General features: G+C 39.1%; 2 protein-coding genes, 1 non-coding gene and 1 pseudogene across 3 annotated transcripts; 1 reads left to right on the top strand and 3 right to left on the bottom strand.

The window, feature by feature from the left end:
* Nucleotides 1-93,408: 93,408 nt before the first annotated feature.
* On the bottom strand, nucleotides 93,409-469,335 carry LOC136866863 (serine-rich adhesin for platelets). The gene is made up of 11 exons (XM_068226874.1): nucleotides 469,269-469,335; nucleotides 426,900-426,979; nucleotides 379,893-380,114; nucleotides 349,211-349,339; nucleotides 266,522-266,688; nucleotides 244,158-248,382; nucleotides 216,305-216,951; nucleotides 214,273-216,274; nucleotides 179,891-180,047; nucleotides 164,294-164,571; nucleotides 93,409-93,624 (listed from the first exon to the last, which is right to left on the bottom strand). Exons 4-11 carry the CDS (start codon nucleotides 349,335-349,337, stop codon nucleotides 93,581-93,583), a joined length of 7,647 nt encoding a protein of 2,548 aa, XP_068082975.1. The 5' UTR covers nucleotides 349,338-349,339; nucleotides 379,893-380,114; nucleotides 426,900-426,979; nucleotides 469,269-469,335; the 3' UTR covers nucleotides 93,409-93,580.
* TRNAL-CAA (transfer RNA leucine (anticodon CAA)) lies at nucleotides 145,306-145,382 on the bottom strand. Its single transcript has one exon. It is a non-coding gene; the product is annotated as a tRNA-Leu (tRNA).
* On the top strand, nucleotides 328,156-329,287 carry LOC136865906 (piggyBac transposable element-derived protein 4-like; annotated as a pseudogene).
* A 784-nt stretch (nucleotides 469,336-470,119) lies between the features above and the next one.
* Nucleotides 470,120-485,715, bottom strand: LOC136866528 (cytochrome c oxidase subunit 6C). The gene is made up of 3 exons (XM_067143576.2): nucleotides 485,602-485,715; nucleotides 485,252-485,418; nucleotides 470,120-470,490 (listed from the first exon to the last, which is right to left on the bottom strand). Exons 2-3 carry the CDS (start codon nucleotides 485,416-485,418, stop codon nucleotides 470,409-470,411), a joined length of 249 nt encoding a protein of 82 aa, XP_066999677.2. The 5' UTR covers nucleotides 485,602-485,715; the 3' UTR covers nucleotides 470,120-470,408.
* Nucleotides 485,716-549,776: the final 64,061 nt, after the last annotated feature.

The raw sequence follows: 549,776 nt of genomic DNA, 5'->3' as shown, positions 1-549,776 counted from the left end.
ACCGTATTCATAATTTTGCACGGTCTAGAAAGCCAAGATTAACAGACGAGAGGATCTGTCGTGCTGACCACACGACACCTCGTAATCTGCAGACCTTCGGGCTGAGCAGCGGTCGCTTGGTAGGCCATGGCCCGTCGGGGCTGTTGCGCCATGGGGTCTGGTTTGGTTTTTTATTCATAATATTGCGCCCAACGTGCAGTTGTTACACGGCACACAAGTACTGCCATGGGAGGAAACAATTCTGTTAATACGCGGGGAATAATACGGGTACATCCTTCGTCATTTTCATTGCATATTATCATAATCTAAGCCTTCCAGTTTTATGGCCAACCTTTATTCCTCATAAGATATACCGGTACGTCAATGACTGAATGTAGTAATATGTGAAAGCACGCACCTCCGTTATAAATATTATACACACACATGTGTGAAAGGTGCTTCACTTCATATGCAGTTTGCTAATCTGCACGTTCCATCTGTAGCCCGAGACAGACACCGCCTTCGATCACGTGACTGCTCGAGCTTGCTTCGAACCTCGGCGCGTATCGGGTCGGCTCGATCCCGCTCTCTACGCGTGTGATGGGCAAACGATACCCGTGTTTTTTTTTTTTTTTGCTAGGGGCTTTACGTCGCACCGACACAGATAGGTCTTATGGCGACGATGGGATAGGAAAAGCCTAGGAGTTGGAAGGAAGCGGCCGTGGCCTTAATTAAGGTACAGCCCCAGCATTTGCCTGGTTTGAAAATGGGAAACCACGGAAAACCATCTTCAGGGCTGCCGATAGTGGGATTCGAACCTACTATCTCCCGGATGCAAGCTCACAGCCGCGCGCCTCTACGCGCACGGCCAACTCGCCCGGTATACCCGTGTTCAAGCGGGATCGAGCCGACCTGTTACGGGCCGAGGTTCGAAGCAAGTTCGAGCAGTCACGTGATCGAAGGCGGGTTCTGACTCGGGCTACAGCTAGTGATGGACAAATGATACCTGTGTTCTAGAGGGATCGAGCCGACCCGATACGCGCCGAGGTTCGAGCCTGTTCGAAGCAAGCTCGAGCAGTCACGTGACCGAAGGCGGGTTCTGACTCGGGCTACAGCTAGTGATGGACAAACAATACCTGTGTTCTAGTGGGATCGAGCCGACCCGATACGCGCCGAGGTTCGAGCCTGTTCGAAGCAAGCTCGAGCAGTCACATGACCGAAGGCGGATTCTGACTCGGGCTACAGCTAGTGATGGACAAATGATACCTGTGTTCTAGAGGGATCGAGCCGACCCGATACGCGCCGAGTTTCGAGCCTGTTCGAAGCAAGCTCGAGCAGTCACATGACCGAAGGCGGATTCTGACTCGGGGTACAGCTAGTGATGGACAAACGATACCTGTGTAAAAGCGGGATCGAGCCGACCCGATACGAGCCGAGATTCGAGCCTGTTTGAAGCAACCTCGAGCTGTTACAAGACCGAAGGCGGATTCTGACTCGGGCTACAACTAGTGATGGACAAACGATACCTGTGTTCTAGCGGGATCGAGCCGACCCGATACGCGCCGAGGTTCGAGCCTGTTCGAAGCAAGCTCGAGCAGTCACATGACCGAAGGCGGATTCTGACTCGGGCTACAGCTAGTGATGGACAAATGATACCTGTGTTCTAGAGGGATCGAGCCGACCCGATACGCGCCGAGTTTCGAGCCTGTTCGAAGCAAGCTCGAGCAGTCACGTGATCGAAGGCGGGTTCTGACTCGGGCTACAGCTAGTGATGGACAAATGATACCTGTGTTCTAGAGGGATCGAGCCGACCCGATACGCGCCGAGGTTCGAGCCTGTTCGAAGCAAGCTCGAGCAGTCACGTGACCGAAGGCGGGTTCTGACTCGGGCTACAGCTAGTGATGGACAAACAATACCTGTGTTCTAGTGGGATCGAGCCGACCCGATACGCGCCGAGGTTCGAGCCTGTTCGAAGCAAGCTCGAGCAGTCACATGACCGAAGGCGGATTCTGACTCGGGCTACAGCTAGTGATGGACAAATGATACCTGTGTTCTAGAGGGATCGAGCCGACCCGATACGCGCCGAGTTTCGAGCCTGTTCGAAGCAAGCTCGAGCAGTCACATGACCGAAGGCGGATTCTGACTCGGGGTACAGCTAGTGATGGACAAACGATACCTGTGTAAAAGCGGGATCGAGCCGACCCGATACGAGCCGAGATTCGAGCCTGTTTGAAGCAACCTCGAGCTGTTACAAGACCGAAGGCGGATTCTGACTCGGGCTACAACTAGTGATGGACAAACGATACCTGTGTTCTAGCGGGATCGAGCCGACCCGATACGCGCCGAGGTTCGAGCCTGTTCGAAGCAAGCTCGAGCTGTCACATGGCCGAAGGAGGATTCTGACTCAGCTACAGCTAGTGATGGACAAACAATACCTGTGTTCTAGCGGGATCGAGCCGACCCGATTCGCGCCGAGGTTCGAGCCTGTTCGAAGCAAGCTAGAGCAGTCACATGACCGAAGGCGGATTCTGACTCGGGCTACAGCTAGTGATGGACAAACGATACCTGTGTTCTAGCGGGATCGAGCCGACCCGATACGCGCCGAGGTTCGAGCCTGTTCGAAGCAAGCTCGAGCAGTCACATGACCGAAGGCGGATTCTGACTCGGGCTACAGCTAGTGATGGACAAATGATACCTGTGTTCTAGAGGGATCGAGCCGACCCGATACGCGCCGAGTTTCGAGCCTGTTCGAAGCAAGCTCGAGCAGTCACGTGATCGAAGGCGGGTTCTGACTCGGGCTACAGCTAGTGATGGACAAATGATACCTGTGTTCTAGAGGGATCGAGCCGACCCGATACGCGCCGAGGTTCGAGCCTGTTTGAAGCAAGCTCGAGCAGTCACGTGACCGAAGGCGGGTTCTGACTCGGGCTACAGCTAGTGATGGACAAACAATACCTGTGTTCTAGTGGGATCGAGCCGACCCGATACGCGCCGAGGTTCGAGCCTGTTCGAAGCAAGCTCGAGCAGTCACATGACCGAAGGCGGATTCTGACTCGGGCTACAGCTAGTGATGGACAAATGATACCTGTGTTCTAGAGGGATCGAGCCGACCCGATACGCGCCGAGTTTCGAGCCTGTTCGAAGCAAGCTCGAGCAGTCACATGACCGAAGGCGGATTCTGACTCGGGGTACAGCTAGTGATGGACAAACGATACCTGTGTAAAAGCGGGATCGAGCCGACCCGATACGAGCCGAGATTCGAGCCTGTTTGAAGCAACCTCGAGCTGTTACAAGACCGAAGGCGGATTCTGACTCGGGCTACAACTAGTGATGGACAAACGATACCTGTGTTCTAGCGGGATCGAGCCGACCCGATACGCGCCGAGGTTCGAGCCTGTTCGAAGCAAGCTCGAGCAGTCACATGACCGAAGGCGGATTCTGACTCGGGCTACAGCTAGTGATGGACAAATGATACCTGTGTTCTAGAGGGATCGAGCCGACCCGATACGCGCCGAGTTTCGAGCCTGTTCGAAGCAAGCTCGAGCAGTCACGTGATCGAAGGCGGGTTCTGACTCGGGCTACAGCTAGTGATGGACAAATGATACCTGTGTTCTAGAGGGATCGAGCCGACCCGATACGCGCCGAGGTTCGAGCCTGTTCGAAGCAAGCTCGAGCAGTCACGTGACCGAAGGCGGGTTCTGACTCGGGCTACAGCTAGTGATGGACAAACAATACCTGTGTTCTAGTGGGATCGAGCCGACCCGATACGCGCCGAGGTTCGAGCCTGTTCGAAGCAAGCTCGAGCAGTCACATGACCGAAGGCGGATTCTGACTCGGGCTACAGCTAGTGATGGACAAATGATACCTGTGTTCTAGAGGGATCGAGCCGACCCGATACGCGCCGAGTTTCGAGCCTGTTCGAAGCAAGCTCGAGCAGTCACATGACCGAAGGCGGATTCTGACTCGGGGTACAGCTAGTGATGGACAAACGATACCTGTGTAAAAGCGGGATCGAGCCGACCCGATACGAGCCGAGATTCGAGCCTGTTTGAAGCAACCTCGAGCTGTTACAAGACCGAAGGCGGATTCTGACTCGGGCTACAACTAGTGATGGACAAACGATACCTGTGTTCTAGCGGGATCGAGCCGACCCGATACGCGCCGAGGTTCGAGCCTGTTCGAAGCAAGCTCGAGCTGTCACATGGCCGAAGGAGGATTCTGACTCAGCTACAGCTAGTGATGGACAAACAATACCTGTGTTCTAGCGGGATCGAGCCGACCCGATTCGCGCCGAGGTTCGAGCCTGTTCGAAGCAAGCTAGAGCAGTCACATGACCGAAGGCGGATTCTGACTCGGGCTACAGCTAGTGATGGACAAACGATACCTGTGTTCTAGCGGGATCGAGCCGACCCCATACGCGCCGAGGTTCGAGCCTGTTCGAAGCAAACTCGAGCAGTCACATGACCGAAGGCGGATTCTGACTCGGCGTACAGCTAGTGATGGACAAACGATACCTGTGTACTAGCGGGATCGAGCCGAGGTTCGAGCCTGTTTGACGCAAGCTCGAGCTGTCACATGACCGAAGGCGGATTCTGACTCGGGCTACAGCTAGTGATAGGCAAACGATACCCGTGTTGTAGCGGGATCGAGCCGACCCGATACGAGCCGAAGTTCGAGCCTGTTCGAAGCAAGCTCGAGCTGTCACATGACCGAAGGGTGAGTCTGCCTCGGGCTACAGCTAGTGATAGGCAAACGATACCCGTGTTTTAGCGGGATCGAGCCGACCCAATACGAGCAGAGGTTCGAGCCTGTTCGAAGCAAGCTCGAGCTGTCACATGACCGAAGGGTGAGTCTGACTCGGGCTACAGCTAGTGATAGGCAAACGATACCTGTGTTCTAGGGGGATCGAGCCGACCCGATACGGGCCGAGGTTCGAGTCTGTTCGAAGCAAGCTCGAGCAGTCATCACGTGACCGAAGGCGCAGTTGACTCGTGCTACAGCTAGTGATGGGCAAACGATGCCCATTTTCGAGCAGGATCGAGCCGACCAGATACGCGCCGAGGTTCGAGTCTGTTCGAAGCAAGCCCGAGCAGTCATCACGTGACCGAAGGCGCAGTTGACTCGGGCTACAGCTAGTGATGGGCGAACGATACCCGTGTTCGAGCAGGATCGAGCCAACCCGATACGCGCCGAGGTTCGAGCAGTCACGTGACCGAATGCGCAGTTGACTCGGGCTACAGCTAGCGATAGGCAAACGATACCTGTGTTCTAGGGGGATCGAGCCGACCTGATACGGGCCGAGGTTCGAGTCTGTTCGAAGCAAGCTCGAGCAGTCATCACGTGACCGAAGGCGCAGTTGACTCGTGCTACAGCTAGTGATGGGCAAACGATGCCCATTTTCGAGCAGGATCGAGCCGACCAGATACGCGCCGAATTTCGAGTCTGTTCGAAGCAAGCCCGAGCAGTCATCACGTGACCGAAGGCGCAGTTGACTCGGGCTACAGCTAGTGATGGGCGAACGATACCCGTGTTCGAGCAGGATCGAGCCGACCCGATACGCGCCGAGGTTCGAGCAGTCACGTGACCGAATGCGCAGTTGACTCGGGCTACAGCTAGTGATGGGCGAACAATACCTGTGTTCTAGCGGGATCTAGCCGACCCGATACGCGCCGAGGTTCGAGCCTGTTCGAAGCAAGCTCGAGCTGTCACATGACCGAAGGTGGATTCTGACTCGGGCTACAGCTAGTGATAAGCAAACGATACCTGTGTTCTAGCGGGATCGAGCCGACCCGATACGCGCCGAGGTTCGAGCCTGTTCGAAGCAAGCTCGAGCTGTCACATGACCGAAGGCGGATTCTGACTCGGGCTACAGCTAGTGATGGACAAATGATACCTGTGTTCTAGCGGGATCGAGCCGACCCGATACGCGCCGAGGTTCGAGCCTGTTCGAAGCAAGCTCGAGCAGTCACATGACCGAAGGCGGATTCTGACTCGGGGTACAGCTAGTGATGGACAAACGATACCTGTGTTCTAGCGGGATCGAGCCGACCCGATACGAGCCGAGGTTCGAGCCTGTTCGAAGCAACCTCGAGCTGTTACAAGACCGAAGGCGGATTCTGACTCGGGCTACAACTAGTGATGGACAAACAATACCTGTGTTCTAGCGGGATCGAGCCGACCCGATACGTGCCGAGGTTCGAGCTTGTTCGAAGCAAGCTCGAGCTGTCACAAGACCGAAGGCGGATTCTGACTCGGGCTACAGCTAGTGATGGACAAACGATACTTGTGTTCTAGCGGGATCGAGCCGACCCGATACGAGCCGAGGTTCGAGCCTGTTCGAAGCAAGCTCGAGCTGTCACAAGACCGAAGGCGGATTCTGACTCGGGCTACAACTAGTGATGGACAAACGATACCCGTGTTCGAGCAGGATCGAGCCGACCCGATACGCGCCGAGGTTCAAGCCTGTTCGTAGCAAGTTCGAGCACATACGGGACCGAAGGCGGAGTCTAACTCGGGCTACAGCTAGTGATGGGCAAACGATACCCGTGTTCGAGCCGGATCGAGCCGACCCGATACGCGCCGAGGTTCGAGCTCAAATACGTCAACCTCTTGTCGGTAGATTTAATGGCACGCAAAGAACTCCTGCGGAACTAACTTCGGGCACCTTGGCGTGTCCGAAAACGGTAAAAGTTGTTAGTGGGACGTAAAGCCAATAAATTTATTATTCCTTCTTGGCCCTTATATTTTTCTAGCCCGATTTCCCCAGCGCTTTAAAACGAGGATGTAAGGGGTGTTTATTTCCTGTTTGGGGCCATAACCATTGAAGTAAAGAACTCCATTGTTCGTTATTGGCTTTACGACCCACTAGCTACTTTTTCGGTTTTCGGCATCGTTTTCTTTAATTGCCCATCTTCTTCTTCGTCTTAAACTGCTTACCCTCCAGGGTCGGTTTTTCCCTCGGACTCAGCGAGGGATCCTACCTCCACCGCCTCAAGGGCAGTATCCTGGAGTTTCAGGCTCTGGGTCGGGGATACAACTGGGGAGGATGACCAGTACCTTGCCCACGCGGCCTTTCCTGTTATGCTGAACAGGGGCCCTGCGGGAGGATGAGAAGATTGGAAGGGATAGACAAGGAAGAGGGAAGGAAGCGGCCGTGCCCGTAAGTTAGGTACCATCACGGCAATAGCCTGGAGGAGAAGTGGGCAAACACGGAAAACCACTTCGAGGATGACTGAGGTGGGAATCCAACCCACCTCTACTCAGTTGACATCCAGAGGCTGCGTGGACCCCGTTCCAGCCCTCGCACCACTTTTCAAATTTCATGGCAGAGCCGGGAATCGAACCCGGACCTCCGGAGGTGGCAGCTAATCACACTAACCACTACACAACAGAGGCGGACTAATTGCCAATCAATTAATAAATTGATGGTTTCATAACGTAATGCTTACGCATGTAAAATCGGTATAAACTGTATACCTCAACAGTAAACTATGTAGACCCTGTCTAGGCGGACATTCTGAGCCTTTCGCCAGTCAAATGCGAGCGGCCGTCCACTGTGCTATTCATAAAAAACAAAACGGAACCTATTAAGAATATTTTACCTGAATATATCGACGTCGTTTATGTGGAGGTGTCTCCCTCTCATTTGGAATGGTGTCATTCGACGAAGGACGAATAATATGAATTTTTAAGTATCTTATCATCGTCGATGTATTTTTACTATCGTTTTAATATTTTATCACATCGAGTGCATTTTACTCGTTTGTCTGGAAGCTCTTCAAAGTAGTCCCAAGTCCATGACCTTTTTCTACCGGCCACTGTCTGCTCTGTCTGAAGTAATAACAAATTCGTCTATTATAATAATGTATTTTCTTTCTTTCTTAATCTGCATACCCTCCAGGGTTGGTTTTTCCCTCGAACTCAGCTAGGGATCCCACTTCTACTGCCTCAAGGGCAGTGTCCGGGAGCTTCAGACTCTGGGTCGGGGGATACAACTGGGGAGGATGAGCAGTACCTCGCCCAGGCGGCCTCACCTGCGTAGCCTTAAGTTACAGTAGGTACCATCCCGGCATTTACCTGGAGAAGAAGTGGGAAACCACGGAAAACCACTTCCAGGATGGCTAAGGTGGGAATGGAACCCACCTCTACTCAGTTGACCTCCCGAGACTGAATGGACCCTGTTCCAGCCCTCGTGCCACTTTTCAAATTTCGTGGCAGAGCCTGGAATCGAACCCGGGCCTCCGAGGGTGGCAGCTAAACACACTAACCACTACACCACAGAGGCGGACATAATAATGTATTATTGGGAGATAGTGGGTTCGAGCCCCACCGTCGGCAGCCCTGAAGATGGTTTTCCGTGGTTTCCCATTTTCACACCAGGCAAATGCTGGGGCTGTACCTTAATTAATGCTACGGCCGCTTCCTTCCCAGTCCTAGCCCTTTCCTGTCCCATCGTCGCCATAAGACCTATCTGTGTCTGTGAGACGTAAAGCCAATAGCAAATAAAATAATAATGTATTACTAATTATTAATGAGAAAATAATAGCTCGTAGCATACGAAAAACATGTTAACTATCGGTACTTGAAAGTAATGATTAACAACATTAAGCCTGCAAAACACGACAAAGTTATACAGAAACGTATTTCTGAAGATCGGACAAAATGTAAAATGCAAAGGTACATATTAACGAAATAAATATTACCAATCTGTTGTTCGTACTGCCAGAAAGACTTAAACAAATGCTCTTTCCGTTCACTGAGAACGTTGTGTTCACCACTCCCCGACACATAAATATACTGAGTGTACCTAGTAGTAATCTAGGACGAATTGTCCGTCCGCGCTCCGCTTAGTCGATGTGTGGTGTCGCCTGACATTTCGAACAGGTTCGATACGGCATCGAGCCTACGTAGCGTATCGGGCCGACTCGAGCCTGCTCGAACTTCCGTATCATTCGCCCATCACTACTGGCAAGCCACTTGCTGACGAGCGGCCGTGATGTATCTCAGTATCACCAAATACAATACAATACAAATACTGTATTTGGAATCACGCGAGCTCATGGAGACGGACGTATGTTTGCAGCTCTCAACTGTCCATGCAAACTGTCACGTTAAAATAAAGTTAATTATATATTATACCAAACGACACAAAACTTAAAATAAATACTGGTTGCAATAACATGCTTAATTTTCTTCTTTGTGTAATATTTTTTAAGGGAATGACTCATTCCCTTCATTCCATTGAATAACCGCCCCTGGACCTATCTGTGTCGGTGCAACGTAAAACAAATTTCTAAAAATACTCGGTACACAGCAGAAATCCTATCTATCGTAGATGAGTGGCAACAGAAGACACAAAGCACATCACAACAAACAATGGTCAATGTACTGGTAATGTTATTGTTGATCAATTTTATGAGCTTTCTATATTGTAGGCCTTCACATTTAGTTTTCTTTCGACTCTGTGATATTAGGGGGTCTTATGAAATTACTTATAGCGAAGACTGTAGTTCCTTATTCTTCGAGTTTACATACTGACTTTCATTACATTCTGTTTACCCATTTTCTCGTGACTCGGCGGTGATACGGACTTGTAACAAAATTCCAAATTCATGAATATCTCAGTGATCTTAGTCAGTACGGTAACAATGTATAAGACATAAATGATAGGAAATTTAATGCTATATAACTTTAGTTATGTAGTATTTATCGATACGACTACTAATAACACAAACCTATCGCCGCAATACGAGGTTCAGTGACCATACTCCGCAATCATCTATATAACATCTGACGAACCGTATTGCAAATCTATTCCTGAGCCTTTTGGGGAATCTTCTACCTGGCACACTAGCAAAGTCAACAGTAACTTAGAAGACAAAATACTGTGTAGTCGACATACTTTGTCCTTGTGGCAGCCTCCGCATGGGGGAAGTTGTAATAATAATAAAATAAAATAAAAACTTGAGAATTAAATTTTAGGCCTTACCCTAAACTACCATTTCACTCAGTGTGAATAAAATTATTTATGGCCTAGATTATAGCGACTTATTCCATGACTTTGAATACCGATTTTCATTAAGATAGGACCACTAATAACATAAATATTTGAGAATTAATTTTTAGGCCTTCCCCTAAACTACCATTTTTCTCAGCGTGAATACCATTATTTATAGTACAGATTCTAGCGACTTATTTCCCGACTTTGTCTAACGATTTTCATTAAGATACGGCCAGTAATAAGATAAATATTTGAGAGTTAAATTTTAGGCATTCACCTAAACTGCCATTTCACTCAGAGTGAATAAAATTATTTATGACCTAGATTATATCGACTTATTACCCCGAATTTGCATACCGATTTTCATTAAGATACGACCAATAATCTATATATATAAAATAAGAGTTTTGTCTGTACATTGCTCAGTATTTGAAAAGAATGGTATTTCTGTATCGCTCATGTCCACAGTAACAAGAAAATGCATTTTTTACTTTTCCGTAATTTCTGTCTGTCTGTCTGTCTGTCTGTCTGTCTGTCTGTCTGTCTGTCTGTCTGTCTGTCTGTCTGTCTGTCTGTCTGTCTGTCTGTCTGTATGATTGTACACGCATCAATGGAAAACGGCTGAAGAGAATTTAATGAGAATCGGTATGTAATGTCGGGTGATAAACCACTACAAGCTCGGATATAAATTATTTTATTCACTCTGAGTGAAATGGTAGTTTAGGGGAAGGCCTGAAATGTAATTCTCAAATAAGTTATTTATGTTATTAGTGGTCGTATCGATAAATCTATATATATATATAAAATAAGAGTTTTGTCTGTACATTACTCATAATTTGAAAAGAATGGTATTTCTGTGTCGGTTATGTCCACAGTGACAACGAAATGCATTTTTTACTTTTCCGTTTTTTTTTTTTGCTAGGGGCTTTACGTCGCACCGACACAGATAGGTCTCATGGCGACGATGGGATGGGAAAGGCCTAGGAGTTGGAAGGAAGCGGCCGTGGCCTTAATTAAGGTACAGCCCCAGCATTTGCCTGGTGTGAAAATGGGAAACCACGGAAAACCATCTTCAGGGCTGCCGATAGTGGGATTCGAACCTACTATCTCCCGGATGCAAGCTCACAGCCGCGCGCCTCTACGCGCACGGCCAACTCGCCCGGTCCGTAATTTCTGTCTGTCTGTCTGTCTGTCTGTCTGTCTGTATGTATGTATGTATGTATGTATGTATGTATGTATGTATGTATGTACACGCATCACGATAAAACGGGTGAAAAGAATTTAATGAAAATCGGTATGTAATGACGGGTGATGAACCACTGCAATCTAGGCTACAAATTATTTTATTCACGCTGAGTGAAATGGTAGTTTAGGGGAAGGTCTGAAATGTAATTCTCAAATAAGTTATTTATGTTATTTGTGGTCGTATCCATAAATACTACATAACTAACCTAACTTTAGTTATGTCGTAAGTTAGTAGTAGTTATGTAAGAAGTTATTAAATTTCCGATCACTTAGCCTAAGTCTTATACATTGTTACCGTACCGCATATAATCGGAGATATTCATGAATTTGGATTTTTGTTACTAAGTCCATACCAGAGCCGAGTCACGAGAAAATGGGTAGGCCTAAACAGAATTGAAAATCGGTATGTAAATTCTGAGAATAAGGAACTACAGTATACGATATAAGTAATTTTGTAAGACACCCTAATATCACAGAGTCGAAAGAAAATTAATGTGAAGGCCTGCAATATAGAAAGCTCATAAACTTTATCAACAATAACACTACATTGACCATTGTTTGTTGTGATGTGCTTTTTGTCTTCTCTTTCCTCTCATCTCCGATAAATAGAATTACTGCAGCGTACAGAAATTTTTTTAAATTTGCTTGACGTCGCACCGACATAGGTAGGTCTTATGGCGTCGATGGGATAGGAAATGAATAGTGGTGTAAAGGAAGCGGCCTTGGCTTTAAGGTACAGCCTGGTGTGACTGGTGTGAAAATGGGAAACCACGGAATACCATTTTTTTTGCTTAATGTCGCACCGACACAGATATGTCTTATGCGACGATGGGATAGGAAAGGTCTAGGAAGTGGAAGGAAGCGGCCGTGGCTTTAATTAAGGTACAGTCCCGGCATTTGCCTGGTGTGAAAATGGGAAACCACGGAGAACCATCGTCAGGGCTGCCGACAGTGGGGCTCGAACCCACCATCTCCCGAATACCATCTTCAGGGTTGCCGGCAGTGGGGTTCGAATCCACTATCTCCCGGATACAATCTCACAGCTGCGCGCCCCTAACCACACAGCCAACTCACTTGGTCGACTGTAACAGCCTGCCTGTATATTGGTGGGAAGTAGCTGGGGTGTAAGATAACTTTCTTCTTTAGCATGCTATTCCTCTGGTTCATATATTTTCTGATATATCTGGTACGTAACACACTTGTTCATCATAGTATTCGAGCTATACAATCCCTACTCTGAGCCACTGACTGGATTGAGTAGTGTGCATGTTTAACGGAATAATGACAGAGGAGTGTTCACGGCAGTCTGCGACCTGGTTATTCCAGCTCTGGAACTTTGGACTCTTAGATCGTCACCGTAGTACTGTTCGTTGAAAGTGAGAAAGTGTGCGGTTTTTCATTTGATCGAGTATTTTATATGATAACATTGCTTTCAATCGCTACATTCCTACTGACGTTTTTGGAATGACCTATGTTGAATTCAGTTAGGAAAACCACCAAGTCAGTCTTTCTGAGAATCCCCTAGCGAAGCACGGGTACATCAGCTAGTAACATAAATATTTGAGAATTAAATTTTAGGCCTTCCCCTAAACTACCATTTCACTCAGCGTGAATAAAATTATTTATGGCCTAGATTGTAGCGACTTATTCCCCGTCTTTGCACACCGATTTTCATTAAATTCCCTTCAGTCGTTTTCTCGTGATGCGTGTACAGACAGACAGACAGACAGACAGACAGACAGACAGACAGACAGACAGACAGACAGACAGACAGACAGACAGACAGACAGACAGACAGACAGACAGACAGACAGACATTACAGAAAATTAAAATGTATATATCCTTGTTACTGTGGACACGACCGATACAGAAATACCATCCTTTTTAAATTTTGAGCAATGTACAGACAAAACTCTTATTTTATATATATATATAGATTGCTAGGCAATGAAAACCTCGTAATTCCTCTCATGAGGTAACCACGTTTCTCCGTCTGTCTTGTGAAGGCTTGTCGCGTTGCCTGAGAAGAAAACAGAAGACTCCAATTAATTGTCGAATAATTGGACTATCATTAAGCAATGTAAATGCTAGGAACAGTTCTCAGCGAGGGATCCCACCTCTACCGCCTCAAGGGCAGTGTCCTGGAGCATGAGACATTGGGTCCGGGATATAACTGCGGAGAATGACCAGTACCTCACCCAGGCGGCCTCACCTGCTATGCTGAACAGGGGCCTTGCGGGGGAATGGGAATATTGGAAGGAATAAGCAAGGAAGAGGGAAGGAAGCTGGCCGTGGCCTTAAGTTAGGTACCATCCTGGCATTTGCCTGGAGGAGAAGTGGGAAACCATGGAAAACCAAATCCAGGATGGCTGAGGTGGGAATCAAACCCACCTCTACTCAGTTGACCTCCCGAAGCTGAGTGGACCCCGTTCCAGGCCTTGTACCACTTTTCAAATTTCATGACAGAGCTAATCACACTAATCACTACACCGCAGAGGCGGACTACAATAAGTTACATTATTATTATCGGTGGTGAACAGGGTGGTGTCGCGGCTTGGCTGCTTCCCTGTAGTGACTGTGGTGTGGTTTGATTCCTGGTGTTGCGGGGGTGAGATTTTCAATTGAAAATCCTGTTATGTCAGGAAGGGCACGGGGCTTTAAATCCCCAGCCACAACTCTTTCGTGCTTCAGTGCGTGCAGGGACTCTGAGCAAGCGGTATAAGCTGTGGAATATGATTATAGTTAATAGGCCTATTATCTGGTATCCAGCAACAACTATTTGTTATTTCTGGTATAATCGCAATATACTCGTACTTCGGGGGGTACAAAGTTAAAAACAATTGGATCTTGGGGGTACTACAAACAAAAAATTTGAATACCACTGCTCTATCCTGTGGAAAAAGATAGATGCAAAAGTACTATACCCAGAGGCAATTTCAGGTCTAGGGAGACGCCTTGAGAGGTGGATTTTAAGGGGCGGTTTCTAGGCTATTACTGTTTATTTTTTTATTTCATTCACAACTCTTTAAACAGAGAACGGGAACTTAACTCACGGACATGAATAACGTCACATTGTCATAATGCGATCATTAGCAGTTTTTTCAATGTCACGGTCATACCTTCTCATGTGATCATCTTAAATAACGTATTAAAACGTGCTAGAAGACTGCAAGGGCCTTAAAGACAACTTTGAGTGATGATTTGCTCATTTTCCAGTGGCGGCGCGTGACTCTTACAAATGTGTTAACACACTAGTTTGTAGGAACATGGATAGAACAATTTATGGGTATTAAAGCTTAAGTATAAGCATGCATTTTTAAATTTACGCAAATCAATCCTCCCCATACATCTTGTAACACAGCTATCTGGCGATATTTGACAGCAAAAATGTCTATAAGAGGATCATGGAACTTACAGCTTTTCAGGAGGTTCTTCTCAACTGAAATTAATGACAATAATGATAATCTTTCTTGTATTTGCCTGTTTCTTAAATAACTTTTTATCTGTTTCATCACCGAGAAAGATCATTCAACAGAGGCACTAGTAGTAGGAATAGTCAAAATTAAAGAAGAGAGTTTGATTATTTCAAGTACGGTAATGCCACATTTAATCCTGAACATGTTAAATATTTATAAACTTCCAGTCTGCAAGAGCATCTGTGGATGGATAGAACAAACTGGAGGAGGCTCATACACAACCACACCCAGCTTGCTGGAGCGAAGAAAAAATGATGATGATGATGATGATGATGATGAGTCTGCAAGACTTAAATACTGTTTATGCATAGATGGCCAACAACTCGGTTTTTGAGTACCAGGACGTTGAAGTAACCAGAAACTTGAATGGCCGAGCAAGAAAAGAGTCGATGTGAATTTAAAATAAGCCAAAATTCAAAAGAGCAATTCGCTGCCTTTTCATTTGATTAAACTATGACTGTTCATCTGTGCACTACTTCTAAAACAAATCCAATTTGCCATGTTTGTCATTCAGAAATCTCTTTAATTTTTTTTTTTTTGCTAGGGGCTTTACGTCGCACCGACACAGATAGGTCTTATGGCGACGATGGGATAGGAAAGGCCTAGGAGTTGGAAGGAAGCAGCCGTGGCCTTAATTAAGGTACAGCCCCAGCATTTGCCTGGTGTGAAAATGGGAAACCACGGAAAACCATCTTCAGGGCTGCCGATAGTGGGATTCGAACCTACTATCTCCCGGATGCAAGCTCACAGCCGCGCGCCTCTACGCGCACGGCCAACTCGCCCAGTTCTCTTTAATTCATCGACTTTAAGAGTACAGTATCGTATGTCATTAATTTTGGTTTGTAGAATGTTGAACAAAATAGGCCTACTTGCTTGAGGCAATACAGAGGAGAATATATTTTAAAAAGTCAAAATCTTGTAGAGTGGCAAAGAAACCTCTTGAACAGATTCTTGTTTCGCCGTCCCATTCTTCGGTGTTGCTTATGACTGACTTGAAGAATTTCTTCAGATCCTCTTTTACTTCTGATATTGCTCATCCAAACGCTCTGTATATATCCAGTGGGTTGGGGCAACTAATGGCAAACGCTTAGTAGTAAACGCCTCAAATGCAGCTTTCCTCTTTGAAAATCTCAAGGAAAATGCTACTTGTGAACCCAGATAGAATACTTTACATTTATTAATGGCTGTAACAGATTGTTTTAGTACTAGGTTTAGCTTGTGTGCATAGCAGTGCACAAATTAATAAGGCTGACTGATATTTGGCAAGAATAATCTATTGTAGACCATTATGTGCTCCAGCCATAACAGAACACCCATCATACGTTTGAGCTACTACTGTAATTTGTCACCAAACTGGAATTCATTGATTAAACTGAAAGCATGTCCAGCCAGAGAAACAGCAGAGCGATCAGTACTCACACCAATGAACCTAATAAATATCTCCTGAATATCATCATGTGAAACATAACGAAGCACAGAAAAAAGCTGGGATCTTTGTGTTAAGTCTGTGACCTCATTCTATCACAGCTATAGATGGTGCTTCTTTGATCTATTCTTTTGTTTTATCTCACAAAAAAACTGAGACTGAATCAATTAAGTCACTTTGATTATCATAGGAAGTACCAAGAAGAGCAGCAGAGATTTCCAAATGGTTACATGATTTTTCATAAGTGGCTCTATAGACTAATGGAGCTATTCAACAAAATTTTGTCTATTAACTGAGTCGTAGTTTCCAGTATGGCCCCTAAAAGGCAGCTCTCTTGCTCTGTCAAGAAATAAACAGCATCTGTTATACAACTGACTATATACCTGTTTGCTTTACCCTATTCATTATGTTTGCGGCCATTTAATTTTGAAGGCAAGACTTAGGGATTCCTCTACTCTAGTGCTACCAAACTTCAGTAAAGCTATTTTAAAATTAACATTGTCTACAAACTGTTCATGTTTCTTTAGTAGGTACATAATAACAGTTAACATTGCAAACTTCCTTTGCTGTCCAAACATTTGTGTCTGTTGAAAACAAAAGGCAAGGCCAGAAATCCACGGAACACGACTTCCTACAGCCACATTGCCATGTATCATTTGTGTACCAGGGATCATTAAAACGACGCACTTTGCCTCTTCTTTCTGTTACCATAGCTGATATACAAGAAGAGGGTCTCCCACTGTCAATGATTTGTTTCTTAAACGGAAAATGTTTGGCTAGATAAGGAATGTTTTTGAATGTTTTTAATGATTCCTCAATAACAGAGCCGCATTTGTCCTTCATCATAACTGAATCTTCCTTTAACAACAGCAAAGCCATTGCAGCCACAAAACAAGCTCGCAACAATCACCACAGAACAATGCAAGCGATTACACAGCCCGGCTATCATGGCAAACATAGGCCCGCCGAGCCAGATATTGCTTGAAAACCACATTCAAGAATGTTTTCCTCATTTCCAAATCACATTACGTATATTTTTATCAACCGCCGCGACCAATTGTTTGGCCGAGTGCTCTTTTTCACTCCTCAAAAGACTCTAAAATTATTTACGATCATCCATGTTGCAAAGATCGAAACAAAAGTCTTGCTATCCTCTCCATGTATGCTTGCTGACATAGCATAGCGAGACCAGGATTACAGCATGAAAATATGGGACACCTCGACTTAGCGTAGCTAGGATCAACCAGGGGGTGTAGTTACAAAATTATAGAACATAATGAAGGTGCTTGTGCGTAAGGTGCGTGCGTAGATGAATGTTTATAATGACACTGATACAAGTGAATTATGTTGACTTTCAGATTGCAATACTACAAAATCTTACATTAAAATACAGAACCAGAACAATATGATCAAGGTCAACAGTTTTACAGATTACGATCTAAAATCCAACTTTCAAGACTTCTTAGAAAATAGACTCAAGAGATCTGTTAGTTTTCCGATCATGTCACTGTGAATGTTCAAAAGAGCAACCCATTGAGTCGACATCCATTTGTTTATTGTCAGTTTCTATTTATTTTCTTTTGTAAAAATTCCATGGGGGAGGGAGGTTCTAGGTGATGGACATGTTGGGGATTCAACCAGCCTTTTTAACCCCCTTGGCTATGATCCTGCCTTCAACTGCCGATGATTACTAGGCCCAATTTTAGATTATAAGTTCTTGACACGAACGACAGACCTCACAAAGAGTACCATTTATTTATAAAAAACCAGTAGGCCTACTTATTATTAGGGGCTGCCTGACCGAGGCGGTAAAGGCGTGTTCGGTTCACCCAGAAGGACGTGGGTTCGATTCCTAATTAGGAAGTCGAAAAATTTTAGAAATGGGATTTCCACTTCTGGAGATCCACATGGCCCTGAAGTTCACTCAGCCTACACTAAAATTGAGTACCATATTAATTTCTGGGGGCAAAGGCGGCCAGGAGTAGAGCTAACCACTCTAACCCAAGGCCCCACACCGCTGGCTGCGCAGAAGCGTGTGACTGGGGAAGACATGTCTATGCGCGTACCGCCATGTTGCGGGCGCTCCTCAGCTTGACGCTGAGATCGTATGGAATTCGTGCTTTAACTTAAATTTCGCACACATGAAAACATCCACCCTACAAAATTAATGACAGCCTACACCGACTACACACACAATAAATATACATAATATGAAGACTGTGGTAATATTAAAATATATTTCTGTATAAAAACTGAACAATCTACACAAATCCTTTGGATAGCCCATAGGTGGCGCACCTAAAAAAAAAAAATTCTTTAGCAGACTGAATAAGAAGACTGAAAAATACACTACTACAAATAAATACACTAGCGGTATCTCGAAAATGATCATGTCGCTCACTTGAATATAAGGGTCATGTTTGTAACTGATGTGTTTGAACATTGTACGTATGGCAAAAAGGCCAGACTCAGAGGACGAGGATCACGTGTCAATCTGTCTGTTGAGAAACATAGACTCTACAATTTAGCTTTATTGAAAATAAGAAGACATGTTCAAAAAGCAGTCTACAACTTAAGTCTGATTACATATCGTGAGATAAAAATTGCCTGTCTCTCAGCAGACTGGAGAACACATAAATTAAATATTTACAAACTCCTGTACCGATAACAATAATCTTCAATATCAACAAAAAAGGAAACCTGTGAAATAAAATCTTTCTACGAAAGGTACATAGCTTATGATTCCTTTCTGATAAGTCATTAGACCTACAGCAAATTTTACTCAATTCTCTGAACACATTGTTTAAAAAGTACATGACTGCAGAAATCTTTCTAAAACAATCAGATACATGTTTTATCATTTTCTGAATATGAAATGACGGCTCTGCGGTGAAGGGGTAGTGTGTCTACTTCTTACCCAGAGGCCCTGGGTTCAATTCCCGGCCAGGTCAGAGATTTGTACCTGGATCTGAGTGCTAGTTCGAGGTCCGCTCAACCTACGTGATTACAATTGCGGAGCTATCTGGCGGTGAGATAACGGCCGAGAGAATTCGCCATGCTGACTACAGGACACCTCGTAATCTGCAGGCCTTCAGGCTGAGCAGCGGTCGCTTGGTAGGCCATGGCCTTTCGGGCCTGTTGTGCCATGGGGTTGGTTTGATTTGGTTTGGATATGAAATAACGTAATTGGATGAGCAGAAGTTATCATTATTGTGTGATTTGGATTTAGGTAAATGATGCCTGACATTTTTGTTACACTGGTGCTAGTCTTCTATTGTGCATTTCTTAAAATGATATGAATGTCTAGGGTTAGTTTGGGTTTCTCTGCGTGGTTTAGGCTTAAGTTTTATGTTTACCAATTTGCTTTACGTCGTGCTGACGCAGATATGTCTTATCGCAACGATGGGATAGGAAAGGTCTAGGAATGGGAAGGAAGAGCCCATGGCCTTAATTAAAGTCAGTCCCAGCATTTGCCTGGTGTGAAAATGGGAAACCACGGAAAACCATCTTAAGGGCTGCCGACAGTGGGGTTCGAACCAACTATATCCTGGATGCAAGCTCACAGCTGTGCGGTCTTAACCGCACAGCCAACTCGCCCGGTTAGGCTTAAGTAAGAATGTTATCATTTAAGATGTAAAACCCTCCTCATAATATTATCTTCTTAAATATTACTGCTTTTACAAACTCATTCTGAATTAACATTATCTGAGGCCCGGGTTCAATTCCCGGCTCTGCCACGAAATTTGAAAAGTGGTACGAGGGCTGGACGGGGGTCCACTCAGCCTTGGGAAGTCAACTGAGTAGAGGGGGGTTCGATTCCCTCCTCAGCCATCCTGGAAGTGGTTTTCCATGGTTTCCCACTTCTCCTCCAGGCAAATGCCGGGATGGTACCTAACTTAAGGCCACGGCCACTTCCTTCCCTCTTCCTTGTCTATCCTTTCCAAACTTCCCATCGCCCCACAAGGCCCCTGTTCAGCATAGCAGGTGAGGCGAGGTACTGGCCATCCTCCCCAGTTGTATCCTCAGAACCAAGAGTCTGAAGCTCCAGGACACTGCCCTTGAGGCAGTAGAGGTGGGATCTCTCGCTGAGTCCGAGGGAAAAACCGACCATGGAGGAAAACAGATTACGAACGAATGAACAAATGAAGGCTGCACACAAATTCACCCTCATGAATATCTTTCTATTCCACAGGAAAGGCCTAATATTGCCAAAACTACTGTAATGTATCGCTCCCACATTCCTTGAAAATACTTGACAATATATTATCACTCCGTCACATATAATACTAGAACAGATCCACTAACAGGCATGATTCATATTGAAAACATGCAAGGGACTGTAAACATTACCATGTGCTAGCCATGCATTCGAAGGTGAAGCGCCTATAACATGCGCGAAAGTGTTCAATATTCCCACTCTTAGGTCCCATAGTCGCATGGTATTCCGTGGTTTCCCATTTTCACACTAGGCAAATGCTGTTATGTACCTTAATTAAGGTCAAGGCCGCATCCTTCACACTCCTAGCCCTTTTCCTATCCCATCGTCGCCTTAAGACCTATCTGTGTCGGTGCAACGTAGAGCAAGTTTTTTTTTTTTTTTTTTTGCTATGCGCTTTACGTCGCACCAACACAGATAGGTCTTATGGCGACGATGGGATAGGAAAGGCCTGGGACTTGGAAAGAAGCGGCCGTGGCCTTAATTAAGGTACAGCCCCAGCATTTGCCTGGTGTGAAAATGGGAAACCACGGAAAACCATTTTCAGGGCTGCCGATAGTGGATTTCGAACCTACTATCTCCCGGATGCAAGCTCACAGCCGCGCACCTTTACACGCACAGCCAACTCGCCCGGTGTAGAGCAAGTTGTAAAATAAAAAAAAGAATTTTAAAAAATAGAAGACGACAAATGAAGTGTAAAATTATTGGGAGTTGTGCAACACTGCAACAATGCCATGCACCGCCCCTGCAGGTAACAATGTTTAGGAGATTAGAAGAAGTGTCTAAACAGAACCCATGTACACTCATATACATACATAAAAAACAGAACACCTTGAAAGACTAGAGATAGGAAGTTCATATTCACAGGACATGTTCATTAGTATGTTCTGCAGAAACGATTAGCATTTCAGTCACCTAGGTTCAGCATGTGTCCTGTCGCCTAGTAGGCACTGGGTCCTGCACGGGCACTGATATCTTGCTCCATGCATGATGGCATCGACGCATATAAGGTGCGAATGGCGTCCTGGGTTATAGCCATCCATGCTGCATTCACCTGGTTTCACAGTTCATCTTTGCTGGTTGGCATTGGGTCATAGTGCCGCACCCGTCGTTTCACCATATCCCACGCATTTTCGATTGGCAACAAGTTTGGTGATCAGGTGGGCCAGGGCAACAATCTGACATCCTGTGACAACAAGAAGGCACGTATTCATGCAGCAACATGTGATCGCACATTGTCCTACTGAAATATGTCGTCTGGAGTGTTGTGAAAAAAAAAAGGGTATGGCTACGGGTTGCAGGATGTCATTCACATAGGTCAAACTGGTCACAGTGCCCTGGACACACACCAACTGTGACTTGTGGTTGTACCCAATAGCACCCCACACCATAAGGCCTTGAGTTGGTGTTGTATGTCTTGTGCGAATGCAGTCAATGTGGTGCCTCTCCCCCTGTCTGCGGCGAACCAAAAATGCGGCCATCATTTTCAAACAAACAAAACCTGGATTCGTCCGAAAACACTATCTGCTGCCATTTCTATCCCTAGTGATGTTCCATACACCATTGCAGTCTAGCATGTTTATGCACATTAGGTGGAGAAGTGGACGACGCGGGTAACCCAGACCGTAATAAACGGCGACGGATTGTCACTCCTGATAGTGTACAATGTGTTCCACTGTTGCGCCAGAGCCAAAGAGGATGCAGATCTGTCCTGCAATGCCATTTGGATGAGCTGTCAATCTTCTTGGGTGGGGGATCTGGGTGATGCGACCAGACCCATCTTGTTGTGTTCCACGGCTTTCTGTGAACCATTCTGTACACACCTGTTGCACTGGCAACACACTTCGTCCCACACAAGCAGCAATTTCCCGGATGGATGCATCACATTCTCTCATGCCAATAATGCACCCACTCATTTGACGGTACGATTCTTGCATACGTCTGCAAGGCATTCTGCACGTCTGCTCAAGTCGCACTGATCCATTACCTTAGGGTCGTATTCATGAACGAGACTTTGACTTCGACTTACGTAAGTTCACTTAGTTGAGTTTCGTGGAAGTCTGTTTCATAGACGCAACTTTTACAAAGTAGACTCTGGCGTAAGTAGACTTCGGTAAGTTACGATGTGAAGAATTAGATATGAAGTTGGCAATGAAAACAATGGAAGAGCACTGTAGCATCTCCCATCACTCAATGATTTTTCTTAATAAAGGGGCAGAAGAAGAAGAAATTCAGCTGTTTCTTGCGTTATAGATAGCGTTATAGACTCTAAACTCAATCCAATCCAGTTAATACAGTTAATTTTTATTTCTCAACGATGGATGGAAAGAAAAAATTGCCAGCCTTCAACAACTATGAAAGGGAGGTGTTACTAGAACTAGTGAAAGAGAAGAAAGATAGCCTATAGTTGAAATCGAAATCAATAAACTTCATCTGGTGTTTGACCATGCCCTGGCAATTGAAACTAAAAATCCCTTTCCTATTACGGAAAACCTCAGCATGGTTGCCACCTGGACTTATTATTGGTACATGGGTGCAATCAATAGCTCCAACCACTCCAGGGAAACGGGATCTTTCATACACACATCGCGCATTATTTCGACATTCAGCTTCATTTGGGAACGAAACAAACTGTGGTCTCTTTCGGGCAGTCGGGATCGATATTCTTCTGATTATTCTACATACTCGTAAATCAGCGGAATCAATTTGGAATTTACCTGAAAACCATGGAAGTGTGAAAGGCTATTGTATTTACTATAAGGATGCATTAATCTGTACTGATCATCCCTTAACCTAACTAGATAACACGATGAGTAGAAAGTGAAAAACTGTGCGCTATAGTAACAATAATTTTACTCTTACCTGTAGCATAATATCTTAACGACCGGGCGATTTGTCCGTGCGGTTAGGGACGCGCGGCTGTGAGCTTGCATCCGGGACATAGTAGGTTCGAACCCCACTGTCGGCAGCCCTGAAGATTGTTTCCCGTGGTTTCCCATTTTCAAACCAGGCAAATGCTGGAGTGCTGTACCTTTATTAAGGCCACGGCCGCTTCCTACCCATTCCTTGGTCTTTCCTATCCCATCGTCGCCATAAGACTTATCTGTATCGATGTGACGTAAAGCAAATAGCAAAAATTCTTAACAAAATTAACAACTGTATCATTGGAGGTATGGGTGATCCTCGATTATTATGTTTCTGTAATTCGTCTTCAAACATCGTTAGTACATCTAATACTGTACGTTTGTCGAATCTATATCGTTTTCTGAACTCATTTTCTGTATAAAATTGAACTGGGTTCCTTGCATCTCTTATAATACGCCGAGGATTAGGCACAACGTACTGAATAATTTCATGGATCTCTTCAATTTCGTCTACAAAATTAACTACATCGGCAATATCTGCCATTTTATTATTTTTCTGATCTCAGAGTCTACTTAAGTACGGAACATCGGCGACTTGGAAGTAAAGTCGCCATCTAAGTTTACTTACCTCCAAGTAGCGATTATGAAATGGAAATGGCGACTTACCGCCTTCTAAGTTACCAGTCGGTGGTGGTGCGCCGAGATTTTGATGTGGACCTTGAACCTGAGGGCTGACATGGTTCAAATGCTAATCATTTCTTCAGAATATACTAATGCAAATGTCCTGTGAATATGAACTTCCTATCTCGAGTATTTCAAGGTGTTCTGGTTTTTACGAACATGAGACACTGTGTGTGTGCGTGCGTGCGTGCGTGCGTGTGTGTGTGTGTGTGTGTCACTAGGTTGCTTATGACTTCAACAGTTTTATGTCACCTCACTTCAACCTATATCAGTAAGAGAAACGGTTACTTTGCAACCATTTTATCAGACGATTGTCTCCGAGCAACTGTTTTGACGACAACCATTGTGTAAACTCAACTGCTTTGCCCAGCACTACTTGTTGGTACATTCTTGTCAAAATACGGGGCGGAAATATTTTTCTCTGCCTAGAGACGCAAAGTGTCTAAATTCGCCCCTGATACACCTATCAAGAAACAGTAACCGTGAATTTACGCCGACCGGAAAACAATCCTTGTCAACAGAAACATTATCAAAGTTAGATAACTTTGACAAATACATTTTACCATGGCTGTACCCAGGAATTTATTCAGGGTGGGGTTAAGGATGTTTTTCCTTTGGGGGCTACCAAAACAAAAGCCTCAAGAGCAAATAAAAATAAGCTGTAGATATGGATGTTAGAATGCACTCACGGTAACCTCAGCTTGTCGTACTAGGCAACTCAAACAGGGACCTGGGAGGCAGTAGCGGCGATTTGGGGGGGCCAGCCCCCCCACCCCACTTTGTGGAGAAAACCTTACATTTTTATTCCATTTTAGCCAGCTGATACTAGGAATTATTTAGAAAACAGCAATTTGTACAAGCCATGTTATCAGGTAATTCTTTAGTTTAATTTCTTTAATTATTAACAAAGTTATTAGCAGAAATACCCACTAAATATCATTTGTTGCGGCTAACCAATATGCATAGCACCACAGCAAGTAGCAAAGACTCACGCAGCAGCGTATACCATGTGCTGTAAAGAAGGGTACCAGGGGTATTTTTTTTTGCTAATGTCATGGACACTGAATTATGATTCACCCGCTTGCTGCGCGCATTTGTCAGTCTGGCAGTCTCTTTAGTGTTTGTTATTTTCTTAGTCTGACTACAGACTAGGATTTTTAATTGTATAATCACGCTGTAAGTATATTTAATTGCAATACATGTGGAATGTTGTTCCTTTGGTGAAAGTTGTATTGTATGGTATTGAATCAAAATCTCAAGAAATGATTAATACTGCACTTAGGTTGGTAATCTGTCAATCTTTACCTCTCTGTCGAAATTTGATGTGTATATCCTACACACACACACTCTCACACACACACACACACACACACACACACACACACACACACACACACACACACACACACACACACACACACACACACACACACACACACACACACACACACACACACACACACACACACACACACACACACACACACTCTCTCTCTCTCTCTCTCTCTCTCTCTCTCTCTCTCTCTCTCTCTCTCTCTCTCTCTCTCTCTCTCTCTCCGCAAACCGCGGTACGTTCTGTTGTCTGTAAACTTTTTGCGCCCCAACTTTAATTCCCAATTGCCGCTACTGCCTGGGACTCTCAGTTTGGGAGCGTGGATTGGTAACTACAGTTCCCCTGGCTGAGCCTAACACTGCTTCCAGTTACTTGTGTCAGTCTCCTCACGTTTATCTTTCCTATCCAACCACCCATGGTTTACAAGGCTTGATGGTGGTGGTGATTATTGTTTTAAGAGGAAGTACAACTAGGCAACCATCCTCTATATAACACTAATCGGAGAGAAAAAATGGAAGGGATCCGACACTTCAAAAAGTGAAGGTATCGGCCAAAGGAAGGCAAGGGCCATGAAGGGCGTGAAAATAAAAGACACCTTAGGCCTTGAGTGCTCTAATACTGCCAGGGTCGGAAAAGAACAAGAGTTGCCCAAGGGGGGTCGGATAGGATAGACGAAAGTGAGAACCCTGGCACAAGTAAGTGGAAGCAGTGCTAGGACTCAGCTAAAGGCCCCCCGTGGTCGTGCCAGGACTCAGCTAAAGGCCCTGAGGTCACCAACCCATGCTCCAAAATTCAGAGACCCTGGGGCCCCTTTTAGTCGTCTCTTACGGAGAGGTTGCAAAGGACGGTGTTGGACTGTTGTTGAGCAAGAGAGAAAAACAGGGACTCCTGGAATGGCACCCTATATCAGAGCGAATTATCATAGCTCGTTTTCAGAGTAATATACACAATATTTGCGTAGTGCAGTGATATGCGCCAACCGAGTTATCTGAAAAGACAGTGAAGCAAGAATTCTATTCAGCATTAACAGGCGTTTTAAAGAAAATAGAGCGGAAAGAAGTTGTCCTGCTTATGGGAGATTTTAACACAAAAGTGGGAAAAGATAATGAAGAAGTGGAACACATTATGGGAAAGCATGGGCTTGGTGAGTGGAATGAGAATGGCAAATTATTCATTAACTTGTATGCAGAACATGATCTGGTTATTGGAGGGACACTTTTCCCACATAAGGAGTGCCACAAAGTCATATGGGTGTGGCCTGATCATCGCACAGAGAATCAAATTGATCATGTGGCAGTAAGTCGTAAATGGAGGGGCTCACTTCTCGATGTGAGAAATAAGAGAGGAGCAGATGTTGGATCTGATCATCACTTGGTGATGGCTTGGTTTAAATTCAAGATATCAGCAAACACAAGAATTTTCCAGAGGCGAAGTAGGCTTTATGATAATGGTAAGCTGAAGAAGGAACCGATAGTAGAAAACTTTAAGTTACAGTTGAAAAACCGGTTTGAAGTCTTAGATCTAGAAGCAATTGAAGGAGTAGAGAAAACATGGGAAGCCATTAAAAAGACTTTAACAGAGACCTGTGAAGAGGCATTAGGTCATAGAGAGTTGCTGAAGAAAGACTGGATGTCAGAAGAGACATGGGAGAAGATTAAACAGTGGAGGGAGACGAAGCAACTTATCCTCAACTCTAGGACAAGGCATATAGAAAGAGAACTCGAGAAGAAATACAGTGAGTTAGACAGACAAGTAAAGAGGAGTGCTTGTAATGACCGACGTAGGCAGGTCGAAGAATACGCAAGCCAAGCTGAAATAGCCACAAGTAGAGGTGATGTGAAGGAACTGTATCAGATAACGAGGACATTATCTAAGAGGAGTCATAGGCAGAAGCGTCCCACTCGTAGTAAAGGAGGGACTATGCCTACTGGAGAACATGAACAATTAGCTAGATGGAAAGAGCATTTTGAGGAAATACTCAACCGACGAAATGATCCGGTAGATGAAGTCGAAGAACAGGAATGGAACAGTGATGCTCGCATCTGTCTTGATGAGCCTTTGATAGAAGAGATTAGAAAAGCGTTTAAACAGATTAAAAGCGGGAAGTCTCCTGGGCTAGACAACATTCCACCTGAAGCCTTAAAAGTTGAAATGGATGTAACAGCTACAGCATTAGATATCTTATTCAAGAAAATTTGGCAGAAGGAAACGATGCCAAAGGAATGGAAGAACGGACTCATAGTTAAGCTGCCTAAAAAGGGAGACATAAGCAACTGCAACAACTGGAGAGGCATTACATTACTATCTATTCCCAGTAAGGTAAACACCCATATCATCCTCGACCGCATTAAATCAACAATTGAGCATAAGCTAAGGAAGGAGCAGGCTGGGTTCTGGGAGAGTCGCAGTTGTGTAGACTTGATTAACTCTCTTCGGATCATCATTGAGCAGAGCTGTGAATGGAACTCTAATTCGTATATGCTCTTTGTGGAATTTGAAAAGGCTTTCGACTCAGTTGACAGGGACATCATGTGGCGCCTGTTACTGAAGTACGGAATTCCATGGAAGATAGTCAACCTGATTAAGGGACATACAATGGCTATGAGTGTCGGGTGGTTCATGAAGGCAAGCTAACAGAAGCATTGGGGTGACCTCCGGAGTTAGGCAAGGGTGTGTCCTGTCGCCTATCATCTTCCTTCTGGTGACATATGATATCATGAGGAAGTGTACGCAGAAAAGAAGGGGTTTACAGTGGGGATTGCTAGAGAGACTGGAAGATCTGGATTATGCAGACGATATTTGCTTGCTGACACACACCTTTCAGAGAGAAACTCAGAGCTAGAAACTGAGGACCGAGCTCGATAGCTGCAGTCGCTTAAGTGTGGCCAGTATCCAGTATTCAGGAGATAGTGGGTTCGAATACCACTGTCGGCAGCCCTGAAGATGGTTTTCCGTGGTTTCCCATTTTCACACCAGGCAAATGCTGGGGCTGTACTTTAATTAAGGCCACGGCCGCTTCCTTCCCAGTCCTAGCCCTTTCCTGTCCCATCATTGCCATAAGACCCATCTGTGTCGATGCGACGTAAAACCAATAGCGTATAGAAACTGAGGCACGAAAAACAGGACTCAAGATTAATTACAGTAAGACCAAAGATATGAGGCTGTTCTCAAATACCCAAGAACAATTTTGTCTTCATGGACAGGAAATTGAAAATGTAGACCAATTTTGCTACCTGGGAAGTATGGTAGTATGAATGTTAAGTCATGCATAAGGAAGGCTAATGGTGCATTTGTGCATTTGTGCAGCTCTATCCACTGTGGAAAAACCGTGCCATATCTCAACGAATGAAATTGAGGATCTTCAACAGTAACGTCAAGTCAGTCCTCCTCTACGCATGTGAGACCTGGAAAGTCACTACAGGTATTACTAAGATGCTGCAGACCTTTGTAAACCGGTGTTTGCACAGGATCTTAAACATTCATTAGCCGGACATGATTAGTAACGAAGATCTATGGGAAGTGACTGGGGAAACACCCATTGGAAATCAGATCAAACAGCAGAAGTGGAGGTGGATAGGACACATGTTGAGAATGTGGGATGGAGCCATTGAGAAGCAAGACCTGGATTGTAGTCCTCAGGGACAACGAAAACGGGGTCGACCACGGCAGACCTGGAAGAGATCCATACTGGAGGAGGCAAGTGAAGCAGGAAAGACCTGGGGAGAACTACGTCGGATGGTCTGCAGCAGAGTCTGCTGGCAAAAATTCATCAAAGCCCTATGCTCCTGAAGGAGCCACAGGAAATAAGTCAAGTAAGGTTTTGCTTACTAGAACTTATACTAAATATGTAACAATTAGCTATAATACTAGCATTGTGTTTTGTACAATTATAATACACAGCAAGGTAATCATCGCATACCAAAGTGCATCCAGCACCCACACGGTTTAGAAGAATGCTATTCTTTTCTTCAATGAACCTGGTTTTTTGGCAGTGGTATTGCTACAGGAATTCCCTCTCACAACAGGGAAATTTTTATAAGTAACTTCATGGTTTAAAAAATATTACTAATACTGTATTATTGTTTATAAATATTTTATAAAATTTTCCTTGATGAATATTTTCCTGGGTAATGGGTGAAGTCCTCAAGGGCATCTACAATGGAGAAGATGACCTTCAGTACGGTGGAGATGGCAGAAGGGGCAAACCTTGCCTAGGGTTACAAGGTGAAAACTGGTCAATGGTCTCAATGGCGGATGAAGAGAAGAATCTCCCAATGGCAGAGAGAGCGAATGAGCTAATTCCAAGAATCAAATCTTGGTTGAAGAACACAAAAATAGGGGTGAAAGGAAGGATTCCAGAAGAATGGAAGATGGCCCTTATCCACCCAATCCACAAGAAGGGTGATAAAATGAACCCCAACAACTATAGAGGCATATCACTTTTGGATATTATATATGAGATATTCTCAAAGGCTTTACTTAATAGAACAGAACCACAGTTAGTTCATTAATTGGGAGAATATCAAGCGGGATTCAGAAAGGGGAGATCCTGTCCGGAACAAATCTTGAACCTTAAAAATCTCATAGCACACCATAAATCTAGGGCAAAAACATGTCATGACCTTCATTGACTTCCAAAAGGCACATGACTCACTAGACTGGAAAAATCTCCTTTCTGTACTCAAAGAATTTGGTCTATGCAACAAAACAACAAATCTCATTAGGGAAATTCTTACTAATACATTTTGCAAAGTCAAATTCATGGGAGAATTGTCAGCTCCTCTTGAGATCAAAACTGGCGTATGACAGGATGACGGACTGTCCCTCATACTGTTCAATTGTGCCTTAGAGAAGGTAATTAAATTGAAATAATAAATAACATGATTCAACCTATTCAATACATTGAAATAACAAATAACGTGGTTCAACCTATTCAATACAAGTAAATAAAAAATGTATTGAATAGGTTGAACCACGTTATTTGTTATTTCAATTTAAATGTCATACAGTTCAATATGGAACAACATGAAATTTTTATCTTTAGAGAAGGTAGTCAGAAAATGAGATAAGGCAACCAGTGGTGGAATTCGAGTGGGATTGGTAAACAAGGGTATCAAGATCAAATGATTAGCTTTCGGAGACAACATGTACTTACTAGCTGAGACGTGGGCGTCACACCGACACAGATAGGTCTTATGGCATCGATGGAATAGGAAAGGCCTAGGAGCTGGAAGGAAGCGACCGTGGCCTTAATTAAGGTACAGCCCCAGGATTTGCCTGGAGTGAAAATGGGAAACCACGGAAAACCATCTTCAGGGCTGCCGACAGTGGGATTCAAACCCACTATGTTTGATTCAAGATTCAAACATGTAAAAACATTGGTGTTTTGAGAAACCTTCCCGAGCTGCAATGATAGCTGCTATTATACATTGCAACTCTGAATCAAATAGGTCTCGGTTGTCTTCCTGGGCAACTGTCTACCAATCTACTTGTGTGCAAGTCCACAGTTCATTGGTGCTGGAGGAATTTGATAGGTTAGGTGTGTTGACTGAGCATATCTCATTTATATTCGAAACGTAGTAGTGGTGATTATTGTTTTAATAGGAAGTATGACTGAGATGTTTGATAGGCAACATGTCTGGTGAATGGGCGAACCACAGAAGAAGCAGCATCAGTTGTTTTTCGAAAAAAGCTTGAACATTCTTGGTAAAATGTCTCAAGTGTTGCTTTTGATGAAAATGGCATCAGGATGCTCTTCAACTTCCCAGATCTACTGGTGAGATTACCCTCAATAGGAAGCAACTCAGATCATGAACAGTACCGAACCCAATACCTCCCCACACTGCCAAGTCTGGCGTTCACCAGTGTGACTCTGGAAGATGCATGCCAGATACCACTCCCCAGTATATCTTTATGTGAAAATGTTCATCATTGTAGTGTCAAACTAAAGCCGGAGTGGGATTTGTCCAAAAATTTGTGATGCCAATCTTCATAGCATTGCACGTGTTCAGGAGCCCATTGTAACCTGAAACATCGATGATCCAGATTATCTGCTACAGTGGTCCACCATTGTACCAACACTTGTAATGAAGGTGGAAGATTTGTCGTAACCATGTGGTTGAAATGTCTACTTTGGTCTACTGCTTCCACACTTGCAACAGTGTTGTAGCATTATACGCAATATGAACACCTATGTCAGTACGAAAACCCATTTTCACAGAAGCCATCATTTGCCCATGTTCAAATTCTGTTGTCTATTTATACTGTGCCCCCTTTAATACGACGAGACATGATGACTCTTGTAGAAAAGTGTACATCCCGTCGACTCTGATACATTAATTTCTTGGCTCCTAGATGGCAGACATTTATTCAGAATCCCTTTGCTGTGCAGTTATGTTTATATGTTCCATGCGTGGGTTGTGGGTACATGGTTTCCGTCATGCAAGGTAAATCGCATCAAATAACTAGAGATAAATATGGGACAGTCACTGCTGTTAACACAGAGAAATGGAGGACAAGCAGAAATGGCGCTCCTGTTCGCAAAATCTGGTTGCAAATTAAAATGTTAACGAATTTCTTACAGAAGAAAAGCCAATATTTAACAAGCTTAGTCATTTAAAATATTCACATTTAAGTAGCATTAATTGTCACAACTTTCCACATGATTATTAAGGAGACAAATGAGGCTATCAGCGCAATAGTGACCTAATCCTCAGTACTCTGGTTTGTGGGAATGGCAATGGGAAGATTTGGACATTTGAAAATCTGGCATGTAAAATTTTTTTTTTTTTTGCTAATGACTGTACGTTGCACCGACACAGATAGCTCTTATGGTGATGACGGGATAGGAAAGGCCTAGGAGCTGCATCATCATTTTACAGGAATGGTCTACAAAATGTAGAGCAGATGTCTTCTAGTTATGATAATAACCATAGTAGACAGGGGGTACAAATTGCAGCAAGGTCATTAAAACTTTCTTTTTTCAACTCGCTAATAGCGTGTCCATTGGGATATAGTAATGCCTATTGCTCACGGTAAAATGTTCCGTAAAATTTGTTGTACAATTAATTTTATAAAAATTTAGTGAAAACAAGTTGTGTTGCTCATGGTAAAATTATTTTATAAAATCCGTGGAAGCATCAGGATGGCCATCTATGAACTCACTTCTGAATTTAGATGTGTATATGCTGCCATCTATTGATCAATTTTAAACCAAGAATCAGCTGTGCAACTTACGGTGTGTTTGAGAGTATGGCTCCAACAAACAAAACAAAACTTGATGCTTTAGCTGCAATTATATGTTGTACGGTGGTAAAAAGGAAGAAAAGAAATACCAGGAAATGCTGGACTCAGGATTGGATCAAAAAAAGAGAAGAAGGTAGAGGATTGCTGTCCTTGGTCAAAAATTAGTTGAGGTTAGAAGACCAGATTTCATATAGGAATTCAGCGATTGTGTTTTCTGCCTCTTTTCTTGCATTTCTGTTGTGGTAAAGTGGCGTATGAACTTTGTACAAACAAGGATATTTCTGGTATTCGTCCAGGAAAACACTAACAGCTTCCTTAGTCCACCCAGATCCTGCCATTTTAGAAAGAAGTGTTTGTTTACAGTCGAGGTTCACAATCTTCTCACGACGTAGCACCAGCATCATCGTGATGTCAGCTTCGCTGATTGGTTTGTTTCGTAAAATTAATTTTACGGGATAGAACATGTCCTATTTTATGAAAAGTTTTATCAAAGGTTTTATAAAACTTGAATTTGACTGTGAGCAACAGAAATTTTATTAAATTAAATTATTGTACAATAAATTTTACAGAAAATTTTACCGTGAGCAACAGGCATAAGTCCAGAGTCGTAATTACTTTTGACTCATGTTTTGCAAAATTTTCATCAGCAAATGGATCATCTGGATCAATGGAATACTTATAACACATTATATAGGGACATGAAGATTTATAGAGAAGCCACCAGCCATTGAGCCCTGGAATTTTCTGTAGATAATTTTCGATTACTTACGTTTTTCCCTAAATGTAATGTGGACATAAAGGTTATAGGTATGGCAGGGAACTGGTTCTTTTTTTTTTTTCTTTTTTTCTTTTCAGTGGTAATGACATTTATTCATTCAGAGGGTCTGTATATGTTAGGGTGAAATATCTTGTTTTTCACAATGATACCAAAGTCTTGGTCACACACTGACTGAGAATTTATGGTGGATTTCTTCTGGTGTGAAATCTGGATGGAGAACCATGAACTGACACAATAAGGTCATTTTTATATTAAGATTGTGGCTGCCCCATTGATCCGAGTACAAAATCAGTTTTGATGTTATTTTTAATGTAATGCAGGAGGCACAATCCAAATTCTCACAGTCCTTGGGATGCTTTGTATTCACTCCATACATACATTGTAGCTTTATTGGTGTGTAAGTCATGTATTCCAAGGCAGTACGTCCACAATTTCCCCTTGTAGTAAAAGATACCTGTCATAAGTACCAGTGTCAGTAAAGTCTTCATAAAATTGAATTCAATGCATACCTTCTTCTGAATCCTGATGCATTCCCATCCACACACTCTCGGCCTTTCTTTGATGTAACTTTCTTTCATGTCTCCATTTAGCCTTCTCTTCCGGGGTGTTGGCTGCATCAAGTTTGATTTTATGAAAAACACATTTTTTTTACAGGAACCACGTAAAGGGGAATGAAATGACAGATTACATCGTATATTAAAAATTTGACTAAAAATGCAGTATGAAACCAGGTATCCATGCTTGCCTCGATATAAATTAAATAACTTCCCCAGACTAAGGTCGGTGGCAAATATTTCTGATCCACACTTTTATTAATTCATGCATAATGGCTCTGATAAACTGGAAAACATTTTATGAAATTCTTTACTTCAATTGTCTTTTCCATTTGTGTTTTGTTTTCAGCAGGGCATGTGCCTCTTTTATCCACCGGTGGGGTCTGTTCCCTACTTTTTGTGAAAGAACCCTTGTAATTCTGCCATCTGATATTTGCAAAATACTCTTAAAGAACACCTTACATGCTTAAACTTCAAGTCCCTCTTCATTATAAAAATGGTATATTCGTGTCGTTACTCATTTCAGCTCAGTTGTAACAGGGCCAAATGCCTGTGCCTTGGGGCAACTTTCACCACAGCAAAAATATACGCCGATTGCAGGTTGAAACTACCAACTGCGTAGAAAGAGTCAAATAGATGTTGCTGGTGTTCAGGAAAAATATTAAAAACATTCATTCTTACATGGGCATGCTTCGAAGGTGAGATGTTTCTCTGGAACTACATTTCCTTTAACATTTATACATTCTTCCCCTTTCAATCGCTTTTCTTTTCGAATGTTCCGTGCCCATAGTCTTTCATTCCGGACCCGTTTTCTTCCTCACTGAAGTTCATTTATGTTAGCAGTACTACGATCTCTCTGCAATACATCTGTGATTAATGCAGTCAGCATGGTATCATTACATGCACCAGATAGACTGGGTTCTGATAACATGACATGTAACTCGTTCGATGTGCTCGTACGCTGGGTAAGTAGGCCATCGTTATTAGTTTCAGATCCAAATATTTCTGAAATGTTTTAGATGGGTACGTATCTGCAAAACTCTTCATTTCACGTAATATTAAGGAGCTATTAATCCAACAAGGGAACACAACACCATTCTTATCCTGCAATGTGGCTTCAACAATGTCACCAGAGCTATTGAAAATTTCGTTTTGAAGTGCATGCGCACACATACAGGCACTAATGAATGTTCCATGGTGTATCGATCACAATATTGTTAGCATCTACAGCAGTTGTCTCTTCCACCGGCTGTCACGTCCTGTATGACGCATGGTAAAATGTACTGCCAGCCTTCTCCCTATGTATGAACAGAGCAATAGTGGCCTATGTACCATACGCCAGTATTGTGCTTGATTCATTATGGAACTGCACTGTGCATAAACAACATCCTGTGCTGACACATTGTGCATGTTGTGCAAATGCATTTATGGCCATTGTAGGATGCAAGGGTAAGGCATAAAGGGACATTACGCATGAAAATTTCAATTTTCCCCAAAATGTGGGTTAGGCAATTATTGTGCTGATAGCCTCAAATAATTGCACAAAACATAAAATACAACATTTAGTAAGTATACATTGATTAGTCATTGCATTATGAACACCCTGACCCAGGAAACTTTAGCGCACCTGGAGCGGGGAGAGTACTACATAACATGCTGGAAGCATTGATATATTTACATATAATTTAAAAAAAAATATTTGTTTAATGTCAACCTAGTCAATACTTACAATTACCACTATTGTGGTTAAATGATCATAAATAATTGAAAAATCGTGAACATGTTTCGCCCTTATTAATGGGCATCATCAGCACTATGAACAACTTTAAAAATAATAGTTACATTTAAGACTGTCTTACAAAAATCAATCATATAAGATTGGAATAAAATGTGACATTAAAAGTTGTTTTTGATACCATTATTAAAAAGTTATAAGTAAATCTTATAAACAACAAGTTAAAGCAATTGTAGGTCAATCTCATAATCTCGTCTAAAAAATATATATTTTTTGTCAAACGGCATTCGTCTGAAATTGAAATGGATCCATTTTCTTTAACATTTGGTGAAGGTCCATATTAAGCTGTATTCTTCAGCAAGTAGAAATTCAAAGAACAAAATATATACAAAACAAGGGCTCTAATTTATCATGTAGTAGAAGATTAGGTCAGGGATGATCATGGTAATTCTTCTTGAGTTAAATTGGTTATGTAACCAGTCGAATAAGAATACGTTGAATTAAAAATACATGTCGTAAATTCACGACAATGCACTGGATTGAAGATATTTATCAATATAATTGTAGTATCCCTTCTGTTGTGTAAATTTTCAATGATTAGAATGTTGGATAGATCGAATGCCGTAGAGTGTCTAACTTGTTCTGTTGGATCCATTTCAATTTCAGACGAATGCCGTTTGACAAAAAATATATATTTTTTAGACTAGATTATGAGATTGACCTACAATTGTTTTAACTTGTTGTTTATAAGATTTACTTATAACTTTTTAATAATGGTATCAAAAACAACTTTTAATGTCACATTTTATTCCAATCTTATATGATTGATTATTGTAAGACAGTCTTAAATGTAACTATTATTTTTAAAGTTGTTCATAGTGCTGATGATGCCCGTTAAGAAGGGCGAAACATGTTCACGATTTTTCAATTATTTATGATCATTTAACCACAATAGTGGTAATTGTAAGTATTGACTAGGTTGACATTAAACAAATATTTTTTAAAAATTATATGTAATCACTGTCGTCAATACGGACCAAATATGAGATTAATGACTTGTAGCATTGATATATATATCGGACAGATCTACAGGCTTGCTGTTAGTAGTGTCTCTGGCGTTAGAATGGGAAAAGCAGCCAATCTCTTTGCGATCGACAGAGGGCAAATTGTGATGGCATGGCACCTTGGCACCAGCGTATCTGGAACAGCACGGTGTAAGGACTACTCTCATACCGCAATAGTGAGCACATATCGAACATGGTGCAAAGACGGGCAAATAATGATGTGTCGTCCAGTCGTGTGTCGACAGCGGCTAGAGGCTGTCGTGCATTGTTTGGAATGACTACAAGGTCATGATTTGAGAAATTGCCAACAGGTACAATGGTGATGACCAGGTCAATGTGTTCCAATACACGGTTCATCGAACACTGCTGCACATGGGACTGCGGAGTCGATGACCCAGTTGTACCCCAGTGCTGACTGCACTCCACTGAAAGTAGCACGAGGTGGACAAAAAAACATTGGACTATGAATGATTGGAAAAAGTCACCTGGTCTGATGAATCCATATTCCTGGTTCATCACATCGACAGCAGAGCGAGTTTAAGCCAGTTTCCATCGGAGACTATGGCACGTGATTGCACAGTCAGAAAGAAACAGGCTGGTGGAGGAGGTGTGATGATTTGGGCTATAATTTCATGGGATGCACTTGGCGACCATTATTCCGGTACACCAATCCTTAACAATTATCTGGATGTTATTGTGAACCAAGTTCATATTATGTTCATGTCAACAGTGATCCCTCATAGCAACGATCTCTTCCAACAGGACAATGCACCATGCCACATGGCCAGGATTGTGAAGGACTGGTTTAACAAACATGATAGTGAATTTGCTTTAATGCCATGGCCCCCAAATAGCCCCTATATGAATACCAATGGACATTTAGACTTGAATACGCTACAGTTATATGAAACCCATGTAACACTAAAGGTATCAAAATAATAGAAAAAGTCCAGAAACTTCTCCTAAAATTTCTTGCAATCGAGGAACCAAGGAGAGGATACGGGCGTCCGAGAGCAATATGGTGGCGAACAGCCAAAAAGGCCTTGAATAGAAACGGTGGTCCAGTGGCGGAGACATCCAACCATAGGGAGTACTCTCTAAGGACCAGGCGATTGGCCGTGCGGTTAGGGGTGAACAGCTGTGAGCTTGCATCCGGGAGATAGTGGGTTCAAACCCCACTGTCGGAATCCCTGAAGATGGTTTTCCATGCTTTACCATTTTCACATCAGACTGTACCTTAATTAAGGCCACAGCCACTTCTTTCCCACTCTCAGTACTTTCCTATCTCAACGTCGCCATAAGACCTATCTGCAACGTAAAGGAAATCCCCCAAAAATACTCTCTAAGGATCAGAAGAGCTGACCCTGAGTGATACTTGTGCACACATACAGCCAGGAAAGAAGAAGAAGAAGAAGAAGAAGAAGAAGAAGAAGAAGAAGAAGAAGAAGAAGAAGAAGAAGAAGAAGAAGAAGAAGAAGAAGAAGAAGAAGAAGAAGAAGAAACATGGCGAATTTCCTTTGAATGTAAGCTACGAGTGTCACCTCATAGATGGCCATTATAATCTCTTAAATCACATAGAGATTTATGCAACATGATATTTACGTACAAAGTTGTAAATAGCATCATTTATAATTCGTATTTTCTTTCATTATTAAAATTCAAAGTCCCACAGGTGAAAACACGAGTTTCATTTATGTCCCTCGGGGAAAATGTGAGTACAGCCAGTCACAATGACGCACCACTTCACAGAATATGCAATGAGTATAACAGAATGGCTGCGAACAATATGGAACTAGATTTTGGCTGCAATAAATAAAATTTTCTCCATCAGCTCAGGCTCATGATTAAAGCACTATTATGTCATCATAATGTTCATTTCTTCATTTCTTGCTACCATTAACCCAATCTCATTATCATCATCATTAATACAATTATTATTTAGTATATGTACTGCTATATTTTAAATTTGTGAAGTATACTGTAAATGGAGACATGTTCTCTGTTGTATGCTTTTCATTTAAATTAATTAATAAATTAGTTAATTTGTGGTTCAACATGGAGAAGCAGGTTTGTGCTACTACCAGAAATCCCAGGCTGCCACCTCGTTGAATCGATGCCTCGCTGAGTGGACACAGTTCTGCGGGTGAAATGTGGTCCTACGTTGTGCAGTAAAACCTGCCTTTAGGGGAACCTTTATGAACTGGAAAACTGTCCATATTGGAGAATTTTCCTGGTCCCATGAATTATGAACTAGATGTTGAGACAGAGGCAGCGTTAGAATACATCAAACAGTCTGTTACTCATCCCCTCCAAGAAAAAAAGCAACAAAAAAAGCAGAAATTGATGACAATGATGACGAGAACAAAGACAATGAGAAGATGGTTTGTGCAACATGACCAACATACCCTATTAGCTGTAAACAACATTCAGTCTTTTTTGCTAGCGAAAAATAGCGCGAAACGTTTTGACATTATTTGCCATGCCAACATTTTAATGGAGAACCGTGCTACTAGGAATAGTTGTGTTCACTGTACAATTCTGGATTACTGGAAGAAGTAAATTACAGTACTGTACAGTATTACTATTGGTGTTATTTCTAGAAAAATGTAATGTGTATAATGTATGTACTGTACTACTGTACACTGTGAGGAAGTTCTGAGCAAGAGCAGATTTGTGTTAGTGCTGATGAACTAGTATACGATTAATGTCATTGTATCTACTACCGTGCCCGCATTTTTATTGAGAACCGTGCTACGAAGGATAGTTGCATCCAGCGTACAATTCTGGATTACTGGAAGAAGTAAATGACAGTAGTGTACAGTATTACTATTGGTGTTATTTCTGTAAAACATATAATGTGTACTAAATAAGTGAATGTACTGTACTACTGTGAACTGTGAGGAAGTTCTGAGCAAGAACAGATTTGTGTTAGTGCTGATGAACTGGTGTACGATTAGTGTCATTACTGTATCTATTACCGCACAAAATCATGTAAATCTATTGATGGATTATGTAACGGAGATATATACTTATGATTTTTATTTTATTTTTTAACTGCCTTCATGAAACGGAATCCTGCTTATAGTGGAAAAAATTTCCAGTACCATGGGTTTGTTAGGTGGTCGTAATGTAATGGCTCATTGGTGTGTATTGGCAATGAAATGTTTACAAAATAGGTACAGCTGTAACAAAAGAGTTATTCTTTTGGCTTTCACATTTCTTGCTGCACATTTTTTGACCTTTCTTTCACTCATCATTTAAGTAATATGCATATTCGAACATTTACTAACAAAAAGATTGGCACCTTCCTTGCAGATGCAAGTAAGAGAATCAATAGTTCTATTAATCTTGGCATCTGCTTTCATACAAATAATTTGAAACATTGTCATTAAGAACACATGCGGTCTCATTGTGCAATATATTTCCTAGGGTACTTCATGTGGATAAAATTCTGACATTGACATATTGTTTTGTCAATATATGCAAATATCTCAGGCTATCTTTACTGACAGTAAAAACATTATATGGTCTCGGCTACAGTGTGCAGATAATCTGATTTGATGCCATCTTGGCTTCCTATGTATCAATTTTGATGTTCTGTTTGACTCCACAAGATGGCATAGTAAATCAGATCAGTTCTGGATGATCTACTGTTGAACTTTTAATTTTATTGGGTAAACCTGAAATTTGTCACTAGAGATCATTTACATGCAAAAAAAAATTCTACTGCCTCTTCTTCTTTTTCTTGTACCATATCCTCATCGGATGTCATCAGAGCAATCTGATTCTTGTTCTCAGAAAAGACTGGGGATACCGAGTCCATACCATTCTCATAGATTTCGTAGCCAAGATATTCCCCTTCTTCCCCTACTTTTCCTTCTTTGAATTTTAGCTCGTAAGATAAGCTGATATTGCAAGTTATAAACTTCAAGCTCATGGTCTGTATTGATCATTATCTGAATTCAGTGGGGAAGGAAATTAATTTCTCCTTTTTAAATAACTCCACCTTATCAATACAAGAGGAAAGCAACGGGAAACTACCTCACTCCTCATTTCCCTAGTACGCCTCTTCAGTGTCACCTAGGTCATCTATGACAGCTAGTAGTGGACCTGTTGAGGATCCAACCAGTCTTCGGGCTGAATACCCAACAACATATCAATACAACATATCATTTAAAGAATTACATATGCATATTAAAATGAATAAAATAGGATATGTTTCACCCTTTTTTCTGACATCTTCAGCTATTTGAAAACAATTAATATCACTAAAATGCACTTATTAGGTTGAGTTCTTAAAATTCTTGAAAAACAGTATTTTCTTCAAAATAGTCAGATTTCCTATCAATTGTATAAGCTTGAGTAGCCTATGCACAGGGCACCGGGTAGAAGGACATCACAGGCGAGAGGGAAAGCCATTTCCTTTTCTGTCAATATTGCCTGGAACGTTTGGGTCAAATACCTTGATTTCCCAATTTCACTTGGTTTCCATTCTGATGTAAGGATACTGTCCCTCTCATAAGGCTCCACTGGAATTTTTCTTCAATATAACAACCAAGGGTCATTGCTGACAACAATAGTTGTTTAAACATAAATTTGACTGACCAAGTGTAATATATCATTTGGAAATTCACCAACGGTGTGATTGTAAACAAGTTTGTTTGTGTTTATTTTAAGTCATGAATGTACCATAGTTTTTATTAACTAAAATATTGAAAAAAAACCAGTGATATTACTTGTCCATAAAGACAATCAGAGCTTTTAAGATGTTATAAAGTGTATTCATAATTCATAGGACAAATTCCAAGAAGCTTCAAAGATAGCACAATGTGCATGTTTTTCTTAATCTAAATCAACAGAGACTCTACCATAAAGACATTGTAAAGAATGTTCACAAAATTTGTTTAGATTTTGTATGTCATATTGTTTATGTGTATTATGTTTAGTTTTTAAATCAATCCGTCCGTCCGTCCATCCAGATCTGCATTTAGGGCAGTCACCAAGGTGGCAGCTTCCCTATCTGTTGTTTTCCTAGCCTTTTCTTAAATGATTGCAAAGAAATTGGAAATTTATTGAACATCTCCCTTGGTAAGTTATTCCAATCTCTAACTCCCCTTCCTATAAACAAATATTTGCCCCAATTTGTCCTCTTGAATTCCAACTTTATCTTCATATTGTGATCTTCCCTACTTTTAAAGACGCCACTCAAACTTATTTGTCTACTAATATCATACCACGCCATCTCGGAACATACCACTTACAGCAATTATAATAAGAAGTACAGTATTTCTTATCCACCTATTCAATACAAATCACCTTTATAGGTGTTTACATTTCTATACAATTAACTCTTCTAAGGGACATGTTTTGCTCTTATAAAGAGCATCTTCAGCCATTAATTTTAATCTTAAAATGATGTTCATGAACAGTTGTAAACATATTAAAAAGACAATAGTCAAAATTAAAATTACAGTAGTCTAAAAATCTAATTACATCACATCTAAAAAACAACTTTAAAACACTTCAAAACATGATAATATGAACATTTAAAATTATCACAATGTCAATTCAAAACCTTGTGTCTGAAACTATTTTGAATCTTCATCTTAAAAACAGTAGTAAATGTTTTTCTATAAAAGCAGCACCAAGGTGAACATCATTCTTATGGAAAAACGAAAATTAAAATACAACTGTAACATACCACTTAGTTGAGCAGCTTGTCTCCTTTTTCCCAACTCTTTCCAGCCCAAAAATTGCCACATTTTTGTAACAATACTCTTTTATCGAAATCACCCAGAACAAATCGAGCTGTTTTCTTTGGATTTTTTCCAGTTCTTGAATCAAGTAATCCTGGTGAGGGTCCTATACACCGGAACCATACTCCAGTTGGGGTCTAACCAGAGACTTATATGACCTCTCCTTTACATCCTTACTACAACCCCTAAATACCTTCATAACCATGTGCAGAGATTTGTACCCTTTATTTACAATCCCGTTTATGTGATTATCCCAACAAAGATCTTGCCTTATATTAATGCCTAGGTACTTACAATGATCCCCAAAAGGAACTTTCACCTCATCAATGCAGTAATTAAAACTGAAAGAACTTTTCCTATTTGTGAAACTCAGAACCTACCTTTTAACCCCTTTTGACCTTGAACCAGCCCTCAGTTCAAGGTAAAAATCCCTGACCTGGCCGACAATCGAACCCAGGGCCTCTGGGTAAGAGGCAGGCACGCTACTACTTTACCACGGGGGTGGCCAAAAAATACTACCTCTTGCCTACTGTCCATCTCACAACATTACTGAGGTCATTTTGCAGTTACTCACAATAAATTTTGTAACTTATTTATCACTCTATACAGAATAACATCATATGCCAAAAGTCTTACCTCTGATTCCACTTCTTTATATCATTTATACATATATAACAAAACATAAAGGTCCGTTAATACTGAAACTAACTAAGCTAACCCCATGGCATTTCAGCCCTGAAGGGCCTTGGCCTACCAAGTGACCACTGCTCAGCCTGAAGGCCTGCAGATTACGAGGTATCATGTGGTCAGCAAGACGAATCCCCTCAGCCGTTATTCTTGGCTTTCTAGACTGGGGTGGTTATCTCACCATCATATAGCCCCTCAATTTTAATCACGTAGGCTGAGTGGACCTCGAACCAGCCCTCAGATCCAGGTAAAAATCCCTGACTTGGCCGACAATCAAACCCAGGGCCTCTGGGTAAGAGGCAGGCACGCTACCACTATACCACGGGGCCGCCCCAAAAATACTACCTTGAGAAATTCCCCTCTTAATTATCACAGGGTCAGATAAAGCTTTGCCTACTTTAATTCTCTGAGTTCTATTTTCTAGAAATATAGCCACCCATTCAGTCACTCTTTTATCTAGTCCAATTGCACTTATTTTTGCCAGTAGTCTCCCGTGATCTACTCTATCAAATGCCCTAGATAGGTAAATCGTGATACAGTCCATTTGACCTCCTGAATCCAAGATATCTGCTATATCTTGCTGGAATCCTACAAGTTGAGCTTCAGTGGAATCAATTTTCCTAAAGCTGTACTGCATCCTATCAAACCAGTTATTAATTTTGCAAACATGTCTAACATAATCAGAAAGAATGCTTTCCCAAAGCTTACATGCAATTTGTGTCAAACTGACTGGCCTGCAATTTTCAGCTTTATGTCTCTCACCCTCCCTTTATACACAGGGACTACTATAGGCAACTTTCCATTCATATGGTATAGCTCCCTTATGCAAACAATAATCGAATAAGTACTTCAGATATAGTAAACAAAAATAAATAAATAAATAAATAAATAAATAAATAAATAAATAAATAAATAAATAAATAAATAAAAAGAAAACTAGATAAGATAGGCACAGCTAAAAACATAAGTAGGAAAACTATTTCCACTAACTCTAATGACGACAAATTTACCTCTGAACACAAACAAATCACAAAACTTAAAAGTAAAATAAAACATAATGACTTAATAATTACAAAGGCAGATAAAGGTAAAGCTACTGTCTTAATGAATAAAACTGATTATGTATCCAAAACTAAAGAATTTTTCAACAACAACACATTTAAAATAATCAAGAAAGATCCTATCCAAAAAATCCAGAGGCAACTAAAGCAAAATTTAAAGAACTTAACTTTTCTTTTTACAGACCATGAAAAATCTAAACTGATAACCATGAATCCAGGCCTTCCTACAGTCAAAGCCCTTCCAAAAATTCACAAACCTAATATTCCTATCCGACCCATTATCAACTACAGACCCAGTCCACTCTACAAAGCATCCCAATTCATTCAAAATTTCCTAAGAAAAAATTATCACTTTCTCTCCAACAAATCCATTAAAAACACTACTGAACTGATTGAGAAATTAAAGGTATTAAACCTACAACCTAACTACTCCCTCCACTCCTTTGATATAGAAAATATGTACCCGAGCATACCAATTTCTAAACTTCCAAAAATCATTTAAAATAATCTAAGTAAACATAGTTCTCTTAGCAAACTAGAAATACAAGATTTCATTCAGCTTCTAAACTTGGTCATCAACAATAACTTCTTTGTTTTCGACAAAATTATATATCAACAGAATGGACTGGTGATGGGATCACCTTCATCAGGAATTTTGGCTAATATTTATTTAGATAACTTAGAACATACAAAAATCAATAATAACAATTTTCCAAATATTATCATGTGGGCTAGATATGTAGACGACACATTCGTCATTATGGATGAATCAATCAAGAATGCGGAATCCACTCTTCAAGACTTGAATAGTATTGACCCATACATTAAATTCACACTAGAGTCAGAAACCAATAAAGCAATCAATTTTCTAGATATAACCATTATTAGAAATACATCTGGCCTGTCTTACAAAATATACAGGAAACCTACACAAACTGCTAACACTATACACAAAGATTCCATACATCCCATAATGCACAAACGTGCAGCATACAATAGCATGGTATATCGAGCCTTCGCCATACCCATGGCAAAGAAAGATCTTAATAACAAACTTAATACCATAAGGGCAATTGCCAAGTTCAATGGGTACAACAGGCAGTTTATAGAACAAATAATAAATAAATATAGGTACCGGCCTAAAACCAAACTCATAAAAGAAAAAGAAAAAACTCCTATCTCAACCACCTTCACTTATAATAATGACGTCCACAAAATCACCAACCTTTTCTGAAAACACAATGTAAGAATTTTATTCAAAACTAACAATAGAACCTCCAAAATTTTACACAACTCTGCATCAATCAATACCCCCAGTATCTACTCCAAATCTGGAATATATAGACTAAAATGCAATGAATGCAACAGCTCCTACATAGGTCAAACAGGATGCAACTTTATGATTAGATATTCAGAACACGTCAACGCGATGAGACACAATAAGTTCTCCGCCATGGGTATACATATGCACGACACTAATCACAAATTTACCGACATTGAACAAGATATGGAAGTTCTTCAAACAGTAAACAAGGGACCCATAATGAATATAATTGAAAGTTGTTACATCAACTGCGACCAATATTTTAACCCCAATTACAATTTAAATGAGATTTACAAGAAACCCAATATTCTTTTCGATCTTTTAATCGATTGGCTTAAAAATACCAAACTATCGAAAAACAGTTTGATTTTCCAAGTAATCCGGAATACACACTCCCGTCAATTACCCGCACTACCCCATCCTTCCGCCCCGCCTTAGTTCCATTCCCCCACAAGAGCTCCGCCTCCTTCCTTCCCCTCGCCTCCTTTACCGTTGCCCACACACTTCGTCCGGCTCCGTCTGTGTAACAACACGTTTACATGCTGCTCAAGGTGAGTCAATCATCATTCAACGATTCTAATGTTTCTAGTAACTTCCACACATTGCTTTCAACATCTAACTTGGCTATTTCTCCATCAGGTTCAAATTGAAGTGGGAATTCATCTCTAATTACATCACGATCTTATATGATCAAAGTAAACTTCCCTGGAACCACCTAATATCTAAAGGAACAAATGTCATTCACATAGACAGCATACAACTGCAAAAATTCACTTATCCCAGATGCACACAGACTGAATTATGTAACGAACAGCCGGAATTTTAAGAATTTTATATCACACCAATTGTATCATAATTTTATCGTATTTCATGTATCACCACATTAATTGTATGTTATTTTATAATGAGTTAAAATGTGTTTTAGATGTTTTAGGAATATATATCTTGTTTTAATTTGTACTCAAGGCTGATGATGGCAGACAGATGCCGAAACTAGTACCATTTGACTATTTGACATGTGATTAAATCACAATAAAACGTCATTGTATTGAATAGGTGGACCTTGAAAGAATTTAATTTTACTGTAATCCCACTTCAATACGGAACCAATGAAATTCATAACTGTAAAAGGAAAACTTCAGATATGGTACTATATCCCAACCCATTGTTTTAGTATATCCCCAGAAATCTTATCAATTCCATCTGCCTTTCTAGTTTTCAACTTTTGCATCTTATTGTAAACATCATTATCATAGGCATATTTTAAATTTAGTATTAGTCACCTCCTCTATCTGGACATTTTCCTTGGAATCAACAATCTTTACATACTACTTCTACCTTTTGAAGATCCTCGCATACACACTCCCCTTGTTCATAATGATTCTTGGAATGTACTCCTTGGAACATGTTTCTGCATTAAAGTAACTATACATATCTTTCCATTTTTCAGTAAAAGTTGTATGACTGCCAATTATTCTTGCCATCATGTTATCCTTAGCTAACTTCTTTGCTAGGTTCAATTTCCTAGTAAGTTCCTTCAATTTCTCCTTAATTCCACAACCATTTCTAACTCTATTTCTTTCCAACCTGCACCTCGTTCTTAGTCTCTTTACCACTCTGTTATAATATAGGCTAGTGAGTCTTAACCATTCCTTACCACCTTTAAAGGTACCAACCTGTTTTCACATTCCTTAACAATTGCTTTAAACCCATCCCAGAGTATGTTCACATTTTTATTTAAGTTACCGTTTTCCACCGATCATAGTTACTTTTTAAAAACTCCCTCAGGCCTGTTTTATTGACTATATGGTACTGCCTAATAGTCCAACTTTTAAGACTTACCTTTTTATCACATTTATTTTTACCTATGACAAAAACAGCTTCGTGATCACTAATAGTCACTAATACCATCTATTACTTCAGTTTCCCTATAGAGCTCATCTGGTTTTACCAGCACCACGTCCCATGTCCAGAATATTCTTTGTATTTTGCTAGTGGCTTTACGTGGCAATGACACAGATAGGTCTTATGGCAATGATGAGATAGGAAAGGGCTAGGAGTTAGGAGTTGGAAGGAAGCGGCCATGGCCTTAATTATGGTACAGTCTCAGCATTTTTCTGGTGTGAAAATGGGAAACCATGGAAAACCATCTTCAGGCTGTCAACAGTGGGATTCGAACCCACTATCTCCCGGATGCAAGTTCACAGCAGCGTGCCCCTAAACACACGGCCAACTCACCCGGTACAGAATATTCTTCCCTCTAGTTGGTTCCATCACTTTCTGAATCAGCTGTCGTTCCCACATTAACTTATTTGCCGCTTGTTGGTCATGCATCCTGTCATTCGCATCACCTTCCCAATTGACATTTGGTAAATTGAGAACACCTACTACAATCACGTTCCTTTCCATATTGTTTCCCACATAGCTGATTATCTTATCAAATAATTCTGAATCAGCATCAGTGCTACCCTTCCCAGTCTGTACACTCCACAGACAACAAGTTGCCTATTATCTTGAGAAATGAGCCTCACACCTAAAATTTCATGTTTGTCATCTTTAACTTTTTCGTAGCTTACAAATTCTTCTCTCATCCGAATGAATACTTCCCCTGCTACCATTCCTATCCTATTTCTATGATCCACAGTCCCATTCCGTGAGAACATTTTTGCATTCATTATATCATTTCTCATCCATGATTCAATTCCTATTACAATATCTGGCAAGTATATATCTATTAAATTACTTAAATCTAATCCTTTCTTACATTTTTATGTCATCCATACTTGACTTCCAGATCCCTGAATCCTTATCACCCCTCCCTAGACCCCCGTTTCCCTGAATGTACCTCCCTATAACCCTTCTCAACAAACTTCCTAACATATATGTATCACTGCAGTTTAAGTGAAGGCCATCTGAGTGCAGATTCCCAACTCCTACTCACACATTAGGATCTAGATATCTCATTCCCAGTTTCCTACATACCCACTCCATAGTCTCATTTAAATCCCTAATCACCTTCCAGTCAGTATCCCTCCTACATAGTATTCAAACGATAACAATCTCTGCTTCCTTAAACTTCACCCGTGCTGCATTTACCAGATCCCACACAACCCAACTATTTTGGTACTTATACCTGCTTGCCTTACATTGTTGGTACCAACGTGAAAAACTACTACTTTCTTCTTTTCCTCCTCCTTCTCTTCTACTTTCCTCAACATCTGCCTTAACCTAATTTCTGGATAACACTCTACCCTGGTTCCCTTTCCTCTACACACTTTCCTCACATGTCTAGCAATGGAATTCCCCATGACCAGAGCCTCAACCCTACCCACCTCATTTGATCTCCTCCCCTCCAGGTCAGCCCTATCTTTCCTGACGGCTTCAGAAGCTACTCTCTCCTCCTTTTTCTCGCTCCCATAAGCCTGTTCCACCTGTATCTTCCTATCCTCTACTCTACATTTCTCTTCCTCCTACTTCGACACTTCTCACCAACAGTTCCCTGTTCATCTTCCCTCTGCTGTTCTACCTGCAGTGACTCGTACTGATTTTTCAAAGATGCCCGTCCCGATTTCTTATCCTGAATACAGCCCTTAGCCCGCAATATCCTTCCCCTTAAAACATTAGACCACCTATCTTCTACAATTCCCCCTTTCCTTCCCATCCCTCTTTTACACCTTCTGTATCCTGTACATTGTTTGAGGGAGGCCTACCTTCCTTCCTATCCTCAGAGAGAATCCTAATTATCTCCCTCAATCTGTCCAACTCCTTCCTCATACTCCTTAATGCCTGGCCACACCCACAGTTCCTACACTTGCACTCCTTAGCCATTCTTTATGAAATAATTGATTAGGTGAATTCCTGATAAGGTCCTTTTCTACTATGTGGTATGTTTTAAGCTGTCAATGGTGAGTGGGCATGGAATAACATAAGTAGAAGAATAAGCTTGAGTGGAGCTTTTAAAAGTAGTAAAGATCAAAATATGAAGATAAAGTTGGACTTCAAGAGGACAGATTGGGGCAAATATTCATTTATAGGACAAAGTGTATGGGATTGGAATAAACTATCAAGGGAAATGTTCTGTACATTTCCAAGTTCATTGAAAATATTTAAGAAAAAGCCAGGTAATCAATCGTAAATAAATGTAAATATGAGGTAAACAGTTGATAGGGAATCTGCCACCTGGGCGACAGCCCTAAATGCACATCACTGATGACTGATTGATTGATTTTGTGTTCAAATTCTGTGTTTGGCAATAGGTATTCAAAGGACTTTTTAAGTTGTGTGTTAATCATTTTTACTACTCACACTTGTTTATGTGGTCATTTTTATTATTATTATTTTTATTATGAACCTTTCAGGCGATATAATCTTCATACATCCTGTTTTATAGTGTTATAAGAAAATACTCCTCTCAAGAATTTTTAAGAACTCAACCTAAGTAGTGCTTTTAGTGATATTAATATTTTTCAAACAGCTGAAGATGCCCGAAAGGAGGGTGAAACATTTCCTGTTTTATTAATTTTAATATTTATATGTAATTCTTGTAATTATATGTTGCATTGATAAGGTGGACTTAAATTCATTTACTCTCCATTGAAGTCAGATAAGCTGAAGGGGTCTATACTATCATATTTGACCAAGCAAGTGGCAGTGCAGCTTGGGTCATGTAGCTATCAGCTTGCATTCGGGAGATAGGGGGTTCGAACCCCACTGTCGGCAGCCCCGAAGATGGCTTTCCGTGGATTCCCATTTTCACACCAGGAAAATGCTGGGGATGTACCTTAATTAAGGCCATGGTCAATTCCTTCCAACTCCTAGCCCCTCCCTCTCCCAATGTCGCCATAAGACCTATCTGTGTCGGCGCGACGTAAAACAAAGTGTAAAAAAAACTTATTTTGAATGATATGGCCAAAATACTCTAGTTTCTTCTTTGCGGTGTTGTGAATGATCTCCAGCTCTCCGTTCAGGTGTTCCAGTACTTCAGTGTTACGTATTCTATCAACCCATGATATTCTGAACATGCGTCGGAAACACCACATCTTGAAGGATCATAGTTTTTTTTTTTTTAGTGGTCTCTGTCAGGGTCCTAGTCTCAGCAACATAAAGTAAGACAAGAGGACTGAGCAAGTGGCTATGCAGTTCGGGTCACTATCTGCTTGCATTCGGGAAATAGTTCGAACCCCATTGTCAGCAGCTCTGAAGATGGTTTTCCATGGTTTCTAATTTTCATACCAGGCAAATGCAGGGGCTGTACCTTAATAAGGCCATAGTTGCTTCCTTCCCACTCATAGCCCTTTGTAAAGAAATAAAATTGTAAAACAGAAAATACATAACACCGAAGTAAATGGAGATACAGAGATTAATACTGAAGTCCCTGTTACAGAGGAGTTTACTTATTCCCTTAAATTAGCCCGCCTTGTGGCCACGATCGTTAAGGCATTGAAGTCTAAATGGTCTGCAACTGTGGTTAGGCGGTTTGAGTCCCGTTGGTCGAAAAAAATTCACAATCAGAATGTTGGCCATCAGAGTAGGGAAGGTGGTGGTATGCAATTTCTAATCAGTAGATTGCATGCCAAATGCCTGGATTAAATTCCAAACCTCTCCACAGTGCTCATATGGAGTGAGGCATATAACGCTGCTGATGGTGATTCGTCTGTCGGATGGAGATGTTAAGCATTGAGCAGACCCCTTGGTGCTATGCAACAGGAGTAGGCTATGTGACAGCACCGGGTTTCACCCTCTCCCTTTCTACTATCATATATCACGTCATTCATTTAATCTCTGATGAGCCTAACGTCACGAGGGGCATTCAGTCATTTAAAAAAAGAAAAAAAACCCCGCCACAACAGATTCGTTTCACAGCATACAGGACCCCGTAGACAAAAGGGACAAGGGTTGGACAAACAAACTTATTCTCTTGGACGCAGTTCTTAGCTCTGATGAAGTATGCCAAGATACTTAAAGCGTTGGACTTGCTCCAGTTATGTGCCCCTGCTGGGTTTGAACCCATTTACGTGGAATACAGAAGCCGACATTCTACCACTGATCACGTAAAATCAGATACAGCACAATTAATCACGTACATATAAATTAAAATGGAACAGTCTTCCGATTGTATGTTAAATAAGTGTACCATGTAGCTGTAAGCTTACATGTGTCTGAAAACCTGTCTGAGTTAGTTCTATGTTAAACTGCTAACAAGATAAAAATAAAAAGTGAGCTAAAAACAACACTATTCATTAACAAACACTTTATAACAAAATACAGTAGTTACGTATGACTCTGAATCAGATCTGGCTAACATCTGTTTGCTTCCTTAAATAGTGTCCTCATCGTTGCCTATTTTGTTTAGGGTGATGGTTGGAGTAACTTGGTCAAATACAGACTGTGATGTCAAGGAGACTGGAGAGTGGAAAGCGGAGCGATGGGTCAATAACACCATCATTGTTGATCTTCCCAAAAGAACCAAGCTTATATTTGTGATCACTCGTCCAGACTGAAGTTCTCGATAAACACTGGTAAATTTCTCCGGAATTCCCACTGATGTAGGGTAGTATCATAAGCCTTTTTGCAGGTCAAAACACAGTAACTAGGGGCTCCGTCCAAAGAGAGACCATCTGGATGGTGCTCTTCAGTCTAACCAGATGATTAGTGGCAGACCGATGAGAATAAAAAGCACACTGGTAATTCAGGAGACACCTCTCCTTCAAGGCCCTCGCAAGTTGTCGGTTTACCAGCTTTTCAAATAGTTTACAGAAACCATTTATTAGGCATATTTGGCTATAGTTATCCAGGAACGTTGGATCTTTACCTGCCTTTGGAATTGGCGTTACACTCCCTTATGCCACCAAGATGGAAACTCTCCCTCACTTCATATTCTGTTGAATAGAGTGAGGATGTCACAGAGGCATCGGTCACTCAAATGTTTCAGTATTTTATTATGGAATTTTTTTTCCCAGGAGCCGTCTCTGCACAGAGTGAATGTATTCCAAATTCTCACTCTGCGAAAGGCACATTATAGGAATACAAAGCACTAGAGGTGGAGGAGAGATAGTGAATCTCTCCCTCAACTTAGCATTTTCTCACAGGTGCAGGTGATGAATGCCATGTTAGGCGATCAGACGACTTGTTCGGTGTCAGCTGAGTGATCTTCATGTCTGCAGCTAGAGTGTCTTGCCAGTGTTGTCTCAGCCATTCACGAGGGTGTTTTCTATTGACAGTGAAGTTGTATGTATCATGAGTGATGGTATCAGTTGCCACTCTCAGGATATGGCCATATCATCTCAGATGCACTTCTCAAATTTTTTCTTGAACGGGATCAACTCCCATCCTCAGCTGATTGTGTTGTTGATTTTGAGATCAAGGAGAGAAACTTCAACAGATCAACGTAACATGTGCATCTCCATGGGGTACAGAGGGTGCTTGGTGCTTTTGGTGGTTGGATAAGGAGTGCAATGAAATTAAGCTAATTGCCACTATCATCCATGCAAAACTACTGGATGAACTGAAGTGCGGTACACTTTTGATTTGACATGGACCAGTACATGCCTATTGCACAGCACTTCTGTGACTCCCCTCCATCTAAATGAGGCTGCATTTACTCTAGCCACGGCCAACTCGAAATTCCGACCTGCTACGCATGACAATTCCATGGTGATGACGTCAGCCTTTTAGTGCATTGTATGGAGGTATGAGTCTTGTTTATCTGGTGGTTTGGTAGCATGTTGTTGTTATTTCAACATTATTAGAAGTGTTCGTTCGTGTTTCCAAATGATAACTGTATGAAAAAGCATCAGTAAAAGATGTAGTTTCAGCAGTAGTATGTGTTAAATACTATAGCATTGTAATTTGAGCAGCCTAGTGTTAAGAAGTACTGCTAGGTTATGTGAACTCACTGAGCTATTATGAATTGTCAAGTACTCTAAAGATTATTTAATCATGATGATGATGATGATGATGATTGTTATTATTATTATTATGTGTTAGTGTAGTGTATGCTCCTTTTTGCAAAATGGGACAAAGGCGTAGTGTGCCTGGATGTACATCCAATTATCGTTCAAATAAGGAGGTGGTTATCTCAACATTTGCTTTCCTAGCAATAAGGAGAAGCAAGTTAAATGGATTCATGCTATACACCAAGCTAATTTTGATCCCAGTAAATATGCCTGTGTCTGTATTAAACATTTTTCTGAAAATCACATTATTCGAGTTGACACTGCAAAAAGACCAGACTGTTAAGTTTTAACTGTGTCTAGGGTAAAGCCAAAATTAACTGACGATGCTGTGACAACTATATTTCCTGTGCAGCCGTCATATGTCTCAACCAACACCTGCCAAACGAAAATCGCCAGAAGAAAGGAGAGAGGGTATTTTACAGAATGATGAACTAACCTTCAAGACTATGTGCTCAAATAAGAGTAATATAGTGGCATTTCAGAGACAGCAACAGTTTGCCTAGTGACCATTACACTATGTTTCAAATTGTTGTGGAGATATACATGTTAACTGAGACCTTGATACCCGATTCAATGATGCATTTTTAAACAGTAGAAATCACAGGGATGTTTCTTTCAATGTTTTGATAATGAAAGTTGAAGAACCTGGTAATTCTCTGACAAGTGTGGGTGTGTGCAGTAGAGTTAATGAGTGTTGTGGCCAATATCTATCATATCATTGCAAATATTTTTTCTGTTATTCATAAATAATTAATACCACTGTGTGCTCAAATAAGTGTAATATACACTGACTGACAGAGCAAATGCAACACCAAGAAGGAGTGGTTCGAAAGGGATGAAAGTTGGGGAAAAAACAGAGACGGCACGGATGAATAATTGATGTTTATTTCAAACCGATATGCAGGTTACACAATGCGCACGGCATCGACTCAGTAGGATGTAGGACCACCGCGAGCGGCGATGCACGCAGAAACCGTCGAGGTACAGAGTCAATAAGAGTGCGGATGGTGTCCTGAGGGATGGTTTTCCATTCTCTGTCAACCATTTGCCACAGTTGGTCGTCCGTACGAGGCTGGGGCAGAGTTTGCAAACGGCGTCCAATGAGATCCCACACGTGTTCGATTGGTGAGAGATCCGGAGAGTACGCTGGCCACGGAAGCACCTGTACACCTCGTAGAGCCTGTTGGGAGATGCGAGCAGTGTGTGGGCGGGCATTATCCTGCTGAAACAGAGCATTGGGCAGCCCCTGAAGGTACGGGAGTGCCACCGGCCGCAGCACATGCTGCACGTAGCGGTGGGCATTTAACGTGCCTTGAATACGCACTAGAGGTGACGTGGAATCATACGCAATAGCGCCCCAAACCATGATGCCACGTTGTCTAGCGGTAGGGCGCTCCACAGTTACTGCCGGATTTGACCTTTCCCCACGCCGACGCCACACTCGTCTGCGGTGACTATCACTGACAGAACAGAAGCGTGACTCATCGGAGAACACGACGTTCCGCCATTCCCTCATCCAAGTCGCTCTAGCCCGGCACCATGCCAGGCGTGCACGTCTATGCTGTGGAGTCAATGGTAGTCTTCTGAGCGGACGCCGGGAGTGCAGGCCTCCTTCAACCAATCGACGGGAAATTGTTCTGGTCGATATTGGAACAGCCAGGGTGTCTTGCACATGCTGAAGAATGGCGGTTGACGTGGCGTGCGGGGCTGCCACCGCTTGGCGGCGGATGCGCCGATCCTCGCGTGCCGACGTCACTCGGGCTGCGCCTGGACCCCTCGCACGTGCCACATGTCCCTGCGCCAACCATCTTCGCCACAGGCGCTGCACCGTGGACACATCCCTATGGGTATCGGCTGCGATTTGACGTAGCGACCAACCTGCCCTTCTCAGCCCGATCACCATACCCCTCGTAAAGTCGTCTGTCTGCTGGAAATGCCTCCGTTGACGGCGGCCTGGCATTCTTAGCTATACACGTGTCCTGTGGCACACGACAACACGTTCTACAATGACTGTCGGCTGAGAAATCACGGTACGAAGTGGGCCATTCGCCAACGCCGTGTCCCATTTATCGTTCACTATGTGCGCAGCACAGCGGCGCATTTCACATCATTAGCATACCTCAGTGACGTCAGTCTACCCTGCAATTGGCATAAAGTTCTGACCACTCCTTCTTGGTGTTGCATTTGCTCTGTCAGTCAGTGTAATTACATTTTAGAGACAGCAACAGTTTTCCAAGTGACCGTCATACTACTTTTCAAATTGTGGAAAGCTACACATTAACTCAGACCTTGAAATCAGATTCAAAGATGCATTTTTAGTGGAAATCGTAGGGATGTTTCTTTCAATGTTTTGATAATGAAAGTTGAAAAACCTGTCACAAATGTGGGTGTGTGCTTCTGAGTTAATGAGTGTTGTGACCAAGATCTGTTATATTTTGGGAAATATTTTTTTAACAGTTATTCATAAATAACAAAATCATGTGCTCAAACAAGTATAAAAGGAATGACATTGTTTTGAGAGAAAACATTCATCTAGTTACCATCAGCGTACAGTCCAGGTGAGTAGCCTTTAGTCGAACATTTTACGATATGTGTGCACATATTTGTCGTATGTATTCTTTTGATAGTGTTTCTTTGATGTTATGTGTTTATAGGCTTATTATTGCATTTCCTTTGTCACATAGTGAGAAAAAGTACCATATCAGCAAGATAGGAATTGCACACGACGACGGAGACTGAGCACTATACGCGTGATGTCACAACTATTGGTAGCAGGCCTCTATATTGTACCGGGAACAGCGGTACGAAACTAAGTCTCCGTAATTAAATTTAAAACTTTGCATTACGCGCCGGCCCAGCAGCGGAAGACAGACTGGAATAGCAAGCAACAGCTGTGTGTGACGTAGAGCGGAGAGACTAGTATGGAATGTTCCTTGAGTTTCTTCGGATAATAACTTTCCCCACGATAATAACTAGACAAAATCAACCACATCATCGTGTAGCCTGATATTTTATCTGCATTCCTGCAAGGTTTAATAAAAATCCGACATGAGACGACGAAGTTGTGGAGCGAGATGTGAAGGCATGTTTTGGGCATGAATCGGGTATAAATGGAGAGCTGCTTCGCTTAGCAGACCAGTGTGTTTCGCAGTGGAGTTCATGCTGCTAGCAGCGAGCGGTCGGCTCGCAGAGACTGCAATACGACGTGTAGTGATTGTCATATTTCGTCAAGTCCTGGACTTTAACTCTGTAGCGTCGAGTGTGGACTTATACAAGTTTCTTTAAATCGTGAATGACAGAATTCTGCTTCAACGGAGAGTGATATAAATTGTGCTTCATCAAACTCTTAATATTACCAAGTGATTGTTTATTCAGAATGAATGTCTAAGACTTGCAATTATTTTTCCAAGTGCTCATAATTCAAAGTTAATGTTGTGGACAGTGATAGGATTTGGAACAGTCTTTGCTCCTTACAAAGTGATTGAATATTTCGGGAAATCTCATTGACGTGACGATGCTTTAACTTAGAATTCCTCAAGTGGCAAACATTAACAAGTGATTGAGTACAGAATTAACTTGAACTTAGTGACTACGTCACTAACTTGCAATTTCGTGTGGAGATATTTCTCTAAACTGTGTAAATATTTTGTAGATGATGGACTGTAGACTGTGTATTTGAACTGTGCATTTTTAATTCTACGAACATTCGAACTAAGAACTGTGTATTCCCAATTCTACGAACGTTCGAACTATGGACTGTTGGTGAATGACCAATTTCACTTTTTTTTTTTAACATGTGTGAACAAGATTAACTTCACGAGTGAAAGATTCTTATTTCATTTCAATCTAATTGATTTCATTGAACAGTGTTCAGACTAAGAAATATGTCGTGTGGAATAACTTCAGATTATGCCAAGTATCACAAACTTTAGGTGGCTATTTATTAGGCTGATTTTATTGACATTTGACAACAAGTTTCAAGCGGCTATTCGCTTTGAGTTTAATTTCCGAGTGTTAAACTTATGTGCTTATTCGAGCTTAGTAACATTTTAATACCAATATAATGGTCCGTTATTGGACTTTATAAATTTTCCAGCTAACTCATTCTTGGTTGCCTGCGTTTCGCCCTAACTTAGCACACGAGGGCGAAACGCAGGCAACCAAGAATGAGTTAGCTGGAAAATTTATAATGTCCAATAACGGACCATTATATTGGTATTATAAATTTACTCATTCGGGACAAATATTCTAGGTTCCCTATGGGAATCAACATCTACATCACTTAGTAACATTTTGCCACATAGAATTCATTTCCAATGATTAATGGCATAACACGGGATAGATTTCAGTGACATTCTACCGTGTGATAATTCTTCAATTATACAGTTCCTATGTGTTATAAACCTTGTCATAACCATTGCTATATCTTTTTTTCATCTGTGCAGAAGCCGCTTTTCGTATTAACACGTCCAAGGCTTAACGGTGTTCTTTCTCGTTATCATTTACGTGGTCTATCTCGACGCCCTTACTTCTACACTGCATGGATCTTCTAGAAATTCGAGATCTTAAAGAACTTCCATCGACGGAGGAATGACGGTTCAATGGTGCAGAGAGGAGCGGAACAGCCGGAATTCTGGGACATCGCCAACCCTAGGATGAGGAAAGAACACTTCCCACTGTTTCTTCTGTACAGAGGTGATATGATTTTGAACGTATTAATAAACTCAGAAAAAAAAAAAACTCGAATTTTTTAAAAAGAAAAACCCTCTCCCTCTGTAAGCACTCCAAGCAGAATGGTACACGCCCCGCGTTTCTCATGCTCATCCAAGTACCATATTTACTGTTACAATATATCAAGATGGTTGTGCTCTAGCCCATATTTTCTGATCAATGCCACTGTCACTTTGCAGGCGAGATACTAAATATTGGAAGCAGTTAGTTTTCACTAGGTCTTGACCAATGAAAATGACCGGTGGATGTGCTCGGGTTAGTTTCCAGATACTCAGTCTTCTTAACATTTAGACGCAGGCTGTATTGGCTTATGCATTCAATATACATTTGAACACAGCCCTGCACAAGTTGGACGTTGTTGGCATGGTTGGAAGGTCATGCGAGATAGTATCCATAACAAGTATGAAGAGCAGGGCTGATCCCTGATGTACTCCTACTCTCATAGGGAGGTTCTCAGAGAGGCCAGCAGAGCATCACTTCTCAAGCTATATGTGCATAAATGCAGGGTCACATCTCCCAGAGATGGATGTATCTCCAATGACTGAAGGAATTGTAACTATAACTCTATTAAGGTAGATTGTGGATCACGCTCTGTACTCCGATAATACAACGGAGTTTCGTCCACAGTTTTGATGACAGGGTATGTGCTGTCATGGACACACACATACCGTAAAACGGGGTAACTTCGGCCACTTTCTCGTATATTTTTAAAATTAAAATGTGAAATATTCTCTCTAATTTTCTAAAAAATATAATATATAAGTTCTGCTATGTTTGTTCTTCATTTCTAAATATGAACATAATTCAAATTGTTATTCAGTAATGAATTATAATTATCGAAAGAGTGGCCGGAGTTACCCCATGTTTTGGGGTAACTTCGGTTGCCATAAAAATATCTCTTAAAACAAAGTTTTCTTCGATGTAGTGTTATTTCGGCCACTGTGAATGTTTTTTAAAAACCTACAAAAAGCTCAGTATCAACAATTACAAACAAATTAAAATGATTTGTGGTGAAACAGAAGTATAGTGATCAAATTCACATTTTTCACAAAGAAGAAACTATTTTATTTAGCCTAAGCATACAAGCATTGTATGATATTACAAATTACGTGTTGCATTGCATAATTATTCGTAATGGTACAAAAGATAATAAATAAAAGGTACGAAAATCACAAAGCTCAATAGTATGGAGAGAAAAGGGGATCGGAAAAGAAGCAATCTTATAGACTGTTCTCATAATACACTGTCTTCTAAATTAGAAAATATCTGGGTCGTAAATCAAGTTCTTAATTGCGCCTCGTCCATGTCAACTGATTTCCGTCTATTTATCATTGAAAATAGGAACCGTCTTTCTCCTCCCTGTCGGGATAAACTTCTCCGATTATTGTTATTGTGGCTTTATTAATCTCTTCTAAAGCACTCTTGAAGTAAACAGGCTCGTAATTACAAAACTCGCGGCCACGTAATGTTTTCCTGTACGTTCTTGGCATGGCCGAAGTTACCCCGGAAGTGGACAATTTTCATCACAAAACGATTCCCTGAAGAACCTATTTGAATAAAATGCATCAAATTAGGTTGATCAGTTACCAGACGTACTTACATTTGGACCCCATAAACCACTGGAATGGAGAATCGAATGCTGGGGCTAGGGAACAGTTTGTTTTCTGCTGTTATCAGACAAGACAAGTCGGGGCTGCGAAAAAAAATGGATTGACCCAAAAATGAGCCCACCAATGTTGTTTGGACAACCGAGTGTTGATAGAGCATTCTATCGTACGTGCATTTCAGTTGTTGCATATCTTTTTCAATTTAGGAGGCAGGAGAAAATAAGTGTTGCTATTCGTCAGTACCAAGTAACTCTCTTGAATAAAAAACAGGCCTTAGCATACAGACACTTAAAAATGTCATATGACTAGCCAATGTAGGGTTCTGCCCTGAAAGCCCATCGACAATCACAGTTGGATGCTGCAATTTCATCGGTCCACCATGAGATCTGCTTCCAGCGAGGGTGCTGGATGAAATATAGTATGTCATCCAGTATTCTTTCCTCTGCACCAGCCAGAATTCCACTTGTAATGGAACAAACGTTGTCAACAGACCACAGCACTACATCAGCCATCACTGTTCGGTTTGAAAACTCTGGCCATATTGCCCGTTGAAGTAACCAACACTTCGGTACTTTGGACTATCTTTGATTCAAGAGTATGAGAATTATTGGGAAGTGGTCACTACCACAGAGGTCACTGTGTAATTGCCACCAAAAGAGGAGAACTACAGCCCGGCTGCACAAGTTGACGTCCAAGTGCGAGAATGCACCATGTGCTCTGCTGAACTGTTTAGGTTCCCATGTTCTGCACACAAAGATTGAACTGGTTGATCAATCGCACAACAATTCTCCCCCTAGCATAATAAGACTGAGAGCCCCGGAGGGTGTTACAGGCATTCACGTCTCCCGGCAACAGGAAAGGAGGAGGCAATTGAGCGATCTTGGAGATCACGCATGTTAAGATCGTAACTTCAATAGTGCCATTGTTTGGATGAGGAGTGCAATGAAATTAAGCCAATTGCTTGTCTTTGTTTCGTCCAGCTACCTGCCATTTTCCACCATCATTGATATTGTTGTCATCATTATCCATGTTGACGAGTGATTTGGTCTCCATGTTCTCCTCGGAAGGAGGCATGGCAGTTGAGCACTCTGTGGATGGTTAGCTCACTGATCGGGAATGGTGGGCCTTCTTCCTGTGACACCTCGGTTCCCCAGAAAGAGATCGAGCAAGAGCGTCACGGCCTTTCACTCACCATCCGTACTCTTTGGAGGAGATCCGGCAGGTGGTTGGCTGGATTTCTTTGGTGATGCAGTGACCCCTGTTAGGGTTGGAGAAGACTTCTACAACTTTTTAAGGGAAGTGCTGGCCCTTCTCCTTTTTATTCTGGGCATTGGTAGGAGGACTGGACGACTCTTCCTGGACGATATCGGCAATAATGCATTTACATGTTTCCCAGGAGGTATTGACGCCTTCTTGGGACCGTCATTTAGCTCATTTCTCTTATTGTTTGTTTGTGGCTGCTCGATGATTTACAGTAGGTATAAAACTCTGTGGGTAACTGTAGTCACGTCCTAGTTTGTGAACCATGGGCAACGGCTGAGTGGCCTAGTAAGTGGTCCTGAGAGTCGGGATACCAGTTGTTATGGAATGGGAGTGGGCATCTCGGACATATTCTGAGTCGTGGCCCTCCTTGTGCTCAGGCGGCTAGGACTATACAATTCACCGGTGGTCCATAACCCGTTAGAGGAGAGATCCTCGCTTGGACTATGTGCAAGTAGGGTAGCATCCTGCTTCATGAATTTACCGAGCTCAGAACATTTTAAGCAAGCCTCGGACCTATGGGAGTAATGGAGTCCCACTCCCATTTGACAGGCAAGGGACTCCTTGGAAACAACTTGGCGAACGAAATTGAATTCGATGGGGAGCTATCAATATTAATGGGGCTTATGGAAGAAAGAAGGTAGAACTGGCTGAGTCAGCAAAGAGGATGCATCTGGATGTGGTAGGAGTAAATGATATTCGGGTAAGGGGAGGTAATGAGGAAGAGATAGGAGATTTTAAAGTGTACTTGACTGGTGTTAGAAAGGGAAGGGCAGAGTCTGGGGTAGGGCTCTTTGTCAGGAATACCATTGCACGCAACATAGTTTCTTTTAGGCACGTAAATGAGCAAATGACGTGGGAAGATTTCTCAGTTGGAGGAATTAGGACAAGAATTGTGTCCGTGTATTCAACATGTGAGGGTGCAGATGAGGATGAAGTTGACAAGTTTTATGAAGCATTGAGTGACATCGTGGTCAGGGTCAACAGCAAGGATAGAATAGTGCTAATAGGCAATTTCAATGCGAGAGTTGGGAATAGAACTGAAGGATACGAAAGGGTCATTGGTAAATGTGGAGAAGATATGGAAGCTAATGGGAATGGGAAGTGTTTGCTGGACTCCTGTGCTAGTATGGGTTTAGCTGTTACGAATACATTCTTCAAGCATAAGGTTATTCACCGCTACACATGGGAGGCTAGGGGTACCAGATCCATTATAGACTATATCTTAACAGACTTCGAATTCAGGAAATCTGTTAGAAATGTACGAGTTTTTCGGGGATTTTTTGATGATACAGACCACTATCTGATCTGTAGCGAACTAAGTATCTCTAGGCCTAGGGTAGAGAAAGTGAAATCTGTCTGCAAACGAATAAGGGTAGAAAATCTCCAGGACGAGGAAATTAGACAGAAGTACATGGATATGATTAGTGAGAAGTTTCGAACAGTAGACAGTAAGCAGGTTCAGGATATAGAAAGTGAATGGGTGGCATACAGGGATGCTGTAGTAGAAACAGCAAGCGAATGCCTTGGAACAACGGTGTGTAAAGATGGGAAAAGGCAAACATCTTGGTGGAATGATGAAGTGAGAGCAGCCTGTAAACGTAAAAAGAAGGCTCGTCAGAAATGGCTCCAAACAAGGGCCGAGGCAGACAGAGATTTGTACGTAGATGAAAGAAACAGAGCGAAACAAATAGTTGTTGAATCCAAAAAAAGTCTTGGGAAGATTTTGGTAATAACCTGGAAAGGCTAGGTCAAGCAGCAGGGAAACCTTTCTGGACAGTAACAAAGAATCTTAGGAAGGGAGGGAAAAAGGAAATGAACAGTGTTTAGAGTAATTCAGGTGAACTCATAATAGATCCCAGGGAATCACTGGAGAGGTGGACGGAATATTTTGAACATCTTCTCAATGTAAAAGGAAATCATCCTGGTGGTGTTGCAAACATCCATGCTCATGGGGAGGAGGAAAATGATGTTGGTGAAATTATGCTTGAGGAAGTGGAAAGGACGGTAAGAAAACTCCATTGTCATAAGGCAGCAGGAATAGATGAAATTAGACCTGAAATGGTGAAGTATAGTGGGAAGGCAGGGATGAAATGGCTTCATAGAGTAGTAAAATTAGCGTGGAGTGTTGGTAACGTACCTTCAGATTGGACAAAAGCAGTAATTGCACCTATCTATAAGCAAGGGAACAGGAAGGATTGCAATAATTATCGAGGTATCTCATCGATTAGTATACCAGGCAAAGTATTCACTGGCATCTTGGAAGGGAGGGTGCGATCAGTTGTTGAGAGGAAGTTGGATGAAAACCAGTGTGGTTTCAGACCACAGAGAGGCTGTCAGGATCAGATTTTCAGTATGCGCCAGGTAATTGAAAAATGCTACGAGAGGAATAGGCAATTGTGGTTATGTTTTGTAGATCTAGAGAAAGCATATGACAGGGTACCAAGGAAAAAGATGCTCACTATACTGGGGGACTATGGAATTAAAGGTAGATTATTAAAATCAATCAAAGGCATTTATGTTGACAATTGGGCTTCGGTGAGAATTGATGGTAGAATGAGTTCTTGGTTCAGGGTACTTACAGGGGTTAGACAAGGCTGTAATCTTTCCTCTTTGCTGTTCGTAGTTTACATGGATCATCTGCTGAAAGGTATAAAATGGCAGGGAGGGATTCACTTGGGTGGAAATGTAGTAAGCAGTTTGGCCTATGCTGACGACTTGGTCTTAATAGCAGACTGTGCTGAAAGCCTGCAGTCTAATATCTTGGAACTTGAAAATAGGTGCAATGAGTATGGTATGAAAATTAGCCTCTCGAAGACTAAATTGATGTCAGTAGGTAAGAAATTCAACAGAATTGAATGTCAGATTGGTGATACAAAGCTAGAACAGGTCGATAATTTCAAGTATTTAGGTTGTGTGTTCTCCCAGGATGGTAATATAGTAGTGAGATTGAATCAAGGTGTAGTAAAGCTAATTCAGTGAGCTTGCAGTTGCGATCAGCAGTATTCTGTAAGAAGGAAGTCAGCTCCCAGACGAAACTATCTTTACATCGGTCTGTTTTCAGACCAACTTTGCTTTACGGGATTGAAAGCTAGGTGGACTCGGAATACGTTAGTTCATAAGTTAGAAGTAACAGACATTAAAGTAGCGAGAATGATTCCTGGTACAAACAGGTGGGAACAATGGCAGGAGGGTACTCGGAATGAGGAGATAAAGGCTAATTTAGGATTGAACTCGGTGGATGAAGCTGTACACATAAACCGGCTTCGGTGGTGGGGCCATGTGAGGCGAATGGAGGAGCATAGGTTACCTAGGAGAATAATGAACTCTGCTATGGAGGGTAAGAGAAGTAGAGGTAGACCAAGATGACGATGGTTAGACTCGGTTTCTAACGATTTAAAGATAAGAGGTATAGAATTAAATGAGGCCACAACACTAGTTGCAAATCAAGGATTGTGGCGATGTTTAGTAAATTCTGAGAGGCTTGCAGACTGAACGCTGAAAGGCATAACAGTCTATAATGATAATGTATGTATGTATGTATGTATAAAACTCTGTGGTGTGATCCATATATTCGCGACCCTTTTAGTGAAGGAGATGGAGACTCAGAAGCTGCCGATGATTTAAACTTTCTCTGGGTTTCTGGACAAGAAAGCTTATCCAGGTTTTTGACCTGTATCTTCTCCTCCTCTCTGAATTTGAGAAATTTCTTAGAATACGCACACCCGGGCAGTTGATGCGCACAGGCGTTGTACACTTGACACCAGCATATTTAACGTATTTTACGCGTTGAACCTTGACAACATAATGTGGTGTGGCCAAATTATCAGCTTTTGTAACACCTCATTGGAGCCGATATATATAGTTGAAAAGTCAAAGGGTACATGGAGACTTTGATTCGATCAGGCAGTGACTGGGCGTCAAAGATCAAGATGAAAGCATCTGTATCAAACAGCTTATCACAGACGTGTCTCTGTAACCTCTTCATGTCGGTAACACCCTGATGTGCAAGATTCATCATATCGTCATCGGAATACTTTACCAAAACCCAGTGCAGTTCAGGGATTTGTGCTTCTTGATTTTGACAAGCACATTACTGAACATCATAGCCTCCAGTAGCCATTTACACTGTTCAGCCGATGTTATCTTAACAAGGACAAATCCACCACATAGCTTCCTCATTTTCTCTACTTCACCACGAACAATAGCTTTGATTGAAAACCTGATCAAAAAAAACTGACCATTGACCCTGGAGGCAACCAGAAAACATGGTGCCCACCTGTTACTTTCTATGTTCAAAACAATTGGTGTATAACTTTTCCTAATCTTTCCAGGTGTAGTCTTGCCATTTGAAGGCTGGCAACCTTGGCTAAATTAAAATTAACCAGTTCTGTGTTTAGTTCAGTGAGTATCTAAGGAAACATTCGGTAAACCTTCATCAGAGCCCTGCATGTCGAGGTAAAGCTTAATACTTCAGAGGGTGCCTCTCCCAGTAGCCATGCATCACCTTGTCATGTCCAAAAACTTGTGACTGAGCGAGGAACCTCCATACAGGGCAATTCAAAATGATGGACCCAATTTCGTAAATTTATTCTATGAAATCTAATTAACATATCATACTGTGAGATACGTGCAAAGAAAGGCAAACACTCAAAGTTTAGTTGAGTTTAGGTTTCATTTTCAGCCATTACGAGCGAGCAGGAAGCGAGTAAAGAAAATGGCTGTGGCTGGAGAGCAGAAGTCATTCTGTGTGCTTGATTATCATGTAAACAAGTCTGTGATTAGTGTTCAATGGCATTTCTGAACCAGATATGGAAGAGACCCACCTACTGGAAAAGTCATTCGTGCGTGGTATGCAAAATTCAGAGACACGGGCTGCATCTGTAAGTGAAAGATGACTGACCATCCTTCGACCGGGGAAGAGACAGTGGAATGTGTTCACGCCAGTTTCGTGCGGAGTCCGCAGAAGTCCACCTACCGGGCAGCGAGGCAACTTGAACTCCACAGGCGACTGTTTGGCGCATTCTGCAGAAACATTTACGAATAAAACCTACCGCTTGCAACTGGTGCAGACCTTAAAAGACACCGATTATGCTGCTCGAGCGTCCTTCTGGGCTGATTTTCTCGCATTAATGGAAGAGGATGGGTTTTCCGAAAGGGTAATTTTCAGGGATGAAGAGAATTTTCACCTTTCCGGGACTGTGAATAAACACAGTGTAAGGATCTGGGGAACTTCTAATCCCCATTAAGTTGTGGAACACCAACGCGATTCTTCCAAGGTGAATGTGTTGTGCCATTTCCCATGAGAAGGTTTATGGACCCTTTCTCTTCACTGAACCTACTGCGACAGGAAATGTTTATCTTGATATGCTGCAACAATGGCTCCTGTCACAGCTCTAAGAGTATAGTACAGATTTCATCCTTCAACTGTATGGTGCCCCTCCGCATTACCATTGCAACGTTTGGAGCCATCTCAACAAGACATTGCCACAACGCTGGATAGGTAGTGCATCTCAGGAGGGTCGAACTCTCATTCATTGGCCACTGCGTTCCCCTGATTTAACCCCATGTGATTTCTTCTTGTGGGGTTTCGTAAAGGATCATGTTTATGTACCCCCTGTTCCACTAACATTAGACGACCTTTGTGCCCGCATCACAGCAGCCATCACAGAGATTGGCCGCGACACACTACACAAGGTTTGGCAGGAGATAGTCTATCGGCTTGATGTATGTCGTGTTACACGAGGTGCTCATATAGAACACTTGTGATATGACTGAAAAAAACTTTGAAAGTTTACCGTTCTTAGCACGTCTCACATTATGATATGTTTATTAGATTTCACAGAATAAATTTATAAAATCGGGTCCATCATTTTGAATTGCCCTGTATAACTTTATTACCCGAGGGAGAGAGGCCAGCTAGATAGTAAGAGAAGTGAAATTTGAGGTGGTTAGGATAGAAAAGGAAGAAACAAAAACAAAAAGAAACAGCTCACATAGAACTTCTTGGGCAACATCTTGTTACTTTTTATTTGTTAAGAAGCCATACTTTTGAGTGTTGACTCAGTTAAGTAACTTCAAAGTTTTTCAGTCGTTTGAACACTAATTATATCACACAAACTTTAAAGTTACAGGACACCTGGTTAGCCTGGCTCTCCTCTGAGGCAAATCCAGCAAGGGTAACCCTGAGCTGGCAGAGCCCTCAGGATTAACAAGCAAACAAGCTCCCACACTGACCTCAAGGACCTGGTATCCATAGAGGGGAGTCACTATGAACAACATACTCCATATGAACACTGCAGATAGGTTTTTAAATCCAGTCTTTTGGTACGCAATCTAGTGATTAGAAATTGTATACCACTGCTTCTCCTACCTTGCTGGCCAACGTTCTGATTGTGAAAATTTAATTTTTTCGTCTAACGGGAATCAAACCAGCTAACCACGGTGTCAGGCCACATAGACTTAATGATCAAGGCCGCTTGGCAGGTTTTACATATATATATTATGCATTCAAATTCAATTCTATGCCAGATTTTCAACCACGGATGAAACTGTGCGTTAAGTTACTCTAGAAAATAGAACCTTTGTGAAATCCTTATACTTACAATAATACCTTTCTTACTGAGCAGACAAATATTCGAGCTGTTGGACATAGAACAACTAACCCCAGGACATATGAATGTTTCTCTTAAAAGGGCATTAAGGAATGTGATTACGAGCATTCATTTACACATTAAATTATTATAAGGCTGGTAAGGTGTATATGGAGGAGAAAGCAAGTACCTGGTGACTGGTGTAAAGGTGTAATAATATCAGTATTTAAGAAAGGTAACAGAAAGGTATGTGACAATTATCGAGAAGTCACAAGTAGCCAAAATACTGGAAAGAATAATAGAAAGGAGGTTGAGAGGAAGGATGGAAAGAAATTTAGAAGAGCAGTGTGGATTTCGACAGGGTTGGTCAATGATAAACCCTATATTTACCATTATATTACTGTTGGAAAAGCAGTGGGAATGTGGAAAAGATCTGATGGTATTCCTTGGTCTAGACAAGGCATACAATAGTGTTAATAGAGAAAAAGTATGGAAAAGAAAAAAAAGGAGATGTGGAAGGCAATCAAGGGAACTAGTGAAAGCAATGTATAAGAATTGTTTCAGTTGTCTCCAGTGGGGAGAAATGATTGGTTTAGGGAAGTGTATTGTCTCCACTTACTATGCTTGTCTGATGAGAACTCGTGTGTACGTGGGGTAAGGGGTGCGGGGGTAAGCATGGCTGCTGCGCATGCACCAGTCTCAGGTATCAAAGCCTGACAAGAAACATCGGTTCTATTTTTTTATGGCGTATGGTCTCCGAAGAGGCCTGGTGCAGGCCTTTTGAGCTGACTCAGTATAGGCGACCTGCACATCTATGAGGATGAGGCCCTACCTATGATGAAGACGGCACACACACCCAGCCCCCGAGCCATCAGAATTAACCAATGCTGATTCTTGTGAACTAACGTGCTGCTGTGAAGTTTCAAACTGGTAGTGCAATTGCGCTTTAATTACACATTTACTGTAAGTACTGCATAATGAACACACATCTTTTTCAGAGAGCTCGCACTGTTTATCACGACTAATGTTTGTAGCTTAGTGTAGCATCTGTTACTCGTGCTGTACCTACAAGCTGTTAATAGTCAGGGGCTGAAGACTGTCAACAGACCTTGATTTCCACGGCATGGAAGGTCTAGTGAGAACACTTCCATTTAAAATACACAGGAACGACCTTGACCAAGACTGGATCATGGCTGCTCAGCACATGCAATATGAATTGGCCCTTACCTGGCAACTGATTTAACGATTTGTGACATTGGAAGAAAAAGTGGGTACTCTTGAAGATATCAAGTGAAGTCAAACTTATTTGTGACGCCTGCCGAATAGTTACGATGCTTGGTTAAGAACATGATAAATGATCTCGAAAAATGAAAAAGTTGTAAAAGTCGCGTGTGGGTGAGAAAGTGGATTGCATGAAGGGATGATGGAGGTGCATCTGGGGACTTAACTGAACTTTCACTAAAAGATCATTTACGAATGACAAAGGTAATTTTATTTTATTTTATTGGAATATATGTGACCAATGATACGAAAGCAAAATAGCACGAGAGAGGCTTTACCGCCAAAACTTAAGCTGGAAATTATGCTGAGGTATTTAGCATGTGGAGATTCTTTTGCATCTTTATAGTATTTGTATCAAGTTTCAAAATGCACAATTCCAGCATTCCTGTTCTTGTATAAGCTCCAGTTCACGTCCCACAAACAAGGATATTGTTCATATGCTTGAAAGAATTTTATAATTTTTTCTGAATTTCACTTTGCATTCATTATTAATTAAATTCTAATTCCACAGCACAACACTTCACACACAAGTAACTACAGCGTGTTTTAATCTCTTCTTGTTTACACGTTGCCAAGGAATCTCCTGTGGCGCGATATGCCATCACTGGCACAAGGAAAGATGGAACGCTACTAACTTTTCAGGTTCATGCATGTGTAGACTTCACTTGCGCACCAGTTAAAGTTTATATGTGCAAGCCTTTTTTACTTGCACGCCTAAAGCTACTGGTGCCAGTCAATCTATGCACATGTAAACCCAGCATAAGATTAGAAATCAATGTCTTATTAGTAAGCTCATCAATAAATAACATACAGCATTGTTCCACTGATATTCGCTTTAGAACTATTTCGATGTTGAACCGTTCGATTATAGACAGCTGATTAAGAGTAGGTATTATGATGTAACATGCCTGTTTCCTTTATATAAGGACTAAATTACTATTTATTTTTTATTATTTTACTTTTTTTTTTTTGCCCCTACTGTAAAAACAAAAAGGAGAATGTGCCATACAGCATTGTTCGGCAGCATACTTCAATAGTCTAAATAAATCTCAGCTAAGATGACAAACGCTGGTGATCCCGTTGCCATGTTTTATTGTTGAAGTGAAAATTATTTGGTACCATTTTCAAGAGGATCATAAAGTCCTAAATCTCAAGTTTACTGAGTTTGCCGTGTTTATCGAAAGTATCGTTTATGATTTTACATGTTTCAGATATTGGGATGCTTGGGTACATATTTACCATATCGAAAGAGTCGATTGATTAGTTAGGTAGAATTTTAAAATCTTTCAAGTTGTTGCATAAATCTGATGGATTTTTATTGATTTTTGGCTTGAAAATAATGAGTTTTTAAGAATTTTTGTATAAACTGTGTGGTATTATATAGAGGACTAGGTTTAAAATTAATAATTGGGCCTCATTGGAGTCTCGGCTTGATTTATCTTTGGTAGAGCCCTGGCTTTTGTGAACTGAGTGACACACTTCAGACTTCCAGTCCAACAGAACTTCTTTTTACAAGTGGTCAATTTACCAAAACTTCTATTTGAATTTCACATCTAATGTTTTTAAGTGTCTTCTATTTTGTCATTATATATTTTATGTCTTGTGATAATGTATATGGCAAGCGATTTTAATGACTGTACAGACATTGTATAACTTGCCGATGTTTAGAATTATAAGGCTGAGGATGACCCCTGGTTGGGTTGAAACCAGTCCCTTAAATAGTGAAATGATCTAAAATCTCTTTGTCATTTTACTTCTAGTGTACTGAAAGGTGGATAACCTCATACCTATTCTCCTATGTGACAATTATCGAGGAATCACACTGTTGTCACAAGTAGCCAAAATATTGGAGAGAATAATAGAAAGGAGGGATGAGAGGAAGTGTGGAAAGAAATTTAGAAGAAGAGCAGTATGGATTTTGACAGGTCAGGTCAACAATAGACCCTATATTTACCATGAGGTTACTGATGCATAAACAGTGGGAATATGGAAAAGACTGGGGTCTGGATGCAGTTGGAACAATTCTTATACACTGCTTTCACTAGTTCCCTTGATTGCCTTCCACATCCTTTTCCTTCCAGGGTTCTCACACACACACACACACACATACACTATCTTTTCTCTATTAACACTATTGTATGCCTTCTCCTGGGGAGAACAGATTGGTTTAGAAACCAATCTGGCCTAAGACGGGGAAGTATTATCTCCACTTATGATTATAATGGTTATGGATGAAATTCTAAAGGTATGGAGAGGATATGAGATCTGGGGAGTCAACAATACAGAAGTGCAATTCCAACTAGAGGCTTTTAATGACAATATTGAGAAATATGGTATGAAAATCAGCATGGAGAAGAGCAAAACAGTGGTGATGAACAAGAGGAGAAAGAGAAGGAAAAGGAATTGTTAGTATCAGACAAGATGTACTATACCCCTATATTAACATATGCAGCAGAGACTTGGACTTTGACAGCAAGAAATGAGAGCAAAATTCAGGCCAGTGAGATAAAGTTCATGAGGAGTATGGTAGGGAAGACAAGGAGAGACAGAGTAAGAAATGTTGTGGTCAGATAAGGGTAGAAAAACTGAGTAATAGGATGGAGAATAATAAAATGAGATGGTTCGGACATGTTATGAGGATGGAAGAATACCAAAACAAGTACTGAAGGCTAAGACAAAAGGAAAGATGGCAAGAGGGAGGCTCAGAGCAAGATGGATGGACTCTGTTGAGAACAGTATAAAAGAAAGAAAACTGGACTGGAATACAATTACTGAAGAGGAGTGGTGGAAAGAGAGGCAACAGTGGAGAAGTGCCATCAACACCCTGACCTGGAAGGAACTGAACATGGGGAAATGAAAATTATGATGATAAGGACAATAGAAACATCTGAGCTACATTTCAGATTCCTACCTTTTCACTGGAGTCTTCTAGCATTATCATTTTCGCCTGCTGACGATCCAAGAAAAGTCATGTTTGAACCCTGAGAATGACTTCAAGATGTCTGTGAAAGAGATGTTTATAAAACTTACAAATTGTAGAAATCACCTTTAAGTACGGTTGCTATATTTAAAAAACTTTTTAAAAATCTTGAACGCTAAACTTTCATCCGTTCCTTTGTTTCTTCCCCTTTCAAAAACAAAATGACTCATTAAGAGGACTTGATATAAATGCCATGAATACGATCATTAATGGAAGTTTACAACTTGACAGTTTTCAGTAATAAAAACTAAAATCTCAAGCATTAGGCGTAACAAATAACTCTCATTTAAGAAGTTTCATCACCCCAAGGGGCTCTATTCAGTGTAGTGAAAGAAAGAAAGTTAATTTCTTCAGAAAAGCACGAGTCCTCTTCAATGCTTAGGGAGGAAACAATAATTTACTTCAACTGTTTGAAAGATCAAGTTTATAAAAGAACGCAGAACCCCCACTGTGCAACATTATTATTATTATTATTATTACTCTTGTGTCAGAAACATCTAGTACACTCAGTCACGTTATACACATCTCGACCAGAACTTTGCTACATAAAGTGCATTCCGTGTGCCTTGAAAGAGTTCATTTTCTCTACAGGATGGTGGGCACAGCGAACATTGAAGCACGTGCTGCAGGGTATGTTCTGCCCCGCATTCACACTTGATCTGTTTAGCATCAATGTAATCCCATCTCGCTAAGGTCACTTTGGATCTGCCCACACCTGATCTCCAACTATTCAGGGATTTCCACATTGTCCACTTCTCTTTGTACCGAGGGATGTTAGGAGACCTTGTTTCCCATAGCTGTAATCTTGCTTTTTCAGTTGATCCACTTAGTTCCTGTGATGTACGCAAAAAGCTGTTCCTGAACTTCAGTCTCAGAGCTCGGGGCATGATTATGTGGTGGATGAGCACTTACTTGTTCAACTTGCGTCCTCTCTTTGTTCACAGTCACTTCTCATACAATATGTGGTAGTGCAATCCCTGCAAGCTGATAGAGCTTGCCAACCAGAGTAGACTTTAAACAGCCAGTCACCAACCAACAGGTTGACAGCCACAGCCACATCCACCCGTTTGGCATGAGGTGACGAGTACCAAACGGGACATGCATATTCTGCAAGGGCGTAACAAAGGGCCATTGCTGACGTGTGGATAGTTTGATCCAATCAGTTTGTGCAACAGGTTACTCTGGGTAGACACTTTCTGTTTACAGTTCATATACAGTGTTTCTTGAAAGTGAGAGCTCTGTCAAGCATTACCCCCAGAAATTTTGGAGTCACAGAAGTGTAGCTCGATACCTAACCACAAGACTTTCAGCTTTCGATGTGCTTGTTTGTTTCTCAAATGAAAGGCACGAACCAGTCTTTGCTGAGCTGATTTGCACCATAATAGATAAGTTTTGAGGGCAGCAGCAAGATTAATTTCCACTGTTTCACCATTTTGTGTGGCCAGGGCAAGATCATCAGCATACAAAACACTTCTGGTATTTGGACTTATTGGCTAATCATATTTACAGGGTGTTGAACAGTATTGGAGCAAATACGATTCCTTGAAGTAGACCATTTTTCTGTATTCTCCATCGACTACGTTGTCCCTGCGATTCTGTAGAAGAGTGGCGATAAGCCTTGTAAGCACACTGTCCTTTGTCAATTGAAGACCTTGGCCAAAAGCTGCTGATCGCCGACAGTAAAACACGCTGCCGATAAATCCACAAAGGCTACACCAGTAACCTTGCGGGATTCAAATCCGTCCTCTATAAACTGTGCGAGATTCAGAAGTTGCCCAGTGCAGCTTTTATCGGGACAAAGGCTGGCTTGATGTGGTATGAGTAATGGGTCAATCACAGGTTAAATGCAACAGAGAACCATTCTTTTCAGTAACTTGTAGAGGTGATGCAAAGTGCTGTAGGTCTCAAATCTTTTGGATGATTCCCTTCCTTACCAGGTTTCAGTAAGCAATTACTCTGCTTTTTCCATACCTTCACCATCGTGAATTCTTATACAGTTGTTGAAGAGCTACAGACTCCATTCCTTGGTTTTTGGTCCAACATGCTCGATGTGTTCTGATCGACTGTAATTCAGGCCTGCTGACTTGCTGTTTTTACATTCTTTAATAGACTTATCCAATTCCACGATGCTGATGGGTATAGCCAGATAGTTCCTTTCTTCTATGCACTCTGTTCGTAGTTTGGATGTTCTGACTTTATAGGCTGCCTTTCCATTCAGGAGTAACCGATGTGCAATTTGGTTTGTGTTGATGTTAATGTGTCCAGTGGTCTTCGTAGGATCGTTGTTAAGGTGTTTCAGAAGTGAATTTAAAGGAAATTCATTTACACAACAGTTCTTACTGTAATTTGCACATCTGTTGCTCATCTCTTTTTTTTAAAATTACATTTCTTTTTCTTACAATTTACTTTATGTTGTACCAATACAGATAGGTCTAATGGTGCTCCTCATCATTTCCCTGGTGTGAAAACACGGAAAACCATGTTAAGGGTTGCCGACAGTCGGGTTCAAACCTGCTACATCCGGAATGCAAGCTGACAGCTGTGTGATCCAAACAGCGCGGACAATTACTCTCATTCAGAGTCTGAACAGGGAAACCTATAGCCAGGATTGTAACACTATTAAAGTTAGAAGTGATAAATAGACTTGAAGAAGCAGGAGAGACCACCCATTGTCCCATACATGGAAAATAAAATAAAATGTAACTTTTTAGTTTCTTTCCCGTTTTACGGAAACCAAAACATTTACACATTCCAGAGATTATTTTGAAGATGCCAGGACACAGATCTAGATTCTGGTATGGTCCCAGAAAGTCCAGGATGTATAGCAACCCTATCTTTGGGAAATAATAATAAGATCCCTAAATACACTAGAGCTACATGTGAATGTAAAATCAATTTAACAAAATCACAATTGATTTAAACAAATAATCACAGTACAAAGTTCCTTGTTTAAATAAAAGTGTTGAGCGGTGGTAAATAACTCAACCCCCTAAGGTAAGCCAACGGAGGAGCCCCCTTGGGATCGGACATGTTCTCCCGGTGGAGGAAATGGCACTGAAATCCATTGTTTCGACCCAACAGCAAAGCAGACTGAGGAGGAACCTCTTATTTCTTGATTCCTAATAGCTGCGGAGGTGGAAGAGGTCATGCCAGATGGACTGGCTGTCAAGGTGCAACTCAATTGCACTCTTGAGTCTGCGGCAGTCCATTGCAGTTCTGGTGCCAAAAACTGAATGTTTCGTGCTATATGTGCTGTAGTGAATGGCTCCAGTGTGTGGGTCACTCCACACCAAGTTGCAGTCCACCTTAAAATGGCCATGGCATTCTTTCTTGATGTTCCACTAAAATTCCAATGGCACTGGGATAAGGATGATGGAAGCAGGTTTGGGTAAAGTGGAGCTTCTAGTCTGAACCTGCTTATTGGCGGCAGATGTGTGATGGTCGCCTCCCTGAGATCCTGTGAATACTCAGGAATCTGGTTCTGTATCTGTGACTGGGCAGGCCTATTTAGGACCACCGCTGCCCACCCTGGGAAAGGCCCTAGAAAATGTTGGCTAAACATTGGTAGTCACTTTTAAAACCTGTCTGGGAAACTACACTCAGAAGGTTACCCAACTTGCAGTCAAAATCATAAAAGAAAGAAATCTATGATCATCACTATTGGTGCATAATATGTCAGGAAATTGCTAGACAACAATAACAGCTCTTATCAACCATAAGCTAAATAAGTTCAACATAAATATTGTTGCGCTGAAGGAAACCAGATTTGCAGGAGGAAAACTCATCGAGGCTTCAACACGACACACCATCTTCTGGAAAGGGAAGGAAGAAAATGAATGTCGCATTCATGGCGTTGGTTTTGCAGTAAAGACCAAGTAGGTGAATGATCATCGACTAACTCCCATCGCAGTAAATGAAAGGCTCACGACTCTCCGCATACCTCTTGCAGGAGGCAGATTCATTACTCTCATCTCCTCATATGCCCCTACTCGTATCAAGTGTCCAGGCAATCTTCAGCGGGTGTTACAACAGCATCATGCGTGGGAATGGATTGAACTCGATTTGAATACAAGTGGAAGAGTGCATCGATGTGCCCTATAAATAGAGAAGAGGTAGCAATAAAATATGCCTTCAAGTTAAAAGAAAATTCTCTATTCAGCCTATTCAGTATGCATAAAAAGTTATCCCTCTTAATCTCCCTGGATGGGGTTGATATTTATAAAAGTTCTTTACTGTTACATGTAGAGGAAGGATGAGTCAAATGTCAGCATATCACTCTCCCCTACACTGAATAATTTCAACCAATGTGGTAATCGAGATTGATGCAATAACTCGTGTGCAAGGTCGCACAGTGATAAAACAATGGCTCCGCAGATAGAGAGTTAAATAACAGACTTATTACATAAAGGAGGCTCCAAGAGAGAACCCACTATGTGTGATGAGATTTTTAACAGCCAGTGACACCACAGGCTTACAAAATATCACAAACATTGCCTGTTGCATTAACTGCTGTGAAAGAAGGGGGCAAGTATTTCCAGTAAGGATGTACCTGTTCCCAAGATGATCCACAACCTAGATAAAGCCAATGAACTATTACATCAGCACAACTGCACAAACGGATCCCTTAATCCCAGAAAAGATGGGCACTGCGGTATTGATAATATTGCCCCAAACTAAATGTTACTTATAACTCTGTGTATATGATTATTCACTGATATCTGAGACAGAGATACCAACGTTCAAAGGTGGTCATCAGTAGTGTGAATCTCAGAAGAGATGGTGGGGAACACGACATCTCGGACAAATTATAATATGCAATTTCAAATAATATCAACATGTTTTCTCATTCCTACAAGTTAAAAAACAAAAGACTTACACATGCAAACATTTTTCTTGCAGCATCTTCGTAGTCGCTTCTGGGGAGAAACTCAACACATCGGGGAAACTGTAATATGCAATTTAAACAATATCAACTTTTTTGTATTCTTGTGTGTTATAAAGAAAAAATTACACACAGTAACATAACTAAGTTACTTTTTTTGCAGAATATTCACAGTTGCTTCTTTTACCTCATGGAGATCCTTTTCAGAAAAGTGCTTTTGATAGCAGATCATGACAACTTTTTTGTTTTTTCCACCAGGAGAACACTAAGAGTCCTTGTACTCATATTTGGTCAAAAGTCAGTGTGATTATTGCAAAAAAATACCAAATATTGGCTTGGTTAAAGCACTGCTGTGAGTTATCACTAAAACAGCAAGCATAACTTGATGAAGAACTGAATATTTGTTTTCAGAAGCATCTTTCAGCTTTGAAATTTTAGCCTATACTACAACCATTGTTTTACAGTTTGAAATGTCATTTAATGGATCTACCTGGTAAGAAGCAAATTCCACTGTCTTGGTCAGTGCTCTCAACTGTAAAAAAAAAAAAACCTCTGATGAAAACAAAGTACTTGCTCTGAATGAAACATCCACTACTTCTGCATGCTTCACCAGTCATGAAAAGGGAATTTGTCCAAAATGTAGTTGCGTGCTGTAGAGAAGACATTTCTTACCAATTTGAAAAACTGTCTAATGTCATCTTGAGATAAATTGCCAGCCTCACTTCCTTGCTTAATGTGTAACTTCAGTTTCAAGATCGTCATCTTTCTGACAACTCCTGCTATTGAATTCATTTCAAACTTACTTCTAACTGCTTTCCAATCTTTCCAGCTTTCACAACTTCCCATCGTTAAATCCATTCAGGCATGTGGACACTTTACGCATGGAGAGAGCTTCTACTTTCAACATGATGATGTACTTTGTGAAAATGGGGAGTGTGTTCTTCAGAAATAACAAGTAAAGTTTAGTGGCATCATTTTCCATTGCTGCTTTCCCAGCAAGAAATTTGCAATTGCTGGTTTATTCTGACTTGACTTCTTCACAAACATGAAACAAAAATTTCAATGGCTACTACTGTCCTAATACCCTGTTTGTTGAATTGGTGAGAGATAACCATTTTCTGCCAACATGTTTCTGGGGCTTCTAAGTTCAGGTCCACTCATTACCTGATACATTATCTATTATTTTTGAGCTTCTTTCAAGATAGAAACGTACTGTATGGTATGTTTACTAACAATGTCTCCAAATTTGCACTTGCTTCTAATGTTTTAGTAGCCTTCTGGGCAACTAAGTGAAGTAGGTGACAGATACAGCCATTAACCATTAACATTAATAACGACTCATTTATGCCTCTGTGAAATGATAGTCGTTATAAACGACTCTTTTCTTTTAGAGCCGTGTTGCTGGGCAACCATTTAATGAATATAGTCGAACTTTGCACTAATCGATAGTTCAGTTCATTGGCTATTTTGATTCACCTAGCTGAATTATCAAAAGGATTTCTTTTTCTTATGTACTGTCTAAAACATATCTTAGCGTCAGTCGCTTGAAGCGCCACACTGCATGTCAGTGTTCTATTGTTCTACTTGATTGATTAGTGTTTCAATAAACTAAAATGTGCGATCCATGTTGTTCTGATGATATTCCGGATATGTTAGAAGAAGATTATGTTTTCAGTGATGACAGTGATTTGCCAGGTGACAAAATACCAGAAGCAGTTACCTTTTTTTTTTGCTAGGGGCTTTACGTCACACTGACAGATAGGTCTTATGGCGACGATGGGATAGGAAAGGCCTAGGAGTTGGAAGGAAGCGGCTGTAGCCTTAATTAAGGTATAGCCCCAACATTTGCCTGGTGTGAAAATGGGAAACCACGGAAAACCATCTTCAGGGCTGCCGACAGTGGGATTTGAACCCACTATCTCCCAGATGCAAGCTGACAGCTGCGCGCCGCTAACCGCACGGCCAACTCGCCCGGTAGAAGCAGTTTCTTTGAGTGGCGACTCGTCGGAAAGATCCTGCCATAAAAAGAAAGCGAAGCAACTTCTGGTGTCCAAAGTGTAATTGTGGCATTCATCCTGCTTGCTACCATAAGTTGAAACACTTCTAGAGGCCCATAGTAAAGAGAAGGAAAAGAAAAACTCTTGCAAGTAAGTGACTCGAAGTAAAGAATTATGCCTGAAGAGGAGATGTACATAGTTTCGGTTTTTTGTACATAACTTTCTGTTCTTTAGTTTTACAGTAAATATGTATTCTAAGTTTTTTGTTGCTAACAAAATAGTGAACATTTTATATATTTACCTTTTGTTTTGGTCTTTTATAGTTTTTAAGCTACGTACAATGAAATTTGAAACATTGGCTTTTTTAAAAGTGAAAAATTGTAATTCACCACCCTCAATAAAATGGAATCAAGGTCTGTACCCAATATTATTATATAATCAAATTCTCTAGTTGATACTGAACAAAAAGAAATGTAATATGATAGATTTTACTGTCATTTTGTATTTTTTATGAATTAAAAAATAACTTGTACTTACAAGGTTTTTACATATCACTTGGAGGGTTAAAGGATTCTGCTGTTTCAAAAATGCTGACAATCCCTTAAATTTACTTACCATTGTATTTATATTGTTGCAATCAAATGATAAACAGTTTTCCCATTTTAACATCTTGATCTCAATTTATCTATCCAACAAATAAAATATTCCTGCCCCAGTGTTGTCATCACATTCCACCAAAGCAAGCAGTAGAGTAACAATCTGTTCTTTCTCCTCATACAAATAAGTAAACACCAATGGATACAATTTGCACTCACTGTTATCATTACTATCATCACCAGACAATGACTAAGGTGCATTTTGAAGACTGTTGACTATTTCAAATACTGTTGACTCAGACATGCTTCTCACTATTGCAGTTGTCTTGGTTATGCCATTTCCATGCATTTTAGCAAATTCTGAGTTGGGAAACATGGCCTTGAATAATGGCCTAGCATGGTCTGCTGCATATAAAGAAAGGTTATGCTCAACCATAAAGCCTGTGAAGTTGACATTCAGAATCAAAATCTTACCCTCTAAGCTTGTGTACAAAGAATTCATGCTTCCCAATTTCAACATCATGTAGACTCAAATACATACCTGCCAACTTTCCAAATGACCCATCAGTAAATCCCGTCAAAATACGTGAGAATTCAATGCCAATTAATGTATTTTCTTCACTTCAGATAATTACGAGTCCAACAGCATTAATATAAAAAAACTACATGCAACTGATGACATTATAAGGGACAAAATATTTCACCTGTTAAACTAATACACATATCTTTAAAATGCACCAATGAAATCTACTTACATAACGTAATTTGTTTATACACACGACTAATTAAAACTTAAAAATGAAGAGCATGTTGCTGCTATGGGATGCACCAGTTATTTAAATGATTTACACCATCACACGCACATATTTATTCTGATTTAACAGCTGAAGTTGTGGCTTGCTTGCTTTCTTCAGAAAGTCTATAGAATATGTGTTTGTATAACATGATTCAGAACTTCTGGTCTTCAAAATGGAAATGGCTTCCAGAGTTACATTAGACATCGATGACTTGAACCGTGTCTGGTTCTTCTTAATCATGCTAAAAATTTGTTCACACATTGCATTACAATGCAATATGGTAAGAACAGACAGCATGAATCTAGAGATCCCATCATATTTATAATGTCCATCAGCTACACGGATTATTCAACAACTGTGCCCATTTCGAATCATCTGTAACTTGGTTACTTACAACACTAGATAAGTTGTCTATCTGAAGAGCTGCAAACTGGCTTCAGAGTTCAATCACAGCATCGTCTCTTAATTCCTTTTCCCTTTTACACAAAGTAACACGAAACTTCTCCAAAAATAAATAAACAGAAGAAAATGATGCTTCTTCAATGGCATCAAGTTTAGCAACATGTGCATGTTTTAGCACATCGTTTTTAAAAGGGAACTTGTTACACATGTAGTCACAGGCTGCACAGAAACTGATTAGAAAACCTGAGATTTGTCTTCATCTTGTAGCACCTTAACCAAGTTAGAGGTCTGAACACCAATTATCAGTTCAACATCCTTCCGATTCTGGATTGGGTGATACTGGACATCAAGCAATGCAGACTGTTTAACTACACTTATTTCTTAATTGGCAATTTATTTAATTCCAACTAAGACAATAGCAATTTTTCTGTGTTGCACCCTGTTGAATACTCTTCCAATGCTGGTACCAATAAACAGTACTTATAATACTTTCTCGAGAAGCATCATAAAAAAATAATCACTATGGGATACAACTTGGAATCTGTATCATTGCTTCCATCAGTCGAAAATGGACTATTCTGTAAACAAGTAACAATGTCCTGTGTTGCAGTATGTGCCATTTCGTTTAGGAGACACATTTTTGTGAGACCACAACCATACTTATTTTTTAAAATTTACGACATAGGAAACATCTTTCTGAACAAAGCTCTCGCATGATCAGCTGTACTCAATGGAATGTCGTCTTCCACTTAAAAAAAAAAGAGGTTTATTTTCTTCCTTAGATTTCAAATTACCAAGATGTTTAACACACTTTACATGACTAATCAGGTCGTTCTTGCTGCCACGTGCTATGTTAATATCACAAGAGCACATGGTACAAAACACAAATTTGTCACCTTTTATCAATTTCAGTATGTGTGGGAAACTCAAAGAATAAGTTTCCCTAAACACCTGATGGTTTTTTTCCCATAGATTTACTTACATAAACAACCATCGTAAGACAAAATAAGCAAGGAACACAATTCACGTTACTCAACAACTACATAACCTCAGCTTCATAATTAGTAGCAATAAATATGAAGCCAATTACGTGACAAACATAATTCACATGTTCTTTTCGTAACTACAACATAACCTATGCTTTGTAATTCGTGGTCAAAAACAAATTAACTATTTTTTTATACACGAATCAATGCAAAGAACAAGCATATGGTTATCCAAGAGTCAAGTCTCGTTCAACACAAAACAAATCAATATCGACTGACTGGGATTCAGGACGCATCTTGGATTCCCAGTCAAAGACTGTAACTATCGGATGAATCGATGAATATAAATCAGAGCGATGTATCAAACATTCGCTGGTCACACAGTGTGTACTGGCAGCCTGCAGAAGCTTGTTCTGGGGCAAATTTTAAAAAGAGGATCTTGGTATGTAAAATCGTAAAATATTATAGTTCATCCGTAAAACACACTGTCTTTCCATAAATTTTATGGACAAACCATAAAAGTGGGCAGGTATGCAAATGACTAAAATATCTGATAGTCTACCATCTGTTAGTGACCAAAACAGAGCTAGAAAAGGATCTTCCTGGCAAAATACACCTAGTCAACACACTAAATGAACACAAATTTCTGATATGGAAAAACATCTACAAGAAAGGATGTTACGGACATCACTGAAAATGATTTAGTGTCTACAATATCAGATAGAAGCTAATATATTTGTTTGAATCAATTCAGACTTGCTGCTATCACTGCAGGAAAGTCTCATCCTGGTATACTGTGAACTAGTGTGAAAATGAAAGCAACTGAGAAAATGTGAAAATGCAGCTCTGAGGCAACTGAGGACACTAAAAAAATAAAATTCTTATGGCTATCTACCATTCTGCTACACCTTTTAAACTATTAAAAAATACTAATGGAATTCTTTGAATTAAAACAGTAAGTTTCTGTAAAAAGCATACTTCATTAACATGGAACGTCCTATGAATTCTCATGGAGTTCAAGCCCTATGAAACTTCCATGGAGTACAATGTAAACCATGAGTTAAACTATGTAGAAACAGACTTTAAAAAACATATGGCTAGTATGCTACTACAAAAACTTGGGATAAGCAAAAGGAGAAGGTAGAAGAAACACACAGTACAAGGGGAAGGATGTAAAAGGAAGTCATCAAACTACCAGGATTAACACAATCTTTGATTTTTCTATTAACAGAGTGCTAGGCTACAATGAGGTACAACAATCGCCACCATTCTTTTGTTTTATGTTTAAATTACTTCATTTTGACTCCAGAGCTACAAGAGTAATAATGACAATGTTTATATGTACTAAAATACAAATAAACCTATAGAGCATGGCATTTCTGTACAATATACATTTTCTTTTTAGAAACTAACTTCATGAAATATGTACAACATTATTTACATATTATTTCACAAGACTTAATATTTTTATATATATATATGTATATATAATAGAATTGCAAGGATAGCAATAATGGTAGTAGTAATAACATATTAAAAATGTCTGCAAGGAAAACATTTAAGTGCATTATTCACATCTGACAATAAAGGAGGGGAGGACAATTTAAAATTAAAATGCACCTATTCCCAACGCCATATTCCAAAAGGAAAGGCTCACTTACTTTTAATGCAGTCTTGCTAGTAACACACACACACACATACACACACGCACCTAAAGAAGATGGCTTCTTGCAAAAATGATCACAACTTTTGAGGTGGGTAATTTTTCATTTTACTTTCGCTCAAAGATGAAATATTTTTAGAAAGGGATTCTATGTCTCAATTTCACCTTCATTTCTCAGAATAGAATAGTTGCAGGTATATGCTTTTATTTATATATATATAATATATTAATATAGTTCTTCAAATAATCAAAATTCAACCATACAAGATAAATCACTAATTACATATTTACTCCATTTAATAATAATAATGGTAATAATTATAATAAAAAGAAAACGATTCCACTATTTACACATCCTTTGCTTTGTCACTTCTATTTCAGTATAATAGTATATTCTTTGTACATAGTAATTTTAATATATATTTATAACTCTTCAACACTCATAAAAAGGTATAACAAAGCAAACGGGATGAAAACAAGTTTCTTTGGCAGGAAAGAACATTGATTTCTTATTTTTTCTTTATGCAATATGTATCCTGTCACACAACACATAGACACACTTTAATCTGTACAAAGGAGTTACGCTGTGAATTCACTGCTCACTGGGATATATGTTTAAAATGTACATATATGTATCTAAAAGTATTGCAATAAATCAGGGCACTTGTTATTCACTCTACTGGTAAATGTGCTATTCAATGCCTGCTATCATCAACAAGTACACACGTCATACCAAGGATAAGATGGCAATCCAAAACATACATTTCCAGATAATTAGCAGAAAGTAAATATATATATATATCTCTAACTATCTATTGAATTTTAACAAATTCTGGAGTATATAACAAAGTAAATTACAAACATGTCAATAAAAAGAAAACAACTAGGAATGAAATGCACTTTGGAAAAAACACAACCATATTCAATGAAAGCTATACTGAATGAGAGAATTTTCAAAATGGTTTTCTCTAGGGTACATTGTAATATTGGACAAGATGTTGATCAACAACAATATAAATTAAATATACACACAATATTGCAATATACACTAAAGCTAGGAAGAACAAGTCTCATAATGAAGTGAATAAAGGAAAGCAATGCAAATTGCAGAAGCATGTCAGGGCTTATCTCATGAATATCAATGAACGGATGCTCTGTATCTGTTTTTTAAGACTAGTTTTGGCTGGATGACCAGTTTTAGTAATATTATATAATGGGTACTGCACATACTTGCATGAAGTAATATTAATAGTCCATTCATGTCAATTTGCTTGTAAATTACCATAAATTATGCCATCATGAATTTGAGTTCTGAATGTAGCCTACCTATTTCAATACAAAAATATAATATAGTATTGTAGTGGAATTATTTTGATACACTGGAGAAGTAAAAGTATCCAACATGGCATAATTTGTTCTTGGATAAAAGGGTTCAAGTGCACACCAAAACTAATCCAAAGAAATTAAATACTATTAACTCAGCTAAGACATTAATATGTAAAATTTCTGTTATAAAATGTATGCAAAATAATACATTTCCATTTTATTTGATTTTTACACATAAAAGCTATTGCAAACCAGTGCAGTTATCAGCACATATTTGATGTATAAATGTTCTTGTAAGGTTATTTCTGAAAGAATTATATTATTTTTTGACAGTGACTGGCCTACGTGTTACATATACAGGTTCTGATCATGGGTCTTTTGCCATAAACCATTCATTTAGTAATCATCTGTAGGCTTTATCAATGTATTTACTGAATGTTACACAGCTGGGTGTGAGATTAAATACAGGCCAATCAATTGTAACATTCACAAATACAACGATCTCTATTTTGTCATATTCAATAACCTTTCGAAGACGATGGGTAGAAATATTTATCTGGCAACCACAACTTGAAATCTTAAAGAATACTATCAAATACCACTAAAATTATAATAACAGAAAATCACTAGGCTTTCTACAAGACATTTAACAGACACTAGCTTATATTAATGAATAACTGTTGATAATCCTTTGCTTTACTTTAATGTAAAAGAGGAATTTTCATTATCAACTGCTATAGATGAAACTGGGCAAAGTGATGCAGAAGACAGAAAATGTAAAATGTGGGACACAGAAAATCAGCATACAGAAATGTTCACATTCAAAATCGTTGTTAATCCCATTGACGTTGACAGCTTCATAGGCTGTTTCTTACAGAAGCACAGACTCAATGGAACCCACACAGGCTCAGAAGGGAGACGGCAATTCCATAAAAGGAAAATAACTTGACAACCTCCCCAATCAGGTAAAAGGGGGTTAGAACAATTTATTAATGGGTTCTTCTGATGATGGATGTACACCATAAAAAGTATTTAAACAACATATCGAATAAAACAGATACTAGGTTCATCTGAGCCGTAAAAAACTTCATGCATTATGGCAATTTCTGCCCTAAAACACATTTTTTGAAATTTTCTAGTGAGGCTCTTCACCATTACTGAGAAAAATTATTTAAAAATAGAAACACAAAGCACAAGGTAAGAAAGAGAAAAAACTGAGTGATTTTTGATTTCTAAAACACTGTGACTTTGAAGAATGCTAATTGAAAGTTAAGACCTTATACCTGTGTAATTAGGGGTCTTCATCCCACCCAAAGTCACATATAAGTTGATAATATAGCTGTTCAGTAACAGAGATTCCTCATTTAAATTCTGCAAGAGTTAGCAATGCATAAAACATTGAACCAAATTAACATGTTGAGAAAGGAGATAAATTGCTATATCAGAAGCAGAATAAGAACATTTAGGGCAAGTAGTCAAAATTGACGTTGAGTTTCACTTACAGTCTGATTCTGAAATACAGGTACATATTTTTGTAGTGATTCCTCCCAGGACAATGAAACAAACATGGTCCAACTACGACGTCCAGAAAAGCATGTGTTCCAATACTGTTACAATGCTATGATACAACAATTGCAGTACTGTGTCCTAGGACGGATATGATGACCGTCCTCATTAAGAGCAATTACTTCAAAAGTCTATATTGCATGTGAGCTGTGCTGTGCAGTGCCACTAGAATGGCCCACTATTCATATCAGTAAGCAGAGAGGATATTCTCATATGGATAGGTGAATGGGAATGATCAGGAAGCAGCACAGATACCCCACGAAAGATATCCCAATGGGTAGCAATTGCAGCATAAAACATTTCCAACAACTGAGAGGGATGAAAACATTTGACCCCCAGCAAGTAGATGACCAATTAAAGTACAAACACCTCATTTGGATCAATGTGATATGCAATAATGTTCAAAATAACCTCTGCAGTATCACTGGTTCAAGGTACCTGGAGATTCCCTGGAACACAGAGCCTGTCTTGCTTAAAGATGTATCAATGGCTGTACAATGTGCCAAATATCTGCTGCATGATACTTCTCAAGTCCATTTCTCTGTTATTGTACCTTGAACACCACATTCCCTGATACAGACTGATTCGTCAATGAGATACCATTGCATAGCTTGCCAAGTCAACGGGCTTAAACTCCTCGATTTTATATCGTGGGAAGTCATGAAGTCATTTAAGTCATAGAATGCTGACCTGGTGCTTGACGTGAGGTCTCTAGAACAACATTTTAATGTCATCTGTAATGCTGTTTGGATACAAGTGGGAACATTTGAAATAGTGAACCAGTCCATGATATGGTATGTGCAGGCATGCTTAGATACATGGGGACATTCTAAGCATTAGGTATGGCTGGCAAGATTAGTAAGCTGTAGTCTATCCCGTGTGAATTTCTAGACACAAATTTGATTTTGTTCTTTATGCTGTCAGGAATCACCACCCATGATTTGTCCCTGAATTTTGGAATTATTCTGTATACCATCAATTTGCCAAATTTATATAACACTGGATATTTCTGAAAGAGTATACATATTTTATATCTTCAACGAAAAGCCCTCAAAATTACATATACTTTCTTGAATTTTGGGAGGCATCATTTACCTTTCAGAACAATACTCCTACCTTTATCAAACTATTATAGGGTTTAGATGCAACGTTCATCAGATATTTGCATTTAAATACTGTACAAAGACTAGAAATAAAAGATTTACAATTATGAAGTATTTCTACCCATTCCATGATATTACTACATACAATCTGAAATGCGATAACTGCAGCAGTTCTATCAGGCTAATATAGTAAATGTTTTGAAGTGATATTTAAGAAAACTTTCCCATGTTCCATGTTATGTTTCAATTTACATTGCAAAAGCAACAACGAAGATTCAAAGAAATATTACAACTAACAATAAATTTCTTTACTGGTAATCCATATGTTTAGGAAAAATAAAACATAATACAGTGCTGACAATGATGTAAAAAACAACAAATGTTAATTTACAAATATTTAATAATTTACAAGTCTTTTCAATCAACAGCATCCTTTTGATAAATTTTTCTGAACCACAACGCATACCACTATCACACATTTCAAAAACATACTCACATGCATACTATAAGTTAAATCGAGCTAAAAGTAGAAAGAAAATAGTAAAATAAATCTCTCTATACAGTCCACAGAGGTATTGTCCTCATTAAAAAAAAAAAAAGGTAAAATGTATCACAAAAAAATGCAAAATGTTGTCCAACAATCCTTCCATCAATAATTTATCATCACCCGATGGTTGACAGACATCTTGCAAAGAAAAAGAGAAGAAATTTTCTGACCAATGAAACAAAATTTTCTTCACATTTCTATTTCAGGTTACCGTTTGCCAACATCTGAAATAGCTTGTACTGGCCATGGAAAAATTTCACATACGTTTTTAAACTGTCTGCTGAAATCACATTTCCATTCATTAAAAAAGTATATCCCTGCAGATAAGTCTATTCAATAAAACAAAGTACAAGTTAAAAATAAATAATACATTTCATAAGAATTGGTTTTCTAACATATGTAAAAACAAAAGCAACACACAATCCTTAATTGCACCGCAGTATGACCTTTTTATGAATGACCCTTTTATAAAGAATACATATCAAGATTGACAATTTTATAACAAACAGAGCCTCTCTTAATATTAACAGAAATGAAGCAGTAGGTTCAATTTTTCAAAATTAGAGGTCATATTATTGTAAAAGGAAACGGATTTTTAATGAGAGAAACCTGTTATGTAGTGTGGTTTGTGACAGTGTATATTTTGCTTACAATGCAGTAATAATAACAACAACAACAACTGCACATTAGCTGACAGATTTTTACCAACAGGTCCGTGTGTGCAAAAGCACCAAATCATCAGTAGAGAAGGTTCTACAATAATGGAATCTTTATAATTCAAATTAGTTCCCATCACCATCATGCATTTTCTATAGAAATTCAGGAACAGATTAGCATTCAGTTGAAGCAATCTGATCAAGAATATATGAAATAAGAAAAGTTTTGACAAAATTTTTAATTGTCTATTTAATGATCTATTATGTAAAATAGTTCATATTTACAATAATTGATGCTTTTCAACTTCAGCTCTCCTCTCACCGTTTGCATAAACCCTACTTCCATTATGATAGAATTTGAGTATTAATTAAGTACCCAGCAAGGACACAGAGGAAATCCGCTCCAACAAGAAACAAAATAATGAATCACTGACGTGTGAGGCGAGATATTGATTGGTATTTCAACACACCTAAATCAGAACAATGGAGGCTTTTTGTCTTAACAAATGAGAATGAGCAAATTTTAACATAATCACATTACTACATGATAGACAAGCTTTTGGGGATTAATGCCCATTATTACAACCATATGAATAACTATGAGCTGTTAATCTATGAACTTCACAATTATACATGATTTCACATACTTTTCCTGCTCAAAATCTCAAGAGAACACACGGACCCCACACAACTTTCACCAATTCTTACACAGGAGGAAGTTCCCACTTGATTAATACTTCAAAAATAATAACAAAATGATACAAAACTATAATTTATTACAAAAAGCCAATATTCCATATGATGACTACTTCCCAAACTTCTTCCACAGAGGTTATTACAGATAATTTTTGAGAACTTCACTCGACAGACTTCCCAATCATCTTTGAAGTGTTAGAAATCTGAGGACCGTATTTTTAGACCCTTATCTAAACAATATACAGAGTTGTTATATCAGGATGATTGTAACATCAAGTTTGACAAATTATCAATGGTAACTACAACACTGAATATAAATTATGAAAAGGGTTGTTCCACAGAAATGTAGATAGGACATGACAATGCTAATCTGATGCGACAGCCAAAAGGTGGCTCCACTGCATGGTTTGGTGTTTGCAGTAACATCTCAGAACAGGGTCAGTTCAAGACACACATCCACTAAGAAGAGGAAGAAACTGAAGCAACATTTATGTTTAAAGAATACAATGTTGCACGATTCAATTCTATAGCAAAGAAAGGGCTTTGACTGAGAAAACTGTCACTAAGTGCGCCTGTGCTCCCTGGCAATGGAAATCCACTGCCAACACAGCACTGTGCACTCGCTCCTGTTTTCGCTGGGGTCTTTTGGATCACCCACCTTAACACACTGGAGACGCCGGCCGTAGAAACTACGCGCACGCTATTTCATTGCTTCTGACGGAGCTCGGACGATTTACGAGCATGTTTTCACTATAGTTAAAAAATAGTAGCTGCCGTTTCATTAGGATACTGTTGAATGCTTCTATAAGCATAAAATGTACTAGTTATGAGCATAAGTCGAGACCTCTTCTTTCAAGGCATAGATAACACAGCCACGTTCCTACATAACCTGGGACTGTGTCATCGTTACTCTCAGCTGTGAAATGGGCGAGAAAGTATGTATGGTACATGCGGACAGGAAGAGTGTGTGTTCGAGAGGCAGGCTTGTTTGTGTAATTCTTGGGAATATTTAGCACATCTAATTCAAGTGTACGAAATTTTGACAACAGATCCATAATGCGTGTTCTTATGGAAGAGACACGAGTTCTGAAAATGAGGATGAGGATAACAATTACACGATTAGAAAAACTTTTAAAACACAGTGCTACAGTCACGTGTTATAACGTTCCACACGAACTTACGTCTGGTGAAAAAACTATATCTTCTACATTACTGGTTATTTATCTGTGCAGGTTTTTTTCTGTATTTAAGTGATTGGCTGATGATGATGATGATGCGGAATTTGGGGTCGAAACCGGTACCGTTTATGATCAACTAGTGATGTAACCTTACATTACTAAGTTTACATGTATTGAAAAGGTGCAACCATTACACAATTTTATTAATTTTAATTGTAATTAGACACCAAGTAAACATGATGATTCTGGCGCTTCAGGCAAGTAAATGTAGATAATGAGCTAATTTCAAATTGGTGTGAAGTGTAACGTAGTTTTATACCGCTTCCTGAAGTGGGTTCTGTAATACTGTTTTACACCGTTTCCTAAAAATGTGGGTGTTTCCCAGGTACAGATGACAACCTGCAGCAACTCTATGCAAACAACGAACAGTGAGAAAGTGAATTTCTAGTTGTAAACAAGGATGAAAAATTAAAATCCACAGCCTGTTTCCAGTCATTCGACCGGGTCAGGAATGGAATGAATGAAGCCCCTATCTAGCGGCGAGGATAGGAACTGTGCTGACTGCCGAAGCCTGTCACACTCCCCTGGGGAAATGATAATGACTGACATATGAAATTAAATGATATTGGAGTGTGTTGCTGGAATGAAGGATGACAGGGAAAACCGGAGTGCCTGGAGAAAAAACCTGTCCTGTCTCTGCTTTGTCCAGCACAAATCTCACATGGAGTGACCCGGATTTGAACCATTGAGCCCAGTGGCGAGAGGCTGGCGCACTGCCGCCTAAGCCATGGAGGCTTGTGGTAAACAAGGATACCGGTGCCAATTGACCAGTTATGTTAGAATATGTATTAGTGTGTTTCAGTACATGTGTCCACAATATTAGACAGCTTTCGAAATATTAACTGAACTGGCATCCATAGCTGCGTCAGATTTTTTTCATTTGTAAAACTTATTATCTTCATAAATTTATATTTAAAAATTGCTGTACTATTATGATAATAAAAACTCATTTTTGTGTAGAAGAAAGTGTGATCTTTCTTAATATTCCAAAAGTTGTTATAATCACGGCTTACCCTAGCATTGAAAAAATTTCAAAAACCATTAAAAATCCTGCGATTTCTGGAGGGTAGCACATTCAAATATGGCCGTCTCCAATGTGTTAAAAGTAATTATCTCCCCCCTTGCGACAATTACTTGTTTGGTCTGCTGAAAAAAGCCCTGAAAAGTTAGCATTTCACAACCAATCAAGTGGTTCATGATGCTGTGAAGGAGTGGTTCAAACAACAATGAGCATACTTCACTGCAGAGGGTACAGAGAAACTTGTTCGATGTTAGGACAGAGGCCTGAAGGGTGGGTGTGGGTGGACTCTCTCGAAGTATCAGCAGCATGCTGTCGTTTTTGATATAATGTATGTTGTCCAATACAGACAGAGTAAGTTTCTATATGCCAGTCTGTGTTTCAACTGAACAAGCTTTATACAAGGTACCTGATGAACACAGAAGATATATTCTGGATTTGTATTCAATGAGACATCAGCCATGAAAGTCTAAGCTACAATGCATCTAATTTTCTACTGCAGAGTTCACACACATATTATATTCTGTCACTAGGCAGAAAAGTTAAAGATCGACTTGAACCAGCAGGTCAGCAAGCGCTCATGAACGTGACTTTCTGACTCAGTTCACTTTTGTCTGACAGCTTGTAACTGTACGAAACAACATGAGACTGAATGGATAACTGAACCTACAACTCAGTACACACTGTGTAGGCAGATATTTTAAAATAAATAAATGTGCATGTATACACACCAGAGATATGAACACTGACGTATATACTATTACCAGGACTGAACACTGAACAATCTAAATTCTTGGTTTGGTCGCTGATATTAACATTATCGGGTGTCTGCCTTGACTGCAAAGGCGAAGAGCGTAAGTTTCCTTTGGGGTAACAACTAAAAAATAATACTTACAGCCTTCGAAGGACTTTCCTCAAGGAAGAAACATACTGTACAACTGCCTAGAATGATTAGAAATCGAGGCTTATTCATTTCCGCCAGAGAAGGTTAATATTATCAGTGGCAATGTCATTCACAGACTAGACCATGCAACAGTGCTATAAATTGGCAGTCTAGCAATTCACAAGTACAGTACACTTAACACAAATCCTCAAAAAATTTGCTCCTTCTACAGCCACAGAACATGTTGGCCAGAAGTCTTTACAACACAATAACTCTCAAAACCATTATAACCTCTTGAACAGCAACAGAACCACGAGATGGCATACCATAATGACCGTCATACCATCTCTCCTTGTCTAATGATAAATTATCTCAGCAGATTTCTTTCACGTCTATATATCTGTTGATGTCCTGTATTTTCACATACATAGACTCTCATCCTGAAGAAACTTTGTAGCATCATAAATTAATTTAAGCAAAGTTGATAACGATGGAAAATTTCAAACCTGTTTTAGTTCCCAACAAAAGAAGTTAGGACAGTATATTTAGCGGATCTTCCAAACCAAAGGCCCAGTTCTTCAATGGAAAGAATGAACTATTTCTAAATGTTTTGTGATATTTCAGTATTAATCAGGATTTGTAACGCTGGCCATGAAAGCCTCAACTGGTATATTTCAGTATTAAAAACTATAGTCAAGAAAAATGATGCACTTTTTCATAGATCTGAAAGTTAATTTTTCTCATTGGAATTACCTCAAGACCTTGCAAAATCTCTAAAACAATTCAAACTTCCAACAGATTATTATGTAGCTGTGAAACAAATTTATATAGAAGTTAAGCATGGCATCAATTCAATGTCATATTCTTGAATATATTTGATATAAAGTCAAATGGATGCAACTGCTTGTACATTTATTAATATCTAAAAGGAGTATTTGATGAAATGAAGAGTAAGTCAGGAAGAACTTAAACCCAGAACCTTTCAAGTAGCTATTGAAGCTAAGCAGGCTTTTCTCTTAAGTATTACATCATTTCTTATTAAGTACTTTAAATACTGCAGTCACCTGAATTCACGATCAAGACAAGAAGTAACACACTGTACAGGAAATAGCATATAAAAATGACATATAAACAAACTGGGAAATCATGGGAAACATGAGAGAGCTCTGTCGTTTCTATATGAAATTGTTCAGAACAATAAAAGAATAAAGTTATATTTTGAAAAATAACTTCCTACGGCGAACAGTATAATACTGTGTAAAAATGTGTTGTTTTTGTTTTTGGACAAGTTCTCACAGGAAGATAATATAAAATAATTCTTTAAAATGAATGGATTTATAGATTTTTTTCACAGCTTCAGTCAGTATCCACATCAGTGGAGTAGTCCAAAGGTCATTTGCTGTCTCGAGATGAACGTCGTCGCTTAGTTTCTGATTCTGTAAAAAGAGAGAAAGGCATGTTACTAACAGTAAAATTTCAGGAATTTATTTTCAATGCGCTAATGCTTAGAAATTGCTATGTTAGCTGAAATCCATGCACTATCTTTCGTTAATTTACAGAATTCCTATCATCTTGAAGTATATACTGTAAAAGAGAAGAGGAATATTGAAACATGTTCTGTAGGATAGATCAATCACATATTCCTTTACAAATGCAGCAGAAGTTTGATTTAATGAGGTTGTCAGGGGATATGCTTTACCCCGCATTATAGCTTAACAGCGGTAAACGAGAAAATGACCTATAAGACGACAAACGATTGGGGAAAAATATACTAGGCTACACCACAAGAGAACACAATGTATGAGACACTGTACCTAACATATGCACATTCGACATTCCATTCTTCACATGATCTATTATGTTCAACTTATCGTTCACAGGGTATGCTTTTCTTTTTTTGTGACATCACAGCACCTGTACTGAACCCAAAACTTAACTAGGTGATTGACTGACAAAAGCTAAAAATCAACACGATCACTTGTTTTTTAAGTACAGGTGCAGGCAAACAAGTTTTAAACTATTGAGGGGGATGGGCGAAGGCCATCTTAACCTTCTCTTATGTACACAAAAGCTTGGCCAATTGTTCATATTATAGTATTTCTATGAACAGACAGGCATGCAGTTTCTAAACCCCATCCCATCATTCCTTGAAATTCTGTTTAGCGCACAATCGGTACCAACTATAGATGGTAATGCAGAATCCCTCTATGCAGTTCGTTACATTTTTAGAAAATGCAAGTTTTATTGGCAACTTTTTTTCGGAGGCATAATTTTTTTTTTGCTAGGGGTTTTACGTTGCACTGACAAAGACAGGTCTTATGGCGATGATGGGAGAGGAGAGGCCTAGGAATTGGAAGGAAGAGGCCGTAGCCTTAATTAAGGTACAGACCCAGCATTTGCCTGGTGTGAAAATGGGAAACCACGGAAAACCATCTTCAGGGCTGCCGATAGTGGGATTCGAACCCACTATCTCCCGGATGCAAGCTCACAGCTGCGCGCCCAACTCGCCCGGTAGCATACTTTCTACCACATTCAATACAAATCTGTGGTGAATCAGACTGCGTTTAACCAGGCTTCCACTGTATTGTCATAATAGTGCAATGGTTACAACTGTGTAAATGCATATCGAATTCTCTTCCATTGGCAAGCCACTGATGTCATTCTGAGAATCATGTTGACGTTTTCGAGTATACAACACATTCAAGTCAACCGAGCAGCTAAATATCTGTGTGCCGGGCTGAGTGGCCTTCTGACCCCAACTTGGCAGGTTCGATCCTGGCTCAGTCCGGTGGTATTTGAAGGTGCTCAAATACGTCAGCCTCGTCGGTAGATTTACTGGCACATAAAAGAACTCCTCGGCGTCTCCGAAAACCGTAAAAGAGTAGTTAGTGGGACGTAAAACAAATAATATTATTATTAAATATCTGTGTAATATAGGCTTAGCAACTATCTGAATGCAAGGAATATGATACTGGCAGATATTCATAATTAACTCACGCGTGTGAAGGAAAATGTTAAGGAGATCAGTTAGAAACCAATCAAATTGCCACTGATCTGTTGAGTGTGTGGGCTCAAAGGTTAAGTTCAAAAGTATGGATTCAAAGTTCCTTTCTGTGAACATGTTATTTTCGTGGTGATGATGATGCTTGTTGTTTCAAGGGGCCTAACATCTAGGTCATCGGCCCCTAATGGAACAAAATGAGACGAAATGTAGGGACAATTGAAAATCTATAATCCTCCACTGACCAGAATTCAAAATGTGAGGACGAAGAATGAAGGATGGATATGAAGTTAAAACAATCAGTGGATCCAACCCCCAATGCCCCACATACCCAGAAACCAGCGTTAAACAATAGTATTACTGACCAAGGGACTGCTTCTAAAGCACAATACTGAATCGATGCTTGTAGTCTAAATGGGTCCAAAATCCAGGTCATCGACCCCACATAATGGTACTTATAGCTAGGAAAGTAGAACCAGAGTGTTTGTCATGATGCGGTACTAATCAAAAGTAGCGTAGACTCGCGGTATTCCACACAGTATGGTACTACTCACAGGTAATGTAATGCACACATGTAACACAGACCTATGGTGTTCTTCACATAAGTGGACTAACCACAGGGACTCGCACTATCCCCTGGTGTTCCTCGCCCAGGGTGTCACTCATATAGTGGTACGAATAACAGGTACTGTAAAATGCATCCTGAGCACACACTGTAGCTAGTAATTACAAACCTATTGTGTACCTAACATAGTAGTACTACGTGCAAGTAAAAGCGACCGTGTTCCCTGCGTGGTGGTACTAATTACAAGTAGTACCATAGTTCTAATTTGATCATCCCTTGGTTGCCCCTTTTAGTCGCCTTTTACAACAGGCAGGGGATACTGTGGGTGTATTCTTCACCTGTGTCCCCCACCCACAGGGGGTCATGTTATTTTCAGCTCAGTTAACATTAATTCTACGTGGTGAGGAGAGAAATTCCAGAGCTTTGTCATGACAAGTATCTTAATAATGATATATAAACAGGAATGCCTTGCAGTTGCTGATATAAACGGTTGCAGTTATAAACTTAGAACCGCCATGATTGTAATATCTCATGTCACCTCTGGAGTTCATTTGACACTAATCAGAGATACACTCACAGCTAAAGGAATGCTTTGGACATTAACAACACTACTAAGCAGTAATGCGACAATTATTATTACACCCAGGCTGAAATGGTTAGAAATGACCTAGTTGGACGAGGTCTGGATTTGCAGCAGGTCATGGAAGAAGATATCTACATGGACAGAAGTAAATGGACAATGCTCATTCACTGCACCTGGAAAACTGGAGCTGGTTCCAAATGATGATGATAGCCTGGATGTTTAGCAAAATGCTTTTTATTTACCGGGTTGCCAGATGAAAAAGTTATACATAGATAATCAAGTTTCGGCAAATTTGGAAACTGAGGACATTTTTATTTGTCTATTTAAGGTCATAAACTCACATTTGCTCAATATGTTCATATTGTTTGGAATATATTGTTGTAATCTTCACTCTCTTAAATACTGCAATTCTGCCTACGGTATGAAACTCTGATACTTCCTTAGTTATAGTAAATTTAGTAAGGGGGCTTATAATGTCGTTTGGCTGTCATGAAATTTTGAGTGTACCTTGCCTTTCACTTTCATCATCTCACAATGGTATCCTACAAAGGCAAGGCCGATGGGTGAAATTCCACATAAACATCAGTGAAAAGACAGGCACAAAAAACAACAACAACAACTTGCTATTGGTTTGAGCCTTGTAATGTTAGAAATTGCTGATACTGGCGATTTTTGTTTTAAGAGAAAGTACATCCTCCCTGAACAAATTAAATGGAGACAAAAATTAAAATAAACTTATTCAAAGAAGCAATTGGAAAATTATTAAAAAAAAATAAAACAAATTATTTTATTGAGGTGTAAAGGAAACAAGCGCAACAAAAGGGAACATAAGTTCTCAGAGTAAACGAACACTTAAAATTTATATGGCCTTGATAATCCACTCTCACACATACAGCGAATGACAGGATCAGCAATATTCACGCCATCAGCCAGTATGAGTTTGAGTGTCTCCTACAGGCCGAGATTCCATCTTAGGCCAGAGAGATCGGCACACTGTAAGGATGTGAGCCATGCTGAAGTTGGCACAACAAGAACATGTAGGGGATCTTTCCTTTTTTTTTTTTTTTTTTTTTTTTTGCTAGGGGCTTTACGTCGCACCGACACAGATAGGTCTTATGGCGACGATGGGATAGGAAAGGCCTAGGAGTTGGAAGGAAGCGGCCGTGGCCTTAATTAAAGTACAGCCCCAGCATTTGCCTGGTGTGAAAATGGGAAACCACGGAAAACCATCTTCAGGGCTGCAGATAGTGGGATTCGAACCTACTATCTCCCGGATGCAAGCTCACAGCCGCGCGCCTCTACGCGCACGGCCAACTCGCCCGGTCTTTTCTTTTTAAGAGTTTAGAGTGTGCTGTACATTATCATGTTACGATATGTAACTCTCATCTCTACTTGGAGATTGGAGAATACACATCTGGACAGTTGATGCACACAGGTGGTGGTGTGCATTCAACACCCTGGCACGCTCACATTTCCACACATTGTCAACCCTTGACATCACAACAAGGTGTGGCCAAATTTCTGGCGGTTATAATCCCTCACTGGAGCTGGAATGTATGTAAGTAAGTACAGTAAAAGAGTACGTTGCTACCTTTATTCGTCCGAGAACGGTCTGGACATTGGTCAAGATGAAAGCGCTGACATCGAGCAGCTTATCACCAACATGCCTCTTTAACCATCTCATGTCAGTTACTCCCCAACAAGCAAGATTACGGATCATGTCATCATCGGAAGCCTTAACAAATCTCTGAAATATAACTACCTTGCAGGAGTTCGGAAATTTATGCTTCTCGATGGAAACTTCAACCTTTAAAAGATAGAAATTTCATTATAATAGATGTGTACTGAACTGTGATTACAATAGTATTTATATATTTTATTATTAAGGTCCACCTTTTCAATACAAACTGTACAATGTCTTACATTTCATTTACATTCAGGGTCTAGTTTTGACCTAACTGTAGGTCATCATGAGCCTTAAAGCAAATCAACACAAATACATTGAAGAAAATAAACAATGTACAGACAAAAAGGTCTTAAAAACTGTATACGTAACTCACAGAATTGAAGTTAAGACTGGTTACATAAAATAAAAATAAAATTCCGTTGAAAGTTCAAGCAATTTACGACACAGTGCAGTGTCAATGACATAAAAATGAAATACCGGTATACATACCACGTAAGAAACTAAGGTAAGGTTCAAGAGATGCACTGCACTAAGTTAAAAAGTTGCTCTTTGATAGGGATTCATAAAAATAAGGTGCGCCGCACTAAATTAAAAAGTTGTTTACGATCATCATCATCTAGGTATTCTGCCTTATGGCAGGTCATTATGGGATGAACCTCTTCCACTGTTGCCTGTCCTGCGCCAAGTTTTTCATGTCTGAATATTTATTTCCTTGGATACTGTCCAACATTTGATATTTTTTTTCTTCCTCTTCTTCGTTTGCCTTTCACCATTCCTTAAATTGCTGGTCAAGGATGATGCATAGAAGTTCAATAAAGATAGGCTCCTTAAATATGCTGCTTTCTATTCAAGTTCAACTGAGCCGAAGTCACGCTGTCCTCTCAAGATGTTCATATATTCAGTATACATGAACGCGATGAATGATGTTAGAAAGGCTCTTCTGTTTTTAGGAATCTTGAAAGACGATGTATAGCTAAGAATGCCAGGCCGCCGTCATCGGAGGCTTTTCCAGCAGACAGACAACTTTACGAGGGGTATGGTGATCGGGCTGAGAAGGGCAGGTTGGTCGCTACGTCAAATCGCAGCCGATACCCATAGGGATGTGTCCACGGTGCAGCGCCTGTGGCGAAGATGGTTGGCGCAGGGACATGTGGCACGTGCGAGGGGTCCAGGCGCAGCCCGAGTGACGTCAGCACGCGAGGATCGGTGCATCCGCCGCCAAGCGGTGGCAGCCCCGCACGCCACGTCAACCGCCATTCTTCAGCATGTGCAAGACACCCTGGCTGTTCCAATATCGACCAGAACAATTTCCCGTCGATTGGTTGAAGGAGGCCTGCACTCCCGGCGTCCGCTCAGAAGACTACCATCGACTCCACAGCATAGACGTGCATGCCTGGCATGGTGCTGGGCTAGAGCGACTTGGATGAGGGAATGGCGGAACGTCGTGTTCTCCGATGAGTCACGCTTCTGTTCTGTCAGTGATAGTCACCACAGACTAGTGTGGCGTCGGCGTGGAGAAAGGTCAAATCTGGCAGTAACTGTGGAGCGCCCTACCGCTAGACAACGCGGCATCATGGTTTGGGGCGCTATTGCGTATGATTCCACGTCACCTCTAGTGCGTATTCAAGGCACGTTAAATGCCCACCGCTACGTGCAGCATGTGCTGCGGCCGGTGGCACTCCCGTACCTTCAGGGGCTGGCCAATGCTCTGTTTCAGCAGGATAATGCCCGCCCACACACTGCTCGCATCTCCCAACAGGCTCTACGAGGTGTACAGATGCTTCCGTGGCCAGCGTACCGGTACTCTCCGGATCTCTCACCAATCGAACACGTGTGGGATCTCATTGGACGCTGTTTGCAAACTCTGCCCCAGCCTCGTACGGACGACCAACTGTGGCAAATGGTTGACAGAGAATGGAGAACCATCCCTCAGGACACCATTATTGACTCCGTACCTCGACGTGTTTCTGCGTGGATCGCCGCTCGCGGTGGTCCTACATCCTACTGAGTCGATGCCGTGCGCATTGTGTAACCTGCATATCGGTTTGAAATAAACATCAATTATTCGTCCGTGCCGTCTCTATTTTTTCCCCAACTTTCATCCCTTTCGAACCACTCCTTCTTGGTGTTGCATTTGCTCTGTCAGTCAGTATATATATGATATGTCTATTATTTTGTGTAGTTCTAAATGCTATTCTAATATTATGTTTCTTAAAGATATTAGTTAGTGAATATATACCCGTATTATTGAAAGTGAAAGTTGCGTAATCTTTTTTAGGTTGATCTGGTTTCGTCAGTGTAGTTTTGGGTCGTGATTTGAACTTACGAATAATGGAATTAATCATTTCTTTTTTATAACTATTTTTTCGGGCTATTTCATAAATTAGTTGTAGTTCATCGTTGAGGTCTGTTTTCGACAACGGTACACTAAATGCTCTATGGTATGCTGCTTTTTTTAAAATGGGGATTAGGGTGAATAGAATCCATTTTTATAGTATTTATTGTGTGAGTGGGTTTGCAGTAAATTTTGAAAGTGAGATGTTTTTCGTGCCTAGTAATCGTTAGATATAGATAATTTAGTTCACAGTTATTCTCGGATTCCTTAGTGAATTGTATACATGTATCTATGGCGTTTATTTTATCCAATATTGCATTATCGTTAGTTGTTCTATTGTCGATGATGACGAAGACGTCATCTACAAATCTGCACCAGAAAAATATTCCATTTGTTTTGCAAATTGAAGTATATTCTAAGTAGTCTATGTATATATCCGCTAGTATGCCAGACGCGGGTGACCCCACCGGTAAACCTGTTTGTTGATAAATTGTATCGTGAAATTTAAAAAAGTTGTTATTGACTGCAAATTTGAGCAACATCATGAATTCATCGATTTCCAAAGTACTTAACTTGCTGTGTGTTTTGAGATTGGTTCTAATTATATTAATGGTTTTGTCAGTGGGGATATTTGGATACATATTAATTATATCATAAGAGGCCATGGAATGATAATGGAATGGAATGAGGCTATATGATGTTCAAATTCAAAGAAAAAGTGGTTGAGTCATACACAAAGTGTATAAGCATTGCATATTAAAGCTTGTAATTTGAATTTCCATCAATCCATATTATATAAGAAAGTGCTGTCACTTACTATTTGGACTTAAAAGACATTCATATATAACATATCTTACAGTGTGTTAAATATCTAATGTTTTGTGTAAAAGGCAAATTGTGCAGTATTTCAACGTAACAACACAATATAACACAAGAACTAATGCCAACAGCTATTTTGGACTTTCAGTGTCATAAAGTACATTAGTCACACTTCATAATATTTAAATGTGAATATGTAATTTTTTTTATTGAATTCAACACGCAATTCTAGTCCATTAAGTACATTGTCATACTTCAATATTTTAATGTGAATATGTAATATAATATTTTATTGAAGTCAACACCCAACTCTAGTTAATTAGTATATTTTACTGGTAGCTTATTGCTATAACATTCATGAATATAGAGTTCATTTCAAATATGACTACATTTGTAAAGTGGGGTTTACTTCAACTGAATAGGCAAAACGCCTATGGTAAACATTTAAACTCAATAAGCTTAAAGACGAATTCATTCCGCTATAATTGCATGTGTATATTTAGATATAAGCTTGTTTAATTTGTCACAATTTCAGCTGTGGTGTAACATTCTTTTAGCAATATAAAAGTTTTTAAAATAATTATTAAATAATAGAGTATGTCATAAAGATCTTTATGAGGCATAAGGTGAAAATGCAAATAAGATTCTAATGTAGCTGAGGATGACCTTAGAGAGGGTCGAAACTAGTCCTAGACATGTGATAATCCGCATTACATGCAAATAAAAAGTATTGATCAGGTGGAGTTTTTCTTTTCCTTTTATGGCAATCACCAGTAAATGTCGAGTAGAGAAAAGTCAACATACTAAGTTAAATAGACCATTGAATAGTAAACTCCACGGTGATACGGTTATGTTCGTGAGTTTGTTCCTGATGTCTTTTTAACTGAAAGAATAGTTCTATCGTCAAAATAAAAAGGGAAGCAATGAAGGTAAAAACAAAATCCTCTAGTAAGCAAAAATTGGTACTTGCCAACAGGAGTGGTCAAAAGACAATATCGCTACTATCAACAGCTGTTGCAATGTCTAGCAGATAGTCTCAGTTCTCATTAGATTTGTGCAAAGCTTTAGTCAATTCTGAAATTCCTTTCTGCCTTTATGCTACGAGAATGCAATTCAAAATATTTGCAGTGAGGTTTGTGGAAAGAAAATACGGATTTCAATTGATGAAACAATGGACATAGTGGGAAGGTATGCTGCAGATGTTATCTTAGAAACAATGGAACCTGAAGATGAAATTCCCAAATATTTTCTGCTAACATCTGAGCAATTAGAAAAAGCTACCAATATGACTACTGCTCAGTTATTCCCGAGATCCCCAAACTATCACTGGCCCAAGGGTATTCATCAAAGACACATCTTCCTTTTATAATGAATGCAGCACCGTACATGAAGTGTAAAGGCTGTAAAAAATTATCTTTCTAGAAAGGGTCCATATGACATGCTTAGCACATGGGTTTCATAGAACTGCAGAGAATGTGCACAGCTTGTTTCCTGTAGTACACAACAAATTATTTAGTGCAAAGAACATATTTCTCAAAGCCCCATCTTGAATCCAAATATTAAAGGAGGTTGCTCCCGAACTCGCGCTTCTCCGCAGCCAGAGTTAACAAGATGGGGGACACGGATTTCTATTGCCTTGAACAATTCAGACAACTTCGACAACATATTTATAGTGATTGCCATACTCCCTGAAAATGACACTACATCAATTCCTTTTTTTTGTATAGGAATTGTTCGATGGACATTCCACCAATGAAAATTCCAAATGGTAATTTATACAAATTTAATAAATAAGTACTGGTTTCAATTCACCTGGAACCATCCTCAGCTCATACAATACATAAATTAAGAAGAAATTAGATTAAACACACATTACAAACAGAATACACTTCAGGTAACGAACAGATGTTAAGAGTTCTATAAAACATGTTAACTTTAAAAATAGCTTCCTTAAAGTTGAAATTGTTTAAACCCTTTCCACTCGAGTTACTTGTAAGTCCTGATTTCTCCCAACTCGTATTTATTTCTGTCAGCATTCCTCATATTTTAAAACCTGGTATTAAGTACGGGTTGTAACAATATATACAGGAAGGAACAACAAAATTAATGAATGTATGTTATTTACATGACACAAAATAATGTTTCTCGCTTTCTTAACGGTATGTCTTGAGTGTGTGGAAGCGTTCAAAGCAAATGCATGGATGGAGACTGGTGGCTTATCCAACCAGTCTTCACTAAAATAATCCTGCATTTCTGCCTTACTGTTCATCCCCATATTGATAATTACACCAATAAATGCCTTCAGCTCTTCACTCTTCTAAAGTCACAGCTTTCTAAGAAAACCAGATAGATCTCTCCTGAAGTGGAGTATTTTGCTGTATTTTCATTTTGGCAAATTTGTTTGTCTCATGGACAATAGAGGTTAGCGACTGATTAGTAAAAATATCTGCCAGTACTCTAGATCTATTTTATGTCTATTGCCACAACTTATGAATCCACTGAACCTGTAAGGAAATTTGGGTAATCCCTCATCACCCATTCTCCACGATCTCCAAGATATGTTTGAAGTCAGCACTGTATGACGGCGACCGGGATGAGTCCTAATACTATCGCCTCCTCCATGATTTTTTGCAACGCCGATATCAATATCGTCACTTAAATCACTAATGGATGTATTACTTTCATTGCCAGATAAAAAATTTTCATCACTTTCATGGTCATTATCATCAAAATTAGCAGAAATATACGCAAGGAACTCAGCATCGGTCAGGCTGTGCACCGCCATGTTGCTTCACGCGATCGCTTTCCATTGTTAAGGAAACGGAGCAATTTTGCCAAGTAAAGAGAAACTAAAACACTCCTATTTGGTTTCTTTCGGATTCCACAAGTGACCAGCATTTACAAAATGAAGTACAAAAGCCCTGGCATGCCAGGTAATCTAGCAACGAGCGGCGAAACATTGTGTCGACTCAGGGTCGACACATGAGCTATAATTATTATTTTCCGTATTGATTGGATTCAATGTACAGGCAAGAAAAGTGTTCCACCGATCAATACTTTGAGATGTGTTGAATAAAGTTCATTATTGAGATGTTGTTTCTTACGATATAGGAATTTTATTTCTTCTTTTAACCAAATTTCATTGGTCCTGTTTTCTGTTTTGCATGTCTGAGCAGTTCGTCTGTTTTATTGTATTTCTGGAGAAATTTCTATATTTCTCTGGACCAATACGCCAATCCCAATCATAATATTAACAACATTACAGAGAAAACCAGCATCGTCCTTGATAAAGCCATTCCTGTATTAAAAAATGACTATCTAAAAATAGTAAACACACACCCTAACAAACCGACGAATCACAAGCCCACCCCGGCCCTACCTCCACAATAGCCACTCCTCCTTCCCCTCCACCTACATCCCTCCCCACAGCTAACATGAGCCCCAGACGTACTCGTAGTAGAACACAGCAAGTCTCCAGACATATCGGCACGCAACCTCCACAACAACAATAGTAAGTCGTCTTCTTCATAATACCGTATCATGTCCCCCTGACGTTGGTGATCACTGTGGCGAATGCAGTACGATCTCTTGCTAGGTGGAAAAGTCTTTCAACACTGTGAATTCCAGTCCATTCTTTAATGTTTCCAAGCCATGAAGTTCGCCTCCTCCCGACACCTCTTCGACCCTGTATTTTGCCTTGTACAATCCACTGTAAGATGAGATAACGGTCATTTCTAAGGATGTGGCCAAGGTAAGAGATCTTCTGGAGTTTTATTGTTTGAACGAGTTCCCGACTTGCTCTTGCCCTCGTGAATACTTCTTGGTTCGTTAGTCATGCAACCCATGAAATCCTGAGCATCCTACAGTGCATCCACATTTCAAAGGCTTCCAAGCGTTTCACTGATATGTTCTTGAGAGTCCATGTTTCCACACCATATAGCAAGGCTGACCATATATAGCACTTGACCATCCTCTGTCTAAGTTTTAAATTTAAGTAGTCATTGCGAAAGAAAGATTTCACTTTTGTAAATATTTTTCGTGCTATTGCTATCCTCTGTTTCACTTCTTTCTCAGGATCAAGTTGTTCAGTGACAATGGCACCCAGATATTTAAAAGTGGTTACTCTCTCAATCTGTCGGTTGTTTAGTTGTAAAATTGCCTCAGCAATGGAACGTCTGCTGAAGATCATGAACTTGGTCTTGTTTACATTTATTTTTAGTCCCATGTCCTCGCTTACTGCACTAATATTATTGAGCAGGAGTTGGAGACGTTCAAAATTGTCACATAAGATGACTGTATCATCCGCATACCTTATGTTGTTAATTATGCCACCATTTACTTTTATTCCATATTGTTGATTTTCTAAAGCTGTTTTGAAAATTTTATCTGAGTAAAGGTTGAATAACAATGGAGACCTTGTCTAACTCCTCTTTGGATGGCTATCTCGTTTGTAGTTTGATTTCCGATTCGGACAATGGCCTTTTGTCTCCAGTAAAGATTTTCAATAATGCGGATATCTTTGATGTCAACTCCTATATCCTTTAGGAGTTCTACAAGTTTTGGATGTTGTACTCTGTCAAATGCCTTTTCAAAATGAAACAAGCAAACACTTCTTGCTGTTGATCTAGACTGTTCTGAATTAGGATATTTAGCGCAAACAATGCTTTCCTCGTTCCAAAATAATTTCTGAACCCAAACTGTGTTTCGTCAAGGTCTTGTTCACACTTAGACTTGATTCTGTTATATATTACACGAAGGAATACTTTAAGTGTGTGGCTCATGAGGCTTATTAGCCTTTAATCATTACACTTACATGCCTTTTGCTTCTTTGGCAACGTGATGAATGTAGATAACAGCCAGTCAGATGGGATGTCTCCAGTATTCTATATAGTACTGAACAACTTTACCAAGAATAGGATATTGTCTTCGGTCAATCATTTTAAGAAGTTCTACTCGGATGTTATCTGGACCTGGTGATTTCTTGCTTTTTGAAACTTTCACAGCATATAGCACTTCCGATTTAAGAATGTCAGGGCCTTCACAATTAGCTCGTTGGTTAGTTTCCTCACCTCTCTGATCACAGAAAAGTTCTATCACATAATTTCCCCAAGTATTTAAAACTTCTTCTTCATTAGTAGTATGTACTCTTTTCATTTTCATACATACACCGGGCATTCCTTCATACGCACACCATACTTATATTAGCTTATCTTTACAGATAATCACATAACGAGCATAGACGAGAAAGGTGTCGCCACCAACTGCTTCAAAATTAAACCCTGTCTCGCAGTTTATATAAAAAAAACTTACTGAAATACATCAATAGTTAGATTGCACAGTACTCAAAAAATATTTTCAAAAATTTTTAATGACAAGAGTTCTTACAACATATCAATATAACGTATATCAGCCATAGAACATTCTCGATGATCACCTTATACAACTAAATCAGCACAAGAACCACAAGAAGATTGAAGATGAATGCTACACAACACGAACTCAAATTTTAATAGACGTTTTATATACTATGTTTTAATGCGTTAAATTTTTAAGTGTTTTATACTGTGGCCTATATGTTTTAATGTGTTTAATGTACTCATATCCATGTACACTCAATAGGTTTTAGTTTATTGTAACCATCACCACCACCTTTAATCACAGATATTTTAACCTAACAATACTGCAATATATTTTATTTCCATTTTTCATTAGACATCCGGATGATCTAACGTAACATATTTGTGATTTTGTCTAATGACTATAAATGTTTTGTACTAGCTGATGATGGCCATGAAAGGCCGAAACCGGTACTAGTTAATAATCCATTCACAATAAATAAGTATTGATCGGTGGAGCACTTTTCTTGTCTATACACACGAGCTATAACGCTAAGTGACGGCTGTCGACCTCCAGTTGACACGCGCGGAAAAGGTTAATAAAACTACATGCACAGTTCATTAAGTCAAAGAATTGTCTTGAAATGTTACACATTGCTTATGAACAAATCTTATGAAGTGCCTATGGGGTAACGTGATGTTTGTGATCCAGTGAGGATGTACGGTGAATGCATAAACCTTTTTAATTTAACACACTTAATTTGCTGTTGAACTGTCAAAAGAGTTAAAAAACATACTAATTTAACACATTAAAAACACTGTTATAGAATTTACAAAAGTGGCGTTGTTGAGAGCAATAGAGTAGACATTTGGAGCTAATGTGTGGTTTTGAAGGGTTTTAGGAGCAGAAATTGTCCAATTGATGCTTGTTTAGGACATGACTGTGTGTTGAGGAGCAGTCATATGTTGACTCTTAAGATTAAAAGGAACAGCCAGTGTGTAGATATTAGTAGCCGTATGATGGTACAGCCGTGGTTGTATGGGTCACTGAAAGAATGTATGGTCTGTAGAATAAAAAAAAAGGTGTACAAACTGGAATGTGACTTGTCTAACTGAGCAGATGATTGACAGTACTTACTCCCTTGCTCTTCGCCCTCGTGATGACACTCGGTCTACTAGCCAAGTTAGAATTTCACTGAATATCTGTGTTTGTGTGGAGCTTGTTGCTGGATGATGCCAGCAGACAGGCTTGAGAAGGGGACGGGAACTTGTTCTGGATTGGCTGTGATGCAGTAGATGTGACGATGATGATGATGCTTGTTGTTTAAAGGGGCCTAACATCGAGGTCATCGGCCCCTAATGGTATGATCCCCCTGTGGGTGAGGGCGGTAGAATAACACCCACGGTATCCCCTCCCTGTCGTAAGAGGCGATTAAAAGGGGCCCCAGGGGCTCTGAACTTTGGAGCGTGGGCCGGCGACCACGGGGTCCTCAGCTGAGTCCTGGCATTGCTTCCACTTACTTGTGCCAGGCTCCTCAATTTCATCTATCCTATCTGATCTCACTTGGTCACCTCTTGTTTTTTTCCGACCCCGACGCTATTAGGTTTGCGAGGGCTAGGGAGTCTTTCATTTTCACACCCTTCGTGGCCCTTGTCTTTCTTTGGCCGATACCTTCATTTTTCGAAGTGTCAGACCCCTTCCATTTTTTTTCTCTGATTAGTGTTATATAGAGGATGGTGGCCCAGTTGTACTTCCTCTTAAAACAATAATCACCACCAGCACCACCACCTAATGGTACGAAATGAAATGACAACAAAAAGTTCAAAATCATCCACTGACCAAAATAAATAAAAAAATGTCGTGAAGAATGAATGGTTGACAAGAACCCAAACAAACAAACAAACAAACAAACAAACAAACAAACAAACAAACAAACAAACAAACAGTGGATCCAACTAAAAAAATAAAAGGTCATAAATAATAGTATTACTGACCAAGGGACCACTCATAAAGCACAATCCTGAATCGAGGATGCTTGATGTCTAAAGGGGTTCAAAATCCAGGTCTAAGGCCCCTCAGAATGGTACATGTCACGAGTAAAAACCATGGTATTTGTCATGTTGGGGTACTAATCAAAAGTAGCAAAGACTCCTGGTGTTCCACACAAGATGGTACTACTCACAAGTATTGTACTTCGTACAGGTAACGCAGACCTATGGTGTTTCTCACACAATGGCGCCACTCATAGCCAACGTAAACCGATGAAGTTCCTCACCTAGGTGTACTAGTCACGGGTACCTGTATTCCCGTGGTGTTCCTCACATAGTGGGTACTAATCACAGGCAACGCAGACCCACGGTGTCGCTCATATAGTGGTACAACTCACAGGCAACGCCCAGACCCGTGGTGTTGCTCACATGGGTACAACGCACGGGTACTGAAAACCCACAGGAGATGCAACTCATTTCTGCTACTATTCACAAACCTGTTTAGTACCTAATATAGTGTTACTACTCGCAAGTACAGGCAACCCATGGTGTTCCCCGCGTGATGGTACGAATCAAAAGTAGTTTCATAGTTTTAATTAAATCATCCCTTGGTCACCCCTTTTAGTCGTCTCTCACGACAGGCAGGGGATACCGTGGCTGTATTATTTGTCTGCGCCCCCCACCCACAGGGGGTAAAGAGAGAGAAAAAAGGAGAAAGAAGAGATCCGTCACTTCAAAAAATGAAGTAACGGACGATGAAAGGCAAGAGCCACGAAGGGCGTGAAAATAAAAGACTCCCTAGGCCTTGAATGCTCTAATACCGTCGGGGTCGCCAGTTTTCTTTCAGATCTGAAAGGACTAGTTTTTATTTTCTCTTTCAACTGTTTGATTTTTTGGTGGTGGGTGGAGTTATTGCTGCTGTTGTTTGGTTTATTGCTCAGGTTCCTGACAAGCTTGACTAATCTGTTTTTTTAGCCTCGTACCTAGTTTCCTCTTGCTGTTGTATGGGAATAAATAATTATGATATTAATTGTGACGTGAAGAAACTTCTGATCTATGTGAGTGTCGGGAATGAACTGTCTTTCACAGCAACCTATTTTGGTAAATTACCAGAAGTGATCATGAAGCTTGTGTGTTAGAGCAGCGCCACTTGTGGCTTCAATGAATGTTGCTGGAGAACATTTTCGAAGATGTTCCAAGTGCAGAAGGAAGTGCTGTAGTAAAAAGTGCAAAAGTGTTTTGTCTGCAAATCTAAGTTTACAACAGAAACTGAGGAAAATTTGGCAAGTTCTGAAAGGTGATCGCCTAGTAGACGTAGATCTAAGTCCATCTCAAGAAGAGAATAAGTCTGGAATACAGCTATTAGAGGCAAAATGGATGTGAAGGAAACATTAATACACTAGCAAATGTACCCGTGCTTCGCTACGGTATTCTACAATGTATACGGATATCAAAGTAAATTGCTGTACATGAAGAGAATAAGAATTTTTTAATTGCATGTCTCTTCGTGTTATTCGAGAAAAAGCATAGGGAGGTCCGCAGACGTTTCCCATGTAAAGTGCGAGTTGCAGAGTTGTGATGATAACGACAGGTCCACTTGTCTGCCGCAATTCACTATGCGTAACGTCAGTCACATTTTGATGGGTAAATTTGTTTATCATTGGTGGCATCTATACCTAATGATAAAGAGAATCAGGTAAAAGAGGTTTAAAAAAAAAAAAATGCATGCTCCCTTGCCTTCTGCTAGTCAAATCAAGAAGGGAATTATACAGTAAGTTTTAAGTTTCTAGGATGCCTAGAATGGTCTCATTAATTCAAATCTGTTTTCATTTTTATGCCTTAATTCACACATATATATATATATATATATACATACACACACACTGTAGTACAGTGTATATAGAACTGACTTCTATTTATTAATGTGGATTATATTTCACCTGCTTCCGTAGTGGTTCTAGGGGCGTCTTACTCCCACAGTATGTTTTCCAGGTAGTAAGTCATATTGGAAAATACACACGTCTATTATCTTGGGCTTTTTTGACAACTTATTTTTTCACCCTTTCTCACCCTCTATGCCAAAGGGGGCTGAAGTTCGACTTTAAAAATCCGTAATGTTACTATTCGTCTCAGCGACCCAGAAAACTACGGATTTGGCAGTATATTCGATTCTTATTATATCTCACTCCCCCCTAAAGGGGGTTAAACTTTGAGTTTAAAAATCGGGAGTGTTACTATTCATCTCAGCGACCCTGAAAACTATGGCTTCGACACTATTTTCAATTATTTTAAAATCTGAATCCCCCTCAACCCCCACCAGAAAGGGGGATGAACTTCGATTTATACAATATCCGGGGTCTCACCATTCATCTCAGCGACCCAGACAACTATGAATTCAACATTATTTTCGTTTATTTTTATATATCACTCTTCCGTTGCCATCCACTACGAAGGGGGCTGAACTTTAAAAAATTCCGGAGTGCCATTATTCATCTCAGCAACCCCAAAAAGTATGGATTCGACACTACTTTCGATGATTTTTATATCTCAGCCCCTTCGTGCCCCACCCCTGCCCCTGAGCGTTTCTGGGGTGTATTACCCCCACGTGGTTTGTCTCCTGATACCTTTTTTTTTTATAGTTGCTTTACGTCGCACCGACACAGATAGGTCTTATAGCGACGATGGGACAAGGAAGGGCTAGGAGTGGGAAGGAAGCGGCCGTGGCCTTAATTAAGGTACAGCCCCAGCATTTGCCTGGTGTGAAAATGGGAAACCACGGAAAACCATTTTCAGGGCTGCCGACAGTGGGGTTCGAACCTATCTCCCGAATACTGGATACTGGCCGCACTTAAGCGACTGCAGCTATCGAGCTTGGTGTCTCCTGATACTAAAAATCCGAAGTGTACAATTCACCTCGGCGACCCCGAAAACTATGTATTCGACACTATTTTCGATTAATTTTATATATTACTCCCCCCTCGCCCCCACCCACTTAAGACATGAAATATTCGGAGTCTCACCATTCATCTCAGCGACCCCGACAACTATGGATTCTACACTCTTTTCGATTATTTTTATATATCACTCCCCCATCACCCCCTACTACGAAGGGGGCAGAACTTGGACTTAAAAAATTTCCGGAGTGTGACTATTCATCTCAGCGACCACAAAAAGTATGGGTTCAACACTAATTTTGATGATTTTTGTATCTCAGCCCCATGTCCCCCCTGCCCCTAAGGTTTCTTGGGTTGTATTACCCCTACGTGGTTTGTCTCCTGATACTAAAAATTCAGAGTGTCACTATTCATCTCAGCGACCCCGAAAACTGTGGATTCGACACTATTTTCTATTATTTTTATATATTACACCCCCATCGCCCCCCACCCCGAAAGGGGCTGAACTTGGACATTTAAAAATTCTGGAGTGTCACGATTCGTTTCAGTGAGCCCGAAAAGTATGGATTCGACACTACTTTCGATGATTTTAATATCTCACTCCCCTCGCCCCTAAGGTTTCCTGGGCTGTCTTACCCCCACGTGGTTTGTCTCCTGATACTAAAAAATCCGGAGTGTACAATTCACCTCGGCGATCCCGAAAACTATGTATTCGACACTATTTTTGTTTAATTTTATATATCAGTCCCCCCTCGCCCCCCACCCAAATGGGAGCAGAAATTTGACTTTTAAAAAAGCTCAGCGACCCCGAAAAGTATGGATTTGACACTATTTTCATTAATTTGTATATCTGACCCCTCTCACCCCATGCCCCTAAGGATTCCTGTGCTGCCTTAACCCCCATGTGGTTTACCTCTTGATACTAAAAATCCGAAGTGTACAATTCACCTCGGCGACCCCAGAAACTATGGATTCGACACTATTTTTGATTATTTTTTTAACTGACCCTCCCTAACCCCTCACCCCTAAGGGGGCTAGAGGTGGCTTACTCCCCCAGTACTTGTCTCCAGATAGCAAATAATAAGTGTTCAAAATCTGATTGAAACTGCTCCAGTGGTTTAAGAGCAGATGTGTCATTTACACACATACATCCATTTTTATATATAGTAAGATTACATTCAGACAAAATAGCTGAGATGGCTCGGACATGTCCAAAGAATACCAGATGATAGGTTGCAAGTAAGAAGTCTACAAGACAATCTGTGGAAAGTCAGGAAGGCTTAGTTACTTGGAATTGGAAGATGCTGAATTATTATATTGTAAAACCAATTATTATTATTATTATTATTATTATTATTATTATTATTCTTATTATTATTATTAACAACAACAACAACAACAATAATAATAATGATATGGCATCAACTAGTATTTGCAAAATTTTGATTTGGGATAATTTAAGCCATTGATGGTTATGAATTTCATGTTTTTGGTCCGTATTGAACAATATATAAGTAATAATAATAATAACTTAAATGTTTCCACCTTTTCAATACAATATATTCACAAGATTAGAAAATTATACGGTACTAGTTTCGACCCATCTAGGGGTCATCATCAGCCGTATTGGAGCAAAGATCATTTGTGGCGAAATCCTAAGACAATATTATTTTAAAGAATAAAAAGTGAAATGAGATGTTATGGTAATAGTTAATAATACAAGGAATATACATAATAAGAGGTTTTTAACAAAGAATAAAGTATAAATGGGGTGTTGTAAAAATTATAATCATGGAAATCAGTAAGTTCTTGTATTGAAATGAAATATGGCTTAGGAAGAGGGCTTAAGGTGGGGCTGAAGGGTGCGGGAGAAAGTGTAATTGTCTTGGAAAAGTACCTTTGATTAAATTTAGGATTGAGTTTAGGTTGGCTGCATTATTGTTTCTGATGAAAGTGATAAATAGATCGAAGAGTATGTTGGGTTTCTCTGAGATTTCATTGAGATTGTGACTGGCATTAAAGTATTGGTCTAGGTGTATGTAGTAATTTTCCATTATGTTCAGTAAAGGGCCCTTGTTTGCTAATACGAGGATGTCCATGTCTTGTTCAATATTGGTGAAATTATGGTTATAATCTTGCATGTGTTGGCCGATGGCTGAAAACTTGTTGTATTTTATTGCGTTAGTGTGCTCGTGGTATCTGATAATGAAGTTTCTCCCGGTTTGCCCGATGTAGGTTTTTTTACAGGTGGTACATTTGATCCTATAAACTCCTGATTTTAAAAAACTGCTGGTCTTGTTGATGTGTGAAGTATTGTATAAAACATTCATGTTCTTATTGTTGGTTTTGAAGGCTATTTTAACGCCTTGTTTCTTAAAGATGTTGGTTAACTTGTAGATATCATTGTTGAACGTGAAGGTGGAAAATGTTAGAGGTTTGGTTATTTCTTTTTTGAGGGTAGTTTTTGGGCGATGTTTGTGTTTATTGATTATCCTTTCTATAAAATGATTGCTGAAGCCGTTGAATTTTGCGATTCCGCGGATTGTGTTGAGTTCGTTTTTTAGATCTTTATTGGACATAGGTATGCTGAAGGCTCGGTGAACTAGGCTGTTGTATGTGGCTCGTTTGTGGGACTGGGGGTGCACTGAATCTTGGCGAATGGTGGAGGCTGTTTGAGTGGGTTTTCTGAAAATTTTATAACTGAAAGAATCTGAGTTTCTAGTGATGGTTAAATCTAGAAAGTTGATTTTTTGATTTGATTCGGATTCTAGTGTGAATTTGATATGAGGATCAATATTGTTGAGTCTTAAGAGGGTGGTGGGTGCGTTAATTGATTTCTCATTCATGATTACAAAGACATCGTCGACATATCTGGCCCAAAAGAGAATGTTTTCGAATTCGTTGTCAATTTTGGTGTATTCGAGGAAGTCCAGGTATATTTCTGCTAAGATACCTGAGGCCGGTGACCCCATTGCCAAACCATTTTGTTGATATATGACATTGTCAAAAGTGAAGAAGTTATTGTCGATGACAAGTTTTAATATTGTGATAAAGTCTTGTATCTCTAGTTTGCTTAAGTGGCTGTTTTTGTTTAAATTGTTTATAATTATCGGAATTAATTTTGATACTTGTATGCTTGGGTACATGTTTACAATATCGAAAGAGTGGATGGAGTGATCCGGTTGCAAATTGAACTTGTTTAGTTTTTCTACTAGCTCAGATGTGTTTTTAATAGACTTTTTGGATAAGAATTGATAATTTTTTCTTAAGAAACATTGGATGAATTGTGATATTCTGTATAAGGGGCTCGGTCTATAGTTGATAATTGGCCGGATGGGAATTCCGGTTTTGTGAATTTTGGGAAGAGCTTTAGCAGTGGGGAGTCCTGGGTTCATATGTATGAGTTTGGATTTTTCCTGTTCGGTAAATAAAAATGAAGTGTTTTTAAGAGTTTGTTTAAGTAGTTTTTGAATTTTTTGGGTGGGGTCTTTTTTGATTATGGAAAATGAGCTGTCTGTGAAAAAGTTTTTTGTTTTTTCAATATATACTTTTTTATCCATGATAACTGTTGCATTGCCTTTGTCAGCTTTGGTTATGATGAGTTCGTTGTCTTTAATTTTCTTCTTGAGGGCGTATATGCGCTTTTGTTCAGCAATTTTTTCTTTATTATTGAGGTTATTTGCGGGGTTGGTTAAATTGTGGAGGATATCAGTCAGTTTCCTTTTAACATCGGTTCTAACCTCATTTTGCGTGTCTTCCGGTATTTTGCTGATGGCTAGCTCTGATTCTGTGATCATAGTAGCGGCTATGTTGAGGCTGTTCAAGTTTGGCCAGTTGTGTTTCGGTCCTTTGGATAAAGTTAAGTGTTCACTTTCACTTAAGGGCGTGTTAGATAGATTTACAACAGCTGGATGAAACTGCGTACGAACGAACGTGTTACTATTGGAGTTTCTAGTTTGTTGGTTATGTAGTTGGCAGTTTTTTAGCCTGTTGAGTTTATTCTCCAAATTTGACTGTTTTTTGGCTAGTTCGTAGAATAATTTGTTCTCTACTTCTTGATAGAATAGTGTCCATTGTGCGTTTGAAAGTAGTTTAGTCGCTGCGAGGTGAGTGTCGTATAATTTCTGATTCAAAAAATATTTCTTCCTGTACAAGAATTTAATTTCGTCTCTTAACCATATTTTGTTTGTTTTGTTTTGAGTTTTGATGGTTTGAGGTGAAGTCCGATGTTTCTTTTTATTGCTTCTTAGAAAATTAGGTGTCAAGTTAAGTGATATACATTGCTTTAGGAAATCGATGTCTTTGCGTAATTTGGCTATCTTTAATTTTAGGCCTAGATATTGAAAGGCGTTCTGTTTTGCCTGGTAAGCTACATGAAATTCATAACCATCAATGATGTAGCTTACCAGGCAAAACAGAACGCCTTTCAATATCTAGGCCTAAAATTAAAGATAGCCAAATTACGCAAAGACATCGATTTCCTAAAGCAATGTATATCACTTAACTTGACACCTAATTTTCTAAGAAGCAATAAAAAGAAACATCGGACTTCACCTCAAACCATCAAAACTCAAAACAAAACAAACAAAATATGGTTAAGAGACGAAATTAAATTCTTGTACAGGAAGAAATATTTTTTGAATCAGAAATTATACGACACTCACCTCGCAGCGACTAAACTACTTTCAAACGCACAATGGACACTATTCTATCAAGAAGTAGAGAACAAATTATTCTACGAACTAGCCAAAAAACAGTCAAATTTGGAGAATAAACTCAACAGGCTAAAAAACTGCCAACTACATAACCAACAAACTAGAAACTCCAATAGTAACACGTTCGTTCGTACGCAGTTTCATCCAGCTGTTGTAAATCTATCTAACACGCCCTTAAGTGAAAGTGAACACTTAACTTTATCCAAAGGACCGAAACACAACTGGCCAAACTTGAACAGCCTCAACATAGCCGCTACTATGATCACAGAATCAGAGCTAGCCATCAGCAAAATACCGGAAGACACGCAAAATGAGGTTAGAACCGATGTTAAAAGGAAACTGACTGATATCCTCCACAATTTAACCAACCCCGCAAATAACCTCAATAATAAAGAAAAAATTGCTGAACAAAAGCGCATATACGCCCTCAAGAAGAAAATTAAAGACAACGAACTCATCATAACCAAAGCTGACAAAGGCAATGCAACAGTTATCATGGATAAAAAAGTATATATTGAAAAAACAAAAAACTTTTTCACAGACAGCTCATTTTCCATAATCAAAAAAGACCCCACCCAAAAAATTCAAAAACTACTTAAACAAACTCTTAAAAACACTTCATTTTTATTTACCGAACAGGAAAAATCCAAACTCATACATATGAACCCAGGACTCCCCACTGCTAAAGCTCTTCCCAAAATTCACAAAACCGGAATTCCCATCCGGCCAATTATCAACTATAGACCGAGCCCCTTATACAGAATATCACAATTCATCCAATGTTTCTTAAGAAAAAATTATCAATTCTTATCCAAAAAGTCTATTAAAAACACATCTGAGCTAGTAGAAAAACTAAACAAGTTCAATTTGCAACCGGATCACTCCATCCACTCTTTCGATATTGTAAACATGTACCCAAGCATACAAGTATCAAAATTAATTCCGATAATTATAAACAATTTAAACAAAAACAGCCACTTAAGCAAACTAGAGATACAAGACTTTATCACAATATTAAAACTTGTCATCGACAATAACTTCTTCACTTTTGACAATGTCATATATCAACAAAATGGTTTGGCAATGGGGTCACCGGCCTCAGGTATCTCAGCAGAAATATACCTGGACTTCCTCGAATACACCAAAATTGACAACGAATTCGAAAACATTCTCTTTTGGGCCAGATATGTCGACGATGTCTTTGTAATCATGAATGAGAAATCAATTAACGCACCCACCACCCTCTTAAGACTCAACAATATTGATCCTCATATCAAATTCACACTAGAATCCGAATCAAATCAAAAAATCAACTTTCTAGATTTAACCATCACTAGAAACTCAGATTCTTTCAGTTATAAAATTTTCAGAAAACCCACTCAAACAGCCTCCACCATTCGCCAAGATTCAGTGCACCCCCAGTCCCACAAACGAGCCACATACAACAGCCTAGTTCACCGAGCCTTCAGCATACCTATGTCCAATAAAGATCTAAAAAACGAACTCAACACAATCCGCGGAATCGCAAAATTCAACGGCTTCAGCAATCATTTTATAGAAAGGATAATCAATAAACACAAACATCGCCCAAAAACTACCCTCAAAAAAGAAATAACCAAACCTCTAACATTTTCCACCTTCACGTTCAACAATGATATCTACAAGTTAACCAACATCTTTAAGAAACAAGGCGTTAAAATAGCCTTCAAAACCAACAATAAGAACATGAATGTTTTATACAATACTTCACACATCAACAAGACCAGCAGTTTTTTAAAATCAGGAGTTTATAGGATCAAATGTACCACCTGTAAAAAAACCTACATCGGGCAAACCGGGAGAAACTTCATTATCAGATACCACGAGCACACTAACGCAATAAAATACAACAAGTTTTCAGCCATCGGCCAACACATGCAAGATTATAACCATAATTTCACCAATATTGAACAAGACATGGACATCCTCGTATTAGCAAACAAGGGCCCTTTACTGAACATAATGGAAAATTACTACATACACCTAGACCAATACTTTAATGCCAGTCACAATCTCAATGAAATCTCAGAGAAACCCAACATACTCTTCGATCTATTTATCACTTTCATCAGAAACAATAATGCAGCCAACCTAAACTCAATCCTAAATTTAATCAAAGGTACTTTTCCAAGACAATTACACTTTCTCCCGCACCCTTCAGCCCCACCTTAAGCCCTCTTCCTAAGCCATATTTCATTTCAATACAAGAACTTACTGATTTCCATGATTATAATTTTTACAACACCCCATTTATACTTTATTCTTTGTTAAAAACCTCTTATTATGTATATTCCTTGTATTATTAACTATTACCATAACATCTCATTTCACTTTTTATTCTTTAAAATAATATTGTCTTAGGATTTCGCCACAAATGATCTTTGCTCCAATACGGCTGATGATGACCCCTAGATGGGTCGAAACTAGTACCGTATAATTTTCTAATCTTGTGAATATATTGTATTGAAAAGGTGGAAACATTTAAGTTATTATTATTATTACTTAATTTAAGCCACCCATACACCAATTTTTACTTTCCATTCTCATCTACCAGATGGCAGAGAAACCAGAACTCTATTGAGCTAATCATTAAGTATTTAATTAATTTTGTTGGGTAAACATCAAATGATGGCATACTGAAATAAAATAAAATTGATACAATTTCTTTTCGTGACAAGAAAGGGGGGTAGCAGCCTTTCGGAAGTTACAAGGGCGGCAGTCTAGATGATTGATATGGCCTTGTAACAATACTCAACATGGCTTAACTGTGTTGATACAGCTACATGGCTGAAAGCAACAGGAAACTACAGCCGTAACTAACTCCTGAGGACATGCAGCTCTCTCTGTATGAATGATGTACTGATGATGGCTTCCTCCCGGGTAAAATATTCTGGAGGTAAACTAGCCCCCCATTCGGATCTTCGGGTGGGGACTACATGAGAGGGGGCGATCATCAGCAAGATGGATACTGACATTCTGCGAGTCGGAGCGTGGAATGTTAGAAGTTTGAATCGTTGTGGTAGATTAGAGAATCTGAAAAGGGAGATGAATAGGCTAAAGTTAGATGTAGTTGGTGTAAGTGAAGTATGTTGGCAGGAAAACAGGATTTTTGGTCAGGCGACTTACCGAATTATCAACACAAAATCAAACAGAGGAAATGCAGGAGTTGGTTTAATAACGAATAAGAAAATAGGGCAGCGGGTAAGCTACTACGACCAGCATAGTGAAAGAATTATTGTCGTCAAGATAGACACCAAATCAATGCCCACCACAATAGTGCAGGTCTATATGCCTACTAGCTCAGCGGATGATGAGGAAATCGAAAGAACATATGAAGAGATAGAAGATTTAATACAATATGTAAAAGGTGACGAGAATCTAATTGTGATGGGAGACTGGAATGCAGTGGTAGGCCAAGGAAGAGAAGGTAATACAGTAGGAGAATTCGGATTGGGACAAGGGAATATAAGAGGAAGTCGGCTGGTTGAATTCTGCACTGATCATAATTTAGTCCTTGCCAATACTTGTTTCAAACACCACAAACGACGGCTGTATGCGTGGACGAGACCTGGAGACACTGGAAGGTATCAAATTGACTTCATTATGATTAGGCAGAGATTCAGAAACCAGGTGTTGGATGGCAGAACATTCCCAGGAGCAGACGTGGACTCTGACCACAACTTGTTGGTCATGAAATGCCACCTGAAGCTGAAGAAATTGAAGAAAGGAAAGAATGCAAAAAGATGGGATCTAGAAAAGTTGAAAGAAAAGAGCGTAAGGGATTGTTTCAAGGAACATGATGCAAAAGGACTAAATGGAAAGGCTGAAGGAAACACAATAGAGGAAGAGTGGATAGTCATGAAAAATGAAGTCAGCAGGGCTGCTGCAGAAATGTTAGGAAGGAAGAAAAGATCAACTAAGAATCAGTGGATAACTCAGGAGATACTAGACCTGATTGATGAACGACAAAAATACAAGAATTCTAGAAATGAAGAGGGCAGAAAAGAATACAGGCGATTAAAGAATCAAGTGGACAGAAAGTGCAAGGTAGCTAAGGAAGACTGGCTAAAGGATGCAAGGCTGAAGTGCAAGGATGTCGAAGGTTGTATGGTCCTAGGAAAGGTAGATGCTGCATACAGGAAAATCAAGGAAACCTTTGGAGAAAGGAGATCTAGGTGTATGAATATTAAGAGCTCAGATGGAAAGCCACTTCTAGAGAAAGAAGACAAAGCAGAAAGATGGCAGGAAAATATCCAACAGTTGTATCAAGGTGAAGATCTAGATAATTTGGTTCTGGAACAAGAAGAGGCTGTTGATGCTGATGAAATGGGAGACAAATCTAGGTATATGAATATTACGAGCTCAGATGGAAAGCCACTTCTAGGGAATGAAGACAAAGCAGAAAGATGGCAGGAGCATATCCAACAGTTGTATCAAGGTGAAGATCTAGATAATTTGGTTCTGGAACAAGAAGAGGCTGTTGATGCTGATGAAATAGGAGACCCAATTTTGAGGTCAGAGTTTGACAGAGCTGTGAGCAACCTATATAGGAACAAAGCACCTGGAACTGATGACATTCCCTTTGAATTACTGACTGCCCTAGGAGAAATCAGCATGGCAAGGCTATTCCATTTAGTGTGTAAGATGTATGAGACAGGAGAAGTTTCATCCGATTTTCGGCAGAATGTTGTTATACCTATTTCCAAGAAAGCCGGTGCTGACAGGTGTGAAAACCATCGCACCATTAGTTTAGTACTTCATGCCTGCAAAATTTTAACACGTATTATTTACAGAAGAATGGAAAAACAAGTTGAAGCTGAGTTGGGAGAAGATCAATTTGTCTTCAGAAGAAATGTAGGAACACGTAAAGCAATCCTGACTTTACGTCTGATCTTAGAGGATCGAATCCAGAAGGGCAAGCCCACATACATGGCATTTGTAGATCTAGAAAAGGCATTCGATAATGTTGATTGGACCAGGCTATTTATGATTCTGAAGGTGATTGGGATCAGATACCGAGAACGAAGAATTATCTACAATATATATACAAATCAGTCTGCAGTGATAGGAATCGAGGGCTTCGAGAAAGAAGTAGCAATCCAGAAAGGAGTGAGGCAAGGCTGCAGTTTGTCCCCCCTCCTCTTCAATGTTTACATAGAACAGGCAGTGAAGGAAATCAAAGAGGAATTTGGAAAGGGAGTCACAATCCAAGGAGAGGAAATCAAAACATTGAGATTTGCCGATGATATTGTTATTTTATCTGAGACTGCAGAAGATCTCGAGAAGCTGCTGAATGGTATGGACAAAGTCTTGGGTAAGGACTACAAGATGAAAATAAATAAGTCCAAAACAAAAGTAATGGAGTGCAGTCGAACGAAGGCAGGTGATGCAGGAAAAATTAAATTAGGAAATGAAGTCTTAAAGGCAGTAGATGAATATTGTTACTTGGGTAGTAAAATAACTAACGATGGCAGAAGTAAGGAGGACATAAAATGCAGATTAGCACAAGCAAGGAAGAGCTTTCTTAAGAAAAGAATTTTTCTCACTTCAGAGGTTGATATAGGAATTAGAAAGATGTTTTTGAAGACTTTCATGTGGAGCGTGGCATTGTATGGAAGTGAAACATGGACGATAACTAGCTCAGAACGGAAGAGAATAGAAGCTTTGAAATGTGGTGTTACAGAAGAATGCTGAAGGTGAGATGGATAGATCGAATGACAAATGAAGAGATACTGAATCGAATTGGCGAGAGGAGATGATTTGGCTAAATTTGACGAGAAGAAGAAATAGAATGATAGGACACATCTTAAGACACCCACGATTTGTTCAGTTGGTTTTTGAAGTTAGTGTAGGTGGTAAGAACGGTAGGGGTAGACCAAGGTATGAATATGACAAGCAAATTAGAGCAGATGTAGGATGCAGTAGTTACGTAGAAATGAAAAGGTTAGCACAGGATAGGGTGGCATGGAAGGCTGCATCAAACCAGTCTATGGACAGATGACTTAAACAAAACAACAACAACAACAATATAAATTCACAAGTGTCTGACATATTGCATTTCCAACATTGGATGATGTGATTCACTAATGCAGACATTTTCTTTTAGTACAGCATAATGTTATACCTCAATAAAATGTCTGTGTTTTGCATTAGAACAATCCCATCACAGATGTTACAAACTCCAATACTTCCTCTGCTTATGGTTTTCCCCCACAACAATGAAAAATGATTTGCAATGTTCTGCTGACTAATAGGAAGATAGTATTCTCTTTATAAGCGCATACTTCTTGCTTTTCTTTCACACAAAACTATTTGTTTATTCATCGTACAAACAGATAGGACTGAAGTTTAAAACAGTCAAGATGTGCTATTTTCAAACTGCTTTGTCCAGGCTTCCAAAGCTTTCCTCAAAAACCATCCATTATGGTAAGCGTTACGGAAATTCCTATCTATAGCAAGACGATTCAATCCCAGAGCAAATAATTCCCCAGCACCATGCCATTCGAGATGAGCTGCAGATAATGAGGGTCAGCAGCACGCTCAACTTGCTCACGTTCCTAAAGGATCAGACAAGAGCTATGTTTCCATTCAAAGAAAAGGTTTCCTGGTACCTGCCTATAATTTTAAACCAGTGGTTGGCGATATATCGAGCACATTCAAACACTGTGTGGCAGTTCTGTACCTGTGCCACCAATGGTGCATGGCGGTAGGCAGGGTAGCATTATATAGAGTTAGTTGCCATACTATTTTCATAAGCTCTTTGAAACTCTGGAGGTGATTAGGATCGAATAACGAGGAAGTAGGGTTAACTAGTTTATAGAAAAAAATCAAATGATGATTATCACAATAGCAGGACATACGTGAAGTAACTTATCCAGGAAGGAGTGAGACAAGGCTGCAGCTTGTTTCCCCTCTTCTTTCATGTTTATTACAATGGTTGACAAATTATTATGCTCAAGTTATATTTATTACATTTATTTAAATTTATTCCTACATACCTCCCCATATTTTCCAAGGCCCTCTGGATAGCTGAATGTATATTACTTGGTAAGAGTCATTGAGGATGTGTTTATACTGTTGTACCTTTTCACTCGAGTTGATAATAATAATCTGTAAAATTTTGAGCAGTTTGTCAGATATTTGGAATTTAATTCACATATTGACAGCTTAATTCAATACAGCTACAAATCGAAGGTTGACATGTTTTAGACACTTGCATTCCCAGAACTCACACTACATGTTTTTTACAGTAAAACAGCTGCAAGTGGCAAGCTGAAAAACGAAGACATCCAAGAAGATAATCTTGATAAACTAAGGAACACATCTCGCTTTTAGTGCAAAAACAATTCAACACAATTAATAAACTAATTTATTCCTTAAATGGAGTAATATATTTTTCCACCTTTCAATACCATACAATTTAATCACAGGTTAAAAAATAAAACATAGAATGTAGAACAGGTTTTGGTCATTTGTGACCTTCTTCAGCTGAAAATACATAAAATTTAATGACGTAGTTTTTACCATGAATTGTTCCATTACAAGTACTCGAGTTTCTATTTTATTGAAAGCCATCTTCAACCTATTTATGTAACAAAACTTAGCATGATATTTTTGTTGTATTTATAGGCTGAGATGACTCAATAAAGTTGAAACCCTAGTATTTTATATGGAATAATTTGTGGTAAGTGGTGGTGATTATTGCTTTAAGAGGAAGTACAACTAGGCAACCATTGTCTATATACCGTATTTACGCGAATAATCCCCACACCCTAACTTTAGGAAGGCTGATTTTGAAGAAGAAGAAGAAAAAAAAAATGCATACATTGACGCAAATAAAAACCACACCCCAAATTTCGTGCCTCAATTAAAAAAAAATATGCGGGTATTATTCGCGTAAATACGGTAATACTAATCAGAGAGAAAAACTGGAAGGGATCTGACACTTCAAAAAATAAAGGTATCGACCAATGGAAGACAAGGGCCATGAAGGACGTGAAAATAAAAGACTTCCTAGGTCTCGAGTGCTCTAATACCGTCTGGGTAGGAAAAGAACAAGAGTTGACCAAGGGAGGTCGGATAAGATAGATGAAAGTGAGGAGCCTGGCACAATTAAGTGGAAGTAATGCCAGGACTCACCTAAGGGACCCATGGTCGCCTCTTTCGACAGGCAGGGAATACTGTGGGTGTTATTCTACCGCCCCTCACCCACATTGGGTAATCTGTGGTAAAAATTACATTGAAAACCAATCTTTATGAGTAAATATCACAACATCTCTGCTACAACCATTAAATATATATACAATTTACAAGAAATATTCACACATAGTCGTACACATTTGGAAGCTTTTTGAAAATATGTATAAATTCTAGAAAATGCTTGGTAACTATTTATATCATCCTTAAATTAGTCAAAAAATCGTATGAATGAATTGTACAAAAGAAATGCTGTTTACAAGTTATAGAAATGGATCGTCAAAAACTGAAGAACAACAATTAAAATCTATATTTAAAAAAATATGTAATGTTTATTCGCTTTCATTAATTATAAGGGTAAAAGACTACAATGTATTGTACAAAGTTTTTATGTTGGGTAAATCCTACAAAAAATTAATTCTGTCAACCTAAAATAACATTTGTAGAAATCCAGGGATTCCTTAGGTGTTAATGGATTATTGACCTCTCTCTTGACATACGTCATTAATAAGAAGATGTACAATATTATAGGGAAGGATCCACCTTTCAATACTCCGTAGTAAAAAGTAGTTACAACCTGTTTATTGGGACCGGTTTCAACACATTTCAAGTGTCATCATCAGCCAATTAGCGAAGATCTTAAAACAACTAATATATTGAACACAGGCAAAATATTAACAATATGCTACAATATGATACAATGTTAATATTTTGCCTGTGTTCAATATATTAGTTGTTTTAAGATCTTCGCTAATTGGCTGATGATGACACTTGAAATGTGTTGAAACCGGTCGCAATAAACAGGTTGTAACTACTTTTTACTACGGAGTATTGAAAGGTGGATCCTTCCCTATAATATTGTACATCTACTTATTTCTCTATTCAATACGGAACAATCATGAAGTTTTTAACTTTAAAATACGTCATTAACGTGTGTGAAATAGTTGAATTTTAAATCAGTGGATTCAAAAATCTGTTACCTGATCACTATCATGTGGTTCCAGAAAGATTAAATTGTACAATAACGAAAAGTGGAAAAATGATCTGCTTATCTGAGCTGTAATAATACTAACTTGAACAGTCTAGGTCACTTCCTTTCGTTGACTTTTGACTTACACAATTATGTCTTTCTTTGTTTATATATGAACCCTGTGACTGGGTAACTTTTGAGGCAACAGAGCAGAAAAATAACATTATTTGTCAATGTAAAATCTCTTTTGGAAGATTTGTTTTCTTTCTCAGAGGTATATATCAAAGAAATTCTATATTAGGTGGAGGTGGTGATTATTGCTTTAAGAGGAAATAGAACTAGGCAACCATCCTCTATATAACACTAATCAGAGAGAAAACATGGAAGGGCAGAAATCTGTGGATAATATTAAGAAGTAATGTGATACAAGTCAAATTTACTAGACACAAAGAAAATAGAATCTATATGACAGGTTTATAAGCTGCAACTTGATTACTTGGTAATACCGGTAACCACACTGGGCATGAATGTCTTTCATAAGGAAATTTGTTTATCCCAAATATACAGGGCCATCCAATTATCTGAGGGTCTGGTTCCTTGGCTAAATGGCTGGCATACCTATGACATCATCAGCTTACTGAAGCCACTTGAAGAAGATCGAATGGTTTAACCTAAAAAAAAAAAAGTCATAAACAGATCAAGTGTTCATTGATGACATCAGTGTCTACATTCTCTAGGATGACAGCCCAGATTATATATGGCCATGTTTCCAGACTTACTGCACCACAAATGCAACGCGCATATGGGGATCTAATAAGAGAGACCACAGATAGATAAAAGAGGTGTGACGTCTAGGAGGTGCTTAGGGAGAAGAAAAGAGCTTCCAAGGAGTGGCGACTGTCTAGAAAGTATAAATAAATTTGACCATTTATGGTCTTCGATTGGTCCGTATTGACTAAGCTTAAGAAAAATGCCACAGTTAGTTGTTGGGTCCACCCTTGTCAATATTTATTATACAATTCATAATTTTACGTAATTAATACTCGTACATGTTTCAAGAGATGGCCCATTCTCTTCATCAGTGAACTTCATATCTCAAAACAAAACAAAATTCCTCATATTCAAGGATCTATCAATACTAACTTACACTAAAAACATAAATAGAGTTAAAATTGTAAAGTATTATTTTGAAACACACTCTCCTTCACTCTTTAAAAGGTTCCCTTAATAATGCTTATCTTAATAGCATTAATAGTTGTATTTGGCCTTATTGTTGAGGAAGCATTTTAAAACATATGTTTTAAAAAACATTCCCGATGTCTTGGATTAACGCAAAATAAAACAATTAACATCTTGGTCTCGTTTACTGTAAAAAATCCTCCACTGAATTTCTTTCTACATCATAAGGTCTATTTAAAATAACTTGCCCTCTGTAACTTAGTTGTACAGACCTGTCCTATGATAGAGCGGATCATCGCAGCGGATCAAACAATTCCGCTGTGCCCTGGAATGAGTGCCTGGTAGAATATGAGGAATTTAGTTTTGAGACGTCATGTTCGCTGATGAAGAGTGTGGGCTATCTCTTGAAACATATTACGAGTAACAATTATTGTCGCCGGTGGTGAGAAGTTCATAATGTGGATGGAATCATTTAATTTTTGTCATTATGCTAAAAATTTGTCATGAAATAGCCATTGAAAAAACTTAAAAAACTCTCAGACATTTTCAAAGAATTCAATTAAATATTTTTTTGTTGTTGTGTATTTATGTAAATTTTAGGTAAAATCGCCATCGCAAGCATAAAGACATTTGTGAAGAAGTTGATGAAATATTTGTTTTATTTGTTGTGAATTCATATTTTGGTATTGGAGATCTCCAGTAGTATGCTTGTTGTAACCCATCTTTTGTATCACCCTGTATTTGCCACGTGGAGGCTTCGATCACAAAATCGCTGAGTTTCGCAATCAAAACCTCTAAAATGTGTTTCCCACATTACCATATTAGGTAAGGTATTTTCATTGGCTGGAATAACAGCCATTTTTATTGGTGAAAATTTCGGGTTGAATCGCAGGTAGCTTCCCTGATTGGCTGTTTTGAGTGTCTCAGTTTCCGGCCTTTGGCTACTGGGTTGTAGCAGGGCTCTGGTCCACGTCTTTGGTTTTCGTACGTCCTCACAGTCGGATGCACCTTCTTGGTGGTCTGCTCAGAGGCTCCGGTCACCTCAGGGTAAGCATGTTTTCTTTTCTCGAATGTTATATTAATATGTAAATTCATTTGTTTCGGAGTTTACCTTAGACCCTGGGTTTTCACCGTTTTGATTGGTAATGCCTTATCTCGTCAACTAGGCATATCCTTTGTTTTGGAGGCAATTCCTTTATATTAACCTTTTGTGTAATGTAAATTTTAATTTTTCTATTCGGGTTGCCTCACGTACTGCTGCGTCAATTTAGGGTAAGCCTGTGGAGCGATGTGTCTTGCTGATGTGTATTAGGGGAGGACAGCAACTCTAAAGGCCTCTGCGCTAAATTTCAAATCCTGTTATTTTCTTTGTAAACTACTGGTAATAATTTGTAAACTCCTTTTCTATTTGCATTGTAAAATGGTTGTAATTATGTTTATATTCCCTGTTAAATTTCCCTTATGAATTTCATTGTCAAGCTATGCTCACCTTCCTTAAAAGTAGATAAAAAAATTTATCGAAATTTTGATTTTCGGAAGAACCACGGACAGAAATCTCGTGTTATGTTTCATCCTGTTTTCTGGTTAATGTTATTCTTTCAGATTGCTGTAATATTAATTTGTTAAATTTTCTTCATTATTAGTAAACTTCAATGAAGGGTTAACGCTCTCACGTCTTTTTCCCTACAACGTCACGTAAGATCATGTCCTCTGTAGGGTTTCCCGGCCTGCTTCCTATATCCTTTCTCTAGTTGTCATGTTGGTATTTCTGCATATCTTCGTTTCTAGCCTTGTGTATGTTGTTGAAATTTGAAATGTTTTCATGGTGTATCATCGGCTGGCGTATGTTCCTTCAGGTTTGTTATTTTGGATTATTATATTATTATATTTTTACCACCAGGTAAGACATCTGCTGTGGGATGAGCAAATACCCATGAAAACAAAAATGACATTGTACAAGTCCTATTATACACCAATTCTTACATACAGTCTCGAAACCACAACACTGACCAATAGAGATAATTCCAAACTTCAGGCAGCTGAAATGAAATTCCTACGCACTATGATCCAGAAAACCAGGAAAGACAAGATTAGGAATGAGAAAATTAGAGAAGAAGTAGGAATAGACAATTCTCTCCTAAATAAGATTCAGGTATCAAGACTGAAGTGGTCTCCAAATACATTCATAATTTTTTGAAAAGACATTACACTTTTAATAATAAACAACCATTAAAAAATTCCATTGACTTGTGTGACATTTTGCTTCAATTTGGCATGCGTCCAAACCAGATGATGTGTTCGTATGACGTAGTGAATATGTTCCCGAATATTCTGACAGATAAAACTGTTAATATCATTCATGATAATATTTGTAAACACAGTAATCTTAGTAAAATGAAGTAGAATAATTCACTACATTGTTAATTTCGTATTAGACAATAATTACTTCTCATTTAACAATAATATTTATAAACAGAATGGATTAGCAATGGGTGACCCAATATCGGGCATCCTTGCTGACATATTTATGGATTCAATCGAACACAATGAAATAATAGCAAAAATTAAAGGAACTGATTTATGGTTGATATATGTAGATGATAAGTTTGTTATCATAAACAAAGATGTTACTAATAGTCAAGAAATCTTAAATAAGTTAAATGAAATCGAACCTAATTTGAAATTCACGAAAGAGGACGAAGTCGATAACTCATTGAATTTTTTAGATGTAACAATTACGCGTAAGGTTAACACTTTTGATTTCCAAATATTTAGAAAACCGATACAACCAACTACAACTATAAACAATTTTTCTTTACACCCGAATTAACATAAACAAGCATCTTTTCACAGTCTGATTTATAGAGCACATAGAATCCCTCTATCTCCCCAAAATTTGAAGAATGAATTAAATTATATTAGGTACCTTGCTAAACAAAATGGTTTCAAAAGAGAAATGATCAACAAATTAATCAATAAAATTAAGAACAAGTCATCCACAAATCTGATACTAGAAAAAACCAAAAAAAACCTGAGTATGCTACATTCACTTTTAATAATCCAGCTATACACCAGATTACTAACATATTCAAAAAACATAACTTTAATATAGCTTTTAGAACTACTAATACTAACCAGTCCATATTCTTTAATCATAAAAAAGTTAATTATGATAAAAATCGTTATTTGAGATCAGGAGTATACAGACTCAAATGTACTCAGTGTAATTTTTCATATGTTGGACAGACTGGGAGGAGTTTTTTTGACAAGATACATGGAACATCTTAACGCAGAAAAACATAGGAAATACTCAGCGATGAGTTTGCATATGAGGGAGACTGGTCACAGATTTGAATCCATAGAGAAAGACTTAGCGATAATTAGAATCATAGAAAAAGGAAGAATGTTGAATGAATTAGAAAGTTTATATATCTATTTAGATCAGACGTACAATAAGCAACAGAATCTTAATGAAAGTTATATGAATCAATGCAGAAATGATTAAAGTTAGTTAGTTCGAATAAATTTAGGATACCTAATATATTTAATTCTTCATACTCTAATACTCCTCCCATACCTACAGATATTAGGCCTACTTCCAGCAATACGGTTGACTCCACCCATCCTCTCCCCCTTTCCACACTCCCCTATTCCTTCCCCTCCGAGTTCACTGCCGCCTCTACAGCACAGTTACAACACCAGACTCAGAGCCAACAAAAGGGCAGCAACCAACACAACAGTAAATGTTTGACATGCCTCACTCGACTGCCTACATTTAACATCATACGAACACATTATCTATTGTATCCACATCCATTATTGTTGTGAAGGTACTCTTTGTCTTTGGGCAACCTGCAGCTGTTGCAGGAAGATTGTATAATAATAATAATAATAACTTTCAACTAACATACAAGTCCTCATCTATTTCAATTTTTGTAATCCGAATTCTCTCCTTACGTTCAACTTCTTATTTCATCTTTTCCTTCTCTTACAGAAAACATTATTTTCAGTATCTACTGACATTTCCTGGCAAGGTTTCAGCCAATAGTATTACCTACCGGTGCTAAGGGCCACTTACAATTTTTCAACTGATGCTGCTGTCTCACTTCATTCTGACGAATTTCATCAGCGGCCTTGGATATATTGTATTTATGACAATCATGTTAATGCTTCTGTTCACGCCCTCATGTCGTCGTCTTTATATTATTACCACTTTGGTTTTCCACTAACATTTTAAATGAACTGTTTTAATTTGAATTTTAATGGAAGAAGTTTTAGTCTCCGACAAGATTATAGTTTAATCATTGACAGTGTTTCCATTAGCATCTTTATATATTGTATCATTTTTTACATTTTTATGTCCCGAATTTTAATAACTGGCTAAACTTTTAGCTTCCACTTTTAATATTAGTTGTACTCTTGATGATTGTTTTTAGGCTGAAGATACCCTTAACTGAGGGCGAAACATGTCTCATTTAACTGTGAGTCTATTTAAGTAACCACTATACGTGAAAATAAAAGTATTGAAGAGGTGGATTAAATTAAAACGCCTTTATTGTTGTTGAACTGTAAATTTTCAATACGGACCAAAAATGAGATTTATAACATGTAATAAGTAACATACCATTTAGTCGAGCAGTTCGTCTTCTTTCTACCAGTTCTTCCCAGCATAAACTTTGCAACATTTTTGTAATGCTACTCCTTTGTAGGAAATCGCCCAGAACAAATCGAGGTGAGGGTCCCATACACTGGAACCATACTCTAGTTGGGGTCTTACCAGAGACTTATATGCCCTCTCCTTTATATCCTTACTACAACTCCTAAACACACTCATAACCATGTGCAGAGATCTGTACCCTTTATTTATAATCCCATTTATGTGATTACCCAAATGAAGATCTTTCCTTATATTAACACCTAGATACTTACAATGTTCCCCAAAAGGAACTTTCAACCCATCAACGCAGTAATTAAAACTGAACGGACTTTTCCTATTTGTAAAATTCACAGCCTGACTTTTAACCCCGTTTATCAACATACCGTTACCTGCTGTCCATCGCACAACATTATCGAGGTCATGTTGCAGTTGCTCACAATCTTGTAACTTATTTATTACTCTATACAGAATAACATCATTTGCAAAAAGCCTTACCTCTGATTCCACTTCTTTACTCTTATCATACATATATATATATATATATATATATATATATATCTGTAAGAAAACATAAAGCTCCAATAATACTGCCCTGTGGAATTCCCCTATTTACAGGGTCAGATAAAGCTTCGCCTACTCTAACTCTCTGAGATCTATTTTCTAGAAATATAGCAACTCATTCAGCCACTCTTTTGTCTAGTCCAATCGCACTCATTTTTGCCAGTAGTTCCCCATGATCCACCCCATCAAATGCTTTAGGCAGGTCAATCGCTATACAGTCCATGTGACCTCCTGAATCCAAGATATCTGCTATATCTTGCTGGAATCCTACAAGATGAGCTTCAGTGGAATAACCTTTCCTAAAACCGAACTGCCTTTTATCGAACCAGTTATTAATTTCACAAACATGTCTAATATAATAAGAAAGAATGCTTTCCCAAAGCTTACATGCAATGCTCGTCAAACTTATTGGCCTGTAATTTTCAGCTTCATGTCTATCACCCTTTCCTTTATCCACAGGGGCTATTATAGCAACTCGCCATTCATTTGGTATAGCTCCTTCAAGCAAACAATAATCAAATAAGTACTTCAGATAAGGTACTATATCCCAACCCATTGTTTTTAGTATGTCCCCAGAAATCTTATCAATTCCAGCTACTTTTCTATTTTTCAACTTCTGTATCTTATTATAAATGTCATTGTTATCATATGTAAATTTTAATACTTTTTCTAGCATTAGTCTCCTACTCTATCTGGACATTATCCTTGTAACCAACAATGTTTGCATAGTGCTGACTGAATACTTCTGCCTTTTGAAGATCCTCACATATACACTCCCCTTGTTCATTAATTATTCCTGGAATGTCCTTCTTGGAACCTGTTTCTGCCTTAAAATACCTATACATACCCTTGCATTTATCACTAAAATTTGTATGACTGCCAATTATGCTTGCCATCATGTTACTCTTAGCTGCCTTCTTTGCTAGATTCAATTTCCTAGTAAGTTCCTTCAATTTCTCGTTACTTCCACAGTCATTTCTGACTCCATTTCTTTCCAATCTGCACCTCCTTCTTAGTCTATTTATTTCTCTATTATAATAAGGTGGGTCTTTACCATTTCTTATCACCTTTAAAGGTACAATCCTGTCTTCACATTCCTCAACAATTGCTTTAAACCCATCCCAGAGACTGTTTACATTTTTATTTACCCTTTTCCACCGATCATAGTTACTTTTTGAAAACTGCCTCATGCGTGCTTTATCAGCCATATGGTACTGCCTAATAGTCCTACTTTTAAGACCTTCCTTGCTAACACATTTATTTTTAACTACGACAAAAAAAGCTTCATGATCACTAATGCCATCTATTAGAGCTCATTTGGTTTTACCAGCACCACGTCCAGGATATTTTTCTCTCTAGTTGGTTCCATCACTTTCTGAATCAGCTGTCCTTCTCATATTACTGTAGCTTATTTGCCGTTTGTTGGTCATGCTTCTTGTCGTTCGCATTTCCTTCCCAACCGACATTTGGTAAATTCAGATCCCCCGCTACAATCACATTCCTTTCCGTGTCGTTTCCCACATAGCTGATTATCTTATCAAATAATTCTGAATCAGCATCTGCGCTACCCTTTCCCGGTCTGTACACTCCAAAGACATCAAAATTGCCCGTTATCTTTAGAAATGACCCTTACACCTAGAATTTCATGTTTCTCATCTTTAACTTTTTCGTAGCTTACAAATTCTTCTTTCACAAGAATGAATACTCCCCCTCCCACCATTCCTATCTCTACGATACACTCTCCAGTTCCGTGAGAAAATTTCTGCATCCATTATATCATTTCTCAGCCATGATTCAACTCCTATTACAATATCTGGTAAATATATATCTATTAAATTACGTTATTGGACACCTGAACTGCGCCCTGTTCTTAAAGAAGCTAAAAATTTGTTTATACTCGGCATTACTAGTGACATGGTAAGAACAGACAGCATGAATCTAGAGATCCTTTCATATTTATAATGTCCATCAGCTCAACAGATATTCAACAACTCTGCCCATTATGAATCCTGCTTGTTGCTAGGTTACTTACAACGCTCGATAAGTCGCCTATCCGAAGAGCTGCAAACTGGCTTTGGAGTGCAATCACAGCATCATCTCTTGTTTCATTTTCTCTTTTACACAAAATAACAGGAAACTTCTCCAAAAATAAATTAATAGAAGAAAACTGTGCTTCTTCAATGACATCAAGTTTAGCAACCTGTGCATGTTTTAGCACGTTGTTCTTAAAAGAGAACTTGTTAAACATGTAGTCACAGGCTGCACAGAAATAGTTTATGACTGATTAGAAAACCAGAGATTTGTCTTCATCTTGTAGCGCCTTAATGAAGTTTGAGGTTTAAATGCCAATTACCAGCTCTTAATCATCCTTCTGATTCTGGATTGGGTGATACTGGACATCAAGCAATGTAGACCGTTTAACTATACTTAGCTTGACAATCTTGGTGAGTAACTTTTTTTTTTCAATAGATCCACCATTAAATCAAACAGTACATGGATATGTGGCGAAGCACTCTGAAGGACAGTACTGATCTTGTCAAATGATGGGATAGATGCATGTAAAAAAGTACAAAATGCCCTGTTTAGATCAAAGGAAAGAAACACAAAACAGCGTTTCTTCACAACATGTAGTGAGAATCACGTTTCTGAGAACAGGTGAGTCACGTTTGGAAGAACGTGCCATACTTTTGGCTGAAGATGAGGAGCAGGAGGAGGGACAATCACGCACTCTCTTCATTTGTTTGTCATCAGATCTACTGTGTCCTTTGGGAACAGTAAAAAAGATAAACTGGCAGAAATATTTGGAGCACACATTACCACCTCATCCTTAAAAAATGAAAGAAGTGGATCCCACTGATCTAATAATTTGTCTAAAACACCTGGCTAGGGATAACCATCTTGTGCACACATGCTTCAACAACTCCCTTGTTTCTTTTCCATGCATACTTCGAAATTTCTGAAGTCACTATTTTTTTTTTGGAACTCTTCTTCAAGTAGGCTAATAGAAAATATAAACTAGAATCTCATCACTGGTAAAGTTGCAGCAGCTTTTTCAGCAGCTAAGTTAATTAGATGGCAGCTGCAACCAATACCAAAAATATCCTGATGAGCTTCTTTCAAAACTGCTAGAATTCCATTTTTCTGTCAAATCATAACAGGAGCATTGTCAGAACAGGATGACAGAAAGTTCTTAATAGGCATTTTATTTAATTCCAACTGCGATGATAGCAGCTTTCCTATGTTGCGCCCTGTCGAATCCCCTACCAAGGCTGGTACCAATAAAACATTACTTATAATTATTCCGGACTTGTGTATTTCAGTGAATCACAGTATAACCACTAGCCTCATGTGTTAAATATGTCAAAACTGTTTCCAAAGTGAATTTAACTTAAAACTATAACATTATGAAGGACAGAATATTCAAATGCAGTAATAATGGAATTCTTTTTCTTAAAGTGATTGACATTCCAACGTAAACACTGTCTTTTAAAATGCAGCAATTTCAAGTGATACACCAAAGTGAATGATATTTTGCTAACAGATGTTCCATAATCACGAGTGCTTTAGTAGGTCACTTAAGACATTCTGTTCAATTTCATCGTAAATTATGAAATATTCTGAAACAAACTTTAAAGTGAAGTTGTTCCATCAGGCATTCCAATTTAGTGCTGTTGTGAGTAGGAACAAACAGTGCATTGGTCAGAGCAAAGAAACAGTGCTAATTCTCGGTGATTTATTTGAATTATGTGAAAAGCCACCACACATTCGAAAGGGTTCGAACTTGGTTCTTTTTTTATTTTCATGTGGAGAACAACCACAAGTGTAACTTTACTTTCTGAACTGACATGCTGGTTCTAAGAATCAAACCAGCGATAAAACAATAGTGTTACGATTCACAAGTGCAGTGGTGTTTCCAATAAATGTATACGAGATACTTCTGATGTTCAGGTGACTGTTAAAGTGGGTACTCGCATTATACAGGGTGGCGCACGAATAGTTGACACATTTAATTTTAGAATAACAACTTTATTTTTCACAGAACACTAATGAAATTTTAGACACAGGCAGCTCGGACCCTGGAAATACATTTCACGATATCACATGTTCAATGTGGCCTTCACTTTGGCGGATAACCTCTTTGAGACGAGCACGCATGTTTCTGACTACTTTGCGGTACAGGTCTTCATGAATTTCACTGGAGAGCAGCACAAACCGAGCACGCATTTCCATGCGGCTTTGAGGTCTTAAAGCGAAGAGTTTTTCTATCAAATAGCCCCATAAAAAGAAATCACAAGGATTTAAATCTGGGCTTTAAGGAGGCCAGAAGAATCCGCCATAATTGTTGTACTGTGGGTAACGATGAGACATTACACGATCAACACATACTCCCCTCAAAAACTCAAGAACATCGTTAGCTGTGTGAGGTGTTACACCATCTTGCATAAACCACTGCGTATGAATAGGTACAGCGAGAATTTGAGGCACGAATTCATTCTCCAGCATGTCCTTGTATCGCTGTGCATTAACTGTCTGACTGAAGAAAAATGGTGCAATTAACCCGTGACTCGACAGAGCTATCCACAGACTCACTTTTTCCCCATATGTGTTTCTCCGTGAATAAAGTCTGGTTTTCTGTAGCCCAAAACTGCACATTTCGTTTATTAACTGCCCCTTTGAGATGAAAATAGGCTTCGCCAGAGAACCAAGTGTTGAACAGTACTTCATCTTTATCTTGAGTCCATAAGGCTTCTGCCTGTGAAAATCTGTTAGCTTGTGTAGCACAGACATTTTGTACGGGTACAATTGAAGGTCGTCGTGTAACATTCTTTGAACTGAATAGTGCAATGTTCCACTTTCTCATGAAGACCCCCTGTGTTGACTTGTGTCATGGCGACACTCAGCGCAGCGATGTTTTCAGGAGACCGAACTCCTGGTGCACGTGGTCGCTTTTCTCCCAACACACTGCCTTGTTCTTTAAAGTTTCTGTATAAGTGAAGGGTGGTGTTCCTTGCTGGTACCCACCTAGTCTGAAATACAGCTCAAAATTTTTTTTGTGTCGCCGTAATACTTTTTGATTTGCATTAAAAGATAACTGTTTTGGCGCGTTGCTGAACGGAAAGTTGGCCGTGGTCGGTCATGGCAGAAAGCTCACTGGAATGCAGGAATTTGGAGACGAAGCAGCAGTGTCACCTCTACAGATATTTCCATGAAACAGGGAAGGTGTGCGCGAAATTTTAACAACATAGCACATAAGTTGCATTTTATATTTGCTTTTCAAATGTGTCAACTATTCGTGCGCCACCCTGTACTATTAGTGAGTGATAACACTGATAACCCCTCTACAAGATGATCTAGTTTCAATGCCTAGGAACAAGGTACCATAGTTTGCTGCTGCCTACGGGGGATCGTGGTGCTATGGTTATTGCTGCCTTTAGGGGGATCGTGGTGCCATGGTCTGGGAGCTATCTCAAGGATCACTTTAGGAGACAACACCACTGAAACCATTACGACTGTAAGGTGATATACAATGACTCTTACTGAATAAAATTCAATTGAAAAGGGGACTTTAAACTCATTGTAGACAGGGCCTCCCTTTGTACCTTGCTCCAGGTCATCACCCAGTACGCCCTGCGATAATAATCATAAACTTTACCAAAAGGAACTCGCCGAGCATGATCTATAAAATAATTTCCTGGTGCAATATAAGTTAGGTTAGATGATGCTGTTTGAATAAGAAAGCCCTAACGAATGCCACAGATGCCTTCGGAGCGATACTATTACATTTTTTAAAGAATGAAATTGAACACATGGATTCACACATTATCAGAATTTGAAAAATATCGAGTAAGCCGGAGTATGGAAATCATCTGTGAAAACGCCACTTAGTACCGATTTTAAAGTGTATGGGGTCACCCCCTGCCACAAATTTTTACGAAAAGTTGGATATAACAACAATCCGCTATAGTAAATAAATTTATCACCGTTATGAATTCCCACTATAAAGGACTTCTATCACTGTACTGAAGAACTCTGAATTCTAAATTTGAACACTCCATTTAAAAAAAAAAAGAGGAAAAAAATTATCTACAAGGTACTGAAATCAACAAAATGACCACAGATGAATTTGCCTAAGAACTGCAATGAACATTATAAGGAAGTTACACCATTGAAGACTAACTAGCGAAATATACTCTACACTGATATACATTATGTAATGTGCATTTACTTCCAAAATTCATTACTTACCACACTCCTTTATGTATTTCAGCCGACAGGAAGTTCTGACACATCTGTTTAGTGAACATACGTAGTTATTTTACAATGGAGAATAAAACTCCTGAATTTTAAGTAAACAGTGATATATGACATTTTATTTAATATTATACTTTTAAGATGAATAGAAAACAAGGTAATCCACAATCAAAAAGTTCTAACACTACTAAAATTAAAATTCACTTCTCAAACTACCAGATTCTCTCAATGTTTTGTCACACAAAATGTATGGTTGAATCAATATTCTAGAAAATATAACTGCAAAATTACAAACAATCTAAGCTGATCAAGCAAATAAAACTGTGTTCGAGGACAACGAACAGTCAGTAAAACAAGAATAAGGGGGTCAAAGGGACGGAACAATGTGATAGTTATGTAATTAACTTGCATTAAATATAACAGATTTCAAACCGTCTCACGAAATCAGAACTGTCAATAGAGAATATAATGGAAAACAATTTCAAGAGGCTACGGAGGATCATTGCAGGTTTCTTAAGACCTCTGTGGACATTAGCATGAATGGCAAAAGTTTGCGCAACCCCCCCCCCCACACAAAATAAATAAAAAATTAAATAAATAAATAAATAAATAAATAAATAAATAAATAAATAAATAAAAAAATAAATAAAAAAAATAAAATAAAATGCTGCAACAGTGTTTGAAGTGTCATTGAAGCAAGTATGCTATACTGCAGGATACTGTAATAAGACAATGCTCTAGGGGACAATTAGTTGCCAGATTTCAATAAAAATTGGAAGGTATGCTATAGTGCAGGATACTGTAATAAGACAATGCTCTAGGGGGCAATTAGTTGCCAGAGTTCAATAGGAATTGTAAGGTGTCTACTAAAAACTATACCATTAGTTTTTTATTATATATTTTTGGTGGAAAGATTCAATCGGCACATTTAGTGCTAAAACTAATTAACGAGTATGCAAAATACAGTAAAATGTTGCTGCAATGAAGTCAGTACAACAAAATGTTCAAAACTGCAAAATTACTTTTAGGCCCCTTCCCATTTACGTGTGTTAAAACCTTTCGCTTTAACAAATTTCAAACTTGAGGTAATAACTAATTAAAATTCTTCCCTTTTGCTTATATTAACTTTATTTTTTCAAAATATACTTCGAATTCATTCTGCTTTATAAGAAAATCATTTTTCTTATTACATTATTTTATTATTCAGATAATATGGTATTCATTTTCTATATTAATCTGAAAGTAACCAATAAGCTCTGCTAATCTTCCAATGCTATAGGGCCGATTGCGGAAATGAAACCTTATTTTAAGATCTATCTCCCCATACATGTAAAACGAATTGCTGCGATTTAGCAGCGGGCGACCCACAGAGAGGCCGCCGGGCTAACCTTTCTTCCCGGAATCATCTTAACAGGATAATACAAATTACATCTTTTATGGTACATAACCTCTGATTGTGATTCACTCCTCTCATTTGTGGTTAAACAGTGCTCTCGGCAGTGTTTAAACATGACCGGTTGAACATCGGTTTTAGACAGTGTCTAAGCGATAAAAAACATCTCTGCAATGTGGCAGCCATACTTAGACATTGTTTAACCGTAGACATCATCTAAATACCGTTTCTGCAATCGGCTCATAATGTCCATCAGATCAAGTCAACCTGTTGGCTAGGTAGAAACACAAAGTTTTAAATCAAACAATGAACAATACGATTTCCATACCTGCCAACTTTCCAAATAACCTATCAGTAAAATCCCTGTACGTCAAAATACGTGGGAAACCAATGCACCAAAATGCAGTAAAACACGACAAAATTAATACATTTTCTTTACCTCACATTATCACGAGTTCAACAACAACATAAATATAAAACACTACAAGCAACCGATGACATTATAAGGGACAAAATATTTTACCTCAGTTAAACTAACACAAATATCTTTAAAATGCATCCATAAAATCTACTTACATAATGTAATTTGTTGATGCATATGACTAATTAAAACTTTGAAGTAAAGAGTATGTTGCTGCACATAATTACACTAGCCAACATGATTTTGCGGTAAAATAGAAAATATGTAATTCTTATGGAAATCGCTGTCCTGATTCCGAAAATGATGCTATTTTTTTCCTATCACATCTAGTTTTGACGCAATTCAGTGTTTTATTATCTGCATGAATTCGTAAGAAGTAATGCTGAGAGATGTTCTATTTTTTAGAACACAATTATGTGATTTGATTTGTTACTGTTTGCATTTTATTATAGGTTTGTTGCTGTCTAAATTTTCATTTTGCAGTCAAGGGTTTCCTGGTAAATTCATAACAAACTCCCCCAGATATGCAACAGACCACGAGGTATGTAGGACTGAAGATAAGACAATGCAATGTTTATGATGGACTGATAAAGCAGTTTCCTTCAAAGAAACAATCCGAAAGTATTATACTCACAAAGATGAACTTGTATTTTGTACGGATGTTTCAAATCTTCTACGTGATTGTGCTTACACTCAAGGCCGTCACAGTCTTAATGATATATAACAAAAGGATCCATTTTAGTTTTAAACTCTCAAATATTCATGTTTAACCACATTTTAATCTTCAAAAACAGTTAATTTACTGCTTTTTTAACACACTTTGGTGCAATATCGTTGTTTTAGATGTTATTGTATAATATTTTACGAAATCACTGTTCAACATTTTACCCTATAAAAGACTAGAAAGACTCCATATGTATTATTTTGAAGATTGATATAGGCTGATGATGCCCGTAAAGGAGGGTGAAACATGTACCATAGACTTTTATGTATTATGTATAAAATTTTAACCATATGAAATAGTGGATTATATTGTATTGTATTGAACAGGTAGAGTTATAAATACTGTAATAATATTTGAGACATTCGTCAACTTCAATACGGAACCAAAATGAGAATAGTTACTTGAGGTCATGTACGTCGGAAATATTGAGGTAAGATTGGTGAATGTTATAAATAATATATGCCTTGATATATTAGGCGTGGAATTATGACTAATACGACGACGAATATGGAAGGAATTCAGAGTAAGGTTAATTGATGTCAGTTTATTTTAAGCAGTTATGGATCAGGATATATTTGACGCTTATAGCGACATGTAATATGGCTTGTCTTATTATATGAGTTATTGACATTTGGTTAATGAACTTGCAGATTGATAATAAAGTACGATCTTCAAAAAGAACCATAGATAACCTATAGTAGAGTATAATGACGGCATTTTCTAAGAAAATTTTACATGTTACTCAATATTTAAACCGACTGAAGTTGGAACAGCAAATCATTGATGGTAGTGTCTTCATACTGTTACGTTATTGCTATTTGCAAGTGTGGAAGTTTCATCTACGGTAGTCCTTGACCATTAGCAATCAGTTGATTGGATTTATAAAGCATTACGACCTTGATTTAACCTAGACATAAACTTGTTGAGATTTTATTGAAGAATTCTTCCATAGTTCTTAGGGAATGTTTTATATATGTCCAAGTATGATCAAACATATTTATATATATATATATATTTTTATGATCATTGGTATATCAGCTTAGGTAGCAATTGAAAGTTACACATGTGAAACATTGCTTACTCCATCTACGTTATTAATGATAAGAGTCATAAACATGAAATAACGTTAGGATGAGACACCGAAAAGAAGCATTCTATTTTATTATTTTTCAATAATTATGTACATATGTAAAACATAATATTATGTAATCATTTAATATCTTGATAGAACTTAACAAGAAGTTAGGATTTGATATTTAAGGAAAATTTGACAGTTCTTAGGTATTATTCCCAGTGAATTTTCATTTTAGTTTATTCTTAATGTAACAGTTCTTTAATTTTGAGTTAGCCAGGAGGAATGATGGAATTATTTATATTAGTTTAGAGGATTAAACATTTTAATTTTCTTTTATATGAGACTGAGGAGATGTAGAACGTAATCCACGTCAGATCAGGAGAGCTTCCTGAAATAATATAATTCCGCAGAAAAATCGAGGAAAGTAATTGTGTATAGGAGAAGATGAGAACGTGGATGTTGATAAAAAAAATATTGATAATGTGAAATCGAAACTAATGAATAGTGTGATAACTCCTACGCAATTAATTTTCTTATTTTTATTGAGATACCTACATGTACATATGAATGATTATTTGTCAACTTATCCTATGTACAAAAATAATTTTGAATAAAATTAGTATTTAAGAATTTAACTTATTAATATTATTTGTAGGTTATAAGATTAATGTAAGGTAATTTCATAATGGGTATAATTGAATTTAAGATCGGTCGTATTTTGATTTTTTGACCTGTTAGTCATGCAGATATGATGAATATATTAGAGGCGCGTATATCAGTAGGATTCACGTAAAAAAACATAATATTTTAGTTTGATATAGGATAATCCCTGAGTTGTATAGCATAGCTAGCTGGAGATTTTCTTGAACGCCGGCGTGTACTTAATTGGAAGAAAGAATGACTCCCATACGTGGGACAAGAAAAGAACAAAGACGCCGCAGGACTCAAAACTTGGCGCAAGAAAAATCTTCCTTCGACGCAGCGCAAGAAAAATTTGCCGCCCACCGTGGTTGCAAAAATAAATGTTGGGCTCAAGAAAAATTGTCACCCAACAGTGGGACTTGAAAAGGAGATAGGGGACAACCAATAACTACATGGTAAAAGAAAAATTTGTCGCCAACAGTGGGGCTTGAAGAGGAGATTGACACCCCAGTCAAGAGCAAGTCGGTTCAGTACTGATTACTTTGCTGAAAATAGAACGTTTCTATCATGCCAGGGAAAAAAGTTATCGCTGTATGTTTTTCGCTGCATGACAATCTTGCGCCGTCTGTATCTGTACGCGTACGTACTTTCGTAAGCTTATCTGACTAAAAGTGCTGACCTGATGTGAAGCGAAAATTGCAGCTGTGTTTATAGAACTTACTGGAGTGTGATGTTAGATTTCTGTTAACTAGTATCCAGGTTGAAACCGTGGTGGTAGGTTCTACATCTTTCATACAGCGTGGAATTTTAAACTTTGCGGTGTTATTGTTGTGCTTAAACAATGAAGAAGCAGATATGTATGTATCATTTCTCCGGATTGTTTTTGTTACATCTGCTGAGAATTCACAACTAGTAAACAAAGGAAACCAATTACACGACTATTGTAAATTGCATATCACCTGTATTTCGGCTGTCCGCTCGATGACCAATATAACCGTTTTGCACCACTTATACATTGCATCCGATGCTATGTAAAACTAACTCAGTGGCTAAAAGGAGAGAAACAGCACAGGCCGTTTGGAGTTCCAATGATATGGCGTGAACAAGAAAATCATACCAATGACCGTTATTTCTGCATAACCAAAATACGCTAGAGTCCTGTTAATCCGAACTGAAATATTCAGTTTTAAAAATCTCCTTATTGAAATGAAAGAACATATAAAATGAAGATTTACTTGCATTTTATTAGTCATATTTTACTAGAATAACAATGTATACATAATTACACATCATAAACCATCAATCACTGGTTGTTTATCTTTACAAAGTCTGTTAGTTTCTTTTGCCGTAGTGACTGGAACCTACTCGAAGATGCAGTGTTAAACCAGTGTTAAACCAGTGTCTCATAAACATCACGTCAGTGTGCGTAGCTACAAGTAACTATTCTCATTTTGGTTCCGCATTGAAGTTGATGTAGCTGCGGAGTGTTGCTCGAAGTAGCGTACAGCAAGTTCTAAGGCGGTCTTCTTCGTTGCCACTCTGTTCCTCATCAACTCCAGATTCTTTCTCCACCATAGCTACAATTTCTTGGTCTGTGTGTCATTGATGACAGTCAGCTTCCATCCACTTGCTAATGTAATTTTCATTGTCGTTTTCTCCTCTACGGGTTCGTAACTCCCCTACTGTAATTTTATGCAGTATTTTATTAATCTAACTGCTAAAGAATGGACATTTCAAATTACAGTATGTACTGTACTGTATTGTAGAAACTATTTTCCTCAGACGGTTGAGGGGTTAGCCTTCTGACCCCAACTTGGCAGGTTCGATTCTGACTCAGTCCGGTGGTATTTGAAGGTGCTCAAATACGTCAGCCTTGTGTAAGTATATTTACTGGTATGTAAAAGAACTCCTCTGGGAGAAAATCCCGGCACCTAGGCGTCTCCAGAAACCGCAAAAGTAGTTAGCGGGACGTAAAAACAATAACGTTATTATTAGAAAATATTTTCCAGTTAATCCGAAAATTTCATAATCTGAACAGACTCCAGTCCCAATCAGTTCAAATTAACAAGACTGCTGTAACAGTGTTATCATAAAAAAATAAACAGAAAATCTCATACCCCAATTTGCGTTCAGCCATCAAACCAATACCTCATGAGAATGACTTACCAATACCATTAGCTCCTTCAAATGAGCAAGAACGTTCAGAAACAGAGGACAATGAATCAGATAACTATGTAATAGCATCAACATTAGTGAGTTATCATTCAGTAATATGGAAGAGAGATATCCACATTTTCCTTAACAAAATGAACTTGATGATTTAGTGCGTGACTTACATCTGTCAAAGCAAGATGCAGAAGTCCTGACTTTAAGACTTCAGGAGTGGAATTTACTGGGAAAGGACACAAAAGTTACCTTTTATCAAAATAGGAATCAAAACCTGTTACCATATTTTAGGTGAGACTGTTCACTCTGTGTATGTTGTGATGTGACTGGCTTGATGTCAAAGCTAAACATTGTGTACAACATTGAAGATTGGCATTTGTTTATACATTCTTCCAAAATTAGTTTGAAGGCTTTACTACTTCACAATGGCAATTAACTGCCAACTGTCCCTGTGGCCCATACAGTTGGTATGAAAGAAACACACGAAAGTATGTCACTGATTCTAGAAGCCATTAAAAACAAGAAACATAACTGGTGTATCTGTGGTGATTTAAAAGTTATTGGACTTCTCCTAGGATTACAGAGTGGATTCACAAAATTCTGTTGTTTCCTGTGTCTGTGGGATAGTTGAGCTATTGAACAACACTACATAATCAAGGAGTGGTTCAAGAGAGAAGAATTTGAACCAGGGAAGCAGAATATAAAACACAAGCCATTGGTTAACTCTCTGAATGTGTATTTTCCGTCTTTACATATAAAACTGGGGCTCATTAAAAACTTTGTGAAGGGAATGGACGAAACAGGGGAAGGTTTCAAATACCTGACAGACCTAATCGAAACAGACTTTCAACGTATTAGGTCATGTTACGTACATGTAGTACATGTTGAAGAGATGTTAAGTACAGAACAAAAATGGACAGCCGGACACCAGTGGGATCCGAACCCACAACCTCCCGATTTTGCGTCGGTTGCTCTACCAATTGAGCTATGGTGGCCTAGGCCATCTCTGTTCTGTTTGAAAGGATCTAAGCTACAGGTCTGGCACTGCTGCTAGCACACTGTAGAGGTTGTGGGTTGTGTTTAGTTGTACAGTGAAGGGTAGCAAATATTTGTCACGCGATAGCCTACGTCTGGAACATAATCATGTGAAGTTGACCAGTGTGGTGCATATTTGTCTTCTGATAGCCTAATTATGGATACGGAAAAAGTTGTGAAATTCCTTACTAATGAAGACAAAATTGAAGTCTGTCAGCAAGTCGACTGGCATCCACATCTTCAAGCGCAAAGAATTGGCGTGAATGGTGAAACTCGCACCTTCCAGTTTCGACTCGATCATTTGAATCGGTCTTGGTCGGTTGAAGTTTTATTCAATTCAAAATGGCGGCCAAAGTAATTCTGTTGCAGTTGCATATGGTCGCGTATAACCTCCAATTCAGTGTTTAAGTGTGTGACCAGAAAAATAATGTTTATCACATTGCAGACCGGGTGTCCTCCACCCCATGCGCAGCCCTATTCCCGGCCACATTCTAACTACCTCCAAACTGGAGTGCATGCATTCAAATAAACTGTCAGAACTTTACTAGCCTTTGAAGGACTACTGTGTTCTTTTTCCTGTTGGCCTTCCTCCTGAATAGTCGTTGAAATGCAGGTAGGTAAGTATTTGGTGATATCTATTTCGGCTCATAGTTTTCAAAATATTGGTTTTTCTATTAAGGGATCGGTTGGCCAGTAATCTTTCAGACATGATTACTTCACCTGCCATATCAATATACGCAAAGCAATTTTTTAAAATTTCTCTGCTAGTGATATTAGTCCACTTTAGTGTTTTAGGGGATACGTTATGAGAATGTGAATTCTGCTCATAGTGTAAGTTTGTCTGCTCAGCTACATACTGAAAAAATTCCTCACCAAACATAAGTGCTGCTACTTGTCCAATGTTTCCAGGTTCATTAGGCTGTACCTTTGTACCGGGAGCACCTTCAAAATCTTCTAGCCTAGGTTCACTGTTGCCCAAAACCCAGTTGTCAGAAAACACTATATTATTTACAATATTTACACCCGTAACACAATTATAAGGCTTGTTCTGCGCTACGTGAGTTCCACGCCTTGGAGATAAGGCTATATCCTCGTCATCACTTGAAACATTTCCGTTAGAAGATATTTCATCATCGAACTCTGAATATTTGGTATCACTTGGACATTCGGAGCCTGTATCAGCACATAATTCGCGAATAATTTCATCCTTTCTAAACACATGTGCAATCCCTGGGCGCTGCCACCTTGCATGGCTCTTCAAACTTTGTAAACATGTTGTCAGGAAATGCAAAGAAAACCTATGATATGAAGAATAATCGAAAATAAATGTGACTATTGATTGTGTCGAACCATACATAACAGAGTTCTATCACCCTTGACCTCCAAATAGTTCCGGTATATCTCAAAAGGTAGCATTAAGCTTCAGTCTACTGCTAACATGAGAACTTAGGACCGGCCCACAGCGCTCAGCCAGGCAAATACGAGTCTTCTCGGGAGCGGTCCGCGTGGTGTTAATAACCAACTGGTCCGAAATAAAAGGCTTCTACTAACATTTGTTATAGAAAGAGCGTGACCTGCAATAATACTTTTCATTTTAACCTTTCAAGCCGGTAATAAAAGATGGCCAAGCTTTACTCTACAGCGGTAATAAATTTTAGAAAAATATCACAATTTTACATGCTGTCACCAACATTGCTATAACTTCTAAACAACTTGTCTGATTTTGTTCAAAATAAGTGGATATGCAGTTCAAATAATGCAGATATTGTATCTACATACGAAAAGGTTGTATGCAAAGTAATAAAACGCCTAATTACCTTCTTATTGGAATATAATTTGAATCAACAGGTGTCCATGACCACTCGGGTGAGCATTCACTCATAATACTATCATTATGTACATACATGTAATTTCATACTGTGAATAATCATCACTAACATTTTCATTATCACTCGGATTATTTTCACCTAATATGCATCAGATAAATACAGATCATGCAAGGACGCTGCTACGTTGTTTACAATGATCAACGTTGATGAAACAAATTCTTTTTACACTAACACAATGCCACATTACAGTAGAAGATACTCCCCTGCATAAAATGATACCCTGTGCTGCAAGCCATGCTAAAAGTTCACGTTGACAACCACTAGATGGCACGCAGATGTTCATCCAAACCATCGCTAGCCTAGTCCATACAGGCATACGTCGAACCGGCTTGAGCGGTTAATATTTTTATGCGACCCGTTCAAAGTGTTTTCATATTTGTTGTTTGTGTTTTTAACACTTTTCAGTGCACTATTATTTTATAAGCCCCAGCGGAATAAGTTTTCATATTGTATTTGTTCTCTCGTGTTTTTCACACCATTTATTACTTTTTTCTCATAGAGTTTTCAATGTACCTGCGGATATACAACGTAAAATCCCATTATGTCGGAAAAAAACGTATCTAGCGCTTCCATATCCCTGTTGGATAGTTTTTATTCGTGTATTCAGTAGTACATTTTCAGGCTTAACATGTTCTTTTTCCTTGGTGGTGGTGATTTTCGTTTTAAGAGGAAGTACAACTAGGCAATCATCCTCTCTGAACAAATTAGTAGAAAAGAAATTTAAAATAAAATAAAATTTCTTCAATGAAGGAATTTGGAAATACAGTAAAAAATAAAACAAAAAATTACTGAATTAGGCCAAAAAATACTCACAAATCAAAAGGGAATGTGCATTCCCTGAGTAATAGTACACTTATAATTTAAAAACCCTTGATTAATCCACCGTTGCACATAAAGTGGATGGCGAGATCAGCAGTGGTCGCGTCATCGGCTAGTAGGCGCTCGAGTGTTTCCTGCAGGCCGAGGCTCCATCTTAGGCCAGAGAGATTGGCGCACTCTGTGAGGACGTGGGCCATGGTGAAGTTGGCACCACAAGAACACACTGGGGGGGGGTCTTCCCTCAGGAGGAGTGCATAGATCGTCTATGACCTATCCTCAGCCTACACAATACTATGTCCTCTCTCCGTGAAGGCCGGAAATAGGACCACCACGTGGGAATTATCTCCTTAATTGCTCTCAGCTTGCTGGAAGTTCAAATAGCTAGCCACTCCAATTCCAGGGATGCCAAGATGGTTCGACGCAGCTGAGAACAAATATCTTTGGCAGGTACATTGATAGGTCTTGGAGGTAAAAGTACCGCTACCTTTGCAGCTTCGTCCACAAGTTCGTTTCCTGCAATCCCAACGTGGCTTGGATGCCAAGAGAAAATGATTCTGGTGCCAGCATCACTTAACCTGGCTAGAAGGCCATGAATCTGCTGCACCAGTGGGTGTTGCGAGAAACAGCTTTCAACAGACTGCAGAGAGCTTAATGAATCAGTACACATAAGAATGTGGCTTCTTTCATCACCCAGTGCAAACTGCAAGCTTCTAAGACGGTGTAAAGCTCCACAGTATACACACTACATACACTAGGAAGAAAGATCTTCGTGCACATATCGGTGATGAAAGAGCAACCAACATTTTCTCTGATTTTAGAACCATCCGTGAAGATATGTCTTGCGGCTGGATATTGGTGAACGAAGTCCTGGAAATAACTTGGATAAATGCAAGAATCCGTTCTTGGGTCCAAGGAGTAGATCTAGACGTATGACGAGTCGCAGAACTAACCACGGAGGTATCTTGCTAAGGGTTTGTTCAAGAAAACCACTGATATCTATATTTAAATCATGACACAAGCCATCAATTTACCACCCGACTGGCTGTGTGGCATTCGACCGGTCTTGGTATCTCTGGTGGTACTAGGTACAAAAAGATGCATTGATAGCTTGGATGTAGCGGCATTTCACGAATTTTGGCAGCGTAAGCGAGGAGTAACTGCTGCCTCCTTATCCGTAAAATTAACTCCCACTTCAGCGAGTAGGCTGGGAATGGGGCTAGTACAGAAAGCTCCCGTTGCCAGCCTAACTCCACTCTGGTGAATACTGTCTAAAAGGCTCAGCGTAGATTTTGATGCTGAGCCATAAGCCGCACTTCCATAGTCAATTCGGGAGAGGACTGTTGCCGTGTAAAAACGTAGCGGCACCGCATGGTCAGCCCCCCATGAAGTGCTGCTGAGAAACTTATGTTAAGTCTCTTCATGCAGGCAACCTTCAACTGACAGATGTGGAGCTGCCATGCAAGTCTCTTATCAAAATGGAGTCCCAGGAATCTGCAGGTGTCTATCACTGGTAAGATACTGTTTCGCAAGCGGAGCTCTGGTTCAGGATGCACACGCTGACATCAACAGAAGTGTACAACTGAGGTTTTCGCCGCTGAAAATCGAAAACCATGATGTAGGGCCCATCTGTCGACTCGGTTGATAGCTTACTGTAGCTGTCTCTCAACAAACATTTTTCTGAACGTAATATTGAGAAAAAGCATTCCCTACTTGGACTCAAAAGAGCCGGAGGGACATGAAGTTCTCAATAAACGGTGGAAAATTTCCTCGAAATCCCCACTGGTGTAGTGTGGAGAGAATCCCATATCGCCAGGTAGTATCGTAAGCTTTCTCCAGGTCAAAAAATCGTTTCAATTGAATGTGAATAACTGTCATACTTAGACCAGCCATTTTGACGTTTATACAAGAAAATTGTAATATTTTTAATTGAATGTCAATAACTGTTATACTTAGATTACAACCATTTTGACACAATATACAAGATAATTGTATTTAACCAAGTTTCTTAACAAATTGCATTAATTTTAAGCTTGCTAATGACAAATCAATCATATAGCCTTAAGATTCTAAAGTGGCTGAAGATGCTCAGAAAATGAGCGAAACATGTAGTTTTAATAATTTAGCAATAAAATAAGGATGAAATCCTCATTTTGTAAGCTAGTTGAGTATTGAATAGGTAGAATAATAAATTTATTGTTTTTAACTTTCAACAACACTGGTAGTTAGACAAGAGACCTTCCTTTTCCATGGCCCAAACAAAAAGCCAGTTAACCTTCCTTTCAAATAGCTTGCAAAGGCCATTTGTAAGGCATATTGGCCTATAACTATCCAGAAGTTTTGGATCTTTACCTGGCTTGGGAATTGGTATCACAATTCCCTCAAGTCATTGAGATGGAAACACACCCTCACTCCATATTCTGTTGAATAGGGTGAGGATATCCTTGAGACATTCGTCACTCAAATGCTTCAGCATCTGATTGAGGATTTTGTCCGGTCCAGAAGCCGTCTCTCTGCATGACGCGAGTGTACTCCGGAACTCCCACTCCGTGAAAGGCACGCTGTAGGGATGCGAAGCACTAGAGGCAAAAGAGAGAGGGCGTGCCTCTGCTTCTCCCCTGCAGAAACGTCTTAATGAAGTTTTACTGTACTACAAATGGAATGCAGATATCAAGGTAGATGAGATCCTTCCAGGATGAGCGACTATTGTTGGTTTCTTCGGCAGGAAGATCTATCATACCAATATAATGGTCCGTTATTGGGAATCAACATCTACATCACAGGAAGATCTATCTTCGCATAAAAGAAAATCCCACAGACAAAGCTTTGTAACTGGTTCAGGATCCGGAGTCTTAAGGTAATGAACTACAGTAGTAAATTCTGCATGTAACGTTTATTTTTTGTACGATAGATGAATGAGAACTTCAAATTTCCGAATTTTGTTTGAATCCTGAGGTACATCCAACCAAATACGTGACGTAATAAAATGAGGGAATTCGCCAAGACCCACCTAACTATTATTTCAGAATATACGAGGTACAGAGATCTGATATTTTTACAGGATGTGTAAGCATTATTTCTGAGTGTGCCACTTTGTTCTGATGATACAAATTTAATAAAATAAGAAATATATAATTTGTAATGAACCTCTAAAATAAAAATTAAAAAAATATTTTGATAATTATAGTAATAACAAAAAATCTGGGGGTGGTGGAAAAAAAAAAGGACGACAGATTCGAAATCAGCATGGCCAAATGACTATAAATCAGGCACTTACAAGTCAGTTTCTTAAAAAATTTTACAATTTGTAGAGTTGTGTAATTTTTTTTTTTATTTATTTTACTGTACATTTTATGGCCAACATAGGATCACTCCAGGCAATTACACAAAGAAAATTTCGCTTTTATATGCTTCCAATATTTCTTCATTCTCTCAGATGCCAACATCCTTTCTTCAGTTGAGAACACCCTACCTTTTGTCCTTTTATTAATTTTGGTTTATTAGTCTCACATGTGAGTCACTGAGAATCTTAATTTTGTCCGTTTTGTCCTTGAGATCATTAAGTGTAATTTGGAGTTCATTAATATCGTTCTTAATTTCCGTGATCCATTAATCCTAGTATTACTATTCCTTAACTTTTCTACTTCCAGTTTCCAGTGCTCTAGTAAGATGTCAAAAAAAAAAAAAAAAAAGTGCTTTCTTCTAATTGTGCTCAATACTGGTTTGATTTCCTTATAAACTGTGTTATTTGAAGCTATTCTCCAATGACCATTAACTTGATAGTGTTTGTTTATACACGTTCTAATTATTATTCTTTCTATCTTCAGTATTTTATCAATTTCAGCTGTATAAGTAGTTTTGAAAATAGTTTCACTTGCATAAGTCACCTCTGCTGTATGTGTTTTTGGTGACATACTTTGCTTTGTTTAATTTATTTATTCTAGGTTTGTCAAGTTGGTTTTGTCTTTAGATTATAAGTTCACTTAGATACTTAAATTTATCAACAGTGTTGATTTCATGTTCATACTAATACACAATGTTGATTTTTGTTGGAAGAATTGTTAATGCTGATAGGTAAAGAGACAAGGTTAAGAAACTCAAGCAGGGCCACAAAGGTGGTGGAAGAGGAGGGCTGTGAACGAAATACCATCAACATCCAAGCCTTGGAGTAGCCGGCAGAATCTCCATATATGAATATGATATAGCATACCAGGAAATTTTGGAAAGCAAATTGCAACTTATCAGCTCTAACACAACACTTCTTTGTACTGCTTTCTATAACAAGTGGAATTTAATACCATCAGATCGATCTATAGCCATACTAACAATGCTTATGTGGATGTTATTGGCAATTTTACTCAATGTTAATTACTATAAGGCTCAATGTTAATTACTATAAGCCAATATTGTCCTTATTTCATGCTCCAGCCAAGAACTTTGCAATTTTGTTCATTTCTATATTTGTATTCTAACAGCAACTAAAAATCTACACACAATATGTTAAATATGCTGTACATGGGATTGTTTTAAATACAGGCTTATTCCATGTTTGCACCATTCAATCAACGCGTGTGCAGATTAAATTTAAGATCATCTTCTTTGCCCAAAAAAGTGGTCATCAATCTGTCAACGACTGTCATTGTGGTGTCTTTCCTGCCCTAAATTCTCTAATACAGTAACTCTAACTTTTCTTTTTATAAATTTCCAATGGCAGGTAATGCATCATTGACCCATTCATACCAATGTTTTCCAGTAGCAGTCACAGCCATTTTTGCTTGCCAGAGCAGCATAGGCTTCCAGATTAATTCTGTCCATCGTCTCCTGTTGATTGCAAAGTTTGCAGTTTGGCTCAGGAAGAATGTCAAACCAATGAGGATGTTTCCCTCGGCAGTCATGTCCAACACCCAGATAAAACTCAGCTACTGCCCGTCTTTGTGGCCGGTCAGGAATATTCAAGATTCCTTCTTTCCACTGCTTCGGAGATATTCTCTCTTTTCAAGCATGAGGTTGATGTTCATTAAATAATTTCCTGATAGACAGTTTAATAGATTGGTGCAACACCTTAGTCCCTTTCCTAGCAAGTGTCTCAGCTCATTCATTACGAAGGCAGATCAAATATAAACGAGAATTTGAATGTATCGCTGCTGTTAGTAATAATTCTGAGGCAAGGCTTTGCCAGGATGTTGGTGGGGGTGTCTGGAGAAGGGGTTTGCACGCGAACGACGGCGGAGAGCTGGGCTGCTTCAGTACACCATCCATGAGTGAGCAAGAGGTGCTTCCTCTGTTGCGCAACACATCATCAAATTTCTCACAAAAGAGGGCACCAAACCTTCCAAAATTTTAAGACGGCTCTGTGCAGAGTTTGGGGAAGGAACACTTTCACAGACTTGAGTGTATGAGTGGGCTAAAAAATTTGCGGCAGGAAGAGAAGCTGAGGAAAATCAACCTCATGAAAGGAGACCATGGACAATCATCACTGCAGACAACAATATTGCCATTCGTGAAATTATTGGTGAAGATCAACGAATAAAAATGTCGCAAATTGTTTTAGCTGTAGGAATAAGTTACGGAAGTGTTCAAAACATCATCCGAGATGAACTCCATTTCAGAAAATTATCTGCCAGGTGGGGAACAAAAAACTTTACGCTACGAAGTTTATCAGAGACTCCTGCATAGCTACGAGGAGGGAGAAGATTTCTTGCGTAGTGACTTGTGACAAAACTGGGGTGCATCATTATACCCCAGAGTCAAAGCAAGCAAGCAAGCAAGCATTGAGTGGTGACGAAGATACGAAGCAGGTCTGGTCAAGGCCAAAACACGCCCACCTGATGGAAAGGTACTTGCAACTATAAAATTAACGACATTCTTAACTCAAGTATGAACCCCAACATCCCTATCGACAATAAAGAATCAATCATTGATCAAAAGCGATTACGCGCTCTTAAAAAGAAGATTTCTGATAATAACTCAAAAAATCCAATGCCTTCTTAAACAAACTCTTAAAAATACTTCATTCCTTTTAACTGAACAAGAAAAAACTAAATTTATTAGCATGAATCCAAGTCTTCCGACCTCTAAAGCCCTTCCTAAGATACACAAACCCGGCATCCCTATCCGCCCGATCATCAATTATAGACCAAGTCCTCTTTATAATGCTTCTCAATTCATTCAAAAGTTTCTAAGAAGATATTATCATTTTTCGTCTTAAAAATCTATTAAAAATACTACAGAGTTGATCGAGAATCTTAATAAATTTCATATCCAACCTAACCATTCCCTTCACTCGTTCGACGTTGTTAATATGTATCCTAGTATTCAAACCTCTAAATTATACCCTATCATTGAAAACAATTTAGGCAAATACAGCCACCTAAGTGCTTTAGAAATACAAGACTTTATGTCTATCCTGAAATTGGTTTTAAATAATAACTATTTCACTTTCGACGGTATTATCTATCAGCAGGAGGGTTTGGCCATGGGATCGCCGGCTTCGGGCGTCTTAGCTGAAATCTACTTGGATTTTTTAGAACATACTAAAATTGATAATAATAATTTCATTAATATTCTTTTTTGGGCTAGATATGTTGATGACACTTTGGTATCCTAGATGACAGCACAACAGACGCAGCTTCCACTCTTATCAACCTTAATAATATTGACCCACACATAAATTTTACGCTCGAATCTGAATCTGAATGAAGAATACATTTTTTAGACTTAACCATCATTAGGCAACTATATTCCTTAAAATTCAACATCTTCAGAAAGCCTACCCAAACATCTTCCACTCTTCATCAAGTTTCCTCTCATCCGCAAATCCATAAAAGAGCGGCTTATAATAGTATGGTTCATCGAGCCTATACGGTCCCAATGTCTGAAAGTGATCTTAAAAAAGAAATGAACAATATCCGTATGATTGCTAAACTCAATGGATACAATAGTTCTTTCATTGAAGGTATTATCAATAAATACAAATATCAACTTTTACCACTCTGAAAAAAGAAAAACAAAAAATGTCTTTATTTTCTACCTTTACGTTCAATAAAGATATTTATAAGGTCACTAACGTTTTTAAAAAACATGATGTTAAAATCTCCTTCAGAACCAACAATAATAACGCTAAAGTCTTACACAACTCATCATCTGTTAATAGAACTGATAGTTTTTCAAAATCTGGTGTATATAGGGTCAAATGCAACAGCTGCAATTCTTCTTATATTGGACAAACAGGAAGAAGCATTAAAATACGATACTTGAAACATGTCAATGCCCAAAAACACAATAAATTTTCTGCAGTTGGTCAACACATGAATGATTATAATCATAAATTTACTGACATTAAACAAGATATGGTAATTCTCAAAATTATGAATAAAGGACCCCTCCTTAACATAACAGAGAATTGCTTTATAAATCTAGACCAATATATATATTTTTTTGCTAGGGGCTTTACGTCGCACCGACACAGATAGGTCTTATGGCGACGATGGGATACGAAAGGCCTAGGAGTTGGAAGGAAGCGGCCATTGGCCTTAATTAAGGCACAGCCCCAGCATTTGCCTGGTGTGAAAATGGGAAACCACGGAAAACCATTTTCAGGGCTGCCGATAGTGGGATTCGAACCTACTATCTCCCGGATGCAAGCTCACAGCCGCGCGCCTCTACGCGCACGGCCAACTCGCCCGGTAGACCAATATTTTAATCCTAATTTCAATTTTAATGACATTTCCGAAAAATCGAACATTCTTTTCGACCTACTCATTCAACTTTTCAGACAATCAAAATCTAATATTAAAGGTCCGATTTTTAATTCTATTTATAGTACTTTTCTTAATCATTCTTCCATATTCCCACATCCCTCAGCCCCACCTTAAAAAAAATAATCCTATTCTTCTCCTTCCTTTATTTTTCTCCCTTCACCTCCTCAAGTTTTCCTTGCATCTCACCTACCACCATTTTCTCTCTTCTGCTTATTACAACACGCGTCAATTCTCTTATGACAAATATTTTCTTCCACCAGACCAAATATTGTTTATTTCCTTACTGTCATTTATTTAAAAAAAAAACTCTTCTTCTCCTTCCTTTATTTTTCTCCCTTCACCTCCTCAAGATTTCCTTTGAACCTTACCTACCACCATTTCTCTCTTCAGCTTATCACAACATGCATAAATTCCCTTATGACATATTTTATTTAAACATTTTCTTCTACCTGACCAAATTCATTTATTTCCTACTGTCATTTATTCAGAGTCAATTGTATGGTCCGCATTGAACTGCGAATTTATATCCACCTTTATTTAACTCCATATATGTTATTCCGCCTCGTGAAACATCCATCGTCCTTCAAGATTCCAGAAGCAGAAGAACTTTCTTCTAGCATCTTACTTCGCATCGACAATTATTTCTAGTTTATAAATATCTTGAGAAGACAATGTTACGGTACTTTAATTTTCAATTGATCTCTGAATGAACAACATCATCGCTTGAAAACCAACCCTTTTTCGATTTCTACTTTCACAACTTGTCATTTTTATACGACGCACGGGACCTTTTTATGGATCTCTATTTTTTAACATAATATAGCGCTTCTCTGAACTCCTAAGCCTCCACACGCAACAATTACCTAGTTCCAAAAAACTGAAGAGCCTTTCCAACATCCCTGTGTTTTGACGTCTATGAATACCTTAAAAAATGATGTAACTTCTTCGAATATACAACAGCAAACTCAAGAAGCCAGCATTCAAATGATAATTCTTCTTTATAACATATTTTAGTGCACACTGGACTTTTAATGCTATACGGCGCACTGAACTTTATTCATAAATAAACAACATAAATTCCGCTCAGTGCTTCAATTGGAAGAGTTATTATTTTTAATATATTGCTGCTCAATATCCCACATGGTATGTACTTTTAAAAAGATTGTACTTGTGTTTACATTGTTTATTTTTTCTTCGATATTTACGCTTTATTTACATCAGGCTGATGATGACCTATTACTAGGTCGAAACTAGTCCCTATGTAATCTAAACTATTTACATTTTGTATTGAAAAGGTGGACCCAAAATAATATATTAATTTACTCTATTGTTTTCAGGGACTCCACGGGCATTTTTCTGGTGGATTTTCTTCTACAAAGGACAATAAATGCAACCTATTACTGTCACCTTCTGGATGAAGCAAAAGCTGTGTATCGCAACAAGCGATGTCGGCAACCAATCCAAAATGTAATTCCTTCTCTATGACGATGCAAAAGCCGTTTATTGCCACTTCAACGCAGAAAAAAACGGAGGAAATTCACTGGACCTCTGGAACACCCCCCGTACAGCCCAGATTTATCACCCTGAGACTACCACTTGTTTGGACCACTCAAACAAGGCCTAGGAGGACAGCAGTTCGATAATGCTACAAGTGTAGAAGAGTTCATGCGCAACTGGCTCCGCACACGTCCCTCTTCTTTCTATCAAGATGGCATCAAAAACTTACCAATCCGATGGAGAAAATGTGTATCGAAGGCAGGAGACTATGTAGAAAAGTGAACTCTACATGTGCATTTTTTTGATTGATGCAATAAACTTTAAAAAATAATTCCGGTTTATATTTGATCTTCGATTACGTAGTATACAGCGACTGTTTTACCCCTTGCTCTGAGTTGTATGAAAATTTGAATTTCTAGGTCCTCTAGTGATGTGGTGTCATGCCTCAGACCTGTAGACTGGTTGCAGTTTTTGAGTCAGACATAACCACTACTTTTCCAAATCTTTCCAAATGTAGAGGCAACTGTTTTAATGCATTGTGTAAATGGCTTCAATTTCTCTATCATAGGCCGTTGAGTGTAGTCTCACAGGGATGTAGATGGCAAACAGATCACAACACGTCAGCACCTGCATTTGTAAATCCACCAATCTGTGAATGTGCAGCCAACTATCTTTTGGAAAATTGATGTTCGTTCTTTCTGGCACTAGGAGCCTAAGAGTTTGCTTCACATTTTATTAAGCCTTGATATAGTTCTGTGTAGAATTAAACAAGTACTAATTTTATTTCTTGTAACGGCTCGGTATTTGTGAAAGCTACCAATGTGCCAATGGAAGTTATCTTTGCTGCACCAGTTATTAATCTTAAGTCCAGATTTTGTTCTTGTTCCAATGCCATAAAGTATCAGGCCTCAAGACAGTTGAACTTGAGCCTGCTACTCATTCTGTCCTTTCTTGTTTTAAGGACTAATGTTCTTATTAATTTTCTCACTCTGAAGCTTTTTAACTTCTCTGTTCCTTGTGCAGCAGGTTTCACTGCCATCTGGTGAAGTAAAACAGAACATCACAATTTACATGCAGGCAGCCTAAATGGTATCAAATAAAATGGTATCCTTAACCTTGGCACTCTGCCACATATCTTCTCAGAATCTATATTACTTGAACGCTTTTGAAGAATGCCTCCCACACCTTGACATGGGTTTACAAAATATCATAACAGAAAACCTCACTAATGTCACTGCAAAAGGGAAGTTCTTCTCTCATTAAACCCTTCTATCTTTTAATGCACAAATTCCATGCCCAGAATGAATCCTATTGAGCTACTTTTGCTTTAAAAAAAAAAACCCACACTGTAGGCAATTGGCAACTATGTAAAGACCCTTATATATTATTCATTGATCTACGCCTTTGATCATGTTCCCGGAGGTAATGTCTGGGCAGCATTACATCAAAAAGTCCGAGATGTACGTGAAGAGACATGTACCTCCGTCCATTTATTAAGGTGAAAACCACTCCAGGTATTTACGGTAGTTACCACGTTGATGTTAGTGTACATCAGGGGTTGGCACTGAGCCTAGCACTGTTCAACATTGTAGTCAACTACCCGACAGAGTAACTGATGCCAGACCTGCTGTGGACGATACTTTATGCAGACGACATTGTTTAGGGTGGTGAATCATGTAAGCAGGTCAAGTCGGTCTTGGAACGATGGCATGCAACGATAGAGGCATAAAGGGTTTAGAATAAGTGGCAAGGTTTTAAATATAAAGATCAAGTCCATACTTAACAAGAGGCTTCGAGCTGATATATAACCAGGTAAACATCAACAGGTGTTTAAAGAATTGGAACATGTTTACATCCTCTTCCATTTTTCTCAAGCACCACACTTACATTTGCACTCACTAAAGAGTAATGTATTTATGTTACTGTCAACACATTTATGACCTTAGATGAGGCATGTAAATCTGCAAAGAATTCTCTGCTGACATTGTGAAAATGTTAGGAGCATAATTCTAGGTTTCCTAGGTTTGAGTCCTGCCTATAGCCAAGATTCGCAGTTGGAGTTTCCACTAGTTTTCAAGCCTAGAATTTGAGAACATGACTACTCCATCCTTCATTTCTCTTCATTAACAATAAATACATCATCATCATCCTAAACCATCTCCAGTTTCCCGGGTGTGGTATATGAGCCTCCTCCATCTCATCCTGTCCTTGTACCATTCTTCCTCCACCAACTTGTCCCAATCATGACCTCTCAGCATTACATCGCTCTTAACTAAATCTATCCATTTCCTTCGTGGCCTTCCCACGGGTCGTCTTCCTTCTACCTTTCTGTCAAATTCCTTCCTTGCAGTTCTGTTTACTGGCATCCTCTTCATGTGACCAAACCACTTCAGTCTTGATACCTGAATCTTATTTAGGAGAGAATTGTCTATTCCTACTTCTTCTCTAATTTTCTCATTCCTAATCTTCTTTCCTGGTTTTCTGGATCATAGTGCGTAGGAATTTCATTTCAGCTGCCTGAAGTTTGGAATTATCTCTATTGGTCAGTGTTGTGGTTTCGAGCCTGTATGTAAGAATTGGTGTATAATAGGACTTGTACAATGTCATTTTTGTTTTAATGGGTATTTGCTCATCCCACAGCAGGTGTCTTACCTGGTGGTAGAATTGTGTTGCCTTATTGATTCGATTGTTCACCTCATGTTTTGCTAGGTTGTAATTTGATATAACGCTACCCAAGTATTTGAAAACTGGAACGCTGTCCAGTTGAGCTTCATTTAACATGACTACTGGTTCTGCTCCTTCCCCATACACTTTCATCACCACCGTCTTGGTCTTGCTGATGTTTAAATCATATTTCTTAAACTCCTCATTCCAGCTTTGTATTCTCTCTCCCAATTCATCTTCTGAGTCACTCCAGATCGCAACATCATCTGCAAATGTGAAGGCTTTGATATCTCCATGTTCTTTCCTTTTAATAGATTTCATTACTACATCCACTGGATAAATACAATGGACACTATATTCGCAGAAAGAGTATTGCGTGAACAACACAATCAAGTTTGCAGCTGTATCTCCTTTTACTATTTTTACTACATACTACAATCCATGATAAATGTAAGAAATTAATCCTCATTAAAATAAGAATTGGTACAGGTTTCGCCCTATCCTATGGGGCATCATCAGCTGCATCATTACCTCAAACCACATCAGGTACCTGGTTAAAATTGATCTAAAATCTACAACAAAATTGAATACATTAAAAAACATGTACCAACTGTTATTTTAATGAGGATTTAACTTCAACTTCAACATACTGAGTTGTATTGAATAGGTGGAAGAAAGAAAAATTTCTACATTTATCATAAGATTACTTTCAATACGGATTTGCAATGATGTTCGCCACTTGTAACACTACAATCCATCCAATTTTAAATGTTACTAACATAATTTTTGTTGGAAATGAAATGGTTCCATTAAGAGGGGAATTCTAAATGAAGACTGTTTGATTAATAATTAATTAATTAATGTTATTTGCTTTACGTCCCACTAACTACTTCAATAGTTTTCAGACACGCCGAGGAGCCGGAATGTCGTCCCGCGGGAGCTCTTTTACGTGCCAATAAATTTACCGACACAAGGCTGACGTATTTGAGCACCTTCCAATACCACTGGATTGAGCCAGGTTCGAACCTGCCAAGTTGGGGTCAGAAGGCCAGCACCTCAACAGTCTGAGCCACTCAGCCTGGCAAAGACTGTTTGAGATCTCATCTAGTTTTCCAATGAGTCTGAAATTACCACAGAACTTGAAGGGCCAGTAATTTTCTACAAATAAGGATGAGTCTGGTACAATACTTAATATATGGTTCAATGAACACATGTTGGCCGGACATCTGTGGGGGTGTATTGTTGTTCATTGGTTATGAGAGAGAGTAGGGGTGGGAGTGGATGTTGTCAAATAGAGTGAAGAGGCCTCATCAAATTGATGGTCATAGAATAGTCAATATTTACAACATGTGCAAAAAGATTATGGTTATAGGTATCAATGTTAAAATTATGAGTTTCTCAGTCCCATCATCCATTATTCAAGAAGTCTTGGACATTTTTCCAATATAATGCATAACACATCACCCAACATAGATAATGTACTGTTCATTAATAGCCACTGTGTGTTTTAAACTGTTCTTACAAATTTTATGCAGCAGTATTAATTGAAAACATACAAAGGTAACTCAAACTTTGGTGAATGTTTAGATTTCATAGACTGCACATATCTAAGCAATTCTCATTATGTAATTTACTGAATCACTGCCCTTTAGTATACCTCTCAGCTTCCCCACTTTGCTTGGTTTGCGTGCTTCTTTGCAAACATCACGTAGGAACCACTTTGGCCGTGGTGGTGCTAGAAGCGTGCAGTAGACCAGTGCTGGAGGCACATTATGAACAAACATGAAAGAGGGATTAAACAATATGCTGAGTGTAGTTTCTTTATAGAGTTTACCGAGACTCGTTGGGATAATGCTATATCCAAAATTAAGAACGTAAAAAAATTTATGAACAAATCTGAAACTGTAGCCAGAAATTTGCTTTGTTTTATGATAGCGGAGTAATGCACTAAGTACAGATTGCCAGCTGCATACTTCTTTACAAAATGAATAGCAGGCAAGGAACTGTATAATTCGACAATGTATGTAATCACAGAGATTGAGACTTGCGGATATCTTCTAGTATGTCTAGTTTTCAATAATCACAAGACCAACGTTAATATGATGAGACAACTTTCCAACGGCTAGTATTTGAACCCGAACCGACCCTCATTTTGGGCATTTGATCAATGTCACATTTTAAAGAAAGTAAGAAACACATTTTTAGAGAAGACCATGTTTGACGGAGAGGAAACAATATGTGGCTCTCACAAATTTATATGAATTGCAACCAAATCAAATGATAAAACCAGTTAGCTTTCTGATTCGAAAACGTGTAAGCCCAAACAACATAGAAAAAATGAGTGTGAAACGAGCGAACATATTTTCTACACCAATAATAAGAGTTCTGCAATATCTCCATAAACATTCTGGACATCCAAAAGCCCACTCATTCCAATACTGCACAGTGACCATATACTAAATAAAAATGGTTCAGAAATGCTCCAATATCTACGAAGTTAGCAGTTACAACAACGCTAAGTTTTATCCTGACAGGGTCCATTTCTTTCAACACAGATGATGACAGGCTTTACTAGCTGGAGAGTGAGTTCCTAATATATCTTGAGAATGTGAAGGAAGCATGCTATGAGCAAGGAGTGAGTTTTCTCAGCAATGAAACTTACGAGGTTATTCGGATGACTACATGTTCTACAGTCCTCTGTACCCGATACTCGTTGTTGGGCTTTCGTTTCGTGCTAACTAGAATATTAACAACGATTCACTAGAAATGTTCATTAGCACTCTGAGGAGAACTTCAGGCAACGACAACATGCTGGATAAAGGGCTGCACTACTTGCCCTAAACAGAGTTTTGATGATAGGAATTCCTTTGAAATGGCAAAATCAGCATACTTGTGAGATGAATGTTATTAGCTGTGTCAAGTTACCTCAATCATTCCCATCGGAAGTGATCCATAAGATTCCAGAAAAAGTGACAGAATCCTGCAAAATCTTCACAAGCCCCAGTGTAACTATAGTCAATTCACAAAATGTATTACTGTTGGTTGTTAGATAATAGTATTATAAATGACAACCGTACTGTTATCCTTATTTCTTTTACAGGTCTGGAGGTAGTGCCTATTAAACTTGCATGACTTGCTTTCCTTAGTGGTTTCGTTGTGAAGGAAATAAGAAACAACTAATCTGTGAATCACGCCGTTGCCTAATTCAAGAAAGAAAATGCAGTTCTACACTAATGGACATTACTTTTAACTGAGATCGGTGTTATGTCCTTCTTCTATCCATCAGAACGGTGTGGGTTATAAACACTGTAAATGATTTTGTATGTGAATCTGCAAAATTCCTTAAAACAGGAGCTTGTAAGACTATCATTACTGCATTTCTCCACTTTGAAGAGTTCGGAGTTTTATTAAAGGGCGACTCAAATGACAGATCTAATCATGCTGAGAAATTAGGTCGGGTAATCTACAAAACTTTTATCTCGATTATCTTTAAAAACAATGGAGATGAACTGACTGAACATTTTGAGAGGGTGAAATATTTTAAACAACAAGCTGATCAACAGACAAATCATCCGAATATGAACAGTTGTGGTAACCGCGTGCCGCTCGTTTTGATTACTGTGCCTCGGTGGAGAAAGAGAGTACTTTTTGATGTTCACATTTATTCTTAAAGTGGGGAGGGGCGTTATATATATATATATATACTAAGAGGACGGTGACTGAATGAAGAATTTGAAAATGTCTCCTAATGTTTAAAACAGAATGCATTAAATAAGCATTTCCTAAGCTGTAAACGTGGGTCACCAGTCCCGTTATAAAGAGGGGGTTTCCTTTATCATACTCCTAAAATTTTATTGTAAGTTAAACTAAAATCTAGAGACATCAAATAAGAGTGCCTGACCAGAAGTTTCATGGCAGCTTAAGAAACTGGCTCTTAAAGATGTCCTTGCAGAAATTCCAGTAAATACTGTCCAATTTACAATTCTAAATAATCTAAGGGAGGAAAACTACCAGTCACACTGCAAGAGGTTACATAACTGTAGTTTACTAGGCATGATTTTTCAAGTTAATTGAGATTCAGAGGGTCAAAATTCTTATCAAAGATAGTTGGAGACGGGGTTAGAAAACTGATATTCCAAAAACATTGACATTAATTACACTAATTATTGTTAATTATGAGATACCACAAACTTAACTTTCATAATCATACTTCACATTTACATTTGAACAAAATATCTCTCTCACCTGAACCCACTCCACCACTTCTCGTCTTTCTTCTTGTGTTTGCATCATCATGACTACTTTGGCGTGTACCTCCACGTGTATTCATGTTTACACTGGATTTAATCGGTGGAGGAGATCCCCTTGGCAAAGATTTGGAGCTCCCCACTGTTTGACGCACCGATCGTCGCATAGTGCCAGGTATGTCATCAGCACGGCGGACAGGATCCTTCTGTTGAATAGGAGGTGTCTGGCGAGGATTGATTACTTTGTTGTTTATTCGATTGCTGGAACTGTTGTTTCTACAATCAAGAAAGGATGACACAGATAAACAATATGATGAACTGTAAATATATTTCAGGTGAACATTGTTTGAGAAAATGTTAATTAAATGAAAACATTCAATAATTTAGTAAGTGATGTATAGAAATCAAACGAGGTGGAAATACTGGGCCATCAATTAAGAAACTTAAAGACAAATGTCAAGGTACTGCCCAAGCTCATCTGGAAAGCACTTTGTGAACATGTTTTTCTTCCTGGAACCTATATGCAATGAATCTGGATATTTTAAAACAAATAAAATAATAAGTGAGTTATTCCAGCTTTTCAATACAAATTAAATACTTTGTTTATTAAATAAACATTTAATGGGACTAGTTTCGACCTATTTAAAGGTCATCTTCAGCCATATCACGTGCAGAATAAAGTATTTGAAACACAGTTGTTTTAAAAACGGTCTTAAAACATATAAATTGTTTATATAATTTCCTGAAAACGCATTTGTTGTAAGAAATTAGTTCACTTAGCTGTAGGAATATACGAGAAGAAGAAGTCTTAAAATATTCTTTGTAGTATTCAAGAACGTAGATACAATTCAAAATTCACCGTCTTGATGAGATGTGGAAATGGCCATATATGTATAATGTTGTTGTGGTAGAGGAAAAAAAGTCTTATAATATTCTTTGTATCACTGCGAAGCGAAGATTCACTTTAACATCATTCATAATCTTGATGAGATATAGAATTGAGCATATATGCCAAGTATTGTCTTAGTAAAATGTGAGTTGAACAAATACAACCCGTGACAATAAAGTTTGCCTTTGTTGGTGGGACCTAGTGTTTACAGTGCACTATGTCTTCTGGTATGGGCTAGAGCAATCTTGTTACTTTCATTGATCTGTCTCAGGTTTATCCTTGGCTTTGACAAAATGAAAGTGACTTGAGGTATGAGTGATGCTAGTAATGCCATTCCTTATGCAGCCAGTCCCTGCTATGAATGGTGTGAAAATATTGCTCATAGGGTCGGTTGGTGCACGCATTTTAGTGGGCTTGGAAGACTGATATGTAATAGAAACATCTGGCTCGGTGAGGAAAGCAACGGGAAACTACCTCACTCCTCATTTCCCTCGTACGCCTCTTCAGTGATACCTAGGCCATTCTATGACAGCTGATGGTGGAGCTGTTGGTCTGGTGTGAAAATATTGCTCATAGGGTCGGTTGGTGCACGCATTTTAGTGGGCTTGGAAGACTGATATGTAATAGAAACATCTAGCTCGGTGAGGAAAGCAACGGGAAACTACCTCACTCCTCATTTCCCTCGTACGCCTCTTCAGTGATACCTAGGCCATTCTATGACAGCTGATGGTGGAGCTGTTGGTCTCAGGTTTATCCTTGGCTTTGACAAAATGAAAGTGACTTGAGGTATGAGTGATGCTAGTAATGCCATTCCTTATGCAGCCAGTCCCTGCTATGAATGGTGTGAAAATATTGCTCATAGGGTCGGTTGGTGCACGCATTTTAGTGGGCTTGGAAGACTGATATGTAATAGAAACATCTGGCTCAGTGAGGAAAGCAACGGGAAACTACCTCACTCCTCATTTCCCTCGTACGCCTCTTCAGTGATACCTAGGCCATTCTATGACAGCTGATGGTGGAGCTGTTGAGGACCCAACCAGCCTTCGGGTTGAGGACTAAACATACGTGAATGAAGTCAGAATGGTCGATCCGGCAACACTGGCGACACACAACGCTGCACCTGCGTAGCAGCAGTTTTTGACCACCTGCTCACAACGTTGTTTAGTTGAGCATCGGGCGTGTTCCTTGTAAGACATGTTTGACACAGCGCATGTTTAGTGCGTTGGTTCTGAACTGTGAACAGGAACATGAACGAGCAAAAGATCAATGTACAGTCTTGTTTTAAGCTTGGCAAGACAGCAAAAGAAATGCATGCGATGCTGGTACGTGTTTATGAAGATCAAGCACTGTCCTTGAAGTGTGCGTACGAGTGGTTCGCCTGTTTTCGAGGAGACCGGGAAAGTGTTTCTGACAACCTGCGCAGCGGAAGATCGGCGACCGCTAGCAGTGACGAAAACACAGAGAAGGTGAGGACATTAATCACGAACGATCGGCGATTAACTGTGCGCATGATAACGGATGAAGAGATTAACCGCGAATCTGTGTGACAAATCATTACCCAGAAGTTAGGGAAGAGGAAAACATGTTCTTGTCTTGTGCCCCCTCACTTAATTGACAATCAGAAGCAGGCACGTTTAGAGGCTTCACAGGATTTTGTCGAAACGGTGGATGCGACACCAAATTTCTTGAACTGTATTGTCACCAAGAATGAAACCTGGTGTCTCAGGTATGATCCTGAAACAAAACGGCAAAGCGTGGAATGGGATTCACCGGGATCCCGTAGGAAAAAGGTCAGAGCCGAAAAGTCATGCATCAAAACCATGCTTATTCCCTGTTTCGATAGTCAAAGCATTATCCACAAGGAATTTCTACCCGAGGGAACGACGTTGAATGCTGCACGGTACATTGAAATTTTGACCCATTTCATGAAACTTCTACACAGGGTACGACCCTAGTACGCACAAGGTTCATGGTTTTTTGTCCATGACAACGCTCACCCACACACAGCCAATATCATCAAACAGTTCATGGCAAAAAAGGGGGGTGGTGCAACTTGAACATTCACCATACTCGCCAGATCTCAATCCTCCAGACTTCTTCCTATTCCCACGACTCAAACTTGCTTTGAAAGGAAATAGATTTGACGATATTCCCGACATCTAACGAAACGTGACAAGGCTTTTGAACACCATCCCAAAGGAAGCCTTTTTGCAAAGTTTCCAGGAGATGTATCGCCGATCTCAGCAGTGCATAGTTATGGGAGGGGACTATTTCGAAGGACAGTAAGGTCACTGTCGTGCATTATTCATCTATGTTGATAGTATAGGACTATTCACCGAACTTTATTGTCACAGGTTGTACACTGACTGACAGAGCAAATGCAACACCAAGAAGGAGTGGTTCGAAAGGGATGAAAGTTGGGGAAAAAACAGAGACGGCACGGACGAATAATTGATGTTTATTTCAAACCGATATGCAGGTTACACAATGCGCACGGCATCGACTCAGTAGGATGTAGGACCACCGCGAGCGGCGATGCACGCAGAAACACGTCGAGGTACAGAGTCAATAAGAGTGCGGATGGTGTCCTGAGGGATGGTTCTCCATTCTCTGTCAACCATTTGCCACAGTTGGTCGTCCGTACGAGGCTGGGGCAGAGTTTGCAAACGGCGTCCAATGAGATCCCACACGTGTTCGATTGGTGAGAGATCCGGAGAGTACGCTGGCCACGGAAGCATCTGTACACCTCGTAGAGCCTGTTGGGAGATGCGAGCAGTGTGTGGGCGGGCATTATCCTGCTGAAACAGAGCATTGGGCAGCCCCTGAAGGTACGGGAGTGCCACCGGCCGCAGCACATGCTGCACGTAGCGGTGGGCATTTAACGTGCCTTGAATACGCACTAGAGGTGACGTGGAATCATACGCAATAGCGCCCCAAACCACGATGCCGCGTTGTCTAGCGGTAGGGCGCTCCACAGTTACTGCCGGATTTGACCTTTCTCCATGCAGACGCCACACTCGTCTGCGGTGACTATCACTGACAGAACGGAAGCGTGACTCATCGGAGAACACGACGTTCCGCCATTCCCTCATCCAAGTCGCTCTAGCCCGGCACCATGCCAGGCGTGCACGTCTATGCTGTGGAGTCAATGGTAGTCTTCTGAGCGGACGCCGGGAGTGCAGGCCTCCTTCAACCAATCGACGGGAAATTGTTCTGGTCGATATTGGAACAGCCAGGGTGTCTTGCACATGCTGAAGAATGGCGGTTGACGTGGCGTGCGGGGCTGCCACCGCTTGGCGGCGGATGCGCCGATCCTCGCGTGCTGACGTCACTCGGGCTGCGCCTGGACCCCTCGCACGTGCCACATGTCCCTGCGCCAACCATCTTCGCCACAGGCGCTGCACCGTGGACACATCCCTATGGGTATCGGCTGCGATTTGACGAAGCGACCAAGCTGCCCTTCTCAGCCCGATCACCATACCCCTCGTAAAGTCGTCTGTCTGCTGGAAATGCCTCCGTTGACGGCGGCCTGGCATTCTTAGCTATATACGTGTCCTGTGGCACACGACAACACGTTCTACAACGACTGTCGGCTGAGAAATCACGGTACGAAGTGGGCCATTTGCCAACGCCGTGTCCCATTTATCGTTCGCTACGTGCGCAGCACAGCGACGCATTTCACATCATGAGCATACCTCAGTGACGTCAGTCTACCCTGCAATTGGCATAAAGTTCTGACTACTCCTTCTTGGTGTTGCATTTGCTCTGTCAGTCAGTGTATATTATTGCAATGGAAAGGAAATTCTATATAGTTGCATATAAAGAAAACAATGTAAAAAATGTTGAATGTATCCATGGAGATTAACGACTTAAAAAATGAAAGTAAAAAGGCACTTGAAGATACGAATTAAGTTAAAATTTTTATATTCTTTGTATTAAAATGGTGGAATGAATTCTCATCTAATGCTGATATAAAAGAAAGGAAAAATAAAATTAGAAAGATGTAGGAAATATTAATGAAATTTAAGGGATGTAAAATACTGAAAGAAAAAAAGAAAGAAAGAAAGAAAGCAAATAGGCCAAAATGTGGCTCATCTTATGTAACCAAGTGTTGGACATATTAGTAAACTACCGTACTTGCAAGCGAAAAAAAAAAAAAAAAAAAAAAAAAAAAAAAAAAAAAAAAAGCCACTAAGGTTTAAAAGTTGAATAAACTTAAGGTGGGGCTGAAAAATGAGGGAATGGGGGTAAATGCTGAGGAGAGGTGGAATGAATAGAATGGAAGATTGAATTCCCTAAGGGAATCAACATCTATATCATCTGATGGCCAAGCAGGCATCAATTTTTGGTAATGAGACAAAGTCTCTCATAGTGCATTGGCACTGCCGGTGGCTCCAAGTAGCCTACGCAGTGGCTTTCACGGTATGCACCAGCCATGCATCTTGGTAAGTGTGCTAGGTACCAGCGGATGAGCCCAACCTAGCACACGAGGGCGTAACGCTGGCAATCAGGAATGAGTTAGCTGGAAAATTTATAATGCCCAATAATGGACTATTTGTATTGGTATTGAATTTAGATCGGTTCAATTAAAATTTTTAAGAATAATGATAGAAAGGTCAAAAAGAATGTTGGTTTTTTTCATATATTTCATTTTGGTTGTAATTAGAGTTAAAATATTGATCTAAATGCATGAAAAAATCCCCTGTTATATCAAGTATTGGGCCTTTCTGTAATGTTTTAAGAATTTTTAGGTCTTGTTGAATATTGGTGAAATTAAGGTTATGGTCATGTATATGCTGACCTACAGCCAAAAATTTATTGTATTTAATGGCATTCTTATGTTCTGAGTATCTAGTGATGACGTTTCTCCCTGCCTGATATAAGTAAAATTGTGATCATGACATTTGAATCTATGAACACCTAATTTAGAGAAACAATTAATTTTTAATAGAGGTGGGGTTGTATAAGATGTCTGAATTCTTATTATTAGTTTTGAATGCTATATTTACATTGTATTTTTTTAAAGGTGTTAGTGATTTTGTAAATGTCCTTGTTAAAAGTAATTATTGAGGTGTTAGATTTATCTGTTATTAAAGTAGTTGAAGGGCGATGTCTGTACTTATTAATTATTCTATCAATGAAAAAGTTGTTGTATCCGTCTGATTTAGCGATGATACGAATGGTATTTATTGCACTTTTTAGATCTTGTTTGGATATAGGAATAGTGAAAGCTCTATGAACTAAACTATTGTAAGTGGCCTGTTTGTGGGTTATAGGATAAGTTGAATCATGACAGATTGTGGAAATAGTTTGAGTAGGTTTTCTGAAGATTTTATAACCTACAGAGATTGGGTTTCTAGTGATGGTTAGGTCTAAATAGTTAATTTTTTGTTCTAGTTCGGATTCAAGTGTAAATTTAATGTGGGGGTCAATATTATTAAGAGTTAGAAGAGTGGACTTGGCACTAGAAATTTTTTCATCTAAAATAACTAGGACATCATCGACTTATCTTATTGTTAAAATTTTGGTTATTTTCAATCTTTTGTGTTTAATCAAGTTCAATACAGACCCATAAAATGAAATTAATTTCTCTAATATTTTACTGCAAAGTCACAAGTACGGTAAGCTGTCCACACAGAACTTCACCTCCTTTCACTGTCAGTCTTGGAGTCTCCAAGGATCAGGACTATCAACACTTCTGTCCACCTTATGCATGGACACAGTGACAGCTGATATTCAGACATCTCACCCATGGAGAATTTTGAATGTTGATTATGTGTTTCTGGCCTATTAGTAGAGCCCTGAGCGGATATAAAAAATAATATCCGCATCTGCACTTCCTTCATCCCCACCCGCATCCGCGAATGGTTATCAGCATCCGCAAAATGGTTATCCGCAGATAATTTAAATATTTAATTACAGTATATTACATCCCAGGTATTGAATCGGGTAGATCTGTTATCATAATACAATAGGGCTGACACCTAGCACCAGAACCCCTACAGTCGCAAGTTCACGAGGTATTTTCTCTTGTGACAATTACCAACATATTGACGTTTGTTCCTTCCTTCCTTCCAATACTTGCGGACAGGAGCCAGTTAGGCTTAGGTCACATTTACGGATTTATGGTCTTAAGGTTCTTTATATATCACTATTCTCCCATACTAATGTCAAGGGTCACCTAACAACAAGCAAAAACAAGAGTATACATGAGTGAATATCAATAAACGTCATTACTTATAAATTATCAGCAAAATTATCCGCACTGCTACACAGTTTGTATCCGCCAAGACACTAACTCTGCGGATATTCACATCCGTGCAGGGCTTTACCTATTAGACCGCCAGACTTTTCAAAGATTGGACTGCCTAAGGGAGAATGATTCAAAGACAAAACATCAACCGAACTAAATATTTACAATGCAACGCATGAACCGATAGTACCATCAGCAGAGAAGGTCACCATCTCATCAAGACTCAACAATTTAAATACCTTTGTTCACTCATCACTTTCGATGGAGATACTATTCTAAATCCCCTTGCATGAGTTAATGTTGCACGGCTGAAATGACGCCAAGTCATTGGGGTGCTATGTGATAATCTAGGATCTAACCACTGGAAAGGGAAATTATGTCAAGTCCATGATTGCCCAGTGGTCCTTTATGGCAGATAATGCTAGTCAGGATCAACAAAGCATGAGTAGACACCCCACGTAATAACAAAATGAAAATGTTGTATTGGCTTAGACAGCTTCAAGAATGATGTAAGGACAAGTAAAGGAGTGACATACATTACAAATAAAATGCAAAAGCACAGTTTATGCTGATTGGGAACGTCACTAGAAGGGCTGGGGATTGCTGTTGCTTCACGTCCGTAGGTTTAACCTTAAAGTACCCTACACGTGATCCCCCGGTGGTGCTAAGAAAGCAACAACATTGGTTACTGGACCTAAAGCTCTGCTTTTGGAAATCCCAGCAATTAGAGGATACATTACTATGAGTGCTATGAGAATGACTCAATCAAGTAATAGCTCTTTTCACAGCTCTACAGGTGTAAGCTTCGATCACATTCTACGAATTCTCCAACTTAACATCGAAGGAGCTAGCAGATCAAACAGTGATTATCTAATGAAAACACTGACAAACTCTGAGCTGAAAGTAATACTGCTGTAAGAGACCCACTCTGAGGGTCAACACCACCTTGACATAAGATGCACGATCTGAGGATTTACTCTACTTAATGCCACATTCCATAAAAGGTATGGTACTGCAACATATGTAAAGAACAACATTCATACCTGCCAACTTTACAAAACCAAAAATCAGGAGAAATCAGAAGATACAATTGGTCAAATCTGCTTATTCTACATATCTTGTGCAATATAGGAGTACTATGGTACATATTATAACAATTACTGTCTCAAAACCTGACTGTTGCTATACCAGGCTACTAGGCTAAAACTTGCGTATCTCTGCTCCCCCACAGGAAGAAGGTGGAATGAGAGTGAGATGTTCGGTCTCTGATAAGCCTTCCGAAAATAGTATGACCTCATGCTTCACACATGTGAATCAGTCGGCACTTGTATGACATTAGTTAACAAATGCACAGATTAATACCCTCGCTGCCGGGACAAAACCTCGTAAGTGAAATATTTTAGCTTAGAACTTTGGCCGGTAAGATTCTGTCATTAAGGTGCAATATCGAGTGAATATTGTCGAGACACTTGCTCTTCATGATGTACTGTATGTGCTGCGGGTCAGTATATCTAAAAAATCACATAGGTTTTGTCCCGGCAACGACGATATATTGCATTACAAGGCCACGCGATTATGCGAAGCGCAATGCTATTATTATCAAGTAATAAACTAAAATTTGCCAGAATTTTCTCAAAATTTTTCTTAAAATCTCTAAAAAAAAAAAAAGTCACTAGTCGCTATCTTTGAAATTCTATCACTAAATTACTAAAAGAGACTCCAAATCTAGTGATTAGTCTCTAGAATCGACTAGACTGATGTGAACAAACACTGACATACGACGTGAAAACAAGAGATTGACAATCGATATACGCGTCGCGATATACAGGTTAACATCGCACATTCGCGTGTATTTCACGTATTAAATGTCGATATTTCATTTGAAAGCGGCCTTCCGGCCACTGGCATACAAAGCTGAGATAAGGGATTTGGAAACAAATGTTTGAAATTCACCAAAAAAAAAAAAAAAAAAAAAAGCTGAAATCAGGAGAAATGATAGAATAATTGGGAGCCGGGAAAAACTGTCAAAAAAAGGGAGTCTCCACCTAAATCGGGAAAGTTGGCAGGTATGAACATTGAGTAGGTTGAAATAATAAGCACAAATACTGACAATAACATGTTCGCCTCCAAAGTGAAGATTGCTAATCTAGAAATCCTACCCCATATGCACCCACCCGCCCTTTGCTCTGACACTGCTAGGAATCCACCAACTTTTTAGTATGCAACCTTGGTGTTGCAAGCTTTCGGTAAGAACAGTATAGTGGGTGATCGATTGAGTGTGTTATCAAAGGACCTGTTTTATATTACCGCGAAATTCAGCACTATTGCTCTTGACACAAAAACAGAACAATACAGAAATATAACACATAATAAAACCAGTTTGAAAACTTATTTTATTATCTTACCTCGGAAGTTCTTTCGTGCGTGGTATGGCCCTAATTATACGACATGTGCCTTACATTTGCCTGATTTGGAAATAAGGAAATAATGGGAAACCAATCACAAGGCAGCAAATGACGAGATTCAAACCTATCTCCCAAACGCGAACTTACAGCCGCATGTCTCACTCTGTGTATTATTATTATGATTATTATTATTGGCCGGCGATGTGGTGGAGGGGTAGCGCGCCTGCCTATTACCTGGAGGACCCGGGTTCGATTCCCGGCCAGGTCAGGGATTTTTACCTGGACCTGAGGGCTGGTTCGAGGACCACTTTGCCTACGTGATTAGAATTGAGGAGCTATCTGACGGTGATATAGCGGCCCCGGTCTAGAAAGCCAAGAATAATGGCCGAGAGGATTCGTCGTGCTGACCACACGACACCTCGTAATCTGCAGGCCCTCGGGCTGAGCAGCGGTCGCTTGGTAGGCCAAGGACCTTCAAGGGCTGTAGTGCCATGGGGTTTTGTTTGGTTTGATTATTATTAAGATTCAGTCTGAGGATCAGTGGTAAGGTGTTCGCATCCAGGTAGCAAGATCGTAGGTTTAAATCTGGCAGTTGTAATCGGATCTTGAGGGAGGGGGAGAAAGTCCATTTGGCATTCCACGTGGTACGATGTTACTATGCGAAAGATCTCTGGTGATACATTTCGTGCCCATTCATGCACAAGATCACTCTTAACTTCTTCCTCACTATCACTGCTGAAATCAGAGCCTAAAACATTAAGCTAGCTTTGAATTTCGCTACTCCAACAATAGACCATTTATATTGGTATTACGGATATATCGCGCGAGCAAGCAACTTCCTTCTCAGCCATCTTGTCAAAAACAGAATACAGATTTCTCGATCGATATTTTAATCAATTCCCTTCGCCAAAGAAGCATACCAGAGCACTCTGGTGACACTTTGAGATACCAAGAACAGATTTCAAGTAGAAATGTTTCCAGAAAAAGCCAACAGATGTCACAAATGTGTCCACTATGCGACCTTGCACCGCAGTGTATCAGTCCGCTTGTGGAGTCCTAGCCCAACCGCTCGAGCGCGTATCAGTCCGCTTACAGGTGCATAGGAGTTAAACCTCAATAAACCACCCTGTCAGCTATGGACTTTGAATCAGACCATACAAAACTTCCAACAGTTATCCTAGTGATTTCAACAGCCAGAAGACCAAATGGGGTTACAAATCTACTAACAGACGGGGTCAACATGTATCAGAATGGGCAGATACTGAAGACCTTTTCCTCTTGTATGACACCAAAGGAAGAGGTACCTTCCATTCTGGTAGGTGGGATAAGAACTATGACCCTGGCTTGTGTTTTGTTTCAAAAGATTTACATGGAAGGCTCCTTCACTGCAACAGGAAAGTTCTAAGTAATTTTCCTCAAAGTCAGCACAAACCAGTACTTGTAAAAGTCAGCCTAGAATTTCCTGTCATAAGATAAGTCTCGTTGCCATGATGGAACTTTGCCAAAGCCAACTGGCATAAATAAACAAGTGAAATGGAGCACAACGTACAGTGGATACCACCCGAAATAGAAAACTATGAGCGCTTTGTAAGACTAACATGTGCCATAGCAAAAATGCATATCCCAAGAGGATACAGGAAGGTATACATCCCTGGGCCCTGTTTCATAAAACATCTTTTACTAATATTATTAGTAAGAAACCAATAATATTAACTAATAATATTAGTATTATATTTCATAAAATTATTAGTTAATAATATTAGTTATTAGTTTATGAGTCAAAATTATTAGTAGATGTTCCTAATGATATTAGTAAATTGTTTCATAGACAACATGACTAATAAAAGTTACTCATATTATTAGGATTATTTCCATGAGTGTATTTTGACTCATAATTCATATTATTAGTGAAACCAAAGTGAGCGGTATTTTAATATTTTGGGATAAAATCATGAAGATCACTGAAATGGTCGCCTCTGATTTAAATAGTGATAAGGAACGAGTGTAGGTATTCACCGTTCAATAAATGTTATGTCAAAAACAGCCTGTACCGACATGTAACAAACATTACATGCGAATACCGGTACAATGGGAGATTTAGGTTAGATTACATAACTTTTGATAGGATTTGTAGGTAATAGAATGTTCCACTGCAAGCAATGAAGCATAACTCTTATTTTATATATATATAGATTTCTAAAGCATTTTGGCCCACATACAATTAAATGGCCTGCCATATTTTACAGCAACATATTACGAGATGGAAGACTCCACCTATACTCAAAAGAACCAAAATAGTAGCAATACTCAAGCCAGGGAAAAGTGGACACAGCCCAGAAGATTACAGACCAATCGCTCTCCTGTGTGTAAGTTACAAACTGCTGAAGAGAATCCTTTAAAACAGAATCTCATTCAAGATCTTACAGCACATACCATTAGAACAGGCTAGCTTTAGACCAAACTGCAATTGCTCCGACCAAGTGATGGCTCTTACCACCCAAACTGAGAAAGGATTTCAAGAACGGAAGAAGACCATTGCTGTGTTTGTTGACCTAACATCAGCATAAGACACTGTTCGGCGTAAGGCAATGATCCTGAAATTCCTGAAAATAATTCCTTGCAAGTCCCTCATCACACTACTGAACAGCATGCTATCCAACAGAATGTTTGAAGTGCATCTAATTGGCAATACAGTAAAATCTCGTTAATTCAAAGTCGTTGGGATGCAAAAATCGGACTTCAAATTACGTGATATCGAATTAACCGCCAACAAGTACTTCGGAAATACCAACCCTTGCGGCCTCACAATATATTCTAAGACCCATTACTGCAGCCCTGTCCAACGCAGCGCCCGAGGTGCCCTTCGCAATTAATTTCCAAATTAAATTTTACTTAATATTTGAAAACAATACTTTTGCATTTCAATAAATATTCTTACTTTTCTCTTAAAAATACCGCCCTCAAAGTCAGGAAATTTGTTACATCCGTACCTCCAAATACACAAAGAGCTTTGAGTAAGCCATAAATGTGATCTAGGCCTAACTGACTCGTGTCCGCAATCAGTGAAGAGATAGAAGAAAGGTTCAAAGAGAGTGCTATTTGACATGTAAGTAGTTGCGACAAAGGGAAATCCTCCACAAAGCTCTCGCTGTCGGGGGGCTAGCGCCAGGTATAAGGCCCTCTCTACTCACGGACATTTGCCGATAAATGTTTGTAAGTAACGAACTCTCATTGCGCACTGCTGTATCTACGACCGGTCCTGTATCTTGTTACGACCACAGCGCTATTTGCTGTAATCGATAACAGATATTGATTTTTATTGACTGCTTTAGAGATCACGGAACTAAATACACATACTTTCAATACACAGTGCGTACCGCTTTGTGTGCATTTGTGAGGAGAATATACAGCGCTATCAAGTAAATGAGAAGGAAACTACAATAGACAAGTTCTCAGAAGCATTTAAACATTTATTGGAGAGCTTTTCCGGTGCCATTTCGCATTTTTTGCATCAAGTGGTGTATATTTCGTGATTATTTGCGCAATTCGCGCAATAAATCAAATTTCACGATATTTCGAGAGTTCATTTTGCTAAAATATGGTATTTTTAGTACCTGGGAAGGCATATATAGACAAGAAAGAAGATATCAAAAAAAAAACTTGTGCATATCGTTATTACCAAAAAATACGGCCCCTAAGATAAGGAAAAAGCCTTGAAATTCCTTACTAATGAAGACAAAATTAAAATCTATCAGAAAATGGACTGGCGGCGCCATCTTAACGCATGCAGAAGTTGTGAATGTTGAACTCGCACCTTAGAGTTTCGACTCGATCACTGGAGTATGTCAAGTTCAAAATGGCGGCTAAACACATTCCTCCCTATCACACATGGTTGAGTGTTAACCTCTAATTCAATGTGTGTGACCAGAAAATAACGTTTAACCTCCTGAGGCCCAGAACATTTCTCTTTTAGTCAAATGTCATAAAAGTGTAAACTTCTTTAACGGTGTCTTGGTGGGAGACAGTGAAATGAGAAGCATATCACATCCAGGTAAATGAATTCTCAATAAAATGGAACACTTACAAAAGGTCAATTTTTATTTATTTTATTTTTAAAATATTTCTTTTACGGGATATTCCATTTCTAAACAGTGTTCTTTTGAAAGGACACCAGGCCTCAGGAGGTTAATAATACACTGCTCCAAAATAAGAGGCTTTTACTAACATTTGGTTCAGAAAAGATGTGATCTGCAATAACACTTTGATATTTATATTGGACCCCGTGCATATGTTGTTTTTCACACCTTCCAGTGCACTTGTTATTTTATAAGCTCCAAAGGAAAAGGTTTTCATATTTGTTTTCTCACCTTTTAATACCTTCCTCTCATCGTCAGAATTGGAAGATTGAGTTTTCACTGGACCTGCGAATACACGACATAAAATGCTCTCATGTTGGATAAAATCATATTTATTGTTTCCATATCGCTGTTGGATAGTTTTATTTGTATATTCAGTAGTATTGTACTTATGCGAATAATCCCCGCACCCTAACTTTAGGAAGACTGATTTTGGAAAAATGCTAACATTGACTAAAGTAAAACCCGCACCCTAATTTCGTGCCTCAATAAAAAAAAATAAAAAAATTTTTAAAAAAAGATGCGGATATTAAGTAATAATAATAATAACTTAAATGTTTCCACCTTTTCAATACAATATATTCACAAATTTACAAAATTATACGGTACTAGTTTCGACCCATCTAGGGGTCATCATCAGCCGTATTGAAGCAAAGATCATTTGTGGCGAAATCCTAAGACAATATTATTTTAAAGAATAACAAGTGAAATGATCTTTGCTTCAATACGGCTGATGATGACCCCTAGATGGGTCGAAACTAGTACCGTATAATTTTGTAAATTTGTGAATATATTGTATTGAAAAGGTGGAAACATTTAAGTTATTATTATTATTACTTATATATTGTTCAATACGGACCAAAAACATGAAATTCATAACCATCAATGCGGATATTATTCGCATAAATAAGGTAGGTTTTCTAGTTAACATGTTCTGTTTCGTTGTCCCCAGCTGAAACGTCTTACTGAGGTTTTATCGTAGTTTCCTTTTCTTTTAGTCGGCACTATTTTATTCTTGTTGGACCATTTGCTCCTCTTTCTTTCATGATGGAGGTTTGATGTGCAATTGAATGACCAGTGGATGATACTGTGATGGCAATGACTTTAGCATCGCCTACAAATTTTAGGTCGCAAGACAAGAATAAAATCTATCGGGCTTGTTCTGGAACCAATACAGTACGTCCATCCGTAGGTGGGAAGGTTGCGTTTTTAAAAATGTATTACCCTTCCGCTGTTCAAAGGAGATATCTATTCCAATCACCACAGATGGTAAGCATATATACCCATGGTATCTTTGACTTTACTGTCAAATATGTTCCAAAAGTTATCCTGCATAGTCTTAGAGCAGCCAAACTGAGGTGTAAAGCGGAAGAAAACTGGAATCTTCCCTATTTCTGTAATTTTTAGAAGTTAATGTGATTACTTTAACCATCTTCTTCAGCTGAAACCATTCTGATTGCAAATATCCCCGCATATAACACAAGCAATTAAAAACAAATAGCACTAATTCATCAATCTCCTTGTTACTATAATCAGTCAGGATGTTATCTTGAGGCAAACGTAAGAAATCCAAAACGCCTACTTCATTCCTAACGGTATCAAGGTAGCACATCAAGCAGTGAACTGTGTTTCTGATCAACTTGTCTGAACTGATTTGTGTATGATACCCCGCTTGCAAGTGTTGAAGGCAGTGGACTGATATGTTATCAAGTATCGTCGACACATCTTATATTTTATCAACAGTTCAGTGTAGGTAATTGCTAACCACAACCCTCCCATATTACCAGTAGTTATAGTTTTAAATAATTAAGGCATAACTGGAAGGTTTCCCATTTATTTTAACAGCAATGTTTCTTTTGAAACAGAGTTTATAAAAAATATTTACCAACCTTAAAAAAGAAAGTAAGCTTACCTGCTTTCATCATCCCTCGATTTACTGTTTGCTCTGCTTTTGGGATGTGGAGATGTTCGTTCTTCAGAACCACTACGGCCTCGACTCTTGCCTGCTATCTCTATAAGAGGTTCATCGTCAGATGAATCAACATCAACAACAACTGATGAGCCAGTCCCTGGAAGAGATAAACCACCACCTTAAATATTTATATCAAAATATCCAATACTTAGGTGTTCTTATAAACATCTCTCATACCTAAAGGAAAGAGAGCCTTAATACTAGGAATAAAACAAAAATAAACTAAGGAACAAAAAGAGCAGATAGGAAAGAGTCCAGGAAGTTACTGAAGATGATCTATGGACATTGTCAGAAAGATAATTCTAGTTCTCACTAGTAGTCAAATCCCAGATATAGTGTGTATCTTCAGTGGGCAAACTATGTCTCGTGGCATACAGCATGTCAAATTTTTAATTTTTCTCAACTACGATAGTGCATTTGTTTCCAATAGATTGTACCAGGACCAATGGTTCTATTCTAATTCCAAGAACTTTTAGATGCCAAGTGGTTTGTCTTTGTACATTTAATGCATATGTGTTTCAAATAGTTTAATCAGTTGGAGGCAAGCCTGTCAAGCCCAGGAACATACTTGAAATGCCAATTGTTTCATATCGATATAAGTGTCTCATATCGTAAATGTGTTATCAACCAGTGCAAGAAATTCCAGTATTTCCGTGTCTATGAACGCGCGACAGTCTAGACCAGAATCATGCCTTTGTAGATTTGTTTCAAGGTGTGTGTGTGTTTTATCCAGTTTTTTAAGATAGAAACAGAACTGTCAAGTCCAGGAACGCTCTTAGAAAGCCAAGGTTTCATATCATTATAAGTATAAGTGTCCGTGTCATGTGTTCCATGAACACAGGACAGTTTAGGCCAGAACTAGGAACATATTAAGTTCCAAGTGCCGCTTGCCATGTATGCTTTGCATTTCAAAGTACAGTAATGTCTTGCAACCCATTGATGTTTTTCCAGGCTATCACCTTTAAATTTTCTTATTATGATGATTATTATCAGATTCCCCCTGAATTAATTTTCAACAGGAACTGATGATGACTCCAAGGGAGTCGAAACCGGTCTTCTTATAATTTAATGTATTTTACAATGTGTTGAATGGTGGAACATCTCTCCAACTCTGTCTTAACAGTGGAACAGTGTAACACATCGTACACTATTACAAGATTACAAGACACTACCAGGAGTAACAGTCCGCCGCCGCTTATTATGGTCTGGATTACTGGCGCGTCGTCCACTTCTCTGCCTACCTTTGACTAATGTGCATAAACATGCTAGACTGCAATGGTGTATGGAACAACGTCACTGGGGACAGGAATGGCAGCAGATAAGTGTTTCCAGACGAATCCAAGTTCTGTTTGTTTGAAAATGATGGCCGCATTTTGGGGAAGAGGCATCACATGGACTGCATTCACACAAGACATACAGCGCCAACTCAAGGCCTTATGGTGTGGGGTGTTATTGGGTACAACCACAAATCAAAGTTGGTCAAATTTGGTGCGTGTCTAGGGCACTGTGACCAGTTTGACCTACGTCATTGACATCTTGTGACCCGTAGCCATACCCTTTCTGTATGACACCCCAGATGCCATATTTCAGTAGGACAATGCACGACCGTATGCTGCTGCATGAAAATGTGCCTTCTTATTACAGGATGGTCAGATTGTTGCCTTGGCCCACCTGATCACCGGACTTGTCGCCAATGTGGGATTATGGTGAAACGACGGGAGCAGCGCTGTGACCCAATGCCAAAATCTGAAAATGAATTGTGGTACCAGGTGAATGCAGCATGGATGGCTATACCACAGGACGCCATTCGCGCCTTATACGTGTCGATGCCATCACGCATGGAACAAGTTATCAGTGCCCACATGGACACATGCTGAACCTAGGTGACTGAAATGCTAATCTTATCTGCAGAACATACCTGAACATGTCCTCGGGAAAAGATCATACTACCGGTTTACGATGAAGTGCGTGCAGCTATTGATTCACTTAAAAAATTTTAAAGCAGTGGGAGAGAATCGACTAGTAGGGGAATTTTGTAAGAATGCAAATGTACAGACTATTTGGAATTTACATAAACAACTCACTGACATATGGAATACTGCGAAAAATTGCCTGAAGAATGGAATGTTGCAATTATACACCCACTACACAAAAAAAGGCGATAGATCAGATCCTAGTAATTATCGAGGAATTTCTTTGCTGGATATCATTTATAAGATTTTTTCTAAGATTTTATATTCCAGAATTCATGAACAACTTGATAGTGAATTTGGTGGATATCAGGATGGTTTTTGTCCAGAACAAAGCCGTCCAGATCAAATTATCAGTCTCAAATGGATGATCATTTTTGTTGATTTTAAAAAATGCTTATGATAGTATCTATCGTGAATCATTATCGCATATCCTTACTGAATTTGGTTTACATCGGAAACCTGTTAACCTTATTGAGGTCACTCTTAGAAATACAAAATCTAGAGTTAGGCTCAGAAATGAAATCTCTGAGCCATTTGAAATTCATCTGGTTTGCTGACAGGGAGATGGATTATTCCCATTGTTGTTTAATTGTGTTCTGGAAAAAAATTATGTGTGAATGGAATAAGGTATGTCCACCGACTGTGAAGATTGGAAGAAATATTAGACTAAATTGTCTTGCATTTGCTGATGATCTAGCACTATTTGCAAATAGTATTGAAGAAGCTAGATTTGAAGCAGAGGAATTGAAACAATTAGCAGCAAAGGTTGAGTTTAAAATTTATTTTGAGAAAACAGAAATTATGCCATTTTTTCAAGTTGACACTTCACATATTATGTTAAATAATACTCAGAAAATAAAGGTTGTAGACAAATTTAAATATCATGGCGAGATTATAACTTGGAATGCTAACGAAAAGGCATCCATAGATAGTAGAATTCAAAAACTGAGAAGAGCACAACAATTAACCTGGCCGAGTTACAAGAAACAGTCTCTTTCGATTAATGCTAAATTTCGACATTACGCCATTGTTAAGCCAGAAGCAACATAGGGAAGTGGAACATTGTTTAAACTGAATACCCAATCAACGACAGACAACTGCAGAAAGTTGATAGAAAAATTCTTTGGACAATTATTAATAAAAAAAAGACCAGATCGATGGCCAGTGGAGAATTTTGCCAAATTCAGTACTTTACGAAGGAAAGTGAATAGATCATTGACACAATGCAAAAATGGAGGATTGCATTCTTTGCACATTATACCACTTATTAAACTCCTGAAACAACTTTTTGATTTCTTTTGAAATAATGAAACAAAAAATACTGATTTAAAGAAATACAAATGGATTTAGATGAATTGAAAATTAATAAAGATCAAATTGAAAACAGAGAAAAGAAACGGATTCTAAATAACAACTACACAAGGCTACCACTCAAAATATCACAGCCTAAGCAGTATGTTATATCTGCAGAAGAACGGTCCACAAGATCATCCATAATGAAGAAGTTTTCGGAAAGGGAAAAGCTGTCAAGTGTTAAAAGCCGAACTTATTCTTTGAAGACTTTGTTGTATAAGGTTTGATATTGGTGTTCCAATGTCGGCGTACGTAGGTGGTTTGAAAAGTTCTCGGAATGTACTAGAATTAAGTATCTTACCTCGGTGGAACTGCTTTTATTTTTCAACATAGTCTCCCTGTAGACTAATGCATTTCGCCCAACGATGTTCCAATGCCTTGATCCCATCTTGAAAATGAGATTCCTCCAGGCCTGCAAAATACTTCTCCAATTCGGCTGTCAGTTCTTCCCTTGTAGAAAATCTCTGTCCACCGAGGAACATTTTCAGCTTGGGGAATAGATGAAAGTCTGATGGTGCCAAATCAGGTGAATAAGGTGGATGTGGCAACAATTCGTACCCCAGTTCATGAATTTTTACCGTGGCAATAACACTTGTGTGCGGCAGAGTGTTGTCCTGATGAAAGATGACCTTTTTCCTTGCCAAACCAAGCCTTGTTTTGCATATCTTTTCCTGTAGTTGGTCTAGGTGCTTTGCATAGTATTGTCCCGTAATTGTTTGGCCAGTAGGAAGATAATCCATCAGCAGAATGCCTTTTACATCCCAGAAAACTGAGGCCATGACCTTTCCGGCTGAACGCACTGCCTTTGCTTTCTTTGGTGGTGGTGAATCAGCATGTTTCCACTGCTTTGACTGCTGTTTTGTCTCTGGGGTATAGTAGTGGACACAAGTTTCATCTGTAGTCCCAAACCGGTGTAAAAAAATCTTGTTGGTTGCACTGAAAATGGGCCAGACTTTGTTCGGACGTTTACAACCTGGTGCGTTTATTGTCCAGTGTCAAGAGCCGCGGCACCCATCTTGCAGTTAATTTTTTCACACCCAATTCTTCGGTTAAAATATAATATACCCATTCAGAAGACATCCCTACAGCTTCAGCAATCTCCCGCACTTTCAGTCGACGATCCTTCATGACCATTTTATGCACTTTTGCGATAAATTCTGGGGTCATAACACTTTTTGGCCGTCCACTACGCGGATCATCATCCAAGCTCTCCCGACCAAATTTAAATCGCTGGTCCACTTGGCAACAGTTGAAAATGAAGGAGCAGAGTCCCCCAGTGTGTTCTGAAAGTCGGCATGAAAATCCTATGCTTTCATACCTTTCTTTACCAAGTATTTAATCACTGCTCGAATCTCAGTTTTTTCCATTGTCACAAATCACTTCGCGGGAACAACAACAAAGAGTCGTCACTACCACACTCCTGCAGCTAGAGCACTGACGCGCCACGTGTTCACTCACAAAGGATGTTTGATTATTGCACAGGAACCTTGTTGCTCTAGCACTAACATCTAGCGGTGATTCCGAGAACTTTTCAAACCGTCCTCGTAAACAGTGTAAATAAATAAATAAATAAATAAATGAACATGTTAGTCTTTCAAGGTGTTCTGTTTTTTTTTTTTTTTAATGAACATGAGTATATGATGAACAGCAGTATTGGACCTGAATGGATGATCATAAATTATGGGAAGATCGGATGAGTGAAGAATTTTCAGATATCTCAGTGAAGTGATTCAGCAGAATGGATTGGAAGAGGAAGCAATTACTGTCCGGGTAAAGAAGTTAGACCAGGCATACCAAATGACAAAGAACATCCACAAGACCAAGTCGTCAAACTTGAAGGATTATATATTAAGGCTGATTCTAGAAACAGATGGGCAAGTGTGACTGTGGTCAAACAAACAATAGAACTGATCACAGCATTGATTAAGAAGAGATGACTGCTATTCTACGGGCACATCTCCAGGATGATTGATGGCTGATTAATAAAACAGAATATGGAGTTCCATTAAACCTAAAACAATGAGGCCAAGGTGGCTTGAGGAATGTAACAAGGATCTGAGGCAAATCGGTATCCCAGACAGAGAAATTAATGAGAAGGACAAATTTTGACGGTTAGTGAATAACTACCAAAGTTTTAAGATGGCACTAAACACCAAAGACAGTGGGGACCTCTGCCACAACATAAAAGCAGCATTTGTTGATAGGCTCGGAAAACTGGCAAGAAGTCAAAGCCAAATAACAACAAGACTTACGGCCAATTGGAGAAACGGTGTTTAGATGATGTCTACTGTTAAACAATGTCTAAGTATGGCTGCTGTATTGCAGAGATGTTATTTATGACTTGGACACTGTCTAAAACCAATGTTCAACCGGTCATCTTTAAACACTGCCGAGAACACTTTTTAACCTCAAGAGTGAGGAGTGAATCACAATCAAAGATTATGTACCACAAAACAAGTAATTTGTATTATCATGTTGAGACGATTCCAGGAAGAAAGGTTAGTCCGATGGCCTCTATGCGGGTCGTCCGCTGCGAAATTGCAGTGATTCATTTGCAATGTACGGGGAGGTACAGCTTAAGATTCTGCTTTACATGAGACTTGTTTCTTGAGACTTGCAGAGAGACAGTCTGGTAACTATGAACTTGACTACAATTCTTGGCAACCGATATATTTTATTAAACATGGAATAATTTCCATGGATTTATGGATCACTTAAGACTATACACATGTCTGAATTACTTGTTCCAATTGTCACAGGGCTGTCACATATATCAACCGGGAGGGATTCACTTATATTTACTGCCAAATAAGCACATATAATAATGAAAACTAAAAAGTAGGTTTATGTGTTTTTTAATAATCGTCGCGCTAATTCAGATAAGTTTTCGGCAATTATGAGATAGGAAAAGGCAGGTGGTGGTGATCCAAACCAAACCCCCTGACACTTAACGCCCTTGAAAGGGCCTTGGCCTGCCCAGCGACTGCTGCTCAGCCCGAAGGCCTGCAGATTACGAGGAGTCGTGTGGTCAACACGACGCATCATCTCGGCCGGTATTCTCGGCTTTCAAGACTGGGGCCGCCATCTCACCATCAGATAGCTCCTCAATTCAAATCAAGTAGGGTGAATGGACCTTGAACCAGCCCTCAGGTCGAGAGAAAAATCCCCGACCTAGCCGGGAATCGAACCCGGGGCCTCCGGGCGAGAGGCAGGCACGCTACCCCTACACCACGGCTGTTTCAGGTGGTGGTGATGGTGGTGATTACAGTTTAAAGAGGAGGACTGGGGAAGAACAGCAGTGGCCATAATAATAGCCCTAGTATTTGCCTGGTGTAAAAATAGGGGAACTACAGAAAACAATCTACAGGGCTACCGATGATGCGTTTTGAACCCTATGATCTTCAGAATGCAAGCTACATCTCTATATCCCGCACAACTCATTCAGTCACACAGTACTATTGTTTCATCTTCCCCTCGCCGAAGCTATTTACGAGTAAATTACACTCATATTTATTTGTTTTTCACCTATTCAATACATAAAATGTTTTTATTGTTAGGATTTTATCCTTGACATAATACTACAGTTGGGACATGTTTCACTCGTCTAAAGAGCATCCTCAGCCATTATAATGTCTCAAAGTTAAGTTAAAATCTTGATATACTTACAATTAAATTGTGCTTAATTATAGTCTTTAACACTAAATAGTGAAACATTTTTGCGAAATTGCAGTTATAATATACAATGTAAGATTGGCAGTTTAATTGTGATTTGAATAACAATGCCAAATTTAGAGTAAAAAGCTTGAATCATTAACACTGATGTCTAAAACACAATGATAACATGACACAATGAGATTCTGGCTAAAAAGTTTCATACATTTCTTCTTTCATTCTAATGGTGAGTGAACAACTCTAGGTACTATAATATATTAAAATAGAGTCTTGATTACAACTGCAATATCATCATAAACTTAGAGCGGTAAGCGATGACCGTTTAACACAACTATTTGAAAACAAATCAACACACAACATTTTCATGCAATTTTCTCGTTACAGATATACCATTACACAGGGATATAGTAAAAGCAATCTGATCAACGCATATGTAGCTGAATGTCCCTTTCGACTGTAGTTCCTAAAAAACCTAACAGACCGGGCGAGTTGGCCGTGCGGTTAGGGGCACGCAGCTGTGAGCTTGCATCCGGAAGATAGTGGGTTCGAACCCCACTGTCGGCAGCCATGAAGATGGTTTTCCGTGGTTTCCAATTTTCACACCAGGCAAATGCTGGGGCTGTTCCTTAATTAAGGCCATGGCCGCTTGCTTCCAACTCCTAGGCCTTTCCTATCCCATCATCGCCATAAAACCTATTTGTGTCGGTGCAAAGTAAAGCCACTAGCAAAAAAACAGCTTCTAACCCTACAATGTCAACTAGTCAATTTAAGTTTATGGTTTGAAAACCAACCAACATAGACGTATTCGACTGTCAATATTAATTAATGACTGTAATGTGTTAAAGTCACATGAGGATTAAAGTACAAAACCAGTCAAATTAAAACATATATGAAGACAAAATCTTCAGAAGTTTTAAGTTTGAGATGATATTGCAATTTTAATCAAGACTCTATTTTAATATGTCATAGTACATACAGTTGTTCACTCACCATTAGAACGAAAGAAGAAATGTACAAAACCTTTTAGCCAGAATCTCATTGTGTCATGTTATCATTGAGTTTTAGACATCCGTGTTAATGAATCAATCTTTTTACTCTAAATTTGGCACGGTTATTCTAATCACAATTAAACTGTCAATCTATACATTGTATATTATAAATGCAATTCAGCAAAATGTTTCACTATTTAGTGTTAAGACTATAATTAGGTACGATTTAATTGTAAGTGTACCGGGAGGTACACCTCAACTCTGCACAGTCAAAAGATGCGCCTTAAAGAACTCTATCTAACCAAACGTAAAACTGCTAATACATGAAGTTGGAACTTTAATCAGAAGATGTCACTACTGAAGTATTAAGCAATTACGTTATTGTGAAGTTGCCTAAACTGACTGGACTTATTTGCTTTGTGTTCATTTACTTCAAGAAGTTTATACTTTCCTCCACAGTGTTCCTTTCAAAAACTCTGGTCATGCATTCTGGTGCAAGGTGGAAGAACTTATAATTTAAAGAAGTTTTGCGTTTCTAGATTTTCATAACTGAATCAATGTTCATTTATTTTCTGGTTGGCAACACTTCTTTTTCTTTCTGCCAGTTTTGAATCTGGCCAATTAAAAATTTCTGTAATTATTTTTCAGCCTATCACAGGCTTCTTGTTGCTGTTTGAAATGTCCAATAAAATTGAGAGGGTGTGTCAGGACTAGTCCAGATTCCTCTGGAACCTCCCCTTCGGGTATATAAGCTGAGGCTTTTCTGGCTATCTTGTCTATTGATCGTCATCTTTCTGAGTGTGTGCGTGTGTTAAGGCAGGAGGCGGGGTGCCTCATTCTTCGGCAAGCAGAGCAACAGCCAGGTAATGGCCACATAAATTCTATCTTTCTTGCTGTCTCCGCAAATTTATCCGAGGGGAAGGTTCAAATTTCTAATTATGTAATGGGCCTTTTCTAAAATGTAAATTTTCATTCAGCTAATGTAAAAATATCATAAAATCTTTAACTGTAATTTGGGGATAGAGAGTGCGTTACCCTCTCGAATTCCCCTTCAACTTGGTTCGAGATGACTACGATTTTGTGACTGTTTTTCTTCTTTTCTGTAATGAAAGTAACTTTCATTCGAGTCACCTCAGTAGCTTGGGATTAACCCCTGTATCACTGGGTCGAGAGCCCCGTTAGGATTTTATTCTTCATTTAGGAGTGCAAGTATACGCCTCCATTCCTTTTGTATTCGGGCCAGTAATCTGATCCGTTCTTTTTCCATGATGGCCCAGTAGGTTGGGTACTAGATACCCCTGTGTAAAACTATTTCCCTTGCAAATCATGCCTTCAGAGGCTAGAGATTGTAAACTTCTGATGTAATGTTGCCTTGAGTAGGCTGTTTGAAATTGAGAGTGTGCCGGTTTGAGTGGCTCAGACGGTTGAGGCGCTGGCTTTCTGACCCCAACTTGGCAGGTTCGATCCTGGATCAGTCCGGTGGTATTTGAAGGTGCTCAAATACGCCAGCCTCGTGTCAGTAGATTTACTGGCACGAAAAAGAACTCCTGTGGGACTAAATTCCGGCACCTCAGCGTCTCTGTAAACCGTAAAAGTAGTTAGTGGGACGTAAAGCAAGTAACATTATTAACAAGAACGAAATTGATAGCATGTAAGCTCTTTTCTAAGTTTTTGGTTATATTAAGGAGTGCCTCTGGAAGGCTGTAAATTTGTTGGAGCAAAGTGCTCTTGAATTGGGGGATTTCTGCCCTTACCTAAATAATACCACTTTGAAATTGTAAATTGGTAACCTAGGGGCTTGAAGCCCAGAACTGTTAAAGTTCTGAATCTTGAATTTTCCAAATTTTGAAATTGTCATTGTACCTGTAACCTCATTATTTCACTGAGTGAAAAATTTGTTAAGTTTGAAATTCGGAGAGAAATATAACCTTTATTTAAAGTGTTAACTCAATTTCTGATATCGTAGTTGGACCCATTCAACACCCGCACCTTCTTTCACCTCTTTCTGCTCCACGGATATCTCTGGAACAGTAAGTACATCAAGATTATAACAGAACCTTGAGACATATAATGGCTGAGGATGCTAGGTAGACGAGCAAAATATGGCCCAACTGTAGTATTGTCAAGGATAAAATCCTAACAATAAAAACTTTTATGTATCGAATAGGTGGAAAACAAATAAATATTTGTATTATTTCATAACGAATTTCAATTATGGGCCTAAATATGAGAGTATTTACATGTAGATTACACTCACCGTAACAACACTATAATCAAAGCTACACTTCGTCGTACGGTAGCGTGTAACTTTAGTGTCGATAGTATTATTAGATTTAATTTCCACTGAAAGCAATATTCTTATCTGTTGGCAAGTCATGCTCATGAATAGCCATATTTGAGTAATGTTTAGGAAGATAATAGCTGAGTAGTGTTCGGCGCGCGCACCGAAGAATTTCATTGGTTGCGACAAGCAAAGAGTTAATATAATAATAATAATAATAATCGTATGGCCTCAGCTACCGTTTGCAGACATTTCGATTTGACGCCATCTGGCTGTCTGCTCGTCAATTTCGACGTTCCGGTTTACTCGGTCTGCCATCTAGCGGACCTAGAGTAAACCGGATCTCTCTTGGGCGTCTATGGCTGAGATTTAATTAATTTTGTCGGGTAAATACCAAATGTATCACCAGAGTTCTTTTACATGCCGACATCGTACGACATGGAGTGTCGAATGGACTTTTTTCCGCCCTTCAAAAATCCGACTACCTCTGCCGGGTTTGAACCCGCTATCTTGGGATCCGGAGGCCGACACTCTACCACGGACCCACAGAGGTAGCTAAGAGTTAATATAAGAGAGTTTGACGGATGTTCCACCATTCAACACAATGCAAAATATTGAAATTTATTAGGCGAAGACCGGTTTCAACTCATCATCAGTTATTGTAGGTAATTAAATCAATGGGAATCTGATAATCATCATGGGAATTGCCCACATACATCTCAATAGGTTGACATAAAACATCATGACAAAATTATACACACAATGGCAATTGCTTAAATACATATCAATAGGTTTTCATAAAACATAATGACAAATTATGTACACAATGACATGAAACACTTGGCACTTTAAGAAAGATCTTGGATCTGGGTTAAAAATACTGTCATGTGTTTGTAGAACACTGAAGACTTGTCAGTCTTGTTACAATCAACTTGAAAACATGTGAACCAGTTGAAATAAAACCTAATGACAAATTATATACACATTGACATGAAGCGTTTCGCAGTTCTCGGTTCTGGTTTTAAAATACTACTGGTGTTTGTGAAACACGGAACAGAATTGTTGGTCGTTTCAATCAACTAGAAAATATATGAACTAGTTGAATTGTACACATTGTCATGAAACGCACACATTGACATTAAATACTTGGCACTGTAAGAAAGTTCTTGGTTCTGGTTTAAAAACACTACCATGTGTTTGTGGAACAAGGAACAGACCTATTGGTCTTATTTCAATGTACTCGAAAATATATGAACAATAAGCACCACACTCACAAACACAGTCGAACAGAGCACATCCCACTCTTCTAATGGCAGGTCAACGCGAACGGGAACAGGACATCTGCCTTCAATGACACGGTGCCATAAACCAAGGCCATACCATCATCAATTCTACATCAACAACAATAGTAGCCGACAGTTTCAACTTCAAAAGCAGATGTTCCATAACGAAGGATGATCCCCCAACCCTTCAGCCAATTTAAATCTACCAATTATTCATAACACCAGCTCTCTACAAGACCAACAAGTTTGTTCCATACTATACAAAAGCACTGCAAGATTACGTGAACTAGAGCAAAGCAATTTCTATATCTCTCATATGTTTCATTGTCAAACAGGTTTTATTTCAAATGTTTTCAAGTGGACTGAAACAAGACCAACAAGTCTGATCCGTGTTCTACAAACACACAGCAATAATTTTAATCCAGATCCAAGAACTTTCTTAAAATACCAAGCGTTTCATGTCAATGTGTATATTTCAACTAGTAAATATATATTCAAGTAGATTGAAACAAGACCAACAAGTCTGTTCCGTGTTCTACAAACCATGGCAGTATTTTTAACCCAGAACCAAGAACTTTCTTAAAGTGCCAAGCATTTCATGTGACTGTGTGTAGAATTTGTCATTAGGTTTTCTCTCAACTGGTTCACATGTTTTCAAGCAGATTGTGGCAAAACCGACAAGTCCGTTCCGTGTTCTACAAACACACGACAGTATTTTTAACCCAGATCCAGGAACTTCTTAAAGTGCTAAGTGTTTCATGTCACTGTGTGCATTTCATGGCAATGTGTATATTCCAACTAGTTCATATATTTTCGAGTAGGTTGAAACAAGACCAACAGGTTTGTTCAGTGTTCTCCAAACAAACGACAGAGTTTACTAAACCAGAACCAAGAACTTTCTTAAAGTACCAAGTCCTTCATGTCAATGTATGAATTTTATGTCAATGTGTACATTTCAACTAGTTCATATATTTTCTGGTAGATTGAAACAAGACCAACAAGTCTGTTTCGTGTTCTACAAACACAGCAGCAGTATTTTAACACATGGGTGACGGGCCCCGAGATTCCCGGTTTTATTCACGACATTGTTATCGGTCTTCCCGTGACATCTCTTGACCATATCTTGAACTATTTCGGCCGTGCACATTGAGTAGAATAAATTGTAGATATATATCTGCCACTTTGCTTTTATTCACGGCCTCTTTTATTCTTTGATTTAGTTTCGAAACGTCGACTTTCTTCCTGCCGGTTCAGTCAATGACAAGATGGAGCGCCCGCGGAATACGGTGTTAGCTGACGACGATATTTTAGAAGAATTATATGCCGATGATCGTTCAAATGGAAATAGTCTAATGAATTAGTGGAAACTGAATGTGAGAGTGATAGTTGAAGTGATATTCAAACCTTTACAGGCCGTAATTTACCTAGACTTATTTATTCAAGTGATTCTGACGACGACAGCGATGTAAACATTAATGATGTGTTAGGAATTGACGCTGAAGATGGTTTTGTGAAAGCATATTGACTACTACTAGGGGCATTGGAGAGTACCCATACCAACTTTAAAGATAAAATATTGACTGGTTTAATATTTATGTACATTTTTATAATCAAGTGCACCGTAGTATGCTTAGTAGAAAAATGTCCGGTCCACAGGGTATGTGACAAGCTCAAGCATCCGGTCGGCAATGTGTTAAAACCAGAACCAAGAACTTTCTTAACCCATTAAGGACCACGCACTAAAAAACATAGTTTTTTGGGATATAATGTTCTATATTTCTCTTGAAATTAGGTCAGAAAGACCAGAACAACAAGTATTTACAAATACAGTAGAACCTCGATAATTCGAAATCGGTTAATTCAAAATCGCCTAATTCGAAGCAGTTCTCGCTCTGGAAACATGAGGTACAGTTTTGCATGTTATTTAAATCGTTTAACTCGAAATACGGATAATTCGTAATTCGAAGTACAATGTTGGTCCCATTACTGAAATGCAGACATTAAATTCGAAACTGTCTTTACATTTTAAAAAAATTAGTATTTTACGGAGTAATTTAAATTTGAACTTTCTCCACGTCATGAAAGAACGCGCCTTCCGAAACGTACAGGGTAACTTCCCGCACTTTCAGCCACTTTGGTGTGTCTACAGTGTGCTTCATATCTGCTAAGTTCGAGTGGAATCATAATTATTTTGTATTCGGCGTATTAAGGAACGCACAATATAATGTAGCAGGCAGTGCGTGGAGAGGTAGAATCTGCAAGCACTGGCGATGCTAACAGTTGGTGAAAAAGCGTGGCTCATATAATCAATTCACGCGCACCAAACAATATTGTCAATGCCGATAAAGATGCATCATTGTTTGTTTTATTTTTTTAAATGTTGAGGCCAAACGGACTTATGGTTTTAAAGGAGAGAATTGCCAGTCGGGAAATGTACTGTGTTGCTATGCAGTGCACACAGCTCTTTGGCACACGGAAGCGAGAGACTTCCTTCCCCCGTCATACGAAAGTTTGAAAGGCCACAATGTTTTAAGGGCGTCAAGCACTTTCTGTGTAAGTACAATGCATCTTAAAATGCAAACAGTACAGCAACCCGAAGGATAAAGCATTTACACAGGGGAGCCAGCAAAATTTATCCTCGTCTTTGAATCGTGTTTTCTCCTTTCGTTGCGTGATGTTATGTCTGCCATTGTTTTATCCAAGTGCATTATTTGAATAATGTAAATGCACCTTGTTGGATACATTTCTGAAAGTGTGTTTTCCATGGCATCTGAAAAGTTTAAACTGAGAATCAAGGTGATTGCATGCATTAATTGGTCTTAGAAGTGCCATGGTGGAAAATCGTACAAGTATAGTCACTGTCTATATATTACTGTTGTAATGCGGACAGAAGCAAGAGACTTTCTCCCCCCCCCCAATCACAGGAAAGTTCGATAAGCTACGATGTTTTAAGGGCATTGGGTACTTTCCGTGCAAGTACAAGGCATCTAAAATGCATACGGTACAGTAATCCAATGAATAATGCACTTGCACAGGGAAGCCACTATACATTTTTCCTCGTCTTTGAATGATGTTTTCTTTCCTTTGATTTCATTGCGTGATGTTATGTTTGCCAGTGAGTTATCCAAGTGCATTATTTGAATACTGTAAATGTACCTTGTTAAATACATTTTGGAAATAGTTTTTTTCATGGTATTTGAGAGGTTTAAACTAAGAATTGCATGCAGTAACGGGTCTTAGAATATATTGTGGCGCGGCAAGGGATGGCATTTCCGAATTACGTGTTGGCGGTTAATTCAAATTGACATAATTCGAAGTCCTATATTTGCGTCCCTTCGAATTAACGAGGTTTTACTGTAGTTTTAGTTCAGCATAATGTTGAGTTTACGCAACTTTGGGCCCAGTAGGAATCTTCACTTAGCGAGGGTGAAATTGTTGGAAACAGTTCGAATGAAGATGAACATTGCATTTTTGACACTTGTAAATTGTTGTGCTCTTGCACAGTCGACATCATCGAGCTTTCGTTTCCTCTTGGATTATGAAATGTCCTATTTGATCACAACACACTTCACTGCCTTTGACGGTCGTACACAATTAGAATTGCCTCTCCCTTCTATGTCAGTTTCTTTGTTGCTTTCCCTGTCATCACCACATACTCCATCATCTTTAGTGTCATCACCTTCAGATTTCATCAGAACCAGAGTACAACTTCATAGCCAGCAATGTGTGATATCCAGAAAGGATCATTAATCCCTTAAATTGCTTTAGACTTACAATACTTAGCAGGAAGGAATGATAGTTATTATCATGAGCATATTTCTTTGCACAATCAACAGTCATTTGCAGAACTTGTGAATCGAAGCACAGTGAAAATACTTCAAAAGATGACCTACCACGTACAGTACACTGATTTTTATTTCTTCAATTTTAGCCGATTCTTCCGAGATTGATGAAGAAGTATAGACAGGAGCAACTTTTCCCCAGTTTGGGAGCTGCTCCTTTTTCTTTCTGCTTGCTTTTTAGGTTTATTTACAGCAGACCCTCCAGGTTCATACTCCGATTCTTGTCCAGCACTTATATGTATTTCAAAGGTACCATCCATGTCAAGTACTTGTTCCTCTTCCTCAAGAAGGTCTCCGTGCATGTCTTCACCATCCGTTACTTCATTGACACCAGGTGGAATATAGACAACATCAATGTTATCTGCATTCACCAAGTCATCATCCTCTTCATCTCTTGTAAGATAGCTACGAGTTCTGCCACAGTTAATGTTTTCTGGTAGATATGAGACGTCCAAAAATAAACAAATCCTAATATAAATACAAAAGATGTTATATACATAATTCCACAGCAAACAAAAAAAGTCCTATTTCTAAAAGAATTCATTTTATGATACAGTTTAGCATACCTTTCTTGCGATATCGTTTCTTTATCAGCACACAACTACAGTTTCATGCTTCCTCACTGCACTACACACACTTCACAACAATGAAGGAAGGAACACAGGTTTCAAGTACAGTCAATAGAGCAGTCTATAAATCAGGAATACATCCCTGGTAATACCAAAGTTGCGTAAACTCAACATTATAGTAAATATAAAAAACTTCACGTGATAGATTCATTGTGTGAAAAAGATCTATTGTCTTACAAGAATGTCTATAAAATTCGTATATATATAAAAACAGACGCAAAGTATTTATTCTATTTCTGGAAAGAAAAAAAACCCTTCAGAACTCAACCGGATTACATGTTTTGATTTTTCAATCTTAAAAAATACAGAAAAAAATGCCATTACATGTATTTAGAGTGGACAACTGGATCAACAATATTTCTAGGATGTTCTTGCAATATATCAATGCTTAAAATTAAAATTCACTGAAACCTCAAGTTGAGGCAATGACAAAAATGAAACGCGTTAATGCAACGTTGGGCCTTAATGAGTTAAAGTGTCAAGCGTTTCATGTCAATGTGTCAATGTGTATGGCGAACATCTTTTCTCTCGGTACCCTGTCATATGCTTTCTCTAGATCTACGAAACATAAAACACAGCTGTCTCTTCCTCTTGTAGCATTTTTCAATTACCTGGCGCATACTGAAAATCTGATCCCTACAGCCCCTCTGTGGTCTGAAACCACACTGGTTTTCATCCAACTTCTTCTCAACCACTGATCGCACCCGTCTTTCCAAGATGCCTGTGAATACTTTGCCTGGTATACTAATCAATGAGATACCTCGATAGTTGTTGCAATCCTTCCTGTTCCCTTGCTTGTAGATAGGCGCAATTACTGCTTTTGTCCAATCTGAAGGTACCTTACCAACACTCCATGCTAATCTTACTACTCTATGAAGCCATTTCATCTCTGCCTTCCCAGTCACCACCATCATCATCATCATCATCATCATCATCAATATCAATGTCCCACTCCAGTCGCCCGGGTGTGGTTAACAAGCCTCCTCCACTCCTTTCTGTCCTTCCACTTTTCCTGCTCCGTTACTTCCGCCACATCCAATCCGGCTTCTCTAATGTCCTTCCAAATCTGATACATCCACCTTCTTCTTGGTCTTCCAACTAGACTCTTTCCCTTAACTTCTCTTTCCAATTCCCTTCTTGTTACCCGTTCCTTTACCATTCTTTTTACATTATTACAAGTGATTATTTTCATATTGACCGTATTGAAGTTCAATTATTAAATGTTAAACATTAATTTATTGAGAACACCTATTCAATACTGGTTGAGTCTTTATGACTATAACAATGTCATTACATTAAGTATGAGAATGGTACATGTTTCGCCTGGCACTGCAGGCATCATCAGCCATTAATTCTATCTCCAATTCAGAGCTCCGACATTATGAAAGTTAACAGTCAATATATTTCCATTAAATGTGAACAAGAGTAGAATGTCACATTAGAACTTTAAAACATGGATGGCTTGATCACTCCTTTGCACTGTTATATAAATAATATTGACTATGATTAATCCTAAAATAGCATCCACTCAGAGCTCTGACTTGGAGATAGAATTAATGGCTGATGATGCCTGCAGTACCAGGCGAAACATGTACCATACTCATACTTAATGTAATGACATTGTTATAGTCATACTCAACCAGTATTGAATAGGTGGTTTCAATAAATTAATGTTTAACAATTAATTTTTTTTACATGTCGAAACCATCTCAGTCTTGCTTTCTGTATGTACTGTACTAACGGTTCTATATTTAGCACTACTCTGATTTTATTATTATTATTATTATTATTATTATTATTATTATTGAAAATGCGCACAGGCCGTGCAGAATACCATTACATTACATTACATTTACATTACATACACATTACTTTTCTTTGCTATAAGCTAAGATGGATTTCTGTCTATTCCTGCATTTTACAATATGGTATCTATCACAAAATTCCAAGCACAACTCACACACACATTTGTCATTTGGTTCGTGAAATAATTTGTTACAGCACACCTTGTGGTGGAAACCATGGATCGCCAACCTCGTCGTCACGTGTCGCATATCATGATTAGCTTCCATCCAGGTCCAGGTGTTGCATAGAAGTCCTCCGGTATGTTGTTTTTCTTCTCATGCAGATCTTGTAAAAGCTGTTTGAAGCTGGCACTAGCTGGAAGTATGAGCTTGCATCTCAGATCCTCTATGAGGAAGGTCTCCCTCGTAAGCTCATACACTAGCCTCGATCTTGCATTCTGCGGGACTCCTAAAATTCTCTTCAGGTATCTAGCCTTTACTCACTCCAATTCTTCCAGCTGCTTGTAGGTGAGGTATTCTCCTACTAATTCTAGGCCATACGTCAGAACAGGTAGTATCTTTAACCTAAACAGGTCCATAGCTGTGCTGATCGATAGTTGTGTGATGTTTCTGATTTCATTCATAGCTCTAGTGGCCGCCACTGCTCTAGACCTTACATGAAATCTGAAACACTTTCCCGTTGTTTGAATTGTGATACCTAGATATTTAAAATTGTTAGCCCTCTTGAGTATTTTGCCATTGCATTTGATGTTCTCTGCTTCAGTGAGTCTTCCTCCTCTCCTAAATACTACATATTCCGTCTTCGTTTTGTTTATCTGGATGTCGTTTCTCTCCGCCCATTCACATAGTGTGTTTAGCGATACTTGCAGTTTATCTATATCTGTCGCTGCGATGGCCATGTCATCAGCGTATACGTATGTGCTTGTTCCTGCCATTCCTTTGGTGACATCGTTCGTGAGAACATTAAACAGGATAGGGCTGAGTGGATCGCCTTGGAGGACGCCGTTCGTCTGTGACAGCCAGTCAGGTATGCCTATTCGATCATCTATCTGTATGTAGTTTTCTGCCAGTATATTCGATATCAGGGTCATCGTGCTTGTTCTTCCAATTAGTTCCTCCAGTTTATCTATTAATACCTTTCTGTTGACCATATCGAAGGCTTTTGAGTAGTCAACAAAAACCACATATAGTTTTCCTTTTGGTCTTTCTATCGTCTGTTTTATTTGTTCCATAGGTTTTCTACTGCCAGAGTCGTGGACCTTCCCTTTCTAAAACCAAACTGTTCCTCTGATAGAAGGAGTTCTAGCTTCTCTGCCAGCCTTTTGGCGAGGATTCCTGTTAGGAGTTTCAGTAATGTAGATTCCAACACTATTCCTCTATACGTGTTTGGGTTCTCTGTGTCTCCTTTTCCCTTGTATAATAGCTTGATTGTTGACTTTCTTCATTCGTCTGGTATACTTCCTAATTCTAAACATTTATTTAGAAGGGAGGTCAATATCAGTAGGTATTCTTGTGCTGTCTACTTTAAGTGTTCACTTCTTATTGCATCTACTCCTGGTACTCTGTTATTCCTCATTTTCTGTATCGCTTTCGCAATTTCATCCGTGGTGAAGATCTCATCAGCTTGTGGAGTCATAGGTGTCTTAATCATGGGTCTTGTTTCTTTTGAGCAAATTACTATTCTTATATGATCTATCCATGTTTCCATAGGTATGTTGGGTTGTATTTTCTGCCCTTTTGGCCTCAGAGCTCGGTAGGGGTCTTCTTCTGCCTCCACTACCATTTTCTTATGTTCTTCCAGGTGTTGCTTTTTATTTTTTATTAGGTCCTTGTATTTCTTTCGTTCTCGCTGGTATTCTTCGGTGGTTGCGCTTGCCATTTGTCCTCTAGTTTTATGTAGTGTTTTCAGTGTCAATTTTCTTTGTTCATAACATTCTCTGTCGAACCATGGTCTCGCCTTCCTATTTGAATCTTGTGTGGTGGCCCCACTTATTATATATAGTTGATTTCAGCCATGTAGCGGCCTCATCAATATTTCCTGCTCTTATTGCTCTTTGAACCCTATCTTTTTCTTTCATTTTCCCTTTAATTTTTTCCATGTCCAGGATCTTGCCAAATATTATATTTCGTCTTTCATCTAATTTGCTACTTCTCCCTTCGCCATAAGACCTATCTGTGTCGGTGCGACGTAAAGCCAATAGCTACTTCTACCGTTTCCTATATTTAATTGTACTGGAATGTGTTTACGGATAACTGCTGCTTCTTTTTTCACTGCGGTGGCAAGGTGTTTTGATCCAAAGCCCTTTGTGATTATTAGGTCTATTGTGCTAGCTCTGTTATGCCCTATGTATGTCCAGTCCTACTGTCTGTAGTGTATTGTAAAGCCTTCGTTTGTTAGATATTCCATTACTTCTTTGCATTTTCTATCTTGGCTATTTATTGCACAATTCAGATCCCCCACAATGATTATCTTATCCATACTTCTACTGTGATCCAAGGCCATCCCTAGTTTATCTATTATGTCTGTCGCGGTGTGATCTGGATTAAAGTAGACTACTACTATAACTCCAATTCTTGTCCTGACAACCAGCATGTTTTCTTCTCTTAATAGTAGTTTGAAGGGGGGCAGTTGTGGATTGATGATGCATAGCACTACTCTGATTTTAATATTTTGAAATCTATCTCTTCTTGTCTTTTTAACGGATGTTCTTAAAAATTTAATTTCTACTGCTCGGATCTTGTCTCTTATTACTTACCAGCGTTTATAGTCCGTATGTTACAATTGATATGAAAAATAGTTTATATAATTTCGTTCTCTTGGGCACCTTGTCATCCCATAAAAGCTCTCTGACTTGATGATACCTAGTCTGTTATTAATTTCAGGATTGATTTAATTACTTCCATTAATAATGCTACCCAGATATGTAAACCGTTCTACATTCTCTAACCGTTCTCCATCTATGTTCACTTTGCTTCTCTTTTCCACAGTACATGACTACAGTTTTCTTTTTACTAATTACCATTTCAAACTCCTTCAGATTTTCATTCCAAATGTCCAGTCTCGTTTGTACTTCATTTTCTCCCTTTCCCCAAATCACCACATCATCTGCAAATACCAAAGCATTCACTTCATCACTACTGATACTCTGTTTTACACATTTTATGATTTCATCCATCAATATAATAAACAATAATGGCGACAGTGCAATTCCTTGCTTGAGAGCTATTTTTGTATAAAATGTTTCAGAGTCACCACTACCCACTCGTACACTGCTTTTACTCTCGTGACACAATATTTTTATCTTGTTAATTAATGATTTTGGTACATTCCTTTTCAGTAGGCATTTTCATACATGTTTTCTCTTAACTGTATCATAAACTTTTTCCAAATCCAACAATACGAAGATGATTTCTTTGTTCCCTTCCAGATGGTTTTCCATTATCGTTCGCACTGTAAATATCAAGTCTTTGTTGATCTATTTGGTCTAAAGCCATATTGTTCCTCTGTTTCTATTATATCCCTCATTCTTTTGTCTATGACTCTCCATTTTCACTACAGATCAGATAGGGGTCTGTACCATCGAAAAATCCGCGGAAAACCCATACATTACTAACAGACTTCCTGAATTCGAAGTTGGTTAAGATATAGTCTAATATGGATCTGGTACCTCTAGCTACCCATGTGTAGTGGTGAATAGCCTTATGCTTGAAGAATGTATTCCTAACTGCTAAACCCATACAACCACAGAAGTCCAGCAAACGCTTCCCATTCCCATTAGCTTCCATATATTCCTCACATTTACCAAACACCCTTTCATATCCTTCAGTTCTATTTCCAACTCACGCATTGAAATCACCCATTAGCACTATCCTATCTTTGCTGTTGACCCTGACTATGATGTCACTCAAGGCTTCATAAAACTTGTCAAGTTCGTCCTCATCTGCACCCTCACATGGTGAATAGCACTGTGACAATTCTTGTCCTAATTCCTCCAACTGCTAAATCTACCCACATCAGTCGCTCATTTACGTGCCTAACAGAAACTATGTTGCGTGCAATAGTATTCCTGATAAACAGCCCTACCCCGTACTCTACCCTTCCCTTTCTAACACCCATCAAGTACACTTTATGATCTCCTATCTGTTCCTCGTTATTTCCCCTTACCCGAATATCACTTACTCCGAGCACATCCAGATGCATCCTTTCTGCTGACTCAGCCAGTTCTACTTTCTTTCTTCCATAGGCCCCATTAATATTGATCGCTCCCCGTCGAATTCCATTTCGTTTGCCAAGTTGTTTGCAAAACGTCCCTTGCCTGTCAAATGGGAGTGGGACTCCATTACTCCCATAGGTCTGAGGCTTGCTTAAAATGTTCTGAGCTCAGTAAATTCGTGAAACATGATGCTACCCCATTTGCACATAGTCCAAATGATGATATCTCCTCCAACAGGTTAGGGACCACCGGTTGATCGCATAGTCCTAGCCGAATGAGCACAAAGAGGGCCACGACTCAGAATATGTCCGAGATGCCCACTCCCATTCCATAGCAACTGGTATCCCGACTATCAGGACCACTTATTAGGTCACTCAGCCATTGCCCATGGTTCACGAACTAGGACGTGACTACAACAACCCACACCATGAACCATTTCTATCTCCATTTTTGAACAAATATTGAAACTTTAAACGATGTCTAGTTAAACACCGGCTGAACATTGTTTATGCAATGGAAGACTTGCGCAACGTATATCCTGCTTACTTAAATAATCGACATGTCAGTTATTGTTATAATTGAATTGGGCATTTAAGAAAGGGCTCAATGACAAGACGTGAAAATTTACAGGAGAGTGAAAAAACAATTTTTCTCATACTATGTGATTACTTATACATTTATTTTTTCTTCAAATTGTTGTACTAGTGGGGTTTAACGTGTAACTTTTCATTATATTTAATTACATACAGGGAATTTGAACGCAAAAAACATGGAGTTGAACCCTTCAAAACTGGCTAAACTGAAATGTAATATAAGTATGGTTTTGGTACGTTACAATTTTTAAAAAATGAAAATACATAAAAATTAGTTTGAAACATTCAACAAAATAAATTTATCATTGAATTAACTTCAGTGTCACACTTCCAATCTCAATTGTTCAATGGGTTCATCATGAGACTCTGCAATGCATGTAGGCCAAGTTAAAATCTCTTCATAGAAGCCTTTGTGCTCTTCTGGGATATAGCGCATAAGTCCCTTCAAATCTTCAATCTTTTTGCAATTTATAGGTACTCTGCTGTCGTAAGCGTGGCGTGATGGAACTTCCACCACTCGCGATGGGGCTGGTAACCTTAAATCAAATGTATACTGTACTAGATTCTTAATGTATCTTGAACAAATTACCTGTCCAGGGTATTCACAAGAGTATTCAAACTGACTGAACAACGTAGGTTGAAACATGACTCTTTTGTCACGTTTTTCTTTTTGTTTCATTTGCTACTACAGTTTTCTGTAAAATTCAGGCCACCATATAGTAACATGCAAAACATCATCACTCTCTACCATATTCACCAACATAGTTGGAGATGTGTGGGATCTGGTAAATGCAGCACGGGTGAAGTTTAAGAAAGCGGAGATTGTTATTAGTGGAATACTGTGTAGGAGGGATACTGACTGGAGGGTGATTGGGGATTTAAATGAGACTATGGAGTGGGTATGTGGGAAACTGGGAGTGAAATTTCTAGATCCTAATGGGTGGGTAGGAGATAGGGATCTGCGCTCAGATGGCCTTCATTTAAACCGCAGTGGTACATATAAGTTAGGAAATTTGTTTGGAAGGGTAATAGGGAGGTACATTCAGGGAAACGGGACGGCCTAGGGAGCGGTGATAAGGGAACAGGGAACTGGAAATCAAGTAGGGATGACATAAAATTGTTAGTGTTGAACTGTAGAAGTATTGTAAAGAAAGGAATAGAATTAAGTAATTTAATAGATATATATTTACCAGATATTGTAATAGGAGTTGAATCATGGCTGAGAAATGATATAATGGATGCAGAAATTTTCTCACGGCACTGGAGTGTGTGGAAATTCTAAGTTCCCATGGAGGGAATTAGATTCTTTTCCACCAATAGAGCATATCAAAAATCAGATCAAAAATTAGATGGAAGGCTTTTCCGGCGTTTGCTCTATTAACCAGCGTTTCGTCTTAGGTCTGACACTAGACTCTTCAGAGTGGGATGTGTCAGACCCACTGACGACTCCATTGTGGAGTTTTATCTCCCGTATGCAGTTATCAGACTGTGCTTCATAAATAAGCTTCTGATAAGTTCACCTGCATACACCCCAGCGTCAGTGGGTAGGGTCTGACACATCCCACTCTGAAGAGTCTAGTGTCAGACCTAAGACGAAACGCTGGTTAATAGAGCAAACGCCGGAAAAGCCTTCCATCTAATTTTTGATCTAACTGGAGTGTGTATCGTAGAGATAGGATAGGAATGGTGGGAGGGGGAGTGTTCATTCTGGCGAAAGAAGAATTTGTAAGCTACGAAAAAGTTAAAGATGAGAGACATGAAATTCTAGGTGTAAGGCTCATTTCTAAAGATAATAGGCAACTTGATATATTTGGAGTGTACAGATCGGGAAAGGGTGGCACCGACGCGGATTCAGAATTATTTGATAGGATAGTCAGCTATGTGGGAAACGACATGGAAAGAAGTGTGATTGTAGCGGGAGATCTGAATTTGCCAGATGTAAATTGGGAAGGAAATGCGAACGACAGGAAGCATGACCAACAAATGGCAAATAAGTTAATATGGGAAGGACAGCTGATTCAGAAAGTGATGGAACCAACCAGAGGGAAAAATATCCTGGATGTGGTGCTGATAAAACCAGATGAGCTCTATAGGGAAACTGAAGTAATAGATGGTATTAGTGATCATGAAGCTGTTTTTCGGTAGTTAAAAATAAATGCGATAGAAAGGAAGGTCTTAAAAGTAGGACTGTTAGGCAGTACCATATGGCTGATAAAGCACGCATGAGGCAGTTTCTAAAAAGTAACTATGATCGGTGGAAAACGGTAAATAAAAATGTAAACAGACTCTGGGATGGGTTTAAAGAAATTGTTGAGGAATGCGAAAACAGGTTTGTATCTTTAAGGGTGGTAAGGAATGGTAAAGACCCACCTTATTATAATAGAGAAATAAAGAGACTAAGAAGGAGGTGCAGACTGGAAAGAAATAGAGTTAGAAATGGCTGTGGAAGTAAGGAGAAATTGAAGGAACTTACTAGAAAATTGAATCTAGCAAAGAAGGCAGCTAAGGATAACATGATGGCAAGCATAATTGGCAGTCATACAAATTTTAGTGAAAAATGGAAGGGTATGTATAGGTATTTTAAGGCAGAAACAGGTTCCAAGAAGGACATTCCAGGAATAATTAATGAACAAGGGGAGCGTGTATGTGAGGATCTTCAAAAGGCAGAAGTATTCAGTCAGCAGTATGTAAAGATTGTTGGTTTCAAGGATAATGTCGAGATAGAGGAGGAGACTAAGGCCAAAGAAGTAATAAAATTTACATATGATAACAATGACATTTACAATAAGATACAAAAGTTGAAAACTAGAAAAGCGGCTGGAATTGATCAGATTTCTGGGGATATACTAAAGACAATGGGTTGGGATATAGTACCATATCTGAAGTACTTATTTGATTATTGTTTGGTCGGAGGAGCTATACCAGATGAATGGAGAGTTGCTATAGTAGCCCCTGTGTATAAAGGAAAGGGTGATAGACATAAAGCTGAAAATTACAGGCCAGTAAGTTTGACATGCATTGTATGTAAGCTTTGGGAAGGCATTCTTTCTGATTATATTAGACATGTTTGTGAAATTAATAACTGGTTCGATAGAAGGCAATTCGGTTTTAGGAAAGATTATTCCACTGAAGCTCAACTTGTAGGATTCCAGCAAGATATAGCAGATATTTTGGATTCTGGAGGTCAAATGGACTGTATCGCGACTGACCTGTCTAAAGCATTTGATAGGGTGGATCATGGGAGACTACTGGCACAAATGAGTGCAATTGGACTAGACAAAAGAGTGACTGAATGGGTTGCTGTATTTCTAGAAAATAGATCTCAGAGAGTTAGAGTAGGTGAAGTTTTGTCTGACCCTATAATAGTTGAGAGGGGAGTTCCTCAGGGCAGTGTTATCGGACCTTTATGTTTTCTTATATATATAAATGATATGAGTAAAGGAGTGGAATCGGAGGTAAGGTTTTTTGCGGATGATGTTATTCTCTATAGAGTGATAAATAAGTTACAAGATTGTGAGCAACTGCAACGTGACCTCGAAAAATGTTGTGAGATGGACAGCAGGCAATGGTATATTGATAAACGGGGTTAAAAGTCAGGTTGTGAGTTTCACAAATAGGAAAAGTCCTCTCAGTTTTAATTACTGCGTTGATGGGGTGAAAGTTCCTTTTGGGGATCATTGTTAGTATCTAGGTGTTAATATAAGAAAAGATCTTCACTGGGGTAATCACATAAATGGAATTGTAAATAAAGGGTACCGATCTCTGCACATGGTTATGAGGGCGTTTAGGGGTTGTAGTAAGGATGTAAACGAGAGGGCATATAAGTCTCTGGTAAGACCCCAACTAGAGTATGGTTCCAGTGTATGGGACCCTCACCAGGATTACCTGATTCAAGAACTGGAAAAAATCCAAAGAAAAGCAGATCGATTTGTTCTGAGTGATTTCCGACAAAAGAGTAGCGCTACAAAAATGTTGCAATGTTTGGGTTGGGAAGAATTGAGAGAAAGAAGAAGAGCTGCTCGACTAAGTGGTATGTTCCGAGCTGTCAGTGGAGAGATGGCGTGGAATGACATTAGTAGACGAATAAGTTTGAATGGCGTTTATAAAAGTAGGAAAGATCACAATATGAAGATAAAGTTGGAATTCAAGAGGACAAACTGGGGCAAATATTCGTTTATAGGAAGGGGAGTTAGGGATTGGAATAACTTACCAAGGGAGATGTTCAATAAATTTCAAATTTCTTTGAAATCATTTTGGAAAAGGCTAGGAAAGCAACAGATAGGGAATCTGCCACCTGGGCAACTGCCCTAAATGCAGATCAGTATTGATTGATTGACTAAAAATCTATTATTATTAGCAGCTACCACTATAAGAGAGACATATTCTTTAACAGAATATATCCTATCCTCTTTACGAATTTATCTTTTAATCAATTCTAAGTTCCTATCACATGGATTAAACGAGTGCCCTCTGAAAGGTAAGAGATGACTAATTTTTTGAAACCTTTGAGTTTCAACTATTGCAGCACAAATGTTGACCATAGCAAGGTTCTTATTTTGTCCTATACATCCGCCCGAGTACAATTTAAGTTCAGTAACACTTCTCGAAACATGATGTTTAGTATAGTCCAAAATGAAAGAACATACATCATTTCCACCTTTCTTTGCTACTCCTTCGTGATTAACATACATGACACAATGACCAGTTCCAATTTTGTGAATTTTGAATAAATTAACCCAAAGTTGTCTCAAGTAAAATACGTCTTGCACAGGGATCTGTGGAAGGGCCAAATTTTGAGGATGCTGTTACTTTTTTGATAGGTTTCTTTACTGTTTCATGCTTGTGGAAAACTTCTTGGCTCTGCGCTTGTGAATCATTAGCTCTGCTGCTGCCACCTTTCTAGCACGATTATTTAAATTAGGACTTCTAATTTTAACAAGAAGCTCCTCACATGTTATGCAGGTGTCAATTTGTGGTCTCCCAAAAGATAAGTCAAAATTGACATTAAAATATTCTAGATAGTACTTGTATTTAACTGTAGTATCAGGATATTTCTCCTTAAACATCTCATACATCTTCCTGACATTGAGTCAAGGGTCAAGATAATGGTATTCTCGTGAAGAGTAATGGCTACACTGTACAGGATAAGACTCAATATGATCATGTATACATCTTCTTTCTGTATCAGAGAGTGCCCTATTTTTGTTTCCAACACCTCTCATATCAACTGGACTCTTACCAGGTATAAAATATACGTAAAAGTAAGGGTTTGGCTTTCAATAGCTGCAATTATGCAAAGAACGCTTCCAGTCACTATGTATTACATTCGGAAGTACAACTTGTAATATACGCACTTTATCAGCTGGTGGTTTGGCATGCTTTCTGCAGCACGTCTTTATTCTGAAGGAGTGGCTTCTGCTACACATACACCAACTCTCCAGAAACCATTTGGGAATAGATTCACACTGTTTGGACTCTATAGTTGGGAACAAAACTATTTTTAAAAGTTTCAAAAAGATGGGACCTCGAATGCTCTCTATGCATGGCTGACGAGATAGTAGTGAAGATGATGTTATTTGGAATGACAACATGCTGGTAGCAGGGAAGTTAGCAGCACAAGACGATAATTCAAATGAAAGCAGTGATTAGATTTACTCAGGTTTAGTATGTGGTAAGGCTACTGTTCAACGACAGAGACAAATAACTGGCCATTAAGTTCTTTTCTATCAATATTGCATAATATGATAGTCTTATCCCTTTTCTCTACGGGGTCGAGTGTGAAGTGAGACGAATTTTCAGAGTGAGTTTTTACAATCGTATGCCCTTCATGACATCAACCTAATCAGAGGTATTAATGAGGTCAAACGAATGATGTGATATGAGTAACTAAAACCGACTATACACTTTATATGTGGGTCTAAAAGTCGTGTTCACCATTTATTGTCTTTTTACATTTAGATATACTGCCTTCCAATGAAAATAGCCGGTATAACTCAAATATATTCATAAGTTTGAGGAATAGTGTAGAATGTTTACATGTATTATTTATAGCTCCTTATAGCCTAGAAGCCATGTGTTCACTGCACAAAATTTGAGGTTATTGCGTATTGGACCTCCCCTTACATTTTTTGGCTGTAAAAGTGGAAGAAAAATGGGTCTAATACGTGAGTAAATATGGTATATACCTGTTTGCTGTGTTTGACAGGGCTCCCGCTAGTAACCTAATTCTATTTTCCCTGTATTTTTACTGAGATTTTCCCTGCATTAAATTTAGTGGAACATGGTACATGTTAGAGCATGTTGATCATACTCTGGAATTATCATCTTGAAATATATTTTGTACAAACGCTTACAATGATATAAAAGAACTTGAAATAAATGTAACATAAGTCTAACAAGCTAGAACTTATCATAAAGTGCCTATCTGTGAAGTCGGTTATAACCGTAAACCCGTCGTACACAGTCAATACAAGAAACCTTCCTTAATATTACTGTAATATGAGTTGTTGGGTGTTCCAAACTTAAATACTGTAAAATTGTTTATTTAAATGACAAATATTCAATATTGCCACAATAATTGCATCAATTACATCAGAGTTCAAATTTTTAGCTCGACTACCACATAGTGTCATGCGTGAGCGGTGCCTGGATAAACGTGGAATCGCATGAGATTCCACTCGACGCCACAAACCTGTAAGGCACTCCACAGCAACAAAATGGTAAGCCCCTGTGTTACATAATTATGAACGAACAGTAGAACACTAGAAGTTCAAAATACTCTGTCATGTCTTGTTTATGATAACATTAACCCGATGAGTGCTACGCCCGCCTATAGACGGGTTGACGCGCCTGGTCTACCAGTGCTACACCCGTCTATAGACGGTGCGCAAGAATTTTAATTCTTTTTTTAGTTTCCCGGTTCACTTTCGAGTGCGAATTTGATCTCTGACATATTCTGCCATCTGTTGGGCATTTTGTAGAACTAAATGATCAGAGATTATAGCTTCGGGAAGTAATTTACAGAGCTTTTTGTAGACGTCTGTGGAGTTCACCTGTGATGTAAACAAACACGGCGGATCAACAATCTATTTGCTCTTGCAGCGATGTTATATCCGATCACATAATCTTTCAGTTATTAGCCACAGCAGAAAGTAATAATGGAGATGATCATTTTAAGGAATTGTTAAGCGATTTTGAAAGTGAGAGTGATAGAGAGAGTGCCGAAAATGTTGTATGTAAGAGAGAAACAGAGCCTCCTTCTAAACGAAAGAAGAAAAACATGGCGAGTACAAAAGCTATTTTATCACTATTTTCGTGGCGGACAAATTACTTTTCTTCACCATAGTTTCAAGTAACAGTGACAGGCTCTGAGGGCCAAGTAGTGTTTCATGATGACCCGAAAATCATTGATTTTTAGAAACTTTTTTTTTTGCCAGTGGAGTTGGTGCAGATAGTTGAACAAATCGGCATCACAAAAAACCAGCAGAAAACATTTAACTATCACCACATTCCAGGTTTGGAACGTATTTTAAAATATCAACTTATATACTTCTAAGCAGTTACATGTATTAGTTACCTACAGATTTTAGGAAATATTATTATTTTGGGCTCTTTACTTTGTAAAAAGATAATGCACATAGGGGCACATAATAAGTGTAATTTTTTTCTCTCTCAAAATAATATTGAACATAAGTGTACGATTTCCCATTTGCATTTAGATTTAAAATCAACCAACATTTATAAACATTTTAAGCTAATCACCCCACTGATAAGTTAAAAATTGAGGCTTCTACAATTTTTTTTACATACGAATGAAAAAACTCAGCACTGAGGTACCAAACTGTCAACTGGTAACTCGGCACTTGAAAGGTTAAAATAGTTCAATTTTGCAGTTAATGTTTACCTGTCTGATATTATTAATGTCCTGAGGGAAATAAACTGAAATGTTATCATATCCCTTTTTTATGCCCTATTTTCTGCCTGGCTACTCATTCCTGACACCTGGCCGATGAAAATTTCTGGGGAGAACACAGCACTACAACCAAAAAAATGAACTACACTGCTCACAGCAAGCCATCAATCAATCTTCAAACTAACGCCTGTGTTCATCAGGGACCTTATTCTTGAAAACGGTGTACGTGAGCGTGCCAGTTTCTAAACACAATCATTACAGAAACGTATGGGTTAATGTTCAGAAACTCAGGAATAAGTTCCCAGTTTCTTTAGCAAGTGGAAGTGTCATTCAAATATGTATGCCAGTCAAATAATGTGCACAGAAACAAGCACCATTGACACATTACATTCTTTGTAGAATTCTTTTCCATGATAATTTCGCTTTTTCATAATAATTCTTCCTTAATACTGAGTCAAAATCCATAATAATTACAAGAAGTCCATAATAGTTAGCACCTCTATACGTTATGGAAATTACATCGGTAGCTTTTAACACACTGGGCATTTTAAAAAGTACATTAGAAGATAAGAGTTATTGTCTTTTTAATTTATAATACACACCTCAAAAACAAGTTTTGCACCACCTATATATTTTTTGTGATCGTGAAGGATGTTCGTTCGAAAAGTTTTTGCATGACAAGCAGACATCCGAATGACATGCAATGCTACCTGTTAGTGGACGTTGAGGTAATGCACGCAGTCTCAGAACAGTCCAGAAGAGTGCGCTGTTACTGTCACCTGTGGACACAACATGACAGCACATTTCTGTGGCTTGGTTCTAAAAGGGCCAATGTCATTTATTAAATCGAAATTGAGATATTAACTGATAAACGCGTTTTATCCTGGCTTGCATCATGTTAAAAGGGCCAATGTCTCTGTTAAGTACTAAACGAACAGTTAATGTTTAATTAAATAAATCCTTGCCAATGTTAGATTACCAATAAAGATTAGAGACCTGACAATTTTTCAAGAATACGATAGAAAAAATTAGCGTTTAATAAGGAGACTTCCACAAAGAAAGTATAAAGTTATTTAAAGTTAGTGTTGAAAAAAATAATTGGAAAACTATAAGCAAAACTTCAAATGCTCATAGCTCAAAAACAGGTTTTTTGACATTGGCCCTTTTAGAACCAAGCCACGGATTTGTGTCCTGTGAAGTATACAGATATGCCTCGAGTAGTCATTACTGCTTTTGACTCTACGTGCATGTGAACATGCATCAGCAAGGTCTGTCTGCGAGGGCAATTGCCGGCTTGCTTGGTGTTCACCATAGCAATGTTGTCGAGATATACAGCCACTATATGTGACATAAAATGTTGAAGATCATCCCAACGGTGGCTGTCCGCAGTCAACAACAGGAGCTGATGACCCTTACGTGAAAATCTTGACTAGCAGTAACCCGGCAGACTCTGCAACAGAGCTGTATAATGATATTAAGACAGGCAACTGGTATGGCTGTGCCTATGCAAACAATCCGAGTGTCTCCATAGGAATCATCTACACTAAAGAGTTCCTTGGCGAACACCTGAATGCACATTCCAACACCGTGGCACCAGGTACAAATAGGCAAGGGAGCATGGAAGAATGGCGGGGAGCCTCTTAAAGGACGAGTGTCGAATGTGTCTGACGCTGAATAATCGTTGGAGGGGGGGGTTTGAAGAGAGTGGTAATGCCAGACGAGTCCTGTATGCCATCCAACATGCCCATCAGGGAGGCGGATCTATCATGTTTTGGGGCGGCATTATGTGCGGATGTCGGATGCCATTCATCGTCGTAGAAGGCAATATGACTGCTACACAATACCGGAACAGAATCCAATGGGCCTCCCCGAGGAAGAAATTCACAAGATTGGAGCGGTGCAGGTGCGCTTTGTCATCTTGCAGAACAAATCTGTCTCAAAAATGTCAGTATGGTTGAACAATGGACCCTAGTGCAAAAGGATTTCATATTTGTTCTCTCTTGTTTTCCACATCTTTTAATACTCTGTTGTGCATTTATAGGTTTCAGCGGAAAAAGTTTTCACATCTGATCTTGAGTTTTTCACATATTTTGATGCACATATCAGATGTAGTTTTCATTGTATGTGCACAATTAAAATGCATGCATGTATGTATAAAGTGGTTACACATCTCTGCTGGCTAGTTTTTAATTGGATACACAGCAGGATGTTTTTCCCGTTTAACATGTTCTCTTTCATTGTCCACTGCAGAAATATCTTAAAGAGGTTTTACTGTATTTGTATTTATTCAGTGTTGGATATTAATCTGGCAAACAGATGAAAAACTTGATGTTACAATCGGTTTACTCCTGGTATTTTTTATTTTACAATCTGCTTTATGTCGCACTGACACAGATAGGTCTTGTGGTGACGATGGGATAAGAAAGGCCTAGGAGTGGGAAGGAAGTGGTTGTGGCCTTAATTAAGGTACAGCCCCAGCATTTGCTTGGTGTGAAAATGGGAAAGCTACGGAAAACCATTTTCAGGGTTGCTGACAGTGGGGTTTGAATCCACTATCTCCTGGATGCAAGCTCACAGCTGTGGGGCCCTAACTGCAAGGCCAACTTGCCCGGGACTCCTGGTATTTAATCATCTTAACCCTTTGACCGCCAGCCTCATATGCAGTGTCCATGTCCTATACTGCCAAGACCTAATGTTCACATTTTACATTGCAGTAAATTATTCGTAATAACTTCTCTTCAATTTAAGCAAATTGGATGGGCATTTTTTTGTTTCGAAGGTAATGCTTTGGGCATTTTATTGATGTAAATTAATCCACCTTTATTTTCTAAATTTTTATTTTATGAAATTATAATTCAAATAAATATTTCCTTTCTAAAAAAAAAAAATGTATTTCATGATCAAAAACCGGTAAGAAAAAAATATACTATCAAAAGCTGCATTATTTCAGAGATGTGATGTTTCCTATGCTACATATAAAAAAATAGAGCCTTATGTACAATATTACAGTTACAATATTTTTATTATTATTATTATTAGTACATTAACGTGAAATTTTCTAATCTTACATTATATGCAAATGCTGCAGTTCCTGGTTCGTTTTAAGTAAAAAATGATTACTAATGTCTATTTCGCACAGACTTAACGCTCAAAAATTCACTTTTTGCCTTAAAAATATGATGCAAGGAATTATTTATTAATATTTACACATGTTTATGACGTGTTGTAGTGAATGTGCTTAGGCGGGCACAAAGGGTGTACGGCCTTCTTACACCGTTTACAAATGTATCTGGTCTTTTCTTCCATTTACCACCTTTACTAGTACTAATCTTTCTGAATACGGAACAGTTGCGTTCCTTTTTTTTGGTAAATAGTACGGGGTTCGTTACCCTCCCGTGGGAGCTGAATTGCCACTTGGCCACCAAGCCACTCGGCAGCCAGTTCCTCAACTGAACTTCTTGTATATAGTCTTATTTAATCCAATACTAGTCCAAAACATGTATTATACATTATTAAAACGAATAAATAACTTGGAAAGTATTTTTTCCGGAACGTCCGATCAATCAGTTGGTGGTTAAAGGGTTAATGAGTGTTCTCAGAAATATGAGGTGGAAAAAAAATATACGGTGTGAACACAGGACAAAATATGGTAATGGAAATGTACTGCGCTAAACATACACTACTCCCTAAAAATTTACATACAGTGGTAAAGCACAGAAGTTGTAAGACCAATCAGTAATAAATAATGTTTTCTTAATTGATATACAGGTACTCACCTCTTCTGGCTTTCACAGTATTTCTGCGTTGATCTGATGGTATTTCTTCCCCTTTCCTCACAGGTTGTCCAGACTTTTTTATAGGTGCATCTTCTAAACCCATACAAGCTTTGATAAGTTCTGCTGCATTTTCTGAACACTTCCGCTTTCCAGGACGGGGCTGAACTGTAGTATCATCAGTTGCAACACTAGATGCTGCGCTACTCTCAGACTCCTGGCGTTTCCTCTTGCTCCGTGAAGACTGTGAAGTTGGACTAAGTTTACTACCCATTCTTGGACTTGCCTTAGCTGTTATTGGAGATAATGAACGTTCTTCCTTTGGTAAACTGTGTGGTGAACATTTTGGCGTTCTTATTACAATATCAGGGCTATTACCATGACGCTGGTTAGCAGAACTAGAACGAGTATTTCTGATACTTAATCCTTTCTTACTTTCTATATCAGAGGGAATTTCAATAAGCAGCTGTTCTAATAGTGATTTATGGGGTTTACTTGCTGAACTACTACCGCGAGAAACGTACGTGTGGTCATCCTGTGATGAAGTCAAATCTTCCAGAAAATTGCTACCTGCCACATCATTGCCCTCTCCAAGTGAGATCAGAGAATCTTCACCTAGTCTTTCATCCAGATCTTGTTTCCTCTTTCGTTTCCTATGAATAGCATCTTTCCTTCTAGAACTAAGATGGCCATCAATTTCGGCAACAATCAAATCATCCTCTTCTTCTTCCTCCTCCTCCTCTTCCTCATCATCATCTAGAACAGGTGAAGGTGTATCCTCACGGTGTTTCTCAGGGTTAGAGTAAGTATACAGCGGTGGAGTGATGCGAATTGGTTGTGGATCTTCTAGAGTTGGAGATCCAATAGAAGGCTGATTCTGAGAGTGAGGAGGGGTTGACTGGAGAGGGCAATTTTCTACATTTAACTGTTCTCTTGACACTTTACAAGATTCTGAGAGTTCACCATGTTCTTTGATAAACTGCTCAGAATTGCCACTTCTATTTAAAGATTCACAAGGTTTACCAGAGTCCCTACGATCAGTTTCAACTTTCAACAATGAGGGATTATCGGGCTTGTCAGAACTAACAGCAAGAGGTTGTGGAACTGGTGCAACAGACTGCACTAAAACTGCAGTATTATCACTTGCACTATTAGATATCATAGCAGTTCTACAAGAAGATTCATCTTTTGACCCAACAACATTCACAGGGGAACTTGGAATATCATCAGAAACAAGTGGTGATGGTTTTATAGACACTGTCTTAATTTCTGATGGTACAATAACAGGAGAAGCAGTTTTTCCAATAGAACTCTTGGGTGATGAAATACAAGGTAATGATGAAGAAATATTTGTACCACTTGATATGGGCATGACTGTTCTGTCCAACTCCACACTAAGTTTACTACTCTGCTCACCAACAGATGGTGAACTTTCACTCATCAATACTTGCTGTTCGGATTCTGTAACACTGCTCCTAGAATTCTGTTCCTTATGACCATTAGCTTCAGCCCCTTCTGAGCAATGCAAAGAGTTTACGTCTCCTTTATTACCAAGGCAGTCTTGAACATCCAGTGAAATTCTCTCCACTGCATCAGATGATGGCATGCACACGGAAACTCTAAGGCTATCATCATTTGCTGAGGAGAGCGAAGAAGGCACTACACTTTTTTTTCCTTCAGGTTGACAACAGGGTTCACTTTCCTTCTCATCCTTCCGGCAAGGGCTTTCACCCTGATTAGGACTTTTCTCAGAGAGAGCATCCATGGATTCAATTCCTGAATCCTCGCCCTGAGTGTTACCCTGCTCTCCTGGTGCACCTGCAGGACTCTCTGCACCACCCGCTCTTCCAACTACACTGTTCCCAACACCTATCGGTGTGCCCTGTTCCACCTGTCTAGAAGGGAGAGTTAAGTCTACACCGCTCATATCACCACTACCACTAATACTCGGCACTTCTGGCTCTAAGTTGTCTGCAATTTTTGCTGGCACAAATTCTACTTCCCTCTTCTTTTCGGATAAGGCAATCGGTTCAACACATTGTTTTTTTCGTGGCATAGGTTCACTGTCTTCTAACAATCTTTGCTTTACTTTAGCTTCTGACATGTCTAATTCACCAATTGGAAGAGATGGATTAGATTTTGATAGTGAATGGGTCAAGCGATCGGGCTTGACCAAATCAGACATTTCTAATCTTCCAACAGTTAACACATTACGTACAGCTTTTCGTTCATCAACTTTCTCACTCGCTACTTTTTTATTACCTAGACCCCGTTTTAAATCATGGTTCGTAAATTCATGATGTGATTGTTTTTTTAAACAATTCTCTACAATTGACTTTTGATGGCACGAGAAACTATCCACACGTGATTTTTCATGAGAAACACTATTTAACGATGTAGCATTCACTTTACGATGCAAAGCCCCTACATCATTGGGAATTTTATTCCCGCTTCCCAGTCTATGAACTGATGACGATTTGGATTGTGAAGGTCTTGGTGAATGCTGAGACATCTTCGTGCTTCCCAGAGTACTGCCTTGCTGTTTAGAACTAGGTAGTACATGTGTGTTGTGCTGCTTTGCTGGTCCACTGCTTAATGAATCCTGAGAAAGGTCACATGGTTCTGACAAAGTTGCCATAGGCCGAGATTTCACTTTCACAGCTGTTAAAGCACCCTGAGTATCTGCAAACAAAAATACAATCAGTTATATTATCACCAAAACAGAATATTTTACAAAAATTTGTATGATAAATTATTCCTATAATTGTATTTTCAACAAGAAGTTATCCTCCTTTACCATGAGGGAGGGAGAAGTATTGCTCATATCAATACCAGAAGTTATTCTACTGACATCATGAACTGTGAACTTATACATTCCCATGAGTACAATAGCCATCAATTTAACATGATACTCTCCTATTACAAACTCCTAGGATTTGTATAGGAGTCTGAGTAAACGAAATGAGCACCACTTCTATGCTACAAGGAAAACAAAATTAAAAACAATATTTGTGTAAATAACATCCAGGATGATCAGATATAAAGCCTTTAGAGAACAAGAGAGTGAAAAAAGGACAACCTCTACATGTAACAATACTGTTTTGTGCTTGAAAGTATTGTTTTGAAGTTCATTACTGTTTTTCAGTGCTCTCTCTATATATATTTAACAAAATAAGTTCATATTAATTATTTTCAAATAAAAACGATATCAGATCTTGTTCTCATTAGGAGCTTACTATTCTTCAGTGCTATATATATCTGTGGCTTGGTTCTAAAAGGGCCAATGTCATTTTTTTAATATAGAAATTGAGATATTAACTGATACAAACGCGTTTTATCCTGGCTTGCAAAATGTTAAAAGGGCCAATGTCTCTGTTAAGTACTAAACGAACAGTTAACGTTTAATTAAATGAGCCCTTTCCAATAAAGTTAAATTACCAATAAAGATTAGAGACCTGGCAATTTTTCAAGAATATGATAGAAAAAATTAGCATTTAATAAGGCGACTTCCACAAAGAAAGTATAATTTAAGGGTAGTTGTTGAAAAAAGTAATTGGAAAACTATAAGCAAAACTTCAAATGCTCATAGCTCAAAAACAGGTTTTTTGACATTGGCCCTTTTAGAACCAAGCCACAGATATAATCTGACAAAATAAGTTCATATTAATTATTTTCAAAATAAAAACTATATCAGATCTTGTTCTCATTAGGAGCATTACATACGAAAAATCTATAGAACTACAACAGTAATAGACCGACTGTTAGTAGTAAGATCTTACAAAATAATTACAGGGATTCATGCCACTATTTAATTTTCAAACATCACTACAACAAGTTAGAAAACTAAGTTTTTTGTTTTTCTATGACTCATACTTCTTTCTTGATGAAATCTGTTTACAATTGATTTCACCCCTTTTCTGACACAAAACAAGATATTTACAATACCCGTATCAGTTTTGTTGAGGTTAAAAGTACGATCACCTGATTGATAAGTTTGATAATGGATCTAGGAGTAAGAGCAACAATCCAAAAATCTCTTTCCCATAATGGTAAAGAAATAAAGTGTCATGTTTTAAATAATTAGTCTAAAATAAATGCCAGATATTTTGGCATATTTTTAAATGCATAGAGGACAGGAGGGAAGAAAATAAACGTGAAGAATTGTTCCAAAATTATCAATATTGTGGAAATTATACCAAGTTACTCAGCTACTTGGCTAGAAGGCCAGAAATTATTTTCTGTTAGGAACTGATTATCACGTGGACAATCTATAGAGGTATCTTTGAGTGCTTGCCGCAGTCCTGCTATTTCTGCATCATGTGTCTTTAAAAAATTACACTTATGCAAAAATAGTTTTCATATTCAAAGATATTATAGTTACAGATTACGTATCATTATTTTTGTTGATAGCCGTGTGTTCAAACTTTAAGGTTCTATTAAAATACAACTGAGTAAGTGGTGCAGAAAAGAGATGTGGCACATGGGTTGATGGAACACAAGGCGGACGTCGAATACTCAGATGATGATACAGGACAAGATGTCAAAACGAAGTGTCAGTGTTAAAAAATGAGCAGCTGAATTTAAAGACAAAGAGTTTTATGTAAATGAAAGTAATATTAATACTTTTTTTTTTTTTTTTTTTTAGAGATGTGGAAATATTCAAGTAATACAGTTTAGATTTCCTTTCACATGGCTTTAAGAAAAATTTGGATCACTGAACAGTTTCCAGAACATTGGACAACAGCCTTAATAGTCCCTCTTCATAAAAGAGGAGATAAGAGTAATCCAGGTAATTATAGAAGATTGCCTATCTTAGACTACATATACAAGATCTTATATGAAAGGATTAAAGACCAACTAGAAAAAAAAGAGTTAGGGGAATACCAAGGAGGCTTTAAAACCTGGAGAAGTTGTACTGAACAGATCATCACTCTAAAATTAATAGTGGTGTACTACAGAAAACAAAACAAGCTTATAGTAATAACATCTGTTGACTTTAAGAAGGCAAATGATTGTATACATAGACTTTCAATGTTAAAAATTTTACAGAATTTTGGACTCCATCCTAAATTAATTAAACTGATAGAACTTACTTTAACTAATACCATATCAAAAGTAAAGTTTAGAGGAGAGGTTTCTGAACCATCTTTGATTAAAACAGGTTTAAGACAAGGAGACTGTTTATCACCATAACTATTTAATTGTGCATTAGAATTTATAATAAAGGAATGGTACAAGGTCAACCCAAAGAACAAAAGTTGGAAGCTCCAAACAAAATTTAAGTTTAAACTGTTTAGGATTTGCTGATGACCTTGCTCTATTGTTGAACAATATTCAGGAAACTCGGCACCAAATTAAATCTCTACAGGAAATAGCACGAAAAAATAGGTCTTACAATATCCTTTGAAAAAACTGAAATAATGTTTACACATCCCCAATGGTAAATAAAATAACAATTGATGGGCAAGAAATCAAAATTGTTGATAAATTTAAGTATCTAGGACAAATCATAACTTATAACCTTAATGAGAAACCAGCTTGGCATAACAGAATAAATAAATTAAACATAGTGAATTATATTACCAAGCCTACATACTATTTAAAAAAAAAAAAGCTTATCGACAGCAGCAAAATTAAAACATTATAAAAGAGTCACACACTTATGCTAGTGAAAGAATTTTTAAAACTACTCCTAATACAGCTGAAGCAAACAAAATACTTAAGATAGAAAGAATAATAATTAGAACATGCATAAATAAACAATTTCAAGTTAATGGACAATGGAGAATAGCATCAAATAAAACAGTTTATAAGGAAATTGAACCAGTAAGCACAATTAGAAAAAAAAGGTATATCATTTTTAGGACATCTTCACCTGACACCAGAATTAGCAGAAGCTTAATTTAAAAATTATGGAATAGCAAGACCAAGATTAAATGGATCACGGAAATTAAGGAGGATATTAAACAACTACAAATAACAATAGACTATCTCAAAAACAAAACAGAAAAATTGAAGATACTTCAAGACATGCACACACCAGGTTACAGACCAAGATCAATAAAAGGTCTAATGGGAGGGCATTTTCAACAGAACAAAAGAAGGCAGCATCTCTCGAAATGAAAAAAATATTGGGCTGATAGGAAATAAAGAAATCCTTTGTATAATTGACTAGAGTTGTCCAATGTAGGCCATAAAATGTCAAATAAAATAAATAACTCTCTTGTACTACGCCTGCAACTGCCGTGTGTAGCATGAACAGATACAACACACAAGGAGAGAAAGAAAACAAAGTTGGAAACATCGAGCACAAACAGTTGCACCAAGAAGACAATTAACTTTGTCTGAACCAGAAAGTGCATGAAAGAAGGCAAAAACTAATGAAAATTTTATTGCAGAAACAACAGAAGCATTCCTTGATGCGGGTGAACCGGTGGAAAAGCTGGATAATTCAAAACTTGTGAGTGGATGAATAAATATGTTACAGCAGTAGTGACCTTCCTTAAACTGATCGGTTATGAGAAAAGTACATTCCATTACTTAACAAGAAGAAGGAACATGAAATCAAAGAGCTTGTGAGGGATTAGTAAACTGTTGGGCTGGATGGTGAAACAACCAACAAGATGAATCATGTGTTCAACATATTGTTCCCTATCCTGGCACTGTCTACTGAACCTACAGCAATATTGGTAACTGCTGTGGTACTAGGCAACACAAATGCTACCTCGTGTTCGAAAGTCCATACCGACACATTACACAGGTACAGTGTTGATTTCAAAAAGCTGATTGTGTACATATCACAAAGTGCAAGATACGTCACCTAATCTGCCAATACTCTACGCGGTTAAGTTAACCCATTTGGACCCAACCCTATTAAAAATTTGTTTTTACAGTTTATCTTCATTATTTTTATTTGTTGACATCATTTTAGACTGCAGAACACATTTAAAAGTAAATTACATATACAAATATCTTCAAAAATGTACGTTCCCATTTGGGAACAATGGTCCAACACAATAGCTATATTCAGTCCAGTCTTCTTATCTTGCACTGTGGAACAACAGTGAGTAGTGAAGGTGCAACAGGACTGGAATCTGTGCACTGCAAGTTGAACACATTAGACGGCATTTCCCTTGTTTCTTTGCTGGTATGAGATGGTGTGCTACATCGGTTCTCTGCACAAAAGAAAGTGATCCTGAAGGTTCATTCTGGGAGATGTTGGAGTGCATGAAAACATATCACTGACTAGCATTCTGGTGAAAGCAAGGTAGTCCAGCTTTGACTCTGGAGAGCGTAGTGTGTGGACCCGCCAAGCAGCAATTCTCAGCATACTGCTGCAGTTCATAAGTATAGACCAGTACCATTTTTTTGACGTTATTACCAGCCTATCCTGCGAAGTGAAACTGTCAAGCAAATCCACTCTTCCCATATACTTGTTGTAAGGTTTTATCAAGAGGCTGGGTAACTTGTATATGCTTTCTCTGACTTTGGCTATACTGTTTCACCGGCTGGGTAGGATGCACTTTGTCAAAATTTGTTGCACCACAAACAACTTCATTGTCTTTCCACTTTGCTGCGAGGACACTTCCATCAGTTCTAAAGTCGTATATTCTGCAGAGAGCTGTTCTTGAGTCTCAGCTCGCGCACTGTTCCCGCAGGCCTGAATTCAAGAAGGCGTAATTCAGCCAGGAGATCATATGACGTGAAAAAGTTATTCATGAACACAATATGACATGATGGGTTGAATACACAGCTCAACATATTTTTCACCACTGGAGTGCCAAAAGGAAAACCAGATTTCTGATTATTGATGTCTCTACCACAATATGGATCAATGGTGAATGGATATCCACGAGCAGAACATAACATCCAAAGTTTGAATCCGAATCTGATCGGTTTACCACGCAGGAAAATTTTACAACTATGGCGTCCATAGTAAGGTACAATTTGTTCATCCACACTCAATTCTCTTTCAAAAATCCCAAACTGTTGTAAAGATTCATTCACTGCCTGAATGAAAGGTCTCACCTTTGCCATTTTGTCTCCAGGTGTCAGGTCTTCATTGTTGGCAACATGAATGTTTCTTTTCATCGCCTGAAATTTGTTATGACTCATTTGCCTTGAAACAAGTGGAACAGAAACATCATCTGCTTTTGACCAATACAGATTTTCTCATGATAAGGAATGATACCCTGACATAAATATTATTTTAAAAAAAAGCACATCTGTTTCATCACGGTAAAAATTAGAGTCAGTTTTTGATCTGTGTATCTTTTCATTGCCTTTACAAACATGTCCAAAATACGATTATTGAAAAAAATGACGGAATAGGGAAAACGGCTCCAGTCCTACAAAGTGAGGATGACTTTGCTCCAAACTGTAAATAGGAGTTTCTTGTAGATTGGCTGTATATTCTTCCGACTTTTTCCATTGCGGTGTAATTCTTTCCCTCTTGCCTTTACTACTTGCCGTTTTACTGGAAATGCGTGGATCTTTTCCAGACTTAGTCCTCTTAGAATGCGAGACACCGCCATCATCGGCATCATATTTAGTAGCATGGCGTAGTTCCACCTCTCCACACAATTCTGCAGGCAGATCTTGCTCATCGGTGCATGTTACGTCATCGTCACCAGCTTCATCATCTGTCAAGTTCCCATCTCCTCCTTCAGGGGGCATTATTACAATATCTACTTCACCCTGTAGATTATCATTTTCTAATTCTTCCAAAATCTCTTCAAGTTTGAGGAATTACTTGAAATACATCTAAAGTAGGAGAGAAATGAACTTATATGAACAACGTGAAATGAAGCGGATGCTATATCTAAACGGTTATATGTAAGGAAAAGTCATAGAAGTTTTTCTGATTATTAATCCACAGAAAATGAGCATTGATAACATGTTTGAATTTCTCACTAATCTAACTAATAAATATAGTCAAATTTGATAAATGTTTAGGTTATGAGTGGAAATGTTTTTGTGTCCTATAGGAAATAAACTATATGCAAGGTCCCATTGTTCCCATTTGGGAACAACAAAAATGAATCCTTTACCATCCCCCATCTATTGTGTTCATAATATTTATTTTAGTATATTGTAAACTCCAGAGATTCAAAAACATGTATTTGTCACTGGTACTGAAAACAAAATATTATACTTCAAACGTAAAAATAACGAAGTCTGAAGATATTCGGCTGCAGCATGAAGATACAACAACAAAATGACAGATATCGGTACTGTATAAAACCAGGAATGGAGTTGGAACTCTCAAACGGAATTCAACACTAGGCGCAAGTAACAATAGAACAGCCTTAACCCTTTGTGTCCTGCCGGTACTTTCAAGTACCGGCTCATATTTAGTCCTATATAAAACTATAGTAACCAAGGATAGTTGTGTTGTATTCTGTAGGTACTCTCTAGTACCTTTGGTGGTGTGATTCATAATAATGATACTAGAGAGAAGCACTAAATTAGCATGAGTTACTCAAACTTTCATCTCCTATCCAAGCACTGCCATTTCATTTCCCTTTAGTTGATGGAAGCCATAAATATGTAAATATTTTTCATATTATTGTGTGAGACATTGCAAAGTATACAATTAAACAGTCAGCGTGCTGTAGAGTCACTTGAACTATCTTTTATTCTTAGAAATGTAGTAGGTACTTCTAAGTACCGACAGAACTATAGGCGTTCCATGCTTCTTGTTCCCTTTGGTAACCATGGTTTATGTTGATCAGATGTGATTGTTGCAGACTATGGTTTTGTGTTGTGTTAATTATACATGAACAGTATAACAGGATATCATGAGTAAACATAAGGTCATTGGATGACATTAGCGATTTACTGGCTTGAATAACAGATAATGGAGCATTATCTGATGTGATTGCAATAGTGATGAAAAGACTGAGTAAATCGCGTGGTCTAGACAGAATAAATAAGGACAGTGAGGTCTTAACTTTTATTGGTCTTAATTTTACGATGGGTTACCACAGATTACCATCTTACAAAAAATTTTGTTCATCAGTCAGAGACCTTGGTGTGGATTTGGTTGCGGATACAATGACGAGGGCAAGATTTCAAGAGGTCATATCATATATTCATGTGAATGATAACAGTGCAGTGTCAATAGAGAAGTCAGATAGGGTACACAAAGTAAGACCTATCTTAATAATAAGAAGTTTCAATCTGTATATGAATGGACTCGGGAGGTAAGTGTGGACAAATCTATTGTGTGATTCAAAGGATGCAGTTCTTTAAAACGGTACAATCCTTCCAAGCCCATCAAGCGGGCTTACAAACTCTGGTGTTTAGCTGACCAGAAGGGATTCATTCTCGCATTTCAAATCTATCAGGGGAAGAACGGGTATCTTGAAGAGTTCGGAGAGCCAGGTTAGGTGAGAGGGTGGTTTTGTCTCTGACAAAACATCTGTGGGACAAGAACAAAATTGTACTTTTTGACAATTATTTTACCTATCTTCGACTTTTGGAAAGCCTGAAACTATAAAAGACCTCGACATGTGGCACAGAAAGATCTAACAGGCAAGGCTGTCCACAAAATCTAAAACTGAGAAGAGCCTGATAAAAAGAGAGTATTACAGATTTTCGAATACTGGTTTGGACTCTTTCAAGTGGCAACACAAAAAACCTGTACACATTGCATCCAATTACCATGGGTCAGAAAAATTCATATGCAACAAAATCAGAAAAATGGATCCAGACAGAGTGTGCAGTTTATAGTAGTTGTATATATTTACAATCTGTACTTGGGAGGAGTTGACCTTGCCGACCATTTTAGAACCCTGTGTGATGTTGGCAGGAAGTCGAAGAAATGGTGGCTGAGGCTCTTCTGGGGGTTACTTGACATCATGTGTGAAAATATCTATGTAATTTGCTGTGAAATGTTCGGTAAGGCAACGGTACTCCAGTTTTGAAGGATGGTGGCAAAAGGACTTTTGTCAATGAAAAACCCCAAAAACAAGAGGAAATCCTTGGCAACACTTGGGTCACCTCCATCCCTGCCTGCAAAAAGAAAGAAGATGGAGCACTCTGTCCCAAAGGTTGTCCGAATGGAAAACGGGTATTCAGTGGCCTAAATTTGTGAAGATTTGGGGGCAATAAGAGGAGTGCAGTGTGAAGCAGTTCCAGTCACGTCTACATTCTCAATACAGCCACTGCAAGGTGTCAACGAGGTACCTGTGTCAACGAGAAGAAGAACTGCTTTGTGGAATACCATCAAGTAGACTTGCAGAACACTTTGAACATTCCCATTTGGCATTTTTGTTAGATTGATTGCTTTCATTTTACTTCTTTATTATGTTCATTTTATAATGATTTGCAAATTTTATATCACTGGTATTGATTCCCATTCATTTTGAGAATATTGTTAGTAAAAAGTTTTGTCCTTCAGCAGTTTTGATGTACTTATATGTAAGGGGTGACTAGAGGACTGACGGTACTTAAAGGTTCAACTGATAGATTGTGTTCCCAGTCACTAGTGGACTGAAGGTACTTCAGAGTACCATGAAAAAACTGGGTACTTGGAATTGTTGTATTTTGAAAATATTGCTTGTGTGTCTTATCTGAATGGTATTTAAAACATTTAAGGTCATAAATTGCATTTTTTTCATTTTCTGTACCTTTGGGACTCAAAGGGTTAACATAGCTTATTGTTTCCTGACAAGAATAAGAAATCATGTTTCCATTTGGGAACAATGGGATCAAATAGGTTAATGAAGGACTCGTACACATTCAATGTTGGGTCTATAAAGTAAATAATAGTAACATCATTTCTTTCCTCCAAAGTGAATTAATTGAATGAGCTGAACAATCTTGTGTCTAAATTGATTTTAAGCTTCCTAAATACAAGAAAATGAACACACATATTTATTTTTTCTTGGAAGGATGAGGATGATGCAGAAAAAGTGAGGACGTTCCCAGCTCCAATTGTAACAGATGGAATACATGGTTTAAATCTGTTTAATATGTCAGTTGATATCTTAATGTTATCTTGAAGTTCTCTGAAGGATAAGGAGGAAACTCAGGAGTGAAATTCCTGAAAAATATGGCTGAGGAGGAAGTAAAGATCGTTAAAAGTGGAAAAAAGAATTTAAAAAAAGTTTGTCTCCAATTGCTGTAGAAAAATTATGGAAGTGGTAAATTTTTAAGATCATCTTATCCCACAATTTCCGTAGTGAACCGGTTTGCACCATTAGGTGTCATCCTCGTAACCTGGGTTTGATTCCCAGTACTACCTGAGATTTAAGAATGGCAGGATGGTGGTTAAAATTGTACATACAGGTCACCTCCAATGGAGGTGTGCCAGAAAAGAGCTGCACCACTTCAGGATGATAAGTTTACTTTCTTAGATCACAATTCACCTGCTACTTGCCTAATTACCGTGACTTGCTAGAAGCTAGAGCTGTTGTCATCTGGAAGTTATTCTGAAGAACTAAAAACCATACTCATAACTATGTCACCACTGAAATGTTGGGAGCAAATATCATTTAGAAATAACAGTGCATTTGTGTTATCTGCAAAATTAAGGAACTTTTTCCCATAGCAAAATCTTTATTGGATGGATGTAGTTTCCTTTTAAACCCTTGGAACATAATGACTAAAAATGCTACTGATTTTACATCCCCCTAACTACATTTTTATGGTTTTCAGAGCCTATGAGGTGCAGGAATTTTATCCCGCAGTTCTTCTTTTATGTGCCAGTAAATCTACCAGCACAAGGCTGATGTATCTGAGCAAGAAGCTCTACTGAGCTCTACTGCCCGAGCTACTCAGTTCGGCAACATAATATGACGAGATATTCACTTACAGTATACCAGAAAGAAAAAAAAGCCATTTATAAAGGAACTGAGTGAGGCTGAATTCCTGAAAGGGTACTTTATTCTGAAGGAGTTGGTGAATGATCAGCAAGATAATCCAGACACACAGTTGGTAAAGTGACAAAAATTACTGTACTCAGTTAAACCTGAACATCCAGTATTAACTGTGGCAATATTAAAATTAATTTGGATCCTTTCATCTAATGTTGACGCTAAACGATCATTCTATAAATACACTGTTATAGTGACAGACGAAGATGGTTTAAGCCAGAAAATACTGAAACATTAACAATGGTAGCTTTTTAATAAGTAGACCAGGTATAGTAGTGTTACGTGCCAGCCCTCTGTATTTAGCCCCTTACGGTATTTCCTGGAAGGAACTAGTGAGTCAGCTGGGAGCTTCCACCCTTAGGGCATAGAGACAGCCTTTCCCCTCTATTGTTCTCTTCATCTGGTTCCCCTGCACTCCTTCTGGAATAGGAAACGAGAATGTTCCTATTCCAGCCCACCCAATGAATCTAGTATTTCATCAACAGGATATAAAAAGGAGACTAGCTTGAACAATCAGAGTGTAACTGGAGCTGAACAGCAACAGTGCTGGCTGTCGTCAGTGTTGGTGTGGTGGGCGTCCCACAGGAGTCAATATCCGAGCATCGTTGCGTTACAGTGTTGCTGGAGTACTGTGTATGTGTGTCTAATACCTTGGTGAGTGGAGTACTGTGTGTGTACTGCCTTGGAGTCAGTTTGTGGAACAGTTGGTATGAGTAGAATCGGAGCAGTGCCAACTGACGTCATGAGGAGCATTGTAGTGCTGTGCTGTTATGTGACTGCTGTTTAGTTGTCATTGTTATGCAGTTCAGTGTGTAGAGTTGTTATGTTGTCTGTGAGTTAACTGAATTGACTGTGCTGACCGTGAGAGTTACCAGACTTACCTGACCTCAAGCCAAGGAATAATCGTCATGTGTTGTGATAGTCGACATCCTTACGTTCGAATCTGTCTGCGTGCGGCTGCTGTGTAAAACGACTGAGTATGCAGTCAAGTGAAAGTGAATCAGGATTATCACCGTCCAGATAATACCAGTGGGCCAGACTACCTACTATGAGAGGACAGAGACTTTGTAAATAGACAGCAATTGCAGAAGTGTGGTCATTCGTTGGTTATATAATTGTGTGTACTAACTGGGTCATCCAAAACAGACTGTGCTTTCTTCTTAACCTCCAGGTAAGCGCTCGCGCTGCGGCAACCGGATCACTCAAGGAAAGTTGATTTTTTTCTGTATAATACATGTCATTATCGTGTAAATTGGATAATTTAAAACCTGATTAAGGATTACAAGAAACTATCGAAATAAAATAATTTGTAGCAAATGAACATTAACACAGCACTGAAACCTCTCATACCGAGCTCGATAGCTGCAGTCGCTTATGTGCGGCCAGTATCCAGTATTCGGGAGATAGTAGGTTCGAACCCCACTGTTGGCAGCCCTGAAAATGGTTTTCCGTGGTTTCCCATTTTCACACCAGGCAAATGCTGGGGCTGTACCTTAATTAAGGCCACGGCTGCTTCCTTCCCACTCCTAGCCCTTTCCTGTCCCATCATCGCCGTAAGACCTATCTGTGTCGGTGCGACAAAAAAAAAAAAAAAAAAAAAAAACCCACCTCTCATTCCTAACTGACAATAATTTCAAAAAGAAGCTATGGTTCTTGATTCTTTTTAATTAGAGTCTTCCTCGGCATTACTGTTGCACTTCTCACACGTAACACGGTGTTGGCTGTGAATTTTGCACATGTGTTTCAGCCATGCACCACACGACTGCAGTCTTATTGTTTTTGTGGCTTCCACATATGTAACAACTTTTTTTTTGAGAGCTGGAATTTGAGGATTCGAATCGTCCCTGAATTCTGACAGAAATGCAAAAATTTCCTTAGGAAGACTAGATATTTTTGCCCTATTCTTCAAGTTATCCTCCATCAGGCTCATAGCTAATTTGTAGGTGTATTTCCTTCCCCGACAGCATTCTTGTGGGCAATTTGCAAGAAAAATCTTCTCGGAATTGATGGCTACGATATAAAGTTCCTGGAAGAAAAGTACCATTGGCCATCTTCAAGTATTCCTAGATGTGGAATATGTTGCACAAAGCAGGTCGACACTGTCAACACCTCCTTTTGTTGAATTGTAGTCAGTGATCTGCAAGGGTTTGTTTGTGTCATGGTCAGGCTCATTAGCGTCATGCATTGACGACAATAAAAGTACAGCCTTCTTCTTCTTGGCGATGAAAGACACTAGCTTTGATCATTCTGAAAGCCAAACATACTAGAACCAACTGCATGTGATTTGTCCTGGAGGAATTTGGGTGGTATCTCTTTTTTATTTTTCTTCAAGGTCCCCAAGAAGGTCAGTCCCTTGTGCAAAAGAAGTTCGGCCAAAGGATGGCTGCTGAAATAGTTATCTGTGGCCACATTTCTGTTAGATCTTTTAATTGGCTCAGTCAATCTGTCGACAACATCGAAAGGTAAGTTTATGAGACATATGGCCCTACAGTCTGTTTCCCACTGTATATCTCCAGATAATACGTATAAAACATTCGGTTATCACACATTGCATACAACTCTATGCCGTATTTAGCTGTTTTTTTCAGCATATATTGTATGAAACTACAACGGCCACGGAATGCAACCACCATCTCGTCAATCGTCAGAAACTCGCCAACTGCGTAGCTCCGTTGGCAACTGGAAACAAATTTATAATGAAATTATCTTATAGCTGCCAATTTATTATTCTGTTGTTATTCAACTCCAGTGGTGACATCATCAAATTGGAGGGACCTCAGCAATAAATGGAAACAGTTTTCACTGAACTTAGCCTGAAGAAGTCATACCTGTTCCATAAGAGCTGAAGTATTCTAGGCTATTGGCACGGTTCCCTTTCTTGACAGCAATCAAAAAAAGAGCACAAAAAATCCCAGCAATTCTGTGGGAGACGTCACTCTGTAATCACTTTGGACATATTTCAGATTGTTTTTAGTTATAAAAATTTTGCTGTACTTTACAATGTCACCAATCAAGTCAGGTGTCATAAATTTGCATAAAGCAATCAATGGGCGTACAAGCTTATCGAGAGAGTCTCCTTTGGGCCCAGAAATATCTTCACCGTGTTTTCTGATCGCGTTCTGGCATTAGTATTAGTAACAACTTCACTACACCACAGTGTTTCCTCATCCTTGCCTATATGTATGTATGTATGTATGTTCAGTCCATCAGCGATTCCGCTGGTGGGATCCTCAACAGCTCTGCCATCAGCTGTCATAGATGGCCTAGGCATCACTGAAGAGGTGTACTACGGAAATGAGGAGCGAGGTAGTTTCCCGTTGCTTTCTTCACCGAGCCAGAGTTGCTATTACATATCAGTGCCAAGCCCACTGAAATGCATACACCAACTGACCCTATGAGCAACATTTTCACACCATTCATAGCAGGGACTGGCTGCATAAGGATTGGCATTACTAGCATCGCTCATACCTCAGTCACTTTATATTGTCAAAGCCAAGGATAAGACAGAGACAGATCTATGAAAGTAACAAAATTGCTCTAGCCTATACCAGAAAACATAGTGCACTGTAAACACTAGGTCCTGTCAGCAAAGGCATTTGCCTATATAGAACCTCATATTACTATCATCCGCATCTTCACTTGCCTCTCCATCGGTTTCCACAAAAAGATCAGAACAACTACTGTGGATGTCTTCTTCTACTGCTTCTGGTTCACAACCAATGCCATGAGGATCATCCAATATCTCCTTTCCCCCCCTCTTCTTCTGACAAATCATGGAAAACCCACAAAATTTCATCAGGATGTGATAATCGTTCCCTATAAAAATGAAGCAACCCTATTCATTTGAAACTAGGCTATATATAAAATTCATTCCAACTTACCTATTCTAACTCCACCCCCACCCCCTCCTCCCTGCCCCGCCCTTAATGTACTTTCCATCTAAACTGTAAACTCCAAGTTCTGAGAAAAAAGGAATTAGTAAGCAAGAGTTACGTACCTGCATTGTCGTTTGCACTGCTGTTTGTACAACAATTGTACTCGCGCAGCGGCTTCCGGACTGCACCTAACGTCCACTCGTGAGTTCCCTAACATTCACACTGAATGCTGTAAATATAGAGATTCGCTGCTAGTGCTGTATGTCGGCCCACATCGTACTTGAGGATTAGCATACGGTCTCGCTGGTCTCCCTCCAGCCGTGAAGCAGCAGTATCGAAAATGTTAAATGTGCGGTCTAAATGCCCCGTGCGCCTGGAGGTTAACGGATGTGTGTTTGTTTTGTGATTCTTTATTCCTATATTTAGTTTAAATTCCAAATGTGATAATTTTCATTTGTTATTAAATTACTAAAGTACACTTGAAAAATCTGCCTGATATATAGGTTATCAATGCAGATTACACTTAACCTTTACCACTCGTCTGTCAGGTGAGGCCCGACATTACGATATTCCCGTTCCGGTCGCATGTCGGGGGAGACCCGACATGGAATTTTATCGCCCACCACTCGTCTGCCGACTCTTAGCCGACAAAATACACGATGATATACTCTACTGCCATCTTTTGGTTCCGCGTGGAACTTTGTAGAATCCAGATACTATTCGACAGTCAGTCAAAAATCCATTATTTAGATGGCAGTGTAGCCGTCAGCTGTCAAATTACGCACATGAAAGCTCGAGCGATAGTAAACAAACATGGCTGCCATGTGCTCTTCTAGTCATATATATGTTGCATATGTCAGGCAACACACAAAACCTCAGTATTTTCGCACCTCTGCTCCTAATGAATATATCTAATAGCATTTCACGATGCCTAAAAGTGAACTGACAATGGTCGGTTTGTGTACCGTAACCCAACATGTACCTGATGCTGACGGCTGGCACAATTATAAATCAAAAGATTCGGATTTCAAGAAATTGCCGTTTACAGTGGTTTCAGCCTACAAACTACCGCGAGGTATGAAAACTGAGACTGAATATCGTTTTTCAATTGCTTTTTTAGCGATAATTTGTACACTAAATTATTAACGAAACCAATAGGTATGCGATAACGGTAATAATAATAATAATAAAAATGCAAAATAATTCGTCTTAAATTCCACATATTGCTTTTATTTGCTCCAGTATAGCTTGCTGTAAACGTGTATAGCCTAACTACATCATTTAAAACCAAGTGCTATCTCCAAAATCGTAAAAGATTAATACAGGTCATATAAGACAAAAATGTACATTTAAAATACGAGTAGTAGAGGCAACGCAGAAAACTTTAATTCGAGGGGTAAGGGTTAATATACATAAATATTATGTCACTCACTTCATTACCTAACCACACCAGTAATTCCACAATTTCTTATTTTTAAAACTGAAATTAAAAATAAATTTTTAAAACTTAAAAAATTAGCCTCCTGTATAGAACTGAAGATGGTCAGCAAACCTTCAGCGAGTGGCTTTAGTGTACTTTACTGATTTCACAGGTTCCCACTACATACAAGATTTCTCTATCAAAACTAATGCTACTTGGGTGGCCCAAAAAGTATCCTGGTTTGATATTACAGACATTTTAGCCTCAAGAGTATTGTACATTGTACTTTTCCTCACAGCCTGCTCAAAATTCAGTGCACTTTTACATCAATGTTTCTGCAGATTAGAAAGTCCTTTGCAGAAACCCTTGTTTACATTTATGCCCTGTTTCATTCATTTGATACAAATTATTATCCAGTCAGGGAACTTCCCGAGATGACAGAGCCAGTGACATGATATCAGTCCAGCTATCACTGGAGATAATGGACGTGAAGCCAGAGCCAAAGCTGGTTTCCAGATAGGTACAGAAAACTTCCTCAGATTTACTGAAGTGTCAACAATGGACTTAAAATTCACATAATTTGTCTTACTTGTTTATATAATCAATTCACAATCACTGACAAGTTCGCAAAGTCATCTTCGTACAAGTCATGAAAACTCTTGGAAAGGTGAAAGATAAAGGCTTCCACTATCTGTAACCTCGGCACGTGATGGGGTAGAGTGGTTAGCTCTACGTACGGCCGCCTTTACCCCCGGGAGTTAACCTGGTACTCATTTGGTGTAGGCTGAGTGTACCTCAGGGCCATGTGCACCTCCGGAAGTGGAAATCTTGTTTCATAAATCTTAAGACTTCCTGATGGGGATTCAAACCCACTTCCTTCCGGGCGAACCGAGCATGCCTTTACCACCTCGGCCAGGCAGCTCCTACTACAAGTTTACACAACATAAACAATATTGTACCTATACTGCATGCATGATTAAAAGTGATTCGATGGAATCAGAGGGAGTTCTTGTAGAGCAAAACATGCCATTCATTTACTAATAGGTAATGTGCTGATTTTTTTTTTCTCAGGTGTGTCGTAATGTTCCAAGTGTTATATTTCATGTTTCAACAGATTGGAAAATTGAAAAGTTATGTTATATGAAGACTAATTGTTTTAATAGGAATGGCAGGTACAACAATTGTTTCATGAATTTTCTGCACTGCTTCAGTCTGACAGTTACAATATTAAATTACAATACAAATGTATTACAATTTCTTTAAAATAAATATGGAGTGAAGAATTTTAAGTGTAAAAGTAAGGATAACATCAGCAATCCAAAAAATAAACCCCACAGCAAAAATTTCAGGGTGAAAGTAATAAATTTGGCTCAGGAGTTCAGTTTCATCTCTGGCACTATAACAAGCAGAGGACAACTTTTGCAATGACAGGTACAACTGCATTATAGATTAATACACAATATTTGCAAAAATCCACACCAAATGTTCTCATACAAGCCAAATGGATTGTGATAAATGATCGACAGTAAACAGTAATGAATAAGCCTACGCAATCTGCACTGTGATTTTCTTTGTCCAGACAAGACAATGACAGATGGCTTGCCTGACATTAACAGGACATGTCCCATTAATACCTGTATATTAAAGATAGCATTTACAGTGGTGAAAAAGAAAATATGGACTGGAGAGAACAGTGATGGAATAAAGAAATTCTTAGCAACAATTCTGGACATCGGGCAAGATTATGAATTAGCACCGAAAGAGGTCATAGTTGTAGTGCTTGCCAGGAAGACAAGGAATGGACTCAGTGGTGAGCACTACCAAAATGAGGTTCTTCCACTATTTTAAGGATGTCTCTGCCAGGTGCTGCCACAGGCTCTCAGTGTTTATGGAACATAATGTCCAAGTTTGATCATGCTACAGTTCTCGCCGGATGGAGCCACTGTAAGGCAGACGATCTGATGATGGTGGGCAGCATCTGTACATATAGTAAACTGTGTGTTATTGTGCGTAATGTGTGAGCTGCACGGATGTTGGGAGAAAATAAACATTCAGTCCACGAGCCAAGGGAATTGGCAATTTAAGATTAAAATCCCACAACTCAGATTGAAATCAAACCCATGGTCCTTAGAAGGTCTAGAAGCTGACCATTAAACCATGAAGCTGGATTAAAAAGAAAAAAATTGTAATATTCAACATGGGTGGATTAATCAAACTCTTCAAAATATCACATTTCGCCTATTTGAGAAAACTCTATAATAATAATAATAATAATAATAATAATAATAATAATAATAATAATAATAATAATAATAATAATAATAATAATAATGTTATTAGCTTTAGGTCCCACTAACTACTTTTACAGTTTTCAGAGTCGCTGAAATGCCAGAATTTAGTCCTGCAAGAGTTCTTTCATGTGCCGGTAAATCCACTGACACAGGGCTGACATATATGAACACCTTCAAATACCACCAGACTGAGCCAAGATTGGACCTGCAAAGTTGGGGTCGGAAGGACAGAGGCTCAACTGTCTGAACCACTCTATGAGAAACCTCTGTTCAGTACTGAATGAAGCTGTGAAATAGACCATTCCTAGAGGCAAACAACCCACGTACAAACCTTTCTGGTCAAAGGAATAAGGTAATGACCATAAACCAACTATCACCTTAAATGGAAATACAACTGAAGAGCACAATCCAACAAGAATAAACAATAAAGAAGCATGCAGACCTAATCATCCAAAAGCTTAATTCTACTGATGCAAATTTTATCTGTGGCCATAAAAACAATTTCACACTTACTATACTTTCAAACCATTGTCAAAACATCTAAAAATGTACCAGTAAAATGTCTAAAGACAACCATTGGAACAACTTCCCATAACAAAAAACTTGAATAAGCAGTCAGAAATATATAATTCAGAAAGAACCAGAATCAAAAATCTCAGACTAAAAGGATTTAATAGGTTAAACTATTTACTATACTGTAAACTCTCCTGGTATTTTTGCTAAGGGTCCAAGGCTTGTGCTCTTTCCCAAAAATGTTTAAAAGTGAAAATGCAGCCTGCTATCACTTTGATTCAAACCTCAGTCATCAGACTGGGAACTTAGTAACTAAGCCACTGTGCTATTCTCATCCTTCATCTTTTCAACATATCCACAACTTACCCATAGGAAAAAAACAAAACCAAACCCAGGAAGATCTATAGGTCATAGAAACAAACTATTTTTCCTGGCCACCAAGGACTACCTCTATTTCTCCAGCAGCATTACCCACACCCAGATGGGGTTTTAGGTATGAACTGTTAAGCACAAGGGCTTGGCCAACTTTTATGGCCAGATGCCCTTCCTGTCATGAATTCTACGATGAGGGATGTTTGCTATCATGGAGGCTGATAGTGCGATGTACTGTGAGCATAAGAAGCGTGCAATGAAACAAACACGTAGTGTCTGAATAACAGGAATTTGCCAATGTGCCTAAAATCACTGAACCAGTTGGGAATCAAACACAGGACAATCAGAACTAAAGGCCGCAGCACTGACAAGGACTACCTCTATTAGTTTAGAAATATAATGTACAACTTCCTAGCAAAAATACATGAATATTTTTCTTTCATCACTGAATACCTTGCAGATAACTATTGCTCTGTCACATTATATACCATAATAATTAATTCGCCTGACAAAAAAAAAAAAAAAAAAAAAAAAAACCTTAATCTTTTGTTCTCAGGAAGAAAAAACAGCCGGAAAACATCAAGCTCTACTAATAATAGAAGACAAGGAACCCCTCAAACAAGGTAAGAGTTATAAGTCATGAGCAGATATCTACTAATTTCTATCAAGACATCTTCCCAGAAGGATGAAATAAAGACAAAATCTGCCTGAAATCGAGGCTATCTCACACATTCTTACAAATATATACTAAACTGCATCTACATTTTCCAAGAAATAGCCATGCTATCTATATATATAAAATAAGACTTTTGTCTGTACATGGCTCAGAAATTCTTTTTAATTTTCCATCATCTTGTCAGTGCGACGGCCTTCAGTTTTGATTGTCCTGGGTTTGATTCCCAGCTGGTTCAGTGATTTTAAGCACATCTGACAAATTCCTATTATTCAGACACTACGTACATACGAGAAAATATCTGAAGAAAATTTAATGAAAATCGGTATGTAAAGTCCGGGAATGAAAGACTACAATCTAGGCTATAAATCATTTTATTCATGCTGAATGGCAGTTTAGGGGAAGGTCTAAAATTTCATTCACAAATACTAGCTGAAGTACCCGTGCTTTGCCACGGAATTCTACCCTGTATACAGAATTCTAGGTTAAGTAGTCTACACGTTGTAAGATTGTATTAAAATGCATAGTTTTTAACGTTACCCCACAAAAGCGACGTGGAAGTAACCATACGTCCTTTCTCATGTGAAGACTGGGTTAGGGAATTTTCAGTGTAATGGCAGGCCCTCTTGCCTACTATCAGTCACAATCAAGTTGGGGAGTTTTCATTATGATGATACGCCCACTCTCGACCTGCATTTTTTACATCCTCAGAAAGACTGTCGCTAGGAATGTCGTGATTAAAAATAATGCTATCAATATGATCATATGAAATGCTCAATTAAATGAAAAACAGCACATTTTCTCACTTTTAATAGTACTACACTGCTGATCCAACAGTTCAAAGTACCCGGGCTGGAATCACCAGGCCGGAGAGCCGTGAACATTCCTTCGCCATTATTCTTTTAAGTGTCCACACTGCTCATTCCAATTAGTGCCTCAGAGTAGGGACCAAATAGCTGGAAAACTATAATGAACCAGTGTGTTAGGTAGGCTACCAGTAACATGAGAAAATTTACGAATCAGAGGAATAGTATGCTAAAGAAGAGAGTTATCTAACTTCCCAGCCACTTCTCGCCAATATTCAGGCAGGCTCTTATACTCTACCCAGCAATAATCCCATCTGTCGGTGATGAGTGGCAGCAGAAGATATAAAGCACATCACAACAAAAAATAATGGTGAATGTAATGTTACTATTGATCAATTTTATGAGCTTTCTTTATTGTAGGCCTTCACATTTAGTTTTTTCCCGGCTCCGAGATATTAGGGCATCTAATGTAAAGCGAGTCCTCCTTCCTTTCATGACTCCCTCTTGTCTTATTATTCAAGCGATCATTCCTTTGCGGATTTTTTCATTTTTATAATCATCTTCACAATCTTCCTTGTCGATATGGACCGATGACCATGCATTTTAACACCCTAAGAAAATCATGACAAAATCCATCACCAGTTAACAAGATTGATTCTATATCAGTATTGCTCAGCCTTGATATGGACTAAACAAAAGTCTAAATTCATCAATTCCTCTTAAAACAATAATCACCACCACCACCAATCTTACTGTATTATAGTCGGTACGATAAAACTGAATAAGACAGAAATGATCGGAAATTGTATGCTCTATAACATTTGTTACATAGTACTTTTCGATAGGACGAATAACATATGTAATTAAAAATTAAATTTTAGGTGTCTACCGCTAAACTACCATTTAACCAGGGTGAATAAAATTATTTACAGCCTAGACTGTAGTTCCTTATTCCCCGACTTTACATACTGATCTTCATTCAATTCCGTTTTTCCATTTTCTCGTGGCTCGGTGTGGATATGAACTTGGCATCAAAAATCGAAATTCATGAATATCTATTATCATAGTCGGTACGGTAAAAATGTATAAGACATAAATAATCGGAAATTAAATTTTATATAACTTTAGTTATGTAGTACTTATTTTTAGAGCCGCTATTAACATAAATATTTGAGAATTACATTTTAGGCCTTCTCCTAAGCTACCATTTCACTCGGTGTGAATAAAATTATTTATGGCCTAGATTGCAGCGTATTTACATACCTATTTTCATTCAACACTCGAGCCATTTTCTCGTGATGCATTATGTACAAACAGACATTACGGAAAATTAAAAAATGCATTTCCTTGTTACTGTGGACATGACCGATACAGAAATACCATTCTTTTAAAATTCTAAGCAATATATACACAAAACTTATTTTATATACAGTAAATAGATTTACGTTATTAGTGGTCCTATCGATAAATACTACGTACCTTAAGTTATACAGAATTAAATTTCCGAGCATTTATGTCATACATTTTTACCATACTGGCTATGATAAGGATATTCATGAATTTGTATTTTTGTTGCTAAATCCATATCAACGTCGAGCCACGAGAAAGTGGGTAAACAGAATTTCATAAAAATCAGCATGTTGAGTTGGGGAATAAAAAACTACAGTCTAGGCTATAAATAATTTTATTGACCCTGGATGAAATGGTAGTTTAGGGGAAGGCAACTAAAATTTAATTTTTAAATATCCACGTTACTGGTCCTATCGAAAAGTACTACAGTAGAACCTCGATCAAAATCCCGACAGTTTCGAAGAAGCTCTCGTTCCTGGAAACATAAGGTACGGTTTTGTATGTTATTTAAATTATTTAATTCGAAATACGGATAATTCGTAATTCGAAGAACAACGTCTGTTCCCATTACCAAATTTCAGACTTTTAATTCAAAACTGTTTTTACATTTTTTAAAAAAGTTTTATTTTAGAGTAATTCAAATTTGAAATTTATCCACGTCACAATAGAATGCGTCTTTCGGAACGTGCTGGGGTAGATTTCAGTACTTTCACTCACTTCGATGTGACCACAGTGTGCTTCATATTTGCTAAGTTCGAGTAAAATCGTAATTCTTTTGTATTCAGCGTTTTAAGGAACACCACAATATCACGTGCCGAGAAGCAGAATCCGCAAAAATGGCGATGCCGACAGTTGGCGAAAAAGCATGGCTCATGTAATCAATTCGTACGCATTGAATAATATTGTCAGTGCTGATGAAACTGCATTGTTTTTTAATGCCGAGCCCAAATGGTCTTTTAATGCCGAGCCCAAATGGTCTTACGGTTTTATAGGAGAGAAGTGAGAGCCGGGAAATTGTACATGGGGGGGGCCATTGCACACGGAAGCGAGAGACTTCCTCCCCTCGTAATTGGGAAGTGCGATAAGCCACAAGGTTTTAACGGCTTCGGGCACTTTCCGTGCAAGTACAAGATATCTAAAATGCATTCAGGGCAGTAATCCAATTAATAAAGGACTTGTACAAGGGAGCCAGCATAATTTGTCTTTGAACCATGAGTTTTTTCTTTCGATGCGTGAGGTTATGTTTATCAGTGTTTTATCCAAGTGCATTATTTGAATAATGTAAATGTACCTGGTTGGTACATCTCCGGAATAGTTTTTTCCAAGGCAGTTGAAAGGTTTAAACTGTGAATCAAGGTGATTGCGTGAATTAATGCGTCACAGAATACTTTGTGTTGTGGCGAGGGTTCGCATTTCTGAATTTCGAGAGAAGTACCATGGCGGGAAATCGTACAAGGATAGTCACTGTACTGTGTTCTAATGCAGGTGGAAGCGAGAGACTTTCTCCCCTCATCATAGGAAAGTTTGATAAACTACGATGTTTTAAGGGCATCGGTACTTTCTGTGCAAGTACAGGACATCTAAAATGCATTCAGTTCAGTAATCCAATGAATAAAGGACTTGCTCAGGGAAGCCAGCACAGATTTCTCCACCTCTTTGAATACCTTTTTTTTTTTTCTCTTTCATTGCGTGAGGTTAGGTTTGTCAGGGAGTTATCCAAGTGAATATTGTATCGTGAATTTGAATACTGTAAATGCACCTTGTTGGATACATTTGGGAAATCGCTTTTATTTTTCCATGGCATTTGAAAGGTTTAAACTGTGAATCAAGGTTAATTGCATGCAGTATGGACCTTAGTACACGGTAAGGGTTAGCATTTCTGAATTAAGAGTTGGCGGTTAATTCAAAATCACGTAATTCAAAGTCCGATTTTTGTGCCCCAACGACTTCGAATTAACAAGGTTTTATTGTATATAACAAAAGTTACAGAGAATACAATTTCCTATCATTGATTTTTTATTCAGTTTTACCGTATTGACTATGATATGAGTGGTATTTCAGAGTTGGAAGAAAACTAAATGTGAAGGCCTACAATATCTCAAGCTCATAAAATTGATCAATAATAACAGTACATTGACCATTGTTTGTTGTGATGTTCGTCTCTTATGCTACCACTCATCTCCGATAGATAGGATTACTGCTGTGTATTAATAACAGCCTGCCTGACTATTGGCAGGAAACAGCTGGGGAGTTAGATAACTTTCTTCTTTAGCATGCCATTACTCTGGTTCATAAATTTTCTGGTACTGCTGGTATACAACACACGGGTTCATCATAGTATTCCAGCCATTCGATCCCTACTCCGACACGCTGATTGGAATGAGCAGTGTGCACACTTAATGAAATAATGGAAGAGGAGTGTTCATGGCTCAAGGCCTGGTCATTCTAGCTCAGGAACTTAGGACTTTAGATCGGCAGCGTATAACTGTTCATTAAAAGCGGGAAAACGTGGTTTTTCATTTGATCGAGTATTTCATATGATAGCACTGGTTTTAATCGTGGCATTCCTACTGACGCCATTGTAATGACCTACGTTGATTTCAGCAGGGAAAACCACTAAGATAGTCTTTTTGAGGATGTAAAAGGGCAGGTGGAGAGTGAGTGTCTGACATTATAATGAAAACTCCCCAACTTGATTGTGACTGATGGTAGGCAAGAGTGCCTATCATTACAACGAAAATTTGTTAACCCAGTCTTCACACGAGAAAAGACGTACGGTGACTTTCCCATCGCGTTTCTGGGGTAACGTTAAGAACTATGCAATTTAATACGATCTTACTCACGAGTATACTACCTAACCTAGAATTCTGTATACAATGTAGAATTCCGTAGTGAAGCACAGGAACATTAGCTAGTCATACTTTAAAACAATGTAAGGTACACTATTGTATACTAGCATCGTTCCTAAGACTGGCCGAGATCTACATTCACTACCTTACCAAAGAAAGTGACTCTAAAAGATTGCAATGACTTCAGATCAATCAGTCTCATGAATCAGACCTTGAAAGTATTCCTCAAACTTATTCACAGTCACAGTTAGGCCTAAATTTATGAGAAATGTGAAGAAAATATGGGGGAATCTCAACTTGGATTCCACAGCGGTCTCGGTACTCACTGAGGCCTTGTTTGGAATTCGTTGTTGCAACGCTGCAGGACTGTCAACTGCAATGTGTACACCTGTTTGTTAGACTTCCCCAAGGAAGACACCGTACTCATTGGTGACAGAATTGAGACAAAATATTCAATGCGCTGAAGAGCAGAGGGGCGGATGGAGAAAACACCCATATAACTCGAAAACTCTACTGGGAAAAAGTGAATGTGAATGGCTTTCAGAGCTGGTTATAATCACTAGAGGCACGTGACGGGGCTGTGTGTTGTTGCCACTGCGGTTCAACCTTTAGTTCTATGTATGTATGTTGGGTATTCAGTCTGAAGGCTGGTTTGATCCTCCACAGTTCTGCCAAAAGGTGTAATAGCCTAGGCATCACTGAAGAGGCATACTAGGGAAATAACCGATGCTATGGAGAAGAAAATCCAAGCTTTCAAAATTTGGATCAACAAGAGCCTGCTCAAGATAACGTGGTTCTAATGTGTTCAACGAAGAAGTCTTCCGACGTATGGGTTTTCAGCTTGAACTCACGTTTACCGATAAGACGACGAAACTGCAGTATCTAGGCCATATCATGCAAAAAGAGTCCATGTACCATCTACTGCTTATCTTTTATTTTTTTAATTTTATTTTTTTTGCAAGGTAAAACTGATGGGAGAAGAGGACCCAGGAGGAGTTCTTGGATGGGTAACATTCACAGATGGTGCAACATGATGTCCAAGGAGCTCTTTGGGGGCGTTGTATCAAAAGACGTCACCATGATGATGGCCAACATCTACAACGGCTAAGGCACCAAGAAGCAGAAGAGGAATCCTGTTAAGATTGGCAGTATCAACTACAGTAGAGTCTCGTTAATCCGAACGAATTGGGACCGGAGTCTGTTCGGATTACGAAAATTTCGGATTAACTGGAAAATATTTTCTAATAATGATATTATTTTATACGTCCATCTAACTACTTTTACAGTTTCCGGAGACACCTAGGTGCCCGGATTTTCTCTCGCAGGAGTGAATGTAAAGGACGTGGTTTACTGGGCAGCAGAGGTATGGGGGCGGTGTCAATGAGCAGTTCATGAGGAAAAAGTGGAAGAAATTGTGGCCGAGTCTCGCATTCATCGAGAGTCCAGCGGAAGCGTCTGCAAATGTCAATCTCCTTGAAATCGTTCAACAACTTCCTGGGTGTGAGGAAGCCAATGAAAATAGCGAGTGGATGGAAGCTGACTGTCATCAATTACAAGCAGATCAAGAAATTGTAGCTATGGTGGAGAAAGAATCTGGAGTTGAAGAACAGAGTGACGACGAAGAAGACCATAATGAACAACTAGTGTCACATTCAGATGCCACGGCCGCCTAAGAACTTGCCGTACGCTACGTCGAGCAACACTCCGCTGCTACGCCCACTGATGTGATGTTTATGAGACGCTGGTTTAACACTGCATCATCGAGTAGGTTCCAATCACTACGGCAAAAGAAACTAACTAGCTTTGTAAAGATAAACGACCAGTGATTGATGGTTTATGATGTGTAATTATGTTTACATTAAGTTATTCTAGTAAAACATGACTAATAAAATGCAACAAAATCTTCATTCTATAATATGTCATTTCATTTCAATAAGGAGAATATTTTTAAAAAGTGAATATTTTAGTTTGGATTAACCAGACTTTTGGATTAACGGGACTCTAGTGCATACAGAAATAAAGCCTCGTGGTGTGTTTTCTTTCTCTGAACTATTACAACTGTTACGTGTATTGATCTTATATTTATATTAAAAGTGCGATAAATTGTATAATATCTACTGAATTGGTATCCATTGTTGAACTGCCACTATGATATATATAAAATGAATGACTCTACAATTGATTCCTTCAGACCTCAAAATTACTGGAAATGAAGATGTAGAAGACCTTACAAAACAGGCATCAAATAGTCGCATAAACCTGGATACTAAATGTTATAACAGGAAAAAATCTCTCACATTCTCAAAAAGGAAAAAAATGAGCAACTAACAAAGAAGGAGGCATAAAAAAGCTAAGAAAAACAAACCAAGATATCTCTGTTGCCTTCTCCCACCTTAACTCTTGCCATGTTTGTCTTGCTGTTCACCTTAAAAAGAATTAACATCTACTATTTGAGACAAGTGAAAATCCTGTCAAAGATCAAACTCGTAAGTTGATAAGAAACAACTCCTTCATCAGTTCTGGAACATCAGGATGCCAGAGAGCCGATCAACTGGAGTCCAAACTACCCATGCATGAACAAACTACAACCACCAATTCAAGAATTCCACACTAACTGGAAGATAAAAACTTTCCTGAGAAACTTCAGTTTTGGTATATTGAAAGATGCAGTTGAACTTTGAACAATGAACTTCCTTTAACCTCTTATAGCATACATGTACTCAACAATACAGGGATTAACTTACCACCTATATTTCATTTATTCTGTGAGAGTATTGCATGTCTAATGCATAGACAGTATTTGTAACAGACACCAAGGGACTGATAATGATACTCCAATATTGCTCCTATTTGCTTACCTGTGAAACTGAGATCCTCGTCCGGACAACTCTGTCGTTTTCTTTTCTCCTCACCTTGAGAACCAGGTGAAAGGGGAACAGGTAAACCATTCTCCCCTGTATTTGATCTCTGGCTAGATCCCCCACTTTCACCACTCCTCTTACTACTACCACCACCACCACCATCCGTCCTATCTGGCACCTTGGCACGCCTTGCAGAAGAGTCCGAATGGCCTAATCCCTTAGTAACAGGATTTGTCGATTCACTTCTCGCAACTGCATCATCTATTGGCCTATCTGTACCTCGCCACTTCCCTGGACTATCCATTAACCGTCCCCCAGATAAAAGACTCTGTTCTCTGTGATGGGAACTATCTGCACTATGGAGCTTTTTTCTAGATTCTTTGCGTCTAGTTTTACCTCCACCTACACTAATTTTGTGACCACTACTGCTTCTTTCACTCACTGATATACTGTCTAGCCTTTTTGGGCTACTTTCAGCTTGATGGAGAGCAGAAAACTCTCCATCAACACTGAAGGTCTTGACTGGAGCATTTGCACCAGTTGCTGAGATCTTATTTTGTATTGATGCTTGGGGCTGGTCCGAATCACAAATACGAGTCTTTAATGGTACATCATCCAAGTCATGACGACGACGTTCTTTAAATTTCGTTTTAACTTTTCCTGCAGTCTCACTCCCTACCGTCCGTTCATCACCCATATACGCTGGATGTTCCCGTTTAGATGAATCACATTTCGAGATAGTTTTAGTAGAAACTTTACTACTAGAAACAAGGCTAGAGGTAAAAGAACACGAACTTCCACTGCCTGGTTTCTTGTTACGCACTACAGATGTGGATAATGAGGGATTCAAGCCATCCACATCTGTCACTCCAGAACACAACGGCTTCTTTATTCTAACTACAGCTGAGGGCGATGGTACTGAAGAACTGTCAACACCAGTAGACAAGCCAGGTTTTTTGTTACGCATCATACTTGGTGTTAGGGAAATACCCGTACTATCCAAACTTGCCACACTACCACTTCCTGGCTTTTTAATCCTCATCACTCCCAAAGGTGAAGCATGATTAACACTAACACCAGATTTCTTAATTCTAACAACAGAAGTTGGGGGCCCTGAACTTCCACCATCTCCATCGTCACCAGAATTTCCAGCTTTCTTAGTCCTAACCACAGATGAACCCAAATTTTCAACTGAAGTATTTGCACTTTCCCGGATTTTTGAGGAGGAACGATTCATTTTACTCGAGGATGAACGTTTGCTTGATGCCATCTTACTGATAGGTAAACCTGAAACACTTCCACTAAATACCTCTTTATTTTGCCACTTCTTACTCTCTTTACGGGATCTCATCACAACGGTTGCATTACGACCCCGTAAAGAGATGTGCAATGGTGGTACTCGAGGCTCCTCTCCTAGCACACCAACACAACTATTAGCACTCGGTACAGATGAACTTGCACTATTTGGCTGACTACTCCCAGGACCGACAAAGAGCCTGTTTCCCACTACTGAACGACTGTCAGCTTTCCTAACAGGTGGTACATTCACAAACGACACATCAACTTTGTATGCTGGCGTGACCGGTTCACTCTTCTCCAGCTTCAGCCTGAGTTTGATCTTCTCACCAGGAGCACCATGCGTTGGAGCAGGACTGTGAGCAGAATCGCGAGATGTTTTGAGTCGATGATGTCGCGCTGTGGATGATGCATCACTTCCAGTTGACCTTACAGTAGCTTCAGAGTCAGACTGATCTGTTGTCGTAGTTGTGTCAGCTCGTCTTGACAAGGTACTACTTACATCATCGTCGTCATCAGAAAACATGGAATTTGAGCGATCATTTAGAGGTGACGGGAAATAAAAGAAGGGATCATCTATACCACCTGATTCCAATGTATTTCCTGCTGATGATTCAGGTTCACTGTCAGAACTACTCTCACTGGGCATAGGCTCCAGATGTCCAGTAAGTGGGTTGATGAGAAACTGTCTCCGCTTGCCAGTTGAAGTGAGAGGTGATGATGTTACCGGGGACTGAGAAGGTGGAGGGGATACTGGAGGTGACATCGGTATTGTGTTAGGGCGACAGTTGAGTTGACTAGTTTCCTGCTCCACTTCTGGAAGAGATTGCTGGGATTGCGGCTGAGCTGACTGCTGTGAAGATTGCTGCTGAGATGGCGGAGGCTGCTGCTGACCAAAACTTGTTTGGAATACCCTTTGCTGAGGCAGATTTTGTTGCAGTGTAGTTTGATTCTGAAAGTTATTTTGTGATGGTCTAGGCCAAGATCCACCATTAGGACTCCCATTAGATGGCATTCCAGGCTGGATTCGTATGGGTGTTTTATTGCCATTTGTAGCTAGATTGGGCAATGCCTGAGCAGGATTCACTAACCTAGGATCTGTCATGTTATTTGTGCCAAACCTTGAGTATTCTCCAGAACTAGGTGTTGAATTTTGAACGTATGTGGCCAATTTTATCTGCCCCTGCTGACCTTGTGGTGGTGAAACTTCTTTAACTCCAGGATGCATAGGACGTTGCTGATGAAGCCGCACTTGATGGGGCATTCGAGGGTATGGAGGAGGATTAGAAGAACTTTGAATGTTTGGGCCTTGAAGAGGAATAGACTGCTGGAAATGCTGCGGTCGTCCCGGTGTCAAGATTCCAGCATTACTTCTAGCACTAAGCACAGTACCCATGGCAGTTGACAAAGGATTTGGAGCACTTGAAGGTGTAGGCAGTCGTTCCAAGGGAGCACTTGGTAGAGGCCTCTGTGGTTGTAATCTAACAGCAGAAGATGCAGCTGGTGTCACACCTAGCTGTGAGGAGTGGAGCACTTCACGGTGTTGAATGTTAGGTTTGCCCAGGGATGGCACATTAGTTGAAGGAATTCTTCCTGAATTGAATGCCGTTACGTCTTGAGAAACTCCAAATACCTTTTGTTGGATGGGTGACGGACTTGGAGGAGGAGGAGGATGGATTCGAGAATGAGGAGAAGGAACTGTGGAAATCTGCTGATGACTGGGGTTTGATATGGGAACAGATGGAACTACTGGTATTTGAGAATGATTAGTTGAAGAACCAGCAGAAATAGAAGATGGGCTGGAATTTGAAAGTAATCCTGACGAATTTTCAGGAATACTGAGAGTTTGACGATGCATACTTGTTTCAGAAGACAGGACGGATGGGGGAGATGGAGAAGGAGTTATATTAGGTATATTGCCAAGTGCTACATTAGCAAACGGTGATGACTGATGGTGAAGTAATTTTCCTGAAGTGGAAGAATCAAGAATGCCTGCAGGAGAATTTGATGGCGACAATGGTGTCCTACTTATCTCACTGCTGTCTCCAGCACTGGTTCTTCGTCTCGGAGGAATCTTCTTCTGTGGAGGCCTGATTCTTGTTGGTTTCTCAGGAGCCACTTGAGGAGGTAACATTTTGTTGGGGGGTCCTGCCCCTCCATCATTTTGCAGCAAGTTCACCAGAAGTGGACTAGACAGTGCCACATTTGCAGTTGCTCCTGACAAAGGTAGCTGGCAGTTAGGTCCCTGTGGATGTCTAATACTTGTCTGGGGTGTTGCTGTTTTATAAGGCTGAGCTGCTGAGGACTGAGCCCCTGGAGAAGGCTGTGATGGCTGTAAGGCATTAGTGTTACTTGAGGAACCAGGATAAGGAGGAGGAGGTGGAGTTGTAAAGTTGTGATGACTGAAAGGTGAACCTGATGAGGCATTCTGATGCAAATGATGATTTGAAGGGTTGATACCATGCTGTGACTCACGATTTTGTATAGCATGGGCAGCATGAGTCATGCTAGCAAATGGGAAAGGTCCATGATAATTGTGTTGAGGTGCTCTTGAAGAGGTTGATGTTGATGGACCCATAGCCCCTGCTGTGATTGCAACAGAGCTACTACCAGAGGGATTAGCTGAATTAGGCGACTGCTTTGGTGGTGGGAAGGGAGGTATAGGATCTCCATCGGTGGGTGCTACGACATTTGGACTACGAAACTGTGGCTCAGCTGATCCCGAGGCAGCTTTTACAGATTGAGCTAGGATCTGGGCAACATTACGAAAGCTGCCAGAACCTAAACCAGTGTCAGGAATGCCACCAGCAGCACTTGATGTTGAAGGTAATGAAGAGCTGGCTGGTCCACTGTCCCCAGGAGCAGTTTGAAGAACTATCTCCTGGCTCTCTCCACCAAAGCGTCCTGCAATCCGCAAGGATATGACCTGTGGACATAATAGTACCCATTAGACATGTCTAAAACATTAACAAAGACAATGACTAACAAAGTCACATATCAAACACCTTTCATCTTACATTCCTACATTAAAATTTTATTGAATTAAATAATATTATTATACATTTTGAGGAAGAAAATTTAAATACACAGGATATATATGAAACTTTTAGTTTTATAAGATGCCACTCTAAGCAAATATCTTAAAGAATTACAACTCCTCTCTTTACTACTGTAACAGACAAGGAGCTGCCAAAGTTTGCTCAATCCTTTTGAAAGGACTGTAACAAACTGTGAACAGCTTCTCAACAACGCTTTATTGTGCCCTAGGTCAATCTTCATGATATAACTTGATACAAATAACTGTGCCACAAGCACAAACCAACAGGCAAACTTTACTGACATCCCCAATTAAGAAAGTCTTAGTTACAATATTTTATTCCCATGCTGGGAGGCACACTGTCAACATATCCTTCCTGAACGGGCAAAGGAACAAGCAGACTTGCCAACTTTCAAAATAAAAAATCAGAAGACTACGGCATATTGCAATATGTTACGACCCATCATTGATGATGCAACTCGCATGAACTGAAGAATATTTAACACATTATACTAGTTATCTATTGCACAATTCCTCTTATTTATTTATACGCATATATCTGAACACATGACTCTTCATCCTAACTGCCTTAGATCTCTTCAAATATTCAGAACTAAATTATTTGCTCAAAGCCTTGCTGAATAGTTTTAAGGTGGTTGTTTTCCCCAATGATTCCCTTTTGGGATACAGTGATCTGAACTGTGTTTTTGTCCTTGTAAACATGTTAAAAGTGTCTCACAGTCGGCACTGCTATGTTGAAATGATAAAATATAAAGCATTGCGTTAGAGATCCTGTCATACTTAAGATCACCACGAGCGCATTTCATTTGTTCTGCCAGTGCCCACTGAAAATTAATTCTCTCCACCTATTTACAGAATCAGGAAAAACATGGCATATTCTAACAATAAACAAGACTGCTCTCATAATCAGGAAAGAAGTCTTTGCGAGGGAGGAAAGACCAAAAATTGGGAGTCACCCGCTTAAATCGGGAGAGTTGGCATGTCTGAACAAGTAACAAATGAAACTCTGGCAGCATGAAGCACCATTGCCAATTTTCTCTGACAAAGATGACAACTGGCACACTGCTTGTGAATTATGTTAATGCTGGAAGGTCTGCAGTAGACTGAACGATGTGGCAAGCTTTTATCTAGCACCTCCCCACTTCAGGGGATGTTCTCACTTTCTAGTCTGTCCTAAATCAAGAACATCAAAGTCATTCAGCTGAAATACTGAATGTTCCGGGTGGAGCAGTAGGAATGTTTGTACCTAGAAGCAAATGTGCACAACCCCTCTTGTGCACTCCGTGGCACATTTGGAGCAAATTTTATGCGTGCTTTCCTCCAGTGCAGCAGTGTGTACCAAAGTTTTCATATGGTAGGAATCTTGTATTACAAAATGAATAACATGACATTTATGGAGAAGCACGAGTTGACAGAGGAAGAGCAGGATGACTTTACCAACAACGTTGCCCTAATTGAAGACGTCCAAGTAACCCAACATTTGTCACAATGAAAACAATTCTTCTTCTTCTTTATAGCATTTTCCTGCTAGTGCAGGGTCAGTTGTTTTAATCTTGACTTGCCATTTCGCACGATCTTGGGCATCAACTCTTCTTAAGTTCACAGTCTTTATATCAGCATTTACTGTGTCGTGCCAGCCTTGCTTTGGATGTCCACATGGACATCATCATCATCATCATCATCATCATCATCATCATCATCATCATGTCCCTTTATCCAGCTCCTGCCGGGTCGAGGTATTTATGGCACTTCTTCATCTTCCTCTTTCCTTCCACCATTCCTCCTCCACGATCTTGTCCCAGTCTAAATTTCGTCTTCTTATGCTGCTCTTCACTGATTCAATCCACCTTGTTCTAGATTTTCTTCTTGCTCTCTTGCCCTCGCACTTTGCCTCGAGCATTTGTCTTGGAATACTTTTCTCCTCCATCCTCTTTACTGTCCAAACCACCTTGGTTTATTCTTTTCAACTCTCTCATTTACCCTTCCTAGCCCAAACTTCCTTCCTAACATCTTCATTTCTCACTCTGTCTTTCCTATCATACTTCTTAGGAATTTCATCCCAATGGCTTGAATTCTACTCCCTTGCCTGCTAGTTAAGTCTCTGCTGCATAAGTCGGTATGGGTACATAGTACGTTTTGTACATTACCTCTTTACTTTTCCTTGGTACTTCTTTGCTCCAAGCAAGTTTTCTTACACTTTGGTAGAATGCATTACTCTGCTGTACCCTCCTGCTAATTTCCATGTCCACCCTAGCATTTTGCATTTCCTAGGTATTTAAAGCTGTCCACAAATTCCAGACTCTGACTTCCAATTTTCACAGTGCCCTTTCCTTGTCTTTTCCCTCTCGACATCACCACAGTCTTGCTTTTATATGTACTGATTTTCATGCCATACTTCTCAATTTTTTTGTTCCGTACATCTAGTTGTTGTTGCACTTCTTTGCTGTTCTTTCCCCAGATCACAATATCAACTGCAAAAAGCAGTATATTATCTCTTTCTACATCATGTAATCTGGTATGCTCCAGGTGCAGAACGCATGCCGTGACCATACTATTGAAGAAGTTTATCCTGTGCCTTCTCAGTGATTGGTGCAATGTCCATTTGCTGGCGAACAGTGTCGTTTTTGACATGATGAAGGAGTGTGATGCCCATCGACCAATGGAGCATATGCATTTCCATGTTGTGTAAATGGCTCTCGGTACCTTTGTCAAGCTGGTCGATATATATGTGGTCAAAACTTCCTCGATGTCATCTTTTCTTGGCCAGTCATATAATCCTGGCATCACTTCTTTAAAAAATTTAACGTGTGCTTTAGATTTATCATTGTGCACAAAACCCTACCAATATACCACTGATGGTCATAATACACACTGTAATACTTATGATTACAAATGTTTTCCAAAGAAATGTTGTGTCTTTGTCACTATTGGATGATTCTATCCAGGCAAAAAATCACTTGAATTACATATGAAACCTGATTACTATCAGATGATGAGCTGGAATATTTTAGTTTTGCTTTTTGGTTTTCTTAGGAGGAAAAGATTTACAGTTTGTTTTTTTACTGCCTGACTCCTTTGATTTTTGGGTATATTTTATTATCTGTAGAGCTTCTTCGGGTGGGGGGGTCAGAATTTCATCATACTGTGAACTTAACTTCGTTCATATAGGTCTAACTCCTTGTTGAGGTGTTGGGTTATTTTGGGCCTGATTAAGCTTCTTACTTAAGGATTCTCTAATGACACTTTCAAAAGCGTGCTTGAGGTTTCAGGCCTGGAACTTTTTGAGGGTAATTTATTTCAGGTACAGTTACTGATACTGTTTGGTGTTGAACGTTTGGAATTTCAGGAACTAGTACCAATGGTTGTGGAGAATTGGACACTTCAGGGACTGGTACTGATGGGACGAATGGTTGTGGAGAATTTGACGTTTCAGGGTCTGGTACTGATGGGATATTGTTGGTGCCATTGGCAGCAGAAACAGCAGGAATGTTTGTCACAGCTTTTGTCTTAAAGTGGGTTAAAGCCAAAGGATCATACACTTCTTCTCGAAATTTTTCCCGGTTCAAAGGGATAAGACCTGTACATTCAAATCCAGAAGTTAAATATGATCTCTTGAAACTGGAGGTCCGTAACTTTCCAAGGTATGGTCCAAACATATGCTTTGGCAGTCTGACTCCAGAATTTCTCCTGTACCAATCCAGCAAAATGTTATTCCATACTTGTTCAGGCGGTGGTTGATAGCAAAGAACTTAGCCCTAAAGATTACATACTTTACTTGGTCATGTTCTAATTACCCTGTGAATGTTCTATTTACCCCCTGTAAATTTATTGCAGATATTTAATGTTCCAATTACCCCAATGTTCAAATAAATATGGGTAATCAGAACACATTTCAGAATTAATTAATGTTAAACAAATTTAACTCAAAATTGCGCCAGTCAAAACTATAAAAGGGTACTTAACATGAATATATATAAAAAAAAACTCTTGCACAAATTGAGTAACACTATAATGTGTGGGAATGCAGAAATATCATTAGTTACTTTTTGGTCATGCCAAAATATGAATACTTATAAATTCAATAACAATTAATATTAACCAATGAAATGCGACATACAACCAATTTTGTTATTTTCCTACATATGGTATTTTTATGATAATGTTCTAATTACCCCAAGTTCCCCTAGTGACATCCTTCTGTCAGAGAGTACACCTGTGACTTCCTTCCATCTCATCCATGCTGCCTTTATCCTATTTCACACTTCATCACTTATCCCACCATCAATCAGTAAGTGAGATCCAAGATATCTGAAGCTTACTGCATTTGTTACGGCCTCTGGATGGAGCCGTTTCTTGGAATGCATTCCAGGTATTCGCTCTTCGTTCTGTTCAATCTCAGACTGTATTGTGAGAGATGGCTATTCCATCTTCAACTTGGCACTTCTTCGCAGGTCCCATGTGATTGTATCTATCATCAGGACAAAAAGCAACAGGGACAGCGCAGAGCTTCAGTGTACACGACTTGTGGTGTTCATGTATAGCATCTTAATCCAAGCATTTCTGGTACAGTATGATCACGAAGTGCATACCAGATCACATTATAGGGAACACGGTAAAAATAATTTTCAACATTAAGGAAGGCAATATGCAGTGGCTGTCGTTTCAGTACTTCTCAATAAGCATTATCTCAGCCAAGATTGCATCAGATGTACCAGCACCCTTGATGAAGCCACGCTGGTTGGTACTAATGGTGATGTCACGCAGTCATTGATCAAGGATTTTCTCAAAAATCTTCTCTGTGTGTGACAGAAGGTGAATTGGATAGTAATTTGCATATTCTACTGTACCACTTTTTGTTTAAAGATAGGCACAATTATGATTGTAGCCCAAACAGTGGAAAGAGCCAGAATCAACTAAGACACTGAAAAAGTTGATTATGGGTTATTTTAATTCCCGCAACTTTTCAGAAGTCAACTGGAAAGTTGTCTGGTCCTGGTGCTTTTTGGTTTATACTTCTGATGGCCTCCTCTGCGAACCATGTGACCTTGCCGTGGTGGGGAGGCTTCGTGTCCCAATGATGCAGATAGCCGAGCCGCAGGTGCAACCATATCGGATGGGTATCTGTTGAGAGACCAGACTAACGAATGGTTCATCGAAAGGGGGTTAGCAGCCTTTCGGTAGTTGCAAGGGCGGCAGTCTAGATGATTGACTGATACGGCCTTGTAATAATACTCAACATGGCTTAGCTGTGTTGATACTGCTACACGGCTGAAAGCAACGGGAAACTACAGCCGTAACCACCTCCCGAGGACATGGAGCTCTCTCTGTATGAATGATGTACTGATGATGGCTTCCTCCCGGGTAAAATATTCCGGAGGTAAACTAGTCCCCCATTCGGATCTCCGGGTGGGGACTACACGAGAGGGGGCGATCATCAGGAAGATGGATACTGACATTCTGCGAGTCGGAGCGTGGAATGTTAGAAGTTTGAATCGTTGTGGTAGGTTAGAGAATCTGAAAAGGGAGATGGATAGGCTAAAGTTAGATGTAGTTGGTATAAGTGAAGTACGTTGGCAGGAAGAACAGGATTTTTGGTCAGGCGACTACCGAATTATCAACACGAAATCAAACAGGGGTAATGCAGGAGTTGGTTTAATAATGAATAAGAAAATAGGGCAGCGGATAAGCTACTACGACCAGCATAGTGAAAGAATTATTGTCACCAAGATAGACACCAAACCAATGCCCACCACAATAGTGCAGGTCTATATGCCTACTAGTTCAGCGGATGATGAAGAATTTGAAAGAATATATGAGGAGATAGAAGATATAATACAATATGTCAAAGGTGACGAGAATCTAATTGTGATGGGAGACTGGAACGCAGTGGTAGGCCAAGGAAGAGAAGGTAGCACAGTAGGAGAATTTGGACTGGGACAAAGGAACGAAAGAGGAAGTCGGCTGGTTGAATTCTGCACTGACCATAATTTAGTCCTCGCCAATACTTGGTTCAAACACCACAAACGACGGCTGTATATGTGGACGAGACCTGGAGACACTGGAAGGTATCAAATAGACTTCATTATGATTAGGCAGAGATTCAGAAACCAGGTGTTGGATTGCAAAACTTTCCCAGGAGCAGACGTGGACTCTGACCACAACTTGTTGGTCATGAAATGCCATTTGAAGTTGAAGAAATTGAAGAAAGGAAAGAATGCAAAAAGATGGGATCTAGACAAGTTGAAAGAAAAGAGTGTGATGGATTGTTTCAAGGAACATGTTGCAAAAGGACTAAATGAAAAGGCCGAAGGAAACACAGTAGAGGAAGAGTGAAGAGTCATGAAAAATGAAGTCAGTAGGGCTGCTGAAGAAATGTTAGGAAGGAAGAAAAGATCAACTAAGAATCAGTGGATAACTTAGGAGATACTAGACCTGATTGATGAACGACGAAAATACAAGAATGCTAGAAATGAAGAGGGCAGAAAAAAATACAGGCGATTAAAGAATGAAGTGGATAGAAAGTGCAAGGTAGCTAAGGAAGAATGGCTGAAGGAGAAGTGCAAGGATGTCGAAGGCTGTATGGTCCTGGGAAAGGTAGATGCTGCATACAGGAAAATCAAGGAAACCTTTGGAGAAAGGAAATCTAGGTGCATGAATATTAATAGCTCAGATGGAAAGCCACTTCCAGGGAAAGAAGACAAAGCAGAAAGATGGCAGGAGCATATCCAACAGTTGTATCAAGGTAACGATGTAGATAATTTCGTTCTGGAACATGAAGAGGCTGTTGATGCTGATGAAATGGGAGACCCAATTTTGAGGTCAGAGTTTGACAGAGCTGTGAGTGACCTAAATAGGAACAAGGCACCTGGAATTGATGATATTCCCTCTGAATTACTGACTGCCTTAGGAGAAACCAGCATGGCAACGTTATTTAATTTAGTGTGCAAGATGTATGAGACAGGAGAAGTCCCATCCGATTTTCGGCAGAATGTTGTTATACCTATTCCCAAGAGAGCCGGTGCTGACAGGTGTGAAAACTACCGCACTATTAGTTTAGTATCTCATGCCTGCAAAATTTTAACATGTATTATTTACAGAAGAATGGAAAAACAAGTTGAAGCTGAGTTGGGGGAAGATCAATTTGGCTTCAGAAAAAATGTAGGAACACGTGAAGCAATCCTGACTTTACGTCTGATCTTAGAGGATCGAATCAAGAAGGACAAGCCCACGTACATGGCATTCGTAGATCTAGAAAAGGCATTCGATAATGTTGATTGGACCAGGCTATTTATGATTCTGAAGATGATAGGGATCAGATACTGAGAACGAAGAATTATCTACAACCTGTATAAAAATCAGTCTGCAGTGATAAGAATCGAGGGCTTTGAAAAAGAAGCAGCAATCAAGAAAGGAGTGAGGCAAGGCTGCAGTTTGTTCCCTCTCCTTTTCAATGTTTACATAGAACAGGCAGTAAAGGAAATCAAAGAGAAATTTGGAAAGGGAATCACAGTCCAAGGAGAGGAAATTAAAACCTTGAGATTTGCCGATGATATTGTTATTTTATCTGAGACTGCAGAAGATCTCGAGAAGTTGCTGAATGGTATGGATGAAGTCTTAGGTAAGGAGTACAAGATGAAAATAAGTAAGTCCAAAACAAAAGTAATGGAGTGCAGTCGAACGAAGGCAGGTGATGTAGGAAATATTAGATTAGGAAATGAAGTCTTAAAGGAAGTAGAAGAATATTGTTACTTGGGTAGTAAAATAACCAACGATGGCAGAAGTAAGGAGGACATAAAATGCAGACTAGCACAAGCAAGGAAGAGCTTCCTTAAGAAAAGAAATTTGCTCACTTCAAACATTGATATCGGAATTAGAAAGATATTTTTGAAGACTTTCGTGTGGAGCGTGGCATTGTATGGAAGTGAAATATGGACGATAACTAGCTCAGAAAGAAAGAGAATAGAAGCTTTTGAAATGTGGTGTTACAGAATAATGCTGAAGGTGAGATGAATAGATCGAATCACGAATGAAGAGATACTGAATCGAATTGGCGAGAGAAGATCGATTTGGCTACATTTGACGAGAAGAAGAGATAGAATGATAGGACACATCTTAAGACACCCCGGACTTGTTCAGTTGGTTTTTGAAGGAAGTGTAGGTGGCAAGAACGGTAGGGGTAGACCAAGGTATGAATATGACAAACAGATTAGAGCAGATGTAGGATGCAATAGTTACGTAGAAATGAAAAGGTTAGCACAGGATAGGGTGGCATGGAGTGCTGCATCAAACCAGTCTATGGACTGATGACTCAACAACAACAACAACTTCTGATGGCATTGGTGACATCCTCCGATGCGATGTGTAAGATAAGACCTGCTGCTGGAAATCTCTTCAAAGTGTTGTTGCCACCGTTTGAGGATGTCCTGTATATCCTGTATTAGCTGCCCATTTTTGCCTTTTAAGCACACATAATGCTCAATATCCTATGCTGACTTTGTTCTAGCTTTGGTCAGCTGGAAGATAGTTTTCTCTCCTTCCTTCGAGTCCAGTGTTGGTCACAGGTCATTATAGTGACGGCACTTAGTTCAGTGACAGATATGACATATCTTTCTCTATTCTCTGGAGTTTTGTGAAACCCAGCTTCTATATGCCTCCTTTTCATGCACCTTTTCTTGGACTAGGACCATCCATAACCACTTTTGCTTATCAAAATGGTGGAAACTAGGTTTTATTGCACCCAACGTTGCTGTGGCAGTCGCAGTGAGAGATTTGCAGAATGTGGTCCATGTGTAGTCAATCACATTCAGGTCGACAGGAAGAAAATTTACATTGCCTGCTAGGGTCTCCATTTGCTCTTTAAGCTTACATCACTTGATCTTCTCGGGGGCACTTATCCCTACATCTCTACGATGTTTTGAGATCCGCAAGTCTGCCGTGAGCAACTCTTATGTTGAACAGCTACACGGTCAGATGGTATGACCTTCAGATCCAATATTAGTCTGAGATCATAGCGTCGAACAAGGATAAAGTCAATTTGGCTGCTATAGTTACCACTGGCATAGGTGATAATTATTCATTTAAAAATAACTCAATGTAAAAACACAAAATTAATAGTTATTTGTTAAAAAGTCACCAGTTACTGGGATGAAGGTTTCTGTAAATCATATGGGAATGACGAACAGCATTTATCCAACAGAAATTAAAAATTGCTGAATAGGGGGATAAGAGAGACCGGTGTCAGAAAAAAGTATAAAGGCTTGGTTTCTCAGAACCGACGCATGCGAGGTGCGAGGCCCGCCTCGCACAAATCCAGACTACACGAGCTTATGCAAGTGGTTTCTCAAGCTGCGCAGTGCGCAGTGTGCGCAACCTCGCAGTGAGACCTCGCAGCGTCACCGCGCACTCATTCGTCCGGCCAGATTTGTGCGAGGCGATAGCAGTGCGAGGCGACATTGTTTCTATTCTTGTTTTTACTGTTTTAAGCAACACGATGAGCTTTACGGACGAAGTGGACGAGGAACTGATTGAAGAAGTTCGAATGCACCCAGTGTTGTATAACTCACAACACAAGAGCTACAAAAACAACGTTGTGAAAGACAACTCGTGGAAAATGATATCACTGAAGTTGGGTAGAACAGCTAATAAATGTTGCTAGTTTTATGTATTATACGATGGTCTTGAGAAGGAAAGAGTTCGTAAAAATAGAAACTCCAAAAACGGAGGTACCAGACGATTAATGTTAATTTACTGTCATTTGGAACCCCGTTCTTGGGATTCTTTTTGTTTTCATTGATGTGGTAGCTGCCTCTGTGGATCGGTGGTAGGGTGTCGTCTATTATTATTATTATTATTATTATTATTATTGATGTTACTTATAACAAATATGGGTTCAGTTTCAAAGGATTAAATAATTAACAGATTTAGAAATATATCAACCAATAAATCCATTACTTTAATATCAAATATGCCAATATATATAATTTTACAAAATTTGAGTTCAGTATTGTTCATTTAATAAAATCACGTGTTTTATTTTAATAACGATGTTCATTCCGTTATTATGCTAATTGGGTCACAGAAAAAAGTTAACTATAGGTAAACAAATACATGTTTGTCCGTTAGAAAAAAAACTTTCACCCCACCCTGTTAGCATATTCTCTTTGTGATACCGATTCTCTCTCCCTGCTACAAAAATATTTCTTGAAGCTGTCTCTTATTATAGAATTACCTCCGTTGTCAGCTGCCAGAGGAATCATGTTTTCTTCTGTTAATTCCAAATAGCCAATAAAGTGTTAATTTGGGCAAGGAATTCGCTCATTCCGGAGAAGGTTGTGGACGATACAGGCTGACATCACAAGATCATCAACAGTTTCCATTGATACTGCTATAGGGGTGAAGAAAACCCTCCAGTACTGACACATAATCCGCTTCCTTTTCCAACAGTAGCGCACAGGCTGCGAGACATGTGCTCGGCAACTGATCCGCTTCGCAGCCTGGGAAACCACGAGCCTCGCAGCGTCACTGGGATGAAAGTACGCAACGTCGGCCTCGCACCTCGCATGCGTCAGTTCTGAGAAACCAAGCCTTAAGACAACCCAATAAAACATTATTTTTCATATTTCAAATTATTCAGTCATCTATTCATTTAAAACAAAGACATCCAAAAATACATGTTACACAACAATGTTCAGTACTTCGTTGGACCTCCTCTAGACTTGCAGCAGGCTTGTCAGTTGCAATTCTTCTCCGTTCTTCGACTCGTATTTTGCCAACCAGTATGCCATTGTGCTCCAGAAGTTTGACTTACCTGACTTATTTCCTGTTGCTCCTCCTGGAGCATAGGGCTTCCGTGAAACACTTCCACCTGTTCCTATTGTTGGCTAACCTCTTCACTTCATTCCAAGTTTTTCCCAATGTTAGACATTCCTCTTCGATCGTCCTTTTCCAGGTCTTCTTCAGACGTCCGCGCTTTCTAGCGCCTTGGGGGTTCCAGTCGAGCGCTGTCTTTTCAATGGCTCCAGCGGGCTTCCTTAGAGTATGTCCTATCCAACGCCATTTTCTCTCCCTTATCTGCATTTCAATTGGCTGCTGGTTGATTTCTATCCATAGATCTTCATTTGAAATAACATCCAGCCATCTTCTGTTGATGATACGTCTTAGCGATTCATAAAGACTTGCAGCTGCTTAGTCGTCTTCTGGGTAACTTTCCACGTTTCACAGCTGTAAAGCAGAACGGAATTAACATTTGTGTTTAAAAGTCGTAGCTTAGTTTTTCTAGAAATGTTCTTGTTTTTCTATATAGGATACAATTGAACAAAAGCACCATTTGCTTTCTTGATACGACTCTTAATGTCATCTTCTGCTCCTCCAGTCATAGTAACCATACTCCCAAGGTATATGAAGGAGTCTACTTGTTCTACCTCTATCATCTATAGACAATTTATCATCAATCTTGGAATTGACCCTCATCTCCTTGGTCTTATTAATATTTATTTTAAGTCCAGCATCCTCTGCCTCTTCCTTCAACTGCTTAATCTTCACTTCCATATCTCTGAACTGTTGAGCCAGTAGGCAGATGTCATCTGCAAAAATAAGGTCTTCTAACCTATCTTGTAAGCCCCACTGGATCCCCCTTTTCCGACCTTGATACACTCTCCTGAGCACACTATCCAACACAAGTAGGAAAAGCGTTGGAGAAAGAATACAGCCCTGTCGAACTCCTGAGGTAACATCTATTGGTTCAGTAAGATCTCCCATATGCAGAACCTGACATTTATAACCCTCGTACATATCCTTTATAATATTCAGAATCTTTTGTGGTATACCATATTCTTCAAATGTTTGCCACATAACTCTTCTATTTACAGAGTCGAAGGCCTTCTCAAAATCAATGAAAGTCAAGTAGAGGGTGTTCTGCCATTCTGTACTTTGTTCCAAGAGGATTCTCAAAGTGTTTATGAGATCGACACAGCTACGGTGTTTACGAAAACCAGCCTATTCCCTTCTAAGGCGCAATTCCACAACATCCTTCACCTGCTCTAAAATGATCCTTGAAAGCACCTTACTTGGTACTGACAACAATGTAATTCCTCTCCAGTTATCACACTTAGTAATATCCCCTTTCTTTGGTATCTTAACAATCAGGCCTTTCTTCCATTCAGGTGGTAGCTTTTCTTCATTCCAGATCCTTTCCAACAGGGGGTGCAATAATTTTGCAGAGGTCTCAATATCTGCTTTAAGTATTTCTGGCGCGATATTATCCATACCGGGTGCTTTTCCAGTTCTTATCTGTTTCAAGGCCTTCTCTATTTCTGAACAAGTTGGAGGATGTAAATTTATTCTTGGGTCACTATCTACTGGTTCTATTTGCTGGTTATCTTTCTGTTCTGTATCTCTATTGAGCAAATCTGAGAAATGTTCCTTCCATCTCTGTAGCTGTTCTTCCCGGGTGGTCAGTAGTTCACCTCTCTTGTTTTTAATGGGTTTATTCCTGACAAATCCTCTCCTTGACAGTTTCTTTGTGATACTATACAATTCCTTAGTATCTCCCCTTGCTGATGCCTCTTCTGCCATTCGTGCTTATTCATCTACCCACTGTATATGATCTTTTCTTACACTTTTCTTCACCCTCTTATCAGCTTCCACATATTCCTTTTGTGCTGCGGCTTTCTGTTGTCTTGTTTTACACATATTAATCTTTGCCTTAACTAGCTTTCTAGCCTCTATTTTTTTCCAAGTATCATCAGACATCCATTCCTTCTTGAGATAATTGTGAAATCCAAGCACCTTCTCACTAACGTCTAAATATGTGTCCTTGACTTTCTTCCATGATAATTCAACATCCATCATAAGTCCTGGTTCAACAGCAAGAGCTTCAAAGCGGTTTCTTAATTCTATCTGGAATTCTTTCCTTTTACATTCATCTTGCAATTTACCTGAAACAAATTTCTTGTTTCGCCTTTCAAATTTCCTTCCACTTGCCACAATTTTCATTTTAAACTCTGCAACTACCAGGTGATGATCACTTCCAATATCTGCCCCTCTTTTATTTCTAACACCAGTCAAGGATCTTCTAAACTTTCTACTTATGGTGATGTGGTCTATCTGGTTTTCTGTAACCTGATCTGGCAACACCCATGTAATCTTATAGCATCGTTTATGAGGGAATAAAGTGCCACCCACTATACCAAATCATGGCTAGCACAGAAATCAATGAAAAGCTCCCCATTTTCATTCCAGTCACCAACTCCATGCACCCCCATAACTTGTTCCAGTCCCTCATTGTTAGAACCAACCTTTGCATTTAAATCCCCCATCACAATAATAATATCTCTCTTTCCAACTTTCTTAATAGTCTCATTTAGCTGGCAGTAGAATTCTTCCTTGTTTTCAATCTCTGACCTGTGGGAGCATAACACTGGATCACAGTCACATTGCGAACCCGGGTCTTGAATCGAGCTGTCATCAGTCTTTCTGAGATGGGTTTCCAATCAAGGAGGCTCCCCTTTGCAGTTTCATTCAATAGCAATCCTACACCTTCTCTATTATTCCTGAAAAATCCTCTCCTTGACAGTTTCTTTGTGATACTATACAATTCCTTAGCATCTCCCCTGCATCTGCATCCTCCCACATTTGCCCAGAATACAGGAATGCGCACCTATTAAGAGTCTGTATTTCTCCGAAGTCTGGCTACCGTACTTCACTTAATCCGAGGATATCCAGTCTGTATTCCTCCATCACTTTAGCCACTTGCTTCAATTTACTGAGCTCTCTCAGGGTTCTGACATTCCAAAAACCTATTCTCGTTTTCCGTTTCATGCCAAAAGTCGTCAACTTATTATCCATCCAGTTGTGTTTCACTTTGGTTTCTTTAATAGTTTATATTTAAAGCTGTGCGAGTTATTAGACCACAGCAAACCGAGCTTGGTGGTGGGACTGCCACCTAAGCCTCCAAGCCTGCCGTTTTCTGTAGGGGTTGTCTCCCTTAGCCTTTGAAGATCCCTCTTCACTACAAGGCAGTGGTTCCCCGTGTTTCTCTAAACCCCACAGGAAGAGGGTTGCCTCGTCTGCCAGATTTGCCGTTCCAAAAGTATCTTTTTCCGCCGCATCTGCCATTGAAGACATCACCAGAGCTCCGTTAGCCGTCACTTTTCAGGGTTCCTGTAGGGCCTTCACCGCTACCATAGCGGTCATGGGGCACACACAGTCTCCGCTGTACATCACCCCTGCAAGCAATCCCTTACTTCATGACGTTGCAAACCTCCCACGACGTGGACGAGGGGTTGGACTTACGGGAGGCCAGTAAGTTTTCTATGGGGTTAAGATCTGGACTACAAGGCGGCCAGGGAAGCAGCTCAATGTCTTTGGCTTGAAACCATCGCTTTGATTCCATGGATTGGTGGCATGGAGCGTTGCCCTGCTGACATGAAATTTTCCCCTAGTAGCCTCTGTGATGAAGAGACACAACTTGCTCCGTAGTCTCGCAGTATCTGGTACTAATTCATGGCACCTGTCACCACTTTACATTCTTCTGGGACCCCTAAGGTGATGCATTCCCTAATCATTATTGCATCACCTCCTTGTTGCACTACTAAGGCAACAAAAATTGGCAAAAAAAAATTTTGTTGGTTCTTGTTCTATGAACTCGAACCTTGCGTCGTAGAGGTAGACACAATACTAAAAAGAAAGTATAGAGGTTCCACCTTTTCAATACACTGTTATTAAGCTGTACCAATATTAAGTTACAACATGTTAACTTTGGGACCGGCTTTGACACATTTAAAGAGCCATCATCAGCCAATTAATAGAACAGGGCAAAAGGACTAAATCATAAACAATTATAATATAACTCTAATTGTTTATGATTGAGGGCCAGTTCTACCATCTGCTGGTAAAGTGGCTGGCAGCTGCCCGGGAGGTAAACTAGCTGGAGGTGTAAATCGGCTGGTACTTTGGCTTGCATCCAACCACCTCCGCGCAAGCGCCAGGTAGCTACCCGAAGCTAGACACCGATATACGAAATTGGCTAGACTGAATTTCATCGACTTCTCGCTTTCGAGTATGGTGCTATCTATCGTCAGATGTATGAAACTCATTTCTGTGTTTGCGTCTGCTGAATATCACCAAAAAGCTTAATAAGGGGAGTCTTAAGAGTTATGGACAACGATTTATGTCGAGCTTTCGTGATTTTAATGTATGATCTTCAATATCAATACCTAATTGGGATTAAAATCTCGAGATTGCATTTTCTTACGCCAGTTATAACCAGTTATTTCCAAATAGATTTTGATTTTATATGCTTTTAAAGTTTCTTTACGAAAGCTTGACGTATAAAATGTGCTCCCTAAGCTACTGATGCGAGAGACTGGTGTGACCGTTGCAACTCAACGGAAGCATTAATGTTCAAGATCCTGCAACACAATATCGACCACTGTTACACTAACATGCTTTTTTCAGTATACTAAGCTAATTTAAGTTGTATGTCACCAGAAATACAGCTAATAATGTTCAAATCTCAAAACTTGCCCAGCAGGTAAAGTCTTATCAGGCCCTCGAAGTGGCCGATAAATTACGCGCCGGGTAACTATGATTTATGCGGCCGATAGCGCTACCTGGGGGGGGGGGGGTCGAACGGAAACATCCTTTTATGCGGAGGGCAAGTTACGCGCTACTTTACCAGTAGGTGGTAGAACCGGCCCTTAATCATTGGAACTTAATAACAGTGTGTTGAAAAGGTAGAACCTCTATACTTTCTTTTTAGTATTGTGATTCTCAGTTCAATACGGAACAATTATGAAGTTTTTAATTCTCAGTTCAAAACGGAAAAATTATGAAGTTTTTACCTTTAAATTAAATCGTGGCGGTAGCTCGAATTGGTATTCAACCGAGAACATGGCCCTCTCCTAAGCTTCTTTGCTCCATCCTTAACACTCCTTATAAAACAGAAGTCACTTCTTTTTGTGACTGCTGTTCATAAGTGGTTTCCTCAGTACAACAAATGATCAGGCCTGCTTCATTCAATCTGTTGCATAATGTGCAGTCTGTTACGGCAATATTGCCACATGAGTTCTTTAGATCTCTCAGAGGGTTAATACAACTAGCATTTCTGTTCTTCTTGCAAAGTTGCAGTAACTTACAGTCTTGGCTTGGTGATGTCTTCCTTGAGCAGTCTGTCCTTGGCTTGTCAACAACTGTTCCAAACTCACTGTATTGTTGCACATGTCTCAGACACTCCCAAATTCTCAGCAGTTTGTCTCTGCGAATTTCCACCCTTTTTTTAAAACTAATAATTTGCCACTTGGCGGTTTCTGACAATGACCCCCCCCCCCCCCATATCGTCTCCAGCACAAAAGTTAACCTCCAAATGTAGAGACAAGAAGCAGCCAAATGGCAATAACTGATGAAGCAGGAGTGCCAAATGACTTGCACAGGGTCTATAATATCAGAATGAACACATACTGCTAATTGAAATGGAAGGTGGGAATTTTAAATATTAAATTTAAATTTTAAATTTTAAACTGAAATAGGAAAATTTAAAAAATTGACACTTTTAGTCCTAAATTCAGAAGGGCAAAACCCCAAATTTTTGTAAATTTTCCAAGGCTTGCACGTACCCTTACATTACCCCAATTTTGAACTTTGAAGTTTTCTTTATGAAAAATTAGATAACTTTTCATTATTTCATAAACCATAAAATATGTAACTTTTGAACCGTCTCAGCTACAGTATTTTCCACTTGACCAAAATATTAACATAGATTATACCATATTAAGAGAAAGGTGAAGTAGAAACAAGTTTAAGACTGACAGCGAATGAATTGCTTTTTAGGGGTGGTCATAAAAACATTTTTCTGACACTGTACAACAGCACCCTCAACCTTATCTTGCCTCTAGGTTATGTCAACTGATGTTCTGTTAAAACTGCCTCACTTTGTGACTAAAAATTTTTGTCGTTCTGTCAAAAGTATATTACTGTAACAGATTGTTGTTCACATCCGTACATGTGGGGAAACAGAAGAAGATGCTTACTTTTGAGAAAACTATCATATACAATGCCTGATGGTGCCCGAAGACTGAGTGCATCATTGAAAACTGTAGCAACTGTGATTGGTTCATCATACACAACACATCAAAATAAGTCAAGTCCCAAAAAAAATATATTTTGTAAAGACTTTGTCCTACTTACTCAGAAGTGAGTCATGAGCAACCACAGTGGTAAGAATATCTGAAGTCATGAGACATGAGAACGCTTCCAAGCATACTGCAAACTCTCAAGACTCAAGTGTGGTATCAGACCATATTAAAATACTAGACTCATGGTAGGAAGGTGCAAGTTTGATTCCTATCAGAAAGCCCAGTAATTAGTGCCCGAGAGAAGTGCTGAAAACCTGCTCAGCAATACAATCATAACAAGTTTGTCAAAAATACACATCTAAGCCTGGACATAATGCAGATCTTTCACATGTATGAACATTACACAAATTGCGTCCAGTCTTCAAGCTGAGCTGTCGGAATGTGTTCTTCTCTCTCCAAATCTTGTGGCCACTCTGCTTTATGACTGACTTCCATGGTTTTCCTAAACAATATCAGGCAAATGTGATATAAATATTGTCCCCCTCTTAAGAAATTTCAATGCCAATTGATTTTTCGGTGCCTGCTCCAATTACTGCAATGACGGAATGATAATGTAAAGAACCATACGTATTCATAGGATACTGTTTCTTGAAAATTGCTTTATCAAGGATTTAGCATTGACGGGGCTGATAGTTTCTTTGAGGAATGGATAATGCAGGAATTTCGTTGTCACCGAGTTTTGTGTGCGCACGCACAGGGGGAGTAAAAAGCAGCAGCGTGGTTACCATGGTAGCTCCCAGTGGTGTTAATTATTGTTAGGTAACAAACGCAAGATGACCCTTGATTTTTCACGTGAGATTCTGAAGGAAAGAAAAAAACGCAATCTTGGAATCAGAGAAATACGATATTTTCTTTTGCTTCTCATGCCAACTCACCTGATCCCCCTCCACTTGCACTGACAAAATTCCCAGTTGTGTAAGAGCCTGGTCCCCTTGTTGTGCCAACTGACGCAAACGAAGCGCAGCTTCCCTTGGAATGGTGAATGTAACTCGAACAGAGTTCCATGGCTCCACCTTCGAGACACGCAGCGACTCGCCTTTCCCTAGTAATTGAAAATACATGCTAGAGCGAGCAATACTTATCAAACAAATGGTAACCTATCCTAAAAGGAATCACTGAACAAGTACTGTACATACACAAAATAAATAACACAACAGAGTATATAAAAGCACATACATTTTCATACAGGGCTATTCGCCTAAGATATTACATGGAAATAACGTCTAAACCATTAAAGATAGCGGTAATCTGTTTTCATATTCATAAATGATACCCAGAGGCTTGTAAAACAATGTGCTATGTATTCCCATGGGGAGATTAATAACCGAGATCTTGATATTAACTTCATATTTTTAAATGGAATGGTACAAATTCATAGAGCTGGCTTAAAAGTTTAACTGCGTACATGTTCAAATATGTAAGCATTTTCAAAATCGGACAGTTACTTTTTGAGATATCAACAAGAACAGATTGTGCGATTTTGCATGTCGCATCAAACAGCGTGTAGTCCGGCAAGGACATATTGATGTGCAAGCAACTTCCTGGGTGTGATTCCAGCCACAGAATGGATACCAGGCATGCAAGCATATCGTACATATGTGATGGGTTTGCAAAGTGTGTATGACAGGCAAACTCATGAAAGTGATTTTCATGGTGTCCCATGTTCAACACCACACCAATGCCGGATTGGTACCTTTGAGATAGGTCATGGCTGACGTCCTTTCCAAATCCTTGCCATTCCCATCCATGGGGAAAGACGCCAAACTGAATGCAACCTGTTACATAAGGATTAAAAAAAAAAAAAAAAAAAAAAAAACTTATCTCCCTTACCCCATTGTGTTCGCTAGTCATACAATAGCGTTGCACACCTTGGGTATGTTACGGTACATCACATTATGTGTACGATAGTTTACAGTACATGCCTGGTATTCATTCTGTGGCTGGAATCAATGCCAGGAAGCAGTTTGCGTGCCAATACGTACTTGGCCAACCACACGCTGTCTGATGCAGCACGCAAAAGCCCAAATGCAGTTTTTATTGATATCTCAAAAAGTAACTTGTTCAATTTTGAAAATGCTTATATATTTGAACTTGTACGCAGTTGAACCTTTACGCCAGCCGCATGTATCTGTGCAGTTTCGTTAAAAAATATGGAGTTAGTATCAATATCTTGGTTATTATTTATCACCCCACGAGAATAAGTAGCACATTATTTTGCAAGCCCCTGGGTTATCATTTATGAATACAAAAACAGAATTCCGATATCTTTAATGGTTTAGACGTTATTTCCATGTAACATCTTAGGTGAATAATACTGTATGTATATTTGATATTATTATTATTATTCACCATCATATGACTTACCAGTAAAAAATACACTACATACATGAGCGAATGTAAAAATCAGATATCACAGCCCAGTTTAGAGAACCAGTCCAGGTAATCTGGTATCACTTTGTGAAGAGCTTCCAATCTCTTATCTTTAAATTCCAACAGCTTTGATAAAAATTAATTACAATAATAGAATATATTTATGTATCACCTACAGAATATACAACTTATCATGCCACTCACATATTTACGTCAAAGCCTCTCGTAGATAGTCAACAACATGGTCTTCTTCTATGACTCTGTATCATTTTAAGCTGTCAGCGACAAGACACATTTGTTGTTCTGAACAACTGAAGTAATATCATTTAGAAACAGAACAAAAATACAAGAGGCCCTAACAGTGATCTGTGTTGGACGCCCTCAGACTTGAAAAAACATGTTCAACAGAAAAGGGACAGATAAAAATAAAATGAATCTACAAGTATCTGTTTCTAAACCGTTGAGGTAATTAGAATTCACTGGAGGTATATAACAACCTAATGCAAGTTTCTGATTGCCAGGTGTTATATTCTAAAGCACGGTGGAAAAATTACTTAATAAGAAACCATCTGCCTCCATTTCTGCAATTGGGCAAATAAATCACAAACAAATTCAAACCAAGGAGTTTATAGTGAAATATTTATAGTAATTGTAGAGGGCAAAATAATTTATTTTTAACTAGCAAGATACCTGTGATTCGCTACGGTATTATACTAAAGTTTATAATTGAATGCTTGACATTTTATATATAATCCACCAAAATTCGCGATTTGACGGCAAAGTTCCTCCCATTTTTCAATATTTCTTTCCAGCAATTGATTTTATAATTCCCGGGCTAGCTCCAGGTATTCTGCCCGGTCAGTTGGATCCCTAAATCTTTGCCATCTTTTCCTATAAGCATTTTTAATATGGATCAAATCCTTGAGGAGATCCGGCGTGGTGCCGTCTTCTTGAGGAGATCCGGCGTGGTGTCATCTTGGGTGCCTTGGTGGTTGATGATGATGATGATGATGCTTGTTGCTTAAAGGGGCCTAACATCTAAGGTAATCGGCCCACAGCCGAACTGCATTCGTGGTCATTACCCGGCCAGGACCCACTTCCAGCGCGGTGTGCACACTTTGAAGACGACCCAGAACATTATTATTATTATTATTATCATTGATGTTCTGGACCTTGCAGCAACATGCAAGACCGCTACTTGGCAGTAAATTACATCTGCTGCCACTGTAATTGCTGACAATGTGGCAAGCACCATTGTCGCACGTAGGCAAGTGCGTGGGATTTCTGGCGATACGAATGATATACTTCCGTGCATTATTGACCTTATTATAGAGGTGAAGAATTGCACAGTCAATATCATTCCTATCGTTTATTTCAAATGTGTTTAAATGTTTATTTATATGCCAGGAGAATCTACTGTTCTTCAAAGAAAAATATGGCTCTTGAAAACAAACCCACGAAAGATTAAAAATGAGCAGTTTATGATCAGAATCAAGTACTTTATGAACAGTAAAATCAATTGGTCTCCACACCTTTTTCACTTCACCACCGTTAAGTTGATCCCCCCCCCCAAATAGAAGGCCTGTTTCTTTATGTTTGAAGGAGATTCTAAATACCAATGTTCACGCCTGTTACCTTCAGTTTGAGATATAAGTATCGCATACCTTTTTTCACTTCATTACCCACCCCCCTAGTGAATTTTCCAGAAAAAAAATACTTGTTTCTTTATTAGTAAAGGATCTTCTAAACACCAATTATCACAACTGTAACATCTTCCATTTTTGAGATATCTGTCCTCATAAAAGGAATTCAACTCCTTTTCAACCCCGCCCCCCCAAGATGATTTTCCCCCCGAAATGCGTTTTTCTCTGTTTTTAAAGGAGATCCAAATACCAATTTTCATGTCTGTAACAACTTTAGTTTTTATTAGATGTAATTATCCTCATACAATTAATGCAATTAATTTTTCATTACTTAAACCCCCTTACTTGGATTTCCCAAAATCAACGGAATAAGCGTTTCTTTACTTTTAAAACCGATTCCAAATACCAATTTTCACGCCTGTAACATCTTCAGTTTTTGAGATATCAGTATCCTAATCAACCACATTTCCAGTCATCTTCACCCCACCAAAGTGCTCTTTTCGAAAACAGTAAGAGTGATCCTTTATTTTTAAATAGAGATAAAAAAAGTACCATTTTTCACTTCTGTAACATGAAGTTTTTGAGATATACTGTAGACATGCTCAATTTCACCCCCTTTTTAGCTCCCCTTAACTGGAGTACCCAAAAACAAATCACCTATGTTTCTTTACTTTTACAGAAGATTCCAAATATCAATTTTTACGCCTGTAACATTTTACATTTCTGAGATATACTGTAGATATAGTCTTTGTAAAAATTCACGCCATTTGTCCCTCCTGTTTAACCCCCATTAATTGGATTTTCCAAAAACATAAAAATATGCGTTTATTGTTAAAGGAGATCCCAAATACCAATTTTCAGGTCTGTAATATCTTCAGTTTCTGAAATATAAGTATCCTCATTAAAGGCATTAACAACCCATTTTCACCCTGCCTAGTGGGATTTTCCGAAAACAAAAAAATATGCGTTTCTTTATTTTTAAAGAAGATTCTAAATACCAATTTTTACATCTGTAAACTTTTAAAGTTTTGAGATATAGATACACTCATTTTAAAAATTCACCCCTTAGCAACAGAATATCCAAAAATCCTCCCTCAGCGGGCACCTACATTGTATTATAATTATATCCTTGAAATTTCATTTCATTGAGTCCAGTAGTTTTGGCTCGGCAATGATGAATCAGTCAGTCAGTCAGTCAGGACATGTTCTTTTATATATAGGCTAGCTGATGTACCCGTGCTTCGTTACAGAATTCTACCTTGTATACAGAATTCTAGGTTAGGTAGTGTACATGTTGTCAAAATTGTATTAAATTGATAAGCTCTTAACGTTACCCAGGAAACGACGCGGGGAATTCATCAAACGTCTTTTCTCATATGAAAACTGGGTTAGGGCATTTTCATTGTAAATGTAGGCCCACTTGCCTACCATCAGTCACAATCAGGTTGGAGAGTTTTCAATATAATGTCAGAAACTCACACTCCACCTGCCTTTTTACATCCTCAGAGAGACTGTCTTAGTGGTTTTCCCAACTGAAATGAACATAGGTCATTACAATAACGTCAGTAGGAATGCCACGATTAAAACCAGTGCTATCATATGAAATACTCGATCAAATGAAAAACCACGTTTTCCTGCTTTTAATGAACAGTTATACGCTGCCGATCTAACAGTCCAAAGTTCCAGAGCTGGAATCACAATGCCACAGACAGCCGTGATCTGAGAACACACTTAGTCTTTTTTCGGCATGGGTGTGTGTGTGTGTGTCGAATAGTGCAGAGTCCCAGGGCAAAAACTATGTCTTTTTACTAATCTGTTTCCTAGGAGTACCTGATGAGTCGGAAAATCTCAATTCAGTACACTGGCGGCGGAAAAATCTATCTGAATTGGAGGCAAATTTTTCCTCCAAGCCAGAACAGAAACCCCCTCTTCACTGCTAATTTGGAATAAAATGAGTGTAGAATTTAATAAAAGTGATGAGGAAGAAGCTTTTCTTAAGAAATGGCTCTTTTCCGGGTTAAATTTTTAGTTATTTAGTGAATTGTGGTGCTATAATTTGGAATAGGTCTAAATTGTAATTCTAGACCAGGTCATACTACCACCACCACCACCACCACCACCACCACTACTACTACTACTACTACTTCTACTAAGTGAGCCTCTGACTTAAGTGGGCACACTGCTCATTCAAAACAGCGTGTCAGAGTAGGGATCGAATAGCTGGAATAGTATGATGAACCGTTATGTTACGTACCAGTAGTATCAGAAAATGTATGAACCAGAGGAATGGCATGCTAAAGAAGAAAGTTTTCTAACTCCCCAGCTATTTCCCACGAATATTCAGTCAGGCTGTTATACTTGGTACACAGCAATAATCCCATCTATCGGAGCTGAGTGGAGGTATAAGAGACAAAGAACATCACAACAAACAATAGTCAATGTAATGTTATTGTTGATAAATTTTTTATGACCTTTCAATATTATAGGCCTTAGTATTTAGTTTTCTTCTGACTCTGAAATACCACTCTTATCATAGTCAGTACGGTAAAACTGAATAAAAAATCAATGATCGGATATTGCATTCTCTATAACTTTTGTTATGTAGTGTTTTTCGATAGGACCAATAACATAGGTATTTAAAAATTAAATTTTAGGCACCTTTCTCTAAACTACAATTTCATCCAGGACGAATAAACTTGTTTTTAGCCTAGACTGTAGTTTCTTATTCCCCGACTCTATAGGCCTATACCGATTTTCATTAAATTCTGTTAACCCATTCTCTCGTGGCTTGGCGTTGATATGGACTTAGCAACAAAAATACAAATATCATGATAGGAAATTTAATTCTATATAACTTTAGTTATATATTATTTATCGATAGGACCACTAATAATATAAATATTTGAGAATTACATTTTAGGCCTTCCCCTAAACAACCATTTCACCTGGATTGTAGTGGTTCATACCCCAACTTTACATACCGATTTTCATTAAACTCTCTTTAGCCGTTTTCTCGTGATGTGTGTACATACATACATACATACATACATACATACATACATACATACATTACAGAATAGTAAAAAGTGCATTTCCTCATTACAGTGGACGTGACTGAGACAGAAATAAATACCATTCTTTTCAAATTCTGAGCAATGTACATACAAAATTCTTATTTTATATTTATAGATAGATAGAAAACCAGGCAAGTTGGCCGTGCGGTTAGGGCCACGCAGCTGTGAGCTTGCACCTAGGAGACAGTGGGTTCGAACTCCACTGTCGGCAGCCCTGAAGACGGTTTTCCGTGGTTTCCCCATTCACACACCAGCCAAGTGCTGGGACTGTAGTGTAGTACGGGAACGCCTGCTTCCTTCCCACTCCTAAGCTTTCCTCTCCCATAAGAGCTATCTGTGTTGTTGCAATGTAAAGCTAATTGTGCACAACAGGTAGAAAAACACAGTGTCAGTAAAGTCTTGGATAATCAGTTATAAAGAATCTGCTGGTTTACTGTGTAATATGAGTCCAAAGCAGAGCCAACTTCTGATGCCAATGGCAGGAAAGGGACATATAAAATGAAAATCGCAACCTACCATGAATTTAAATCAAATTTCAAGGAGGTAAGTTGACAATGACAGAAATTTCACAGATGGGCATTAGTTATGATCACTGCTATTTTCCATAGCAGTCTGAAGAGTTCAAAAATAAGTTTAAAATGTGTGTATTCACATATGTACAATACATATTCACCTAGTAATTGGAAGTTTCAAATAAGTAAAATAGAACAATATTAAATAATGTTATTAGCTTTATGCCCTTCTAACTACTTTTACGGTTTTCGGCGACACTAATGTGCCACCGCAATTTAGTCCCATCTCAATGTTACTATACGAATGTGAAACCTGGATCCTGTAACACCATGACATAAACAAACCTGGGAGCTTTCATCTACAGAAACTTCATTCTATCTCAAACATCATATGGGAGAATGACATCTCCAATCTTGGAGTTCGTGAAAAAGTGAACACGAACAGTGTAGAAGCCAGCCTCTCTCTTTGCTAACTGGCTTCAGTGGACTGGACATGTGTGCTGTATGTGTGACACCAGGCTTCCTTGCCAATTCATCTATGGTGAACTTTCCTCAGACACAGACCCTGTGGTGCCCCTTCGAAGTGTTATAATGTTACAAAGACCAGCTCAAATATGAATGTTACAAATATCAACCCTAAAAACCAGGGAAACACTTGCCTAGGATCACTTGCTTTGACTCCAAACCAACTTTACTGCTGAACTGTTTGAGCAAAAGTGCTGCAGACCTGAAATCTAAATGATGGGTATGCATACTCCATCAGATATAATCTCTATGGACACATATTTCAAGCTAAAACTGGCTTGTTCAGCGATTGGAAGTACAAGCATAAACAGCATTGAGTGCAAGTGCATTGTAAGCAGGAGAAATTGTATACTTGGAAACTAATAAAAGCCAATGACATGTAATTGATTACAGAGTTTTGTATACAAATATCAATGTAAATTAAGATACCCTTTTTTATGTAGCTGCTAGTTTGTGTCAGGTTTATTTTATTATGATACTTAAAACAATGTTACAATTCTTATGCATATGTTTGCTTTGTTTGCCTTTGAATTTTTTTATGTACTGCTTCTAACGCGAGTGCATCTTTCTTCTGAGAAAGTTGAAACAATGCCTGAATATATATGAAAATGTAAAACATTCAATAATTTTTAGTTCATTTTAGTATTATTTATTTATTTCACACATTTTGCACACCAAAAAATAAGATTAACAGAAATACACAATTTACATAATTAGGACCATATTTTCATATTTGGAATGAAAGATTTTTTAACCAATGCGATTGTTTTAGAAGTTACTGAGTGGAGTTCATCCAAGGAATGGGAGTATGAGTGTAGAAGGCAATCCTGCACAATATGTTTCGTAGTCTACTTTTTAATATGACAGTCACATCGAGGAACGTTATCCAACCACATTTATGTAAGGCTGTGCCAGTTTGAGCAGTACCACACCGAACTGTGTTCAATCTTGACCACACTGTCAGAGACAAATTGAAACCAGCTATTCTTTTGGTAGAATCACCGATTTGAATAAGACCCTGGGGTAATGAGTTAAACCGTACGTTTCTCCAGGTATATCGGAGGTTGAACTGAGTGTTCGTAAGATCCATAGCTGTTCTGCATGCCAGTTTTCAGGATTACAACCTGATTATAGAGGGATGTTTGATGTCATGGTGAACAGGAAGAGCATCATTTTTCTTAATCCTACACCATAGATGGCTAAGGGCTTGCTGTCTCCTGATATGACGGGGAGCAATATTACAAAGTGCAGGTAGCCACTGTGAGGAAGTGTGAATGGTACCAAAGAATATCCTCATTGTTTGGTGGAGTTGAATATCGACCAACTGGCAAAGGGAGCTATTCAATCGCACGTCTACATAGTATTCAACTGGAGAATATTCAGCACCCAGAACAGAAGTCCTGAATGTATTGGTGTCAGCACCCCATGATGTTCCAGCTAACCTACTGAGTAGGATGTTATGACTTCTTAGTTTTTCAGCAGATTTTTCAATATAATGATGGTGATTCACCATGTCTTGTTACACCTAAGTACTTAGAACAGCTGTTGTACTTCAGATACTGATTCCTGAGCTTCACTCCAGGATGATAGTTTGCCTGTAGATAGCTACCTCATATTCCTAAACCCCTCCTCACTATAGAGCGAGTTTCAGAAACTGGTTTGCATGTTGCAGAAACAGGCTTATTGTCAACAAGATCACAATTCCAAGTATTATTTTACGGTTTTGTCACGTTACCAGTTACGAATAACCTCATCCATGCCGCACTTGGATGCCGCCATGATTGTTTACGAGGGGCAAACTGAGGTGCTTTTTATTTTCCGTATTTCAGCTCAGAGTTACTATTTACACAGAGAAAATAGCTTCAGGTATCATCTGACATCAATCGGGTAGGCTGAAAAACAAAGAGAATAAATCTCTCTGACCAGCTAATCGAGATAATGAACTTATAAATGTTCCATGTACCAAGACGGAAGTGTCCGTCAAGGTATGTTACCGCCTTACAATCGTAGGACGGAAGATTCCGTCAAAGTATGGCAATGGGTTGATATACTTGATTTTTAAGTTTTAAATTATTTCTTTTTCATGTAAAACTCTGTCCTTGTGGAAGCCCGGATTGACTGGCAAACAGCTGACCCTCACAAAAAATAAAAAATAAAATAATAAAATTGAGTGATAACTGTATTTGTGTGTTATGCTATAGATATGACCACAAGAAATGAACTTCATAATTAATCCGTATTGTCAACCTTAAGCAAGTTTTAAGAGTGAGGAAACTCCATCTTTACAATACTTAAAAAAAATATGATGTACATGATTCTGTCAACATAACTGTCACCAATCAGTCTAGTAACCCTGAAAACTGTTGATTCTCTAATGTAAGTGAAAATCTATTTCTTGGAGCATATTTAATCTGTGTATTGGGAAACTATACCTGTTTAACCATCCATTATTTGGCACGCCAGTTTAATTGATGTACACTGACTGACAGAGCAAATGCAACACCAAGAAGGAGTGGTCAGAACTTTATGCCAATAGCAGGGTAGACTGACGTCACTGAGGTATGCTCATGATGTGAAATGCGCCGCTGTGCTGCGCACGTAGCGAACGATAAATGGGACACGGCGTTGGCGAATGGCCCACTTCGTACCGTGATTTCTCAGCCGACAGTCATTGTAGAACGTGTTGTCGTGTGCCACAGGACACGTGTATAGCTAAGAATGCCAGGCCGCCGTCAACGGAGGCATTTCCAGCACACAGACGACTTTACGAGGGGTATGGTGATCGGGCTGAGAAGGGCAGGTTGGTCGCTTCGTCAAATCGCAGCCGATACCCATAGGGATGTGTCCAGGTGCAGCGCCTGTGGCGAAGATGGTTGGCGCAGGGACATGTGGCACGTGCGAGGGGTCCAGGCGCAGCCCGAGTGACGTCAGCACGCGAGGATCGGCGCATCCGCCGCCAAGCGGTGGCAGCCCCGCACGCCACGTCAACCGCCATTCTTCAGCATGTGCAAGACACCCTGGCTGTTCCAATATTGACCAGAACAATTTCCCGTCGATTGGTTGAAGGAGGCCTGCACTCCCGGCGTCCGCTCAGAAGACTACCATTGACTCCACAGCATAGACGTGCACGCCTGGCATGGTGCCGGGCTAGAGCGACTTGGATGAGGGAATGGCGGAACGTCGTGTTCTCCGATGAGTCACGCTTCTGTTCTGTCAGTGATAGTCACCGCAGACGAGTGTGGCGTCGGCGTGGAGAAAGGTCAAATCCGGCAGTAACTGTGGAGCGCCCTACCGCTAGACAACGCGGCATCATGGTTTGGGGCGCTATTGCGTATGATTCCACGTCACCTCTAGTGCGTATTCAAGGCACGTTAAATGCCCACCGCTACGTGCAGCATGTGCCGCGGCCGGTGGCACTCCCGTACCTTCAGGGGCTGCCCAATGCTCTGTTTCAGCAGGATAATGCCCGCCCACACACTCCTCGCATCTCCCAACAGGCTCTACGAGGTGTACAGGTGCTTCCGTGGCCAGCGTACTCTCCGGATCTCTCACCAATCGAACACGTGTGGGATCTCATTGGACGCCGTTTGCAAACTCTGCCCCAGCCTCGTACGGACGACCAACTGTGGCAAATGGTTGACAGAGAATGGAGAACCATCCCTCAGGACACCATCCGCTCTCTTATTGACTCTGTACCTCGACGTGTTTCTGCGTGCATCGCCGCTCGCGGTGGTCCTACATCCTACTGAGTCGTTGCCGTGCGCATTGTGTAACCTGCATATCGGTTTGAAATAAACATCTATTATTCTTCCGTGCCGTCTCTGTTTTTTCCCCAACTTTCATCCCTTTCGAACCACTCCTTCTTGGTGTTGCATTTGCTCTGTCAGTCAGTGTAATTCTACGGTTCCTAATTATTTAAAATATGTGATATGTCATTGTTGTGTCCTTGATGAGAGCAGTGATTGGCCTGTCAGAAAAAAAATTTTGGCGTGCATGCGCTGAAAGCTTCTTCTTGCTTGAGCGAGCTCGTTATTGAGCACTTCGCCCGTGTCTGCGATCCAAGATGGATGCACATTTGTACGTGTCTGCTGGGACACATCATGTCGTCGATGGATAGACTGATTTAAGCTAAAAACTTAAATTTCTGTAAGTAGTTTTGATTTGATTTTTGGACGTGGACAGAAGAGTTTTAATGCGTTAAATTTACAAACGGCTGTGTGCCGATCCTGGTGAGAGTGATACCGCAAGACTACCTTGCTTATTTTAGTCGCAGGTGATATAAGTAACTTCGAATTGTTTTCTATAAACTAAACTATTCTACAGCCCGGTCGATTAATGCACGAGCATTTTTAAGTTTGAGTCAAAAAAAAAAAAAAACACGTTATAGTGGCCTCTCAAGCTATTAATGATGCCACGGGAAGAAGAAACAATTGGTGATTTCGTGGCAGCTAAAAAGACTTTCGTCGGCGATTTTAACCCTAAATTAATTCCAGGTATTATTACATAGATGCACTATTCATTACCATTTTTCATAAATATTTAAAAACATTCTAAATTGTTACTGCAGTGATTTGGAATCGTGCTATGTGGGCCTATGAGTGTAAAGTCTTTTTATTTACTTGGGTTTCTTGCTTGTGTTTGATACTTTCTACTTATTTTCTTTTGGGATATCTTTCTTCTTCTTCTTCTTCTTCTTCTTCTTCTTCTTCTTCTTCTTCTTCTTCTTATTATTATGGTGTATTCTATTGTACCTAAATTTTACCTATGCTTGTAAAGTGAACTCTATTTGTAACATTACTTAATTGTGTTTGGTATTTTCTTGTAATGGAAACCACATTCTTCTTCTTCTTCTTCTTCTTGTGTTGGGTGTTTAAATTCTACCTCATAAGTGCATCATGCCACTTCCAAGGCCACCTTTCATTACATTCAATAACCACAATTTTGTCCTCTGTTAAATTTAATGTTTATGTGCAATGAAATTTAAATCATACAATCTAATGTAATGCTTCTTATTATTATTATCATCACCGTAGTATGTAGAGAGTTGAAATTTGATTCTCCTAATTGGTAACTTTTCTTAGAAACTCACTGGTCTGATCCTCGTGTGCGTTTTGTTTTCTTTCTTTCCATTATTACTAGAGTAGATTTTCTTTTTCTTTTTTCTTTTCTTAGTACGGTTTGGTTAAGTAGGCCTTGCCTGTTGTTAGTAGTAGCTCGGCTTGGTCAGCTTCATTTCCTTTCTTGTGTGATTTTGTTCTGCAGTTTGGGTTGAAAAATCATATTTTCTTCAATGTTATGTGATTATATCGGGGAATGTTTTGCTATGATTTTATATTTAATTTGAAGACTTAATTAGTTTGAGATTAATTTCAATTTCCATTGAGATCGCATCTGAGATGCATAATTAATGTGAACTTGTTACCATGATTATTATTTAACCATTTTAATGTGACGATTAATTAGGTTGAAACAAATTTCAACTTTAACTAAGTTCACTATATAATTTACGTTTTCAATCGGATCCAATTAACTTAATTCTAACTATCAAAGGAACTATTTTACTGGCCAGTATTTGAGTTTTATATGAGAATTGTTTTCTGTTACCCATCAATTATTTTAATCTTAGCTATACATTATGATTATTTGAAACCTCCCAGTTCTGATTTACTGCAAGTTAAATTTATCTACATATTAAATATTTTATTTCCACCATAAGAAGGTCTTGTCTTATCATTTGGTATACTGAGCATCATTAGTTGCTTGTCAAGTATCTATTTTCATTTGAGTCCAGGCCTTTTACCTCTAATTTTATGGGTCCTTTCCACATATTATATATTAAATTTACTGCAGCCAAGGTAAGTTGATCTTGTTTCTGGTTCTTAAATTTGGTTGTTTGTACCATGTTCATTTTTGTGTGTCCTTGGGCTGGTTAAGATTCAATACTAATCTTTGTCATTTTAGACATTTCGACATTTACAGGAACACTGTAAGTACCTAGGTGTTAATATAAAGAAAGATCTTTGTTGGGGTAATCATATAAAAGAGGTTGTTAAGAAAGGTTACAGATCTCTTCACAAGGTTATGAGAGTATTTAGGCGCAGAGAAAAGCAATATAGGTACCTCATATTTTAAAGCACGCTGTCAATCAGTCTCTTTGTAGGAAATCTGTAGGCCAGCAGTTGCCGAAGACCACTCCAAAAAAGGTGGAATACCATTGGCATTTTAGATTCAAAGTTAAATAAGCATCTTATTTCTTCCCCACATTTTAAAGGTTAAAAATTGCTTAAAAAGGAGGGGAAATTCTGCAAGTAAATATGCTACAATTGTTTTTAGCCATTCTTCAAGCATTACATGCTTTGTGCCAATAATACCAAGAGATTTTGTGTTTATTTTGGATTTCCTTCCCTTACAAATATTTTGCAGTTAATAGTTTGAAGGTCATGGGACTCTCAAACAGCAAGTTGTGAAAATAGAAATGGCAAAAGAATGTTGGGAACATACCCAGTCAGACTGCCTACACTTCCTTCATTCCAACCACACGTTCCCTGTTAAGTGGATCATACCTCATTACTCATAACCAGCATAGTGTTGTCCCACTGGAGCAGGGTCCACTTTGAGAATCTTTGTAATGCAACTTCACTCAGTTCTGGGTATCAGTTGGACGAAATGCCGCAGATTCTCATGTCCTTGCCGATAATGCCCTGTCATCGTTGCTTGGATCTGCCACATGTTAATGTAGCCACAACAACCCACAAAAAATGCTGTCAACTTGTGTACACGGATTTATTTACAATTATTTATAATTTAATTGCACATAACCTTATTCACTGTATCACCAACAAAAACACTTCACTCCGAGAACATCACAACAACGCCGCCATTTTAACAATTGCCTATCACAGCACAGAGATTACGACCTTGAAACATAGTTGAAACAGTTGACTACCGACTGCCTACATCAGAATGTCAGTTTACCACAACACGGGTTCACCTACTAAACAATTACTCATCTACCATCACGACCACCTCTTTATATATGTGCCTGGCCAGGCTTCTAGAAAGATACGTAAACAAAATACCTTCTCGTAAATTCTCGAATGCCTAACAACATGGTTATAATATATAGAATATTCTACCACCACCTCATCTGATATAGAACAATTCTGGATGTTACAGTGTCTTTCAAAATACTGTAGTGGATTACTAAATATATATACAAGAATAAATTATAATTACAGGTTCTTACATATAAATGTCTATATACAGTACTTGTTTCATGAGATAACCTCACACACAATGAGATAATTCTACAACGTAAATAACAACAACAATAATACTAATTGGATGTAAAAATTTTATAGCCATACATTATAAGTAGTAATAATAATAATAATAATAGTCACACAGCCCCCTCCCCCCCTCCGTTGGCACTGTAGAAGTCTACAGTTCGTAGCCCGGCGGTTCGATCAGAGACCACCATCTTCCCAGGGTGGGTCTGTTGGGTCCAGTCGTCGGTGTCTTCGTTCCTGGTGATGGTGATCCACAGGTCCTCGCATGGCATTCGAAGCTCTGCTGGCTTTCTCCTCGTTAGTACCTTTGCGTTCTGTCGGTGGCACCCTTGTTTGTTGGTTGTCGGTTTGGACCCCATTGGTTCTCCATCTCCTAGAGGGGGTCCCACTAGCTGTATCATTGACATTCCTGCCTCCATCTCCTGGGACATTGTCTGAGCCTCCCCATAGTTCTGCTTCATGCTGAACATCCTCCCTGGAAAGTTCACAGTGCCGTGGAGCTTAATGCGGCTGTTGAGCACCTCGCTTTTGGTGTCATACACAGAGATGCAAACTTTCAAGAAGGGCAATTCGTAATGCAGCTGTTAGAACACGGTGGGGTGGGGAGCGGCGGCGGCTGTAGAATTTTTTTTTCTTTTCCAAGATATTACTAACTTACACATCAATGAAAAATCAATGACCGGGCGAGTTGGCCGTGCGCGTAGAGGCGCGCGGCTGTGAGCTTGCATCCGGGAGATAGTAGGTTCGAATCCCACTATCGGCAGCCCTGAAAATGGTTTTCTGTGGTTTCCCATTTTCACACCAGGCAAATGCTGGGGATGTACCTTAATTAAGGCCACGGCCGCTTGCTTCCAACTCCTAGGCCTTTCCTATCCCATCGTCGCCATAAGACCTATCTGTGTCAGTGCGACGTAAAGCCCATAGCAAAAAAAAAAAAAATCAATGAACAACAGACAATTCAAGCAGACGTAACATATTCAAAGACCGGCATACAGGTGATCTGCAGTACTTATCTGAGTGGAGGTTGAAGGATCATTTCTTTTGTTGAGTACAGTAGTTGCTCATTAGCAGCTTGTAGTTCCTGTTTGGTAAACGTTCGCTAGTGACATGCTTTTTCTTTTGATATGTGCATCCTCTGCACTAACAGAGCACTTAACAGTTTGGAGTTCATATTAGCACGGAATTCAGTCTTGTTCTTCCTCATCATGCGCATCTGAAAAATCACGCTACACACACTACAAAACACGTGTGAATGAGATTTTGAGGAACGCAGTAAACAGGGCCATTCTTTCGAGTATTCCTTCCTACAGGTTTGAACTGTTTTTTATTTATTACTAGCGTCACTAGTCACAGTAATGTCATCACAACACAGATTTTCCTGCACAAGAAATCGCTTCATTGTTTCAAACCTTTTGCATTTCATAACACACGATTCGATTGGCATATATCCTAGAAGAGCAATATATGTAAATTTGCAACCAAAATCGAAATAAATACTTCTTCAACAGTCACGCACACAGTATTTACAATGAAACGGAGTTTGTCACCACTTTGCCGCCAAAACAAAGACAAAAGAACTCGCATACTTTCATGGAAGTCTCATCATTTGACGAACAAAGACAACAACTCCGCAAGATATACCACTTCATAGGTGCCTATTTTTCTGCTACTTGAAGCACACATTGCATTTGGCGTGTGAAAACTCCAAATATTCTTAAACAAGGGACAGGAAAGGGGTATAAATGATTACTGAGAAATCCGAAAATATCCTGAGAATTCAAGCTGTAATGGCATTCCTTGTGTATCCTTTTGAACACTTCATACACTTAGATTTAAAAATCAACAAACGATCGTAATTAGTGGTGTGCGATTCGTAAAGGCGTAATTATGATGGATAATTCGTAATTCTTACGACTGAATCGTAATAGTTGGCATCTCTGCATACGGGTACCGCTCATTCACCGTGACGTCTGGTTGTTCGGCCTTGGCGTCGAATACCCGTGGCGCTCCGTCGGTGCACTGAGTCCTGTCATGTAGCTGGACTCGGTAGTTGGACACCGCCACGCCCGCTGAATTCTCCCACAACTTCTTCACAAGTCGAACATAGCTGCGGGCTACGTCGTACTTCCATATCCTGTCCACGAAGTCCAGTGATCGGGTTTTCGGCTCCCTCTTCTGACGTCAATCCGGTCTTGAACTGGGCTTTGATTTTCCCCTCGGGTTTTTGAAACTGGGCCGCGATGTTCCCCTGGAGTTTTCCAAACTGAGCCTCGATGTTCTCCTCGAGTTTCCCAAACTGGGCCTCGATGTTCTCCTCGAGTTTCCCAAACTGGGCCTCGATGTTCTCCTTGAGTTTCCCAAACTGGGCCTCGATGTTCTATGAATTTTCCAAACTGGGCATCAACGTTTTTTAGACTGGGCCTGAATCAAGGAAATTAACTGTTCAAACATCACCACAGTCCTCTGGTCGTTCTTCATTTTCGAGCCCAAAAGATTCTAAGAGTCCTGTCACGGTCGCCAATTAATGTAGCCACAACTACGCACAAAAAATGCTGTCAACTTGTGTACACAGATTTATTTACAATTATTTACAAACTAAATGCACATAACCTTATTCACTGTATCACAAACAAGAACACTTCACTCTGACAACATCACAACAAAGCCGCCATTTTAACAATTGCCTATCACAGCAGAGATTACAACCTTGAAACACAGTTGAAACAGTTGACTACCGACTGCCTACATCGGCATGTCAATTTACCCCAACACGTGTTCACCAGTGAAACGCCTACTAAACAATTACTCATCTACCATCAAGACAACCTCTTCATATATGTGCCCGGCCAGGCTTCTAGAAAGATACGTTACCAAAATACTTTATCGTAAATTCTCGAGTGCCTAACAGCATGGTTATAATGTATAGAATATTCTACCATCACCTCGTCTGATCTAGAACCATTCTGGATGTTACAGTGTGTTTCAAAATACTGTAGTGGATTACAAATTATATATACAGGTAAGAATAAACTAATTACAGGCTCTTACATATAAATGTCTACATACAGCACGTTTCATGACATAACCTCACACACGAGATAATTCGACTACGTAAATAGTAATAGTAGTAGTAGTAGTACTAGTAGTAGTAGTAGTAGTTCTTATTCACTCATTATGTTGTTTACATATTTACAGGACTCTGTTACTTATATCCATAACTCTTCAAATAACATTATTACTTGAGAAAAATTAATCTTGTAACTAAACCACGTATATTACAGAAGTAATTATTATTAACATATTAATACTTAAAATAAATTGAACTTGTAACTATATCTTGCACACATTAAATAAATTACCATTTTTATTATTATTATTATTATTATTATTATTATTATTATTATTATTATTATTATTATACATAACAAAATCACACCAACCTCAACAGAGTCGAGTAGATATCAGTAAAATACCATGTAAGGTGAAACCTTGTGTGTGGTAATTTAGAATATTAATTACATATAGAGAAATACATTTTTAAATGATGAATATGGTGATGTGATATTCTCATTTAGTTATTTCTTCAATAACAGTTTTATTATCCCTGACAAAGGATTTAAGACACTTCAGACACATTTTCTGACTTAATGAAGTAGTTTGTAAAGAACCGGAAAGAACATTAAAGAATTTTGGAATGAAGTACCAGAAATTGAGCTTTGTTATGCTAAGTTTGGGTTTGTATAACATACAACGGTGGTACATCTTACTGAATGTTGAATATTCAAGTTTAATGTTCTCAATTATATTTTTGTTTTTGTTAATATATTTGTATATTTCAAGGGCATAGAGCTGTTTTACATTAAATATATTTGCTTCAGCATATAATTGACTACTTGGGTATCATCTTACTTTCTGGTACATTATTCGTAATATAAGGTTTTGAACAACTTGTATTTTAATGATTACTTTTTGGAAGGCTCCTCCCCATGCTAATATTCCGTAGCTAAGAATAGACTGAAATAAAGCGTAATAAACCTCTCTAAACAATTTCATACTGGATATGTATTTTAAATTGTGAAATATATAAACAGTTCTTCTGATTTTCTTTCTTAAATCGGTAATTTGACTTTTCCATTTCATGTTCGAATCAATTAATAATCCCAAATTCTTAACATTACTTTATGAATTTTGTAGCAGTTACAATTAAATTTACAGTTGATGTGTACAGTTAATTCATTAAAATCATTCCGTGTATCTGCTACTGAAAAATTCAAAAATTTTGTCTTTTTAATGTTTAAAAATAATTTACTATTATCTAACCATGCTTTAACTTTAAGCAGTGCTTGAGTTGCTCTCTGTCTGACGAGATTCCAGCTATCACCCTCTACATAAATGACTATCATCTGCATATGTTACGATGTGCGTATGTTCGGCATTTGCTATTGTTTTCTCTAGATCATTAATAAATAGAATAAACAATAGTGGACCTAATATAATAACAATAATACTAATATTAATTGGATGTAAACACATCATAGCCATACATTAAAAGCAATAATAATAATAATAATAATAATAATAATAATAATTGTAAAATTATTTATTTATTTACATAGTTTATGCCCACAATGGAGCACTTAAATCAAACACAGCTTGCATCATCTTCTTCCTTTCCCAAAACCTCTTCATTCTGGCTGACCTTTCTTCATCAGATATGACATATTGTTAGTGTTGTACAGTTTTTAATGACAATCTAATTTGTTTGTTCTTGAGAATTCTTTTTTCTTCTCTATTTTCAATTTGCTTCATTGTAATATTCAGCTCTTCTAAATCATTCTGAACTTCTTTAAACCAATTATTTTTTGTTTTACTTTTCTAAAAGTAATTAAATAGTCATTTTATTATCCTATTATCATTTAATCTAGAAAGATGACAGAAAAAGGCAATTCTTCCTTTTCTCATCATATCTATTATAGATTCACTTTCTCTATAAACCACTGCATTAGGCAATAATCTCCGTTGTCCAATAATCGTAAAATAATAGTAATAATAATAATAATAATATAAATAATAATAATAATAATAATAATAATCATTTAAGCTCGACACTTGCATTATTTACCCATGGGTGAGAGAATATTGTTGTCAAGTTATATCCGTTTATCACACTTGCGTCAATATTTGTTGGCTGTTGGCAGCAAGGTGATCAGATGTACTGGTGACTTCAAGATGCTTTTTTACATTCTATCTTGAATGGGGGCAACATGTAATAAGAGTGTTGTTTTTCAGATGTTATGCTGGAGGAAGACACCCATTGTCCAGCAAACCTTGTGAATTTTCCTTGATTATGATGTTTGTTGTTTAACCTTATGATCAGTGAGTTTTTGGTAACACAGACCACCAGGAGTGAGTTTATTCTTGGAAATTTTGAATTGCTGATTATAAGTTATTTTGATTCTAACTTTTCTATATTAGCCCCTTAACTGGGGAATAGTTTCATAACGTCAACCAGCCAGCAGGTAATTATTCAGCGCAACGTGCACTTTAGGAATAGGTAGAGTAGCGTGCGGCAGATGTATAAAAAAAAAAAAACTTGATTTAAATTATTAGTGATATTGTAGAAATTAAATAGCATTAGGCTATCACCGTTTTTCCTGTAAACCCGTAAATATATACACATATACACAGTGTGAATATAAAAAGTGTTCCTTTCATTATTATGATTCAGATATGCATCAACAGGTTCTACATACTTTCTGGTTCATAGGTCATTCAGAAATTGTGCACAGTGTGATAAATACGGAAGCTCGGGCAAGCACAAAGTGCCACGTCACATTCCCCACAGCAGTAGACAGTTTCCCGTCGCCTCTGGTTTAACAGGCACACAACACAACGTTTTCTTGAGTGATTTCTACTTCCGGTTGGCGAGTCCTCAGATAATTCAACGTCTTTCCTAACCAATTGATGGTTATGAATTTCATGTTTTTGGTCCGTATTGAACTGAGAATAATATATAAGTAATAATAATAATAACGTAAATGTTTCCACCTTTTCAATACAATATATTCACAAAATTACAAAATTATACGGTACTAGTTTCGACCCATCTAGGGGTCATCATCAGCCGTATTGGAGCAAAGATCATTTGTGGCGAAATCCTAAGACAATATTATTTTAAAGAATAACAAGTGAAGTGAGATGTTATGGTAATAGTTAATAATACAAGGAATATACATACTAAGAGGTTTTTAACAAAGAATAAAGTATAAATGGGGTGTTGTAAAAATTATAATCATGGAAATCAGTAAGTTCTTGTATTGAAATGAAATATGGCTTAGGAAGAGGGCTTAAGGTGGGGCTGAAGGGTGCGGGAGAAAGTGTAATTGTCTTGGAAAAGTACTTTCCTCAGAAACAATAATGCAGCCAACCTAAACTCAATCCTAAATTTAATCAAAGGTACTTTTCCAAGACAATTACACTTTCTCCCGCACCCTTCAGCCCCACCTTAAGCCCTCTTCCTAAGCCATATTTCATTTCAATACAAGAACTTACTGATTTCCATGATTATAATTTTTACAACACCCCATTTATACTTTATTCTTTGTTAAAAACCTCTTAGTATGTATATTCCTTGTATTATTAACTATTACCATAACATCTCACTTCACTTGTTATTCTTTAAAATAATATTGTCTTAGGATTTCGCCACAAATGATCTTTGCTCCAATACGGCTGATGATGACCCCTAGATGGGTCGAAACTAGTACCGTATAATTTTGTAATTTTGTGAATATATTGTATTGAAAAGGTGGAAACATTTACGTTATTATTATTATTACTTATATATTATTTTTCCTAACCAAGCCACGTTCACGTCACACGGAATAGTTTATCACGATACACAGACCAATTTAAAAAACGTTATCAGAACATGGACAATGGAGTTCGCAGAACAACTGTATCATAACAACAACAAGCAACAACTCGCAAATTTAGTAATTTCAATGTACATATACACAAATAAATTATTTATGAAGAATTTGGCGTGGACCATATGAGGCAACACGAGAGAGCTGTTGGGCTGCCGCCTAGGCGCAAACTACGCGACTGGCGTGAGGCCGGAGAAAAATGAATAGGACAGCAATAATCACATCTAATACGAATGGAATTAGTTTTAAATTATGATAGTAGATGGCAGAAGTGATTAAGAATAGCCGGATGCCTATAGGCAGCTAACCCTACATCAGAACACGTTTAGAATTACAAGAACGCCTAAAGGTGTCAAACCCAATACTCGTGTCACAGATGTTAAACCCAGTTCAGGGGTTAATAAAGTTACGTAATATTGAAAGGAATAATAAAATTGACAAAAACATAATTACTCTCCATAGGTGATAAAGTTTGTATCCTTTATAACACACTGACTTAACAACAGTTTCACCCATCAAAATGTCGGACGGGTAAGGTACTCTTCAAAACAGAGGGATCTATCAGACTCAGTACACATCCACTTAGTGTCTGTTCTTTTGGGTGGTCTCTTCTGTGTGTGCTGACACACAAAACACTGCCGTTGTGGTTTATGCTTTGATTGCATTGGGGATACTGGTATAGAGAAATTACGTCCAGAAAGTCTCGAGCAGTCTCCTCCTGAAGGTGGTCGACCTCCTTTTGTTGGTTTCCCATCCACTGCAAATTCCTCTAGCAGCTGATCTATAAGGCAGAGAAGAAAGTCAAGTAGCTATGGATTTTTTCCAGTCTCCACCTAGTAAATAATGTATGAGTTCAGCTCTGAAATGTCCATCAGGTAAAAAAACAACTTCACATACCATTTCAGTGTTTTTCTGACATTTGCAGTGAAGCTTACTTGCATATCAGCTCTGTCAATTTGGCCCATGTTCTCATTATAATCAAGTACACTCAAGGGTTTCTTTTTAATCTGCCCTGTGGCGTGATCTGTTTCTACAATCACCTTCTCGTATATACTAGTCAGCATGGCTAGCATGGTAACATCCCTTTTGTCATGCCATCTTTATGCCAGCATATCATTGGTGTGTCATGAAATACATTCTCCTTTTCAATCTTCATTAGGAAGTCTGGCGTCCATTTTCCATTTTCTCCGACTGCGCCACAAGCTCCAGTATTTTCCTTGTGTAAGTATTCAAAAAGATCTGAGCTTGTGTACCTGTTGTTGACATACAGGTTTGTGACCTTTACCAATGTAAGGTGCTGTCAGAGTTTTGACAACTGACCCAGTCACTCCCGAGTTTTTCATTGTGTTCAATTTCCGTATCATTACCAGTATAAACAATAACGTCAAGGATAAACCCAGTTTCAGAGTCGCAAGGTATAAACACCTTCATACCAAACCTGTGTCGCTTTGATGGAATGTATTGTTTCCATTTTAGGCGACCTTTCCAAGCAATTAGGCTCTCATCAATAGAGATATTTTGGAAGGGATAGAATACAGATCAGAATTTCTCTCTCTGAAATAGTTTATTAGAGGCCTAATTTTGAAAAGTGTCACCTGAGGGTTGTAGATTGTTGTCAGAAATGTGAAGCAGTCTTAGAATGAGGGAAAAGTTGTTGAGAGAGATCACTTTTTTACCGAGCTCGATAGCTGCAGTCGCTTAAGTGCGGCCAGTATCCAGTATTCGGGAGAAAGTAGGTTCGAACCCCACTGTCGGCAGCCCTGAAAATGGTTTTCCGTGGTTTCCCATTTTCACTCTAGGCAAATGCTGGGGCTGTACTTTAATTAAGGCCACGGCCGCTTCCTTCCCACTCCTAGCCCTTTACTGTCCCATCGTCGCCGTAAGACCTATCTGAGTCGGTGCGACGTAAAAAAAAAAAGAGAGATCACTTTACCGATCATCAGAGTTTTAATCAATTTATTTGTAGACCATTAGTCTCTCATTCTGTTTTTCTTTACATGGCCCATCAACAAACTAGTTGCCAAGAAAACATAGAAAGTCTCCACGGTTATGCCTTCTCACTTATGTAACTCTGAGTTTTCCTTTACCTCCGTATTTTTTCATAACAAATAAGTATGTAGTACTTGTTCATTTCTGACACTATGAAGTTCATAATATTACAATTAACAACTTTCTTTGAAATTCGACACTTCAAGTCTTGACTTGTTATCATCGTCATTTAAATGAAGATCATCACCAACACCTGAGTCTGATGCATCAAAATAAGCAGAAAGCATAGGAAGAAACCTACCTACAGAACTCCAATTTTTTCCTTCGGTTTAAACAGCTGACAGCTTAGCCTTCTTTGCGACAGCGGGTTACACTTTGTCCTGAGTTTCCATGTTGTCGTCTGCCGAAGAATTACCAATATCACTCTCATCGGACACAATACAATCACTATCACCATCATAAATATCAATTTCATCGTCAAACTCCTCGTTATCGTAATCTATAATCTTCATTTCCGTATTGACAATTGCACAATTAAAAATAGGAGAGGATTTCCACCAATCAATACTTATTTATTGTATATATTAAACTACAGGACCGGTTTCGACCTCATATTCAAGGTCATCTTCAGATATACAATAAATAAGTATTGATTGGTGGAAATCCTCTCCTATTTTTAAACTCCTCGTTAGTCAAAATATTACTTATATCCTGCGGAGCAAGCCCGCATCCTCGACTTGATACCGCCATTACCACGTGTATTTGTTTACTATCAGGAAGTGTTTGTTTCTACAGAAACCAAAGATGAGGAAAAAGAACAATTATGTGTATTGTCAAGGAATAGCCGTGCAATGCACTCACAGGAAACAACAATAGAAAACAGTTTCCGGGTGTTGTAATTCGTAGCACAATCTCGTAAGGAATTAGGTTACGTGTCTGCAGATGCTGGGACAGAACTTCATCACAGAACATGCGAGATGAGACAAAAGATGGGAATAAACCTCGCTGAACATGTCAAACATCCCCAAAATTGTTCTAAAAACCTGCCAGTACGATGTCAGGAAACAATTTCAAACATTCAACATGAATAGATGGCACTACTATTCAGGTGCAAACTTCAAGAACGTACTGCTCATTGGGTTAAAGGGGCCAAACAGCTAGATCATTGGCCCCTAATGTTATGAGGTGTAACGAAATGAAACTATAATTAAAACAAAATATATCCACTGACTAGAATCTAAAAGGAATGATGAACAAATGATCATGAATCCAAAACAATCAGTGGATGCAATTCACAAAGCCTTTATTTCACAAGATAATGCTTGTCCAAATGGGTCCAAAATCCAGGTCACCGGCCCTTCAGTACTAATCACAAGTAAAGCAGTACCACACTGCTCCTCACACAGTGGTACTAATCGCGGGCAATGCGGAAATCCGTGCAGTTCCTCATATAGTGGTACTACTCATAAGTAACACGACCCATTCTGAACACAGTGGAAATAACACATTCGAGCACAGCGCTCGGCACCTTCTCCTCCTAGACACAAGTCGGTGCAGTCGAGCGCCCGTTCCCCTGCCTCGGTGGGATGCACTCAATAGTAATGATCACAGGCAATGCCTAGACCCGTGGTGTTCCTCATATTGTGGTACTAATCACAAGTAACGTTGAACCATAGTGTTCTTCGCGTAATGGTACTAATCATAAGCAGTCGCCCCTTTTAGTTGCCTTTTACGACACTTGGCTTCATGTGTCCCTCACCCACAGAGGGTTGCATTTTCATTGCCTGTAGTCAACTTAGAGATAGAGAGAGAGAGGGGGGGGGGAGAGAATGGGAGGAGGGAGTCGAATCAGTTGATTTAGAGATCTAGAACTCTGTGGTCGCACAGGAAATACCATACAAGTTGGTTTGGGACACAGCTGAGGGCCTTCTCCAAATCAAGCAAAGCAAGATGTAATGGCTTTCTCTTCTCCTGGAGTCTCTAGGAGCAGCTGAATGGCAAAAATAGCATCTGCACTAGTTGATGTAATGCTGCAAAGGAGCTAGTCAAGAAGTCACTTGAAATTCTTCATGGTGTGGAACAAGAGGAGAATAGTTGATAGTTTGAACACAAAGCTGGCTCCCCCTTGTTTTTAAAAAAGGGTACTGTTATACTCGATGTCCAGTCAGCAGGAATTTTACCTGACTCAGTCTATAATAATGAGATAACATAGATAGATGGGAGGGGGCCCAAATGCACCCCGAAGCTGTATATTTAATTTTTTCGTTCGTTGGTGATTCATGAATGAAAAAGTGGCAGAAAACATATTATGGGATATGACAATCAAGCGTACTGTCACCAGGATTAAATGCAAAGATTCACTGTTGCTAGGCAACATACATAAGATAGGTAATAGAAGTCAAGGATCCATTTTAACCCCTTCAGTGGCAGGTTATGGCAGACCTCCTGTGCCAAAAAAGTGAGGTTTTTCGGAGTAAATTATTTATTTTTACAAAGCAAGGAATGAGTAACAATTATTAAGGGAACACATTCATATATTATTCAAGGTTAATAAAAAACACTTTACACTCTATTTACACTTTTTTACAGTTAGGCCTGTGATATTGTTTCATAAAATATTGGTGTTTTGAGAATACTGTCCTGTGAGCAATACATTTCTATTTCAGGCTTTTGTATTATTCCCATCAACAACACTAATGCAATTAACCATCAAATTTCATAAGAGTTTGTTTCTTTCCAAAACTGTGCCCTTGCATGCAAAGATTTATTTACAATTTTTTCAATGCACTTTTAGCATACACATTTTTTTCGGTCAGTCAAATTTACAACTTACAGTAATCCGTCAGAAACAGTTCAAAACAGTCAATTGCACTCAACTCCGATAATAACATAACCCTCACACCAGGATTTACCATAAATGGAATTATATTAGGACACACACTATCGCCAGGCTTACACTTTTTCCACATGAATGTATATTCAACATCTCCTACCATCACCTTGGCGTCTGACGTAATATCTTCTTCACTTTCACTAGAGATACTAAGGTCGCCATCCGAAAGATCAATAGAATCATTATCAGTACTATCAGAAATACTAATGTCACTTGGAGATTCATCTTTGATATTCCTTATTTTGCCTTCAGACAAACACCTCTTCCATTTCACGCTCGCCATTTCTGTTTACCTCGTCAGCTGGCCAGAGATTGTGTATATAAAGTAGAGAAGATAAGGCATATTTTTAGGCCAGAGACTTCACGAATACAGCTGGAAACCCTCCCGCCATCTATTGAGAATGCTGGAAATCATTTTCCAAAGAGATTACAGTACCCGAGAAATTATTGAGCGATTGCGAAATGAACACTGCAGCTAAACGAGAATTTCTTGGACGGTGACATTATGGGCAAGCGTGCGCCACCCGAGAATTTCTTGGGCATGCCACTGAAGAGGTTAAACCTAAAAGTCAAGGACTCATTTTAAGTCCATGGTTTAAGAAACCATTTTTGGTCCCCGGCAAGAGGAACCATATTCAATCTGTAATATACAGAATTATTTGTGTGTACATGTGGAATGCCCAGCCAAGACTATGGCACACAGAGATCTGAAACTTTAAACATAGGCGTATTCTCAGATGAATCTTTATACAGAATTTTCATTGCAATAATTATATAAATATAACATTTAATCATTTTATTTATTGGGAGATATGGTTGCTTCACGCCCGCAGGTATAACCTCAAAGTGCACTACACGTGTCTCCTGGGTGGTGCTAAGTAAGCAACAACACTGGCCGCTGGACCCTAAGCTCTGCTGCAGGGATATCCCAGCTCACAGAGGATACACTGCAATTATACTCACTTAGACAACGGAACATTTTCCAAATCCAAACGGTTCTTTTCAGAACTAATCGGTAGCAAAAAATATAGGACCCTCTCTGAATATCTTCCAAGTAAATACTGAGCGTATAAGTCGATCAAAAAGTGACTACCTTTTAAAGGTACTAAATGACAACCATGTAGATGTTGTACTACTACAAGAAACACATTGTGAGGACGAAAACCAACTTCATTCCAGATGTAAATTACCAGGACTTAATCTTGCTGCAGCTACCTTTCACAAAAATTATGGCACTACCACGTACATCCAAAATAATATCGATCATGCAGAAATTCAGAACGCAAGCTCAAATGACATATTCATTACCATGGTTAAAATAGCAAACTTGGAAATGATAAATATTTTTAAACTACCTTCTCAGCCTCGGAGCAAAGACGCCATCCAGAACATAAATCACCCTACAATTATTATTATGGGTAATTTCAACAGCAGGAGTACGTCCTGGGGTTATGAAGACTCTAATGCAGATGGTCTTAAACTGTTAGAATGGTCTGAAACAGAAGATGTTTTTCTAATGTACGATGTAAAAGAGAAAGGATCCTTTCATTCAGGCAGATGGAAGAAAGACACCAATCCTGACCTATGTTTTGTTTCAAGAGACTGTACCATTTTCATCGTCCTGATAACGAGATAAACGGGGTCATACGGCGTTAGAATTTGCCATGCACGCGAGAAGATTCACTTGGTTGGGCTATACATTAAAAAAGATATACGGACACAATGAATCAAAGGGGCCGTGGTTATCAAAATAATAAAATACGGGTGCAGAAAGTCAAAGAAGTCGTAACATGTCGGAGAAAAATGCTAATTTGGCGATGCAGACAGGCCATGGTTTCGGGAGTTAGATGTGCGAACCGGCAGAATCCATGCAGCCGTGATATAAAAAAAGAACAGAATGCTTTTGGGATTGTTACAAAATCGAGTTGGACAATAAAAAATTTTCACTGCAACGGGACGAGATTTTCTACGCAGAAGAAACCGTCGTATTTAGAAGGGAGAAGATTAAGCTAAAGAATTAGTACTTCAAGCGAATCTTAAAGGATCACACCAAAATCCAGCGTTTTACCGAACAGATTAGATAATTAAAATCAAGAGAGAATAAGTTTAAACACTTCGTCGGTAGCCGTAACTCCAATTCAAACTTCGTGTATTGCATTAAACGAGATAATAATATCTATACACTGAAGATATTAACGACAGTGAAATTGAGAGCTGACTAGATTGTATTCTTAAGTCTTGTCACTAGATTCTATCATTGAAGTTCTGATTTGGATTCATCATCATCATCATCATCCTAAACCATCTCCAGTTTCCCGGGTGTGGTATATGAGCCTCCTCTATCTCATCCTGTCCTTGTACCATTCTTCCTCCACCAACTTGTCCCAATCATGACCTCTCAGCATTACATCGCTCTTAACTAAATCTATCCATTTCCTTCGTGGCCTTCCCACGGGTCGTCTTCCTTCTACCTTTCTGTCAAATTCCTTCCTTGCAGTTCTGTTTACTGGCATCCTCTTCATGTGACCAAACCACTTCAGTCTTGATATCTGAATCTTATTTAGGAGAGAATTGTCTATTCCTACTTCTTCTCTAATTTTCTCATTCCTAATCTTGTCTTTCCTGGTTTTCTGGATCATAGTGCGTAGGAATTTCATTTCAGCTGCCTGAAGTTTGGAATTATCTCTATTGGTCAGTGTTGTGGTTTCGAGACTGTATGTAAGAATTGGTGTATAATAGGACTTGTACAATGTCATTTTTGTTTTCATGGGTATTTGCTCATCCCACAGCAGGTGTCTTACCTGGTGGTAGAATTGTGTTGCCTTATTGATTCGATTGTTCACCTCATGTTTTGCTAGGTTGTCATTTGATATAACGCTATCCAAGTATTTGAAAACTGGAACGCTGTCCAGTTGAGCTTCATTTAACATGACTATTGGTTCTGCTCCTTCCCCATACACTTTCATCACCACCGTCTTGGTCTTGCTGATGTTTAAACCATATTTCTTAAACTTCTCATTCCAGCTTTGTATTCTCTCTCCCAATTCGTCTTCTGAGTCACTCCAGATCGCAACATCATCTGCAAATGTGAAGGCTTTGATATCTCCATGTTCTTTCCTTTTAATAGATTTCATTACTACATCCATTACAATAATAAATAGAAGTGGTGACAATGAGCTGTCCTGCTGCACTCCTCTCTTTGTTTCAAACCAGTCCGACAAACCACATCCTACTTGAATACAGCTTCTGTTCCCACTATAGAACATTTTCACTTTGTCTATGAGGCTATCTCGCACTTGAAGTTCTTTCATGCATTGCCAAATTTTTTCCCTTGGTACACTATCGTATGCTTTCTCAATGTCCAAAAATATTAGGAATAAAGGCTTGTTCTTCTCCCAATATTTTTCCATTAGCATCCTAATTGCAAATATAAGGTCTGTAGTTGACCTTCCTGGTCTGAAACCATACTGCTCTTCTTCCAAAATTGGTTCAACAATATCTCTGATTCTGGTCTCTATTATTTTTTCCAATATTTTCAGGACATGAGACAGTAGTGTGATACCACGGTAATTAGTACATTTTCGTCGGCTTCCTTTCTTGAACAGAGGTACAATGATGCCCATCTTCCAGTCCTCAGGAATAGTATTTTCCTCCCATATCTTGTTGAGCAGTCTATAGAGCCATTGGATTCCTGGAACTCCCGCTGCTTTCAGCATATCTGCACTTAGTTCATCTACACCCACTGCCTTTCCTTTCTTCATGCTCCTGAGCGCATTTTCAACCTCAAGCCATGTAATTGGTGGTTCAGTTGTGGTTCCTCGACTTGGCTCTCCTCTATCCGTTGTTATGTTTTCTGTATCTCCATTCAGCAGCTTTTCGAAATAGATCTTGAGTTCTTGTTTAATTTCTCCCTCTTCTTGTGCCAGAGTTCCATCATGACTTTCTATTGCTTTTATGGTCTCTTGATCCCTTCGCTTGTTTTTCACTAGTCTGTATAGCAATTTCATATTTCCTCTACTGTCCTCTTCCAGTTTGTCTGCAAACTCATTCCATTTCTTCTCTTTTTCTTCCCTTACAATGTTCTTTACAGCAAGTTTCTTGTTCCTGTATACTCCTTGAAGTCTTTGTATTTCTTGTTCATTTCGTTCTTGTCCCTGTTTTTGTTTCTCCTTGTCCAGTGCCTTCTTTATTTGGTTTCTTTCTTTCACCGCTGTTTTCACTCTATCATTCCACCATGGTGTCTCCTTTTTTCTTTTGATAGAACTTGTAACTCCACATAGGTTTTTGGCTTCTCCCACAAAGGTGTCTTTGAAGGCCTTCCATTCTTCATTAACGCTGGTTACTTCACACTTCGGCAAACTCTGTTGAATCCTTAGTTTGTATTCTTCCTTTATTTGGACTTCTTGCAACTTCCAAGTTTTAATCCTTGGTTTTTTCGTAATAAGTTTCTGCGTTTCATTTGTCTTATGTTTGAAGTCTACTACCAACAATCTGTGGTCACTGTCCATGCTTTCACTAGGGATGACCTTTACATTTGTGATGTACCTGCCACCATCTTTATTTGTGATTACGTAGTCAATCAATGTTCTATACTGGCCATCCCAACTGTACCTTGTTATTCTGTGACTGTCTCTTTTTTTGAAGAATGTATTTTTGATTATAAGATCATTTCTTCTGCACAGATCTAATAGTTGTTCTCCTTCTGGGTTCCTTTGTCCAAATCCATGTGGACCAATGATGTTCTCGTACCCAAGTCTGTCTACCCCAACTTGCGCATTTAGATCTCCAATAATAATAACATTTTCCTCATTAACTGTATCTTCCAGGTCTTGCTGAAATTTCTCTTTGTCTTCCTCACTGCAGCCTGTCTGTGGGGCATACACTTGTATGATGGTGTACTTAGTGTTCTCCAGTTTCATGGACATTTTAATGATTCTATCACTTTTGCAGATAACTTCAGCTGTAGCATCAGTCCTTTCGTTAATTAAGAATCCAACACCATTTTTCGCTACCTTCTCCTGTCCACTCCAGTATAATTTATAACCTCCACGAAGTGTCTTACTCCCAATCCCTTTCCATTTGGTCTCAATCCCAATATTGATATTTTTCTTCTATCCATCATGTCTAGGAGTTCTTCTAACTTTCCAGTTAATGATAGAATGTTCATAGTTCCAATTCGGTATTTGGGTCTCTTTTTTATTTGGTGTTTCCTTTCAGAACATTGTATATCATCAGCCTTACGGTCATCATACTTTACAATTGTCTGAGAGGACGTGTCAGTCCGGTCTATAATATTCTTTCCGAGGCTCTTTTTCTTATTGAAAGCAACTATACTCAATACTCTCCTGCTGACTTGCTAGGCTTAACGCATAAGAGGATTTTCTTTCAGGGTTTACTCCCTTAGCCTTTGAGGATGCCTTCCTCGTCCTACAAGGCAGTAGGTTCCATCTGTACACCCCAGAAGGATGGGTTGCCTCTTCCGCCATCTCCGCCGTACCGAAGTCCATCTTCTCCGCCGTAGATGCCGTTGAGGTCTTCACCCTTAACCCAAGGCAAGGGCCCTCCATATTTATGACCCCTGGAGAGAGGGTGTCCCAGTATTTTAAAACCCCCAGGAATTGGGCTACCTGTTGGTCCGCGGGTTGTATTGGTTATTTCAACCAGCCCTACATACTGTAGGGGCCCCCTATCCGCTACCTGGGGACGCGCTCTGTAGGGGTCAGGTTCCCCTGGTTACTTATTGGAAGTTAACCCCACCCACAAGGAGTAAGGTTATTTGCTCTGATTTGGATTACTTGTAGAAAAAGTTACGAATTAGATCCTGAATAATATATTGCAGAAGACTATGTCCTTGATCCTAATGACAATGTTCAATAATCTGTCACATGTACTCATCGCCGTCATCATGAGGAGCTAAACTAGAGATGGATCTGACAACCTGACGGAAGCCGCCCTGCCGATGCTGCTACCCCGAGCCTGCTATCCCAAACCTGCATTCCAGTGCATAATCATGACGCAGTAGATGTCCAGTGCCAGCCCGCAGGCCATGGATGATCACATGGAAACCTAGCGCAGTCTAGTAACATCGGCAAATGACAGCTAAATTCCGATATTCTTTTATTGGTAGTAGTAGTAGTTAGAAATGTTAGAAGTAATATATAAATTAAGCTGTGAATTTGTAGTGCGAAAGTTGTTATTTGTGTCTTTGAGAGAAAATTCCAATCGGCAAAATCTTCGCAAAGAGTTTAATGTGGTTCATTGATACGTGTGGACGTAGGTATTCTTCAATAATGTATAATCAATGTCAATACGTAGGAATGTTTACAATCATATATGCTGAGATTTAAGGTGATTTTCTTCCCGTGCTAAAATGAAACGACGTATTTAATACGGTAAACTTTAACCGTAAAACAGAAAGAAGATAATAGTTTACGTGTTATTAAGACTTGGTTGCCGATTCACCACAATTACATGTGAGTAAATATGAGCTCTAGTTATTCAAATATGTATTTATTTTTTTCATAGTAACGCAAATATTTGATGATATGACTGAAAACTAACCCAATTATGCAATGTCGTAGTTTCAGTGTGGTATGTTGAAATGTTATGCCGCGGGGAAAGTGATTGGTAGATAAGGTTATGAAAAATATGTTGTGGAGAATATAGATATGAATATTCGTTGAGATACATGTGAATTTTAATATATAAGTAATAATAATAATAACGTAAATGTTTCCACCTTTTCAATACAATATATTCACAAAATTACAAAATTATACGGTACTAGTTTCGACCCATCTAGGGGTCATCATCAGCCGTATTGGAGCAAAGATCATTTGTGGTGAAATCCTAAGACAATATATTGTATTGAAAAGGTGGAAACATTTACGTTATTATTATTACTTATATATTATTCTCAGTTCAATACGGACCAAAAACATGAAATTCATAACCATCAACATGTGAATTTGATTATGGCGCGATATTATGATATTCCCAAATGATATATGGAAGGGTGTATCCATATGTGAAAGTGGTTGGTAGTAATTATGACTTGTTACTAACCATTAATATTATTTGATATGTGCGGCACGACTGTTAGAATGAAATGTGATATTTTTGGGATAGATATAGGTAATAATACGACGTTACGTAACATGATGTAGTGGTAGGCTAACCGGAACTGTCTTCAAAATACAATCTATAAATGAAGTATAAGTAAGGATAAAACTTGATGTCTTCTTGGAAAATTTCAAATGGCATAATGAATATTATTTGATATTTATGGATGAAGCCATATTTTAAAGGGAGAAATGTCTTCTAAATTTTATTCTCTGCCATAAGCAAATGAAATACGTCACCAGCTGTATTCCTTGGGATGTTATGAAATATTATTCGGACCCGGATGCGAATTTGAGGCACGTCAGTTACATCGATTGATAGTATATCATTGCTATTATATAGTACCTACCGGAGATTTTAGAATACTAGATGGTTACATTTACTTATTAATGACATGATAAAATGATTGATATACATATATATATATATATATATTTTTTTTGATGGAAGATAATTAATATAGCTGAATAGAGCTATTGCTTTGGAACTTGGCTGACATTGCCGATGTTATAAATAATTTTTTTTTACAAGATACATGAAGATGTTACAAATATTTTTTTTACAAGGAACTGAAAATAAGTGCAAACAGAATTGAAATTAAGTTTATTTTGTTTGATTTATCTAATTTATTCAGTGCATGTAACTGCTTTCATTCATTCAATCATCTGATTTGATTAACTACTTTAATTCATTTAACAGCTACAATTTATGAATGTAGGCAAACTTTTTTTTGTTTTTCATGAGGCGATTAAGATATTTATTCTGAAGGAATGATCAAATTATTTTTAAAGAGGCGATATAATATTTCAAGGAAAGCATGATGAATATTTGTTATAGAAAGTTATATATATATATATATATATATATATATATATATATATATATATTTTCTTTTCTCTTTTCTTCTATTAATTCATGATCACGAATAAAAAATTAAAATTAAAAAAGGATATTATTGAGGATAAATTATTTGATTTAGCAGATAAGTTTAGGTTGAACTTGCATGATTAACGTGCTATTGAAAGACTGATTTTTAGATAGTAATTGAGAATTGACATTGCCGGACGAATAATTTTGGTGGGTGAATCTTAAGTATGAAGAAATGGGTTCCCGGTTGAACCTTACGTAAAATATATATATTCTTATTGTTGGTGATGCGTAATAAAAATCCCTGAGAGATGTCGCGTAGCAGCTTAGAGAATATTTTGACGATTGCAATGAGTCGAAGAGATGGAATTACTACGTCGGTTGAAATGATTTTGACATAATAAGTTAAACTCTATACGACGTATGCAAACTTGGATAGCTGCCGACATTTTAGCATCATATATTTATTGCATTGATCTGTTCATTCGATCCGAAGACATGACAGACATAATAGGGGAAATAGCCGGAGCATTTGACTGATCGCCCAATATGATGCAGAAAAAAATAATTCCCCGAGGATCGGTGCAAGACAAATATGGAAGACCTTTACAGAGCAGCAGGAAAGTACTGAACAATTTTCCCCAGAGTCAACATAGACCAAATCTTATAAAGTTTTTTTTTTTTTTTTTTTTTTTTTTTTGCTAGGGCCTTTACGTCGCATCAACACAGATAGGTCTTATGGCGACGATGGGATAGGAATGGCCTAGGCGTTGAAAGGAAGCGGCCATGGCCTTAATTAAGGTACAGCCCCAGCATTTGCCTGGTGTGAAAATGGGAAACCATGGGAAACCATCTTCAGGGCTGCCGACAGTGGGATTCGAACCCCCTATCTCCCGGATGCAAGCTTACAGCCGCGCACCTCTACGTGCACGGCCAACTCGCCCGGTAATCTTGTAAAGATCGGCATCGAGGTCCGAATAATAAGATCAACGTCTGTACCCCGCTGGAACTTTGGAAAAGCTTTTACTAATGAATTGGACTATAACATTCAGTGGATTCCACCAAAACTTGACTATTATAAGCGATTTGTTGGTTTAATATGCTCCACAGCGAAGAATAACATTCCTAGAGGATTTAGGAAAGAATATATACCTGGTTGGAATAGAATATGTGACGAGTTATATGAAGTATACCGAGTTAGCAATAGAACTGAGTCTGCTTACGAACTATTGCGCTGCTTGGATTCTTCCAGAAAAGAGAAATGGAATTCAATTTCCAACATTCAAGTAGAAAAGCATGGACCCTTCTGAGAAAGCTTGGAAGTAGCACACCTAGATATATTAATAAGAGTTCAGAATTAACTCCAGAAGATGTAGCCAATAGAATTGTTAGTCTTTCCAAGAGACCAGATAATGTCGATAAAAATGAAACTAAAACACTAAAAAAGGAGCTAAGAACCAAAACTATCTCTGGCTAACGCAACCTCCCAGTTCTCAGAATTCACTGTTGCAGAAATTTCAACAGCTCTGAAAGAAATTAAACCAGGCAAAACAGCTGGACTGGACGGAATATATCCCGAGTTCCTAAAACACTCTGGTCCTAGAACTCTAGAATGGCTGGTTGAATTCTTTAATGACATCTTAAGAAATGGTAGATTTCCATCCCTGCTCAAGAGAACCAAAATGATTTCCATTTTAAAGCCCGGGAAAAGTGGAAAATGTCCAGAGGATTATTGTCCAATTGCACTCTTAAGCATATGCTATAAGCTAATTGAAAGAATGATCTATAATAGAATTTCAACTACAGCCTTCCAACATATACCAATTGAACAAGCCAGATTCAGACCAGAACGAAGCTGCTGTGAACAAATATTGGCACTCACCAGCCATACTGATAACGGGTTTCAAGACAAGAAGAAGACCATTGTAGTATTTGTGAACTTGACATCAGCCTATGATACAGTTTGGCGACAAGGAATGATTTTGAAATTCCTGAAGATTATTCTCTGTAAGACTCTCGCGACACTTCTCAACAACATGTTATGCAATAGAGTATTTGAGGTACATTTAAATGGCAGAGTGAGCAAGCCTTACGTACTGAATGATGGCTTACCACAAGGCTTAGTTCTTGCTCCATTACTGTTCAACATGTACACTGCAAATTTTCCAGAAACTATTTCCAGGAAATTCATATATGCAGACGACATAGCTCTGACTGCCCAATCCAATGACTTCAAAACATCAGGAATTGTACTTACAGTGGATCTCCGTACTTTGAACAAATATTTCAATACGTGGCAACTTAAACCTAACCTGAATAAAACTGAAGTTAGCTGTTTCCATCTAGACAATAATAGAGCCAACTACACACCTCAAGTGGAATTCAAAGGCCAACGATTAAAATATAATCCTTGCCCAAAATATCTCGGCATCACAACGGACCGGACACAGACATATAAACATCTTCATAATACCGCAGAAAAGATAGAAACAAGAAACAACATCTTGCATAAGCTCAGTGGAACTGGCTGGGGGGCAAACGTATCGGTTCTACGAACTTCAGCACTTGCTCTAGTTTATCCAGTGGCTGAACACTGCTGTCCTGTGTGGCTTAACAGTGCACATGCTGAAAAAGTTGATATCCAACTAAATGACACAATGAGGACAATATCTGACACTATCAAATCAACACCTCTACAATGGCTACCTGTGTTATCCAACATCCACCCCCCTCATATACGAAGGAAAGCAGCTCTGGTAAGAGAATGGGAGAAATGTTGCAGCAACCCTCAATTACCCTTACATAAGGACTGCAAATTTCAGAAAACAGTGAGATTAAATCAAGGAACCCATCATGGAAATTAGGAGAAAGGCTTGCTGAATCACATTTTAATCCTGATCAGTCCTGGAAACGGCCTTCTTCAAACTCTGGTCAGCTGGGTTTAATTAACGATCCATGTAAAGCTCCGCCTGGTTTCAATTTACCTAGAAAGGCATGGACATCTTCAAACAGAATTACGACAAACCACGGAAGATGCAAATTCTGGTTTCAGAAGTGGGGAAAAGCTGAAAACCCATACTGCGATTGTGACAAAGTTACCCAGACCATCCAGCACGTTGTTACGGAGTGCCCAAGAAGAAGATTTTTGGGGAACTATTCAGGATATACACAGTGCCACCGATGAAGTTGTGAACTGGCTGAATACACTGGAAAATACATTTTAATTTACCTGATCTGTAAATACTGTATATAGCTTATTGTAATATGTACATTTCCAATATATCCTTATTTTGCCATACAAAACAATAATAATAATAATAATAATAATAATAATAATAATAATAATAATAATAATAATAATAATAATAATTTTATTTATTAATTTACTTATTCCTATTTACCAGATATTCATTTCATTCAACTAAAATTTTAGGGACCGGTCGAGTTGGCCGTGCGCGTAGAGGCGCGCGGCTGTGAGCTTGCATCCGGGAGATAGTAGGTTCGAATCCCACTATCGGCAGCCCTGAAGATGGTTTTCCGTGGTTTCCCATTTTCACACCAGGCAAATGCTGGGGCTGTACCTTAATTAAGGCCACGGCCGCTTCCTTCCAACTCCTAGGCCTTTCCCATCCCATCGTCACCATAAGACCTACCTGTGTCGGTGCGTCGTAAAGCCCATTAAAAAATAAATAAATAAATAAATAAATAAATAATTAAAGGGAATATGAGGATTTAATTATACCAGCAATAACATGTGAACCATATTTACTTTCAAAGAGGAAACACATAGTACATAAAATGGATACCAATAAACAAATAGCCATGCATATATCATTCAAGGTGCCATTAAGTCCACAGCATAGGAAGCCATTTTCGCTCAGTCCCTGATATCCAGAAGTGTTTGCCTGCGTGTATGTGCATGATGCTCAGCAAAATCTACAGCACGCAGAAACCAGAACTTTTTGTCATAGGCGGGCACAGCATTTCACCAATTATGCATGGATGTGTCAAAGAGCTATTCTTGCTCCAAGAAACGAAGCTGTCAACGTCATCAACAAGCAATGTTTACAAGAATTACCCGGTGTTCTACAAATTTACAAGTCTATCAACATGACGTAATACAGACAATGTTGTTAACTACACGACAGAGCTTTTGAACAACTTGGAGTCAGCTGGAGTACCATCAAACATCTTGGAGCAGACGATTGTGGCACCGATTATCCTTCTCAGAAATATGAATCCTCTTTCCCTCTGCAACGGAACACAACTCTCAGCCAAGAAACTGATTCGAATATTATTTAAGCCACCATCATGACTGCACGTCCTGCAGGCAAAGTAGTATTCATTCCTCAGGTTCAAATCATCCTTTCGGATGTACAGTTTCAATTTAGACATATGCAGTTCCCCATTTGAGTTTCACTATGTGCTTCAACAAGGCACAGGGACAATTGCTTACAGTTATAGGACTCCATTTTCAGAAACGGTGCTTCTCCCATGGTAGACTGGACACGGGTTGTTCAAGAGTTTGAAAGGCAAACACACTATAGATCTTAGCTTTAAATGGAAGGACACTTAGTTCATCCAGAAGCTCTATACGGAAAAGAAAGTTTGTATTTTATATACAAAGTAGGGTCTTTTATATTGTTTTAATAAAATGGTGTATTTCAAGTAATTTATGTAAAAACTACGTATTAGGCCTAATAAATATACTTCTTTTGGTTTGTTTTTAAATACATGGTTTAGAAACATCTGTGCCATTCCACTGTCCTGATTGCCAAAACACGGAATTAAAAAGTCATCATTTACCTGAATAACGTTAAAAAGTTCGTATTTAAATGTCAGAAAAATACAAATCAAATGATACAAGCAATTCGAATAATAGTGGCCATGACCAAGTTAAAATGTACTATCGGAAATCATTAGCATCAACAGAGAGAACAAGAGAGAACTGATTTTGAAAAAGACAGGCGTGAAGCTCGGAAAAGTCAATCTCAAGCAGAAATAAGTTATTTTGAAACTAAAATAACAAAGTTATCAGTGGAAAACCATAGACATTTCAAGGATATATTTCTGTGCGTGTTATATATATAAAAAAGATGAAATACGAAGAAGAAGAAGAAGAAGATAAATATAATAGAATTCACCTTGCAAACTTATAGAAAGAAAGCAAAGGTTTTGTTAGGAAACACAATTAATACATGCAAGCATTTGAGATAAAATTCAATTGAATTAGACGATCATAAGTCTTGAAAGACATATTGGTAATCTGTGTATAGCATACGCGTTGACGTTATATTAGAGAATATAAAGCAACAATACAAGAAGGCTTTGCAACTAACAGGAAGATGATGTTAATATTGTCTTTGAATGTATTTTTCAAGGCTGCGCATGAAACCGGCGTGATGGTTCTTTAAATCGAGCATGGAATTGACGAATATATATATATATATATATATGGAGAAGTAAGATGCATATTGCTAGAGATATGAGTTAGTTATTGATCCAAGAAGTGATATTTTGGTTATATGCGAAATGAATTGATTTGTGCATTACATAGAATTAAATAAGTAATACTGGTATATGGTGCAGTATAAATATATGAAGGAAATATAAAGGGGATATGAAATGATGGAATAATGTTGTATAAAGGAAAGAATCGATGAATTATGATAAATGTGAAGACGTCTGAGGAAGGATTTTCATATGTGATTAAATAATGTATAGTTAAGTAACGCAAATGTGGATGAATGATAGATTGAATGGTAGTAATGATGTTCGCAAGCATTGAATAATCCGTATCACGTGGTAAATGGCAACTTGGTAGTAAACTTAAGAGCTAATGGCAGATAATGATCATCAAAAATAATTACAATAACCCATGATCATCACTCATATGGCAATTTCAAAGAGGATTACGTATTTTTATATGGTTTAAACTGAATAAAGCTAATATAACAGGATGTTAATAGGATATACGATCTAAGTGTCTTTTTTATGGTATTCTATGACTAATGTGGATGTAGAAATTTCATCCATGTTATTCCTTGCTAACTTGTAATAAAACGATTGAATTTTATGAGGTGATAAACTATAATTGCAATCTGACAATGAAACTACTGAGACTGTTTAGGGCAATTTTACCTATTTCCAGATAAGATATTTTGAATATAATTGTTTATGATTAGTTATTTTAAAAATATATATACTATGGTAGGTAGCTATTGGAAGCTACATCATTGAAACTGATCTTATTCTCTGTACATCAAATTTGAGAAAACATATCAAAATAATCCTTCTTAATATAAAAAATATTTTATTTCCAATGTCATGATATTTTAACATTTCAAACTCTTTATCCAAATATTTACTTATGACATTACAAGCTCTGGAAGTTTAATACTTTAATATAAGAAGCAACTTGTGTTAAGATAGGATAATTTCATTTAAATAATTCAATCTATGAAGACTTATATAAGATGAGTTATATATACAATTTTAAAATCAAAACTAAGAGAGGCGCGCGGCTGTGAGCTTGCATCCGGGAGATAGTAGGTTCGAACCCCACTATCGGCGGCCCTGAAAATGGTTTTCCGTGGTTTCCCATTTTCACACCAGTCAAATGCTGGGGCTGTACCTTAATTAAGGCAACGGCCGCTTCCTTCCAACTCCTAGGCCTTTCCTATCCCATCGTCACCATAAGACCTATCTGTGTCAGTGCGACGTTAAGCCCATAGCAAAAAAAAAAAAAAAAAGAGAGAGAGAGAGAGAGAGAGAGAAGCTAAGGTAAATATTTTTAATAATTTTCATTGAATAATATGACAATTAAGATGAAGAGAAGATGATATTCAACCAATACTTTTGAAAGAATATTATTCCTAATTTTGATAAATATTTGAGCCTCAAATAGATTTAATTTATCCACCATATTCAATACTTTTGAATAAATAATAGTTATTAAGATTTAATTCATTATTACTATTATTATTATTATTTATAGATTGTAATATTAGTACATAAGTTAAGATTATGGCATGGCTAGTAAATATTTGCTGATTCTGCAGTTGATTTAAATCTGTAACGTCCGTAAAACTTGTCTGGCGTATATGGAAGCGTTGCATTGGATAATTAATCTCATTTGAATTCAAGTAAAAAAAATCCTTTTATATTTGCTGTAATCCCTGAGATGTTCACCGACACTAGCTGTGGATTTTTCTTGAACGCTGCAAGATTTAGATTTACATAAAATCAGCTTCATGGTCCGTATCGCACTTCAATAGATTCACAATTAAGATTGTCAATCTTATGTTAATTTTAAGGACACTTCCTCTAAAGCATTACTTTATCAATTTTATATATTTTTCATCTAAACAGTGTTATGTGGCTGAAGATGTTGATAATATATGAAACATGTACCACTTTTGACCATTAAAAATTGCCTTAAGCAATCATTGTATCGACTAGGTGGAAAATAAATACTTAATTGTGAAGCAAGATTTAGACTCGAAATGGCACAAGAAATTGGCGCCCAACGTTGTAGCAAGAATGAGAGAAAAGGAGGGTGACCAAAGAAAAATTTGATGCCCAAAATTACAAGCAGAAGAAGAGAGAGACGCGTATGCCAAGAGAAATATATCACCATCGTGGAACGTTGAAAGAATGAAGGAAAATATGATTACAACGCTGCGAGATTTGGACTTGAATAGGGGGACATCTAATGGTTGAATTAATAAACATGCTAGTTATGACATCAAGAAAGTCTTTTATTTGTGATATCTGAAGCCATCTCTTTTCAGTTTCAACTCAATTTATAACTCCTAGGTTCTTCAGTCTGCCGAAACTACCCTTAAATGAATAAATATATAAACTATCTGAAAAAGAAAGACATGCTTCAGTCTTGAAAGAACATAATCACATTATATCAAATTACACTCAAATATATTTAGACATGTATAAACATTTATGTTTATTTCTATTTAAATCCTTAAAAACTTAAATATTGGAACTTTTTAAATTAAGTCCTCACTCTTCTCCACTCAAGCATAGAATGCTAGCTGTTGCAGTGCTGTTACTCTGTCAATGGCATGATTTCAGCTGGCTAGTCAGTCTGTTACATCATATGCTGTGATACGCCCCCCACCCTGACTAGGTCAATGACAGTGTAGTTTACTTTAGGTGTTTCATTATTATATTTTAGTGTTCTTACTATTATTATAATAATAATAATATTAAATATTTTTTTGAAACTATGCAAGGATTCTTGATGAGCATATGATGGGTTGCCTTACACTGGTATATTTTTACTTCTTTTTAGTTTCTTAGTGTCATTTTCTGCCTCCAGAAACTCTTTTGGAACTGTACATGCAGTTTTATTATTATTAATGTAAATTTAATTTATCATCATTCATAAATTAAGTTCTCTCTTTACCCTTTTATATTTTTAAAAATCTGGTGTGGAAATATAGTTTTGCTTGCCCTAAATATATGGTGTTGCAGTCTGTTACTCAACATTTGAGTTCATTCAAATTATGCTGCAATTTTATTTGTTTGTTATTATAATAATTTAAATAGTTTTTGAAAACTATTTAGGGGATGTCTAATGAGCTTTTACTGGGATGGCTAGTTTTCTTTTAATTTTCTGTTATATAATTTTTGTCTACATGTGCTATTTCGTGGAGCTATGTTCGTAGTGTTGTTGTTATTATTGCTGTCCATTGTGTATTATGGGATTAAATTTATGTTAGTGATTTGATTGAGCACAGTATGAACTGAATTAAGTGTACCTCGTATGACATTATTTGAACTGATAGATAATAAAAATATCTGGAATGTGGTGTTACAGAAAAATGCTGAAGGTGAGCTGTGTAGATCGAATCACAAATGAAGAGATACTGAATCGAACTGGTGACAGGAGAATGATTTGGTGTTTTGACCGGAAGAAGAGACAGAATGATAAGGCACATCTTAAAGACACACAAGGTCTCGTTCAGTTCGTTTCTGAGGGAAGTGCAGGTGGTAAAAACGGCAGGGAAAAACCAACGTATGAATACGACAAACAGATTAGAGTAAATGTGGTAGCTATGTATACGGCTAAAAACAAAGCAAGTGGACATGATGGAATTCCAGTAGAAATGTTGAAAGTAATTTGAGATAGTGCAGTGAAAGTTTTGCACTCCATATGTCAGCAAATATGGAAAACTCAACAGTGGCCAAAAGACTGGAAAAGTTCAGTATTCATCCCAATACCAAAGAAGGGAAATTCAAAAGAATGCTCAAATCACCAAACAATTGCACTTATCTCACATGCTAGCGAAGTCAAGCTTAAAATCTTATAAAACAGACTTCGCCATTATGTAGACCGAGAGCTACCTGAAGAACAAGCTGGATTTCGTAAAGGAAAAGGGACCAGAGATCAAATCGCCAACATCCGATGGATAATGGAGAAGGCAAGAGAATTCCAGAAAGATGTGTATCTTTGCTTTATTGATTATGGGAGACCAGGTCATATCATTAACCTCATACGGAACTTATACTATGACCAAGAAGCTACGGTGAGAACCATATATGGAACAACTAAATGGGTCAAGATTCAGAAAGCTGTATGCGGAACACATTATGAGGAATATGGGGTTAGATGAAGAAGAAAGAGGAATCAAAATCGATGGGTTAAATACTCAGTCTTATCATAAATACTGCCCCAACTTTTGTTGGTTGAGCTGCAGGAGTGTACAGTTGTCAGTTTGAAGTTTTCAAGATGGAATGGGGGGAGTATGAGAATCGTGTGGCCGTGATAGCGTTACACAACGTAGGGCAATCACCAGGGGAGATTTTCAAAACCCTTCAGAAGCTGAAGATTAGTAAGAAATTTGTTTACCGCACTATAAATCGATTTGTTCAGGTTGGAACTGTGAGAGATTGCCTGCAGCAAGGAAGACCACGTACAGTACGAACGCCAGAACTCATCAAAGCAGTGGCGGCTCGTGTGCGACGAAATCCGGTAAGGAGACAGTCGGTGATGGCTCGTGAGTTACAGATATAAAAAATGTCTATGCCTCGCATGTTAAACATTGAACTTGGACTCCATGCTTACAAACGACGCAAAGGACATCTCCTGACAAATGAACTGAAGTGCCAGAGGCTCCTAAAATCAAAGCGCTTACTTAAGCGCTACGTGGCTAATGGTCATCGTCGAATCCTGTTTACGGATGAAAATATTTTCAGTGTCGAGGAGACTTTCAACGCCCAAAACAAAAGGGCACATGCCCATTTCTCTACAGAAGCTGGTGAAAAGGCTCCAAGGATCCAGAGGGGTCATCATCCCTCATCAGTTATGGTGTGGTGGGGTGTGAGCTTCGAGGGCACAATGAAGCTCCATTTCTGTGAAAAGGGAGTCAAAACTTCAGCTAAAGTGTACCAGGGGCCTGTTCCACGAACGAACTTTGCAACTTTTCAACTTTGCACTTTTCAATTCTTGCAAAGTGCAAAGTCTTTCTGTTCCACCATGAACTAGGTTGTACTTATCAATTTCTTCGCAAAGTAAAAAGTCTTTGCGAATGAGTGATCCGATCGAGTTCATTCCATAAGCAAACTGTATAGGCCTAATACTCTATGATTTTAATGCTTTACTTTTCGCAGCGAACTTAGCGGTATAATAGTCGTACCGTTAAAGTTTTTATCATGGTAAAGAAAAGTTATTACAAGAAGCTGGCTGTGCTGGAAGTTGTCAAGGAGAAACGTGACATCCTTTCTTGACAACTTTAAAGATAACCTCTCAAATTATGATACACATCAATGTTAAGGAGAGTAGGCTACCGTCAACACATCCACACACAGAAGGAAATTCACCCTTCATTAGAAATCATGTTGCTATATTAAGTGGATTATCAGGCCAACGTACTGTTAGGAAATATTACATTTACTAAAACATCTACGACTTTGATAACAGTTCTGTAAATAATTGATTTTGATGTCCCATGCATTGCTGCTACATCGTGCGGCTGGGCATTATTTACTAACCAATGTATATAAGCATATAAGAATTTGTTCTTTTTCAGAAAGGAATTGACTTCTTTTTGTTACATGTTTCAATAAATGTCCGATCATTTCAAGTATATAGTGAGCCTGTGTTGGGGTAATACGAAATCACTCGCGAAAGTCCGTCGAAGCGAGGTTATGAAAATTAATCTCGTCTTTGTACATTATCTTATTGGATCCTTCATTACTGTCCTCACTTGATGCTAATTAAAGTTCACGTCGTAACGTGTTTATATCACTAAACAAAATTCTACGCCGAGAAACTAGTGTATATACTTGTTAATTAACAGATGAAAAGGGAATCATCTCTTTGAAAGATTTATGGAAACTTTTCACTTCATTTCTTTGCACTTTGTATTTCTGTACCAATGGAGGAACATAACAGGCTTGAAAAGTGAAGAGATTCCTAACTTTTCACTTTTCACTTTGCAAGCTAAATCTGAAAAGTGATGGTGGAACAAAATCTGAACTGAAAAGTACAAAGTTGCAAAGTTTGTTCGTGGAATAGGCCCCAGGAGACAGTGCTTGAGGGACTGGTCAAGAAACTCTACAACACCCTCTTCCATGGACGGAACTGGAGCTTCCAGCAGGACTCAGCCCCAGCACACAAGGCATGGGCAACCCAGCAGTGGTTGGAGGCAAATGTTCCTGATTTCATTTCCACTTCAGATTGGCCGTCTGCAAGTCCAGATTTAAACCCTTTGGACTACAAATTGTGGTACAAGCTTCAGGAGATGGCTTGCAAGAAAAGACATTCCAATATTGAAAGCTTGAAGCAGTCTCCTCGGAAGGCAGTTGCAGAATATCCAGTTGATGTGTTGCGTAAAGCCATTGATGAGTGGCCACAAAGACTTAAGGCCTGTGTGCGTGCAAATGGTGGCCATTTTGAATAATTATTTGTGGTTATGGTTCATAATGCATCTATGAAACACTTGTTATTAGGATATTAAAATATCTCTAACCATTTTGTGTCAATTTACTTAAATGTTTGGGACAGTATTTATGGTAAGACTATGTATAAACAACCTGAGATATGCAGATGATACTATCCTGATGGCAGAAAATGAAGACGACTTAAAAACCCTCTAACTGAAAGTGAAAGAAGAAAGTTCAAAAGGCTGGACTTATGTTGAATATCAAGAAAACAAAAATTATGGCAACTACACCTGTCAATTCATGGCATGTAGGAGGAGAAAAATTGAGGTAGTCTCTGTTTTCAACTATCTTGGCTCACAGATTTCTGCTGATGGTGACTGCAGCCACGAATCAAAAGACGATTGCTACTTGGTAGAAAGGGAATGACCAATCTTGACAATACCTTAAGGAATAGAAACGTAACATTAACAACAAGATCTGTATAGTACGGGCTATGGTTTTTCCAGTGATGTACGGATGCGAGACCTGGACCATAAGAAAAGTTGAACGCCGTAGAATAGACTCCTTTGAATAGTGGTGTTGGAGGAAAATCCTTAGAGTTCCATGGACTGCGAAGAGAACAAAGAGGTCAGTTTTACAGCAAATAAAACCAGAGTGTTCCTTGGATGGCCTAATCCTGAAACAAAAACTAAGCTACTTTGGACACATCACGGGAAGACACAATTCAACAGAAAAGACCTTAATGCTGGGGAAGATCGAAGGCACAAGGAGAAGAGGGCGGCAAAGATTGAGATGGATTGATGGCATCACAGAAGTACTAAATTCCAGCTTGGAAAATCTTCGGGAGGCAGTGCAGAACAGAAGAAATTGGCATACTTTAGTTCATCGGGTCACGGAGAGTCGGAATCGACTAAACGAATAGAGAGAGTAGCTATGTAGAAATGAAAAGTTTAGCATAGGATAGGGTGGGATAGACAGCTGCATCAAACCAGTCTTGACTCTTGACCCAAACAACACCACCACCACAAAAAATGCACGTGTTTCCTTCCTAACCCTTTCCAGTACGTGTATATTCCAAATGTATTTACCACATGAGTGTAACATTAATGAGTTGTTGATTAATGGGATGCAGGAATTTGGGAGGGTGGGGACACCATCTGCCTAACAATACAGTGCAATTTTCTTAGAAAGGTCACAGATTTAGTGTGCTTACAGTTAGCAATCACAGTGTAAGATTCGAAAAACAAAGTCTACGACAATCTTAAGAAAAAGGCAGAATTAAACGAAAAGTGGTTACGGAAAACGGAGCAGTAAAACAAAAGCTCAAAAGAAGCTGGGAATGAGGAAATAAAACTGTTCACCCATTTATGCAACGTCCTCGGAGCTGCAATTCATGACGGATGCGGACATTTCTTAACTATTAAGCACAGACATACTGCATGACTTTGATGCGCGTTTTCATTGCGTGGGTAGGATGGACAAAACTATTCACAAATTTGTGTGATGTCATTGGAGTTGCAGTAAAGTCTCTACCAGCTTTGAAGCAGAATTGCTGTTCTTCTCTTATATGTGAGATTTATATATTTAATTTTCTTTGTCTCAAAAAGCCAGGGGTCTAATACATGAGGAAATATGGTACTGTGGGAACTTGATTATCTGTTCCCAGAAACAACGTTTTCCCACATTATTTGTTCAAATTACATGGTCCCACGAGCATCCTAATTAAATCACGTTGTAAAAATCCTGCATTATTCGTTCCTCGAAGAAACAATCTCGTGGATCAAACATCCAGAAATTTTAGTGCCCATCAACGCTAAATTTTCAATCAGGCGTTTCTAAAGAAACTGTATCTCATGAAAGGATGGCTACAGCATACTTATGAATCTCGGTGTTAACGTCCCAACATTGCAATAATTAGAGCAAGTACTGTACTGGAAAAGAGAACGGTGCTGAACTTGCATCATCAGGGACCATCTTAACATCGTATTCGGGTGGTATTTTTTAGAGAATCCTTAGAAATCATTAAGCAGAGTGACCACAACAAGTGGAAGGAGACAGTGCATTTTGACAGCTATTTTTCCTTTTTTGGTTGTATCACTGAACAGGTTTTTGGCACTTCCCTCAGGGCACTGTATAGACGCTGGGCTTCCAGGCAGGAATTGAAACTGCTCGTTCTTAACGCAAATCTAGCATTTTAATATTATCATATACGCTTATGCTATCGAGACCAGAACAGACGTTGCACCTTAGATACATAAAACCATGGGAGGTTTTGAGATTGCCTATTACTGTTCTGGTGTTCTGGTTCTAAAATAAGACTGGGAATTTTACATTTTTGTGTTAAAATGTAATAAAAACCACAGCTGTTTTATTTGCGCACGTTACAGTTAAATAGTATCATTTCCAGCTCGTACTGATTTGTGCAGCGAGCACAATTTCCGGCTGAGTTCAAGGTCAAGAATAACTGTAATTTCTGAAGTTTTGATGATATTTTTCCCTCTTTCCAATTTGATTGTGATTAGTGCCAGTCAGAAGTGAATATAATGCTTTCAAAATTTTTTGAGAATTGATACATTCAAAACCATATTCTCAAGTTCAACAAAACCTTTTAAAGTTGATGTAGGCTTTAATTTATGTGGGATAAGATTTCCAGAAACTGACTACGAACAGTATACCAGAGACCAAATTACAATTGAAGAATAAAGAAGGGATTTTGCCATCATGTTGGCTACTTTTGTATCTAATGTGCTTTATTTTATTACATTACAGAATTAAAAACAATTTACCTTTGGTCAACTGTTGTTCGGCTTGGCATTATTAGATTTTTCGAAGAGTTTGTCTGATAAAGTATTGAGATTTTTAACTTGCATACCGGTAATCAATGTTTGATGCCGGTCCTGCAGTCTAACTTGCCTGCCCCTCACACGGAGGGCCAGGGTTTTTTACCTGGGTATAAGCGCTGATTCCACGTTCACTCAGCCTACGTGATTACCTTTAAATGAGGAGCTATCTAATGGTGAGATGGTGATCCCGGTCTAGAGAGCCAGGAATAACGGCCGAGAAGAACACTGACCATGCGTCACCTCGTAACCTGCAGACCTTCGGACTGAGCAGCGGTCGCTTGGCAGGCAAAGGCCCATTGGGGCTGAAGTTTGGTTCGGTTTAGGAGTGTTTGTAAGATTATAATTATGCGTATTTCATTTTTGTATGTTTAGCCAAATTATTGATGGTTTTCATTCATTCTCAGATTTTCCGTTTTCCTGTGTTGTGCGGTTTTTTCGGGGTCCCTCCAAAAACGGAGAATCGAGGTTCCACTGTACTTTACGGTTTGCTTGGCTAAGTAAATGATTAATACTGATTAATATACACTGCATGATAAACAAAAACAGAAGCACCCAGAAGAAATGATCGGATGTCAATGTAACTTCGTACACATACACACCATTGCGGGTACGTAAATGATTATAGAGCTGCAATTCTCTGTGACAGGAAGAACAGCCACCAGAATGCATTATTGTTCATATTTACAGATGTTACAAGGCTTGGTAGGGTATATGAGGAGCTTAAAAAGAGCCAGATGTTGAGTGATCACTGTGAAGGACACAGAAATGCTGAGTACTTGTATGAGACAGCGCTATCAGCATATGACAAGAGTTTGAAAGGGGTCTCCATTTGGCTGGCTGATCGAATTGTGCACTATCCAGATTTGTGGGGCATTCGGATGTGTCAGTGGCTCGATATTGGACTACAAGGGAACAGTGAGGGCAGGCATACTTGTCAACATTCAGGCTGACCGCGTCTGACCACCACAAGGGAGGATCGCCATATTGTACACCAAGTACATCGTAACCTCTTCACATCTGCGCCTACCATCCGAGAACAAGTAATAACACATTCTGTGTCATCCCGCACCATTGGTCGGAGATGCAGCAGCCGGACTAGGGAATTACCGTCCCATGCATAGTCTGCCGTTAACCCAACACAAATGGTTGTGTTTGGAGTGGTGCCATGATTGGGAAGCATGGACTGCTGATGAATGGCATTGTATTGTTTTCAGCGATGAATCGCGGTTCTGTACTACCCTGGACCACCCTCGTATGAGAGTATAGTGGCAGCATGGGGAGAGATCCCATTCTTCCCATGTTTCGGAGAGGCACAGCGGTGTTACTCCTGGCGTCATGGTGTGGGGAGCCATCGGGTATGACTTCAGGTCATGGCTGGTAGTGATTGAGGGAAGTCTGGCAGCAAAATGGTACATTACAAGTAATAAATCTCATTGTAGACCGTATTGGACATCAGATTTACGAAATAATAATTTACACTACCTTTCCAATACTTATATTTCCTTATATTTAGGATATAAACATTACAACTGGTGTTGTTAGTTAGGACATGTTTCGCTTAACTGCCGTAAGCATCATCAGCCAAAATAAATCTTAGCCTAAAGTTATGTCAGGGCCCCGAACCTAGTGGCCTTAAAGTATATGGTACCCTAAGGCCGCTTTCATACAAGGCAACTAGAGGCGGCGATCAGTGGCGGCAGCCGATCGCCTGTATGAAAAACAGGTCTTAAACTCCCCATTCATAAAATGGTATCTACGAGTGAGGAACTGCTTCTGCTTGCTTTGTTAATCCAAAAGAAGAAAATAAAGAAACGCACAGAAAGAGCAATGAAGGTGCATCCTCCACCACAGAGGCTGTACACAGGATCTGGTGAGTCAATGCCCTTTGTATTTGTAGCTGATGAGGGATTTGGTCTTTCCCATCATATACTGCGACCATATGCGGGCACTTTTCTGAGTGTAAAAAAATGCGTCTTTTAATTACAGACTTTCAACAGCATGCAGGTACATTGAATGTACCTTTGGAATGCTTGCAAACAAATGGCATATTTTCCATAGACCACTGAATGTTGACACCACACTAGCAGAGGACTTAGTGAAAGAGTGTTGTGTATTGCATAATTTTGTATGAGAGAGGGATGGTGTTCAAATCGAAGATACATTGATAGTAGATGAATTGTTCGAAATGTAACCTGCTTCAGGACCTAAATCAAGGCTTGCCAGAAATTTAAGAGACAAGTTTGCCAACTACTTTGTCAGTGAGGAAGGTGCAGTTTCATGGCAAATGGATCATATTTAGAGACATAAGTATTGTGTCTACAGTACTATACAGATCATACACAAGACACCAAAAATACAATTGTACTTTACATGCGTTTCATAAATTTTAATTTGCCAATGGGCGTTTTTTAACAACATTAGTTAAGTAGTGATGATCGTTTATCTTTCATTCTACTACTGTCTTGTTTACCATTATAAATCTCCTGCATGATTAAAACTTTTCACTACAATAAAAATAATTGAAGCAAATAATGAATGAACTACTCTTTTCTGAATATACTCGGTAATTTACAGAACTGTCTTGCAAAATTGAGTTTTCTTGTAACAAATTAAGAAAAGGTACATAAAATTTACACTTATCTCGTTTCTCTCTGCTGGTGTTTTGTCATCAAACTTGGGGAAGAACCTCAATATAATGCTATGCCATGCGTTTCCTTGTTCACTTTTCCACACTCATCAACTGAAGCGTTCCAAATCGTGGTATATTTTTCAACTCCATATATCTATTAATCTAATAAGGCTAATTCTTTCCATGCTTGCAATCATATCTGACAATGAACGCAGTAGGCTCGTTATTCACGACTTCCTAAATTACATGAACTGGATCAAACTGGAGTGGACAGTGAGAAGTAGCAGTAACTAGTGGCACCGTGTGAAAGCTCTCATTTAAAATAATGCTTTACCTCGAGTGGCGGCGACTCCAAGTTGCGGCCACTAACTGCGCGAGTGTCCAACTGTAGGCGACTGTTTCCCGGTCCCGCAACTGCAGTTACCACACATGAAAGCTCTCATTTAAAACAATACTCCGCTGTAAGTTGCCGCCACCGATCGCCGTCACTAGTTACCTCGTGTGAAAGGGCCCTTAGATTTGCATTTACATTATAGAAAATCAATAGTCTTAAAACTAGTGTGAAAACTTATAACAATGTTCTAAATGGTTAAGAGAGAGAAAAAAAAAAAAACCACACAACAGTGTTGACAGAGATTAAAACATCTTCATTTCTACTGGGAGTTCAAAGTCATAGAAATGAGGACACCTGTTTTCGGCTTGAACCATTACTTAAAGGAACTGAATATTTGCCTCTACATATACGCAGCTTCAGGCGTGATCAATTCTGGTGAAGTGTTACTACTTCATAGTCAACTACAATAAATGATTTCTCATACCCGACTCTCGTGTCTATGCAAAGAGTGAGATTTAACCAGTATCTATTCTAATTACCTTCTTCATTCCACTGAACATAAAAAATAATCATTTCTATGTATAAACATTCTTATTGATTGACTGGCAGCAATATGATATCCTATGATTTTAATTATTCCACTACCAGCTCTATGTTATTCTTCGATGTTTTAACTTCTGCCAACACGATTGTATGTTTTTTTCTCTTAACCATGTCAAAAATTGTTAGGAGTTTTCACACTAGTTTTAAGACTATTGATTTTGTATAATGTAAATGCGAATCTTAGGGTAGCATTTACTTTAAGGCCACTAGGTTCGGGGCGCTGACCTAACTTTAAGCTAAGATTTATTTTGGTTGATGATGCTTACGACAATTAAGAAAAACATGTCCCAACTAACAACACCAGTTATAATGTTTATATCCTAAATATAAGGAAAGATAAGTATTGGAAAGGTGGTGTAAATTATTATTTCTTATTTTAATGTTTACAATGGTACATCACAGACATCCTGCGTCCTCATGTGTTACTTTTCATCAGTATTGTGATGCTATTTTCGTCTACACACAGCACATGTCTCTATGAACTGTCTATAAGATGTTAAGGTACTCCCATGGCCAGCAAGATCCCCATATCTGTCCCCGATAGAACACGTGTGGGACCAGGTCGGGCGTCAACCCTGTACTAGTGCCAGTATCCAGGATATCAAGGACCAGTTACAACAGTTGTGATCCAGCTTACTTCAGGAGAGGACACAATGGCTTTATGACACCCTTTCCAACCGAATCAGTGCATGCATCCAGGCCAGAGAGGGTGTAACAACACGCTGTTTAACAGGCTCGTACTGTCCAAGTTCTTTGTACATTTGACTCGATTTTGTGATCAATGAAATAACATCATATACCCCATCAACATATTAAGTTTCATTTCGTTTCCTCCTCCTTCTAGGTGCTTCAAATTTGTTGTCAGTCAGTGTAGTAATACTAAACTACAAGGCGTGCTTTTTAAGTACGTACCGTTTTGATACAGAAAGAAAAGTAATGCAATTTATTAAACAATTCTTTTTTACAGGTATGCCTGTACCTCGAACTACTTTTCAATATAAGTTTCAGGCATATTAAGGCACTTGTCATATCGTGAAGCCAGCTTCTGAATTCCATCCTTATAGAATTCTGCTGCCTGATGTGCCAGCCAGTGCAGCACGGTCGTTTTTAGGTCATCATCATCATGGCGTTGACTTCCTAAGTGCTTTTTCAGGTGCAGGAACAAGTGGTAGCCCACTAGACACTAGGTCACGACTATACAGAGGATGATCAAATTGTTCAGAACCAAATGAAGCGATGAGGTCTCGGGTTCGATTAGCCGTGAGGTCGCACATTGTGACGAAGCAAAAGAATCCCCCTTGTGAGCATGATAAGCAGTTTGTTTTCAATTGTGTGAGCACAACTTCCGATAATCTAAGCGTCCTGACACAATTTCATAAATAACACTCCTTGAAATTTCAGGCAACTCATAACTTAATGATGAAATTGTAGCATCTATTTTCTCGAACCATTGCATCAACATTTTGCACCAAGTCTTCAGTAATGAGAGACGGTCGCCCACTACGCTTCTCGTCGTAGCCATTAGAACAGCCTTCTCTAAAGGCTCTAAACCATTTTCTTATCATTCTTTTGCCCAGTGTGGGTTCTCCATACACTTCACTAATATTATTATTTATTTATAAGTTTCATTTTCCGTATTGATTGGATGCACTATACAGACAAGAAATGTGTTCCACCTATCAATACTTATTTATTATAAGTGGATTTACATTAGTGCCGGTTTCGGCCTTCCACGGCCATCATCAACTAGTACATTATTATATTACAGCCATTAGACAATATCACAGAGATGTTATTATGTTTAGATCATCCGGATGTCTAATGGGATGAAAATAAAATATATTGTAGTACTGTTTTGTCTATGTGGGGTTAAAATATCTATGATCAATGTGGTAATGAAGGCTACAGTAAACTAAAACCTATTGGGTGTACACATCTCAAAGCATCCCATGAACTCCCACATAGCTACTGGAATTACTTTCAACAGATTTCTAAAGATAAAATAGAAGATTTAGCCATAAAGAAACAAAACACATTAAACAAGAAACTGGAAACACTGAAACAACAAAGCAAACCAAAACCACAAACAAAGATCTTTCCCATTCCAACAAGAATCCCCAACACAAATTCCACCCACCCATAAAAAATCTCACACAAACCTCATTTGACGATGTAGAGACGGCTATATTGAGCAAGGGACCCAAACACAACTGGGGTAACCTATCATCCTATCAGAATATCATAACTACTGTTACCGAAACAGAACTCGCCTTACAGAAAATCCTGTAAGATATACGAGATGAAGTTAGACACAAAATCAGAAAAAGATCCCGCAATACATCAATAACATTCATAATAATAACCTAAACATCAATACCACCAATAAATCGCAACTAAACAAACTCAAAAACAAAATAAAACAGGACAATCTACTAATAACAAAAGCCGACTAAGGCAACACTACGGTCATTATGGATAAGAATACATAACAAAGACTAAAGAATGTTTCCAAGACAACACTTTTTCAAACAACCGCCGAGATCCAACCAATAATATACAGAGGAATTTGAAAAATCTACTCAAGAACACACACTTTCTTCTCACTGAAACAGAATCTGCTAAACTTATAACAATGAACTCTCAATTACCAACCGCAAAAGCCTACCCTAAAATACACAAAGAAAATGTACCCATGAAACCGATCATAAACTATAGAGCTAGTCCAACCTATATTATTCATTTTTAGCAAACAAAACAATACAAAACTCAATAGATTTTTGTAACAGAACCAAAGATCGAACAACACAATACCCTTGATTCATTCGACATAACAAACATGTACCCTAACATTCCTATCAAACAAACAAACAAACAAACAAACAAAAAATTAGAATCTAACTTCAAAAACCACAGCAACTTGAGCACCTTAGTAATAGATGAATTCATGAATTTACATGAATCTACCATAAACAATAACTATTTCAGATTTCATGATACCATATACCAGCAACAAGGCCTACCTATGGGATCTCCTGCCTCCGGAATATTAGCAGAAATTTATATAGACTACCTAGAACACATGTCAATCATAGATAATAGATCCACTGACGCAGATACTATACTAGACAAACTTAACACATTGGACCCCCAAATTAAATTCAATAAAGAAACTGAAAATAACCGTACCTTAAATTACTTCGACTTGACAACAACCAGATCTTACAAAATCTATACGAAACCCACACACACCTTAAATACCATAAAAATCTATTCCATTCATCCTAACACACACAAAAGAACAGCCTATTATAGCATGGTATATAGACCCTTTAATATTCCAATGACAATAGAAGATCTAAAGAATGAATTAAAATTAATCCACGACATAGCCAAACATAACGGATACAGCAAAGAAATAGTCAAAAAAAATCATTCACAAAATAAAAACCCAACCTAAAACCAAATTAACAAAAACAGCCAAACCCAAGAAAGATTATGTCTTATTTACCTTCAACAATACCCACATATATACTATAACTAATATTTTCAAGAAGCATAACCTGAAAATAGCATTCAAAACCACACACAACAGCACCAACACCATACACAACACCAAAACGGTCAACAATAACAATAAATATAACCAATCAGGTGTTTACCGTATCAAATGCAACAACTGTGACACAAGTTATATTGGAAGCACAGGCAGAAACTTTGCTATCTGCTACAATGAACATACAAATGCAGTAAAACACAACCATTTCTCATCAATAGGCTAACATGTAGAAGAATCTAAGCATAGTTTCACAGACATCAATAATGATATGACGATATTAAACAAACTCTAAGGGCCCCCTGTTCAACATAACCGAAGATTTCTATATTTCTCTGGACCAATACGCCAATCCCAATATAAACGACATTACAGAAAAAACCAGCATCATCTTTGATAAAGCCATTCCTGCATTAAAAAATGATTATCTCAAAATAGTAAACAAACAGAATATAGCACGCCCCAATAAACCGATGAATCACAAGCCTAACCCCACCCCTACCTCCACAATGGCCACTCCTCCTACCCCTCCACCTACATCCCTCTCCACAGCTAACATAAGTCCCAGACGCACTCGTAGTAGAACACAGTAAGCTTCCAAACATAACGCTACACGACCTCCACAACAACAGTAAGTACTCTTTTCATACCCATACACACCCAGGCATTCCTTCATACACACACTATACTTATATTAGCTTATCTTTATAGAAAATAACTACAACACGACTACAGACGAGAGAGGTGTCGTCACCAACAGCTCCTTTAATTAAAATTTAAACTCAAGACTTGCAGTCTGTCACAAAACTTACTGAAGTACATCAACGGTTGAATTACACAGTCCTTAAAAATTTTCACGGCAAGGGTTTTCAACACGAATCAATATGACTAGAGCCCGGATTTCCATGCAAATGCATGTTTTTAAATAAGCTAGCTACACTTCTCAAACTTTGCAAATATTCGTTTTACGGCTTAACAATTCCAAATAACCGTTCTTTTCCCGTGCATGTTTGCATGTTTTGGCATTTTTTGGAGAAAATTCATGCATAATGCATATTTGGAAGATTTTGGATTTAATAGCGCATATTTGGCCGTTTAATATTGCATAATATGATTTTTATTCTGACTTTGACGCATATATTTTGTTAACTTGCATCATAGTGCATTTTCTGAATGTTAGTTTGCAGAATTTGGGACAATTTTTCACGTTGTAGGCTACAGTATGTCTATTACTGAGAGACGGAGAGAATGTATTCCTGGCATCCTATGTGACAACCATAGTTAGTAGCCTATATACGGTACAGGTCCTACAGTATAATGCAATTAACCAAACACTTTCTTATCTGTTGCTTGAGTAAACAATGACGTAAGTCGGAAGGCCCCACGTCGAAATCTAATTCTTAGGAATAAGGTGTCCCAGTTTTACAGTTGTACATTGCTATAAATTGAACTGTAAATTGTGCATTAATCATTGACGGCTCATTTTTCGTCTGTTAGACGAACAAAAGAAACCTTGTATCGCACTTCTGTGGCGCTGCGTTACTGGGATAGCAGCTTACAAATTCTGGTTTTTCATTGAACCCTCTACCATTGTTATCCTGGAATGTCCTACCCGGAACTCTCAATCGTCACACGTCTGTATTATCGCAGCAAGCAATCGTTACTACTTATTGAGGACATTCAAATGTGTCTGCAATCATCGCATGGAGAAGCAGCTGCCGCAGATAGAGATAAGTTGAACAAACTAATTCGTTCAAATCCTGATTTTGAATTCGTCAAGCTTATAAAAGACGTATTGTGGTGAAAATGCAAAAGACGTACAACTTGACCTCACTTTGTCCAAATGTCTTCATTGAATTATGCATCTATCACTTATCGTGACGTAAAAAGATAATTTTCTGTGCTGTGCTGTGTATGTGCTGAATGATAAACGGATGAGCTTAAATCAAGACAATTTGGAGAAATTAGGGTAGTTTTTGTTCATGTTTCAAAAGGAACTGAATTTTGATAGTGCATATTTTCCAGTTTATTGTGCATGTTTTGCCATATGATAGTGCATGAATGCATGCATATTTTGAGATTTGATAGTGCATGGAAATCCAGGCTCTAAATATGACATATATCAGCCATAGAATATTATCGAAGATCACTTTATGCAACTAAATTAACACAGATATAGAAGCACAAGAACTATAAAGAAGATTGAAGAAGGAACTTCACGCAACACGAACTCTCAAATTTTAACAAGTGTTTTTTAATATATATGTACCATATTTTAGTGTGTTTAACTTTTTAAGTGTTTTATACTGTGCTTTATGTATTTTAATATGTTTAATGTACTCAATATGTCCAATGTACACCCAATAGGTTTTAGTTTAGACATCCGGATGATCTAAACATAATAACATCTTTGTGATAATGTCTAATAGCTGTAATATAATAATGTACTAGCTGATGATGGCCGTGGAAGACCAACACCGGTACTAATGCAAATCCATTTATAATAAATAAGTATTGATAGGTGGAACACATTTCTTGCCTGTATACTTCACTAATATATCGATGATTTTCAACAGCTTTCACACCTCTTCCATTTAAAAATCGAATCACAGAGCGTACTTCACACTCGGTGGGACCGTTAATTGTTAGAGGCATTTTCAATACGCACAAATGTAAATATGGGTGAATGCTTCCGTTAATGGCGTTTGTGGCTAGTCTACACATGTATGTACTGGGTTGCGCATGGGCTCTTAACGGCGTTTGAGGCGCCGCAGTGGCCATATTTAAAAACGGTACTTACTTGAAAAACACGCTTTGTATATCATTAAGATTTTTACGGCATTTCTCCTTTGTAATGTACTAGCTGATGATGGCCGTGGAAGACCAACACCGGTACTAATGCAAATCCATTTATAATAAACAAGTATTGATAGGTGGAACACATTTCTTGCCTGTATACTTCACTAATATATCGATGATTTTCAACAGCTTTCACACCTCTTCCATTTAAAAATCGAATCACAGAGCGTACTTCACACTCGGTGGGACCGTTAATTGTCAGAGGCATTTTCAATACGCACAAATGTAAATATGGGTGAATGCTTCCGTTAATGGCGTTTGTGGCTAGTCTACACATGTATGTACTGGGTTGCGCATGGGTTCTTAACGGCGTTTGAGGCGCCGCAGTGGCCATATTTAAAAACGGTACTTACTTGAAAAACACGCTTTGTATATCATTAAGATTTTTACGGCATTTCTCCTTTCAATATGCCTATTAGTGTCGTTATTTATCTCTAGAACTTAACATGAAAAATAAAGTATGGTACATAGTGGTTATCTTGTGAAAAAATTTGTGAGCGAGTCGCTGCAGAAACTAAGTGTATTTCCGATGACATACACAGGAGATAACCAGGCAACGTAAGACAGTGTGCTAAGGTAAGTGAGGAGACTTGCTCTTCAACTTCTTACGAGACTTGCTCAAGGACCAATTTGTTTTGAGGCAACAATAGCTAATGGATGCTGTGTACAGTGATAAAAGAAGGTTAAAATGAATCGCGTTGAAATGTAAATTGCAACTTGTCAAGGAAGCGTGAGTTTATCTTCCTTTCGGTGACTGTGTTATGAAGAGCTAAAGAGAAATAAGAATATGAATATTCCAATAAGATACCCCATTAATGAATAACTTGCCATTTAAGTGTGAAAATGTGGAGACTCGTCAATATTGAACCACAAAAAACATTGTGAATTGCAATTCCCCTTTACTGAACCTAATACCATGTGTTGTCCTTCTGGAGTGGTGCTGCTGTCGTCTGTTATTTGTTACAGCCACTACGCACGTTAAGTTCCATCCTTGCTGTACCTGTAACAGTGGAAGAAGAAGACTGCTATCACCAATCAAGGAGATTTCTTCTTGTCTGTGATGTCATCTATGTGTAAGAAGCTGTTTCCTTCTGGTGTGTTCTGAGATCGTCTGTGATGGCCACACATTCGCTGCATCTCAGGCCAACGTATTGCTCTCATTAATGTACATGGACTAAGAAATCTAAATTTACCAAACCAAAATCAAGTAAGATCTTTCCAACTTGGGACACTACCTGCATGAGTATCATCGCATTATGATCAGATTAATTCAATCGCCTGACTACCGAGTGTTTGAACAATCTAAGCGCATAAATCAAAACCCTCCTTGGACCCTTCAATAAGAGATTTCGCTACATTTCCTCTGGTGGACTGCCTGGTTATGCAGGATAGGCTATACCGAACATATGAACAATATTTTATTTCAATACCCTAAATAGATTGAACTTCAGAGTCTATTCCTTGAAACAAATATCCTCATGATGATGATGCTGATTGTTGTTTAACCCTATGTAAACACGGGGGGGGGGGGGGGAGGAGGAGGAGGAGGGGGGGGGGGGGAGGAGGAGGAGGAGGGGGGGGGGGGAGGAGGCCCAGTCAGAATAAATTGCTTTTGAGTAATGGGATATATTGTTTTAAATTGTTGAGAATAAATCATATTGTTACTCGAGTCATAGGTTAACTATCACAATAAACTAAATATTGTTTTAAAGCATTTTCCTTACTGTGGAAGGGTAATCAAAACCGCAATGTGCCTATGAGGCCCTCCCTTGGTCCAACTAAGAACCAATTTGTCTACTTATAAATACTACTGATGTTCACGTCAGCCTTTCCCATATTGGTTTCAATAATGCAGAGATAATGGAAATAATGCACAACAATGGACATGAAATCAATAAAGACAACAGATTGTTGAAGCAAGGAGACTGGTTACATTTTAGCTTTGAGTGTGCTTGTAATGTTTCAGATAAAATAGTCTGTTTACACAATGTTCTTTAGGCAATGGATATACAGTGAATCAACATGAGTCAACATAAATTTAGTGACGAAGAAATAAACAGAATGCTGGAAGAAGAGGATGATGTTCAACTAAATATTTTTGCTTCTCCAGATGAAGAAAGTAAAAGTGAAGACAATGTGGAACAAATTGCATCTGATTATGACAGTGACAAGAACCAGCCTATATTTGTTTCCCTAGAGTCAAGTGATAACACCGTGTCTCATCATTCTAGTGTCCCGAGGTATATATGTAAAAGTAGAAAGTATTATATAGGTAACCCTGGACGTGCTACTAGGAGACATGTGGCAAACATAGTTAAAGAAAGACATGGTAAAGCAAATGGTGCTAAAGAATTATTTGATATATGTTTTACTACAGAAATAATACACATTATTCTACAGTATAGGTACTAATGGAGAGGCTATAATCACAAATTTGTCACCCGTTACTGAGAAGGAACTCTTGGCTTATATAAGGCTTCTTATTATGATGGAGGCTAACAAAGACAATAAGGTTGATTACCATGATACGTAGTCTATACTATATGGCCGCCCTATTACTCTGGTATCATGAGCTGTAATAGATTCAAAGAAATCACCAAACTACATAGATTTGATGATAAATCAACAAGGGAAGAACTTAGAGCCACCGACAAATTTGCAGCTCTACAAGAACTATTTGAGAAGGTGAATACATTATTGCCAAAATTTTATTCCCCTGGAGTAAATGTGACCATTGACGTAATGTTCTCTTTGTTTTGCGGGAAATGTCCATTTAAAGTTTTTATGAAGTACAAGCCTGGTAAATATTGAATTTTGATAAGAATGTTGTGTGATGCGGAAACAAGGTACATTCTGAAAATGGAAGTGTACACAGGGAAAAAGGAAAATGGATCCAGAACTGAAAGGGGTCCTATGACATTGGTCACCAGGCTTGTAGAGCCTAAAACAAAGTCTGGTAGAAATGTGACAACAGACAGGTACTACACATCTGCTGAATTAGCTGAGACATTATGGAATGACCTCCACCTTACTTTAGCAGGCACTCTGCAGGCAAATTGGAAGCATATAGCCGAGGAACTGAAGAATGCAGAAAACAGACCGCTTCATTCATCTAGGTTTGCTTTCACTAACAATGATTCTAAAAGTCCACCAGAGACAATTGTTTCTTACATTGTGAAGGAAAAACTTAAAACGTTATCTCATCATGCTTTCAACCCAACATACTAGAGAATATGTGCGTGACGATGACAAACACAAGCCTAATATGGTCTTATTTTACAACAGCACCAAAGGAGGGGTTGACACAGTTGACCAGATGGCTAGGAACTCCGTGAAAAGAGGAACAAGAAGATAGCCGCTGTCCCTGTCTATTTTCTTCACAATAATTGACACTGTTTGCATAAACATCTTCACACTGTTCATTTTGAACTTCCCAAAATGGAAAGAGAAACATCCTAATTGCAGGCTTCGATTTTTGCAAAAGCTATCACTGGATCTAATAAAATCTCAGATTGAAGAATGAGCAAAGAACCTTACAGGCATCAATAAAACAGTTATTACTGCTATGGAGGATGTATTGGGCAGGAAGCTGGAAAGTGCACCAAAAATTATGACAGCTCCGCCAAGTCATATCAAGCGAGGAAGATGCTACTGCTGTGTGCAAGTTGTGGCAAAAAAGACAGTGAAAAGGATAAATTAGGGAAATCCGCGGTTGTTTGTGTAAAGTGTTTGAATTGTGTAATTAATATTTGGATGAATTTAATTTCAATTTAATATTTTATAGTTCAGTTTTCCTCAAAATTATTCATGAAATGGTGTTTCATAATTTATTTCAGTATAATCTGCAATTATGATTTTTTAGAATGGGCCTCAGAAGCCCTTCTTGGTCCTTATGTAACAACCAAGCCTTGGTCCTTATAGGGTTGAAGGTCCCTAACAGCTAGGTCATCGGCCCCTAATGGTACAGGTGCAACGAAATGAAACAATTTTTTAAAAAATTCATCCAATGACTAGAATCTAAAATGAATGATGATGAAAAATGACCATCGATCCAAGACTATCAGTGGATCCAATTCACAATGCGTTATTTTCTGAGATTATGCTTGTTGTCCAAAAGGGTCCAAAATTCAAGTCACCGACCCTTCATAATCACTAATCACTGATAAAGTAGACCGATGGTGTTCGCCATATAGCAGTACTAATCACAGGTAACATTCACTCCTGCTGTTCCTCACATAGTGGTATTAATCATAAGTAATGTACACCTGTAGTGTTTCTCACATATGCCTAATAGTTCCGCTCACAGGTAATGCAGATCCATAGTGTTCCTCATATAATGGTACTACTCACAGGTAACAGACCGATGGTGTTCCTCACATAGTGGTACTAATCATATGTAATGTAAACCCACGGTGTGCTCCTCCCAGAATGATGATAACCACAGATCCAGGGTGTTACTAACTCAGAGGTACTAATCATAGGTAATGTAAACCCAGGGTGTTCCTCCCCGAATGATACTAATCACGAACCCAGGGTGTTCCTCACAGTAGTATTAATCACAGGTAACGTCGACCCATGGTGTTCCTCGCATAGTGGTACTAATCAAAGGTAATCTCATCGTTCCAAATACATCATCCCTTGGCCACCACTTTTAGTCGCCTCTGACAAAAAGGCAGGGGATACCATGGGTGTATCGTACATCTGCGTCCCCCACCTACAGGGAGTACCTTAATTTCAATGACATTTTCTGAGAGACTGTTATTATGCTATTTACACTCTCTGCTACTTAAATCCTGTTGTGTCGCTCAATATCACGGGACTTCTCCCTCTTCTCTCTGCAGCTGGCAGTTTTTGCTCGTAAACAAGTACAGCATTAGAAATTGGAAAGGACTTCCACCTTATCAATATTTATTTATTGCACTTATTATGCTACAGTACCGGTTTCAACCCCCTACATACAGTCATTTTCAGCTGAACAATGCATTCACATATAGATCATAAAGCTATGATTGAGATTATATTGTCTGGGGAATGCCATATGATAACAAATATTTCGTCACGTCCAATACGAAGTTCGCGAAGTCTTTTACTTGATTTGAAAATAACAGAAAGTTTCAAAATAGTGATTTTAAACCTTGTGCAAGCTATAAATAAATAATGTCTTTTTCCCCCCAGTGAACTGTACCACTATATTCGCACGGTCTCATCGTATTGTTCAACTCGCATTACACACATTTGAAGGAGCCCTTAAGTCAGGATTAGAGAGAGTATGTCTCCAGAATAAAAAAATCAGCCATTGGTAAATAGTGACATTGTTGATCTTGTTGATACTTTGTTATACAGGATAACACAACCTGATAAAAAATTGAAGTACCCAAAAGGAGTAGAGGAAATCAAAAGGAACTTAACGTGTTGAGATGGTATGGGATTTTTTTTTTACAAAATAGAGTAAAATTTACAAAGAGCCCACTTATCGGAATGAATGTTCTGTTATGGATATGTATCTGCAGGAAGTAGATGAACGAAGCATCAAGTACTTGCCCCTTTACTGTGATTCATGCCCTGGACAGAACAAGAATCAGCAAATGTTAGGAACACTGACATCATTTCTTAGCCTATCTATTTAAGTCCAGACAATTAAAATAATGTACCTAATGCTAGGGCATTCCTTCATTCCTGCCGAATGAATGCATTCCACAAGTGAATCAAACTACTGAAGGAGAACTACAGTATATGGGCTCCCAGTGAGCCCACAATTATTCGTAATACCTGAACCAAGTCTGCTCCATATGAGGTAAAAGTGCTGACAAACAAAGATTTATATGGCTGGAAAGAATCTGTTAGTGATATTTCCATGATAAGACCAGATGGGACTAAGGTAATGTTGAGGGATGTAAGACAGGTTCTATTTTCTAAGGACTCATGTAAGGTATTAGTAAAATGCTCATTGTAGCTTAATGATAGTACCGGGTATAGAGACTGAAATCAAGCAAAAATCTAAGAGATCACCCCGAGCTGCCTTAGTAAAACCTCAAGAAACTTCCAGTATCTTCAGTCAAGTACAAGGATTTGCATAACTTGTGCACATCAGGTGTTATTACTCCTTGTTACCATGATGAATACCTCAGTCTGAAGCCCGCGCCTAATGTACCAGACACACTGTTCGAAACAGATGTTGTCTGAGTGGAAATTCTACTTTATTTAACAAGTACTAGAGTATTTTGGTTTTATTTCAAGTAATGTAGTTTAAATTTCTATCTAGATCATCCTGAACCTTTGTTTTTTTTATTACCCCATAGTATTAGTATGCTGCTAACATGTAACATGCTTCATTAGCATGTTCTTCTAATGCAAAGATTTGATATGCAAATGAGTTGTGTCGACCTCGATTCAAATAGTTTATGTGTTTCCATGGCTGCACTAGAGAGCGCAGCACTCTTCATAACATGTACTGAAGATAGTTTCTTTTACGAGATAACTAGTTTAATATCTTTGAGGAGTATCTTTGCCTTGTTTACACAAGACTGATTAACAATGGAGCCCGGGCGGACAGGTATACCTTTCCTATGTTTTAAATGGATATTTAGCATATTCAAAATCTGCCTTAACTAGCATTCATTTCGTAGGATAAGTATGGATATAACAGGTATGTCTGTCTTAGTTTCTAACTTTGATATTGCGGGGTATTCTTTACTGTCATTGATAGCTGATCGATGTGCGTCTTTGTGCTTCGCTGCGTGAAAGCAATGTGTGCGAGTGCCTATGTTTGTTATTATGATCATGATATGTTTGGAATTTTGGTCTCCGACTGATTGCATTTTTCGTGGTTCGCCATCAATGAATGTACGACTTTCGTGTCGACTAGAAGTTTCATTTGGGTCGTACGAAGCTCGGACCTGATGGGTTTTGGTATGTGATCCTCTCTGTCTGTTTTCCCTGTGCTAATTTCTTGAGTAGTGCACAACTTTAGTGGAAATATGCGAGACCTATGAGTGTAACAAGTTGACTCATATTATTTAGATTGGTGTATGATCTTTAACTCGAGCGGCCGCTCGCATTATTACTTCCCGACACCGGCATAGTGCGAATGTTCGAATGAGTGTTAGTGACTGAGCAAAGTGAAAAGATGACCTGTCGATTAGTTTTATTTTCATTTTTAATCCTGCTTGTGTACCTTCCATTTTGTTCTCGGTACAGCTTTATTTGTTTTGTCGTGTCCTCGTCTAGGACTTTTGCCTGCCCAAGAGGCAGCCATGTTTATCTTCTTATATTTAAGTTACGCGCTTGCCTGTAATCTCCTTGTTTATTATTTCTTTGGTCCAGAGATTCTGCTCTCTGAGCCATGTTGATACCTTTTTAAATCTCTGACCCGCTTGTTTTTGATCTCTTTGGACGTGTGGGCTTTTGTCTTTTGTGAAGGTTATTTATTCGTATCAGAAGCATACATTTTACATAGCATAATGGTACTTAAATGACATACATATCAAATGGTGTCTGCCCAGAATTTTGCCAAACCATGGGCATTAGGTGTTGCAGCCATCAAGTCCTCTATTGTGCAACTTAAAGGACACTTACTACAGTTCATGAAATGGGCTGTGGTTTGGTCTTCACCACATTCACATTGCCTGGATGTGCCAGGAAAGCCCCACTTTACCATATTGGTTCTTGATCTACCAACCCCAGTGCGAAGCCTGTTCAACGATTTCCACGTAGACCAATGTTCCTCGTGTCCTGGGGGGAGATGTTCAATTGGTAGCATTGGTAGCAAGTTGAGGATTTCTAGTTCTCCATAATCTCAACCTTGTGGATTGAGCAGATTCGTTTAAATATTCGGTTGTATTCAGGAAACTCCTCCTAGACCTCAATCTTCGGTGGGCAGGTTCATATCCATTCAATGGGTGTGCACGTGAGGCAAGTGCATTAGTTCTCTCATTCATGGATGCAACTTCTCTTCTTATATCTGGTGGGGCGATTCCAGCCAAACAGTAGATTCTATCTCGTGGAGTTGGTCTCAAGCAGCCAGTAATGAGTCGACATGTTTCATTTAGAGAAATGTCAACTTGTTTAGCATGACTTGATCTGTACCAAACAGGGCAAGCGTACTCTGCAGCAGAGTAACACAGAGCCAGGGCTCTTTGGATGTGTACCCCAAATGGTTCCAGACAACTTGCGAAGGATGTTGTTTCTAGCCGACACTTTTTGCTTGATGTTCGTGCAGTGTTGTTTGTAGGTGAGAGCACGATCCAATGTTACACCTAGATATTTAGGTGTTGGGCAGTGATCTAGTTGAGTATCTTCCCATACTACCTGCAATTTCCTTGACGTCTGTCTGTTCTTTAAATGGAAGGCACATACCTGAGTTTTAGATGGGTTAGGCTTCAATTGATTTCCTCTGTAGTAGTAGGATAGTTCAGAAAGAGCCTCTGATAACTTTTGTGAAGGTGAGAAGTATTGTTGAGTGGATAATGCAGCACAAAGATGTGTGATATGAGTAATGTGAATCTCGTAAAAGGTCGAGCTTTTGGGCCGTCTGCACGGCACAGGTATTAATACTTAATGTAATGAGGTCATTACTAAAACAATGAGCCAGTTTTAATATTTTGAGTGTTCGATTAACAGTAAAGTTGAGCTCATGCCACGATATTGAGACGTACATTTGAGAAGGTATGTTCACGTTTATGTCCACTGGTTCGTATTGATTATTGGCTTCATTTTCCTGCTTCTTGTTTTAATTTTACTTTGCCAATAAACCCTCCTTTTAATTTTAATTGAAGTTTATTGCTAGTAGCCATAGTACTGCCCCTGTCACTATATTGTTTATATATATATATTTTTAGGATTGAGAGTGCCATTTCCAGTTCAGGGCTGTTGTCTGCCTCTCCTAGTCAGGGTGCATGCCTTGATTCCTCCAACTTGTGCTTTTTTTTACGCGTAGGTGTCTGGTCGGTAAGGGTAGGGAGCGGTTCACATGTTTGATCATTTGTTATGTATAGTCTATATTTATGGCTGTAAGGTAATTTTAAAATGATTAAATACTATAAATACATTGATGTGATTTGATTACCCGATTTCCATTTAATTTGTGTGCAATTTTACTTCTTACAATAATAATTACTTCAGATTGAGATTCAGTACAGCAAAACTGGCATACGAATACTTGCTGCAAAAAGGGCCAATGTCAGATAAAGTTTCCTACAAAAGGGCCAAGGTATTGATTCCAATATGGAGGCTTACTGGCAAAAGGGCAAACGTCGCAGTTTTAACGTGTATTTTATATCTATTTCCTTTATAACCAATAACAGAAAAAAATAGTATCAACATAAACAGAAAAGTTGCACGCTCTATATGAACTATCATTATTTACCTGAAGATAAACCAACATTTCCTGAAACTTTTTTGCTTCTCCTGAAAAATTAACAAAATGTAACATTGGTCATTTTGGTTATCAAGGGAGGATATGTATAAAAGATTTTGTCTTCATATAACTATATACATAGAACAAAACACTTTCAAGTTTAAACAGAGTGCCAGCCACAACGAGCTCGCATATCGAACGCAACTCAACCACACCAATAACAAAAATCACATCACTGCACAGCTACAGATGGGAAAGTAGCCACCACTTTGAATCCAATGCCACTCAAATTTTACAAATGTCACAAGACAACATGATTGAATTTTAACATAAAAGAACAAGATTAAACATACAGCAGAGCTGAATATACATTTTTTATCCTAATTGTATCCATACGCCTGGCACTCTTTTTAAACTTGAAAGTGTTTTATTCTATGTATATAGGTATATGAAGACAAAATCTTTTATACATATAATGTGATAATTTTACAAGCAAATCATATCATTCAAGCTCCAGAAACATTAACCAAGTGTACAACTATGAAAATAAGACTTGAACACAGAAGTCAACCAATGAACTAAATAACACGCAAGACACGAACGTTCATATGATGAAGTGTTCCTACATATATTGTTGTTGTCTTATATACTTATAAGTTAGTTTTAAGTGGAGATAGTGTTTATAAACTAATTTTAAGACCTGAAGCATATCATTATAGACATACAAATGCATTGTCACACATAGTGACATACACGCCAGTTACCGTTTTGACATGCCCCATTTGGACGTGACCAAATATTTATCATCAGACAATGTAAACTCAATCATAACTTCATGATCTATATGTGAATGTGTTGTTCAGCTGAAGATGACCCTATGTAGTGGGTCGAAACCAGTACTGTAGCATAATAAGTGCAAGAAATAAGTATTGATATGGTGGAAGTCCTTTCCTGTTTCTAATTGTGTAGTTCGTCAATACGGATATGACGATAATAGATTACGAACAAGTACAGCTGCACTGTGTTTGAGTGGTTGAGCTAACGGCCAACCATGCAGGGAGATGTACATGTGAAAGCAAGGCTCTCACCAGATTCTCCTGTAGGGTTGCCAGGTTGTACGTTATTCCCGTATTCTTACATATTTTTACTGTTAATTTAGACTTACGCTTTTTATTTCCCCATACGACACTTCCTTCCATTTTTTAATATTTGGCGCTGGCTTATCGCAGAACCCAACACAATACTTCCTCTTAATATGCATATAACGAAAGTGCACATTAATTTGATTATATTTGTTATTATTACTGTTCGGATATAGATTTTACGGTAGTCTCTGTTTAGGTTGGTACTTCTGAAGATCACTCGATCGCACAATCAATAGTGTTGTTGATATACTTCCGATTGGCTGTTTTACACATGTTCGTAAACTTCATTGCAGTGATAATTTATTAAATCCATACATTTCCCCTAGTTTTGTTTGAGAATCGTAATGAGTTCACCAGTGAAGAAGAAACGCTACAAGTAACAGCAGTACAGTCAAGTGTACTTGAAGAAATGGGAAGATACTTTCATGTGGGTTAGACCTGGTTCAGGTGATAAAACAGGCTTTTTGTACATTGTGCAAGAAGGAATTCAGCATTTCACATGGTGGACAGTTTGATCTCAAGCAACATGCCCAGTACAAAGAACATCAGTTAAAGGAGAAAGGAAGTAGACAAACCATGAAAAGTGTCTAAATATTTTGTGAACCCTAAGAAATCTGAAGCCAATGTTGTCACAGCTTATGGGTTAGGACTTTTGTATCACACAGTCAAACATAACCTTAGTTATGCAAGTTTGGATTGCAGCAATAAATTAATAATAATGTTATTTGCTTTACGTCCCACTAACTACGTTTACGGTTTTCGGAGACGCCGAGGTGCAAGAATTTAGTCCCGCAGGAGTTCTTTTATGTACCAGTAAATCTACCGACACGAGGCTGATGTATTTGAGCACCTTCAAATACCACTGGACTGAGCCAGGATCGAACCTGCCAAGTTGGGTTCAGAAGGCCAGCGCCTCAACCGTCTGAGCCACTCAGCCTGGCCGGCAATAAATTGACGTCATGTATATTCTCAGATTCAGAAACAGCTCTAAAACTTTCCTGTGGCAAGATGAAGGCAGAAATGTTAGTGAAAAACGCATCGGCACCTAAACGCGTCAGTGATTTTTTAATATTCTAAAATCTCCTGAAAGTAGTAAGTTTTTCTCAGTAGCAACAGATGCTTCCAACAGAGGCAAAAAAAGATGTTCCCAATTTGTATAAGATACTTTGAACCGTTAGTAGGCGTACAGAACAAACTGCTGACATTTACTGGACAGTCTGATGAATCTTCAAATGCAGTGGCAAAATTAATCGTTGATAGTCTGGAGAGCCATTAACTAAACACCTTGAGACTCTGGCAAAAAAATGGGGGTGATATGCGATAAGAACTCAGCAAGAGAGTTCTCTTAGCCTCAGTCACCTCAATTCTCCAACTTCCTACCTACACGTGGTGCCCCTGTTAAGCTGAGCAACTCAGTGGAAGGTTGGGTAACCAACCCCAGCGGGAAACTGAGTCGGTGAGCAGACAGGTTTTGCAAGTCAGTAGAAGGCAACGGGAAACCACCACTGAAATCATCCCAAGAAGTTCATGACAATGGACATCTGTATAAAAGACTCCGGAGGTAAAACTTCCCCTCAATTGGATCTCCAGGAGGGGAATACATCAAGGTTTTCTAATAGAGATGAAGGAAGGATGAGTAAAAGCCATAGAAAAAGTAAACAGATTTTGAGGATAGGTACATGGAATGTACTAACTTTATTACAGCAAGCAAAATTGCAAAATGCTAAACAAGAAATGGCTAAAAACAAACTTGACATACTAGGCATGAGTGAAGTGAGATGGGGAGGTAGTGAAAAAAACTGGATATACGCTATATTACTCAGGTGCTGAGTGTAGTGGACAACATGGAGTAGGAATACTAATTAAGAAAGATATAAAGCCTAAAGTGTTGAAGATAGAATATGTAAATGAGAGAATACTTATGCTAAAATTGAAAGGCGATCAGAAAGATTTAGTAATAATTCAAGTTTATATGCCAACCAGTCGACGCCCAGAAGAGGAGGTAGAGGAATGTTACGACCAAATAGAAGAGATTAGCGGAAGAGAAATTAAGAATGCATGTGTGGTGATAATGGGAGATTGGAATGCAGTTGTTGGAGAAGGACGTGAAGACAAAATAGTTGGGAAATATGGGCTCGGAGTTAGAAATGACAGGAGGCCAGATGTTAGTTGACTTCTGTAAAAGAAACAACATTGTTATTGGCAATACATTGTTTGAAAACAGTAGAAGGTGGAGGTACACTTGGACATCTAGTATTAATAATGAAACGTACCAAATAGACTATATTACGATTAAACAAAGATATAGGAATGGCTTTAAAAAAATGCAAAATGTTATCCAGGAGCAGACATATGTTCTGATCACAACCTAGTTGTTGCAGAACTGTGCATTACATTAAAAAGAGTTAGGATAAGTATGAGCAATGAAGAGATATGCCTTGAAAATTTGAAAGAAAACAAAAATGCAGTAGAGTTGGAAGAGAAGCTTGTTGAAAGATTACAAACTGAGAATGAGGCAAACTGTGTTAATGAAAAATGGGAGAGATTTAGAAACAATCTTAAAGAGACAGCAAAAGAAGTTCTGGGAACAAAATGGAGGAGAAAAATAAGAATGGGTAACTGAAGAAATGTTGGACAAAATGGAAGAAAGGAGAAAATGGAAAAATGTAAACACTCAAGAAGGAAAAAAGATGTATACAAAATGAAATAATGAATAAGGGAGACTGAACATGCTAAAGAAAAGTGGATCAGACAAACCTGCAGCAAAATAAAATTGCTGGAAAGTGAAGGTAAACGTGACATGATGTACGAAGATGATGGAATTAACATTCAAGGATAAAAGGAATGGAAGTGGAATGACTGAGATTAAAACATTGGATGGACAGTTAGTAAGTGAACCTGAAAAAGTTAAGGAACGACGGAAAGACTACATAGAATGGTTATATGATTGGAACAGCAGACCAGATGAGAGCAATATAAATTTGGAGAAGGAAAATGAAATAAATGATGATCAGATTGGGTTCTGTATATTAGAAGAGGAAATAGAGGCAACTATTAGGGAAATGAAGAACGGTGAAGATGAAATACCAGTTGAACTACTCAAAGTACTGCAGGGGAAAGGAAAGTATATATTTGTAAAACTTTGTCAAGAAATATACAGTAGAAGTCCGTTATAGCGAGAATTCATAATGGCGAGAAATTCACTCGCTATAGCGGATTGTTGTTACAACCGATTTTTTGTAAAAATCGGGAATTTATGGCAATCAATTTATGCAAAACTTCCGCTTTCGCAGATGATATAGACACTACGGCTTACTTGCTTGTTGTTTTTCGAAATACGATACTACGTGAAGGTGTGAGTATAATTTCATTCTGAAAAAATATGTAACCGTATTTCTTCGAATCCAAGACAACCCCCACTTTTTCCTTCAAAAAATTTTAATATGGCTTAAAAAGTGCTTTGTAAAATTATATGAATTCCTTCCTTACACAGTACACATTTTTAGACTATCTGTAGACGTCGAACATTGGCTTTAGTTATGCCGTATTTTTTGCGGATGTAAAATTATACTTTATTTCGGCGGGTTTAATAACCATTAACTTAAAATTGGCATCATAATATCGAAGGGAACTCGTTGAAAATTTGCCGGCAATACATATTCCACACGCCTGTACAATACGATGATCTATCACGAAAATGATCTTGCTTACTATAAAACTGTTGCTTTCACTCAGCATCAGATATAACTGGCTGCCGCTACACGCACGTCTTGCTTGCCGGATTCGGTCAACTTCAGCGATGTATAGGTCTTAATCGTGGACTTTGAAAGTCAACGAACGAGTTTATTGCACCGCGGTATGTCAATTCCACCCTTGAATTTTTGTGCACATACCTCACAATTTCATCTTCGACTTCTTTAAAGCATCCTTGTTGTGGGCCACTGAATGCACTTTTTGTGCAGTACGGTACGCATTTTAAAGCGATCTTTGTCTTCACAGTAACGCCGAATATTGGCTTTAGTTAGGCCTATGCCGTATTTTCTTGCAGCTGCACAATTATTATACATTTCTGAGTGTTTAATAGCCTTTAACTTACAATTGTCATCACATCGACGAGAACCCGTAGAAAATTTGTCGGTAATAGCTGTTCCACATATCTTTACAATACGACGATCCATCACGAAAATATTCCTGCTGTCTATAAAACTTCATTATACTAAGCGTCAGGTACAGCAGACTCATTATAACTCTACCACAAAGTAGCCGTGGCCTTTCTAAGAATTCCATAAATAATAATAATAATGTTATTGGCTTTACGTCCCACTAACTTCTATTTCAGTTTTCGGAGACGCAGAGGTGCCGGAATTTTGTCCCGCAGGAGTTCTTTTACGTGCCAGTAAATCTACCGACACGAGGCTGTCATATTTGAGCACCTTCAAATACCACCGGACTGAGGCAGGATCGAACCTGCCAAGTTGGGGTCAGAAGGCCAGCGCCTCAACAGTCTGAGCCACTCAGCCCGGCTCTAAGAATTCGAAGGCTTGCATGTTTTGATGCCATTCTGCATATTTGTGAAACACTTTTGTAGGGGATAATAGAATGTCATTCTCTCTTCACTATTTTCCGAGATCCAGTGATGTTACACATAGGTACTGGACAACTGGTCGCCGCAGCTAAAATAGCAATGTATGATAAAGAGGCAGTCGTTTATTGTCAACGAGTTTTTTGTGCGCGCGCACGGGGGTGAAAAGAAACAGCGCGGTTACTGCGGTAGTTGCCAGTGGTGTTCATCACTATCAGGCCACGAATGTTAAACGACCCTTGATTTTTCACATAAGATTCTGAGAAAAAACCGTCGTCTTGGATTAGGAGAAATACGGTATCACTCCAGAGGCTTCTGTGGCAAACATTTCAGTTTTCTTCATCAAACGGCGTCACCTAACCTAACATGTATCATTAAAAACTATTTGAAACACATGTAGAGAAATGATAACCTCCTCGCTAAAAATTGATATGGGGATAGCTTTCTGAAATTTAACTAGACGCGACAAAATATAAACTATCCTGCCATATCTTGAGGTGTATCACATTCTTACTTAGTTTCAGTATACAGTATTACATAAAATTACGAGATCGTTTACTTCAGCCTTTATTTTTAACGAGTTAACAACAGCTAACGGCTACGTTATTTACGCATTTATTACGAAAACATGTTATTCCCTTTCATTTCAAATTTTCTTTAGAGAACAGCAATCAACGGGTATTACTAATCGACTCCAATACTGCCTTTGAATGTGGACGAGAGAGCTCGCAAATGCACATAGCGTGAAAACTCTACCGTACCGAAGATGATTGATCGCACTTTGTGGCAAACGTCTGAGTTTTGTTATTCAAATAGTGTCCTATCCTAACTCAACTGTACTATATGTATGATGAAAACATGCTTCAAGCGCCAGTAGAGAAATTATAACCTTCTCGCTATAAATTTTCATGATAATAGCCTTTCCGTAATTTAACGGACGCGAGAAAATATAAACTAAGCTTGTAACCAACGACGCACTCTGCCATATCTTGAGGTGTGTAGGCCTATCTCATTCTTACTTAAATGCGGTATTTAGCATTAAAATTAAGCGATCGTTTCTTCAGCGTTTATCTTTAACGAGTTAACAACGGTTATCGGACATGTTATTTACTCATTTATTACAAATACATGTTCTCCCTTTTCATTTTCCTTGCGGAAGAGCAGTCAATGGGTATTACTAATCGCCTCCGACATCGCCATTGAATGATACAGATGCTGATTCCCGTAGGGAGTCTGAAATATTTGTTCCGAATGAGTAAATTTATAATACCAATATGAATGGTCCATTATTGGACATTATAAATTTTCCAGCTAATTGATTCCTGGTTGCCAGCGTTTCGCCCCCGTGTGCTAGGCTGGGCTCATCAGTTGGTACCTAGCACACCTACTAAGACGGGTGGCTAGTGCATACCGTGGTGGCCACTGCGTAGGCTAATTGTAACCACCAGCAGTAATGAGACAAAGTCTGTCATAGTGCATTCGCGTTATATGCCGTACTCGCTACAGCGGACTTCTACTGTACTTAAAAGGGAAATGGCCAAAAGATTTTCTGGAAAATATAATAATCCCACTAGAAAAAAGGAAAAATAGTAAGAAATGTGAAGAACACAGGACACTAAGTTTAATTTCTCATGCAACTAAAATACTATTAAGAGCAATAAACAGAAGGATTTACAGACGAATGGAGAATTATACTAGTGAAGAACAATATGGATTTAGGCAGAGTAGGCACAAGGGATGCCATTGGTTTACTGAAAGTCATAGGAGAAAGGTACATAGAAGAATAGAAAAGTATGCACAGTCTTTGTTGACTTAGAGAAGGCATTTGATAAAGTGAGGTGGGATAAGCTCTTGGAGATACTTAAAAAACATGGAGCGGAATGGAGAGAGAGAGAAGACTGATCAAGGAATTATATTACTACCAAACCGCAAGAGTGAGAATAAGAGGAGAATTAACAGAAGAAATCAGACTGGAGAAAGGTGTTAGACAGGGTTGCTGCTTATCACCAACTTCGTTTTAATATTTACTTGGAGGAAATTATTTGTGAATGCTTGGATGGTAAAAGAAGTAAGAGAATTGAATGTATAAGATTTGCTGATGATAAGGCAGTAATAGCTGAAAATGTGAAGGACCTCCGCAAAGCAAAATGCTGAGGGAATTAAACAGAAAGTGTGAAGAGTATGGAATGAGCATAAACAACAGAAAACCAAATTCATGATACTTGGAGGTAAAGGTGAAAAAGCGACAATCAAGATAGGGGGAGAAATTATTAGGTGAATAAGTTTAAGTATCTTGGAAGTATTATGACTGAAGACCTTCACTCTATAACAGACATAAAAGCTATAAAACAGACATATATCATGTCCTTATATCTATGTCTATTGTTGGGCATCCAACTGCTTCTTGTCTTGATCTTCTTTTGTCTTAGTGACACTTTTAATTGTCAATTATTATGCAGCTGACATGGGTATAATATCATAATTTATAATCTTTTCATGTTTCTTGTTGATCATCATCATTTCCCTTTATCCAGCTGTAGCCGGGTAGGGGCAAATATGGTTTCTCTCCATTTTCTTCAGTCTTTCCACCACTCCTCCTCCAACAGTGTGTCCCAGTCCAGGTTTCTTCCTATAATACTGCATTGGATTTTGTCCGTCCATCTCAATCGTGGTCGACCACGGCCTCTCCTTCCTTGCATTTGCATTTCCATCACCTTTTTTGGCATTCTTTCATCACTCATTCGCTTTATGTGCCCAAACCATCTTAGTCGGCTCTTCTCAATTCTACCATTCGTTTTTTCCACTCCGATTTCTTCCCGGATTTTCTCATTCCTTATTTTGTCTCTTCTAGTCTTCTGTAACATACTCCTCAAGAACTTCATTTCAGATGCCTGTATTCGACTCTCATCCTTCTTTGTCATTGTCCAAGCTTCTGCCCCATAAGTAGTTATGGGTACGTAATACAACTTGTACATAGTTTCCTTTGCTTCCACTGGCACATCTTTGTCCCATTAAAAAATCACGCTTTCCTGTTCTTTGGTATCGTCATAATATACCGAGGATTGACCAATAAAATTTAACCTGCGAGTGGTCGCTAGCCAAAATGTAATGTGAGTGGTCGCGCGTGAGACTTTCCCACACATTAAAATAAAAGACATTTTTCACAGTTTTGTGGAGCGTAAGGCCGAGATTTACTACTGAAATGAAACGCAAGTTCTACCTTTTATATCTGAGAAAAAATGAAATGATTAGCTGTTCAATAAAGACATAAATTACTACTTAAAATAACATATGCAATGTATATAAAAATAACTTCCGTCCTGAAGTTGCAAAAAAATCTCATACATGCATTACATCTAGTAATATTTATGTACAAAGCAAGGTTTCTGAACACAATAACATTTTCAAAAACAATAAGTGCTCATAATACAGGGTCTCGTTGCGTAATAACACCTGTGGTTTTACTCTTGAGCACTTTTCACGCAGTCACGACAGGATTCTTGTCGCCCTGCATTAATTTCTGAAAATAACAATATTGGAAATTAGACTTAAATTCAATCACATGTCAGTACGTAATATTCGTAATATTGAAAATATAAGACTTTATGACAGTCGCAATACAGAAACAAGAATGAAGTACATTAGGTCTTCTCTCAACATGTGAGTTACCTGGATTTTGTAACAGTGCTTATTCAACTAGCGTTCTTCCTCAACTCAACATTTTTGAAGAAACATTTATCAGTAACCGCAAATGGAGAACGTTCCGCAGATGACCCAAGTCAAATACTAATGTCTACAAAAGGAGTAAGTTTCCCGCTCCACTTCAACATAACACCAACACCATTAGTCACGCGATGAGAGAAATTCTCACGCAGTGCGAACGGCCATACAGGAACCTTTGTTCTGACTAGGGGAGGGGGTGCTTATCCTTCAAATGTGAATCGCTCTACTCACGACAGTTATGAACTCAGCTAGAAGAGGGAACAGTGACCTCCCTTTCATCACTGTGAAGTAATATCACAATAAAAAATAATGTGAGAGAAAATCTCATATAGCGACCACTCACGGGTTAAATCACTTGGTGTGTCAATATCTTCGTTTTTTGCAATTTTAATGTCCATTGTGTATCAAGAAAATACCTTTACCTAAGGATTAACAATTACATTTTTATTTATAACTATTCTCTAGATTTTGTTTACTACTTGAACTGCTGCACTTGGAGATTCGTTTAGTGAAGTCGGCAAATATTTTGAATAAGTAATTTCTTGACCTATCCCAGTATCACACAATCATTCATTCAGAATTGTATTACCTATATAAGTCAATCCACATTTCGAACAGGGCAAGAATTAGAAAACTAGAATTAGTTTAAGAGGTTATCCCAGAACAGATACAACAAAAGAGCAATATCTTACAAGGCAAAACTTAAGACACTACAGCACAGTGGTAAAGCCAGAGGGTCTCTACGCTTCAGAGAGCCTGACAATGAATAAAAAGGGTGAGCTTCAAGATCTCGAGAGGAAAAAAAAAAACACACACACACGGGAGGAGAATCTTAAGGAAAATTTTAGGACCACAAAAAAATGCTGAAGGGAGTGGAGGAATGGAAAAAATGATCTCTACAAATACACCGAAAAAAATCAGTCATCATGCGAAAGTGAAGGCTAAAATTCTATGGGGATTTAGAAAGAATGGATGAGAAAACGGCTAACTAAGAAAATATTCAAGTACATCACTGGACTGAAAGCTTCGACAAAGTGGTAGAAGAGGTAAAAAGAGATGCAATAGAAAGTTGACTTACAATGGATATGATTCACAACAGAAAAGAATTTACAAGCCGAGTGGACAGCATCAAAACATTCTAGGAGAAACCACCAAAATGTAGACCCAAATAGGTCATATCTGGGAAAAAAAGGAAGATCACAAGTGAAAGGATGAAGAGGTTCTGGGAGGAGAAGAAGAAGAGAAAGCCTTAGGTTCAATGCAGTTCATAGGCGGCCAAATACGGAAACAAGAACAAGAAGAAAGCACATTTTGTACGTCTTAAATGTGTTGATACTAATTCTTAAAATTCCGGCAGTTTGTTATATGGTCCAGTCTGTGTACATCTGGGATAAGTGAATTTGTGCTGTTATATGCCGTCTATGTGAGCGACACTTATTCACTTGATAGTAAGTGGTTCCGGGGAAGTTTATTTTGATCATGTATGATCGTGATATAAATAAAGATGAATTCCCACTTCAATTTAAACCTGAAGGAGAAATTAGCCAAGTTACACATTGGAAGCAATGTATGGAAGTTACTGGAATCATTGAATGATAATTGACTCACCTTGAGCAGCTTGTTGAACATGTTTGTTACACAGACGGAGCCGGACGATGTGAGTGTGCAGCAGTAAAGGAGGCGAGGGGAAGGATGGAGGTGGAGCACCTGCGGGGGAATGGAACTAAGGCTGCGCGGAGGGATGGGGTTGTGGGGGTAATTGACAGGAGTGTGTATTGCAGATTACTTGGAAAATCGAACTGTTTTTCGATAGTTTTGATATTTTTAAGCCAATTGATTAAAGGATTGAAAAGGATATTGGATTTCTCGTAAATTTCGTTTAAATTATAATTGGGGTTGAAGTACTGATCGCAGTTAATATATCAACTTTCAATAATATTCATGATGGGTCCCTTATTTGCTGTTTGGAGAACTTCCATATCATGTTCAATGCCGGTAAATTTGTGATTAGTGTCGTGCATATGTAGTAGACCCATGGCAGAGAACTTATTGAGCCTCATCACGTAGACATGTTCTGAATATCTAATCATGAAGTTGCGTCCTGTTTGACCCACGTAAGAGCTGCTGCATTCATTACATTTTTAGTCTATATATTCCAGATTTGGAGTAGATATTGGGGGTATTGATTGATGCAGAGTTGTGTAAAATTTCGGAGGTCCTATTGTTAGTTTTGAATAAAAATCTTATATTGTGTTTCCAGAAAAGGTTGGTGATTTTGCGCGCGCGCGCGCGCGCACATCGTCCGGCTCCGTCTGTGTAACAAACACGTTCAACATGCTGCTCAAGGTGAATCAACTGAGCTTGATAGTTGCAGTCACTTAAGTGCGGCCAGTATCCAGTATTCGGGAGATAGTAGGTTCGAACCCCACTATCGGCAGCCCTGAAAATGGTTTTCTGTGGTTTCCCATTTTCAAACCAGGCAAATGCTGGGGCTGTACCTTAATTAAGGCCACGGCCGCTTCCTTCCCACTCCTAGCCTCTTCCTGTCCCATCGTCGCCATATGACCTATCTGTGTCGATGCAACGTAAAGCAAGTAGCAAGGTGAGTCAATTATCATTCAATGATTCTAATTATTCTAGTAACTTCCATACATTGCTTCCAATGTCTAACTTGGCTAATTTCTCCTTCAGGTTTAAATTGAAGTGGGAATTCATCTTTATTTATATCACGATCTTACAAGATCAAAATAAACTTCCCCGGAACCACCTACTATCAAGTGAATAAGTGTCACTCACACAGACAGCATATAACATCACAAATTCACTTATCCCGGATGTATACAGACTGGACTATATAACGAACTGCCGGAATTTTATAAGAATTTTATATCACAGCAATCACTTGTAACATAATTTTAACTTATCTTATGCATCAATACAGTAATGTATTTTATAATGTGCTTTAGATGTTTTAAGAATATGTATATAATTGTTTAATTTGTACTTAAGGCTGATGATGGCACATAGATGCCGAAACTAGTACCATTTGACATGTGACTGAATCACAATAAAACGTCATTGTATTGAATAGGTGGACCCTGAAAGAATTTTAATTACTGTAATCCCACTTCAATACGGTACCAAATGAAATTCATAACTATAAATTCTAACACCTAGCATGAAAACATTATTCTGACTGTTTATTCTTTCTCCCTCTGACTCTTGTCGACCTGTATACCGGTGTGTTGAATGTGGATTGACTGTTCTTGTCTGTGCAAAGCTTATTGCTATGTTGGCTCAAAGGGGGGAGCGGGGAGAGGAGGCGGAGCTTTGTCTGGGTGTGGTAACGGGAGAAGGGGGTTGAGGAGGTGTGGACATTTGCTACACTGATTTACAATTTTGTTATGGTATTCTTTCATAATGAAAGATACAAAACAATTTTCCGTGATACTGAGTAGGGATCCTTTCTTAAAATTCTTAATGCATTTGAGTGATGAAGGTAACTCAGTATCACAGGATCCTTTCTTCTTTTTTCTTTTCTCATTATATTCTCGCCCTTGCACGCAGCCCCACATGTTCATTTTAGATACATCTTACTGTTTAGTAAGTGCATTTTATCATTTTGTTTTTGCCGTGTTGGATGTTCCTTTTCATGTGGCTCCACCCTTTTCTTGTTTATGCGTTCTGTTGTGTGGTATTGTTATTTTCTGGTTCTTTATCCATTATTTCTATTTCTAGTTTCTGCACTGCACTGCCTACTGTTATTTTCTAATAATTTATGCTAGGACATATCATGTCTAATAACAGTGTGGACGCCATTGGTGACCACTGTGTAGACTGTGGCAGTGCAAAAGTCAATCCGGTTGCCACGCGTATAGGTGATCAAGTGAATTGGTCGCATCTTCAAATATGTAGATTGGTTACACCTGCGAAAATCAAGAATTCACAAACCATCATTGTTCCTCAAGCTAAATCCATTGTTCTCTGCTGTTGCTATGTAATACTGTAATTCTGAGCAGTCAGTGACTCCGTTTACATAAATGTAAAAATATTAGCTGTGCAGAGAAAATGTGTTGGGACATTTTTCAAAATCCTTCAGTCTTCTCCATAGAGAAGTGTGAATTACATGGTGAACAGACTGCTCTGGTCAATAACGAGAAGTTAACATTAAGTAATTATTATTACTAATTTATTTTGCACCGGGCGAGTTGCCCATGCGGCTATGAGCTTGCATACGAAAGATAGTGGGTTCGAATCCCACTGTCGGCAGCCCTGAAGATGGTTTTCCGTGGTTTTGCATTTTCACCCCAGGCAATTGCTGGGGTTGTACCATAATTAAGGCCACGGCCGCTTCCTTCCAACTCCTAGGCCTTTCCTATCCCATCGTCGCCATAAGACCTATCTGTGTCGGTGCGACGCAAAGCCACTAACAAACAAACAAACAAACAAACAAAAATTTTTGCAAAATTACTCTTTTAGGCAATTTTGGACAATATTTGATTTCTTCAGAGTTATATTTCCAAGCTGTCAAATTTGGTATTTGGTATCTGCATGCATATTCTAGAATTTTCAGGTCATGAAAACCCACAACACACATATTTGTCAATAGAACTGCTCTGCGCATTTCAACGCTGTAGCGTGGAGATTCAAAGACTAAGACTAAGAAGACAGTCAGGTATGAATCCCTTCACTAGCCAGCCTTTGAAATAAATGACACATACTATAACACAGTCCGGTACATACATTCTTAATATATATGAAAATCCTGTTTTAAATTATTTCTACTCAAACTAATAATTTTTCCAACTTAACATTTACCTGTACACAGCAGGGAGCGAAGTCGCTGCACAATCAATTTAAACCGTTCAGGAAAGCTTGGATCCTTAAGGTCGCCCTCACAGGTTACTACAGTTTCAATCAAATCGCCGTCGCTGTCAGCGGCCATCTCTGCAACAAAATGTTCCGTTCACCATCAAATAAATCATTAATCTGAAGAACTGTTCTAAAATATTTTGTGTAATATGATGATGATAATAATAATAATAATAATAATAATAATAATAATAATAATAATAATAATAATAATAATAATGTATTGGTTTTAAGTCTCAGTAACTACCTTTCTTGCAGTTTTGCAAAACCAAATTTTGTTCAGCAGGAGTTTGGTTATGTGGCCATAAATCTACCAACATGAAGCTGGTGTAATTATCATTGGATTGAGCTGCCCCCTTGAAACTCTGCCAGCACTAACCCTCTCCAGCAGGAATATCACTTTCATTCCCAATTTGAGTTTCCAATTCCCAAGTATTGGCCCTGTTATCACTTTTCCTTATCTCTGACATATCAATATTGCAACCTTGGATTCCCTATTGCCACACCTTTGGTCCCTCATGTATGCTGATGATAATTTTCTGGCAATTGAGAAGTGTTAAGGCACCCAAAAGCAGGTTCAGAAAGGAAACAGGCTAACAGAAAATGGTCTACATTCAAAAGCTACGAAAACTAAGTACATGGAGTGTGGACCACTGACAGATACCAGGGATCCCAACAAAGTAAAACAATTCAAGCATTCTGCTTCTAGTGCTGATGCCCATCTTTGAGTTAAAATGGCCTGGATGAAGTGGAGGTAAACTACAGGATTTGGTGATCCGCCAGATGCCCACTCACGTTAAGTCCAGTGTCCATAAGAACTGCCTCTGAATGGCTGTTCTGTACAGCTTTGAATAGTGGCCAGCAATAGTAAAACATGAAGAAGCACTGCATGTCATGGAGATGGTTCATGCATAGCAGGTCACTGGGCCTGACCTGACTGTACAATTGCTTATCTCAGATGGTATAGCAATGTCTTATGCAGTAAAAAAACATCTGATGATACTTCATCTCACCCATCTGGAAAATGATGTTGCGGTCGGCCCAAGAAACGCCGAATCAATCAGAGGAAGAAATGCACATGGCTCATCTAATTCTTGATGAAGCATTGGATACAACAAAATGGACATTGGTGTGCCGAAAAATGCACTCTGCACCAATAACAGACAAATGCTAGGATGATTATATAACAGAGCAAGTGCCTGTGCGGTAATGGTCACACAGCTGTGAGCTTGCATTTGGGAGATAGTGGTTCGAACCCCACTGTCGGCAGCCCTGAAGATGGTTTCCCATGGTTTCTGACCAGGCAAATGCTGGGGCTGTATCTTAATCAAAACCATGGCTGCTTCCTTCCCACTCCTATCTCTATCCCATCATCGCCATAAGACATAACTGAGTGGGTGCGATCTAAAGCAGATTGAAAAAAAAAATTATACACAGGTTTTCTTTCAGTATTAGGCTACTGTCCTTTTATATTCCCATAATGTTGCCTATTTCCCAATAATCCGTAAGAGATAAATCTAAAAAAAAATGATTGCATGGTCTTGTATAGAACTAGCTGTAGTAATCGTCGTTGACAAGGACAATCATACAGCATGTGCAAAGTTACCTAACACCCCAGCTACTTTCTGCCAATATTTAAGCATGCTGTTTCACTAAGGACGTAGCAGTAATCCCATCTATCAGAGATGAGTTACAGAAACAATATGAATCGTTTTCAAACTGGTAGTATATCCCTTTGTTGCCTGAATAGTGAAAAAGAATAACTATACTTGATTTTTTCACCTTATTCTAATGGAATATGTTCAAATAGTAAATGCTAATACTTTCAAATCATAATTTTAGTTTTTGGTATGTTTTGGGGCCTGGTACTTTTAAGTACCGTCAGGCATATAGGAGGCTCATATTTGGGTAGATAAGAATGTTCACATTTTGGAATTATATCACATTTATTGTCTCAAAATATTAATAGAACATGTTTTTCATACCTAAAACAATTACAAAAATATAAAAGCAAAATTAAAGCAAATATGGGTAATAAGAGTGATGTTTCCTAATATTACTGTTCATATGTAGAACATCTTGCATACATCCTATACAGCTGACACATTATGATACTCTGCAAAGCAGTTCTTTTTTTTTTCATTGCAGCAAAGAAAAACACTACATGTAGTAAACTTTGAATGCGGTCTTGACTGCGATTTCTTTCTCGAACACAACTCACATCGACCACAGTTTTTTTACAAAACCAACAAAATGATTTCCACGATTACTTAGTCTGACGTCACTGGGCACAGAATATTCTGTTTTCCTCCTTTTTGGTAGACAAGTTTGCTCTGGTGACTTTGGTGACCTCATATCACGTGAAAGTTTTCCTGGAAGAGGAATTTCTTTCTTGTTCATCAGTCCTAGGGCCACATTACGCCAGAATGCCATTAGAGGGACTTTTTCATGCAAATTACAGTATATGATGTAGGCATTGACAAATGCTATTTCAATCATTCCCCAAAATAATTTATGCCACCATTTTTGGATCGACGGTCTAAACCATATACGCCTCGACCTCTGTCAGCATGGTCCACTCCACCCACGTGTGCATTGTAGTCTTGCACAACAACCGGGCAATCAACAGTAATATTACTTCCATCCTTCTGTTTTCTAGAAACAGTTGTGGCTTCTGTTCCATGGAAATTAGATGCTAACGACACACCTTTACAGTCTTTCCATAGAAAAACACTGATGTCCATTGAAGGAAAGCATTACTTTTCCATATGGCCTGACGGTACTTCTAAGTACCTCGCCATTTACTAGCTATAGATCCACACCAAATGCAAATTTCATCAATTTGAGTATTTTATTGCATTACAGAAACATACTTACATGTACTAAGATCACTTGCAGGTCAAATGTAACAATAGGAGCTAAGAAATAATCAATCGAAATCTCATTTGTTTACAGTGGTAACACTATGACTACACTTCTAAGAATAAAACGATTTCCCGCGTTTGTCATCAATACCAACCTCAAAAATGAAATATCTCTGTTTCAAGAATTACCCATAACTGGTTAATTTCACTGGCATGGGGGCTGGGTGTATGTGTTGTTTTCATCATCATTTCATACTCATCACGACGCTCAGGTCGCCTACGGCCGTCAACTCAAAAACCTGCATCTGGCGAGCCGAACTTGTCCTCGGACACTCTTGGCACTAAAAGCCATATGCCATTTCATTTTTTCATTAATGAATCAGCAATATAGCTTTGAAGTGTGTATGCCCAACTAAAAGGATCAAATTCATTCAGATTAACCTGTCCCATGCAACTACTGCTCCACGCCTAGAACAACTTGGAGAAGAGAGTGAACAGCAACTGGTATTAAAAGCTAAGAAATATATAGGTAGTTCTATATTGGTTTTGTATAAGAGAAGGCCTAAGAGCCTTAACTATGCCAATAAAAACATGAGGAATGTTCACTTTGCAATATTAATTCGAGGTGGGAGGGGGGTGGCGACGACAACAACGACAACACACAGATCTTCAAGTTATGGAAGAGCTATTGAAACTAGTTGCTATGAAGGGTACTGATATCAGGGAGGGCATTTTTCATAGTGATGAGGAAGCTGTGTGAAACGTGGAATTAGCATGGAATACATTGGTGTCAGTAGCCACCGATGGTGCTCCTTCAATGATAGGCTATAAAACTGGATTCTTGGCACATTTAATGTCAAAATTACCTTCAGGACATAAACTTCAGTCCATACACTCCATTATTCACTAAGAGACACTATGTGCCAAGACACTGAAATTTGACTATAGTATGGATGTTTATGAAGTTTTTAAGGCATCCCGGTCACATTCATAGGCACTCATTAATGAACTTCTCATCTCACAGGAAACAGAATATCAAGATATTCCTTATTTTTATCATGTTAGGTGGCTAAGTATGGGTAAGACTCTTCTTTTCTTTCTTTTTGAATTCGTTTTACATCACACTGACACAGATAGGTCTTCTGGCGATGATGGGACAGGAAAGATGTAGGAGTGGGAGGAAGCAGCCGTAGCCTTAATTAAAGTACAGCCTGGTGTGAAAATGGGAAACCACGGAAAACCACCTTCAGGGTTGCCGACAGTGGAGTTCAAACCCACTACCTCCCGGATGCAAGCCACAGCTGAGACCACTAACCGCACGGCCAACTTGCCCAGTAGTAAAACTCTTAAGCGATTCACTCACCTACTGTAATTGAAGACATAAGGCTATCCATGGATACGAAGGGTAAACCTGCCCCTGAACTTTCTGATCCTGTCTGGATCGTGGACTGAACAGTTATCATCAGCCATCTGGATGCTCTTAATACATCAATGCAGGGTAGACATCAACTGGTTATTACAATGTTTGATAAAGTGCAGTCTTTCAAGTTGAGACTTGAACCGTCGAGAAAACTATTTCAAGATCACAATACCCTTAATTTCCCAGTTGAAGTGCTGTATAGTTGACACTGGTGATGATCACTGACAGAATTGTATTCAGTCTCTCCACAAATGACTCGATGCATTTAATGAGATTTCATGCTTCAATTGCTTTCCAGCACCCCCCGACATCCAAATGGAGTTAATACACCTTCAGTGCGACAGCTTTATCGAAGAGAAATTGAGAGTGGCCCTTAATGAAGCCTGTTTTTATTCATTTGTTCAGTAAGATCGATTTCTACACCTACAGTGGCGAGCAGCTAGGATTATGAGCATCTTTGGTTCCTCATATTGTGTGAACAGATTTTCTCTGGCCTAAAAATTTGTAAAAACAGACATAAGTTGCTCGTCAGACAATCATTTAAAGTATTTTTTTTTTCAGCTGCATTCTTCTAAAAATATTATCCCCGATATTCACCATCTTACCACGAAAAAACAAAAGATATATTCAATTTCGAATCAAAAGGGGAAATTTGGTGACTGCAATAAGAAAGACAGGACTAAAAGGGAATGCAGAAGAAATGAAGGACAGTAAATGTACATTCAAGTATTCATTTTTGAACTGTTGATTTAATTTGTTTCATTTCCAGTGGACAGAAATTCACGTCATTTTCAATTTATGCTGTAAGAAAGAATTATTTATTTTCATTGCAGTTTATGTATTTTGACCGGATACAATAAAGAGTTACAACCTCAAGAATTTTTTGTTCTGTAGCTTACACAATGAATTAAAATTTTCACTATTACATTTTAACAGATTGGACACTAGAGACGGGCGCTGCTCGTCCGGCATTTAAATCTCAAATTTCTTATTCATAAATATAGACGGTGCTGATAATTGATATCTGTAGTGTGTATTGAAGTGTTTGGAAGTTTCTTGACCACTTCTGATTATTTCATGTAAGTACTTTATCTTCGGTGGATATCTTTCCAAGTACGCGTGTGGTTTGTTTATATTCTGATCATGGTGGTGCCAAGGCCTGAACAAAATAAAGTCTATCAAATCTGGTAAATTTTATGAGTGCATGAACAAAGTTCTAAATGAAACTGACTGTGATATTTAACCCCTTCAGTGGCAGGTTCTGGGAGACCTCCTGTGCCAGAAAGGTGTTTTTTTTTTTTGGGAGGAAATTATTTATTTTTAGGAAGCAAGGAATGAGTAACAATTATTAAATGGAACACTTTCATATATTATTCAAGGTTAATAAAAACTTTCTTTACACTCTATTTACACTTTTTTTTCAGTAGGCGTGTCTACACCTTTCTTTTGGTATGGTAGTCCTGAAAGCAATCTTCAAGGTGCAAAGGGATATTGCCACAACTCTTACATTCCCACCTTGTTTCTTTGCTACCAGGACAAATTCTACAAACTCTAGTTGGGTACTTCCTCCTTCCAGTTGGAGGAATGTGTGTCGGAAAGTGCCTTTCTACTAGTCGACTTGGGGGCTCAGTTTTTGAAGGCCGTACACCTCGCGAGTTCACTTTCTCTGCTGCATACTTTTCCAGCATTGATGTAATCACTTCATGTCTGAATTGAAGCAATGTTTCAGAGTTATTATTCTTCTGGAACAGAATAAATCCATTGAGCATCATAATGTCTAGCAAGTGAAAGAAAAGCTTCCTATACCACCTAATGCTTTTCCACACAAACACTCGTGTGGCTTTATTTGTTGGTCCAACTTATCAACCCTTCTCCCCCATACTTTTGTTGTAATCTATGACAGAGCTAGGTTTCATCACCGCTTGTCCCGTATTCCTGTCTACATTACCTGTAGCAACCTGGGAATTATCATTTATATTTGTAAGCATGTAAATACCCTTTTTGTCTTTCCACTTCACAACACAGATATTTTCACTTACAAATGATGCGGTCTAACCTTTCGAAAGTCTTGCATTTAACAAGTCCTTAGGTGAGCGTTTACTGTGCCACACATCCCAAACCCCTTACTCTGGAAGTCTTTACATAACAATGGGCTAGTAAACCACGGTCCATATAAACAATGTACCCCTTATCAACTAGCTCAAGACAGTCGACAAGCTTCATCACTGATAAGTGGCCCACCAGATGGTCTGCGTCTCCTTCTCCTCGGCATTCTTCCCCCTGACCTGTGTAGACAAAAAGGTCCCAAGCATAACCAGTACCTGACTCGCACAGGAAAAAAAATCTTCATTCCAAAGCGAGACCGCTTTACGGGCATGTACCGTTTCATCGCTAGCCTCCCTTTGAACAACGTAAGAGACTCATCAACACAGATCTTTTGATCTGGCATATGAACACTTCTAAACAATGTTCTAAGCATGTCTAAAACTGGTCTTTTTTTCCTTAGACAATCAGTCATATCCACAATATCATTGTCCACAAAGTGTATGTACCTACAGAGAAGTTGGAATCTGCGGAGTGATATGGTTTCATAAAATATTGGTGTTTTGAGAATACTGTCCTGTGACCAATACATTTTTATTTTAGGCTTTTGTATTATTCCCATCAACAACACTAACGCAATAAACTGCCGAATTTCGTAAGAGTTTGTTTCTTTCCAAAACTGTGCCCTAGTAGACGGTGATTTATTTACAAGTTTTTCAATGCACTTTTTAGCATAAAATTTGTTTCAGTCACTATCAAATTTACAACTTCATCCATTAGAAACAGTTCTAAACAGTCAATCGCACTCACCTCTGGTAATAATCCAACCCTCACACCAGGATTTCCCGTAAATGGAATTATATTAAGTCGCACACTATCCCCAGGCTTACACTTTTTCCACACGAACGTATGTTCAACATCTCCTACCATCACCTTAGCTTCTGACGTAATATCTCCTTCAGTTTCACTAGAAACACTAAGGAGGTCATTATCCGAAGAATCAATAGAATCATTATCACTACTATCAGAAATACTAATGTCACTTAGAGATTCATCTTCGATGTAGTCCCTTATTTTGCCTTCAGAGAAACATCTCTTCCGTTTCGCGCTTGCCATTTCTGTTTACCTCGTCAGCTGGCCAGAGATTGTATATGTAAAGTAGAGAAGATAAGGCATAATTTAGGCCAGAGAGTTCATAAATACAGCTGTAAACCCTCCCGCCATCTGTTGAGAATGCTGGAAAACATTTTTCAAAGAGATTACAGTACCAGAGAAATTATTGGGCGATCGCAAAATGAACATTGCAGCTCAACGAGAATTTCCCGGGGGGTGACGTTATGGGCAAGCGTGCGCCACCCGAGAAATTCTTGGGCGTCTCACTGAAGAGGTTAAAAATTCAGTACAGGTAATTTTGATGACAATTTGAGTGAAAGCAGTGAGGGTATCGAGGAGCGTGTAAACGAAAGTGATGTATGGTGAGTGGGCCTGAATTCATGAGCCTAATAATCTAGTAAAATTCCATTTCAGCAGTCAATGCAGAGTCAGTCCATTGATTTTCGACAACTCCTTGAATCTGGAACAGAGTTAGATGTATTTAGTCAATTATTGGGCGATGATTTCTGGATCGAGGTCGTAAACAAAACTAATAAATATGCACAGAATGCATTTTAGGCTGGCGGAGATTGTGGTAATACATAGAAAGAGGTATCCGTAAATGAAATGAAGGCTTATTTCGCCCTCATCATCATAACGTCACAGAATACGAAACCGAACCGAAATGATTACCGGAGCACAAAGAAAGCTTTATATTCCAGTGCAAGAAGTGCCTTGTTCCTCTTCATTTGGAAGACTGTTTCAAAACATACCACAGTTAAAATTGAAATCTATATATATAAAATAAGAGTTTTGTCTGTACATTGCTCAGAATTTGAAAAGAATGGTATTTCTGTATCGGTCATGTCCACAGTAACAAGGAAATGCATTTTTTTTCTTTTCTGTAATTTCTGTCTGTCTGTATGTATGTACACGCATCACGAGAAAACGGCTGAAGAGAATTTAATGAAAATCGGAATGTAAAGTCGGGTGATGAACCGCTACAATCTAGGCTATAAATTATTTTAATTACGCCGAGTGAAATGGTAGTTTAGGGGAAGGCCTGAAATTTAATTCTCAAATACTTATGTTATTAGTGGTCGTATCTTCACGAAAATTGGTATGCAAAGTCGGGGAATAAGTCGCTATAATCTAGGCCATCAATCATTTTATTCACTCTGATTGAAATGGTAGTTTAGGGGAAGGCCTGAAATGTAATCTATATATAAGAGTTTTGTCTGTACATTGCTCAGAAATTGAAAATAATGGTATTTCTGTATCTGTCATGTCCACAGTAACAATGAAATGCATTTTTACTTTTCTGTAATTTCTGTCTTGTCTGTCCGTCTGTTTGTACGTACACGCATCACAAGAAAATGGCTGAAGAGAATTTAATGAAAATCTGTATGTGAAGTCGGGCGATGAACCACTACAAACTAGGCTATAAATTATTTTATTCACGCTGAGTGAAATGGTAGTTTAGGGGAAGGCCTGAAATGTAATTCTCAAATAAGTTATTTATCTTATTTATTTCTCAAATAAGGTTCTCAAGGGATATCTGGTAGGAAGGTATCGATAAATACTACATAACTAACATAATTTTAGTTATGTCGTAATTTAGTAGTAGTTATGTAAGAAGTTATTAAATTTCCGATCACTTATGTCTTATACATTGTTACCGTACCGCATATAATCACAGATATATTTAATGAATTTGGATTTTTGTTACTAAGTCATATCAGCGCCGAGTCATGACAAAATGGGTAAACAGAATTTAGTGAAAATAGGTATGTAAAGTCTGAGAATAAGTAACTACAGTCTACGATATAAATAATTTTGTTAGACGCCCTAATATCACAGAGTCGAAAGAAAACTAATGTGAAGGCCTACAATATAGAAAGCTCATAAACTGTATCAACAATAACATTACATGGACCATTGTTTGTTGTGATGTGCTTTTTATCTTCTGTTTCCACTCATCCCCGATAGATAGTATTACTGCAGCGTACCGAGGCTTTTTAATTTGGTTTACGTCGCACCGACACAGGTAGGTCTTATGGCGACGATGGGATAGGAAAGGAATAGGGGTGTGAAGGAAGCGGCCTAGGCTTTAATTAAGGTACAGTCTGGTGTGACTGGTGTGAAATGGGAAACCACGAAATACCATCTTCAGGGATGCCGGCAGTGGGGTTCGAATCTACTAACTCCCGGATGCAAGCTCACAGCTGCACGCCTCTACCCACTCGGCTAACTCGCCTGGTCGTACCGAGTGTAACAGCCTGCCTGTATATTGGCGGGAAGTAGCTGGGGAGTTAGATAACTTTCTTCTTTAGCATGCCATTCCTCTGGTTCATACATTTTCTGATATTACTGGTACGTAATACACTGGTTCATCATAGCATTCAAGCTATTCAATCCCTATTCTGAGGCACTGGTTGGAATGAGTAGTGTGCATATTTAACGGAATAATGACAGAGGAGTGTTCACGGCAGTCTGTGACCTGGTTAATCCAGCTCTGGAAATTTGGACTGTTAGATCGGCACCGCAGTACAGTTCGTTGAAAGTGAGAAAGTGTGCAATTTTTCATTTGGTCGAGTATTTTATATGATAACATTGCTTTCAATCGCTACATTCCTACAGACGTTTTTGTAATGACCCATGCTGAATTCAGTTAGGAAAACCACCAAGCCAGTCTTTTTGAGAATCCAGTAGCGAAGCACGGGTACATCAGCTAGTAACAAATAAAGAGGTTCAACCTATTCAATACAAAAGAATAAGAAATGCAGTGATTACATTCTTATTTAATAATAAGTAGAAGTGGTACCGGTTTCGACCCTAGTCCAGGTCATCATCAGCCGATTAAAACATGAAAAACAATGCATAGGAAAAAGAAAATAAAAGATCAAGTTCACTCCGGATCAGTAGAAGAGGCGATATAAAAATGACGGGGGTAGACACTGTAAAATTCAGAAGTAAAATGTAAGTCACTTAAAAGAAACAGTGCGTAATTTTCTGAACAACAGTACGCCACAAGCAGTGTTAGGCAAAGTCTTATAATGTTTATAAAAAGCAGAGAACGGTTAAATGAGCTAGCTTGTATACACAGTCAAGCACAAAGTCATTACACAATCGAACACATATGAAGATCCATAATCGTGGTGAAGCTGAAGATGAGTAGATCAATTGAAGTAACTTTCCAGCTCCCGGTGATCAGCGCGATATATTCAACATCAGGCACTGTGGTTTCAAACGCCAACGTAAAATGAAGAATAGCTTAATGATCCAGTATTTGCTTCGGTCGCGGGAATGTAAGTATATATAGATACATATAATATAATTCAATATAATTGAATAAGTAACTGTGATCCTGTAGAATTTTTGGAACAGTTGACGTGGAAAAAAAAATTGTGAAGAGAAAAAATATAGTAAAAAGCGCAATACCAGAAACAAACGAAAACATATATGCACAGTGCGCTATTTTTTAAAATGTAAAAAATTCAGGTCGTGATTGAAGTCGGCGCAAGGCAAGAGTTAAATTTGAATAAGAACCGAAATGAAGGTGGCATTGTAGTTTTTTTTTTGAGGTGAAAAGATAGGATAAATTAATAGAAGAAGAGGAATAGTGGAATAAGAGAAGAATAAAAGAGATTGAAGTTAAACGGTGTTGAAGAAGAATAAGATAGGGAGATGAAGGAGGGGTAGTTTAGGGTGGGTTAGGAGGGTGTGTTATTGGAGGTAGAAAATGTGGGTAGGAACTTTGTAAGGCATGGAAAATAGAATTGGGGATTTGAAATTTAGAATTTTTGAGAAGAAGAATTAGGAAGCCAAAAAGGATGTTGAGTTTTTCAAAAATGTCGTTTAAATTGAAATTAGGGTTGAAGTATTGGTCAAGGTGAATAAAGCAATTTTCAGTAGTGTTTAAGGGGGGCCTTTGTTAATGATTTTAAGTATTTTCATGTCTTTTTCAATATTGGTGAAATTATGCTTGGAGTCTTGTATGTGTTGTCCTATGGCGGAGAATCTATTGTACTTAATGGCGTTGATATGTTCGGAGTATCTGATACTGAAGTTGCGACAAGTTTGTCCGATGTAGGAGGAGCTGCAGTTGTTACATTTGAATCTGTATACTCCAGATTTAGAAAAAGCATTAGATTTATTTACTGATTTAGAGTTGTGTAAAATATCAAAATTTCTATTATTAGTTCTAAAAGAAATTTTCATTTTGTGTTTTTTAAAAACATTAGTTATTTTATAAGCATCTTGAGTGAAAGTGGAAAATGCAGTTGGTTTTGTTATGTCTTTAGATAATGTGGTTTTAGGACGGTGTTTGAATTTGTTGATGATACGGTTTATGAAGGAATTGTTAAAGCCATTTAATTTAGCGATGTTACGGATGGTGTTCAATTCATTATTTAAATCTTTTTTAGACATAGGGGTGTTGAAGGCACGACAAATTAAGCTGTTATAAGTAACGCGTTTATGTGCTTGAGGGTGCGAAGAATCTTGTCATATTGTGGTTGCTGTTTGGGTTGGTTTTCATGTTTTAATCGGCTGATGATGACCTGGACTAGGGTCGAAACCGGTACCACTTCTACTTATTATTAAATAAGAATGTAATCACTGCATTTCTTATTCTTTTGTATTGAATAGGTTGAACCTCTTTATTTATTATTTCAATTTTAACTGTGATACTTTTCAATACAGAACAATGAAATTTTTATCTTCAAAACATACCACACGAAAAAAAACTTTGGATGCCCCTGAAAAGTTGTATTAGGTTGTCAGTTTGGCCATACTAAACCTATTTTTAAGTTAGTAAATAAATAAAAACAAAAAACAGTAGATATTCCAGTGTTCTGATCCTTCAGGAAAGTCATCCCTTACATTAGAACTAAGCTAAGCACATATCCAGTCACAGAGGTCAATCAAGTTCAGAATAAATTCGGACCTGAATCGGTTAAGAGGTGCTTTAGAAACATTTCTAATACAGTATAATATGGAGTTAAGATGGATAAGCTGTGGCTTGTGGTTGCTCGGGTTTAAATTATCTGATAAACTTCCCAGACAATCCGATCATGCTTTCTGGGAATATCATCAGTTAGGTTATTTATTTAGAGACATACTGCATATCTGTTTAGCAGATGCATTTACACTGTTGTACTTTAATACCGGATAGTGTCCTCACTCTTGATGAAACTCGCCATTTAGAGGCTAGCTATTATCATCGGACACCTGATAAGTAATATCTATATAAATGGTCCATTTTTGGACATTAAAAATTTTCCTGGTTACCAGCGTTTCCGCCCCTGTGTGCTAAGTTGGGCTCCTCAGTTGGTACTTACCACACCCACCAAGACGCATGGCTAGTGCACACCGTGGAGGCCACTTGGAGCCGGCAATGCCAATGCACTATGAGAGACTTTGTCTCGTTACCAAAAATTGATGCTTGCTTGGCCATCAGATGATATAGATGTTGATTCCCATAGGGAACCTGTTTATATTGGTATTATAAATTTACTCATTCGGGACAAATATTTCAGGTTCCCTATGGGAATCAACATCTTTATCAACTGATGCTTCAAATACTATTTTCAGAATGTCAATGAACAAGGAAAGTCACATAACCGTAAAACACTGAGCAAAATCAAGCATTAAACTTGTTGAATTATGTAAATATATTACATTTTGCTAAATGAATAACAGGAATAGTGAATTGTAGCTTGTACGCTTAAGCTCTGTATCTTTGTACATTTTAACACAAAAATTGTATTGTGTCAGTTTTCTTTGAACGTGTAAATATACGAAAATAAAACTATGACTGTTTATATTGAGCGCAGTATAAATCAAACTGGAATATCTCGAATAGGTTGGTTTTTCTTGTGATTATAGTATCTTTAAAATTTTTTTTAAAAATACTGTACTGCAATCAATGTCCCACTCGTTGGCTGAATAGTCAGCATACCAGGCCCCGGGTTCGATTCCTGGCCGGGTCGGGATTTTAATCGCTTCTGATTAATTCTTCTGGCTTGGAGATTGGGTGTATGTATCTGCCCCAACACTCGCCTCATCATATTCATACAACATATCCCACTACCAACCACCACAAACACGCAATAGTGATTACATCCCTCCATATTGGGTTGGCATCAGGAAGGACATCCAGCCGTAAACCAGAGCCAAATCCACATGTGCGACACATTTCACACCTGCGACCCCAAAGGTGTGAGAAAAAGCGGCAGGAAAAGAGTAAGAAGAAGAAGACTGTACTCTAATCAACATTTCGTTGAGCAGTGAAGTAAAGCTTCACAGTCACAATGGGATGTCACTCCTCCATTTCCCTCCCAAGCATTTTCGCTCTCTACCTACATTATGACTAGGGAGCGATTTTTATGTGCTAAAAATGTGAAAAATATTTCTTTTTTATGTGCTGAAAAACTTTAAAATATGTGATAAAAAAAATTGAAATTATTTTCCTTTAAATATCACATAATTACTAGTGCTCAAGAAGTAAATAAGTATAATGTTTTGTATTAGAATATGGTGCTACCAAACGTGCTCCTTAAGGCAAAAATGGTCTGTGTATGGAAACGTGCTGTATGGTACATTAATTTTTGATATGCCAGAGTAGATATTATGAATGGTTATTTTTTAAAGGTAATGTTTTGTTTAAATATGGCAAAAGCAACCTATCATCTTTGAAAAAATAGTACCAGTTTGTACTCGCCCATCACACGCTGGAATATTAGTTGCTAGAAGTAGTCTCAGAATTGCAGTGAACAACAAAGGTCATCTCCAAATTGGCCATCACAAATGCATGCCGATTATCTCTAAAGAACGCCCTATACTGCGAAAACGATCGCTCCACATCACAGGAAGTTATACGAGCATAGTTAAAGAGAGGAATGTCACCAACAATAACGCCATCAATTTCACCAACATGAGCACCCTCTAATACATAAGAAATTTGGCATATTGTTTGAAATCCTCTGTTTTTCCTGAACAAATTTTGATATTTGACCTTTAACAGTCCCTGTACCTGCGAAGCCGGGAGTGAATCTAATTTATTTTCAACAGCGCGCACTTCCTTCACTGTTTCGGACAACAGGTTAGTGGATTTTTCAAGTATGTCTATAGTTTTACACAAGAAGCTTAGATTGGCAGATATAAACGCCAAATCATTCTTCAAAGAGCTGTCTTTAAGTATCCCTTGAAGAATCTCAATTGACGACGCGTCGTTTTTATCTAGCACGTTCACAACGGATGCAAAACTTTCAAAATTGTCTGCGTAGTATACCACAGCGCTAAGCCAGGTACCCCACCGCGTAACAATAGGCAGAGGAGGAAGAGCAAGATCCGGGTTTTTCTCTTTAAAGAGATCGATTCTAGAGGGTGCTTTTACGAAGACTTTTTTGCCATTAGACACTAATTTATCCACTTGAGGATACTGAGCCCGCACAGTTTCACATAACCTGTGTAGAGCATGAACAACGCAAGATACATGTATCATTTTCGGAAAGCTCACAGAAAGGCCTTCGGCTGCCTTTTTCATGTAAGCCTGCACTGTGAGTAAGGAAAAGCAATACATGGTCGTATTTTATACCTTTTGGCCAAAGTAAGTGCATGGCTTCATTGAATAACCTAGCTACAGTGACATGGTTTGCAGCAAGCATTTCTTTACATGCTAGCAAAAAAGAATGTTCGCAAGCAGTTTTGTCATTCTTCAACACACCAACTACAACATTTCCTACTTTTCTGCCACTTGAATCAGTGGTATCGTCAATGCTCACCCATAGTTTTTCGCTATCACATACTGTCCGAATTCTCTGTAAAGTTTCTTCGTAACATTTTGGGAGATAGTTTCTCCTTAATGTGGATTCGTCTGGAGGCCCAAAATTAATGTACTTTGTTAGGAAATTTCTCAGTCCCGGATTATTTATTTTACCAAGAGGAATGTCGGCGCAAACAAATGCTCTTCACACATCTAAATAATACTGGGAATATTTAGATGGACCTGCATTTGAAGTAGCTGGTTCAGCTATTAGTAATTGTCGCGAACGCACACGCGAAGCAGCCGCAGTACGCTTATTTCCAGACAAATGCTGGGTTACTTGAGAATGTTGATCTGCACGAACTGTTTTACCACACGGTTGGCAAAATAATACTTTTCCATCGGTAGTGAAAATGCTTTTAAATTCCACTACATATTGTTGAAGACGCGACCTTGTACTCGACTTCTCTTTTGGCATTATTTTGCAGGTTACGACACACGCATTTACGGTGAATCACTGTTTCAATAAAAAGAATAGCAGCGGACACTGAAGGAAATATTTATTATAAATCCATACAAAATCACACGACCACGGGAATGATATATGGACCCGAACAGCTAACCTTACTCTTAGGAGTGATGAAATTCCACTACCTAATGGCGGAGCAATATTCTTCCGAGTCTCCTATGTCGTAACGGAATTACGTCACCTTATCTCTCCGTGATTGCCTTTCGCTGATATTCTATGAACAAAACCCGAGAGGGCTGACTCATAAAGAGTTGGAATGACATCATACAAGGAAACATCTTGTGCAGCAAATCAAATCACTGTCTAAATGTAACGACATAGCCAGTGACCAGCAAATTTTAGAACTTCTGGAGGGAGGTCTATAAATAGCCGAAACATTCAGATACATGATGTTAAATACACTGTTAAAAACAATACTGTAACCGTAAAATGAAAATATGAGCATTATTTTATAACACAGAAGCATTTTAAATTTTATTGATCAACAAATATTGCTGATTTATGTGCTTATTATAGATTTTTACTTAAAATATGTATTTACATTTTAAAAATGTGAAAATATGTGTTTTTATGTGAAATAAGATTCAGTTTTTACACTTGGGGATGCACAATAGGAATAATGAACTTCGTAACTTGCATTAAAACTTACGCAAAAAAAATATGCAATTACATAAAAATCCGCTCCCTAATTATGACATATGCTTCTTATGTAAGCTGCTCGCATTTACGTCAGGCCAGCCCGGCCGCATCGGGCTAGCCTCAACGGGTGTCCAGCTGAGCACCTCTGCTCTACAGAATGGGTCTGAGAAGGTTAACCGACAAGTAACTGAGGTTGAGACCATAACTATGGTATGTTAGAGATGAAAAAGGACTTAAAAGAAATAGGAATGCAAGGAAAGGAAATAAGCAAATTGGAAAACTACATGTGTAGAATCACAAACATCAAGAGCTTTCGTGAAAAGATTAGATCCTGGGCTCAACCACCATGGACAGTGTCCCATCATGTTTCTAACCTGTTCAATGGGGGGAAGGAGAGATATGTGTTTCGTGCTGGCCAGGTCAGTTGTCCAATGACATAAAGAGCACCCTGAATAGTAGTAGGAGGAGGAGCAGCAGCGGCAACATGAGGGTGAACACTATCCTGCTGAAACAGCACATCAATTCCGGTAAGAGGAATGGCAGCAAGATAGGTCAATGTCCTGGACGTAGCGAGTACTGTTGAATTAATCTTATACAAACACCAAACTGAACAGCAATTGAAGCTTATTGGCCCCCCACACATGGTGCCAGGCCTTGGATTCATATGTCACAGTTGAATACACTCTGGAAGATGGCGTTCACTACGCTGATGTTGCACACATAAACAGCCCATCACTTGCCTGAAGGAAGAATATGCTGTGACTGCTAATCACATCAGAGGGCAATTCAATTCTTTAGATGATTTGCCTGACACCACTGGACAGGAAGCCGGACCAAAGGAACACATGTTCGTAGTCCTGATGCAAGTAGACAGTTTCCAATGGTAAGTGTACACATCCCCATTGCCACATTCGCTCAGATCTCTGCTGTAAATGCAATATGGTCTGACAATGATGCTATAACAATATGTAGACAAATGAAGCCTGTATTGTGCAGCCATCCCTGAATCTGGTCTACAAGTGACAGTCTGTTCAATTGACCACCACTGATAACATTGCAGCACTACAGAAGCAGCATCACCTGAAATATTTGTCCTGAATGAGTAAATCTATAATACCAACATAAATAGTCCATTATTGGACATTATAAATTTTCCAGCTAATTCATTCCTGGTTGCCAGCGTTTTGCCCCAGTGTGTTAAGTTGGGCTCATCAATTGGTAAATAGCAACCTCACCAAGACGCATGGCTAGTGCATACGGTGAAGGCCACTGCGTAGGCTACCTGCAGCCACTATGAGACACTTTATCTCATTACCAAAAATTGATGCCTGCCTGGCCATCAAATGATATAAATGTTGGTATTAGAAATTTACTCATTCGGGAAAAATATTTCTGGTTCCCTATGGAAATCAACATCTATATCATCTGATGGCTGGACAGGCATCAATTTTTGGTAATGAGATAGTCTCTCATTATGCACTGCTACTGCCGGTGGCTCCAAGTAGCCTACGCAGTGGCCTCCACGGTATGCACTAGCCATGCATCTAGGTGGGTGGTGGTGGTGGTGGTGGTGATTATTGTTTAAAGAGGAAGTACAACTAGGCAACCATCCTCTATATAACACTAATCAGAGAGAAAAATGGAAGGGGTCCAACACTTCGAAAAGTGAAGGTATCGGCCAAAGGAAGACAAGGGCCACTAAGGGCGTGAAAATGAAAAACTCCCTAGCCCTCGAAAACCTAATAGCGTCAGGGTCGGAAAAGAACAAGAGTTGACCAAGGGAGGCTGGTTAGGACAGATAAAAGTGAGGAGCCTGGCACAAGTAAGTGGAAGCAATGCCAGGATTCAGCTAAGGGCCCTGCGGTCGCCAAACCACGCTCCAAAGTTCAGAGCCCCCGGGACCCCTTTTAGTCGCCTCTTACGACAGGCAGGGGATACCGTGGGTGTTGTTCTACTACCCCCACCCACATCTAGGTGGGTGTGCTATTTACCAACTGATGAGCACAACTTACCACACTGGGGCGAAACGCTGGCAACGAGGAATGAGTTAGCTGGAAAATTTATGTCCAATAACGGATCATTTATATTGGTATTACTCGTTCAGTCTTCAAGTAGAGCTGTCAAAATGCGCTCTGTGTCCTTCCATTTGTAGTCACACACTACTTTATGAATTCCGAGGATTCTCTTAACAATACCTCCCGAATGCAATGCTAAGATGGTCCTTTATGCATGTTCACTGCCAATTGCTTTTCCAGTACAGTACAGTGGTCAAAATAACGTCGAAAAAGTTAACGGCCCCTGAGCCTATTACTTTCCAAGAAACACTCCGAAGTACTGGACCACCTAACCTAGAGGGAAATTGTGACATGGCTTGGAAGAGAATTGAAGAATGGATCACAGGTGCAGAGGGCAAGGCCCCTAAGATGAACACCATAGTGAAGGGAGAATACTGGATGACTGACGAAACTTTGACACTGGTTGAAATGAGACTTAACATCCGCCTCACAGTTACAGATCCAGAGCAATAAGGACGACTAATGAAAAAAATGTAAAATGACAGCAAACATGCTTGTAGAAGAGACAAGAATGAACATATTACGAGACTGTGTGCAGAACTAAAAGCACATGCGACCAAAAATAACAGCGCAGAACTGTATGACAACATGAAATACTTAGCATGAGAATTTATGCCTAAGACTCAAGATTATTAACGACAACCAAGGGAACATAATCACAAATGCAGCGGGCATCGCCAAAGTATGGAGAGAATCCTGCATCAAGCCGTTCACTGATGACCCACAACCAATGCTAGATCATCAGAACCCAACAGACATTGAACCAAAAAACCTTAGTGTGACTGGTGGAGACAGCAAGCCGGAAATTATTCTCATCATTGTGTTTTGTAAAATTATCTTATCTAATTTCGGACGTGTAAACTATTCACCTTTTATTTTAAGAAATCTATCAACTGTATAACATTTTGATCTTTGAAATTGTGAAGGAATTCTGTATGTCGTATTGTGTAATCGCGTGCTTTAACGCTTGAAGGACATAAAACTTTTGAGGCAGGGTGTACTGCCACGTGTAGTTAATCGCTGTTGCATCAGCAACATTCCAGAAATTACAAGACTAAACCTTGATGTGTTTCCTTATTGGAGGAAATAAGAAAAATCGTAATTGATAGGAATAAGCGCGTTTCTTATTGGTCAATATGGATGTCAGGCGAGAAATTTCTCATTGCTCCAATTGGTTATCTCCTGATTGCCCCATTTCCGGTCTCTGGCAACTTGGCCAGAGCCAAGCTCGTTTCCTGGGTCTTTCGCTTTTGAGCAATTTAGTGTGCACACGTGCCTCGGGTCCGTTTTGCCATGTGGACACCGACCTCACGGTAAGCGCTGTATTCTTGTGTTTGATTACTTAATTTAAATTCTTTCTTATGTTTCGGCCTTTCCTCATTTAACCTAACTTTCTGTGGTAATGTAAAATTTTGTTTTATGTATCAGAGTTTTCCCCTATTCACATTCATCCATTTTGGTTTTCTGAATGACTGTGCCTCGTCAGACAGTCATAGCATCTTGTTTTCGGAGGCAGTTCCCTTTTCTTGTTCTGAATTTTGTAACCTATGTAAATTGTAATTAACATAAATTTAAAATGCCTTTTGAGTTTGCCTCCTGTAATCCAGTGTCATCGTGTTAGGGTTTTGTACATCCTACTACCCAAAGAGCCTGAGTATTTAATTGTTCAAATTTAATAACTTTAAATGTTCTTCACGTCAGTACGTTTTTCAGTTGTGTTCTTAAATTTTATTTTCTACGCTATTTGTTTTCCCTTAGTTTTTTATTTGGTGATGTACCTTATTTGTTAATATATTGTTTCAAGGGTGATTGATGTGTGCCTCTCTTTCCCCACAACACCATTGCCTCGTTAGGGTTCTTTCCAAGTTTCCACATCCTTCCGTAGTTGCCGTTTGGTAGACTAGTAAGTAAAAGTTTTAGTATCTCGAACATAGTGTTAGTTTTATTTTAATTACATATATTTCTATTTTCATTATTTCTTTATCATTATTATGATGTGTACGTGCTCTCCAAGTGCTACATGTTAGCGGAGCATGGGTTGTGTAAGAAAGGCAGGGCCAAGGTGATTGTTCTCAGCTAAATTTCAAAATTCTATTTAAACCCTAATCTTGTAATATTTTCTCTCTACATTTCAAGTGGTTTGATACGTGGTTGTAAATCCAAGGAAAGTATTATTTAATTGATGTTATTTTTCTTTATAGGTTGTCATTGTTACGTGTGCATTCCTAATCCCTGGTTATTTGTTTTTCGTTATCCTGGCTCGTGTTCGAGATTCACATCCCGAGGGGGCTGCCCCTTATTTCCAGATTAGGCTGTTGAATGTGTTATTCTTTCCAAGATGTGGAGTCTATGTTGCTGTGTTTCACCCTATAATTTACGGTTGGAGGAAATGGTAAGTCACTGTCCGTAATTTCCTTTTTTCCCCCCAAGTTTTATTGTCAACTTTCATTAAGTTTTGGTTGCCAAGCCTTCTGCCAACTACGTGTTTGTTTGCGTTAGGTTAGATTATCACACTGCGTGTGCCATGTTCGAAAGCTCTAAGTCTTCTCTAATAAGGTTCAAAATGTGTTTGATCATTTAAAGTTTTCTCGATTCATGTGTTTTAATCATAACATCTGTGTGATTACATGTTGCTTTAAGCTATGTCATTGAATTATGCTAAGTGCTGTCCTTCTCATGTGAGTTCGCTTACCTTTCAAACAGCTAATGTACATATCTGTGGAAGTAAGCTGACTACTGACGAACTCTGAGTTTGTGCATACATTTTACATCTTTAAAAGTAACTCGTGTCGAATTCTTTCGTTCTTCTTCCAGATGACGTCAATTGCAGTGTTGTCGTACTAATCATCGTGTTCAGGTTAATAAGTTTTAACACGGATTTTGGATTTTTTTTAAACATCAGTTCTGGTAAATATTCAGCAACAACTTTTAGGTTAATGTTTGTATTTTTGCATCGATCTTGTTTTAGAATTTTCACTGTTTTGCAAATCTGGTGTTTTGGGAAATTATTTTCAAATTTCGTTTCTTGTCGCCTTCAGTGTTTTATTTGGTAGTATTCTTCATGTGTGATCTTTTAAAATTATCTATGACATCATGTTTTGGCTCAGCGTTTATCTAAATTTCTGGTCATGTGCTATGCGGTGTTTTGGTATTCATCTGTACCTGGGTTCGTTTCCAAGTAGGTATGGGACTACTTGGGGCAGTTCCCGACCCGTTACTAAAGTCTTAAATCAGATAAGTGATTGTGGGGTTTCAATCTGTTTGAAAATGTTCGTCTGTTGAGCTTTTCCATCGTGTAATTGTCTGTTTCCTTGTTGTGTATTTTTATTCACCCGCGTATTCCTATACTTGCGAGGACTGGGAGAGTCGCATAGGGTGAAACTTGATCACCATATCATTAGACCAGGTAAACCTGAGGTCATTATGGCAAAATTTGATGGGTTATGAATCTGCACTTGTGCTCACGACATATTTGAAATCTGGCATTCGTCTGATGAGATTCTTTAGTCATCTTTTTCTTTGTATTCGGTGGCTAGATGGAGAGCAGTGTCCATTTTTTATTGTAAATCATGTACTAGGAAGGTTTTCTTCACTTCGGTATCATTATTCTGAGCTATTAATTTTGGTTAAATTTGTTGTTGCTTTGCAGGTCATCAAGATTTGTGTTTCAGTTATTCTAAATTCGTCATTAAAATTTGAAGTAAAATTTTGCAGGTGTTACAATTTAGTAAAAGCTAATTAATTATTTTTAATTATTCTTTCTTAATTTAATTTTCTCTGTGTTTTTTTCTCATCTGCTTCTGGTTGGTGTCTTCTAAATTCATTTACCCAGTTCGCTCATTTATAGGGTCCTGTGAGCTGAGTAAGCTTCCTAAATTTGGTAGCCCTGTCATATCCGTCTAACCATATTTGTATATCCCTTTCAGACCGTGTACGCACAATTGTGGTTTTCGTATTTTATTTATGTACGAGTTATTTGACGTTTTCTTGGTGTTAGACCGGACTGCAGTGCTTGTGCGGGACATGTAGCATATACTTCAGTTGTTTTTATTTAGCACTTGACCACCAGGGAGCAGGAAGAAGAGTTTAAAAATACAGTTCATCGGCAAGATGGCGAGAAGCAGTAATGTCTAAAGTAAATATTTATTTATTGCATTCATATTAATCTAGAAGCTTTACTGAATATCAGAATATAATCAATGAAGTGTGTAAATTGTTCAGTGAATGAAAATAATGAACTTACAACATCGTACGTAATACCATGAGGTTTAGAATGTTGATACGCACAATTATGCAGGCCAGGTTTCCCTACAGGCAATGCATGTGGGAGCGCTGGGTGTTGCCACCAAAAGGACTGTGAAAGCAGAACTCGTACTCTATGTGAGAAATGTAATGTATAAGATTTTAATTGTTTAAAGTCGCTCCACACTGTAAAATAGAACTTTTGATCATGTACTGAGCTGATTCTTTTTTTTTTTGGTAAGTAGTGAATTAAGTCCTGACATGCACAATTGTTTGGGTTCTGTTTTTCAGCCGATAATTCTTATTCTGTAAAATAAACTGTAAAAACATGCATTTGAGAGCATTTTAGTACGTTGTTGATGTACAAACGAAAATTCACACCTCCACTTTTCTTTCAGGTCTGATGACAAGGAGCTGATGCCAAAAGGGCAGTAAAAGCAAAAGTTGTCCTCAGTGTAGAAAATGTAACGTTTACTTGTATTTGAACGGAGATTTTAATTGTTTTAAATTGTTCCCCATTGAAAAACCGTACATTTCATGCATCAAGGTAATTTTTCTTTTTTGTAAGTAGTGAATTAAGTCCTGACACACACAACCGTGTGGGTACTTTTTTCAGATGTTCATTTTTATTTTGTAGAATAAACTAAAAATATATATATTTAAGAGCAATTTAGTCAGTTTTTGACGTACAAACAAAAATTCACACCGCCAGTTTTCTTTCAGGTCTGAAAGAGATATTGTAAATATGGTGGATGTCATTTGTGTTCGTCTTGGGTGCCTTGGGAAGGAATTTGTATTTACTGAGGCTTAGGACTTAAAGTGCTGAGAGGCTGTTCCTCTCCTGGGAGTACGATACTGGTTCTAATAGTCTCATTGTTGTGTGATGGAATCAAGAGTACTGAGGTTATGTTTTGCTCTTTTCTTTTGTCGGTACTGCTCGATTTAGGGGTCATTGCACTGGTATTTTGTGCCTGTACTTGTATTGTCGTGTGTTGGAGGACAGATAGGCTTGGTGATCTTGGTGTCATACTGTAATCTGGTATTCCCTGGTATGAAGGTGCTGTTTGTGCATTTTTATTTCTTATATCAGTGAGTTGGATTTCGGTATGTTGCACTTCTGCATTATTTTTCTTTCATTTGGATATTCTGTTTATTGGTAAATTTTATGTGAATTTTGATTCTGTTTTCTTGGCCTTAATTGTGTCTTAATTTGATTGGTGTAACACGTGATACATAATGTGAGAAAGTAATGTGTACATGGCATAGTAAAGGGATAGTGACTTACTAACCTCATTTCATAGGATAATGTGAGCAAAGTTGCAAGCTAACATAATAAATGTAACTATCTCCCTGTTTTGAATTTCCTCGCAACATTTTAAATTTCACCTCCCATTTATTTTTTTAATGTTGGGTAATTAACAATGCACATGGTAAATTAATTTAATGTAAAATTTTAAAGAGGATATGGATGGTACATTTATGTGCCCAAGGGTAAAATAGTGTGTGTGTAGTACTTCAGTTGATGAGGTCTAGTTTTGGGTTAATTATTACCTGGAGGATGTTTTCATTTTTGTGCTGACCTATCATAACTGCTGTGCTTAATAGTCTAGTAGTTAATTTTGTGTGAAGATCTGTGGTTAATCGTAAGGTATTTGTGCTGTATCCTCATTAAAATGTGTCTTTTTAAAAAGTTTTTTTTTGGTAAATGCCAATTTTAAATAGCACTTGCCGTGGATTCGAGGATATCCCAAAGTCATCGTGTGTGTGTGTGGGGACCTCCTCATGGGATTGATTGAGCCACCATTTAGGTGCCTCAAACTTAACTTTAGATTAAGTAAAGAAAAAGTAGGAAACCCATGCTAGAACTCTTTAGTTTCTTCAAGTTCTTCTAAAAGAGCTGGACGATGGCTTTGCCTCAAAAATTATTCTTTCCGCTGCGGATATGTTTATGTTCCAGTGGCTGCAATAACTGGGTCCATCCGAGGTGCAACCTCCCGTGGCTGTTTGGAGAGCACATTGAATTATAGGGTCGCTATCATCTGACATGGAATGGCGTGACCTGTACCTGGTGGCAGCAGTCATGCTATTCTGCGCCACACTTCACTGGTCATTACTAGTCAGTTCGCTATACGGGTGAGCTGAGATGAAGTCTCCTAAACGCTATGGTGGGACTAATGGTGTATGGATTTGTTGGTGAGCGACTGTAGTCAGCAGCTGCATGTGGTCAGCGATACCGGAAGTAGGGACACCTCGACCTGTAATGGACGTTGTTCCTGTCAAGAACGAGAGCAAGATACTAATTCCATTGTGTGTCGGATGTGAAGTGATCAACACCTCCCATTCCTTCCTTATGAAAAAATGCATATGTTTCGTGTGTGGCTTGAATTTACAATAGGGGAGAATGTGACCGGTGGGAGCGGCAAGTTGAAAATTTTTCTCACCATTGTGTTTTGTAAAATTATCTTATCTAATTTCAGACATCTAAACTATTCACCTTTTATTTTAAGAAATCTATTAACTGTAAAACATTTCGATTATTGGAATTGTGAAGGAATTCTCTATGCCGTACTGTGTACTCTCGTGTTTTAACGGCTGAAGGACAAACTTTTGAGGCAGGGTGTACTGCCATGTGTAGTTAATAATCGCTGTTGCATCAGCAACCTCCCAGAAATTACAGGACTAAACTTCATGTGTTTCCTTAATGGAGGACATAAGAAAAATTGTAATTGGTAGGAATAAGTGTGTTTCTTATTGGTGAACATGGATTTCAGACGAGAAATTTTCCGTTGCCCTAATTGGTTATCTCCTGATTGCCCCATTTCCGGTCTCTGCGACTTGGCCAGAGCCACACTTGTTTCCTGGGTCTTTCGCTATTTAGCAATTTAGTGAGCGGGCATGCCTTGGGTCCGTTTTGCGATGTGCACACTGACCTCACGGTAAGCGCTGTATTCTTGTGTTTGATTATTTAATTTAAATTCTTTCTTGTGTTTTGGCCTTTTCTCATTTAAGCTAACTTTCCGTGGTAATGTAAAATTTGGTTTTATGTATCAGAGTTTTCCCCTATTCTTTCACATTCGCCAATTTTGGTTTTCTGAATGACTGTGCCTCGTCAGACAGTCATAGTATCTTGTTTTCGGAGGCAATTCTCTTTTCTTGTTCTGAATTTTGTAACCTATGGATATTGTAATTGACGTAAATGTAATTTCCCTTTAACTTTGCCTCCTGTAATCAAGTGTCAACTTCTGTGTTAAGGTTTTGTACATCCCACTATACGAAGAGGTTGAGTATTTCATTGTTCCAATTTAATAATTTTATCTGAATGTTTTCCATGTCAGTATGTTTTTCAGTTCAGTGTTCTTAAGTTCCATTTTCTACCCTATTTGTTGTCCCCTATTTTTCTGTTTGGTGTTGTACCTTATTTGTTAATATATTTTTTCAAGGGTGATTGATGTGTGCCTCTGTTTCCCCACAACGCCATGCGTTCCCATGGCCTCGTTAGGGTTCTTTCCACATTTCCACATCCTTCCGTAGTTGCCGTTTGGTAGGCCTGTAAGTAAAAGTTTTCGTATCTCAATCATAGTGTTAATTTTATTTTGATTACATATATTTCTGTTTTCATTATTTATTATTATTATTATTATTATTATTTGTACGCGCTCTCCAAGTCCTACACTTAGAGAAGAAGTGGAACGTGCAATAAAAAAGCTCCAGAACCGGAATGCATCAGGTCAAGATGGAATCACTGCTGAACTCCTAAAGAACATGGGTGACCTAGGTGTTGACATCCTGTACAAGTTACGTCAGAAGATATAAGTTATGTCAGAAGATATGGACATCTGGAAATTGGCCAGACCAGTGGTGCCACTCTATCCTCGTACCACTGCTCAAGAAAGGTTCTCCACTTGAATGTGCAAACTATCGAACGATAGCCCTTGTCTCCCATGTCAGTAAAATCATGCTCACGGTGCTGAACGAGAGGCTGAAGACCTTTTTACTTCCACAAATATCAGAGGAACAAACCAGGTTTGTTCCAGGCAAAGGAACTCGTGAGCAGATCCTAAACATCCTGCAGCTCATAGAGAGGACAAGGTAGTACAATATCGAGATGTTCCTGTGCTTCGTGGACTACAAGAAAGCCTTCGACAAGGTGAAATGGTCAAAGCTCTGGGCCATACTCATTGAGATGGGGATGCCGAGACATTTAGTATACCTGATTGAACAATTGTACTCTTCGAACACTGCGACAGTGAGAGTTAATAGCAACATCTCAGACATCTATTCTACTACTGCTGGAGTGTGACAAGGTTGCATTATCTCCCCCCTCCTATTCAATGTATACAGTGAGTACATTATGAGAGATTCTCGAAGATTAGAGTGACGGCATCACAGTTGGTGGAAGGAAAATTAACAAATCTCAGACATGCAGATGACAACTGTGATAATTGCAACAGATGATCAAGAACTACAAACAACCATGCGGAGGTTAGACGAGCGAAGCAGAGAATATGGTCTTGAAATCAACAATAAAAAGACCAAAGTGATGACTGTAAATCGTTTTAATAACAACAGACCTGCCATAACAAGAACTGCTGACTATGAGGTTGTCAGTCGCTTCGAGTATCTGTGATCTATTGTCACAAATACCGGAGACTGTGATTCTGAGATCCATACATGCATTGTGATTGCAAGAAATTCAACATCAAAACTTATTAGCATCTGGAAGGACACCTCTATAACTTCCAAGACAAAACTCACCCTCATTCGAATTCTGATCTTCCCTATAGTGACCTATGCAGCAGAAACTTGGATGATGAAGATGGCGGATCGCTGCAGGATTGATGCTCTAGAAATGTGGTGCTATAGGAGATTACTGTGAATACCATGGACAGCACACCGTAGTAATGAATCTATCCTGCAACAGCTCGGCATCAGAACACGAATGTCGACCCTTATCAACCAAAAACAACTCACGATATTTTGGTCATATTGCCAGAAGACAGGAGGCAATTGAAATACTTATCATAGAGGGAAAAGTCGACGGCTGAAGACATAGAGGACGTGGACTGTTATGACGGATGGACTAGATCAAGAGCTTGACGAGGATGAGCTTACAGCAAGCAAGTCACCATGCCCAAAACAGAGACTCCTGGAGGCAGATCATTAAAAGGCTTGTCGCATGATGCCACTACACCCTCACGAAAGGTTGGACTCAAAGAGCGGTTTGATCTAATTATCGCCAAGATCCATAGGTATGCTGTAGCCTCCTTTCGTGAGATACGGTTTCTTGAAAGACCTTGATCGACGATTTAGCGCTGATGGGACTGACATTTCTGGAGGGTCGATCTGCCAAATCGGTTTTTTGAGGAACGGATAATGCAGCATTTTTTCAACGTGATTTAATTGGGATGCTCGCAGGACTACATAATTTGAACGAATAATCTGGGAAAACATTAGTTTCCGGGAATGGATAATCGAAGTTCCACAGTCGTTGTTTCCACTGTCTTAATCTGCTCAGTAACAAGTTAATCTATCACCAAAAGTACATTAGCTGGCCATACACGGAAAGATTTTTTGACAGGCCTCGCCTTTGGGGCCAGATCTGACAGTAAGAGACCCGGCCTGCTGCTCGCCATCAACTATGACACCAAGCCTGTCATGTTGTGTAACATGATCTGTGAACAGTCCAGACCCTCCCCTTAATGTAATGGTCCGGGAGTTCTCGGCAGGCCAAGTCTCAACTGCTGGGCATTCAAACTAGTTTGAAATGCTTGCTGGTCAGGTCTGCCGTACTTAGAACTGTGCGATAGACATCGAAGTGGACAGTGTCCGGAGGAAAAGAAAATTTGCTATTACAGCTGTTTGAACGTTCATTTCACTATACTGGTATGTTAAATTATGCAAAAAGAAAAATAGATCGAAGTGGATGAAATCATGGATAAGAGAGCGAGGCAGCTTTATTCACGTGCGTCTGATACAACAATTGAGAGAAAATGAACTGGATTGTTACAAGAATTATTTGTGAATGGACCACAGCGATTATGATATGCCGTTAGGTAAGCATGTATGGATTTTTCTCAGTATTAAGTTCAATGTTTGATTTGTAATATATATACACTGACTGAGCAAATGTCATGGGATAGTGGAGCACTGATGCGCAGGTGTGTTGTCTGCGCACCACACACCCCCTGTGCCAGCGGCAGTTGTATAGGAGACCTTGAGAACAGTGGCTGTGCATGTGACAGGTGTAACATGGAACGTTGCCGTGATCTGACACCATTCGAACGGGGTATGGTGGTCGGTGCCCGACCAATGGGAAGTGCGATTTCGGAAGTTGCGCGAGAATTCGGCTTTACACAATCAACCGTGTCCTGGGTGTATCGTGAATGGCTGAATGCGGGTGTCACCGTCCACAACAGACGAACGAACGGCCGTCAAGCCACCCTCGATGACCATGACCGGCAACATCTGCGACGGATTGTCAATAGTGACAGACGGGCAATCGTGCAACAAATCACGGCTCAGATCAACACAGACCGTGCTAGACACATTTCCCAGTGGACAATCTGTAGGAACATGGGTTGTATGGGGTATGGGAGCCGGCACGGCACACGGGTGCCACTGTTAACAGATCATCGGCACAACGACGCGCAATTGTCGCCAGTCACCAGGGATGGACACTGGAATTATGGCATAACGTGACATGGTCGGACGAAGCACGATTTCAACTGCACCATGCCGATGAGAAGCACCGTGTATGGTGCAGACCGCACAAAGCGATGGATCCCGCCTGCCTCGAAGGTGTGGTCCAGGCGCTGGTGTCTCTGTTATGGTCTGGGCCCCCTAGTTGTTCTGGAAGACACTTCGAATGGTACGCGGTATGTTAAGCCGCTCGGAGACCATTTAAACCCATGTTTGGCCTTCCAGCACCCAGACGGTTCTGCAGTGTTTTTAAGATGATAACGCACCGCCACATCGCTCCCACGTCGCCCGGGAATGGTCCCAGGAACATGCAGCGGACGTCCAACGACTGCCATGGCCACCCAGGAGCCCCGATATGAACCCTATCGAGCATATCTGGGATGTCCTGGAAAACAGGCTCCGTGCCATGGATCCTGCACCCACTAACAGACCAGCATTGGCAGCCGATCTGCAAACGATTTGGTGTCAGCTGCGTCCAGAGGACTACCAGGGACTTGTCGACTCACTTCCACGACGTCACACTGCAGTTCGCAGGGCCAGAGGAGGTCCCACACGCTATTAGGTGACTATCCCATGACATTTGCAAAGTCAGTATACATAATGACTTGTTTTGTATAGCTATTACTGGTGAACAGTCTAGTTGATTGCGTTTTTATTGCAGGTATTGTAGCTTCTAAGCTGAAGGAGGAGGATACTGCAATGCGACAAAACATATCACCAGAAGAACGCTTGATTGTGACAAAGAGATTTTTAGCTACTGGGTGGACTTTTGAAGATTTGAAATTTAATAATACCGGAAACGTGTGAACAAGCTTGTGAACCATGAATATACGAAGGTATATTTAAATAAATATATAAATATTAATGACAATACTAAAATTGCAAACTTCCTCTATTTTAAAACATAAATTAAAATTACACAATCCACCAGTATAATGCCATCATTCGAACATTTATTTTTATACATAAGTGGGGTGGTATTCTGAAGCTGCAGATGATGTGCCGCAGTTTGGCGACATCATGATATAAAGGTATTGGTAGCATGTTGTAAATTGTTTGGGGTTGAATGAAAATAGGGTTGAGGTTGTAAATCTACGTCCGTCCCTCCCTATATAGCTTCACCACATCTTACCTACATTTCCCATGGAAATCATTATGAAAATTCTGTCAGCATTTGAACATGTTAATGTCGAACAAAAAAGAAAGACTGTAATTAATGTAGCTTGATCCTGAGATAACTGGTTTCCTAACCCTTACGTGCTTTCCATCTATGTTTCCCACGCAGTTAGGGATATGCCATAGTTCTTCATATTCCTTGGAAATTGTAGCCATTTATCCTTGAGAGATAACTCCATATATTCGTCTTGAAGTGCATTCCAAAATGCCTTAGAAGTTTCCGAGACAATTCCACTTACTGTAGACACGCCATGGAAAAACTGATATTGTAGAGCGTTGAAAGAATGAACAGATCCCATATATCTGAAAACAAAGGACGATTCTGAACTATTATAATCTATCAGATGAAAAGTAGCGAGTATTTTTTATTATTACACACTTATTTCTAGTGGATAATTATAAAAATTGTTGAAGGTTCTCAAGTCATTTATGTCGACCTATATCAGGTTCAAAAATAAAAAGGAATATAAAGAGCTAGATCACCCACAGACAAAATACCTGTAAGATGGTATGCAAACTTCATGTAGGCCTATATTCATCATGTTCAGATTGTGGCTATATATTTCACTTCTGCCTGCATTTATCTAAATTATCTTTCACTTGCAGATTTAGCATTTCTTATTTTTATACATTGTAAATCTATTTAATATGATCCTATTGTGGACCTCTGAGGCACAGTTGGAACAATCCATTTACCAGATGATAAGAATCTCCAGAAGATGACAATCCTTCCAAGAAGGGTTGGGCATAATTATACAGAGAGACTTCATTTGCTGGAATCTCTGAAATCTATGAAATACCCAACAACCACACTCAACCTATCCAGCAAATGATCATGGTGAAAGAAGAAAACGACGATTGATGTTTGTTGTTTATAGGGGCCTAACATCGAGGTCATCCGCCCTTAATGGTACGAAATGAGACAAAATGAGATGACAAATTAAAAGTCCAAACTCTCCAATGACCAGAATTCAAAGCGTGAGGATGAAGAATGAATGGATGGATTGATTGATATTAATTTAAAACGATCAGTGGATCCGACCCACAGTGCCTCACATGCACGGAAGCTGGCACAAAACAACAGTAGTACGGACCAAGGGACTGTTTCTATAGCACGATGCTGAATCGATTAGAATATGCTTGTTGTCGAAACGGGTCCAAATTCCAGGTAATCGGCCCCTCATAATGGTATTTATCACTGAAAAAGTAAAACCATGGTATTTGCCATGTTGCGGTACTAATCAAGAGTAGCGTAGACTCGCCGTATTCCACACATTATGGCACTACTCACAGGTAATGAAATTCGCACATGTATTAGAGACCTAATGTGTTTCGCACATTGAGGCGCCCTTGACAGGCAACGCAAACCTATGGTGTTCATCACCTAAGTGTACTAACCACAGGGACTCGTACTATAACGTGGTATTCCTCATATAGTGGGTACTAATCATAGGCAAGCCAGAACCATGGGTTCCTTCATCTCATGGTGTCGCTCATACAGTGCTACTAATCACAGGTACTGTAAAAGCTGTCGAGCCCTCATTTGCTACTAATCACAAACCTATTTGGTACCCAACATAGTGGTACTACGCGCAAGTAAATGCGACCCATGGTGTTCCCCGCGTAGTGGTACTAATCAGAAGTAGTTTCATGGTTCTAATATGATCATCCTTTGGTCACCCTTTTAGTCGCCTCTTACGACAGGCAGAGGATACCGTGGGTGTATCCTTCGTCTGTGCCCCCCACCCACAGGGGGTGAAAGAAGAAAACGAAACCTATAGAACTCAAGAAATTTGACAGAACAACTATGGGTTATTACGAAGACGAAAATAAGGAAATTTTCCAGTCTTATTATGGAGTAGACATAACATCTCGCCTATGAACAAAGTAACAACAGTAATGTATGTATGTTTATTTTCACTTGCTGTATTTCACATAACAGAACTCCTATGCTGAATCCATCAATATATACTGGTGGAAAAAAACAAAACAAAAAACCATGAAATAAGGAATGCAGAATAAGGAAATTTTGGGAATATATTTGTCGAGGCTAACATATTTAATTGATTAAAGGTACAAGACTACAGGTTAATATCTGCAGGAGAAAAGCCATTGCAAATGTGCCATGATGACCCATAAATAACCGGTGTAATCGCCTGTCAAATGCAGGCATGCAAAATGCATGCATTGTGTTGTACAGGTGCCGGATGTCAGCTTGTGGGATGGTGTTCCATGCCTGTTGCACTTGGTCGGTCAAAACAGGGATGGTTAATGCCTGTCGTGGATGACACTGGAGTTGTCGTCCAATGATGTCCCATATGTGCTCAATTGGGAACAGATCGGGGGATGAAGCAGGACAAGGCAACATGTCGACTCTCTGTAGAGAAGATTGGGTTACAACAGCGGAATGGGAGCTTGCATTATCCTGTTGGAAAACACCCCCGAGAATGCTGTTCATGAATGGCAGCAGAACAGGTTGAATCACCAGGCGGACGTACATATCTGCAGTCAGGATGCGTGGGATAACCACGAGAGTACTCCTGCAGTCATAGGAAATAGCTTCCCGAACCAGAATTCCTGGTGTAGGTCCAGTGTGTCGACACCACAGACAGGTGGAATGCAGGTTCACCTGGCCTCCATCTAACCAACGTATGGCCATCACTGGCACCAAGGCACAACCGGCCTTCATTGGAAATCACAATGCAACTCCACTCAATCCTCCAACGAGGTCTCGCTTGACACCACTGAAGTCGCAGGCGGCGGTGGTTTGGGGTAAGTGGAATGCACGCCGCAGTGTGTCTGGCTTGGAGCTGTCCTTGAAGTAACCAATTTTGAACAGTTTGTGGTGCCAACTGCTGCTGGAGATGCAGTCCAATGCGCCACAGCCATATGCCAGATACGGCGGTCCTCCCTCTCGGTAGTGCCACGGGGATGTCCGGAGCCCGGTCTTCTTGCAGGCGTACCTTCCCATGATCACTGCTGCCAGTACGTATGCACAGTGGAGACATTCCTACCAAGACATTCTGCAATAGCGCAGAAGGAAAATCTACCTTCACGTAGGCCTATTATACGGCCTCTTTGAACTGCAGTGAGCTGTTCATACTGGCCTCTTTGTCATCGTAAAGGCATACTTGACCCACTCACAGTCACTCTGTCCAATCTAACAGGTAACGAACGCTCTCACACAGTATAGCCTGTAATTAAACCAAACCTGGTGGGCAACGTCATAGGGCCGCTACCAGTGCTAATGCAATTTATGGGAAAGTTGAATCAATGTCATCTTCAAGATGTATAAACACGCATACCAACGTTCGTTAATCTACCACAAACACTTTTTGGTGTTTGGATATTTTTTCCCGTCAGTGTATGAAAGGTGCACTATCTCTTCTGGTCTCGAGAACATAATTGCATCTGATCATATTAAAATACTAGATTCATGTTAGGAAGTAGCGATTTCGTTTCGAGTCTGTAAGCCCAGTGACAAAATATAGCCTGATGAGAAGTCCCGAAAACTTGTTCGGCAATAAAATCGAACAAAGTAAAAAATAAACAAGTATAATAATAAGTATAATAATAAATAAATATGTATGTTGTAGCCATCCTTTCGTGACATATTTTTCTTCTTGACAATCATTTGATAGAGGATTTAGTGTTGATGGAACTACAATTTCTGGATGGTTGGTACGGGAAATTGTTTCTTTGAGTAACGGGTAACGCGGGAGTTTTTACAAATGATTCAATTAGCGTGTTCCCGGGACGATATTATTTGAACAAATAATTCCGGAAAATGTAGTGTCCGGGAATGGATAATCAAGGTCCCACTAACCAAATTCATGAATTTAGACTTTTGTTGGTTAGTCCGTATCAGCGCAAGCATTGCTAAATGGAAATATTGTTTAATCGTGTTAACTGTCTATAGTTTTCGTAATGATTGCCTTGAGGTGTAAAAACCGTGCATATTGACATGGAAATTGTGTCATATGACGCTGGTAATGGTGATTCGTCCGTCGGATGGGGACGTTAAGCCTTGAGCAGACCACTTGGTGCTATTTGACAGGAGTAGGCTATGTGCCGGCACCGGGTTTCATCCTCTCCCCTTTATCATATATCACGTCATTCATTTCATCTCATTAACTCCTCTGATGAGGTTGACGTCAGGAAGGGCATCCTGTCATAAAAACCCGCCACGACAGATTCACCTCACCTCATATCCAACCTCCTATGGAAAAGGGACAAGGGTTGGACAAACAACATTGACATGAGGATGATTATAAGATTATAACAAAAGAGATTAGTTACTTGTAAAAAGAGAAAAGGTCGCAAAGGAACGATCGCTTGCAAATAAGACAAGAGGGAGTCTGAAAAAAACTAATGTGAAGTTCTACCATATTGAAAGCTCATAAAATTGATCAACAATAACATTACATTAACCACTGTTGTGATGCGATTTGTCTGTTCTGCTGTTGCTCATCTCCGACAGATGGGATTACTGCTGTCTCCCGAGTAAAACAGCATGCCTGAATATTGACAGAAAGTAGCAAGGGAGTTGGATAACTTTGAACATGCTACTCGTATATGATTTTTCTGTCAACAACGGGTATTACAGTTAGTACTGAAAGAAGTCAATTCTTAAGAACTAACCTGTTATTATATCTGTTGCAGGATCTATATTACATCAACATGAATTTTCGGATAAAAACAGTTTAATATTTATTAGATGATATGAAAATTAGGAGATACGTACATAAAGTAATGATATACAGGAATATCTGCAAACTTTCAGCATTCAAATTCAATGTTCTGGTACCGTATATCCTGAACGTTATTTCGACATGAATTTAAGACAGAATCTGGTACACCACTTCATGACAAAAGAAAATATTGAAGACTACACGCCACGATTGTTGCCTGCACAAAAGTCAAACTCTGTTGAACGCTTTGAGACACCTCTTCCGCCCCATCATCACTATCACTCTTTATATCTGCCACATTTTAATCAGCAATTTCTTTTCACACCAACATATCACAGTCCACGTTGACGTAGTCGGCAAGATTGACACTTATTGGCACATCCAATTTTTCATACAAACACTTCCAGTTTTCCTGTTTCTGCACCATCCGACCGTTCACTCTCTGTGATACTGTCCTCTGCATAAATCATTCCAGCTTAATAAAGCCGTTTGCAATGACTTTTTTCTTTCATTGATCTTTATGCGGAACTGAACATCTGCATTTTTTCCAGTATGTTGATAATAATGTCTCTCGACAAGGCAATTATTACAAAGGAAATAGGCTTTAAGTTTTATTTACAATAAAATAATTCTACATAGTGCATGTTCTACATAACTGAATAGAATATCAATTTGTTTCAAGAAACACAGGAATACGCCTAATTCATGTGCTGTTGGGTAGGCAATCCACTGATGAGAATTGTCATGCAGCTTGCTTACCTTCCCGATATTTGTAATTGGGTAGTTTCGCCTGAGTGTTGTAATGAGTGTGTTGTCAGGCATTACCTGCACGAGAACAAGTTATCTAATATATCCGGCGGTTAAAATGTGATAAATTTCAAATCTGTTTTGAAAAATTAAAGTTAAGTATACAGAAAAAAAGATAAATAATAATTCGCTATACTGAAAGTTCGAAATTTATTAAAATGAAGAATTATTTTAACACATGATGCTTACTAGGGTCGTTTGACAAGAAGTCGGGTGGATGCGGGGTAAGGAGTGCGAGAGGTAAACATGGCTGCCGCGCATGCGCCTATCGCAAGTCTCAAGGCCTGACAGTCAACATCTATTCCGACCGTGGTTACTCTTGCAAAATGAGGTGCTGTTCTGAGGCTTCAAAGTGGTAGTGCATTTGTGCTTCAGTTACACATTTAGCCTAACGGTACTATAATTATAAGTACTGCATATGAAAAAGTTAATAGTGAACATGTATCTGTTTCGGTGAATTAGCACTGTCATGACGAATGTTTTTAGCATAAGAGCGTAGTATCTGTTACTCGTGCCGCACCTACAAGCTGCCACGACTTCTAGTGAGATACAGATATTACTAGTAAATGGTGTCGACAACTCCCAGTTGGAATCAGTGTTGCCAACTTAGCGGATTTTCCGCTAAATTTGACGGAATTAGAAGACTGTCGGCGGAGAAAAATATAATTTAGCGGACAGCAGATTTTTTGGCGGAATTCTAGATTTCTAATAGAGGAATTTAATGTTTTATCAATTTTATGTTTTTTCAAAATTTGTACTCCAGTCTGTCTCCGAGCTATTCTGTATTTTTTATCAGGAGCTAGTAATCACATGAGGAAAACGTGTTATTTGGATTTGATATTATGAGATCATGGTATCATAAATATGTAATGAGTGGGGAAAGGGTACTTATCTCTTAGTTGACGAATGATGACAGATAATGAAACTGTGAGAGAGTAGCATTTATATTTATGTTATGAAGGAAGACCGTTTAATGAGCTGGCCTGTTTTGTGTGTGGCCCTTGAGGTAGGGGATTCACCTGCCTACAAGTTTTTGCTCGCCAGCTCGCAGGCAGGGGGTTAATCCCAGTGAAACTCACAGATCAGGTGAGTGCAGACATTTACTCTTATTATTATTATTATTATTGCTCGTTATTTGAGATCGGATTTCTTGGCGGAATTTTGGCAGATTTTTATTAGTATTTAGCGGATCTTGAAAATATAAGTTGGCAACACTGCTTGGAATGCTAACAGTGAGCCATCTGGTGGTGAATGAGAGTACTACTTACTATAGACCAACGGTAAAACATTCTTAAATTCAAATTTTCATTCATTTGGAGATGTCTTCCTTGCAAACAGTCGAGATTTTTTTTCTGAAGATGCAGAGCAAAGTTCTCTGCAAAACATAAAGAATTTCACTTCATTTTCCTGACACGGCATTAGACAAAAATTTCTACAATTTACATCATTATTTTCAACTATTTTTGTCATTCTTACTGTTAAATTACACTGTATAGAAATTCTCAACGTTTCAAGTTACTATGAGGAAAACCAGCATTTCAGGAGACAGCAGCAAAGTACATTAGTCCCAGCAGATCCTGTTGCGATATCTAAAACTGAGCTAGCAGTCTGAGTGGTGTCAAAAAGTTTCCAGTACAAATAGGTCATCACGCATGGTGTACCACATGCATTATACTATTATTAATGGTAGTATAATAATAATAATAATAATAATAATAATAATAATAATAATAATAATAATAATAATAATAATTAGAAACTGATGTTCAATCCTAGACCCATGGTTACAAGTTCAGAAAACGGACCAGGGGAGAGGAAATGAGGAAGCTATGGTAGGATCAGAAAGTATGAGAACCTAAGTTTGAAGCTGAATATCTAGAAAACTGCCTGATCTATTTTCATGAAATAAACTTTAAAATTAAACTACATTTATTCAATATTAATCTAGTGAAATCATGGAATACTTTTTAAAATACAATCTGCTTAATGTCACACTGGCACAGATAGGTCTTATGGCGACGATTTAATGGAAAAGGGCTAGGAGTTGGGAGGAAGCGCTTGTGGCCTTAATTAAAGTACAGCCCCAGCATTTGCCTGGTGTAAAAATGGGAAACTACAGAAAACAGTCTTCAGGGCTACCGACAGTGCGGTTTGAACCCACTACCTCCCAAATGCAAGCTCACAGCTGCGCACCTGTAACCGCACACCCAACTCGCTCTGCAGTTGCATTTCCTTCTGATCCCTTTCTTGAAAACAGACACGATTACACCCTTCTTTCAGTACTCTGGGATGACATATTCCTAACATGGTGTAATGAGGAGTCTATATAATCACTGCTGGGTTACTGGAGTTAATGCTTCTCGTAACAAGTCCATGCTCACAGCATCCACTCCTACTGTCTTCCCTTTCCACACACTTTTTCAGATTTTTCTCTATCTAAAGCCATGTAATTGGTGGTTCTATACTTATACTACTTGGTTCTTCACCATCAGATATTGTGCTTGTTGTAACTGTATCAAGAGCTTAATGAAAAGGATTTGAATTGACTCATCTCACGCCAAGGTTCCATAGTCCCATGTCAATATTTTCACTTGGATGCTCCTTATCTTCATCACTATTCTATATATTACAATAACGGTGATGAGGAAAAAATAAAACAATATGTCATTAAAAAGAACCAGATGATAAAAAATAATGGGCCTAAACATATATTTTCTTCACCGAGATTGTCGTACGTTAATGCAGGCACGGAAAATGGATCAGACTATGTGAAAAGAAATTGGACAACATTGCAAAACCTGTTAAAATTGAAATGGAAGCATATGCAACACCTACTAAAGGAAAATATACACTTGCAAAACCTGCTAAATTACATAAGCAATATTTCGACACAAAACTTCATGTAAGGCATATTCTTTAAGCAGTATGGTCCATCTTTCCTCTTAGTCTAAGGTTTCGTTGAAGTTGTTAATACTACTTTTCACTGCTTGCTCGAAAATCACATCCCAGCCAGTATGTGTGCTTATCAATGAAAGGGGCTGAATTGAAGTCAGTGTTGTGTTGCTCCAGGGTGACCTTACCAAATTTGTTTTTAAGGTCTAGCTCTTGCTGGATTGGAATATTTCTGGCACCTTGCCATCTTCCTTTATCCAACCATTGTCTATCATCATCATCGGTTTGCCCTTCCAGCGAGCCGGGTAGGGTGTTTGAAAACTAGCGTCTTCCAAAGCTGCCTATTCAAAAACATTTCGTTGTCCAAGACAGATTCCCAATTCCATCCTCTTCTCTCCACGTCTTCCCTCAGTTGGTCCAGCCATCTTCTTCTTGGTCTTCCAGCTGGACTTCTACCTGTTATTCTCTTTTCCAAAGAAGCACATGGTAACCTTGTGCTATTCATTAGTTTAACATGCCCAAACCATTTAAGTCTAGATGACCTAAGTCTTTCCTCCATCGATTCATTTAGACCTAGGTTAGATCGGATCTCATCATTTTTCACATGATCAAGTCGGGTCTTTTGGAGGGCAGTTCGAAGAAATTTCATTTCACAAGCTTGAATCCTACTACAATCCTTTGATGTTAGTGTGCAGGTTTCCAGAGAATATGTTGTTGTTCCTCCTTAATCCCCACGGAATCGCTCACCCATTTGAAACGTTAGTAGTCGCGTGGGGTGTTGACAACACCCCAACTATCATTTCACAGTACAACTTACATAAAGACATTTCTTTCCAAAAATGTATTTTATAATGTGTAATATAGATTTACAAATGAAACTAGTATATGCAAATCATAAAATGCGAAATATTCATCTACAAAAATCCAAACACACGAAAATATTGAAATTATCACTCAATTTATGCATTTCAGTACAAAACAAATACAAGAATATTTTTTAATTACACTCAATGTTAGTGTTATCAGATTGAAGTAGAGACATGTAAGAAAACATTCAACATAACATAAGGTCAGAAAATCACTTTGTGGTTCACCTGAATCTTCGTAACATTTTTCACACACATCACTCTACAACAGCTATCACGGTACGAGTTAGTCTTTACATCTTTGTTTCTAGGGCATACTGTGTACTGTGATTGTTTCAGAGCTCGTTCTCGGATGTTTGTCGTCTTACTTGATGTCCAGAGCGACAAAGAGCTGCTAGTATCAGAATACCAGTTACACATTTTACTTCAGATTCATCGGTTTGCTTAGCATCGCGATCTCTCGAATAATTTCCGGCAATAGTGTCTTAGTAAATGTTTGTGCAAATACATCATCCACGAATAGCAAAAAACACTCGAGCACTAACTTAGCACTTTAGCACGAGCCTCGACACCAGGGAGATGTAAGACTGTTTTGTTGATGTGTCCTAATGTTCCTTGGAGGGGGACCTTTCTTCCACTTACGTCTGTTTATCTTCAGCCAAGTAACAATTTCCTCCTGCATGGTGAACTGAATCATTACCACTCTGTCCATCATTATTTTCCTCACTATCAGCCTCTGTATCACTGTATTGGATAATTTCGTCATAATTATCGCTTTCTTCTGGATCTGTCTAATCGAAATATTCTCCACAACTTTTATCTTCTTCTAAAAGTTCGCCTACTCTAGCCTCCTATTTCAAGATAAAAATTTCATAATGTTCCATACTGAACTGTATCACAATTAAATTGAAACAAGAAATAAATTGGTTCAACCTATTCAATACCATAAATAAGAAATGTAGTGTTACATTCTTATTTGGTTAAAAGCGGTACCGGTTTCGACCACCAATCTGGGTCATCAGCCGATTAAGAGTAGCACAACACACGCAATGTCCTACACTGTGCCCTAAAATGTTTACAAGGTGAACAGTTCATTGAACAAGCCTGCAAACACTGCCAGGCGTGAAGTCACAACACGATTTAATAAATTTGAAGTCCCAAAATTGTGTGGAAGTCAAAAGACAAGTCGCTTAAATAAAGTAAGATGCTGGTTCCCGAAGATCAGCGCAACATACGCAATGTCCGGCATGGTGCTTTTAAATGCCGACGAAACTCGGTGAATAGATTAAAGAACAAGCCTGGAAATGTTACCAACACCCCACGTGACTCTTTGAGGGTTAACTGCATTCCAATCCAGGTTTTTATTTTATAATAATGTTCTCGATCATTTTCAACCACCTTAGTCTGGGTGCCCCTCTAGCCACCCAATCCCCCCCCCCCCCCTGCCCTGCTCCTACCACGCCATCATCTGCTTCGGCATCTTCCCCTCTTCCATTCTCTTAACACGTCCAAACCATCTAACTTTATTCCTCTCCATTCTGTCGAAAAGATTTCCCACCCCAATTCTCTTTCAGATGTCCTCATTTCTTACTCTGTCCTTCCTAGTCTTTCTTATACTACTTAAAAATTAACTTCACTGGCCTGGATTCTAATCTCCTGTCTTGTTGTCAGTGTCCATGTCACCAATGCATGTTAGTATTGGACAGTAGTACATCTTATACATCACACATTTATACTTCATTGGTACTTCCTTCGTCCACACTAGGTTTCTCATTCTCTGGTAGAATGCATTTCCCTGTTGAATTCCTTTACCGATCTCCATGTCGAGCCCTGCATACTGCATCAGTTTGCTTCCTAAGTGCTTGAAGCTCTCCACATTTTCAAGGTTTTGTCCCTTTATTTTTATAATTCCCTCCCTTCCCATTTCTCCTCAAATAAACAGAATTGACTTATTCTTTTCCACGCCCATTTTCGTTCCAGTATTTTCACTAATCTCACACAACGTGTCCTTATACTTATAATCTGCAAACAGCATTACCCTTAGCTCCCTGTCCCCATACTTGACCTTTGTCTCCTTCACAATTTCATCCATAATCATTAAGAATAACAGAGGCGACAGCACATTTCCTTCTGTTATTTATAAGTTTCATTTCCGTATTGATGGATATTACTTTACAGAAAAACAATATATATACAAATCTCCACCTTATCAATACAAATTTATTTTACATTAAACAAGTAAATATAGTCAAATAGTCAAGACTAGTTTAGACAAATACGTGAATCCAAACTCCAACCTAAATGAAAGTATAGACAGAAACAATATTCTTTTTCATGCAGTAATTCCCTTATTAAAAGATTTCTATATCAAAAGAATAAGCAAACAAAAATCGATATGTTCAAATCAACCGCCCCAAAACCCTCTCCCCTCCAACCCCACTCCCATCACTAACACTCCACCCATCCCCCCAAACCTCCCCTCTACCGCCGCTAACTACAATCTCAGAGCTACACGTATCAGATCCCAACAGGCAGCTACAAAGAACGCACGGTTCCAACACTTTACGTAAGTAAAACGACATACGATTCACTATTACACTTTCTATCCACAACATTATCACACTATTATTTCTATTTCCAGACACTCCACCTTGTTTTTTACAACATATAAGCTTCCAGGACAAATCAACGTGCACCAAGACGCATAACTTTCAACATATTTGACTAATGCCACCAACTATAAACATCGCGACTACGGAAGAAAACATGCTCCATTAACATTTCTAATAACTCCAACATCTGTAGCTGCCAATAATATCTCCAGATAAATAAACAGCATTACCTGATCTGCAGCGGATCATTATAATACCAATTGTCTTTACATATAATATTTTTATGGATCCATTTTGTTGGAACACTATATATACAAACCTCATTTATTCCAAATCAGTGTACATGTTGTACCGCACATAAACAACATCAATGTAATGTATTTTTAACTAGACATGTGTGGCATACATACCACTGTTTTTGACTATATGCCCATTTTAACAACATTTTAATGTCCACATTAGCAAATATTTTTATTCAAATTTTAACTTCATACTAAGTTTTAATCAGAAGTAATGGGCCTTACAAACTGAATTTAGCTTCTAGGATGTATGCAAGTAAGGTGTTGCATTGATACCTCAATCAGAAATGTTCAAGCCAGTGTTCTGTACTTTCATGTGACTAATCAATAGCCAATTGTGTACATAGTTGAACTTGCCACTGTTGAGTTACACAAACATATGTGTGTTCCATATTATATAACCTAAAAATTGGATGGTAGTAGCAGTAAGGTGATATGTGTCTTCATGAACGATGCACACTAGTCATGCATTAGACATACCAACATTAATGATCAGTCTAAATTAGTCCAAACTTTTACCACTATATGTGATGTTTTTATGAACAATACAATTTTTATTGCATGTCAACTGAGGATGACCCCCTAGGGGTCGAAACTAGTCTTGACTATTTGACTATATTTACTTGCTTAATGTAAAATAAATTTGTATTGATAAGGTGGAGATTTGTATATATATTGTTTTTCTGTAAAGTAATATCCATCAATACGGAAATGAAACTTATAAATAACAGTAGAAAAGCCAACCAGGCAAGAAAAATGGCACACAGATACCAAAATCTGAAGATTAAGATCACAAATATTGTCAAAAACATCACTTTCTTAAAACAATGCCTACTTAATAATCTAACTCCTAAATTTCTTAGGAAATATAATAATAAACATAGAAGCACATATCAAACCCAAAATACCCAAAACAAAACCAATCGAATATGGCTTAAAGAAGAAATTAAATTCATGTATAGGAAAAAACAACACCTCAACATACAAATGTATGAAGCACACCTTAAAGCCTCACATGAGCTACCACACACATACTGGAGCAACTTCCAACAAATAACTAACGAAAAGATAGAAAACATAGCCATACAGAAGCAGAATACCTTAAACAAGAAACTTAACGCACTCAAGGCATCACTAAACCAAACCAACCATACACAGTATAGACAACATATTACTGTTTCTACAGATAACAACCAACATATTTTCCATCCCCCACTCCAAAACCTAACTAACACAACATTCAATGAAAAAGAAACAACTATACTGAGCAAAGGACCAAAACATAACTGGAAAAACAATTCAGTATTTGAAAACATAGCCACTATTATTACTGAAACAGAAGATGCTCTAAACAAAATACCCCAAGAAAAACAAAATGAAATTAGATATGAAATTAAAAAAACACTACCACAATATGTTGATAAGATCACTCAAAAACCTCAGAATCAAGATATCACAAACCAAACACAAATTAAGGTACTCAAAAATAAAATCCAGCAAAATAACCTAATAGTAACAAAGGCAGATAAAGGAAACACCACAGTTATTATGGATAAAGAGGAATATATAACAAAAACAAAAACCTGCTTTCAAGATGAAACTTTTCAAATCAAGACTAAAGATCCTACTAACAGTATCCAGAAAAACTTAAAAATTCTCCTAAAAAACACCAATTTTCTTTTGAACGAACAGGAAACTGCAAAATTAACCACCATGAATCCAGGGATACCTACAGCTAAAGCTTATCCTAAGATCCATAAAAACAATATTCCTATGAGACCCATAATAAATTATAGACCAAGCCCTATTTATAAATTATCCAAATACATACAAAAATTCCTTAAAAAACATTACGTTTTTCAAGCAAACAAAACCATAAAAAACTCAATAGATTTCTGCAACATTACCAAGAATATAAGAATAGAACACTTCTACAAGCTAGCAACATATGATATAACAAACATGTATCCCAATATACCCACACAAAAAACTATCACTATCATAGAATCCAACCTTTATAACCACAGTAAGCTAAGCAAATTGGAAATAGATGAATTTATTAAACTTTTACAATTCGCTATCAATAACAATTATTTCAAGTTCCATGACACTATCTATCAACAAAAAGGATTACCCATGGGATCACCAATATCAGGCATAATAGCTGATATATATATGGATTACTTAGAACACCAAGAAATTAAAAAAATAGAAAATATCATCTATTGGTGCAGGTTTGTCGATGATGCATTTATAATCATGGACAATAGACACACTAATGAAAACATAATCCTAGAACAACTAAATAGAATAGATCCCCACATTAAATTTACCATGGACACTGAACACAACAATACCATAAACTACTTAGACATATCCATAACCAGATATAACAACCACCTAACATACAATATATATAGAAAACCTACCCACACATCAAATACAATAAAGATAGACTCCACCCACCCACATGCCCATAAAAGAGCTGCATACTATAGTATGATTCATAGAGCATACAACATTCCACTTTCAAAGGAAAATCTAAATAAAGAACTAAACACAATCCATGAAATAGCAAAACAAAACGGATATAAAAGAGAAATGATAAACCGGATCATCAATAAAGTCAAAAACCAACCTAAAACCAAGCTAACCAGAATCACTAAAAATAAAAAAGAATATGCACTGTTTACTTACAACAATAACCATATACATCCCATAACAAATATCTTCAAAAAACAAGGCCTAAAAATAGCATATAAAACGGCACGCAATAACACCAACATACTATACAATTCCAAATCAGTTAATAACATAAATAAATACAATCACTCAGGAGTCTATCGCCTAAAATGCAACGACTGCCGAGCCAGCTATATAGGACTTACCGGTAGAAGTTTTTTAATACGATATAATGAACATGTAAACGCCGTCAAACACAGACATTTCTCAGCTATGGGTCAGCATATTGACGATCAAAAACATAATTTCACGGACATTAAGAACGACATGCAAATCCTTAATATGAATCCAAAAAGTCCCTTGCTCAGTATAATAGAAGAATTTTACATAAATTTAGACAAATACGTGAATCCAAACTCCAACCTAAATGAAAGTATAGACAGAAACAATATTCTTTTTCATGCAGTAATTCCCTTATTAAAAGATTTCTATATCAAAAGAATAAGCAAACAAAAATCGATATGTTCAAATCAACCGCCCCAAAACCCTCTCCCCTCCAACCCCACTCCCATCACTAACACTCCACCCATCCCCCCAAACCTCCCCTCTACCGCCGCTAACTACAATCTCAGAGCTACACGTATCAGATCCCAACAGGCAGCTACAAAGAACGCACGGTTCCAACACTTTACGTAAGTAAAACGACATACGATTCACTATTACACTTTCTATCCACAACATTATCACACTATTATTTCTATTTCCAGACACTCCACCTTGTTTTTTACAACATATAAGCTTCCAGGACAAATCAACGTGCACCAAGACGCATAACTTTCAACATATTTGACTAATGCCACCAACTATAAACATCGCGACTACGGAAGAAAACATGCTCCATTAACATTTCTAATAACTCCAACATCTGTAGCTGCCAATAATATCTCCAGATAAATAAACAGCATTACCTGATCTGCAGCGGATCATTATAATACCAATTGTCTTTACATATAATATTTTTATGGATCCATTTTGTTGGAACACTATATATACAAACCTCATTTATTCCAAATCAGTGTACATGTTGTACCGCACATAAACAACATCAATGTAATGTATTTTTAACTAGACATGTGTGGCATACATACCACTGTTTTTGACTATATGCCCATTTTAACAACATTTTAATGTCCACATTAGCAAATATTTTTATTCAAATTTTAACTTCATACTAAGTTTTAATCAGAAGTAATGGGCCTTACAAACTGAATTTAGCTTCTAGGATGTATGCAAGTAAGGTGTTGCATTGATACCTCAATCAGAAATGTTCAAGCCAGTGTTCTGTACTTTCATGTGACTAATCAATAGCCAATTGTGTACATAGTTGAACTTGCCACTGTTGAGTTACACAAACATATGTGTGTTCCATATTATATAACCTAAAAATTGGATGGTAGTAGCAGTAAGGTGATATGTGTCTTCATGAACGATGCACACTAGTCATGCATTAGACATACCAACATTAATGATCAGTCTAAATTAGTCCAAACTTTTACCACTATATGTGATGTTTTTATGAACAATACAATTTTTATTGCATGTCAACTGAGGATGACCCCCTAGGGGTCGAAACTAGTCTTGACTATTTGACTATATTTACTTGCTTAATGTAAAATAAATTTGTATTGATAAGGTGGAGATTTGTATATATATTGTTTTTCTGTAAAGCACATTTCCTTGTCGTAGTCCAGTTTCATTCAAAAGACTCCTCTGTTCTCTGTGTGTAGACACTACTGCAAAAATGTTTGTAAATTGCTTGAACATATTCTATATCATTTGTTCTGCAAATCCTTTCTATTGCATTGCTTTCCATACCTTTGTTCTTGGTACATTATCGTAATCCTTTTCTAAATCAAGGAATGTCATCACCATATCTTTCATATTCCCAATGTTTTTCCATTAACAGGCTCATATTAAAATGGGTCTAATGTTGATCTTCCATTACATAAGTCATCTTGCTCTTTTTGAAACTGTCCTTCCACCTTTCTTCACATTCTCTTCAAATACTTTCTCATTTCTACACACAATTTATCCAATCCCACTGAGTATGCATACATTAGTGAGTGTACAGACTGGTGATGTCAAACAATGCTAGTGTTGAATTATGGAGTATGTGCTTGTCCTTGATGTGGTGTTGTGTGTTATTCTTGACTGCAGTGCGATTTGTGGATTGTATGTTGTTTCTAATGATTTTTTCAATCATACACAGCTTGTATGCTGATGTAATGTACGTAATTAAATAGGGTTCTGATTGGTATATTAGGCTTGTGTATTTTAGGTTGAGCCATCAGCAGTGGAGCTTCTGATTTTAAGTATGGTGTTCTTTATACTACTGGAAAAGTCTGACTTCTGTTTGGTCATGGATGTAACTTATTACCTTACTTCAATAAAAACTACTTTAAAAAAGTAAAATAGAAGTATTTAAGTACAACAATTTATGTGATGTAAATCCAGGAATAATGCATACTCTATATATCCCATATAACAAATCAAATCAGGAATTTCCAATTCAATAAAATATCAAGGCTACTATTCATAAAAATTCACTAGTCCTGCCTTAGTCCGGACTCAAGACAATACTGACATAGGCAGGGCTAACTATGGACCAAGAACATGTTACTCATTGACCTGGATTACATGCGTATTAAGATAGTCTACAGATCATCCTTGCACATTGGAGTCAACCATTGTAATTCACTTGTGAACATGCGCAAAGCTCGCAAAGCGGAGCACGGGCATCTTTATACATCGCTCTAGCTAATGCAGTCTACATCTAGTTGATTGAGTTGCCAAACGTCAGAACTCATGTTTGTTTCCTATTCATACGTGATTCTCATAGTGGTACAAACTAAATCTACTTCCACAAATTCATATATAAAGAAGATGCATTCACTTTCTCTTTTTTACAATTCTTTACGTGGCCATGACACAGATAGGTCTATATGTTGATTCCCATATGGAACCTGAAATATTTGTCCCGAATGAGTAAATTATATAATACCAATGTAGTTGGTCCATTCTTGGACATTTGTACTATTTACCAACTGATGAGCTCCATTTAGCATACTGGGATGAAATGCTGGCAACCAGGAATGAGTTAGCTGGAACATTTTTAATGTGTATTTTAGGTGGAGTTCGAACCCATTATCTCCCAGATGCAAGCTCACAGCTGCATGCCCCTAAGCGCATGGCCAACTCACCCGGTATATTCACTTTTTTTAAAAAATTCTTTAAACATAATTAGGCTAATATTATCTTCCCAGTTAAAGAGGATTCTACATTAGTTAGAAGTTTATAAAATTGAACTTTAATCATAATCATCTTCCTTTCCCCATATCGAGCTTCTGCTGGGTCGGGGCATTTAAAGCACTTTTCCACCCTCCTCTTTTGTACCACCCTTCCCCTTCCATCATTTTGTCCCAAACAGGTTTCTTCTTTATCGAATCGGTCGACCTTGTTCTACATCTCCCTCTTGCACCTTCTCCCTTGTACATCTCCATAATCTGTTTTGGTATTCTTTCCTCCTCCATCCTCTTTAGATGTCTTAACCATCTTAATTTACTCCTATCAATTCTCACTTCAGTTTTCCATTCCAACCTCCTTTCTCAATCTGTCTTCCATTCTCTTTCCTATCATACTTCTTATTTCTACTCTCCTACCTATTTGTCACTGTCCAGCTGACAGCCGATAATACACTTTGTACATTACCTCTCTACACTTCTTTGGTACGTCCTTATTCCACACAAGTTTTTGTACACTGGTAAAATACATTGGCCTGTTGCACCCTCTTGCTAATCTTCATGTCCAGCCTTGTATTCTGCATTAATTCACTCCCCAGGTATTTGAAACTGTCAATTTTCTTGTTCAATGCATCAAGTTGTTCTTGTACTTCTTTGCTGTTTGTTCCCCAGACCACAATATCATCTGCAAATACCTTCATCTCCCTATTCTCATATACCATACTTCCTTTGTCTACTTTACAATTTCATCCATAACCATTACAAACAAAAGAAGTGTCAGTACATTCCCCTGTCTTAGTGCAGTTTAATTTCTAAACCATACTGTCTTTCCAAACGGAGTCTGTACGCTACTGATACAGTTGCTGTATTGCTTCCACCATTTCCACAATTTGTGTACCCAGTCTCTTTTTGACCATGGTTTCCCCACACCTTCTCTCTGGGAACACTATCGTATGCCTTTGTTAGATCTATGAATGTCATGACCAGATCTTTTCCATATTCCCAATTCTTTTCCATTAATTGTCTCATGCTGAAGATTGGGTCCACTGTAGATCTTCCACTTCTAAAGACTTGCATACTGTTCCTCTTGCACTTCTCCTTCTACCTTTCTTCTCATCTCCTCTCTAATAATATCCTGTATTTTTGCCACTTGTGATAAGAGTACGACTCTCCTACAGTTATCATACTTTTTTGCCCCCCTTCTTAAAGTGGTATTGTTATTGCCTTTCCCCAGTTTCTGGCACATGCTTCTGTTTCTATATGCACATCAACAATCTGTACACTCATTGCAGTCAAACAGCCTTTATCATTTCCACACTAATTTCATTCATTCCCGGTGCCTTTCCCATTTTCAGTTTACAGACTGCTAATAACATGTCTAACATGGTTACATCATCATCTACTGTTGAGTCATTACACCGTATTTCTACAGTCTCCTCTGCACAATTTCTCACATTCAGCAGTTTATCAAAATACTCCTTCCATCTCCTCTTTACTTCTTCTGGATGTGTTATGAACTCTCCACCTTCCTTTCCTATCAGGGTCGTAAGGTTGATTATGCCCACATTCATGATGTGAAATAAAATTTTGATACCATGGGATAATACCCTGACTGGTTGGGGTACGGTAAAAGTTTTCAATCTGTAACCAGGATGGGTTTGACGGGCCTAATCAAGAATGAGGTGTTCATACTGGGCATATCGTACTGCGGGCGCACAGCACTGTAAGGGGTCGGGCAAGTAGGCGTTGATTATATGCTATTCAGCCAGAGTGTCATTGTAGTTGAATCACAGGCCATGAAGGTTGGGGCAAAGTTCTCCCAGTCATCCTCTATCACTGCGGCAATACCAGAGTTTGAAATAGAGGGAGAAAATAATGAAAGAAAGAGGGCAGAAGTCCATGTCATTTTCAATTTACATTGTAAGAAATACATTATATACAGTTAGGCATACAACCTCAAATATTTTTGTTCTGCATGTAAATAATTACAGTTTTCACTATTATATTTTAAGAGGCCCTTTAGAAACATTTCTAATATAGTACTGGTTTAAGATGGATAAGCTGTGGCTTGTAGTTGCTTGGGTTTAAATTATCTAATAAACTCACCAACTATCCAAACGTATTACTGGGAACAGCTTCAGTTAGGTTAGTTATTTGAAGGAATACTATATATACGAGGGGGTATCAAATATAAACAGGATTTTATTTTTTATTTAAATTTATTTATTGAAAAACACAAGGCAATTACAATTTATTTTTTCACCTAGTCTCCTTCTTTGGAAATGCATTTGTCCCCGCGAATGGGCAGCTTTTTGATGCCCTCATCGTGAAAAGAACAGGGTCGTGTAACCAGCGAGATGAGCACAAAGTCTTCCACACTCATGTCATCTTCAAATCGTTACCCACCTAGAGCTTCTTTAAGAAGTCTGAACAAATGGAAATTGCAGGGCGATTAGTCCGGGCTGTAAGGAGGATGATCAAGTGTATTCCACTGCATTTTCTGTACCCTGGAGACAGAGTTGCAGTATGGGGCCACACATTGCTGTGGAGAAGGATGACCTGCCGGATCCGTTGGTCACATCCTTTGCAGCGATATGCAACTCTTGCCTTGTTCAACAGCATGCAGTAGTAAGCAGCATTGATTGTGCGTCGCTCATGCAAAAAATCAGTCAGCAAAATGCCTCACCGATAAAAAAAAAATAAATAAATAAATAAATAAAAAAATAAAAAAAAAAAAACCACGGTTGCAAGAACCTTGTCAGCAGACAGTTGAGTCTTGGCTTTCACTGGTGCTGCCTCCCCTTACCTGTGTTGCTCCTTACTGGCTTGTTTGGATTCAGGAATGTAGTGGTGGACCCATGTTTCATACAGATGTTGATTCCCGTAGGGAACCTGAAATATTTGTCCTGAATGAGTAAATTTATAATACCAGTATAAATGGTCCGTTATTGGATATTACAAACTTTCCAGCTAACTCATTCCTGGTTGCCAGCGTTTCGCCCCAGTGTACTAAGTTGGGCTCATGTTTCGTCACAGGTGGCAATCAGACTCAAAAATGCATCATCATCTTCTGCAAACCTTGCTGAAAGCCTCTGACAGACCTCCAAACATCTCAATTTAAGATTTTCGGTCAAAAGGCAAGGGACCCATCTGGAACACACTTTACGGAACTGTAGGTCGTTTGTCATGATTGCTTGACAGCTCCCATAACTGAGTCTGACTTGCTCTGCAATTTCTGGTAATGTCACACGTCGATCGTTGCCGATAGTCTTTAACCGCCCGAATATTTTAGTCTGTAATGCTGGTCCGAGGACGGCGATCCTGTTGCTGATTTTCCACACGTTCTTGTCCTTCCTTGCACTTTTTATGCCAGGCAAGTGCACGCGACCTTGACAATGTTTGATCACCGAAGTGTGCAGTCAATCTCTGGCAAATTTCCGTCGCTGTAACCCTTCCACGAGCAAGACATGTTATAATTAAGCGTTCCGCAGTGGAGGGGTGCACGTATTGCTCCAACATCGTAAACGTTACTGAGGAAGCGGCGGGAAATATCTAACAGCGCACTCTCCCCACTCCTAATGGTCCCGCCTTACCATATCAGAAGCGCAGGGCCAGTCCTACCAACTGTTGATGTTCAGGAACAAAAATCCTGTTTAGATTTGATCGACCTTCGTATCTATTTGGTAAATGCATTTTCAGTAGTGTAGCACTTTAATCTTGAATAGTAAATATATATGTCCTCACTCATAATGAAACTCCCTCCTTACTTAGAAACTAGCTATTATCGTCGGACGCCTGATATGTTTTAAATACTATTTTCAGAAATTCAGTGAATAGGGAATGTTTCACAACACTACAACACTGTGCAAAATCGAGCAGTAACCTTGTTGAGTTATGTAAAAATATTGGGCCTTAGACAACGTCAACCTAAACAACGTCTAAATCAAGCACGATCTTCCATTACATAAACAATGTTTAGCTGATGTTTAACTAGACATCATATAAAGGTCCAAAATTGGTTTGAAAATGAAGATAGAAGTATCTTTCTTGCAACTCTTTGCTTGTCGTAACCAATGAAATTCGTCGGTGTGCGCGCCGAACGCCAGTTAGCATTACACACATTACTCAAATATGGCCAAGTATAAGCACGACTTGCCCACACATAAGAGTATCGCTTTCGGTGGAAATTAAATCTCATAATTAGAGCCTGGATTTCCATGCAAATGATGTTCCTAAATAAGCTGGTTACACTTCTGAAACTTTGCAAATAATTCGTTTTATGACTAATCAATTTCAACTAACCGTACTTTTTCCGTGCATGTTTGCATGTTTTGAACTTTTTGGGAGGAAATTCATGCATAATGTATGTTTTGAACATTTTGGATTTAATAGCGAATAACTCGACATTAGGCCTTTGCTGGCAAGATGTAGTGTTTACAGTGCACTATGTCTTCTGGTATGGGCTGGAATAAAATTGTTACTTTCATTGACCTGTCTCAGTCTTATACTTGGCTTTGACAATATGAAAGTGGCTGAGGTATGAGTGACGCTAGTAATGCCATTCCTAATGCAGCCAGTCCCTGCTATGAATGGTGTGAAAATGTCGCTCATAGGGTCGGTTGGTGCACGCACTTCAGTGGGCTTGGCAGACTGATGTGCAATAACAACATCTGGTTCAGTGAGGAAAGCAATGGGAAACTACCTCACTCCTCATTTCCCTAGTATGCCTCTTCAGTGAAACCTACGCCATCTATGACAGCTAATGGTGAACCTGTTGAGGATCCAACCAGCCTTCAGGCTGAATATCCGACATACATACAACTGGACATTTATATTGGATTATTTGACTTTTCTTCTGACTTTGATGCATATATTACATTAACTTTGCATGATGGTGCATTTTTTTAACACTGTTTGCAGAATTTAGGACTGTACGTCCACATTACTTGTCTATCATTGAGAGAGAAAGAAAATGTATTCCAGCATACTATTTGACAACCAAAGGTAGATGCATAGAGGTCCTATAATCCAGTTAGCCAAGCACATTTGTGATAGTACATATATCACACCCCCGAATTATATGTAGAAGTTAGAAATATTATTGTCAGTATTCGATTTATTATTATTATTATTATTATTATTATTATTCAGTATTTCATTTGTATATTTTGCCATTTATATTTGTAAGCTGGAAGATATCCACATATGTAGGTATGAGTAATTTGTTTTGCACGAGTGGGAAAACATTGCTTTAATAACTCTGGTAATTTGGATGAGTCATGTGGCTACCCCAGTGTTTGTTGTGATGTACTTGTGTCAGGAAATTCCATAAGTCGTGTATATATCCCAGCCTGATGAGATGAGCTTGTTGTTGTATTAGGGAAGTTCGTTGACTCATGTAATAAACCCCCGAGTTTGTTTATCTCTTGGGAGCAAGGAGAAGTTCAGGGCATGGTCTTGACAAGAGGTTCGCTCATGATTGGCTGGCAAGCACCAATCCAGACGTATCATCTGAGAGGAGGGGGATGTGGATGTCTATAAAGGTTGATCATACGGCAGCAACCGGGGACATTGTAAAGGAACGAGAAGGAAGACAACTACAACCAATCACTACGGTATAAGAGGACCACTCGGTACGGAAAAGAAGGACAACTGACACACTGTACGAGAAGGAAGTAGTGCTGGATATACGGTATTCGAGTGACACGGCTGCAATGGACTGGAATTCAAACGTTCGTGGAACGTAGTCTTGTTATGTTCGTGGAAAGTGGCTGATCAACAAATTGTGGAGGGCGCACGCATTAAGTGTTGTTGTACTTGTGGAGGGCTAGCATTATATGTTGGTGAAAGCTATCTCAGACTTTCCATAAATTATGTTGAGGATCGACAAGTGTGTGTCACTAAAATGTATATATCTTTACAAGTGTTAAAATATGTGAACACAGTATTACAAGGTACAGTATCTGTGTGATGTGATAACTGCCGATTATGAGAATCGGTAAGTCGAATTGATATAGAGACAGTGAAGGGTATTTATCTTCATACATGTACATTGTTCATCGGACTATCTACAAATGGTAGCTTAGTTCTCGCTTTCGTTTTCCCACGGTTTTCAATATTGTTGTTGTTGTAAATATGGAGTCTTCCAGCAATATTTTATGTGTGTATTATATGTATAATGTTGTATGTTGATGAGGTGCTCATGCACGGATTTTGTTAAGAATATAGTTAGCTATTTTAGAATCAGTGGAGTTATTGATGAACCTAGGTGCAGTTCCTACCTATTTAGTCGTTTTCAGGAGGTTAGGTAAGGCCTGCAGCAGATGTACCAGTACGCAGCATTATGTACACGCCCTGGGATATAAAGATCATGCTCTATCAAAATTCGAGGGATCCATTCTGGTGAACTCAGGCGCCCATACTACGGACAGTTCGGTTAACTATTTTTATTAAAGTAATTCATTTAAAGTATTCTATGAAGTTTTTGAGTAATGTTATTTACATAATTTTATTTATATATTCTTATTCATGATTTTATTTATTAGTATTCATCAAATAGTTACACATTCTTATTATCTGTTACTTGAGTAAACATTGATATAAGCGGGAAGACCATGCGTCAACTGCTCTAATCCTTAGAAATAAGGTGTCCCTGTAAAAAATGAACCTTAAATTTTGCATTACTATTTCGTTTTTTCGTCTACGTTAGACGAAGAAACCAAAACTATAATCACATTTATGTGACGCCGCGTTACAGAGATAGCAGCTTACAAACCTTGGTTTTGCACTGAATCTTGTTTCGTTTCCTGGAATTTCCTACTCTGAACTCTCACTGGTCACACGTCTGAGGCCAAAATAATTGAGAAAACAGGGCAGTTGGAAAGCAGCACCCTTACACGCTTCAAATTGTAATTTAGTGTTGACCTGTGCTGTGAGGTGTTGGTGTCATGCCAACTGTTAAAAGTCTACGAAGATACCTCATGTCTAAAAGGATTGAGGGAAAGGAATTTCTAAGTTAATTTTTTAAAAGAGATAACTTCAGATATACTTTGTCCAGAATGTCTTCGTTTAAGTATGAACCTGTCACTTCTGGGTTCATGAATGTTCTGCCAGATATACGAATGAACTTAAATGAAGAAAATATGGAGAAATTAGTTTTAGTACAGTGTTTCCGAAGGAAATGAAAATATAACATTGTGGAACTGAATTATGATAGTGCATATTTTCTAGTTTATTGTGCATGTTCCATCATTTGATAGTGCATGAATGCACGCATATTTTGAGATTTGATAATTTATGGAAATCCGGGCTCTACTCATAATATTATCGACAGTAAACCAACACGCCACCGTATGGGGAAGTGTAGCTTTGTTACAGTGAGTGTAATCCACTCTTAAATGCGGTAGCTTCGATGAAGGGAAGATGAAGCAATAGTAATTTGTAACAGAGTGTGTTGTGCGGGCCATATACAGGGTGTCCGAGAAGTCCCCATACCATTAGTTTCATACGTTTCATATTATAGTGGAGTACTTACATATAAGAACTATGAATCCAGGGAATCTGTATGTGCACCATAATGCCTTACACAGAGTTCTATCCGTCTCTAAGTCCTCATTGACATCTTGCGGAGCATCTCAGGAGTTATGGAACGAAAGGCTTCCTCCACACTTTGGCGCAATTCTTCATTAATCGTGTACCGACGTAGAGCCACATGGGACTTGATAATTCCCCATAATGAGCTGTCTGGCGTGGTAAGGTGTGGGCTTCGTGGTGGCCATTCCAACGGGGCTGGAGATGTTGGTGAGCCACGGCCAATCCAGCAGCCTTGAAATTGTTCATCAAGGAACTTGCACACCTGAATAGCAAAATGTGCTGGAGCCCCATCCTGCTGTAACCACACATGACCCTTGTCTTGAAGCTGAGGTATTAACATATGCAAATAAGATTTTCAACACCCATCAAAAAAATACGGTCCGCACAAGTGACGTGATGATATCCCGGCCCATACCATAACATGAGGGGGTTCCTTTCCAACTCTTGCACATAATGAGGATTTTCCTTAGACCAGAAAACCTCTTTCCTCCAATGTGAACTGCGATATATCGCACATTCCTCGGAAAATAAAACTCCTCAGCGAGACACGGCAGTTGGGAATTGTGCCAACAAAGCACAGCAGTCTAAACTTGTTGCTCCATGTCATTGTCAGATAATTCATTCACATGCATCGGCCTAAATCCTTTCATTTTCAAATCTCTTTTAATGTGGTCATGCATTGTTGACTGCGGTACTTGAAGTTCAGCTGCTCTTTTGGGAATGAATTTTAATGGAGACTACTCAATTGATTGAGCGACGGCGGCACACGTTTCTTCCCGCGTCTTCTTACGTCCACTACGCGGCCTGTCTTTGACACTGCCTGAAGCAAATGCACGTTTCTCTCAATCAAGCAAAGTAGCTTTACGAGGTGGGGGTTTGCCAAAGCGATCTCTAAATGCACTCATTATCACCGTCATTGTTTGCCCCGTATGTGATCGTTCGTGCTCCCACACACACACACGCCACTAATCGCTCCTCAAAAGTGTAACTGTGTCCGCTCACGTCCGCCATGACTTAACAACTGAAATGAGACTGACAATGAGCAGCAGGGATACCAATACCAATAAAACAACTATTGAATTCCCCAGTTATACAAACTAAATAGTCCATGCCATAATATAACAAAATAATAATATGAAACGTATGAAACCAGGGGTACGGGGACTTCTCGGATGACCTATAGATGTAGCATACATTCTGGAGATCATAGCGTCATCGGCAGCCCTGAAGATTGTTTTCCGTGGTTTCATTTTTTACACCGGTCAAATACTAGGGCTGTAGTTAAGGCCACGGCTCTTCTTCCCCAGTCCTCCTCTTTGAACAATAATCACCACCATCACCACCACTTGCCTTTTCCTATCTGATAATTGCCGAAAACTTTTACGATTATATGCTGCATATAAAAACCACATACAACCTACGTTTTAATTTTCACTATTATGTGTGTTTACTTGGCAGTAAATATAAGCGATTCCCTCCCGGTTGATGTATGCAACAGCCCTCCGACAATCGGGACACGTAATTATAATATGTATGTAGTCGAAGTGACCTATAATTCCATGGAAATTACCCCATGTATATTATAAAATATATCTGTTGCCAAGAATTGTATTCAAGTTGACGGTTACTGGACTGTCCCTTTCTCAGTCTCAAGAAGCAAGTCTCTTGAAAAGCGAAACCTTATTTAATTCCTATCACCCCCTACATGCCAAATGAATTGCAGCGATATAGCAGCGCGCGAACCACAGAGAGGCCATCGGACTGACCTTTCTTCCCGGAATCGTCTCACCATGATAATACAATATAGACGTCTTACTGTATAGGCTTTTGGGCTCGTGCCGTGTCAAGAAAAAGCTTTCTCGTGGACAGTCAAGAATTCTTCTGAGGACGCAGAGCGCAGTTTTTTGCGAAACATTAAGAATGTCACCTTATTTTCTTGACACGGCACAAGCCCAAAAGCCTATACTATATCATGTCTATAAGTACGGGATGTGAAAGCATTAATGGCAACATGATAATACAAATTACATGTTTCAAGGTAGGCAACCCCTGATTGTCATTCACTCCTCTCATTTGAGGATAAACAGTTCTCTCGGCAGTGTTTCAACATGACCGGTTGAACATTGGTTTTAGACAGTGTCTAAGTGATAAATAATGTCTCTGCAATGTGGCAGCCATACTTAAGCATTGTTTAACTGTGGACATCGTCTGAATTACGTTTCTGCAATCGGCCCGTTAAGTTTTCATGGTTCATGGTGTGGGTTACTGTAGTCACCTCCTAGTTCATAAACCATAAGCAACGGCTGAGTGGCCTAGTAAGTGGTCCTGAGAGACGGGATACCAGTTGCTATGGAATGGCAGTGGGCATCTCGGACATATTCTGAGTCATGGCCCTCTTTGCGCTCAGGCCTATACAATTCACCGGTGGTCCATAACCCGTTAAGAGGAGAATCCTCACTTGGACTATGTGCAAGTAGGGTAGCATCCTGCTTCATGAATTTACCGAGCTCAGAACATTTTAAGCAGGCCTCAGACCTATGGGAGTAACGGAGTCCCACTCCAATTTGACAGGCGAGGGACTTCTTGGAAACAACTTGCCGAACGAAATGGAATTCGATGAGGAGCTATCAATATTAATGGGGCTTATGGAAGAAAGAAGGTAGAACTGGCTGAGTCAGCAAAGAGGATGCATCTGGATGTGCTAGAAGTAAGTGATATTCGGGTAAGGGGAGATAACTAGGAAGAGATAGGAGATTATAAAGTGTACTTGACGGGTGTTAGAAAGGGAAGGGCAGAGTCTGGAGTAGGTCTCTTTATCAGGAATAACATAGCACAGAACATAGTTTCTGTTGGGCACGTAAATGAGCGAATAATGTGGGTAGATTTGTCAGATGGAGGAATTAGGACTAGAGTTGTGTCTGTGTATTCACCATGTGAGGGTTCAGATGAGAATGAAGTTGACAAGTTTTATGAAGCATTGAGTGACATCGTGGTCAGGGTCAACAGCAAGGATAGAATAGTGCTAATAGGCGATTTCAATGCGAGAGTTGGGAATAGAACAGAAGGATACGAAAGGGTGATTGGTAAATGTGGGGAAGATATGGAAGCTAATGGGAATGGGAAGCTTTTGCTGGACTTTTGTGCTAGTATGGGTTTAGCTGTTACAAATACTTTCTTCAAGCATAAGGCTATTCACCGCTACACATGGCAGGCTAGGGGTACCAGATCCATAATAGACTGTATCTTAACCGACACGTAATTCAGGAAATCTGTTAAGAAAGTACAAGTTTTCCAGGTATATTTCGATGATATAGACCACTATCTGATCTGTAGTGAACTAAGTATCTCTAGGTCAAGGGTAGAGAAAGTGAAATCTGTCTGCAAACGAATAAGGGCAGAAAATCTCCAGGACGAGGAAATTAGAAGTACATAGATATGATTAGTGAAAAGTTTCGAACAGTAGACGGCAAGCAGGTTCAGGATATAGAAAGTGAATGGGTGGCATACATTGATGCTGTAGTAGAAACAGCAAGGGAATGCCTAGGAACAACTGTGTGTAAAGATGGGAAAAGGCGAACATCTTGGTGGAATTATGAAGTGAGAGCAACATGTAAACGTAAAAAGAAGGCTTATCAGAAATGGCTCCAAACAAGGGCCGAGGCAGACAGAGATTTGTACGTAGATGAAAGAAACAGAGCGAAACAAATAGTTGTTGAATCCAAAAAAAAGTCTTGGGAAGATTTTGGTAATAACCTGGAAAGGCTACGTCAAGCAGCAGGGAAACTTTTCTGGACAGTAATAAAGAATCTTAGGAAGGGAGAGAAAAAGGAAATGAACAGTGTTTTGAGTAATTCAGGTGAACTCGTAATAGATCCCAGGGAATCACTGAAGAGGTGAGGGGAATATTTTGAACAGCTTCTCAACGTAAAAGGAAACCTTGGTAGTGTTGCGAACAGCCAAGCTCATAGGGGAGGAGGAAAATGATGATGGTGAAATTACGCTTGAGGAAGTGGAAAGGATGGTAAATAAACTCCATTGTCATAAAGCAGCAGGAATAGATGAAACTAGACCTGAAATGGTGAAGTATAGTGGGAAGGCAGGGATGAAATGGCTTCATAGAGTAGTAAAATTAACATGGAATGTTGGTATGGTACCTACAGATTGGACAAAAGCAGTAATTGCACCTATCTATAAGCAAGAGAAGAGGAAGGATTGCAACAACTATCGAGGTATCTCACTGATTAATATACTAGGCAAGTATTCAGTGGCATCTTGGAAGGGAGGGTGCAATCAGTCGTTGAGAGGAAGTTGGATGAAAACCAGTGTGGTTTCAGACCACAGAGAGGCTGTCAGGAACAGATTTTCAGTATGCACCAGGTAACTGAAAAATGCTACGAGAGGAATAGGCGGTTACGTTTGTTTCGTAGATCTAGAGAAAGCATATGACAGTGTTCCGAGGAAAAAGATGTTGGCCATACTGGGGGACTATGGAACTAAAGGTAGATTATTAAAATCAATCAAAGGCATTTATGTTGACAATTGGGCTTCAGTGAGAATCGATGGTAGAATGAGTTCTTGGTTCAGGGTTCTTACAGGGGTTAGACAAGGCTGTAATCTTTCACCTTTGCTGTTAGTAGTTTACATGGATCATCTGCTGAAAGTTATAAAATGGCAGGGAGGGATTCAGTTAGGTGGAAATGTAGTAAGCAGTCTGGCCTATGCTGACGACTTGGTCTTAATGGCAGGTTGTGGCGAAAGCCTGCAGTCTAATATCTTGGAACTTGAAAATAGGTGCAATGAGTATGGTATGAAAATTAGCCTCTTGAAGACTAAATTGATATCAGTAGGTAAGAAATTCAACAGAATTGAATGTCAGATTGGTGATACAAAGCTAGAACAGGTCGATAATTTCAAGTATTTAGGTTGTGAGTTTTGCCAGGATGGTAATATGGTAAGTGAAATTGAATCGAGGTGTAGTAAAGCTAATGCAGTGAGCTCGCAGTCGCGATCAACAGTATTCTGTAAGAAGGAAGTCAGCTCCCAGACGAAACTATTTTTACATCGGTCTGTTTTCAGACCAACTTTGCTTTACGGGAGCGAAAGTTGGGTGGACCCAGGATATCTTATTCATAAGTTAGAAGTAACAGACATGAAAGTAGCAAGAATGATTGCTGGTACAAAAAGGTGGGAACAATGGCAGGAGGGTACTCGGAATGAGGAGATAAAGGCTAATTTAGGAATGAACTCAATGGATGAAGCTGTATGCATAAATCGGCTTCGGTGGTGGGGTCATGTGAGGCGAATGGAGGAGGATAGGTTACCTAGGAGAATAATGGACTCCGTTATGGAGAGTAAGAGAAGTAGAGGTAGACCAAGACGGCGATGGATAGACTTGGTTTCTAACGATTTAAAGATAACAGGTAAAGAAATAAATGAGGCCACAGCACTAGTTGCAAATCGAGGATTGTGGCGATGTTTAGTAAATTCACAGAGGTTTGCAGACTGAGTGCTGAAAGGCATAACAGTCTACAATGATAATGTATGTATAGATTGAATAATAGATTTTTTACCTTTTAAAAATTGAAATACTGTCATTCCCATCCAAGGAATTGTAAATCATAGCTTGTACTCTTAAATCATGTATCTTTGAAATTGTAACCCAAAATCTGTAACATGTCCGTGTTTTTTTATATGTATAAATGTAAGATAATAAAAATGGCTCTCTATTTCGAGTGCAGTACGAATCAAACTGCAATATTTTGAAAAGGTTGGTTTTCTTGCGATTATAGCATGTTTTTTCTAATATTCCCCAAAAACAGTTCCCTGAGTAATGATGGAGAGTCTCATAGTCACAATCAAACATCACCGTTCCACTTGCCTACAAAGTGTGTCTGCTCTCTTGCTTCACTGTGACATATGCTTGCTACATAAGCTGCCCGCCTTTATGTCAGGACAGGCCAGCCCAGCCACACTGAGCTAGCTTCCAAGGACACTCAGCTGAGCACATCTGATATAACAGATAACACGTTGATTTTGCAAACACAGCGTTCCACAGTGTTCTCCCTAGGATTACAGACCGCCTGGCTAACACAACCTAGATTTGTGGTAGTTACTGTACATAGTATTAATACAAATTTAAGTCATTGGGTGCTTCAAATTAAAATGTAAATACTGTAAAACTGATTATTTAAATCCTCATTATTGTCAGCAGAATAGGATCAATTACATCAGAGATTAAATGTTTAGCTTGACTATCAATGTCATGCACAAGTGGTATCTGGATTGGCATGGAATCCCATGCAATCACTCGGTTCCGCATGACGTCACAAACCCGCAGGGCACTACACAGCAACAGAGTGGGAAGCTCCTGTGTTAATAATTACGAATGAGCAGTAGAACTCTAGATATTCAAAATACTCCAATATGTTTGTGCGTGATAATACCACTAAAATAGTTCAATTTTGCCATTAATATTTACCTGTGTCATATTAATGTTAATGCCCTGGGGGAAATAAATTGAAATTTTTATCATATTCATTTTTGAAATGTAATATTCCACACCCGGCTAATCATTCCTGCCACTCGGCAGACGAAATTTTCTGGGAAGAACACTGAAACATGTTAGTGGTATTAATGTGATAGGCAGCAAATTAAGATAATTTCATGGACCATAACAATGTCAGTTGCCTGCTCTTGCTGTGTATATATTAGCCATTACATAGTTAATCTTCTTATTCTTCTTTGTTCATATAGACTTACTGAGGACCATCGATCTTTGCTCAGTGCTCATTCATTCGTTGCCGGTGTTGCTCTTTTCTTTCCTCCATCCATGTCTTTGCCATCTTCAACTTTTGCCTTTCCTGAAAACCCTGGTGGTCTTTTAGTTTACTCCTGACAGAGCTCGATAGCTGCAGTCGCTTAAGTGCGGTCAGTATCCAGTATTCGGGAGACAGTAGGTTCGAACCCCACTGTCGGCAGCCCTGAAAATGGTTTTCCGTGGTTTCCCATTTTCACACCAGGCAAATGCTGGGGCTGTACCTTAATTAAGGACATGGCCGCTTAATTCCCACTCCTAGCCCTTCCCTGTCCCATCATCGCCATAAGACCTATCTGTGTCGGTGCGACGTAAACCAACTAGCAAGTTTACTCCTGAGCGAGTTGCGTTCTTGTATTGCCTGGGTCTTCTTATCCTTAAAATAGGTAAACATCTGATCCAACAATCGTATGGGTTTCATTCTTAGCAAGTGGCCATAAAATGCAATTCTCCTTTTCTACATTACATCAGAGATCTTCTGGATATGAGTATACAGCTCATGGTTATGCCGACGTCTTTTTCTTTAATTGGGCCAAGAATTTTCTTTAAGATCCCGCTTTCTTTAATTTCCAATTTTTCTATCAGGCCTTTCTTGCTCATATAATGTAAAACAAAAGCTAGAGGTTTCCATCTATTACCTATGACTTTCTTGCTCATATCAAGGCATTCTGCTGCATACAAAGCCACTGGTCTTATGACAGGTGGTGGTGATGATTATAGTTTTAAGAAGAAGTACAACTAGGAAACCATCCTCTATATATCACTAATCAGAGAAAAAAAAATGAAAGGGACCCGCCACTTCGAAAAATGAAGGTATCGGCCAAAAAAAAGACAAGGGCCACGAAGTAAGTGAAAATGAAAGACTTCCTAGGCCTCGAGTGCTCTAATACCTTTGGGTTGGAAAAGAACAAGAGCTGACCAAGGGAGGTCGGATAGGATAGATAGAAGTGAGGAGCCTAGCACAAGTAAATGGAAACAATGCCAGGACTCAGCTAAGTGCCCCGTGGTTGCCAACCCACACTCCGAAGTTCAGAGCCCCTCGAGCCCCTATTAGTCACCTCTTACAACAGGCAGGGGACATCGTGGGTGTTACTCTACAGCTTCCACCCACATTGTGCGGTCTTATGACAATGCAATAATGTCTGAGTTTTGCGTTCAAAGATACGGATTACCTTGTTGTAAACGTCTTTGGTCAGTTCATACACCATTTCTATTTTATTCAAACGTGATGCAAAAGCTTCCTTTTCAGAGATGTTTGGTTCTATCCACTCGCTAAGATATTTAAACTTATCTGTCCACTTGATTGCACCCTGGTTTACTTTTAGCCGTCTTGGTGCTGGCTTTATGTTGGTTATGAATTGCGTTTTCTCCAAAAGAGATCTGAACACCCGTTTTTTCTGCCTGTGTCTTGAGGTGATTAATAATAATAATGTTATATGCTTTACGTCCCACTAACTTCATTTTTATGGTCTTCAGAGATGCCAAGGTGCCAGAATTTTGTCCCACAGGAGTTCTTTTATGTGCCAATAAATCTACCAATACAAGGCTGACGTATTTGAGCACCTTCAAATACTACAGGATTGAGCCAGGATCAAACCTCCCAGGTTGGGGTCAGAAAGCCAGTGTCTCAACTGCCTGGAGCCACTCAGCTTGGCGTTCTTGAGGCGATTAATTTGCTTTGTAGCCATGTCTAAAAAATCAGAGAAAATTGCTAGATCACCTGCAAAAGCTAGGCAATCAACTGAAAAGTTCATGTTCTTGTAACGCAATCTCACACCATTTTGGAGCCCATTATCGTTATTTCTTTGCACCACTCAAGGATGACTTTTTCAAGGACACAATTGAAGAGCAGGGGCAAGGGTCCATCTTCCAGCCTAACTCCTGTCTTTATCTTGAAACCGTCTGAAATTTCTCCTCTGAACTTAACTCTGGAGGTTGTGTTAGCTAGGGTCAATTCGATGATTGCCCTGGTTTTCTTATCCAAGCCAAATTCCTTTAGGACTTGAATAAGAGTGATTCTACGAATCGGGTCATAAGTCTTCTTGAAGTCGACGAAGGTCACAAGAAATTTCTTGTTCCTTGGTTTCAGATATGAGAGGACAGATTTCAGATTCATAATTTGCTCGGCACATGAGCGCTCATTTCTGAACCCTCCTTGGTACTCTCCCACTTGTGGATTAAGTTGTTGTTCTGCCCTAATCTGCAGAGCTTTGGAGAGAATTTTGTAAGATATCAATGGGAAATGCCATGGTAATTGTTAACATCTGTTTAGTCCCCTTTCTTATGCAGTGGGTGAATCAAGGCAGAAGTCCAGTCAAGTGGAAGTTTCTCGGTTTGCCAAATCTTGTTGATGATGCCATTCAATTCATCAACCATCTTGTCACAAGCATACTTCCACATTTGGCACTTATCGAGTCCTCACCTGGTGCCTTGTTATGGATAATCTGTTTGATTTCTTCTTTCGTTGGAGGGGATGGATCTGGGTGGACGTGTATGTTATGTTCAATGAGAAAATGCTTCAAACTAATAATTATATAGATCAAAATATTTAATTGATTTACACCATGTGAAGATTTAGGAGGTGTGCATCATCTTATAGCACAGCAATAGTAGCAAACTTTGTCCATCATGATTAAGGAAAAATGGTTTACCTCAGAGCTATCGCTCATTCTTTAGGTGCAGGTCGGTGTGTGTGGTTGTGGTTAGTATTGGAACATTCGTCCATTACATCATCATCATCTTTGCCCATGCTGTCCTCCGGGTCACTTGACTTCGAAACTCCTTTGGCTTTACCATGTCTAAATTGTTTACTGCAGGCTTTACATTTATCTTTTCTCATAAGGTGGCAACATTGTTCGTCATCGTCACCTCCTTGCACACTGTCATCTTCTTCTTCCATTCTATATTTACCCTCTGGTCTTTTATGTTTACGCCCTTTAATTCGTCTTCTTGCTCATTCTGCGGTTATTTCGTTCGAATCATGAATCTTTTGATTCCCACTTCTGCGATCTTCGTCGTCGGTGTGATTCAGATCTGGCACTCTTAGAAATCTGTCCCTCTCATGAATTATTCGTTTGTCTCTGTCAGAGTCAAACTAACCAATGAAGAAGAAGGCGTTGTAGTGAAGTTGTGCTGCATAACATATTGATCTATATCCAAGAATTGTGTCTCTGTTGTGGTTCCTAGCGTGCGTTTGCGGCTTATTTTGATGTGCTGACCTAGTGTTTGTGTTGTCTAGTAGTTTTACAATCTTTATTTGCTGTTATTGGTGTTTAATTTGTGAAAGTTTTACGCCTTAAGTGGCAGCCATTTTGGGTTTCCTACAATGGTTCCATAGATAACACTAGATAGAAAGGCAATTTATTTTATCTGTATATAAATTCTTGCCCTAAGTGTCAGCCATCTTGTCCGATTTAACATAATTGCCATAGAAACCACGATTCACATCGTAACTCTGCTCTACATATCCGGTGTTTGTTAAAGGAAAGTATCGACATTTTTCGCTAGGTGAACTCAGGAAGGCATAAAGAAGAAAGGCCAATATTTATCTAGTTGTTAGCGGAATTTTGTGCGTAAAGGGACAACTGATCATACCATGTAGTGCCAACTTTATACTATACATAGCTTCAAATTACACAGCCGGTGGATCGTTACGAAGTGGTGACTTTCATCATGTCAGAGAAGTGTACAACCCCAGCAGAAACAGATCGGTGCGACAACTGCAAAAAGCAAGTCGCCGATGGAGGCGAAGCTGTCGAATGCGAGATTTGTAACAGATGGCAGCACTTCGGCTGCACGGAAATGACTACAGGGGAATTTGATATAATAAAAAGAAGACACTGTATGCTAACTTGGTTATGCAGTAAATACAAATCAAAAATAAAGGCAATCAATATGGAAGAGGAACTACTAGATAAACTATCGACACGTATTCAAACTATAATAGAGTCCGTGAAGAATAGCTTAGTATAACAAGTAAGGGAAGAAATGCACAATGCGTTGCGGAAGGAATTCGAAACTTGCAGATCTTCAGTAACTAAGTGTAAGGCGCCGAGTCCTCCCGAAAAACAAGGGGAAGGATCATCTTCGAATATCGGACCACCGAACCCGCATTCAGCAATGATTACAGATACTATAACCCCACATCAACGAGGAAAAATGGGACGTAAGGCAAGTGTGGCAAATGATGGACCCGCAATAGAGCCACAGCACGAAAAAGAAGAAATGAGCTCCAAAGCTTTGGAAAAAGAGAGGGAAGAAAAGAAGGAAACTACCTCAGAAGGGGAAGGAAAAGCCAAAGGAGACAGGGATCCCCACGAAATAGCATACAAGAGAAAATACCGTATTGAAAACGACCGTGAAAGGGACATAATTGACCTGGAGGAAAACTACAACCCGGAGGAAAGTACTAGTAACGTTTATGGAAAAATAAATAAAAGGAAAGCAGACCAACAAAGAGAAATGAATTGCAAGAACTTAGAAGATACCAGAGGATTAACAACACAAGAAACCCTTGAACACAAAGAACACTCACGGAAGGAATCAGTACGAGGTACGAGAGAAGGAGTTACGAGACTGAAAGTGGCGGAGAGAATTGCCTGGTTATACATAGGAAGACTAGACCCAGACACTACCGAGGCCGATATTGTAGACTACCTAAGAGAAAACGAAGTGAAGGATAGAATTTACTGTGATATAGTTAGTGAGAAACCCGGCTCAAGAGCATTCAAAATAGGGATTCCAATGATTGATCTTGAGAGAGTTCACAAAAGTCCCTTCTGGCCTTCTAGCGTGTTCTGCCGGCCCTTTCGGCAACCCTGGAAGTTTAGAGGGTTGCAGCAATGCTATTAACATCATGAACTGCAATGTTGAAGGATTAAGAGGTGCCCTGAACCTACTGACGAAGAACACAATAGTAAAGTACGATATCTGCGTATTGACAGAAACCTTCATCATAGAACATAATAGCATCAGTATACCAGGATTCTACCACTACGAGGTAACAGCAAAAATGCCTGGAGGAAGAGGAAGACCATCAGGAGGAGTCTCAGTATTGGTTAAACCCCATCTCTCCCCCTGTAAACAGCTAATGGGAGAAGATGACATACTCGTAATACGGACTAAGATTGGAGTAATTTTGGCAGCGTATTTCAACCCCGAATGCTCCGCAATAGATATTGTTGACAGTCTCGGCATAGCTTTGAACAAGATAAAAAAAGATGAGAGAATTATATTAGCAGGCGATCTAAACTGTGCCATAGATAAGCAAAAAGGGAAAACCGGAGAAGTTGTGGAGTTCCTACAATCACAAGGCCTACAGCTGCTAAACCGACAATCCGACTGGACGTATGTCTGTCCAAACGGAGGGAGTACTATAGATCTCATCTTTACTAAGGGATTCAAGATAATTGGCCCGGCTAAACCAGTTTGCTCAGAAGAAGCCGTCGTGAGAAAACACATCCCGGTAAGCACAGAGATCATCTCAAGTATAAGCGAGACTAAAGAAATAATGAAAGACAACACACTTGGCAAGAAAATTGACATTGGGAAAATAAAGGCTGAGGCTACTCAAAAACGATATATCGAGAACTTGATAGAGAAGGAAAATTTAGATGAAGCAGCTCTCTCCCTAGAAAGACTCCTTAAGGCAGCGGTATTACCGCGATCTGAAAGGAAAGGAAAACCCTGGTTTGACAAAGAGTATTACTTACAAAGAAAACAAACGATAGAGTCACTCCACAAGGATAAGAATATAAAAACTACAGAAGTACTCGAGGAATATAGAGCCAAAAGAACGGTGTACAAAAAGCTCTTGAAAAAGAAAATAAGTGACAACATCGAAAGAGAAAAACAGAAAATTATAGAGGAAGCCAAGAGGGATCCATATAAAGCACTACGCCCCAAAGAAGGAAGATTCCAGCCAAACATACCGATGGAAACTTGGGAGGAGCATCTGCGCAAGGTCATCTGCTCGAAGGAAACCAGGCCTCAGTTCAGACAGTCAGAGGTCTGTCATGAGCCCCAGCCTTTGACAACAGAAGAAGTAAGTTGGGCCATCAGTAAAGCTAAGCAAAACAGGGCTCCAGGTACAGATGGTATTAGGAATGAGCATATCCAAAAGACAGTGACAGAAACTATATCTATATGGACTGCACTGCTTAATAAGTGTCTAGAACTAGGCAGAATACCAACACAATGGAAGAAATCCACAATAAAGCCTTTATACAAAGGTAAAGGAGACACAGGCGACCCTAACTCCTACAGAGGAGTAGCCTTAGAGTCCACAGGCCTAAAATGGCTAACAAGAATCCTGACCAAGCGAATAGAGGGAATGATAGATCCATTGCTACCCGACGAACAGTTCGGGTTCAGAAAAGGAAGGTCCACTATCATGGCTATGGAAAATCTGCTAGGACACATCAAATCTACGTTGGAAACACCAGGAGGAAAACTTTACGTGATATTTGTAGAGTACACGAAGGCTTTCGATTTAGTGAACAGGGAGATCCTAGTCAAGAAGCTGGAAGAATTGACCGGAAGATCTAATATGACGACGCTTATATCAAATATACTAGCGGAAAATTATGTGCAAATGGACGATGGGATAGGCGTATCAGAGTGGATACCACAGAAAATAGGGGTCCTCCAAGGAGATCCACTGAGTCCAATCTTGTTTGACGCCTTCACATGCGATGTAGGGGTAAAGATAAAAGAAAGTACCAATGCGAAAATGTATATCTACGCAGATGACATGACGATTGCTTCAGAGAACATCGATGAACTGCAACGAGCTATGGACCTACTCGTGGAATGGGCAGAAGAAAATGAAATCTGGATAAACGAGGACAAAACAGAAATGATGATTTTCAGGAAGGGCGGTAAATTCGCGGAGGCTGACCAAATAATGTGTAGAGGATCGCGTCTAAGAAGAGTAAATTTTTCAAATATCAAGGGCTCTGCAAACAAGTGGGCATTGCTTCCGAATACACATCAGATCCAGGATGGTTGCTGCGATCAGAGCAATGAACGACATAGGGAATATTACCCTTATTGCAGTAGAGACAGCTATGCAGCTATTTAAGGCAAAGGTAATACCGGTGCTGACATATGGTCTCGAACTCATAGGAGAGTACCTTACTTATAAACAACTGGAGGAACAGGAGAAAATCAAAGCTCGCTACCTCAAAAGGGTCCTGGGAGTATCAAAGTCAACCCGATCGCGGTTGGTACATGAGCTAACGAGGGAAATGTACCTGATAGACGATCTTCGGAACGAGCTGATACTGCCAGTTAATGCGGCATACGAGAAGCTTCTACAAGATCTGAAAGCCAAGAAAATGGAAATTTGGGATTCCTTCTACACTACCAAAGCCATGATGGACAGAAGGTGGATGGGCACAAATTACCAGCTGCACCACATCGCTACAAGAATGGCGGTCCATGGTTTCCATTTTAAGTTGTGCTCAGAGGAGAAATTCCATGACCCAAGTGATCAGTGTGTGTGCAAGCTCTGTGGTCAAATCTGCGGACGATATCATATACAGGAATGCTCCGAGAGAAAGTGCTCAATTAGTGAATTTGTGAAAGCCTGATAGTGATAGTGATTTCCGCCCGAACTAAGCAGGTATGGATGTATATATATATATATATATGATTGTATTCTTGTTTTATGGCCAGTGGCTGCATTAAAACATTATTATTATTAATGAGAAAATGGATATTGGAAATTCACAATTGAGAAAAGATTCAAAGTACTTCGCTAGAATCTGGCATTTATCTTTGTCATTGTAAGCTAGTTTCCCGTCCGAGTCTTTGAACTGTAAGCTTGATGGATTACACTTGCTTAGACGGCGTTTGAAGGCTCTGGAAAAGTCCCGAGTGTTGTTCCTCTGGAAGTCTTTTTCAATCTGTGTTAGTTGATTCTTGTTGCAGGTATGTTTTACATGCGAATAGATTGTGCTCTGCATTGTCTCTTGTTCACAAAGCTTTCCCAGTTATCTTGGTTCTCTTCCGAATTTTATTTTTGCCAGGCGAGTTGTCTCTGTTTTATCACTGAGTCACACTTATTATTCCACCAAGCATGTTTCTTAGACTTCATCAGTGGGACTGTTTCCTTTGCTGTTGTAGCTCATCTCAGTTATGGGGATTCAGGGATTCTAGTTTCTTCGTAAATTCAGGACATGAGCGTAGTTTTTCAGTATCACATCGATTGATCTTCTTCAAGTGGACCTATCTGGTGTATCTCGGAATCGGTTTAACTTTGATTTTGGATAGATAGTGTTCCAAATCTAGACTGGCTTTCCTTAGAACTTTCACATTCTGCACCTCTCTTTGAGCTTTTCAGGAGACTGTGACGTGGTCAATTTGGAACTCCCAGAGACTGGGATTCGGAGATGTCCATGTCTTCTGCTTCCTAGGCAGGTGATTGGAAGCTGTAGATTTCATAACCAACTTGAAGGCCATACATAGCTCCACGAGCCTCTCTCAGTTGCGGTTTGTTTTCTGATGAGCCGGATATTTTCCGATAATGTTTTGGAACTTTCTCTCTTTATCCAGCTGTGCACTGAAATCCCCAAGAAGTACAATCGTGTGTTTGTCTGGGATCTTACAGAAAAAGTCTTCAAGATTTTCCCAGAATTTACCCGCTCAAATGATCTTTGCTCCAATACGGCTGATGATGACCCCTAGATGGGTCGAAACTAGTACCGTATAATTTTGTAATTTTGTGAATATATTGTAGTACTGAAAAGGTGGAAACATTTACGTTATTATTATTATTACTTATATATTATCGCTCCTTCCGGGTCTCTCTTATTTGCTCGATTGATTGGCGCATGAACATTCACAATAGTGTAAACTTTGTTTGTGCTCCGGAACGAGTGTGTTGAAACAGGGGTACTAAATGAAGTTAATGACTGAACCCAGAATCTTCCTACTGACTAGGAAAGCTGTTCCAAGGAGGGGGGACCGTTTCTAGAACACGTTTATCAATTTTTCCTTTAAAGATTCTGTAATCCTCTAACTCAAAGACTTATTCACCAGTGAATCTTGTTTCTTGAATCGCTGCAATCAATATTTGATGGTGGGATAATATATCATTTAGTTATTTCAATTTGCCAATCTTCCGAAGGGAACTCATGTTAAAGGTAGCAAAGGAATTCAGGCGTTTGTGTTGGATCTTTTCTGGAGTCTACAATACCTTCCATGCATATCAGTGCAGGCTCCTCAGAATCCAAGACCTGCATGCTTTGCTCAAGCCGAAGGCGGATTGGGTACCACCTGGGGTAGTAGCTGCTGAACTTTCCTCCATATAGTTAATCTAATAGTGTTATGATATTTTTTTTAACTCCTAGATGCAACTTTCCTTGTAACAATTTCCTAATTTTTCTTCTTAATTACTGTAGTTTCTATTACTCTGGTTAGTCAATTAAACTTATAGTCCACAAGCATTTAAGTTATTGTCATTTTGAAATTTCCTAAAGTTGTAATGTAAACATCATACGCTAAATAAATAAATTTGTTAAAGCAAGCCGATTAAAAACAGGGTAATTATATTTCAAAGATACAGCCAGGTATATAGGAACACACTTTTCCTTTACCTAAAAGACAAAACTGTGACTTTTGTAATCTACCGTATTTCAGAATAAATTTAGTATTGATATTATAATTACTAGTAGTTAAACTTCGCCGGCCCCACGATCTAGGGTTAGGGGCCCTGCTTGCCTCCTACCTGGAGGCCCTGTTCCCAGCCAGGTTTTACCTGGAACTGAGGGCTGGTTTGAGGTCAACACAACCTACATGTTTACAATTGAGGAGCTATCTGATGGTGAGATAATGGCCCTGGTCTGGAGAGCCAAGAATAATAGCCAAAAGGATACGTTGTGCCAATCCCACTACACCTCATAATCTGCAAACCTTGGGGCTGGGCAGGGGTTGCTTGGTAAGCCATTGTCCTTTGGGTGTGTTATGCCATGGGGCTTGGTTTGGTTTATTAATTTTATTTTCTGTTAATATAACCTCCTGAGACCTGCCCTATATCAACTGTCTACAATTGAGGACATTGGTATTTCGAACCTCAGAAGTTATATATATTTACTAATGCACCAAGACCAGTTGTGATGGATATTCAGGGCTGACATCTGGTGTATTTTTAATGCACTACTTGTATTTGCAGTATTCCTTGGTCCATGTGAAGTGTGAGTGGCGCGAAAATGGCAACCCGTAAAATCAGAGGTAATAAATCCATGTTTTTATTTAGTATTTCTAAATAATTCAAATAAGTATAATAATTACAATCATTTGTGTGTATTTACTGCTGTGTTAAGTTAATCTAACATTTTGATTAATGATAGTAAGTGATAAAACTAAAATGTGTCCAATTGAGGACACTAGGTTAATGGACAGTAATTTCTGAATGACATATTTAACCTAACTTTTGTCTGTCAAAGCAATGCTTCAGTGAAATAGAATACAATTTTTGTCTAATTAATGGGAGTAGAGGTACGTTTTAACTTAATATTAAGAAATCTTTACAATATGTGGAGTTTGAACATTTTTTTTTACATTTTAGGTTACAGTCAACTCACTGCAGATGAGATATTCGACATCATTAACAGTGGAGAGGTGTCAGATTTTGATAGTGACTCGGAGCAGGATGATACTGTGGATAATTTAGTTAAATGTGATGAAGAAACGAGTGAAGAAGAGCAGGAGGAGGAGGAGGAAGGTGATGAGTGCCTGGGGATAAATGTAATGGAAGAAGGACGAAGTGAAGACTTAGAACAAGCAGAAAGTGACATTGTCAGCTCAGTTCTGTCACCAGAAATGCCAGTAAAAAGAAAGAAGTGGATGAAAAGTGAATCATTTTCTTCTGACATACCTATCCGTGATGAACCCGTTACAGAGGCCGAAATTCGTAAGGATTGGAGACCACTACAGTACTTCTCACAATATCTAAGGGACTCAACCATTGATAATCTTACAGTTAATACGAACATAAGAAGTGTTCGGGAAAAGGGAAAAAGTTTGGCAGTAACAAACTCTGAAATGAAGAAGTTTATTGGAGTGGAGCTTATGATGGGAAGTTTACATTACCCAAGACTTAGAATGTACTGGGCGAAAAACACACGAATACCTGTTATTGCTGATAATATGTCTCGAGACCGTTTCATTGCAATCAGAAACTGTCTGAAAGTGGTTAATGATTTAGAAATGACTGATGAGTTGAAACGTAAAGACAGATTGTGGAAAGTTAGGCCATTTATTGAAGATATTAGAGGGGGATGTTTATCAATGACTAGGCAGGCACATCTTTCTGTTGATGAACAGATGATTCCTTTTTCTGGTACTACTTCTCTCAAGCAGTACGTTGCCAATAAGCCTAATCCTGTAGGTCTTAAAAATTTTGTTCTGGCTGATTCATCAGGCCTCGCACTAGACTTCTGTATTTACCAAGGAAAAGGAACCTTCCTGCTGGACCAAACTGATGCAAAATTAACAGTAGGTGAATCTGCCGTACTGAAATTATCCGAGTCAATCCCTCCGTATACTGTAGTGTACATGGATAGATATTTCACGACAGAAAGACTCTTGGACCTATTAGCGAAAAAAAATATCAGTGCAACTGGTACAGTTATGAAATCTAGGGTTTCAAATGTGCCATTTACTCCAGATAAGATTTTTGCCAAGCAGCCAAGAGGAACATCTGAACATTTTGTGGCAAATGACACAGATTCTGTTAGTATTTGTGTTACAAAATGGTTTGATAACAAGCCTGTAATGCTGATGTCATCACAGGAAGCAAAATGCCCAGTCGAAACATGCCGCAGGTGGAGCAAAAAAGATAACAAGTATATATCAGTTCCTCGGCCATGTGTTGTCGGACGGTACAACACTTTCATGGGAGGCGTTGACCTCAATGATAGAATGATATCATATTACCGAAACGATACCAGAACAGTGAAATGGACCCTGCGAACAATTTTGCACTTCATCGATCTTGCAGTAGTAAACTCCTGGATCCAGTACCGAGGTGATCAACAGCTTATGAATGTATCTCAGAGAAATAGAATGAAATCATTGGAGTTCAGGCTTCAACTCATTGAAGAACTGATTGGTTCTGGGTGCAGCTCAGAAGAATCAAGTGATGACTCAAGTGAAGTATACTGTGAACCTAAGGGGAAGATTCAAAAGCTTCCATCTGTACATTATAGAATGAAGGGAGCAAAACATCTTCCAGAAGTAAAAGACCAGAGTTTTCCAAGTCGTTGCAGAAATGAAGGATGTGCCGGGAAGAGCCGTGTAAAATGTATGAAATGTAATGTATACCTATGTCTTACAAAGGACAGAAATTGCTTTGTTGCATTCCATTCTTAGCAATAGATTGCTTACTTTACTTAATGTTAGTAAAACAGCGCAATTTTTGTTGTTAATCTTCCAATAAGATGATTCTAAAACCATCTTGATAGACAAAACATTTTAGTGACTTGTGACCTAACGTGCTCAATTGAGGACATTACAAAAATGTGTGTTATAATCTATTGAAATGGTATACTAATTTAAAAAGTGATGTTGTGGAACATTCATAGATCAATAAAAGATAATTTGATAAGAAACAATGTATTTGTAACAAAAAAAATTTCAGGTCTCAGGAGGTACGGTGAGTGTGCTAGTAACAACAGCCTAACAACACAGAGATGTATACTCTCTGGAGAGAACAGCTGTTCTTCTCATTGGAACATTCTTTGTAGTGATATAGTTACGCAATGCTGTGACAAATGCATTTCCTAATAAAATAATGTTAAGTACTGGATACGTATATTTACTAGAGTGTTCAGAACATAACAGATGTATGCGTCTTCCTTTCCAGGATTTTTAATCCGAATGTGTGTTCCATCAACGGCTCCAATGACCTAGAACAAATTTATAACGACGATTACAACTGAGAGGGTGCCACCCTTTGCCGGGACATAGCCAACTCCTTTCGAATAGCAACAAGGTGTCTGCTCAAGGCTCTACGTCCCCATCCAATGGATGAATCACCATGAAGTGTCATATGCCCTCCCCACATATGAGCACTGTGGAGAGGTTTGAAATTTAATCCAGGCTTTTGGCACGCAGTTTGGTGATTAGAAAATGTATACCACCCCCTCCCCTATCCTGTTGGCCAACAGTGAAAATATCTTCGAACATCAGGACTCAAACTGGCTTACCACGGTGTCAGACCATCATATAGACTCCACCAGGTGGACTGACTTCCGTATGTTATATTATAGGCCATTACTCCAGACATAGACTAATACAACTCAATCATCTGAGGGAACTGAGCAATATCGTGAAACTTTCTTGTTGCCGGTAAACATTCTTCTTTTGCAGCAGGAAATTTTACGTATTGAGGTAAGAGTTTAGCGATGGTAACACAGACATCATAAATAATAATTAACCTAATTCCTCGCAAATCTGTATTATCGTCTTGGATTTCTCCTCGTGAGTAATACCGCACGACAATGAGAATTCTAATCGAAACAAACAATGCGGTTGTGAAAATTCAATATTCAATGAGAATTCTGTTTTCTATAGAAACAGGCAAACCTCTATTGGTTGCATGGTCATATAAGTTAGGACGCAAAACTTCTGATCTGATGATCACCTGTATTGGTCTTTGTAAAATGACTGTATACAGTGTGCTCCCATAAATTTTCGCCAGCCGGGCGGCATAAAAGATTTTCAGGGTGGAGGAATACTATGTAAGAAATGAAATTAATAACATTTCAATTTATTCCCCACAGGGTATTGACAAACATATCAGACAGGTAAACATTAATCGCAAAATTGAATTCCTTTAGTGCTGTTATCACCAAAAAGACATAACAGGGTATTTTGAGTTTCTAGTGTTCTACTGCTCCTTCATAATCATATAACACCAAGGCTTAAGACCATGACCACTGATTAAGTTCTCACGTGTGATTTCACACTAATCCAGACAACTCTCGCGCATTATGTGATAGTCAAGCTAAACATTTAAACTCCAATGTAATTGATGCAATTATTCTGACAATAATGAAGATGTATAATTTAAATGAACAGTCTTGCAGTATTTACATTTTAATTTGGAGCATCAAATGACTCAAATAGGTATTAATATTATGTAACCACCACATATCCAGGTTATTTTAGCCTACTAAAAAGTTCTTGGGGAGAACACTGGTATATATTCTTAAAAATGATATAGTCGTACTTCAGGAAGATAATCGGTCTTATTTCATACCTTTTCAAACATCTCCCTTGTTTCATGAACTAACCACAACTTCACGTACAACCTGCAGGTTACTGAACTTAGTAATCGGCTCAACTACTTTTAGACCAGGACTAAATCCAGTTCATCCTCGGACTAACGGGAAAAGCTGGCTATGAATAGGGAAAACGCTTTAAGTTCGTTCTTAATCCATTGTTGGTACAGCTTTAGTCCGGACTAAATATGACTATGAACAGCACCCCAAAATATTGACATCAACAACATGACAATCTTACTTACCGGTCCAGACTCACATGCTCCTGCTGTGACCACCACCACTGATCACAGCTCCATATAAGGCTGGGCAAAAGCTATAAATCCTGAAACAAAACAAAATCCTACATTAGGGAAGCGATACACATCAGATCTTAATAAAGCCATTTTTTAAACATAACATGCCCTTGTTTGAATAACAACATTTCAGTAAAAATTATTAAAATAATTACTAAAATCAGCCATTTTGTAACTGTGCCCCGAAAGATATTAAGTAAGTCCCTTTACTCCGATATTATGAATGGCCACTTGTTTGCAAGCTTAAAATTGTTAGTTCAGAAGCGAACTAGATTTAAATATACTACTGGTATTTAAAAAAAAAAAACAAGTTTTGCACCACCTGCATTGCTTGTGTGCTTTGTGTTTGTTTTCTTTATTGGCAAAATGTTCTGAATACCACACTAGATCTGTCAGCGTTTTCACCTGCCCATCGAGAGGCAAAATTAGACTTGTAGTATTTGCTTATGCCAATAGAGTGGGCTGCTTCTGTAATCCTGATAAGCATTAAGCTGATTATGTACTCTGTTTACTTCTCCAACATGCCTAGAAGGATCATCTCCAAGTTTACACATGGATGCAAAGTTACTTTGCAACAGAAAGGTTTGTCAGCACGCAAAGTAGCCCAATGGATCAGAGTAAACCAGATGGCAACGTTACTTAATGTTGGAGAAATGTCTTAGTGGTTGCCCGCTGTCCCGTCACCTACAAATTACAACTTGTATAAACAGAGATGAGAACGCTAAGACTGCACAATGCCTTCCTGGAAGCAACACACAAGGTGTGTCAACTCGTACTGTAAGAAACCTCCCTCCAGATGTCAGACATGATCACCACATCGAAGGTTTTCAGTAAAGGAAGAATGGGAAAGGGCTAGGATTCGGAAGGTAGCGGCCGTCGCCTTAAGGTATAGCCTGGTGAAAATGGGAACCCACGGAAAACAATTTTTAGGACTGAAAGAACGTATTCAATTATTATTTATTATTAAGATTGTCAGAAGAAATATTGTTGAATATTTTACCAGCATATATGTAAAGCAGTTATGTAACACACTTCATTTTAAAGACAAACCCTGGCTGAATTGCACATCGATTTGACCCAATATCCCTTAGTATGTATTATAATAGTATTCAAGATAGATAATCCTAAAGTTGAGAACTTCCGGCAATGGTTTCCATGACAGGAAAAACATGGCTACATAACTTCAATGAATTGACTGGTCAAAAAGTTAAAATATTACAGATTTAAGCCTACAATCAAATTTCACTATAGGCCCTATTATATATTACAAGAACAAAATTTCTTTTAACAAATTAACCTTTTAATTAGAAATATTAAGGTGTACACCTCATAGAATAATGACCATTCCCATTTTACTTACCTTTAATTTGTATATATATATATACACATACTATTTTAATCATATAATGTATATTTTTAATCCACCATTGTAATCACACCATAAGAATCATGATCTATACTCGTCTTTGTTTAATTATTCTCGGTTGATGATGCAGGGAATCTGTCGAAACCGGTACCGAATGTACAAAAGTTGTGATGTTTTAACTGTAATGTAAAACTTTCACACAATATACAGTATTGAAAAGGTGGAACTTATTGTCCTTTCTTTGATGTAAATCTTGTTTCAATACGGAACCTAAATATGAAATTCTTAACGTTAAATGACAGGAAAAGCAAGAATGTAGAGAGATCATTCTCTGCATTGAAGCTAATTTTAACAAACGCTGTAGATTTAAACATGAAAACTTGGAGAAGATTGTAGTAGTATACTGCAAAGCAAATTATGGCCAGGAAAAGTAGGATGTGCAGTGTAAAAGGAAAGAGGAACGTGCAGTAAGTGTGTTTCTTCATGTTTGTGTTTTCTTACAGCCTTACTAATTATGATTTACCATGTGTATTGATTAACACTGTCTCTTATCTAGAAGACATGTGCATGTGTTTTAACAGTGAACACTAATAGACTGATACATCTCACAAACTATGCATGGATTGTTTGTACCAGTGGAACAGCCGCACCTGTAAGTAGAGTGAGATATTTTGTTTTTATCTAGTTGTTTATTCATGATCATGATTTTATGCATTGGTGTGGGTGAATTGCATGTGTCTAGTAAAGGAATCCTACGTTTGCATTTCATAAAAGCGTTCAGTAGCATGGAAATAAGTGCATATTTCACCACTTATTGCAACATAACTGCATATTACATTGGTGATTTATACAGCATATACATCCAATGTCTAGTTATTACTTCCGAGTCAATGAAATGAAATGTCGTACGGCTTTTAGTGCCGGGATATCCCAGGACAGGTTTGGCTCGCCAGGTGCAGGTCTTTCTATTTGACTGCCGTAGCCAACCTGCGCATCTTAATGAGGACGAAATGATGATGAAGACAACACTTGGAATTAACCAATTAAGGTTAAAATCCCCGACCCGTCTGGGAATCGAACCTGGGACCCTCTGAATCGAATGCCAGTACGCTGATCGTTCAGCCAATGAGTCAGACTTCAGAGTCAATGAATAGTATAGTCTATGTGACTGACATGAATTGCAGGCAATTAAGATGTGTTGTGTGATTATTTTTGCCCATTTCCTGCAAAAGTAGGTTTCTGAAGTTCACAAAAACTAAGAGAATTTGTAGCGAGATATTTTGGGTAAAATCAATGTACAATTCAACACCATCTTTAAAAATGATGCACTTTAAGTTACAACCACACTATATGTAACATAATATACAACTCTTAAAGATTTTGTTTAAATTTAATTTTTTGTTCCATGTTCTATTATTGACGAGTTGAGAGAAATATACTTCATCTTCATTCTAATCCTCATTTTCCTCACCTACTAACATGTTCTAGCCCAGGTTTCATTGCTCTGCAATGTCCTTAATTACATTCATGTCATAAAATGGGTCTTCCATAAACTATATTTCATTTTTAATCTTGAGTCTGTTATAGCACTCTCTCTTCATTCATCCATTCATTCAATATGCCCAAATAATCTCAATATGTTTTTCTTCACCAGTGAACTTATCCCTTTTAATTCTTTTTACTTCTCATTCCCTTTCCTCTTGTACTGCATAAGCAGTCTTGTCTATACCTTAGTTCAACAGTAGGTGTTTAACTCTGTATGTTTCTTTGAGTATCACATGGAAAAGGCAAGGGCAAACTATCATGAAACTCCGTATATATTTAACAATTGTGTTAGCTCAGAGGCTGGGCTAAATGACATGACAATATTCAATTGAGGCAGGGAGGCTAAAGGGAGGTCTGAAATAGTTTCTTGCTGATATTTTCAAAACTGTCAGTTTTATATAGAAATGTTTCACAAACAAAAAGTCTATTTAAATTTAATTTTGAACCCTTTACATCATGACAGCTTTGTTGAAAGAGTGATATAATTGCAAATAATACAGAAAATAGTCTTTAGTTCACAATTTGAAAATGCATGTATGTTTATTGAACCCTTGCCTCATTTCTCTACGGAGGGGTGGGTTTTTATGCCGGATGCCCTTCCTGACGCCAACGACATCAGAGGAGTTAATGAGATGAAATGAATGAGGCGATATATGATAGTAGGAAGGGAGAAGGTGAAACCCGGTGCCGGCACATAGCCTTCTCCTGTCAAATACCACCAAGGGGTCTGCTCGAGGCTCAACATCCCCATCCGATGGACAAATCACCATCAACACTCATATACCCTCACTCCATATGAGCACTGCGGAGAGGTTTGGAATTTAATCCAGGCTTTTGGTATTCAATCTAGTGATCAGAAATTGTATACCACCACCTCCCATGCCCTGCCGGCCAACATTATGACGGTGAAATTTTTTTCAACCAATGGGACTCGAATCAGCAAACCACAGTGTCAGACCATTTAAAACTTCAAAGCCTTAACGATCATGGCCACCAGGCAGGCCCATTAAGTGTAACTAATCATACTTCAAATTACCACAACTAATGTCTTTATCACCCAATCCAATGTATTTAGGGATTTGTTGCATTTTGCTATGTCATGTGTCCGAAAATGTTTTATTGAAATCTATATAACATGTTCAAACCTTGGGGTAGACATCACTACAAAAATGTACACAAGACCTTGAACGCTGGACTGATCATTTCATGTACAAAGACTGTTTCTGAAACCAAACTGTGTTATTTAAAGGCTCCTTACCTTCCAGGAACTTCTTTGACAAACTGTACTTATGAATATTTTCAGAGCATTACACACGTTAAGTTTTTTGTTCTGTATTCAGCACTCTTCTTTGCATTTATTTTCAGAGGTATTATGACAGCATTGAGTTATAGCCAATCATTTAACATATTTACTGATACATATGTCGAACTAACGAGCTTCACAAATAATTTCTCCCACTAGGCCTACCTAACAATAATTTCAAAACTTCTGATGTAATAACATCAAATATTGAGGCTTTTCCATTTTCCGTTATTTCGCTTGAATGCTTCTGGTGCTTGTATCTTGTGTTATAGTAGTAATAATATATATTACAAGATTGTCATTAGTAACATTACTGGTATCCAATCTCTTTAGACCCTTTCAATAATGAAATTACCTGAAAATTCATGCTGGTATGACAATGACCTCAATAGTTGCATTTATCTACCTCATCTTGCATACTGTCACAAAGTTAAATTTCCAAAATGTGATGAAAGATACTGTAATAACATAATAGCAGTAATTACACGGATATAAAGGCAACACAAATCATTTTTCAAAATGGCCTCCAGTTTTTGAGGCCACTCATCAACGGCATTATGCAACACATCAATTCCTTTGCTACTTTCAAAAGACTGCTTCAAACTGTCTAGGGTTAGGTATCTCTTCTTGCATGTCATTCTGAAGCTCAGAAATCAATAACTTTTAACTCATAACGTAACAAGTTACCCTCACCATCGTCAAATGGTAAGTGAACACAATTTATTACGATTTTTCCACACAATTAACACCACGCTTCTGGTTTCCTTTTACAGATTCAACTGTCACATTGCCTTTTTGAATAGAAAGTCAATAAACCCATATTCTTAACATTTTAGCATCACATCAAATTGAGATGGTCCATAGAGGTCCAATTTAAACATCGTTCATCAACCTTCAACTATAACTTTGTATTTTTTCATCAAAGTGAACCACAACTTCACCATATGCGATTGACTTTTGTCTTTTATCTCATGTAATCAAATAATTACAGGTCACTTGACCATCCTTCAACACTGTTTTGCTGGCATTCCACCTCCAAGTATTCGTCGAGAAATCGCTGCTGATCAAGAATGACTGAAGATTGAGAACGTTGAAGCTCACCCGCTGTTTGGTCATCATCAATCTCAATCTAGGCTGAAATCCAGGAAAAGTTTCCTCCAGACATCAAAGCCCTTGAAAGGACCACCAGATAAAGCAAGACTTTCCTTGTGGAAATCTAAGCAGCAAGAATGGATGGAGCCGCGTGAACATCTTCCGGCTGGTTACAATGAAGACTGGAGTGTTTGGAGGTCCCTTAACCGATTAAGAACTGGTGTCGGCAGGGCTAAGTCCTCACTTAAAGTTATGGGGCTTCACATCAGAGGACAGCAAGTACAACTGTGGTGAAGAACAAACAGTAATCCATATGTATAAATGTCCTCTCTGCCCATTTTCATGTTCAGAGCAAGATTTAATGCTTGCTGATGACAATGCCATAGGTGTGGCTCAGTTTTGGAAAAACACCATCTAGATGTATAGTAAATTTTGTCAATTTTCCTTTGTTTGTCATTTTTTTTAAAGTTTTGTAAATAGTCTAATTATCACTTTATTTTAACTGAATGATTAAGTATGCTTCTGACATGAGTAAATAAATAAATTTTATTCAACATTGTTTTCTGAATAAATCTGATGTTGATCGTCATTTCCGTCATTGTCTAATTGTAACCGCTGGTCGGTCAACATAATTTTATCTTACCACTTGTTTATAACACACTGTTGCTTTGTTCATTTTACTTCCAACAGGAGCCTTCTAATGTCAATATTGCAAATACTTTCACCAATTGTAAACTCCTCACTCATTGCAATATCTTTAAAACCAACATTGTACTAGTCTTTTACCATATGTTAATTTGAGTTCAAGTCTCTTCAAGGCTTTTTATTAATTTTATTTTATTTATATGTAAATCAGGTGCCTGATTTTATTTCAAGGTTAAGGCAATGGCTGATGATGCCTATATACAAGGCAAAACATGTACCATTTTAGTTAATGTGTCTATGTAAATCAACAAAGACAAGACTTATTGTATTGATTAGGTGGTCAAATTAATAAATTAACTCACTGTTATTACTCCAATGTCCATTTGTTGCGTAACATCGATGCAAAGCTTTTGTTTATGAGTCTTTGGTATTTCAGTTGGTTTGTGAGGAATGTCCTTTGCGTCATTTATATATATATATACATATTTTTTTTTTTTTTTTTTTTGCTAGTGGCTTTACGTCACACCGACACAGATAGGTCTTATGGTGACAATGGGATAGGAGAAGCCTAGGAGTTGGAAGGAAGCGTCCGTGGCCTTAATTAAGGTACAGCCCCAGCATTTGCCTGGTGTGAAAATGGGAAACCTCGGAAAACCATCTTCAGGGCTGCCGACAGTGGGATTCGAACCCACTATCTCCCGGATGCAAGCTCACAGCCGCGCAGTCCTAACCGCATAGCCAACTCGCACAGTGCGTCATTTACGAGCTTGTAGTCCCATGTCAGTGCATAATATGAAAGACATCATTTTTTATATTTTCATAGCACAGGCCACCACTGACTGCCTCCTTACAGAATTTCTTCTCACGTGGGCCGTCACTGTTTTAAGGGCTTCTGGAGAGCATATCGTGCCTAGCCTTCCATTCCTGGTTCGATCTTCCACAGTTCCAGTCTCAATGTATTGCTGGATAGCACAATGAACAAATCTCTCGAAAACTTTCAGTTTCTGGAGCGTCTTGAAAATCTCATCTACTGACTTCCATATCTTATGCAGTGCAATGACAGCTACGTAATAACGGAGCAAGTTTGCCGTACAATTAGGAGCTTGCATTCAGGAGACAATAGGTTCAAGCCCCACTGACGGCAGCCCCCTGAAGAGGGTTTTCCGTGTTTTCCCATTTTCACACTAGGCAAATGTTGGGGCTGCACCTTAACAAAGGCCACGGCCGCTTCCTTCCCACTCCTAGCCCTTTTCACCCATCGTAGCCATAAGACCTATCTGTGTCGGTGCGACGTAAAGCCAAATTACTGTAAAGAAAACCACTACACAATTTTCATAATCACCCCAATCGATTTCTTGAATGCTAACAAAAACAATGCCTCACGTCTGCAGTTTAACTAGCAAACTCATCATACCGTGTGCTGCCCATTGTGAGTGGATGAGCACCCACCATCAAAAGTTGTGGCACTATTTATGTCAGGACTACATATACTCCCCAGTTGTGCCTCATACTTTGTATATATCTCGGATTAGATATACAAAAGAGGTGCCAACTTTTGAAGTGGTTTATCAGTAATTCCACTTTTAACTTGCGCACAACCCCCCCCCCCCCACCGGTCAATAAGTTTACAAGTCAAATCCAAAGCACCCCATATGCCCTTTTCTACAGCAATCAAGTACATCATATATCATACTACACAATAAAATTTGCTCATTACCTGTTAGTTCTGCAATAAAAAATTTTTTGTACCTTGTTTCGCACCCAGCAACTGCTTTTCAGTGTAGGTTTTCTTGAAACATACTTCCCCCTGAGATGACATTTTTGTCTTCAGAACCATAAGCAGTTCCAGTGTAGATGTAATTAATGTAGACCTGAATTCTGTCTGATTTTTCCTAACAACACTGAAAACTCTTTATGTGGGACAGTTACTCTGAGGTACACTTAGAGCTGCAAATACATTTAGGTTTTAGACTTAATTTGTCCACTTTCATTTTTACGCTCCTCAATGTTGGCTCAGTTCACATCAATGATAGGTGCATGTACAATACACTCAGGGAAAGTATCACACTGGTAAACTGCAAATTCCTCTTCAAAAGTTTGTCATGTTCACTTTCGTTGAACAAACTTGGGAATATTTGAACAAAATATTCAAGAGATGAATAGGAAACCTTAATTCTGAGAGAGATGTCTACAACTTTGGCATGATGAAGAAATTCATCACCAAGGGAAAATTTCCTGATAATGTAACTGCAAGCTGCCATATAAAACTCTATTACAGAATTATAAAACCTCTCTTCATCATAGTCATCTTTCACGTATGCCTGGCTTTGCTCCAATTACCAAGTCCTCATTGGCTTTTTTGTATTTCCTCCTCTCGAATTCAACACTCAAAAAGGGAGGTAATTCTGACTGAACAGAACAGGGCTGAACAAATCTGACCAATAGGTCAGTTAAAAGACCAGCAAGTTTCCTCCTAAGAAGATGTATAGCTGGAGCATCTTGTTGCAGAAATAAATTCACTGAGTTAAAGACAGGAAATGTGCTCTGAAGAAAGTAGCAAAACAGTTTTTTGTGTGGGTCTAGTATGAAAGATTTTAAGGTTTCAAAAAGCTTGGTGCTGTCATTTCTATGGTGGGTCTCACTACAAAACATGTGTGTCAAAGCTTCCCACAACTCAAGAACTCTAATAATAGATTAAAGAAGCGAGAGCCAACAGGTACTGATATATTTCAAAATGTTGTGACCCTCTGTGCCACAAACAGCCAGATATACTTTCAATGTGTTTTGTCTTTTAGAACTCTTATCAAGATAGTAATATAAGTGAACCAAAAAGTTATCTACATTGACTAGTAATTGGGCTGCTGCTTTCTGCACTCAAATGCATATGAGATAACATGAAAAACCTGGGACATAAACAGAAGAATGCCTATCCTTCACCAATTTGCAACACCTTTATTTGCCCCTATGATTGTGTATGCATTGTCAGATGAAAATGAAATGCAATTTTCCCATGGAATGGCTAAAGAAGACAATTCACTAATAATGAGAGAGAAAATTCCCTCACCTGTATTGTCGGTACTCTCTAACAAATGACAATAAAAGCATTGATATTTGGCCTTTCTGAGCATTAAAGGATAACTATAGGATAAGGTTTAACTGCATTTGAATCTGTACTACCTTCAGTAGCCAAAGAAAAAGGTGTTATTTGCAAAAGTATACTTACTTCCTTTTTTGCCTCAGATGCCTTGTATTGAACTAAAGCAGCTGTTTTAGTTCTTGCACAACCATATTTCTGAGATATTTTAGAGTCGGGGAACATTGATCTAAATAAATTTCCAGTGTAGTCTGAACAGCAATTCGGCACTTGTCACCGCAGTTTCATTACTTTTTACGAAGAATGATGGAACAGACTGGTTTCGTAATTTTGATTCACCATGTGTGATATTTCTTTGATTCTATGTGTCTTCTGCAATCATCTTGTCCACCGTGAGCCACAGAGGAATCACACGAACACACACTGCAGAAGCAAGTAGGCATGGCCATTCCTTTGTATAACCATCTCGATATCTCTGTAGCACTACTGTCTTCTAAGGGGCAATTTGACAATTGCTCTGCTTCAATTTACAAAACCAATCACTTTTTTTCAAATCAACGACTAGGATAATTAGAATTGAAACGCGCTAAATATCCACTCGTTTTAACGCACACAACACAGAGAGAGCTGAATGCGCACACTGGAGAACAGCAGAGCAAGGAGCAGAGCCTACTTCACGGCCGATTTGATGCGTCATTCTAGCTAAGAGAGCAGCGTATATCTAAGTAGCTGGATGTGATTTCACAACGTTCATGGGAAACACAAGGAAGTGACGACCAAATAACTGTCAAATATGTTTAGTTGCCAACTTACAAACATTGAAACGAGGAGGGTTGAACTTATTCATTCCTTATATCGTAGAAATTAATTTTTATCGTGACAATATTGCTTTTCCATAATAATTTACCCTTCAACCGTAATCACGAAGTAAAATCCATAATCATAATGGACAATCCGTAATAGTTGGCAATTCTGCAAAAGTCTAAAAGAGATTTAGTTCAATTTTTGTCTGTTAGGTTGTTTGTGTCGACATCAAGGGAAAACGACTGAACAGAATTTATAATACCAATATAGTTGGTCTGTTATTGGGCATTTTATATATATATATTTCAGGTTCCCTATGAGAATCAACAACTTTATCATAATGAACAGAATTTCTCGAAAATTGATATTTATGTTCAGGGATAAGCAGGATGTGCACTAAGCTATATAATATTTAGTATGTATACAGGGGCACAGCAATATTAAAGAGGCCAAAACAGGAAATTTCAAATTTCTCCATTATCGAAAAACTGAGCATAATAAACTGTGTAAAATCATTAATATTTACTGCATTAAAAAATTGAACAAAATAAAATATGTGCAAAATTTAATTTCCTATCTTTTATGTTTGATGCAGTCACAAAGGTTAGTGACATCAAGAAGGTGTCCACTTTGAAATGGCAGTGGACAGGACATGTAGCCCGAAGAAAGGACGATAGATGGACCAGGTTGTTCTTGAATGGAGCCCAACAGACAGAGACCAACAGGAAGGTCACCAGATTGTTGAGATAAGGACATCTGAAAGATCACCGGAGTAAAATGGCAAAACACAGCTTTTCCACACACAGCGAAATATTGTTCATACATGAGGTAACAAACCAACTTGAGGTGCTGGTTGCGACTGTTTTTTATAAACTGTACAACAAGACCATTACCCCTACTGATTAGAAAGATGAAGAAGACTATCGAAAGAAGTAACTGCCGAGTTAAAAGAAAACAAAGTGTTATGGCCTACTCTGTCCTAACCTCCTAGAATTTATCAACAACATCACGACTGACTACTGTTATTAGTTAAGGCATGCTTTGTCTCTCCAGCTAGCATTCATTTCTGCATGATGGCTTTCCTGCAGTAATAACAAAAATTTATCCATCAACGATGGTCACACAATTATTACATTTCATAAATTAATTGGAAATTTCCTTTAAACATTTCTGAATTCCCCATATGTAGTGAATCTCAAGGATGAACAAAACTGGCCATATTTAATTAACAATTGATGAGGTTAGGGGCAAAAAACCACCAACAAATTCTGTATTATTGAAAATTAAAGTTTGAATTTTTCTAAAACGTCAATGTACCTATAAATCTCATGGTAGTTCATCCTCTAGGATAAAACCTCTGCTTTCATTAGAAGTGAAAAAACTGCCCATATCTGCCTCACTTTCAGGTAAAGACCTATTGTGATTGTTCAAAAATATGGATCAAAAGAAAAGCTCGCACCAAACAAAATCTCTCTTCTTCACAGCATTGGAAAGGCTCAATGATGAAAGACCAAAATTCTGAGAAAATCTCTCCAATAGTTGCACAGACATTTAATATTTTCTGAAATGAATGTTTCCTAATGTATGAAAGCCTTTAAGCAAGTAAGAGTTAAAATGCAACAAGAAAACTTTTAAAAAAAATCTACAATCTGTTTTACGTTACACCAACACAAATAGGTGATATGGCAACGATGACGGCCTTAAGGTACAGCCCCAGCATTTGCCTGGTGTAAAAATGGAAACCACGGAAAATAATCCTCACGGCTGCTGTCGGTGGGGTTCGAACCCACTATCTTCCGAATACAAGTAGAAGATAACAAGTACTATGTCCACTAACAGTCCTTTTCAGGACCAACCAGAACGCATGTTGATCAGGCTTGGTAACAATTTCCACATTTGCCACTTAAATATCAAATCAATATCACCACCAAAGAGTCAATATCTGTCTTGTCTTATGCTGGAGAACAGCGTGGATCTGATAGCACTACAGGAAACACACACCAGCAGCAATGAAGATCTCTTTAGAAGAGGAAAAATAGGTGGTTACAATCCTGCTGGGGCAATCAATGATGAACGTTATGGGATTGCAACTTACATCAGATCCCAGTTAACTGATTTTAAAGTTGTTTATGAAGACAGCTCAACAGATATTTTTGTCCTGGCGGTGGAAATCTCAGGCATTACTGTTATGAATGTCTATAAACCACCGGGAGTCAGTTGGTCCAGTCGTTCATTAAAAGTTTTTGATCACCCTGTTATTTACGTCAGAGATTTCAATAGTCACAGCTCAGCATGGAGATACGAATTTGAAGATGACAATGGGTCCAACCTAAATAACTGGATTGAAGCAAACTCCCTACAACTCGTCCACAATGCTAAACATCCTGGCACATTTCATTCTGGCAGATGGCAAAAGGATTATTCTCCTAACCTGTGCATATTGTCACAGTCAACTCCTGAGAATCAACACATGGTACAATGAAAAGTCGACAGTTCCCTTCCTCACAGTCAACACAGACCAGTTATTATTCACTATGGCAATGAAATCCCTCGTGTCTTCAGTACCACAAAAACGCGTTGGAATTTTCGACTAGCAAAGTGGGATAAATTTGCAAAAAGGGCTTAATAACACTGTACAGTGGATACCACCAGTCCCTGAAAATTACAGCAGATTTGTCAACGCCATAAAAGCTAATGCATACCTGCCAACTTCATAAAACAAAAATTCAGGAGATTTAGATATGAAAATCAGGAAAAATTGGGAGGAATCAGGAGATACTGCTTGTTCTACAGTCTTGCACAATACAGGAGTACTCGACACCTTTTGTCTCAAAACCGGACTGTTGCTATACGAGGCTACAAGGCTAAAAATTACACATATCTATTCCCTAACAGAAAGTATGCGAGTGAAATGATCGGTCTTTGATAAGTCTTCTGAAAATAGTATGAACTCATGCTCCACACATGTGAATCAGCCATGCACTTAGATGCTATTATGTAGCAAATGCATAGAATATATTGCATCACGTGCCCACACGATTATGAGAAGCGCAATGTTATTTTTATCAATTCGCCAGAATTGTCTCCGAATGGCTCCTAAAATCTCTAGAAAAGCCAGTAGTCACTATCTTTGAAATTCTGTCACTAAATTATTAAAAGAGTCCAAACCTAGCAATAGTCTCTAGAATCGACTAGACTGATGTGAACGAACACAACACGCGAGAACGAGAGATTGACAATTGATATACGCGACGCGATATACCGGTTTCAATAAACATCGCACATCAATGTGCATTTCTCGCATTAATACACGTCGATATTTCATATGAAAGCGTCAATGAACAAAGGACTTCCGGCCACTTGCATAGAAAGCTGAAATGGCGGGATTTGAAAACCTTATTTTTAAAGGTCACCAAAAAAGCTAAAATTGGGAGAAATAATAAGAGTAATCGGGAGGCGGGAAAAACTTTCGAAAATCTGGAGTCTCCAGCCTAAATTGGGAAAGTTGGCAGGTATGCTAATGCTGATGAGTTGCTAAGGGCTCTAAATAAATCTAGGAGAGAGAAGTGGCACGAAGTACAGCAGAAATGGACTTCACACACTCTAGTCGTAGTTACGCTACCATGAAACGCAGAAGTTGGCCAATGAACCCAAACAACATTGGCTCCAGACTGACACAAATCTCTAGAGCGAAGATGGATAAGGTACACGCAAGGAGTGATAAGAAGCAACTAAGAGCGAGAAGATCACTGTTGCCATCCCATCCAGAGTTTTCCTGTGACTTCAGTACTGAAGAACTGGACAAGGGTCTATCCAAGATAAAGCTGCTGGTCTGGATAAAAATCTATCCTGAGTTTCTGAAGGCCATAGGCCCTGGTACAAAACACCGGCTAGTCAACTTTAATGAAATTCTACGAACTGGAAAATTAGCTAAGTTGTTAAAACAAGCCAACGTAATTGCTGTCTTGAAACCAGGAAAGGAAGGAACTAATGCTTCACATTATCGACCAATTTCACTCCTTAGCGTCATCTACAAGATGCTCGAAAAAATAATACTTAACCGTATCCAGTAAGACATTGAAAGAGTCATCCCAGTTGAACAAGGGGGTTTCAGAAAGAATCGTAGTTGTGATCAGGTGTTAACACTGACAACACAGACTGAAGCAGGATTCCAGAAAAGACTGAAGACTGCTGCAGCTTTTAATATCATAAAATACAAAATCTTTGTATACATGCCTTAATTACATGTGCTTAATAGGAACATACAAACATATATTTTCATTATAGACTGTTATGCCTTACAGCGTTCAGTCTGCAAGCCTCTGTGAATTTACTAAACATCGCCACAATCCTCGATCTGCAACTAGTGTTGTGGCCTCATTTAGTTCTATACCTCTTATCTTTAAATCGTTAGAAATCGAGTCTAACCATCGTCGTCTTGTCTACCTCTACTTCTCTTACCCTCCATAGCAGAGTCCATTATTCTCCTAGGTAACCTATCCTCCTCCATTCGTCTCACATGGCCCCACCACCGAAGCCGGTTTATGCGTACAGCTTCATCCATCAAGTTCATTCCTAATTTATCCTTTATCTCCTCATTCCGAGTACCCTCCTGCCATTGTTCCCACCTGTTTGTACCAGCAATCATTCTTGCTACTTTCATGTCTGTTACTTCTAACTTATGAATATCCTGAGTCCACCCAGCTTTCGCTCCCGTAAAGCAAAGTTGGTCTGAAAACAGACCGATGTAAAGATAATTTCGTCTGGGAGCTCACTTCCTTCTTACAGAATACTGTTGATCGCAACTGCAAGCTCACTGCATTAGCTTTACTACACCTTGATTCAATCTCACTTACTACATTACCATCCTGGGAGAACACACAACCTAAATACTTGAAATTATCAACCTGTTCTAGCTTTGTATCACCAATCTGACATTCAATTCTGTTCAATTTCTTACCTACTGACATCAATTTGGTCTTTGAGAGGCTAATTTTCATATCATACTCATTGAACCTATTTTCAAGTTCCAGGACATTAGACTGCAGGCTTTCGGCACAATCTGCCATTAAGACCAAGTCGTCAGCATACGCCAAACTGCTTGCTACATTTCCACTTAACTGAATCCCTCCCTGCCATTTTATACCTTTCAGCAGATGATCCATGTAAACTACGAACAGCAAAGGTGAAAGATTACAGCCTTGTCTAACCCCTGTAAGAACCCTGAACCAAGAACTCATTCTACCATCAATTCTCACTGAAGCCCAATTGTCAACATAAATGCCTTTGATTGCTCTTAATAATCTACCTTTAATTCCATAGTCCCCCAGTATGGCCAACATCTTTTCCCTCGGTACCCTGTCATAGGCTTTCTCTAGATCTACGAAACATACACACACCTGCCTATTCCTCTTGTAGCATTTTTCAATTACCTGGCGCATACTGAAAATCTGATCCTGACAGCCTCTCTGTGGTCTGAAACCACACTGGTTTTCATGCAACTTCCCCTCAACGACTGATCGCACCCTCCCTTCCAAGATGTCACTGAATACTTTGCCTGGTATACTAATCAATGATACCTCGATAGTTGTTGCAATCCTTCCTGTTCCCTTGCTTATAGATAGGTGCAATTACTGCTTTTGCCCAATCTGAAGGTACTTTACCAACACTCCATGCTAATTTTACTACTCTATGAAGCCATTTCATCCCTGCCTTCCCACTATATTTCACCATTTCAGGTCTAATTTCATCTATTCCTGCTGCCTTATGACAATGGAGTTTATTTACCATCCTTTTTACTTCCTCAAGCATAATTTCACCAACATCATTTTCCTCCTCCCCATGAGCTTGGTTGTTCACAACACCACCAGGATGATTTCCTTTTACATTGAGAAGATGTTCAAAATACTCCCTCCACCTCTCCAGTGATTCCCTGGGATCTATTATGAGTTCACCTCAATTACTCAAAACACTGTTCATTTCCTTTTGCCCTCCCTTCCTAAGATTCTTTATTACTGTCCAGAAAGGTTTCCCTGCTGCTTGACTTAGCCTTTCCGGGTTGTTACCAAATTCTTCGCATGACTTCTTTTTAGATTCAACAACTATTTGTTTCGCTCTGTTTCTTTCATTTACATACAAATTCCTGTCTGCCATGGCCCTTGTTTGGAGCCATTTCTGATAAGCCTTCTTTTTACGTTTACAAGCTGCTCTCACTTCATCATTCCACCAAGATGTTCGCCTTTTCCCATCTTTACACACAGTTGTTCCTAGGCATTCTCTTGCTGTTTCTACTACAGCATCCCTGTATGCCACCCATTCACTTTCTATATCCTGAACCTGCTTACTGTCTACTCTTCGAAACTTCTCACTAATCATATCCATGTACTTCTGTCTAATTTCCTCGTCCTGGAGATTTTCTACCCTTATTCGTTTGCAGACAGATTTCACTTTCTCTACCCTGGGCCTAGAGATACATAGTTCACTACAGATCAGATAGTGGTCTGTATCATCGAAATATCCCCGGAAAACTCTTACATTCCTAACAGATTTCCTGAATTCGAAGTCGGTTAAGATATAGTCTATTAAGGATCTGGTACCCCCAGCCTCCCATGTGTAGCGGTGAATAGCCTTATGCTTGAAGAATGTATTCGTAACAGCTAAACCCATACTAGCACAGAAGTCCAGCGAACGCTTCCAATTCCCATTAGCTTCCATATCTTCCCCACATTTACCAATCACCCTTTCGTATCATTCAGTTCTATTCCCAACTCTCGCATTGAAATCGCCCATTAGCACTATTCTATCCTTGCTGTTGACCCTGACCACGATGTCACTCAATGCTTCATAAAAGTCAACTATGTTCATTCAGTTGGGAAAACCACAAAGACAGTCTTTCTGAGGATGTAAAAAAGCAGGTGGAGAGTGAGTGTCTGCCATAATAATGAAATTCCCCAATTTGATTGCGACTGATGGTAGGCAAGCGGGCCTATCATTACAATGAAAATTCCCTAACGCAGTCTGCGTATGAGAAAAAAGTCTGGTGATTTCTCTGTCACGTTTCTAGGGTAACGTTAAGAGTTATGCAATTTAATACAGTCTTCCTCACAAAGTGTACTCTACCTAACCTAGAATTCTGTATTCAATGTAGAATTCTCTAACGAAGCACTGGTACATCAGCTAGTTTTCTAATAAAATAATAGAAAATACAGGTGACAAAAGAATAAGGCATCGCCTGGAGAGACACACACACACATATATATAAAATTCAAGTTAGAAGTTAAAATAACACTTTAAAATACGCAAACACGAACCAAAATAAAAGCGCAGTTAACAAAAATACAATAGGACAAAGGAGACCATTGCACACGATAAAAAAGACCACTATCCCTCATAAAACGGATGACTAGGTCTGCTGACTGCTCGTCATCTCGAAGGATGAGGGAGATTGTACTCGGGAGGTTCAGCCTACGGCGCAGATCGACCAGGTCCACACACTCCGCAAGGATGTGTACCACGATAAGATTATCGCCACAAGTACACACCGGAGGGGTTCTCCCTTCAGAAAATAGGAGTACGTCAGTATACCGTGGCCGATCCAAAGACGACATAATACCACTGCTTCCCTCCAAGAAGCCTGAAGGGAAGTCCTCCATATCTTTGTTGTTCCTTTTATCGCTCTCAGTTTATTTGGAAGTGGAATGGCCTGCCAGTCTATCTCCCAATGGGACATAAGCAGATGTCTAAGCCGAGTGCGAAAATAACTTGCTGGAACCTTGTAAGGCAACGGGGGTAGTGTAACTGCCTCCTTGGCAGCCTTATCGGCTAACTCGTTTCCATCTACACCCATGTAGCCTGGGAGCCACACAAACGTACCGGCATCAGAACACCCGGCCAGCAGGTCCTGGATTCACTGCACCAGAGGGTGCCCAGGGAAACAGGTGTCAATAGGCTGTAGCGAGCTCAAGGAGTCGGTACACAGAGAAAGTGTCGCGCTCATCGGACAGTGCATAACGCAGAGCTTCACAGATAGCATGGAGCTCTGCTGTGTACACACTACAGGTTTCCGGAAGAGCAAAAATAAACCTATCTCTGTCGACAACGAACTCAATGCCCACCTTCGTTTCTGTTCTTGAAACATCCGTGTAAATGAGGAATGAACCTGGATACCGGCCAACAGACAGAAAGAGCCTCCAATAAATCGAAGGGTCTGCATTTTCGTTTGGGCCAGTATGCAGATCCAGGATTATTATCCACAGAGGTACACCACTTAGTTGTCTAACAAGGCAGGGAACCGAAGGTACATCGAACATTCTGTGACTGCTATCCAATCGTATTCCAACCAGCTGCGTTGCTCGAGAATGAGCATCGTACAGCGGACGGTTTCCATTGTTAAATACGTAAGGATAGCTTGGTTGAAGTGGCATCTGTCGCAAATTTGCAGCATAGGACAGAAGCATTTCCTGCCGCCTCAGGTGGCACACCAGATTCAGCGAGCAGGCTAGCAATGGGGCTTGTACAAAAAGCTCCCGTCGCCAACCTAACCCCACTGTGGTGGATGCTGTTCAGTTTCGCAAGGACGCTTTGCCTTGCTGATCCACATGCTGCACTGCCGTAGTCTAACCTGGATAATATATGTGCCCTATAAAATCGTAGGAGCACCGTGCGGCCTGCACCCCAATTTGTGCTGATAAGAAACATCAAGATATTCAACCTCTTGGTGCATTGTCATTTCAACATCCGCACGAGGCTCCCACGATAATTAGCTATCGTAAAGGAGCCCAAAAAATCTGTGTCAACTACAGGAAGAGCAACATTCCCTAAGAAAAGCTCAGGATCCGCATGAAGAGTGAGCTTCTGGCAAAAGTGGACAACAGTGGTCTTCTCGCTTGAGAACCGAAAGCCATGTTCTAAAGTCCACCGTTCCACTCTCCTAATAGCTCGCTGTAATTGCCGCTCTGCGACTGATATATTATACGAGCTATAATGCAGAGCAAAATCGTCCACACATAGCAACGTTATTACTGCTGAACCAGCAGCAGCGACAATATCGTGACACTAAGAACCGATCCCTGTGGGACTCCATTTTCTTGAACATGGTATTGCAAGTATGCCCTCCCAACTCGGACATGGAATAGACAGAGGGACAAAAAATTTGCAATAAATACCAGAAGTTACCTCAGAATATTTATTGATTCAGGACTGAAAGGATACCACATTGCCATGTGGTGTCACAGGCCTTTTCTAAGTCGAAGAAAACAACCACCAAATGTTGTTTGCGGAGAAATGCATCCTGGATAGAACTCTCCAGGCGTACCAGGTGGTCAGTGGTCGAACAAGTGGCTCGAAAACAACCTTGGTGCTCGAACAAAAGTCCTTGTTTCTCCAAACACCACGCAAGTCGACGATTTACCATCCTCTCAAATAGCTTACACAAACAGTTAGTGAGACAAATAGGTAGCTTCCTGCATACTTGGGATTTTCGTCAGGCTTGAGGACAGGAATAACTATACCCTCTCATCACTGAGAGGGAAACTCACCCTCCATCTAGATTCAGTTGAACACTCGAAGGAGATATAACAGACTATCCTCACTAAGGTGTTTCAACATCTGGTTATGGACATTGTCTAGCCCCGGAGACGTGTCCTTTCAAAGCGCTGGTGCTGCGGAGTTCCAACACCATAAATGGCACGTTATAGTCCTCTGAACATCAGGTGGCAAAACTAAGGTGATGATGTTCTGCCTCCTGCTTAAGAGCGACAAAATCACAATGGTAATTCACGGAGCTAGACACATCCCCGTAAAGGCTAGCTAGATGGTTAACAATCGTTGGTTCACTGACGATACTGCCTGCAATGAAAATTACCGGTAGAGAAGATGATTCTTGGATACACGAAATACATCGAAGTTCAGTCCACACTTGATGGGAGTACGTGACGTCAAAGATGACACATATCTCTCCCACGAAGCTTTATTACTTTGGCGAATAAGATCTTGCGCCTTAGCACGGAGATTATTAAACGTTACCCAACTGGCCACAGTAGGCTGCCAACGATAACATTTATGAGCACGATGGCGTTCTTTGATAGCTGCTGCAATTTCTTCGTTCAACCAATGAACGAGTATTCGGCGAGGCGGCCCTGGACAGAGGGAATGGACTCCTCAGCAACAGCAAGGGTAACGTGTGTTATGTAAGTTTTTTTGCCGTCTACGGTCTGCCTTGTCTTGTTGTTAAAGACAGCTAGTGATGTGAACTTAGGCCAATCAGCACGTTTAAGAATCCATCGAGAAGGAGCAAGGACGGATTTTTGTTTTAATAAAGTAAGATTAATGGGAAAAGGGTCACTGTCACAGAGATAGCGGAAGCAACGTTCCGCTGCATAGACTTAAGTCTATGCGAGAGTACGTGCCTTAACGTACACTGAAATGAGTTGGTTCATCTGTGTTCAAAAGACATAAATCCAGCTCTGTTACTAATGTTTCCAACTCCTTTCACATGTGGAAGCTGATCTATAAGATCAGCGACATCATTTATGCTAAGATGCTGGCCTGTTGGAAAATAAACATTACACACGTTTGCTATGACAGGCAGCGGAACGTGAACTGCTACAGCCTCCAGTGGGGTTCTTAGTGGAATCTCTTTGCTGTAGGTATCAGAACGGACAAAAATGGCAATCCCACCAGAAGCCTAGTCAGCATAATGTTGTTCTGTCGAGTATAGTCGAAAATTTCTCAAGACCGTATGATGACCTGGCCTGAAAATTGTTTCCTGAATATAGACTATACTCGCCGAATACTTGCTAATGAGCTGGCGCAGTTCAGCAAGATGCCTATCATAACTGTTATAATTCCATTAAAAAAGTGCCATAGTGTGGGTATGGACTTATGAGGTTTAGGTTAGAAGCAGCGTAATGCTACCTAACCTACACTCACATCCCCATCCGAAGATGGAGATAAATGCTCCATGTACATCACCTCGTCACCAGACGAGGTGAGGCAAGCCTTGAATTTTTTCGACATAGTCCGGGGGTGGGGTTTCTTCCTACGAGGGGAGCACGCAGGAGGAAAACCCGCGGGCGCAGACTCAGACCCTCCGGGTGGAGGAGGTGAGACCCCATTCGTAGAAGTGGAAGAACAACTTGTAGGGGCGCTCTTCTTCCCTGCCATCGATTCTTGTTTAGACGGGCTGGGAAGCAATTTCCCAGCCCTGGTCGACAATGACGCCTCCGCCGACACCATGAGGGAAGGAGACAAGCCTACGTAGGTTTCTTAGCCAGCACAGGCTTATTGGTGGCCGAAGGCCAGGATGGGCCCGCCTTCGAGCGCTTTCTCTTCGCAGCGTTGCTCACAAGAGCAACTGCCCCCTCGGGCGCAGCGATATTCTGGGAAGGCGTTCCAGTTGTAAAGGACGAACCTGGGAGAGACTGTGCTATCATGCTGAAGTCTAGTGTCCTCTCCGGTGCATTCAGAGAATTAAACTTAAGGCACGCTTCCTGGTAGGAAAGACCATCCAGTGTCTTAATCTCCTGGATCTTCATCTCACTCAGGTATACCGGACAGTTCCGATCTCGAAGAGAATGAAGACCGGGGCAGCTAGAGCACCGATATGGAGTTGTGCACTCTTCCGCACCATGAGCTTCTCTTCCACATGTACCACACATAGAAGGATTCGAACGACGAGATACTATGTGTCCGAATCTCTAGCAATGATAGCATCGCAAAGGAGGCAGGATGTACGGCCAGACATCGCAACGCTACGTTGTTAAAACGCATCCGTTGCCATGTCTTCACCGTTGACTTTGCGCTTGATGCGTCGGACGTGACACGCCACGGTGCTTCATGTCTTCCAACAATTCATCGTTACTGTTCAGAACGAGATCACGGTGTAAAATAACTCCACGAACCAGATTCAAGGTTTTGTGGTCAACCACTTTGACGGGGATTTCGCCAAAGTGGTCGCACTTCAGAAACCGATCTGCTTAGAGCGCAGTGCTCGTCTTCAGAAGCAAACCACCATTGTGCATTTTCTTTAGATCCTGAAGTTCACCGTATACACCTTCGATGTGTCGACTGAAAAGAATCGATTTCACCAGCTTGAAATCTTGCCCATTGGTTCTGGTAGCAACCAGGAACCTAGGGAAGCTGGAACCAAGACGAATACGCTGCGCTTGTTCCCAAGAGGTTGCTCCCCTTAGGGAATCAAATGTTAAAGACTTGGATAGCAAACTACCTGAGCAGGCAGGTGGAAGTCGTTTCGACGCTATGCCCAAAATAATCCTCCCCGAATGCCATCCACTCCGATCAAGGGTCTCTGTAGCCAAACCAAGCAGCCAAGGCAATACCCACCTGGTCATAGCCGGTACTGCCCAGGGTCCGATGTTGGACGATGCCTAATACGGGATGTCTGAGGCAATGAGCACTAGGACTCCCTCCAGTCCCCCGCAATAGCAAAAAATAAAGAGGGGACCACGGCCACGTGACCCTTTTAGTCACCTTTTACGCCCAGTAGGGATTACGTGTGAATGTATTCAGCCCCTCCCATCCAGCCCCTAAACTACCATTTTACTCAATGTGAATAAAATGATTTATAGCCTAGATTGTAGTGGTTCATCCCCTGACTTTACATGTACCGATTTTCATTAAATTCTCTTCAGCCATTTTCTCGTGATGCGTGTACATACATACATACAAACAAATTACGGAAAAATAAAAAGGGTGTTTCCTTGTTATTGTGGACATGACCAACAGAGAAATACCATTCTTTTCAAATTCTGAACAATGAACAGACAAAACTATATATATTATTCACAAATTACATTATTTTATTCTAGTTAATATTTTCATATTATTTCATATTTCTGTGGAACGGCTGAGGAATGCAGTTGTTCATATCTTGGTTTACCCTACTCTTCTTACTGCATACACTTAGCTAAAAAACGAACTGAATAATACCGGGCGAGTTGGCCGTGAGGTTAGGAGGGCGCGGCTATGAGCTTGCATCCGGGAGATAGTGGGTTCGAATCCCACTGTTGGCAGCCCTGAAGATGGTTTTCCGTGGTTTCCCATTTTCACACCAGGCAAATGCTGGGGCTGTACCTTAATTCAGGCCACAGTCACTTCCTTCCCAGTCCTAGCCCTTTCCTCTCCCATCATCGACATAAGACATATCTGTGTCGCTGCGACGTAAAGCCAATAGCAAAAAAATCCTGTTTGTCTATTATTCGTTGTAACATTACAAAGATATATAGACAAACAGAAAAACTCAAAAAGTTTTTTATGAGCCAACTGTAGGTACTCCACCTACCAGACAGATCGCTTTTACCCCCGCCAGTGCAATGATTGAGATTTTCTGGCTCATCGGCTATTCCTAGGAAACAGATGAGTAAAAGGGCATAGTTTTCGCCCTGGGACTCTCCATTCTTCGCCCACAACAACAACATCAAAAAAGTATGCCTCAGCCATTCGTTTGGATTCTCAGTAGCCACACGAGACAAAAGTGCTCGATATGTGCTCCATGAGTGACTCTACACACACCAACTCTATAGTCAAGTTCGCCCCACACCCGACGTACCATGTCGCTGTCGATTTGACCAAAGGGGTTGATGATGCGGGCCCGCAGTTCTGTTAGATCAGCCAGTAATGGTGGCGTAAAAACTGCGTCTTTCACATAACCCCATACGAAGAAGTCGCAAGCGGTGAGGTCAGGAGAGCATGGAGGCCATGACACGAGGGCATGATCTTAATTCCCGATAAAACCAACCCATCTTTCTGGAAGTCTGCTGTTCAGAAAGTCACCATCCTGTTGGTAGATGAAGTACATGCTATCGGTCTCCAACTGTGGCATGAGCCAATTCTCGAGCATATCCAGGTAGATGTGCCTTGTAAAGAATTTTTCAGCGAAGAAGAAGGGACCGTACACTTTAAATTTCAAGATAGCACAGAAAATATTGAGCTTGGGAGAGTCACGAACATGCTGCTCACAGGTACGAGGATTTTTCAGACTCCAAATTCATACATTGTGCCTGTTAACTTTGCCACTCAGAAAAAAATGCTGCCTCATCACTGAAGACAAGATTGTCACAAAATTCATCTTCCATACGCTCCTGAAAACTTGTACAAATCTCAAAACGGTACACTTTGTCAGCCGGCGACAATGCTTGAAGCAGATGCAAACGGTAAAGGCGCATCTCCAATCTTTTCCTTACGACTTTCCAAATAGTCGAACGAGGCTATGTTCAAAACTGCATCGCACACGCTCAACCGTTTTTTCAGGCATACTAGGCCGGCCTGTTGATCTTCCCTTGCACAGACATCCCGTGGTTTAACTGTTCATACCATCGACAAATGGAGTTGGCACTGGGTGGATCTTTCCGATACTTTGTCACAGATTAGCTGGAATGAAATTCCAGAACAGCATACGCTTTTTCACTGTTAGTCGCCATCTTTGCAATTGTTCAAGTAGAGGACAAATCACGTCTGCCGAATGTTGCAACTCTTGCACTCTCGCGGGCATTGGCGGAAGCACAATGTATGGAAGGCTATTCAAACAAAACAAAACTTTGAAGGATACTTGCCTTACAACATCAAACACAATCACCGTATCTCTAAAAATACTGCTAGAAATAATTGACAAAACTGCTCAAATCATTTGTGCGCCCCCTGTATTAATTTGTATTGAATAGGTGGATCTTCCTTTGATTTGTATAATTGTGAATATACGTCAATAAGGATCGTAATGAAATTTATATGTTACGACTGACTAAATTTGACGAGAAGAAGAGAGAAAATGATAGGACCAGGTGCTAGTGGCTTTACATCGCACCGACACAGATAGGTCTTATGGCGACGATGGGATAGGAAAGGCCTAGGAGTTGAAAGGAAGCAGCCGTGACCTTAATTAAGGTACAGCCCCAGCATTTGCCTCATGTGAAAATAGAAAACCATCTTCAGGGCTGCCAACAGTGGGATTCGAACCCACTATCTCCCGGATGCAAGCTCACAGCCGCGCGCTCCTAACCTCACGGCCAACTCGACCGGTATTGTTCAGTTGGTTTTTTAGCTAAGTGTATGCAGTAAGAAGAGTAGGGTAGACTAAGGTATGAACATGATTTGACAAGAAGAGAGAAAATGCTATGACATCTTAAGATACCCAGGACTTGTTCAGTTGGTTTTTGAGTGAAGTGTAGGCAGTAAGAATAGACCAAGGTATGAATATGACAAGCAAATTAGAACAGGTGTAAGATGTAGTAAGTACGTAGAAATTAAAAGGGCTGCAACAAACCAGTCTATGGACTGATAGCTCAAACAACAACTTCCACTCGTCCATTAGCCGAAGGAGTTAAAAGGGGCATTTACATAATTATGAATTAAAACAGATGACTTAGCTGTGTTGAAACACTGGATTTTTGTTTGAGGTTGAGAGTGATTAGGTGTAGTCAGTACTTGACTGTATGACTGGCTGAGTCACAACACAGAGGGCTTGGGGGGGGAGGGGCATCTTACCAAGTTTAACTCCACAAGAGGAGAGGCCCCTATTGGGTGAAAGAAATTGACAGGCATATAATCTTGAAGGTTATATTATTTTATGTAACTGAGGTATAAATTTTGTTTATTAGTTCATTCAGATGAAGATGTATGCATGAAATATGATCCAGTCCAATCGAGTGAGTTAGCTGCGCAGAATTACAAGTGTTAAGGAAATCTGGAACTAATGACACAAAAACAACTTAAGATGTTTGTAAAACGTTATAATCAAGCATTGGCTGCATCACATTTTCTGCCCTTACTTGATCACGCAGAATTAAACGACCATCCGAGCATGAATGTGCATTTCAATTTGTCTAAGAAAAGTATGCGGGAACTTCATTTCTATCAATACTTGTGAAATAAGAAGCAAAATCTCAACCCTTCATTCCATGATGTTCACTGATGAAGTGGTGCAGGGTGTGTGTGATTTGCAGTGGTAGAATTCTCAAGAAAATGTAATAATGTTATTTGTTTTACGTCCCACTAACTGCTCTTTTACGGTTTTCGGAGACGCCGAGGTGCCGGAATTTAGTCCCGCAGGAGTTCTTTTACGTGCCAGTAAATCTACCGACACGAGGCTGACGTATTTGAGCACCTTCAAATACCACCGGACTGAGCCAGGATCGAACCTGCCAAGTTGGGGCCTGAAGGCCAGCGCCTTTACCGTCTGAGCCACTCAGCCCGGCTCAAGAAAATGTAATTGGCAAGTTGGTAATAGACAAAGATATGCAAATGTTAACAGGACATCATCCGCTGGTGTAGCAACGTGTTTTCTATGTAGGGTGTTGTTCATTCCAAGAACAAACGGCATAGAAGAACCTTCCAAGCTTGTGTTTTTGAATAAGCACTTAAATAACGAAGCTATACGTGTGACCGAAGTTGAAGAACTAGTTTAGAAACAGGCTTGATGTAAACAAAGTTTCTAGTCTGTGTTTTAATTTAAAGGAACAAGTCAGGAGAGACAAAATCTGGTTTAAAAATATGTTGTAATATAATACCCCACTTGAAAATATTATTAAAACACAGAATTTAAATTGATCCTTCATTTTTCATCTTAGGTAGGTACCGTACTTAATAAACAATGAACCTTATACGAATCTGATCAAATGATTAGTAAAAATGTAAAATTGAAGAAAAATTTAAATCACACAGATCATCAATACGAAGGTGGTTTGAAAAGTCTGTGCAAAGTCCGAGAGATGGCACCACCGGAGCGTATCGAGGTCATGTTTAGTAAGTGGCATCTCTTGAATGAACGCACACCAAGTTTCAGCCATATTGGTCTATTTCTTTGTGTTTGGCATCCGTGTGAATCAAGGAAGTCGAGTGATTTTCAAGAAATGGACGAAAAAGAATTTCATGTGGTGATTAAACATTACTTTATGAAAGGCAAAACGCCTCAGGAGACTAAAGAGAAGCTTGATAAACATTATGGTGACTCTGCACCTTCGATTAGAACAGTTTATAAGTGGTTTCAAAATTTTCAGACTGGCCACATGGGCACAAGTGACACTGAACATTCTGGACGGCCTGTGGAGGTTACAAATTCAGAAATCATTGATCAAATCCATGATATGGTGAGGGATGACAGAAGAGTTAAGGTGCGAGAGATTGCTAGTGCTGTGGGCATCTCGACTGAACGAGTACATAATATTTTGCATAAACGTTAGGACATGAGAAAGCTATCCGCAAGATGGGTGCCGTGATTGCTCACAACTGACCGAAAACGGAATTGTGTGAAGTGTTGCAAGGATGGTTTGCAGCTGTTCCAGAAGAATCCGCAGGACTATAAGCGTTGTTTCGTCAATGTGGATGAAACATGCGTTCCTTCGGCCGGAAAGTTTATGGCGACTGTTTTTTGGGATTCGCAACGGATAATCCTCATCGACTATCTGGAAAAGGGTAAAACTATTACAGGTGCATATTATTTATCGTTACTGGACCGTTTAAAAACAGAGCTGCAAGAAATAGGCCCGCGATTGGCCCACAAGAAATTCCTTTTTCATCACGACTCAGCAGTTGTGGTCGCAAAATTAATGGAAATAGGATTCCAACTCGTTTCACATCCCCCCTGTTCTCCAAACTTGGCTCCCTCGGACTACTCCCCAATTTGAAGAAATGGCTGGCAGGACAAAGATGTTATTCAAACGAGGAGATGATTACAAACACTAATGGATATTTTGCAGACTTGGACAAATCCTATTATTCGGAAGAGATCAACAAACTAGAACATCGTTGGACGAACTGTACGAGCCTAAAATGAGACTGTCGAAAAATAAAAAAGTTTACCCCAAACACGCAAGTAGTTTTTATTTTTGCACAGACTTTTCAAACGCCCCTCGTATTGATTTTTTTACAAGCTGCTTTCGACGCCCATCCATTAATATAAAGGCTGGTAGTACTTTTTTATTTTTTACAATTTTGCTGTACGTCGCACCGACACTGCTAGGTCTTGTGGCGACGATGGGATTGGAAAGGCAACTGTGTGCACCAAAATACAGTACACAGTACTGGATTTTGCACAGCTCTCACTTTTATGCCCATTCATCGGCACACCATTGCGTAAGCACTGAGTGTCCCTAGTAGTGCAAAGATTCTGTAAGGTTGGAGTTGAAAATCGGTCTTTCAACAAAGGAAAAGTTTCCACTGTGGAGTATTATTTTCACTCGTACAGAAATAGCTATCAAGGCAGGCCAATTTTAAAGTCAGTGGTGGAACAATATCACAAACAATTTAATAAGGCGGCACCAAGCAACACAGTTATAGTGTCTTATTGTAACAAAATTTCATTGTATTGGTAGTGTACATTACAACCCAGTATCTATACTCAAAGTTTAATTCCTCTCATGAAAGGGCGTATGGCTTTTAGTGCCGGGAGTGTCCGAGGACAAGTTTGGCTTGCCAGATGCAGGTTTTTCGATTTGACACCCATGCGCGACATGCACGTTGGGATAAGGATGAAATGATGATGAAGACGACACATACACCCAGCCTCCGTGCTGGAAGAAAGCAGCCGAGGGCTCCAGCTCCAGCATTTGCCTGGTGTGAAAGTGGTAAACCACGGAAAACCATCTTCAAGGCTGCCGACAATGGGGTTCGAGCCCACTAACTCCCAGTTACAAGTTCACAGCTGCACACCCCTAACCACACGGCCAACTCACCTGGTACTGGTAGTACTTGAGAACAACTCTGTTCATAACGTATTGGAGATCCTCCTGTGAGTCATGCTAAACCAGAAGTACCACCTGATGAGATTACTGGACTCTTCAAATGTTTTTCCTCCCAAACACGATACAGTGCAGACCACCATCAATTCTATAGTACAACATTCATCAGATCACCCATGCTTCGAATTTCAAACTGTCTCACACCATGAAGCTGATGACAATTAAATCCAATGCAACAAAAGCTGATGAAATTCCTATTTTCTTCATTACTAACATTATGGATATTATACTGCCGACTATTACTGCATGCATGTCTCTCTCGCAGTTATTTCCCAAAGAAGTTAAAATACGCACAAGTCGTCCCAGTTCCAAAAGGGTCACCAGCCAATATTCCATCTGATTTTCACCCTGTCTGCATTATTTCAGCACTGTCTGGTGGTGGTGGTTATTTTAAGAGGGAGTACAACTAGGCAACCCCACTCCACCGACACTAAAATATGGAAGGGATGACACTTTGAAAAACAAAGAGCCCTGCGGCTCAGCACTGTCTAAAGCTCTAGAAAAGTTGATCTATAACAAACTTGTACAATACTTGGAAAAAATATTCTCTGTGTGACACCTCTCAACCTGTTTACAAGAAAGGCCATAATACACAGATGGCACTACTAAGAATTAGAGATGTTACACGAGCTTCGATGAGTGAAAAGTGAATAAACTTATTTTACTGGATTTCAATTGTGCATTAATAATAATGTTATTTGCTTTACGTCTCATTAACTACTTTTATGGTTTTCGGAGACGCCGAGGTGCTGGAATTTTGTCCTGCAGGAGTTCTTTTATGTGCCAGTAAATCTACCGACACGAGGCTGACGTATATGAGCACCTTCAAATACCAATGGACTGAGCCAGGATCGAACCTGCCAAGTTGGGGTCAGAAGACCAGCACCTCAACCATCTGAGCCACTCAGCCCGGCAGTTGTATATTTGACATAGTGACATATTATAATAAAAACTAGAAAGATTTAATTAGAGTTCCTCTGCTGTTCAGCTCGTTTACTTCATACCTCACCAATTGGTGATGTGTTGTTTTAAACAGTATGACCAACTGGATGGCTAAGCAAGCAGGTGTCCTACAAGGATCCATGCTAGGACCTGTTCTGTTTACTCTATATATTAATGGCAGCTCTTCTCAGTCCAGCAACTGTATGCACCAAAATACAGTACATAGTACTGGATTTTGCACAGCTCTCATTTTTATGCCCATTCATCAGCGTATCATTGCGTAAGCATTGAGTGTCCCTAGTAGTGCAAAGAATGTTATTCTGTAAGGTTGGAGTTGAAAATCGGTCTTACAACACAGGAAAAGTTTCCATTGTGGAATATTATTTTCACTTGTACAGAAATAGCTATCAAGGCAGGCCAATTTTAAAGTCAGTGGTGGAACAATATCACAAACAATTTAATAAGTGGCACCAAGCAACACAGTTATAGTATCTTATTGTAACAAAATTTCGTTGTATTGGTAGTGTACATTACAACCCAGTATGTATCCTCAAAGTTTAATTCCTCTCACGAAATGGCGTATGGCTTTTAGTGTCAGGAGTGTCCGAGGACAAGTTTGGCTCGCCAGATGCAGGTTTTTCGATTTGACACCGTAGGCGACATGCACGTCGAGATGAGGATAAAATTATGATGAAGGCGACACATACACCCAGACCCCGTGCCAGCGAAATTAACCAAATAAGGTTAAAATTCCCAACCCTGCCGGAAATCGAACCCGGGACCCTTGAGACCAAAGGTCAGCATGCTAACCCTTTAGCTATGGAGCCGGACATTCCTCTCATGAACATAACACACAATCGACTTCTACACTTGAAATACCTGTGCATCGTTCATCAACATATAACTGCTCCTTTCAGGCGTCTGGTGCAAGGTTATAGAATTCCCATCCTGTAAGTGTTAAGAATTGCACCTCTTTAGTCTTTTTAAGCAGTTTTGCCAAGATTACCTATTAAATATATAATCAGCTTGTATGAATGTCAGTATGAATGAAAGAATGAATGTGGTTAGGATTTTCAGTTATTTAGTTATGTTTTCTGAAATGTACATTCATTATTATGTGGTTAAGCTTAAGAGAGGGGCCGTGAGCTACAACTTTGCCACAGATGAAGGTATGCAATAAATATTTCAATTGCACACTTTTATTTAATCAAAATCATCATACCTTTTACTCCTCAATATACAAAAAGGCACTAAACGATGACCAAACTGAACTTCACCTCCATTGTCCACTGAACAGTTATTGTCTACAGCATTATCCTCACCTACCTATATAGCAACCACGATGGGAGCAAGGGAACTGGCATCAGTTCAAACGTAGATGCTGATTAGCAGCTTAGGTTAGCCCAATGACAGTCACGGTGCAATACATTGCATCTCACGGTAATTGGCTATGTGGTTATGATGCAACGCAACACAACTGAGTAAGAAACTTCTGTGTCTATATTTGCTTCCCTACGCCTTTGAGCAATGATTCAAAAACATACGGTATCTACCATCTATTATTGACTACATTACAGACACTTGAACTTGTTTTTATCCTAAAGGGAAGTGCTGTAAAGTCTGGTTTTGTTAAGTGAATAGTACCATTTTCAGGAATCAACTGTTGGCTGACAAAAATGGACTCACACAGCCATGCTGAAGTAGTACTAGTGAGAAATGTCTGAAATTTTGATGAATGATGGAAATGAGAGTTCCCAATTTGATCATATGAATGAAGAAGTTAGTGACGACTTCCTTCCTGAAAACATTGTAATCAAGGGTGAAGAAATAAGTGACAGTGACAAAGAAGAACTACAACCACCACCACCTGTAAAGAGGCAAAAACCTTGTATTGTACACAGTTTGTGGAAAATAATTATCCAGGAATTCCTCCCTGGGCCCAACAAGGAAAATGGACCGATGTAACTATGAAAGGAATTTTTTTTTTTTTGCTAGGGGCTTTACGTTGCACCGACACAGATAGGTCTTATGGCGACGATGGGATAGGAAAGGCCTAGGAGTTGGAAGGAAGCGGCCGTGGCCTTAATTAAGGTACAGCCCCAGCATTTGCCTGGTGTGAAAATGGGAAACCACGGAAAACCATCTTCAGGGCTGCCGATAGTCGGATTCGAACCTACTATCTCCCGGATGCAAGCTCACAGCCGCGCACCTCTACGCGCACGGCCAACTTGCCCGGTAATTTGTTTATTTTTAGGAATGATTATACTAAATGGTTATGTAAATGAACATACCACAGAAGAATAACAATACTGCTCCATTGGTCCACATTACTACACTTTTGGGGGGGGGGGTTCATCCTCTAAAACAGCTATAAAGCAATTCTACAGTTCTTTCAATGATAAAAGTTCCCAACCTCAACGTGACAAACTCAACGTCAGCCTAAAACGAGAAACACGAGGACCATTTACCAGTGCAAAGACGGTAACAACACGCTGTGACAAGCACAATATTTTGAGGAATACCACACAACAAATATTACTAACCATGAACATTGTGTGGTTTTGTGATATTTCACTTTTTTCAGGTATAACTAGGCCATTTAAAAAATAGAATGTACTATGTGTCTGTACAACAATTTATAATGCAGATTTATGAGTGTGCAAAAACTTAATTTGTGGTACATCCGTGCTTTGAAAACCTGACTCTCAAAGAAAATTTTTCCAAGTTATTAAAGTGACAGTGGAGGACTATTAAAATCATGATGTGACTCACTTGTTCATAACACTACCAATTCACAATCATTGATAAGTTTATGCAGCATAAACTATATTGTGTGTATATACAGTATATTTAAACACACACATATGCAAGATTTAAAGTAATTAGACGGAAACTGAAGATGCTTTTGTGGAACAAAACATATCATTCTCGGTTTATTAGTGTGTGTATGTTTCTTACAGGTATGTTATATTGCTAATGTGTGTTATAATTAGTGCTTCTGACAGACTGAAAAGCTTGAAAGTTATATTGCATTCTTGTGGTGAACTGATGAGTAATCATAATAATCTGGAACTGTAGTTATAAAAGTTTCTCCAATAATTTTTTAAAGAGAATGTATATGCAACTTAACAGGAATAAAATAATACACAATTATATTCAGGTTGGCAGGCAGCTCTCCCATGCCTAAAACTTGAATTTATGATACCGGTACCAACACGTTCATCTCTACAGGATGCAGCATCTACACTTTTATCTTAAAGGCATCTGCTGACAAACAGAAAGTCATAATTCTCTCATATCGAAGAACTTGAAACAAATTACAGTATTAGGTGTACAACACAGCAAGGTCAAATGCATCTCTTAATATAACAAATGAGGAGTCAGAAATAAGATTTGGAATCTAAAGGTCTGACAGGAAGAAGAACAGAAGACAAGCAAGTCCAAAGCTTGTACCAGTACCTAGTCCATAATTGCAAAGAAAGCTCTACACACTACGAGCTCAATAAGGAGAGGAGACGTAGCGTTCTAGGAACTGCAGTACAGGATAATATAGAAATTAAGGGTAGAATGTTTGGAAGTGGCAAAAACAACAACAAATTATCAAACACCATAAGCTAAAAATATAAACCTTCTCTACAGCCACTGTTTCACCAGTGTACCACATAACCTACACCACATCCTCAACCTGCTTGGAATGACAATAGACAGACTTCTGTATACAGCTTTTTCTTTTTTTCTTTTCTTTTTTTTTTTTTTTTGGCAAGGGGATTTACGTTGCACCAACACAGATAATAAATTTATAAACAATTAAGACACAGATAGGTCTTACGGCGACGATGGGATAGGAAAGGCCTAGGGGTTGGAAGGAAGCGGCCGTGGCCTTAATTAAGGTACAGCCCCAGCATTTGCCTGGTGTGAAAATGGGAAACCACGGAAAACCATCTTCAGGGCTGCCGACAGTGGGATTCGAACCCCACTACCTCCTGGATGCAAGCTCAAAGCCGCGCGCCTCTACGCGCACGACCAACTCGCCCGGTCTATGTATGCAGCTTGTCGGATGATTTGTCATTGTCATGTCAACAGAAAATAGAAATTATTGAAGTGCTTTATTGAATGACTTGCCAAAGCAATTGAAATATTTCATCAATTCACTCTTTTCGATAGTAAAGAAAGTAGATCATCACTTAAAATAGAAAGTCCATACAATATGAAATAAAGTAGACATTTCAACGGGGCAAATAATTGAAAGCATAGTAAACTGGATTGAATAGGATTAATGGTTGGTGCTTCAGGAATCATTCCTCTTTTTTTTCCATCAAGTTCTGCAAATCATTTTATCCTGATCAACCAGTAATAAGAGAATTTGCAGTGAATGCCTCAAAATAGTTTGTCCAAATCCTCAAGAACCACATCTCCCAAAGTTTTTAATGCAACAACATATATCAAACGTGCTTACCAACCATTATGTAATCAACTCACAACTACTTTTAATATTCATCTGTTTTTTGTATAGTTTGTCCTAAGGGGCAATCTCCAATTGGGGAAAGTCATAATAAAAATAATAAAAAAGAAAAGAACAGTAGTCTCAGTTCATTGCAGGTCGGTTTCTTTCATAACTGTCGTTATAAAAAGCAGCAAGGAAAAAGCGTTCCAGAAAAGAATTATGTCGTACTTTAAAAATTAGATTGCAGGTAGATAAATCTGAAAGTTGTAAACTATCAGCCAACCTAAAATATCCCTCATAAATGCTTTTACAGATAGACAAATATTACACAATTTATTTTCCATTATCTGTAGTTGATAATTTGCAACTTGGTAAACAGCATGGGACAGTTAATACACAGACTAAATTGCTAAACAAAAATAATGCTTTACTGCAAGAATGCTTCTTTTTCACAAACCAATTGATAGTTCTACATTACGATAAAGATGCTGATTCCCATAGGGAATATTACACAAGATTGTATTACACAATAATTGTCAAAATCTGATTTAAGAGTTAAACAGGGCTTTTTTAACTATCCATGGAATCAGTGAAACGCCTACTAACGTTATATTCCATTAGGAAGAAAGAAGGATGGAGTTTTCAGAAGCAATACAAAAAAAGATTAACATCCATTTGAGACCATTAAGCAAAAAAGGAAGTGTTCAAACACTGAAATAACTAGAATACTGGCAAAAGAAAAGGATCATGAAAAGCAGAAAACTAAAAATACTAATGTACGGAACATTCAAAACAAGAGACAACCAAGGCAGGTCTAACAGAAACAATGCTCAAAGGAATCTGAGATATACCTAAAACATGCGACTGAAGTGTAAAGCTACGTTTACACCAGCAAGTTGTTTCAGCAATTTACTTTCACAGAGCAACTTGCTGTGCCAATTGCAAGTCTAAATTCCTCAGCAAGATAACTTGCAGCAGTTAATTTCTAGGACAAGAGACTTCCAGCCGGTCTTGTGCTACCAGTGTGAAGGACACGGTTGTGAGCTTATACAAGTGACTTGCACTGATAGAATCTGTAAGTAGGTCATCATGTATTGCACACTTATTTTTATTCTGAACATTACAAGTTAACTGTACAAAACTTGGTAATTAAATCTATGCAGTAACCGACTATATGAATACTACCTATTTTTCAGAAATGGAGAAAAAACGCAAATGGTCCAGGAAGGATGGAGCTGAATTAATTTTTAAAAATCAGGAGCTTCCCAGAATTTTGGGACGTCCATAGCAATGAATTTAAAGGCAGACCGATATAATCCAATGCTGTTAGTATCATTGTAGCGGACTTCAACACACTGCCCTGGGAAATAGGCCTACTGAGAAAATGGCACAATCTCAAAATGCAGTTTCCGCAGGAGGTCAAAAAATGGAAATGTGAGATGATGTGTCATATTCTGATATGATTTATCCAATTAATTTCAATACACACTAAAACGCTTGACATTCGACAAAAATTTTGAGAGCTACCCAAGTTCCCTACCCACAATTTTTACAGCAGATTGTTGTAGACTCCATACTTATATTCTGAGTGTGCAGTCTCTAACCCAAACCTTTCTAACCCTTCTGTTCTTTCACCTTTAACATTAAGAATTAAGAGCTGCAGTACATCTGACTCGCTATTTTAGTCTACTTACATTCCAAGCACATGTAAACGGAACCTGCAAGCTATTTGTGAGACTGGTAATGAAAACTTGTGCAAGTGTCTTGCAAGGAATGTAAACCCAGCACCAAATGCCTTGTGGCAATAACTCACACAAGTTACTTGTTGGTGTAAACCCGGCACCAAATGCCTTGTGGCAAAAACTTGCACAAGTTACTTGTTGGTGTAAACCTACCCTAAGCCTCGGCATAAGAGGGAATACTGCCATTTCCAAATTATCATTATAATCAGGGCATGACAAATCCAAAGCGCCAGGTCGTCATGACGCCTAAAATGCTTTCTTTGGTGCCTTCTTTTTAGAGCTGAATATAATCTCCCCCATTATATATTTAAATCCCGGTTTGGAGTCGCTGAGCTCATCTTCATCAATGTCCCACTCCAGTCGCCCGGCTGAACTAGCATGTAGTAATTATACAATCACTTGACACTCCATACGATTATCAAACTCAGCTGAACATGAGAATGAGGTTAGGTAATGGCGGAGATCTTGGTAAGTATGGACGATTTCTGCTTTCATATTAATGTTATACCATTTTAAATAATAATCAAGAAAGTATTATTTAAGCAATAGAAGAAAAATGAATGTTAATTACGAAAGTTTGGGGGTCGAGAGAAAACTTCTCGTAAAGAAAGTACAGTATTACTGACATAAAAATAACTCAAACAATTATACTTCTCACGTAATTGACACGAATATCCTGTGATTCTACTTTACTATCAAAATAGAATCTTTTGCCTTTAAATGTATTATACCTTAGGAAGATAATCACTCAGCTGGGTTTTGCTTCCTATGTCACGAAGAAAGGACCGCTGAAGACCGTGGGATGTGGCTGCAGCGACAAGGCTTAGCCTTTAGATAATGGATGGATGGATTTTAACAGAGCTCCTATTGTAAAGTGAAATAGAACGTACTCTCATAGAATTTATTTCCGTATGTTGACAGTATACAAAGCTCCTGGGCAAGTGCATGGACAAAGGCACAACAAAGATGTCTTGTAAATTATGGGTTGTTCCTTGTATCATATTTTTTATATAAGTAGATAAATAATGGTACACTTTAAGTTATTAAACCTTTAACATGTCAGAATACTATATACAAAGGAATTGAACAATCTGGTATTGTTGATGACATTATTCACTTTGTTATTTGCATTTTACAAGTTTCTTAGAACAGTATCAAAAGTAAGTTATACAACAACTGGCTAGTTTCATAAATTGGTATACATAGTAGCATGTCTTATTTAGTCCAGTGTCCTGCTACCTTTACATTTTGTGGTAATCTCTTGTAGTGTATACATTATAAAATCACAATACCTATTGCTATTGCCACCATGTTTCATTTTTCAGAACGCTAGATGCCAAAATGTTATCAATGCGAGTACTAGAAAAATTACCTGACTCCTAGATTTAAAAACATTTGTCATGGCCCGATTTTACAAAGGGCAATAAGAAAGTTTTGCAATACGCAAAAACAGTTGGCTGGACACCCCTGTTACGGTGAGGGATGAAAAGAGGGGTGAAAATCGGTCTAGAAGACAGCAAGGCGCTACCTTCACACCAGTTGTTAACAAGCAGCAAGACTGAAAGCAAGTTAAGACGTCAGTGTGGTCTAAAGGTGAATATCGCGCAATTATCCGCTACAATTTTGCTCGTGGATTAACTATTGACCAGTGCCTGGAAGAAATGACTGCTATGTTGGGGAAAGACTGTCCACAACGGACAACAATTTTCCGCTGGTACAGAGAGTTCCAGAGGGGAAATTTGGGGGTTGAAGATGATCCTCGTTCTGGTTCTGGGCAACCGTCTGAATCAGTGACTGAGGAAAACATTGAAGCTGTGAGGAAAATGTTGCAGCAAGAGAGGCGCTTGACATATCGGCAGGTAGAAGAGACCTCCACATCCCTGTACCAGCTATTCATTCAATTCTACACGAACCATCTCCATGTTAGAAAGGTTTGTTCCCTTTAGGTGCCCCATTCACTTTCAGAGGAACAAAGGGCACATCGAGTGAAATGGTGCCGAGAAATGCTAAAACAGTTTGAAATTGTTACAAGTAACGAAACTTGGCTTTATTAGTACGATGTCCCAACAAAATCCCAGAACAAGGTGTGGCTGTTTGAAGATGAGGGTACTCTAGTGACTGTGCAAAGGTCAGTGAAGAAAAGGACGATTGTAGTATTCTTCACTAAACGGGGCATCCTGACTCGGGTTGTGCTAGAAAGACAAAGGACAGTTACTGCGAAGTGGTACAGTGAGACCTGTCTGCCTCAGGTTATCCAGGCTCCCAATCAGCTCCGTCCAAGGTCACGGCTCAACGCTTGGCTCTTGCATCACAACAGTGCTCCAGCATGTCGTGCTAATGTAACAATGGATTTCCTTGCCAGATGAGGGTTGACTGTGCTTGATCACCCTCCATACAGTCCTGTTCTTGTCCCATGTGACTTCACACTCTTCCCAGAAGTGAAGATGAAGCTGAAGGGGTGGCATTTTGCATCGACGAGGAGCTTCTGGCAGCATGGGATCAAGAGTGTGAAAACGTAACCAAAGAAAAGTGGCAGAGTTGGTTCAGAGACTGGTTTTGACGTATGGAGAAGTGTACTGAGTGTGGTGGAAATTATTTTGAAAAAGTCTAAAGCGTTCACTCACACTGCAACACTTTCCTAGTGCCCTTTGTAATAACAATCTATGGCCTCAGCGACTATACTGCAGACCTTCTGAAGTAGGCCAGTAGGCTATTTCTGAAGTTATAAAGCAATCATAGATGACAAAGCTCTACAAAGAGCAAACATGATGAGGATACTGAAGGTATATTTTGAAGATATCCAAGGGGTCTACTTGACAACATTCAAAAACTAAGCAAAGGAAAAATGTCATCAACTATACTGGTATGGTTTCCATTCAGTATGAAATAAATTTGATTCAAAATTGGCACTCAAAAACAAAGAAATTTATTCTGCAATTAAAATTAACCATACTTCCAAGTAACAGAATATGTTTAGCTTTCACCAAAGGTTATGGTTTCTGCCAATACCCTGACACCAAAATATACATCAAGCTGATTTTAAAACCACAACAAAAAATTGTTAGATCAGTAATGTTAGCCAGTGAAAATAACTTCAATACCCCAGGCAGGCTTAGTCCTTGACCTGGCTAAAAATAAATAAAGAATTAGGAAGATCGAAACATAAATTAAAACTCTTTGTTAAAAGACTCAAAGTTCAGTCATCATCAAGTGACAGTGATTTAAAACTTAGGTTATGGAGAGAAGAGACAAAGAGGATAGGGTTCACTGCTTTCAAGAACAATGTTATGGTAGAACAGTCAAAGGCAGTTTGAAGATATAACATCCAGCTAGTCAAATCTGACAATTTGTTAGAGAGATGACAAAGAACAAGGCTGAGAAGAACTACAGAGTTCTGCACAAAAAAACAAGGTAATACTAAACTGAACAAGCCAAGGTGCTAGAATCCACATTTCAACATACCCATTCTACAGCAGGATGGAGTCACTTTGTGGCATAATCAATCAGTATTAAAGATATTTATAACCAAAATATCTTACTTTGAGCCTATAACCTAAGGCATAAATGCCTAACTAAAAAAAAACCCTACACCCTGTTTTCCAGTCAGTGATGGAATGAATGAAACCCCCCATCTTGCAGCGAGAATAGGAATTGTGCCAGCTGACGAAGCCTGTCGCACTCCCCTGGGACAATAATTAATGACTGACAGATGAAAATGAAATGATAGTGGAGAGTGTTGCTGGAATGAAAGATGACAGAGAAAACCGGAGCACCCGGAGAAAAACCTGTCCCGCCTCCGCTTTGTCCAGCACAAATCTCACATTGAGTGCCCAGGATTTGAACTTTTCTTTTTGCTGCTTGTTTTATGTCGCACCAACACAGATAGGTCTTACGGCGACAGTGGGATAGGAAAGGCCTAGGAATGGGAAGGAAGCGGCCATGGCCTTAATTAAGGTACAGCCCCAACATTTGCCTGGTGTGAAAATGGGAAACCACGGAAAACCATCTTCAGGGCTGTCAACAGTGGGGTTGGAACCCACTATCTCCCGGATCAAAGCTCACAGCTGCGCGCTCCTAACCGCACACCCAACTCGTCCGGTATGGGGATCTGAACCACGGAACCCAGCGGTGAGAGGCCAATGCACTGCCACTTGAGCCACAGAGGCTTCTACTATCTGCGCACTTTTTAGCGATAGATTTACACCCTAGTGCTGAAGCAGTCGACCTCGACAATCTTCGAGATTCGTACTGGCAATCTTTGAAACACAAACTGTGAATCGCTTATGCATCCTGTGCGACGCCTGGCTTACACTTTACGTACTAGTACTGTTGTTATTTACACAGCAAAGCCAAACTATAGAATTCACTCTACGAATAAGATTCGTATCGAGAAATGTTATATAATGTTATATAATGTGTGTGTGACACAGTTGTTGGCTTAAAAAAACAAAGGTTTAGAAAATTCATATTGATCGATCATATTATAGATTCAATTCAGATTTCATTTCCATTCAGTTGGCAGTACTAACGGAACCGGACGAGCTCCCTCCTTACTCCTCAAACCTCTACACAAATCTATCGTTAAGAAGTGCGCAGATAGTAAATACCTAACTAATGAACCTAAAATTTATTGTAGAGTGCGTTTCAATCTGGACCGCTTTATAACCTGGTAAATTATTCAAATATATGCTATACTTTGAAAGAATACTGAGGCAGCATATCGTAGAGAGTTGTTTTCAGGCCTTCTCTCCCAACAATCCTCAACACAAGTGAGAAGCAAGTTATTAAAGGATAAGCCATGAACCACCACCATCCATAAACTAGAGATAAAGCATTTGATTATGTATCTGGGCCATGTATGCAAAAGCCACTTCATTAATACATAAGTCTTGGAAGCAAATCAGAGTTCTCTGATACGTTATAATGAATACAGCCAACATCATACATTTTAGAATAATCGATTGTAAATGTTTGTGAAATGGAAGTTAAATTTCAGGCTGATTCTAATGAAGTCTATATGAATTTAAATACAAATTACTTATGACTAACAGGCCTTGACACTCTCAAAATGTATTACTTAGATTACAGTAGTCTGGAAAAAGAAGCCTACAGGAAGAGCTTATGAACATAATACCAGAAGCCAATACTATTTGATGTGCCCACATATAAAGCCAAAGATTTATTATATATGAACCTCAAACACTGAAATCTCAATGTAATAAGGCATATCTACATGGCAAAATTATGTATTCTTCTCTCTCTTTCCCACACAGAGAAAAACCAACAATAAGAACTGCAAAATGGAAAGCTTTACTAATAACTGAACACTAGGCACAAAAAGTAAGATTTCCCAAAATATTTTATCTATTAATACACAATGGTTGACTAGTAACATAAACTGTAAAACACACACCATTATCTTAGTACCTCAAATCTGCTTAATAACCCCTATGCTATATTTTAATGACAGCTGTTGACATGTTTCCTACCATTAGTAGTAACTTGTGAGCCATTTGTTTACAAACTTCCACATGTACTGTAAAAGCTTCAATTTCGATAGCATCGAAAGGAGTAAATAAAAATAATGAGTTTAAGGAAGACTAAATAAAATGTCTAGTAACCACCACCTAGTCAACTTTAAAGTCACATCTAAGAAACTGTATAAATAAGCCCAACAGTAAACATGTCTGATCCAATAATTAACCTAGAAATATCTAAACCGTCTTTAAAGCTTCAAAATTACTTACACATGTGAAAGGAATTACAAGACATTGTACTTTATCCCAGTAATTCATTCTAAAGATAGATTTCATGATCCAAAGAAACTCTGGAGAGGTTATGATTTGATGCACTCAGCACTAGGTGACACTCATCAGGGTTATTTCAACTACCTTAATAACTGAGCTAGATGTATCTTTTACGGTCCCGAAGGGTGAAAGATACTTGGTGAACATATGTCAATATATAGATGTTTACCAATATAGCAATTACGCAAAAAAAGTACCCTGCAATTCTACAATAAGGATAAAATGCTATGCAAGGAAGGCAGAGCCAGCTCACAGCAATATATTTATCTCTCGCATAACAGGAAGTTTAGACATTTTCTAGTACAAAAACAACCACAACAATAAACTAAATATCATGCCATATATATATGTTTACATGCATTCGGTATACTGCGATTGCACAGCTCTAAATGTCGAGAACAAGCCATTCAAGGGGATTCCGACCTCCATTTTGTGACATGGGGGAGTGGAAATCCGCTTTTGCAGCATGCTTCGCAAGTTCCGTCAAAAGTATCTTAAACATTCACTTTACGACAAAACGAAATGCCAAATCGTCTATGAAGTTTGCATATCTGATTGTAAACTGCATGCATTACATTTCATCCAATGGTAACTCCTCGTATCATATGTAATTTATTCATCCTAGATTCGAAAACTGATCTCACAGGGACGGAGAATCTCACCTTACTCCACTTTCAGACTACCATATACGGCTTCATAAGGGCCACAACTTACCTTAAGTCCGATTAAATAAAAGTAGTATGTATCCATTAAGATGAATTCTTTGATCACTTGTCACATCTTACCTAAAAACGAAGAAAAAGCGGGCATAATTTGGACGAAGTCATAAACGCCATAGAACAATAACAAGAGCCGCCATTTGCAATGCACTAAACTGACATGCGCATATCAATCAGTGGAATTGTGGGTACCCTTCCCGCCACCCGACAGGTTGAAATAGGCGTTTAAAGAATTGCTATTGGTGGAATCCACGTCGCCTGTCATTTGATTGGATGAACAGAAAATAAAAAGAAAACAAAAACAAGAGCAAAAGTAAATTGTTTCCTGTGCAAGGATAAGACTGGAATATTTTCAGTAAAGAAACTGAGAATTGAACGTGTACTAAACGTGGCACGATTGTTATTTAATTACACAATCGCTTCCAGGTAAGCTTGAGGACGTGCTCTCTTTTTCGAGCAATTAGGAACTGAATTGTGCGGAACCATATCTTCTCCGTCCAGGAACAATGCTATATTTGCAGCACTTATTCCTGTAGTTCCCTTGTCTAGTTTAGTTCATGAATTTGTGACAAAACTCTTACACTGCATGCGTAATGTAGGTTTGTCATTAGCATCCCGAGGTTTGCAATCTTCTTATGGGTTGTAGTAGAAAAGTTTTTTTCTTTTTTTCAGGAAAGTAAAGAGTATAATAAAACATTTTTAAAAAAACATGAATTGGACCCCAAATCGTGTTTCCATAAAGACCTACCTTTTAGACCAAGTTGAAAATATTCTTGATATCAGAACCCTTAAGTTAAAGGATTGTGCTACAGTTCAACTTAACCAGCCCAGTACATTGAAACAGGATGATCAAGTGTGAAGGTTACAAATGTGGATTTATAACACAAAATATGCAAGGTGTTACAAATAACAATTCATAAAGTGTCAAATGTATTTATTTACATCCAGATTGATACACATTACATAACAGTTCTCAATATCACCATTAGTTGTCAAGTATTGTCTAGAGAGATTATACTCTAGCATGACTGAATGTTCAAAATAAAATCTGACAAATACATAGTACTACGATTTAAAAAAGTGAACAATTAACATAAATGTATGATTCTCGCTCAGACTTAACAATGAGGAATACATTTTTACCATGTCACGTCCTCAATTCACCTATGCCTACTTAAAACTAAAATTGCGATACAATATTCAATCTTAAGAATCTGGATCTGGCTCAGCTCCTTGGAAGAGTCCACGGTTCCTCATTCTGTGAAATTCTGCTTCAGCATCATAATTCCTGAAAAAAAGGAAAAAAAATAAATAAATTCACAGGGCAACACAAATTATCCAAAAAATTAAAACCTTTCTGTTCATGACAGCCCACTTATAAGGGCTGAGAGAAATTCACACCAGGAAGACTGCAGACTAGCAGTCAGAAAAACCACAATGCGTTTGTTCTACTGGGATTAGTAATTGGCATTTTATTTTCATAACTGGTACCAAGCAGCAACTTTAAAATTAATTCAAATAAACTTATACAAGTTTTAATGTAATGTTAACTCTGGAAAAGATTTATCCAGTCTAGTCTAGGATAAAGTTAGTTTGTTCCAGAATATGAGATGAGTTTGTAGAGAAAGAGTAGAATGAGCACGTAAGCAACGACTGCAACTAGTTACTCCACTCTCAGAATAGAGTCTGGTTTAACTTTCACTTAACTGTCCGCCTCCATAGCATAACGATTAGCACTATTAGCTCCTGTCCTCGGTAGCCCAGGTTCAATTCCTGGTACTGTCAGAAATTTAAGAGTGGTAGGAGGGCTTGTATGTAGCTAAAATTGAACATGCAGCTCACTTCCATTGGGGATGTGCCTTAAATGAGCTGCACCACCTCAGGGTGAGGGATGTTTGGTTTTTATAAAATTAAAAAAATTCATACTGGTACAAACAGGTGGGAAGAGGAGGGTACTTGGAATGAGATAAAGGCTAAATAGGAATGAACTTGACGGATGAAGCTGTACGCATAAAGCCGGCTTCGACGGTGTGGTCGTGAGGCGAATAGATGAGGTTAGATTACCTAGGAGAATGATGAACCCTGTAATGGAGGGTAAGAAGTAGAGGGAGACCAAGATGACTATGGTTAGACTCAGTTTCTAATGATTTAGGTGTAGAACTAAATGAGGTGGAGGTGACTGTTTTAAGAGGAAGTACAACTAGGCAACCATCCTCTGTATAACACTCATCAGAGAGAAAAATTGAGGAAATCTGACACATCATAAAATGAAGGTAGAGAAAAAATGGAAGGGATCCAACACTTCAAAAACTGAAGGTATCGGTCAAAAGAAGACAAGGGCCATGAAGGGCGTGAAAATGAAAGACTCCCTAGGCCTTAAGTGCTCTACCACCATCGGGACTGGAAAAGAACGAGTTGACCAAGGAAGGTCGGATAGGATAGATGAAAGTGATGAGCCTGGCACAAGTGAAAGCAATGCCAGGACTCAGCTAAGGGCCCCGTGGTCGCCAATGCACACTCCAAAGTACTGGGCCCCTTTTACTCGCCTCTTACGACAAGCACGGGATACCGTGAGCGTTATTCTACCACCCCCACCCACATGGGGAAGAACTAAATAGGGCCACAGAACTAGTTACAAATAGAGGATTGTGGCGGCATTTAGTAAATTCACAGAGGTTTGTAGGCTGAAAGGCATACCGGTCTGTAATGAAGATGTGTGTATTGTGTCAGACTAAAGCTAGGTATTTCTTAATCTTTCCAGCAGCTCTCTTAATAAATCCAAGATTCATCCCCTTGCCGGTTCTCCAATCAACACCTGATTTTCTTTTTAGTAAGTTATCGACCTTGGGAAACAGACATTCAAGCTCCTTCACTTTCTTTATCTTAACATTTTCATTCTTTAAGGGACTAGCTTCTTCCTACATAAGCTATGGACGTTTGAAAATGCTACATGTTTAACATTCCTTTAACAATCAGTCAAAAAAGTGATACTATAATGTCAAACACTATTCTGTGAAAGGACACTTCAATAAGCCAGTAAATTCAAGAGATCTCTGACATTTACACCTTTAACTGAGTTCTACACCCAATCACTAGTTATGGAGCTTAATATTAAGGTCTTAATGGTATTGGTTTTACATCCCATTATTGGATGATCTTCAGACATGCCAAAGTGCCAGTATTTTGTCTTGCATGAACTATCTCTCAGTATATGTACCAATGTGAGGCTGGGATATCCAAGCACCTTCAAATACCACCAGACTGAGGTAGGATCAAACCAATCAACTGCAGTCTTAAAAAAGCAGCACTCTACCACTAAGTCACTCAACCGAATTATGTAGCCAGCCAGTAATGAAGAAGTGATCACCTTAATGTTACTTCGCAATTAATCTCATATTATCCATTTCATCAAAGCCATCAAATTCCAACTGTCATGTCTCATTTTCACCTAAACATTTCTCGAACTTTCATATTAGCTACTAAAATGATGAACATGCAGCTCTGACTAAACTCAGGACTGCTCACACCACATGTCAGGCTTCAGTCCTTTCATTTGTCTAACCTCCTTGGGTTAACAGCTTGCTTTGTACAAACCTTTCTTGAAGGCAATTAACTGTATGTTCCCTATCTTAAATCTAACCTTTCTTCATGCTGACCTCCATGTAAGTGTATCTACAGTTCAACGGTGACTGTACTTCAATTTCGGGGCTTCAACATAAAGCTCGAGATGGGCTCCAAGATTAATATGTAAATGAAAGTTTTTCTAAGCCTAAAATGAATTCTAAGGGGATTAAGTGATTTGGACAACCCACCCACATTTCAAGTTATAAGCTTCTGGGGGAATAAATTCTCTAATGAACTCTAACCAAATCCCAAAAACTTTTAGTATTGTTCAATCAGTTAAAACCGACTGGAAGTGAATACCATAACTAAGTTCGCAACCATCATCATGAATTGTCTGAAGTCTTCACAGACCTATAGGTCCTAGTCCTAAAGAAAACTAATAGCCAATAAAGAGACTGAAATCTTTCTCTTTCCTAATGGAAAAGCCTGCCTTAGTTTCTATATTAAACTATTCAGCTTGACAAACACAAAACTCTAAAAAAACTACAGACAGCAATAAAAATTTAAAAAACCCATGACACTACAGCCCTGAAGGACCTTGGCCAACCAAGTGACCACCGCTCAGCCCGAAGGTCTGCAGATTCTGAGGTGATTCATGGTCAGGATCAGTGCAACAAATCCTCTTTGCCATTATTCTTAGTTTTCTTAATCAGGTGGTGGTGGTGGTGGTGATTATTGTTTTAAGAGGAAGTACAACTAGGCAACCATCCTCTATATAACACTAATCAAAGGGAAAAATGGAAGGGATCCGACACTTCGAAAAATGAAGATATCGGCCAAAGCAAGATACGGGCCACGAAGGGCGTGAAAATGAAAGACTCCCTAGCCCTCGCAAACCTAATAGCGTCGGGGTCGGAAAAGAACAAGAGTTGACCAAGGGTGGTCGGATAGGATAGATGAAAGTGAGGAGCCTGGCACAAGTAAGTGGAAGCAATGTGAGGACTCAGCTAAGGGCCCCGTGGTCGCTAACCCACGCTCCAAAGTTCAGAGCCCTTGGGGCTCCTTTTAGTCGCCTCTTACGACAGGCAGGGGATACCGTGGGTGTTATTCTACCGCCCCCACCCACAGGGGGATCTTAATCAGGGTCGCCATCTTGCTGTCAGATAGCTTCTCAATTGTAATCACGTAGGCTGAATAAACCTCAAACCAACCATCAGGTTCAGGTAAAAATTCATGACTTGGCCGAGAATCGAACCCAGGGCCTCAAGGTGAAAGGTAGGTACGCTAACCCTTGGCGGCAATAAAAATACCATAGTTAAATCATGGTCAGCAACAGATTCTGCAATGTCCAAACATTTTGCTACAAATTTTACCATAAAGCGAGCTTCATTGCCCATCTATTTACCTGGAATTATGCCATTGATAGCTTTCCTAGCTAATTTAATACAAGATATTCATGAACATTCTAAGTATTTAAGAATTCCTAATAGGTTCCTTTTAAAACATAACGTATACCCTATATACATTACAAAATTTCAATGTACAATGCCATAACAAAAAGGATAGTGATGAAGTGTAAATAATTAAGCCTAATAATCAAAATATCAAAAATGAAATGGCATGTGGCTTTTAGCGCCGGGAGTGTCCGAGAACAAGTTCGGCTCACCAGATGCAGGTCTTTTGATTCGACTCCCGTAGGCGACTTGCACGTTGTGAAGATATGAAGACTACATACGCCCAGCCCCCGTGCAAGCAGAATTAACCAATTATAGTTAAAATTCTAGACCCTACCGGGAATCGAACCCGGGACCCCTGTGACGAAAGGCCAGCACGCTAACCATTTAGTCATGGAGCCGGACATCAAAATGTCATGATTAATGCTGAGTAACACAGCTCATTAACAGCATCAAGTGAATATGTACTGTGGATGCAAGATGTTTAGTTGCTTAGATGTTTGTATGTAAGTGCATTTGAAACCTAACAGAAAAAAATTACCTGTCCAGAATAGACTTCCTAGCACACCTCCAGAGTGCCAGAAATAGATGAAAAAATTGCTTGGAGAGGTGGTGGTGATTGTTTTAAGACGAAGTACAACTAGGCAACCATCCTGTACACAACACTAATCAGAGAGAAAAAATGGAAGGGATCCAACATTTCAAAAATGAAGGTATCGGCCAAAGGAAGACAAGGGCCACGAAGGGCGTGAAAGTGAAAGACTCCCTAGGCCTCCATACGTAATACCGTCAGGGTCAGAAAAGAACAAGAGTTGACCAAGGGAGGTCGGAGAGGATAGATGAAAGTGAGGAGCCTGTCACAAGTTATTGGAAGCAATGCCAGGACTCAGCTAAGGGACCCATGGTTGCCAACCCACACTCCAAAGTTCAGAGCCCCTGGGGCCCCTTTTAGTCCCATCTTACGACAGGCAGAGGATACCGTGGGTGTTATTCTACCGCCCCCACCCACAGGGAATTCCTTGGAGAGGTTCACTCACTATTTCACCTTCCACGAGGAAACATCAAGTCAACAGACAAGTGCCTGCGTTAATTTTGAAATTATTTTATTAAATTTTGGCACAACTTCAGTACCAGTACAAGACTGGCACCATGAGAGAGTGCTGTGAAGGGAACAAAGGATGATGCTCTTAGCGGCTTTCTGAGATCAGCAGACGATGCTACCAACTGCTGAAGTAAACAAAGTTGTGAGGTGAATATAATTTTTCACCATTGGTTTCTTTATAGTAAAGGATCTTAAATTAAATTTAGGTGTATTAATTTATCATGTTGGTTTAGGAGTTTTTATTGTCCCATACTTGGTACTGACCTCTAGGTATCTGTATTAAATTATGGAAATCATGCCCTGTTGAATAATTTCAACGGAAGCATTCCTTCACCCAGCTAATTTGGAAGCCACCTCAGTTTTGTGATATTTAACTATTTAGACGGGCAGGTGGGTCCCTATCAACAACACTGAACACTTCTGCCCCCTTCGAGTAATATGAAGCAAGATTTATAAGATTCCACTTCTTAATTTATGTACGAAGTTAAGTCAAATACACAGTTCAAAAAAATTACAGGAACATGTTTTTGAATGTATGCCATGCTCCACAAAACAATACCTCACACCCACGTATATTACCAACTAAACCTTTATTCTTTACCGCTAAAGTGACAACGGTCCTCCAGGGTGGATTTTTATCGCAGTTGGAGAGCTTCGGTATGGTGCATGTCCGCCACGAGCGTTTATTACAGCTTGGCACCTACGCGGCATGCTCCGTATAAGTCGGCGCAGGTCACATTGCAGTATCAGGTCCCATTCTTCAATGAGAGCCTGTTCAAGGTCTTAGAGAGAGTGGTGGAACAGGACGCCCACGAATATTTGTTTCAAGCCTATCCCACACATGCTCGATGAGATTAAGGTCGGGACTCACTGCTGGCCATTCCATCTCTTGAATATCCAGTTCTCGCAAGACAGCTCTGGTGATGCATGCTACATGAGCCCTGGCATTGTCGTGCACGAGTACGAATTCAGGGCCAACACCGTATGCAGCAACCAACACATGCTGTAGCAGTATCTGTTCGATGTACCCCGCAGTAGTAGGATTACCATAGACGAGGACAAGATCCATACGGCCATCAATACTGATGCCATCCCACATCATCACAGAACCTTGTCCGAATTGGTCGCCTTCCTGGACAACATTTGGCATGTACTGCTCACCACGGCACCTCCATACAAGTTGACGTCCATCACGCTGCATCAGGGGAAATCTGGACTCGTCTGTGAACATCACACTGCGTCAGGCGAAATCTGGACTCATCTGTGAACACAGGTCTCCATTGGCAAAGTTTGCCAGTTGATGTGGGTATGGGCAAACAGAAGGCGAGTTGCAAGACGTTGCTGCGTTAAACAGGGTACTCAAACAGGACGCCTGGATAACAAAATCAGCTTCATGGTCTGTATTGAACTTTAACAGATTCACAACTAAGTATTTTTTATTTTCCATCTTGTCAATACATTAATTGCTTAAGGCAACTTATTGGTCAAAAGTGGTACGTCTGGATCGTAAGGACACTTCTCTCAACCTGTTCCTTATTGTCTGGGCAGACATCGTGACTCCAGTGACCCTTCTGAGGCCTTGTTGCAGTTCTCTGGCAGTTGCTGAACAATGCCGCAACACACAGATGGTCAGATATCGGTCATCCTGTGGGGTTGTCAGGCGTCCACGACCTCTTCCAAAACTCCTCGTGAACTGGCCTGTCTCAATGTAGCAATTCCACAAGCATTGAACAACTGACGGAGAGACATTGAGATCCACAGCAACATGACGAAAAGTCCATCCATTCTGAATAAAAGCGATGGCCCTTGCGACTTGAACTTTGTTAAGATGTCTAATGGGATGTGGTCGTTTACGTACAACATGCTCAAATGACCGCAGTAATCCGCGTATCTCACAATACAGGGATGCACCGCTATTCACTTTGTTTTGAGTGGTCACCTGACAGTTTAATGCATGGCTACGCCTATAGATGGAGAATAACTTTGATTTGACATACCCTGAGTAGCTAAAGTTTCACGGTATGCTGTATGACCATTAGAACCTCTTCTACCACATTAACGTTCACATACCAGACGTTACAAAACATGTTGCCCTAATTTTTTTGAACTGTGTATAAACAAGCATTTTGTTGTAATTATTTGATCAAAATTACAAACACTTTACAGTGTTCTTACTTTTCAACTACGTCCCCATCCTATCTACATACTTGTCACCGGATAAGCAATTTCTCCATCCCATTTTCAAAGAAGCTAAGCCAGGCATGTCAAACTAATTGCACACTGTTTCAACTCCTCGATTGTGAAGCTGTCCACCAAGAATGCCCTTCAGCGGCCCGAACACGTGGAAGTTGCACAGTGACAAGTCTGGACTATAGAGTGCTGTGGCAGGACAGTCCGGTGCATTTGTGCATGTTTGCTGGGTTAGTCTTGTGAAGCGGGATCCGACGTCATGAAGGAGCAGTACAGACCTAAGTGGAATGTCGCGCCTTTTTTACCTGTAGGCAAAGCAAACCTAGCAAAGAAGACTGCAGTAATAGGCCGCAGTAATGGTTCGACGTTCTTTGAGGATATTAACCGGCAGCTCCATACTGGCCCTGTTTGACGTGGGAGTGTAATGGCGGACCCAGGTCTCATCACAATTCATCTCAAAAAGGCATCACCACCTTCCGCCTCATGCCTTGTCAGAAGCTCGCCAGAAACTGAAAGCCGTGCAAACTTCTGCTCTTCATTCAGCAGCGCCGGGACCTGAGCTGACACCTTTCGGAATCCCAGGTTCTTCTGGACGATTGTCAGAACACTCCCACAGCTGATCTGAAGCACAGTTGTTTGTGTATAAACTTCAATAAGCTCTCGAACAGCCACAATATTTGCGCTGTGATGCTGGTGCAGTGTGGGTGTGACATTTGCGAATCTCTTCCGTCCAGCCTTGAATTGATACCAGTACTTTACCCATTCACATGAGAGGATTCTGTCCCTGAACTGTACATGTAACTGGCGACAAATTTCAGCAGTTTTATCATTTTCTCGGACAAGAAATTTGATGATGCATTGCGCAACACATGAGTGTACCTCTCATAATGAGCACGACTGAATACAGCATGGATGAGACATCCCGAGCTATGACGCCTCTCTCAGAGACCCTTCCTTGCATGCTCTAACGGCCTCGAATCACATGCACATCAAATAGGTGCCAAAATCAAAAAGGCTTGTTTATATTTGACCTACGAATTTGAAAAGAAAATTTGGTACCAAATGTCTGGAGTAAAGGAGTTATATACCTATACCTTTAAGAAAAGGGACAAGAAGATGTGATAATTATTGAGGGGTCACTTATCTCAGGTAGCAAAAATATTTGAAAGGGTAACAGAAAAGAAAGTTGGAAGGACAATGACAAGAAGAGCAATATGGCTTTCAAAATGGAAGAAATACATCACACCCAATCTTTAGTAAGAGGCTGTTAACGGAAAAACATTGAGAATGTGGAAGAGATATGGGTGATGACATTCCTTGATTTAGAAACAGCTTTCAATGTTGTACCCAGAGCAAAAGTCTGGAAAGAAACAAGACAAAGGATCTGGGAAGCAAATGATAGAATATACTTTTTTTGTCAGTTGCTTTACGTCGCACCGACACAGATAGGTCTTATGGCAACGATGGTATAGAAAAGGGCTAGGAGTGGGAAGGAAGCGGCCATGGCCTTAAGGTACAGCCTCAGCATTTGCCTTGTGTGAAAATGGGAAACCACGGAAAACCGTCTTCAGGGCTGCCGACAGTGGGGTTCGAACCCACTATCTCCTGGATGCAAGCTCACAGCTGCAGCCCCTAACCACACGACCAACTCGCCCGGTGATAGAATATTTGCAAGCAATAAAAACTGTAGTGTCCAGACACATGGGGAGGACAGAGTGGTTTTGAAATTAAAATGGACTGCAACAAGCAAGTGTGCTGTAACCATTGTTATTGATAAGGTTATAGACAAAATTGAGAAAGTGACAAAGGAAAAATATGGGGGGAGGGGGGGCGCGTAGAGAATGCAGTTTGCAGATTATACTGTGGTATAAGGAGCAGGCAGGAAGAACCTTTTTTTCTCACAATCGGCTTTACATTGCACCGATAGATGCGTCTTGGCCAACTCAGTAGGGGGGAAGTACACGGGCAACTTGACATTACAAGGGCACTAGGAAAGTTTTGCAATGTGAATGAACACTTTAGACTTTTTCAAAATTTCCACCACACTCACTTCTCTATACGTCAAAACCAGTTACTGAACCAACTCTGCCACTTTTCTTTGGTTACATTTTCACATCTTGATCCCATGCTGCCAGAAGCTCCCCGTCGATGCAACATGCCACCCTTTCAGCTTCATCTTCACTTCTGGGGCAAGATCACGATTGTATGAAGGGTGATCAAGCACAGTCAACCCTGATCTGGCAAGAAATACCATTGTTACATTAGCACGAAGTGCTGGAGCATTGTCGTGATGCAAGAGCCAACTGTTGAGCCGTGACCTTGGACGGAGCTGATTGAGAGCCTGGATGACCTGAGGCAGACAAGTCTCACTGTACCACTTCGCAGTAACTGTCCTTTGTCTTTCTAGCACAACTCGAGTCAGGATGCCCCGTTTAGTGAAGAATACTGCAATCGTCCTTTTCTTCACTGACCTTCGCACAGTCACTAGAGTACCCTCATCTTTAAACAGCCACACCTTGTTCTGGGATTTTGTTGGGACATCGTACTAATAAAGCCAAGTTTCGTCACCTGTAACGATGCTATTGACGTTGCGCGAAGTCCCAATTTCAAACTGTTTTAGCATCTCTCGGCACCATTTCACTCGATGTGCCCTTTGTTCCTCTGAAAGTGAATGGGGCACCTAAAGGGAACAAACCTTTCTAACATGGAGATGGTTCGTGTAGAATTGAATGAATAGCTGGTGCAGGGATGTGGAGGTTCTCTTCTACCTGCCGATATTTCAAGTGCCTCTCTTGCTGCAACATTTTCTTCACAGCTTCAATGTTTTCCTCAGTCACTGATTCAGACAGTTGCCCAGAACCAGAACGAGGATCGTCTTCAACCCCAAAGTTTCCCCTCTGGAACTCTTTGTACCAGAGGAAAATTGTTCTCCGATGTGGAGAGTCTTTCCCCAACGCAGGAGTCATTTCCTCCAGGCACTGGTCAACAGTTAATCCACGAGCAAAATTGTAGCGGATAAATGTGCGATATTCACCTTTAGACCACACTGACGTCTTAACTTGCTTTCAATCCCACTGCTTGGTAACAACTCGTGTGAAGGTAGCGCCTTGCTGTCTTCTAGACCGGTTTTCATCCCTCACCATAACAGGGGTGTCCAGCCAACTGTTTTTGCATACTGAAAAACTTTCCTAGTGCCCTTTGTACAATCAACATGGAAAAGAGTGAGGCAACGGTGTTGAATAGAAAGGTAAGGGAATAGGAATTATAAAAAATAAGGGCAAAACCTCCTTTGAAGTACTTGGGAAACAAACTGATACATCCGAATCCGCTATCTTCCGAATAAAAGCTCAGAGCTGCGCGCCCCAAACCGCACAACCATTTCACTCAACGGGGGGTGGGGGGCAGGGAGGGAAGTATATGGGCAACTTGACATGTTGAGCAAGATTGAAAATAATGGAATGAAAATCAGCATGGAAAAGAGTTAAGGCAATTGTGTTTAACAGAAAGGTAAGGGAATGGGAATTATAAAAATAAGGAACAAAGACCTTGTTTAAAGTACTTGGGAAGCAAACTCATGCAAGCTGGACTTGGAGCTCGGCAAAAAGATTCAACAGGGAAATGCATTCTACGACAAAGTAGGAAGAAAGTATCAATGAAGTGTAAAGAGGTGATGTAGAAGATAGGTACTACTGCCCAATACTGCAAAACTTTCCAAGTGCCGTTTGTACAATCAACATGGAGAAGAGTGAGGCAATGAACTCTCTTCTGATTATTACAACAGCCAGTACGTGTCCCCTCCATAATTTAGCCTTCCTTTTAGAACACCAACATAATTTGTTAGCAGCAGTCATTGCGTCCTGTGTTGCATAACCAGTAAGCAAACTGGAACCAATAATTTGGTCATCAATATCAGATAAATTGTCAATTTTAGGAATTTCATCCCGAAACACACAAATGTTCAAACTTGCTTCACCTTTGTCACGTAAGTTGTAAACACACATGTTCCTAGTAATACGCCAGATTCTTCTGGCTTATACAACAAGAATGCATGATAGCCATCTATACATAGGATAAGTACACGTCTATAACGTGGCATTGCTCCGCTCAGAATGAGCGAGCAGCAGCTTGCACACGCTTATATACCCCGCTAGCAACACGTGTTTACAACTTACATGACAAAGGTGAAGCATGCTTGAACATTTATGTGTGTTTCGGGATGAAATTCTTAAAATTGATAATTTATCCAATATTGATGACCAAATTATTGGTCCTAATTAGCTTACTGCTTATGCAACACAGGACGTAATTACTGCTGCTAACAAATTATATCCATATGTACTGGAGACCTCTGCAGAGACAAAAGGAATATAATCCAGACCAGTATTTTTAAAAAAGTATGATAGCGAAGACAACAAAGGCCTAAGTAAGAAAGAGTATTTCAGAAAGGAAATTGGAGTGAAAAAGCTTTATGACAGAATGAAGAGAATGCCAAAGCAGATGACCAAGTCTCATAGCAGGGAGGGCAAGATAGACCCAGTAAGGTGGTTGAAAACTATCAAGAAGAGTGGAAGAATAGAAGAAACCTGGCTTGGAATATAGAGTTACGTAAATAAAAGATATGTAGGAAACGTCACTGTAATATTTGTCCCAAATGGAAGATAATTGCTTTTCCTCAAATAGTGTAAAATCTGCAGTAAATTATGAAATAGTATGAAATATTTTACTTGTAGAGAATAATATGGATAGGCCTACATACTTTACTACCTTACAACTATTTTTTCTGCTATGTCGCAACGCTTCCGTATGTGTTTAGTTTGTCTCACACTTTTGTGTGTGATGTCCTTGCTCGCTGAAGTTGTTTGAATTAATTAGGTGGCGTTTTCTTCGTGTTGCTCATTCGTTTTGTGCCCTTAACTCAATCATTAAATGATGTATTCATTGGTCCAGGGATCATGCTATTTTCCTTTCAACAAGGAACTGCCTGCGCTAGTCATCTGGACAAAAATAATGAGAATTCGCAGACATAGCACTCCCATTCGTCAGTGCTAGCCCTGGACCTCAAGAAAGAAACAAAAGACGGCCGAGCAGCGGAATACAACATAACGCAGTCCTGTCTAAATATTTCTCTAATAACAACGGTATTTCTTAATTTACTGCAGGTTTTTCACTTTATTTGTGTAAAAGCAATTATGTTCCATTTGGGACAAGTATTACAGTGACATTTCGCAGATACCTTTCGTTTACATAACCGAACATATTTCAAGAGAAACAATTGTGGTTGGAAATAGAAAGACTGGAAGATTCCTTAAACATCACAATCTGGAGAGAAACAGATGATCTCATGAGCAGTTACGAAAGATACCATCATGTTATTGAATTATGGAACTACCTCACTAAACGGGACAGAAATGTTCCAATCTTCAATGGAAATTAGAAAATTTCACATAATATGCTGGTACACAGAACACTAAGCTGGAAGAAATGTGTAGGCACTTGAAGTTTACAAGATAATGAAAGATTTTGTTTCCGTAGGAAACTCATCAGCATTGATGCAGTTCTGTAAATGTCACCAGTTTTGTAAGAAAGGTGATACAGTACTATGAATCTACTCGAAAATAAGTTTGTTTTTTCACTGCAAATAGACAGCATGAATGCAAGGATTAACATGAATGGCCTGAGCCTAGTTGATACTGAATAGACAAAATCAGCTAAAGCACCAGTAATTTCAAACAAAGGAATATAGATATGTTAGGAGTGAACAAGAAGGAAACAATGCTAATGGCTGAAGGTAAGAAAATCAAAGTAGTTAACACTATAGAGGTAATAGACTACATTTTACTTTTGATGCTCAACTCCTAAGAAATGTTTTGGTTCATAGATTTCTTTCAAATTTGTCCAGCCCTGGAAGTGGTGCAAGATGATCCACGATGAGACTTGAGATGAATAGAAAAAGGAGCAGGGAAAGACCAGCAAGACAGTTTAAGATCAGCTCTTTTGTTTGTAATAATCACCACCGCTGGTTTACGACAGGCTCCAATCAACCTATCACTATTGGTCTGCTTAAAACAAGGGTTTTAGCTTCACTTAACTGTGTCCATTTGTGTTAATTTACGATCAGTCTGCTTAAAGCATAAAGAATTAGCCTTATGTTCCAGAGGCACATGATAGAGCAACTCTGTATCCCAACTATTACAGAGGAGTTTTACCTTGCATCATAAGCAGATGTTGAATAAATCTGAATTTCCCCATTACAGTTAACACAATCTTGACTGTGCAACATTTTTTCCACCCTCATAATTTATTCTGGTTATACTCTACTAAGAAACCAGGTGGAACGTATCATGGTGAATCTGAACTCCCTTGCTCACTTCCCGGTTTATTCTAACCTGTTAACATGAGATTTGCAAGACCTAAGGAGTTCAGTTCCCATCTATTATAATACTTAATGTTATTGGTTTTGTGCTCAATAATCCAACTAGATATTGCTATTTGCTTTACGTCGCACCGAGACAGATAGGTCTTATGGAGACGATGGGGCAGGAAAGGCCTGGGAATGGGAAGGGAGCGGCCATGACCTTAAGGTACATCCGCAGCATTTGCCTGGTGTGAAAACGGGGAACCACAGAACGCCATCTTCAGGGCTGCCGACAGTGGGGTTCGAACCCACTATCTCCCGTATGCGAGCTCACAGCTGCACGCTTCTTACCGCACGGCCGACTTGCCCGGCAATCCAGCTAGATGAACTAGAAATAAAGTTGAATAACAGTTCGGGCAGAAGTGCACTATACATACTCCGCAGGAAAGACTGCTGCAGATGCCTACAACTAAAATCTCTTGTTGTAGGTGGCTTAGTTAGCTAGCTTACGTATGTCTGTCAGTCATGTTACTAACTGCCGTCGAGATGCCTCATACTGATAAACCATTGGTGTAGACAGACCTGGTTTGTAGTGACATTACATTGGTTTAAATCACCCAAGGTTCATAATAAAGAGCCACCCCAGATATTTTAATACAAAAATAGGCAATTTCTTTGAAAACTGGCAATCACTTCTACCTGTATTGAATTCTGGAAGTAGCACCATTCTGTTGTATATTTCAGCCAAGGGTCCATACAAAATCAAAACACACGGGGCACGTAAAATGAAACGGATGATATAGGATGATTGAAACAATGTAGCGCCAGGCAACTTTCTCCAGAAATAAAGTTTCCAGCATCAAACATAAAATGTATTACCCCAAAAGCAGCAATGCAGCCCTGAAAGAGTATTTTAGGTCGCATAAGCTGTATTTACAGAAAATCCATTAAAATATAAGTGTCCAAGCATGAAAATCAAAGGATCAATAAAATCAACCCTCGGACATACGGATAAGATGTTGTCACGGATCCAAAATATATTACTTAAATGCAAGAGAGAGGTGCCACGACTAATACTATGCACAGATTCATGATCCAGCGATTGCTACCGCATTACACTTGGTGAAAAACTTTCAAGGGATGACGAGACTTACTGACATACGTTCGTGCAAGTCTTGTCCTTGCCAATAAAAATATTGCAGTAGGCAGAGGGAACTGCCAAATGCAGGAAACTGCGAATCTAGCAGCCCCTTGATCACAAATAGTGAAGTGAAACAGTATCGAACAAAACTTAACCAAAAATGCCACTTGCTTATGGAATATACAAGGTTGACGGAAGGCTAAATGATAACTCGAAAATTCCGGAGTGCGAAAACCTCCTTGCCTGTAGAATTCTGCATATCTCTTCTTACGGGCATCACCAACAAGCACCTTGAAGAGAATTCCGGATACCGCAGCCAGACCAATTGCAATAGGCAGATTCATTTTAATCTGCGAATTTAACAAACCTCGCAACTGAGGCTTGGGAATTTTCTGAACGGTATCCGCCATCTGAAAGAAAATATGAAAATAAACGCCCATAAAACGCATCAAATAAGGCTTAAAAATATGTTGTCGTATGCAACATAAAACCAAAGTTAACAGTAGTAGTACTTCTTGTCTTCAGGAATAAGTATAATGGTCTTAAGACTGAAACCAACGTAAAATGAAAGACAGTGGTATCTTAAAACCTACCTAGCTGAGTAATAGGTACAAAATAAAGTTCTAACAGAGATCGACTTCTACAGCCACGAACGAAGCAGTAGCCAAAGAGCAGTTCCGTTCCAAGTTACGGTCATAGAAGACGTATGTCAGAGAATAATAATATATCATTGCCGCCAACCTTCGTAGACCCAGCGCTTAGAGGGATGCGTGGGTGTTTCTAATATTGTGTTAAAGGGCAAGAATAGTGAAGTGGGCAGCATAATTATTTAAAAGTGACTGTTTATAAAACGACGATGCAATACAGCGTAGCATGAGGAATTTCAGAAAAGGATCTGGCACATCTTTTCATAGGTAAGTTATTGTTGACGTAATTTCATTTGTAGCTTCTTAGACGGCCTTAAACCATGAAGATATACGTGGTTTGTAAGTTCATAGAGTCGTTCTGATATTCATCGAGGGCCCACGAGAATTGAAGTCTGACATTTGAACGGCGAAAGCAGTAAATACGAAGTACGCTGCTTTGTCATGCAGTACGTTTAGATGCAGGATTCAGATCGATCTGAATCAGAGCCGTCTATATTTTACAAGCCGGAGTCATGTAAGTTTGGCAACGTCTAGCGGAGGCGGAGGCAAAAGCGCGGGAGCTATCTGTGTATGTTGATGTGTAGTGAACTTCGTGTTGTGTTTATTTGTATTTTTCATGGATATGTTCGAGTATATGTAACAAGGTAGGTGACTGAGTGACATACGTAGAACCTATTATCGAAATACGTGAAGGCATGCCCGAATTTGGGTTATTAATAACACGTTTCGTGTATTTGCAGATGCCCAGAAAATGTTGTATTCCTATGTGTCGTAGCAACTATGACATCAAAAAGGATGGTTATGTTACCTCATTTAGGTTTCCTTCTGATGAGGAATTAAAACAAAAATGGATACGTCAAGTTAAGCGGGATAATTGGGAACCTGGGAAGGATTCGGTCGTGTGTATAAAACATTTCACAGATGATAGTTTTTCAAAAGGGGAAAAGTTTTGTGATAGTAAAGGCAATATAACTGTACAACCACCTAAACCTAATGAACTTCTTCCTAATGCATGTCCAACTATTTTCCCAAATTTGCCCAAATATGTGTCATCAAAGAGTGTAAAAAGAAAAGATCCTGAAGATAGGAGACTGGAAATTAAGAGTAGGGAAAACAAGAGGAAAACAGATTTGGGGGAATCAAAGCTTCAAGATGACTTAATAGCTGACTTTAATCATTTAAGATCCCTTCTTCATACCGAAATTGACATGTCAGTATGGCAGATCAGTATCTGTAATGAATTTCTTTGCATATACAGATTAAATCTGGATGATTTGCCAAATGTAAGTAATTTACTAAAAATTCACCAGGATATGCATGTGACTGTATATGGTAATAGTTATCAGGTGTCAGTCAAAGAAATTAAATGTTTAGCTGATGGTAAAATCTCCAAGTGGTCTCAGCTAAATGAATATTTATTAAATTATACAGGAGCCACTGCTAGTAGTGTTAGTGTTGAATGTGTACAAAGTAATGTACTTAAAATGCTTGACAAGCTCATAGAGTTTTGTTTTGTGAGGTTAGCAGTGAAAGCACAGACTTCTCATCTAACCTTGTTTTCTTAAGGGAACAATTCGACAACAATAGGGTAAATAAGAATATGTTTAGCAGTATGTGTTCATTGTTAGGAAGTGAAAGTCCATATTGTGTACCAAATCCCCAACACAAGAATTTACAGATATTTCTCATGTTTGATCCTGTACATATATTTAAGAACATCAGGAATAACTGGCTGAATCAGAAAGACAGACAAAACTTTTATTTTCCCTGGTTTTGAAGTAGATCAGATTATCCGTAAGGCGTGCTTTAATGATTTAAGGAACCTTTATGTGTACCACAGTCATGCATCCAACCTGATTGCTACAGCTTTTAAACTTAATTATAAAACGGTGTATCCCAACAATCTTGATAGGCAGAAAGTGTTACTTGTTGATAATCTGTTCCATGACACCACCATAGCTGCTTTAAAAACCAGTCAACTAGATTCTAATGCCACTGCAATTTTTTTAGAAATTGTTACTAAGTGGTGGCGTATTGTAAACGTCAAAAGTGTAACTAAAGGAATTTGCAAGAGGGACCACAATCAAATGCCTTTTACTGAACTAGATGATGACCACATTCAATTTCTTCAACATTTCTGTGAGTGGGTAAGCAGTTGGGATGATTTAAATTTGGTTCATGGTCACTTAACAATTGACACTTCAAGAGCTTTGGTACATACCACAACTGTCCTGTTAAAAATTATCCAATTTTCATTTGAAGCTGTGAAACCAAATTATTTACTGTTAGGGAAGTTTCAGAGTGACAATCTGGTAAGAAGGTTTGGTCAGTACAGACAGCTTAGTGAATGTAACTACAATGTTACTGCACTTCAAGTTATAGAAAGTGAGGAGAAAATTAGGATTAAGAGTGTTCTGGGATTGCACTCATCTAGGTATGGAAAAGTGCAGTTTGACTGTAGCCAGTTAGAAATGTCTCATTCCACCAAGACAGATGATATTAGGCTAAATATGGCAGTGATTAAAAAGTTTGACTCACTTTTATCATATGACATTTCTGATGGGCATTTTGAGATGTCAGGTGTAACATACATTTCTGGGTATGCAGTAAGGGCAATATCCAAAAGGATAAGCTGTGACACATGTTTAGGTCTCCTGCAGTGCAATGAAACAGATGGCCCCTATTTTGAAGAACTTCAGAGAGGTGGGTTAGTGGTGCCATCAGATTGAGTTGTGTGTGTCTTTGTAACAGTGACAGGAATGTTTACCTTGTTGGTGTCTGAAGACTACAAGGAAGACTACCTGGATTGTGGAAATCACAAAGAAGTTATCTTCCCTCTATCCAGAGCTGCTTTAGGGAGAGATGAAAATCAACAGTCCTGGTTTGAACAGGGTAACTGTGGGCATGACAATAATAGATTAATAGACTGTTTATTGTCCACATTTTGCAACGTCATGTTGAATAATAATAGAAAGCAGATTAAGAACAAGAGTTATGCCAGCAGTGGTGATAAAATCAGTAAACGAAGGAAGCTGTCAACACTCCATAAATATTCAGCTTGTGAGTACTGTTCTTTAAAGGGTTTTGTTTTTATGCATGTAAAATGTGTATTTCTAACTTTACTGAGTGCATTTCTTGATGCGTGTGTTTCTTAGTGTCATTTTTCACAGTGTATATATTTTTGATAACCATCATGTTGGTCTAAGTGCGCTGAATATCATTGAAGTCAATTCAAAGTCGGACACGCCCCCTTTTCTCTCGGCCTCCGCTTGACAGGTAGATACAGCGTTGCCAAGCGTACCTTCCGGCTTTAACTGTAGATGGCTCTGATCTGAATACAGTTCCCGTACTGAACACGCCATGTAAACGGGGACTCAGTTCGAACTGAGTCTCAAGGTCGATACGATAAAATCTGGGACCGTATCGTACACTGTTCGAATTGAGTTAAATCAAGACCGACTCCAGTCCTCGGACCAGGAACGAATAGAAATGAGTAGTGTGACGACTCCCTCTGAATCACATGTTAACAGACACGGGGTACATGTTCTCCGCCACCTGCAGCGCTGCTGTCGATAAAAGGGCCAAGTACGCGCGCTTTTCGTCGGCTTACTGTGGAAGTGTGCAAACAGTTTGTGGTCTTTTTCAGTAGTTTTATACATCCTCCAGTTGTATAAGTGCAAAATAGCTGGCATTAACTTTTCATGAACTGAAAAGTGAAAAAGATTATGCATTTGAGAAGTAGGACGTACACTTTGACATATGCTTCAATTTACTACCGCATGTGAATATGCCAACTTGCAATGTCCCGGATTGTAATTCGGGTTACAATAAACATTCGAATTATAAGCGTCATTTTGTTTCACCCCCAAAAGATCCCACACTGTTCTCAAAGTGGTCGAAGGCTACCCCACGTCAACATCTGCTTTTAAAGTGATAGTACCCTTAACATAATTTTTCAGTCAGATTAGAGCCATGGCAAAAACTGTTGTCAAAGAGAATGCCAAAATCACAAATACAGCTCAGGAAAAAAATTGCAACACGCTTACCTTTGATCAGCCACAATTATCTTTTTTCATATTTTGCTAGTTGCTTTACGTCACACCGACACAGGTAGGTCTTATAGCAACGATAGGATAGGAAAGGCCTAGGAGTTGGAAGGAAGCGGCCGTGGCCTTAATTAAGGTACAGCCCCAGAATTTGCCTGGTGGGAAAATGGGAAACAATGGAAAACCATCTTCAGGGCTGCCGACAGTGGGATTCGAACCCACTATCTCCCGGATGCAAGCTCACAGCCGCGTGCCCCTAACCGCACGGCCAACTAGCTCGGTCCACCATTATCAAGTTGGGAAGATGAACAAATAGCTCCTTTCACCAGTTCAAAAATTTATGTCATTCATCAGTTCTGTGGGTATATTGTTAAACATGCAAGCGAAGTGATACGCTGTACAGCATGTATTGGTTCTATGCAAAACAATACAGAGGAGGACCTAACAAGTCTAGAAGAATATTTTAACGCATCCACCTATCTTATTTATCCATCGAGTTTTAATGTGTTTATATTACGCAGCATGTACACTAACAGTCGAACATGTGTTTTTTAAAGGTTATAGCTGATAACTGCAAACTGAACTTGATTTTGTAGTGAATTAATGAAATAGCTCTATACACACATACCCATTTGACATATCCCATTGTCGGCAGCCCTGAAGATGGTTTTCCATGGTTTCCCATTTTCCCACCAGGAAAATTCTGGGGCTGTACCTTAATTAAGGCCACGGCCGCTTCCTTACAACTCCTAGGCCTTTCCTATCCTATCGTTGCTGTAAGTCCTACCTGTGTCGGTGTGACGTAAAGCAACTAGCAAAATATGAAAAAAGATAGACATAAAGCTGAAAATTACAGGCCAGTAAGTTTGACATGCATTGTATGTAAGCTTTGGGAAGGCATTCTTTCTGATTATATTAGACATGTTTGTGAAATTAATAACTGGTTCGATAGAAGGCAATTCGGTTTTAGGAAAGGTTATTCCACTGAAGCTCAACTTGTAGGATCCCAGCAAGATATAGCAGATATCTTGGATTCTGGAGATCAAATGGACTGTATCGCGATTGACATTCTAAAGCATTTGATAGGGTGGATCATGGGAGACTACTGGCACAAATGAGTGCAATTGGACTAGACAAAAGAGTGACTGAATGGGTTGCTATATTTCTAGAAAATAGATCTCAGAGAGTTAGAGTAGGTGAAGCTTTGTCTGACCCTGTAATAGTTGAGAGGGGAGTTCCTCAGGGCAGTGTTATCGGACCTTTATGTTTTCTTATATATATAAATGATATGAGTAAAGGAGTGGAATCGGAGGTAAGGCTCTTTGCGGATGATGTTATTATCTATAGAGTGATAAATAAGTTACAAGATTGTGAGCAACTGCAACGTGACCTCAATAATGTTGTGAGATGTTCAGCACGCAAGGGTATGTTGATAAACGGGGTTAAAAGTCAGGTTGTGAGTTTCACAAATAGGAAAAGTCCTCTTGAGTTTTAATTACTGCGTTGATGGGGTGAAAGTTCCTTTTGGAGATCATTGTATCTAGGTGTTAATATAAGGAAAGATCTTCATTGGTGTAATCACATAAATGGGATTGTAAATAAAGGGTACCGATCTCTACACATGGTTATGAGGGTGTTAAGGGGTTGTAGTAAGGATGTAAAGGAGAGTGCACATAAGTCTCTGGTAAGACCCCAACTAGAGTATGGTTCCAGTGTATGGGATCCTCACCAGGATTACCTGATTCAAGAACTGGAAAAAATCCAAAGAAAAGCAGCTCGATTTGTTCTGGGTGATTTCCGACAAAAGAGTAGCGTTACAAAAATGTTGCAATGTTTGGGTTGGGAAGAATTGAGAGAAAGAAGAAGAGCTGCTCGACTAAGTGGTATGTTCCGAGCTGTCAGCGGAGAGATGGCGTGGAATGACATTAGTAGACGAATAGGTTTGAATGGCGTTTATAAAAGTAGGAAAGATCACGATATGAACATAAAGTTGGAATTCAAGAGGACAAACTGGGGCAAATATTCATTTATAGGAAGGGGGGTTAGGGATTGGAATAACTTACCAAGGGAGATGTTCAATAAATTTCCAATTTCTTTGAAATCATTTCGGAAAAGGCTAGGAAAGCAACAGATAGGGAATCTGCCACCTGGGCGACTGCCCTAAATGCAGATCAGTATTGATTGATTGATTATTCGTTAAGACACTGACGAACCAATTTCAGAAGTAATGTCATTAAATCATTACTAAATATAAAATATTTCCTATGAATTTGTCACACATTACTTTCAAAACAAGGAACACTATAATCTTAATTTGCACGAAATACAGATCGCACATAAACACAGTCAACGGTCAGTAAAGAGAATGCACATTCCTGAAACATAACAATAATAAACACACGGTTTTAAATAATTTATTTAAACGATAAATTCCGAATTAAGTCACATCAGATCTCATTTAAAATCACATGTTCAGGGACGGCTGATCCCTGTTTACGTACACCAGCGCCGCGTAGTGTAGGAACATATCAAACAGCAGAAGTCGTCACACTATGTACTTCTATTCGTACTGCTCGGACCTTAATGCTACTCTCGATCGTTCAAAGATGGCGAATCGAGTAGCCGGAAATGTTCGAAGTGTGGGTTTGTTTTGGTTTGTTGTTTTCGTATGTAGTCGGTGTAATTTTATGAAATTTGACAATACCTATTAGTTTCTTTGTAGAATATTAGTGTGCGAATGTATTTGTATGAGTCAGTGGACACTTAGGATCTGTAATTATACGCAGTAATGTGAGAATGTGCTTGTTGTGATCCGTGTTGTGGACCATGATTTAGTCTATGGCAATGCCTCTCGTACAACTATTCTTAAATTTCCTACGGAATAAAACATTAGAAAGAGAAATGGTTGCGGAATGTACAACGTGATTATTATTTGAAGTCGATGACAAATACATCATTTTGAGAATAAGTCTGAGGTTAGGGCAGACTTTTCTCCAATTCCAAACTATTCGTGTTCCTCGAAAAATATTAATTTAGATAGAACGTAATTTATATTGTGATATACCGTCAGTGTCTATGTGTTTCAGAGTGTCGAGTGATTTAGATGAAAGTGTATTTTACAATAACCTGTGCTTGCCTGTGGAAATGTTTGACTGGATCTTAGAATATAACAAAACTTATAAGTGTGACAGATGAAGCAATCTATATACTGTTTCACAGAAGAAATGGTGACTTGAAGGGATTAGATGGGTTTGTAACGCAGGGTTTTACACTACCAACACCTTCCGATCTGTTTAAGCAGACAACACCGAACTGAAGCTCGTCCATGTGGTTAAATAAAAATGTTTAGAGTCAATAGAGTTTTTGCACTCATATTTTTAATGGGTAAAAACCTATTATATATTTAGTGCCTGAACGTTTCCTTACTAAGGTTACCATCATTGTGTGAAGTACTGCTATGCCATATGTCAACATTATGTTAGCATTACCAGGGCCGTTCATTGGGCTAACATAATAATTTCGTGTGTACTTGGGCTGAGTGGCTCAGACGGTTGAGGCGCTGGCCTTCTGACCCCAAGTTGGCAAGTCCGATCCTGGCTCAGTCCGGTGATATTTGAGGGTGCTCAAATACATCAGCCTCGTGTCGGTAGATTTACTGGCACGTAAAAGAACTAACGAAGGACTGAATTCCGGCACTTCGACGTTTCCGAAAACCGTAAAAAAAGTAGTTGGTGGGACGTAAAGTCAATAACATTATTTCGGGTGTACACCCCTTTCATTTGGGTGCTGAATGTAAGGAATTGTCCATCACTTCAAAATTAAGACAAGAAATTATGTTTCATAGTTCTCAGCGGTGGTGATTATTGTTTTAAGAGGAAGTACAACTAGGCAACCACCCTCTATATAACACTAATCAGAGGGAAAATGGAAGGGATCCGACACTTCGAAAAATGAAGGTATCGGCCAAAGGAAGAGAAGGGCCACGAAGGGCGTGAAAATGAAAGACTCCCTAGCCCTCGCAAACCTAATAGCGTCGGGGTCGGAAAAGAACAAGAGTTGGCCAAGGGAGGTCGGACGGGATAGGTGAAAGTGAGGAGCCTGGCACAAGTAAGTGGAAGCAATGCCAGGACTCAGCTGAGGACACCGTGGTCGCCAACCCACGCTCCAAAATTCATAGTCCCTGGCGCTCATAGTTCTCATGTGAGCGAATAAATTGAGGAATTTCGCAGCTTAATTTATATTGAAACATTGAAAATGACGTGATAAATATAATTTTAACAGTTTTACCATGTATATTCTTCTATCCAGAGAAGAGAAATATAAGATAAACCGTTATTTAACTAATTTGAATTTATACAGTAAATAATAAGCTTGTTTTTCTCTTTTCTAGTAGACTATATGCGATTCGAGTTGATTTTTTGTGCTGCGTACTTGTTGGCGAAGCGTTTTCGTACATGAAAAATAGTGATTTTCCGTATGATGTTACATTTAACATGTTAAATTACCGCCGTTTATATAATATGTACGTGATACTTTCGTGTTAGCCAATGCCAGCAATCTGGTTACTTCGGCCGCCATGCTTTTTAATATTACGGTCTGAGGATTGGAGTCGGTCTTGGTTTAATGTAAACGCGGATCGTACTGAGATCGTATTGAAAACGACTGCGCAGGCACTCCATGTTTGTTCTGACGAAACCATCATTATCAATGTTCTGTCGAAATAACATACATAATAAGCCGGTAAATATATTTACCTGTGTAAATGATCAGCAACCGCAATCATGTTATAAGACGGCCAGCCATTACGATTAACAAACTCACGATGACCTTCTCTTGGGGGTAAAATTGAAATGTACGTTCCATCAATTGCACCAATTACATTTGGAATACCACACAGACTTTCAAAACTGAAAGTTATCTCCTGGGCTTCTACTGCATTTGGCGTTTTTAAGTTCTAAGAGGTGATATCGATTTTACTACAATTCTACATCGTTTATATACGGTACGCCGATATTGCCTGGCGGATTTAATACGATACTCAAATAGCCTGCTACATGTAAACGGTACGTGTTCTCAAATCGATCTCAATCCCCATGTAAACGTACTAATGGTTACCTCATAATGCAACCCACCACCCGTTCATACAGGCTGACCATTTAATTAACTATGTTGGCCTATGCAATTCAATAAACATTGACCGGTTCCTACGCTCGTGCTAAAATAATTCTGGCATTTAAGACATATCACGTCGTTGTCGTTAAGTATGAGATTTCATATTCACTAAACTGACAATAACCTCATTAAATGCACATGTTAAATAGAAAATAGAACTGTACAACTAGCCACTGATTAACTTACAAAAAATAAAATAACAACGAAAATAATATTCAGGAAACGAACACGTAAATAATGACATAAACCAGCATAATTAACACAGCTAACACAGGACCACTCCAAATAACATCACAAAAGCAACTGCGAGCAAGCCAACCTACGTGGCGATAGCATTCTTAAATGTGACATCTTTGCAATCGTTCCCATAGCAACAGACCATTTTCGAACAGCGATGGTCAGATTTTTCTCGTCGGTTGCACTAAACGTCAGGTTTCAACTCTCGTTGGACCCATCTATAAGACATTGAAATTACATTTCTAGCTTCTCACGGCTAAGAAACCTGCACACATTCCTCTTGACAAAGTTTTTGCAAGGTTTTTGTTTGAAAACGACGTAGGAAAACCTGCAACTTCCCTTTCTGGGCCTAACATCGACTTGCCGGGTATTTCGAATTGCAAGAAAGTATATTCTCTAAACTGTGTATTACATGATATTGTTGTGGGGATATAGTGAGATGGCTTCCCGTTGACTTCTTCACATGAAACAACCCGTCATTACGCAGTCTGTATTATCAATATCACTACTGATCTGCATTTAGGGCAGACGCATTATCTGTTGTTATCCTAGACTTTCTTTAAATTATTCAAAGAATTTGGAAATTTATTGAACATCCCACTTGGTAAATTATTCCAATCCATAACTCCCCTTCATATAAACAAATATTTGTCCCAATTTGCACTTCTTAATTCCTACTTTATCTTCATACCAGCATGTGCCCGCGGCTTTGCCGCTTTTATTAATTCAGCCGTAAGATATTTCTAAACTATGTATTTAAAAGAAAATTAAAACATTATATTTATTAACTCACATATTTCTGACTTAAATTTCACGAAATTCATTATTTTCTTTTTATTCTATTGTATATTGTTTCCTCGTAGAGCTTCGGGATAAAAATATTAACGTCCTTCCGTTTGGAGGCAAGATGTATACTGTATTATGTTTGCCTTTCGAACTCTTGAACAATCCACGTACAGTTGACAATAGTAAAAGCACTGTTTTGGAAGATGTGGCCCTACAGCTTTTAACGATTGTCAATCAATCAATACTGATCTGCATTTAGGGTAGACGTCCAGGTAGTAGATTCCCTATCTGTTGTTTTCCTAGTCTTTTATTAAATGATTTCAAAGAAATTGGAAATTTATTGAACATTTCCCTTGGTAACGTATTCCAATCCCTAACTCCCGGTCCTATAAATGAATATTTGCCCCAATTCGTCCTCTTGAATTCCAACTTTATCATCATATTGTGGCCTTTCCTACTTTTAAAGACGCTACTCAAACTTATTCGTCTACTAATGTCATTCTACGCACGCGTCCTTGTGCCTTGTTGATGGGTTGATAGGTTGGATGCGCTTGTGAACGGTTGGCTGTTGAGAGAGCTCTTGCATTATTGTAGTGATAAAGCAGTTAAAACCTGTTGAAACTGTTATATATTGTGTGTGTGTGTTCCATTCAGTGCTATTTACATATTGGTGTTTAGTGCTTGTTAGTTGAAATTAGGATCAGTGATATTTATTTGAATTTTATAACAATTAATTCAGTTGGTGTTCCGTAGATTACGTTTTCTAGGTTAAGTAGGCTAGCTAGGTGTACCTTGTTTCGAATTTAGGTTTAGGAAATACTTCAGGTAGTAATGTTAACTTTCAAAACAATATTTTTAAATATCTGTAGGTTCGTTGGTATAATACTTACAAAGGCAGGTTATCATAAGGAGTTGTAACTCATTGCAACTTCTGCCGCAACTTTTCCGATATTTCGTATAGATATCCGTTCAAACTATCACGAAAGTAATAATTTATTAAATTAAATAACACGATACGCCTGTAAACTTCGATTTAAAAAGTAGTTAAAGAGAATACACGGTAATTTTACTGGATAATTACGGTACCGTACTTAACAGTTTTTTGATTGTTGACGATTCTATTAGAATTGTTGACGATTGTTGCTACATGCACATGGTAGTTGTGTAAATAAAAAAAGAGCTGATTACTTTATTCCGATAATTTTTAGTCTTCGTTCCCTGCATATTTTGTACTTTACACCTTCGTTTATTCATCGAGTAAAGTTAATAATCAAATTCCAATATCCCAATAATATTGCAGTTCAAGCCCACAGCGTAGTTGTGACAGAAATTATTGTAGGCAACCTCTCATTTTTCAGCATTTATGGACACTTTTATTCTCCGTCCTGCGTAGTAGGGAAAATAATAATAATCCACCAGTGGTAAAAATTCATATAACCACATTTCAGCTGAGAATTGTAGTGTAGATACAGTATATTTAGATAGTACAGTATCTTGCCTGCTATATTCGTGCGTATCTTTCGTGTGTATCTATTAGAGAATAGTACTAATAATAACCGGTCTAAGCATTTAGCGTTGTTGGTAATCTTTGAGTACAGTAGTTCTTGCAAATTTCGAAATTCTAATTTTCATTTCTGTTTGTGTTTAGTAGTGGCATACGGTACCGGTATTGTAATTAGGATACGTCTAAACGTAGTTTAAAATTATTGTAGTGTACTGTACAGTAGTATACGAGTAATATCTTATTAGGATCTAGCGTGCTTATTTTATAGTAGTAAAATATTTGTGTAATACCGGTATAGTAGTTGTATCCGTAGAAACTCTCTTACAAAAATCATGTTGTTGTAATTAGGATAGGCTTAATTAATGGCTGTGGAAGTAAGGAAAAATTGAAGGAACTTACTAGGAAATTGAATCTAGCAAAAGAAGGCAGCTAAGGAAAACATGATGGCAAGCATAATTGGCAGTCATACAAATTTTAGTGAAAAATGGAAGGGTATGTATATGTATTTTAAGGCAGAAACAGGTTCCAAGAAGGACATTCCAGGAATAATTAATGAACAAGGTCAGTGTGTATGTGAGGATCTTCAAAAGGCAGAAGTACTCAGTCAGCAGTATGTAAAGATTATTGGTTACAAGGATAATGTCCAGATAGAGGAGGGGACTAATGCTGAAGAAGTATAAAATTTACATATGATAACAATGACATTTACAACAATATACGAAAGTTGAAAACTAGAAAAGCGTCTGGAATTGATAAGATTTCTGGGGATATACTAAAGACAATCTGAAGTACTTATTTGATTATTGTTTGGTTGAAGAAGCTATACCAAATGAATGAAGAGTTGCTATAATAGCCCCTGTGTATAAAGGAAAGGGTGATAGACATAAAGCTGAAAATTACAGGCCAGTAAGTTTGACATGTGTTGCATGTAAGCTTCGGGAAGGCATTCTTTCTGATTATATTAGGCATGTTTGCGAAATTAATAACTGGTTCGATAGAAGGCAGTTCGGGTTTAGGAAAGGTTATTCCACTGAAGCTCAACTTGTAAGATTCCAGCAAGATATAGCAGATTTATCCTGGATTGAGGAGGTCAAATGGACTCTATCACGATTGACCTGTCTAAAGCATTTGACAGGGTGGATCATGGGAGACTACTGGCAAAAATGAGTACAATTGGACTAGACAAAAGAGTGACTGAATGGGTTGCTATATTTCTAGAAAATAGATCTCAGCGAATTAGAGTAGGCGAAGCTTTATCTGACTCTGTAATAATTAAGAGGGGAATTCCTCTAGGCAGTATTATTGGACCTTTATGTTTTCATATATATAAATTATATTTAGTAAACAAGTGGAATCAGAGGCAAGGATTTTTGCTGGTGATGTTATCATGTATAGAGTAATAAATAAGTTAAAAGATTGTGAGCAACTGCAACGTGACCTCGATAATGTTGTGAGATGGACAGCAGGCAATGGTATGATGATAAATGGGGTTAAAAGTCAGATTGTGAGTTTCACAAATAGGAAAAGACCTCTGTTTTAATTACTGCATTGATGGGGTGAAAGTTCCTTTTGGGGATCATTGTAAGTATCTAGGTGTTAATATAAGCATTAAATCTAAAGCCTACTCGGCGTTCTGCAGGTTTATTATTAAATACCGTACTTCACAACGTTTTAATTTTAAGACTTCAATGTAACTTCTTTTTCATGTCTGTGAGATTGCAAAACAATGAAGCATTAGCTATAGTAGAGTTGAGACGTCAAGGAATATGTATAGGTCTACTTAGATGGCAGAGCCCTCTTCAGGGGTGCTATTCCGTACATGCCAACCGACGACGTTCGGATCGGCAAGTCACCGAGTATTATAGGTTGCAGGGCCGATAGTTCTGACGCCGAGCTATTCTGTACTCTGTCGAATCGGTGCAAGCGAGAGCTGTGTGACGTCACTCAACTCGGTCGGTAAAAATAGTTTCTTTGGAACACCCCGGTCGAAGGCTAGAATTTTTGACCAATAAGAAGTGATAATCTCTTATAGAAGAGTGAGTAGAGCTGTTAATGAAACGCATTCCGTAGTACCAACATGACTAGGAGGTAAACATCGTGCAGATTAAATCAGTATTACCGTTCCGGCGCATTTCTCCGGCTCGATATATAATTACGTTTTCGTATTATATTGCGGCACCTGTAACGTGTAATAGAATTACTTACATTCATGCTTTTTTACGAATCCCATAAAATTACCCGGTAGATTGCTAACTTTGTGTTTTTGAGTGTGTGTGTTTATGTTTTTGTTTCTCTACCTTACACTTTGTATCCCTTCCTCATTAACCGTTCATAACCTTTCTATGTGTGTGAAAGTAGAAAAGACGCCGAGACGGGTCACTCTGACGTGAAGACTAGAACCTTGTGTCCCTGTTTTTTTTGTGTTCTCCTTTAAGACTATTTCAGATACTCCCCACTCTACGTAACGATACAATTCCGTTGGCATCCCGGTAGGAAGAAAGAAGAAGAAGAAGTTAATCAATGAGCAAGTGCTCCAAATGTTAGCATTTCCTCTGTAACTTGTATAGCTGACACTATAGTTTCAATTCGTGGTGCTACCTTAATGGGCACAAATGTAAAACAAGAAGCCCAATCTAGATCACGTAGAAGAAGAAGAATGAAACGCATTAAGCGCGGTGGTCTTCAAAACCTCTTTGTTCAAAACCCATTCAGCGCCCACTTGAACGTCTAGAGCCGTAGGCTTATACATTGTTCTTTAAAGGTTTTTGCTATTGAAATGGATACGTCTTCAAGAAACTATTCGAGGTAAGTGTTAATACAGTTTTATGGACAGCATAATATTATAGGAATTACTAGAATGTTAGGATTAACAAGAGTATCGAATTCCCATTTTACGCCTATAGGACCACGTGGCGTACAATATTCTTTTTTTTTTAATTGTAGTTTTGGATGTGGTATTCTAGTGCTTGATTTTAGTATTTATTTGTGTTATATGAGGCAGAATAGAAGAATATCCGTTTGGTTTAAAACAGCGAAACCGATATGCCCATTCAAATGAAACAGTCGCTCAAACACAGCCGTGAATAATTCTATATTTACTGTCACATAACAAAACGTCGCTCTTAGTTTATACAGACGAATAAGGTTAAGCACTCAAAATCATGTATTAAATTAATGTATGTACGATGCTCTCGACCGGTACCGAATTTATTGTTGTCATAAGTCCATAGACTGGTTCCATGTTGCTCTCCATGCAACCCTACCAGTTTCATTTCCTTTATATATAACTACTACATCCTGGCGAATGAATTAGTGTTATTTGTGAGTGGTACCTTAAATATTCTTCCATTCATTTTTATGTGATTATACCAATACACTATTTCTTACTCCACTGTGGGATGGTAACAGTACCGGTATGTAGATATTATAAATTGTAATATGTTTTGGGTACCGGTATCTATAGCTGATAAGATAGGATTTTGAAAGTCCGTTTTGATGTAGATTTGTCTTTTATTGCTGTTAAATTTATTAAAATTTCTGGTACTTCTGCTCCTTCTGAGACCATGTAATTATTTTATTCTTCAGGTAAACGAACAAGGATAGCTTGCCTAGAAAAATAATAGACTCGGTTGTTTAAGAGTAGAGGGAGACTGAAGCGATGATGGTTAGGTTCAGTTTTTTATAGGAACGAAACGACGCTACAGAGCTAGTTGCAAACTAACAAGTATGGAGGTGCTTAGTTAATTCATAGAGGTTTGTAAATTAAACATGTAGTCATGACAGTCGACAGTATAATGAAAATATGTGTAATTTTCAGGCCACAATGGTATGCTTACTGGAAAGAAGTGTAGAATTTCTCTACAATATCTCTTTGTTGACAAGAAGGAGATATTAATAAATATTGCAGTATAAACTATGATGAATAAACAATGTAGGATATTACTTTCAGCTTTAAAACTCCAAGAGCTGGAAGAGCTACGGAAAGCCAGATAGATGAACTGGTGACTTACATGGAGAACCACAATCTTTTCGCTCGTGGAAAATTTCTAGGGAAAGATGGGAAACGAGGCCTACGTGAAAGGTGGAAGGCTTTAACAGACATACTGAACAGTGTTCCCAGAGGAACCGTCAAGGACAGTAAACAGTGGCAAGTTGTACGTTGAATTATATTTATAAGTAATATTAGTGTATTCGTGTGTAATCATTACCTAATACTGTTTTCATGTACAGGTTTGGAGGAATCTTAAGTTCTCTGCTTCTAAGAAAGCAGCCAATATCAGGCGCCAGAGAAATGCAACAGGAAATAAGCCCATCACTGCAACACCTCTTACAGCTATTGAGCTAAGGGTGTTGGAAGTGATTGGCTTTGTGTATGTAGAGGGATCTGCATGCCCTGATAGCTTGCCAGAAGAAGAGGTAACTATTTACAGTAGATGTAATAACCATTTTTGTATAGTCTTCTTAAAAGATTTTAAATATAGATTGTATTTCAGAGCCTACAGATTCAACTCGAGGCAGGGGATGTGTCAGTCCTACAGGCTCTTCCTCAAACACATATCTTGAAAGATGTGATGATTCCTACAGTGCTATCACTGGAAGTAGTAGATACTGAGATTGGCAAGTATTTCACAAACTGCAATATTGTTCTTATTCTGGGCATTATTTGAAACTTGCAATAATAATAATAATAATAATAATAATAATAAGTGATTTATTTATAGGTAATCATGAAAAGAAGTTAGAGGTGCCTCCTGAATTGGAAAATTCAATTGAAGGAAGGGTATGTTTAGAAATACCTTCACCACGAACTCCTACTCAAAGCTCAGGGTCACGGCAATATTGTAAGTACCAGTATGCTTTAGTTTGATAATAATGAGCACTCAAATGACAATGAAGTTTTATTGAAAATTCACTCTGCTGTATTCAGTCAGTGACTTCTGTCTGCTTTTACACTTTCGGAGGTGATAGCGATTGCACAAGTTATTACACAGGTAGGCCTACAAACACAGTCATCGGTTGCTTCTGTTCAGAATACTTGTTAGAAACATTAACGTTTGTTTACTTGGATTTAATTAGTCTTATGTTTCAGCTGTGAAGAAATGCAAGACTCCTAGTAGGGAGAGAATTGGAGTTCAGTTGTTGGAGGCACGTGAGAAATTTACAGTCTTACAGGAAGACAGTAACAGAACTCAGATGGTAAGTTCCATTTACAAGAGTTTTTTAAAGAATGAAACCATGACTCAGTTAATGTAACTTAAAAGTTTTCACTTTGTTATACACAAATTACAACACCTAATATACATGTAAAACCATTGGGTTCTTTTTTCAGGTATGTTATAGTGTTGTAGGTGTTCAACAGCCTGGAAAAGCCTTTAAGTTATATTTACAAGAGTGCCAAAATAAAGAGAACTTTCCTGTTTGGGAATCAGTGACATGTTGGGTTGTGGTCCATCTAAAATGACCATCAGTAAGAGGGGGAAAATATGCTTTCACTATGTCCTTACCAAATTTGCTGCTCGTTTACACTTTGATTTCAAGTAATTGATTATGCTACGTACATATTAATGATGTAATATGATAGAGTTGGCTCGTGCTCTATTACATATGCCATTCACTCTTGGCAAGTGAACACAAGAACAGCACGACAGTTCATTATAAATATAAATTTTTTATAAAGAGAAGTTTGACTAAAGAATTCAAGTAATGTTTATTTTTGCTTTGGTTACAAATATACCTGCAAAGCATACATACTGAAATACTTATTGTCTGCACATCTGATGCGATTGGCTATAAGAAAGTCTAATCTAGGCTACCCTTCAAAAGGAAATAACTGGCTATATCTGCAAAACAACATGAATTTATTAATAACCATTAATGTCTACACCAGATTTCTCCTATTTAAATATTGTGACCAATGCCTATTACTCCAGCTGTCCACAAACCTGCAGTATGCATGAATTGTATGACACACTTCATCCTTTTCTTCACCAGTTGGATTTCCTTGGCAAATGCTTAATATATTTCATCTTTTAAGTTTACTGACAAGTAAGCAATGGTATGTGGGTATTTTTTGTTATTTGTTTCACTTTATACTGACACAGGCAGGTCTTACGGTAACAATGGGATAGGGTACAGACCTCTGCACATGGTAAGAGGGTGTTTAGGGGTTGTAGTAAGGATGTAAAGGAGAGGGCATATAAGTCTCTGGTTAGACCCCAACTAGAGTATTGTTCCAGTGTATGGGACCCTCACCAGGATTACTTGATTCGAGAACTGGAAAAAATCCAAGAAAAGCAGCTCGATTTGTTCTGGGTGATTTCCTACAAAAGAGTAGCGTTACAAAAATGTTGCAAAGTTTGGGCTGGGAAGAACTGGCAGAAAGAAGATGAGCTGCTCGACTAAGTGGTATGTTATGCTTACAATATTGTGATTTTTTATTCCACCAATTGTATTGAAAAGGTGGAATAAAAAATCACAGTACTGTAAGCTTATTATAGCAAATTCAGTACGAGTCTAATCATGAGATTAGTTACATGTAAGTAGTATGTTCCGAGCTGTCAGCGGAGATATGGCGTGGAATTACATTAGTAGACGAATAAGTTTGAGTGGCGTCTTTGAAAGTAGTAAAGATCACAATATGAAGATTAAGTTGGATTTCAAGAGGACAAAACGGGGCAAATATTCATTTATAGGAAGGGGAGATAGGGATTGGAATAACTTACCAAGGGGGATGTTTAATAAATTTCCAATTTCTTTGCAATCATTTAAGAAAAGGCTAGGAAAACAACAGATAGGGAATCTGCCACCTGGGCGACTGCCCTAAATGCAGATCAGTATTGATTGACCGAGTCTGTGCGACATAAAACCGGTAGCGAGAAAAATTTTTAACATTAAAATATTAATCTTACACTGTTCTCTTTCTATGCAGATGATTGGTGAAGCAGCAGGCTGAGGCAGCAATGCTTATGGCCAAGGCTGCGCTACAGCAGGCTGAAAATGGACGTCTGCAAAACGAAACAACAGAGAGGCTTATTGGAGTGATTGGAAATCAGTCTATAGTTATGGAGCGATTCCTGACTGTAATTGAAGAAATTAATAAATATCTTGACTAAAGTGATCATTACTATTTCTCCATTATTTTTGTACCCTCATTCAGTAGGACGTGGCAACTCGTAGTCTCTAATCAGAACTTTCTAAGGATTGCGATATGTGGTATGTCTGTCAGACTACCTAAGTTTTCGCACTGCTTAATTTCAGACTCTCTGTGAACTTGCATTCGGGAGATAACAAGTTCAAAACCTATCGGCAACCCTAAAGATTATTCTCTCATAATCCACACAAGGCAGCCGTAGCTGTATCTTAATTAAGGCCACGGTTGCTTCCTTCCCAGACCTAGTCCTGTCCTATCCCATCATCGCTGCCATCTGTGTCGATGCAATGTAAAAAGCGTAGCATTTCAGACTCTTGTGCCTTTGAGTACTGAGTTGGAAAAAGCATGCAAAACTTCTTGTCATCAGAGGTTACCAAATGACGAAGCATGTAAAAATGTGGTGATAGGTATCTATTAATTTTTTTTAATGATTTACATCTGTCTGAGTAGGTCAGGTGGTAGAGCACTGGCCTTTTGAACTCAAGTTGGCAGGATTGATCCTGAATCAGTCCAGTAGTATTTGAAGTTTTTCGAATTTGCCAGTGTCACATTGTTACGTATTGGCACATAAAAGAACATCTGTCGGACAAAATTCCAGCAACTTCGAAAGCCTCGAAAGTAGTTGGTGGGACAACAAAAGGCATTATTATAAAATTGTGTATAATATACCTTATTATAGTTGGACAAAAGAAGTTTATTATAGTTTATCTCTAACCCTAATTGCAGAAGAAATATATAAACTGAAGGTAGTGAGTAATTACCTATCCCTTTGCAATATCTCTACTGAAAGTAGTTCCAAGGACAGTTTCATCCTGTGTATTTATCCTAACCTAGCCTGTGTCCTTTCATGAATACCCTACTGTGCAAGAAACTGAGTAAAAGTTATGAAGATTCGTTTATTGAATTATGCTTTATTTGATTGTATGGTAATCACAAAGAATGGATAAAAATACAAAAATACACTAGATCAACATCTGATAGCATCAGAAGTGAGATTGAACAGGTTGTTAGGGCTTCCAAAGGAAGAACACCGATGACAGCACTGAACGAGATGTCCGGTACTCTGCTTCTCTACACCAATCTCACACTGCTGAGCTGATCTTGTGCTGGAAGTATTTGCAGCAGCCGTGTCTAGCCAAATTATGTTGAGGGAGCACCAAAGATTTGTTTTTAAAATTACAATTTGCTTTACGTCGCGCGCGCGCACACACACACATCTTATGGCAACGATGGGATAGGAGTGGGAATGAAGCAACCGTGGCCTTAAGCCCCAGCATTTGCCTGGTGTGAAAATGAGAAACCATGGAAAACAATCTTCAGGGCTGTCAACAACAGGATTTAAACTCACTATCTCCGAAATGCAAGCTGACAGCTATGTGGCCCAAATTGTGCAGCCACGCGCTCGGTACCAATTCTTTACTTTGGAGATCAAAACCCTTTGGTTTCTTTGCACGATCCAATGTACCGGGCGAGTTGGCCGTGCAACTGTGAGCTTGCATGCGGGAGATAGTGGGTTCGAATCCCACTGTCGGCAGCCTTGAGGATGGTTTTCCATGGTTTCCCATTTTCACACCATGCAAATGCCGGGGCTGCACCTTAATTAAGGCCACGGCCATTTTCTTCCCACTCCTAGGCGCTTTCCTATCCCACTGTTGCCGCAAGACCTATCTGTCTCAGTGCGACTTAAATCAAATTATAAAAAATATACATATATCTTATGTTTTCGTAGATGACTCATCCTTCCAGCTTTGATTTAATCAAACCCATCCCCATATCTGTTGAATAGGACAATCCCATCTCTTAGTTTAATCTTTTGATCCAATCTTTAGCTAGAAGCTGTCAGAAGTGCATCATTCATGAACTTCCCAAAGATATATCTTCTAGATTATGCACAGCCTTGTTCGTTATTAAATATCTCAATATCAGTTTGGCCCCCCCTATGTCGCCACTGAGGAAACGTCAAACTAGTCTAAAATGTTTGGAGTTTTGCAGTTACCATATAAGAAGTAGGATATATTTCCTAAGTAATTTAATTTTTTAAGCTGTGGTTTTTACTAATTGAAAAATAATTTGAAGCCGATTACTTCATTAATACATAGAGAACGCAAGTTCTGTACTAAAGATACACTAGGCTTGCAATATTACCACACAATATGGAAATTACAGAAAAATGGGAGCAAGATGTCCAAGACTCCATCTTAAACTTCAATGCCCTAAGCCTATCAGTAATTCTTGGAAAATGCGATTACAACACATTCATTGAAAAGATATTAGGTTATAGCATAGTTGTCAAGAGAGGGATAATGCCAAGGAAGTAAGTGAAAATAAAATACTTTATTATCATTTGTGTTATAGAACCAAGATGGCGACTATTGTGTGTGAGTCTGTGATATCCGTAGTAGATAATGGTGTAAGATGCAGTAAAAAATGTGGCAAATGCAGAAGAGTAGTTAAAAATGGGATTCTGTGTCGTATGTGTGATGAATGGTACCATTTTCGTTGTGCAAATATTGTAAATAGGACTGATATTGAAGAAAGTGAGTGGCTGTGTCCCGAGTGTAAACAAACTGATAGTGAGGCAGAACAACAAGAAAGAGAGACTTACGAAACTATAATTAAGATTTTAGGAGTGCTACAAGAGGACTTATGCGCTCTGAAACATGAAAATGAATGCTTAAAGGACAGAATAAAGAAACTCGAAGATAAAGAAGACATTGGAGAAGAAAGATCGCCGTGGACGGAAGTGACGCGTGGCCATTTTAGGCCTAATGTTAAACATATGGGAGAAACTACGTACAACTTAAAACCGGGAAAAAACTCTTTGCAGTGCCAAAATAGATTTCAGTTATTGCAGCAAGTTCCAGAAGAAGACACACCAAGTTTTCCAAATAATTTTAAATCCAGTGGAGGTAAGAAAACCAACCGAAAGTCAAGATCGCCAAAGTCATTTCTACGCAGACAGTCAAGGGCGGGGTATGGCAGAAGGCATCAAGGATGAGCTGCAGAATCCAGAGACTGAGGTTTTAGGACTAATAAAACCAGGTGCCAAAACCGAAGACGTCCTTTCAAGTTGTGATCCTGTGTCAGAGAAGGACAATTATGTGGTGATTGTGAGTGGTACAAATGACATTGCTGCAAATGAAGGTGAGGAACTAATTACGACTCTCAGAGGTAAGATTTCCAAACTACCTGACTCAAAAGTAATTGTAGTAAATGTGCCACCCAGGTATGACCTTTTAGAGGACTCATGTGTGAACAAAGCTGTACATGATGTAAATATAAAAATCAAGAGATTATGTAAGAGTTTTAGAAATGTCTATGTAGTAGATACTTTAGGTCTTGGCAGGCAAATGTTCACTAGACATGGGTTACATCTAAATGGTAATGGAAAAGCCACTCTCTGTAGACAAATTGCTACAATTATCAACAGAGATTTGCAAACTAATCGGTACTTAAGAAAACCCATACCACTAAACTGGCACATACAGGGAAACTTGCCAGAAAACCCAGACCCTTAAATCAAGATCTATGTACAAGGATCTGGGTTCCAGGGAAGTTCTCAACTCATGAGTCAAACGTTACCCATTTGCAACAGTCAAGTTTTAGGGAGGAAGGAGGTCTGAGATTGCTCTTGGTAAACTGTCAGAGTGTAGTAAATAAACAATTAAAATTCGGTACATTGATGGAATCTTATGGAGGCGGATGTGGTGATAGGAGTGGAATCGTGGTTGAGAGAAGGGTTGGGTAATACAGAAGTATTTCCAGAAGGGTATACAGTCTATCGTAGAGACCGAGGAGATAAAAAAGGAGGAGGGGTATTTATTCTGGTGAAGGAAAATTATTGTTCGCATGAATGGTTTACTGATGAAAGGGATGAAATATTAGGGATAAAATTAGTTTGTGATAATATGAAGGAGGTGGGAATTATAGGAACATATAGGCCTGGAATAGAGGAAAGAGATATGGAAATATTTGAGAAAATAATAGATTATACTCATAAAAACAATAATGATACGGTAATAATTGGGGGAGACCTAAACTTGCCTGAAGTTGAATGGAATGGAGCTGCAAGTGAAGCCCATGAACAGAAACTGGCAAATAAGTTAATTTGGGAGGGATGATTTACACAAGTAGTACATGAACCAACTCGTCTCAATAACTTGCTAGATGTATTCTTGGTTAAACCATGGGAAATTGTTGATAAAACTGAGGTAATTGAAGGAATAGGTGACCATAAGGCTGTAATAATGGATGTAGGACTCGTACCAAAAATGCTTAATAAGAGGGTCACAAAAGACAAGAAATTATACAGAAAAACTAAAGTTGATGAATTTGGGACTTACCTTAAATCACAATTCAGTTGTTGGATAAGTGAAGGGAATAATGTGGATACACTTTGGGCTAAATTTAAAGGAATAATTTGGGAAGGAGAGAAGAGATTTGTACCTGTTAAGAAGGGTAAAATGACCTCAGACCCTGTTTATTACACAAGGGAAATAAGAAAATAAAAAAGAAAATGTAGAATAGTAAAGAGGAAAATCAAAGATGGTAGGGAGAATAGAGAAACTAGAAAACAAGTAATGAGGGAACTGAATAGAGTGAAAAAGGAAGCAAAAGAGAATTATATGAATGGCATTCTTCAAGAGGGTAATGACCACAAAGGTAAATGGAAAAGCTGTATTCATATATTAGGAATCAAAAAGGAAAAGGAATCCAAATTCCTACAATGGTGGGAGAAGGGGGTGAACACTATTTAACAGGTACTGAGAAAGCAAACCTCTTTAGTAGGGAATTCCGAGATTCAGTAGAAGATTGTCAGGACTTGGAAACCGTAACAGAAGATAGAGAGGGAGAGACACAGAGGGAAACAAGAAGCTTCTCATTCACAAATGAAGATATTTTCAGAGAAATCCAACTGCTTCAGCAAGGAAAAGCAGCAGGAAGTGATCAAATTACTGGGGAGGTATTAAAGACAATGGGGTGGTATATAGTGCCTTATTTAAAATTTCTCTTTGACTATGTCATAAATAATAGTGTGATACCAAAGGAATGGAAGGAATCTATAATAATACCAATTTATAAAGGAAAGGGTGATAAAAGGAAACCAGAGAACTACAGACCAATCAGCCTGACCAGTATAGTTTGTAAAATACTGGAGAGTTTAATAGCAAAGTACATCAGAGGGATATGTGATGATAAAAATTGGTTCATGAGGAGCCAGTATGGATTTAGAAAGAAATTTTCTTGCGAGGCACAACTGGTGGGATTTCAGCAGGACATATCAGATCAGTTAGATTCAGGAGGCCAGTTAGATTGCATAGCCATAGATTTTTCCAAAGCCTTTGATAGAGTGGAACATGGAATATTATTAAAGAAATTGGAGGGAATAGGATTGGACGTAAGGGTTATACGTTGGATAAGAACATTTCTAAATTCAAGGGTTCAGAAAGTCAAAGTAGGAAATAATACATCACAGGAAGAGAAAGTCTGGAAGGGAATTGCACAGGGTAGTAAAATCGGTCCGTTACTTTTCTTAATATACGCAAATGATTTAGGGAACAATATAACATCGAAAATAAGATTGTATGCAGATGACATAATTGTTTATAGGGAAATAAATAACATTGAGGATTGTTCAGAATTACAAAGGGACCTTGACAGCATCCAGGAATGGGTTGAAGAAAATAATATGAAGATTAATGGAGCCAAATCAACTGTTACAACTTTTACAAACAGGAGCTTTAAAACTGAATTTGAATATACTTTGGATGAGGTAGTTATCCCAAAAGATGGCAAGTGCAAATACTTAGGTGTGAGATTTGAAAGTAATTTGCACTGGAAGGGTCATGTTGATGACGTTGTTGGGAAAGCATACAGATCGTTACATGTCATAATGAGGCTACTTAAAGGATGCAACAAAGAATTAAAAGAAAAATGTTACTTAAGTATGGTTCGTCCATTATTGGAATATGCAAACAGTGTTTGGGATCCTCACCAAGAGTACCTAATAAAAGAACTAGATGGTGTGGAGAGGAAAGCAGCAAGGTTTGTAACAGGGGATTTCAGGAGAAAGAGTAGTGTATCAGAAATGTTAAAGGAACTTGGGTGGGAAACTTTAAGTAAGAGAAGGGAGAAAAGTAGACTTATAGGATTATATAGAGCCTATACAGGAGAAGAAGCATGGGGAGATATCCGTGAGAGGCTTCGGTTGGAAAATAATTATATTGGTAGAACTGACCACAATTACAAAATTAGAAGGAATTTTAGCAGAAGCAATTGGGGTAAATTTTCATTCATTGGGAAGGGCGTGAAAGAGTGGAACAGTTTACCAGGGGTAGTGTTTGATCCTTTTCCAAAATCTGTACAGATATTCAAGAAGTGAATAAACAACAACAGAGATAATTAATTAAATGTTAGAGGGCATTCGACCAGTGCAGGATATTGTAAATAATACATGTGTGTGATTAAATTAATTCCATCCCCTGGTCTAAGGAGTTTGGACCCCCAAGTAGGGGACTGCCTGTAAGGGTGAAGTACAGTGGGGACTTCGAGGGCCCTGGGACCGCTACGGTAGCTGTGAAGGCCCTTCAGGAACTCTGAAAAGTAGTGGCAAAAGGGGCTCTGGTTAAGACGCAGCAGGTCGTTATGCTACTTAGGTTCCAAAATGGGTAAAATATAAATATGTAAATAAATTCAATGTTAATTTTAATCTTATACCAGTTGTATAGTATTATTAGAAGTAATTTCACATACCGTACTGTATATGAGTTGACTATGTTTGTAAGATATTATAAGTTGAAGTTTGTAAACAATATAAATTTATTAAGGATGATGTGTGTGTTTAATAGAAAAAATTATTAGCGTAAATTGTATAATATTGTATTCTAGGAAATTTTTCTTCGTCTCCTGTTAATTTAAAATTTAGTGCATGACAATAATGTATTTTAGTGTACCATTTGCCACCGAGGTAGACACCTCATTTGAAAATAAAGAGATTTTGATTTTTGATAGTATTTTTTATTTAATTTGAAAACCGGGTAATATGAGGGTTGGGTCATAAATCATGGCAACTGTGTTTCCTCACATTTCCACAGGGCTACCATACAAAGATCATGTCTGGGAAAGTAAGACACTCATAATACAGGGTCTCTCATATAAAATCAGACCAAACACATGGTGGTCGTGCTCTGCGCTACAGCAGCTGCTTCAGCTGAACTTGTGTCACGCGTGGCCGCCCTGCTTTAAGTGTATATACAATCTTATATGAAATCTTACCTTACAAAAGATGCTGGAAGTGTTATCCGTCCTGGGTTATACAGGCACTGTATCTGATAACCACATTCTGCCTTATACAAGTGAGTTCTGGCACTGTAATGTTTGTGATTTCATTTCCTCCAATGTATGAGGATTTGTTCAATACACTTTTTCTTTCAGTTTACCCCACAAATAAACATCACACACAGATCTGGAGAACGAGGAGGAAATAGACCAGCACTGCTCTCTATGTCTGCAAACACTTCCAAGATTGTATGAGCAGGGGCTGAATCTTTTGTAAACCACCTATGCAAATTTTCTTCTTCCATTAAGTGATGGAAGAATGGCTTCTAAAAGTCATCTTGGTACCTCTCTGCATTTACCATTGTCTCAAAAACCTAAGGTAAATTATTCATCTTGCACTAACAGCACACCAAACACCAATCTTCCTATCACAAGAAGGGACTTCATAAACACCATTAGGATTTTCTGCACACCAATAGCGAGAGAGTTATGACTGTTCAAACGACCATTAAGATGAAACCGGAACTTTTACATACGAAAATGCGGTGTTGCAATGATAACTGCCTCACCGTGTTAACAGCCGAGATTCAGACTGGCAACTTATGCTTGACAGGTCGAACACGTGCAGGCTGCTTGCTAGGTCAAGGACTATGCACGCTCCTCCCATACTGCAGCTGCCGTGGCGCAGAGTACAACGCCGTGAATTTGGCGTGGATTTATATGAGAGACCCTGTATATGGACAAAGCACGAGGTTGCAGTGCATTGGACATTACCACGCACAGGGTGATAGGGCTACAATAGAGTCAGGCTCTGTGCAGAATGGATGTAACGAGGCAAGAACAATGTGCAACCACCAAGCTAGCCATTCATCAGGGCCACAATGCCAAAGAATGCAAGAACGCTTGTGTAAGCTGTGGGGAATTTTGCCCTTCCATAACAAACCATTGCAAGATGGGCAGCGACATTTCAGCATGGACATGAAACAAGTAGCAACGTACAATTGTCCAGAAGACCTGTTAGTGTCTGGATTGATATGTTACATGCAGTAATTACCCAGTGCATGGATGTGGAAAGAAAATGGATACTACTTCAATTACAAGCCAAACCAGGCATTGAAAGATGAACCATCTATAAGAATTTAATGGAAGATATTCATCAACATAAAACTGCAACACAGTGGGTGCCACGTGCACTCACCGACATGCAAAAGTGAACATGGTATGCCATATACTGTGAACAATTTGTAAGCTACCAGCAGGAAGGTGAGCAAATGTTGGAGGGAATGGTGATCGTGGATGCATCTGAGCTTAAATGCCAGTCTGCAGAATGGTGACGTGTAGGATCACCACGAAAACAGATGTTCTGGCAAAATCTTTCCCCTGTGAAGCAGGTGGTTAATTGTGGCTCACAATGTCAGAAGCGTGATTGTGTGTCACTTTGTTCCACCTGCCACATCGGTGACAGCAACGTACTACTGAACCCTCCTTCAGAGATGGTTAAGTCGTGCCATTAGGAACAAATGCCTGGATCTTCTCAACATTGCATACTCGGCATTAATCACACATTCCATTTGTGTGGAAGATCCTGCATTAATGCAGAAAAAAAATAATTGTCATGACTTATGAGCCAACATTGTATAATGAACACAGTTGACATCTTCAGAAAACACTCTACACTTTACAACATCTCAGATACTGTTTATATTTTTGTTCACAGTCTACTTTATTCCTACAGATACCTGTTTCCTATTTAATAGATGAAATGTTAATCATTACAAAAAGATGTCTCGATCAAATACATTTCAATAAGAAAAGCATTTCACAAACAAATTAAATAGCAGCTACTACTGTACACTATTGGAATATTGGTCAATTACATTCTCACTGATATTCCAACATTCTTTTAAAACAGAAATGTCTGTATTTATATCATAAGTTTATCATTACAATAAATTGTAATTTTCATGACTAGTTGTATGAGCAAGAATTATAGATTGTTATAAATTGTTCACTTTGCATTGATTAAGGCTTCGATAATAGGACAATGCTAATTCAAAATCATCATCATTCTGGGTGAAGTCTACAACACCAAAAATGACTGATTTGAGACACTGCTATACACTTGATAGGGCATTTAATTTGGCATATAAAACTATTTTGGTGAAGAAATTCATTCATGTGCCATAAATTGAATTTATTACTAGGGCAGAACTTGTTAATAGTGATTTTTGCCTAGTTACAAAGTATAGATTGTTGTCACAAACATTGTCAGAAAATTATAACCAAAGTATATAAAATCTAGGATTTGGGATTAGCAACATGATTAGCCAAAATGATAATATACAGCTCTCTCTTACACTTTCTTCCACAATTTGAATATCGCTCTTTTTGTTTATCAGGATATGAAACACATAATATGAATCTAAGAAGAAAGTATGGGCTAGGTCATTACTTTGATTTCTGACAGCCAATACAGGCAGGCTATTGTGTCAAGCGTTCAGGGCATGAAAAGACAACTGAAGTAAAATTTCACTTCACTGAAGAAAGCTTGTGATCAAACCCAACTCGTTCAACTAGGACTAGGAAATGGACAGAACGTTAAAACATAGGCCTACATGCCGTTTGTCAACAGCATAATTTGCCTCGTCATTTTATCTTTTACATACGTTATTTCAAGGATACATAGCAATTAAATATTACATAATCAGCAGGGCTCTTTACATATAGTAGTACTTCAGAAACTAAAATGTGTCAGATATGACAGCTGAGTGGCAAAGTCATTCGTTTCATTCCAAAGTAGCAGCCGCAGTTCGACTTGCGGCCAATGCAAATGGAATTTTTGAAATGAAAAGTCACGATTAGGAGAAAGATAGATTTAAAATACTTCATTCATTTCATCACAACTTGCAATAATTTATACCTCTCAACTACAAGAGTATGCCAGGGTGGTATCTGTCATACTACTTCTGGCCTCTTCCCAATCCTAGCCCCAGTTACACAAAAACACATGATCATGGCTACAAACTTACAAAAAATATGGGCTGCTGATGATGTCTCAATACACCAAAAACAACATTAAAATCCTCTGAGCTACAGCACGCCTTTGATTTGCGTTTTCTTCTTCACCATGCAGAGGCTCTTCGTTTACTCTATGAATACGACCCTGTTCTTCCACAGCATCAATTTCAGCATTGTCCAAACGATGAGCAATTCTCATGTTAAGGAGTACAGCACAGGCATTAGCCATCATCCTAGACATGACAGGGTCATACATTAGCTGTCGTTGCTGAAAAAGGCACCGGAACTCTCCCTTCAATACCCCAAAGAGCCGTTCAACAACAGATCTTGCAGTACACAATTCTTCGTTGTACTGGAATCGTGGTGTTCCACGTATTGCATTTTTTAAAGGGGTCATAAGCCATGGCTCCAGGGCATAACCATCATCACCTGCAATATAATAATGCATTTTATTACTTGTGATTTGTAAGAGTCAAAATGGAAAGATTATCAGCTCCATATATTATTATTTGCATTACATGTTGTCCTTTAAGCTCTCCTGTACCTATTTAACACAGAAGTGCACAGTTACCTATAAGCCACGTGTTGCGTTCACCATAGGTGAAGTTCCTTTCCATCGCTCTTCTTGCAGCCGAATTAGACCAAACGAAGGCATCATGCCGAGCCCCAGGATATCTGGCATTAATATTCAAAATTTTCAAATCTGGATCACATATCTAGAAGCAAACCAACAATTACATTACCTACTATATATGAATAACAGATTGATAATGATAATAGTATGAAATGGAATTACAATCGTACTTACGGCTTGCACATTCAGTGTATGGTCACCCCAATGATTTGCATAAGCTTCCTCATGCTCTTTAGGTGCTATGATTTTCAAATATGTGCAGTCTATAGCACCAAGAGTGCCTGGAAAGGGCTGCCGAGCATCTCGGAACTTCTGAACCGCAGAATAGCGTTCTTCTGCAGTCATTGGAAAATATACCCATTGTCTCAGAAGCAATTCATTTATGCTTCTTGTAACAGCACGGACACATCGGCTCACAGATGGCTGACTAACTCCAAGCTCCCATTCTTCACCAACAGCACCCTGATATGAGCCTGTGGCATAAAATCTCAAGGCAGTAAGGACCTAGAAAGATAATCAATCATTCATCACTGAGCTCCAAAAGTCTCTGAATGAAAGGGCAGTACTGGTAAGCTAAAGAAAATTATTTTCATTCATTCATAAAGGTAACAAAAAATTAAATAAATAAGAAGACAGGAAAAGATATACTAGACCCACCTGGGTTTCAGCAGACAGTCCATATGGTCGTTGGCGTTCCAGAGATAATGTAAGTGAATCTACATGATCTCTGACAGCATCTGGACTTAATCTAAAAAGATCAATGAATTCATCGTCGTGCAATGAAAATGGGTCACGGCTATTTCGCCACTCTCTTCTTTCTACTTGCCGTTGAAGTCTTTGTACTCGATGCTCGAGATGCATGAGATCCAAAGCAAGGTAAGCATTGGCCATATGCTTGAGTTAGAGGATACTATTTATTTACAAAGCCCTCAGTAATTAACCGAACCTCAGAATATATCTACATTTGCAAGTTCTAACCCAAAGTATAATTTCCTAACCTACAAGTTCTAACGTTCGTACAATTACCTAACCTAATTCGTTTAACCCAACTACAAAACGTAAAATACCACTACACAATCCTTAATCTTAGCATAAAACACAACTCGTTATTAAACGAAGAAATATCTTAACAATAATTTCGTTCATCTACCACTCACAAACGCTAATACGGCAAATTGAATGACAAGACAAACCACATAGTAAGGTCATTTGTTTAAAATTCATTATGTGTAAAATAATAAAATACAGTGATCACATTCTTCCAATGCATCTTTCACAAGATCTTGCTGAAATGCAGAGCACAGCGACTTTGTGTGATGTGACTTTAGGCGTAATTATGTATACACAGCCGTCGTTAACACACAAACGATGGGTCAACAAGCCGACGGTCACCAATCGAAGATATTCGGTCCAAGCAACAGCTTTCACCTACTATTATCGGTAAAGAAATAGTACAGAATAGCGCTCGCCGAACATAATCGGAAGGTCGAGTAACCGATATCGAACAATGTCGGTTGGCATGTACGGAATAGCACCCCAGTAATCCCATAATAAAGAAAGATCTTCATTGGGGTAATCACATAAATGGGATTGTAAATAAAGTGTACGGGTCTCTGCACATTGTTATGAGGGTGTTTAGGGGGATGTAGTAAGGATTTAAAGGAGAAAGCATATAAGTCTCTGGTAAAATCCCATCTAGAGTATGGTTCCAGTGTATGGGACCCTCACCAGGGTTACCCAAGGCCCCACACCGCTGGCTGCGCAGAAGCGTATGACGGGGGAAGTCATGTCCATGCGCGTACCGCCATGTTGCGGGCGCTCCTCAGCTTGACGAGATCGTATAGAATTCATGCATGAACTTTCGCACATATGAAAATACCCGCCCTAGTAAATTAATGACAGCCTATACCGACTACCGTGTACACACGCAATAAATATACATATCAAGACTGTGGTAATATTAAAAGGTACTTCTGTGTAAAAAACTGAACAATCTACACAAGTCCTTTGGATAGCCCATAGGTGGCGCACATAAAAAAAATTTTAAAAACCTGTAGGAGACTGAATAAGACTGAAAAATACAATACTACAAAAATAAATATATAAATAAACACATATTTGAATTTCAGTCCCCGAAAACAGAAAAAAGAGTATACAGGTCTACGGGTACCTCATAAATGATAATGTCGCTAATTTTAATATAAGGGTCATGTTGTAACTGTGTTGTTTGAATATTCGGAACAGATACATGTAATTGAAACCTAGGCTCTACACTTTTGATTTATTGAAAATACGAAGTCATGTTCAAATGACAACAGTCTACAACTTAAGTACGATTACGTGAGATAAAAATTACCTGTCTCTTAGCAGACTGGAGGGCACATTAAATATTTCCGATAGCAATAATCTTCAGTATCAGCAAAAAGGAAACCTGTGAATTAAAATCTTTCTATGACGGGCACATAGCTTATGATTCCTGTTTTATAAGTCATTACAGCAAGTTTTACTCAATTCTCTGAACATTTTGTTTAAAAAGTGTTCATGACTGCAGAAATCTTTCTAAAACGATCAGATACATTTCTTGTCATTTTATGAATATGAAATGCTGGCTCCGCTGTGTAGGGGTAGCGTGTCTACCTCTTACCCTGTGGGCCGGGATTCAATCCCCGGTCAGGTCAGAGATTTTTACATGGACCTGAGAGCTGGTTCGAATTCCACTCAGTCTACGTGATTACAATTGTGGAACTATCTGGCGGTGAGATAACGGCCGAGAGGATTCATCGTACTGACCACACGACACCTCGTGCAGGCCTTCAGGCTGAGCAGCGGTCGCTTCGTAGGCCATGGGGTTTGGTTTGGATATGAAATAACGTAATTGGATTAGCAGAAGTTAAATTGTCATTTCTATGTGATTTGCACTTAGGTAAATGCTGCCTGGCATTCCTTACACTGGCGCTAGTCTGCCTCTATTGTGTATATCTTAAAAAAATAAATGTCTAGGGTTAGTCTAAGTTTCTCTGAGTCGTTTAGGCTTAAGTAAGAAAGTTATAATTTAAGATGTGAAACCCTCCTCATAATATTATATTTTTAAATACCCGCATTACTGTTTTTACAAACTCAATTAACATTATCTGAGCACAAATAAATATTGAAAGTGCATTCTAATTTTTCTCGAAGATGAGCACCATGATTTACACCAGAAAAAAATAAAGTTGAATGTAAAACACTTGCAAGAAGATTAATATCATAGTTATACAGTTGTTTTATCAATCAATCAATATCAATTAATACTGATCTGCATTTAGGGCAGTCACCCAGGTGGCAGATTCCCTATTTGTTGCTTTCCTAGCCTTTTCCGAAATGATTTCAAAGAAATTGGAAATTTATTGAACATCTCCCTTGGTAAGTTATTTCAATCCCTAACTCCCCTTCCTATAAATGAATATTTGCCCCAGTTTGTCCTCTTGAATTCCAACTTTATGTTCATATCGTGATCTTTCCTACTTTTATAAACGCCATTCAAACCTATTCGTCTACTAATGTCATTCCACGCCATCTCTCCGCTGACAGCTCGGAACATACCACTTAGTCGAGCATCTCTTCTTCTTTCTCTCAATTCTTCCCAACCCAAACATTGCAACATTTTTGTAACGCTACTCTTTTGTCGGAAATCACCCAGAACAAATCGAGCTGCTTTTCTTTGGATTTATTCCAGTTCTTGAATCAGGTAATCCTGGTGAGGGTCCCATACACTGGAACCATACTCTAGTTGGGGTCTTACCAGAGACTTATGTGCACTTTCCTTTACATCCTTACTACAGCCCCTAAACACCCTCATAACCATGTGTAGAGATCGGTACCCTTTGATTAGCGTTTTCTAATACAGACTAGGATTGACAAGTTTATAATGAGCTTTATTTAGACTTTATATTGTCATTCCATTCCTGACCCGGTCGAATGACTGGAAACAGGCTGTGTATTTTCATTTTTATTTTCATTGTCAAATTTTTGTGGAATAGCGTATTAACAATTGTATTCTTTTATTATAAAGCAAATGTAAAAAAAATTAAGAACTTAAGACATACGGTACTAATAAATCATTTTTCAGATAATTTGAAGCAGTACTTTACCCTAATATTAAAAGCGTTATATCAAGCTTTATCATTCATGTCTTACGGATTCTAGGCCCAAGTTTATCAAGTTTGTAATAACGGTAGGTCTACACAGTCAGTATGAAAATCACGTAGTCTTTTCCAGAACAGCTGTTTAGTTCTAAGCAATTATCCCCGATGAATTGGAATAGGGAAAACAAGAAGAAGCCTAAAAATTCTAAATTTCGTGTCCTTCTGCTCTCTGAATCACCCACCCTTTAACCTGTTTAGTTCTCGATTATGGTAATTGAAAGTTATTTTATAACAGTTCAATTTTTACTCACATGCGAAAAGAAATATCAGATACCTTCTGATAACAATCTGTATAAATTAAGGCTGCACACGAATTTACATTCGTGAATAACTTTCTATTCCACACGTAAGGCCTAACTTTATGTCTAATATTGCCGATCAATTTAACTACCGTAATGTATCAGCTCCCACATTTCTTGAAAATATTTGACAATATATTATCACTCCGTCACATAGAATACTACTACAGATCCACCAACAGACATGATTAAAATCGAAAACATGCACAGGACTGTAAACATTATCACGTGGTAACCATGAATTCGAAGCTGAAGCGCCCGCAACATGGCGATGCGCGAAAATGTTCAATATTCCACATAGCATCAGCGCGCTCTCTGAGTCTAGATAAGTGATATTAAAGGCTTTCGGGTTACCTGATTCAAGAACTGGAAAAAATCCAAAGAAAAGCAGCTCGATTTGTTCTGGCTGATTTCAGACAAAATAGTAGCGTTACAAAAATGTTGCAAAGTTTGGGCTTTGAAGACTTGGGAGAAAGAAGACGAGCTGCTCGACTAAGTGGTATGTTCCGAGCTGTCAGCGGAGATATGGCGTGGAATGACATTAGTAGACGAATAAGTTTGAGTGGCGTCTTTAAAAGTAGGAAACATAACAATATGGAGATAAAGTTGGAATTTAAGAGAGGTTCAGTAAATTTCCAATATCTTGAAATCATTTAAGAAAATTCTAGGAAAACAACAGATAGGGAATCTGCTACCTGGGCGATTGCCCTAAGTGTAGATCAGTATTGATTGATTGATTGACTGACAAATAGCGAAACTCAAACAAACGGGGGAACTGCAGTCATCTAAATTGAATCGATGTATCCGAAGGAATTTTGTGAATCCGGGAAATGAATATTACTTCTCTCGTGGAATGTCGAGTCATGAGAGTGGCTTCAGTATTATTCGGCATGACTTTCTGGACTGGGAGTCGTGTTCCTTTGCAGAGGGAAGCATGATTCATATCCCTGAGAAGGATATTCGGTGATACATTCATCCGCTCCAAGATGTTCGAGGGTACTCGAGGTGACTCCAAGTTTTTCAAAAGCTCTGTCGTGTAGTTGACAGTCTCATCTGTATTACACATTGTGTCGATATATTTGTAAATTTGTAGAATCCGGGGTAATTCTCGTAGAAGTTGCTTGTTGATGACGTTGAAAACTTCACTTCTTGGAGCAAGAATTGCTCTTTGGCACATCCATGCGTAATTGGTGAAATGCAGTGGCGACGAATGTTAAAAATTTCAGATCTATGCGTGTTTATTATTATCTACCTTGTGTACCGTATGTTTCCTCTAAATGAAATAATAAAATATAAGACTGAGTTAGTTGAAAGAAATCGTGGTTCACGTTTTATTACTGGTGTAGCAAAATCCTTGTAAAAAAAAGCAAAGTTACCTCCGTACAGGCCATGAAGGCCCTTGGAGGAGTGGAAGGTAAAGGCTTCCACCATTGTTAACCTCGGCACGTGATGGGGTGGAGTGGTTAGCTCTACGCCCGGCCACCTTTGCCCCCAGGAATTAACCATATGCACCTCCGGAAGTGGAAATCTCGTTTCTTAAATTTTACGACTTCCTGACGGGGATTCGAACCCACAGCCTTCCGGGCGAACCGAGCACGCCTTTACCGCCTCGACCAGGCAGCCCTAAAATCCTTGTATAGCCTAAAATTTTTAATGCATGAGGTGAATATCGGGTAAATATGAAATAAGTAACTAAATACATAATTAAAACGATTAGAAGTAATATAGGTAATTAATGAAAATAGGTCCCTACCTGCATAAAGATTCATCAGAGAATGCACCAATGCCAACATTTCAGATCTCTGTGTGTCGTAGATTTGACTGGGCTTCGCACACATACACACAAACACTTCCGAATATTGCGGGTTGATGCCTCCTCGTGTCGCGGACCGAAAATGGCTTCCTCCTCAATGGACTTACAATCCGAGGAATACTACTTCGTCCGCGGCATGCCCAGTCATGATGGTGGCTTCAATAATATTCGTCATCAGTTTCAGGGTCATGTTCATTGCAGAGTGAAGGATTCATGTTCCTGAGAAGGAAAATCGTGCCACAATCATCCACTCCAAGGTGTTCGAGGGCACTCCAGGTGACTTCAAATTATTCCAAAACCGAGCTCGATAGCTGCAGTCGCTTAAGTGCGGCCAGTATCCAGTACTCGGGAGATAGTGGGTTCGAACCCCACTGTCGGCAGCTCCGAAGATTGTTTTCCGTGGTTTCACATTTTCACACCAGGCAAATGCCGGGGCTGTACCTTAATTAAGGCCACGTCCACTTCCTTCCCATTTCTAGGCCTTTCCCATCCCATCGTCGCCATAAGACATATCTGTGTCGGTGCGACGTAAAGCAAATAGCAAAAAAAAATTCAAAATCTCTGTTGTGAAGTTGACAACCTCATCAGTATGACACGTCGTGTCGATAGACTTTTCAATTTATAGAAAACCGGATAATTTTTGTGAGTGTTACTTATTGATGACGTTGACAGCTTCATGTCTTGGTGCAAGAATTGCTCTTAGTACAGTCATGCGCCGTAAGTGAAAACCTGTGCCCACCTATGACAAACATTTCAGATCTTTCTCTGCCGCCGATTTGGCTGGCCATCGCACACAGACAGACAGACAGACAGACAGACAGACAGACAGACAGACAGACAGACAGACAGACAGACAGACAGACAGACAGACAGACAGACAGACAGACAGACAGACAGACAGACATTATGGACTGAAGGAAATGGCTTCCTAATCCTCGGATTTAAAATGGCATCTTGACTGATATATGTACTATTCATTGTTTATTATTACCGTCTATCTTGTGTCCTATATGTTTCCTCTAAATGTATACATGTCCAACCCTTGTCCCATTTATCTACGGGGTTTGGGTATGAAGTGAGATTAATCTTCGTAGCGAGTTTTTACGACCGGATGACTTTCATGACATCAGACTAATCAGATGAGTTAACGAGATGAAATTAATGACATGATATATTGTAACAGTAAATGTGGTACTTCGGTAGAGACGAGACGCAGGGCGTGTACCATTCGTCGAAGTGCATACAGAGGGAGAGGGTTTGTTTAAATAAATCTTTTAAATGTTTTCCAGAGTTTATTAAGAAATTGAAAGTAATGTCACCTCTGTACAGCGGATACAGCAGAAAGTGTTCCTCGTCCTATGGCTGGCGATGTTCTTGGATTCCGGCAGCTCCATTTTCCATATCAGCGAACCACCATTCGTCCCCCGATGGAAGTTCTAGAAAATCCATTCGATGTCTTGAAGATCCATGCGACGTTAATGAATGGCGTTGAGGTAGTCCTTGTGAATGGTGAACATGAATGAACATCGTTAAGCCCTGGGCGAGTTAATGTAAAGGCGGCTTCTGCACAAATGAGAGGAGCGTTTATAAATGGTTAACAAAGTTCAAACACAAAATTTATCTTTACCACACGGTGAAATGTCACTTAATTTTGCCCCGTGTTAAGTGAAAGAATGTAAATTAATACTCATAAGATAAAGATCCACTCGAAACTTATCGTCGAGTTTAACAGAGTCACTTACAGTTTGTGGCACTTGGTACAACGTAAGGTAATGCCGCATGACTTAATTCTTTGAAGCACTGTTCAACATAATTAATTGAAAATAAAGATGTTCCACTCGTGAATTAGAACTCATTCACGTATTGAAAATAACATGAAATCAAAAGACGAAATTAGTCGAGTACTGACAGTCCTTGGTTCGACTGTTCGTAAACTAAATGTTCGCAGAATTGAAATGTGCTGTTTATTAGAATAGAAATGCACTGTTCACACATGCACAGTTCACAGTTCATGACCTAAAATATCGGCACAGTTCATGGAATGGTAAATTAAACTTGGATTCAAACACAGTCTTATAACTCGAAGTATTTAATACTCGGCAAGGAGCAATCAATTCTAAGTCCTGTCCATGACATAAAATTTCACTTTCGAGCACTCGAAAACGTTTGTGAGTCTTAGACACTCGTATAGAGTAACAGTCAATAGATAATGTCCAGACGATACACAATTCATCTCACGTCCTATCGGAGTAAAAGGTTGTCACAGTATAAAGAAATCTGCATAAGTCCATATTCAACACGACTAGGTTAATGTCCACGAACTTGAAACTTAATAGCGGCATCACACTCTGGCAACATGCTGTAACACACTGCAGCACACTGTAACATGCTGGAACACACACTGGTCTGCTGAGCGAAGCAGTACGTATTTATATCTGATCCGGGCCTCCACCCCTTGTTCCAAAACTTTATCGTCCCAATTCGGATTCACGTGAAATTCGGCAGGAACATAGCTAAGGGATCAAGTTATATGGTGATGTTGTTCAATTTGCTCAATTATTATCGTGGGAAAAGTTATTACCCGTCGAAACTCGAAGAACATTCTACATCAGTCTAGGCTCTGTAGTGCGGCGAGGCATGCTGTGACGTCACCCGCTCACTACGTCACACGCGCACAGCTGTTGCTCGCTGTCTAGTCAGTCCTTCGTAAGCGGTCCGGAGCATAACACGTAAGTTTTAAAATTTCTATGACGGGGACTTAGTTTGTACCGCCGTTACCGGTACATCATGATAGTAAGAATGAAGAGGATGAAACCCGGCGCCGGCACACAGCCCACTCCTCTTGAACAGCTCAAGACTTTAGGTCTCCATCCGTCGGACGAATCACCATGTAAGACCAAACACGGCTCCTACACCATGGACGTAAAATGGCTCCTTGAATTGTGTTCTCTACCTATCTTATGTACGTTGCCTAACGACAGTGATTTTATGCATTTAATCTTGGTGACAGCATATTGGATTGACATATCCCAATACACGTGTTCCGATGGATTTTCGTTCATAACTCACCAACAAAAGCGAAAATGAAAATTCCGGCTTCGAGGTGCATTCGGACCACCTTCCATCTACCTATGTTCAAAATTTCAGATCTCTGCGTGCTGAGATTTTTCTGGGCATCGCGTGCACGCAAAACACGCAGAAACAGACATACAATTCCTTTTATTATTATATATATTTATCGGGTGGTCCACCAGCCCTTGCGATCCAGTTTCATGTATCCCTTCACATTTAATACAATTCTGAAAGAAATCGGTCCCTCTCCCTAAACCGGGGTAATATAACGACATGTGTGTTTACGGGCTGAAAGACAGCAGAAATCGTGAATTCATTATGGGTACCACGAATGAACCCGTAAAACGAGTACAGATACGCAGAACACGTACCCGGTACTTTAAAACAGGAGGTGGACGCACAGACCGGGAGCAAACTGCTGTGTAGACTGGAAAGTGGGCGCCGTACTTGAAGTGTCGCAGGAGCTCACATGGCAAGTGGGCGGGGAGATATGTGATAGTGGACAGTGCTAGAGGTAGGACGTTCGAGTCCCACGATATTTTAACAAACAGTTGCCTGGGATGTGGTAAGGTTGCATACTTGATAGCTTCCAAGGACTGATTTGGTTTTTGATCATGTAAAAGTCTTTGTGTATCGTTGCATTGAATATGATGCTGGGTTGGATGATGATTTGGAGATGATGGTCCGTGGCCATATCAGTGAGTTCTGCGAAACTGTACCGGTACCACTCCATCGTGTTGTACTGTACTTCTCTGAATAGCACTGAGTAATGAATGGGTCCGTCAGTGACTCATAGCACGTTCTGTCGCGGCACAATGTAAATACGATACAACAGAGCCACCTTATTCGATAGGTAAACAAAACCTTCACCATGACTTCCTAGTAATAAAGCTCGTCCATCTTGTTTCCTTGCAGGAAAGGTTCCCTACCTCAAATTGTTCAGTGGAGCATTCTCTATGTCACGTTACATTTTGGCACACTGTTACGGAATTTCTTTGTATTTGTCGAGGTAATATATTTAATTGATTAAAGGTACAAGACAATAGGTTAATATCCGCGCGAGAAAAGCAATCGCAAATGTATGATGCTGGTCCATTAATAACCGGCGTAATCGCCTGACTGTTGAATACAGAAATGCAAACGTGTATGCACTGCTTCGTACAGGTGCCGGATGTCAGCTTGTGGGATGGAGTTCCATGACTGTTGCACTTGGTCGGTTAGTAGAAAGACGGTTAATGCTGGTTGTGAATGACGCTGGAGTTGTCGTCCAATGATGTCCCATACGTGCTCGGTTGGGGACAGGTCGTGGATCGAGCAGGTCAAGGCAAAATGCTGACAGTCTGTAGAGCACTGTGCCATATCCTGGCCATTTCTGTCTTTATCTGGTTCACTTTCCGGACGAACTGCTTGCATTCTGTTACTTATGTGAACTCATTGACTTCGGTATCATGGCCAAATTTGACTTCAATTGTACACGCTTAACTTAGCCCAATGAGATCACAGATGTTGCCTTTGCCGTCTTGTGATTTTACGACGTTTGTTCCCGATCTTGTCAATCTAGTTTCTCCATTACTCTTCTTCTAAGCTTTTTATCTTGGTAAAGGGTTATGGCGAGCGACACAATGCTTCTACACGCTTGTCTTTTACAAGCGTTATTTTAAACTATTTAAGACGTAAATTCATTTTGCCTCGGAGGTTTCCAACGTGCTTTATTGCACATATATGAATGCCTTGATTATGGTTGTTTTATATCGTGACATGGCATTGTGGTTGACCACTATTTCTTCCTCTCCGTGGGTATTTATTTGATGGTCCGTCTTGCTCTTTCTGTTGTTGCCCATGTAACGTTATTTACACTGACTGACAGAGCAAATGCAACACCAAGAAGGAGTGGTCAGAACTTTATGCCAATTGCAGGGTAGACTGACGTCACTGAGGTATGCTCACGATGTGAAATGCGCCGCTGTGCTGCGCACGTAGCGAACGATAAATGGGACACGGCGTTGGCGAATGGCCCACTTCGTACCGTGATTTCTCATCCGACAGTCATTGTAGAACGTGTTGTCGTGTGCCACAGGACACGTGTATAGCTAAGAATGCCAGGCCGCCGTCAACGGAGGCATTTCCAGCAGACAGACGACTTTACGAGAGGTATGGTGATCGGGCTGAGAAGGGCAGGTTGGTCGCTTCGTCAAATCGCAGCCGATACCCATAGGGATGTGTCCACGGTGCAGCGCCTGTGGCGAAGATGGTTGGCGCAGGGACATGTGGCACGTGCGAGGGGTCCAGGCGCAGCCCGAGTGACGTCAGCACGCGAGGATCGGCGCATCCGCCGCCAAGCGGTGGCAGCCCCGCACGCCACGTTAACCGCCATTCTTCAGCATGTGCAAGACACCCTGGCTGTTCCAATATCGACCAGAACAATTTCCCGTCGATTGGTTGAAGGAGGCCTGCACTCCCGGCGTCCGCTCAGAAGACTACCATTGACTCCACAGCATAGACGTGCACGCCTGGCATGGTGCCGGGCTAGAGCGACTTGGATGAGGGAATGGCGGAACGTCGTGTTCTCCGATGAGTCACGCTTCTGTTCTGTCAGTGATAGTCACCGCAGACGAGTGTGGCGTCGGCGTGGAGAAAGGTCAAATCCTGCAGTAACTGTGGAGCGCCCTACCGCTAGACAACGCGGCATCATGGTTTGGGGCGCTATTGCGTATGATTCCACGTCACCTCTAGTGCGTATTCAAGGCACGTTAAATGCCCACCGCTACGTGCAGCATGTGCTGCGGCCGGTGGCACTCCCGTACCTTCAGACGCTGCCCAATGCTCTGTTTCAGCAGGCTAATGCCCGCCCACACACTGCTCGCATCTCCCAACAGGCTCTACAAGGTGTACAGATGCTTCCGTGGCCAGCGTACTCTCCGGATCTCTCACCAATCGAACACGTGTGAGATCTCATTGGACGCCGTTTGCATACTCTGCCCCAGCCTCGTACGGACGACCAACTGTGGCAAATGGTTGACAGAGAATGGAGAACCATCCCTCAGGACACCATCCGCACTCTTATTGACTCTGTACCTCGACGTGTTTCTGCGTGCATCGCCGCTCGCGGTGGTCCTACATCCTACTGAGTCGATGCCGTGCGCATTGTGTAACCTGCATATCGGTTTGAAATAAACATCAATTATTCGTCCGTGCCGTCTCTGTTTTTGCCCCAACTTTCATCCCTTTCGAACCACTCCTTCTTGGTGTTGCATTTGCTCTGTCAGTCAGTGTATATAAGCTAAGTTTTTGTGTCACTACTCGGTACATTGATTTTTGTCTTACTGTAATTGAGTGCCTGTATTGCGTATATGAGCTCTGTTCCACCTTGCATCTATATTAAAACGTTTTGATTCTACGTTTCATATTGTGGAAGTCTCTTTGTTATTATTCATATAACAAATTGCTCTCCGATGTCCCCGCTATGTTGTTGTGTATCGAAAGGGCCTGTGCATGAATGGTTTGTGCTGTTTTGGCATTTGAATTGTATATGAGAGACGTATTGATGATGTGATTTGGGCCTCCGACCATGTGTGGGTTTGGCTTCAAATATCTGCGTGAGACGTTATTTATGAACCGTCATTCTACATTTTTGGGGTCTTTTTGACCATTGTTATCTTTTATGCGTTCCATGTTTCCTGGCCCCCCCTTTTAACCTATTGTGTGAGTGTTCGTATGTGAGATATGTAGGACGCCTATCATATTGCCTAGTTGTGCCGCTTGTTCAAATTTTTGCATTTTTTGGCACTGGCATTTTTTGGCTGTGTATATGTTCCTTTAGCAACGCTTTGTTTATCCCTGATCCCGGGCGCCATGCTTGTGCGTGCCTCCCTTTCCTTTCTCTTTGGTTCGGCCATATTTTATATTTCGTCTTTTTTGAGTTCGTTGGAAACCATTCTTGTGTGGCATCTCATTGAATGGTCGTGTGTGTCTACTGCCCTCCTGATGTTTACATTACTGCAAATCAATGGGCACAATTTTTTTGTCAATTTCATACTTTAGATCACGTTATTATCTTCAACTGTCACCATACGTTATGGGGAAGTCAACATGATTTACCAAAGGGAATTCATCTCCTATCTGAGTTTCAGCAATATGATTTCACATTATTAAATGATGGATCTCCCACGAGAATATCCCCTCCTGACACACCTCCTAGTGCTGTAGATCTAACTCTTTGTAGATCCCACAAGGCTCCCATAATCACATGGCAAACACTATCAGACACATATTCTAGTGATCATTATCCTATATTTATCTCGCATGGTATTGGAAAACCATACTTACCGCAAGGAGCAACTCAAATCCGTAGCAATATCCGCTCATTTCGCACTTTCGATAAGCAAACTTACTGCACATTTATACACAATCAACTTAGTAACCTTCAGCAAACTCCTATCTCGTATAATACACTTCATTCTATTATTAATACCTACATTGATATATTTCATCCTTACAAACCTTGTGTGTCCACGTATTTACGACCCTATCAGTATATACACTGGTGGGATAGTGAGTGCCACCAATTAGTATTAAAACGAAAACGTTTATTTCAGACGTACCGAAATGATATGACGTTACAACATTATTTATGTTTAAAGCGTCATAATGCAAGAATGAAACAAGTATTTCATGAAAAGAGACGGACAGCCAGGAAAACCTTCATATCATCTTTGACTTTACAAATGTCCACTGCCTGTTTGTGGAATGCAATTAGAACTCTTACGGGTGCTGCCCAACAACGCCCATATTCACCCATTCCGCGAGAGATTCTTACCCCGTTTCTCATTTCTCTTAGTCCAGATTATACCGTTCCCTTCCCTTTTCCTCAAAATGTTTCCCAATCTACTCTATATTCAACTTTATTACAACCTATTCAACTTCATGAATTAACTCAAACACTTATATCTTCGACAAGTTCTGCTCCCGGTCCAGATTCAATAACCTATGCTATGCTTCAATTGTTGCCATCTTCAACCCATAAGATAATACTCGAATATTTTAATAATATCTTAGCTGCTGGAAATATCCCTACAGAATGGAACATCTTTCATGTTATACCAATACTTAAACCTGGAAAAACGCCAACCAACCCGGCGCATTATAGAGGAATCGTGTTGGGTTCATGTGTAAGAAAAACATTCCTAAAAATACTATTAAATCGTTTGGTCTGGATTATGGAATATTATCACCTCATACCCAAATCACAATATGCTTTCCTTAAAGGAAGGTGTACACAAGACCCCCTTAATATTTTCTTTTTTTTGCTAGGGGCTTTACGTCGCACCGACACAGATAGGTCTTATGGCGACGATGGGATAGGAAAGGCCTAGGAGTTGGAAGGAAGCGGCCGTGGCCTTAATTAAGGTACAGCCCCAGCATTTGCCTGGTGTGAAAATGGGAAACCACGGAAAACCATTTTCAGGGCTGCCGATAGTGGGATTCGAACCTACTATCTCCCGGATGCAAGCTCACAGCCGCGCGCCTCTACGCGCACGGCCAACTCGCCCGGTCTTAATATTTTCATCGTTGATCTTTTGTTAGCTAGATATCGCAAACATAGTACAATTGCTCTATTTTTAGATATCAAGGATGCATATGATTCAGTCCTCTTACATTTACTATGGGAAAAACTTGGATCAGATAGATTTCCATATAAGTTCATATTACTTTTATATCAATTACTTACATACCGCACTCTTATCGTTAAAACACCACATACTCCACTTGAGGGTAGACAGACTTCGACCGGTTTACCACAGGGGACGTTTTAAGCGGTGTTCTGTTTGCTTTTTATATGCGTGAATTAGAACAGATAATTTCACCATACGCTAGAGTTTTGTCTTAGGCTGATGATTTTACTATATATATATCTCCCATGAGAGCATCCCTGAATGCAGGAGGATCTTAGCTAGTGTAATGCATGACGTAATTAAGTGGTTGGATACCCATAGTCTAACTCTATCAATTCCTAAATGCACAGCAATGCTTTTTACGCACAAGAGATCGTATGACCACTCCCCCCTTAATACTTGATGAATTTCTAGTTCCGTTCTCACTTCAACACACATACCTCGGTATCATATTTGATCATAAGCTCTCGTGGAAACATCATATTAATGCAATTCGGCAAAAAACGGACGGGTATATCCAAATCCTTAAAACAGTGACACGTAGAAGTTTGGGAGGAGATCCATTAGTAGCTTTATCGATTTATCGTGCTACAATTTGCTCTGTATTAGATTATTGTGCATTTTCATAGATATGGCCGCACCTTCCATAGTTTCACATCTCAATACCATACAATACAAAGCGCTTCGAATATGTATAGGTGCATTAAAAACTACTCCTACAAATGCCTTACTTATAGAAACAGGTGAATATCCTTTGTGGATTCGTAGAAAGTCTTTAGCAGGTAAATACCTTCTAAAGAAATTTGCTTTGGCTCGGTCACCATTAATTCCAAAATTACAGCTTCTACATGAATATTATACGAAACATCCCCCAAGAGGAGAACGAACCCCTGCTATCTATCAGGCATACAAACTGTTGTGCACGCACAGCGATAAATTTCTACGTTTGCCAAAACTTCCTATGTATTCTATCCCTTATAATAGCCTACTTTTGCAACCTAAGATCATAATATCCTCTACAACTCACCTTTCTCCTTTAGAACACAATGTTCTTCATAGTCCTTCCGAATCCAAAAAAATTAAAATTTCCTTATCTGAGAACGAAATCAGTATATATACTGACGGTTCTAAGTCCGAAAAAGGCGTAGGAGCAGCATTCTTTATTCCCAATTTCAATATAATTGAAACTTTCCATTTATCAAATAATTTTTCTATATTTTCTGCAGAGTTATTTGCAATTAGACAAGCACTTATTCACGTTCAGCAACAGCATAATAAACGAACAACTATATATACGGATGCTCAAATTATACTTCACGCATTAACCTCTCCCAAACTCTCTTCTGCCTCCCAAGCACATGGTGGTATAGACGCGAGTGAGAGCCTCTCCAGTATTTATCATTGCGAAGGTGTCATAAGACGGTGTTAAGTGTATTTCAAGTGTGCATTCAGTGGTGTTTTAACCTGTGCATGTGCAGTGGTACTTTAATTGGAAGAAGGTATCGTGATTCGTAAGTAATTTGCAATAGTTTCTCGAATTACAATGGGTAACTCATGCAAACAAGTGAAGGCTAAAGCCCGCATCGCTCAGCCCGCGAGCAGGAGTGCCAGCAGGAGGAAATAAACAGTGACAGCCCACGCTCTCATGTGGCAACTGCTGAAACTACGCGGGGAAAAGTGAAGAACACCAACCGTTCTGTATATTCACAGAACAGCGCTGCCAACATCTTGGCCTGTGATGATCAGTGCACTCCATCGGACACTTTGCGAACCAGTGTAAGCAAGGAGGTTATAGATACTACGGTGTCGCTAACGTTGGATAACCTCATTAAGAACAGTTCACTCCTCGACGAACTTGTAGACAGAGTAGCCGATAAGGTCATACAGAAACTTAAGGAAAGTATTGATTTTTATACCGATGTAATAAGAGAATTAAAATGTGAACTCAGCAGACGAGACGAGGCAATAACTGAACTTCAACGGCAGTTAGACGATAGGACAGATGAGTTGGAAAGTTATCAACGTCGGAACAGTTTACGTATATTTGGAGTACCTGAAACTGCAGGGGAAGACACGGACAAGCGCATTCAGGAGATTGCCACTCGGATCAATGTCCCACTTGATCCAGCGATGATCGATCGTTCACACAGAGTTGGTACCAGAAGTCACAACAAAACCAGGCCCATTATTGTGAAATTTGTTTCATACGCCTACCGAAATGCAGTCTTCAAATCAAAGAGGCTGTTAAAGAACAGCGGTATAACTATACGGGAGGACCTAACTAAGACGCGTACTGATATTCTCAAACGTGCTGTGAGCCATTTCGGACTAAATTCTGTGTGGACTATGGATGGTGTTATAATGGTGCGCGCTGGTGATGTGAAACATCGAGTGAAGACGGAACGTGACCTTGAGGAACTGAAGAAACGCTACCCAGGTCCACTGAAATGATGCGGTGAGATACTTTGTATTCCTGTGTATCACTCTATTACTGGAAATACTTAGGACGAGAAGTAGAGATAATTCTGGCGAGGCTAACAATACAAAATTCTCTCTTTCGCAACCATTCTATTTAGCGTAGTATATTAGTTATAATTTTTTTGTACTTAGAAATATCTGCTAACGCGATTCATTTTATAACCAATTTTTTACTCATTTATTTTTCTCACTTTATTACATAATTTCTAACTCCTAAAATTATTTTATATTTGTATAGGCTACTAAAATCATCGTACATCTTTGAACGATCTGCTATTGAACTATTGAACCCTTTGTACCATATTGTACTCATGACAAGTAATGAGTGTGTCTTATCTGATTTACTATACGATGTTAGTGTGAGAAACACAAGAAATCTTAGTCATTCATATCAATTCTCAGTCTCTTGTCGACTCCTCCCATATATCTGAGTTCCGGCACATTTTCGGCAAGAGTTCGTTTGATATTATCGCAGTCAATGAAACATTTCTTAAACCTTCCGTACCAGATTCTGCCATCTGTCTCGATGGGTATAATATTTTCCGTAACGACAGATTAAACAGAGCCGCTGGTGTTGTTGCAGTTTATTTGAAGAATAGCATTAAATGTAGTGTACTTAGTAAATCTCCTGGAGAGTACAGTAAGAAACCTGAGTACATAATCCTTGATATAGCCCTTTCAGATACTAAAATTCTTTTCGCTTTTATATATCGTCCACCAAAAGTAGGGTTCATGGATACATTCCTGAATGATATGTATTCTCATGTTATGAATTATAAATATATATTCGTTGTGGGCGATGTTAATGCTCGGTTCGGAACTGGGACGTTTGAAAGCGAAAATATACGTAATGTGCTCAACGCTTGTAACCTTGACTGCCTTCCATTCAATCCAACCTTTCATACTGCCATTTCCGATAGCACTCTCGACATAATCTCGTCGAACTGCAATGATTTGGTAGTGGAATACGGACAGGAACCAGCTGCCGGTTTTTCTGGTCATGACTTGCTGTATGCTGTATTCACTTTATCCACTCCAAAACAAATTCCTAAAACTATTCTTATTCGAGACTTTAGTAAATTTGACGTGAATAATCTTCGTGCTGACGCTGAATTACTACCCTGGAATATGTTTTTTCAGTCTAATGACGTAGATCAAAAAGTATCTCTCTTCAACAGCTTTGTACTTTCACTCTATGACAAGCATGCGCCCCAAAAAAGAATTCTCGTAAAACACCGGTCATCACCATGGTTCAATAAGCGTATTAAGGAATTGATAAGTAAACGGGACAGAGCTAGGAAGAAATTTATTAAAACTAAACTTCCAGATGATTACGATTAATTCAGGATCTTACGTAACGAGACAAAACAATTAATTAGGAACACTAAAGTGAAGTATACGTACAACATCTTCCGTAATTGTAAGAGCACCTCAGCTTCTTGGCGTTCAGCAAAATCTCTTGGTATTGGAGTCAGTCACTCTCTAGATAGCCAGATGCCTGTTACTCCATCTGAATTAAGTGAATATTACATGACATCAGTCTCTAACTCCAACTCTCCGAAAGTATCAGAGACTGCCAAACATTATAGACATCTCACTCCGAGTAACAGAGATAAATTCTATTTCATGTACGTACACCCTTCACAGGTAGAAAAAGCAGTCAGATCAATACGAACTAAAGCTTAAGGTCCAGATAATATTCCAGTATCCATGATTTCTACCTGCATGGACATATTTCTTCCTGCCCTTGTGCACTTATTTAACTTCTCTCTACAGAATGGAGTTTATCCCTCAGAGTGGAAGCGTGCCAATGTACGTCCTGTGCCCAAAAAGAGAACATCAACAGTCTGTAGTGATTTTAGGCCTATCAACATCCTCTGTGCACTTAGTAAGGCACTAGAAAAAATTGTTCATGAGCAGATATGTGAATATTTGTCTAAATACAACATTCTAAATCCCTACCAATCTGGCTTCAAGAAGGGCCATAGTACTACTACTGCTCTTCTGAAGGTTACAGATGATATTCGCGCGGCCACCGATAAGAGGCAGCTTACTATCTTATGTCTCTTTGATTTCTCTAAGGCATTTGACTCTGTTAATCATGAGTTATTTCTTGCTAAGCTGAAGTCAATTGGCTTCTCCCAGAGTGCTCTGTCGTGGTTTGAACCATATCTGTCAAATAGATCACAAAGAGTCACGTTCGTTGACGGTCGATTCTCTAGCTGGAAATCAGTAAACTGTGGCGTACCACAAGGATCAGTCCTCGGTCCTTTATATTTTTCTATTTATATTAATGATATATCTGAAGTCTTTAAAAGCAGTACCTTTCACATGTATGCGGATGACTTACAAGCTTACTTCCACTTTTGTCCCACTAACGCATCTTCTTGTATAACGCATTTTAACCATGACATCTCTCGGTTCATTGAATGGAGTGCAAATCATAACCTCCAATTAAATGTGGCTAAGACCCAGCTTATTTGCATAGGTTATACAAAACTCCTGAAAACTGTTGACCTCAAATCCCTCCCAGCAATAAAAATTCTAGAGACAGATATTCATTATAGTGACACCGTTAACAATCTAGGTCTAATTTTCGACAGAACCTTATCCTGGTCTGATCATACGTCAAATGTAATCCTAAAAATTGTGTCATCCATGCATATTTTGAAACGTAACGTGTCATGTACACCACCTTTCATGCGAAAACTACTTGTTCAAAGTCTTATATTTCCAATAATTGACTATGGTGCAGTCGTATACAACGACTTATCTGAAACTTTGAACATAAAACTACAGAGGGTACAAAACGCATGTGTTCGTTACGTTACAAATGCCAGGCGTGATGAACACATAACACCCTATTACATACAGCTACAATGGTTGAAACTCCATGAACGTCGAGAAATCTCAGTAGCTGTTGCCACGCAGAAAATTCTCAAACTGAGGACACCATCCTACCTTTATAATGCATTTAAACCTATGGAGTCGGTACATAACAGAGATAATAGGTTTACAAAAACCACCCTTCAAATTCCCCTTCATCGTACCACTAGATTTAACAAGTCCTTTGTTTGCACTGCATCACGTTCCTTTAACGTCTTTAATCTTCACCGTTTCGCAAATAACACTAACTGTACACAACTAAAGCAGTTCTTAACATCTATCTTTCTGGAGGAGTACGCAAGAGGCTGAGATCAGGCATTCTTGTGTCGAACAATCAGAAATATGTATATTTCGAAGAAAATTGTTTCTCTGCCTTAGGTTTATATTCTTTAAATCCATGTAGTCCAAAATAACAGAAGGGCTTAATGATTTAATTTCTTATTTATTATATATTGTATGTCTTAACCTTACTGGATTTGGTATCTGTATTTTCATTTTTTTATGTTTCATGTTTAGTTTAATACTTTAATATTATAAAAATGTAGTTGCTGTGATCATAAATCTGCATCGTATTATAAGAAGACGCTACATAAAGGGGCTTTTCAGCCTCAGTGGCATGTAAATCATGATCAATAAATTCAATTAAATTCAATAATTGGTATTTATACAATGTGAAATATTTATTGTATCAACTCGAACAATCAGGCGTGTACATAACAGTAGTGTGGATCCCAGGGCATTCCGGTATTTTTGGAAATGAGCGAGCTGATTCTGCAGCTAAGGTAGCTAGTACTCAAAATAAAGCACCAATTCTTGTAGCCCTTCCTCCCCTTGACTTCCTTCCTGTACTTTACGATGTAGCATACAGTTCCCAGAGCATTCCGGTATTTTTGGAAATGAGCGAGCTGATTCTGCAGCTAAGGCAGCTAGTACTCAAAATAAAGCACCAATTCTTGTAGCCCTTCCTCCCCTTGACTTCCTTCCTGTACTTTACGATGTAGCATACAGTTCGTGGCAAGAGAATTGGCAATATTCCACTCATACAAAAGACATTTTTTTTATCAAATTCAGCCGCATATTCCTCATAAACCTTGGTTTTTATGGATCATACACTCGTAGGCATATAACAAATATCATACGTCTTCGTTTCAACCACGCACTTACACCACAATACAAGTACTATTTCCACCTTTCTACCCCCTGTGGGTGGGGGCGGTAGAATAACACACTCGGTATCCCCTGCCTGTCGTAAGAGGCGACTAAAAGGGGCCTCAGGGGCTCTGAACTTTGGAGCGTGGGATGGCGACCACGGGGCCCTCAGCTGAGTCCTGTCATTGCTTCCACTTACTTGTGCCAGGCTCCTCACTTTCATCTATCCTATCCGACCTCCCTTGGTCAACTCTTGTTCTTTTCCGACCCCGACGCTATTAGGTTTGCGAGGGCTAGGGAGTCTTTCATCTTCACGCCCTTCGTGGCCCTTGTCTTCCTTTGGCCGATACCTTCATTTTTCGAAGTTTTCGGCCCCTTCCATTTTTTATCTCTGATTAGTGTTATATAGAGGATGGTTGCCCAGTTGTACTTCCTCTTAAAACAATAATCACCACCACCACTTTTCCACCTTTCTAACCTCTCTACCTGCGTGTGTGGCCACCCACATGGTGACAGTAATCACATTTTATTTCAGTGTCCACAATTTGATTCTCCCCGTCGTCAATTTATGTAACGCCTTCTAAATTTATCCATTCCCCTTCCTACAAGTGTTTCCTGTTTATTGTCAACCCTCACTCCCACTTTAATTGATACATTAAATAAATTTATTGATGAGTCCAAATTGCATTTATAAAAGGTGAGCTATTCCCTCCTTCATATAGTCAAAATATGCTTCTTGTTTCCACTGTAAAATTTATTCCAACCTCTACAGATAAATACAAGCGAATCATAACAAAGCGTGTGATTTTTTTTTTTCAATAATTGGTCCCATAATATATTATCTATCTCACATTCAAAATAAAACGCATATAACAAAATTTCATATCCAAGACACTTGAGTTTATACCATAAATATAGTGACTGGACGAAATTCACAGAGTCCAACCCACACAATCAAGAAGAAGAAAGTCGTGTGTCGCGATCTGTAAAGACTCGTTCTGTTGATACGGATATCAAATAATTTATTACTTTGGGCTGAGCTCTGCGTCACGGATTTATTCTATTTTGTTCTTAGGGTACATTTCTTTTGTTATTTTCTGATTAATTGTATTCTATACATGTTTGAACCATTTGCCTGGGTCACATTATGAGTAGGCACGATGCTATGACGATTGTGAATAGATTATTAAGCATATGCATTGTTTACATCAGGGGCCTGTTTTTTTATATATATATTATCTCTTCCTGATTTTCATGGGGCCATTTACTATTTTGATTTAATGATTATTTAATGAACTCTTTTGTTTTCTACTCGGCATTATTATTGTAGGAGTAGGAGGGGTAGCCTTTTAAATTGTATTCTTTTGTTAATAGGCTCGAGTTCAGTTCATGACTTCTTCTCTGGTCATTTTCGACCCCGTCCGCGCGAACATGATAGGTAAATATTTATTTATTACCCCGTTACCTCGGGTTGATTTGAGCTCCCACTGATTTTTTCGTTATATTTCTGTCTTGTGTGTGTGTTTTGTTTGCTCGGTGCTCATCGTGCCCTAACCTGCCGTGGGAATGCGAGAAGAATAACATGGGGCTGGTCTAACACAAGAACATATCTTTTTCATCGTAGGAAACTACAGGATTGCAAAGTGGAGCAGCACGTTGGGTTACAACAGCGGAATGGGGTTGTGCATTATCCTGTTGGAAAATACCCCCGAGAATACTGTTCATGAATGGCAGCACAACAGGTCGAATCATCAGACGGACGTACACATCTGCAGTCAGGTTGCGTGGGATAACCACGAGAGTGCTCCTGCTGGCGTAGGACATTGCTCCCCAGACCATAAATTCCGGTGTAGGTCCAGTATGTCGACGCCGCAGACGGAAGGAATGCCGGCGCTCACATAGCATCCTTCTAACAACACACGGTCATCACTGGCATCAAGGCAGAACCGGCTTTCATCGGAAAACACAACGGACCTCCACTCCATCCTCCAATGAGCTCTCGCTTGACACTACTGAAGTCGCAGACGGCTGTGGCTTGGGGCAAGTGGAAACACGCCGAAGGGCTTCTGGCTTGGAGTTGTCCTTCAAGTAACCAATTTCGAATAGTTCGATGCGTCACTGTGGTGCCAACTGTCGCTCGAATTGCTGCTGCAGGCGCAATCCGCTGCACCACAGCCATACGCCGAATACGGCGGTCCTCCTTCTCGGTGGTCCCAGAGGGACGTCCGGACCTCGACATTATTGCGAGCGTACCTTCTCATGACCACTGCTGCCAGCACGCATACTCAGTGGAGATATTCCTGCCAAGTCGCTCTGTAATAGAGCGGAAGTAAAATCCATATTCACGTAGCCCGATTTTACGGCCTCGTTCAACCGCAGTGAGCAGTTGATACTAGCCTCTTCATCATCGTAAAGGCATTCTTGACCCACTCACAGTCACTCCGTCATATCTCACAGGTAACTAACGCTCTCGCACAGTATAGTCCGTATTTAAAGCAAACCAGATGTACAACGACATGGGGCCACTACTAGCGCCACGCTAATGTGATTTGATGTAAATTTGAATCAGCGCTATCTTTCAGATTTATAAACACGCCTACCAACGTTTGTTTCTCTAGCACAACCCATTCTTGTTGTTTGGTTATTTTTTCCGCCAGTGTATTATGGTCTAAGATATTATAGTCGGTCTTGATGGAACTGAATTCGAACACAGTCTGATACGATCCCAGGTTTTACGGTATAGACATTCAGACTCAGTCCAGATTATATCCCAGTTTACAAAGCTTTTTCTGTACGGAAAGTGTACTCAAACCGATTTGAATACTGCATTTAAACGCACTAAGGACTTCTTTTACTCCCACACAATGTAACATATCTATATGCAAATTACACGTCCCTTACGACCATGCTTGCATTCCACACCTCTACCATTACACAATATTAAAAATTGGTTAAAGGCTGTGAATATACACTGGCAGAAAATGAAGTCCAAACACCAAAGTATACAATAGGTTAGAGGAATGCAATTTAGGTTAAGCAATTGTCTATATAACATATGTATTTGATTAAAGTTTTGAGGTCATATGTTCAAATATACGCGTGAAGGCATGAGTCATGTTGGTACATTAATAACACTAGCCTTTTTAAGCAGTACACTAAAATAAGCGTTTTTTAAAATTTCGTAACGCTGATTTCAAAAATGTATTTTATTCTGCTGTATCACGTATGATTAAATGGCAATTGTATAAAACGTTAATTTATCATTACGTAAATATGTCGATACCGTAATTGGTATTAATTGAATTACGCATGCAGAGTAGAGAGATAAAACATACAAACTAAATAGGTCAGCAAGCACAGTAAATGGAACATGAATTGAAATATTACATTTACTCGGTCGTATTTCCCCGTTTCGCGCTGAATTAGCCTGTTTTTGATGTTCGTGAGCGCTCTCTTGAAGGGTCGTCATATGCAATCGACGAAAAATAATCGGACATCATATTTATATCCCAACGTTTCTGGTAGCGCCGCCCTGGATCTTTGAGCTCCTGGTGGAAACTTTCATCTTGTTCTGCACTTACGATTACTAAATTTGGAGGGAAGTAGTCCAGATGGGCCGCTAAGGAATGAAGCTCGTATTACAACAGAGTTGGTTAACCTTGTCCAACATGTTTCTAACTATTCTTTGTATTCGCATGCGTAGGGTCTTTGATATTGGTAAGACATTTTCTCACTACTTCTTTGAAAGCGTTCCATGAAACTTCCTCATGTTTGTCTTCATGTGTGTAACATTTTTTCCATCATCAGTTTACGATTCTGTGGTCCATCAAATACTGTCCCTTTCAGTAGCGTGCATTGTGGGTATGCAGGCTAAGCCGGGCTTGCCCGTTGGACTTGAGAAGCAAAGTAAGCAGTAATGCAACTGTAAGTGCAGCAAATAATTTTAACTTGTCAGTTGGCAATACTATTTTTTTTAACTAATTCATTTGCTGCAGTATGGTTTTCTGCAGTATGCAGTAAGGTTATTCTGCAGTACGAATTTCTGCATTAGCGAGGGTACGCGACACACCTACCGCTTGGCTCGCCCAGCGTTGAGTTCAAAGTGACGCATGCGTAGTAACCGCGCCAGTAAGTGAGCTTGGTAAGCCGACAACTCAACGCTGCCCGGCTTGATCACATGGTGTAGCAGTGTGAGGCAACTTTGTGCTGGTTTATGATACGTTTATTTATTGTTATTTGGCTTATTGCTGAAACAGCTCTTGCGAGTGATAATTGACAGCAGTGAAGAACGTTTTAAAAGTACGAATACCCAGTTCATTTTAGAATTGAAAATTATGTTTTTCTTAAATGTAACAGTGTGAGAAAAACTTGCCTACTATATAGTAGGTATAGGTCGGCCGCTCGTTCTTGGCCGGCCACTTGCGCGCGGGAACAATAGAGCGAGTATAGAAGATCATGTGACTTATCACGTGACTTACCCATTCCAGTCTTCGGGCACCCTTCGCCCCGCTCGTCTGTCCGTCCGTCGCCATGCTGCAGGCTGTATAAGAAGCGGTCAGAGCAAAGCAAAGCAAAGCAAAGCAACTTTCCGTTCACACGAAATCTTTATACACATTATTCTTTACACTAAAAGATTCACATCGCTAGTAGGCATTACTGTACGTTCCAGTTAACTAAAAAAGAATAATATATTTCTAACTTTCTACTGAGGTAAAGTACTAATACTAATATTCATAGGAGCTAATAGTGGAGGGTTTAGTTCAGTTCCTCTACACCTGACATCGCTGTGTGTTCACTGTCTCCTGATTGTATGTTCTCTTCTGATTCGCTGTCACTAATATCACTACTGCCATTAACTGTGAACGCTATTCTTTCAATAGCATCTTCGATTAGTCCTTCCCGTGCATAATATTCTAATTCATTTTCCTCTGTGCGACGGCAAACCTTTCTCCATTCCTCTTCTCCGATTTCTGATAATCTTTCCCTGCACAAAGCGATAACATCGTCCATTTTAAAAATGGTGTTCCTATTTCCTACCCATTGTTTCACGTCAGCCCAGATCATTTCTATGGGGTTTAAATCAGGATGGTATGGGGGTAGTCTCAAGGTAGTGTGCCCATGTCTTGCCATAATTTCATCTATGAGATACTGCTGATGGAGCGGTTTGTGCAATTTAATAATGTTGTACAATTCAGTCTTTAGCATACTCTCTTCAAACGAAATTCCTTTCCCTCTAAGCCATGCTTTCATGGTATCTTTCCTACTATTAGAGGTTGGAGTTTTGTTCAGACGAACGTTATGGTAAGAAGCATTATCTATTACCAGCACAGATTTAGGTTGTAAATTTGGTATTAATTGTTCTGTCAACGAGCGCTGATAATTTTCAGAGTTCATTTCATTATGGTAGTCTCCCGTCGACCGCCCCGATTTGAACATTAATAGAGCGTTCGGTACAAAACCCGACGAGCCACCGGCATGAACGATTATTAATCTACTGCCCTTCGATACAGGTGTCATCAGACCTGCTGCCGTGTCATCACTCCAGTTCTTAGGGCTTGACTGGCTACTATGAATGTAAGACTCGTCTTCATAAACTATGGGACGACCCTCCTCTCGATATTTCTTAATCGCCTTCAGGAACTGTATACGCAAAGACCTAATGTCATGCCGGTCTATCAGAACAGCCCTGTTGTTTCTTGTTTTTTTCATTTAAAACCCATATTCTTCAATATGAGTTTTAAACTTGTTTACCCTCCTGTAAACTTTATGCTATCCTCATCCTGAAGTCTAGGAAGGAGTTTGCCGATTGTTGGCGCACATTTCTCTACAAGATAAAAGTCATGCACTGTACGGCGAATCACAGACACGTCGAAGTCATCCACACCAGTAATACGTTTCCTTACTGCGTGCTTTTTCCCAGGCGTTCCAAATGATGTTCCCGTTTCTTCAGCGGCTTCTCTTTCCCTAATAATCTGTCTCACAGATCGTTCAGACACACGAGTCGCCCTTACGACCCTTTCCTGAACCTTTTTCAAAGGGATCATCACTTCACCGGCCGCTGCTTCTCTCTTCATAAATTCGTGTACATTCGAAATTATTTCACGTGATTGACTATGCAAGGTTTTCGACGCTAGTTTCGAATGAACGGGAGGCATTGTAAGGAAGTAAAAACGAACCACTAGTCACTATTCTTACCGCTCGCGTTACTCTGGTGTCCACACGCTGTCAGTTCGAGGAGAGAACTGAGGCCATAATAATTATGCGCATGCCCTGCGGGGGGAGATCACTGCGCACGTCAAATGTACTGGTTACCGTAGTGGGAAGAAACTTATTGACGTCCGAAACGGGGGAGGAGCCTACGGTCAGCTGTTTCCAATATGGCGGCGAGATAGTGACGGGAAATAAACACAACAGTGATCGGGTGTGCGTCTGTAGGATTTATTAAGTGTTCAAAATGTCTTTGGTGTCCTGTGCGCAACTGTTGAGAGTTGTTGGAGATTTCACGCGTCCGTTAGTGGAAGGGGAAGAAATATTCAAGGGTAATTACTTGATATGTGTAGGTAAAAAGTTTGAAACAGAAGATGAAACTGGTGTTGTAGCGTTGTGTTTACAATCATCCCACATCGATTCAAAATCCCACATAGTTAATGTTGTCTTGAACAAAGGGAGTGAAAATGTGAAGTGCAACTGTACATGTAAAGCGGGTTTGTCAGAGAAATGTTACCGTTGACACGCTAATGCACCTTAACAGTTAAGCTACTGTAATTTTCCACTATTAGAGGTTAGGGAGTAATTTCTTGTTGATTTGGTCCATGCCAAAGCCTTAGCCAGGTGACGGGGAGTTACCTGTCTTGTAAACTGTAATCTTGGGGAAGAAATAAAATAATAATTCTACTAAGTAAATATTGTAAAGCAAATAAATCCTAGGCTTTATACAGGCTTGTGTTGGAACAGCCCACATCCTAATCTTAATATTCTTCCATTTTTACCATCAGCACAAAAGTTAGAACTTAGAACCGACAATAATAAGTATAATAATTATAACTACCTACAGAATATGCAGAGCAAAGTTTGAAAATTATAATTAAAGAATACTATAACCTCTACAGTCACAGCTGTTTGGCGTTGAAGAATACTTGGTTTGTCCAATTCTACCAAATAATTAGGTTATGGCTTCTAATTTATGATGATCGGGCGAGTTGGCCGTGCGGTTAGGAGCGTGCAGCTGTGAGCTCGCATCCGGGAGATAGTGGGTTCGAACCCCACTGTCGGCAGCCCTGAAGATGGTTTTCCGTGGTTTCCCAAATGCTGGGGCTGTACCTTAATTAAGGCCACGGCCGCTTCCTTCCCATTCCTCGACCTTTCCTGTCCCATCGTCGCCATAGGACCTATCTGTGTCGGTGTGACGTAAAACAAACAGCAAAAAAAGCTAATTTATGATGGCAAAATACTACGTATTCTCTTTCATTGAAAGAAGTATTTTATAGACAATTTAAATGCAGTGTTTAATTACTACCAGTTAAAGATATTACTCACACGTAGATAGTTAATTTACTGTCTGCTGTTACACATATGAAGTAGTTTACAAAGAGCGGATTACATTCTATGTGCGGTACAGAAGTATTAGGCTACAAGTTTATCAGTATTTTTGATGTAGCTAAATCTTTGTGAATACAAATTAGAGACAATAACTATCAATGAGTACAATAAACAGTACCGGTACCTACGCTGTGGAAAGAAGTCGTCTTCACGAGAATGCAGACTGCACACTGTCATGTATCGCGTAACGCGTTTTCCAATTGACAGCGTGGAAGCCCATCTTTCTCTCTGAACTTTTTGTACAGGAAAGTAGTGAAGAGATTTCGCATCCGTCTTATACGATTTGCAACCGTATACAGAGCAGTACTTCCTCAAATTTGACAATTTTCTTTCTGTTTCTATCACGACGTCAATGCTTCGCCATGTAAATAAAGCTCACCAGTCACTATGTTGCAGCTTCAACATTCTTCCGCGTGGCTGCGCCATCCAACTTTTCTGACGTCAATAGGCTCGCTATGCGTGGGGAGACCACTGCGCACGTGAATTGCACCGGCCAAGAACGAGCGGCCGACCTATACCAGCGTTGTTGTGGACCATGTGGCGTGTTTTTAGGGGCGTACGTTCTAATGATTTTCATAATAATAATATGCAACGTGGACAGTGCTGTGTCGTGAGTGCATAATTGTGTATTTACGTAGAAATATTAGTGAAATATACGGCACGGTAATTTCTTATTAGTTTCAAGTATCGTAATATTTGCGATGGCTGACTCTATTTGTGTGATTGAACAACTGCTGGACAAACCGTTTCGTTTTAGGAGCTTATGTGAGAAACTAGAAATTGTTCAATCTGGAAATCCTTCTCCAGATATGCCCAACCTTAAAGGGACGCATAAAAAAGTCAAGAGTACGTTCGTCATTTCCAAACTTCACAGTACAGTAAAACAGAATGGATTGCTGGAAGTTCCAAATTTAATAAACTGTTTTGCTGGCCATGTTTACTCTTTGCAAGAGACCGAACTGTTTGGTCTGACACTGGTTATGATAATCTGAGTAACTTGCACAATGCCATTCAAAAGCATGAGAAATCGCAGTCACACATTCCTGCACTATTACAGTTGAGAACGTTTGGAAAATCTAGAATTGATATTCAGCTTGATGCTCAATTGCGTGCAAGCACTGCACAATATATTGAGACCGTTCGGAAAAACAGAGAGGTGCTCAAGCGATTGATTGATTGATTAATGATGTATGTTTTTTAGCTACTCACGAATTACCATTCCGTGGACATTCTGAGGGTGAAGATTCTTTGAACAGGGGTGCTTATTTGGGTGCAGTGAACTTACTCGCCACTTACGATGCGACGTTAAGTACACACCTAGAAACATCGACCGTGTTCCGCGGGACTTCAAACAGGATACAAAATGACTTAATAAGGGCAGTCAGTGATGTAGTTTTGGAAAAAGTGAAGTCAGAAATAAAACACGCTATTTTCGTTGCCCTTCTTCTTGACGAGACTTCAGATATTATGAATTTGTCTCAACTATCAACCACTCTGATACGTTGATTCTGAAAGTGGTAAAGGTCACGAAAGGTTCATTGCTTTCACTGATGTCAGCGCAGATCGAACAGCCAGTGGTTTGTTTGTACATGTGAAAAACATTGTTACTGAATTTCACTTAAACTATAGGTTAGTTGCACAAACGTTCGACGGAGCAGCTGTGATGGCCGGCCACACAAGTGGACTAAGAACCAAAGTACAAGAACTCTTTCCGAAGGCCATATTTATCCATTGCTTTAGTCACAAGCTTAATCTGATTTTGTCACAGTCAGTTTCCTGTATCAAGGAATGTAGAATATTTTTTAGACCTTAACGGGATTAGGATCATTTTTTCACAAGTACTCTAAACGATCTCATGAACTAAAAGAATTTACTGCAAAGACGATGCCCTTGAATTCTTTCGGAATGTTTCAGATGAAAGCTCAAACTGGGACAGTGAAACAGTTGTAGCGTCACAAGGCTTCATGAAATTTCTAACCAGCACTGAAACTTCCTTTTTGTTGCTGATTTTTAGCAACATTTTCACCTTCACTGATATCCTTTTCAATATCCTTCAATCCAAGCATTCAGACGTCCTATATTGCTCCCAAAAAGTTCAGGAAATCAAAAGAGAGATTCTAAACCTCAGGAAAAAGTGCGACGAAATTTGGGCCGAGACTCTGGTCTAGCGACAATGTCGGGAAGAACCAATAATGTCATGGAAATGCCTTTACCACTCTATTTTTACATTATTGTACAATTAGACGAACGATTTGGGTCATTAAACCAATTACAGTTTACTTCCTTGTTGAATCCTCTGAAGTGTACAAAGCCACTTTTCCTCATTCTGCCATTGAAAATCTTAAACTGTCCTATAAAGACTTGTTTGATTTTATCCGGTTGAAGAATGAACTTACCGTGCTGTATTCGTTTGATGAATTTTATGATCAACACCCTCATCAGTTTGTGTGTTCCCTGAAAAGCAAACAATTAGATACAGCCCTCCCTGATGTGTACAAATTGGGTGTACTTATAGTAACTGTTCCAAGCACAACAGCGTCAGTTGAAAGATCGTTTTAAGCCCTCAGGAGGATTAAAAGCTATTAGAGGTCAACACAGAGTCTAGAGCGGCTATCAGGCTTGGCAGTTGTGTCCATAGAAAAGGAAGTTCTGCACCAACTGAAAAGCACAGACACATTTTATGATAATGTCATCACAACATTCACACAACAAGAGAGATGGCTAGATTTCACCTTCAAGTAGACTGAAAGCAACCAAAGATCTTGTGAAGGAACTTCAGGCATAGTTTTGTTAGTAGTAGAGCATACAATGGACAATAGAAGAACTTCTCACAAAAACGTAGCAAATAAGTTACTATCAATTTTTGATAGGCCTATGTGTACAATGTAATATGCATGATACTGTTGCACTAGTGTCAGAGGTATTTCAAGTTGGCTTCTATGCTGAAGGGTGAAAAGTGTAACAGGACAGAGAGTTTTCTGATACATACATAAGAGATCAATAGACGTGATTTCTACTAATCTATGCTCTTTGATGTAGGAAACTGAATAAAATAACAATTTTTAGACAAAAACGCAACAATGATACGTTTGTCTTCCTTTATAACGGATTATGCATTATCATTGGGCATAAATAAACTATTTCTATAAATCTCAATAAGTTAATTGCAGCTTTAAAAATTATATCGATTTTTTAAATCTATAGATTTGATGTCACTAGTTATTTTGTGTTTCCTGAAGAGCCAAGGATTTGGCATGATACCGTACGCTCTGGTTAGAAGTCCTTCAATTTTCATGAGATTACACATAGGTAAGTCTATATGGTTTCAGCTTTATATAATGATGCACTTCAAATTATACTTCCTACGCCCGGTAATTAGTACGTCCTACCTTGGACAGCATACCCGCTTTTCAAAATCACCGCACGCCACTGGTCCCTTTGATTTTCGCGTCTGATAATGTGGAAAATTTCGTGCAGAAATATTAGAAGCATGGACTATTTTTGCTTTATGCCTTAACATACTGTTACATCATCCCCCCTTTTGATGTGCAGAGGTGGAAGTAAATTTTGTTAACGGTCAACAAGACTTACTACAAGACATTTTTGAATCCTGGTTGAAACTGCTTTCTTTCAGGCCATTGTACAGTATCCCAAAGTTTATTCCGTGTCTTGCTATCCCATTCGACTAGGTAACAGGAAAATTTTGTGTAACATTTTTGCTGTCCAAGCAACAATCAGATGACCTTCAATTCACCACAAATTTGTCACTCAAGCTCGTGATAGTTAATTCCTTCAAGAACCAACTTAAAGTTCTTGTATGTTTCGGATAGTTTTGTGGAGTGTGCAAGTGGTATGGAATACAAAACGTTGCTGTTATGAAGCAAAACAGCTTTAAGACTTCTTTTTGGAAGTAAATAATTAGGCGCCAGTTGCTAGGATCACATTCTTTCTATCCCAATTGATGCAAAAGATTTCGAACATCCATACAAAATACAAGTTGATCTTCTTGTGCATAATATTTTTGAAATTCTTTCTCACGATTTCTATACCAGGGAAATGTAACGTAACCCCGGATGCCAACATATTATTTTCGCGTTATCTTGAGACAAGTAGTTCACACTTTTCTTTGGTTAACTCTAAATCCCTTGTTAAATCATTTAATTCGGATAGTGTAAATTTGTTTGTTGGTGTGTCATATTGATATGGCTCGAAAACTATTTCTTCGGCGTCCGATTGCAAGGAACTGATTTCAGTTTCATCACTCAATTTACCATGTGGTGTAGGTTCTCGTAAGTCAGGTCCATGAAGAACGGGCCGAATAGCGGAATACCTTTTGTTTTCCTTATTGTAACCGACAACGTTGGTCATACAAAAATAACAGTCATCATAATGATTGTTCTGTTCTCGCAATTGCATGGGTTTGGAAAACGGCATTGCGTTTCATTTGCCCTCATACCAGTAACAAGTTCCTCGACACATGTATTGCAATATATGGTGTGAAAGATTTGCCTTGATCTCCAACTTTCGATTGGAAATGAAAATAAAGTTTCTTGACAAATGAGATAATTCAACGCACCTTGGAATCGAACACATACATTCTACAAATATAGCAAAACTTTTGATGACTTCGTCTACACTGTCTTCTGTGTACCCCTGCTACATTAGCTATAATGGTCTTAAAATACTAACATAAAAATTTCATGAGTAACGATTGATTGTAACACTGTTTTTATATTCACATTAATTCACACATGCACGGGTTCAAATAAATGTAAAAGACGAGCTAAACGCGTATCTGTTGGTTTGGGTCTCAGGCACAACTGACCATATCAATCTATAGTTTATCTGGAAAATGAATGATAACTCAACATAAACATCGGATAAGGAATAGGGTTTACAGTAGCGGCGATTAGGGGTGGTGAGGGGAGACAGTCCCCCCCACCACTTTGTGGATAAAAATACATTTTTATTCCATTTTAGCCACCTAAAACAAGGAATTATTTTAAAAATAATTATACAAACCCTGTTGTCTATCACGTAATTATTTCCTCTTTCTTTATATATTAGCATAAATATGCATAAAATGTCACTCGACGCAGCTAATCGATTCGTACACTGCTACAACAAATAGTGGAGACTCGCGT

The sequence above is a fragment of the Anabrus simplex genome, chromosome 3 (assembly GCF_040414725.1).
Source record: "Anabrus simplex isolate iqAnaSimp1 chromosome 3, ASM4041472v1, whole genome shotgun sequence".
Classification (NCBI taxonomy): domain Eukaryota; kingdom Metazoa; phylum Arthropoda; class Insecta; order Orthoptera; family Tettigoniidae; genus Anabrus; species Anabrus simplex.
This window is presented reverse-complemented; position numbering and strand designations above follow the sequence as displayed.

Coding starts and splice junctions, on each gene's coding strand:
- LOC136866528 (XM_067143576.2), bottom strand. CDS start 485,418: ATGGCGGATACCGTTCAGAAAATTCCCAAGCCTCAGTTGCGAGGTTTG. Junction 470,491..485,251: donor AGATATGCAGAATTCTACAG/GCAAGGAGGTTT, acceptor CCTTTTTTTCAG/GAATTATGATGCTGAAGCAG.
- LOC136866863 (XM_068226874.1), bottom strand. CDS start 349,337: ATGGCCGCTGACAGCGACGGCGATTTGATTGAAACTGTAGTAACCTGT. Junction 216,275..216,304: donor TGCCACGAAAAAAACAATGT/GTTGAACCGATT, acceptor TCCGAAAAGAAG/AGGGAAGTAGAATTTGTGCC. Junction 164,572..179,890: donor TCGAGGGATGATGAAAGCAG/GTAAGCTTACTT, acceptor TCTTGATTGTAG/AAACAACAGTTCCAGCAATC.